At 35.8% G+C, this 576,716-nt stretch overlaps 42 protein-coding genes, 4 long non-coding RNA genes and 1 other non-coding gene across 85 annotated transcripts; 24 read left to right on the top strand and 23 right to left on the bottom strand.

Annotated features, from left to right (window-relative positions):
* The first annotated feature begins 11,269 nt into the window (after positions 1-11,269).
* On the top strand, positions 11,270-18,649 carry LOC136347515 (uncharacterized). Its single transcript, XR_010733501.1, has 3 exons — positions 11,270-11,552; positions 14,930-15,105; positions 18,151-18,649. It is a non-coding gene; the product is annotated as an uncharacterized lncRNA (long non-coding RNA).
* A 23,515-nt stretch (positions 18,650-42,164) lies between these two features.
* On the bottom strand, positions 42,165-42,238 carry TRNAN-GUU (transfer RNA asparagine (anticodon GUU)). Its single transcript has one exon. It is a non-coding gene; the product is annotated as a tRNA-Asn (tRNA).
* A 36,924-nt stretch (positions 42,239-79,162) lies between these two features.
* On the top strand, positions 79,163-79,918 carry LOC136347641 (uncharacterized). Its single transcript, XR_010733519.1, has 3 exons — positions 79,163-79,212; positions 79,269-79,460; positions 79,511-79,918. It is a non-coding gene; the product is annotated as an uncharacterized lncRNA (long non-coding RNA).
* Positions 79,919-230,794: 150,876 nt separating this feature from the next.
* On the top strand, positions 230,795-282,176 carry mbo (Nuclear pore complex protein Nup88). The gene is made up of 12 exons (XM_066297570.1): positions 230,795-231,116; positions 257,299-257,468; positions 279,275-279,400; positions 279,574-279,782; positions 279,836-279,998; positions 280,051-280,475; positions 280,562-280,821; positions 280,884-280,997; positions 281,114-281,337; positions 281,400-281,559; positions 281,881-281,969; positions 282,027-282,176. Exons 1-12 carry the CDS (start codon positions 230,910-230,912, stop codon positions 282,091-282,093), a joined length of 2,214 nt encoding a protein of 737 aa, XP_066153667.1. The 5' UTR covers positions 230,795-230,909; the 3' UTR covers positions 282,094-282,176.
* A 799-nt stretch (positions 282,177-282,975) lies between these two features.
* Positions 282,976-288,672, bottom strand: CBP (sarcoplasmic calcium-binding protein). The gene is made up of 5 exons (XM_066297571.1): positions 288,265-288,672; positions 284,770-284,934; positions 284,245-284,412; positions 284,040-284,180; positions 282,976-283,907 (listed from the first exon to the last, which is right to left on the bottom strand). Exons 1-5 carry the CDS (start codon positions 288,379-288,381, stop codon positions 283,677-283,679), a joined length of 822 nt encoding a protein of 273 aa, XP_066153668.1. The 5' UTR covers positions 288,382-288,672; the 3' UTR covers positions 282,976-283,676.
* Positions 288,673-289,599: 927 nt separating this feature from the next.
* Br140 (bromodomain-containing protein 140) lies at positions 289,600-298,861 on the top strand. 2 transcript variants are annotated; one of them, XM_066297717.1, is made up of 20 exons: positions 289,602-289,882; positions 289,941-290,122; positions 291,465-291,532; positions 291,597-291,828; positions 291,976-292,057; positions 292,131-292,312; positions 292,557-292,714; positions 292,768-292,934; positions 293,173-293,505; positions 293,639-293,739; positions 294,141-294,318; positions 294,375-294,551; positions 294,610-294,765; positions 294,823-294,982; positions 295,069-295,200; positions 295,465-295,594; positions 295,769-295,874; positions 296,235-296,463; positions 298,187-298,365; positions 298,592-298,861. In XM_066297717.1, exons 1-20 carry the CDS (start codon positions 289,751-289,753, stop codon positions 298,709-298,711), a joined length of 3,204 nt encoding a protein of 1,067 aa, XP_066153814.1. In that variant the 5' UTR covers positions 289,602-289,750; the 3' UTR covers positions 298,712-298,861. The 2 variants fall into 2 exon arrangements, 1 of the variants encoding a protein (XP_066153814.1); XR_010733512.1 differs by lacking the exon at positions 298,592-298,861 and having other exon boundaries at positions 289,600-289,882; positions 296,224-296,463; positions 298,187-298,325.
* LOC136347611 (uncharacterized) lies at positions 297,911-301,969 on the bottom strand. The gene is made up of 5 exons (XM_066297755.1): positions 301,760-301,969; positions 301,436-301,705; positions 300,773-301,015; positions 299,752-299,943; positions 297,911-299,018 (listed from the first exon to the last, which is right to left on the bottom strand). The coding sequence occupies exons 1-5, from the start codon at positions 301,836-301,838 to the stop codon at positions 298,933-298,935; spliced, it is 870 nt and encodes a 289-aa protein (XP_066153852.1). The 5' UTR covers positions 301,839-301,969; the 3' UTR covers positions 297,911-298,932.
* Positions 301,970-302,340: 371 nt separating this feature from the next.
* LOC136347606 (sodium channel protein Nach) lies at positions 302,341-305,854 on the top strand. The gene is made up of 10 exons (XM_066297750.1): positions 302,341-302,358; positions 302,576-302,770; positions 303,104-303,260; positions 303,321-303,451; positions 303,518-303,611; positions 303,665-303,790; positions 304,187-304,346; positions 305,060-305,225; positions 305,283-305,380; positions 305,637-305,854. The coding sequence occupies exons 2-10, from the start codon at positions 302,631-302,633 to the stop codon at positions 305,777-305,779; spliced, it is 1,215 nt and encodes a 404-aa protein (XP_066153847.1). The 5' UTR covers positions 302,341-302,358; positions 302,576-302,630; the 3' UTR covers positions 305,780-305,854.
* A 119-nt stretch (positions 305,855-305,973) lies between these two features.
* LOC136347610 (integumentary mucin A.1-like) lies at positions 305,974-308,950 on the top strand. Its single transcript, XM_066297754.1, has 7 exons — positions 305,974-306,131; positions 306,578-306,637; positions 306,748-306,799; positions 307,296-307,732; positions 307,825-307,887; positions 308,416-308,475; positions 308,531-308,950. Exons 1-7 carry the CDS (start codon positions 306,080-306,082, stop codon positions 308,689-308,691), a joined length of 885 nt encoding a protein of 294 aa, XP_066153851.1. The 5' UTR covers positions 305,974-306,079; the 3' UTR covers positions 308,692-308,950.
* An 835-nt stretch (positions 308,951-309,785) lies between these two features.
* On the top strand, positions 309,786-315,562 carry LOC136347601 (probable ATP-dependent RNA helicase DDX55 homolog). Of its 3 annotated transcripts, XM_066297740.1 has the most exons (13): positions 309,786-309,932; positions 309,994-310,128; positions 311,271-311,465; positions 312,072-312,241; positions 312,302-312,463; positions 312,530-312,658; positions 312,724-312,841; positions 312,905-313,164; positions 313,476-313,673; positions 314,065-314,199; positions 314,256-314,442; positions 314,820-314,981; positions 315,398-315,562. In XM_066297740.1, the coding sequence occupies exons 3-13, from the start codon at positions 311,312-311,314 to the stop codon at positions 315,508-315,510; spliced, it is 1,788 nt and encodes a 595-aa protein (XP_066153837.1). In that variant the 5' UTR covers positions 309,786-309,932; positions 309,994-310,128; positions 311,271-311,311; the 3' UTR covers positions 315,511-315,562. The 3 variants fall into 3 exon arrangements, with proteins under 3 accessions (XP_066153837.1, XP_066153836.1, XP_066153838.1); XM_066297739.1 differs by having other exon boundaries at positions 309,795-310,128; XM_066297741.1 differs by lacking the exons at positions 309,786-309,932; positions 309,994-310,128; positions 314,065-314,199 and having other exon boundaries at positions 311,174-311,465.
* Positions 315,563-316,403: 841 nt separating this feature from the next.
* Positions 316,404-334,760, bottom strand: LOC136347593 (rabankyrin-5). Its single transcript, XM_066297716.1, has 18 exons — positions 334,489-334,760; positions 333,402-333,632; positions 332,554-332,696; positions 332,219-332,408; positions 331,994-332,163; positions 324,343-324,569; positions 321,622-321,808; positions 320,451-320,756; positions 319,909-320,060; positions 319,583-319,849; positions 319,421-319,518; positions 319,014-319,278; positions 318,540-318,722; positions 318,073-318,322; positions 317,763-317,911; positions 317,176-317,415; positions 316,791-316,954; positions 316,404-316,612 (listed from the first exon to the last, which is right to left on the bottom strand). The coding sequence occupies exons 1-18, from the start codon at positions 334,490-334,492 to the stop codon at positions 316,452-316,454; spliced, it is 3,387 nt and encodes a 1,128-aa protein (XP_066153813.1). The 5' UTR covers positions 334,493-334,760; the 3' UTR covers positions 316,404-316,451.
* LOC136347621 (uncharacterized) lies at positions 325,697-331,409 on the top strand. Its single transcript, XM_066297765.1, has 4 exons — positions 325,697-325,959; positions 327,108-327,337; positions 330,397-330,570; positions 331,026-331,409. The coding sequence occupies exons 2-4, from the start codon at positions 327,289-327,291 to the stop codon at positions 331,310-331,312; spliced, it is 510 nt and encodes a 169-aa protein (XP_066153862.1). The 5' UTR covers positions 325,697-325,959; positions 327,108-327,288; the 3' UTR covers positions 331,313-331,409.
* Positions 334,761-335,858: 1,098 nt separating the features above from the next.
* Nipsnap (protein nipsnap) lies at positions 335,859-341,107 on the bottom strand. Its single transcript, XM_066297756.1, has 6 exons — positions 340,937-341,107; positions 339,491-339,664; positions 338,685-338,856; positions 336,821-336,965; positions 336,432-336,554; positions 335,859-336,292 (listed from the first exon to the last, which is right to left on the bottom strand). The coding sequence occupies exons 1-6, from the start codon at positions 340,981-340,983 to the stop codon at positions 336,144-336,146; spliced, it is 810 nt and encodes a 269-aa protein (XP_066153853.1). The 5' UTR covers positions 340,984-341,107; the 3' UTR covers positions 335,859-336,143.
* A 1,599-nt stretch (positions 341,108-342,706) lies between these two features.
* On the bottom strand, positions 342,707-350,350 carry egl (Egl_like_exo domain-containing protein). Of its 2 annotated transcripts, none has more exons than XM_066297720.1 (16): positions 349,317-350,350; positions 349,108-349,210; positions 348,907-349,042; positions 348,729-348,839; positions 348,451-348,645; positions 348,249-348,392; positions 347,999-348,191; positions 347,584-347,754; positions 347,198-347,355; positions 346,626-346,841; positions 346,332-346,549; positions 345,898-346,060; positions 345,695-345,837; positions 345,472-345,624; positions 345,298-345,413; positions 342,707-345,014 (listed from the first exon to the last, which is right to left on the bottom strand). In XM_066297720.1, exons 1-16 carry the CDS (start codon positions 349,582-349,584, stop codon positions 344,752-344,754), a joined length of 2,751 nt encoding a protein of 916 aa, XP_066153817.1. In that variant the 5' UTR covers positions 349,585-350,350; the 3' UTR covers positions 342,707-344,751. The 2 variants fall into 2 exon arrangements, with proteins under 2 accessions (XP_066153817.1, XP_066153818.1); XM_066297721.1 differs by having other exon boundaries at positions 347,198-347,343.
* Positions 350,351-350,693: 343 nt separating this feature from the next.
* Positions 350,694-365,178, top strand: LOC136347597 (band 4.1-like protein 5). 2 transcript variants are annotated; one of them, XM_066297723.1, is made up of 16 exons: positions 350,694-351,128; positions 354,405-354,552; positions 355,889-356,065; positions 356,935-357,143; positions 357,201-357,394; positions 357,931-358,146; positions 358,668-358,735; positions 359,036-359,188; positions 359,253-359,355; positions 360,047-360,234; positions 360,730-360,849; positions 360,902-361,005; positions 363,185-363,320; positions 363,380-363,603; positions 364,261-364,438; positions 364,549-365,178. In XM_066297723.1, the coding sequence occupies exons 1-15, from the start codon at positions 350,994-350,996 to the stop codon at positions 364,429-364,431; spliced, it is 2,346 nt and encodes a 781-aa protein (XP_066153820.1). In that variant the 5' UTR covers positions 350,694-350,993; the 3' UTR covers positions 364,432-364,438; positions 364,549-365,178. The 2 variants fall into 2 exon arrangements, with proteins under 2 accessions (XP_066153820.1, XP_066153819.1); XM_066297722.1 differs by having other exon boundaries at positions 364,261-365,178.
* A 1,198-nt stretch (positions 365,179-366,376) lies between these two features.
* Positions 366,377-370,312, bottom strand: Rpn9 (regulatory particle non-ATPase 9). The gene is made up of 7 exons (XM_066297752.1): positions 370,127-370,312; positions 368,875-368,988; positions 367,792-367,928; positions 367,431-367,706; positions 367,152-367,369; positions 366,954-367,094; positions 366,377-366,638 (listed from the first exon to the last, which is right to left on the bottom strand). The coding sequence occupies exons 1-7, from the start codon at positions 370,243-370,245 to the stop codon at positions 366,483-366,485; spliced, it is 1,161 nt and encodes a 386-aa protein (XP_066153849.1). The 5' UTR covers positions 370,246-370,312; the 3' UTR covers positions 366,377-366,482.
* Positions 370,313-372,397: 2,085 nt separating this feature from the next.
* On the bottom strand, positions 372,398-386,769 carry LOC136347595 (serine/threonine-protein phosphatase 6 regulatory ankyrin repeat subunit A-like). The gene is made up of 21 exons (XM_066297718.1): positions 386,523-386,769; positions 386,385-386,469; positions 383,987-384,188; positions 382,928-383,137; positions 381,890-382,014; positions 381,043-381,207; positions 380,001-380,139; positions 379,492-379,644; positions 379,296-379,436; positions 379,089-379,241; positions 378,117-378,229; positions 377,923-378,053; positions 377,789-377,864; positions 377,308-377,492; positions 376,899-377,045; positions 375,952-376,165; positions 375,810-375,897; positions 375,528-375,757; positions 374,974-375,136; positions 374,711-374,910; positions 372,398-372,798 (listed from the first exon to the last, which is right to left on the bottom strand). Exons 1-21 carry the CDS (start codon positions 386,547-386,549, stop codon positions 372,677-372,679), a joined length of 3,069 nt encoding a protein of 1,022 aa, XP_066153815.1. The 5' UTR covers positions 386,550-386,769; the 3' UTR covers positions 372,398-372,676.
* A 1,573-nt stretch (positions 386,770-388,342) lies between these two features.
* dsh (Segment polarity protein dishevelled) lies at positions 388,343-412,857 on the bottom strand. Of its 9 annotated transcripts, none has more exons than XR_010733513.1 (13): positions 412,545-412,856; positions 410,862-410,931; positions 410,461-410,654; positions 409,264-409,426; positions 408,971-409,140; positions 408,777-408,917; positions 408,627-408,721; positions 408,440-408,571; positions 408,035-408,300; positions 407,181-407,388; positions 396,642-396,830; positions 393,270-393,339; positions 388,343-393,165 (listed from the first exon to the last, which is right to left on the bottom strand). XR_010733513.1 is itself a non-coding variant. In XM_066297736.1 (12 exons), exons 1-12 carry the CDS (start codon positions 412,703-412,705, stop codon positions 393,125-393,127), a joined length of 1,830 nt encoding a protein of 609 aa, XP_066153833.1. In that variant the 5' UTR covers positions 412,706-412,856; the 3' UTR covers positions 388,343-393,124. The 9 variants fall into 9 exon arrangements, 7 of the variants coding, with proteins under 7 accessions (XP_066153833.1, XP_066153831.1, XP_066153832.1 ...); XR_010733514.1 differs by having other exon boundaries at positions 388,343-393,160; XM_066297736.1 differs by lacking the exon at positions 393,270-393,339.
* Positions 412,858-413,318: 461 nt separating this feature from the next.
* LOC136347602 (coagulation factor IX-like) lies at positions 413,319-419,092 on the top strand. Of its 3 annotated transcripts, none has more exons than XM_066297744.1 (10): positions 413,319-415,334; positions 415,971-416,193; positions 416,337-416,493; positions 416,545-416,725; positions 416,924-416,995; positions 417,717-417,910; positions 417,972-418,139; positions 418,385-418,594; positions 418,652-418,813; positions 418,875-419,092. In XM_066297744.1, exons 2-10 carry the CDS (start codon positions 415,984-415,986, stop codon positions 419,087-419,089), a joined length of 1,569 nt encoding a protein of 522 aa, XP_066153841.1. In that variant the 5' UTR covers positions 413,319-415,334; positions 415,971-415,983; the 3' UTR covers positions 419,090-419,092. The 3 variants fall into 3 exon arrangements, with proteins under 3 accessions (XP_066153841.1, XP_066153840.1, XP_066153842.1); XM_066297743.1 differs by having other exon boundaries at positions 413,325-415,334; positions 416,885-416,995; XM_066297745.1 differs by having other exon boundaries at positions 413,327-415,334; positions 416,885-416,995; positions 417,819-417,910.
* A 1,021-nt stretch (positions 419,093-420,113) lies between these two features.
* On the bottom strand, positions 420,114-420,808 carry mRpL34 (mitochondrial ribosomal protein L34). Its single transcript, XM_066297763.1, has 2 exons — positions 420,575-420,808; positions 420,114-420,467 (listed from the first exon to the last, which is right to left on the bottom strand). The coding sequence occupies exons 1-2, from the start codon at positions 420,619-420,621 to the stop codon at positions 420,200-420,202; spliced, it is 315 nt and encodes a 104-aa protein (XP_066153860.1). The 5' UTR covers positions 420,622-420,808; the 3' UTR covers positions 420,114-420,199.
* Positions 420,809-420,879: 71 nt separating this feature from the next.
* On the top strand, positions 420,880-426,028 carry Mybbp1A (MYB binding protein 1a). The gene is made up of 4 exons (XM_066297715.1): positions 420,880-421,131; positions 421,189-421,776; positions 422,690-423,404; positions 423,702-426,028. Exons 1-4 carry the CDS (start codon positions 420,946-420,948, stop codon positions 425,978-425,980), a joined length of 3,768 nt encoding a protein of 1,255 aa, XP_066153812.1. The 5' UTR covers positions 420,880-420,945; the 3' UTR covers positions 425,981-426,028.
* Positions 426,029-426,204: 176 nt separating this feature from the next.
* On the bottom strand, positions 426,205-428,416 carry LOC136347616 (transcription initiation factor TFIID subunit 7-like). Its single transcript, XM_066297760.1, has 4 exons — positions 428,260-428,416; positions 427,296-427,499; positions 426,376-426,579; positions 426,205-426,324 (listed from the first exon to the last, which is right to left on the bottom strand). The coding sequence occupies exons 1-4, from the start codon at positions 428,305-428,307 to the stop codon at positions 426,247-426,249; spliced, it is 534 nt and encodes a 177-aa protein (XP_066153857.1). The 5' UTR covers positions 428,308-428,416; the 3' UTR covers positions 426,205-426,246.
* On the top strand, positions 427,553-428,497 carry LOC136347622 (uncharacterized). Its single transcript, XR_010733515.1, has 2 exons — positions 427,553-427,956; positions 428,218-428,497. It is a non-coding gene; the product is annotated as an uncharacterized lncRNA (long non-coding RNA).
* Positions 428,498-429,161: 664 nt separating this feature from the next.
* LOC136347605 (chymotrypsin-C-like) lies at positions 429,162-442,371 on the top strand. Of its 2 annotated transcripts, none has more exons than XM_066297748.1 (9): positions 429,162-429,503; positions 432,550-432,766; positions 439,431-439,594; positions 439,652-439,801; positions 440,008-440,149; positions 440,716-440,929; positions 440,982-441,191; positions 441,426-441,587; positions 441,709-442,371. In XM_066297748.1, exons 2-9 carry the CDS (start codon positions 432,560-432,562, stop codon positions 441,915-441,917), a joined length of 1,458 nt encoding a protein of 485 aa, XP_066153845.1. In that variant the 5' UTR covers positions 429,162-429,503; positions 432,550-432,559; the 3' UTR covers positions 441,918-442,371. The 2 variants fall into 2 exon arrangements, with proteins under 2 accessions (XP_066153845.1, XP_066153846.1); XM_066297749.1 differs by having other exon boundaries at positions 429,162-429,507.
* Positions 432,815-438,818, bottom strand: ktub (Tub domain-containing protein ktub). The gene is made up of 4 exons (XM_066297751.1): positions 438,487-438,818; positions 436,876-437,126; positions 436,122-436,383; positions 432,815-435,857 (listed from the first exon to the last, which is right to left on the bottom strand). Exons 1-4 carry the CDS (start codon positions 438,728-438,730, stop codon positions 435,403-435,405), a joined length of 1,212 nt encoding a protein of 403 aa, XP_066153848.1. The 5' UTR covers positions 438,731-438,818; the 3' UTR covers positions 432,815-435,402.
* On the bottom strand, positions 440,980-447,036 carry Rab7 (RAS oncogene family member Rab7). The gene is made up of 5 exons (XM_066297758.1): positions 446,882-447,036; positions 446,388-446,554; positions 445,330-445,424; positions 445,057-445,269; positions 440,980-443,832 (listed from the first exon to the last, which is right to left on the bottom strand). Exons 2-5 carry the CDS (start codon positions 446,549-446,551, stop codon positions 443,678-443,680), a joined length of 627 nt encoding a protein of 208 aa, XP_066153855.1. The 5' UTR covers positions 446,552-446,554; positions 446,882-447,036; the 3' UTR covers positions 440,980-443,677.
* Positions 447,037-447,397: 361 nt separating this feature from the next.
* Atg8a (Autophagy-related 8a) lies at positions 447,398-451,128 on the top strand. The gene is made up of 3 exons (XM_066297762.1): positions 447,398-447,602; positions 448,983-449,180; positions 450,568-451,128. Exons 1-3 carry the CDS (start codon positions 447,513-447,515, stop codon positions 450,646-450,648), a joined length of 369 nt encoding a protein of 122 aa, XP_066153859.1. The 5' UTR covers positions 447,398-447,512; the 3' UTR covers positions 450,649-451,128.
* A 586-nt stretch (positions 451,129-451,714) lies between these two features.
* Positions 451,715-455,674, bottom strand: ATPsynbeta (ATP synthase, beta subunit). Its single transcript, XM_066297746.1, has 10 exons — positions 455,517-455,674; positions 454,778-454,932; positions 454,013-454,127; positions 453,711-453,865; positions 453,491-453,653; positions 453,232-453,433; positions 452,884-453,028; positions 452,401-452,631; positions 452,159-452,320; positions 451,715-452,050 (listed from the first exon to the last, which is right to left on the bottom strand). The coding sequence occupies exons 1-10, from the start codon at positions 455,617-455,619 to the stop codon at positions 451,934-451,936; spliced, it is 1,548 nt and encodes a 515-aa protein (XP_066153843.1). The 5' UTR covers positions 455,620-455,674; the 3' UTR covers positions 451,715-451,933.
* An 855-nt stretch (positions 455,675-456,529) lies between these two features.
* Snap29 (Synaptosomal-associated protein 29kDa) lies at positions 456,530-459,232 on the top strand. The gene is made up of 4 exons (XM_066297757.1): positions 456,530-456,866; positions 456,922-457,224; positions 457,282-457,478; positions 457,544-459,232. The coding sequence occupies exons 1-4, from the start codon at positions 456,735-456,737 to the stop codon at positions 457,683-457,685; spliced, it is 774 nt and encodes a 257-aa protein (XP_066153854.1). The 5' UTR covers positions 456,530-456,734; the 3' UTR covers positions 457,686-459,232.
* Positions 459,233-459,931: 699 nt separating this feature from the next.
* On the bottom strand, positions 459,932-461,235 carry SmD3 (small ribonucleoprotein particle protein SmD3). The gene is made up of 2 exons (XM_066297761.1): positions 460,776-461,235; positions 459,932-460,312 (listed from the first exon to the last, which is right to left on the bottom strand). Exons 1-2 carry the CDS (start codon positions 461,083-461,085, stop codon positions 460,218-460,220), a joined length of 405 nt encoding a protein of 134 aa, XP_066153858.1. The 5' UTR covers positions 461,086-461,235; the 3' UTR covers positions 459,932-460,217.
* A 1,178-nt stretch (positions 461,236-462,413) lies between these two features.
* On the top strand, positions 462,414-479,378 carry Csp (Cysteine string protein). 5 transcript variants are annotated; one of them, XM_066297543.1, is made up of 7 exons: positions 462,414-462,744; positions 465,123-465,278; positions 465,338-465,473; positions 466,964-467,095; positions 471,614-471,670; positions 474,060-474,210; positions 474,974-479,378. In XM_066297543.1, the coding sequence occupies exons 1-7, from the start codon at positions 462,722-462,724 to the stop codon at positions 474,982-474,984; spliced, it is 666 nt and encodes a 221-aa protein (XP_066153640.1). In that variant the 5' UTR covers positions 462,414-462,721; the 3' UTR covers positions 474,985-479,378. The 5 variants fall into 5 exon arrangements, with proteins under 5 accessions (XP_066153640.1, XP_066153639.1, XP_066153638.1 ...); XM_066297542.1 differs by having other exon boundaries at positions 462,415-462,744; positions 475,009-479,378; XM_066297541.1 differs by having other exon boundaries at positions 462,419-462,744; positions 474,060-474,234.
* A 249-nt stretch (positions 479,379-479,627) lies between these two features.
* On the bottom strand, positions 479,628-487,268 carry LOC136347485 (transcription factor Clamp-like). 2 transcript variants are annotated; one of them, XM_066297518.1, is made up of 11 exons: positions 487,121-487,267; positions 484,875-485,163; positions 484,479-484,805; positions 484,279-484,398; positions 484,080-484,215; positions 482,649-482,822; positions 482,368-482,518; positions 481,108-481,275; positions 480,921-481,037; positions 480,734-480,859; positions 479,628-480,242 (listed from the first exon to the last, which is right to left on the bottom strand). In XM_066297518.1, the coding sequence occupies exons 2-11, from the start codon at positions 485,130-485,132 to the stop codon at positions 480,134-480,136; spliced, it is 1,686 nt and encodes a 561-aa protein (XP_066153615.1). In that variant the 5' UTR covers positions 485,133-485,163; positions 487,121-487,267; the 3' UTR covers positions 479,628-480,133. The 2 variants fall into 2 exon arrangements, with proteins under 2 accessions (XP_066153615.1, XP_066153614.1); XM_066297517.1 differs by having other exon boundaries at positions 484,479-485,163; positions 487,121-487,268.
* Positions 487,269-489,651: 2,383 nt separating this feature from the next.
* Positions 489,652-502,632, top strand: Pur-alpha (Purine-rich binding protein-alpha). 2 transcript variants are annotated; one of them, XM_066297536.1, is made up of 7 exons: positions 489,652-489,768; positions 490,315-490,353; positions 491,726-491,841; positions 492,996-493,256; positions 493,314-493,464; positions 493,713-493,909; positions 493,965-495,438. In XM_066297536.1, exons 1-7 carry the CDS (start codon positions 489,726-489,728, stop codon positions 493,977-493,979), a joined length of 822 nt encoding a protein of 273 aa, XP_066153633.1. In that variant the 5' UTR covers positions 489,652-489,725; the 3' UTR covers positions 493,980-495,438. The 2 variants fall into 2 exon arrangements, with proteins under 2 accessions (XP_066153633.1, XP_066153632.1); XM_066297535.1 differs by lacking the exon at positions 493,965-495,438 and adding an exon at positions 495,862-502,632 and having other exon boundaries at positions 489,653-489,768.
* Positions 502,633-503,463: 831 nt separating this feature from the next.
* LOC136347498 (low molecular weight phosphotyrosine protein phosphatase 1-like) lies at positions 503,464-508,439 on the top strand. The gene is made up of 4 exons (XM_066297547.1): positions 503,464-503,710; positions 504,125-504,312; positions 507,962-508,123; positions 508,269-508,439. Exons 1-4 carry the CDS (start codon positions 503,680-503,682, stop codon positions 508,359-508,361), a joined length of 474 nt encoding a protein of 157 aa, XP_066153644.1. The 5' UTR covers positions 503,464-503,679; the 3' UTR covers positions 508,362-508,439.
* Positions 504,621-506,911, bottom strand: LOC136347486 (arylsulfatase B-like). Its single transcript, XM_066297519.1, has 9 exons — positions 506,783-506,911; positions 506,557-506,716; positions 506,256-506,506; positions 505,953-506,211; positions 505,731-505,888; positions 505,539-505,674; positions 505,321-505,482; positions 504,935-505,162; positions 504,621-504,879 (listed from the first exon to the last, which is right to left on the bottom strand). Exons 1-9 carry the CDS (start codon positions 506,885-506,887, stop codon positions 504,641-504,643), a joined length of 1,698 nt encoding a protein of 565 aa, XP_066153616.1. The 5' UTR covers positions 506,888-506,911; the 3' UTR covers positions 504,621-504,640.
* Positions 508,440-508,803: 364 nt separating the features above from the next.
* Positions 508,804-511,083, bottom strand: LOC136347490 (uncharacterized). Of its 3 annotated transcripts, none has more exons than XM_066297528.1 (4): positions 510,973-511,083; positions 509,934-510,104; positions 509,593-509,839; positions 508,804-509,523 (listed from the first exon to the last, which is right to left on the bottom strand). In XM_066297528.1, exons 1-4 carry the CDS (start codon positions 510,985-510,987, stop codon positions 508,868-508,870), a joined length of 1,089 nt encoding a protein of 362 aa, XP_066153625.1. In that variant the 5' UTR covers positions 510,988-511,083; the 3' UTR covers positions 508,804-508,867. The 3 variants fall into 3 exon arrangements, with proteins under 3 accessions (XP_066153625.1, XP_066153626.1, XP_066153627.1); XM_066297529.1 differs by lacking the exon at positions 510,973-511,083 and adding an exon at positions 510,461-510,602; XM_066297530.1 differs by lacking the exon at positions 510,973-511,083 and adding an exon at positions 510,461-510,598 and having other exon boundaries at positions 509,934-510,121.
* A 46-nt stretch (positions 511,084-511,129) lies between these two features.
* On the top strand, positions 511,130-513,967 carry LOC136347489 (zinc finger protein 277). The gene is made up of 6 exons (XM_066297527.1): positions 511,130-511,369; positions 511,999-512,188; positions 512,243-512,475; positions 512,525-512,819; positions 513,022-513,366; positions 513,697-513,967. Exons 1-6 carry the CDS (start codon positions 511,348-511,350, stop codon positions 513,758-513,760), a joined length of 1,149 nt encoding a protein of 382 aa, XP_066153624.1. The 5' UTR covers positions 511,130-511,347; the 3' UTR covers positions 513,761-513,967.
* A 675-nt stretch (positions 513,968-514,642) lies between these two features.
* Positions 514,643-518,279, bottom strand: Dlic (dynein light intermediate chain). The gene is made up of 9 exons (XM_066297520.1): positions 517,961-518,279; positions 517,104-517,280; positions 516,864-517,038; positions 516,626-516,812; positions 516,458-516,571; positions 516,215-516,401; positions 516,004-516,136; positions 515,289-515,429; positions 514,643-515,004 (listed from the first exon to the last, which is right to left on the bottom strand). The coding sequence occupies exons 1-9, from the start codon at positions 518,126-518,128 to the stop codon at positions 514,859-514,861; spliced, it is 1,428 nt and encodes a 475-aa protein (XP_066153617.1). The 5' UTR covers positions 518,129-518,279; the 3' UTR covers positions 514,643-514,858.
* A 109-nt stretch (positions 518,280-518,388) lies between these two features.
* On the top strand, positions 518,389-519,308 carry LOC136347501 (mitochondrial import inner membrane translocase subunit TIM16-like). The gene is made up of 2 exons (XM_066297551.1): positions 518,389-518,944; positions 519,018-519,308. The coding sequence occupies exons 1-2, from the start codon at positions 518,715-518,717 to the stop codon at positions 519,169-519,171; spliced, it is 384 nt and encodes a 127-aa protein (XP_066153648.1). The 5' UTR covers positions 518,389-518,714; the 3' UTR covers positions 519,172-519,308.
* A 99-nt stretch (positions 519,309-519,407) lies between these two features.
* On the bottom strand, positions 519,408-520,875 carry LOC136347500 (CDGSH iron-sulfur domain-containing protein 3, mitochondrial). Of its 3 annotated transcripts, none has more exons than XM_066297549.1 (4): positions 520,710-520,875; positions 520,305-520,437; positions 519,813-519,906; positions 519,408-519,693 (listed from the first exon to the last, which is right to left on the bottom strand). In XM_066297549.1, exons 1-4 carry the CDS (start codon positions 520,749-520,751, stop codon positions 519,558-519,560), a joined length of 405 nt encoding a protein of 134 aa, XP_066153646.1. In that variant the 5' UTR covers positions 520,752-520,875; the 3' UTR covers positions 519,408-519,557. The 3 variants fall into 3 exon arrangements, with proteins under 3 accessions (XP_066153646.1, XP_066153645.1, XP_066153647.1); XM_066297548.1 differs by having other exon boundaries at positions 520,549-520,824; XM_066297550.1 differs by having other exon boundaries at positions 519,649-519,693; positions 520,300-520,437; positions 520,549-520,831.
* Positions 520,876-520,949: 74 nt separating this feature from the next.
* Positions 520,950-522,596, top strand: LOC136347502 (uncharacterized). Its single transcript, XR_010733500.1, has 2 exons — positions 520,950-521,506; positions 521,603-522,596. It is a non-coding gene; the product is annotated as an uncharacterized lncRNA (long non-coding RNA).
* Positions 522,597-522,653: 57 nt separating this feature from the next.
* Positions 522,654-543,118, bottom strand: Sirt4 (Sirtuin 4). Of its 3 annotated transcripts, none has more exons than XM_066297533.1 (6): positions 542,787-543,118; positions 541,988-542,123; positions 541,726-541,878; positions 541,480-541,612; positions 541,253-541,427; positions 522,654-526,785 (listed from the first exon to the last, which is right to left on the bottom strand). In XM_066297533.1, exons 1-6 carry the CDS (start codon positions 543,046-543,048, stop codon positions 526,781-526,783), a joined length of 864 nt encoding a protein of 287 aa, XP_066153630.1. In that variant the 5' UTR covers positions 543,049-543,118; the 3' UTR covers positions 522,654-526,780. The 3 variants fall into 3 exon arrangements, with proteins under 3 accessions (XP_066153630.1, XP_066153629.1, XP_066153628.1); XM_066297532.1 differs by having other exon boundaries at positions 522,654-526,780; XM_066297531.1 differs by lacking the exon at positions 522,654-526,785 and adding an exon at positions 539,548-539,869 and having other exon boundaries at positions 542,787-543,116.
* On the top strand, positions 529,675-557,486 carry LOC136347495 (transmembrane protein 248-like). Of its 2 annotated transcripts, XM_066297538.1 has the most exons (8): positions 529,675-529,877; positions 529,967-530,108; positions 554,707-554,904; positions 556,316-556,511; positions 556,715-556,905; positions 556,971-557,096; positions 557,154-557,359; positions 557,419-557,486. In XM_066297538.1, exons 3-7 carry the CDS (start codon positions 554,746-554,748, stop codon positions 557,301-557,303), a joined length of 822 nt encoding a protein of 273 aa, XP_066153635.1. In that variant the 5' UTR covers positions 529,675-529,877; positions 529,967-530,108; positions 554,707-554,745; the 3' UTR covers positions 557,304-557,359; positions 557,419-557,486. The 2 variants fall into 2 exon arrangements, with proteins under 2 accessions (XP_066153635.1, XP_066153634.1); XM_066297537.1 differs by lacking the exons at positions 529,675-529,877; positions 529,967-530,108 and adding an exon at positions 554,309-554,682 and having other exon boundaries at positions 554,740-554,904.
* Positions 544,555-553,089, bottom strand: LOC136347488 (uncharacterized). Of its 5 annotated transcripts, XM_066297525.1 has the most exons (10): positions 552,580-553,088; positions 547,302-547,427; positions 547,130-547,224; positions 546,766-546,885; positions 546,508-546,703; positions 546,324-546,450; positions 546,122-546,268; positions 545,811-546,049; positions 544,976-545,209; positions 544,555-544,903 (listed from the first exon to the last, which is right to left on the bottom strand). In XM_066297525.1, the coding sequence occupies exons 4-10, from the start codon at positions 546,880-546,882 to the stop codon at positions 544,629-544,631; spliced, it is 1,335 nt and encodes a 444-aa protein (XP_066153622.1). In that variant the 5' UTR covers positions 546,883-546,885; positions 547,130-547,224; positions 547,302-547,427; positions 552,580-553,088; the 3' UTR covers positions 544,555-544,628. The 5 variants fall into 5 exon arrangements, with proteins under 5 accessions (XP_066153622.1, XP_066153620.1, XP_066153621.1 ...); XM_066297523.1 differs by lacking the exons at positions 547,302-547,427; positions 552,580-553,088 and adding an exon at positions 551,775-552,012 and having other exon boundaries at positions 547,130-547,262; XM_066297524.1 differs by lacking the exon at positions 552,580-553,088 and having other exon boundaries at positions 547,302-547,803.
* A 1,548-nt stretch (positions 557,487-559,034) lies between the features above and the next one.
* On the top strand, positions 559,035-567,989 carry LOC136347483 (uncharacterized). Of its 5 annotated transcripts, none has more exons than XM_066297513.1 (21): positions 559,035-559,168; positions 559,251-559,429; positions 559,510-559,683; positions 559,738-559,898; positions 559,957-561,285; positions 561,937-562,350; positions 562,408-562,632; positions 562,720-563,150; positions 563,507-563,685; positions 564,798-564,968; positions 565,101-565,216; positions 565,350-565,454; positions 565,511-565,650; positions 565,729-565,881; positions 566,268-566,454; positions 566,506-566,709; positions 566,768-566,902; positions 567,017-567,172; positions 567,227-567,448; positions 567,512-567,688; positions 567,786-567,989. In XM_066297513.1, exons 1-21 carry the CDS (start codon positions 559,115-559,117, stop codon positions 567,911-567,913), a joined length of 5,040 nt encoding a protein of 1,679 aa, XP_066153610.1. In that variant the 5' UTR covers positions 559,035-559,114; the 3' UTR covers positions 567,914-567,989. The 5 variants fall into 5 exon arrangements, with proteins under 5 accessions (XP_066153610.1, XP_066153611.1, XP_066153609.1 ...); XM_066297514.1 differs by having other exon boundaries at positions 559,948-561,285; positions 562,834-563,150; XM_066297512.1 differs by having other exon boundaries at positions 559,948-561,285; positions 562,723-563,150.
* Positions 567,990-568,765: 776 nt separating this feature from the next.
* Samtor (S-adenosylmethionine sensor upstream of TORC1) lies at positions 568,766-570,084 on the bottom strand. Its single transcript, XM_066297534.1, has one exon. It carries the CDS (start codon positions 569,899-569,901, stop codon positions 569,002-569,004), a length of 900 nt encoding a protein of 299 aa, XP_066153631.1. The 5' UTR covers positions 569,902-570,084; the 3' UTR covers positions 568,766-569,001.
* Positions 570,085-570,375: 291 nt separating this feature from the next.
* On the top strand, positions 570,376-574,785 carry LOC136347497 (dnaJ homolog subfamily C member 30, mitochondrial-like). 2 transcript variants are annotated; one of them, XM_066297546.1, is made up of 4 exons: positions 570,376-570,853; positions 571,572-572,809; positions 573,819-574,012; positions 574,091-574,785. In XM_066297546.1, the coding sequence occupies exons 1-2, from the start codon at positions 570,568-570,570 to the stop codon at positions 571,946-571,948; spliced, it is 663 nt and encodes a 220-aa protein (XP_066153643.1). In that variant the 5' UTR covers positions 570,376-570,567; the 3' UTR covers positions 571,949-572,809; positions 573,819-574,012; positions 574,091-574,785. The 2 variants fall into 2 exon arrangements, with proteins under 2 accessions (XP_066153643.1, XP_066153642.1); XM_066297545.1 differs by having other exon boundaries at positions 573,819-574,785.
* The last annotated feature ends 1,931 nt before the right edge of the window (positions 574,786-576,716 follow it).

Genomic DNA, 576,716 nt, shown 5'->3' with positions numbered 1-576,716 from the left:
ACAAAAGATAAAGATCAATCGTGGGAAAGCTGCACGTTTACCTCCTCGATCATATGTAGGTTTGGATCTAAAAAGAAGCCCACTGATTCGGGAAATGTCTAAAAATGTTAAAAACAGTTTTCATTATTTCCTGGTCATGTGAGATGAGTCAGTGCTTTACAAGAACGTAATACGAAGCAAATTTAGTAAAAAAATACGTGTTCGGTTTGAAGAAGTTGCGTGTTTGAGAGAGGTGTAAGGTCGAAACGTTGAATAACAAATCTCCTGCACCATTTCACAGGCGTTTGATAGTGCCAATGGGAAGGTATTATTTTTAAACATCTATTCAAATAAAGGCAGATTCGAATAAAACCGATTTTGTAATATTTATTCATTTCCGATGTCTCAGGAACTCCCGATAATCTCTTTGATGTCAAAACTGTATTAAACTGGGCGGGTAACTGCTTAACTGCCCCAATTTCAGCCAACTCTGTATCTCTTACAGTTTCCGCGATCGCAGTAGTCACCGGGAAGTTTGGGACATCCTGTACAGGATCAGCACCCCATAAAAGAAGAACGTAAACGAGGGCCTCGGAAAATTGTTCCAACGTGACGTGCAGCCACCATCTTTTAATTTCTAGTGCCTTCGCGTGCATTGTGCTTCTGTGTGAAATTCCAATCGAAACTCTCTATCGCAGGAAATAAATGTATTCAAATAATTCCCTTGTCACACAATTCGCCTAGGCACTGGAGAGAGGGTAGACGTACGAGTAGAGTCACACAGAAACACAGCGTAAGCGATTAACTAGGGCAATAAATAGTACTTTTTGACGCTTAAAAGAGTCAATAAATTTGAAGAGACAAAGAATGTTAAACCAACAAACCAAACATTCCTAAAATAATCCACTCGGAACGACCACAAAATCAAGCTTTTCGATGCTTGGTTTCCACCGTTTGACATCGCCTCGGGGTTATTTTTGGACACGTGACAAATACTTCTGGATCATTTAAATGGCCTTTTGTGATCTGTAAATTATTTTACGAGGCGCACTATTTATTAGCAAAAGATACCAAAAAGTCTTTCTAACTAACCTGAAAGCCGTACGCCACTGGCTGCGTAGAATTTGGGCCTCCTAGCTTGAAGAACTTTGAATGTTTGCTTTTTTCCAAAAAACGACGTCAGTGATTAATTCGGATGCAAAATTTACTGATTGTGACTCGAAATGCAAGTGTATCCAGCTTATAAATAAATCTATGTTCGAATTTGCTGCGGCACGCATTGGTGCACTTAGTACTCGAAGCTGCGTTCCGAAATGCGCACTGTCTGGAGGAGATATTTTTTTGATGAAAATTGGTGCGAAGCCTAAATTTCGTCGTTCAATCTCGTAAAAAATGTCCTTATTATTGCTGATCCCGAATAATAGAAGAGGGGTAAAGGATACTTCGAGGTGGTGAACACGGGACATGGTAGGGTGCCATCTACGAGTCCTGCTCTTAATAATTATAGATTGAAATAGACTCGTAATAAAACAGGAATAAATTTTCTATAATTGACCGTATTTCATTTATTAAAACATTTCGAGTGATTTTCCAAAATTTATGTCCGTATTTTCACTGTGCTTCACGTTGATTCATGGCTTGGAAATTGAGCGAGTTTAGTTTAATGACTTTTAAATACGTCCCATACCTCGTAAATTTTGATGAATTTCAGCATGCGTTACTCGACGTAATGCAATTAACAGTAAAATTGTTTATCAAGTTATTGTCTAATTTATCGGTGTAAAATTGGGAAAACGACAGCTACGTATGTCAAGTCTGTACGTGCACGGCTTTTCCCGAATTCGCTGATGTCAGAGCATTACGATCAGTATCAAAATGTCTTGTTTTGAACTTGGAGCTCATGAGCGCCTACGAGAAAACGACCTGAATGTTTTTAAAATTATACCGTAGCTGGGACACCAAACTTCCGATTTCCCAAAAATGTCAGGAGCTACGACGAAGCTATCAAAAAAAAAAAATTTTTGGGTATGCGGACAATGAAGTGACACTTTTATGGCCTCGACCGTAAAGTGCGACTTGCAGCTTCCCGCCTAGGCCGTGAAATGTTACTACTTCAACTGGAAAGTACTTTTTTCTCTATTTTTCCTGACGGAACCGTTCATTGAAGATTTCAGATAAGAATTTGAATTTATCAAAACGAGAATATGTGAACTGTAAATGACCTCGTCTTATTAATTGTTGAGGCAGTAAAGGATCGAAATACTCGCATTACTCGCAAATTGTTTTGGTCTTGGAGTTAGCCATGAATAACGCCGCAACAGTAAAAATCTGCTATGTGTTCGAGTTGTTAAACAAATAGTTTCTTATGTCACAAGGCGAAAAATGGGTAAGTTATCTAGTACCGCGGGAGCATTCATGGCCGAGTCGAAGATGAGGCTGTGAAGTAAACTAAAGCAGTAAAAATAATCAGTAAAGAGATCACTCATTAAGCTAAGGCAGTTAAAATAAACTGTCGCTGTAATTCAGAAATTTGTATATTTATGCACTTGATCAAGCGCATTTTACTTGTATTAATGTCGTTACCCTTGGAAATTAGATTTTTAGTATATTATTATCTTCTCCACATGTGCAATATGAAATGGATACGAGATAAATGCAGATATCAAGGTTAACGAGATACACATTGAATTTTTAGACGGAATGTAAAAGTGGTACAAAATTTGTTCGTTGAACTCGTTGGCAAGTTTATCTATCCAAAAATATGAAATAACTATCCCGTAAACATAGGTCCTGCCTGTACCGAAGCGAAGGGTGGTAAAGTGTCCAGTCTGTACCGAAATTCAGGGAGTTAAAGTTTAAAAATGGCTCTTAATCACTGGTTAACAGCTCCTACCGTTTCTAAATTACTTAAAACTTAGTTCAAATTAGCGGTAAAAAACGATATCGTCGATGTCACACCCCTGAGAATGCTGGCAACCTACAGGGTAATACTGGCTTCCGAGTTGGACCTCTCATAATTTTTTCGATCAGTTTAAGTCCCGAATGACCAAAGCGACCTATATGAACTTTCAGTTCCAATTGAAATGTACGAGGATAGTCCCAGGAGTACCTGATCTAAAACTGAAAGGAAAAAAAATTACAAAATATTTACATTATTTCTCAACATAGTCTTCTTTGAGGCTGACACATTTTTCCCAGCGATGTTCCTATACCCTGTTAACAGTAAAAAGTTTCGAATGTTCGAAAATAGGCATCAACCCATCCGTCACTTTATTATGGGCAAACTTCTCTTCGTCGAACTATATTTTCAACTTTGCAAATAGAAAATAATCCGACAGGGCTAAATCTGGCGAATAGGGTGGGCGTGGAAAAAGTTCCAATTCGTTGATTGATTTCAGCCAACGCTATGAGGGAAGTTTCGACTAGTGCGTTGCCTTGATTAAACAAGACTTTCTTTTTCGCCAAATACGGTCCTTTTTCCTTAATTTCTCCGCTCAAACGTTGCAATAAATTTATATAATATTCTCCGTTTATTGTTTTTTCTTTAGGGAAATAGTCAATAAACATTATCCCACGTGCGTTAAAAAAATTGACATAATCAGCCTTCCTGCAGGTGGAACGGTTTTGGCCTTCTTTGGAGCTGATTCTCCCCTTTGAGTCCGTTGTTCCGACTGCTCTTTCGTCTCAGGTGTGAAATGAGGGACCCATGTTTCATCCATGCTTATGAATCGACACAAAAACTCTGCTTTATTGTTGCGAAACTTTGCCAAACACTCCCTTGGAACGTCCTTACGGCACTGTTTTTGTTTATCTTGCGCACAACTTTCTCACATCCAATTGGTCGGTCAAAATGCGATGTAATACAGTACTTTTTGAAATGTCTATCATGTCTGCTAACTCGCGCATTTCAGTCGACGGTCTTCCAGTATAATTTTGTGGATTTTCACCACAATTTCTGGAGCGGTCAGATCTGGAATGTCGTTGGGCCGACCGCTGTGGAGTTCGTCTTGGCAGCTCGTACGATCGCGTTTAAACTCTGCCACCCAATAATAATTTACCAGAGTGGAAGCTAACTTTGCTTTGATGTTGGACGGACTAAGACTTCTTAACTGAGAGCGTTGAATCGCGCATTGATGACCAATTTTTTCATGGTCCCAAAATTTCTAAAATTGTTTACCAAAAGGGGCTCCAAAACAAAAGAAAATTAACTTTAGCCGTAAACTTTTTAAGGTCGAGTCTTCGTAGCATAGACAAATTTTTAACGAAAATCGCCGTCTACATGTCAGGCTGGGTATTCCCGTATTACATTATATATTTCTCGTATCTATCATGTTCTTAAAGGTACTAAGTGCTCACCACCAGTTAAAGTGACGTAATCTGAACTATAAACGCTTCCCTTGACAATGCACTGTAGACCCAATTTACTGCTTGTTTACATAGTGGAAGACCATGGCAAGTTAATTTTTTTTATTTATCTCCCTCTTGCATGTATCAGGTAGGATAGTGCCAACGTCAAATTTTTATGGGACACTAAGGGGACTAACCATATAGTATCCCATAGAACATGGATTAATTCGATACTAAGCGCTACGATTCGATTGAAAGAATTAATCGACGCAACTGAAAAGCTTCAATGATGGTGCTCCAAGAGCTCGTTTCGGCCCACGCAGCGCCGAAATTTTAGCCCGAAACGTGAGGGCCTCAACTGCATCTGGACTATCACCGAATCACTGGATAAACCGTTTTTCAAATACGTCCTCAATCGACCTTGGTGATTTTATTCCAATTTTATGGTGAATTCTAAATCTTCGGTCAAGCGAGAGCATATGTTAATAAAGATGTCGTATGGCTACAAATACAGAAACAAAGCTACAAAAACAAGAATAGGGACACGTGCATACGAGAGTAGCTCTCGAGCTGTTTGACACCTCCACAATGGAGGCTTCCAATTAAAAATGGCGCTCTTGAAACTCCAAGAGGCTATGGCTTATTGTGTCGTGTGTATATGGCTATTAGAGACGTGTTCTAGCGGATAACAAAACAACTCTTCTTCAAGTAGGTGTTATTTTTAGTTTTCTATTCGTAAAGGCAATTAAAAGTCAATAAGGACAAAAACCGAATCCATTGTCTGGGAGCGACAGGTGTCGGGCCCCCATATCTTAATTACTCGCTACGACTGAATGCCCCCTCCGTGTCAGTTGTTTAAAATAGTGTAATTAAAGCCTAATTTATTAATTTATTCTGATATTGTTTCTCTTGAAGCGTAAAAATTTGCTGATAACCGACGAGATAATGACATACTAATACTGGCCTATGAGTCGGTTAAAATGCATGTTGGGCCCAATAATGTATACACGATCATGTAATTATTACCGCACTCAACCCAGTTCGTACTTCAGTAGCGTTACTGAAAAGATGTATTTGTATTTAATCTGGTGTTTTTCGAAAAGTCTATAATGAGGCATACGAAAAATACATAAACTTATGCATCATCTATCCTCATTTAAAGTCAGGGCTTCAAGCAGCAGACATGTAACGAGTAATAATTGAATTTGTCAGACAAAACCACTTAATTATAAAATTTTTCAGTAATTAATAACGCGCTGTTTTATGCTAATAATAGCAACCAGTTTTTGTGCAATTAGTGCTGAACCATTAGTTCCTTCACCGTGAATTCTGTTCCGAATAATACACTTTGTATGCCAAATAATGAAAGGAGTCTAGAATTGGGTATATCGACTGTAGTGGATATACAGGATGTATTTGGGCGGTTGGAATTCAACGGGTCATTCTGTGAGTGATTCTAAAGTGAAACGTTCAAATGAACACAGGTCCGATAATGCACCGTTTTCAGAAGGCGACGCATCAAAGTATAGTTTATTAATCGTTTTTTCATAAAAATCTCAATCCTTTCATCGATTTTGATGAAGTTTGGTATTTACTTGTTGTCAAATGTTTGTTTTATCTAAAAATACATATCATTTGTTTAAGCGGAGTTTTAAAAAAGCGTTTTTTTGCGTAGTTTTTCTTAAATTTGCGGCGTTACCCCTGTACACGCCAATGGCAAAAGGCGGCAAACGACTTCTAGCTAAAAAGGTTCCTTTCTACTACTTCAAAAACTGTTACCACGTTTTAACGTTACATTAGTTTGCGTGTTCTTGTTAATTAGCAGTTATTTTTTAATGTGTAACGATCAAAAATAAAATTGACTCCCTGCATTTTGAAAACGAAATAATATCGTATCTATGTTAATACGAAGTTTTCCTCTTAGAACCACTTAAAGAATCACCCCTTGAAGTGTCGCCATGTACTTAAAAACACTCTCTTTAGTTTGAAAAAAAGTTTGCTATATCTCGTGAACCGTTTATGTAAATTTTATGTAATGACACTTGGCTACAAAATTGTGCGAGATCGAATATCTGTTATTATAAAAGATGATGTCTGTATAATTATTTTAAATTGTACATCTTATATATGCAGGGTGTTCGGACAAGTCACGTCATAAATTCTAGAGGTTATAGACAACGTTAAAATAATAGTAGTACCTCATTTTAGAACATGCATATGAAAACAAGCACGACTATGAGGTATTGTTATTTCCATTGTTGCCTTGATAATTGTTTGAAAGTTGCAGCTAAAATATATTTTTTCAACTTCTTACTTCGAGAGCGAATAACTTGGCAAAGAAGGCCGCTAGGATTTCTTTTAATATGAAGTATAAGCATTATTTTAGCTTTCTCCGTTATCCCCAGAGTTTGTGACAAAACCTTTCCGAAAACCCTGTATAATTTTTTTTGTTTCGCTTCGGATGGTATCAGTGTTTAAGGTCATGTGTTTCAGTTTTCGCAAAACGGTAGTGGGTTATTCCTCGTCTAAAAAAGTCATTTTCTATTTGCTGAAATTACGCAGATAACTACGTAGAATTTTTTTTAAATGTCCAATTTCTAGCCTTTTTTTACTTAGTGCCAAAATTTGCCTCATGGACATGGAGGTAATCAAGTTTACTTCTTTTGGTTGGCACCGACCACCACGTTCCGTGTAAGTAAAAAATTTTAATTTCTGAAAATGTTGATATTTCGTTTGTTGTTATTAATATTTATGACACAAATAGTTTTTTTAATAGCATGAAGTATGTCACTGACTAGAAAGCTTAATTTTATTCCACAGCAACGTTTCAGCATAAAAAAAAACAATATTTTCGGAAAAAAAATTTTTGGCTTACATAAGCTCTTCATGTTTCATCGCCGTAAAAACTAGAGAATTTTGGTCAAAAATCGTTGTAGATCTGACATTTTGAAAAATAGCTACGCGATTGCTACTCTTATTTTAAAGCTTAAAAGGGCTTTTTTATTGAAGTCGCGACTTATAACGCTTCCTATCGGAACAAGTGAGTTTACGTCATACCTCAAAAATGACAACTCTCAGAAAAAATCCGCCAGGCATGTATTATTTAGGGCAATATTCCCTATGCTTTTCTCCACCTTTCTACCCTGAGCTTTACCAATAAATTTCGTGGTGGGTTGGAATAGATTGCTCGACGGTGGAGGAATTGTTCCTATGCTATACCCGAAACTTAGAATTGAACTGAATGATACCTATTGTGAAACCATTCTTATTTATTTGTTATAGTAGGAATCTGTTGAAGCCTTTGGACCGTGTGGTTGGATAATTGCTGAGAATGGGAAGCCCGGCCCCATGTAGACAAGGGCAAGGTTTAATTTGAAAGTGCTAACGAGACAACGTCATAATAAAACAATAAATCTCGTCCTATTTTTGCACTTCAAAGATGCAGTATTCAATGAATCACTCGGTCTATTAACGACAAAATTCTTGAAATTATTAAAAGCAATATGAATAATACATACACCTAGAAAATGGTAATTGCCAATCCGAAAATATAGCGTGAAATATAAAGGGTAATTTGGCAAAAGTTCACGAAACGACTCATACAAATTACAATAAAGAGATTAAGATATTGTTAATATTGTTTGTGGTTTACTGTTAATAATGGTTAAAATCCTGCCTGCGGCTGTCTGGTTAACTATAATGTGTTAATTGTCGAGCAAGAGCGAGGTCAAATAATTTTATTGAATCAACGGTCAATATTTCAAAAAATACAGATCTGAATTTACATGTTGTTTTCGTATGATCTTGCGATTTAGTGAATAAAGACATCGGCGAATAAAGGCGATGTCTTTATTCACAAGTTCGTCTTTATCCGAGGATGCCTTTATTCACTAAATAAAAAGACCCTACTTTCTCAATATCTCGCAATCCAATACTTAGACTGAGCAGCTCGTATTCTCTAAAATCTGTTTACTACCCACGCCTATCCATAAAATAGAGCATATTCTTTTATTTCCCTGTCTCATCCGGCTTTCTATTCTGCCAATTCCTGCAGCGGAAAAACTGCAATTATAGCCTGAGCAGGATTTGTCGCTGCGCGCTCGATTATTTATGTGTTTAGATTGAGTTTAAGTAATGCATGATAATGGAAAATGGAAAATCGCCGCCGGCTCGAGAGACTTGGAAATATCTCATCGCGGAGCGCACTTTTTGATTAAATTGCTCTAAAATTTATTGCCCGGATTCTATGATTTTCGCGATTTGTATTTTTTCTCAATTATAAACTTGTCTAACTGGCAAATGTTACTAAACCCGGAGCCTGGATTGGTTCCCGGCAAGCCAGATTTCCAATAAACAAAATCAATCGAGCCAATAGGCGTGATTTTACCGCATGTATCGGAAAGTGATCGACCAATCGTCCCGACGCCCCCGATGCCGGTGCTTGCGCGATGTATCGGACGCCCTGCGTCGCCGTTATGTATAGAGAAAATCGAACGAACGGATCTGGATGAGAAAAAATGCCCACTGCAGAATCCCGAGTATATAGACGTGGAAATATATAGCTTCTGGAAAATCGAAGAACTTTACCGGGGGTTGTTGGAAAATTTCCAATGCGATAAATGTGAGACTCGTCTCTTCGGCAGCTGACAGATTATAATTTTTCTAGACATCTTCAGCTGTAATATTTGAACAATCTCGAGCTGATGAACGAGCAAATTAAAAAGAGTTCTTTCCACTTTGCATAATTGTCGTAATGTAGGGCCATATGCCCCTATATTATAAAGTACATATAATGCGTACCCTCAAATAATTGGAGATAATAAAGACACGTTTCTTATAGCGCCAAAAATTATTCACCTGGTGTTAACTTCCTCAGGATGCAAATTTCTATGGAGGCTAAGAAACTGATGGGCTAAAACGTAGTTTCTGAGGTAGGTAAATATTCATGAATGCTGCGATGACACGCGTTGACACTCTACAGTATTCTGTGAGTCTACGAGTCTAATTCTAGGTACTTCAGCAGTGGTGATGATGTTGTAACAATGTCTCAACGAGCAGTTTAAGTTCATGCTTCATACCACTTAATTTCCTCATATATTTATTGCTCCGCATTTAAATTTCTCCCCATAAGCATGTGTAACTTTACACTTAAGCATTATTTGTTATATTATCAAATTTGTACAAGCCTGGTGACTATAGTAGTATCTTCGCGATAGGTATCAGTAGACGATCAGCAAAAGTTGATTACTGGATTTGAGGCGTTCTGAAGCAAGTCGGGCACATATAGCAACAATTAATGCTTCAGTTACTATAATCGGACGGCTCTTAGTTAATCCAGAGAGTATAGTTAATGTTACATCGAGTTAATCTCCTCGATCTCAATCTATCCTCTACCGGTCAAGAGCCATTTTCTACTAAATAACACTTTTCTCAGCGTTTAAATAAAATATCGGTTTGATTGGCCTGCGATTGGAATTTGAACAACCGTAAAATCGAAAAGCCATCAACCAATCAACACCGATATCGAACCTATATACCGACGCTATGTATCGACGCTGATGCCGAGTGGGAGGCATCTTCCTGGCGTTCGATCTGCCCAGGGGGGAGGCGGATATCGTAAAAAAGTCCATCGACGACGACCCCCGCGGCCCCCCTGACCTTTGACCCCGCTGCTCTCGTTCGACTCCTCGCGCACTCAAATAGACGGCATCGTTCGATTTTTGCGGTGTGGACGCGGACGTCGAGGCGCGGGGGACGTCGACGCGACTCTCAGGCGACGCCCCGACTACGACGCCGATCGGCAGATGAGAGAAGCTGGGCCACACGGCACAGCTCCAAAGACGATGTCCATCAATTTGATTCAAGCTCTCATGTGCTGTAATACCTTCAGTGACCAAAGGTGATATTACTTCAGCCGGTATAATGGCGTCCGAGTTAGCCTTTGTGGGCAAGGTAGAAGGGGTCGAAAATCATCTTCTTATAAATCATTCCGTTTCTGATGTATCTATTTCATGCGAAAAAAACATTTTTTGACATGCGTTTCAGTCGCATCACGTAAACTGCAGATTTGGTGTCTGCATGACTACTCGGACGTTTAGGTCTATATACATTATAGTCTACTCTATTTTTCCATTTCAATGTGCGCGATACAGGTATTCGATGACGATAACTTAACATTTTTCGTATGCATTAAAAAACCATGAACATGAATAATATGTGAGGACTAGAAAATGAATTAACAGAAACGTGACAGTAACTACAAAAAATTACAGGGTGATTCAATATTGCGTTCAAGGAGAAGCTTGAAGCTCAAAGCGACAAAAAATAAAAGCGCTGGTAAGTATACAGAGTTGCTCACAAAAGCGTGACTCATGGGAAGAGCCCTGTTCGTTGCGAATTACTCTTAAACTGGGGTTTCTATAAAATATGTAATTTTGCCATTAGTAGTACTAATCTGAAGTATCCTAATACAGCCTAATCTGCCGAATGGCTCCAGTTGGAATAATCATATGAAGCACTCTCGGAAACTCCTGTTCTTTAACTTGGCAAGCAGTCTCAAAAAAAGAGGCATAAAAGTGGGATTTCCACTAAACTTTCATCACTGACCTCGTAAACGAGTAAACGGCTCCTGTTTAACGTTCACATCTTTCGATTCCCTTTTACCTACCCTTAAACACAAATCGGGCCCAGCTTATATATTCGAACTCTTCTGCCCAATATTTCCGATCACTGTTCGGTTCATTTCAGGTATATAACGGCTCTGTATATACTCCCGATTGGTTCGATAGGTAGTCATCTATAGCAATAGAACGGCATGTATCGATTCTGCGCCTCAGCCCCACCAATCGGCTGCTCGATCGGTGATCGGTTCGAGATCGAGGGGAACGTGGGGGGAGAGGGAGGGGCGGGACAACCGACCGTTTGCAGTTCGATTGATTTTTAAGCGCTCTCGAGCTGCCCGCTTGGGCGTCCGGGGGGGCTTGAAGGGGGGACGAGTCAAGGTCGGTTGCATATAGAACCTTCTTCATTAAGTGTGAAGGAATTCTCTCGTCTAAGGTGGTTCAGATTACTTCTCTTCTATATAGTTGTTTTATGTGGCCATGCAGAAGATGAGATGTCAAGAGGAAGTTGCCAAAGCTCGCTCAATTTAAATGAAGAGCTTCGGTTCTTTCTAATGGATTACAGGGAAATTGGAGAAGATTCCAATTCATTGCATCGAAATGAAGGTATGTGATGCGCACCCCTCGTTTAGATGCAACAAATACTGAAGCAATATTTTGGAAACTCGAAATACATATTAATGTACCTCAGATTCTTAAGCTCTAGGAGCTGTCGTATTTTCATACGAAATCTGTTAAACGGTAGAAGTAAGCTTTGAGAATTGATATATTAGTCACATATACTGGGTGTCTAGAAATTCGTTTGCAAAACTTCCAGGTGTAATTCTTAGGGTCATTTTATATACATATTAGTATAATTCATATGAGTACACGCATAGGACTGAAAACGCCTTGCTCGTTATAAAGTGATAGTTTCAGATTTTTTCCTCACAGCTCCCAGAGTTATTGAGGTATTTTAGAGCCGACATTATTACAAAAGAGTTCATTACTATGGATATTTTTACGCGAACAAAAATATCTCCTTGTTGAAAATGCGTAAGAAATACCGTTTACGAGAAAAAAAGTGATTTTTTATGATAAATTTTCCTTTATTTTCAACCGATTTTCGTATTTTTACGCTTAAACAGTCGAATATTTGCTGTTCGCTTATTAAGTAGATCTCGTTACCTTGAAAAATGAAATTTGGCTATTTGTTGGTTCAACATGTGCCAAAGGGAGAGGAATGGAGGAAAAAAATTAACATCGTTTCAGAAGTTAAAAATTTGGCTGAGATCCAGACTGTACACATCCGTTTTACGTGTACTTAAACGCATGCACTTTCTTGGTGGTGATAAATTACGTATTCATAACCATCGGAATAACTTAATCGTCGACTAATAGCAGACGGTGCCAATTACGGCTAATGCTAGCAAATTGTAAATTATTCCAATTTCAGAAAATTGAGTGACTCACCATTGGATCGCACGTTCCATCATTAAATAAGTAAATTTGTTGATGTCTTGTTGTCACTATAATACACTTCGCGGTTTCTGTTGTTGCTCTTGGAACACAGAGGCGGATCAGCTCTAGTTCAATGCCCTTTGAATTTTGTACGTATAATTCTAACGGGTGGGTTACGTAAAGTTTAGTTACATAACGATTAATCGTATTCAGGCGTAAGTAGTCTTGATAAGCAGTACTTACTTATCTTCATAATCCTTATTAAGCAATTCCGTAATGCTTTCTCCTTTGCTTATTTGTCAAGTTAACTCATAACTATTGATACTTCATCATTGCAACTTTTCATCTTCTACGACGATGTGATATCATATTTGAAACCCGACATTTCGATTTTCGGTAACCATCATCAACTTTATGTCTTTTATGGGCGGCGCTTTGTACTTTCGCCCGTTTGAATTCGGCTTTTGTTACGGCTCAGTCTTACTGTTTGGCGGAATTGTCAAAACACAGAGTTGATGATGCTTGGTGAAAATGGAAACGTCGGCCCTAAAATATTCATAGTATAGAAGAGGAAAAGTTCTACTGATGAAGTGTCAATAATTTTGAATGACCTCGCCAGCTAAATCGAGGAAAAATAAAAACGTTTTTCCAAAATTTTAGTTTTTTCGAATTCCTCCGAAAGTAATTTTTCAACTCTTAAAACATTTATAGTTACTGAGATCCTCATGTTTGGAATCATTCGTTAGTTTAATTAAATTACTATGTTGCCAGTCAATATAGCAATACCTACGCCTCTGTCAGAGACAACCAAATTCGATTCATGTACAGTTTGGAAAGGCGGATCGCCCAGGGCCAGGGCTACTCACTTCGCCCGCTTACCTAAATTAAGTTTAACTCTTTGCCACTCCGTATTGTACGATCCACAATACGTTATTCCTTCAGGGAAAAGTTGCTCAAAACGTTGCTTTTGACCGCGTTACCGGAAAATTAAGGATTCAAGAATATTCACCGTGCGGAAAGGACTCTTTTCCAAAATATTGTTTGCCTAAATGCCCATTAATAAATTACGTATACACTGGCCCGTTCCATTTGTGCTCCGGATTTTGCATTATTTAAGCGGGCAGGAACTTATGAGTTTACGTTCATGAAACCCATTGTCCGTTCTACTCTATCAAATGCACAAGAAGTAAAAGCATACATAAGCTGAATGTTTGACAAGTATTTCAAGTAATTTTACACTTTTTCCCATTATTTCTAAAGAATATATATAATTCTCAGGCCCGCCACTGGTGGCACTTGGGTGAAACAAGTGAATTATTAATGGCGACCGGTCAACCGGGTACCTATATGCCTGAATATAATAGAAAACAAACTTAATTACCGTCCGCTTAAGACCGGGCCTGCCCCGTCAGGGCCCACTCATGTTGAATTAACAATTAAATATAGCGAAACATTCAATTTATGAATTATTTTCGTTGTTCCCTCGGCTTACTTGACGTTGGTCTTATTTACCATCAGACAGAGAGTTTTCCTATCCGAAGTATTTTGCATAGCTTAAAGGTGTTTATTCAAAATCCAGACTTGCCACACTCACGATTGGTCAGCCAATTCATGCAGATGTCTATTCGAAAATCAAATGATCCAAATCAGGTTTGTTGAAAGGCACTATTTATAAATAGTAAGTAATCTAGGTTACTCATAAACATTATGGCTCGAAACTAGCTATCGCACGATGTAAGTGGACCTGTAAATAGCTTCTTACAGCCTTAGTTATATCAATTTATATTCATACCAGTTTAAGTTTTGTATGTTTACTTTCAACTTTCAAAGAATTCTTCACATTAAGCTTTCCAAAACGGTAATTTCAGCCCTCAACGTGCTTTTGGTCACGGTTACTTTTTGCCTATTCTGCGTTCCAAATGGTACGATATGTGGGGTTTATGTTCTGTGTGCCTTCTGTAGGTATAAAAACCAGTGTGGATATATACTGGTGTTTTCTAGAACTACCTGCTTGAAAAATAAGTCTTCATCCTGATTTGAGGGAAGAAACGAACACCTTTACTTTCTAGGGAAGACAGGAAAAAGAATACTTTTATTCCCCAAGGAAATTTTGCTCTGCACGGAGTGAAACTATTTTCCTCTTTACACGGCGTAAATAGAACTTCTTCGCTGCACTCGTCTCGCAATACGACACGAGTTACACAAAATAACATTTCCTAACGAATTTAATACATTATTTTATCTAATTTTAATGTAAGATGAAGAAAAGGAAGAAAACGTTTGAAGTTGTTTGTGCTGCACCTTGTATCTCCAAATCCATGACAAGTATTGTCTTTACTGGGTCCCGTTTATTGAACAAATTGAAAAGTGAAGAGACCTGTCTTCATTTCGTAACGAGTTGCGTAATGAAAGCTGATTCGACTATGAAGGCTTCGTCTGCATTTGTTAAAATTGGAAAAAACATATACTTCCTCAACCATGTAATAAACGAGACAATTTTAATCTTATTTTATTTTAACCGGAATAATTGCGTCCATTTCTAGAGTTGAATGCTTGACAATGCCGGCTGACAGTGACTGGCATGTTCGAACTAGAATGACAACTGACAAATATTGAATGTTTTATAATCTATCTCTGTCTGTTGGGTTAGCTTCGAATAGTACAATACTCCAGTGCTCTAATTATTTAGCAGTGAAGTTGAAAGGCACCCTGTTTTTCAGTCAGTAAAGTTAATAATTATTAAATTCTTTAATAATTTAATTGTCGTTTATATTATGCATGGTCGTCGAAAACAATTATTAGAAATTCCAGAGCATTAACATATGAGGCAGACCTCTTAGAGACAGAAAATGGTATTTTCGTTATTAGGTTAATATTACACATATGCAGTATTTTTTAAGATTTCCGATTTGTTCATCGCAGAGAAAAATGATGAGGAATCTATAAAAAAAAGTATGAATCTCGTTACAGGATACTATTTTATTTGCAACAATAATTGCAACAATATTTACGTTACTAACCTCATTACAGGTTGGTAAATGCTATATTACATACTTCTAATTCCCTCCCTCATTTCCCACTCTCATTTTCCGCCCCCATTTCCTGGGCTATTTTAATTAATTTCTAGCATCGTTCCGGGCAAACTATGCATTGCTCACGTTTATGATTTCTTCTGTTTGCTTTGTTCTTCAAAATACGCTATTAGAGCATTTTTAGAGCTCAAATTTTTCACCTTTTTGGGGGGATCTAAAGTTTGACCAAATTCATAGCGGGTATTTATTTATTATTAACAATTAATTTTATGTGACACGCATAAAATAAAATAACATAATTTTTCGAATAAAATGATGGCATCGCTAAAAATACCACAGTTTTTACTTTATATAACTTCTAAACCCATAGTCTCATTTTCGCGATTTTTTTATTTAAATAAAAGTTAAATTTTTATTACATTTTACACGTCTTTACATTTTTAGTAAAAGTACATGATGTGTACTAGAGGAAATAATCCGCATTGTAAATTAGAACACAATTTTTTCTAATATGCTTTTATTTAGTTCAATCTTGTATTTTTGATAATATAGGAATTGTGGATATGCATCTGGAGAAAATCAGCAGTGATTTTTTTCTTATTTAAATAAATTTATTTTTCCAAATTATTGCAGGTGGTTTTGGATATTGCTTGTCATATAGTGCTTTTAATTTAGGAAAAAAAGGGAAATAATGCACACCTGGAAAAGCTGAAGGTAATGGACACTTTCTTGTACCATATTTAAATCTCTTTTAAAGAAAATATTATTAATAAAATTTAGAATGGTGATTTTGCAATAATACATTTTTTGACAACATTCGCATTAAATTTCAAACGAGGCCCAAAGTTTAGACGAAATATAAACTTAAAATAAATTGATTAAAAAGAATGAAATAACGCGCCATTTTATTTTAATAAGAACATGGAGAAATTGAAAATAAAAAAAAAATTAAATTAAAAAAAATATATTTTTTTATACGTTTGTTTCACTCGGTAAGTAATGATAATAAGTTTTTGTTGGAAGCGGGCCTACAATTAAACATAAAAATCACTAAAATCAAAATACAATTAGAAGTTAGTTAATTAGGATCAAAGTTTTGTTATATTTTAGTAGTGCTTTAATATTGTTCAGGAGCTTATTAGAGAATTAATCTGAATTATAAATACATATTATGGTTGTAAATAAAATAGTATACAAACCACGGAGGAAAGTTTCCTTCCTAAGATTATAGTTAACCTCGATGTTGTGCGTCTCGGTAAACTATAATATCTTTTGACAGTAATAAAATGAAAAACTTTCTGTCTTGGTATGTAATACCTATATTATTATGCAATCGTGCCATACTGCTGGACATTGCTTGCCTCTTTCTGCAGACTCCTACTAGTTACAAAAAGCTAAGCATTTCCTGCCTGATTGCATTTTGGGCATTAACTGAAAATTCGTGATTGAAATTGGTGACTAAATCCAACTAAAGTCGATCTGCTTAAATAACAGTGACCTTTACAAAAGTCAATATTTTGTGTCGTAACTCTTATGTGGAAATAATATACTGGCAGTACTATTTAAAGTAGATAAGTTATATCAAAAATTAAGAAAATATTGCTTTTTATGCAATAACTTTTAAATAATTGAAATTTATATATAAAAAATGCCTTGGCAATAGTAGCAAACGATTTATTAAAAAAAAATTGACGACGGACGTTTTCGAAAAAACACTCTGTAACTATGAAACACCAGTAGATGCTGATATATGTTTTTATCATTAAGTTCCTATAAAATTGAGCTTCAGGCTTCGACAAAATTTTTTTCTAGGATTAGTTTTAATGGATAAATAGTGTCCATCTATTAAATGACCTTACCTGGTGATAATTACCTAAACTCGGGCAAATTCTTGTTCCTCTTCCGAGATCTATCAAAAAATAGTACGCTCTCAAGAAAATTAAATTAGTAACGGTTAAGTATACCAATATTGATAAGGTAGTAAAGGTTATTGCCAAATTCACCGTAATCCGGCTGTATAAATAATGAAAACATGGGTGGGAGACCTTTTTCAGTAATAGCAGGCTGTATGGGCTATAGCACAAATATTTTTGTAAGATCTACTTTTGCAGATACCTTACTAGTTTTTTATATTTAATATTTTTCGAGCTTTCACAAAATTATTTTGCAAACAAAGAGAAAGAAAGAGGGAGAGAAACAGAGAAAGACAGAGAAAGAAACAGAAAGAGAGAGCAGAGGGAGAAAGAGAGAGAGAGAGAAGGCAAGACCAGCCAAAGCAAATAAGAGGGATCGCAAAATGGTTTTGCCGATCCCTTAGGTCAACTTTGCGGTCTTCAGCGGCAAAACGCTACTTTCAGCAAAAATTTTTTTTATCGTAAAATACATATTTTCTGGTTAGCTGTAAAAAAATTATTTAAAGCCCCTTAAAATAATGTAGTTAATTCCAATGCATTTCGTTGCCCTTGACAGCAATGCAAAATTCACTGTAATCAGGGTGCGGCGGTACCGAGGCTGGCACCCATGTTATGATGGCTAAATTTCAAAAATTCAGCCCCTCCACTGTCAACTAACGTTCTGATGAATTACGGAATGTGTCTAAACCAAAACTTCAATTGAATTGCCAGATCCAACACCGTCTTGTTCCAAACCTTGGAACAGGGCTTTAAATTGATTCAATACACAATTTATCTTACGGTACCAGAGTGGGGGTGATATATATCTCGTTTTTTCAGCATTCGAGAGTAACCGAAACATATATAGCGGTTCCGAGAAGCAGGCTGCAGGACTTATGAGCAGTTTCGCAGGATTATCGATTGCGGGTGTTGTTTCTTAAGGAGCGCTAGAACAGATTGGGCCACGTGGGTGGAGAATCTATTATACTGCAGTGGGTAATATAACTCTAGGATTAAGAGCCTATTTATGAATATAATACACACCATAGAGAGGGGCTAATGTTATATCGTATATCCACACTGCCTGAAGTCATAAATACTAAACCATGCAAGGCTTCTGCGTATCTTTAGTTTATAAAATTCGGAGACTGTAAAAGTTTTAATATGTATATGCGCAATTTATCATGGAGTGCTCACAATAATCATGTTGTCACCATTAAGATGTTTTTATTAGTAGGCAATTTGTGAAATTACGGCACCCAGAAGCAAGGCCAGCAAATTCCTTTGAAAATTCGCATTATTGTGACAAATAAACAAATCTCTTAGCTGGCGTTTTGAACATCTGTTGACTTTATAAATTCAATACCAAATAGCTCCTGTACATATTTCATATCTCCAGGATTATAATATATTTTTTTAATGGTAGCTGGTCTAACAAGAAAGTAATCCTATATACTAAAATTCCCGCTTATTAACGAGGCACTAAACATGAAAACAAACGGCAATTCGGTAGCTGGTTTAATAGACCTGACGACAAAAATCACCGTCTTTTACGAGAAAAACTTTAATAACCTCGGCCAGATACCGCCGCCTCTCCTATCAACTATTAAGATCTTTATTAGCCACCATCTTCGAGTAAGTTCGAAGAAGTGGAATTTGATATCGGATCCAATTACATATTCGAGTGTAAGCTTTAAGACCCATCGAGCACGAAATACCAAAGTTTACATAAGAAAAACGAAAAGCAGAAATTTTCTGGAGGTAAACATCGGACCTGGACTTTTCGGTGTTTGTCCTGGACAAACAAAACACAAACCGCCGCATACGTTTACCTTAAAATCTATTTAACAGCCACCGGACCAAACATAACGGTCAGTTTTAAGCATTTCTGTGGAAATTTACTATTTTGATTTGCTTTACGTTGCCAACGTTGCAATGGGCTCGCATTTGCAAATTTCCTTTAATCCCGCCCCCTCCTCTTTCACCTTTCGCCCAAATGTGGATCACGCGTTAGAAAGCCTTACACTAGACATGCTTCTGTGCGGTTTTTTTTTTATAGAAGAATAAACAATTACCTACAAATCCAGAACTTCTTCCAGGACTAATGGACAATTCAGAAATTCCTTTTTTAAGTAGGTACAGAATGTATCACGCAGGACGAATAAAATGAAGTAGGAGGGATGTCAAAAACCGAACGCGTATTTTGACCATCAACAATGAGGTTTTTTAAACAATTTCCTACACACTCTCTGGCATTTTGGGAAAAAACGCGCCCAAAGAGATTAAAGGGAAGCCTAAGTTCATAGTACGGGGAACTCGTCATAACTGGAATGCACTGTATAATATCCGCTGTTCACGTGTTTTTTCTGACTGCGCATTCTAAAAGTTCACAAAGAAAACTTAAATTTCGCTTTTTCCGCAAGTTTTTCCATATCTTAAATATTAAACGCTTTATGGATTAGTCAAAATACGGGATGTCTTAAAAGTAATGAGATAAGTGGCGACGGCAGATTCCTGCCATCGAAATATTGGGATCCAGCGCAGTTGTTGCATTCCGAAAGTTAATCTTAATAAAGACACAGGGTGTTACAGTTTAAATTTCCTTTTTGATTTTATTTCGTATTTTCACAAAGTTTTGACTTGTGGTGCTGAAATTTCGTGTCCGGGGGTTGTCGGACGTGGCAAATGAGCTATCGCTGTCGATTTTGTTGCACCAAATAGGGAGCGCCACTTGAAACCGTCTTAGCCAGTTCAAAAGGCTCTAATTTTTTGCGCATCTCCATTGGCTCTATTAATAAAAAATTCTATTCCGTTTAAAGTTCTAGATAAGCAACAGTGTACCTGTCAGTAGCCTCAAAACTTGACCGTTTTTGAGATATTTGCCAGTTTAATGCCTCATGAACGTTCGTATGTATGATTCAAATCGCGTAACTTTTTATTCTCGTCACAAAATGCAACGATTGAGGGCCGCCTTACGTAAAATGACAACTCATATAAATTTAATATGCTAAAAAAGAATAAAGACATATTTGAATGTCTAAATATAACCCTTTTTTGCACGGTTGCCGGTTAATTTATTGACGTTTTGGTTTAATTTGGTGTTTTATATCGTTGTGTTCTTTGTTCACAGTTTTGCGTCAATACCTAACAATACATATTAATTTTGAAAAGACGTGGCATCGCTGCTGCTATGAAGCCTGTGACGTGCATAAAAAGCTACCCGATTTGAACAATACGTATTTTTGAATAGAGCCGAGGGCTGGCGAAGTTAAACGAAGTAAGTGGGCGTTTGTTTTGCTTCCAGTACAGCCATTTTTAAATTGAATATCAATTTGTCAGTACGAAGTAGTAAGTTGCCAAAGTTGCTATAGCTTTTTTTATTTAAAATTGGTTGAAATTGAAGTTTTCCTGAGTTCTATGTATTGTACGTTACATAAATATTTCGAAAACGGCCAAGTTTCGACGCTACTAACAGGTATGCCCTTTTATACTAAATAATAAGTAGAATAATATATTTAATTAATACGACTGCTGGAGATGCGCAGAAAAAGCACTTTTAACCAGCTAAGACGCATTCAAGTGGCGTCCTCTACTTGCTGCAATGAATCAAATAGTACTAGCTTGGGGCTCACATCCGGAAAGCCCTGCATACCGAATTTCCGCGAAATAAGTATGAAATAAAGTCAAAAATAAAATACGAACTTTAACACCCTGTATCTTTGTTAAAATGAAGCTTAGGATTATAACCATTGCGCTGGATCTTAATACTTTCATGACAGAAATCTGCCGTTGCTCCTTGTCCAATTACTTTTGGGATACCTTGTATACCAGAAAGACTCTGCATAATAATAAGGCAGAAAACAAATGAAATTTGAACTGAATCGAGTTGTGCCTCGTATCTGTAGAACTACAGCAGCTATCGTCGTTGCTGGTCCCATTTATTAACTGAGACACGAAATGAAGGTACCTCGTTTCATTTCGTAACTTGATACGAAATGGAACTCGTTTTGTCACCTGCGTCGAATATGAAGACATGGGTGGGAAGTATTATTCAGTGGCTGAAGGCTTAATAGGCGGCCAATATTTCCTTACCATCGGCTTTAGCCAATACTTCATTGTTTTTTTTTTATATTGTATCGTTTCATTACTTGGGTTCCGAAAAATATCGGTGATTGGAATTTTGAAATTTGAGGTCCCTTCGTTCTTGCTTGCCATCCTGCAGCAGGATTAAAACGTTGGTTATACACAAATAGTCTCCAACACGAAATCAAACCACCCACATCGAACATAGAAAAAATGAGTGCATTCACCCTCATAGCGGCCCAACGGCGGGGTTGTAATAGTCCCGTACATGCTGCAGTTATTAGGTCAACGGGGGGTGCAAAAGTGTGTTGTTGAGCGGCGCTCTTGACCTACAGAGCCTCGAAAAGTGGGTCACAGCGAGCCGTCGGGGTCGAAAAACTCTTCTTTGAGGGTTACTTTTCTGTTTACATCTTAGGCGCCTGTTGGAATTTTACCAACTGATAAACTAGTAAATTAAATTTCAGGTGTATTGTGGTGATGAGGCCACTAAAATTTTAACATGCCAGGCCATACATCACCACGTTTATTGCCTCCGAAGCCATAATTATCCGTCAACGTGTTAATGACTTTCAATTAACATAAACTACTGTTTGTGGAACCTGCGACCGGTGACGTCATCGTCACCGCGAGTTGCTTGTAAAATTAATTCCGACAATAACCTTTGTGGATTATGTATATGTGTTCCTATTCTGAGAAAATTAAGAAATAATAATGGCCTAGGAGAGTTTTAGGAAATCCTAATTTTGTACCTCTATTGTTGGGCTCCAAATTTGGGTTCATATAAAAAAATTAAGGATTTTAATGCACGCAATTTGTCTTTAAAAGTGGATTATTAAGAATGTTTTTAAAAGTAACGAGTGGAGATTTTGATTTTTTGACCTCTTTACCAGGCTAGAGAGTGGACAAGTATGACGAAATTCGCCATACATTTCTAGACCTTTTCGACGGTTTTTTATTTACAATCTTATTAGACAATTTTTTTTAACATAGAATTTCTACACGATTAAGTTATTTCGGGTTAGTTCGGGGCAACTTGTGAATTTTCCTCGTGGTGTGACGAACCAAATTTGGAGAAATGTCACCGTATTGCCAAATTTTCGGTTTAAAATTAAACAAAATATCTACCCCTAAGTTTATATCGCAGAGTCCCTTGTAAAGTGTGTCCTAGTTTAAGCTACTTTTAAGCCAAAAACAATACGCAGTGGTATAACTGGGCCTAAAGAAAAGGTGGTATCAATTTTGGTGGATGTGTGAGAATATCCTTAACCATAAGAGATGCACGAGTTACCTTATGGCAAATATACGCAATTCTTCTAACAGTAAAACGAAATCTGAATTATCATTAAATTCTGCATATTTGCCTCATTTGAATTGATTTCGTATTTATTGTGGTTGAGAAGCTGTCGATACAGTTCCGCAATCTTGCAACATATGGTATAAAATCTTCCATCACATAGCATTTCTAGAGAATTTTGATGGTTTTTAGGACGCCTCCAGTAGGAAAACTCTTTGTAAAATATAGTTTATTTCTTTATTGGTCAAATTCGCATGAAATTATTATTAACAGAGTTCGAAAAAAAAACTACCACAAACATCTAAAGGCGGATTGGTAAGCATTTGTCATTCCAAAACACACCAATAATTCCAGTTCGGACCTTCCTTCAACCAGGACATTTTGAGCAAGAGTTACACATCCAAGTTACTGCAAACCATTTAAGTTTAGGATGCCATTCAACAGTTACATCTAATAATTTTGGCAAACTTGTTGGATTATCTTGGGATGGCTCTGCTATGATTTCATTATATCTATAGAAATTGTCCTGCTGGTTAAGTTACCAGGAGTCGTATACAGGGTGTTATTTAAGTATGTGGCCAAGGCTCAAGAGGTGATCTTTTGAGCGATGCTAAGACGAAAAGTTTATATAGCCCTAGGTTCGGTAATGTTTCGTTTTACATTTTCAGCAATTATTGCAAGTTTAATGTTACATTTTGTTAAATGTTTTTTTTCAAAAAAAAAAAAAAAAATTGCGTAGCATTTTTTGAAGCGCAATTTTAATTAATAATAACGCTTTCTTCTTTTTTGACTTTTCCTAAATTTCTGGCGTCAACCCTGTACACGCCACTAACAAAAGGAAACAATTTACAGCTTAAAAATGTTTCTTTCATAATATTAAAAAATGTCATCAAGTTTCAACGTCACATTAGTTTGCTTTTTCTTGTCATTAAAGTTTTTTTTAAAGTTTTCCACCCTGTACCTTGAAAACGGCATCACCGGACCTATGTTCATATAAACTTTTTGCCTTAGAATCGCTTAAAGAATCTCCCCTTAAAGTTTGGGCATGTACTTAAATAACACCCTGTATTATATTGGCCCTAAGGGATTCAAAACTTTAAACGCACCAATTTATCGATTTAGTAAATGCTATTTCACGAATTTAAAGCAGTTTCTAGAAATGAATCAACATCCTTCTACAGGGTGACTACAAGGAACATTTTATATTCATTTCAACGCATATGTGGCATATGACGAGAATTTTTGGTTTTTATGGAGTATTGGTATTAATAAAAATTTGTGCACCAGATGTGAGAAAAATATGAAGATTCAGTCTACGTACCTATCGTCCTGTTCTAACTGTACCTACTAACCTGAACTAACCTATTATCAGAATCATTACCCGCTCTTTGCTCTCTAGGTATATGAACTTTAGATGATTAATATTGTTTAATAAACTGTGTCAGCCGTCATATCAAATATCAAAAAATCTATATTTCAAGTTTGGACTATTTTTCAGTTCTAATAGCGTAATCGAAACACCTTTCGAACTGTCCACCCTCAAAAATCGAGTTCAAAATACTTAAGCAGAGACTAACAATTTAATATTCTGTTCGAATATAATTTTCAAAATACCTTGCCTCAGTTGATTTTATGTGACTAATTATCGAAATTTGTTAATAATAATAAACTGAAATCTTCAATTAATCAATTAAAATGCGAAATTAATTTAAAATTTTGTCATAAAACAAATCTGTGATAGAAAATATCAAGTTGATGAACTTGTCCTTGTAGGGAGAGTTTTCGCTCGTGGCCTCTATGCAGAAACTCACCAATATGTTTCATAACTTTAAAACGTTATTGTAATGGTGATTTATCCATGTTAGAGCGGACAGTGCCGTGTCGTTATAAAAAATAACCATGGGAACGATATTCTTATATTGCAGGAAAACAAAGTGGAATGTTTAATTATTGTTGTTAACATCGCTCGTCTTCTTCCAAGTTAATACTTCCGAGTACTTGAAACTTTAACGTCTGTTTCGTCGACTTCTGGCGGCTAATTGGATGTAAAGGAGGAATCATGTATGGAAATTTGCTTGTAGAAATACAGGTCTCTTTATGCATACGGATTATCAAAACAAATAGAACTTTAAATCAATAGGAGAAGCACTTGCCATAACTAAAACTTTCTACTTTCATAGATAGATTGAAAAGTGCACCGAGATTAGAAATTTCAGCGTTGGCTCCGGTAATTGAATGTTTAAATATAAGTAGTTTTTTTCTATATTTCAAATGTGCTAATTGAAAATTTACCGCGAATCCCCTGTATATCAGAGTATCAAGAGTAATGGGTGAGACAAAAAAATACATTTCCAAAACTGTCTATCTTGTTATTTCTACAGAATGCGTTTATCCATTTGTAAGAAAACACCTGGAAATAATTCTATAAAAACTTCTACACAGTGATTTCTCATAATGAACGAGACTCCACAAAAGATTACAGTGAGTTGATAAAATCTAATACTGTGCGCATTTGCAAAAATGTTGAACTACCTTAAAAATTATTAATTCGTGGCTATACCATTTTTGTCCACCCTGTATGTTTGGAAAAAGCCCTAAAATGGGGCATATTTTGTATTTTTGTTTTTTCGTCTTAGTATGACGTGGTTCGAAGTGGTTGCTTTCTTTCGCTGAAAAATTTACCCTGTACGATTGACAAATCGCCCCGCCCACCAAAACGACAATATACAGAGTGGCACCACGTCGTATGTTAGATAATGTGCTATTTTCAGGAGAAAAATGCTCGTTTCATTTTGCGTTTTTTAACCACCTTTTAGAGGGCCACATAGAACGGGAACATATCTATCATGTGCATGATATCGGACGCGCTTGAAATGAATGATACCATCCCTAATTGAAAAGTTTTCACTTAGTTTGTGAAACATCTTCCCCGCGTCACACCGAACTCTAGAATATTTATAGAATATATCTAGAATACTGAAACTTTAATTTAAGCCCTACTAAATATTCTGGCGGCCGTTATGCATATGGGGATCTTAGTGCGTCTAATCCGGAGGCGGTCATATTTGCAGAGGCTCGGGGATATTTCCTGTTTATTACTGTGTTTATTACTCGTACAAACAGATGTAAAATAACGAGATTCTTATATAGCCGTGGATAAAACTCATTTCAATTGGTAAAAAAACACAAAAAACGATAATAGGTCTACCTCCCAGAGTCACCCGGCGATAATATCTTTAAAACTATAATTTAAATTGAATTCCCGTTCTCATGTGAACAACTTTGGAGCTGTTTATTAGGATATGATTAATAAAAGGCGTTAATTACTGTTAAAAGTTAGAATGCACCAAGTAATATTAATTCCTCTTTTATTTTTCCTGATCATTTACATTGATGTAATTGCTGTTAATGCGATACTCGTTAATTCCTACGGCTTTTAAATTGTTTTTAATTGGAATCATTGTTATGGATCGTTTTTAATGATTTTCAAGCAAACTATCTCTCAATACGCCTCAAAAACCCTCCTCAGAGTTGCATTCGCATCACCTGGCTATTACTGGGTTTAAAAGCTGGATGCAACTCAAAGGGGCATTGCCTCAATATTTGCCTTTGATGGCAATATCTTCTGTCTAAATACTTCCTCATAAAAAAAACAAAGAAAAAACAAACATACTCCGTGCCCGAAGGCAAAAAGAAAGAGAAAAACACAAGAGAAGCAATGCTATACCTGCATTCTGTATTCCTTTGAAAACTCGACTCGCAGCAGAACTTTTCAATGCAAAATTCATTCGCAATCTAACTATTATCGCTGCTGAAGTTATTCGCTTTCCCAGATATTTCTCGTAATGATTTCCTTTTAGTCTTTCTGGATGGATAGGTGGAAAATATTGCTTTATGATTTCCATCTGAAAAGCTTTTGTAGAAAATATTTAAACGCCGCGGATGTAATTTTCAATGAAAAGCGGTTATATTCATCCAGAGAGGAGATCAAAAGGGAGTCGGGATCGCGGCCCCCGCCACCCCGCCCCTTCTTCGGTTTGGTTAATATTTCGCTCTCTGCTAATAATTTATATCGATGTTTGCCTTTAAAGTAGACGGGAAAAATATGCTTTTAACGTCCGCTTTTGAATATTATTTTTTAGATACGATTTGCATACATATATTATATTTCCATGACGGACGAGATGGTTTTTGCTAGAAATAAGCCCACTGGAATATGAACTCTAATTGCTTAGGCTGAGTGTAAGTAATGAAGAAATGAACAGGAACGATAAGAACGTTCACGAACGTCACAGTCAAAACGTTTAAAAATAGGCCTCTTATTTTTGCCGCAACCCTGCAAGCCATCACGTTCGTTCAGTGATAATCAATGAAACATTTTCTGAGCGATACTCGTAACAATAGTGTCAACTAGCGTATTGTCGAGTAGCTTGGTTCGCTGAAATATTTTCGTGTGACGCATAACGTGCTTGATGTGCACACCCTGTAAGACGTATTCGTTTATGCACCCAAACAGAATCCATTCCGTTCTATTCGCGATGTATATTCGCTGGAAACCCCTTTCTTGTAATTTAGCGAAATAAACATTAACGCTACTAAAAGCAATAAAATAAATCAAGCCGCGATCCGAGCGAGAGCAGAAGATACTCTTTCCTAAATGGGAATCGGGAGGAGATAAAGGGGGAGGAAAGTGTTGCTTGTATCGAAGGGATAAGGAAATACTTTAACTCGGCAAATAGATAAGGGCCCATTTACACATCTCCGGAATAAATATGGGTCGTTCTAAAAAAAGAGACCAGTTGTTAAGGATAATAGTAATTAAGGATCGGAGCTAATTAAGGCCTCCGGTTAACGCGTGGAATATTATTGGTATTATAAACACACCGAGTGTACGAGTGTTAAATAGATGTCTCCAATATAATAATTGGACATTTCCGGACGATGGACATAATGCAGCAACACATGTGTGGGTTTAACGTTTGCCGGTAATTTGTTTAAAATTAATACATACGGAATGCCTTTAAAATCTAAATTTGTGTGCCTCGTTTCCTTCTGATGACTCAGTAATACTCTAACACTACATATACTACATATTTTTGTTTTATATCCTTCTGAAAGGAACGGAAAGCTAAAAACGCTTTCTTATCGAATGGCCAGAATTAGCCCGACCGCACTCCTCTAAATACAATCAAAATCCCTTTCACAATCGCCCCCCATTCGATGACTTGTCGTAGCTGTCCTTGTCCAGCTCTCCGCTGTCCAGATCCAGGGTGGAACAAGGACACAACGACAGAATTATTTTCTTTAGGTTTCGAGACACATGTGTCACGGAAGGCTAAAAAAGGGTTGGAATGATCTGGGGAATCGGAATAAGGGCCTGAGGGTCTACTATCGGCAAAAGCAGATAAAGGGTTAGGGGATGTTGGGTGTTGAAAAAGGGCCGGGGAATTTATAGACGCTTTTTGGGAGTAATTAGCAACGTAATGACATATTATAGGAAAGGGGTATTTTGGGGGAGCCCCATTTTGGTTTGTATTGGGATGAGGGTTTGACTTTTTATTACTGAGGTCCGGAAGCAGTCATGTATTAATAAGTATGAGGTTTATAAATTTGTGTAGCGTAAATTAAAAAAAAAAATGTGGACACTTCAAGCTCATTATTGCTTCGGATGGTTTTTGCCGTTAAAGCAATAAAAATCGTCCATATGGGCATCGTTATCGAACAATAGCATCTTTCCGCAGAGCGGATTCAAAAAATCATTTCTTTGACGCGGTCTTACGCTCCTATGCCCATGATGGTAATTTTCCCATCGCTGCTAGACGACATCTTGTTCGAGCAATTATCTATGTTCACGCATGCCTAATCGCACGATTTTTACTTATATTTCTTTCGCCCCAATTATCTCAGTCAATGTTTATGACGACGTAATTACCACAACGCTCGATACAATCATGGCTCTAGCTGAGCATCAAGAATTGCTATTTGTGGCTGAAGATCGACAGATAAGGAAAATTATTAACTAGTAATTGATGAAACCAAACCTCACTTCACTGTTGCTGCATCCACATGCTCATATTAGTCGGATGAACTGGTAGAAATGCGCATGATCATTAAACACAATGATTGCAAATTTCTTCGAACCGTGACGAATTACTATTCAACGGAAGTGAGTGACATAGGCAGTACCTATTGTATGTTTGAACTTGTCGAAAGTTTTGTAAAATACCCTAAAACCACTATCTTAAATGTTCTCCTGTTATTGAGGTTCCGTTTAGAACGGTTTCCTCGTAGGTCAGGACTAACGCGCGAAAACGGTCTCGGAATAGTCTAAGAACCGTTCTGGGCAAGCGCGTGACACGTTTCGAGCACTTTAACTAGAGTCTTCCAGAAGAATTCTCCAATCTTTCTGTAGTAGGTTTCCTGACGGTATGAGTCGAACCTTCTATTGGGTCTTGGTTTTTTTTAAAACCTGCCATCCATGAAAATTGCCATGCACAGTGCTTGGCTTAATGAGAAAAAACGGGGTTTTGGGTTACATATGGTGGTTAATAGTGTTTTAAAAGCAATAGTGTGAGTTTAACTGCTGTTTAATAAGACTTTCATTAAGGCGTGTAATAGACCTTTTTTCCATAATAGATAGTAAACTAAACAAATTTACTTTTCCAAAGTTGCTGGATGTCAAAGATGTGCCAGGAAACGTAAGAATAATGTGAAACTCCACAGACCATAGCAATAACTGTACTTTATTAATTGTTAATGGTAGTGATGAACTTCATCTCATATGTCAGGATTAACAAACCTGCATGGTCGATCATGCTGCTCGTGACAATATGCAGGAAGCTACTAGTAGGTTTAACCAAACAAACAATATATAATTTATATTCCATTTGGAAGTTAAAGAACAAATTTTAATTTAAAAAATAGGTGTAAATGCATAAGCATCAAGACCAGGGATGTTTTAGCTCATGGTTCATTCTGAACTAATCTTCAATTAACATCAATTCGATCATGAAAATTACTATGTGGGAATGAGAGAAAGGCGAAATGTCTATGAAGCATGCTGAAAGTCCTAGAAGGAAGTCTCAGGTATCGTTGGCTACTTTATGGAATATTTTCCGTATGAAAAAAATAAGAATTACGTATCCATTTACAATCTTTAATTCTTCGGAAATAGGTTATCGATTCAACTGGTCATTCTGCCCATGATACATATTTTTGACTGAGATTAAGCGTTATTACAATCCAAACTTATGATCTAGATCTAGAAGTGTTCCAGCAGGGTGGTCGACGAAAAGAAGAATCGAGATTGGCTTGTCTGTCTTGTTAAGTACAGCGGCATTAGTATAGTCGAGTTATGAGGATTGTCCCTCCATTTCTTCTGCAGTAGTTTTTTAGTTATTTTTGACATGTGTGTACAATTAATATTTTTTCCATATTTTATGGAAGCTTAATAAGTATGAAAAAAATCGACGTATTTGAATATATGTAGTCTTGCTAAATTAATTGTTGAAATATGTCAATAAAATAATTACGTCAGTAATACCAACTGCAACGAAATCGAGTTTGCTTCGTCATGGAAACCTACATTCAATAATCAATTTGCGCGTTCAAACCAACCATGATCAACAATAAATGCTAATACTGTCAGCGTTGATGGATCTAGGGAAAAGTGCATTTGGAAGGGGGGGGGGGGACGAGAGTTTGTAAATATACAGGTGTCCGTTCCTGGAGCTCAACGCAATTTACGTAATTTCGACTTCAAGAATATGCATTTTACTGCCATATCCGAAAAAATCGATATTTTAAAAAAACGTCTATATGTTTTCCTCAGCTTATTTGTCGTGGTAATTCCAAATAATCAATGCTTTATCATTGCAACTTCTGGTCTTTAACAACGTGGAGAAGCCATATTTGAAATCCGACGTTTCGATTTTCAATGAATATCACCAACTTTGTTCTTTCTTATGCGCGCTCCCTTCGATTTTCGCATTCTTGAATTCAGCTTTTCTTGTTGTCTGGCCAAGGAGGAAAAAATAAAAACGCGATTCCAAAATTTGAGATTTTTCAAATACGTTTGAAAGTCCTAAAAATATGTCAAATTGCTAAAAGCAGCGCATCGTCAGAAACGGACGCCCTATACTGTGCGGCTCTAACTTATGTCAATCCACCCCCTGTAAACTTATGACAATTTTTTTTATTTATGTAAAAGCTGCATTAAATAGTACAAAAAATACTCTCTTTTGAGTTTGTTTTTTTTTAATTTATCGATTAGTTTTTAAGAGTAATATGTATAAATCTGATAAAAAATGTAATATAAATTCAGTTTGTTTTCGACTTTGTGTTCACAAATAGTCTCTGGTTTGAAAATTATTTATATAATATATATATAACATAATGAATAAATAAATAAATAAAAAGATAGATAAAAATAACCAAAGAATGTTTACGCGCACAAAATCGAAATAAACCCAACGAGCTCATTTTTTATTGTTTACATACCATTTGACTGAGTTTGTATTGCACTTTTTACCAGCTTTATACCGATTTTTCTCAAAAACTAATCGATTAATTTTGAATCGCAATATACCATGGAATGTCCTTTTGAAAGACTTTTAATTTGAAATGTTACTTGACCAACGTTTCAATTTTTTTAAATCGGCCATTTTGTGCTACTTGTCACGTGAGCAATATTTAAAAAATCAGCAAACGTCAAAAGACAGTATTTTTTCTCCTATTTAATATTGTCTTTTATGTTTAAAAAGTAATAAATTTGTTAAGAAGTTAACAGGACGGGGGAAAATCGGAGCCGCACGGTATATTTCGATGGAGAGCACCATGCACGAGGCCATGTCTTTTTTCTGTAGCACATTAGAAATCTATGCAAATTCAGGTCTGGAATAAATGTTCTCCTTTCATTCTTATTAGAAACGTACAGACTGTTTAATTGAATATGCAGTGCCAAAACTCCCAATACTATAAAGTATTTATTAACAAGAGCATTTAACAAAGTATGTGTAATTCGAGCGAAGTGCTAATTAAGGAGCAGATATGCGGGCTCCAGTCATTTGTTTCTAATTGTGCCAACTTGATTAGCTCTCCTACTCGCCACGTCTGGGTCGCACCGTGACTAACGCCTGTTCCGACTTTCAACCAATTTAAGTGTTTTTCCCCATTGAAATCAATCAGTTCCGAAATAATTTCCATTATTATTTCCAGTCAAAACAGTCAAATGTCAGAGCAACACATCGAACGAAATGAAGCGCGATATGTGTGTAACAATGTAAACCATCACCCATATCATTCAAAACTGCGGCTAAAACAAAGAGAAAAACAATGGAAAAACGATTAAATCAATGACTGTTGGTTGTCGGACACGCGCTCAAACAAAAGCTATGCGGTAATAAATGAAAATCGTCGGATAAACGGGAGCTGCGTATCGAATTGAAACAATAATTGAAAATCAAACGATTGATTAAGCACTAAAAGGAGGTAAAAAAGGGTTGAATGTCGATCTTGGATGTTGGGAATGTTCCTTTTATGGGGAGGACATGTTTGGTAAGCAACCGGGCTTTGAGGCAAAATAGAGAGAACACAATAAGGGTTCGAATTCGGAAATTAACGACCATTAGAAAATTGCTTAACGACTTCAGTATATCTTATCAGTGCGAACATACTGTAGGACTATTTAAATTCCGCTTTGGCTTAATCGTGGAAATATAACCCTTAACCTCTCAGCAGCACGCCCCAAACCGTAAAATATCGGAGACTTAATTGCAAAATTTCTGGTGCTCTGCCTCTAAATTGTCGATGATTTAAAAGTTTATTAGGAAGATGCAACATCTGCTGTGTGGAGTTATAATTCCACCTTCATTCCTTATCCAAGTGTATCTAAATTATTTCTTCCTTTGCATCCTAAATTTAAATAAATGCAACAATATTAAGTCTAAACAATATGTGTCTAAGCGGATATGTCCCGGTGCTATTGAAATTCGTCGTCGAAGATTATTATTTTGCGGCCCTTTAAAACGAAATAGCCATTTATATAAATGACCGAAAGGGCCAACGTTGTGCCCAAAATAAGACAAAAACCTGAAATCCATCATTAGTCTGAACGCATTGTCCGGTTTTATATTCTACGACCAATCCACCCCTTTGGATGGGGACCTGGGGGATGGGAATTCGTATGCGAAAAGTATGGCGTTCGGACTTCGAGCAAATGACATTAGGAGAAAAGGATAAATAGGCGAGCAGTGGCGTGCAAGTGCTTCTGTTCTCAATTTAACGGATGCCTTCGAAACTTTGAGAGAGTGCCTTTGAAATAACAAAATAATAAACAAGTAAATTACGAATATTAGAAGAAGAGCTTGAAGAGTTCACCCCCCACCCTCCCACAAATGGCTTCGTGTGTCTTTTTAAATTCTGCCTTAATCTTAAAACGTCTCTCTCGAGAGGTTTATAGATAATATCTCTTGCAATTGTAAACCATAAATAATAATCGAAAGGGGATAGATCTGGTGAACGTGCCGGCCAACGGATATCTCTAACGGTGGGTATTTTAGACATATAATAATAAACAACTCTTCTCGCATCTGAGGCGCAGTGTCATGGAGTTGTGACCACAAGATACTCAAACGATTGACATCTAAGGATATCGCGTTAAGCATAACTATCCTAGGCAATTTTCATAGTGTCATTATGGCTCCTTCCCGCCATTTTAGGCCCTATGCAAGGTGTCCCATCATCGTTATCTCTGGTAGGCATCTTGGTTATTACTATGGCATGTTGGAGAATGCGATTTTCGCCAATGTTGCTTCCTTCTTTTTACGCATAGACGGATTTTCCATTGTTTTTTTTAATGCAGCGCATGTGAAACTTGACATTTTCCGAATAAGCGATCCTTTAAATTTCTAAAAAAGCATTCGACATTTTTGGAATTTCAGTTTTCAAAAAAGTAAACACCCTGTCCAGAAGATTTTGTAATACATAACTCAATTGTGCCACTCAAAATTCTTCCCTGCACAGCTCCTCAAGAAACAGCAAATTCAAATTGTCGGATACCAGAAATTCGGTGTGATACGTCACTGGTGAATCGAAATTTTAAAACAAACGATATTTGGAGGGTCATATCGAAGCAGAGAAACGGCCAAAAACAAAGACGGCCGAGGAGGGAATTAGCCGATGCGATATTGTTTGATATATGGCCCGCACCATACATCACCGTGACACTGTGTCGCTTGTTCGAACAATGGACGTTCAGTTTGACTAATCATCGCACCAAGGAGTTTCGGACATCGCTGTAGCAACCCACGATATTCCTGCTGGAATTGAAATAATTTTTTTTTAAAGAAATTTTGCACATACAGGGTGTCCGACATAAGGATCTTCTGCGTGAGGATTTCGTAAACCTTATTAGACGCAGGCAAAAGTATATAAGAAAAACTTTCAAAATTCAATTAGGAGGTCTCAGACAATACTGTTGCAATCCATGGTTTTTCCGCTAAAGATTAAATACAATTTTTGTTTTTAAGAAATTATATGTACAGGGTGTTCGGATTTGGAGTGTTTTGACAGAAAAACCCCATTTCCCGGCTAGATAGGGAAAAAATGGCATACTTGACAAAAGCTTGATTTTTGAGAACATATTAATGGCGAAATCCGTATTTCGATATTTTTAAAGTCTACAACGCTAGGAGGCTTTTTCAAGTTGCAGCCATTTTCAAAATTCCTCATTACTTTTTTGATTAGGACAACACTAAAGTACAACAAAAACATTCTCAAGGCACTTTATTAAGTAAGAATTAATATAAGTAATATTATGGGTTATTGGAAATCTCCACTGCTCTCCCTGATTTTACATCTGGGTTTGTTTTATGCAAACCAAGCTGCTCTCCCTTCAAACTCACAATTTTTCAGGGACTTCACCCGGTGATGACGAAAGGCAAATATCATTTCGCCAATGGTACACGCGTAAATATGCAGATGATCAACCTTTTTTACTTGATAGGAATTTGGAGCAGGCATTAGATAATCTCTCGTTGCATTTAACTCATCACTGTTCGTTCCCACAGGATGACGCGCCCACACATAATGCAAGAGTTGTGCAGGAATATCTATTACATAGATTTCCTGGAAGATGGATAGACCTCCACCCGGGTTTATGCATCTTGCAACCTCCTTGGCCAGCCCGTTCTCCGGAGATGGCCCCTTTGGATTTTTTACTACCTTGGGCATACTGTACAGCACGCTTTTCCGAAAATTCCAATTTCTCAAACATTTCTGTTCCCATTGTTTCATTAATGGGGTTCAATTCAACCCCTGAGTTTTACGAGATGCTTTTTTATGATGCAGGTTATGGCCATCAGACTCTATAGGGCAGCTCGAGTTATAGTATAAGGGCCGTAGTAAAAATTTAATTTCCGGCCTATTAGGGATCGTTAAGGTTTAATACAATATGTGGCGTGAGATAAACTATTAGTGCCCGCTTAATTGAAAGTCATTTGTTTCGCCTTTTACTCGAGGTGAAAAAATCTCCGAACTCTGCAAGAAATAAGTAATGCTATTGCCGATTCATAAATTATTCAATAAAAAGTAAGCATATCAGACAAGGACTTCCTGCGGAAACGCAGTGTGTCATTACCCAACCGTCTTTCGATATGTTAAGGATGTTAAGGTTAAGGGATCCGCCGTTATAGTCTAGTTGCTTTCAATAAATACTGGTTTAGTTGCAAGTGTGCATCGCTCAGGCCCTTTCTCAAATTCCTTCAAGGTTCTCACATTTCGCTTTTATTATAAAAATGTTTGTAGAATAAAAAAAAAAACCCTGACCTATACGCACCTCATTTGGGATGCCGTATTCATTGAAAAAACCTCAATCGGTTTCCCCTTGCTCGTGAAATGACATCGAGGCGTCGCGTTCCGACAACCCGGATATTTCAAATCAGCCTGTAAAACACCCCATTTTCCAATAAACTGATATCAATACCTCCTGTCTACCTGTTGCTCCCCCAAAAATTGTCACGGAAAAAAGAGTTTGATTTGCGAGGGAACCTCCTGAATTTTAAAACCGTTCCGTAAATTCGGTAACGGGTATTATTTATTTACAATCGATGTTAATAACAAAAACCTCCAAGTAGGTGTATGAATATCGCACCCGTGTCTTGGACAACTTCATCTGCTACCTAAAGCCAATGTGACGTGCATGGTAAATGACTCAATCAACTCCCTACGTTTCGGATTTACGGCCTACCGTTGATGATTACACATCGGATACCAAGAAGAATTTCTCTAATTCATAAATTAACATTTCTGTAGCAATTTTCCTACTAGAAAACGCCATAATAAAGTTGACAGTAATAGAAAAGTCATCAGCATCTCGGGTTCGTAGATAGAATGTCGGGAAGATCTCGTTACATGGAATTCAGTGGCGTTACTAATTTTCTTCCGCGAACGTAGTAGAGTTAGCTCCATTTAAGCAACTAATACAATAATAAAGAAGTCGTTAACGAGATCATTCGAAATATCTCATATTGCTCGTATAAAAAATTATGTATGTTGGCCGAAAAACGCAAAAGAGATTGTACGCTACTGGATTCTCTGCTGCAACATCCGTCAGACGCTGTCTTTGCTTTTTCGGTATACTATGGACATTGTTACTTAATTTTAACATGTCTCAAAATAGACCGCATTACCGATCTTTAACGTACGGCGGCCGTGAGGAATGTTTAACGGACTCCGATCGTTAAGACTGCCAAAGTTAAACAAATATTTACTGTAATGCCCTACATTTATTTTTCATGATAATATACAAGCAAATTCCACTTCATAACGACTTTTTTCTAATTTCTCTAGAAATTCCAAATTCTTCGCGGTACTTAGCGGATCTCAACTTGTTGCTCATTTAAGTTTTTTTTGGATCGGTTGAAACCCCGAAGAATCAAAGTGATCTGTATGGACTTTTAGATCCAAGTGAAATGTATGAGGATAGTCCCAGAAGTATCCGACTTAACACTTAAAGAAAAAAAAAATAGAAATTATTACATTATTTCTTAGCATAGTTTCCTTTGACATTGCCACACTTTCCTCATCAATATTCTATTAGTTTTGTACCCTGTTTATAGTATGAAGCTTCGAATGTTGCAAAATAAGCATCGACCTCGAACTGCACCTTTTCATCACTGGCAAATCTCTTTCCACCGAGCGATTTTTTCAATTTTGGAAATAAAAAATAATCTGATGGAGCTAAATCTGGCGAATAGAGTGAATCAGGAAAAAATTAGAAACCAACTTGATTGACTTCGGCCATTCCGCGATTACAGAAGTGCAGACTGGTGCGTCGTCTTGAAGAAAAAGACTTTCTTTTTTCACATGCATCCCAAAAAATGACGTCATCGACTTTCCAGTAGATGGAACGGTTTTTGGCCTTCTTGGAGCCGATTCTCTCCTTTGGATACGTTGTTGTGACAGCTCTTTCGTCTTAGGTGTCAAGTGATCTGTGTTCCAGTACAGATTTTTGGATTTTCACTACATTTCCTGGAGTAGTCAGATCTGTAGTGCCATCGAAACGACCACGTTCGCTTTGGCAGCTCGTACGGCCACATTTAAGACATGCGTTACCCAATATTTTACGGTTGTTAACGAAGAATAACATTCCCCCAGAGTAAAATATAATTACGCTTTCAAATAAATGTATTAAATCACGTATCGATGACCAATTTTTTCTATGTTCACAAAGTCTCTGAAAGAGTTCACTAAAAACCGCTTCAAAACAAACACAAACCGACGTAGCACCCTCAAGCTTCAGACATGCTTTTTGAGGTTAGGCCTTTGTAATATGTAATATAGATAAATACTTGACAAAAACCGCCATCTGTATGTCAGGTCGGATACTTCTGGCACTATTGTCGTATCTTCTGTTTGAACTGATAGCGCACCTCATGATGGTAATGAGCTGTGAACATTCTATATTTTAACTGAAAACGTGAAAAACTGTGGGAGCTCTCACATAAAATAGGAAAAAAGAAAACCAATATAAAAGGAAAGAACTTATGTTTAACAGAAAAAAACTGGATGAAAACCGAATTTTGTGCAACCTCATTATCGTTATTTCTTTAATATTCTTTGACAGGCTCGTAAGAAGGTTTACTTTTCCCTTACGATGTACCGAAAATATGCCCATTCTCTGTGCTCATGGAGAAAAAATATTTGTTCCATTTCTTAGCTCATTGGCGTCCCATACCCACTCACCTAACCTAGAAAAATAATTCATCCTTGGGTTTGGGTTTGTGTTTGTGTGAGTGTGGGGGTTACATATTACATATTTTTTTATTGATAAACGCTCATGTTAATGTCCCCACGAAATCTTAAACAGCCAAATATTGTTAGAAAGCGCCTTCAAACATCACGCACCTGACACAGAGGTGAAGATCTTTTGTCAAGATAGTTGATAACTTTAAAATTTTATTAAAATCGATTCAAAGACCCCATTTCAATCATTCGGAATTGCCACGGAATGACATAAAAACGTCAAAAAAACAATGAGGAGGCCATAAGGTGGGCCTATGGGTTTTTTACCGAATTTTCGATGTGCCCTGCAAGGGGTCTCGAACCCTTATACATCTTTTTTTGATGTCACGGTGTCTCAATGAGAATTTCTATTTCTAGAGAATTATTGAGCGTGATAATCGAGGGATTTATGCCGAATACACTGTAAAGAAATCGATTTTATTCATCTCCCAGCTTGCCACACGTGAAGTTAATTGGAAGGGTCTATAGTTATTATTCTTGCGAACATGAGTATTAAATAACAATCCAAAACAAAGGAGCCCATCCAGCCTTAGGCGAGTTTCCAGTGGAAGCCTGTTTCGATTTTCCCGATTTTCCGCTACAGTTGAAAATGCTTAAAAACCTATTAAAGCCAAATCGAGTTCCGGCATTCAAAGACAATTGTTATTAAAGTAATTAGTTTGCAAAACGTATAGCCATTGGCAGATTTGACTCCAAGATAATTGCCAACAAGCAAGTAACCGTGAATCCATCTTAAAATAACATACGTTCAATGAAAACCGACCTCCAGTTGATGAATATGCATGTTGGAATTAGCTCAAAACTTTATTTTTTGGCGAAATGAGGAAAATTCAAATGTGAAGTTATCTCAGACATGCAGTTGCCGAGGATAAATTAATTAACCGATGTAATTAATTTTTAATTGAATTCAAATTCTATAACTAGCATATAACTATTAAAACGTTAATAAAACGTATGATTGCTCATACGTTATTAAAACGTATCATTATTTATACGTTATTAAAACGTTTACACGTGTGACGTCGGTACATATCAGTGAGTTTATTATAATATTTCTGGACGGCGCAGTGTAACAAAAGACTATTAACAGCAGTTCCTTTTCTTTTTCAATTTTTAGGAAAATAATTGCAGTTTCATGTCCAAAACGTCAAGCGTCAGGTTTAATAAGGCAAACGGCTCATGCCCAATCTAATACGATTGTGATTTAGAGAGGAAGTCTATAACTACGTCGTTCCGTTGAATGACTAAGAATCATACTCATACGGCCATTATGACAGTTTTTTGTTGATCTAACCAGTACGAATCCGTGGGAAGACTTTGGTCTGATAATTGCTAAAATGGGTTCAATGATATAATGTGCCTCGTTTGTATTGCAGTAATATCAACCAAGGTATTGTTAACTAAAGTTTTATTTTATTCGCTCTCATCATGTCTGCATCGGTTTTGGGGTGATTATAAAGCTCCCCTTTTGCAAACCAATTTGCAATAAATTTAGGAGAGTCAAGTTGTGAATTGGCATGGGTCCCCGTAAGAATTCAGTCTATTACATATGGAATTTGGTCATTACATGAACAGTATTTGCCAACGAGCGTGCGGTAAACTGGACTGGCAAGTGGATGCATTCGCGTGCTGAAAGTAGCACTTCCTTGAACGTGTGCGTTAGCAGGACCCTAAAGTACAAAATCCATAAGAGAGCACGTTGCCGTGCGAAACCAATAATACATAATAGTATATGTGGTGCGGCAGACGAATATTACCGCACGGCCTGTGGCCGTCGAGTCGGTGTGGCGAATGTTACGCACCACACGGTTGTAGACAAAGGAACGTGTCGAAGACGCCGAAGTAAACATACATGTGCTCGTAGGAACAATATCGTGCGCAAGTAACTATTCTGGTCCGGATCGAGGGAAATGATTACGTCTTAAGCCAATGGGTCCTGATGGTACTTCACATCATTACGTGAAGTCAAAATATAAATGTATGAATGGAAACGTTGTCTACATACTAAATGAATTTCACTCTCCTTGAAATTTGATATCTTACCCCTGAATTTTTATCTTTTAAAGTTGTTTTAAAATTCCGTGACGAAGTTCATAAACTTTTGACGGCTGTCCAATAGCTCGTTGATGTTTGAAATAAAATTCATAAAAATGTCTTAGTTTTTAAGTGGTCTCGCCGTTTTTTAAAGCTGTTTGGACATGAGCTTGCCCAAAATTATCCAGGTAAAACTTAAATTTATAAAAGAAAGAATTTCCAACAATTCAGCTGCGACTAAAAACAAGAAAAGCTACTGTTGGAGTTGCTAAACTTTCCGAACTTATTGGGGGTAAGAAGATTATAATATTTTCCGTTTTGATAAAAGTTAGTTTCAGATAAAGAGTTTGTGACTGAGAAAAGTATCTAACATTTTGTCGGCATGTTATAACCGAAATTTTGATTTGATGCAATAATACAGGAGTATGGCTTGCGATACGTCTGCGCGTCACTTGTCGCCATCAACAATGTCATCTAGAGCAAATACGTGCAACAATTCCATTACCAAAACTCCAAGAGAACCCCATCTGATGCACAGCCCAAAACGGGTTGTACGGCATCATAAAAACCATCAGCGACCAATAATCAGTTGTCCAGTGAAGCTCAAATAGAAAAAAAAGTAATATTCGACCCCGAATATGTCAAAAGACTTAAGAGTAGGGAAGGGCGGTCACTAACTCTTCTGTAGTCTGCCCGAAGTAAAACCATTGACCTATTAAGTTTTGCAATTTGAATCATTTTCAGAATTTATGAACTTCCATGCTATCCATGTGAGAATCTTCCTGGTATAATTCCGATTCAAGCCTAAAACCATGACGATGTGATTGGAAGAGGTACGTGGTTGATTAGAAGAGTTAGTTTCTGCATAGATCCTCAGAAGAGTCTTTGCAAATTCGATTTCTCAACGTACCCTTGCAGCACAAAGGAAAGAGTGAGCACAGATTCCCAGCATCCAACATTTGTATTCAGTAATCAAGTCAGGCAAAAAGTGTGATAATATACTCGTTTGAGAATATACTATTAAGTTACATTTCTGTGTTTCTTGGCAATGTATGGATTGGAGTGGATTTAGAGGCTCAGATTTTCTAGTCTCTTCAACGAGTTCTACAGGCGCAGGTTCCGTGGATTCAACGTCAACTTCGCAGATGTTTCCTTTCTTACGAAAGCTTGTTCGGCTGTTTCGTTAAACTTAGCAACTTCATTTTCTCATTCCTTTTATTACTTACCAGCATCATAATTTATTATTCATGGATAATATTTATTTACTTTGTTATTAAGACATACTTATTATTGTTAACATTATTCTTATTATACCGTGCATCCTCGGATAGGTGAACCGGCTCTTGTGAAAGGTAAAAAAATTTCAATTTAGATTTTTATGTTCCGGGATTCTGCCCTGCTTGATTAAAAACTAATTTCTAACATAATTTCACTTTTAGAAAATTAAGTATGTCTTGGAAATTTTCAAAACACCTATTTTCCTGTAAAGTCCCTCTTCTGTGTCAAATATGATATAACGTTATTAAGAAAAGTTATTTAGAGGCAGGACCTAAACTCATACACCAAATTTGAAACTCCCCGGCCAACTGTAATTCTAAACAACTTTTCTTAATAACATATCTCATTTGACACCGAAAAAAACACTTTATCTGCAGGAAATTGTTTTTTTTTTTAAATTACAAGACATGCTTGACGTTCTAAAACTGAAATTATGTTGGAAATTAGCCTTTAACCATGCAGGGCGGAACCCCAAAATATCAAAATTTAAGCCGAAAATTTTTTAACTTTCACAAGAGTCGGTTCCCCTCTTCGGAGACACACACGGTATATTATTATTCCTTTTAGCCACTGCCCTCTGCATTAACCTCTTGGACACTTGCTAACAAATATAACTTTAAATCGTAAGTTAATACCTGTCACAGTATAGAGAGGCATTATGACAAACTTTCGTGGCTGACCATGCTGCAAATAAAAAGTAAATGGAGCATAACTATGATTTAAGCAGTAACTACATGTGAACAGTTTGTTACTACGTCTCATAATTCCTCAAATCCCCATGTCGAAAGCTGAATTTGGGACACTCTGTAATAGAGTCACGTAAATAAAAAAGGTAAAATATAAATTCGAAGGAAAAAAGTTCCGCCCCCGGGTGGGCTCGAACCACCAACCTTTCGGTTAACAGCCGAACGCGCTAGCCAATTGCGCCACGGAGGCCTTGAAAGCACCCAGGATAAAATTCTATAACGGTCGCACGAAACTATATCAAAAATTGAGACAACGCTAACGCAGATTTACTTCAATTTTTGATTTATCCGGTATTGAAGTTCATCACCTATTTTATCAACGGCGTACTCGTGGATGCTATACGAGCTAATCCGCTTATCTCTGCTATCTCCCAGATCTTCATGCTAGTCGGCTCCCCAAGTTGTTGCGGTATTTTCGAAAAAAATTGCCTCATAATTTGATATACGACTGTGCTCAACTAAATGCGAGCTCAATGCGTTTTCAGAACTGTTTTTTTTTAATCGAACACACACTGCTCGCAGCTTTCTATTGAACATTTTCTAACCTGAACTAACCCGAAAATTAAGCAGCTCTGTAGATCTGAGCGCAGCAGAACGTAAAGTAAGTACTTCCATTTGTTATAAATATCAAATGGCCTCTATTAAGAGTCATCGCTTCGCAACATAAAAACTACAGATAAAAAGACAAACATAGCTGATCCATTTCCCCTTATGTTTCATTAAGCAGTAACTTTTTGCCTTGGTTCTTAAGAGGCATCAGCCATAAAATTCGCTCATTTTTCTAACTCTTAAGACGTCACTATTAATGACTTTCGACGTCATTAAGGCACGCCTCGACGCCTGTTTCGTTTCAATTCGAATTGATGATAGATTCCCACTCATTTCCTCGTTTTCTGGTACTTTTCGCGTTTCTTTGTGTGTGAGCGAGCTCCAACTTCCTAGAGTTGTAGCTATGGTGGGCGCCTTATTGCATTAACGATAGGAATTAATCAGAAATTCCAAATTTCCGAAACTTCCGGTCAACTTGAGACAGTGACAAATCTAACCCAATCAACCCTTCGATCCCCCTCCACTGGCGTTTACCTCCAAAATTTACAAGACATCCGTTCGCAAGCTGTCTGAAGGCAGAATATGACAGGCACGGCTGTTGAATACAAATCATTCTAACTCTATCAATTATATCGGATCTGTTCGGTGTTTAGTCTATTTAGGCTATATTGCCTGAAATCCGATGTTGAAAGTCATTTGTCAAAGGGTGATTTCCAGGCAGGGAAAGGGTTATTGCCTCATAGGGCTGAATTGTTAAATACTTCCATGCAAATGTATTTGGCCGATTCCTCGAAGTTGTAAGTCAATCTTTATCGACCCTAATAAAGTAAAGGCGCTCAATAAAAGCCAAGAAGAAGTATTTAACAAAGGGTTTTTATGTGTTTTAAAAGGATTCGGCGCCAATTTTTATTACACATATGAATTTCCAGGCTGTAAAACGCAGCCAAGCTCCTTATCCGATCATTATTGATCTATAAAATCAGACTTTCGGGGTGTGTTATATTGCTTTTAATCTCTCAACAGTAGGTAGGGCCATAAACAACATTCTGTGTATGTAGATCGATGGCGCCAAATCGGTTCTTAGAGGAATCGTCATCCTTTATAGGCAACGTAGGTGATAACGCGAGGAGAGATAACTTACGGTTTGACCTTCGTGTAAGTTAGTGCAGAATTTAAAATTACATATTAAATCTGTTTACTCTGGTTTAGAACATTAATATAGGTTTATTGGGGCCTGTAAATCATAATAAATATACATTATGTCATGCAATGTGATTTGAGCAATAACATGGATTAAAGGGCAATAAATCAGGCGCCGATAATATTGACGCATATTTGTGATTTGTTCATAAACTGTGTTGTTACCAATTCTCTTGACCTCGTTAAGTTAACAATTCAATTGAAACCCTCTGGCTCTCCCAATCCAAAATATCATGTGTCCTTCTCTGGCAAACCACGCACATACATATATTTCAGAATTCCCCGGCGAACGGTCGGTTATTATTTTGTCCATCTAGACGTTTCCAATTAACAATATTAATTAAAATTTCCCGACCTCCTAGATAAATACACGGAGAGAGAAATGTTATATTTTATTCAGTATACTTTGAATGTTTAACAAAGCTAGGTTGCCAGGATGCTACAAACAGTGTATAATTTAATAAGGGCAGAAATTCGGTTTTTGCTGAAATTCAGGGACGTCGTAGAAGAGGATACATCACAAGTATGATTCATGTGTGGTTCGCAATGAAGGAAGTACTGAAGCTAACATAATAAAATAGAAGAAAATCTGTTTGAAACCGGCCACTACATCATGCCATCCGCTATCATCATGAAATTTTCGCGCAATCAATTTTGTGGAAAAGCTTCGCTCTGAGAAGTCTCATCTTAACATCCCCCAGGTTTCCGTAAATTTGATATTTTTTTTTGTGGTTGTCGTCGATTTATCCAAATTTGGATAATTTTTTGGAAATATAGTTTTTCTAAATTTTAAACTTCAACGCTTTAACGTCCGACGATCATGTGCGTTTTTCATGAAGATCATAAGATTTAAGACCTCCTTTTTGTCTTAGACATAAAATCGACTTGCGCCAAATTCGTCGACTTAATAGTTGGGTGTTTGGAAACCAGAAGTAATTGGGATTTAATTCGTAACGAATCTAGAGAGATTTTTACCCAAACTTCGTATTATACCCGCAATAAAAAAATTGTATATTCAGGGTATTTGTGTTCCCCTGATTGCTTCGATTTAGAAAAGATAACGAGTCATAAGCGACAGGACCATGAAATTATTATTTTTAAACGTTTTATAGCAGTACTATACCGTATACAAGAACTTTTATAAGCTTTCGGTACTTATCAAGTCTGAGATTGGACAATAAAAAAAGATTTAAGATAAAAATGGGCTCGGCCCGCAGGCGGACAAATACGGTAAAGATTTGTCTAGTTTGGTAATATATTTTCTAGGGCAACTCACTAACGTGAAAAGAACAAGCACGGAATCGAACTGGCGACCGCCAATCCCACCCGATTTGGTCTTCGGTGACTTCGGACAAATGACGTATCCGATTCGAACACGGCTTTAAACTTAAGAAAAGCGCTCGATTTGAACGAGACATATTAGCTTAGGTGTGTGATTTATGGAATCGCGCGCCTCGCGTTGATAAATCTCGTAACTTATAAAAGATACAAAGACGAATAATTGATTTTATCGGGGTCGATTAATCCTACGTCGCGGAGGTATGTCGGTTATGGAGTTTCATGGTGTGATATTGGGTCCAAAGGATTTGCCTTCCGAAGATTTTATTCTTAAATCACGCTCGAGCGAAAGCAGAACGCAATTATTTTACCATGGGCTACTAGGTTGACCTACGACCCCATCAAGATGGCAGTCATCGTGGGTATCTGGCGACTTTCCGAGAAACAGTTGAAGCGGGGACACTGACGTCTTGATTTCAACCGGTGATAGTTTATTGTTTCATGACAACTGACGAATAACAATAAATTTAGTAGGCCTGAGAACCAGGCGGCCATGTTGCATTCTTTCAACGTTATTACGATTTTATTAAAGTTTTAAGCATGAACGTGATTTATATCGGGCAATAGAAGAATGGATAAAGGAAATGGTGACACAGCGAAAGGTAAACGATAAATTGGCTCGAAAAGTCCATAAGTCAAAGCGAAAACATTTACAATACAAATAAGTACAGAGAATCGGCGGACTGGAACTATACATCACTAAGGACAACGTGAAACAGACATCGGCCCACACTGGAATCGCCTCTTTATCTCAATTTTACAATACGGCTATTGATTCATGAAGTGCAACTTTCAGAGTAAATAACTCTGGTAGAAGACAATGAATGCGGAATTGGTCTATTCAGAGGCGGCGAACGTGATATTAACTTAATAAAGGACGATTAGGAAAAAATGATAAAACAGAGTATCGAAGACATGTGCGAAAAGTGGCAATTTCCGGGACGAGGTTACCATTGGAGCGAAGCGGAGTTTGGGCTTACAGTTGGGAGTGCACTTTCCGCACGTTTCAGGAGCAACACTTTTCCATCCAGGATCAGCTTACATTGGTTTGTATAGTAATTATACAAATGATTACACATTAGTATATTGTTTTTATGGGGTATGAGTAATTCTGTTTGTAAACACACGATAATTCGCACGTTGCATCAACCTATCGAGCATGATAAAATGTTTATCCTTCTCCATTCACAATAAACACGGAAACCTCCAAGTTGCTTCATACATGTTTTCCTTCGGCTTAAGTCTAAAAAGATTCGCGCAGGCGTAACGGCCGTTGGAGTTGCCGGTAGACCTCAAATATCAATTTTCCATTGGCCAAAAGCAATCGTTCGCGATAGTTATCGAATTTGAGAACTTCACTGATTCGGTCGAGTACACAGAAATGTCGCTCAGGCTGGACTCATCATTTGTGTAACTTAGGCCCTAAGATGTATCGTTTAAACTCTACGTTGCAAATTATATGGATATCAGAACTGTCGAACGTCATCACCTGTCTATTCATTATAAAAGTTAAAAAAACATTTACTTATTTTTCTCATACTTTAAGGTCACTTACTTCTTATGGCTTACTTTAACGGAACTATAAATCCGTCAGCTTAACTTGGCATTTGCTGAATTTCTAATCTTACTCATTTGCTAAATTTGGCCACTGTTGTTGTCCATTATTTACGCAGCAAGTACTAGCTGCCTTCCATGGCGATCAAAGATTTTTACTAAGTGGGAACGACATATATGTATGTACGTAAGTATGCAATTTGTTATTATATAATTCCCCGGCTTTGCTGGCAATTTAAATATCAACGGTCAATGGCTTGAGTGGATTAAGCTTTTAATATGATTGCGCAACTAAGCTTCGAAAAAATAGACTTTGTCAAAGCTGTACTAAAGCAAATTGTTTAACGGGCGTGATTTCGAGGCCCGACGTATGAATTAGCATCGGTTAATAAAAATTAAAAATTCGCCGTCTGTATGAATTGTAGGAAAACGTTCTCTTTTCGAAAAAAATTAAATTTTCCCATTACCCGTTTTCGGTACTTGAATTCCCAGCAGCGAGAGAAAATATGCGACTGATTTTTCATCAGATCGCAAACATGAATTTTCATTAAGTCCGCTCTCAAAGAAAACCGAAACCGAACGCAAAATGGAGGAAAACGGAAAAAAGGAGACTCGCATTCTTAATTAAATAAACATTATTTAAAAGTGGAAAAACGTAAAAACGACGGCCAACAGTTGGCGTCGACGTTTTCGTATTGAAAATTTTTACTGACGGAAATGCAAACTATGGAAAACCAAATTGAAAGTGGCCTAAAATAATTCTTAAGCGCGTTCAAATTACATTCATTGATGTATATTTGTGCTTATGTACCTCTTCAGTTAAATCCTAGAGAACCGAAAAATGTAAAAGGGACAATAAGGTCTTGATTTGCGTTTACCCTCTATAACCTGTGTTATATGAAGCAGGTGGATAAATGTTGACAATAGAAAAAATAAATGTTGATAAATCTGATGCGTTCGAACTGCCTTAACCAGACACGAACTATCAAAACCTAATTAGTTATTTTCGGTATTTTTCCATAACAGGAGTTGCAATGCGCAACACAAATTAAACATTTTGTTTGGAGAAAATGGAAGGTGCGACTCTAATTATTACTCCCTGCATAAAAAAAATATGGAAATTTCACATTTGGAGCTTGATAGCTGCACATTTGCTCTATGTTAAAATTATTTAAGGGAGTATCGGTACACAATCAGTAAATACATCAAGCGATAGGGCACTCCATTAACATGGAATGTGACATGAAAAGTTGTTTACAGGAAATTCTTTAACGTACATCTGTAAATATTATACAGGGCGTCCGGAAATAACATCGAAATAATCGTGCATCGGTTTACGAAAACTCATTTCTCCGAAGAGCGGCCTGTCTTGACAAGATTGAAGAGAAAGAACTTAAAAATGTTCGAGATTCAGTAGTTTGATTTCGAAGCTTAACAAAAGACATAAAAAAGTTAGGACATCATTTGCGTGCGAGACCCCCTGTATGTGAGGCGCCAGACCGAAATCTACAATAACTGATACAAAAAGTGTTGTCCTGTTCCAACTTGTTCCAGTATACCGAATGTCATAATATTAGTGTATTGCGAAAGTATTGCGAAAAAACAATTTTGAAAGTTCCTCTTTGAAGGGCTCTAGCCCTTGTAAGAAGTAATTTATGGAGTATATCAGGACTTTTTTAATTGTGTCAATCTCTGGGACCACCTCCCAAAGTACTTTCACTACATTTCCAAACACCCTGTTTAAAATTCTACATGTATACATAGTTTGCCCGATGAATATACATATGGTAGTTTTATTTACGCATAATGTGCGCATTAACAAACATTTGGTAATAATGGTGAGTCCGAGAGCAAATAGCGATTTTATAGCATGCTCAATGTCTTCTCTTATGAAATTGTACGACGTTTGCTGGACATATGCACAAGATCACAAGCTGAGTGAGCAGAGTAGTTCGAGCTCTACCTGGTGTCGTGCCGAGAGTGAGCGGGTCCCGTTATGGCAAGAGGAAGCTCTTCGTGCTCTTGGCTGCTGGGTTCGTTTAGGCTGTGTGGTAACGCTGCAGTCGCTGGATTGTATTTATCATTTTTCGACTTGTTAAGAAAGGACGAATGGCGTCAGGTTAGCAATAACAATAGTTTCTAATGAAGTATTAATGTTATAATTGCGCTATTAAAATATTTCAGCGTTGTTCATTTCAGAGATATTTAAAAAACGTAACGGGTTATCGTTAAAGACACTGAAGTAGGGGTGGATTTGTTAGATTCTTTGAATCGAATATGCTCCATGCTCTATTTACTTCTAATCCTTTCTAGTGCTCCGCATTAGTTTATTATCGGCTCAATAAAACAGTTCCCAAGGTTCCAGAAAAGTCTGTTTCCCCAATTACCGTCTCCCCTTTCAGAGATAAAAATCGACTGGTCAAGCTGGAATCCCACCCTAATAAAAGGTTAACCTCCATATAAACGGGGTAAATTTGTCCAAGGATAAACGGTGGACACTGGGCGAGGGTAGATGGCATTTTTACACCCTTTCAATGACTTTGTTGCCGTTACCTGAGGGAGGATCCTGTCTCTATGAGATTTATATTATATTTATTATAAGAGTAGAATAATTTTTTTAATTACAAAATAGTGGTATGTAAGTGAAAAATGGTTGGTTTAAGTCATTCGGTAACACACTTTGCAGTCCATAAAAGTTAATGGATTTTTTATGCGGCCTGATTATGCATATTAATTCCCTTTGAGTAGTCCTTTGCAAGGATAATTTTCGCTGGAAAGCCCTTTTTTAACTGCCTGTTAATAATTGTTGGACGGCAACTTAATGGGTGGTACAATTATTTTTGCAGTTTTCTGCTACTTAGTGTTTCACCTCATTAGATAAATATTTTAATTTTTCAATTATTACGGCCCAACAAGGAAGAGCATCTTCTTATGAGCTTCATCGTTTATATGGTTACAGCAGAAGCTTTAAGGTAAAGGCTTTCAGTCGTAACTTATCCTCGAGATGCCTCCCACACCATAAGGCGACATTCTTAGCAGTGCAAAACTGATCAATAGCCAGTCTAGTTTGATTTACGTGTCTTGTCCGCGACACTAAAATACTCTTAACAGGAGATTTATTGGCCAACTTAGCGCGAACTCGTATCTCATGTCTTGTCGAGTATCCGATGTACAATATCGACTAGTACTCTCGAATTTTCGCAAATTGTCCTTTATATGATACTGAATGATACTTTTATGAGACAGTGGCGTAACTGTCCGCTCGGGTATTAAATTTTAAGTGGAAAAAATTGGAGCTCAGGACGGATTCGAAATTAGCAAATCAAAACGACATTGATAAGTATCTGAGATGTCATAAGAAAGAATTTTTGGGTACTTTCGTCTCACGAGTTTTTCAAAATCACAAAAGCAGGTACTAATGTGACCCCCTAACTCAGTGATGAAGAGAAATCTTGCAACTTCATGTCCACCAATGGTACGCATCCAAATTGTTACTTTGAGTTGTATTTTAAGTCAATTGCTCCACGCGTTTCCAAGATATCGAGCTCCAAACTTTGAAAACGCGGTGCCTTTCTGTTCGCGCGTTGACCACGTCTTCAACGGGTCTTTTTCGACAGCCCAGGAACCTTCCTACTGACCTTTCAAGTTTATGAACTTGTTCCTACCCCTATCGACTTCTGTAGCAGATTTTGAGGTCGAAGCCTCTCATCTGAGGATTATGTACCGGCATCTCCCTCTCATACCGTTCAGAAAGAGGGCCTTTCCGTGGTATCTTTCATACTCCTGCAGTCCCCGCGGGGTAGGGGGCCCTTTCCAAGAACTCCTCTGTACCGCGCAATCGCAGGGAGGATTCCCACTCGGGCACTCTTCCTTCCCCTCTCCATTCTAGCACAAATAGTTGAGATAACCAATTCTGCGACACAGCCAGATAAAGGTGAGCCCAGCAGACTCGTACGGGAAACTCGTAGTGGAAACGGGTCTACCGTAAGTCTTCTTAGGTAGGACGTTACGGGCTCTGTGGCCTATACTTGGTGGTCAAAGTACCTTTGCGCATCCGTCTGTTGTCATTCATTCATCAACTCCAAGCAGTGGATTATCCATAATCAGTCAGCTGAGTAGACTACTTGCTTAAAAATTCCTTTTTCATTTCATGAATTTCTAACAAAGGAAGTCTCGTCTGACGTCGTCTCTGGACTGGCAAAAAAGCAACACTGTCACGGATTTGGCAGCACTGGCCACGGACTGTTGCTTTGCATTACTTTCGATAGTAACGATATTCCATTTGGCCCAGTTTGATATTTTCCGGGAGATTGCCAGCAAATTGGATTCAACGTGCCTTGTTTGGTTGAAAAAAATCACAGAAAATTATGCCTGCCAAAGCTTTAAGCGTAGAATCTTTGGTTTAAGGGTGAAATCATAGTGAAGAATCGCTTCTCGCCGGACACCCCGACGTTCACCTCACCGTCCGGCAACGGTAAATCAAGCAATAGAATCATATGAATGTAAACCACTGAAGTTGTTCATTGAGCAACGCACCTCGCCCTTCGCAGGGACGAGGTGCATGAAGCGTGTTCGGTGATTGGTTCCTTCAACACCCCATTTCCTCCATGCGGCAACAGTGCCATTGCGTTTAATCAGCAGTACTTTATGTGTTCGATCCGATGGCAAGATCCAACGTACGTTAAGAGTAGAGAAGCGAAATGTGTGGTGCTGCTTGAGAAACCAGACCAAGTTCAACATCAACAAAACATAATCAATAATAGCTACCAATCAAGGTATTTGGCGTGTCACTATTACTCTCTAAATCAGATAACATTTTTACAACCTCACAGTTGGTAAGCAACAAGACAAATGAACTACGATGTTCAATTGTTGGCGAGGTGAATGGCGAGGGAACGTCGAGTTGTGACGCTTCACTATGTTTTCACTCTAATAATCTATAAATTTCCACAATTTCGATTCTATGTGATGTTGTGGATGAACGCGGAATAACGAGAAAGCTCAAGTTGCGAAAAAATTGTTTTACATGGTTTTGTACACGTTTTGGAACCACTGGAGTTCCCATTTTTGTTTGATGTTAGATTTCTCCTTAAAGAGTATCTTTCCCGTTGTTTGGAATTTTGAAAAAGGAAAACTTGCTTAATTCCTAATCTTTTGGATGCCGCGAGAATGAGCATGAATAAATTTCTGACATTAATCGAAATATGGCGTTATTAAATTATTTATGTAAATTAGGGCGAAAACGTCCGAGTCACGGTGAACGACAAGTGGACAACCAGTTCGAACATCTTCGCTAGCTTAGCGCACTAGACCTACTTCGCAGAAATGTTACTTCGATAGTTTCAGATTTTGGAAAATTTTATTGTGCAGCTCCATCAGTTTCTTAGATATGGAAATTCGGCACGCGACTACTTCCTAGGGTCTAGATGGCTATGAGTTAGAGTTTGTTGTCAAAATCTGCATGGTGGTCCGGTTTCCTCTTGCCCCCCCTGAATTTTTCGTGGCATTACAAATTATGACAAAAAACTGGAATCTATCTGGAATCCCAAATGGGAAGTCAAATCGTAGTTTTAACATTTTTTTTTAACTCCGTCGAAGACTCAAATCGCTCCTTCCATCGTTTCAATACCAACACTATTTCATTACCCATCGCCTATCGAACATCATCATTTGCCTCACCAGACACAACTTCACGCCTTTGAAGTCGCCGCAACAGTAGTGCCCACTGCTGTGCGATTCCTCATCGAGATGTCAATATTGATGATACGCGTCAGATTAATGATCGTTCTTTGCCGCAACAATCATAAGTGATCATCAGATATATATTCGAACGGCTTAGCAAAAAGGGAACCTTCGGAACACGGTGAAATCGAGGCAACAAATCAGCTGCTAATTGCGACCAACCAATCCGATCTTATTATATTGGCAGCGTCAATACACGACGAAGATCGCTGAAATTCGCGAAATATTTGATTTGTAAAAAGCTTTTGATCCGAGCCGACTCAAATATGCAGTTTGCTGTTTGCTTCATCGGGCGTTGTTTCCCACCCTCCGTTACAGTGGCGTAGAGATTAATTAAAAAAATTGCTTCGCGGATGTTCGTACATGTGTCTTCCGTCCCTTTTCGTGCACCGAAATCAAAATTCCAACGATGACGGAGCCCACTCAACGAATTGTTAACAAATACGCCCATTTCTGGTTATTATTTTTCACTCAAAACCTTTTGAGGATTGTTGAGGTTAAATGACGTATTTCCGGTTGGAGCTTCGGTTAAAGTCGAAATTAAAAAAAAAAAAAAAAAAAATGCAATTAGGTGGGTAAGTAGGTTCGTCATAAGATGCGCGATGGAATATCGTGGGAATGACAACTCCTGGATGCTACGCCTCTGGTAAAACATTTCTGCTTTTTGACCCACAAATCGCATAAACTTTTTAACGACCATGTGCAACCCTTTATTTGTTTTGATTGCAGTTTGCCGATATTTAATGCCATGACGAATTTATCGAATATGTGCTAATTGGGGGCATATGTTTGCCAAGGTCTCTTTTGTGTATTTTAGCCGGTATAATTATGACAGTTTATTGCTAAAACGACTACCGGGCCTTAAAGGCTGCGTTGGATACTTGGAACTAGATGCATATTTTGTTTGGACATCGCATTGCTCGAGATAGCCGGACCATTATCAACAGAAAAACAAAATATTTAGAAGATTATTAGATTAGGATTAAATGTGGCAGAGAGGCAGAACTAAATAGATCCACTTCGCAGAAGTAGATCAAAATGTTATTTGTGCACTGTGCGCATTCACGGTCATTGTGAACTTAATTCATATTATTCTTGAATATTATTTGCATAGTAAATGCCGTATTAGGTACTTTTCGAATGCCACCCTCCAGCATTGCCCGCTACTGTGGTGGTGTGGCAATCTTCTTGAGAGACCCAGAACGAGTACAAAAAGTTATACGAAATTTCATTGGTCCACCTGAGAACGTTTCGAAAATATGAATAAAAAACCATCCTCAAGAAGCAAGATTTCATACCCTGTACGTCGAAAACGAAGCACATTTCCATATACGTTTATACGAGGTTTTCGTCACATTTCGGCACCTGGAATGTGTGATTGAATTTATGTTCAGGGGCACCTTGCATTAGCAACTTCAACTGAAAGTCTCTCCCCCGCTACGTGCATTGGAGCTTTTTTCAGCTTAACTTACGTCTGCGCAAACTTCCCAAAACTTATCGGTACTTTTCGTTACTCTCGTTTCATTACCCCTAAATATTTTCAGAATTAATAAGGGAATTATGTTATTTGGTTAATTACTGGGTAATTTCGAAACTCTGCTGTTTACCGTGCTCCACGATTCCATCGATAATAAGCCCGGGAGTGGCGCCGCAATTATCGATATCGCAATAGACAATCATCGCTGTAATCGTTAAATGCAGTCCTCAGATGGACAGTTTTACACATGAGGGAAACATTGAAAAGTCCGTGAATTTTTACCCATTTAAATGAGCAATTTTTTGCTCTGGTCATTTTTTCACTCTAGCTGGACCTCTGTATAAACAGACTATGTGTGTTCCTGCGAATTACGTTTTTGTCGTTTATCATCAATAAAATATATGTTGTACTTGTACTAACGTTTTTCACATTTTCATTTCCTAGTTAGCCCAACTATTGATTGGCAAATATCAGCATTACGTGAAGCCAAATTGAAATCAAGCCAAAAGGGGTAGATCGTAATTCGACGATACCGCGCTCAGACGAAAAACTTTGACTAATAAAGATTCCAAATTGCGATAAGATAACCCAAAGAAATAATACTTTAAAAGGAAAAAGGCCATTAATCAAGATGTTTAATTATTGGCGAAAGGAAAATCGAGGGTGAAATATCGTATTTCCATTTTCGAAAGGGTGGAAAACGACCGGCCAAAGGGGTAGATTCGTCGTGGCGATATCCGATAGAGCGGAGGGATTTTATTAAATTTGGTTTGAAACTGCCAAAGTTAGAGATTTATTTTTATTCTGAGTGTTAATTGAATTGCACCAGTCTCCAACCGTGGAATCAGTTATGGCAAAGCAATAAAATTCATCAAAGGGCCTACAGGTGACGTCTAATTTCAGCGAAGCACTTTTGGCAGCAGCAAAAATTACGCCTCAACCTTGCAATTGTTACATGTTACACGCAACAATACCAGTTCGCCTATAATTGGAATGTCCAGGCACAAAATATATTTTAATTGAAAAACGTTATTGCCAAGGGAAATAGATTTGAAAAGCTGTAAAGACGTAAATAAATTGGATTACTAATTTTCCCCATATCGTGCGAGCTGAAATACTCCTCTTTCTCTCAAATCCAACCGATCGAGGATATGGAAAAAACCCATATAAATATTGAAAATCGAAAACACGAAAATAACGCTGTAGTATCGAATTCAAACCCGTTTCACAAATATGCGATTTAATTACCTCAAGAATATTAAAGTGTCTTTTATTTTGGTGGATATGGGATGACCATAGTCATTTGGTCTGAGGCCAAATCGACCCAGCGTGTCATACGTGGACCAACTTCTCGCGAAGCCTCGAGTCTAATTTACCAGTGGCTCGAAAAGGTATTATTGTATATCCATAGAGGCAATAGTAACCAATCATGTGTATCGCATAAAGAATCATAAAACGGAACATTACATTCGTAAAATCCAATAATTTTCAAATTAATGGGCGAGCCAACCCCATTATCATATCATTATATGAGGAGGCTTTTCGAAAAAAGGAGCATTATGAGTGCCACGGGTGCCGCTTATGGAAACATCTCTTACGGTTGTAAAAACAGGTAAAATTTTTTAGTTTATTGTTTTTTTTTTTTCTTAAAAAGAAAAGGTACAATACCGATAACCCGATGAGACCTTCCCATGAAATACACTTTAAAAATATTCTAGATTTATTTTTAAATTGTGTATGTGACATATTGCGTCAAGGCGTTCGTAATCACATGAAAAAAGCTCATGAAAATAATTAAATCCTATTAAACATTTTGCCCTTTTTGCCTTACACCGTATAATTAACGGATATTTAGTAAGTACAAATTTATATACCAGGCGATTTTCGCTCGCTTCGCGTTTGATAACAATAATCGCGACATGCAAACTTGGCTGTCACTTAACCTGTTTGCATATTATTTAAATTAAAAATAAAATTAAGTTGTATGAGCTTTAACCATGAGAGTTTGACTATCGTTATGCTCACATGTTTTCTACATACTTTGATTTATTGTGAACCTGCGTAAATACGGAGTAAAGTGGGCACTTTACACATAAAGTAGTAAAGCCGGTAATTGGGAGAACAATTTGCCTTTTCAATTTTGCCCAACTGCCCACAATCAAGCTCCGAAGAAACAGACAAACTGTCAAACTTTCCATTACTTTTGCAAATATTTAACACGCCCATACACATATATACATAATTTTAGCATGGGCATATCATTTTTGTAACAAAAAGGGGGGACGCACGAGTAAGTTGATAGAGGATCTCTGAGTTAGCCCCAAAAAATGGGACATATTTCACAAAAAAACATAGCTAAAAAATAATGTCCTCGTGAAATTCTACGTATGTTCAGTCAGATAGGCATTTTAATCTATTTTTCCCCAAGAAAATGTCAGCATCTGTATATATCACACTTTCAAGTAGATCACCCTGCATATTATTCGAAGTTGTGAGAGGAATGTTTCCCAGATTTCAAGTGCAAGAGTGCGTTTCGCTGTAGATGAGCGAAACCGTATTTATTAAGTTAGGACAAGGTTAGAAAAACTGACGTCAAACGTCAACGTCAAATTTTTGCTGGGAACGTCGTTTGACTTAAGACTTTGACTTATACGTGTCACTATTATCCGTTACGCCTATTATCATTTGCGGCAAAAATTTCACATAGAAAGAGGGGTCGAGTAGCACCTTGTTCGAAAGGTCATTTCTTTCGGAAGATTAAAAAGAAATAAGAAAATGCATGCCTGCAGAGAGGACGAAAAGGCCTTTGAAATGAAGTGTCACTCGACCACCTTTCCAATTAAAAACGTTTGACGCGAATTACATATGATAAAAATGGAAACGAAACGATTAAACAATTTAATTATTAGCGGCATTGCCAACCACGCATCTACCTGATGCGTTTCGACAGTGCCCGATCAGCAGTAAAATCAACAAAAAGAGGTGACATTCAATTCTATGCCGACAGAGATAGATTACGAAATATTTTGCTTATGTCATTTTTTATCCTGCTTGATCTTACGTTCTGTCAAATGGAACTACGCGCGTTCTTCCAACAATGCGCCTATTCACCTGTTGAGATGAAAGTTGGCGTGTTCTTCTTCTATCCTTAGAGATTACATAAGGATAGAGATAGAAATTATGCACCCGTTAAACACAAACAAATGTTAATCGAGCACCTTTTGCAAGTTACAAGCTCCTTAATAACGTATTTCCTATTTACTCTCCTCTCTTCTTCTTCGCGCGCCTAATTTTCCATTTTTGTCCTCCTGGGCAAACCGGGCAATATTTCTCAATAAAATGGGAAGCAGGAACACAGCTAGACTGCCATTACTTTAACGGCTTCTAATCTATCAATGACGAATAGCTTCATTGTCCTTCATTGTCTACCGTCAACCCTTAATGATCTTTTTATACTGCTTTCTCAAATCTGGAAGATCGACTCAATATGGCTTAGGCAATGTTCGATTGTTGATCCTTATCTGTGCGTCTTGAAATATCGACGTCTTGGAGAGACAGCTTTATAATAAAAGTCCCTCTACGGTTTAAAACGTATAAACGTAATCGAATAATAAACGGCATACATATTCCCTTAATATCCTGGAACAGGATTAACAATTTGTTAGGGGTGTTCAGACAGGTCCTTGATTCGAAACACGCTTTGCTAATAAGGAGCGACGATGCGGGATCCAGGATTCCTGGACACGAGACCAGGAAATTCAAACTTAAACAAACGGACGGCCTGACAGAAAACATTATTTTGCTGATGTGCGAACGTGTAGTATTATTATCGTATTTCCGACTTTTGAATTCAGCGAATTGTATTGAAATGGTAATTCTCTTCGGGCACCTACCTGAGTCGGAGTCCTCCTTCCAGGACTTCAGAAGGTAACACAAAAAACTAAAATTAATCCTTTAAAATGGTCCGATTCCTTTTGTGCCTTAGTGAATCGTATGCTCGAAACAAATCAACGATATTAAAATTTTAATCACAACACCTTTTATGCTCAAGGAATCTGAACGGAAAAGCGAATTGAGAAATTAAAAAACAAATTCCGAATATTAATGATTTTTCCCTTCTGGCTTAATTAAAATATTTCTTTTCCCAATCTTGCGTTCATTCAATCAAAAAACGGTAGCTATTGAATTTCAATGGGCAGCACATTATGCACAGTAGGCAGTACCTACCTCCGTGAAGAATACGATTCTTTCTAATGACAAGTGTCGGTCAGAGCACGTGACTCTCGCATTTACTCAGCGGTACTACCAAATTACAAGGCCGGCTAAAGACAAATGGAACCTTCTGGGTGTTCGGTGCTGGAGGCGATCCACTTATTGGAGATTATTGTATCATTTGCGATTATTCCGTTCGAAATTCAATTACAACACGATAAAACCAATCAACTGATGGGTTATTATCGTGCTTACTGAGGAGGAGGCCAATTTTTTCTGTCCTCAGTGCTCGGCATAATTGCAAATCTACAATGTTTTTGCAATCATACATCATCACAGTGACATCAGTGGCAGCAGTACTGGTACTTATTTGCTTCGAAATGCGAAAAAACAGCAAATTTACTACCTCGGCATTTTTTACAGCCGAGTTGAAGGCGAGGCTCAGGCAATAAATTTTTATTCTTAGCGAGTGAAACGCGTAATTTTTCCGCTGATTGTCGCCATTTAAATTCAGTTCTTCTTCAGGCGTTGAACGATGAATTTTGCCGAATCGACGAAGCCCTGAGGCAAGAAGTAAGGGGGATATACAGGGTGTTTGGTATTTCGATAGAAGAAAGCTCACAATGGAAGATAGATGCGGTCATTAATCTACATAACCATATTTATCTTTATAAAAATCTAATCGCCTTTAAAATATGGACTAAGGGTGGAGAGCGGGGAGGCTGAGTAGAGGGCACAAGTAAATGCATTAGAAATGGAGGGTTTCATTTCGAAAATTAAATTAATTAATAGCGGTATTATTTAAGTTAGAACTAGCGCTATAAGTTTTAAAATGATTAATACTTATTTCAATTTAATTTCGCTTATTTTCTGGTTGTGAGTAATATTTCCTTTTGTTTTTGGTTTTGCGAACTATAATTTTATCATATTTATCATTTAAAAACTGTACAACAGAGACATTTTTAAGATTATTTGAATTTCTTGGGCCAGCGCTGCGTTAGACAAAATCCTGTTTAAAATTCAAGAAAAATTTGGCACTAAAGCATTTTAATACGTTAATTTGCATACATGATTGTTTGTTAATAATAATCTTTAACAAATTTTCATTTTGCCTCGTCAATATGCGTATTAAGAACACACATACGTTTTTCAATTCCGAAGGCTGAAAATATTTAACATTAAAAAGATCGACTTAATTGCACTAATCAAATTATTTAATATAAAAATCGAAGAAGGTTGACGTTTCAAAAGCGATGAAACTTTGTATGAGAATAAATGTGATATTTAAGGATTCAAAATAATCTCGTTTAGTCCTCATTGAAAACCTTCTATCGCTCTCCCAACCGCCCTGTATAATAGCTACTACAATGCAATAATGACATGGTATTAGGTCAAAATCTACAAAGCTGTCCCAACACTAGAGATTCTGTTGGCATCCAAGTTGTTTTTGGTCGAAAGATCGTAATGATGGAAATATGGCGATATCTACCGATAGAAGAGATAAGAACTTTGATTATATTAAAGCATAAGTCTCTATTTCTTACTTTTTACTGAATTTTTAAAATTCCTTCGTCGCTTAGTCGAAAAACTTCGTGTCAATTTTGGCATTAGAGTTCTGTAGACGATAGGCCTGCAATAATTACGAGGCCCTAAAAATGTTACTTCACTTCCGCTATTATTAGACTTAAGTAGATTTCGCAAATCCAAAACGCAAAAAAACGCGTCTTCGATAGCAAAGTCAACGGTGACGTGTCCTTTGCCGTTTTTTTCCATAGAAACCATAAGTGAAACAATAATGGAGTGATGACGTCATAGAGAATTAGCTTGGTAGGTTAATAATAACCGTGTACATTGAGAACCTGTTATTCAACTCCGTGCAAAAAGAAGGCGAGAAAACCTACTTTGCTGTCGTTCGAGAAACTATCTGACTGTCTCTTAAAGCTAATAGTATGAAAAATACTATCGTGGATGAAACATTTCGGGTCCCCTCGCTGTCTCTCGCGCTCGACAGAAACATACTTGTTTCCTTAATCTTTTAAGCTACTATCTATTGGGAGCTAAAGGGAGGTCTAAGACATGTAATGTGTCACGTTATGGTGAATCTTCATTTCCTAAATATTTCTAACTATTCTGGTTCTGTCGATGGATTCCTCACGAGCGTTCGCCATGCTGCACGGCTCCGCCAAAAAAGTGCAATTTTCGCTCATTTCGAAACAATATATGGTCAGTTAACAATATTTTTGAATCGACCTCAGCCATATAAATCTCCTTATATAACACAGATGCAATTGTTCCTTTAATGTTACCTTTTGAAAATGTCCCTTCGAGGCTCTTGAAAGCGTCAAATTGGGATTGAGCGATCTGCCGGCTTTGGAATGTTTCAACTTGTTGATGTCTGGTCTTAGTCTGTTAATGACGTCTGAAATAAACTTCAGAAGAACCCGATTTTTAAATTTTGGCGTTGCCAGTTCTAATGCAGCATTGCCAGTTTTTTGAGCCCTTTCAAGGTTTTTTTAACCATCCAAAAGAGGAGTAGTGACTTGATGTTGGTTAATGTCTCAAAACCTAAATGGTTAACGAATAGATCTCAGTGTGAAGGTATCTTAATTATTCGCGTTTCGGGTGTAACGGTTACCGCCGTGAAAATTTCGAAACAATGGTAATTGACCAGAATTCAATACTTGACCAGTAGTTGCAAAAGGACGTCATGAGTCGCCTTTATATTCCTCGAAATTATACGGTGATTTTAAGGATGATAAGCCTTTTGTAGTCCACCTCAAGTAAGAATACAGTGCTTATAAGTGACTGCAATATTCATAGCTTCTATGCCAAGCCTTCCACGTTTTATCGGGTAAAATATACATAGGTGGTTTTTTGCAAGCTTTTGCTTGGAAAATGGTTGAGACTAAATAATTCGACTGGAAAATGCCGAGACCGCAGGTCCAGGGATTTTTTCCCAGGAATTATTTAGTTAAAACCATTTGTCTAAAATGCAGGTTCTATGTGATAAAACATGAAGGTCGAGGGGTTTATATCAAGATTGTTTCACGTAAAAATTACGCTTTCTAACCTTTCACTGCAATAAAATAAGATAGTAATGGCACAAAACCAATTTTCAAATCGCTGGCTTAATGACTCGTATGGCTCGCAAGACTTAGCCAGACTTTATTCAGCTCCCATGCCATAATATAATCATAACTTTATCGCGTTGTGTACAATATACAGGGTGCCCTTTTCAATATAACACCGAAACATCTCTTCGATGGGAGAGAAATTTTAAATGTGATAATAAAAGAGTTTATTTGGATGTTTCGGAGGAGTTTTACTTTGACATTGGAGATGATTGTATCAGTCACGCCCTCCCCCCTCAGCTACCCTCACTTTGATATTTCGAATGGCCCCATCCATCGAGTGGCCCATCGTTGCAAGCGGAATTTAATTTGCTATGCAACTGTGCCAAGAAAACTGAAATCGGTTAATGGAGTCGGGAGTTAGAAGGGAAAATGTGCACTAGTGGCAAATAGCTTATTGGGATCAAATAACTCATTTTATTAAGCGCTCGAAATGTACGCAGTTGTTAGCGACGCAATAACAAAGTCTGTTTTCAAATTCTTCGCGAGCACTAGCCGAAGTTTGTCCAGTAGCATTTCTTTATTCCAGAAAAATTCGATTCTCGAATGCTTTCAAGTGGAGTTCTGGACACTTTATTTTTTAAATGAAAATAGAGAAAAGTCTAGTGGACTCAGAATTGGAGATGTTCCCGCACCTCTTCCGCCAATCAATTTTTTTTTCCGGAAATCGCTCACTGAGCTGCTGTAAAAGACCGTATTATCGCCTCGCTAATAACGATTCGCATTTCCAGCACTTAATAAAATTAATTATTTACCTTTACATCTGTATGTTGATCAAATTGAAACCGCTCCATTATTACGATGAGTTTAATGAGTAATTATATTAATATTAAGTATGCTGTTCGTTCCTTCAAGAAATACTGTACTGCGCAACTGTTACGCAGAGCACCTGTTGCATTGTTATCAGGACAGACGAACTGTGAATTATTTGTTATTTATTGTTCAAATTCACAATGCCACGCGGTGAAGCGGCTGATTCCCTGGACAACCAGTGTGACAAAAATAGTGACCATTCTAACGAAAAAAATTCGAGTAAACCCCATACTAAATCAATTATTTATTGGTGGCTTAATCCATAATTAATGTCTACTGAAAGGGCAGTAAATTCAGAAATGACATCCGCCATATTTTACGATCTGTTACTCGAACGCCGGGTGTCCTACCTTGAAGATTTGTGGCGGTTTAATACATTGTATTTTATTTTTCGAAGGCACTTTTAATATATGGGTCCATTCCAAATTTTTCCCCGCTTTATCTGATATACTCCACTCGGATCATCTTCTATGGATGGAATGTAATAAATTTCCTTAAAGTGTCTATTTTAAAAGTAAGCAGTTACAGACCAAGCACATTTTATTATACGTTTCTTGTAAACATACCTTACATCCTTACAATTTGCTCAAATATCCGCTCCAACCATATTAACTTTTTGTGGTGTATCGTATATTGGTATTACACAATACCACAGCAACAAATAACCATTACAGCGGGTACTAATCAATTTCTTGCCGATCGGGAACCACCTACGTAGACGTGCACATGCCTCGGATGCTCGAGATTGCTCGGACCACCATTTAAGGATGTATTATCGATTAGTGAAGGACTTGGTAATTTCAGAGGTGTCTATTAATAAGTCTTGGTTGCTAGATTGGTTTTAGGCTCTCGAGGTACTGTTGCAGGCCTTTTTGCCTGACAATTACCCGGTAGTCCATTCCATGTGACCGGGGTAACGACGTTTCGACGTATATTTCCGTCCTCGCCGATGTAAATCCTAAAAATTTTCCTGGACGGAATATTCAAAAAATTGAAAAAATCAAGAGTAAATTAGACCCTTGAAAAAATAGTTGAGCTATTTTGTCTGACCTATCCCTATTCTCTCATTTCATAATTCTTTTAAGTAGCATATTTACAAGTTGTAATGCTTATGCTTATGGTTTTTTTAGTTGCTTTTTTTATTTACTTATACTTACCTCTCCTGGTCCTTTCTAGTTCTTTAGAGTCGTGCTCCTCAGGGCGTTTCTCAATTTGCCGCTCTTAAAAAATCCGGAATATAAATTGAAACAAACGTCGATAGTTCACCGAATCTAAGGCCGTTTTAACTTTTTCCTCGTAAATCCTAATTGGCCAGCAGATACTAATTTTTTGCAATATCTTTGCAACTACCATCATCGATCGTCTTCTCTTACATGCTTGTCGGCTATAAAATAAAATAAAGATAAATCATGAACACAATAAGAAATCGGCTATTAGCGTTTATTCCCATTGCTTTTTATGGGTTTTTATTCGGTTTACGCTTCTCTATACGAATCGCGAAAATACGGAAGTAATAATCGTATTTCTGCATTATAGAAGGTATCATCAAGTGCTCCTGTCAGAATTTTTTTTATACCAGGGCGAGTCGAAATATCTTGCCCGAGTGGGTTTTTTGGAATTTTTTGTAGTTTTGTACATAAAATAAATTTTTCAGTGAATATTTATGGATATTGTGAGTAGGTTTAAGCTGAAGAGCCATAAGAGTATAAACACGAGGCCCTCTGGCCTGGAGGCCTAGGCGATGCTTGACGAAAATATCAACAAGAACTTATCATCCTTATAGTGTCAACGACAACCGCTAATTCGTTTTTGTTACGTGAGAAATGCATCGTCGTTTTATTTCCCTTGGATGTCTGGTTTTGTCGGAATCCATATTATTTATGGAATATGTTTGCAACTCCCTGTATATGGATTCGAGTTCGACATTCTCAACCTTAGTCTATGAAGATGTTGCTTTTTTATCAGTATAAAACATCCGAATTCAAGCAAGATAACGAAAAAATTTCCTTAAGTCACCGTTGCGAAAAATCAATGATACTCACGCATTCTCATTCATAATGATTATCATTATGAAATCGAGTTTCAAAGGCCCTTTCGAGATACTTATCGGATATCTTTTCAACTTAAACAGATTAATAAAATTAAATGTCCAACTGGATATTGAACTTTCTGAATGGGCTCGGTAGAGATATGAAAGGCAGTAGGCGCGAAACCAAAGCGATATTAATAAATTTATTAGATTGAATGGTGAAATGGGTTTTCCGAATCGGAAGAAAATGGAAAGATGCGCCTTCTCTTTCGGATGGTATTAATGGACCGACATCCATTGAGATCCGGAGGGATATTACCATTTGCAGAAACGGTTATGGCGTAGCATCAATTCTTCGAGGATTAGAAAGTTTTTTCGGCTGTTAGAATGAGACGCATGATGTGTTCAAAAGGCACTGTCGACATTATGCAAAGACTGATACGCTTTAAAAGATACAAATAATAATAAATTGACGATAGTTATGACACTTATTCCATGATTTCGGGAAAATTTGATAGGTAGAGGCAGTGGCAGGATAGCTGGGAGGCAGCGAACGCAAAAATATAATGGATCTATTAATGAATAGTAATGGATTTAGAGCAAAATCATTAAAGCGCATCGGCTTATTAATATGTGTACGTTAATTTTCGTATAAAGCTAATTTCCATAGAATCTAAGAATCTGATCAATATCTCGCTTCGTTTTTTTTTATGTTTCTGTGTTACTTAGTTTGGTATTGAAAAACACAGAATATTAATGATTTGTCCCGTAATGGCCTTTATAGTGCATATATTCTAATAATGCGAAGAGTGTACCAATCCTATATCCTTATAAACTCATACATCCGATACTCCTACATACTATGCACGATGGTTAAAATGCAATACCTCGTAAATCTCACAGGTGCTTTTCACTGGCACAACAAGCAAAAACTTTGAAAGGAACTATACCTAAAGTAATATAATGTAATGGGAAAAAGAATTAATAGATTATGCTACCAGGAGTAAGAATAGGTCATTTTGTGCTAAGCTCAGAGATTTAAGGCCGAAGCTGACGCTAGAAACCAGGTAAAGCACAACAAAGACTTTTTATTCATAGTGGCATATATGATTTTTTCTCTAAACAAATTATTAATGAATCTAAGTGATTTCCATTACTAAAAGAGTTACTGCAAGATACGGACTAATCCAGTTACTGCAAATATTACAATTTTGTTCCCAGAAATAGAAACTAGATTAAGGCATGACCCCCTCGTCCTCACGTGGTCAGCACTAATTTTGTCTGCCAATTTTAGTTGATTAAGAATTTTAAATACTGAACGTCTCAAGTGCACCCCAAATATGTTTGGTTCCTAAATAAATACACCCTGTAGATTTTTGAATCGACTTCAGGCACCAGTTGACATGATCCCTACAAGAAATACGCGTGAACTAAATATCTCAAGAATTAAAAAGCCGCAAATCAAACACGAAAAAAAAAACAAAACTTAATAAAAATGTTTTTTTTTTGTTAATTTAATTTGCGACTTCCTATGGCCATCTTGAAGGGAGGCGGATTGAAAGTGAAACCCCCCGGACACTGAAGACTTAAGTAAAAAAAATACTTAATTAGTCCGTTGTTAAAATAACATAACCCTGTATACACCTTAACCACTGAACACATCTTTCTAAACGAAGTCTAGCATGACCGCTTGTCTGCATTTTTCATCGTTCGTACTATTACAATTATTAATTATGGTCATTAAGGATCATATTTGGTCACCTGTATGTCCGTTGACCCATGCACTGTGCGTTTTCAACTTGTGGGAAACTATCTTTCATTGTTTCTGTTTATTCAACCACATTTTTCTACGTTCTCAAAATAAATCCTCGCACGGTTGGTGTCATTGCAATCATCGTCAGCAGTGGTGTAGGGTAAAATTGCAATAAAAATGCAAGATAAATAAGACCTCTGCTCAATTAGTCCCAATCCAAGTGGGTTTGGGCCCTCTCAAAGTTGCAAATCAAATTATCAAGAATTCCGCGATATTTAAGAGCCCTAAAGAGTTAAGCGACGGCACCTTGTTGCCAGATCTGGGCGGTGGTGTAAACATGCGAAAAATACGTAAGTTTTGCGCCAAAGGGGTCACATGCCGAGCCCGCTTGCATTTGCAGATTTGTACAGTTTGTGACCTCCGAAGGACATTTGAAAGGTAACGGCGACCCTTTGAGGGGGAGGATTTGAAGTTTGGCAACAATGGTTCGGATCTCTCCAGTCCTAACGCGTCGAAGCGTCTAATTAAAAAAATAATATCGGTTACAAATTGAATTATAGCCAGTAATTTCAACTTTAAATAAAGGGTTAAAAAAGTTTCCTTTTGGGGGAGTAACACGGAGCACAAAAACCGACGTATAAATCACAAATTAAGTGGTTTTTCCGTCTTCTAAAGGTAAAGATAAGAGGGGAACCTAGTGTCGTAAATTGTTAGTCCACGAGGAAATTTTAAAAAATCTAGAAATATTTGCCCAAATATCGCTCTTAAGATCGTTAATGATAACATAATTATGTACTCAAGGATTTACCGATCCGGCTTTTGAAGCTATAAAATGGCTTAACAGGCGCGGTAAAGAAACATTTTGAGTGAAAAAATAAATAAGAAATCGGGATCGGTCCGTGGACTAAAGCCGATACAAGGAAAGAACTTCCTGAACTTATGAAACACCGAAACCCTGAAATTAAAAAAGGGGTAAAAAGTGCGACTGCCACAGGCCGAATAGTCATAAATTTTAGATTCTATTTGAAAGTTTAAATACACTTGTTACCCCAGGGTGGCGTCTATAAAAAGGGGAGCGATTCAGCCTTCCGGAATATTCTTATTTTTTTACTGAATTCTTTAGCGCATTTCCGCTTTTTTTACGCAATAATCATCAAATGGAGAAAAATGGTGCCAAGTACTGTAGAAACGGACACACATGACGAGAAAAGCTGAGAGAATGAAACCATTTCGGGCAAGACGGAAAGACAAGCGTCGTAACTGTACGTAGTACGTACGTTTTCGTCGCGAGAGCATAAAACGCAAATGGCCGGTAGGTACCAGCGAAATGCTTATAAGAGCGATTTTAAGTAGAAATTTATTTTAGTGTGTTTTTTCACTCTTCAAACAAGTTTAACGGGCAGCCTGTTACAAAGGTCCGCGTGCCACCTTAAAAGTAATTTTCGCCGCTACTGATAATCCTCCTTATTCTTTATTAAATCGCATAAAAATGCAAAAGTATAAAAATCCAATGCAAAAAGAATTATTTTATTTTTATCATATCCGGGATATGGCGAAATAAATTTCAAAGGATTTGCTTTTATATTTGTTCGGCGATGCACCGTGCGCGCGTACCGTATACCTTTTAAAAATATAACTCTCAAATGCTAATATTTTATTTTTATACGTTTTGTTTCGGCCAATAAAAGTAAAAAACGCATCCCCGTTATCTCTGGAAAGACATAAATAAATACTACTAAATTACCTTTTATTCCCCTTCGGTTTTTTCATGTGGAATCTCGGACCCTAACCCAGAGAATAAAATAATAGTGGCGCTCCTTGTTTATTTTCACTTAAATAATAAGGAGTTCCACAAATTATTAATGGTTGTCCCAACATGTCACGATCCAGAGACGACACATAACCCGTTCGAATCCGGGCTGGCATATCCAGAATAATCCCATGAGTCTTAAGCCCTCAATGTCATTCGTCTGTATTTCTGGAACGGGAACGTTTTCAAAATAAACTAGAGGATCAAACCGACTATCCGACATTGCCTTATCTATTTTACCAGAATTAAGCAGTTATCTATCTCATTAATTAAACATCTGAGCTTCGGAAATTGGATGAGTTGGGATTTCGTTTCAGAGTTTGGAAAAATTATTTTTCGTTTCATCAATGTTAGTGTGTGATTAAAACAAATAAATTCGACTATTATCAGTAAACATTGCGAAAGGTAACGGTTTCTATATGCGGCGCTTCACGGGGAAAATATCACGCCACACTGGGTAGAAATTAAAGATAATATAAGTTTCGAGATGTATATCCCATGAATATTCAAACCGGGCCCTGGGGCTTGACGAGGCGACTTTTAATTACCTTTCGAATATTGCAAAATTTCCTACGAAAATATATTTTAATCTAAAACGATGCATATAGACTGGATATTACGCCGCGAAAGGCGTGGATAGTCGTAGGAGTATCGAAAAAAGGGCATTAAACCTATTTTTCAACACCGGCTTCGCCATCAATTACCTCGAGAACAAAGCAATTGTGTGCTAAGGCCAAATAAAGCTTACATGGTGTTAATTCAAAATTCTATAAAGCCCCCATAACTAACGTTGTGGCCTTATCGCTAGGCTTATAAATTCATAAAACGAGACGAAAGCCTAATTATAAATATTTATTTCTGGATACGTAAGTTCTGAAACTCGTGTTTATTTTTGTTAATTTCGTGCGTGATTCTATTAGGGCATAAATTAAAACTACATGTTACACATATTACATTTTACATAGCGCACCAAACTATACGGTATGTTGACATTACCGGCAATTATTACCCGCTCGCCCTCAGGTGGAGATTTTCGAACTCTTTTAGAACGCATAAAGACTTTATAAAATCCGTGTTTCTACGATAAAAAAAAAAAAAAAAAAAATTTCGAAATCGAAAGAGCATTGACAGCGCATTTGGGTTCATTTTATGGTAGTCCATAACGCCCATAATAGAATTTAAAACGTTTGACTGATTCACGGTTAGACTCTGCTAAAAACCCCGCACCGCTCTGTCCTGCGTCGGCGCTAGAACGTCCAACGTTAATTTTTTACAATGACCTCCCAATGGATATGAATTCCCGGAATATCTCTTAGGGCCGAAAGAGATTCTCGGGGTCTATCAATAATCAATAATTTTTTCTTTGGTGATGACTTTTTTTTGTTAGAATCGACCATCGGTAGCACAACGTCACGCAAGTACCCAACATTTTTAAAAACCGTGATATGTTTTGGTACTCTCGCGAAACAGCGACAAGAGAATGAGTCCATTTCAGGGGCGTAGTCCAGTGGTTTACCTCCTACCGAGTGTTTCTCCGAGGGGCATCCAAATAAATCAAAACTACTGATAGTATTAATATAATTTCAAGAACGGTCGCAATTATTTACATGTCAAAGGGAAATTTATAAGGTTAGTTTGTTAAGGAAAAGACGGTGGGTACCAGCTGGGCACCGCATAGGGGATTAATTTTACCGACATGATTCGATCGCCTCTGAAGTCCAAAAAAGAAGACAAACCGTTCAGAAAGTGATGACTTCCATAAAGTGCGCACGAAGATATTTCCTTACAGACGTCACTTTTTGCCGGCACCGTACATATATTAGGGAGATTTACCGATGTTTGCTCAATCTGCGAGGATCAAAATTTTATGTGATTAATTACGAGAAGGGTTTACATCTTGGCTTGTAAAGGGATAACTAATGATTAGTAAAGACGCGGTGCGTGTCCCGATGAAGGACAAGGGACTTTTGCCTGCCCCCCTTCGCCCTCTACTCCCCTTCATCGCGTGATTATTTATTGTGTCATGTTTATTAATATTCGTCATCCCAGTTTAGCACTTTCGTTGACTGCCAACAATAGATATCCCTCATATATGGAGGGGCATTTGAACAATATTTAATTAGTCATATGTATTTGTTTTCCCTATAATTCCCCAGTAGTTAATCCATCATAAACGGCAAAATACACCCTGTATAGTCTGAACCAATCCAATACCGTGCACATTTGAATAGTGACCGTTGTTAAACTTGAATCTAGTTTATTCAATACATATATACCCTTCAGGTGAAGAAGGGTTGCAAAAGACTGTACAAAGGGCTGAAAGAAAAGGGCAATTTTTTTCTGATGACCCGTTCATGGTCGATGCGCTTTCTTTTATTATTTGAAAGATAATCGATTAGTTCCGTTCAACGGTCAACGGAAAGACGGTGAACTGCATTCAAAGAAGATCCGCTTTGATTTGACATAATTTGACATTTGAAACTGCATTATTAGGGTACCATTCCCAATCGTACCGCATCGAAGTTTGGATGCGAGTACTGTTGGGTACGTGCGGTAACGTTGAAAAAACCACTCGTAGCGACGGCGCGTCGGCACCATCACCGCAACTCCCTATGAATTAACTGCCACTTTCCTGGTTGTTTAAAAAACCATAATTTTTACTACAAGTTCATCAGCATTACAAGTAATTGACGTCGTTAAAGCCCAGAAGTGATATGAATTTGTCATTCTGTCAAAGTCTTTCGACATGCTGATACCATACATGCATCACAAAGACCGTTCTACTCACGCGGCAACGTGCATAAGACGCTGATGATGATGCATGTGCGATAAAAAAAGATTTATTGAACTTAGTGATTAATCTTAAACACTTAAAGATCCTCTGGACAATATGAATTATTCCTCTGCTAATCCCCCACATCGACACATGACATTGACTTTTCTCACACGACTCATGACACATGGCATTGACTTGTTGCTTTGTGGCTTGAATATCGTTCCATAGCGGGTTGTGACCTGACCGATACGATGTAATGATTTGTTATTTGTCTACTTTAGGAAAACTAATTTGTCATCGGGCAGGTTAAACCTGCTAGCTCAATGGAAATCGTTTTTTATCAATCCTTCATGTGAACGTTTGATTAGTTGTTGCCACCCACAAAGCCGCACCACTCACATTGGTACTCCACAACTAAGTAAATTGATAATGATGAAGAAACAGTTTTATGAGACTGTGAACTGCCGGGAATTTTCATGTCCATGGAGGGTAATAAATGTAACTGGCTATCGCTGAGCTTTCGATGTTCTGTCGTTTTAATACTAATGATAATCACATGGAGGCGCTTTAAAACAATCGGACATCGGCATCCACGGCTTATCTCGATTTGTATGGATACCTGACTAATGAGCTTTAACGACACATTCCTCGGATTACCAGCAGTTTTTGTGGATAGTCTTCACACTTCAAGCATCGGTAGTACCCAATACAACGTGTCTTTCAAGAAAAAAGGAAGACCAAACTAAATAAATTCCAGTATAGCAAATCAAAGCAGAGATCTTGCATGGCTGCACGTAACCGACTCTATAGGCCATAAGAAATAAAGAAATATCATAAAACACAAGAAATAACATTATAACCTCTTACTCAGGTATTTATTTTTGATATTTATGGGTGGAGATGCGATCTCGCACTTCTTGGTCGGGGCAGGCAATTATGGTCGTGATGTAGTACCCGCGGTACTGCCGCAGTAAGGACTCTTTGGTTTGTGTCGTTTTTGCTACCTGAATAGAATTGTTTATTAGTCAAAAAGCTGTGTTCCCTATTGACGGCTTCCCTTAAACCTCCCATCGTAACATTTCACATGTTGATTAATCGTGGCAGTTTTGAGGGTCTGGAACGATCGCCAGTTTTGGTTAGACTGTAGCGATTGCAGAGAAAATTCGATAAGCCGAAGCACTAAGTACGCGTTTGATGATGAGACATGATGCAGTTGGCATGGAGAGATCATTCGGGAACACATGGGCACCATCTCGACTTCAGGACGCTATCACAAAGTAGACCTGCAATAAACCTAACTGGTGACTTCGTGCTGATGAAGATGTTAAACCGCTGAAGATTTGTGTTGACGCTCTTATTGTCTTTAAAAATTATTCAACCTCTCAAGTGGCAACGAAATAAATGTATGTTTCCCGATCTTCGAATTCGATAAGCCATTGGAGCAAATTATGAGGCGAAGCGATTGATTTTATCGTCGCTTATCTGAGAATTTTTTCCTAACCTTTTTTAGACAGATTCAGAAATGTGGCTGTGCGAATAATAATGTGAATCTAATGAACACAATTAATCAACTGACATGTTTCAACTCGCATTCCTAAATATCTGGAACGCGTGCGGCGTTCAACTAGCACTTATTTGCATTCCTGCGTTGATAGATTTATCCGGTGCGCGTATCGAAAATCAAAGTTATTGCCGTCGTTTTCGAAATTAAATTGAACTAAACCAGTAAATTTCTACTAATGGTTAGTTTAGCTCGGAAATTTATATAGTCATATTGCTGGAATTTATTCCGAATGTCACTTTCAAACACACGGGGCAGGGAACGTCGACATTGCACCATTTTCTTGAAAAACGGTTATACTCCTTTTTCCCGAAGAGAGACACTTTGGTATCGGAAAACCAAAAAAGCTGCAAAATTTTGGTTTTTCCCCCAAAACCCATTTTTTTTTTCAAAAAAATACTGCGAGTGCCATAGTACTTCCTTTCATTTCTCACTCAATTGCTGCGTCGAACATTGCGGCACTAAGTTACCAGATTAGGTACTAAGGTCGTTTATCGTTAATTAAAAACAAGAACATTTTTCGCAATCTGCTCTGGAGATAAATAAAGATAAAAATGATCGTGTTTCTGTGGTCGATTCGTAAATTTCCTTAAACTGGAAGTTTGTTCAGGTCAAATTTGCATCGATGTTTGAATTGTACTTACTAAAAGATAATTCTGCAGAAATAAGGATCGCTTAGATTTCCAGTTATTTTAACAATGTGAACAAAACAAAACGAAATTCACAACATTCGTGTTTTTTTTTGCGGAATTCCAGAAGTACTCGGAATTGTTACAACCTTAAAGCAGATTCTCAATGGGCATTGAATTTCGCATAATTTAACCAGTCCTGTATCTTTTATGGTTTAAGAGATCCCCCCATATACTCCTGCGAAGTTATTGTACCCTATATGTGAGTAATCTCTTATTCAAACTTATTAAAAATTATGGCTCAGGAAACACAAACGTTCCTCCCAGTATACTTAATAAAGACAGTGACAATAGCTGAATGTGGCGCACGTGACACGTAAATTAAAGTTGGACATTTTGTCAAATTTCTAACGTCAATCATTTGTCAAATTCGGCCTTTGACGCTGTCACTTATGAAGAAAAAAAAGACAAAATCGAAACGTCATTAAATGGTGAGCGGGGATTTTTAATAAGTTGGAACAAAATATACTCAGTAAGTTCAGTGTCATACAATTTATTCCGATGGAATTTGCAATGCCATGGTCTGTTAGGTTTGTATCTCCTCATTTAACCCAACTACTACATTTAACCTGTCCCAACCAGTCTGAAGGATGGTGGAAAGATTAAATAATTGTATTCTAACGCTCGATATAGTGTTAAAAATGCCGAACAATGTAGGAAAACTTAGCGGCAAGCAAGTAGAAATGTAAAGACGACGTTTGGTGAGAAGACGACAATGCGTTTCTACTTGTTGGTTTCATCAGTCGTCCGTACGTAGAGGCTAGGTACAAACACCGTATGCCAGACACGTTTGAAAACGTGCGCAGAGGCGGGTGCGGTCTGCAAAGGCAACTACCACACGTAGTACCAAATTCAATTGAAAGCACCTCATTTGAGACAATAATTTTTTCTAATATTTTGGGCTCAGCTGTGTAAATGTGGCTCGGAGTCAGACCAACTGAAACCGAACTAGTATTTGCTCCATCCCGTAAAGATAGCATTGCTGTAAACTTTGTTTCGTTTATGATACTGCGGTTAAGATGTTAACTGAACTAACCCGAACTGACTCGAACAACTCCCTATATGTTTGAGGTCAGTATGATTTTTTTTTCTAATAAATAATAATAGAAAGAATTACAAAAATCTATAACTTTTTTATTAACAACTTTTTTCTAGCTATAGTAATAAACCCATAGCAACTTGCCAAATTATGGAAACTAACCCTGCACATGATGCCTTACTTCGCTTTAAAAGTTTTCTGTATAGCATGCTGGACGACAATTTCAGTTTACATCAGCCTCAACGTTATTCATCATCAGCACACATGATGTTATCAAACATCATGACCAAACATGAAGAGCATACGGAAAACAAACAGTGATCATTAAAAAAGACCGAGTAGGCGTTAAAGTAATAGAGGCATGTCTTGGATATATTCATGTGTTATCTATTGTCAATATCAGATGTTCAGATGTGTCAGATGGTTCAATCCACGCCCTCCTTTAACGGTTCGTCTCTTATTGCCGAGTTTCTTTAACAATCGCCAATTATTAGAATTTAGGAGTAGAGAAGCCTTAGAGAAAAATTTTACAAAAAAACTTTATTTATCGACATTTTAAGACCAAAGCAATGAAAATGTGTTCTTTGTGCTTATTAACTAGAAATCTACTAATTTAAGTAGTAAATCTCCCCCTAACATGATGGTGTAGATAACATCGAAAACACCTGTAAGGAATCCAGTAGAATTTGGTAGTCGTTTGTCCCCCTTTGATTTACGTAATACTCGATAAAAAATCTCATCTCAGCATCGGGTTCCGAGAAAACTCATGAATTTTTGTTTTCTGTTTCGAGAACCCATAAAGAGGATATTGATTAGATGAAAGAAGATATTTTAAATGACTCCGGAGGTATTCAGATTGTCATCTGGACAATTTATGCCCCGGGCTGTGTAAAATATGTATATTTTTATTTCGTCAGTAGTGTCCTTACTCGGTGAGCTTTGCAATAATGGATCTTTTTGCCTCGATTACGATTTACTAAAACTATAGAAAACCAAGGCTAAGTGGCTAATTGTCTTGATAATGGTCAGGCACCTTTGAAATATTGTAATAATGTTGTATAAACTCCAAACTAGAGAATCACAATATGAGGCTATCAAACCAGTTTAAGTCCAAGGAAATCATCGATATTAATCGCAATGCCTCAGAATTTATAGTTTTGATTCCTGTCTTATCTCAGTGTGTGAAGCACACAGGGTGCCGTTGGTTTTAAGATTTACTACCGGCATCGGCCACACACGTATACCAGGTAACACCCTTTTAAGTGTTTAATTTTTTTTTGCATCGAAGACGAGGCGAAATAGTATTTGCAACAAATGATCCTCGAAGAGAGAAAAGGAGGGGTCGAAAGTCTAGTAGAAAGGGGTTGAAAATCTAGTAGAAAGTTTTAAAGCAAAGTTGTGAATTCCATCGTGTACCCTTTCACAAAGCACGGTCGGATCAAAGCGGTCTTTGCTTCGAACTATGCGAAAAATTAATATTTAACCACGATTATTGCCGTTCGACGTCGGAATTACGTAGATTATGAGCACTTTCCGGCATGGCTTTGATGTCTTTGAGATGGCGAATTCAGGTACAAGTCTGGGGGAGGCCATTGAAAAATTGAGAGGCTTTGATTTGCTGGTAATTAAAAATGTTTTCTTTTATTGGGCATTGTTGAGAGCGCGGAATGAACATTAGCTTGATGGTGAAAAAAACAATTAGCGGAAAACCCTGCGGTCATTTCCTCGCATTGACTCCGCAACAAAATCTTCAAAAAAAAAAAGATCAAGTTCGCACATCAGTGCCTGTGAGCGACGCGTTTTTCCGATGACTACTTTTCTTCACGTTTTTCCGATGGCGGCACGTGCGAGGAAAAACTACTAAAACTTATTTCGCTCTTTATTTCTATGATAGCCCATACCAATCTAATATGACTGGTAAAAAATATATTCTAAGCAGCCCGTGTGCTGCAATAGTGCATTGTGCAAGTCGTACTGAAAATAGTATTTCTCATACAAGTAGAGCAGCATGTTGCATATGCGTAGAATGTTTTACTTTTAACAAATATTATTTATTTGCCTTTAAGCAAAGACGTGTTTATTTAAAAATATACCTAAATGCCTTTGCACTAATAGGTTTGTGCAAATTTAATTTTAACAAACCAGTTTGCTTCATTAAACATACTTTAGTCTATTGAAACGAATATTGTTCCGTTCAAATTAAAAAAAAAATAAAAATTTTTTAAATCCGTGCTTTCCTAGAATCCTGATTTTTTTTTATTATGGAGATCTTGAAGCTGGCAACGGTAGCAAATGGTTGTTAAGTGGAAAAAGTGAAAAGCCAACGATATAACATCAAGAAGCATATTTAAAAAAAATTTTAAAACACTGAATTTACTAATATTTTATTAAATTTTTTATAGCGCTAATATACCACTCATGGCAAAAACCAAAAGGTCCATTTTTGGCAGACAGTCGTTGATATTATTTTATTAATAAAGCCCCAAAGAGCGCATTTAAGAAGCTTTTTTTAATCTATATACAACCATGCGTCACAATTTAGCCTGAAACACGTTTTTAGTCCTTTATCGAAGAAATACCGACCTACATTCTTTACAATTTAGCACCTGCTCAAATGTAATAATTTTTTTTGTCATCGTGCCTGTTTTATTGCAATTACTGAATGTCCTTTGTTCATTTATTTTTATTACAAATGATCGTTTTTTATTAGGTATTGTCATCAAATAGATATATGGTTTATTGTTCAATTTAATTGTCTTTCAGAGTTTTTACAATAAATTTTAGCAGTTTAGAATTTAACGAATTACATGCATTTCGAAAACCGTTGATTTATGCATTACCTCATATTTTCGAGGTTAAATTATGAGGAGTGCAGGCTCCTATAAATTATTCTTACGAAAAACGTAACTCGGCCATAACCTGTGACGCCAGAACCTATAAACCTTGCACCTATAAACCAACAATACAGTATGTAATTAACTAGAGCTTTTTTAATATTTCCGAAGATTTTCTTTCACTTTAGACATTATTTTCAAAGATCCGATGTAACTTTTCCCTCAAAAAAAACAGTTTACTTTAAAATTCCCGCTCTAGTCTCACCTCCATTATTGACTTTGCGCCGCCTGGTGGCGCATTCTCATACTTAAATTTAATTTAAGCATCAACATAAATAATAAAATTTAAAAAAAAGAGAGGTGAAGGTAGGCATAATGATTAAATGACGGGTATGAGGAAAAACAAGGTATGTATTCCAGACAAGTTTTTGAGCTAGATGAAACACACGTTGGGAGAATCTCTATTCTTTTCCTATCTTGCAATTTGAATTTGCAGTAATAACTCGGCATATTTCTCGTTTTTTTTCGCCGATAACTTGCCTGCATATCAGTTAGATCGTTGTCCGTAAGACAACGTCAATAACTTGAAAACCAACAAGATGTGACAATCCTTGTTCTTCCGCATAATCTTCAAACAGTAATCACACCAACCTTATGGAACGATGATCCTTTCGAAATTGAAATCCATCCAGGTGTGCTGTTCTGCGATCGTGCCACTTCGGAGACCCGAACGTAAACGACGCGACATTCCCGTTATTGTCAAATAAAATTGGATTTTAAAAGTGCGATTTTTACCTGTTATTAACCGGACACAATCTCATACGAGCGCTCGTTAAGTTTCTGTAAAATTAACCTTATTAAACTCCACACGAACTTTTCGGAATTTTTTCTATATTTCCATCGAAAATTTGATATTTTTCACGCGCGATGCGGGAGGAATCTCGGAGACGTTGTTGACACTGACAACCGAAGCGTTATTGTTTTGTTTCCAAAGACTTCTTGACAAAAACCATCGCACCCGCGTGATGAATTCTGCTGGAGGCACGTGCCGATTTGTGTGTGCTAAATGAGAGCTGAGTCCAGTCGTGTTTGCCTTTTTAATATTCCAATGTAAGTGTAAGAATCGATTCAAATTTGCTATGAAAATTGCAAGCCGGCGATTAAAAATCCATAAAGCGGCGATTAAAAAAGTTTCTGCCATTTAACCAAATCTCCGTTGCCGTTTCTGAGATACCCATATATCGGGTAAAGTGGACGCTCAAACGGATTCATCACTCCCTAGGGCATCACGAAGTAAATTGCTCTATATACTGTATTTTCTATTAGACTCTCTTTTGGTTTCAATTGTAAATTATTTTTGCTGATATAGTATCGTAGTGAATCAAATTCCCAACTAGATTAGCCAGAATGAAATTTTAAAAACAACAAAACATTTCCTGTAATTAAACGGAAAAATAATCAATTCCCACATCCCACACACACCTGCCCTCATAGATACTAAACCTGAAATTTACACGTTGGCTGTTTACCAGTGGTCCTTTATCTACAGGTTCCCAACCAATAAATATTAATAAACCGAATAAACAGTGCCCTTCAATGGGACCGTTTCTTTCACAACCACCTGTATATTAATGTATCTGGTTTTGTTTAAACACAAGAGCAGTCGGCCTCCAATAAAGCTCCGAGTCAGACCGGGCAAATATCTCGTAAAATACACACCGAAAAATCTGTAAACCTCCCAAAAAGGCACACTTTGTTTGCTGTACAATTTTTATAGGGGATATTGTCGGATTTTGTAGGTGGTGCAACTTGTGAGAAATAGCGCTATTACTTGATTAAAATTCTATCTCAGACGTGTGTTTACTCAAACGGAGACAATCTCCTCTATATTTCGATTGTTTACATACGAATAGCAATTGCCTGATAGAGCTCCCACATACGAAACAAATGAATTATAGAGCGAATGGTTCGGAGAGATAGAGAAACAGCGTCTAACGTCTCAATCTGTTAATATAGAAAGTGTAATTTCCGATCGTAGCTCGGCTTTGAAAAGCTTTGAAAATAGAGTTATGGATTGGGATGAAAAAGCTGCATCTCATTAGTCAGCTTCGCATCGACTAATTCCGTTAATATTTCAGAATCCCGGTGATTATCTTAAATCAATAGTAATTTGGCACGAAACCTGCAAAATAAGACTGAGCAGACGCAAAAAACAAAAGCAAGAAACGAATGGGTATTTATTTTGAGGCTACGAGTTAACCAACAGTGGCGTATGGAGTTTTCGAATACAGACTAAGTTAACGTCAACTTTTTATAAATTGTACGGCATTACGTATGTTACTTCACCTGAAAATTGCGCCCATAAATTTAGGATAAATAAGTATGGGGCTCATATTATTTTTGTCCATGAAATGAAATAAACTAAAAAAATAGATCTGAATTATAGTGGAGTTTTCGGGGTGGATGCGAAGCGTTGTTAGAATACTTCGCTAATTTATTTAAAATGCCTCGAAACCAGGATGGCCTAGAGCTAAAACTGAAGGAATGCGTGGATTTCAGGAGCTGGACCAGTTCAACCAAATCGGTTGCTTCAGTCGATCACTAAGCGTCTTAATAGACGTCAGTGTGCTGTCTATACATGCCATTCATAAAATATTGTAAAATTCTACTTTTTGCAGGCATTTGATCGAAATTATGATTTTTTTGTCTTCAGGACAAAACCACGTCGAGGGCATAACTTGGTGCCCGCGAGGCCTAGGTGGCAGCACGAGCCACCGGCCTAGCCGAGCTTGGTGATCCCCTGGTATAGTTTCCATACCGTCTTTGAATTCTGCGTCGATTTACATGGCAGACTTATATACTTATAAGTTCTTCTGAAAAAAGAAGCAACGGATTTAGAACTATCGTGCCTCTTCAGGTATAACTTTCGCATTTTACTAAATATCACCTTTGCAGATATATTTGCTCAATTTTCTCGGGAAGTATTATCCAAAATTAGGCTCGTCCATTAATATAACAAGATATTCATTTGGACAACCAGTGCTATAAGACTCCCCCTGCTTCGCAGTCGAGCTCTTTTGCCGCAACACGTGATTAAACTCATGCAGTTGTTAGGTGACCATCTTAATGAAAAATTTTCGATGATTTTGGGCACTTGCGTAATTAGCCCTAATAACTTTCAGTGGTCTGGTGCAATTATCTCCGATCACAGACGAGCTCAAGTCATTCAGGTTCATTGTAATTGATAAAATATGTAATTTTTCACATTAGAGTGAACTGTTTTCAGTTAAGGTACACCGACGAGCCCTAATATCCTCCTCGTAGCTTTGTATACCTTTGACCCCATGTCAAATTTCCTGGCCTTTGCGAGCGGCCTTTGTATTCGGCTAATTATTAACTCTTGGCCCCTGTTTATAGGCTCTTAGATGTCTTTGGGTTAAACAATGCTTTATCATGTGTGTTAAAGGAAATAATATCTGTTGGCTTTGAAGATTACCATCGCTTTGTAACGTTCGGCCGGCCTGGAGGTGTTTTGTATCGTTCGCAACTAAAACGAGTCAGAAACATTTCGTTTTGCTCGTTCTTCGGTATGTTTAGATCGATAAATGGCGTGAATATTTCAAGCGGAATGTTAAACCGAATAAATAACCTATTAGGCCCCACGCTGTGTTACCAGTACCCATCATCGTTCACGCGTACCCATTCTAATTATTCGAAAATCAAGCGCGATATTGGAAATCGAATCGGAAATTCTCCTCGCATCTTGTACCAATAAATTACCAAGATACACGCACAGTGGCGGAGCAAAGAGCAATTTCTCCTAGACACGATGTGTATGATAAAATCCATGACCTAATCCCAAGTTGATTCATGACGAAGATGGCACCGCATCCGATAATTAGATTTCAAAGCAGCCTCAAAAGGAAAAGCTATTAGCACTTTCATACATCTTTTCTTTTTAGTGAAAGTCACGTCACATATATCTTTTCCACACCGACTGGAAATCATAAAGGTCTCTTTTAATATATGCATGAGTTATGGACATGAGCGCGGACCGAATCACGTTGGAGACATGAGATATATGGACGTCATCTAAGGGAGTGCAAATGGCATAAATAAGGGCCGCGAGGGGGACAGAGGGGGCAAGATCGGGCCCGAAGGGTTACGGTGATTAATATCCGAAAATAAACGTGAGGAGGATGGACAATATATGGCATTAAAGAAGATCAAACATTGACGATGAGTGGAGTTAGCGAAGTGATCCCATTATGTCCGGATATCTGCAAGAGCACTAAATTGAGAAATCATGTGAATATGAATTTCCTATATATCTTGCGATGATGAGGAGAGGGGTTTCCTTTTTTTCCAATTCAAGATGAAGTTTAGAATAATACACATGCATTAGACATATGGGAATCTTCATAAAAAATCCATACACGTTGCAATAGTGGACATTGTCCCTTTGGAGGTTATAGCTTTGTGTTCTGTTGGTGCCAAGGTGCAAAAATTATGTGAAGTTGTAGTGAATTTAAAAATTTTATAGAGGAGTGCCCTCCTCTATTTCAATTATTTAATTCCGTTAATATGAGGGAACATACACGCAGAAGAAGAATGAGAAGGGGACAAACAAAAACAACTGTTCGGAGAGCTAATAGCCCTACAGGCACTGAACTACACTGTTTTTCCCGATACCTTCTTGGGGAAAATTCTTGAAATTAAAGAATTTCCACTGTCATTGTGTTTGCAGCTACGTTGTTATTATTATTATTATGCAATGCTCGTTCGAGCCTTTAGTAAAGGATGAATGGTATTCTGACTGAGTTTTAACTAAGAATGGTCTGCAATTCCACCTCTCCTTTTATACGAGACATTATTCCCAAATAGAATGAAAGAAAAAAACAGCATTCGACATAACAATATCGGATAACACATACAAAATCTGTAAAATTTAATTTGTTATCTGCGCCTTTGATCTGAATTCGTGCCATTGCACTTTTCACACTTAAGTCAGAAGATGCAGCTCCATCATTATTTTTAGCTTCATTCGGTGACGTTTGACATGATTCACAAGTGTTTGGTGACGTCATGACGTATGTCATTGTGGCATTCCAGAGCCACCTTCCGTAGGAATGCTAAAGTAATTCAATGTTTAGAAATGATACACAAAACAGCATTTATTAGTGAAATATGACGGCGGGAATATGATTTATCGGTTTGAGAGAAATTGAATTTTCTTTTGTTTGAGTGAAACGGTCAGTTTAGGTAAGTTCGGGTTTGTATACAAAAGCACCGAATGAGAGTGTGTTCAGCCTCATTTGGACACTACTCTATCAATCTCCCCACGTGAGGACATTCCTCCACTAAACACTCCATTTTTTTATAATTAATTTTATGTGATAGAATAACGGGTTATCGTTAAAATACCCCAGAGTAGACGGAACCGCAAGCGTGCAACAATTTTATATATTTTTTTCCTGGATACTTTATATATTGTTTGGAATGTTGAATTATTTTATTCAGAGCTCTCAGCTATCATTTCATTGTGGCTTATTCATATCATGTAGGATGGTTCTAAGTTCGATTAATACTGCTGGGATCGTGATATCCTTAAGAGATACACGTTCGGTTAAATGTAGGCCAAGATATATAATTAACGGCTCAACAAAATGCTTCGTCGAGATTTATCCGAATTATGAAAGATATCCGAAAAAACAGAAAGAAATTTGCAATTACATATCCATCATCTGTCTATTTATTTTATGACACTCAAGGACATTTAATATTTAATAAGGACGCAACCACAACTGCTTCGAGACTACCTGAAGGTCTAGTTAATGTCGGAACTACCTTATAACATATGCATATCCTTGATCTGATTACACTATGATGTTCTCTTCCATAAAGGTTCCTCGGTTACCAAGGAGATCTTGATGAATGTCGAATTTTATATTTCAGCCTCATGTCAGTGCACCTCAGACTGTCACTGTCATTCAGACTGTCAGTGTCACTTTTTTTGTATGCTAAATTCGTTAATTGCACCCCGAGCGGTCCGGTCATCAATCTATTTCATTCGACTGCTCGTCGAAATTTAAAAATTACTGGTTTTGTTCTTCTAATTCGTATCTGTTCGAAAAGTTACTCTGACGGTGCAGCATAACCATATATTTTTTCAGGTTTTTCTGTTGTGAAGTCCTCAGTGATAAAACGTCTTTGACTACCTTGAAAAAAAAATTTAATTTGATTCCATTCGGCACACTGTGAATGTACGTAATACGTATTTTTTCAATTTTTATAAAAATTATTTTCTAATTTAATGGTTTTTAAAAATACTTGGTCGTTATGGAAAAATCGTATAAAAGATCAAAATTTTACGATTATATTTCGACAAAAATTATAAGATGCGCGTATTTTTAAAGCTGAATACGCAACGTATCTTGTCACTCTTGAAATCTTCATTTGCTCTACCTCCCTTTCGGACATATTGCGAACATGTGCCACAAATTTGAAAATCAAATTTCCTAGCTGACGTTTACGTAATTTTCCAAAATTTGCTGGCAAATTTCCATTTCTATTGTACCCACTTCAATGTGAACCCTAAAAATCCTAAGCTTCGACTATTTACCGCAGAAAATAAATCTTCAATTCAATTTATAAGTAGACAGCAAATAGACGTTAGCATCACGCTCAGTAACAAATGAACGCAGTTATTATCTAGACAACGCGACAAGAAAAATTGACAGCCGGACATGTCATTTATCGATTAAAATGGCCGCCCAAGAAGTCATTTAAATTAATAATGCGATTACCGTCCAGATAAGTCGCCATAGAAATTTTCGCGTGGGCGTTGTCGCCTTTTATTAGCGTGCAATGTCGGCGAACATTTTTCGTCTTTGTAAAATAATAGTACCTTGTTACCTGTCAAATGCACGCTTAACCCTCTTAATGGCTGAAAGGCTACAAGGCAACGAAAAACAATAAAATTCCAATCACCTCTGATATTCATAACCGCCGCCTTAACAGTACCTTGTGCTTTGCCGATCTTACTATACATCAATCTTAATTACTGGCTGTCAAAAAGTTCGGCGTATCCGGGGGTGGTAATGCAGTGGCGGCTCGTGGTCGTTTTGACCTCGCACCATAAAGTAATTCGCCTGTGATTCGCCACGGAATGGAGATATTTTTTTATCCGTTAAATAACGTCTGTGTGACAAATAAAAGGTGTAAAAGTGCAAAAACTGAGTGTACCCATTAGGTGTTCATTGGCGGGTAAAGAGGCCCGGCACTGGCAAAATCCCTTAATATAACAAAATTTCAAAGTATCAGGATTTATCAGCAGGCTCCCTTTATTAACCGCCATCTTGATTGATTGTAATTAGCTCCCAACGATGTTTGTTTTTGATGCGCGCCTCAAAATCCTGCATGTTTTGTTCCCCAAGACGTTCAGGGAAGGATTAAGAACTCCCTTTTCTTAGAGCGTTCCGTCCCTCTCTAGCCTCAATCGAAACCTGCTTTACCTGGGGCGATCGAAAAGTATATCGAATGATCGAATCCTTAGGGAAATTCGTTTCCCTGAAGTCTCACATTTAGCTGATGTGGAAGCAACGATGACCGATGAGTTTTTAAGGGAAATTTCACGATTTTGCCACTTTCAATGCGGTTTCAACCGATGAAAGTTCTGCCCTAATCCCCCGGTAAACTGGACCGTGTTTCGGAACTAAGATGATAGTCTTAAGGAAAATTTGTAACAGGTTTTGTTGCCTATATTAATACTTGCTAAAAGTTTAGTCATGCATAGACTGAAGTTTTAACGATTATATGGAAAATAATAATACTTCTTATGCCATAAGAGACGTTGAAGACGGGCCGTTTTAAAGATGGCGGACGGCTTTTAGTTAATTATTTAATTAAAGGCAAATGTGGAGGAAAAATTCGTAATTAATCACAGGGATTTTGCTCTTCTTAGGTGGAAGGTTCGGGATTTCGGGTTTTCCTCTTAATGTTTAAGCGGAATTAGTAATATCGTTAAAGGTAATCAAAACCTGTGCTCGTTACTGGGGGCAGTGCCAGCGATAATTCAATCCTGCAACAGTGTTTATGCGAAGTGAGCAATTCAATGGTTGTAATGTATTGCACTTCCCTTAAAAATGTCTGAAAGAGCGTATAAAATACCGACAAGGAAAAATAAATAATTAATTCCATATCTAGAGAGGAGATCGCAAGGAAGTACTACCACATAGCTAGAGATTGTTTAGTTGCCGGTACACTGCCACTGTAATGCGAAGGAGGCGCGTATGAATATAAAAAAATCTGATGAATTATTAATCAATGTTTATTTACAACCATGTAATGATTGTTTTATATAAATAGTGACTGATTTCTGACGTTGACTGGAACCATTTTTGATTTAATGAGCGAAGCTTTGTACGGCTATATTAAAATTTTTAATTTCCCGAAATTCCAACCTCACTAACCCGAACTAACTTTACTCATTTGCCAAATTCAGTCACAGCCACTGTTCGATAAACTCGACTTTATCTGTGGCTGCGTGATCGAGCAACGCGGTAACCATCGCTGACTATGCGGACGTTCATTGGCCAGCGGGAATAAAGATCTTATATCCCGCAGATACCTGATTATTCCCTCTGACACTAGATGACCCCCACTAAGTTCAGTCAACAACCTGAATATTGGCCAATTATTAACTGGTCGTGGGCAAATACTTGAACGCTGCAGCTGCCCCAAGAATGTTAAATGAGCAGATTGACTCTTATTTGAGAGAGAACACCACGATCTACCTCAGGTTAGGTCACCGTGAGCCACGGGCGACCATTTGTAGGTAGTTCAGGATTTTTTTTCCATTAAAATAGCCCTAGTGATTGTTTAGTAGTTTGTGGATACTTTAGGTTTAATTGATAAAAATACTTTTTTTAACCTATTTAAGCAGTATGCCGAATGCGCAATGTTGTATCACTAACAAATCCAATTTTGTCAGAAATTAAAACATTGGAAAAGTGGAAAGGGGTTTCGGTCTGATTATATAGAGGTGCACTTAGAGCACCACGAGGGCTTGCTGGTTCTATACAATTTTTCTAAGGGGGACAAGTAGGGGTGGAAGTGTTGTGTTACGCAGAATATTGCAGTTTCAAGAACCCTGAATATTTTCACCATTTAACTGCTGTAAAATCAGTGGTGCACCGTGAGCAATTTTGAAGTAATATCCAAAACCGAGAACGGCGGAAAAGTCTCCAGGAAACCTTGGAAATAACCGCAAGAATGTTTGAATTAATGATCTAAAGGAATTAGATACAACATAGTTTTCTTCAGTTTTTGGTTCATCAGCCACCAACTCATGGCGACGATATCCACGAGCTGACATCACCATAAGTTCTTGCCTCTTATACGCACCAATTGCGCTGCTGCATACCCACCTGACGACAGAATGACGTCGCAGGGGCACTAATACATGACGGCCGGACAAACGATTGCCTCACTCATCATGGATATTCAACAAAGGTCAGTCAGAGCTGGTCAGTCAATAACAACGCAGATTTGGCGTAATTATTTCGTTCTAGAAAGACGCGGTACTCCCTGGGTACTTCTCCCAGTTTATAAAACCAAGAAGTATTTAAAGCAAATAGATTAAAACGGAAATAAATACCGGAGTGCAAGCTTCAGTGACTAAATCTTTGTCTAAACAACGCGGTAAAGGATATACTGATTGTTTACGGCCTCGTATATTTTTATAGTTTCATTATGAATGCAAGATCGAAAGATCATTGGATTGAGTTATGATTTTGACGTAACCACACAACAATAGAATCTATAGAGGGAACATTTGATAATGAATAAAAGGCTGTTAAATACGTTCCATTCATATTCAAATTAACGTGTCATATGCGAGTTTACTTGTAAAATACATTCTCTGGCGAGATAGGAATGCGGCAGTCCAGAATTTCGTATAGGTAGCCTGCAATGAAAAATTGCAAAATAATAAATAAAGTTACTCCCAAGAGTAACACCAAGTAAGAGTTACTCGTCGCGGCTCTTTCCTACTCCTTTCACTCACGGATCTCACGGAACTAGGTCCACTCAGAAACGAGAACTCACGGAAGCAAGTCCATTCAGAAGGATTTAACGGGGCCGGGTTCAGAAGAACGTCACGGTCACAAAAGTTCAATTCACACAAGTATATGTTCAGGTTAGTGAAAGTCATATAACCATGCAGGAAAGCCCAGTTTTTATTGTCCGAGTGAAAAAGGGATACATTTGCAAATTACTAATTAAGGCTTCTAAATAAGGGCAATAAATACTGTCTCGTGATCACATGGGTTTTCTGATCTCTAACCGAAGACGTAATCCCCGTCTCCTTTACTCCCTACTTACAGCACGCTGTGGACCCTCACTCTTTTTTATCTCTTCCTACACGTTTGTCCCCGCATAGTCATGTATCATTTATTTCTACGAAAAATGGGCAGTAGCCTTAATTCATTTTATTCTTGCGCCTGAAACTCATGTGGGCATTCTAAACACATTTTGCACGAAACACTGTAGTGAGTTAATTAAATAGGTTACAAAACAGCGCATCACCTAATTAAATATACTTTGAAATTATAAGGCATAAAAAATTACCCCTATGAAGGTTTCCTTCTGAGGTTACTTCAGGTTAGTTCATGTTATTTAGTAGATCCCTGAAAGAATGCCTGCTGGTGGCCGGGGGGAGGGGGGGAGTAAATGAAGAGAGGAAAAAGAGTTTAGCGGTTATTCGGCAGTCATCAGTCACGGAGTTGCACATTACCAAACTCAACAAGATCGTATTACCAACGGTCCGGTGTGCTTAAACGCATTTCCCTAACCTTTATAAAAAAAAAAGTTAGATAGGAGAAATGAGCGGAGCAGATGAAACAATGAGAAAAATATATGCTTTTATTAGTGACCAACTGCCAGAAGATGACCTCAAGAGGAGGATAAATGAAAACAAGGACCCTATAAACGGAATTAAAGTAACTAAATCTATTAAGGGTCGTGGAACAATTAAGGAGGGGAAATATTACTGACCCTAGATAAGGAAGCGGAAAATGCAAGAAAATTCGAAAGGCCATAGTAGAGAATATAAAGGTCAAAGTAACGGAAGGACTGACAGCACAAGGATGGGCCTACATATACGAGAGAGGGACGCAACAATGCCAAGGGAAGAGGTGATGGAGGCGGTGATTCGGAGATTGGAGGATCTAAAGGAAAGAGCCGCCGCGCCAGGTCACCTCATACAAAAGACAAACGACACAGAAGCAGTAATAATTTCTATCATCCAAGAAAAAACAAAAATAATTTTGTAGGAATAGAAGTTGGTAGATACTTTAAAGATTGTCCATTATAAATCATATTGTGAAAGCCTGGTGGGGACCAGACTGATTTCAACTAAAACAAAGTAGCGTTGCGTCTGTGATTTGAAAGGACATGAATCGGGTATGGCGAGGTGCGAAGGACAACAAGAAGTACATCCGTTCGCCGGGACCGAAATTACATTAAGAGAGGGTTGAGACACGAAGTAAGGAAGACATTGTGGTATTACACTGAAGTCAATCGGAACTGGAAGAAGAGGACATGGCGGAAGATAACAAATAGTTTAAAAACTGATGAACACACCCTGGAAATGAGAAGAAACGATGAAAATCTCTCCCTCCTTCTCTTGAAATAATGTTAATCCGGCGATCCTCGGAGAAGATTCTAATAAAGGATCTGGAAGGGGATTCTGATAAAGGATCTGGAAGGAGATTCTGAATAAAGAAACGAAAGGGGTTTCACACGATAGTTGACAATACTTATTAGTGAATCCCACACTTCTAGACCGACCAAAATCCTACCACCAATGATCTGAGGCACGTGAATTGCATTTCCCCAACTTCACTAAAAAAAGTTTGTTCAAGTTAATTTAGGTTACTTTAAATTTACCAATTTACCCGAAGAAATGCTTAGCGACGAACTCCGCGGGGCAACTCCGGGTGCATTTTAATGGTTAAGCGTCCTGGTCGGGTCTCGTCACGACGCAGATTTCTTCTACAAGGCATGGAGCGGCATACAAACGAGAGGGGGGGGACTCTCTAGGACGAGTCCCACACTGCCCAGCTGCCAGAACACAAGGCTGGGTGTCTTTTGAAGAGTTTTCACCTCGACAAAAAAAAAGGTTAACCAATTTGAAAAGTACAAAATCTCACTTATTGATTGGGTCTATAATAGGAACCCGAGGATTTTTGTAAATTTTTCCGGTTAAAACCGGGAACCAAACCGAAACTTCTTGTTTACCGTCAGGTGTAATTGCAAAATTTTTAAGGGGAACACGCAGTATAATTACTTCTTTGACAAAATTGTAAAAAACACAGAACACCGATGCGTATATCGGCTTAATTGCCTCGGCATACATATAGGGGTTCAAGCGAATAAAAGATAAATTAACAGTCCATCTTCGGTTTCGATTAACGATGACTATTGATAATTGCCAACAGCAACAAATATTGATGAGTTTTATATTAAGCAATTTTGATGGCTCAAGATTGATTATACTGGTACTGGTAGGGACTGTTGATGGACTCATATTGAAGTAAGGAGTATGGTTTAGAGTGTGCCTTCCACATGGCATATCGTTGAACCCGATTTGAATACAGTGTGTTTGGTTTTTCAACCGTGAACAGTAGATTTTCTGATTTTATCATGTAGCCCGGACCCCACGGGGGGGCTTAAATACTAAAGAAATATTTAAGTTAATTCATTATTGCTTAACGTGGTCAAGGTGTGTAAACATTTCCGCGCCAGCAAAAGCCTGGGAATGGCCCTAAAAACTGAAAGGCTTGAAACGAGGCGCATCCCTTACAGTGGCGATAACGAAAAAACCTTAATTACTAAACGATTAGCCTTATAGGCGCCCAAATGATTTCACGCGCCTTTTTTACTCATTTTTCTCGCATCTTGGGCCGTTTGTTCTTATGGGCAGGGCTATAGGCAATCAATAATATTTCCTGCCTAATTCGATTATAATGATACACGCCGTCACTGGCCATATTGATAATTTCTATTCTTAAGACTGGCGTCATCAATCAAAATCCAGCCGGTTTCCTTTCACGAAGTTAGTCGATTATTCAACGGGGACCGGCTACTTATTTTCCGATTAACCGTTTGTGTGTTTTTACTTTTATCTCGGGTCCGGCAGAAAAATAATCGGAAGAAAAAATTCTGCAAAGTTGAAGTTCATTTCCCTTATTTCCGCCATGCCCTTCTTAATTTTCATGGCAAATTACATTCGAAAATATCTCTCAATTCCGCTAACAAGACAATCTGTCCATCTGGCATTATTTTCTTTCCGAACCGTTCGCTCGTTCAGAAAACATCAGGAATTAAATTTAAATTAAACATTACGGGGAAATATAAAATTTGCTGCCCAATTATTGCCACGTCAATGCAAAAGACAGACGGATGATTATTGCCGACAGACAGTGCCGGAGGTAAATTACGTCCCTCGAATATGAAATGTTAGAGTGAGCTTTAAATACGTAGTCAACTTAATTATTATAATTCGATTACAGTCATCGATTTTAGCCAACTCGCTAAACGCAAAAAACGTTAGCGGTATGGATATGAAACTCATTATACGTTTTACTAGTTTTTCCTCCCGATGACTGTTTTGTCACGTTGCCCGTGGCAGCGTGACAAAATGCCACGGGCAACGCTCCCGTTGCCCGTGGCAACGGAAACGGAGAGAAACTAAAAGTGCGCGCATCGTCTTTTTTGCATTATATTATTTTGTGGACATTAAAATTGAAGTTCTTTTGATTTTTTGAGTAGGACACAGTCACAGGAATGAAATGGTGAGTTTTTTGACTCGCCTACGCCTAGTTAAAAAAATTCTATCTGATCCACAAAAAATGGAAGAAAAAATCAGTATTTCACCCCTAAAAAAACTATCATTATATTTATAATGAGGCGTTTGTCGACTTCACCACAAGTATCTGGTGTTGTTTCGTAGACATATTGACTACAGAGACATCGAGTAAATAGCAAAAGCGCTTGCAAAAAGATTAGAAGAGTTTACTATAGTCCGTTCCGAATCCCCCTAAATCTAGCACCTACCTACTTATCTGTTTCAGTACTGCCTACGCAGACCGACAATCTCACAATGTTAATCAGTTAATTTTATTTAAATTGTGTGAGAGAACGGACAAATAAACAAATAAACAGCTGGTTTTCCTTGTTTAACGCTTCCAAATGCCGCCATAAAAAATAATTTTCATTTCCAACCGACTAGGCAGTACCCGACGTACAAAAAATTTCATTGTACCGTGCCACCATCTATCTTCTTGGTACTGTTACTTACTGAAAAAGGGTATTGTTTGTAAAACTAATCATTTGGTCTGATCTGGATTTGCAATTGAATTTTATATTCTACAGCAGCGCCTGCAATTTTTCTTCTGCGGGGTGGGCCACCATTACCAGGCTCGCGAGGTTCCGTTTCCTTCACTTAATATAATAAGCTGCTATCGTTAGAGAAATTAAACAATTTATAATCTCATATTAAACTTAAAGCTCCACTAAATCTCCTCCTAAGTTTGCACGTTTTTCAATACGGCGTCGGAATTATTTAAAAGCTGCCTCTACGCGTTTTCTAGAAACTAATCTGATTGCCTGTGTTATACTGTTTTTTAATATTTTTGTGTCGTATCTAATGTTTTCTTCATAACCCATTCGTTTCATTTTTGCCCAAACAAAAAAATCCATTATGGTAAAGTCTGCGGAGCAGGACGGCTAAGATGTCCGGCTCATTCACACAACCGACTTTCGTCAAATTGATCATTTAGCTAAAAAAAGTGTTTAATAATAATTGTCCAACATTTACATTAACACATTACTATTAACGAAAACTGGTAAAAATAACATTTTTCGATATATGCAATAGAACAAAATGTGAGAAATCAAGGTTTACCGAAGACTTTCACATTCAGTGTAAAGGTTCAGGTCCCGATTCTAAACAACTTTTCTTAATAACATCATGCCGTATTTGACACAGAACAGACACTTTGCTCTACAGAAAAACAGGTTTTTTGAAAATTTTGAAGATTTATTTGATTTTTTAACAGTCAAATTATGTTAGAAATTAATGTTTAACTAAGCAGGGCTTAACCCTAAAAAACGAACATTTAAATCGATAATTGTTTACCTTCGATAAGAGTCGGTTCGTCCCTCCGAAGACGCACTACAGATAGCATGCGAAGAATTTTTGCCATTCAAACGTCTCGCTCAAAAGAATTATGTTACTTATCAACGTCGACTATAAGGACTTATACTCTAACAGTTTTCAGTTAATGGCGTGAGAAATATATATCACCCTGTAGTTTTAAACTAATAAGGTCATCAAAGCTGTTTTTAGACGGTTTCGGATTTTCTCATCGCATTTCGTGCACGTCTCTTTAGCCACTTGTAATCACGTATCATCATAGAAAATAAACATGTCTTTAGTAGCAGTGTCTCCTGTTTTTACCGTACGTACTTAGTGATCAACAAGTACCAATTTATAAAGTAAAACTAGAATCAAATTGTAATTTGCCCTTGTTAATGCAATCTGCGCGGAAGTATGTCCAGTCGGATAATAAAAATGCGGATTTCTACCTTAAAGCTGTTTCAGAACAACTTACTTCTCGATCAAAGCCCCTCGAGAAAAGCATTTCAAGCATTTTAAGGGTGGTCAGGCAATTTCAAAAGAATCCGTCTTGTAGAAGCGAAAGAGGGTTGAAAATGAGGGCGTTGAAGTGGAAAAATATAGCCACCGGATAAGGTTTTACAGGTTTTTAAGGAGATCGAATGAAAAGGTTGGATTTTTATTAAGTTGCTTGTATTTTGCTGCGTTTCGTGGCTTAACAGCAACTTTTTCGTACTTTTTGCTACACAGCAGAACACTGAAGGTTGGCTCGATATGAAACTCGATTAGGCTTAAACGATAAAAATAATAACACATGCAAAGGGATGGGGGTGATAAAAAGGCAGGTTTCAAAGCGATTTCGACCTGTTTTGGAGATATTGACGGTTTAAATTTGGCATTTTTTTATTAAAACGAAAATAACATTACACAAAACGTTTTTCAAAAATTCTTCCTCAAATACAAGGTGTTAGCTTAGAATTTTTTTTTTTTTAATTCAAAAAGATGATTAAACATCCAGATGACTGCCTAGCAGTGCAATTTAGAATGGAGGGAAGGTGTATTATTTTTGTATACCGAGTGACCGAGGTGGAATATATAGATATAGCGTGTGACATGTAATTGCAGAGGTATTTCAACAAGCGCTTGCATTCTGTCAAATAATTGAAAATTGCTAGTAGAACCACGGTGCATGGCAAAGTTTCAAATTATTTGCTATATTTTGCGTTTTTCTCATTTATTAATGAAATTTTGAAATTTCATACATCGGTTTTCTTTAAGACCCTCTATAACAAAATGTCAAAATCGTCGGCAGCCATATACAGAGTGCAATGTTTTTTTCGGGTAATGTATTACTTCATGCTTTGCATCTTTTTTCGGAACATCTTATATGAGTTGTGACACCAAATTTAAGTTATTTCTTCAATTTTTTAACTTTTTGGTTTTTTGCAGTATTTCCATTTCATCCGCCTTTTTCATCGAACTTGCAAAAATATCCATCGATGCTAATTAAGGATATAAATAAATTATTGGCAAAATGATCATCCTGTTCAGGTATCAATTATCTGAAGCAACTTGTGACTCGTAATTGAATTTTTGAAAAGAAAAATAAATCTAAACGAAATCAAAATTATAAAAACCGTAAAAAATGCCCTCATGCGATAATCAAAAAAATGCGTAACTTTGCCACTCGGTGTAACAAAAACTGTGCATTTTTGACCATGAGGTTATCAGCATTTTTTATTATTTTGCACAGTACTGTTGCTCCCTGAAATATTTCGATGATGAAATGCTACACCCTGCATAGCCTGATTTTAGCATTTATCGAAGATCGATAGTTATCATCTAGAAAATAAAGATGACAGAAAGAGTCTAAGATCTGGTTAATGTCAAACGCCATGGGTTACTTTAGGATTGCCTGCGCTTACTAATTCAAATCGAAATGCAGTTTCGATCGATCTGTTACATTTTCGACAAATAAATGGTCCACAAATGTTCATTTTAGATTATTTAAACTTTTTGATCGTCCCTGGTGTACGAATGGAAATTCGACAAGTTTACCATAATTCCTTTGTTCTTGGTAAATTGGCAAGAAAGGGACGTCGGTTATATCCTGATATGTTTTGACAGACACAAATCAATTTAATCCATTCTTCAGTTCTGCCATTTTAATTGATATAAATGATTTTTTTTAATTAACCCTTTTTAGTTTTCATTTTATGAATAAATTCAACGAGTAATCTTGGGTAAATACATCAACAACCAGAAAACTTTAATATTGCGTTGAAAAGGACGTCAAATTGAAAAATAACTTAACCTAGTACTTAGCTGTCAAAACCTAACCTGTATAACCGAGCAACCGAAACTAGATCTGTCAGTTAAGGCATACCTAACCTAAAAAAATTACTCTAATCTGCGTAAAAACAAAAGTCTTTTAAGGGCGAACCTCTTTTAACCATACTCAATACGTACCACCTATCAGTAAATCAAAAGGCTCCTCCGCCAACCTTATAGCCTAATTTACTGGTAAGTCCGTTAATGATGATGGTCTTCTGATTGATACCCAGGAGGAGCCGAACTGATTTTTTCAAAATTGACTAATTCGAAACAGGCCTGATGGCCGCCAGCCTTCGGTGCAAGGAATCGTTCTTAATGACAGTCCATTGATGACCCGTGAGAAACGTTTCTTTATGCACCAACCACGAACGCAGTTTCCTCAGCTACGATCTGCGAGAGACTTTGGAAAAAATAGTAAATCCAATTTATGTCCCATAGAGCTAGAGGATGAAGGACACGTAAAGACCGTCAAAGGGGATAAGCAACTTATAAAAAAAAAAAGATCCGTGAGAAAAGACTCCCACTCGGCCAACACGGTCCCCAAACCCTCCTAAGAATTATGTCCTCTAGGGTTCTTTCAAAAAATCAAATTCCGATAAATATATCTGCAGCGAATCAAATAAAAGAAAAGCCATTTGCAGCGTTGCCAGATTTCTGGAAAGCTGTGTCGAAACAGATGGCATTAATTGCCAGTTCTGGAATGGTGAATTTAAGTGCTACCCAGCTCATATGATGTTTTCAAATTGCTTTTAATTAAAAATCCCTGTTAGGTACTGAAATTGCGCGTTTGTCAAGTTTGGAAGTTTGACAACTTTGGCAACACCACGCGGCTGTCAGTCAATTCAACTACAATAAATTTAGATTCGATAAGTTAACAGGTGGCCCACATGGAGGTAACATGTAGTGTCCCATCTTGAAGAGGGTCGCTTTTCGGACTGCTTTGTGCTTCTTTGAAACCCTGCTTGTGCCTTTGTTGCATAATAGTTCAGAACTCTTTGTTTCAGCAATTTGCCATTATGTCTCTTCAAGAATGAAATAATTAGGTACCACCTTTATGGTCCCAACAGCACAGTCCTAGGCTTTGAGTAGTTTAAAGTTTGCTATGCAAAAGAGCACAAATAATCGCAAAACTAGGTCTCCGTTTGTTGAAGAAAATAATTAAAAGCTTTTTATTGCTTAATTTTCCTGTTCAACTGCCATCAAACATTTTAAAGATGGCTTAACAGTGATTGTGCAAACTCAGTCTGGTAAAATCGTATCGAAACAAAAGGATATTATTTTTAACAATTAACTGTATTTCTGCAGGCTTAGCAGCAAGTAATTATTTACCATTTTATGGGTCTTAGTCAACTGGTCTGGTGCAGCGCATTATCGTAGATTTCTTAAAGTTATCGTGAACAGACCGTGCCAGCAAACACCTCAAAAAATATCTGTGCGAATTTAACCGAATATTCTTCAGTTATTGACCACAGAGAGTTTGCCGGGGCCAATATCGTTGTTGCCAAGTTTATTGGTTTTCTGACATTAACGTGAAATCATTCCTAATCGTGGTTTCTAACAGCAACGATTTTTCTTTTTATTTCTTTTTCTCAATGTTCCCACTTCGATAAGGATTACGGTAGAAGAATTAATGTATCGCATCACACAAAGTGGGGGAAAAATACAAATGTTTTGCCCTTTTCACATTCACATCGTCCAAGTCTGAGATATTTCCCGGATGAGCCATTTCGAACTATGAATATGTACGTTCGCCGATACGCTCACCAGACGCATCCCCGTTAGACTATTTTTGTGGAGAACTATGAAAGACCTCATTTATGAATCTATATCCACCGATGTTAATGAGGTGCGAGGGGAGATCATTACAACTGTAAGGACCAAAATTAGAAGGGACATTTTGAGACCAATGCGGAATTTAAAAAGGTGCGTGGAACTGTGCTTGGAAGTGGAGAGCGAACCCTTCAAGCACTCTTGTAATTTTCTTTATTTACGTGTTTTGTTACTTTCGAGGTACTCTTTGTCAGAGCAGGATTTTTTCATGTTTCCACCTAACTGCAAGAGAAAACCTTGACATGCGATACATCGTCGCATTCAGAAAAATAACTGATTTCATTGATATCGGAAGAGGTGCGCTGAGAAAGCTGATTGAACTCAAAATGTATCGAAAAGAGCGGAAGATCGAAATGGCTGATGTTAAATTAGATATTTCACTATTTGAATTTCAGTGCGCCGCGTGGAAACCCGCCGGGGTGACCGGGATTGCCGCCATCTTGAAATCTCTTTATTTCATTCTTCAGCTCTCCCCGCTCATATGTTGCTACATACGCTATGCGCCAACTTCCCCCTTTCAGTTACCTGCACCAGCAGTGATTTGGGGTAATTATTATTATTATTATTATTATTATTTATTATTACCGGAATGGAAATTAGGTTTTCACGACGTCACGTCCGTCGACCATTTTATTACCAAAGAAAATTCGTCGCTACGAAAGATTAATAATTAAAAATTCTTTGCGGGGAAACTGGACCGTTAGCAGATAAAACACTCGTGAGGGCGAGTGTATGAGAATTGCCTACGTTGTTTTGTTACATGCACCGCAAGATAATGTAATATTCGCTTAATTGGTTTTTAAGTTTTCCGCAATGCAAATATGTAAATTTTTTGCAGCGCACTGAGTGCACAAGAATGCTCACAAACAAACCTCGACTCAATATTGCCTCGTGTGTAAACTGAGAAGTAATGGGACATAACTAAAAGCAGGTAGCATTTGTTTAAATCAAGCGAGTTCTTATTACCATCAGGACATCCTGATCATTCCTGAAAATTAAAAACGCCGCAGGCAAAAGGATCATTTTCATTTCTAAGCTGTCCCTGCCTTTTGTTTATGCAAACGACAACGTAATTCAGGAGACGTGGCCCAATGGCGCGAATCTTAATGAAAGATTCGCCCTGTAGCTCCGAAATATTGCCCAACCTAAATTGATCCGATAGATCATAAAAGAAAAGGGGTAGAGCGAGATATCCTTATTAATATATATTGGAACAAGCCATTGTGTATCCCTTTTCTCCTGCTACAATATTGATGACAATCCCGTTGAAAGCCTAAGAGCTTTTTCACAGGACGTCCGTATCAGGACTTCGCAGGACCAGGCGATCATCGTTAGGGTTATTTCTTCCTGCGGAGGATAATAGCGACAGGATAATGGATCATTATTGTGTGTTTGCTTTTCAATGTTTTCGTTTTAAAGACGGTGGTTAATTTTAAATGTGATCGATATAACGTCGGCAGACGGTTCGCTGGTTCGATTGTGTCTTATCTAAACCTCGTTCTTCCGTTTTAATCATTGAAAATAGGGAATTACTTTCGATACTCCGAGGGCTTTGCTTTCATTTCCTCTGCGCCAAATTAAAGGCAATAACCTCGGGCAACCACACAGGAGAATCTATACCGACGTCTACCTCATCCTAAAACGAAAACAACTCTACAGTTAATTGGTTAAGTTTATGTATGTATATAATAACAATAGATAGATAACCAAGTAGCGAAAAGTAACCTTATTTACCTAATACCCCGAAGTACAATTTGTGCAGCGAACAGGGTTTTTAGGGAGCGGTGAGTGATGTGCGACCAACTGCGCTTTAAGTCCCCAATAAACAGTTTTGAAAGGCCCAAAGCCACCATCAAACAATCGGAAGGGGGACTAACGTGGCAGTGAGTACTTTTTGCATAGCGAAAGTATGACGACGTCAGAGGAAATCATGAGAAATCCACGGGATATAAAATCCTTATTCCCGCTGGCTATTTAAATTGCTCAAGTTGCCGCGGCAGCCCGCTCGCTCGTTACAGAGCGCAACGTTCGTCCGCTGCGTTGCTCGATTGTGCACCCGCCGCTGGGCGAACTCCAGTTTCGATCGTCGTTGAACTCTGTTGAACAACCGCGGACCAATGGGAAATTAACGGCGACTTTTTTTCTTGAAAAAATTGGCGTTTCGTTTGATTTTCTTCGCGGAAATACTCATCTCCATTTCGCCGACAAAAATGCGTGTCGTAAATTGTCTCCACACTCCCCATTTTATGGTGAATTATTACGAGGAGAGATGGAAGACGACTCAGTCGTTTCGCGATTTCGACGGGCTTTTTGGCGAAGGAACAATCAGCCATAAGCAAACGGAAAGATGTTTCAGCAAGTTCGAATCGGGCAACGCAAACCTCGCAGATGAAGGTGGAAGAAGACGACCGTCGGTTTTCGACGATCAGCCACTTTTCACAGCCGTGGAAGGGGACGAAAGCTCGGACCGAATGCTGGCCGAAGGCATCAATGTCGACCAATCCACGATCGTACGCCGTCTCAAGAAGCTCGAAAAAGTGTAGAAATTGGCTAGGTGGGTTCCTCTCGATCTTCCCGACAGCAACAATGCCGAACGTCTCCGTATTTCAAGCGATTTGCTGCAACGAAATGAGCAAACTCCATTTCTGAAGAGTCTCGACACGAGTGACAAATAATGGTGAAAAACGTTGAAAGTTTGCGTGTCACCAGGTGTTTCACCCAAAGGAATCCCGAAAGACGTCCACTGTAAAAAGGTCGTGTGGTGTAGCTGGTGAAACGGAAGCGGAATCATCCACTGGGGGATCATTTCAATCGGCATTACTTATTCGTGGAACGACGAGAAGAAGGGACAACAGTGGCGGATTTTGGACAAAAGCCGCAAGCGGAAATTCAACATCGACAGCGACGTCCACTTGACTGGACTTCGGCGTCGAGACGAAACGATCGTGGAAAAGAACTATATCATCATTCTTCGCGCCCTCATGTTGAACATTGTGTCGTCGAATCTGTCGCCACATAAGGAATGGGATCTGCTCCCACGTCCTCCTTATTTACGGACCGACGCCCTTTCGGACTACCACGTGAATAGGTCATCGAAAAACTGCCAAACAAACAAAATTTATGACGATTTGGGCGACTTGGAGGCCGGTATCAAAGAGTAGGTTGTCTCTAAGAACCGTGACCCCTTTGCCGGTGGAATCGACTGTCTACCAAGCAAATGGGAAGTGTCGGTTCAAGTCGATGTTGAATATGCTCCAGAATAATTATTTAAACATGTTTTTGTTAAATTTTATTAGTTTTTGTTAAAAAAACCGCCCTTAATTTTGCATTCGCCCCATGCTAATGGCCCTCGAGAAAGTTGCGCCCTCACCTGTGACTCACGACGTAAACATCTTCCTTAGTTATTAATTCCCTAGTCCATAGTTCCACGATGTTTGTACCCAAGGGTACAAACGTACGGTATAGTATGTCCTACGAATATAAAATACCCATGTAAACAAACTAAACGAGAGATCGCCAACTTGGTGGCCGCTGGTTGGTCGGTTGTGCCATCTGAACAATCAATATGCACCAAAGGCGACGGAGGTATACAGGGTTGAACTTCACTTATTTTGAATAGAGAGCGTTTCTTGCAATCTTTTAACTATTTAACATACAGGACGTCGTCATTTTTGAAACACTCTAGACATGATTAAATTCTGGTGCTCATTTCGCTAAGAGCTTGTTTAAGTTGTTAAAAAAAAACTTATTCAGTGCGATAGCGGCCTAACTACGGTTCTGTTCAATGGTCCTGTCTGGAACGGACCACGTGTGTTTGTTTACATGGATATTTTATATTCGTAATAGAAACTATAGTAAAACATTGTAATTCGACGTTCACCTCATTCTCTGCCGATTATAAATCAAAGCAATAGAATCGTGTGAGTGCAAACCACTGAAATTGTTCACTGAACGTTCACACTCGCAGCGGCGAGGTGCTCGAAACTTGCTCTGTGATCGGTTCTTTCAACTTTCCACTCTTTCCATGCCCCTACAGTTGCACGTCGCGCTTAATCAGCGGCACCTCACATGGTCGATCCCGTGGAGGGGCCCAAACTACGTTGAAGGTAGAGGAAAGGAATGTGTGGTGCTGCTTGAGAGACCAGACCAAGTTCAACATCAAGAAAACATAATCAATAATAGCTACCAATCAGGGCATTTGGCGTGTCACTGTTACTCTTTAAATCAGATAACATTTTTACAACCTTTCTCTTCGTAAGAAACTAGACAAACGAATCGTAATAAATGGGATTGCGAAATCCTTTACTACGTTAATCAGCGGTGATGTTCCCTTCTTGGCGAGGCGGGCGGCGAGATGACCGTGGAGGTGCCCGGCGCGGGACCGCGCTCAGCTACGCCTGCGCCCTTACCCCAAAAGCTACCATTAGAAGCTCGTTTAATGATATTCTCTGGGACAATTCCCGTTGGCTGAAGCAGTTTTAAACTCGACAAAAAAGTGCTCATGGCCGTGTTTGGGTGAAACATTTAATGCCGATTCTTGAAAGTGGCACTCTGTATGCCCACGGAATGCCACTTTCAAGATTTCGTTTAGCAATTTAATTCATGACCACCTCGCATTTCTGCACCCCAAGGAGAAGACGCGGTAAAAACAATTCAAAGTAAAGACCTAATTAATCAGCTTCAGCGGGGTAATTTTTAGATGTGGAGCAGGGCTTAATGGTATTAAATGGCGCGACCCAATACAATGAATAACAGATGAGTGACGGAACGAAGACAAAGTCGCGTTAACTAGCCGTTCGATCGGCGTTTTCTGCGCCATTTAACGGTCGATTTATTTCTCAGACGAACGTCCTGGTCTTAAGGGGCTTTATTTTCATGAAGTTCATTTTCTTCTCTTCCCACTGTTGGTTTCCCGGCAATTATCCATTCGCGAAGCCGATCGGAAATCGCACCAATTAAAATTCACGAAATTCCTTCACTAGTACAATAGCTAATCAAGTAGGCAATCAGCACTCGGTGGCGTCGCGACGCTAATTATTATCGGGACTCCCCGACTTCATTAACAATAACCCAATCAGTATCGACTTTGATAGGTGCCCCCGAGTCTACACTTCGTCGTTCCTCCTTATCGAGATAAGGTCCTACGTAAATAAAATAAGGAATGCAATAAGTCAAATAAATATCCGAAACATATTCAAATATCCAGAGCAATTTAGAATGGCCGGATGACCGCTGTCCTTAGGCATTCCTGCTGCTCCCGCAGGATTTATTGGAATACCGCATTGGCAGCAGGACCATATAAAAAACAACCAAATAGCCGCATTTATTTGCTCGGCGAATTTACATATATCCGGAGTGGCCCTTATCTGGAATAAGGAATGTTTGTCATTTTTGAGTCGTATTTTTTGTTATTTTTACTCAAAAAGGTTCGTAAAGAACTTGGGAGACCTCAATCCTTTTAGCGTGCGTCGGCACTTGGGCAGGTCCCGAATTTTTTGATAGTCAACGCAGCTCCATAAACTGACCGTTGCTGACCATACGAATCCAAGAGCTCTGCCTCAATATACAATTCTGCATAGCCTGAAAGACCCAGTGATGAACTCGGCTATTTAAATTCAGTTCGATGTTCTTTGCATGAGGCACTTTCTCTTCGAAATTTTATGATGTTCTGCCGGCTGTGGAAGTCCCGATATACTACCTGACCTACAGGAAGGAAGAGGACAAATAACGCACCGAGTACATCTCCAGTACCTGCTTCATACACCTTGCCTACACGTAATGGACCAGCATAGTGACATGTACGGATCATCATATTCATAGCTATCACGGAGGGGCAAGTCCCTCTGGAAAACTCCAGTTTTTGGATTTTATTTCGTTGGTCGCATATTTCTGAATCCAAGAACGTGTGTCGGCCTTTAAATTACACCAGTTATGTCTCTTATCATTTTCGAAACGCTACTTCCTTATGCCATTGCACACCAGATATATGTAGTTCAGCTTAATTTTGTTTCCTGAGGCGTTTCGACGCGTGGCCTCCAAGATGGCAGACCGTCACTCTATTGTGGTGTTTCGTTTGATTTATTCGCATTTTGCACTGGATAGTTCGATATTAAAATCTCATTTGTAAGTACACTAGCGAACCTAGTTGGTAAACATCTCCGGAGGACATAAATTCTCCACCATTGGTATATTTCATATTTGAACAAGTTATAGGTCTGAAGTGGGCCCACAAATCCGCCTCTATCCACAAGTTAAATAAGAGCTGTTTTCGCTGACATTTATTCGCTGATTTATTAGAGCAGGGCTGTCAATTGCAAAACTGCGCGGTCGGGATTTTGCGATTTCAATTGGTAATATTGTTTTCTGTTCGTGCTCGAGTGGCTTTCGACGCTCCATAATTATTTGATTTATTATTCGGTTTTCAAGTGGCTATATTGTATTTCACATTATGTTCTTGCTGGCATATCGAACAGCAGTTGGAGAGGGCGATAAAAACATCTCCCATTTCCCTGCCAATCTTCCGAACAATCAAATATCAGAAAAGAGCGATTTTATTCCGGTTTTCCGCCCGGAGTCACGAGTCCGGAGACATTTAAATCACTGCAACGACGAAAAAACTGATAAGCGGAATTGGTTGTGCCGGATTCGATTCCCTCGAGGTACAAATTGGCGTCTTCCAATTCTTCTGTTAAACTTCTTGTCAGGACGACTTTTACAGGACGAAACTTTCTCGATTTTTAGTATTGCACTGGGTGTCTGGAGTCTCTTTAATCCGCCGGCATTTGAGTGGCGCATTCGGCAGTTATCGCGCCGGTCGCGGTGGCCTCCCCGGTTGCCGGATCTGACGTCCCTCGACCGAGGCGCCTCGTGAGGGACGCGACGTGCGTCGATGAAAGACGTGATGTCGACTTCACCGTTCAACGACGGAGTGGCGAATTGGAGGCACCACTGTAGATCGGATTAAATTAATTAATTAAAAAACGGTTGTTGAAAGTTGTGGATCCCCGCAATTGTGCAACTGTTGTCGCAGCACGCCTTGGGCGTGATAGTCGAGCGTTCTACTGCTTATGGCCAATTGGAATTTTTGCCATTTGATTTGGTTCGCAGAGAAAGTGTGTGTTTCAAATTATATAGAATATAACTTAATGAGCATCATACACTCAACTATTGTGTTTCGTTAACGTTTAAGACCTAAATTGATGTTCATTTCACCCTATACAACGCCAAGAAATGCCAGAGAGTCTTTTTATTCACAAACTACCCCAATTTGATCCCCCGAACAAGTGTCGCGATTGTCGAATTCGAATTTGATTGTATCGCTATTCGCATTTGTTTTTTATTTGTGTTTCCCCTCGTGCCATTCAAAGGAGCCCATCTCTATATTATTTGGCTTACAGGCACTTTTACTGTATTGTGCCATGTGCCGTACCATTAAAAATTCAAATGCCAATTAAGTTAGATTTATCTATGCATGAGGTTAGATGAGTTTGGCAAACAATTGTGCAGACAATCAAACGAAAACTAATCAGAGATGATTATTGTTATATACATGCCTAACACGTATACGAGGAGCAGAGAAATTCGTATCTCGGTGAATCAATTAACCATAGATCGATTTTCCGGCGTCAGCAAACCGATTAGCTATTCTCTTTAATTTCCTCCCGTGCTTCTAATCCTGAGCCAAGTATCGCTTTTAGAAATTAATTTATTCCATTACGAGTCGAATCCTCTAAATATTTCATAAAATTCGAATGCGAAAATCGCTCCGCATCGACTTTGATCAGCATTGCAGATGTTAATTCTTTCATTCGGTCCGATTAGGCCTCCGGTGCTCAATCGTGTTGCTGCTCAAATTTCCAAGGTACCGAAGCTTAATTCTCTAATAAATTATTTAAGCATTTATTTATTTTTTTTTTCCATTTTGAGAGCGGCACCTCTTATTGAGAAAATTGTGATCAATGGTTGGGAATATTCCGGAATTACCCGCTGAGCAATACGCAAAGGTATCTCAATTTACTGTTGCGAGAAATAATACGTCGAAATTAATGTTGCTTTCAATATTGAAGGAGATCTGAATATAAATTTTCGAATATTCACTTTATTTCTCTTGTGTTTCGCTGTTCTGTGAGAAGAAAATTTAATATCGAACTAATTCGCATTCGTCGAGCAAATACTAATAAAGCATTAAATTTATTTCATATCGGCCCGGGCTTCCTTGTTTATCATTTCATGCAGACATAGATGTTAAGCAAAAGCAGTGATATTTTTTTTTGTTCTCCATAGAGTTGTCTTCCTCATATAAAAAGCATTAAAAATCGCAAACGAGACGTTAAAGTAGGCAAATCATGGAAACAATCTGAAATAATCCCGCGGTGATTAAATTGTGAAATGTTTTAGGCATTGACATTTCGTGAACACATCGCATTTTGAGATAAAGATCAACGTAATAAATGTTTACGTTCGTTTTGATTACAGAAATATTTTTCTGATACCGTCCTGTTACAATAACGCTGAACCCCGAGTCTCAGTAGAACGGAGCCATATTTCGGTAGAATAATAAATCAAACAACATGCAATACTATCGAATATGTCAAAAATCTTCGGCGTATGGCGGTTCTACTAAAATCGGCCACGCACGCCGATCGAATTGTTATTCACACTCGCGGTATCGTAGTTTGGCCGGCTCAGCCGCCAGACTTGAACCTCTTAGATTTTTCCCATGGGGTGGTGTTATGCACCGAGTGTAACCAAGCGATTCTGTTTCTGTCTCTCAAAGATCGAATAATAAGTGCTGCGATGAGGATCCCTCCCTGAACACCTGAAGCGATGGCTAGTCTAGAAGCTTGCCTGTTTAGAGTCTGTAAAGAGCGAACAATTTCGAAAGTGCTATTCGGTAGAGCGGATTAATATCCGCATCCCTAATATAAATTTTAAAAAAATCCATAGGGTTCAAGCCTGGCGACCTTGCTGGCCATCATATGGTACCACCTAATCGAAACTGGTTTGAAAAAAGTTTGTAATAAATCGGAATGTCATACACGTGCAAACTGAAGTGCACTCGCGAACAAACTTGTGGCACACTTAATTCGAAGGTCTTCTTATTATTTTATTTTTGACGCCCTTCGGATAGCTACGCCGCTGAATCTAATGAGAACTACTTTCTACTCTGCTCCCCACTATTTTCGTTTTACAAAAGTACGGTCCTGTCCCTCGATTGTAGGCTATAAACTCACAGATCGATCCTAAAATAAAGAATGAAAAATCGAAAATAAGAAAGGAGGCGTCTTGAATAAAAGAATAAGACGGCCGGTTTTTATACTAATAATTGTTATTTATAGCCTTATGGACCCGTCTTTAAGCCCGTAAATATGAAATTTATGGCACTATTGATAATGGAATTTAAGGCTTACGTTAATGCCATATGGTTCTGTCAAAACAAGGCAGTCAGATCCGCAGCTTCGAGGTCAGTTGATAGTGGAAAATTACGTTCCTGTGCCAATAGCCGAGCTAACCGAGAGGCTTTAAATGAGAAACAATATCCCTAAAATATGGCGCAATTTTTTAACGTTTATGTCGCTATTAGCCCTTTTCTACAGGTAAGTTATGTTTAATGTTTCTTTGGTCTAACGAGCAACAGTACCGCGAAATATAGCTGAATGCAAACTAGATCCACTTTCGTTATTACAGCCCTGATGCTCGTTTGAGTAAAAAATACATACAAAATGATGGGCGGATGGTTAGTTAGCACTATAAAGAAAAATGGTACATTCAGAAGCCCTTCAATTCGGGCCTTAAGTTTTGATAAGTAACTGAAATTTTGACGTATCGCCTCCGTAAAACCTTAAAGGTTTTCCCAAGCTGCTTATTATTTATCGGAAAAAAGTACACGTCGCTTCCCTTGGAAGCTGCGGTAAACATGAAGCCGGGGGCTGAAAATGAAGCAACTACCGGATTAGCGGGACACGCTCAGAATGATTTCTAATCGATTCGGATGGGCCTTCCCTGAATTTTCGAAAATTTAGCAACGTTAAACCGGGGCGCCTCCACAAGTAGGAGCTTGGACTGCCCGGCCCTAATTATCCTGAGCGCCTAAAAAGCACGGAGTTTCATGAATCCTGGTCGGTGGAGACTTCGCGTTAAAGTAGTCGTTTGAAACCTCCTTTAGGCGATGTTGCCAAATTTGTTTCGAATTCGGGGGATATATGGGCATTACTGGTTTTTCCTAGATTTACAAAAGTCCCAAAGTGCTATTCGTAAAACCATCTCCGAAATTTAATTCGCTTGCAGAATGCAAGAAGCTGAAACGGCCCAAATACCAACGACCGAACTGGTTTTTACACTCATCCGATATTTCAAACAGGAACTGCACATTGAAGTTAGATCTCTTCTGCGCCTGATCGATTGATTTTTGTACAAATCAAAACTCAGAGAGAGATTTCTGCAGTCAGTTATTTAATTAAATAAAATATATTGAATATATGCGAGTAGGAATTTTTGCCGATGTTCCTATTTAATTAATACAGGTAGGTTACTTACCTACCGCAGGTAAATATAACCTGGAAATGCATCCTAGTTGGATTTCTAGTCTAAAATGTAGATTTATTAAAGCGATCCGAGAGACCGTATTGTCGGCAAATACGAGTTAAAATTTTAATAATCCAGAAATCCGTCTTCCAAATATTAATTTTGAATTTGGAATTTCAAAGTATTCTACATCAAGTATAAGAGACAATTGCGCTTCGGGCGTTCCGGATAACAAATATCAAATACACAAGTTCGGTCGCGAGATATGGATTCCGTATTTCTGCGAAAGTAGTTATATTTCCTAAGTTTGTATCAGGCAAACTTTATATTGCTGTCGGGATAGGCAACTTCAAAAGATGGAAATGCGAAATTTGCTGCCGACGCTTATTCGTTTTAGAAGCTGACAAACAATGTTTGCCTCCTGATTATTACGAATATTTTATGATCCGGATCTGACACTGTCGTTTGTAATACCTTCCGTATTGAGAATCCCAAGGAGAAAATGGTATACATAATTTATTTTATTTACGATGTTCCTTCACCACTCTGGCCAGAATTACCTTTTCCCAACCCTTGACCAAGGGGCAGGTCTACCGCGTTGCGGGGGAATAAAAATTTCTAAAAGGTATTAACTCCGTTCATTTCAGGAGAATGGCCCGAATCCGCCAATTTTAATCGTTGATGTGATTTCGTTATCTACTTATGTTCCGTAGTAGATTATGCGGGATGTTCGAAATCTTGTTATTTTACTTTTAACGGGTCATCGGCCACGTCAAAAGAAGTCGGCTAAACCTAAAATATCTTTAAAAAAAATATATGATTTCTTAGTTGATACATAATCGTGAATAATTTTCCTAATGGTTTTTACAAAACGATGCGCCCCTCCCCTTTAATCGCCTACTTTGCCAGCACTTGACTGCTTTCGTTAGAAATCAATCGAGGTGGTCCTATTCCAAGGCCTGCTCGGTCACCCGATTTGACCCCCCTCGATTTTTATTTGTCACGTCTTACGGACAGTGGCGACGGTTCCAAGACGCGGCTTATTCTTCAGCAACAAGGCGACTGCTTCGAACAGCCACGGAAAACTCGAAAAATCGTTATTTACTTGAAAACAGATTATCGAAAATCCTTAATTCGACAAATTGTTTAAAAATCACATCTTTGTGATCATGCGCCTTCCGCCACAGTGGCCATCATTGAGTCAAGTCCTCTTGAGGTGGTTAATTATCCTTCAAAAATAAGATAACGAGGCCCCTAGCATACGTGTGTGACATGCATGCATCGTGCAACCCTTTACATCCGATGATACTGATACATAGTTGTAACTTTGACATGAAGCAATCAAAATTACAGCGATACTGACAACGAGATGTAAAAGGATTCGAGGACGATTAGGTTGTTCCTATATATTTTGTGGAAAATGTTCAAAATCAAAGAAATTCCAGAAACTCTAACGTTTAGGACATTACATTATCGTAGAGCGAAGCATTTCACATCGTAGAAGGCAAACAGATACAACTACTCGGAGGGCTAATAACCCTACCTGCACTGAACTAGAAATTCCAGGTTAATTAGGTAACTATACCTATTTCTTTTTACTGCACTCTGCACATTGCTCCTGAAAATATGACTCGAGAACAACGTAATAGCGCTAATATTTTACATTGGAAGTCTAGAAAACGGACTTCAGTTCAATATCACTAAAACTTGAAATAGAGGAAACACTCCTTCTGTGGCATTCATGATAGATACGCAGACACCGGATACCAGAGAGTTTTGTTTCATCATACTGTTATTTGCATTTAACGTACCTCAGAATATCCACGATAAACGGTGCTTAAAGGATGGCGGTCGTTAATTAACGGACTCCGGCCATTAAGGTTAAAATCGGACTGACGTGGTAGCTCAGTGGGTAGTCGCTCTAGTCTGTCACTTCGGAGTCCCGTGTTCGAGTGTCGGTGCGAACTTTGTAAAATTCTGAAGCGCAAACGAATTTTTTTGAAAATGAAAATGTCATAGCAGCTACGCGGCCATTGTAATGGAGGAAAAAAAATATGTTTTTTTTTGTTAGATGACATGTTGCCAAGCAATATGTATTTTCGCCCATAGCACGCAAAAAATTCGCTCCTTGCATGTATTTTTCTCCTTCCCACGTCCTCTTTTTTTTGCGAATGCATAGGCTCGTTAAAATCCAACAGCCAAAATCGTTTTACATGAAAACGGTTGAGCATAACAAAAAAATCCTATTAATTTTGGAAATCAAAATGCTTTTTTGTTTTATATAGATTTATTACTCGTTCTCTTCAAAAACGATTAGCAATTTCCTAAGGTATACAGGGTGAGTCGCGAGGATCATGCCAAACTTCAGGAGCGTGTTGTACATGGAAAATAAATGTAAAAAAAAATCAAATGTTGTTATCCGATTTTCGTTTGTTTACAAGTTATAGCGTAAATAAATTTTTTTAACTTGGATTCTATTTACCATAAACGTACCTTTGGTATTAGTGATATTGATACAGCTTGATGTTTACTTTCGAGTTCAACTAAAGTGTTACAAGATGCCAAACATTTATTCAAATTTAGAATATGCAAATATGGTGTTTGTTTATGGTTTTTGTAATGGGAATGCTAGAGCTGCTGCTGAAGAACATCATCAACGGTTTCCACATCAAAGACATCCTTCTAAAAACGCATTTATCCGAGTGTTCAACAATTTGTGCGAGACCGGAAAGCTTCCCAGTGCCAACATACCATCTGAACGATCTACTGAACAAAGCTTGGAAGAAGTAGAAACTATCCTGGATCTAGTAGAAGAAGATGCAACGACCAGCTCACGAAGAGTTGCTACTCAATTGAGCATTCCACAAAAAAGAGTAATAAACACAACGAATGCTCTTCATAGACGAAGCCGAAAATGTTTAGAAGTTAATGGCGATATTGTTGAACATTTACTATGATATCCAAACGTTAATTCATGGAATTTCTTATGAAATTTATCATTTTTTTCAATTTTATGTTTTAATTTTATTTACGCTATAACTTGTAAACAAACGAAAATCGGATAACAACATTTGAGTTTTTTTACATTCATTTTTCATGTACAACACGCTCCAGAAGTTTGACACGATCCTCCCGACTCACCCTGTATTTTCATCTTCTTCAAAAAAATAATCGCATGCATCCGACATTTCCTGGGACAGATACCTTCATTAAAGGATTCTTTTATTATATTTATTATATTATTTTCAACTACGGACCTGAATTTTTCAATACAGACGAAAAATTCGTAAAAATCAAAATGGAATGGACATTTTCTCAATTTTTGCCCCTATTTCCAAAAGACACTGGTTTTTAGTTAAAAATGCTAATTCTACTATCGTAAAGGTACCACTCCACTTCCACTTTACGTTTCTGGCGCCTTTCCAGATTCCTACGTTGAGAGACGAACGCCCTCAACCTGTCAAATCTTGCGGACAGGAAAGCACATAAAGACAGCAATTACCGAACAACTGAGAACACGCACGGTATTGGGGCCACTATTCCCAGTGGTTCTCTTATCGGGTGCATGCAAAGCGGGAATCGAAAAATTCCTGACCAATAGTGCCGTGAAAAGATTTGCAGCCATGACTTACGTGTCGTAACTTAATTCGATGTTTATAGGTGAAATGTGCAAAAGGTCATGTCGAATTTGAGGTCAGACTCAGCTGCGACATTCGTGCAGTCAACGAAATTGGTTTCACGGCGTTCTCGACCGAGAAACGTTACGTGAATGAAAGTTACTTTAATTTCTCGTTGATCGCTGATTCATTCGAATGGTCAGGCTGTTGTGTAATTAGGGCCCCAGCCCGGTCCTGTCGATATCGAAGAAATCCGCGTCTCGTCCCGACGATACACAAACCGAAGTTAATCTTAATAAATGATTGGACCCATCATAAATTCCGATTCAGGTAGCCCAAAGGCACAAGGCATCGGCATAATGAACATCCTGTGCATTGTACGAAGCAGAATAAATGTTTTTATTGAAAGTCACGGACTCGGCGAGGTGATGATAATTATCGAACTACTGTATTTTTAATCGAACGCCTTCAATGGCTCTCAGTGAATCCAGCTTAATTCCTTTGATTGATTCATTAAAGCTGTTTTCAATTAAATGTATTAGTCATCATCCCCAGCAACGCTCTTTAGGCTACTGGGAATGTTTAGTTTTTATTTGAATCAAGCTTTGCGTCATGCGGAAGGAATAATTTTTCTAGTAATATATGCATGTGTAATAAAAGAAGAGGAATATTAACATTCTGGTCTTGTCGCGACTTGCACAACGCGAATATCGCTACCCGGAACAACAACTTTGCATTTTAGACGCACGGGGTAGCTTATTTGATTTATAGAATATAATAAATTTTGGGGTTTTGGGTTTGTGCTAACCAAGGTTGTATTAGGTTTTCCAGCAAAAAGTGCATTTTTTGCATGTCCTTAGGATTCGCATGTAAAAAACAAATAAATAAATAAAAAGCGCTAACGGGAAATCATTGATGACTCACATCTTCGTAAATCACCTGGAGCGGTTCTTCTAGCACATTTATTTATCTCGCTTTTTTATTTTATTATTTTTACATGAAAAACAGCTGCTGTTGAGAAGCTGCTAATGAGAAACACCTTTTCCTCGAGAGTTACTCATGCACACTAATCTTTAAGTGAACCAAAAAAAGGGTAGAGAGTAATGAAAAAAAAAAAAAAATTTTACCACTGCGTTGATATCCATTTTTAAATCTTGAATTCTCATTGGAATGCCACTTAACGGCCCTAGTCGATGTCTTGTTGGAACATGTTGCATGTTTTTTTCGCCAAAAAAAAAAAAAAAATTCTAAGGTATACTCCAAAAATCTACAATTTTTCGCTTGTTATCACCTGCATAGCTGATGTAGAACCGCGTTTCATGAAGTTGTGCTTCAGCGTATTTTACCGAACCGGAAAACAAGTTACGACGCTACATTATCCGTCAATTAATCCTCAGCTTCTGTTCATCTTCAGTTACAGCACTAATTCCAGCAATACTAATTAAGTATCCGTTAACAACTTTGATCAGCGTTTCGGAACGATTTTGACAAGTTTTTGCTTTCCAGTCCGAAAAAATGACATGAGCAACCTTCAGAAGGGGGGCTCTGCAGAAGAATTTTGGCGTAGTGTTTGAATGAGGCAGATCATGCCTAGAATTGTTTGGAGTACTCAATCAAAGGGAACGATCTGATATTTCAGTAAATCGAGACACAGGTCCCGTATTTTGATTGCAAAACTCTTGCCGCCATGACGTTACTCGGGATCGACTATTTCGGTGTGTTCTTGGCTGATTTTTGCTTGTAAAGTTGAAGGGTGCCCTCGAAAAATTTTACTTCTTTTCAGTTGTCGTTTCGGAGATTGAACATATCGCATCTGGCTTTAATAAGACGACCCGAATTTAAAAGACGATTTAAATTTAAAAAAAAATGAACAATACGAGCCATAAAAACTGTACGATAAATAAAAGAATATGCGATGTTCGAATGCTACCCCTGCCTTTTATTCTAGACCGACAACTGAAAAATCAGTCAAAAACATGTCCAAATGACCAGTGTCCGCCAATTTCATATCGATAAACGTTTGGCAATCGCAGTAGTGGAGTTGAGCTTGAATTAACTCAACATTTAACGTATTGCTCTTCTTCATTTTGTTTCAAATGTTGACTGATGCAAAATCGGCCGTATCGTTGTTACCCGACTAAAAACAATTCGCCAACACCGTTCCTGAGATCTTGTTCAAAGCTGCCAAGGGGCACTGGATTCAAAATTGTGAATTTAGGGCAGCTAAGTGAAAATCAATTAACAAAATTATAGTGCTGCGTAGCTGAGTTTGTCTCAATGGGCTTTTAGTGTCAGTCTAGCTCCTTAAAGTCCGACATCAACCACTCGCCATAGAACAGGAAATGCAGATTAAAGTGTGTTTTTAAAAGGTGAAAATTATCTGAAATTGCCCCGTTTGCACTTTTTGAAAATACCCAGTAACGCCTCTGTCGAGCTAATTCGGGGAAAATGGAAAAATGTTCAAGATGTTCAGAGATATCGATCAGTAGCTGTGCTGAGCTAAAGCTCTGCGTCGCTGATTTTGAACTCGATCAGCGTTTATAGTTGGTTGAGCTCGTTAAATGCGGATGAAAAAAAAACAATCCTCATCAATCAACCGATAAAAAGGTGCAAATTTTTTAACTTACGCTGTAACTTCTTTCTCGGGTGAGTTCGGGTAAACGAAAAAAATATCGAGTTTCCAAGAAAATTCGTGATCTGCCGCAGGAAGCAAATGAAATAGTGTAAAGTTGCCTATTTTTGCAGTACTTCTTTGCTTTCAACTCGGCGCCCAATCGGGCACACTTGCGCCCGATTGGGCGGGAATTGGTACCTCTCACCATTTCCAAGATCCCAAAGATTTAAGCAAGAATCTGGTGCGCTCGGTACACCGTTGATTGCAAGCATTACGCATTAATCTGAGGACATCGTTCCCATGATGGAAGACTCCCAAATCTTCTTACCGCGCTGCATCCTGTAGAAATCGTGAACCTCTGATTAGCTTTAATTGCTACCGAATGCTTGAAGCAATAAAAAAACCTGTTGAAGAACAGAAGTCGATTTGATCACAATGACACGTCTGCATCAACAAACGAACATCGATCTGATGACGTCTTGATGGGTTCATGACAAGTTGATCCCAGGACGATCTCTCGAAAGCTGCTTTAAACGTCCAGTCATCGAATTAAATTTAGGTACTTAATACGTTTAGGTATTATTGTAGTTAAAGGTTGACTTAAAGGGAGTTAAAAGACGGTAGCTGTCAACAGTTTACTCTCATAACCGCACCGGCAATTCTTCTCGAACGCTCATAATAAAACAGACATTTGTTTTTCATTCATACAATAAGGCGCTGTTTACGGTAGCGATGAAAACCGAAAACGCTAACCTATTTCTAATACGTACCATAACAAAACCGACTTAATTTATAGCTGTTAAAAGAGCAGGGTAAAATGTCTTAAAAGTGGGTTAAAAGCCGTTAATAGCGATTTAAGACGGTTCCTCGGCGGTAAAATCAAAAGGTTTGTTTGTTTTTGCCGGAAATCATATGAATCGACATAAAAGTGGCAATGTTGCCAGATCAGGGAAATATTCCAGTGGAGGTGTGAGGAACCCCGGCACTATTGCCGGAAATGGCTGCGCAGCCCATGCGCAGAGCAACTTTTTCAATTCGATTTTTTATATAACGACGTGTGTTTGATCTCGTCTATTATACGAATTATTAATTAAAATTAAAAATAAAGGTATTGATGTTAAGGTGTATTTGTTAAATGTTCTTAAACTGTTAATAAAAAAACATTTCTAAGACATATGGGTCAAAAGTAGAGCAACTAAAGCATTTCTTATATTTTCCCTTACAATTAAATCTTTTATTTAATGCCTAGCAGCGTATACATTATATAAAATTAGTTCGAAGTATCTGTACTTCGCGGATTTTAATAACTTTTCAATGTAATCTCCGGATATTGCGTTCCCAGTATTTTGAACTTCCTCGCACCAATCCGCTATATTTGTTATTCCTTTCTCGTTAGTTCTCTTGTCAGTTCATTGCAAAGGTTCTCTATGGGGTTAAGATCGGGGGTTCGAGACGGCCACATCATCGTATCAACGTTAACTGCGCTGAACCTCGCTTTAATTAATTTGGAGGCATGCTTCAGGTCGTTGCCGTATATTATTATTATTATTATTATTATTATTATTATTATTATTATTATTATTATTATTATTATTATTATTATTATTATTATTATTATTATTATTATTATTATTATTATTATTATTATTATTATTATTATTATTATTATTATTATTATTATTATTATATTTTTCGATGGTTTCTTGTTTTATTTCACTCCAGCTAGTACCCCCAGTCGCTCTGCGGTAAAGCTTGCAGGTACCCAGGTGGAAAGTAACTTAAAAAACCCGCAATTGTTCGCGAAGGCTTTTGCGCTACAACATCGACAAATTAACTTTTTCAAAGAAGAAACCATTAATTTTTGATGGGTCAAAGTGACGCGGACGTGAAAAAAAAAATTTTCAAAAACACGTTTATTTTCAATGTTTAGTAACTTGCTCTACGCATGAACGACGGTGTATACATGCGCGGACATTCGGCAACGTTGGAATTATTCAAAATTCGCGCCCCCACACCACGTAACACATGTTGCCCAAGATCAGGATTATTAGTATAAAACAGAAACGGATTTGTAAATATGGCGGCCGGGGCAATCAAAGCCCATGTGACGATTGTTTGCCCCGTCCGTAAACATCGCTCAAATGGAACCAACCTGCGAACCATATCGCACGTCTTCTATTTGTGTTATTCGGTCGTTTATTAGTTTGTTTTATTGATGTTGAGACGGGATATACATATTACCACTAGCCCGCCACCCACGTCGAGACTTACGTAAATATCTCCCGTTTTTCACACGCCTTTGTCTGGCGAAAATGATTAATAAAAATCCGGTCTTTTTTTGTATTATCCCTTCTATGGTACAACAAAACAATCTGCCAACAATAGACGGCCACCCTCAAAAGCATCGTTCATTCGGGGACTCAATTGACTCAAAATGAAAACACAAAAATACAATGAAAACACCACTAATTCCGCAACTTGTCGATTCTCCTTTGACGAATTTTCCAATTTTCCGAGCGGGAAAGTTTGATTAATACCCCGAAGGCCGACTGCCGATTGTTTGCCGACACTGGATGGCCATTGAATCTCGATTTGCTGAGTTTTTTTTTATTCGGGGAATGTTCGCCTTTCAATTAGTGGCATCTGTAGCAGCACCTGTGGAATGCGGCCAGAAAACGTTTGATTCTTAATTCAGTCACCATAACGTGCGGCTTACTGATGAAGAAGCTGATAAGTCGCTCGGTTTACCCCCCATTTGTTTTTGTATTGGCAAAAAAAAGATCGATCTACCAATGGAATCGTCTTCGAGCCCGCTACCATCTGATGGGATCTCGACTTCAAAGTCCTCCAACTCAAGGATATGTTCACGATATCTAAAATTCTATGCAAAACGATGATCTTCTCTGGAAAACTGAAAATTTTCAAAATACAACTAATTATGAGAATTAAAAAAAAAATTTTGTCTATTATTTCTCCTTAGAACAGCCTTTTTTGAGCACAGTCCCGTATTGGGACGTTTTCAGGCGTCATGGATCGAACCGGATTTGCAATTTTCTAGTTTGCATTTGAACCAGGCAGAACAGTACTCGTTACACAGATTTCAACTGTTGACTTATCATTCTCAACATATTCATCATAAATGCGGACCTGAGATCATTATCTTGCGTCTTTACCACGTTTTGAAAGCGCTTTTAGTTCTTAAAAAATTCACGTTTACATTTGCACCTTGCTCTATATTAAGTTTTGAGCTACATCACATATTAATTATGTAACACGATATTAGGTAACACGTTTGACACTTACTTGTTGTGAAATAAAGTTGATGCTAAAGTACTTCCGAGTTTTATGAGCTATGTTCGAGCCGAATCACCCGCAAATTACTAAATTTAAATCTTGCGGTCACCTTATTTTCCCAATACGACAGCACGGAATTTCTCTATTTGAGGAAATAAAGGGGATAAAAAGGGTTAAAGGGGGGTTAAAAAATCATTTTAAGTAAAAAATCACTCCTTACTAAAGTTTCAATGCTACAAAAATGTCCAGAAAACTAATCCCGCAAGATAGGCACGCAAATTTTATTATAAAGCCCATACTACACTTAATGCTTCTCGTTTATTAACACGCCTTCCTCTGCTGGATAGTGACCTACTTGCCCAAGCAATTACACGTGGTATATCGTCCAGCAATTGCAGCAACTGAACTCTTTTTCCAGAATTTGACACGTTGCAATGCTCACTGTTTTATTCCCGCGATATTGGAGTTTGAGGCATTTCTCACGTTTTTCTGAATACTTCGATAACTGTAAAAAATGAGGCGTCATCGAAGGGCCCTTTAATGAATCCCACGAGGTCCTTCTCCGGTAAACCGGGGAATAATCAAAATTTTAATTTGCGGACCGGAAAACGAGCACTCTGTACAGTGAGTCCGTTTCGCGCTGTATTTATCGATCGATTCAAATGCACACACGTTTTATACCAAGTCATTCCATATGATGAGGGTTGTGAGCACAGGTTTTTCTACAAGACAAAGATCTGTCAGGCGAGATAAAAACAAACCCGAGATGATTGAACAATTTGGTACTTAAGATTTTTTGTCGTAGTACCTTGGTCAATTTACCGAACAGAAAATCCTTAACCCATGCCCGATGTGGCACCAAAACACCGATTAATTCCGTCTATGACCGAGTACGAGCACAAAATCGATGGTTACTTATTCCACGAAATATCAATTAATTTAAATTAGACTGGCTCTCGTATTAAACTGACCACTACCCTGAAGGACTTTCCAGGATTATTGTCTTAAATCGGATCCTGCTGGGTCACCGGACACGCGGGATCGGTAACAGGATCCCTTGTAATCCTGCATCCGATAAAGGATTCTTACACTTCATAACTCCTGATATGGCCGGCTAATATACTCTATCCGAAGTACTAATACTAATAGACTAAAGGGACGTAATAAGGGTCAAGTGTATGTAATTATTGGTCATTCCGCTGCTTACCGTGTTTTGTTTATGGTGATTGGTTTTCTAGGAGGTTAGGAAGAAACTGATTTTCACTTGAGGTCGTCGAGGAAGTGCCACGTTATAAATAGTTTCGGTTGAAAGATATTTTTCGTGACGTCATTAGTGGAAAAAGGTACATGATGATGTCGTTGACGTGCCGAAGAGTTATTTAAGAAAAGGTCGGCAGGCAGAAAAGGCAGAATCAGAAAGCTTCGAAACAGTGTTGAAGAGGATTAAAAAATGACGTAAAAGAGCAAATAGCCGTTTCGAATCCTAGAGCTTTCAGTTTTATGTCAATAAGTGGTACCTCAGGCTCTACAACGTACTTTAAGGTTTTAAGACCGTACGTCGATTCGTCTTGGCTTTAAGAGGGAAAGGACCTTAGACGCGCACTATATACATAGACGACCAAAAATCCTGCATAAATTCGTTAATGTTTGCTAAAATAATTACTATCAAGGTGTTTCGCAGACCTATGGCACGAATTTCAAAGGATGTTACCTTGAGGTAATATCATTAGATATAATACATAAGATTTCAGTTGATGTGTTTTAATTTACCAGATGAAATTAGACTGTAATTTGCTTTATATGTACTTATTTTGCTTATATGTATTTATTTTATACAAGTTGAATATATACGTTTTTCCAACACATTGCTCTCATGCACAATCAAATGATATATACCGAAACACGAAATAATACAAAGATCCAAAGCTCCACGGTATCAACACTTTTTAAATTTCATTTTGACCCTCGAAGGGATATGTTCAATGTCCGATATTTGTGGGTTGAGGAGAGCATCAGGTGCGGCCGCAAAAATTCAATTTGGCCAATCAAATCGTTCGCCCTTCTTTCGCCGGGCTCCTTTAAAAGATAAACTGCGAAAGTTCCAGGAAACCACCCGGAAAAATCGACTCAATTTTTCTTGGCGGCCGCCCTTTCAACCCGATTTTCCGGTCAATTGGGTCTATCCTGCCCACCCAAGAGCTCTTTGAATCCGTGATCATTTCATTTATCACTTAGGCCGCATCCTGCACCTAACTTTTCCGTAAGATAAAGCGGATAGTGAGATATATATATATATATATATACACATATATATACAGAGAGTTTATAGAGCTCTTCCCAATTATTATTATTGACATGTAGACTTCCCCAAAAGATATCGTTAGTTCGTTAAAGCCAAACGCCTGACTGACCGTTGAAGTATTCGATGAGACCTCAAGGAGTTCTGAAGGGTTTTATCGAGTGTGGCGAAATTGAAGGGCCTCGTTAGGATTTGACAGTGAAATAGCCCTATTGAGGGCCTTTTTATTCAGTCTTGTTGGTTTGAAAATTGATAGCCGACATACCGCTGTGCCCCGGCTTCTTAATCAGAGGAAAATCGATATGTGTAATACATCCCCCATCAGACTTCATGCACATGTTGTTAGCGAAGGTCGACGTTGCAAACTTTAATGAAATTATTTTTTCATTTATAAATCAATTCTAAAGCCATAAAGTGTAGACAAAGACCCACATTGCCCAAGGGCTTTCGATTATCGGCATTCGGCATCTTTCAGCGGAATAACTCAATTGAACATGGTCAATTCAGACCGAACTGAACGTCCGTTCATTTCACTTTATTCTGTGAAGTCCAATTAAGGATTTTTAAATGTTTTTGATTATTTTCTGTGTGTGTGCTTAATAAAGTACGCCGTATGGGGCGGCTACTTCAAAGGAACGTCTGCTGGGCTTTATTAAGCCCCATATAACTTGTATGTTCCAGAAGGATTGGACCAAATAAGTTCCAGGGGGACATTTTTAGAGGTCTTCCAAGAAATTAACAGTCTGGAAACAAACTGGGAGACAAAAGATAAGAAAATTCAGGGCAATATTTACGATATCACCAGATTCGCGGTCGCATTTGCATTTCCGGAGTTCTCGAAATGTATCGTCGTCGAAAATTATTGCTCCCAGCGCACATGTTATATTTCAGATTAGCAATTAGATTCGGTCGCCATTGTAAATTTAAATCCGCAAAAGTTCGAGCAACTTTATTGGAATATGGCTTTTCCCTCAAGATAGCGTCTCTGCACGAGAACAGAGGGATGATAAACCGACTTTCTTTGGTCGAACAAATCTAATAATGGACCATAACAGGCCGAATAAACACCGGGTAAATTTTCGGAAAGCCTGTAAATCAAAATGAGAACAACAAAGAAAATACGGACCACATTAATTTGTGGACACATTGGCAGAAGCACCGTAATGCGGTATTGGTAGTCGTATATCGTTGTCCGACTTTTAGGAGGAACCGCAGTCAATTGGTCCCAGTTTTAATTTTTTCTTGGAAGGCGGTTCCGCGTTAAATATAAAATTGCCTAAAATGCGGGGGTGCGCATGCTCCTCGTTTCCCTAAGCGGTACTGATGCGGCAATAAGCGCCCTCGTGTAACTTGTGCCCTAATCTTCGCAACGGCTAAGCAACACACTCTTTACTTGGCCAGTAGGGGTTTCCTTAGACACGCCCTGTCAACAGAGCGCACGTCGTCAAATTGGGCTATGCCTCTGTGTACAGGTAACAATGCTGCAGTTTAACCCAAACTAACCTCCTGTCAGTACTAGACCCTCTGGTATGTCTCATCACGCGCGTTCCTCAGGAGCAGTTTTTAATCGAAGCCCATCAGCCCACTGCTGGTCCGGACTGCATGCTTATAGGTCCAGTTGAGAGCACCCCTCTCTAATGGCGATAATAATAATGTATCGGACATATTTTCCTCTTACTATTATCTTTCGGTTTCCTTTTGCGAGTGCTATAATGCGACCAACCCGTATTAATGTTGCTTAACCATATTTACGGGGTAAAACATTAATTTTTCCACCCTTATAAGAGGCCCATTAAGGTTTTTCTCTTCGGCTAATTAAGGGATATTTATGGGAACTTATTTTTGATATATTTTCTTGTATATCCTGCCGTTTTGTTGTCATCGCCGACAAAAGCGTATTCTTATATCTCGGGCAAAGCAAGAGGAAATTAATTAGCCGCTCACATGAAAAATTTCACGGACGGCTTGCTAAGGTTATGAATCAAATAGTGCCACAAACGTCTTGTTCTTTCATTAAGGATTAAAAAAATGCTCGTTTTAGTTCCTATTAATCATCGAATAAGTGTGATACCATCAGACAACGGCTTCCGTTTCTCGTTTGCACATTCTAGCTATGTACATTGTGAAGCGGTTTTCTATAAATATTTTAATTTCACATATTCTTGCTGAAATATATAATTTGTTGTGGAAGCAAAGTTATTGTTACATTACACCAGCTGCTTGTGTTCCATGTTACCATTTATATTCATGCGAGGAAATAAACGTTGGGTTAGTAACGTTAGTGGCGTTAACGTCCACAATGGACAAACAATATTGTAAGATCACGAAGCTATTCACGTCTGCACACCATGACATAAGTGTCAAAAGCAAACCGAATTTTCCGATTCGGCTAGATCCGCATGCGCGCGCACCCTGGATAAGCCTAGGCGTAACTGATCATAACGTTCGGATATCCGAGAACTTCCAATCGGAAGCGTTAATGGCTTGTCGAATCGGAACAGTCGATTACTTATCGAATCAGAATCAGTTTTAGAACAATTGTTCTGCAAATATTACTTAAATTCCAGCTCCTCAAAAGGAAATCCACAAATAGCGTAGAATGCGTAAGAAAATATAAATAAGTCGTTTATAGGAAAATCTGCACGAAACAACAATGCCAAGATAGATGAAGTGTTAAATGTACGTTTCGTGATCCGTTAGCTGGATTTAACTTTATGTTGTTCAAGTTGAGGATCACAATAGGATCCTCCTGCGTGTATAGTACTCAGCTATGCTTGCGTTTGTAAGGCGCTTAAAGTATGAAATATTTGCAACTTGATAAATAAATTACAATTTTTTACCAAACCTGAGCGAATGTCAAGCGATATCTCAAAGATGCGTCAAATTCTCGTGGATTTCTTGCACCGCTTTGTGCGTATCTCAAAGAATGAACTCGGAAAAACGTTAACGAAAGCTTTTCTAAAGCAACGTCGGTGACGTATCGCAACGTAACGTAAACTAAATCTAATCTCCGAGAGGTTTTTCATATTTCAAATTTTTGAATGAAGAATTTATTGATGTCATGCGTTGTTCAAATAATTCAATCTTTTCTTCACATTTTCATGCGAAACAGCGGAAACTATTTTTGGTCTATCTGTTGCAATTGCTAACCAGAACACAAAGTTCATTTTCTTTTGGTCTTCATAAGGAACACTTGCCATTTAGGTTTACAATCTAATATCTTTTGCGTTTTTGAGATCCCCATATTAGATATTCATATTGGACCCACTGTACATAAAGGGTCAGCAAGAGTTCTCGCAATTAGCGAAAATGCATTTTATTAGAACTACCTTACTTTGACTTAAAAACTATCTCATCAACGTTGTCAAAGTCAATTAAGTTTGCAGTCCTTTGTCGAAATAATCGTTGATGCGAACTGGCGTTCTTCAGAATTTAAGTTCGGAGGAATCCTTTCGTGTACAATTGTAAGTGTTTTTAAATGCACTTAATAGTTTCCAAGGCACCCAAAAGCAGGATTTTCGGTATTGCTGCTAAACTGCAAGCCTGAACCTTAACATTTGATGTATAATCGTAGTCAGGAAAAAGGCTGACCGCAAAAATGTGAAAATCCAAGACAGCGCGCATAAAAAAAACAGTTGATGATGGTTGCCGAAAATCGAAACGTCGGATATCGAACGTGGCATCGCCTAGCTGCGGAAGAGAAAGAGCTGTAATGGTGGAGTATCAATAATTTGGAATTAATTGGTCAAATAAATAAAGAAAAAAATGTGAAAAAGTTTTGTTGGCTTTTTCGAATATCTTCGAAAGTCACCGCCATTTTTCAAATACGAAATCGGTACACTTGTTACTCGAAATTGCGCAACTTTTCCCTAATTTACCCGATCTCATATCTTTTGTGGTTACCGAGATCCCCCAACGAGTTTAAGACTTCTTTGGCTTACTAGACATAAAATCCAGAAAATATACAAATCTTTTTGATCACTACAAAAATTCAAAGCCTTTGAGGGTCGCGTTGCTCTTTTACCGCCGCCGACGCAGTGTATGCCCTTCAGCAATTAATTCCTTCCAAATCAGGTGTTTTCAATACCTTTTAGGAATTGATTTTTCGCCGTATTTTTAATTAAAGACCCGTTTGATGCCGAGTTAACTCCTCGCCTTAAACCAGGTTAGAACAGCTGCCTTTTAATTCGATGTTGCCGCCATAGCGCGCTCCAAGATTTATAGTGTCTTCAAATCGAATTAACAGCAAATAGCTGTCTCCATTGAAATCGTTCCCAAAAGCATTTTTAATAATTCGAGCCGCGTCAAAAACGACAAAGGCATCAAGAGAGCCCTGGCAGATAGCACCGATGTTCCATTATTCCCGTTGTCGAACAAGCGCAAAGAACAAACGAACATCGGGTGAAATGGATCAGAAATGACAATCGCGGATCGCCCTCTCGCCGCGTCTTGCGATATTGAACCATTATTGTTATTAAAAATGCCTTTTTGATGTGCGCTGAATGTCCTCGACGATAATTTGGTTTAAATGCGAATTTGTGCGGTCCAGAGCATAAAGAAAGTTTGCTCGTATATAGAGGTTCCGGGCCAATATCGCCCTAACCCCTCGGCCATCGTCGTCAATATCTTCCGGTTTGCCGCAACAATTTCCCGGTCGTAAAAGCGTTTTTATGACGTCAGTATTGGTTTTTCCGAGATGAGGCCACTGCCGAAAAACTGCCATAAATATCAGCTTGTGTTGGCAGTTCGGTCAGAATTTTATTAGATTATATTGACGCTTTCCTGGTCTTTAGCCACTTCTTCCTCCTATATTACTACACTTATTCGTTACATGTGGCCACATTTCAGTTTGCTAAATGTGAGCAAAGGTAGGGGGCAACAACGCCCCTAACAAACTACTCCTATTATGCGCGATAACAAGCTCCTTTCGAAATCCTTGCACGAAGGAAAATTAAATAATAAAATATTCAAACAGGACAACCGAAGCCTATATCCCTTTAATCTGAAATCCGATTTCTAATAACTAACTTTGGACAAGATTCCTTCACGTCGGCTAAAGAGAGAAAGGCAGTAGGCACTTTTGGGGGGTGCGCAAAGGACAGAGATATCAATAGCCGAGGATATTTAAGGGCAAAATAAAGCTGCACATAAGAGCTTGTGTCCCGATTTAATAACTCTTGAATATTCATTCGGACGACGTAACATCGGTGACGAATGAGGACGAGTATCGATAGTTCCCGTGTCGATAACGGGCTTCCGAGCAGGTGGGACTTCCTATTTAAACGTACGCGAACAAAGAAGGGCCCCTCAAGACTTCGGGTTCGGTTTCGAAATTGACATAATTATTTAACATATGATTCACATTATTTTGTCATTTTGCGGCAGCACTTGCAAGTAGTTTGCAATGTAGTTCAAGTTCAGCGGTCTCTAATCTGTTAACTTCCTAGACTTCGAATTAGCGGGCCGCAAAGACGGAGCTTTAATAAGCCCTTTCTTTGTGGCGATAATGCTTGTTTGTATACATCAATATCATTTTGAACCGTGAATTTCGACGGCCTTTTGCGTGGCGAAAGTTCAACAAAAAGGATATCGATGTTCGGTAGTGCATCGATTCTTGGGACACATCTTGTTGTTCTATGCCGCGTGCGGAAAAAGACGACGTCGGGCGATCGGAGCAAAAGATCGAGATGAAAGACGTTGCCATGACTACGCGGCAAAATTAAGTCATCAATGAATCATTGGCGATGCGGCGGCAACGGATATATACGAGCCAAGGGTGGAGGGGTGGGTGGCGGGGATCACCATGATGCATAAATTAAAAATATCGCCCCGGGGACGAGTCGAACTCGGAGACAATGGAGATGGGGAATCAGAAGTAGGATATATCGGGATGGGACGCTAATTCCATCATGTATGCAAATCGATAAGGTTTTGATGTTTGTCTCTATAATAGGGAGAAAAAACATCACAAGTGGTGGTAAACTGAAGACGTGGCAGATGCGTATGTTCTCAGGTCCTACCCAAGCAAACGAAATCATTTTACTGTGAACCAGTGTGATATTTAGAAACCGTGACAAACTTTCCGAAAGTTGACCGTGTCGTCGCAGTTCCCATTTAATATGCATGAAAGATTGAGACTAAATGCAGTAAGCAACTGTTTTGCCAGGCTTGACCGCCTTAGATTTTTTCCTTTGGGGTTGTAGTAAGAACCGGAGGTACCGAAATAAATCGCCCTTAAGGCAACGGAAAGCTCTCAGCACCATTCGGTTTAAAATATAAAATATAATTTAACGTCCGGCAGGCGTTTCTTGGTCGTCTAGAACACCGTAAAATTGTAAAAGGTAATCGTGTTAGGCTGAAGAATAATTGTTGACGTAAGGTTTAACTGAAACGGATTCGTTATGGTTCCTAACACGCTCCCCCCGAAAAAGGTTCAGGGCTTTCGAGGTTAGCGGCCTTGCCAGCCACTCTACAGTGAAATTAAATAAACACCTACAACTGCTACATATCGTTGTATCACTCGTTCATACGTTTAGTGATGTAGTCCAAGAAACTGTAATATAAATTCAAAACCCGATGGAAAAAGTGCTCTTTTATTTAGCTACTCGCGACAATAAGACATTCTAACAAGGAAAACGAATTTCACTCAGTCTTTCTGGAAGAAGGGTATTTTTCTTTAATTTGACCAAAGCAGAATACCCTCGGATTTTTAATTAACATTTTGATTTTGTTATCTCAGTAAAGGGCAATTAAAAAATCGCGATATCACGTCCAAAGGCAAAACAATAAGACGACGAATTAAATGAAGTCTTGAACGGTTCTTTCTCGGTAATGTAACTAGTAGAAGATTTTCTATTTGTAAAATGAAGGCTCATTGGAAGGTTTATTAAAATGCAGTGTTGCAGCTGAAAAGTTTTTCAAGGTACTTTTGTAATAAATTTCTTCAGATGAGGTAAGTTTATTAAATTTGTTTTTGAGGAAAAAAATCTTCTAAACGGTGGATCCTAGTGATAAAGAGCTAATATTCGGCTGGTCAGTTGAATTTACATCCAGCATTAGTAACTTTACGGTGATTTAGAACACGGCAGCGGTGAGTAATAGGCGCATTTTGACCTTATACCAAGAACGGATCCGTCGGTGTCCCCATGGTTAAACCACAATGGTTACGACTCTAACAACCCATAGCAACGCGTCAAAACGCTTTGCTTCATATAACCTTTTCGGCATAACCATCCTTGGATCTGCCAGCCTTACCATCAGAAGTAAACAGAAAACCAGTTTAACGCCAAGTATTTTTGGGTCACACGAATTTGAAAAGTTTCCACTTTAAGATTATTTTCTGTAAACATTAGTCATCTCTGCTTTCTGAGGTTAAAGCCCGTTAACGCTTTCTTTAACCCATCTCTCAGAGAGAGTTACGAGATTTCTAACTAACTTAAGAAATGCGATGTTGTTAGATATAGTAACCAGTTTCCCCAAGAACTCTGCAGATCGACGGGGTCTGCAGACTAAAGATTTTTTTTGTCGTCAGGCATTTAATCAACCTGATTTCGAATGTTGGAGATGTGGAGCATAGAGTGGAAGACAATGTCGCCAGACTTGGATACCTCAAATTTCTCATTTGGGGTTGTATTAAAGACGAAATGGCCCAATCGTCCAAGGTAGCTAAACGAAAACGCTTCGGTGAGTGCGACATGTCGAACAATAACTGCTGAAATAAGCTTAGACAATATTTATTTTGGTCCTTAACACAACCCCAAAGAAAATATTTATAGGATTCACGGCCTTGCCGGTCACTCTAAGGTCTCCCGAAATACAAACTTTAATTAGCATCAGATGGTCAAGTAACATGATGTATATAAATAATTTTTTACATAAATTCGTCAAAAATAATCAAATTCAGCCCTTTGGGTGGATTTATGGGCTCTAGATGAAGCCATAATAGATAAAGGAAATTTGACTGCATGTTCTACAGAAAATTCCATTAAAGAAACAATTAAGGTTGAAATGGAAAAATCGAAGGATTTTAACCAAATACAGAGTAATTTGAATGGAAGTTATGTGTGTTGTATATATATATAGGGTTGTTACACATAGGGTCGTGTAACGCACATACATGTGTGTGTGTCGTGTAACAAACGTAAAAAAAAATTGTATATGCTGTTAAGATGATTTTAAGCCAAAAGAGGCGGTTTTGACCCAACGTCAGTGTTGTAGAGATTTCTCCTTGGAGCAACCTACGACGTAACAATTACGGGCCTTAACTATCATTAAGATGAACCATAAAACTAAGCGTCACATCGTGGACCGACAATGTGCCACAGTTTATGACATTCAAATAAGAAACTGTTTCTTAGTGCCACCCCTAAGTAAGTAAATACTGGACACTTCCCTGCATTTAGTACTTCCGTCTTTTACAACTTTTCGCGTCGTGCAGAGATTTTACTGTTTTTTGATGGTAGAAACGTATTAGACAAATGTAGATATCAACAGAGTTCGGGCTCTTCCCGGCTTTATCACTATGATTTTTTCTTGTATCGACGGTTTTACTGTTGCAATAAAACCGCACTGAAACTTCGACATCGGGGATCTATTACGGGTTACGTGCCTGAAGGTTTTAATAATGCCTTTCCTTTTTTTCCTCTAACAGCCGAGACGAAGATACAGGAAACAACAACTGATACCCAGATGAAAAATCGCCCTAATCGATCCCCCAATTTATCCCCCCGGCTGATCTGTTGCAGATGTCGATTTTATGATACTCGTACGCGCGACGTTTCTTAACGGCCCTTCTTAATGCCCCTGTCAATAACATTCAAAGGGAGCCCTGAGGGGGATGTAAATCTACGTGTTTCGGTGGTAAATACTCCCGAGATGTGTTTCTGATTTCTTTTTTATCCCACTGTTTACGCTAAAATACAGTAAGTATCAGAAACAAATGTTGCTGTATTTAATGTCCTAGTTTCTTACGTTGAGGGAATTGACGTAGCAAAAAGAATGCAGGAAACAAAGGGAAGAATCAAACTCATCAGGGCTATTTTTAATTCGCATTAGGCTTTTAGTACAAGGGGGAAAGCAAAAAAGTAAATACGTAAATACGCCACCAGTCCACAGATAAAGTAATTAGCCGTTTTTCTTCGTGCCCTAATGTTTCGCATACGTGGGCAAAATATTAAAAAAATCCAAATATATATGTATATATCTGGTTATAATCTTTCTATGTTGTGCACTTCAATATACGAAGGAATTTGGAAATATAACAATTTCTGAACATGTGTCGGCGTAGAACTTCTGTTATTCAGTGTACTCAATCCACTCTATAAATTCCAGGGACATACGCCGCAGTTGCCCCTTCCCAATACAAACGATATAACATAATAATGGCATTATAGACCCAGGCCATAGTAATCCGAAGATTTCGTATCTGCATTTTCGCGTACGTGTCTGGTATTTTATACGGTAATCTGGCTACTAGTCAAATGCAGCACGGGATTAAATAAATAATTTTGAAAAAGGCCTTGGGCCGCCGTGGTAAATATCTAAATAATTTCCTTTTCGGCAACGTCTGGCGCTCCAAGAAATTCCCATTTGACCTACGAAGACAGCCCCAGAAATACCCGACCTAACACTCATAGAAAAAAAATTGGAAAATATTACGTCATTTCTCTACATAGTCTCCTTTGAGATTGACACACTTTTGTCAGCGGTGTTCTGTGGCGTCTATGTCGTGCTTACAGTTAGAAGCTCGGAATGCCCCCATTTTCAAAAGCGAAGTGTCATTTTGTGCGTTTCTTACGAATCGTCCTGTACAACGGAATCGAAATTAACGTTTCATTCGAATCTGTCTTTTTAAATTTATCGGGATAGTCGTGAAGACCAGTGAGATCATTTCATTGGGCCACCGATCCCCATGTATATATTTACTTACGCAGAATTTTCCATAAACGTGTGATACACCCCAAGTTTGTATGTACAGTCACTCAAAAAAGTATCCGTACAGCCGGAAAAAAATTCTGTAAACCGTAACTTTTGACTGATTTTGTTCAAATTTTGTATAATGAAAATTCAAACCGAAACTCAATTTGCGCAATTGAGCAACTTTTGAAAATTTAACTTTTAGAGTGCTTTCCAGCGTTTAAAAAAACTCCGTTTTGAGAATTTTTTGTGGAAATTTTTCAGTGTGGTTCTAACATTCTTGCAGAGAGGATTTTTCTTCATATATCCTGAAAATTTGATCAAAATCGAACCGCAAATAAGGGAGTTGCAGCTTTTTAAAGTCGTCCAAAATGTCAAAGTTTCGTCATTTTGCGCGAAAATCGTCACTCTTTGGCGTTTTTGAAAGGCTGCAACTCCCTCATTTGTTGTTCGATTTTGATCAATTTTTCAGGATATATGACGAAAAATCCTCTCTGCAAGAATGTTAAAACCACACTGAAAAATTTCCACAAAAAATTCTCAAAACGGAGTTTTTTTAAACGCTGGAAAGCACTCTAAAAGTTAAATTTTCAAAAGTTGCTCAATTGCGCAAATTGAGTTTCGGTTTGAATTTTCATTATACAAAATTTGAACAAAATCAGTCAAAAGTTACGGTTTGCAGAATTTTTTCCGGCTGTACGGTTACTTTTTTGAGTGACTGTACATGTGTATTTAAGCACGAGTAACTGTACATTAGCGACGGATATTTCTACAATATTGAGTTGTTAATTAATTAGAATGAAAACCTACTTACCGATATAAACGTGACTCCAAACTATTTGTCAATGGTCCAACGCGATATCAGTTTGACATCAAATTACCAGTACTTGCCTAATTAAAACATGAAAAACAATATGGGTATTAAAAAGACTTCAATTCTCTTCCATATCTGGAAACGTTAAAACGGGCTAGCGAGTTGTCCACCAAGCGTAATCAGCGCTAAGCTTCATCTCGGACAGCGTATGTACGTACCTGTTGAAATAACTGGGGTTCCTTTAGTAAACTTCGAAAAGCAGATGCCCGGTATAGACGTACCCTCATTAATATTCTATATCTGGTAACAGTGGCGTTGATCTATTTAAAGACGATAGAACCAGCAGCAACAATAATTCTTCTTTGACACGCGAAAACAATTAAAAGCAGACTTCCCAAAGTCCGTCCGTACCAAGCGAGCTTCCAACTGAACAGATACAACTGATATTGTTTGTCGAAATGAAATATGTTTTACTAATTATCTCGGAATTGTATCGTTTGGAATATTACTAAAGTTCATCCCCCAATTACAGTTAATTTACTGCCTTTCCTGCCACTATTTTATTCTTGAATATCATAGGGAGTTTTCTGACGTTACGACGTTAAGTTCGATAATAACATGCGAGTCATATTATCCTCGGTTATGAGCCCGTCTGGAAATCGAAATATTCACGATGTAGAAATGAACAAATATTAATCGTTTTCACATATTATGCAGCGCGGGGGGCGAAATTGGTGCTGGATCTGGAGTTAGTTCGAAATTACCTTGGAGCATAACGATTTAGATTCAAAAACATTATTTGATGTGCCGCATGCACCTGGAGCGCCATTGCCACCACAATATGCGAAGGTAAGATTTTATTGACATTTTTTTTTAATGATAATATCAATATTTTACGTGTTGGACTAAAGAGGGTGCTACTTTATGTCCTGACTGAGTTAGGCGTTTGTGCAGTTCAAGCCTAAATCTCAGAAAAAAGTTTGTGAAAATGTCCTTGATTGAAATCTGCACGTTTAAATGCAGTCGTTTGTCCATTAAAAACATTGACAAGAAATGGTCGAAATGGCGCTATTTTCATCTTTTTTTTTTTTTTTAATTTGAACATTGTGTTAATTTTTTTTTTTAATAATAATTATATCTGTTGTTGATCTGATTAATTGGCACATGTTTTGACGATAAACACGCTTTTTAATATGATACAAAAAATCGGTTTTGACAATATTTAATTAAAGAAAAAAAAACGAAAATGACGTCGTACCTTAAACCCCTGTGACGTTGCTAGTGAGGATGGCATATCCAAAGAGGCCCGTTTTAAATCGGAACAAAACGCCACACTAATTTCACATCATTAAATGTCCTATTTCGTGCCTTCGGCAACGTGTTGCACGGGCAAAAATTTTATTTCGGCATTTCGCAAGTCGTGTAAATTCAAATCTAAGAAACTTCAATAAAAATTCGTTGATGATTTAATAAATCAATTTCGGGTTTTTATGAGAAAAGCGCCTTCCAGCTTTCATAATATAAAAGATATAAAAGTAAAAGCAACATGTAATATCAGCTTCTGTCCTAAAGTTTTATGACCAATCCGAAATATCAAGGGAGGAGACAATGACACTAAAATAACCGGACATGCCGGCTATCGATAGCGGCCAAGAACGCTAATAAATGTTGACTCTTTTGTCTCCCAACGTCGTATTGTATCCGTAGACGACGCGCAGTGGCGTAGCTAACCTGAACTAACCTGAATCGAACAACGTTAAGATTTCACCAAATACCATTAGGCACTGTTTAACCTTAATCTGTCCCCTCAAACTATTCGCATCTTAACTTTAATCTGATCCGAACTAATCAGGACTAACCCGAACTAACCTCTCATTAAATGCAATCACTGCAACCTTTAACCTTCCAGTGCACCTTCAAATTATCCGCGTCTTTGCGGCATTTACACATGTTTCCTTGCAGAAAGGCACGAAATAGAGGTATTAAAAAATCCATTCCGAGAGGTGAGACGTTTATTAGCGTTTAGTACGTCTATGGTGGGTTTTTGCTAAATATCTCTTATTGTGACCAGAGGCCCTTAGAATAAGGGAAAGACGGGTGTAGTTAATTGATTTTGTGCTATTGCACCCGATGCCTCGTTAAGATTAGAGGCTAATTGATTTTTCGTATTCTGAAGGCATTTCAGCTTCAGTGGGATAGAAAATTTGAGCAATGAAACTTGATTAATGGTATTTGTATATATGTTTACACTAAACCATGGACAATGGGCAGCAGGCGGTCAATCACCTTATCGATCGTTTCATCGCCAAACTGTGCTAATGAATTTTATCGGCATTCGCCATTAGAACCAACCCCCAAATACGGAGATAATACTATCCAAATTATAAGTTATGACCTCTTATATTGGCTTACTTCCCCGATATGGCCATCTTTGAGCTTGGCCGCTGAAAGGACCCCCGGAATCCAAAATCGAATGATCTGTTGTAATGGCTTTCCTTAGACTACCCCATAAAGATAATGTTTGATTTCGGGCACCCCTATAACGATAACTAATTAGAAGTTATTTTCTTATTATAAGCGTCTCTATAAAATCTTTTTTGGTCTAATAGGATTGTGGCGAAAACCTCTAACATGTGAGCGTAAAAGAGAAATCAAAGGATATAAAAGAAATCGAGTTATTTCGTTGATATATCCGGCGTCTTTTCTAAGTCTTCTATAAGCTCTTATAAGTTGGGTCGGTCTCAGTGATCTCGCTGATTTGATTTATCGGATTAAGGAAGCCCTTCACACTCTCAAAGGAAAGAAATACAATTTTTCTTTCTTAAAGGGAATCAACACTTCGAATTTCGGTGACACGTTCGGGATGGGAATATGTCTCGTCCTGAATCAAGATTGATTTTACTTTCAGTTTCGGCGTGTCTATGGAAAACTTTATAAACCTATCTGCACCACACTCAAGCTAGATTGGATGTTTCGGGGATTCCCCAATATTCCATTTAAAAAATGGTAAATAAGTAAGTGTCTCGTCATTGATTGGATGCATCAAGCAAACCTCTATCGAATTTGCCAATTTGCACGTTAATGAAAGTCGTACATTAATGAAAAATCTTACTCTTCGAGGGGGACACTCGTCAATAATTTCGTATACGGTAAAGGGACGTGGCAATATTCAGTAGACAGGGAAGGATAATTCATTATAACAAGTGCGATTGCGATCTCCGCCGTTAGCTCAACAAATTTAGGGGAAAATCATATAACGGCCTTAGGAAGCTTACTAGAGGTGTAATAAAAAAAGTTAGTAGATTTCACTAGAGGAAGGTCTTTGCGGTCATACCATAATGAAACTAGTGCATTTATGCTTGCGTAACTATAGGAATTTGGGGCATATTATTGCATGTGACCCGTCATATCGTAAACGTCCTTGAGTTACAGGATGATGAGTCTATATCTGGCAATGTTCCCACTAAATTTAGTGGGAACTCAATACATGTTGAGAGACCGAATGTGACACTCAGAACTTCTCAAAACTTAAATAAAATAACTTCTGCTTAAAAGCTGCACTTTTTTAATGAAACATCGCACCCGCCTGCCGTCCAGATGGGAAAGAAGCTAAGGCATCCCGAAAATCTATGTCAGACTGGGGGATCCGGGCACCGGAACACCCTATTTTCGTATTTTACTCTAAATTCTATGAATGATTGATATAAAAAGGTACGTCCGTCCTCAAGCGTCTCGAATCGTTAAAATTTAGGGAAACAACTTACATATCTGTATCTCTGAGGCAGGCAGTAAGATCCGCAAATGAGTCACTTCGTTATCATAGAGAAGCGATCGCACTTAAAAAAAAAAATAAAAAAAACTTTGTAAATTGTGGAATGAAATGTCTGTCTCAATTTAACAAATTTGATTCAGAAAACAAAAAATTCAATTGCACAAGCGGCGAAGAACGATCGGTTTAGCATCTGATGACGAGCAAGACTGACACTTAGTTTCAGCGTTACTTAAAGAAGTTTAAACCTTTACTCCGAAGAAAATGTAATTTTTTATTGCATTAAAATTATTTTAAAAAAAGCGTTTTTCAGGAAACTTTTAAAGAAAGCATTTAATAGAATTTCGAGTAAGTTCCACAAACGTAATGTAGCCAACGCCCTCTTACGGCTTATAAAATTTTTGACCACAGCTCTTTGACTTAAAGACTCGAATTTCTGTGGGGACATTTCCGGAGTTGTCTTCTGGAGCTACTGCAATGGCTGCTTTAGCATTACCTTAGAGACAGTAAAGCTCAAAAAGTGGGTGTGTTCGGGCTCCGTGGGCTCAGGGACACATAGAGCGGGTAACTAACGTTAATTCTTAAAACAAAAAATAGGGGTCCCAACATATGTTCCACGCGCATGCGTATCATCTTATTACTGAATTACTTTTTTTTCTCAATCTCTCCTGAATCCCGACACTTCATGCCACTGCACTGAGCACAACGAAGCCACAACGTTTCGATAATATCACACGTCGAAGTGACTAAATAACTGGACTTTTAAAATTATTATCACAGAAAGATTCACTATAATGCATATCAAAATTAAGCGTGATCCCATAGACTCTGCCAGAATCAATTTTTTTCGCCCACTATTTCCATTCATCTTTATCGCTCTTGGCTATGGGTCAGCTCTGTTCCCTAACTGCGGATCCTCACTCTCCAAGATTTGATAGTGATGCGGCAAGGACGCGGTAGATGGCACGGGTAGGACTGCTTCCCCGCAGGCCCAACAAATTCGATGTTGATATTGCGCGCACTTCCGCCTATGTTTAAGCGACTCGAGATTAACCAATCTGATGAGATTTAATGGGATAAAAAACCAGTCGTTGGGGTGCGCAAGTCGCTTAAATGCAGAAGACGCCTACTGTCGTGAGAGACCTTTAATGCTGAGATAACGTTGACATTCGGAGGTAGTCATGTTCGTAAAGGACGAAATCGATACTAGCTCATACAACACACTCTTGGTTTGTGTATCTTTCTAAAATGTGAGAGTGAGATGATCTACGGTCCTGGCCCTCAGGATGCAATTGTTAAACCTAGCGTAAACGCATGAGGATTTCACGAACGCTCTCCATCCAATAAAATTTTATAGGGAAAATAAAGGTGAGCACGTACAATGATGTATCCAATCGTGTTATTGGATGAATCCCGTGGAAATTGAGAGGGGATAATTTTAAAAAAATGCTAATTATTGATCGTACCTGGTATTTGCTTTAAATCTTTCTAAGAGCACACATGCAGAATTAAATACTGGCTAATGGAGTCTATTTTAAAGACCCGAAAGTTTGCAAGTTTAAAATAAATACAACGCACAACAAATTTCCAACAGAAAATCTGGCAAAGGCGAACTAAACTGAAAGGGAATATCTCCAGAAGTTTTGTTTCGCTTATTTCGAACATCGCCTCTCTTTGCACGAGCTTTATCCCAACTTCAATATTTGAATATTTGAGTTTTCCATTAATTAGTATCTGTCGTCTTCGAATTCCATTTATTCCCAGTCCTAATTGATTCCATTATTGCTAGAATTGTTCTTTGGAAATATGTTCGCATTCGTTACGCGTTCCATTTCGATTTTATCCCGCTTTCAACTTTCCCCCTTTAACAGATAATTGGAATTTACAAAGCATAATTTGGTTAGCGGGAATAGCAGAAATAGGCATTCTGAATTTGAGAAAAAGCGACAAAAAGTGTTGCTGTTGGGGTAAACATTCGTCAGTTCTCCTCAGCAATTTCGTAGTCAGATCGCGATTGCAAGACAACAATGCCTTTCTAATTTTTAATTTTATCACTGGCCCGTCCCAATTAAACGGCAAACAAACGAGACATTTCCTTAAAATTAAAAACGACGACACTCGCCTTTAAAAATGGACGCAATTTTTCATCCGCCATGTTCTAATTAAATTGGGAAAAACACAAAAGATAATTAACCCGTTTGACTTGATTTTATTCAAAGCATAATTAATTCTTATTTATCTGTTGTATATCTAAAGAACCAGACCCTTTCATGGCCTGATAATAATAAACCAATCAGGGGCTTTACTTGCAATCCCTTATTTTGGCCTCATAACAAGGAAAAGAGGTAATTTGGATTACGTGATCTAGGGCTGGTCAAGTTGATGTATCCACCAATGTTGGACACGCCACACGCTTCCTCCCGATCAAGGAAACGCAAACATCTCATTGGGAATAATCAATAGGAAAGTCTGCATTAGTGCACCCTTTTCGACTATGAAAACTTCTAGATGTCTTCTTTGGCTTCATTCCGATTTTTTTTTTTTTTTTTTTTGAAGTTCCTTTCGGGTTAGAGAATTATAGACGCTTAAGATCGACGTCTCCTGGAGCGTCCAGTCTACCCCCCACCCCGCCGCAATCCCCGCTTAGAAAGCTTCTCCGCTGGCCGAACATTAACACGTTCCTTTAATGCGTAATAATTTAATCATTAATAGATAAAGCAAAATTTTTCATTAATCAATTGATTAGTCGAGTGAAATTGCGGTGAACACTTTTAGAATTGATTTAAAATATTTTCCAGGTCAAATTTCCGGAAAAGCAAATTGAAGAAATTAAATTTGAGGAAAGGATTTTTTCATATTCCATTTACACGGGGTGGACAAATTTCGATATTTATACTCGTGTAACAAAAAAACTATTATTAATTCATTTAGATCTGCAAAGAGACAATATCATTATGCGTGATTAGCGTGTAGAAAATATACTTTTCGCATTTATGTACGTTGCACGCACGCACGTATTTCGAACTCATGCACCAAAAACACGCGTATTCGTACATGATGTATTGCTACTGACAGTGTGCAATCTAGGATTTTTTGGTTACGATATTGGCGTGTCTGGTTATTTCAACGGCAGTGGCAGAAAAAAGGTTCATTTCAAATTTTATCATCGTAAAAAGGACCAATTTTGAAAATTTTAAAATAATTTCAGTGTCTTTCCCCCACGGTCCCAGCATTCTAGCCTGGACCGGCGTTCGTAAGCGATTATAACAGAGCTGCAGCGGGCAGTTCGAACTCAGAGTCGGAATTGCGAAAACCAAAATTTCAAAAATTGTTTTCGTGAGGAGCTGAGCTATGGCCACTTCATAGTGCCCTTTTGTCTTGCATCCCTTAAACGTTAAACCTGCAAGCGTTACGATGCGCACGGCAGGGGCACGTGTACCTGCACTACGTGCGCGCGCAGAGACATGTCAAATCTGGAATTTTCGAGGATTAATTTTATTTATGCAATCCGGCGGCGCCTGGACCAATGCGCACCTAGTGCGGTAATATAGCCGACGATTTTTTTCTAGCATGCTATCGAGCATAATAATAAAACGAAGACAGTCATGAAAACCGGCCATATTGTCGCACTGAGCGGACGCTGGTGCGAATACCCGAATTCACCGAAATACTCTTATCGGCAGGTTCCCCAACTTTTTCCCCGCACTTCTGTTCATCAACACATACGAATCTATTTAAATATGTGTTACGCCTCTGGGTTCAATTTTTTGGAAAATGCAGAACACATAAGGATATTTCAGAATTTCGATATAAAGAAAATACGCCTTTCAAGTATCATTTTCCCCGAGGAAACGACATAAAACAACCCGTCTGGATCTTTCTAATTTCAACCCGAGTGTCGACATTTATGACATCTAAGCACGGAGAAGAGACGGTGCAATTTTACCTTTTACACGTCATAAATATTGACTTCTCCGGAATTACTGTTACGAAAGTCTGGATAAAAATCCATGAGTAACTGTACCGGTTTTCGACATTTTATTTTACTTGCTTCTCGAATTAGAAATTATCCCCAAAAGTCCCAAGAGGCACGTTCGGACAACCTCCCCTTTAGGGCTTTTGTAGGTCAGAACGGGTTTATTAATACGATACGAACTTCATTGGTTTGCATTTCTGAATTATTTTCCCGTCAAATTTGATTAAATACTTTTATGGAAAATTCGTTAAAACGCCAAGGCAGAGAATTAGCTTTAAGCAGCGATACATTCTGCCCTGCTCTGGAAGTTAAGCTAAATCGCCGTAACCAAGCCAATTAATAAATCAATTTCCTGGCGCAATCCTGTGTATCCTGCAGCTTTTCCCAAACAGGAAAGGATAAATATCCATGGTCCTGATCCTGTAACCTGCAATGTCCTTACAATTTACGGCGGCGATAGCCAATTAATTACCCAATCTCGGTTAGATCACCCTTTAGGTAGCTTATTTCGACCCAATGTCGTTTATCAGCAATGCCAGAGTGAGACATTCTTCCTTGTATGCAGTTGCATATCTTGAGGAAAATGTACTTCGGGTTTGGAAAACTGTTAGAATTTTTGCGATTCGTATTTAATTGGGGTGAAAAAAGGAACCTCTGGAAAACAACAGAATCTTTTTTCGAACGGAGCTATTTCTTTCCCCCTAAAGTGGACAGTTAAAGGAGGAATATTTATAGTCCTGCAAAGTGGAGACGTCTGTTAGCGAACGAGACTGTCAATCGTTCAAACCCCTTTTAAGGGTCGGAACTGCTTTTTTCTTGAAAATGATTTGGATCTCTGCCTATAAGGCATTGTCCAAATGTGTACGCTTATTTGTACGAATTTCCGGTTAACTCATTGTTTTAACATAAGTCACGTTTAACCTCGACGCATTTGGCATCTTGAGTTAAACTTAGGAGTAGTCGGTTCGGATTGACTGATTACTCAATTTAACCTTCGTGTTAATTTTCCAACCAGGCCGCAGGGATCGATTTATTAATTTGCTGTAAACTTTAACTGGGCATCTTTCTAGAAACATTAACTCGACGTTAAAGTTAACCAAAGCACATTAATAATTTAACGTTAATAAAAAAGTATCGAGATTTTTTATTTTCTTCATGATTATAGAATAGATATAGATACAGATATAGATATTAATAGAATAAGCGATTTACGAAAGTCTTGAAATCTCCAAAAATGCTCTATTTGTTCCTTGTGTACATAAAAATCCGCTGAGTTGGGGCGAAGTTGCGCCGTTCGGAGTTCAAAAATATGCCGCATATTTCATTGGAGGGCACATTTCATGAAGAGCGCAAGTTTGGTTCAGCTTAATGTAACCACTGCTTAGTAGTAGTTTTCCCAAAAATCAGAAAAATTAAGTGCTTTCCGCCACTCAATTGCCCCTGGAACTCCGGCGAGCCCTCGCGAAACCCCGAATATGAATGAACATCTTAATTTATGTGTTTGAATAGACAACCCTGTCCATTACGACTGTACCGTTACTTTTGTCTACTGGACGAATTCATTTCTTTTAAGAAAACATGTTTTGCCACGTCGACATAAAACCTAATTTGCGGACCTGCCTCATTGAGCTGAATCCGATTCGCTATACTTCTGACGACCAATTCACAGACCACACCTCGATCGTGATTTTTATCTTCCCCAAGAAACCTTTCGTACGTCATATGGCTTTCGGGCCGTATGCGCAAACGCAAACATCAATTGCTGTCAACTATCATGGCGTTCCAGAGCCACCAACGGCAAGCTCTACAAAAAAATCTCAACGTTTCGGGCCGACACACAAAACAGCATTTATTAGTGAAATATGACGATTCAGTTAACCCAAGTCCGGTGCAAAGTTGCTGGAAATGGGAATGTGAGTGCACCACTCCAAACCACTGAGACAAATACTAAAGTAAAAACAAATTGGGAAGGGAAACAGACGAGGGTGCACAAAAAAGTGACAAATATCTCACCCTTGGAGCGCTTCATTAGAAAGTCCATTTCAGAATAATTCATGTAGGCACCAGGAGCGCAAGGTTAGTTCGGGTTAGTTGAAGATTAACGTAAGCACCGCCCGAGATCACGCAGTGGCATTTTTCTCGAAAGAATTTTTAGCTCGGCCCCCAGCTTCCTAATGCGATTCACTATTGTTTTCTGACGTCATGGCATGACGCATTACGGCGTTCCACTGTCATCTTCGCTACAAAGTAGCGTTTATTAGTGGAAATATGACGGTTTAGGTATAGGAACATGATACATCGATTTAAAAGAAATTTAATAGCCTTCCAGCGCTTTTAGCAATATGGGTAACTGAGAATAACGTGCAATTCTACCTTTAATTATTCGCGAACCCTCATTCCGTAATAAAGTAACAGAAAAATAAGCAGATTGCTGTATTACCGCGTTAGATATCACATTTTTTTTCACGACCTCGCGTATTAGTTCGAGTTCCAACCTGAACTAACCTAAAATCTATGAATTTCACGAAACCAGGTAAAAAGACACGGCATGAACCCACTTCGTGCTATTACGTACTATTAACCGCACACTCATAAAAAAACACATTCAGATTTTTCATCAACAGGACTTTTGCCACTCAGAGCTTTTGTCCATTATATTTGCGCATTAAAACGTTGAGGGGGCAAACTCCTTAACGAAATCCTTATCAAGAAACCCTTCACCTGACGCGCCTTTAGCCCTTTAAGTCAACGAATCGGGGTGTTAAAATTGTTTACTCCTCTGATGAGAAGAGATTGCAGAGTATCGATAACAGACAAAAATTCGCAGCCACGTTCCCTCTCTGTAGATTTCCATCTTTGGTTCCAGACATGCGAATTTCGCCATTCTCCTTATAAAACCAATGGTTGCGCCAATCCAATTTACCTGGATTACTTATCCCGTACCCTTCTCCTTCGATAGATACAGGTTTGTTTACCATTCTCGCAAACGTTTTGATACAATTGTAATTGAACGGGCGGCTAAAACAGCAATTCCGCAGTCTCGATTCCGTTTGAGAGCGCACCTGAACGTGTATGCAAATTTCCGAGCTGAATTATCAGAATTCTCTCGTTAAGTAAACACCACCAAGAATCGGTTGTTTGTCTTTGATTACTTGTAACTAACTTCGAAGATATTCGCCCTCCTTACGGAGACTCGTTAAGAGAACTTCAACTAAAGCTGCGTCCACACGAACGAAAACGGGAAAGGTCGTCGTAATTGAATTTAAAATTAAACGTGTCAAGGTTTTCATGAGGTGTACCTACAAAATGAAAATAAACCTTAAGGCACAATAAGTAGGTACTTTCATCCATCGAAACACGTCAAAAATTCCCTTTGACGAATAGCTTTTTTGCATGTATCCTGTACGGCGAACAATCAAAGAAAAGCAGTATAAAGGAACGATTTCCACCATTTATGGAAGAAATATTTCCAAGGCTTCGAGACACGCACGTTACTAATTAAGAAAAATCATTAATTGTGCTATAAATATGCGATAATTGCCCTTAAAGAGGGTTGGGGAGCGGGGGTAGAAATACCTATTCGACCCCCTGCTAGAACGAAGAGGGCAAAGTAACCGACGAGTTCAGATTCTTGTTGTCATCCACGGAGATGAGGCTAAATTAGGCATTTTTAACAACTCTACAAATTAATAAATTGACGATTGGACTAGGGAAAACTTGCTGTAATCTTAAGTATCAACCAATTTCAAGTGAAAAAGACAGGGATAAGCGATGTTGTCCCCATAGTGAACCAAGTTTCACCCACCTGCTCACATGGAAATTACAAAAATTTAACTAAAGTAAATTTGAGAAATGCCCACTTGCTTAACCTACACCTTTTACAAGTCTTAATCCTAAATTTCGTTCCATTTTAAACAGGGTTTGGTTACTGTTTCAGATCGCATTTACACCTTCTTGAACATTACTCCACAGCCCCCTGTATTGTTAGGTAATTGTTTGTATCTAGTGACTTGAAAAAAAGGCAAAAAAAATCTGATGAGGTTAAATCGGGGCTGCGTGGTGGCCATAGATGTCCACAATATGTGTAGGGTAACGAGCAGCGACGCCATCTTGACGAGCGTGTCCTAAGTTTAGTCCCTCATCCAACTGTCAGATCTCGTTTATGGAGCTAAATATTAATTCTTAAAGATTTTTAAACTAGTAGCGTTTCGATTCCGTGAAAAGATCTATTTAGACTTTATACCTAACAATTGTTAGTCATGCAAATCGAAGAAATACGAACGTTTTTCAGAGTGGCGATTAATCAAATTCAGTTCTAGGCCACCTTAATCGGGCAACAGATCGAAACCCAAAGCAATCAGCAACGTTAGACTTTCGGAATTAATTAGGCCAAAACCGCAGAAACCTTTAAACTAAGGGAATAATAAAAGATGTTTGCAGTTCGAAGATACAGGCCAAACTTAAATTCAAATGCCTGACTTCGGACCTTCTTATCAGTTTATTAATAAAATAAATAATTCCGATCACTTTTATTAATATCCCACTCCGATCTTGCATTCAGAATGACATAAAAATCGTATTAATCGCGCCACACGAACAAATGACTAATGGAGGCCATCTACGATCCGTATGCACCGCAGCGGGCGCAAAACAATGGAACGTGGGCGATCGAACGATCGTATCTTGTTTTTGATATCTTTGGATACACTTCTACAGCCAGTTCCCCAAGTCAAATCTAATACTTCAAATTTCGAGTTCAAAACATCATCTGCATTATTCATGTGTTAGATACCAACAGCCTTCATTGCAAGTTTCATAGGTACCAATGAATCTATGCATTCCTTAACTAATCGCTGCAAGGTGTCTCTGGAGGGGCACAAAATGCAATCTGATGGAATAGTGTATACAAAAATGTAGCTGATATTCGTGGACCACCCGCAATCTCGCGGCCCACTAAGACATCCGAGGGGCCATCAATTCAGAGGCGATGCTCGTTTGTCACTTGTCACACGTCACTTGTCGATCGTCGGTGGTTCGATAAAAGTGAGAAGCTCCGGAATTGATGACGCAACCCAACGAAGAAGTGTTGCTGAAATACGGCCCTGCATTATTTATGTAATGGGGCACGTATGCATCGTGACTTTGATGTAAAGGTCGACGATATCGCAGGAGCTATATGATTGGTCACTTATTTAATTGTTGCCATCTATCAAGAGTTGTCGACGCGTGAAGTGACTTTGAGCGATCGCTGTTGCAGACCGTGATTAAGGAAAATTTTCATGTTGCGGAAAGCAGATCGAAACGAAAATAATGATTTATCAGTCGTTACGGAAAAGCATTAAAAAATCGGGGGTTACGCTCGTCTTTTACTTGAAATTCCCCTTACGGGCGCATAATTTTTAAATTAATTAAAAGTCAATCAAAAGTCGAACCTCAGTTTCACCGTCTGTCGAATGAATTATACAGTGTGGGCCGCAGCATCGGGGCAAACGTTGGTTGTCGAGACGTTTGATTTTGATTCGTTTCGATTTTTTTCTCGAAAAATGACTGGCAGACAATTAAACGTTGTCCATTCTTCTGGAGGGCCCCTCGCGGCGGACAGATCTTCCTTCTCTTCACAAACTAATAAATATGTATTAAAGTATTAATAGCAGAACGGCTAATAATATGCTGCGCCTCGATACAGCGGCCCTGTCACTCAGATCACCAGGTTTCAACTTCGATATATGTACACTGCTTGTAATATTGCTGGTGAATAATTGTGATGTGAACTCGATTGACAATCGATTCGGTCACCAACCGACTATTAACTCGAATTGCTGGTTATTAAGAGCAGAAAATGTCACACGACCATGCGACCAAACAAAATGAAGCCATCAACAGCATGATGAAAATCAGTCGTTATGTTGTTCGAGCAATTACAACTAATCTGAGGGCTTCCGCTCATTAATTTCTACTCTCGGCAGAACCTAAAAATCTTTCACCTGGTCCTGTAGCTTACCTTTCAAACTAATCGAACTTTCTACTAAAATTTTGGCTAATTCGGTAAGTTGTGGCTTTGCTGCTTCAGGGGGCAAAGAGGAGTGCCTACAGGTGGTGCAACAGTCTATCTCTTATCGTTAATTTTTTTAATATTCGCTATATTTAAAGTTCAATTTCTGGATATTTTTCGGCCAAACTGAGAAATGTTCCTCCTCAGAACCTACGCAAAACAAAAAAATTCATAAATTCCGTAACTCAACCTCTGAGCCGTTTGCTAAATTTCCAAACTGAAGGTTCTGATTGGGCAAGGTTTCTTCTTCGTGGCCAGTAATGATCGATCGCTATGGGAAAATGCGTTGTTCAAATCCCCATTATGATCACGAATTCACGCGAAAATCTGGGCCGAACAGAACCTTCAAGCAGGTTGAAACTGAATCAGTGATGAACGACAAATTTTATTTTAAATTCGACCTAAAATTTCGCATTTCTCCGTTCCAATTGTAGAGTATTTAATTTTAGAGTAATAACAGAAATACTCATTGGCACAACACCATCATTCAGAATAATTTTAAAATAACAATTAAACGGAAACCTTTCGCAATAGCCGTATCTATACAAAGTGTTCCAGATTAGATTTGCAGCAATTACCTCAAAATCTCGTAGCGATAGATGAACAGTTAGTTAATTAAAAAAGTTAAGAGATGGAGGTTGAGGTAGGCCTGAACGAATATAATTTGAAACCTACAGGGTGGTTGTAAGAAGTTCATTAGGATTCAACTTCTTTATTTATTAGTGCCCCCCCCCCTTGACTTTTTGGATTATTCGGAGATTTTCGGATCGTTTCGTGCCCAAGTCCGATTTTTAACAGTTTCTGATATACGTCAAAATGTGGCATTCCTTCCATTTTCCATTTATCGCAACTCCCTGTAAAGCATTTTTATTTTCTGAACTATGTTTATATAAGAACTTTCTCGTTTTTGAAAGCGGAATCTGCCCCGCAATTTCGTGAAGACCTTATGCCGCTCTATAGCAAAACATCATAGAGCCTTTATTTTTATCTACTCATGTCCGATCGTTTCACAAAGATACAAAAAGTACACTTTTCATAGCGTACCGCAATACATGTAATAAAATTTTATTATACAGGGTTTGCCAAAAAACCGTAAACTACCTACCGAGTCAATTTTCTTCGGATTCTACATAGGTTCTTGTACACGTGCCTACCCCTATATGTAAATTTAAATTTTCCCCGTTGCGGTTTTTTTGACAGATTCTATATACAAAAAAGTGGTTATGCAGGAAAAACAGCAAAAGTTTGGGCGACTTTTTTACATGTTTAATTTATCTTTTAGTAAGGCAGTATACCTATACCAAAATCGAAACTGCCTCTCTTGAAACTCGTCATATTGCTTCAAGATAGAAGGTGCCCGAATGAAATGAAGCGCGAAATGCCAACTCTTTATTCCACGAGAATTGAGTGACAGGCAATGTGTGTGCCAGTAGATATACGACCTGCCTACGCCCCTAGTGATTGGGATTATCCTAAAACACTTCATCCTATATGATTTAAACTTCCTCAATGGGCAGTTATTGTTTTTCAAAAGCGCCATCTATGCATCATTTTGGATTTTCATATAATGAAGAGTCTAAGTAACTGCTACCTAAAAATGGCTCATTTACAAATAGAAACGTGCAGTAAGGGGAATGAATAAAATTTTAAGCTGATTTGAATGCAAAAATACTCTATTTGCACGCTTGGTCTCTAACCAGATCGAAGAGCCTCGCAATAACAAGACAACTCACCCTGTCGCTCCCAATGATTCCAATTAGTTCCTTAATTGAACACAAGAGCGTCTCTGTGCGTAGATTGACAGGTGACAGGCGGCCGACTTAAATTGGATCTCGATCTAATTTCTTGCACGTCTCGTCTCAAACAGTTGTGCCGAGGTGCGCTCTATCGTTTGAAACCATCGGGAAAATTCGAAGATATTCCTGTCCCTCTTCCGATTAAAAAATCTCAATCCCGTATCAATTACACGGGCCTTTAAGCCCTGTGGACGAGCGTCGAATAAAAATTCACCCCAACTTAAAAGAAAAGTTTAAAAGCGATTAGTGTTCCACTTATTGCGTCCGCTCGTTAATCGAAAAACCCTCGAAGATGAAAATTGATATTGGAATTTTTAACCAAGTTTTTCCACATCCACTTTTTCGTTGCCTTTGGCGCCAATTTTCCCAGAATTTGTTTAGGGTCCTCTTTTTTTTTTATGAAGTTATATTGCTTTTGGAAAATTAATGTTACATTATTTAAATAACTTGTGTTCGTACCGTAATTACCCATTAAAGTGAGCAAGTGAATGTAACAACACAGCATACCATGTAGACTGAATCTACTGTAAGAACAATGGACTCGTTCAAGTGATGCTCGGACGTGATTTGCTATGCCCAATTTCATTCCAATCGCTTATTGTTCATGTGACAGATTGCTCATGGGTGTTATTAAAACAAAATTATTAGATCAAACTGCCTGGAAAACCGCACTTCAGGATCTCGAGAAAAATCTCATGCCTAGCATTGGAGGAAGTTCCTCTAGTCTTAAAACTGTGGTTTTGAGTTGTGCGAGGTAACTCACACACGTAGGGGAGTTCCAGTCTACCAATTTTCCACATAGATGACTTGACCGCGGTAGTGGTCATCTGCAGCCCCCGTAACGTCCCGATTTGAACCCCGCAGTTTTTTTTTTCTTTTGTTTTTTAAGTAATTAGTGCACAAATGCATATGTATCTAACAGCATGGAAGTGATGTTCAAAAAGTACAAATGCAATCGGTGCAACAGCAACTTAAAACTGTGCTGTAAAATTAAGCGAGACGCTAATCTAAAGGTTTAAAATTATAATTATAGAGGCGGTTCATCTGCCTCTAAAGGATCGGACGAACCATCCGATTGTTTCTTCTAACAGTCCCAAATTGAACAGGTACTTGGTTCAGGTTCGGGTTCGGCATTTTTGGCACGGGTGCATTAAAAAAATCGAAACCTATAACGATATCGAATCTTGGCCTACGACCCTGAACCGAATTGAATGCTTAATAAATTTATTCAATAACGTCTACCGGCTCGTCATTGTCTAGTTAGTAATTGTAACGTATTCATTTATACACTTGAATACGTTGAATGGGACAAGAAAGGTGATACCTACTGCCACCACAAAAGGCGTAAACAAGCCCTTGATTGTATGCTGAAACGGTCTGACTCCGTGGGCAGTTTTATTGTCTTATTTGGGAAAAGAATAAGATGCTGTGATATGACTTGCGATGAAATTTTAAAGTAAACACGCTCAACGATGCAAATTGCCAAATTGACAATATTTAAAGGTGAGCAAGCCGTGCATAATCTTAATACACTTTCCAAGTTTGGCAATTAGTGTTCTTAAGCCGTCGGGGCTAGACAAACAACGAAAGCACGGTGGCGGCGGATTTATTTTGGCAAGCGGCGTTTGTTATACAACCACCCCCCTATTAGCGCCGCCTCTCGTGTTTGTGTATCAAAGTGCAGGTTTTCCCACCCCCGCGATAGGGCAAACATTCTTTTCCGAATCAAATATGCAACCCATAAGGTAAGTCGTAAGCTCGGCGATGTGTTTGGCATGAGATCGCGTTCAGTAATGTCTTTATTGCCCCGCAAATTGCGACACGTCACCTTCACTCCAGACGGAAAAATCGCGAATATGTGACTACCAGGAGTTCCGATTTATTTCCCCGCTTGTTAACCTCAAACCTAAACACTCCTCGATTTTAAACAACTGATTTATTAGGAGCCCCTGGGGGTTTAGTTCTTGAGGGTCAGTTTGGTTTACACACGGTGACGGGAACTTTCGAGCTTAACTCCTTCGGAAGTTGGAACTGGAACCGGACCGTAACGCTCCCGACAAAATACAATCGTAGTCGGCCAAGATTTACGAGGCGAGTCGATTATTGTTTTGCTGTTGTTCGGTTTTCAATTGTTTCGGGGGCAGACTTCAGTGATTTAAGGGTGCAGGGCACTTAATGTACCTCACGCTCTCTCCCTTGATACTGACAGCGAGTTTTGCACTTGAAGAAAGTTTTTTGGCCATGGGCGTGGCCAATAAAAACCCCTAGTGTTCGATGCCAATTAAGTTCTACATATTTCAAAAAATAATAACGACGAATAAGTAATATGAACAAATATTCCCACCAATTACCGAACCTTAAATCTGACATTGACAAAGATAACAAATGAATGTCGAATATACATAAGACGTGTCGCTGATATGTCAACTCAAGTTATTTTTAATGACCACTCGTTGTTTAGTCCGTATGTAAATGTTTCTCTGATTGCCACACTGCGGCGATCCAGCAAAATGAGTGGCGCAACTGGATTCTGGATCAGTTCTCTGCTTGCTGATCGCTGATTCATGATGGATCATTATAACTGGTGCCCAGACGGCCTTAGTGAAGCTCTAATAACTCATCAGGCATTCCGAATTTAATACCTGTTCTTCTCCTATTAAAGCCGTTCAGTCGTTACGCATTGTAAGCAATTAATGTGACCGCTCTTTACTCTTTGGCAACTCCCGTGGATAAATGTTTATTTCGGTTATCGCACCCACGTAATTACCGAACATTCTCAGCCATTACCGTATCATTACCGTTACTTCTACTAGAATTCATTTATCTTTTACCATATCATTGTAGTCATCGTTTTCTCTTCTGTAGTAAGCTGATGTGCCCATTTAGTCCGTTGCTTACGTACATGGTTCATTTATAACAATAAACGTGTTCAGTATCAATCGGAGAGTTCTGTCAGTGTTCAGTGGTTCTAAGTTTAATTTGAGACTGCGATAACTCCTTCTCTCTATCTTCCCCGATTCAAGTAAATTTGTTGAACAGAATATCTCTTTACCTTGTAGAAAACCAAAGTGAGGTCCCGAAGAACTCCCTGAAATAGAACGAAGCTAAACTAACGACCACCTTGAAACGTTGGCGCAAGTGATCCCTTGGTAATTTAGTATTTGATTTCATTTTAACAAGGCTTAACAGCGCAATAAATGAGTTAACAGCTAATAACGGCTCAAAAACCTCAAGTGTTTATGGTAAAGGTAGCTGATGAGTAAGTGCGTCAACAGTTCTAGGTCTGCTTGAAATTTCTGTGAAGATTCTTCATATTATAATTTCTAGTCTCTCACTCTTAGCTGAAGTTCTGTTCTTGTCTGCAGCCGAAGAAAATGAAATATTGTACAACTGTTTTCGAAAATAACACTTTCCACGGTAGCGGAAAGCTTTAGTAGTAAGTCGCACTTTTCGCAGGTGATTTATCTTCCCTAACATTATTTCCTTTTTTTCTTCTTTTTTTTTCTCTTTTTTTCTGTTTCATTAGCCTCGTCGTTATCTTATCGTCAACTTATGCAGTAATTTTATGGTTATAAAAGTTGTGTAGTTTTTATTCTTAATAGCTCGTGAGTAACAAATCACTACTGAAATACCGTCAGCAGAAGATATTTTAATCTCTGACAGGTCTGGAAATGGTTATACGTAAATAAGGGCGCTGGTAAAATACGATATTTAAAAAAATCTTCTAATTAATAAAGAAACATCTAAACACAATAATTTTAAAACTAAAATCAAACACACTCAGGCAATTAATATTGTTTACGACCAAATTACCAGATGGTCTAAAAATACGATGTATTAACGATCAAAGGAAACATGTCTCGAACTGTCATGAGCTAAGAACCATATGTAAAAAATATCCTTCAAAAGAGGGATACCTCATTAACTTAAACATCTGCTAACAATTTTCTCTCTTAAGAAGTGGTAATTACCGCATTTCCTTCAGGTGAGTATTTAAATTTCCTGATTTAATTTAAACACTAATAAAATCAAAACTGACCCCTCACGAATGTTCGAACGTCCCTTCCAATACCCCAAAACAAGACCATTTATGACAAGATACATGACCAAAGCTGTCAATATGAAAGTAAAAAATGGCCCTAGGGAACCACCCTTGACCGCCCCGGTCCTTTAGGGTAGTCGTTTACATCGAAACATAGATTTCCTTTCTAAAGCCATTAAATACACCCTTTGTGGAGTTGTTGCGTTGGAGCCCACGAATTCCTATGAAATTACGATCACTTCAGTGAATGTATGCATTCGTTTAGATTTTTTAATTGAGAAAATTATATTATATTGCTTTAAGGCGTACAATCCCCCAGTAATGAGAAGATAATAAAGTAAAACCGTGACCTTTGAACATAATAAATAATTCATTGACCGATAAAGTTGTAGTTTTTGTAATCCAAACAGGTGACCGAATGAGATTTATTTCGGAACTAGTTATGTAAAAAGCTGGTGATTTAATTTCATCACTCAGTTAAGAAATGGCATCAGCCCTAAAATAAATGCTGCGATTGTACAGATACAGGGTGCAGGTTTCTTCTTCGGGTTCCTACATTGCAGAGAGAAATTAGAAAAAGTCATGTATGATAGCCATTAGGAAATGAAATTTTATATCTTATCGCGACCGAACTGTCCGTTGCAGAAAACTGTGCATTTCCCAACAGACTAATATCAATAGTCATTTTAAACAATTTACTATAAGGTATTAATCTCCCGCAGCTTTTCCTGGTAAGACTAGCATTCTGATTACAATCCGGGACCGGTATTAATACACGAGTAACACAAAGTAGCATATCCTAATGAGTGTCATAGATGATTTTCTCTAAATTTTCTGAAAACGACTCTCTAAAATACGCAGATAACTGGGCTTCATAGGTAGCACTTAATTACACCACTCTGTCACAATTCAAGCAGTTGCTCTTGTAGTTTCCGAGATTTTAGTAGTTCAAATTGGGACCGCCCCATGCACTACCCGAACATTTCTTGTTTATTGCACTATTATTTTGAATGCTTGATGTAACCTTTCGGGTCCGAAATGCGTTCGAACGCCTTAGGCAATATGCAAGAAAAAATCAAGAATCGTCCATGAACAACAGAAAGAAGACTTTACAAGAAGTGCCTTAATTAAACCTGGTGGTAAGCCGATCGTTTGCGTGTTTGCATCCCGCCTTTATCTCCCCGAATTTTTCAATTAATTTCCCTGATGATAAAATTTATTGGGCTTTCGCCCATTTCTCGTCTTTGATCTTTCTTTGTTACGCCGCCCCTCACGGAGACGAGTCAATTTTTTACTTCAGTCGATATTAAGTCAATATTGGCACTTTGTCTGATATTAAATACTCAGGACTTTAATATGGAACTTACTTACCGGATTTTTGAATGCCGTTGTGAAGTGAATAAACCTCTAAAATATCAAGCCATCGATGGAAAACAGCGGAAATTTCCATACGCACGAAAGTCCAATCACCGCGAATAATTTATTCCAAAAATTAATTCAGTACGAAAAGTATTAGAAAGTTTTGGACGTGGAAAACGAGCGAAAGTGCCGCTTAAATCCAAGGGAGTAATTATTGAATTTTTATTATCATTAATGCCCGAAAATTTGTGGAAATTTGCTTGATTTTGCTATGCTTCTAACTCAACAACTTGCGATTTACAACTTGCAAACCCGCAGTCCGCTTGATATACAAAGATAAGTCCAAAGGTGATAGATAAAGCAATCTGACAAAACTCTGGGTGATGGATGGAGCTTATCTAACACCAAATGCAAGGGTTATCGAAGAAAATATGGGAATCCGATTATGCTAGCATGCTATCGCAGTGATGTAGAGCTCATACATCCTAAGGACTGCTTGTACTCACCTACGACCGTTCCAACACCAACAGCCCTTACTAAAAGATCATTTTAGAGAAATATTATTTTATCTGAGATATAGGTTGGGTACTCTATCGCCTCCATGTATACATCTTAAGAGTTAATTCGTCATTGTCACGAGGCACTTCGAATTGTCTTGACACGTCAGACAAAAATTATTGCCCTCTTTCGATAGAGCAGCTCGCGAAAATAGAAAAAAATCCACAGGGGAAAATATATATCAGCAGAAAGAGCGATCTGTCAGTAGGAACAACGTGTCTTGGAGGTATAAGATAGTAAATAAATATGCCCTTTGTTTCATTGAAAGGGAATTGAACTCGGCGTTGCTGGGGATCAAATATCTTGATACCTAAGAATCTATTGGTACGTTGCTAGATTAGTTACATTCGGGTGCATCGAAAAATAAACCAAATCAATATAGACGATCCCCTTGGAATCTCCCTGGATGATCTGTGCAAAGTTCGTTTGCCCCACTCCGAGAATTTGCTGCTTTTCAACGTACATGTAAAACGACGAAAAAAGTCGATTTCCAGTCGAAATTTGGACCGCTCTCCCCCTCTCCGCCCCTGAAGTTGTTTAAAAGCTCTCTTTCTATTTCAACAAAATTTTAAATGGAAATTGCGCGTGGGCAGGTGGAAACATCCATGTGGCCATATGGATTGTTGCATAACAATGCCGATTTAACAATATCGTCATAAAACTTAATTTGTTACCTGCGCCTCTGACCTGGTTTGGAGCCACAGTACTCTTCACGCTCAATTCGCGAATTTCAGCTTGGCCCAGCGACGTCCGACACGACCGGAATTGTTTGATGACGTCAGGATGTGAGTCGTCATGGCGTCCCGTGGCCATCCTCGGCAAAAATGCCAAAACAGTCGAACGTGTAGCGACGCCGAACGTCAATTTTGTCGAGAAATTCCTCGCACTTTCAATACAAAAATCTGCAATTTCACGTGAACCTACGAACCTGGCTCTAAGGACCAATTTATTAACTTCCTGTCCACTTTAACCGAGTTCCATAGAAACGTCGAAATAGAGTCCGGGCATGTTTCTATAGAAATTGACTCAACGTTAAGGCTGCCAGCATATTAACAATTTAGCACGAATTAAAAAGTATTCTGAGTTCTAATTTTTTCCATCATTAATAGAATGAATACTGAAGCGGTTTGCGAAAATCTTAACGCTTTCCATTGTTAATTACACAGGGTGTGCGCGTTCCTGGAGCACAACCATGGGGATCGCGGTAACCGTAAAAGATACAAGTTCGGTTAAATCGGTGCAAAGATATGCAAGTCGGAGCTCAAGAATATGCCGCATACTTTATTATAAAGTGCTTTCCAGAGGTGATTGGTGAAAGCATCGGCGCGTAAGGTTAGCTCAGGTTAGTCGAAAGTTAACGTAACCACCGCTGGTGATTACGTAACGTTAGTTTTCTGGAAAATCAGAAGAGTTAAGGGTTTTCTCCGGCAATCAAGTGCCCCCGGTATCACAGCAAACTGAGCTCAAACGACCCTGAATATGGATCAACATCTTAATTTACGTGTTTGAATAGCTAATGCAGTGCATTATGACTGTCGCTTTACCTTTGTACCTTTGTCTGTTGAAAGGCATTTAGCATTATTTTCTTTGCGTAAAGAGTTGAGTACGTTTTACAACATCGGACATGTCACGCTAATTTCGGAAATTGCGGCTCTATCATTGGGAGCGGAGCCGAAAGGTCTTCCATATGACGCGCAAATGGATATTCAATTGTTTGCAACGTCACAGCGTTTCACAGCTACCATCATCATTTTTAGTTTCTCCTACCGATGTTCCATACGATCACGATTGTTTCGTGATGCCCTGGATTTCCACAGCTACTTTCGACAACAATGACAAAATAATTCAATGTTTAATGGCAAACTCGAAACAGCATTTATTGGTGAAATATGACGATTTAGATATGGGATAATAATACACCGATTTGAAGGAACTTAAAAGGTCTTCTTCCATCGCATTTGCCAATGTGTTGGATATTTTACATAAACGAACGCACTTTAAGCAGGTTTCGTGACGAGCCGTAAAACCATTCATTTTAAGCCACCCTAAGCAACTTAGCTAACCTTGCCTTAACATATAAATTCGTCTCTTTTCATTCCCTAGGGTATCAAAGCAATTTTTTTTCCTTATAGAATTTGGGAGTAAATCTTACTGTTTCTGATTAAGAGACTTGAAACTGCTCCAAGGGGAGGATTGTTTCATTCGAATTCATTTGAAATATCTGTTTCAAGTTGACTCATAGGTACTGTCACAAGCGCATTGTTTCTTGGCCCCTCTGGTTTCTTGACTCTCTGACACCTATGCAACCTCTACAGGGTGTATAAGAAACATACTCCTAATGAAGTTCGAGAAGTAACAAATTTGGGTTTGTGGTGGCAAAAATGTAGACAGAAATCCCTGAATGCTCTGTTCTATGGATGATTAATGGCAAAGGCATGATATTCGAGTGTAAGTCGTTGTTCCTATCTAGAAAGATGTAAGTTCCGCTTCCTATTTCGCGTCTACATTTTCTCATAGAAACACTCAAATTGCTATTATAATTCTTTTCAGAAGCACTTCGAATTGAGATCTACAATTTCAAGATTCAACTTTTTTATGTATAGGGTGTTTCAAATTTGAGCCGCATCACTGAAATGCCGAAACCGGTAAGAGATTTGGTTAAGTGGAGGTAAAGTTGCCCAATAATTTCCTGCTTCGAAAGCTAGAAGATATCAGAATAATTCCGAAAATGTTCAATTGAAATTGTCGAAACTATTTTTATTTTTCTATAAGTCTGTGTGAGAAGGCATTAGAAAGTGGATTTCACTTTATTACAGCCACTTTCCTTCAATCCGACGTTTCAGGTTTTCGTAACCATCATCATTTTTTTTATTTTGTATACAAACCCGAAATTGTTCTCTAAGTTTCACTCAAAATACTTTTTGACAACCCGTATGATAAGAATGCTAAATTAAATTCGAGCAAATCTCCCCCAAATGACAGCAATATCCCTATTAACGACCTTTCCATGAATTATTATCTTTGAAATAACTAATAATTTCCGATAGGCCCGGGGTGTGTGTGTTTCTGACAAGAATCTCCGGCTGATTGCCTTACAATAAACCTAATTTTCCGTCTCCACTACTGCCGAAAATTCAAAGGTGACTTTCCATAGACATCTGCGATAATTTCCATTAAGACGACGTTTCGAATCATCCGGGCCTATTGTCTCCAGTCACCGGATCTAATCGGTCGAGCAGATCTTCCGAACAATTTGAGACAGATGTTGAATATAGGTCGAACAGAGAACAAACTATTGTTCTACGGTAAATGTACGATATTTCATTTGTTTCCAATTATACAAGGTGATTCAAAATTGAGTGTAAACATTTTTAGGGATTATTTTTTAGTTCAAAATAAGACTATCGAGCCACCTTATTTCGACCTCAAAAATACTCCCTTAAAATATTTGCACTCAATTGTAGCCGCCTTAGAATGAATTTAACTCAAAAATTGAAAGTAGTGCGTCATCGCCAGATGGCGCCATTCCTACCTTAAACCATCCGCCATAACCGTCTCAGGTACTTGTTTTGCATTACATTCGAAACGCGCCCTTTGCACTTTCAAATATCTAAAAGCTTCTGAGCTAAATTTGTTAATATTTGAAGGTCTCTCGTTTACCTTCCTTTAAGGTATCACTCCATAATTTTTGCACAGTTTTATACCAAAACCATTTATTAACCAAAGTCTCGTAGATTAAAGTGTGCCTATCTGAAACAGCGAGTAATTATCAAAAGGACGTGCAATTTGGGTTAGGCATGCTGTTGTCAGATCAATGGAATATCTGTTGAAAGTGGAAATTAGTGGAGAATCCGCCGCACATGTATAGAAAGTTTGACACCGGAAACTATTGTGGTTCAGACGCGATGTTAAACGGCTCAGGAGAGGGATAATTTCTTACCTATTAGTTCAGATTCACCCCAGTTAATTACCTTTAATTCACACGAGAAAGGATTGTCTCCACCGTTATTGACAAAGTTATCCTTGTCTATCTCTAAGGCATCCGTAACAATTAAACAATGACAGACATTAAATCAAATATTGTTCAATTGCTTATGTAATTACTGCATGACCGCCTTGCGGCCATCAATGGTCAGTTTAATTTGAATTGATATCATCAATGACAAGCCGGACATTGCCGGTTGATTGAATGAACGACCGCGTGCAAAGCAGTCGTATCGATGCCATTCTGATTTATGTCTTCATATTCGCATTAGTAATTAAGTTATTGTTTAGATTTTAGGTTGATTTATGTTCGAACATAATTGGACTGAGAGGGGTAATTTCCATTATCCCGACCCTCCGATTTAAGCAAGCAATATTTCATAAACTGCGATGGCGATCTGAAGTCCAGTTCGATATCCAGGGACACGAATAAAAGCCGGACAGAAGAAACAAATTTATTCAATGACTTGTAAAAGCGCCGCGTCATGTTAAAAGTCAAGTTGCCCCGATTTTTCGCCCGCAAATTGAATGAGAGCTCCCCCCTGTAAAAAATCCCGTTTTACTGCCCTCGGCCTTCGAATTTGTCTATAACCACTCAAGTGGTCCTCGGGGATCTCGGAAACGGCGTGCGGTCATCCCTTTTTTCCGCAAATATTGAATTTTAAAACAGATTTCGAAGACCATTGAACAAATTGGATTATTTATAGTGATACTGTTTGGGGTACTTATGTGTATGCGGAGAATTGAAAAGGGGATGGAAACCGCAAAATACACGTAACTTTCCTAGTGAACGCGATGCTTTTATACGATTTTTTTCAGGCGTCTAGAGGCACTTTGCCGTATCTACCAGGTGTTTCATAAATAAAAGCTAATTTTCGGAGGAGAGGCCTGCTCGTCCGAGGATAGTCTCAGAAATACCCAACCCGACACATAGATGGAAATTTTTCGTCAAAAATATCCCTAAATTCCAAAGACCTACTCTTAACAACTTATCTCGAAAGTTTGAGGGTGCTACGTCGATTTGCATTTCGTTTGAAGCCGTTTTTGGTGAACACTTTCAGAGATTTTGTGAATATGGGAAAAACTTGGATGTCGATAGGGGAATCAATACTTTCACCAGAAACGACTTAATCCATCCAACATCAAAGCAGAGCTAGAACCTACTCTGAGGGAATGTGGTCCATCCTTGACAACTGTAAAATACTGCGTGGTAAACTTGAGCCTTGAGCGCGGAGCTTCCAAGGCGAACTCCGCAGTAATCGACTCAATAGCATTCCAGATCTGGCCACTCCAGACGTCGTGGTAAAAATCCACAAAGCTTTATTGAAAAGTTAGATATTTCGAAAAGTACCGTACGTTGCATTTTGACCGAACAATTCGATGGGAGTAGGAGGTGCGTTAAATGAGTACCGCGATTACTCGCGAGTGAACAAAAACTGCGCCGTGAGGAGGCTTTAAGAGAGCGTTTGGCAAAGTTGCGCAGCAATAAAGCCAAGTTTTTGCCTCGATTCATAACTATGGATGAGACATGGGTCCATCGTTTCATACCTGGGACGAAAGAGCAGTCAAATAATAGACTTAAAGGGGAGTATCGCCTCGGAAAAAAACATCTGCGGGAAAGGCGATGGTGTCAGTTTTTTAGGATGCACGGGAGAACATTGTTATTGACAATATCCCCAAAGGGAAAACCATAAACCGAGAATGTCATGCACATTTAGTGCAACGTTTAAGCGGAGAGATTAGGGAAAGCGATCACACTTAACGAAAAAGAAAGTTTTGTTTCATCAAAACGACGAACCAGTTCATGTTTCTGTCATCGCAACAGCCAAAATCATTCGAGATAGTTTCGAACTTTTCTTTCACACACCCTGTTCACCAAATTTAGCCCCCTAAACTTGAAAAAATCGCTCAGTCGGAAGAAGTTTTCCGATAGTGAGGAGGCGGAGCCCGAAGTTGATACTTATTTTGTAACATTCGAAGCTTCTTACCGCAAATGGGGTACAGAAGCCCTAAAACATCGGTGGGAAAAATATGTTAATCTCAAGAGATATTATAGAGAGAGATAATATATATATATATATATACAGGGTGTTTCCTAACTATGTGTAAAAAATTTAAAGGCGTAATCCTCGACTGATTTTGAGTCAAAAATGTCTAATAAACATATGTCCGCAAATGCCTTGTTTCCAAGATAAAGGGTTTCTAAAGGTTTGGTGGTATTTACTAACTTGTTTATTGTTAGTTTTTTTGCTACTTCCACTACTATAAACAAGATAGTCAGTGTTATTTTGGTGTTTTACTCTCTAAAGTGAAAGAATTTAGTTCTGTGTCCCAAAAATCGGATTATACCTCAGTTTTGAAAATTTTTCAAATGCCCAATTACACTAATCAAGAAATGGCCCATATCGTTTTCGTTTACGGCCTTGCTGATGGTGAGTGTTTGGCAGCGAGGCGCATTTACATGGAAAGGTTTCCAAACCACCAAGCTCCCAACCACCAAACCTTTAAAAACCTCTTTCAATGTCTTTGTGATACAGGATCTCTTATGAAAACTCCAGGAGGAGGAAAGCCAATAACACGTCGAACACCAGAAGTGGGGGAAGAAATCTTAAGACGTATTGAAGAAAACCCCGGAACCCCCGGAATTGTCTTTTCTAAAATTCAAGCACCCAAATTGAGTCATTTTGGAAATAAAGTCTCTTTTTCTTGTCACATTTCAACACCCTGTATCTTGGAAACAAGGCATTTGCGGACATATGTTTATTAGACATTTTTGACTCAAAATCAGTCGAGGATTACGCCTTTAAATTTTTTACACGTAGTTAGGAAACACCCTGTATATATAACAAATCTTCATTTCCAGTGGAAAGGGGCCATTGACCCATATGGTCTTTCAGCCCATGGGTACAGTTTTGTTTTGTTACAATATTATGCTATTACCTAGCTACCTCTTTAACCTTTGACTACAATCGAAAAAAAAAAATAAAAAAAAAAGATAATATAATATTTTCCAAATTCTTTTTCTTTAACTCTTTGTAGTAGTAAATTTGATTAACAATGTTTTTTTTTAATTAATTAATCAGAAGTATTATTGCAGATTTTAATAAAACTTGCTGTACTTGTTGGCAATAACACAGGACTTATTTGGGCAAAATTTGATTTGAAACAACGATTCCAGCGTCGACCCAGCCGGCCGCGTCGTTGCTGTCTCTCTGTGAACATCGCTATGAGCACTAGTTTTTCTCTGTTTAATATTTTTATTTGATTTTTTCATGACCCGATTAGTTATCAAGAAAAAGGTAAAAGACCGACCTGAAGCGAAAGCTAAATGTTTGCTATAATAAATTATTAAGTTGTTAACAAATTAATACCCAAGCAGGGGAGAAAATTAGCGATAAGACTTCGGCTTAATTAACAACTAAAGAATCCTTTAACAAGACTTTGCCACACCGCGTTTCTAGAAACCCAAGTAACTTAGAACGTTATGTGTGTACATGGGAGCATTTTTTCCTATGGCGCGAAGAGGAATCGCCTCCTGAAATCAAACTAATCATTCACGAAACACCCCGTACATCGTGCGCAGACCAGCATAAAGCACTAAATCATGTCACTCATATCTATATCTACCTAATAATTTATAAACGATGTTATCCTATTTCGTTATCACTGCAATTTACGGTGCCAGTTTGCAACAACCACTTTTCATCAAAATTATTATCTATAGGAATAATGCCTTTGGTAATTTTCAACTGTTTTTGATGACTAGCTAACCGCCCTATCAGGAACGTTACGAGCTTATCATTCAGACCCTGTTATTCATTTACCTTTCAACTGGTAAAATTCTTCAAGAGAACCACTAACTACTGACGTCAACCGCACAATAAAAGTCCTTTAACAAAGCGGAAAAGGCTGCCGTTTCAAGTCATTCATCGGAACCTTTTTCAGAATTAATCCCTATCTTAAAATCTATACCTCGTCTTATTTTAATATAAAACTTATCTCGGCACATTCAAATGATTCGATTTCAATAGGAAAGTTTTCATTTGAATATGAATCCTATTGATTTAATGTGCAGGTGGGACAATAAATACAAAACAGAAGTGTATTGGCTGCCGCCGAACTCCCCGAGGTCTTTTGGTCTCATAATAACTGGAGTAAGCGGAGAATACCAGAAGAGTTTGCTTTTAAAATCAGAACGACAACCTCTCTATAAAGCTCTTAGAATAGTCTTTTGAAGACGTTTCAGAAGGGTCGAGGACATTATTTGTATTTCCGTTTTCTTTTTTGTTTGTGGCGTTGGTTGTATTGAACGAGCCGATTTGAATATAAAATTCCCATTGTATTAGGAATATTAGTGATGTATGCGTACACCACAGATTTTTTAATTTGAGTCGCTTTATATTTAAAATACTCAGAATAAAAAATTAAAAAAAAAAAAAAATTAAAAAAAAAATTAATAAAATTAAAGGAAACTGTAATAAAACTCTCAATTATCGGCACGCTTTCTGCAAACATTCACATTTAAATGATGCGTAAGTTTCAAATTTCCAAAGATCCAACGACACTCAACAATCGGCAAATTCTTCAGAAAAAGGCAGCGTCGAGATATTCGAAAACGTCAGCGAGTACTGTGACAGCACGTCAGAAACGTAAAGTGGCTGCCGCATGCACTTGCGAGCTTCCAATAACAAGTTTAGTCGAGACAAATGTCGCGCGCAAGTCAAAGTGGCATGTGTCACTGTCAACATTTTTCCTGGGTGTTTAACGCTGACATGCGTGCGGTAAAAGTTTTACTGCACATTAATGTTCCATTGAACTTCGGGAAACGCTATGTACAGGGCGATGCAAAAATTCGTAGATTTAGTGTTACAGAAGTCTTGACAAGAAAGTTTACGCATTTAAAAACGGACTTCGTAAAACTACATAAATTTAGATTCGTGTGAGCTTTTTGTTACAGAGTTTTTTCGGTTGAGTCTCAATAATAATAATGTCCAGTGTTTTTGTAAGAACCCTCAAAATTCTTGCACTAGTTTAAAAATAAAAATTTGACTTGTCCTGTAATATGTTTACAATTGGCTATTTTTGACACAGGTGACAGAGAAATGTCACAGTTTGTCCATTTTCCAAAAAAAGATGAGCAAATATCAATTCGTGATGCAGCCGTCACGACCAATCTTCATTCGTCATCGTTACCAAAAACCATTTTATGCTTTTTTCAATTCGATTATTCCGACTTTTCGACATCGGATATTCCTAATTTGTATGTTCTCTTTGTAAAATCTTTTAAATTATAATTTTAGAATTTTCTTTTCCAGAAGCATCAATAAAAATTCAATCGACACCCCTCAATTTTACTTTAGTAGTTTAGTAGTATACCCAGTGACGTAACACTCTTGACACATCTCTCTAGTTGTCAAACAATCTTTCTTGGCATGTTTCAACTTTTCAGTGCCTTAACAACATCGACAGACCCTATTATGATACACGTCCTTTCAGATAAATATGTTGTGACACGTATATCGGACCCTGTTATGAAATGTGTGTTTTAACCAAAATTGTTGGAATTGTATTTCGATAATCAGATCTCATGTCGCTGGTCTTTCGGCTCACCGGATTACCTCCCATCACTTAAACAATTACGGACCTAAAAGACCTGGGGGCCACCCCGACCTATTTGTTTTTGGGCCATTTACGTAAACCGAAACCCATCGGTGATCGGCCAAATTGGCAACACACCGCAGGCTTTATTGGGTCGGGGGAAATTTGGCAGCTAGGCAAACAATTGCCGGTCACTCGTTAGTAGAGAAACAGTTGGGGCGATCAGTGTAGAAGGCGGGAGGGAGACAAACTGGACTGTCAATTTGGCAGTGTCGGAGGCGCCAAATGGTAATCGGAGCATGCTTATTAATTAATATTTCAATTTTTCTCCAGTTGGTGTGCGCAATGAGCATATATTTATTAAGGGAATTAAATGATGAAAGGTCGTGCACCTTGCTACTTTTTAACAGGAGCATAAAACGGTTGTTAAGACACTTGGAGCTGAGCCTCATCCGGACTACTTTTATTAATTTTTTTAGGAAACAGTCATAAAAAAAACCATCTGCTGCGATCGCTATTTTTTCTTGTTAAAGGCACCTTCAACACTTCATCGCACTGTCCATATCTTGACCCTCTGTGACATAATGCTATAGATTTCGCCATAATATCCCGATGCGAATAAGAATGATGTCATGTGGAAGGCGATGTGTTCGAAATATAATTAGAAAAAAGCATTCACTTTTCTATTGTAGACCGTGTAAATGCACGCACTGGGTATGCATGTCTAATAAATAAGGGAGCCCTCCTAGGGAACAAATTAGTCTGGACAAGTATATGGGCCGAAACATCCGGACTTTTCCCGAAATAGGAAACATCTCAATTTGGAAAGGACCATCTCTCCCTTACTTTTGAAGGCTTTCGAGCGTAATGTCTGGCCGTTTAATTGCACTTATTGATTAAAGGTTCGGCCATCGCATTATGTTTTAGCCCAACTTTTAATGAGCACACACATACCCATTTCAAGGGGAGGTTGACATTGCGGAACGACAAAAGTTCTTATCAATCCCAACTTTCCCTCTTTAAACATGTTGATTAATATTCCCGTTCCATCTTCCCATTGAAACCGAAAATAATCACTCAAAAACAAACCGATTCGGGATCCTTCGAACAAAAACGCAAAGAGAGCCGTGGAGTATCATTTTATCCGAGAGGGCCTTTCGCTCTAAAACAACTGAAAGTGACAGATAAACAAATGAGGACTGATATCTGGCTGCATTCGAGCTGCCATTTGAGATATTGCCTCTCTGCTTCCAAGGCACACTTTTCAATAAGGTCTAATGGAAAATGGAAAATGACACCGCTCCGTTTTGCCGATCCGCTTTTGTTATTTCCATTAGGAGATTCCCCTTTAATGGAAATTATCCGAAAGGTGTCTATGAAAGTTGTTCACCTAGGGAGTTTTACACCGATTTTCGAAGTTGATCCCTGAACTAGGGTAGACCCGAATAGGAAATAGGGCCGAGCAATTACAGGGGTAGCGCGGCCATCCAATGCGGTCATTATCAGAGATATTAACTAAAGCGGACACAAAATAAGTGTTTTGTTTGGTACCCATACACTATGGCCGTTTCAGGAGCAGGGGATTTTGATTTTTAGGCGAATCGGCTATTAGACAGTGGCGCAGAATGGCCTGACCGACGTCGGTAAAATGCGCGTTAATATCAATATCTGATCGGAGCATAACGCGATCTACACGTATGAAGTGTGGTTTTGTTTTATGCAATAATAGATTACATATACAGAAATAGTGAACGTTCCCACCGTGGTGGGTGGTGGTAACGCCTCAATTTCCTTTCATTTTTCATCATAATCTGGACCGAAGGAAATGAGGTCCGGTCACTTCTTGGGATCATAAACCGCACGATATTGCGTATTAAATTAAAACATGACCTGAACGAATCTGATCATGTTGCTGTTAAAATTTGACATTTACATCACAAAAAACGAAAAAAAAGCTTTTTTTTTTAATTGAAAGCACTATACGTTCATTTTTTGACGTAATACATTCAAATTTGGACGTGTTGTGACGTATGTGAGAGTACTTTGCGACTTTCGGCTTACCTGGAGGAGACATCGAAACGCCATCGTTTTCCATCAAAGCCTCTACATATTTTTGCATAATCAAAAATAACATCAATCGCTACAGCGAGGTAGATAGACCATTCAAAATATAATTTCCACACTAGTAGGTTGCAGCGCATGCTGGTTTCAAAGTTTTGCGGCGCGCCAACAAATTATAGTAGCATGTGTCAGTGTCAAAAAAATTTCTAAGTGTTGACATTGACATGCGTGCGGTGAAAATTTTACTGTGCGTGCGCACGTAAAGATTGTGCAGCGCAGTAATGTTTTATTGAACTTAGAGAGGTGAAGAGAGTTTATACACTCGCAAGAAAACTATTGTATATTAATATGTGTGAAAGGGCCTTTATAGCACACGGTTAGTGACGGAACTCTGCTGTGCAACGTTCAGGCAATTGCACTTGCAGTGGACTATTAATTTCTCGAATTCTCAAGTAAATAAGTAATTTCCGTAAAAAAAGTAACTGAGAGCAACTTAAACGTTGAAAATACTGCTGTGGATCAAAATCTACCGCCATTGCAGGTTAATTACCACCTTATTAAAAAATGTGGCGCTGATCTAATACGTGGTGCCAATTTGATATATCTGGTCGTACTTCTGCTTCTTTTATAGACACAAATAGAAAAATTGCTGTTACTTCCGATTAAATCGGAGTTACCCATATCTCGTGATTCAGAAACCAGAAGAATCCAAGTTCCATCCAAGTTAGCCCTAGAGGGGGCCTCATTCTTTCTCCTTTGTGCATCTCTGGGGAATACTTTCATTAGGTATCCTTGTTCGTTTCAGTTTTTAGACCTCACAGCACTTCACAGCACACACCTATTGTCGAGGTGTAATAAATCGCTACAGGAAAAAGAAAATTGCTTATTATGATTATCATTACTATTATATTATTATTTTTTTAATTAATCAAGTCCAGCGTATTGTTTTCAATGGTACGAATTCAAATCCGACAATTGAGGTTCAGCGTTGATTACATTATGTGATAAAATACTACCTAGAGGTATAAGAAATGGCGAAGAAGTACCATCAATCAAACGAAGCAATCAGCCAGGCCAGATATGGATTTTCTATGTTTAGGCTTTCCTGAACGTTAGTTATATCACACATTTTAGTACCCAATGGTAAATACTGATACCAGCAATAAATGATTATTCCGGATTTGCCTCAATTAGTAACATCAGTTAATTCCGCTTTGCTCTTATATATACTGGGGAGCATAAAATTCGGGTCACTTCGAAATTTTCAAATATAAATGCATTGAAAGAGAAGTGATATTTTTCGCTGGCATACCGGCATTGCTTCATGAAATTTCGGATCATTGGGAAAATGTTTACGGTTCTGCATGGTTCTACCATGAAAAAAAAAGGTTGATAAAATACCTTCAATATCTATGCATCCTCTTTATCCGTTCCATTCAATTGTTGTTCACTTTAGGCGAATTGGTTAAAGGTGTTCTCTTTAACTTCAAGTTGCGCTAACAGTAGAAAGGCAAAAAAGAGGGGGAAATACGCGATATTAATGTCATTATGAGTTTTTTTTCGGTAGCACAAAATTGTGTTCAAAAATGTTACAGTGCTTGGGTAATGGACACCTGTACGATACATCGGTTATTTGGGTACAGGATCGTATTTTTTTTCCATTTACCCTTAACAAGGTTAAAGAACCTCAGAATCGATAAAGGCTATCCTTTTTTATTTTTTTGGAAGTTGGGAAGGCAAAAATTTCGAAAATACTAAAGTGACCCGAATTTTATGCTCGCCAGTGTATTTTAAATCTGGAGCAAATGAATAGTCCAGATTTGCCGTAATGATGAAGTTACAGAGGTCATCATTTGAGTGAGAACTCGGGGTGTGAAAATTCATTCAGTTATTGACCTCTCAGTCATGTAGTTTAAAAACTACTGAATTCATATAGTTAAAAAAAACTATGTTAACGATGTAGAAATTCGCCATTGTTCGTTTGCCGCGAAGAACTATACAATTTGCTGTTTTTTGGTAACGCGATTCCTCAAAAGCGATGAAGTCTTAATTTAGGGTGTAAACCTAGATTTGAGCCCGTTGCATGTAGTCGGTAAAATATTCATAATAACCTCACTTTGCGAAATTTCCACTCGCTTAATTGCACTAACTGGAACGCAAACTAAGCAAATTTATTGCTAAGTTCATTTTATTTCCCTAAAACGTATTTTTTTCGCAACTTTTCGTTCAAGTCCTGAAGGTGGTTTTTGTTATCGAAACGTTAGCAGGAGTTGAAAGGAGAGGAATCACTGTCCCTTTTTGAAATATTTGCAGAAGTACGGACGGAATATCCTCTGTATTCAGTATAATTCGATGAGATTCTTATGAGATGAACTTCGTCCAGAGTTGCAATAACAACTTTTTTATTGGCTAAAAATTCATAAATCACAGGACCCAACGGATTGAATACACTTTGGGTTCCTCCAATTTCATTAATAAGACCACCCATTATTAGACTGGATAATGGCGAAATCATTAAATTGACTTTTACTCATGTTTGAACGATTTTTATGCGTCATTTTCGCTGCATGCGACCTTTTACTAAGTATTTTAATGTGCTTTTTATATTACCGGTTTACGATCGGTTTTATTATTTGATTCCGCAATATTTACGTCGTTTAGTCAAAATGTTAAACATATAAAATGTTGAACGGCAGTCGTTAGGTTCCCACTTAGCTTACGCGGATCGCATGATTTTGGATTTTTAAGGTTCGATATTTAGATTATGGGGATCAAAGAATCTCGAAGATCCTCTGCGGAGATCCCTTTCACGGTTAAAAGAAGTTGATTGCAAATAATCCATGGAAGAATATTATGAGATTAAAGGGACAAGTAAGTGGCCCTTTGAGTCCTTTGCTTCAACCGGATTAGTCGATGTTATTTACTGCGCTTCGATCAGTGGCGTCTGATATTTCAATTTTCAATATGGCCTATTTACGACGTGAGGGAACTTTTCCGGAACAGCAGGGCATACACGATTTTTTTTTACTAATCGATTTAGATTAATGGAATTAATGGAATTTTAACTAAATTAACCACAGAATTAATCCAACACGTAAATAAAGAATGCGTCTCGGACCATCAGCGATGACGTTTCATTTGACGTCCATTTCCATGTCAACCATAAATAAAATAGTAGTGGGGATGATGTTGACATTGTGGACCATAGGGTTGCTATGCAAATGATCGGCCGTATGTGTGTCAATATTAAACTGTTTTTGGGAAAAAGGCAAGAAAACGCACTTTGCAGTAGTTCAACTGACCTGGTAATTGTGCCTTTTAAAGCTGTAAGTGGAACGAACAAGTGAGAGCTACCTTAATCAAAACTCGTGACTTTTTCATTACGTAACTAGTGCACAATGAAGGCAGGTATCTTCATATCATTATTCATTTAGTAAATGAGACCACTAACGCCGAATGACGCAACCTGAATGTTTAATAGCCTATCTATGTCTGCTAGATAAGCGTCAAGTAGGACGACAATACTGTGATTGTTGAATTTATACTGTATACTGATTTTGACTGTGTACTTGCCGGCCTATATCAAAAAGGCTGGACGTAACCAATCCATTCTTCGGGTGATAACAACAATTGGTACCTGCTATGTTTCCCAATCAGTTAATCAATTAACACCAAGAACAAGATTAGCTACGCAAAAACAAGGCCAACAAGATTTCAGGAACATAATATTTCTAAAAAAATACGAAAATGTGTTTTTTTTTCAATAAAATTCTTTGTACCTTTTATCGTTTTCACACTTCTAATGGGTTCCATAATCCTAAAAATGTCAGTACATTTGGGACACCCTGTAGCAGAGATCCTTCAAAAGACTGTGGTTATACACAGGGAAAACCTGATGATCGACACCATAATCAAGAAGCAGGGCGATGAAACTTAATTTAAAAAATAAAACATTTCAAATTTTTTCAAGAGGTATAGAGATATTTCAATGAAATTTTGAGGGTATGATAGGAAAACGCATATTTTTCATTAAAAAAACAGTTTTAATGATTCTCCTGGCGGCTTTACCGGCAAGTCATTGAGCGTTTTTATAAGGAAAAAAAATGCACGCCTCTGGTTTTGCGGAAAATAAAAATGATTTCCGAATTTACTGTTCATTCTCGTGTGACCCGCGTTTTCGGGTAAAAAAGTATTAACGGCATTTTCGTATGCACCTTTTCGAAAGTCTACGTGCACCTTATGCAGGTTAAGTATTTCCTTAACGAAGCGTTTTTGATGTATCATCTACCAGACAAAATAGCGTTATTTTTCGATGTAGAATGCGTGGCGAAAATTTTCCTCAATAATAAGAAATCACCCTGTATAATTATTCGGCCGAATTAGAGGAACCGGTTATTTACGCTTAACCCTCCTATGAGCAATGTCGGCCTTGGCATCACTTATTGGAAGCAAATTGGGTTTTAATAATAATAATGGAGGTATAATTATGGAGATTTCAATGAATGTGTGATTACTACTAATGGCTTGACTGCCTAACGCAGTTGGAAATATATTCTAGTAAATAATTAGAATTCATCTCATATCCGATAATTTTTAAATTCCGACCCGACGCCACTGTCTATGTCTAGTTTGTCCCCAATAAATGTATAGGCAATCAGCGATCGCATAATACGCTAATTTACAATTAAGTGTCTTTTGCCCCTTTTTTCTGTCTTTTCTCCGCCCAAAAGAGGCAATTATGGCCTGATTGAAAAAAGTCTCTTGAAGGTCTGATGATTAGACCGTATTTTGTTAGCACCCCTTTTTTAAAACTGTTTTTTTATAACGAAGGCGTCATAATTAGGTTATTCGTTCTTAACGGAAAATCATCCTCTTACAGACAGGACGATCTGGGAACGACACAAATAAATATCCTTTATAATCCCCTAAATCATAACCATATGGCCCCATGGCCACTTCCCATAAATTTCGACATCATAATGAGAATTTATGGGGACTTTTTTCGAGAAATCACCATTGTTGCTGGTAAGATAATAAGATAACCAGATCACAATGATCTGTTAGCGTCAACGGTAGGCCTCAACGGGTTCTACGGGGGCTGCCTCAAAGTTTATTGCCTCCCTCTCGTCCACGAGGCCCCAGACAAAACTTCAGGGAAATAACAATAATTGTCGAAGGTGTATGACGGCGATAGAGGCGTACAGGTCCGGACTCGAAGACAGACTAAAAAATGCCCCGGCCGCGGGGGGTGGTGCCTCCCAAGTCGAACGGTAGCCCCGTACAATGGTCCCCATTAGTCGACGTCAGCGTAAGTAATGTAATATTGTCTCGCGGAGGGGCCCCAACATTTGTCACTAATAGCCGGTATTTATCGCGATTTATTAATACATACAACATTAAATGATGTTTTCCTTTTATTTTTACATATTTTGATTTTGTTCAGATTCCCACAGTGGCGCACGACGAACCAACACGAACGAATACATTCTTTATACGGATATTTGAGTTTTGACTCTTGCAGGGTTTGTGAAGCTTTATCTATCCACAGCACCTAATAATAGCAATATGGTTTTGCTCTTTATTATTTATATACTTTCATGATACTTAGCTACAAAGCTTTGACATGATTCATCGACGCCACTGAGGTCACAATACAATTTTTTGGTTGTGGGGGTAGCGTATGGGTGGACATGAGCACGGGGAATTTATTTTATATTAATGACGATCCATTTATTGCAAACTACGGGTATTTTACTTGTGGATGAATGAACGCATGATATCATTGATTCATGAAAATCGTCAGGGGCGTAGTTGGCTTGTAGGTCACGTAATTTTGGTACTAAATTAAAAAAATATACCGCAGTAAGGTCAATTTTTTCTTAATTCTTGCAGAAAGTGTCTTTTCTGCATTCGACTCTACAGCAGAATTCCTCTACGAATTGCGGAGCTGCGGGCGAAAAATTATGGCTTTTCGTCCGTTTTAGGAAAATAACTATTATTTACAATCATAATATATATAAATTAACTATGTATGTTCCTCGGTTTCATATCTCCCGTGTAAGATTACTGATGTGAATAAATGAACTTTATGAATCTAATGAAATGTTACGTATTAAGAATTACAAAAATTACGATGCATTTTACAAGTCTCCACTAACCAAAATTTCGTCACACCTTGAAAAGTGTTCGGTTAGTTTTACACCTTAAAGAGTATTATTGCATAACTGGATTCCGTTAACTTAAAAAAATAAAAATAAAAATCTGATGGGTTTAAGTTCTGCCTGCGTTGTTGCCATATACGGGGTGGGTCAATGAAAATGAAACAAGGCCGATTTCTCATATATAAAACTCAAAAAAAAAAAAAAAAAATCGCTGAGACCCGTCGATTTTTATTTCGAGGGGAAAATCTTTTGCGACCATTGTCAACCTTGCTCAAACTTTCAACCCATGACGGGGGAAGGTGCAACCCTTAAACTTTAAGTGGTCAAGTGATGCCTCATTTTAAAGATAATCGAATTCTCTTTTCAACGCTATCAAGTTTTTTGAATTTGATGCAGTACTTTTCGAAAAATCACGTTGTAAATGTTGAAGAAGCCAACATTGAACAAATAACAGTGTTTTTTCAATTCGTAACTTACATTAAAAAAAATTGTGGGAAAAATCAAACTTTTCCTAGTAGATGGACGAGCCGAAGAGGACCAGTGTAGTGGCCCGCAAGATCACCAGATTTAAGTCCGCTAGATTTTTTTCTATGGAGCCACTTAAAGAGTAAAATTTATAAAATTCAGCTAAAGTCTCTGAATTGTTTACGCCAACAAATCATTAATGAATGTCGCAAGATTACACCTGAAACGCTCCGAAACGTCCGAGATCGTTTTAAACAAAACCTCTATTTCTGCATGGAAGCAGGAGGGCAACATTTTGACAACTTGTTAAATTAGAAAGTCAGTAAAATTGTAGATAAATGTATTAAATCACCCACCTATTTACCACTATCAGAAACTTAAATTTATGTTCAAAAAGAACGGTTTTTCCCACAATTTTTTTCAATCTAAGTCACGAATTGAAAAACACTATTATTTGTTCAGTGTTGGCTTCTTCAACATTTATAACGTGATTTCTCGAAAACTACTGCGTCAAATTCAAAAAAGTCGATTGCGTTGAACAGAGAATTCGATTATCTTCAAAATGAGGCATCACTTGACCCCTAATCCCATTTAAGGTTTAAGGGTTGCACCTTCCCCCGCCAAGAGGTTGAAAGTGGCAAGGTTGACAATGGTCGCAAAAGATTTCCCTCTCGGAATAAAAATCGACGGGTCTCAGCGATTTTTTTTTTTTTTTTTTTTGAGTGGTAAATCTGAGAAATCGGCCTTGGTTCGTTTCCATTGGCCCACCTTGTAGGTCTAATACTTCGACCAATTCATTGACGTGGAAAAACATTCATCATCATCATTTGAACGTTGCTTTAAGGTTAGAACAACATCCTCCGAAGCTAGAGAGATGGAGAAAGTGAACAACGACAGCAAAGTTAAACAAAATTATTTAAGCCAATCATTAGGAAATGTCATTTTGTGTAACTCATGTGGTATTGTCGAGCTTCGCTTTGCTCGTCCCGCAGAGTCCTGCTCGTTGCATAAAAATGTGCATTTCCTACCTTGTTATATAAACAGCTATCGCTGTAAGTTTCCAACTACGATTTTCGGACTATTAATGTTTGAGCAATTTTAACACTTTCCTACAGTGAAGGTTCAAAATGGTTTTAAGTTAGAGCGAAACTTTTTTTATACACACCCCGCCGAAAAGTTTTCTTTTGCCGTTTCGAGTAATAGCTAAACTTGGCTCGCTATTTTTTGTCCTCGACAGAAAAGGAGCATTTTCAAGTAATCAAATACCTGGATGAGGAATTTTCCGTTACACACGTGCGTATCCTCGAGGGGACCTTTGAGGGATTAGTGCCCCACTATACATAAAACAATTCTAAGATATACTGCGTGACAAAGAAAGGTAAACACCCACTAAAGATAATTTTATTTTGATCATTTTTTTTGTACGTGTTCAGTACCACATACTTATTCAACGATTACATTTTCAGCAAGATCGGAGGAAGAACCTCATTTTTCTCTTCAATAGTGTGTTGAGCATCCGCGGTTCCTTACACACTCATTGATACGCCTGGGCTCGGATCTAATGAGATTGTCAATGTCTTCTTGAGGTATCTCATTCCCGGCAATCTGAACTCCATGAGTAAGGGCTGCTAAAGTCCGTGGAGGGTGCTGTAAATTCAACAGTCTGCGGCCACGCACGTCCCAGACGTGTTCAATAGGAGACAGATCCGGCGATCGAGGTGGCCGGGGTGAACGGTTGGTTTGATATCGATCCATGAACGTTCCTGTTTGTCTAGCAACATGAGGTCTAGCATAATCTTGCTGGAAAATAGCGTTCGGAATCGAAAATATGGAATCACATGTCGTTCCAACACTTCTCGGATATAGCGTTGGGCAGTCATGTTGCCTCTAATGAAAACTAAAGGTGACCTGCGATAGCACCCCATACCATAACGTCTAGAGTACGGTGGACATGACGCTCTCCGTCAAATTGTGAATCTCGCCTTTCACCCCGTCGCCTTCTCGCCCTTGCCCGACCGTCGTTCATCCCCAGACAGAAGCGGGATTCATCACCAAAGATCACCTGAGTCCATTCTTGGTCCCACTGAATCCTCTCTCTACGCCATTGTAAGCGGTTAGATCGATGTTCGCGAGTGAGGGGCAGCACCCAACGCGGACGATAGGGCAAAAGGCCAAAACCTCGTCTTCGGCGATACACTGTACGCGTACCAACCCTATTCCCATGTTCTTCAAACCACTGATTTGCAATAGCTCGACTGCTGCTAAAACGGTCTCTAAGAGCCAAAAGTCGCAATCGACGATCTTGGCGCTCTGTGGCTCCTCTGAGTCGCTGAGTGCCTCTGGCTCTGTGTCCACGGCCTTCCTGAGTCCACGCCTGGTAAAACCGCACTATGGTTCTTGGCGCTCTGTGGCTCCTCTGAGTCGCTGAGTGCCTCTGGCTCTGTGTCCACGGCCTTCCTGAGTCCACGCCTGGCAAAACCGCACTATGGTTCCTGAGGATCTGTTAGTTCTTCTAGAGACTTCTCTGACCGACAGACCTGCTTCGCGCAGTCCGACAATCCGCCCCCTCTCGAAGTCACTAAGCTGACGGATCTGTTCAATTCTACGCACTCTAGGCGTAATGAGTTAAAGTTGTGACCGATTGCAACACACTTCACAAAAGTTGTGATACAAATGTGAACAAAAACAAAATTTTACTTTTTTAAGGAACTAAAAAAAAATTAACAGATAAACTTGAAACATTGAACATTTTTTTCTTTTTTTTTGATAAGTCAACGTGCAAAAAATTATCAAAATAAAATGGTTTTTAGCGGGTGTTTACCTTTCTTTGTCACGTAGCATATTTGCAGCGCCGGCTCGCCATCAGGCATAGAGCCTTGAAGTGTGGATAAGGAGATTTATCAACCTAATTACATTGAAGATGATGAATCTGACGAATTCCTTAGGACGCGAAGCGCAATTGAATTCTTCGAATCGAGAGCAGATAACCGCATTATCAATACAACAACGTCGTTCCGTATCATGTAAAATGCAAATTCCATGCATTTCGATACCGATCTAATAAAATCGATGTATTGTTCGAATAAAGTAATAAATAAATTAATATTTAATAGAAGACCAGGCCGATCGTGCATATCTGTTTTCGGTAGTACAATAGTTCATTTGAATATCTCGCTATCTTTCGCTGAATTATTTTACTCATAAAGGTTTAATATTGGCATGTTTACGAACGGTCATTGTTCTTTAAGAACAAGCGCCGCATTAAGATAATTTTTAGTTCAATTTATTTAACGTCATATTCTGTAGTGGAGATCAAAGGGAGGAGAGGAAGTTATAATTAAAACTAAATTTGTTTTAAATGGAAATAAGTGAACTAAAGCTTATATCTTAATTAAGCCTCCTACATTTTTCCGGTGTAAACTCTTAAAAATGGTTTAAACACAATAGATACTCCTCGGCAATTGTGTAGTTCTGTCGAACTGTTGCAAAAGCGATTAGGTTTCCCAAGGAAAACCAATACACTAGATATACCTCGTAAATAATGGGAAACAAAGCACGGGCTTCTCAATGTTTCGAAATAGGAATAAGTCGGTAAAATAATACCTTTTGTCTTTGAATTGCATTTGCTCAAATTAATGCACCGATAGCTTCAAGAACAATCGAAGTGTTCGGTTCTGTTATAAGAGACAAAATCATTGTTATTTAATATTCGTACTGTGCCGGAAACGCTGAGACAAATTTACCGATCGCTGTTTTTCCACAATTTCAAAAAGTTCTTCTCTCTACTTCCTTCTTTGAATTCCCCTCTCCTTTTGCACATTTTTGCCATTCGTTCACGCTTTTCTCCCGCTTTTTCCATAATCTCTCAAGAGCAACCATAACTTACCAGGCCTGCCGGTATGAAATGAGCGCTATTTCGCGAAAATAAAACGCCAGTTTTAACAAGAAAAGAAAAAAAATTTTATTCAAAATATTGACCGTTGCTTTCTACACATTTCGACCACCTTTCTGGCAATTCATGGACAGCACGCCAATGGAAATGTGCCCCTTTGGCAATTAGACACCCAATTTTCTACTTCTTCGTAGGAATCGAAGTGCTGCTCGGCCAATGCGACTCCCATCGATGAAAACAAATGGTAGTCCGCAGGAGCCAAGTCTGGGGAATACGGCGGATGGGGTAGCAACTCCCAGCCAAGTGCTTTGATGGTATCCTGAACCGGTGTTGCTTTGCGTGCAGGTGTCATGGAGCAAAATTTCCTCCCCTTGTCATTCTGATCGTTTTTCGATCAATGCATTGTTTAAATTAATCGATTGCTGTCGGTAGCGAACAGTATTAACGGTTTCACCAGGTTTTAAAAGCTCGTGGTGCACCGCACCTTTCTGATCCCACCAAACACGCAGCATTCTTGTCGAATCGATCAGGTTTTGCAGTCGATGTCGATGGTTGTCCCGAATCAACCCGTGATATTTTCCGTTTAGGATTTTGAAAATAAATCCATTTTTCATCTCCAATAACAATTCGATGCAAAACCGATTTTCTTTCGTGCCTTTGAAGCAAAATTTCACAGGTGTTTTTCCGGTTCTCCATCTGTCTTTCATTCAGCTCATGCGGCACCCATTTTCCACACTTCTGAATCTTTCCCATAGCTTTTCAACGATCAGAAATTGTTTGTTGTGCAACATTTAACATTTCTGCCATTTGCTTTTGACTCAAAGTGTCATCTTCATCCAACATCGATTGCAGTTCGGCGTCTTCGGACTCTTTTGGTGGTCTGCCACGTTCTTCATTTTGCACATCAAAATTGTTATTTCTGAATCGTTGAAACCATCTTTCGCATGTTGCTTCTGATTAAGCATAATCACCAGATGCCTCGACAAGCATTCGATACGACTCTGCAACACATTTCTTCAAAAACATTAATGCTTTCCGCAAATCATCATTTTGTGGTACAAAATTCCTCATTTTTGGCACAATGAAATAATATATTGTTATTTGTTGAAGGACTTGATTTGTACTAAATATGTTTGTCAGTTTGCACACCAACCAAACAAAAAAAAAGGTTTGTTAACAACAAATGCCCTATATCCAGACATTCATATTCTGACGCTGTCTTCATACCGGTATACCTGATACTCTAACAGTCAACACTCCAGACGTGGCGTTGGCCCCCACAAATCGGTATTTTTCAGGGCTACTAACATGTCAATAAACATATAGAAAATCGTTTCTTGAATCAGTACAAATTTCCGTTGCTGTAAAAGTCCAAATTGTGCGGTTTATTTACACGTTCTGTCCGAGACTTTCTAGTCTCGAGAAGAATGGCGATTCGTGCCAGTAGTCAAACGCCACAGGCATAGCATTGGCGCCACCAAATCGGTTCTCTTCAAAACCACCAATGAGTCGATTAATAGAAAATGGCTGTTTTTATCCGCATAAATTTTTGTTGCTCTGAAGGTCCCAGTCGTGAAGTTTTTAAAAGAAGATTGCCCATACGGTATTCCCAGTACGATCGCGTCGTTAACAGAGATAACCCGAAAACAAGGTTTCTCACATACCAAAATCGACCTTTTTTTACCTAAACCATTTACACTCATTTCACGGAAGCAGATTTCTAACCACTAAACAGAGATGTCAACAAGGCATATTGCCCTTATCATCCCATCTTAATTCATTACACGAAGATGTTTAGCTTCAGCAGGGAACCACTCGAGTTATTAGTTTTTTTTTCTGGTTAATATTATCATGGAGTTATACTAGGAAAAAACCACTAGCGCTATGCTCCGATGGAGTCATTACGTGGAATTTACGACTGTTATAACACGAAATTTCGGGCAATATTAAATATTCGAAATAGGTATAGTAGGAGCACCTCGAAGACGAAGAATATCTAAAGAGGCCTATAATAAGGGGGAAATAACGTAAAAATTGGCAATAAAATTATACAGAAAAGTTAATCGAGCCGCGAACGAAGAACTTGCCGAATATTTGAGCATGGAATAGACAATAAAGACAATAAATTCCACGGCTCTATATTAAATTGGAATATTTGACCGCCATAAACACTCTAATAGCCAAAGTGGAATTTTCAATTTGACATACGTTCTCATAGATATAGAGTAATAAAATCAAGAAGTTTTTCGTCTTGGAATTCCACTTAATTGTTCATGTTAATCATCAGTTCACTCAATTGCCTTAGAAAATATTAATTTGATTAATACCAATACATTTTCACTCCTTACTTCCCGTGAATATTACGCAAGTACTACTGATGCGCAGGTGCTGCTCGCAAAAAATTCTGGAACGCAACCGTTTATGATAAGAACTTATTCCTCTGGATTAATAATTCGAAGTAGCTTTTCTATAAGCGCTCTGAACTCCTGAAAATACCACTTCCCATGGAATTAATTCATCGTCCAGTGACCCGGACAGACCTAGTTTATTAGGTTTCTATGCCTATATACGAAATACGAGAATTGCGTTGTATTTTACTAATCGTGATTTAATAACTGAGCATCTTGCTAGCAGCTTCACTAATGTGCTATTCTCATGTTTATTAAATTATAGCCATATGAAGCTTCGAAATCAAGGCATTTTCGCAAATCAACTCTCAGAATACCTAAGGAAATAGCTATTTATCTAACTAAGTGAGAAATGCATAGTTTTCTGAAACAATGGGGCTTAGACAGGGTGATTCACAACGCAGCGAGCACAGAAGAAGTACGGGCCAAACTAACCTCGGAACCAGTCGATTTTTGTCAAACATGTTTTTCCTATGTTTTGTCTCTATATTAGATTTCTGAAATGAAATGTACAGGGTATTCAAGCTTGTATGCCATCCTCAATTATTTTGTGCGAATTTTTGGAAAATGAAACAATATGAATTATGATTATGAAAATATTAGAAAAATACGTCAAATATGAAAGTTATATAAAAGTTGTTTAGAAATTTTATAGTGTTAAATAGGAAAAATTTACTTTTTAAATGAGACATCCTGTATATTGTTCTTTCTCTAGGTCTTCATTGCACATCAAATATACGTAAATAATGTTTACCTTTATTTATAATAGTCTGTACGCGAATGCAGGATTTCGGATCCGTAAAAAGAACATGATTGACCGACAATACCTTTGAACCTCTACGAATATCATGGAACAAAAAGTCTTCGATTGCATGCTAATTAATAATAAAGGAAGCTAATTAAGAATGTAACGGTATTCTTTGTCTAACGGGAACCACAATCATAAAGATTCCCTATTGCGCCTGTCTTGACGTCACATGCCATTAGCGTTTCCATATTGTCATGCACTTATTATAAATAAATTAAAATACATCCATCGCTTGGCTTTAATTCGAAGCTCATTAGAATGTGAGCGAAAATTTTATCTTTTTTTCTAATCAAGAATTTGTGGATATTCGGCTCCTATTATAGGGCAACTGGCAACATTGTTAAAAACGTCACATCGCAATTCGGCAGCTGTGCCAGACGATTGTCAATTTTTTTTTAAAGTTACAATCGAGTTACAAAGGAGCTGCTACATCCGTTCTCTTTCAGTACATGCCTCATGGTAGGAAATAAGGATGGAAGATGCTTATCTCGATATCCAGGGAATTTTCCAAAAATTTGAAATATAAGGGTTTTAATAAAATTTACGTTCCCCCTCTTCCCCCAATCCACTTTTCGGAATCTAGTCAAAATTTAATGATTGTCATTAAAATTATTTTCCTAATTTCTCTTTGTTTTTTGAATCTGGAATTAATTCACCAAACTCGATTTTGAATTATCTTTAGTAGAATTATAAACCGTAAATTTTGAAACCGGAACGAAGAGCTTCATGTATAGAAATAATAATACACAGGGTGTCTTTTTCATTAAAAAAACAAAAAAAGCGATGTACAATGGTTTTTCGCCAACACAGAATACTGTATTTTTAAATGTTCTAGCCGAAAATTAATTTTCGGTGTACAGGAAACACGATTTAAAACAAAGCTGTTGGTGTTTGAATATCCGACGTCCGATGTGCGAAAAATCAGACAGCTTTTTTCCGAGCATTTGCGTGGAAAAGAGCTTTAATTTGAAGTTTTACAATTCTTTCCAATCACTGTCACTGTCCTCTATATTTACATTTAGGTTGTGTCCCTCTTTTAGGTATCTTATTTGCAGACAAGATGCAGATTAATTTCAAAATCAATTATCTTAACGATTGCGCATTCCCTGAACCTAAATTTGGTCGTAACGATTTCAAAAAATAAATTTTAAGACATCTATGTAATTTCTTTAAATTCCGTTTGAATATTTTCGGTTTAATTTCCCTTTGGGTCGAAATAAACAACTCCTCAAAAGCAGCCCCTAATTAAAAAATAATCATCTTATTCCTCGACATCTTGCTATACAAGACAGCGAACGAATCGAACAATAAGATGGCAATGGTAATTACAAATAAGAGGGAAAAATGGAACGGATAAATGGAAATGAGTTTTTAATTGTTGGTGGGACGTCCGCCGCAGAATGAATATTGATAAAAAGTCTCCCTCAGGAACTTTATCATAACGAAATCTCCATGACATCAAGGAGCAGCGATTCGTCCTCCCAGCAGCAACTGGGCCTAAAACCATACGATAGGGCATAATTATATTTTGTAATTTGGATCTTTGCGTGTATATCGAGTTAGGATAGCACGTAGATGCCTAGGGTTTGGGGAGAACGTAATATTCAAATAACAAAGACAGATATGATATGCATGTCTTCTACAAACTAGACTCGTGGGTCAAAATTGATAATGGGTGTGTGTACGGGTTGGATAAAGGTGGTATGAACGTATGTCTGAGATAGTTATTTATTACAATTTTCGTAGCGCGATCCAAGTCGTCGCAATGTATGTTAACGATTTCGCTGTGTTCCATATAACTATAAACAGTTTTCGTGGTTTAGATTTTATTTTTCTTGCATTTAGTTCATAAAATAATAGTTCTTCATCTCCTTATTCTTTACCTGGCTTTAATACACCAGCTTTTGCGGTGCAATACAATAACGTAACATTTTTGAGCCGCCACTGGTTCATATTTTATGTTGATCTTGAATTGATTTGATGCATACGATTCGTGTGTATGACGCACATACGAAGGTCCAAATTACGAACTATGCTTATGGTACAAGTACGTAAATTTTTAATGACGATACAGACTTCGTATTGAAACTGATGTCACATCTTTTCAAAATTAATATCTTGCAGGAAATTGGCGGATATTAGTGCACCTCCATCGGTATATTAATTACAAAATATCAAAATTCAATTTACCTCTCTAGCTGTATTCAATAGTTCTAAGGGTCCATTATTTTCCAATTCTCTTTGAAAATACTGGATAAGGGACGGTAGAAGCTCCTGGCACCGGCTGCTTAAGAACTTGGACGTTATATCGAAAATAATAGTAACGACAGCGATGATAAGTAATCAGTAGCACAATTTTAGGTGACGAAGGAACAGATTTTCACCGCAAAAGGTGATGAACAAACAAAACAGAGGTTTAAAACATCAAAAACGACAAAAGTTAATGAAAATTGACGCTTTCAGAATATTAGCTGTCAGACAAACCTGGAAACGTCAACAAATTAAGCGGCCATCATGCAACAAAACAGTGTTGCGTTTAGACATTCAAATATATCTTTATTCTTTTTTAACACATTAAATTTATATGAGTTGTCATTTTACGTAAGGCGACTCTCAATCGTTACATTTTGTGACGTGAATAAAAGGTTACGAGATTTGTACTATAGTTGTATGCGGCAATATGGCCGCTTTCCTTGAAATTCGGGTCGGTAAAGAAGTAGTAATTCCGGACGTAAAGAGCTCCTGCGATCATTTTGCCTTATACATCGATTGCTTCGGTGTAAATTACGCATAAAAGCAAATGGGAAATCCACCTTTATCCTTCTTTCCCTCCATGTTTTTATTGTGAAACGATTCATTAAGCGCCTTTCTTATTGACAGGGAAACTCGGATCGTAACGTCGTGTAACTACTAATTTTATTACGCGTTTTCTTCGGCACCAGTCATTAAGCCCGGTGGAAATGATGTTTTCATTAACCGTATCGACCCATATTGCCAAGGAAAAGAATAGACGTAAATTCTTAATAGATTCGTTTCCATCAGGTTATTGCCAAACGTGATCACATATCATTTCCATAAGTAGCACATACGAAGGCGGGCCTGTCAATTTTTCATCCCCACGTCATTTTAAATATTTACCCCCCGTTGTCTCATCCTCTAAATGTTTCTGCCTTTGTGTCACTTACGCTCGTATTTTTCCTTTCAATATTATATACATTTCGGCGTTTAGATTGCATTTCTTTTGCTATACCCATACGTGTCTTACATTTTAAACTCAGGGGCGTATCATCTAAAAAATGTCTTGTTTCATCTGTGGTGTAACTAGTTAAGAAATGCACACTTTTGCTGAATGCTTTCGATACCCGATTAATTTTAGTCATTAGTTTCGGTTAGAAGACACTGCCACTCTTTTCGTTGGAATAATAAAATAGCCATTTAAACAACTAATTAAGAAATGCATAGTTTTATGTAACTCTTATGTATCTATTTACACAGAATAGCACGAGTGTGCGCAAAGTAACTTTGCGAACTGAAAGTAGTACTTTACCGCAAGAAAATCGAAGTAGCCTCGGTCACTGTCAAACATTTTTCTAAGCACCTGGCTTCGACTGGCGTGCGCAAAAGCTTTTCGCCGCACATGCGCTGTACCGCAGCGTAATACCTGATAGACATCAATACATTTAACATACATGCGTTCGCAAATGAAATATTTAACACGTGCGAAAGCGTCTTGCCCGCATTCGAGTGCTGACCGCACAAAATGGAAATTGAAAACAGCGGGGAATATGCTGTAGTCAATTCGTTTAGGGGGGTCATTAAAGAGTCCAAAGATTTCGGAAAAAGATGCCATATAGAGTGTTTCCGATGAGTGGCAAATATCCATGAATCGCGACGTAATCTGCAGGAATGGTTTTCTAACCTTTTTCCCTGAAATTCTGGCAATTGAACTGTGAAGAAGGTTTCTAGAAAATTTCTATACTATTTGTGAGTTTCTTTAGTTTTTAATTTTTCAGATTTTAGTTTTTTTTTTCTTTCTCTATTAGTTCGTTTCTTACTTGATTTTTATTATTTTGGCTGTTTTTATACCCCTACCTGTGGAGCACGCCCTATTCTCAAACCAAATAACAGAAAAAATTAACAATCTGCCTCGATGGTATAGAACATACTCAATAAATAAAATAAGACTAATAAGAGCAAAATAATAATGTACAATGTAAGTTAAACTTCCCATCTCGTTCTCATTAGCCTAAGTTTTTGAACGAGTGGCATAGCAATAAGCCGTAATAGCAATTATTAAACGAGCAGTTGTGGATTAAACATCGCACATTAACACACTTATTTGTTTAGGAACTATTACTTGCGTGTTTTATCTAATCCGAAACGTCTACGAATTCATATTCGTACTGTAACCATTTCAAGTGTAAGCTTATTTGACCTCTCATAGGCCGTAGCAAAGCCTTTTTGATTCACGAAAATTCCTAAAAAGGTCACACTGTAGTAGAAATCCAGTGGCGTGGCATTCGATGTTGCATTAAATATTCTTGCCTACAATTTTTCTGTTAAAAAATTGTTAAATTTCCAAACTAGCATGAATCACGTTAGGTAATTGTAACAAGAAAAACGATATGTTTTTTAACTATGAATGATGAATATTGTTAAAAAAATATTAAATAAGGGAAAAAGAGACGAATTAGATTTTCGAAATAGGGTGTGGAAATTGTGGTAGAGACCTGCGGACGCCACTGAATAAAGTCTTCCATCACTCCTCGTATTGAATAATTTCTTCGAAAATCATTGTCTTTTATTCATCGGCTGATCCGCTGCTCGTTTCGCTACGTTCTTTTACGACCGCGATTTGAATACCGCAAACACTAGATGTACTTCGCTTACCACCATTAGGTTTATTATCCCTATTACTTTCTCCTACGAGGTGTGTTTGAGGAAAGCTATATCTACGCTACAGTCACATTTCTTCTTGGTTTCGATCACAAAAAAATGATAATCTATCCCACAAGCGATCGACTAGGTAATTACACCTAAAATAAAACGTGAAAAGCTCTCGAGATGGAAAATGAGCTGGTATTGGCAGACCTTGGAGCGTAAAGATTAAAAATTGAGAAAAATGGAGCAGTTAGGCAAATTCCGAAGCGTATTGTCTCCATTTAATCTCTCCCCGGGGACACATAAACTCTCCGATACATTTTTACGAACTTCTAAAATTTGCCGAAGTTTTGATGAAAAATTCTCCTTGTTTTTCTCTATTTTTCTTTTAGTGGAACTTTAGAAGACTTTCATTAGATTTTATAGCCTTGAAACAATCAAGTGTGGGATATTAATGTATTAATGTTTGATAAATTTAAATCACTGTTATCGGGCACTAACATCGCGGTCACACGTTCTCTCTTGACCGCTTCCTAAAAATAATACATTTAAAAAATACACCGGCAATAATAAATTTTTCAAAATCTGTGCTCGGCCGTAATTGGAACATATTCTCCCATCTCACGTAGAGGCCGCTATCATATTTTTGAAATATAAATTCTCGGTTCCGCGTATTCATTTGGGAGATATGTGATCTTTGATACCGAAAAGGCTTTAACATTTTTTATAGTTTTTTTCAGACAGCCTGAAAAACTCATGCTGCTATAATGAATTTAAAAAGTATTCGGGGATATACCTTGATCTACTACCTTATGCTCTGTGCATGAAGATCAATAATAAAGATTTGTAAATTGCTATCCTTACCAAAAAAATGTAGTAAGTAGATGGGCGTACCAAAAGTCCAGCAGGCTTTTAAAATAAAAGTGTATCTTATCGAACCATCTCCAACGATTCCGAATGTTCGTGCTACTGATGTTATCGGACACAAATGAGGGATTTTTATGGAACCCTGTCTGAAATACTATATTTGGCTTTATAGACAATTTAATAAGTGTAGGTACGTGCCAATGCCGAATCGGGTCTTATTACAAGGAACGAATTATAATTGCTTGGAATATAGTTAAGCGTGGACTACTTAAATACTTGATATTCGTCTGGAGATTATTCTTTTAAAAAAATTAAAAAAAAAAAATTCGTCCCTTGCTGCTTGCACAGAGACCGAGAATTATGACCGCCAGCGCCGCCTAGCGGAGCTACAATGTTTCTCTTCTGACAAGCGCACCTAAGTAATCCAGAGTCAATTTAAGCTTGGAAGAAAGTCTCCTTAAGAAAACTCTCCAAATTACACATTTTTTTAAGTGTTATATATCTTCACAGGCCCATCTATTCACTTACCTCTCGTTGAAATTGGCGGATGGCACAAAAGCAGCAAAAATAATGCTACAACCTCTTCGCCGACGCGACTCGACGTGACGTTTCGTCCGATAATTATATTCTGTTTTGGTTGCCGGCTTGGCACCTTTGCTTTAATGGCTCAGTAATGACATTAATGACGTAGTAATAACATTAATGATCGAATAATGCATGAATGCGCCATTTTTCGCACATTGTAAATGGTTTGATGCTGTCAATTACTGACGTGGCTGGCTTGCATCTGACGAATCGCAGCACATGCCTGACCAGTATCTGTCATGCGTCATCACAGCCGTGGTCGACATCTGTCACAAATGAAAACAAACCTAATCCACGTGATCAGCGGCTGTCGCTTATGATGGTTTAAGTGTTTGGCATGGGATTTTCTTTTTTTTCTTTTTTCAACTTCGGGTTCACATGCAAATGCACGTAGGGTAAGTAGGGTGACTGCAATTTGCATTGAAACTTCTTGTAGTTGTATTACTTTGTAATGCAGTCGACATAAAATGCCGAAGCTCACACATGTATTAACGAGCGATCAGTAAGTACTTTTGACTTCAATCATCGCCTACGCGAAGAAATTACTAATCGCTGTAATTAATATACTTGTTTGTTAAGCAATTTCAATACAGCCACTGCGTGAACCAACGATGAAGCAGTGAAAGCGTTTGTTTTACGACTATCAACTGGAAGAGTAGTTGCAATTTGGAAAAAAACGTACATAAAATAATGTAGTTCCATTACAGTTTAGTCCCACTCGATGCACAACAATACTGTTTGGCAGCTTTCGGGTAAAACTCCTTTACGCTCTCCTCCAATTTTGAACATCTGAGCATTGATCGGCGCGCGTAAAACTTGAGTTTTACGTGCTAGATACAAATCAGCGCTGAAGACTATGAATTCGTGCTTTCAAACTGTTGGCGATAGTCCCTGATAAGCCGTTATGCAACGTTCTATCCGTGGTTTTTATGTCAAGTGAGGTTTTTCTTTTACTCCCTAAACAGTGTGAGTGGTCTGCCAATTTGTTCCTTTCAAATGCAAAACTCAAACACCGAACTCGAATCGCCCTGCCACAATATCAATTGCAGTCATAACCGATGTAGACACATCTATCAGCTGAACCGTTTTAGGTGTTAAGCATATTACGCAGTTCGGTTTGTGGTAAAAGGGCGCCATGTGCGTCGAGCCGCCCGACCAAACCCGTAACTTCCACCATTTCCCAATGGAAATCCTGGAAAAGTTCAACTGGACCACTGTGTTCGGTTTGCGATCTAACGGTATCTGTTATTGAGCCTTTTGATTTGACTAATAAGCGAACGTGTGTGTGTGTTTGCGTTTCAATTAGAGGTGTTCGCTCGAAAGGACCAGATTTCGATGATGAGTTAACTAAGCGCGGGGTTTGGTTGCATGAGATCGTGTGTGTGATTTTGTGTTTGTGCAAACGTTTTAAGTAAAGATTTTTTTTTTCTAGCAGAGGAACTACAAATCCAAGCGTAAAGGCCCTTCCGGTCTTTCGGAAGCGTCCTAAATGCTACGCCAGTGGTGCTTCCCCTCAGTAAATACATCTACCTCTTACCTACAGTACAAATCCGGTGACTTTTTATTCACGTCACAAATGTCACAATTGAAAGTCGCCTTATGTAAAATGACAGGTCATATAAATTTGGTATGTTAAAAAAGGATAAAGGAATGTTTGAACGTCAAAACATAACTCTATTTTTGTTGACGTTTCTTGGTTGGCGTGACAGCTGACATTCTGAAAGCGTGAATTTTCGTTAACTTTTGTAGTTTTTGGTTTTTAAAGCACCTGTTTTCTTTTCTCATCAACCTTTGCGACAAAAATCTGTTTATTATCGGTGTTCTTACTGTTATTATTAACCAATAATGCCCAGGTTCTTAGAGCCGGTGTGAGGAGCTCCCAACGTCCTTCATCAACAATTTTAAAAGAGAACTGAAAAATAATGAACCCTTATTACCATTGAACTCAGTTAGAGAAGTAAGCTGAGTTTTAATATTTGGAACTAATATACTGATAGTGTTACGCTAATACTTAACGAATTTCTTCAAAAGATGTGACATCAGTGCTGACGTGAAGCCTGTGACGTGAATAAAAAGTTATGTCATTTTAGACTCTGGCTGCCCAGCAATATGACTTTTTTCCATTCATGACTAAAGATCGAAAATAACTGACTAAGATAATTATATTATTATTGCTATTAAACCTTGAGCTTTTATGCGTTAACTGACAGAGCGAGGGAGACTAATTCCGGCAAGCAGCAGACATAGAACATATAGCTTATTGTCCTGCGAATGATAAAGAAAACCATTCGAAAGCTTCGGCTTCAGATAAGTTGCACAGAATGGCCACTGGTCAGTTTCGGGATATATGTGAAATGAAGTTAGGAATAATGTTGTTTCAGCGGGACAATGGTCATTCAAAGACGGTGTTATTGAATGTCTGGATGCAACTGGTAAACTGGACTTTTCAAACTGCGTTACTTACTTCGGAAAATCGATAAAATAAGGGGGCTTTCGTTTGCTGGACTATTTAACTACGAGAGAGATGTTGCAAAATTGATTCGAGGCTGAGAGAGGCCGAGATAGGCGATAGGTGTGATGCCACAAAACTGAGTTATGAATATGGCAAACATAAGGGAAGAACAGGGAGAATTCTTTAAATTTAAACTATGTCAATAGTAAATTAACGACTGTGTGTGAATAATACGTTAACACTGACCAGAACGATTGCACTTGCGCTAATTCGCTTGTGCGCTAAGTCGCAACCCCCGACGCGAGACGCTTCTGATGTTGTGTTAGGTTCCAGTATACAGGGCTGTATACGAAAACGATGGATTATTTTCGTAACTAATTGAACTAAAAACGTATGAATCACACGTTGTCTGGCTCGTGCGAATCTATTTCCTTAAAAAAAATAGTATACAAGTTTAGTCAAAAAGTCACGGCGAAGGAAAATTATTTGTTTTAATAGATTGTCTTGTATTTTAGTCACTAACCGAAATCTTCTCATAATTCTAAATAAAAATTTTAGAACACACAACATGTTTGAATCTAAGTTTTCTCCAGATATTGAGCTGTCTTAATTGCTTTTCGCTGTAAGTCGCGAACATTTGAATATACAATAGAGAAAAAACCTAAAGAAAAAATTTTAATTTTGATTATTTTTGCATATTTGTGTGTAAAAAATGGGGCTATACGCACTCCAGCCAGAATGATAATATGGACTTTTTAGATTTTTTTTTTAAATTTTAATGTTGCATTGAAAACATTACAGTTTCGTTACGTTTGTTAACATTTGTCATAATATACAGGGACCATATGTCAAATTTCCATGGCGCCCTCTACTGCAAATAAAAAGTAAATGGATTATAGCTCCCTATTTTTCAATATAAAGTAACCTAATTATGTGCCGCCTATAGAAAAAAAAACTATTTTACAGTTAGCTGGAATATAAAAATAAATATCTTCATTTCTGATTAAAATCCTTTTCGATGAGTAAGCTGCATTGAGAAGAATTCCAAAAAGTACATGATTAAAGCGACAAGACGAACTGCATAGAATTTAAATTGTTCTTACAAGATCGGTGTCTTTCATGTAGTTGAGCAACGTTTTTTTTTTTTTGTCAATTGATCTGTATTCTAAAAGCAGCACGCAAAAACGTACTGGTGCCGAATTGAAACGTCTACATCTGCGTGAAAAATAATTATTTGTGGTTTCAATAGGACTTCGCATATCCTTGGCCAACAATTTTCCTTAAACGCGAATTACAATAAACCGAAACAGTGGCACAATCGATATACCAGGTGTTAAAAAAAATAATTTTAGGTACCCCTTGTACTTCATTTATCCAACGAGATTTTAAAAGAGTAAAACCCCATTAAAAAGTATTTTTTTTAAATTTAGTTATGCCAAAGGATTAGTTTTTCTTTAATTATTAGTGACTATATGGCTATTTATGCAACCAATTAAGAAATGCATAATTTTATGTAATGACTGGGATTTTGCGACACATAGCACATGTTATGTAAAATAGCATTTCCCAATGAGTTTTATTTTGCGGTATGATAGGGGAATCATAAGAAAATGGCATATCAAAGCTACTTTTAAACAAATTCAAGTTACGCTCTATATCTGAAGAACTGCACCATTGTTGTTGCTAGTCCGAGTCATAGAATGAAAGTATCTGCTTTGGTTGTGTAACTAGCTGCGATATTAAACTCGTTCGGGCACCGGTACGTAATAAGAAAATCGTCGTTTTAATTGTCAAAATTAGAAAAACGTTGTTAAAAATTGAATAATTTATTTCTGATACGTATGCAAAATAGAATAAAAGAAATTTATATCCGTTAGTCAAGTCATTATCAGTTTAATTAACAAACACTTGTGATATCTACTTTAACAGCCCTTTACAATCAAATCGGGTACAAAGTGGTTTTTCCAGAATATCTCCTTACATTAGTGATCTGAAGGAGTTAATTTTAGGAAATTTGAGAGCTCAATATTGTCGACAATTGCCAATCGAACCGCTTTCTCTGAAATTTTCCAGGCCTTCAAGGTTTCCAAGGACCAATTATATCCAATTTTGTTATTTGATGATTTAATGATTTAATGTATGACAAATATGCCCTTGGATCTACCGAAGTAGGAGAAATAAAGAAAAGCATCGATTTTTTTAATTTCGATTACTTTGCCTCTCTTACTGCTTCCACAATCTCCATGGAACCCACTTCATTAGGAAGACCCCGTATACGTCAGGAATAGAGGCCACGAAATACTTTTCGTATCAAATGGTGACGTCATATTTACGTCGTCGATGAGGTCATAAGATTTCTTCTCTCCTGGCGTTCCTTTTCTGCGTAATGTACAAGCTGTATTGAACGTGGTCCGGCCTTTAGGTCCTCAGCGTGCACTTCCTAGATGTGTCCGCCATGCGGGCGGACATTGCATTGTTCCTGTAATGATTCGCTGCTTTGCGTAACCCTTTCTCTGTCGCTTTTATCAAATCACCTTCATCATCACCTGCGATTTTAAGCGTCTCTTATCGATGTGTACTGTGGCGATTTGGGCATCTCTAAGCCTAGAAACTCGTCTTGAAGTCTCTCATTCCCTATTTGACAATCGGCCCCGCATATATCTGGATACACTTATTCGACACCACCGTGAAAGCCTCCGCGAAGAACTCGAATTTGATTTATGCAGGAAACGCAAAGAAATGCGAGATGTGTGGAAGAAATATAAAAAGCACAAGTGTATAAATCTACTATGCGCTTTGTGTGGCTGAAGAACTTTAAGTTTGAGTTATACCGATTTCACTGATATATAAAAATAGTTTCTTCCAGCTCTTATAGGATTGATCGAGCTCTTGCGGGACAAAAAGAGCATCATAACGACGTCGCTCTTTAGCATGTTTTATTATGCGTGAAATATCTCCTATAGACTCAAACATGCCTCATCCCCTTTCCTTTCTCAATCCTCGACCAATATATCTCTTCCAATACGACATTTGGAATGATTTAGTGCGCTCTACGGCTCATTCGACAAGGTCTTAAGGGTTTTAGGAGAATTGTCGCCCTTAGAAGCTGGAATCCGCATTTATTTATTGAGTACGTTCGAAAAAAAATTTCCCTGAGTTCGAAGTGCTCATACTTCAACTCAAACTTGGCAAGTTTACTGGCAGTGAACTAAAAGCCTTTGATAATCACATAATCGAATGTAGCTTGAATAATTTATAGGGAATTAAATTCTGCTTAATCCCTCACTTTTAATCCTGCTCCACTTCCGAAATTGCTAGGAAGTTTGTAAAGACTACTCCGATATATCGTGCGCTCCCTTTTATACACCCTTTACATAACTCGATTTTCTTGTAAGTACCTAATACATGTGGAGCTTAAGAAACACATTCATTTGGAAAATCAGCTTCGAAACTTCAAAGATGGAAGACAACTCCTAATTGAATATATTTCTCTATCTACGAGTACAGTGAGGCCCTTTGAAGAATAAGAATAACGGTGTTTTGAAAGTAGCTTTTCACTGACTTCCACTTTAGTTCCCGTTAATGAGGGATTTCGTCTTGTGGTTCAATGAGTGATGGCAGAATATCATTAATGAGTAGCGATACCATTAGGCGTGTCGAAATTCATATACCGAATGAAGCGCAATAAATGTGCCAATAAGACCGCTGGGAGATTCTATCAAACAGTAGTAAAAAACGGTAATTATTTTAAAACTCTCATAAGAAACCCCATAAAAACTGGTTTATTGGCTGGAGGGACTGACTTTATTAGTTTTAAACTTTTAATTAGGGAAAACGAGACCTAAAAATAGCCCGAACCCCACAAATAGAGAGCCAATGTTAAATGTCGCTGTCTCGAATTGATCTAATTGTTTATTAACCCCAGTAATAAAGCCAGTATCTATCCAGGGAAGAGGCCGAATCCCGTAACCAAAAGACACAAATCATCTGCCCCTAAATTATGAGCCCGCAGGGCTGCAGGAAGGCAATTAGATCGCATCCTACACATCGCAGGATATTCATGGCTTATTGTCCAGCTACCAGGTGATAGCAGGAATCATGTCCTGCTCGGAGATCATGTCCTGCATACGTCACTCGTATGACGATTTCACAATATATCATGACAGTGATGGGAATATTTACTGCTTAATTTGGCTTTGGAGGCACTGATTACTGGTACCTGGTAAGGTCCAATTAGTTTGTGATTTACTTAGTTACTTCAGAAGGGATAGCAGCCATTTTTTCCTGGCCGTGCTGAGACCTGGCTATGATTTACATATCAATATGGAATAGATATGTTCATGAGAAAGGGGACTGACGAAGCCAAGTTGGTGTATCCAGCGACACCAAAAGTCTACAAACGTGGAGGACCAAAAGTCCCACATCGATTCGTTAAAAATTGAAGAAAATATTTTTCCTGAAAATGTTGGAACACGTCCCATATATTTTTTTAGTTGCTCATTTTTTTTACGTAATTGACATGTATACAGGGTCGCCCATGTAGTAGGTAAATGTAGTTTTTCGTTTTTTTCTCGTAGAACCCTACATATGCTATGACTTTTTTAATTTCTCTTAGAAATCCTGAACATATTTCACGTTTTTTTTTCGATGGATTGGACGAAAGGAGCAATTAGAGTGGCCTGCTAGTTTGTGTGACCTCACTTTTATTGACTTTCCTTTATGGGGTTATCTGAAACTTAAGGTGTATTTAAACAAGCTCAACAATAGAGAAAAGTGAAAAAAAATTACTCAAAAAACTCAACAAACACCTCTTCAGATGATAAGAAAAGTTCTTGAGGAATTTGAATCGCTGTTTGCCCACTGTCAGGAAGTCAACAGGGTGCAGTTTGAACATTTAATACATTAGAATATAGTAGTTTGCATCGTTATATTTTTAAATATTGATAGTTACATAGTTATTTCTATTTTTTGTTTTTTTTCCCCGAAAACTGTTAAATTCAGACATGCATAGGTTACATAAAATATGTTCGAGTAAAATCTCAAAAACATCACAATCTTCACGGAGTTCCGTGGGAAAAGAATGAAAAAGCACATTTATCTATCACGTGAACACTCCTGTACACATGTTGCTTACATCACAAAATACACAAATAAAACAACATTTGACGCGTTCAAGCATTTTCATTAAATACATTTCCTTCAATTTTTAACGAATTTATGCGGAACTTTTCGTCCTCTATGTATACCCATCACTGCTCAGCCTGGTAGCAATGCAGCACCTCAAATGCCTTGAGAATTAGATAAATAATTTATATGCGAAACTCGTTAGTTGCCCAGAAATTTAAACTTATTCAAATTACGCCTCGTATCATCATAACTACAACAAACATTATGGTTACTGATCCCATTTATTAACCGAGTTGCGAAATTGAGGTGCCTGCTCATATTTCACAACTAGTTACGAAATGGAACCAGTTTCGATTAAGAAATCTCTCTGTATATTTCTGTCAAATGGCTACTTATGTAACTAGCCAGAAAATGCAGAATTTTCTGGACTGCGCGATGGTGTTGTTTTATCGTCCAAAAACCTATAGGGTTTGCCTTATGGGATTACTACCACGCTACGAGTTGGGCGAGCAGGTTGCCATATGTAACTTAAACGGCCAGCGGGGATAAAGACTACATCACGCTTATTATCTCCCCTGGGCCCTCATTACTCTTTCTCACTCTATATGACTCCCATTTAATTTCAGTAAAAAAGCTGAATATTGGTTTATTATCAACCCTGCGTCACTTGCGCGGTGTTTTATGCTCATATAAGAGTTGCTAAATGCTTTTTTGACGGTTTATTTAATGAATGCAAACAACACAAAGATACTTCTATTGAATGAAAGAGAAACCAAATAAAGGTATGGCTCCACGCATGTCGTACATACCGGGGATTCCCAGAAACAATTACTAAGTAAAACAGCCATATATTTGTAAGATCACGTGTGAGCCGTGCAGGTTTAAACAGTCGTGGACAAATTGAAATGAAATCGTCAGTAACTCCGTTTTTAGTTTTGATGGGATAGTTCGGATTGATACCTAACCAGTTTCAGGTCAACTGAAACTAGCATAAACCGCGGTTGTACTATTGGGGCCAAATGTGTGATATTAACATCTCCATCTGCGGATCTCGTTTCCTATATCCATATATGAAGTTCTGACAGAAGAACTACTACATAAATCAGAATAAAGCTATTCGCGTAATTTCGAAATTCACCGATAAATTATCGAGAGAGGCGTATCCGAATGTCTTATGTGTCTCTGGTTGGGTAACCCGCGCTCAAGTGGATCAATTTAAATAATTGTTTCTTCGTAATCAAATCGACTCCTTTCTATTTGTCGAGTTCTTTCGGCCTATAGCCAAAGAAACCCGAGATATTTGGAAAATTAACGAACGATTTCCTAACTATTTTAATTATTTGCATAAGAAATTGTCGGAAACGTTACATCGAAAACCGCTCCATACACAGCCGCAAGTCCCAAAACCCCGAACGAAATATTCGCCTTCTTTATGGTCCCTCATTTATATCTATATTACTCCATATTTCCCCCAACCGCCCCTCCCAGCCCCATTATTATCTTTGACTGGTACAAATGTCGTCCCATCAAAATTCAAAATTAATAAGTTGCGAAAACCGCGCTTACGCCGTTTCGAATCCCGAAATCTTAATAATAAAAAATTACCTATCATTATGGGACCCAGCTAATACGCGATAGGGAAATTCGGTGTATTCCTTAAGGGCCTTTATTCACTCAGTTGGATCTAACTTGTACCTAGACAAGCCAGTGATATTACTACAGAAAAATATCGTTATTGTTAGATTTGAATGAATGTTTGAGCATGCTATCGCGTATTTTCACATCACTCTCTTCTTGTTTTGCAGGGATGTCAGAAAAAAACAAGTCAGGAGCTTGGGCACCTTAATAAATAAAAAAGAAGGGCAACCAAAACAGGGGTTGGAGTAAGAATGCGAAAAGCGAAACTATACCTAATCTATTATGCGAAAAGCTTATTAAAATAAAATACAAATGACGACTCATTTATATCAACCGAATAAGACCATCCCCTCATAGGCTCATTTAATTCTGCTTTGACATAAGAGACCATGAAAAATTGGTAGTCTTAAATATGGACTAGGGATGTTTTATGCAACAATGCATTCAAAGAGATTAACGGATATTTCTCGACTGAATGGTGAAGGAAATTTGCCACCTTCTTGCTTGCTTAATCCTCGAGGGATCGGCAGTTTTTCAGATACAACAAAATTTGTTTATCTCACAATTATTTGAGTCTCTTGAGTACTTGCATATGTGGGGTGTAATATATATAAACAAACGGTAATCATAAGGTTGGTACAGACATATGGTACTAAGTCGGTACTAAGTTTGACTTGGCTCTTGACTGAATGGTGACACGGAATGGGCCACTATCTTGGATTAATTCAGCACCAATGTATTCGAATCTTAATTAAATTTAAAAAAGATTGAAAAGCCGTCTTTATTGTCATTAAAAACATACATAAATTCGTGGATCATTATTCATAGTTTTTCCACGTCTCGCGTCATTTGCTTAATGGAAAACGGCCTATGGAAAGATTCCGCGGGAATAAAGCCGAAGGAGGAACTATATTTAATGTTGCGTTAAATACCCCGCTGTGGAAAATATGGGCGATTATTATATCCCCTATAGCCTGGTTTCTTATGGATTATTGAGTCGTATGAAATAAGCATTTCTGTTATTGAATTGTGCTTCTAAAAACTTTAATATATTAAGATCTGACGGAGCTCTGAGTTTTCTGTGTTTTGAAAGGGAAGCTCAACGGAAATAATAAAACGATTTGTCATTATTTATTGTCGCACGGGAAGCTTAATTATACGTACGAATTATATATAATAACGGTAAAATACGCTTTTGGAGACACCCTGTATGTTATTCCATTTGTAGGTTCATTATTATTACAATTGTTTGATAAGTTCTAAATCTATCTTTAGTTGTTTTTATTCCAAATAATGCGGTAGACACTTTTGTGATAACGCGATTTTAATTAATAAGAAGCAGACATTTTGGCGAAGGTGTCGGAGAAGTCTACGAATTCGCTCCATGTAGAAAAAGTAGAAATGAATGCTTATAGCGTGATACACGATCTCTTGGTGAAGTGCGTTTTTTTTTTAAATAGAACACCCTATATAGGATGTCCGAAAATAACGTCGTATGACTTATTAGATATCGCTGTAATTTCCAATTTCGGCGGCAAAAGCACAGTGGCTGGAATCCAGGACAGTGCCGTAGGTAGAAAATTAAATTTTATGGCGATATTACTGGATGAAAATTGTTATTTAATAATCTGCTCTTTTTCTCTTATTTTATTTAAGAAAAAGGTCTTATACGCAAGTAGGGACGGAATTCCGCAGTATTCGTAATTGACCTTAACTAAGAACCCCATTTATCGTTTAGCAAGGGTTCTGACCAGCACTGAGTGATAATATTGTAACAACAACAACGTAACTGTGTAGAGAGTAATAAAGCTGCTCAACAAGAACCTTTCCGAGACTGAAACTCTTGTTCTTCACAAACACTCAAATTAGTTTGCCACTCCTGAAATGCGTCTTAGCTCGATTTCACTTCAGCTATAGAAGAAGTAGCACAAACCTAATCACAAAATGACCAAAAAAAGTTTTCAATTAGGTCAAAACTAATTTTAAATAAACATGTTAAAATTAAATAACATTTAACCCGCTTGGGCTGAAGGGCCTCAGTTCTTGGCCTAAAGATAATAATATTTAATTCCCTCCAGCAGAAAAAGGTAAAGCTTCAGTTATAAGGGACTATGTTACCTATAAGCAAAAAATCGAGCACCTTCAAATGATGGAAAATACATTAAAGTAAATAAAGACCCCGCAGAAACATTAAGGGAAAAAAATTTATAACACATGCCAAAAACATAAAATAAATTTTACGGATGCAGAAGGGTCCACATGAACATCTCACAACAACAAAACACTCAGTTGTACGGCGCTTTTGAAATCAATGCAAATTTAACTGAATATTCTCAATACTCATTTGCATCATTGCTTCTTGTACGCCCTGTTCGTGAGGAAGTTTAATAATGGTTTCAAGCACCCCTTACCTCTGCAGAAGTGTGGAGCCCAGGAGGCTCCTACACAAGGCAGGTACCTACGTATTTTTTGGCGAAATAAAATTATAAAATAGCAAAATTAATCGCAGGAAACAAAGAAGACATCCATGCATATTCCAAAAATAAAACGTCGGGTGCGATTTCTAAAAGCCGTGTGCATAGTAAATGTAGCGGAAGATCGGTGACAGAGCCAGCAGCAGCAGTGGCAGCGCTATCCAGCGATGCCGGAGCGCTCAGCAACTTTATTCGGCCCTGTTTGCGCCAGATCGGTCCGGTTTCCGCTTGCTATCATCTTGACGTGTGCGGATGTCACTGCTTACAGCGAATTAATTCCGTATATTTCGGTGTTTTGTACGTTTACAGATTCATTTTATAGTTCATGCATGGCTTGGTTAAAACGAAATCAACCTAATTCAACCCCATTATCGCGGCGAAGACAATGCTAGTGATTGGGTTGTGCCTCAAATACTCCCGCTGAATAAATCCAGATTCGCTTGTCTTTTGAACCTGCCTCACTTCCACCCATTTTGGTTGGATGATGTTAGCTGCAACGTCGTCATTGTTCTAGATATGACGTCACAATTTAATTTTTTTAATGGTAACCCCTGCGTTTGGAAATTTATCAAAAATTTGTTGAGTCGTGTCTTGTACGTAAAGAAGTACCCATTTTCATATAAAATTATAATCATTTTTAGAATATTTAAAAGAAAAAGTCAACTAAAATTTAAGTTTCAGTACCCTGTATAGGAGTATAACGGAAATCGTCAACTTTTGGATAAGGCGTATCTTCCCCAATCGTCACCATTTGACGCGTAGTATCTTCAGCTTTCGGTTATTCTATTGTTAATGAATCACCCTGTATGTGCTTGTAACTAAAATATTATCAATCCGAGACAGTACTCAGTTACCCCACATCCCACGTTGCTAGCATTGGCGAACTGTCGCCTAATCACCACAATCATAAATTAATATCGCCTAAATTTAAAAGCATCACATATACCTGCATAGCTACGGTAATACATGGTATTTCACCGGAAACAACAAATAACAACGCAACCCTGCGGGGATAGCTAAAACCCCAAAGTCTTCTGTATTCAGTGATGTCTAAAATAAAGTGTATCACCCTGTGGTTTTTATATCAGAATAATATTTATTCAAACATGTAACTTAATATAACATCAATCTTTCACGGTCGAGGAATCTATGCCCCAAGGTAATTTTGAACGCGTCTGTTTGATAGGGCAAGATGGTCGTCTTGGGATTCTTATGAATACCGTATTGGCTGCCATACATCAAATTTATAAAACACAGAATGTTCGAAATAGTTTTGTATAATTCTAACCGCTTTAAAGAGGCTTAATAATGGCTGTACCATGCGGCTTTAAATTTGCCCCAACCCTTGACCGGTGTTTCAATTTAAAAAACAAACGAAGGTCAATAGATAGCATTTGTTGTTCTGTTTAATGCTGCTTTAGAATTTAAAAAACGAATAATTTGTTAAAAAGTAAAAAGGGAGTTGCAATTTAGACCCGCACTGTATAGGCAATAAGTGCATAATCTACGGTTTTATGAGACACATCAAATTATAGCCGAGCGAGTCCACAAACGGAAGAGTTGAATAAGAACTCATTACGTAAACATTATATACAACGTTTTATACCCAATTTCATGTTTTTGTTAATAATTTGCATTTGACTTTAATTATGCCTTTAATCGGAATTAAAACACCTCCGAAATACCTTAATCTCCTGTTAAAAGAAATAGATGCCCGTCAGGCACGACTCAGTAATTGTCAGTTCCGCCGGCAAGAGAAGTATGTTACCTGATTTATTCTAATAAAATTACAAATTCACCTGCTTCATTGTAGCATGACCACAATGAATCACTTTATGGCCGTAAAACAGTATCTCCAAGAAGCTTTTATGATCAAGCCGAACATAAATAAATTTTCCTACCCACAAACGGACGATATATCAATTTCATTCTTTATATCCGAAGAATGTGACTCGAAAAGACATGAGCTGGTCGATATTAATATTGCCTTCGGATCACGTTGAGTGCATCTCGATTTGCATGAAAAATGACAAATGTAAAGAATAGACGTCAAAGCTTATTTGCCGTAGGGGAAAGGCACACATACCACTCACTTAGGATTATTTTCCGGAGGACTAATATTATTTCTGAATGGGTTTGTGTAAGGCATTCAGAATCGATCAATCTTCCGCTTTCCGGGGCAAAATGAGATTTTACCGGCATATAATGGGCATCATTCCCTTAACCGGAATAATAATTGCTTGGCGCGTATTAAAAACGAACAAACATATTTTGGAGGGCGCGCAACAACACGATTTTATTGTGATCGTCTCCTGAGGTGTTTACAAGTTTTTGGTAATCGCCGATACAGGGTGTCCCAAGAGCAACGGGACAAACAGCAACGGCAGACTCCTCTCATTAAAATATTAAGATGCAGCGCATCGTTGTATTCCGCGTAAGTTGATATTAGCAAAAATACGGAGTGTTTTCGTATGCGGGAAACAAGCTAGTGCTGTCGGTTTCGTTACAGCTAATAGGGGGCGCTGCTCGGAACTCTTTCGCCTCGTTAAAAAGGCTCTAATTTTTTTCCCGCGCGTCGCCGGTAGCCCTGGGATAAAAAATAAATTCGATTAAACATTCCAGATGAAAAAAGTATACCTGTTAGTAGCCTCAAAACTTGACTGTTTTCGAGATACTTGCTAGTTTAGTGCCTAGCGAATGTTCATATGTATGTATTCCCGAATAAAGCCGAGATTTAGCGAAGTCAAACGAAGGAATGAGGCGTTACGTTTTGTTGACAAGAGCGCCATTTTTAATCTGAATACCTATTTGCAGAAGCTCGTGAAAGTCGCTATTGATTTTTCCTTCAAAATTGGCTGAAATTAAAGTCGTGCTTGTGATTTAAAATGTTGTTCCGTTTAAGTGAACTTCAGTGGACCAAAAGCTCGTGCCAGGTACTTTGAAATTCATCCAAACGGAATCTAAGTCAATCACAAATTAATTCAAAGTATTTGTGACAAGTTGGGCGAAACCGGATCGCCGCAGCCCAAGTGAGATTCTACAGGTCAACCAAAAATTATTACTCGAGAACAAAGAGAAAAAGTTTTGGTCCTGATAGCGGAAAACCCTTAAAGTAAGTTCGACGTGATTAGAGGCAGAAACTGCAGTTAACAAATCATCAATAGGTCGAGTAATTCGCAACAATGATCTCCCTCCACATTACTCGACCCCCATACAGAATTTCCTACCAGCAGATCTTCCAGGCAGGCTTGAGTTAAAGCATTTGTTCCGGAACTCACAAAATAGGATGACTTGAGTAGATTCAGTTCTTACTGGAAATAACCCGGAATCAGAACAATCGTATCTACTGAATTTTGCCAGAGCAGACCGAAATCACCCATACCAAAATTAAAGCATATTTTTCTTACCCCTTGCGAATGACATTAATGCAAATCCAAATGAATATTAACAGGATTCGTCCCCACAGAAAAATACAGTTTGAAAAAAAATTGCAGGACACCGAACATCGTGTTCTTTTTCCCTTGGAAGTAATAAAGGTTATAACTCTCAATTAGGGAATGTGGTAACAGCGGTCAGGCTTGTTAATAAATAAATTTGACGTCATGACAAATAGGTCCGTATTGGTTTTTTCCTTTTTAACGAGCCGCATCTCTGCTTTTATATGAGCTAATTCCGGATTCATTATTTTTTAGTTGCAAAGGAGAATTTATAAGACCGTGCATATGGAAAATTGCGAAAAATCGTTGGATTCCGTTCTCACGTCGCTCCCAAACTGGACTAAACATGATTGCAATATTGTGGCTTTAACTTAATAAATCCTTATATTTATCACCGCCTATTCCCTTTTCATCTGAATATATTTCCCCGAAAATATTAAACAAAAAACATTTTACCAAAATTGAAAGATTATCTTTCCGTGGGCTTTATCTTTCTTTATTATGGATCTGCTGAATTGGATATGCAAATCCTCGGATCGAGCTGGGTTATATTTCCAGTAAAATATTGCCTAATCTTTGGAATGGAAAAATATACCCCCGTTTGGAAATGATAATTTTCCTTATGCAGAAGAAGGAAATCCTTTTTGTCTTCCGTTAGTGAACCTACACCGGGAAATGGGAATATAGAAACTATAATCTGTCCTTCGGTTTCGGCGAATCCAGACTATGGACTTGTCAAGGCAAAGCCTGCGTTCATTAGTTCGTTAAATAATATTTCCAGGTGCACAAAACATCCTCACGGAATAATAGGATTATGTGCTATTAACTGTCCAAGCCTTAGACAGAACTGAGGGTATTTCTATAATTTGGATGATAGAACTATAGTCCTTACTGGGCTTAATCCAGTTTCAAAACTATGGAGGCTTAAAAAGGAACAGGCTCATTATTGCTACTGTTTAGGTTTTGCGCACTTAAAACACCATTAACCGACGGTCTATTTAACACCCCATAAAAAATAAACCGCCATAAAAATGGGCCATCTTCTCATTCATTAACAAGCATTTTCTATCTTGAGCAAGAGGGGTGAAAAATTTAATTACACCGTGGTCCCTCTGGCATCTCAAGGAAAAGTCCCATTGTTATCAAGGGGCGATTTCATCGAGAGATTTCAATTATTTATAGTTGTTTCAAGTGAAAAATGAGACGTTTAATTGGGTTAGAGAGCCAGTTAAATTTTTTCAAAACGGCAAATTAACTTAATTAAAAGTCTAGCTCTAGAGCGACTGAGAATGTGCCGCGTAGATTAGTGATGAGTGGGGTAAATTAACGACAATAAAAATTCAAATAAGGTATTACCATTGTCCCTCGATGGATATTGCTGATTGCGACCCATTTCCTAACCGAAATGACATCATGCATAGATATTGACCATCAATATCAAATCGCTCGATCCCGTCTGGATCAGCGCGGTTCCAGATTCCACAAGGTGAATTTTTAATCCGCTGATACCAATGTAATGCACGTGTTATGTTACCTTTTTCGAATTTCAATTTCAAAACCAGTTTAGATAGAGGCACTTTAAATGCTGCTTTTAGCAGAAATGCTCAATTTGAACTTAAAAGTTTAGTTAACGGTATGGGTACTTAGATCTCGAGCTTTTCAATTTAGCGTGCATTAATTAACGATTAAACGTGTGGGCAAAATGACCTGAGCAAGGAGCAAAGCGATGAGATTTGGTTCAAAATTTGAATGAAAACCCACGCGCGCAATAAATGGATAAAGAACTTGCCCGTTTGTGAACAGTGACCGAAAAGTGATTTTCGGCGCATGCGTAAGAGCGGTTGCGCCGTCGGTGCCCTCCGCAGACCAATTTTGAGTAAACTCCATTTAAACCACTATTGACGTCGATCGATCTTTCGGAACAACCAAAGAAATCAATGAAAAAATTTTATTGAACGAAAACTACAATGTTTAATTCTGAAAAACGAATCGAAGGCAACATGAGCAATGAATGGATAAAAAGACTTACCCGCTTTTGTACAGAGTGAAATCAACATCATCTCCTAGAGATGTAGAGGCGCGCCTGCTTCATCGACGCCCTTGGTTGATCCAAATTTGAAAAAAAGCGGGACGTAAAACATATGGTATTACTTCCAATTTTGAAAATTGACGTCTTTCACCACCGCTGAAGCAACAGTCCATCAAACATTACAGAGATATTGATGTTAAAACTGTGACGCATTCGACTTAAGTAATTCAGTTCAATTTGAACGCTTCAGCGACCTAAGTAAACTGAGAAAATTACTCGTTTACTGCGTGCACTCGTGCTTTTTTTCAACTTAATTCGCCCTCGTATAAACTTTCTAAAAATTATCGATAATTTTCGTTGCACTTATCATACACTGACTTCCAAAAAAACCGCAACACCAAGAAGAACACATCGTACACGTTTGAAATTCTGGCATTACGTTGGGTCAGGTAAGAGATAAAAACGATCAAAATATCAAAAGAAAATTATTGTGAATAAGTGAAAAAATTTAATAATAATTTAATAATGGGTGGTATCTCCTTTTAAATTAATACATTCCTGTAAGCGACGCGGCATGCTTAAAATTAAATTGTCAATATCTTCCTGTGGTATTGTATCCCAGGCAATCTGCACCTGCTCGCGGAGTTCATCTATGGTCTCTGGAGGGCGAGCTACAAGTTGAAGTCTCCGACCCATTATATCCCATACATGCTCTATTGGGGACAAATCTGGAGACCGAGCTGGCCAAGGCAAAATATCCAAATTTTCACCCTCCAAATACCTCAAAGTATCGTTGGCTACATGTGGTCGCGCATTACTCTGTTGAAATGTGCTTCCGGGATGGTCGTGCATGTATGGTACAAGAACCGGTTCTAAGACACTATTAATGTACCTCTGAGCATTTAATCTATCATAAATGAAAACAAGAGGAGACCGACTGCCATACTGGATGGCACCCGAAACCATGACACCTGGTGTTACACCAGAATGACGCCTTTCCAAAAAGTCCAAATTTAGTCGCTCTCCTCTGTGCCTTCTAACACGTAACCGTCCATCAGATCGCCATAAACAAAATCGGCTCTCATCACTGAACGCGATTCTTCTCCACTCATCCACCCATTGCACTCTCAGACGACACCACTCCAGTCGGGCCACCCTGTGTTTTCGTGATAATGGAAGCCGACGCATAGGACGATATGAATTTAGTCAAAAACTTCGAAATCGTACTAAGGGAGACCCTTCGATTTAGGGTGGCTGCCCAGTTAGCACCAAGAGACGGAATTGGTTCAAACGGGGCGCCTGTCGCTGAACGACGAAGTCGCCGATCTTCGCGTCATTCCCGGACGGCCACTACCACGATGACGATTTACTGACCCTTCGTTAGACCAATCTCTCCAAGCTCTTAGCGCTGTTGATGCGTTTCGATCCAATCTACTACGTGCAATTTCGCGGCAAGGTAAACCTGCCTCATGCGTACCAACAATTCTTCCCCTTTCGAAAGGAGTTAACTGCTGATAAACTGCATTTTGCACTACCACACATTCAATATGGGGTAACAGTACCGTAAACGGTTTTCGCTCCGATCGTTCTGATTTTTTAATGTTATTCTAAAGGTCATTTTGAACCACTTTTCTAAAGGGACAAGGGCGCGCAAATGCCTCTTTCACACTTTTTTTTAGGTTGAACATTTTTCCAAACGGGATCGTGGAGTGAATAGGGATGCTGGGTGTGGTAAACTGCTTCACTATGGGTATGTAATATTTTGTTGTTGCTTTAAAGATCTGAAACGTTGTTGATAATTACCTCACTCAGCACTCCAATTCACTCCATGAATCCCGAAAGACACTTCACTTGATCGACTAAAATACTAGCGCGGCCCCTGCGCAAGAAAGATACACAAAAATTTTACAATTTTATTTTAATTGCAATCGCAATTGAAAAAATATATAAATTCTGATCAAAATAAGTAAATGAAAAGCATATTGCTTGATAAGAATTGAAACTAAATGAAATAAATTTCCTTACTGAGGTGGATGTACCTTTGCAATTTCAATAGAGAAATAATGATTGAAAAATGGGAATGTGTTACCTTACCTCACCTTACCTTACCTTACCTTACCTTACCTTACCTTACCTTACCTTACCCCCCCCCCCCCCCCCAGCATCCCTATTCGCTCCACGATCCCGTAAAACAATTGGATTTGGCAAAATGTTCAACCTAAAAAAAGGTGTGAAAGAGGCATTTGCGCGCCCTTGTCCCTTTAGAAAAGTTGTTCAAAATGACCTTTAGAATAACATTAAAAAATCAGAACGATCGGAGCAAAAACTGTTTACGGTATAATTATCCGATATGGTACTAACAATAATACCTTTATCGCTCTCCGCCTGTAAAAAAAAGGTGCAAAAAGAACGATCATCACAGATAAAAAAAAATAAAGAAAAACTTCATATCGCGTTAAAATACGAACTTGAAATTTTTATCATTTTTTTCTCTTTACGAGTCTAAAATCCCACCAAAATTCCAAATATATACAGTGCGTTCTTCTTGGTGTTGCGGTTTTTTTGAAAGTCAGTGCCTTATCAACTTAAATTGAAAGTCGCCCATCCACTGCGCGCACGCAGTGGCCCTGAACCTAATTTGATTTGCGTTCGCACAAATTCGCCGAAAATTATCGATAATTCCTGGAGGATTTATCGCATTGCCCCCCTGGCCATCCGCGGTCCAGCGACGCTCCAAGAATGAAAGCCTCAGCGCTGTACTGAGAGCTGAGACTGTTGTGCTACCCTTATTTAAATTCAATGCCAAACACCTCTATAAATTACTGTAAGAGTAAAAAAATGCCGGAAACCTCCCGGGGTGATTTTTCACAGAACGCGGCGGCGAAAATTATCAGAGGACCATTAAAATACATCAAAAATTAATTTCTTCGCGAGCCCTAGATTAAAAATTAAAACTTTCCGTTTTAAAAATTAATGGCTAAGAAAACAGAAGATAATTTCCAAATTCGATGTGATAAAAAGCGACCGCCATTAAAATTCTGTACGGGCAGGTTTTTTAATTATTATCTCAGCCTTTTGTTCGTTAGTCTGAAATGAGTTATATATAAATTGTCATTCCAGTAAAAAACGGTACACCATATTACAAAACCACTGTCCGGAGCACAATGAACTTTTGAGAAAGTTAAATATCGGATCATTAGGCTAGAGCAGCGATCGTTCCATTCCGAAACAATGTCGTTTCGGTCAGTATCTTAGACTGACCCGCATTCCCTTCTTGTAAAATACTATCCTGTTTAATTTCCCGTTCTGAGGGTTGATTTTCCTGTTACCCTAACTGCTCCAGGACCACTAAAATCAGTGAATCGAATTAATTTATTTTCGTTATTTGCCTTTTCCAATTAGACAGTGGACCTCTCGAAGCGGCTCTTCGTGCGGCTGACCCTTAATAAATCATTTCCGCTAAAAGTGACACACGAAAAAAATAACTAAATATCGTGTGGGCCCGGCCTATTTTTCATGCCTTTGGTTAATTCAAACATAACTTATCCGTTAATATGTCCTGTAATGATTTTCCAACGCTACTCCAATCCCTACGGATTGGGATGGTCAGATTTAATATAACGCGGAGTATGTAATTTTTTGTAATTATGCCTCCACCGGGACAATCCCTCCAAATTCTAAAGACACGCCTATAGAATGTAATAAGTTGTGTGTTAACGCACGGCACACATTTAAATTCTATTCCGCTCGCCAAAATGCCTAATAAACCCTCCAAACGACTACTTAAATTTCACCCCAACTTTGCCTGGCCACTTCTGGCGCATAGTTTCCAATCGAATAGTTTGAAACTATATTCGATTGTTATTAACACCCCATTGAGTTGGAGTGGTTTCTCCATCCTCTGCCTGGAGAAATTTCTCCACTTAAATGCGTCCTGTGATAGTGTGTGGAATGGATACGGAATCTTATCTCCAATTGAAAAGTTAGGTGTGTGTAGCGAAGGCCCTCTGCTGAGACGAGTTTCGGTCTGGTCGGGCATAAGAGCAGGTGCCATCTGATATATTGCAAATCTTGGAAAAATACTCCCAATTCGCATCAGTCTTATCGAAAATAATTCCAGTTTTTCTTTTCGAGATATGAATTGGGAGGTGCGGGGTTGGTCCTCACATTTAGCCCGCGTCCAGTACTTTTATTATAAAAAAAAAGGATTTAAATACAAAAAAATTGCAGGGTTTATCCCGAATCGTCGAAAAAGATGTTGCGTAAGAAAACAAATGAACATTAAAAAGTCAAAAAAGACCACAACGCCGGTGAGGCTGTAACGGAACACCTTGTATATTTGATAAAAATTGAATAGATTTTCTTTCCGATTTCAAAGATATGTGACAGTTGACATTTGCTTTAGCCGTTTTCGGAATATTTTCATAAAAATCGGGATTATGCTGCTTTTCCCAAACGTAGCTGCCATGAATAAACAAACGTAACCTCGTAGAAAACCGTTACTTTCCTATCATGTACCCATGAGATATTGCTTTCTTGAGACCATCCACGAGTATTAAAAAAGGAAAAAAACAGTATTTTAGAGGTTAACACCAATGGCACGTCGATGCAAAAACTAAAATTCAAAGATATCTCCACGTCCTAAAAACGGCATTGTGCCTTACAGGCACTTCGCGCACTGTTATTTTTACGTGCAGAAAAAATAACAACGCCAAGCGACTAAATCAAGGAAAATTAACAGGCGTCCACTCTAGTATGCAATCGTGCGTTTTAGGCGCTTGGGAATCTTCAGATTGAAAAACCATTACAAGACGACATTCAATATGATCGTATAATAAAGTGGTCATAACTATAAATAAAAGAAGTGTATTTCAGAGCACGTACACCAGTATAGTAGCAGACGACAGGAAATTCATTAATCATCAAGAACAATAATTTTCTCATCTAGAAATATCGAGACATATGCACCCTCTGACGTCAGGCAATATGTTTTGAGGCTCAAAATCCCAGAAGGAAAACCCATTATTATTTCAGGGCAGTTTTTTTGTTAGGAAATTGCTTAAATTGATTTCAGCTATTTCTAGCCTGACGGATATTTATCTCTTTCGGCATCAAAATCCATTTATTTGTAACTGCTATCACTTATAGCCCAACGCAAGGAGATTTTTCGATTATCAGCCGGACGTCTGTTCCATTTTCCATTTTTCCATTAGGAAACGAAACGGGCGTAAATTTTCAATTAAACCGCGACGCGAAGCAGGAGCCATTAACGGCGATCTAATTAAGAATTCTAATTTCCTTATTGCAAAAATTATTAAACAGATATCAAAAAAGTGTCCGCATTTTTACCGCGAACCGGCGACGTTTCTTATCTTCTCCTCGTAAATATTCCGAAAAAGTCCCTTAATTAGAGAAAATTCTTAATGTTTTTCCCATTTAGGATTTTATATAATTGTACTATTTATAAACGTTATATCCTAGAAAATGTCAGCGACCAAATGACCCTTTGGAGGACTCATAATTAAAGTCACGAGCATCATCTTCCGTAAGAGGGGGTGTCCAAGTCAATTTTCTCTTTTAACATAAGATCCTTATGTAGCTATAGAGTCCTGGCCCAAAAATTGGGATGATTTCTTATCGCAGTGTCTACTTGCTGCCTAATATTCTCCACCATATCTCGGTCGTGATGCTCCGCCTTATAACACCAGAACCCTGGCCGATCACTTGTATGAAAATTTTCCGGCAGGCATTTCAAACAGTGGAGACATACATTGGCCGGCCCACTCGCCAGACCTTACCCCATCGGATTATTATTTTGGTGACGAACTACAAAAGACCTCATTTACGAATCTGTACCCAGAGACATTAAGGAGCTGCGAAGCAAAAAATCATCACTACTTCGAGGATCGAAATTGGAAAAAGACGCGTTATGAGATCAATGCAGAATTTCAAAAATGGAGCTGCGCTTGGAGGTGGAGGATCAGCTATTGGAGCTGCTCTTAGAGTTTTCCTCATTTGCTTGTTTTTTGTTTAGTCATTTCCCAGGCACTCTCCGAGAAACAGCATTTTTGGTATTTTCACCAAATTCCAAAACTGAACTTTAGCAACTAAACGGAGATGTCACTGCCATCCCAGACTTTCGCTCACAACAATCGTTTCGATTTTGAAAGTCAGCCGGGCCCAGACGTAATATCTCAGAAAATCGCTTCTAAGTAGACGCAGCAATCAAAGACCCATCACAGGTTCAGGTCAGTTCGATCCAACTTTGACCGCCGAGCGACGCCGTGAGATACGCCACTGGCTAATGTCACAATAGTGAGGGGTGACGGCCTGTATAAACTCACCCCATTTTGCCGGGGGTGGAAAGGGGAAAAAGAAATATTTCTGGTCACAAATCATATATGTCAACTTATGTCGCAGTGGATGGAGACTTAGGGCTTATATCGAACTGCTTCCGTTCGGAATAAGAATGTTTTCCAATGCCTGCTAAATTTGCTCGGGCCCCGGGTAATGTCCCCTCCATGAAAACTAAAAGGTAAAAAACCGGAGCCAACTGAAGGCGGCGACATTTCCACCCATTTCAATTAAAACGCTAATAATTTTTAATTCCGGCGCAAACGGACTGGCGAACGGTGGAAGCGCCATCGTGCTGAATTAATTTTTATCAAAACTAACTTTTAAATTAGACGCCGCTGAATGTGACTCCCAGAATAAAAATTTATGGGAAAAAACATGCCAAGGTGCAAGGTGAACCAGGAAATGGGCCCTTTCTCGCCCTCTGTAGGGTCAATCTTCTGTTTGCGCAAAGCAGTAATTGATGTTGGAGCATATGTTTCCCACTTGCCGTTAAAATCAAATCGCCTTTGAGCAATCAAGCAATTCTAAACTCGTGTCGGACCAAACCCTCGTTCCATGTTTGCCACGTTACCGAAATCAAAGCGGCTACAATGTCGATGTTCAATTATTTGCCTTGCTAAGTGCGATGCTCAATTGTTTATATTCGACTGTTTCAAACCAGCTACGTTGTTTCCTGTGTAATTAACAAAGCAGCGACGTTTAACTGAAGATTGTTTTGAAAAACGTCGAGGGTGTTTAACTCGAACTTAATATTTAACTAAGGAACCATAATAAGCTTAAAACTTTTGATTTTAACAATGGCCCATTCATCTGGGGTCGTAACTTTTCATTCGCATTTTAACGACACCTCGAGAGACTCGAAACTTTCGCACCATCTACATTAATGAAGGCGCATCAAAATTAGGCTTCATCCCGTCTCGGTAAAATTCCTGATGATGGCCTCCATTTGTATTAATATATATTTATATGGGCGTATCAATGACTCCCTCTCGAGTCGTTTCGTCGAACTGAAGCAAAATGAGGTGCAAATGAAGCGCCGTCCTTGTTTATTTGTCCTTGGCTGGTTATTGCGTCCTTTATTATTCAGGGGACGGCAATGTCAAAAATTAAAGCTTCAATCGGACCGAGTTTTGAATCTAATTTACTTAATCGCGTCGTTAAATGCGTCAAGAGGATCCTTAGCTTATATTATAACCGAGTAAGTAGCAAGTTTTTCCCGCTCGAGTAAAGCAATTGTCATTTCCAATTGTCATTAATTTGTCACTTGTCATTTTTTCACCCCCAGTCAGATAAACTGGTCCAAACGAATTAAGGACCATTTCCGTAAATGCTTATAAAATTAATTCCGCTATTGTTTTAACGTTGGGTTACTTTGCGAATTATCAAGCCTAAACATGATGTTTAGTTTTTAAAAATTGAGCAGAAAATAATAAAGATGTCGAAGGATTACAAGTGTTTATTTTTTACCAAGTTGTATTATTGAAATAAACTTAACGAAGAGAGCACGTTTGGCTGATAGTCCTTGTCATGCCTAGTTCTACAGAAATATAGTTTCTACGAAGACAGGAACTTTCCTCAAAATTACGGGCGGATATCCAGCTAGGCGCATGCTGGATATGAATAAAATCCAAAGAAGAATAAGTCACAAAAAGGAAAACGAAAACTAAAAATGGCTCCTCCCTTTTAGAGTATATCAGGGCATATTACCACTCAAGAGGTGAAATGTTTCAAAATTGAGTATCAAAATATCGAAGATGGTGATATTGTCTCGGAACCTTTTCTCGCTCCCCTCAATATCTCCATTGGTTCAAGGACGATCTAGGATTTTAGAGTTACCAGACTTGTTCCCCCATCGCCCATAAGATCATAGTTCCTCTTGAATACGTGAATGGCAGAGCCCCCCTTTTCAGAACTACACGACTGGAAGTCATTGTATAATTCTTAAGGTAAGACCGTAACATAAACTATTTAACACTATAGAGGGTATTTACTTGCCCGAAGTATATCTGACATTGAACGATAAGTAAGTTGTTGTGGAACATATTTAAGCAAATGCCACTATATTGAGTGCTATGAATTTCCAGATGTTATAGTTTTTCTGAAATTTACCAAATCACCAATTTGGGCGTTATAAGTTCAACTAAAACTCAACTAAAATTTAATTCAGTGGGCGCATTCATAGGACTGGCAGCGCTGCGGCGCTTTCGTGCAGCAGCTGCAACGCATGCTTAAAGCGGTAAGGCGTATCAGGCTGGAGAGCTGAAATTTTAAATCTTCAAGTTTCACGAGATCAAAATAACAGCTACTTGTCAAGTCAGAGTATCGGACGGAGGGCGGTCAGCGAATTTCAACATTCATCTGCTGGAGCGCTCGGCCGCTGCAAATTCCCTGAATGCGCCCGTTGATATTAATAGTTGTTTCTCTCATTTTGCCAATTTAGTTTGATTTGCGCCCTCTCACTCCGTTAATTTGTTAAATATTTATTTAACTTGTTGGTTTTTTGAAAGCGTACTATGGACAATAAATGCGACTAAAGCCCACCCCACTCATGGTTTTTAGTTATACGTAAGTTGTAAAGTGTATTTAAGGAGAAAGCATTTGGGACTTATCTCCCGGAGACAGCCTAGAAATTTCCTCGAAATTCGGCAAACACAATATTTAATTAATCGAATGAATAGCGATTTAAGTTTGGGCATGTACTTACAAACAATTGGCGTAGAACCAAATCGGCACAATAGTTTCCCAAACTGTTTAGACGCGATTTCGGATCTATTAAATTCCATTAACGCCGAATTTATGTCTGCATGTGTATATGGAGTATGTGAGCCAGTGACTTCCTAACGTATAGACCCCAGACAACTTTGGTTATTAATAGTTATTTAAAATACAAGTGCAGTAAATGGTCGATTAATGCACGGGTTGAATTAGGATATTGTATAACGAGGGTAGATCGGCTGGCGATACCCTTCCTCCCAAAACGGTATGAGCATCTTAGCACTACACCAAAGACGGAATGCTCAGTTGCATCCAAGAGCGATACGGATAATCCATCCGAGTCTCTCAATGGATTTTTGGCGCAACCACTAAATAAAATAGCAAAAAACGTTATTTATTTCAGAAGATCCAAAAGTACCAAAATTTACTGTCGCAGTGCAGTAAACCTGATCTTGATAACCGAGCTGAAGCAATAAATTTACCCTTTTGATGAATTTGACCCTTTGACTTAAGTTTTTCATCTCATACGTGCCAATTAATCGCCTTTATCCCATTCGCCGAAAGGAACTTCCAGAACCTTTTTTATTCATAAAAATTAGCCAAGTCCGTTTAGAAATATGAGCCGTTCCGACCATTTTTGTGAATATTTTATTCGAGGTATATAGAATTTTCAGATTTTTTACATTTGTTATTTCTTCAAAATCCATCTGTTCAGTTCCTGGAGGTTCACCCTGTACACAGGGGGTACCAACAATGTTTTAGAATTAGAATTTTAAGTTAAACACCAAAGTTGTATAAGAAATACAGGGTGACCCATTTTAAATAAATTTATGGAGTCTAGTCAAAAAAAATTATATAGTGTGATGGTCTCAGGACGATCTCGCTGCATTTTCAATATGCAGTGCATGTTTAAAAGATCTGGCCTTTGGTGATGACGCTCCATCTCGGCTATTTTGGACGATAAAGTAAGAGTTTAAACAAACTAGAGATTTTGTGTTACGACTCAGCAACGTTCTCGGCATTTCTCTATTGAGAACGATTTTTGAATTTTAAAAAAGTTTTATTTTTCAAACGGAACTCCCTGTATATTATTGATGTGTTCGATAGGTCTCTTTTAGTCGATTCTACGAACAAAATTGTCTCTAATAGCCTCTAAAAAAATGTACGTTTTTTTCGTGTAAGGAGCAAAAATTTTTCAAAGAGTCCTGTATACCGGACGCAAGTTCGCCATAAAATTTCACTTGAATTGAATTCGTGAATCCGCAACAAGATTCCATCTATCAGCCGGCGTTTCGCCTAGGCTCCATAAATCCATGGAGAAGCCGAGACCCTCAACATATTTAAAATTTTAGGAGACTGTCCAGGCTGCCTCAAAAAAAGACTTCGTTCCAAAATGCTGTTTTTTTTTTATGAGACAGCCTCAATATTCATTATCTCGTGTATTCCGTATACACAGGAGACTTTTCGTGCTACATGCAGAGTGTGAGCTCCGTGTATACCTTAAGTGCTACGGTTTTGTAATTTTTCCCATTCGTCGTACTATAGGGGGCTCTAAATTGTAAATTAAATAAGACTAAAAACGCAGTTTCGCCCCGTCCCGTTTTAATTTTACAAGATCTAGTAAAGCCTGCCTGAGGCCCCTTTACTAATACCTATTAAGGTTCATCTATCTAAAATCTTCACCTATACTGTAGTTGGTTGTTAGTCAATAGGCGGTACGTACACACAGACCATGCTGCAAGCTGCAACACATTCTAAATTGTTTTGTCGCTTCCCTGCCTAAACTTCAAGTTTCCGAATTAACAAAGATAATTCAAAGACTTAGATATTCGCCTATACTCGGTTTGCTTCAATGAATTTAGTTTTGCAACCAACAAGCGGGGTGTTTCGAATTTGCCCCAGTTTGAGCATTCATCCGGAGAAGTCGCCCATACACGCTCTCTCGGAAAAGAGAATAATTCAGGACAAACTAACAATAAAACTATATATCTGCGTCTTCAGGTGAAGGTAAGGTAACACAGAAAGCATTAAACATTAGGTAGTAAAATCACAAACACGTCCTCACGACAAAGGAGTAAAGTCTTCGAATGGAGAAATCTCCATATTATTATCCATTAGTAAGGCACACGTAAGCTGTGAAGTTGCGAAAGGCCTAAGTTTAGCCATTCCCTTTAAGAATTCCTAAGTCACCATTAACGGAATGTTAAGTGTGTTAAAAGTGTCGCAGTGCGTTGTTCAAATTACTCTTAGAGCTAAGATAGGATGGGATAGGATAAATTTTCATATAGTACTTCAGGGGTGTAGACGCAAGAGCTGGTTTTTAACTGCTCGGCTTACGTGCGATTGATCACATTTCCACCACTTAAAAGCATTGCCAGATTGCCAGGAGCTCTTTATGTTCAAGATTTAAAAAATGCATCGCACACCCTAAGAGAGGATGAAGAGCAGAAAGCATCAGAGGATAACACGACGAGTCGTCTATGTCCCGCTAAGGTATGACACCCTCATTAGCGAATTGTGATAATTTTAGAAAAGGCAGGAAACACTAGTTCCTAAGGGAAACTTTAATTAAGAATAAGGATATTCTAAATGCTCGCAATTGTCACTCAGATGCTGTACTAATGGGCACGAATGTGAGATTCGTGCTAAGTGGGATCAAAGTTCTTTGGATTTATTTTAGGCTCCTTTCGGGGAATACAGAAGGGGCAAACATTCATCAAAAGTGCTTTCATATTATCGACAATGTTCGCACACGCTTCTGCGGATGTTCATTAGAGGAATGGCGCCCTTTATTGGGGTGGATTTTGCATAGATCCCTGATTTATCGGCACTCATCAATGAGCCCATTGTTGAGCTCGACGAGCCGTTTGCATTAACGGGGTTGATATCGTGGAATCAGTGGCGGAACGGCAACGAATTTCTTACGGAAGTGAAATTTATTTGATGCCTAAAGAAGAGGATTCATGGAAAAGCTCTGAAAGCTTCATCGGTTGAGAACAATTTGTCCCAGCCGCTCTCACTATATCTACGTTCATTATAACATTAACGATCAGTATACTTCGTATTTATGACACTTTCTGGGTAGACATTAAAAATTCCACACTCAGGAACACATATGATTATTGATACACATTTTGGTTTCAAATAAAAATAGACCGGTTCGAAGCTATCTCGCAATCTATATCTAGAATCCGGCTATAATAGTCATTTTCATCTACATGATCACCCTGGATCAAACCTAACTTTCCTCTTAATCTGAAAAAAACCTCCTGTGATATTCGACGGGCGTCCCTGGATTTCCAGATTTCCAAACTCGTTATCGGACCATTTATTGCACCTCGTAAGTAAATTGTGGTGATATTTCATCAATAACGACGGGCCCTTCGGGATTATGGGCCCTCTTAATACACTCCGATATGAACTTCTAATGTCTTTGGAGAAATCCTGTAGATATGTTGATAAAGGCTCCCTCTCGAAGCCTAAACCAATATAATTTATTCGGATCACTCATAAAATTTAATATGGAGCTACAAATAACCCATTTTACCTTCACATTGAAAATTCCGCTTTAATTTTTTAGTATTTACTAAAAATAAATAATTTATAAATGTAAAAATATTTAGAGCTCCTCTTTACATTTTTTATAATTTATTTTTTTTATATTACAATTGAATGAATAATCTCAAATGAACGTCGCAGGATTTGACTTGATTGTGACATGACCGTGACTAAGATCTGACTTGACCATGTCTTGATCCATAAAATTAATCCTTCTTTATTGGTTTTTTTTTTGTTGTCAGCAGCTTTGGACTCGAAATATTACAACAAATTAATTTGATATATCACGTGTTTATTTTAATTACCGCAAATAATAGTTAATTAATTGGCAAAGGGAAAACTAAGTAAGATTTCAGGTAGTGAATTCCCAGTTTCGCCCATTATTTTCAAGTTATTTAGTTTTTGACTTGATAATTAAAATATCTTAATTAGAATTCGCTTCATGTGTCAATACTTACACTATAATGTGCCACCAGCCATAATTTAATTGCCATTAACACGATCTTTTTTGCCTTTTTTATCGTTAAATCGTTTAATTTGAATTTTGAGCGTCCGACTACATCATGGGAAAAAACCAAAAGGTACAAGCAACGCGCTCAAGAAGCTAAGGAGTGATATGTGGGATTTACGAAAGAGTAGATGAAACTTTAAAAGGGATTTTATTGCAAACCAAGTTGATTTCGGCGACCATTTTCCTCATTTCCAAGGATCAATTGAAATTCTCGATGTTCAAACAATCGTTTTGGGCAACGTGGCTGTTTCCGGAAAAAAAACCACAAAACAAATCGAAGAAACCAAAATGAAAACGCAAGAACTGCGTTGCTGTTGCGGTCACTTCTTGAATGGAGAGCATCATGCTGGAGCAAATTAGCTCATTTGGTTAGCCGTTGCTATAGCGACCACATCGCTAACAGCAGGCACGTTGTTATAGCGACCACATTGCTATGGCAAAGACGTTACCATACAGTTTGTTTCCTGGCTACAAAAAACCATGGTGGACTAGCGGTCGGTTGGTTATTTTGCTTGGTCGCTGCTATATAAATATATATAAATAAGAAAACGCCATGGTGACATCATGGATCCGCTTACCAAGCCACTGAAAATTGAAAAAGGCAATTTTTCATTTAAAAAATCTCTTCGGCAAATTTTCTATAGCAATCATATAAAACGCCACTCGAGTTAAAGCTCTTGCAGTCTTTTCGATAATTATAGTAACAGTTAATATACTTTTTTAATATACGTTAAGCATGTTCCTTCGCCTCTTGTGTACGTTATAATTATTACCATATTACCATGTAGTTCGCGTGGAAATTCTCGTCAAAACGAATTGAAAAGAACAAACACGCCCACGAAATAACTATTTCGGCCAACTCATTTGCCTAAAGTAAAACATTTCTTACTAATACGGAATACTAAGATTTCATAACTGGTTTAAAGGCTCTAACATGCAGTGTAATTATTTTTTACCCCTTGTTAGATTGTCAGTTTTTCTATTTTTCCCTCAGCTTTTTCGGTAAGATAAGTCAAAATAATTGAATAACCGAAGCTTTTCCTCATCTGCAACGCGGCGATGTCTCATTTGAAATCCGACGTTTCGATATTCGGTAATCATCAACAACTATTTTTTTTTTTGGGCGCCATATTGAACTTTTTAATTTAGCCTTTTCTCTGATTACGATTATGCATCACATGCTACGGTTCCGTTTTGCCGCAGTTAAACACAAAAGTACAGTGGCTCGAATCTAGGTCAGTGCCGCAAGTAAAAAATTAAGTTTTATGACGATGTTATGAAACAAATGTGTTAACCAGGACTGTAATACTAATGGAATTAAAACTTCACCCACAGGTAAGGGTGGAATTGCACACTATTCTTAGTTACCCTGTATATTAGCAAATGTCTTGTGTACACAATAGATTATTTTGGCGTTTTTGCCGAGGTGGGCCATAAAACGCCATCTGGGCTACCATTAAACGTCCTTTAAATCGATGACCACCATGTTTCACTAATGAACGCTGTTTTCTGATAAAGACGGTCGTGGTACGTTGTAATGCGTCACGCCATGACGTCATAAAACAATTGTAAATCATATCAAACACTTCTGGGCCAAGTTGAATATTTTTTTCGTGGAATTGTGCCGTTACGTGCGGTAATGCGTTAACCTTCAGTTAACCTTAACTCACCTTGAGTTCCTGATGCCTAGATGAATCGTTCCGAAATGCACTTTCCAATGAAGTGCTCCAAAGGTGAGTTACCTGTCGCTTTTTGTGAATCCTCGTTCGTTGTCCTTTCCGATTTATTTTTACTTCAATATACAAGATGTTCGGAAATAACGTTGAAACATTTTAGAAGGCGATTCTAGAGGTTAAAATAATTTAAAAAAATCTTATAAATATACCTCAAAAAATGCTTCTTAAAGGGGCTAGAACCCTGTAAAGGAGGACCTCTGAAGATGTTTTTTTCGCAATATTTTCGAAACGTTTTGCGTTAAAATTTTGAAATTTGGCATACTTTAATAATTTAGAACGGGGAAACTTTCTTTGTTTTAATAATTGCAAATTTCAATCAGGGGCGTCACGTGCAGGGAATTTTCTACGTAAATCTTGCTTTAACTTCTTTGTTTGTGACAATTCTTTATTTTTGAAATCAAACTAAGTCGATGATGATTATCGAAGAACAAAATGTCGAATTTGAAATGTGATATCGCCACGCTGCAGAGAAATTAAAGCCTTAATGACGAAGTGTCGATAATTTTCAATTGTCGCGCCAAATAAACTGAGAAAATAATTTTAAAAAAATTTAGGAAATTTCAGTTTTGTTTTATTATCGTTGGGAGTCATAGGAATTTTTCATATCTAAAAACGGCATACTCCCTTATTGCAAATTGAGCAGCTTTGTTCCATAGTTGCCCTGTAGGAACAGACACCCTGTACATCTGTACGTACTTAAAAAAAAAAATTAATTATTATACGTATTCACAATATTTTTTTTTTTTTTAATTTATATTCTTGACAGTCTTAGCACAATGCTCAATCACGCTCAAAATATCTAACTATGATACGAAGCAACGTAACGAGACAGATGCTGTGATGAATAAGGGGATAGGTATAGGGTGTAGAACATTGGATAAATTTAATTAACAGACAATGGCATCAGCACCTCGCCTTACACATACTTTGCGATAACTTGAGTTGGCAGTTGGATTGGAAGTCAATGCTTCAAGTTAATTTGCGTCTAATAACTTTGAGACGGCTCCGCTCGCTCTAATCTTTAGAGTGTCGACTGACATGACATTCTTGTAAATTTAATCATGGAAAGAGAATTAAAGATAGTTCGGCTTAATTCGCTTTTCCCCATATTATTTACGGATTTTGCTTGGAAATCTTTAGCGATTTTAGAAGCGTTTTCTAGAATTAGAGCCATAAGAGAAGCTAACAGAGGCGCAGGAATTTACCTCTACAAACCATTTATATTCAAATTATAGAGATTTTTTTTTACATTTGCCCTAAACTCTTTGAAGTAAATTAGAAATGCTGTATTTTCACGTGACATGGAAATAAACAGAGGGCAGAGGTTTTCGGACCTTAGCCTCTTTCAAAATGTGTATAGGAAAAGGGTTGAGCGAATTTTAAGAATTTGTACAAAGGACATAGGGGCGCCTGCTATCGGTTAGTAGTAATAAACTGATGGCTGAAGGAAACGTGCTAAGTGAACTTTAACCCAAAACTTGGTCCCAGAACAGCAGAATTTTAAAAATCTCCTTAAGTGACGCAATATCCAATAACAAACAGGGAAAGTTAAAGTTTTAGAAATTTTGCAGAAATTTATATAAAATTTTGCTCAAATTTCCTCCTTGCAAGTCCTCATAAAATTAAAATACATTTTTTCCTAATATATCTCCACCTCTCGTTTTCTGGTTCCGGAGGATGTTCCTCCAACCTTAAGACAGTGTTTTTGGTTTATGCAAGATTACATTCATGTAATGGAATTCTTGAATACGAATTTTTCACATCAACAAATTGGTCCCCGTTTTGAGTATCTGTGGCTACAACGCACCTAAGATCGGCAGATTTTTTTTTTTTTTTTAGTTTTTTTTTAAACCATTGGTATACAACTCCGTATCTAACAGTAGAGTTACGAGGTGATATTCAAGAAGAAGCAAATATGGTCGGAAACAATAACCAAACTACGTTCACGGTGCCATAAAATTTTTTGTTTATGATGTGGAATGTTGGAAAACGAATTGGTGCAGACATTTTAGGTTTCGAAAATTTGCTTTGCTTGGCTTCACCTACTAGCCAACTAGGTAAGTACACAGCAGAGTCGCTGGCAAGCAAAAAATATCAAATTAACGAAAAATTAGCGAGCACATTATATAATAGTAAATACAGGGTGTCGGTGAATAAACGTTACCAACTTCAATTAATAGGTGCTAGATTCGCTTGGTGTGTTTCAATTTTCCAACAATTTATTTAGAACTTGGGTGGTGTTTACAACGTCAAGCGCTTTAAAGCACAATATTAACTGCTCTATTTCACATGCTAGTTTACTGTTTAATAATTTTAGTACTTTGCCTTTTTTGCGTTAGCTTAGACCACTAATTTTAGTAGTTCTACAAAATTAATTCGATTTGGGAATTTCGATGCCCTTCTGTTCGTCAGAAAGGCCTCCTAATTAACATTTCCTCGTAATTCGTTCCATCTAGGACTGCCTTTAGATAATTGCCCTGGAGAACTGCGAAGCTCGGAAAAGCAACGAATACTTCTATTTGTATATAAACGATACCTAATCATTGACGATACGGGTTCGTTCGGGCTGTCCTTTGTCTTTGTTAATTAAAGACATTAAACCGATTGTGTTCGGTCATCCCCAAACGTTTGAGAATCTCTTTACATAGACCTAATTTGTCCAACATCGAATTGTTCATCTCTTTACATCTGGGTTGTTGTGGCATGGTGAAATCAAAGTTCCCTTCGTCTGATGATATTGAAGATACGTACGTTTGAACTTCAGCTGATAGCGATGTTCATACAAAGGCCGCAGAATGAGACATACAGCGTGTTAGCAAGCGGCGGTGCCGAAACGGAACGGCAGAGAGATAATGGAAAAATGAGTCCTGGTTAATAACCTAACCTGAACTAAATCTGCATTTTTTCAGGTACAAAATGATACAAAAAGTTAAGAAGAAAAATTGTTTAAAATTGGCATCTAGGCCTTCACGCCAAATCGAAAAAGAAGGCAACTTTGATCGTCTGCAATGCTCTTGTATCGTTCAAGAACTTGATGAAGGCAGTTTTTTTTTTAATTTAAATTAAAGAAAACGCGAAAAATCATGGATTTCCCCGAAGATTTTGAAAATGATCTCTCCTAATATCTTTAGAAATTCTCTTCTCTCTCCCTCAGGAACGTAAGTAGTGAAAATATAATTTCCAAAATGCACACAACCAAAAGACAAGTTTCTATCACATAAATCCCATGTTTATATAAGGCAGTTCTTGAAAACACGTTTTATCTTTCCTATAAGCTGAAATTTAATTAAATAAGTAACCCCTCGCCCCTTCCCTATTAAGCTTAAAAATAATGCAAATTCGAGTGTGTCGAAATTTAAAAGGGTTGAACACCGCTGATCTGCTCGCAGATATTCCAAATTAATCCCGAATATTATTCCTGAACCGGGATGGAAGAGAGGGGAGAGATGGGAGACGAATTAAAGAAAATTTGCATCCTAATGATAGAGAGGAATTATTTAATTTTGTTATTTGCTTCAGCTTCCACTGAACCAAAAGTGATTTCTTATTCAAAATTATCAAGTGCCAAAACCTAAGCCATATTAGAATTCAGAAGAATATGAAACGCTTGAATTCGGAATGGAACTGAACATTCGCTGAATACATTAGAAGTAAAATTTTAGGGCCTCGATAAGGATTAGGGTTAAGATGATGCGCGAGGGACAAAGAAATGGCGGGGAGAAAATAATAACAGTAAAATTAGCATTCGGCTTGCTCACTGTATTACATTTTATTTACATCGAAATTCGGAATTTAAGTAAACGAATTCGACGATTTCGCCGACGCTATTTGACAGGTTTCCGAGGGGCGAAGGGTAACTTCCAAGGCACATATTAACTCATATAACGTCGCCCCTTTCCTTAGAAGTTTCATTTTTTCCATGCGTTATTATCGCCCATCAAAACTTTAGGAGAAACTTTGAATTTACGACCTTTAATATTCAAATGCAAGTTCAAATAACGATAGTCAGGGAGTTTTTGTAGGTTTCTGTTTTTTAAGTCGTATAAGTATCGCGCATGGCCATATAACGGCCGTATACGGGTGAATGTGGCCATTTCGGCCACTTGCCGATTATTGGATTTTTTACGAATATAATATGAGTTCATTATAGTTTTTTCTTGAAGCCGGCTGTCATAAAACTTTAAAATAAGCAGTATTTGATAATACGCCCGTCTGTCACTCCCTAACTCTGATATACGGAACAATAATCCCGCGCACGAGTGACGTAACGGTACATCAGCATACACAAACGAACTCCAGAATTTTAAATCGCCCGTCAAACTGGAAACTGATTCTTTATTGTGCGGATTTTAGTTTTGGACAAGTTCGGAATTTCGGTCCAGTAAGCATTTACAGAAAAGGCCTTTCTTATATTTCTTGTTAGTTCAAAGCAATATTTGAATGACGCGTTGAGCATCCGCTTGAAGGACTTATAGGAACTGAACTGAGTTAGCGCGATACGTAGCGAAGTCAAAAAGTAATTTATTCATATTAGAAAGCCACTACACACGTCTCATCGTCTCAATAGCCCGTTAAGCGCTTTCCGGCACTCAAATTTTGACATTTAATCATCTCACGACATTAAATCTCAAATTGTTAAACAATTGAAATTTGATCATGTCAATCGCACGTTTCAACTATATGTTATTCCTCAGTTCGTAACACTTGAGACATAGAAATTCGAGAGATCTATTACGGAAATTTAAACTCGACGGTCCTGGCAAAATCGTGATATTATGACATTGACAGACATATGACAATCATGACAGAATAACGGATGAGAAAGACTAACTATTCTATGACATGTCTGTGTGTTGAAGTGTCAAGTGGCCTGAAATGGTTGACTGCACATAATACATTCGTATGTTAAACTAGAACAATTGAGACCTACAGTAGCTAGCATTAATGCTTCATTTTGCATGCATTAAACAAGTCTGTTTAAGTTGACAAACAAATTTAAACTTAAATCAAGAGTTCATAACTTACAAAAGACTCTCAATTCAAACAAAACAGAATTTTGTTAATTTGTTAATGAGTTTTGGACGCATCAAAAGTGCCAATTAAAGCTCCACTGTGAAGTGACACATTCGTTTAATGCGTACGAAATAGATAATTTATGACGAGCTTTAACGCTCAATTTTTTAAAATAGTTGTAGTTTAATGTACGATTATTTCATAGGCAGACATGTACCACAAGCACAGACGTTTCCATGAGTGTCGGGGCTACCTGTAGTCAATAATAGTACAGACACGCAGTAGTTTCAGAGAACCAGTAGCTGCAGTAAACGGGACGATATTGTCACTACCTGGTGTATTAATGGACGATTAATAATCTACATGTAAGTACGTTAACGCGATCTCTTCGCCCGCCAGTTAAAAATTTCAATTATTAATCGCCTTTATTAATATACTCATTGATTAAACAACATTTTCGCCACACAATGCGGCGCTTCAACTGTTGGAAGGTTTAGATAACCTAATAGAACTTAGAGTCACAGAGGAACTAATAAATAAAACAACTTCGTCATCAAACTTTTATATCCCCAACAAAAGTTGGCAATAATCGATTGTCGCACTAGATCATAAATAAATATTATAAGCACATAATCGCGAAACTTTCCCAGAGAAAACTTTCGTTTTGTCGTGCTGCTTTAATGATGTTTGTTTTCCCATTTCTGCTTTATTATATGAAGTTGGAGCTAGAAAAGTTTTATCTTACTCCATTATCGGACCACCCGCCGTTGGGATGCGCCGTCCATGCAAACAGTCTCCGACCTTTATTACGTAGGTACACCGAAAATTGAATACCGGCAACAACATGCATTATAAAAGAGCAAATTTGGGCTGATATCGGTGCTCAATCGGTCTTTTAAATATTAAACGAATGAATTGAGCCTCTCGCGTGTCGCGTAGGTTCTGGGAAAAACTCTGTAATAAACAGGGCTGTCGAAAGATAAAGGAGGCTCAAGGGATGTTGCCTTAAATATTGGAAATTCGAAAATGGAAACTGTGAGATATTCTCCCACCTTCACATCCATCTGGTCGGAGTTGCTCGGTTTCTGAAATGGACAAACCTATCTCCCAAGTAAACACAAATCTTGAAAACCGCCACCATTACTCTATAAAACCGCCGCCGACTTACGACGTTCGTCTTATGGACGCTCTCAGATCACCTTTGCTTTAATTCACCTCGTATTTGAGATTAGGAATTGCGGAGTTTCGCAAAGCAGCAATTTCATATTGCTTTTGTATTCCCTGATCGAATAACGGAAAATTTTAAAATAGAATAAGTTGGATCAGTTTTGCTCCATATGGACAGTTCTTTTCCATGACATTTTAGCCATTTCACACGCTGGAAATAAATGACAAACTATCCTGGGAAAATATAGACAACATGTCCCCAAATTGGACGTGCAGAGAATTTTTAGGAGATGGCACTACATCATTAATAACGGTGACAATCGCATCTATCACTGGGAATTTTTCATTATTTGCACCGGATTAAAGTGATTTTTTTGTTGCTGATGCAATCAAAAACAGGACAGGTGCGATTTACCGACCCAGAAGGCATTATTTTCCGTTTGTTACTAAATAAGTACTCGAAATTACTACCCGAGTACAAGCATCGGGAAACGGTTTTTTAACCAACTCGGTTAATAATGCCCTAATACGATAAGACGTTAACCAAGGAAATTATAATCCTTAACGGCAATAACGATTCCTTGACTAAACTCAAAACTTCCATAAACTATAATATCCCTGTTTTTAGTTGGGCTACGTATTGTCTCACAAAAGACCGTCAAATTTACGGACCTCATTGTATGTGGGGCCTTACAAACTTGTGTGTGACTCGAGATTAACAGCTTTCTCCGATCTTACATGCATAAATATCCCTCAAACCCCGTTCAAACCCTTCCCCCGACCGTCTTTTGGACCTTCTTGGTTACAGAATTTAAGACTTTGTTGATTTGCGGGGTCAAGAAACATGCATACGAGGGCGAATCAATAAGTGTGATATATTTCACGAAACGCAAAATCGATGCTCAGATTACTTTCCGTATAGCAATAGAGGGAAAAATTGAATATAACGGGTTATCACGAAAAATAGCCGCAGTGGCATTTAATATCAGTAACATTTAATAATAATGACACGTGACAACAATAGCGCTGACAACATCGGCAATAGATAACAGATAAATCTATTGCAAAGAGCCTCGACGGGACACTTGACAGCATTGACATTGACAGGTACGGGCAGTAGATAACGGATAAATCTATTGCAAAAAACCTCGACGGGACACTTGACAGCATTGACATTGACAGGTACGGGCAGTAGATGACGGATAAATCTATTTTGGATATGCCTCCGTCACCAGCTCACTGTGCCACCCCAATGGTCACCTGTGGGAGGTAAAACGGTGAAGTAGGTGACTTGATTTGATTTTTTTATCTCATTGTGAAGGCTTAAAAGAGAATGAAAAAAGATTTAATATCGACTCAGTAGTTTTCATTCTCCCCTTATAAATTCAAGAAAAGGAACGAAGTTACTACTTGAGGAGGCTAAGAAAGGACGTTAAAGTCTACTTTATCACCGCGTCAAGGCGTCATAATGTTGTCTTTGGGATTTATTAAGTTAGGGGCGACCGTTGGGCAAAAACCTTGAATTTTGATATTGTCTGCTCGTCTAAGATACGGATAATAAAGGTACGTGAGGTTCGTTATTAATTTTCATGATTATTATAAGCTTCAGATGCCGAAGGAAATTCGCCAAGAAAATTTTTCTCGCACGGTATCTCGATCGTGCGGACCTGTTAAAATATTTGCTGCAAGACGCGGCCACCAAAAGGGACCACGAAAAAAACCGAAAAACATTCATTTTACTGATACAAATTGTCGATCTCAGCCCTCATGGAACTAATGGCAATACATCCAACATCCCCAGAAGAAATTCGTCATACTCATTGTCGACGTTGACGACAATTACAAGTACAAATTAGTGGCATTTACAAGCAAACACACGCAGAACGAAGCGCTAATTGGCCGCCTAAACATCTGTATATGGAGGATTAAAACTTGTCATTAATAATTGCTGAAGCAGTGGAATTGAAAAAATTGTTCACGATGTTTTAGCACGTTTTAAATTTTCCTATGAAGCTTTTGTAGAGTTTATGCGAATTTTATTATTTATAATTGGGCTGCACCCTGACCATAACAAAAGTAAATTTCACGTTCTGGTAATGTTTTGGTTGTTGAAGTATTCGATAAAAAATAAACCATAAGTAATTCGTTTGTTGTCAGTTGTCAGTTGTCAGTTGTCAGTTGTCAGCAAGAACTTTGATGGTACCAGCGAACGATTTCATCAACGCCCTACGTTTACGGATCGCAGCCGAGCCACGACTTTTTACATTACTTAAATACTTACCGGTCCTATTATACGTATACGTAAAATATTAATATACATAATTCAAAACAATTATTGTCGTCCTCATATCCGACTGTTTCCACTTAGTCGTGCTTTCCGTCCGCACCCTCGCAAAAAATCCTCACCCCTTGTCAATTTATAAATATGCGAAAATACCAATAAGGTGAGGCCGAACTTCGAAGGGAAAAAGCGCATTACGTCTCGGAATTCAATAAAATTTTAAATTATATCTTTAATATTGCACAATAACATTGAAGTGAGCCGAAATGAGAGCGGATACATCGACGGATAATGGCAAATTACGATCAAAAGAATTTTATTACACAATAAGGGGAGACCAAGGTATGCAGATCGTACTTTAGCGAATCGCTTTCGAGTGTCGTTGTGAAGAAATATTTCAATAGGGGCATGGAAAAGGTATAACTGCCGGGGTGGTTATAACATGAACGTGGTTCAAAACACATATCTGGGTTTCCATCATTTTCACCCACTAGTTGGCTCTTATGGCACACCGCAAAAATCTACCATTTATTTTTTGCGGAGAATCATTCAACTTGGGAATTCTTAGCGTTTACAAGTGAGTTCAATGAATGCGAATTAAAGGTGAAATGAGTAAGTCGACCGAAAACGTCTTTACTTTGAAAATATTTGGAGCGAAGAGACCCTATTGACTTTAGTACACGTATCACCAAATTTACATATTTTTAACACATGTAAATTTTCCGTAATCGTCGATGCGAGTCACATACGACTACCCTGTATATGCCGGATCGCTACGCCAGTAGCACACTCCCTGTATATTTAAAAGTGCGTCGAACATGTAAGTGAAATTTGGGAATAATCTAAGTAACCAATCCGAATTTATTTCTTGTCACGAAGTAAAATCTTCCATCTAGAATTCCGGCGATCGAATAGCATGGGATTACCTCAGGCACTCTTCTCTTCGTCGCATCCAGCCTCACGTTGGCTCAACTCGACGTAAGTGAACGGCTCTCCGACCACCAACCAGCCCGAACACCTGAGATGTCCGGGAACGCGCGCAAAGCATCATTAAGAAATGCCGGACCACCATCTATGGTGCCATCTACTCATTTCTCCTCTCCTCTTCCTATCTTTTCCTTATTATCTTACTTAGCATGTGTACTACAGCGCTGAAGTACTACTCGAACAATTCCTTCTTGTCGAGCCAATTTAGCTAGACAATGAACATATCACGACCCGTTCAAGTGGAGTCGCGAAATGCTCCATCTCCCCGAACTTTCGTTCGACTCACTTCCGCTCGTCGGGGATAAACGTTTCCATCCTTCCTACCAGTCCTCCATGAGTTCCTAGCTTGCCTAAGTTTTGCGTTATCTCTATAAGTTGAGATTCTTTCCCAAACTGCGAGTTGGGCGGCAGGAATGCGAGCCATCACCAGTAGAGCCTGACCTGAACTAAACTGGACGATAACGTGCTAGTCAACAATGTGATCACTGTAAGAAATTTCCATAGTGAACGCCATTTTAGTATAAATGGCAATTCTTGTCCTTTAAGTTTATTTTATGCAGCGGGTTCTAATTCTTTGCATTATTCTGAAGCTACCTTCAAATAAAAAGTCTCACGAACGTCAATGACTTGTTAATTTACATTTTTAACTATTTTATCAGAAATCCCAAGCGTTGTCCAACTGTTGAGTCGACCGAGCCCTCCCAATGGGTGACAGGTCAGGATTGTCCTTTGCTTACAACTAGCTGCGACTTTCGTTTTTTTCGCGAAACGAACGTACCACCATTTTTTGCATTCGACATCTTCAAGGTATGTGGCGCGTATGAGAGTACCATTCTTTCCGGATAGCTGCCAAAGTAGGGGACACATTTTTAGGAGTTGCGCAAACGTTGCAGGTAATCGGAACGCACTGTATACTACTTAAACAGGGTGTCCTAGAAGCAACGGTGCAAACGGGTATTGGGTGCTAGAGAGTAAAAGAATTCGGCGATTCGGCGAAACTTACCTCATACAATATTCGCTCGTTTCCATTTTACAGGGTGTCACAGTAATTTTTTTTATTCTATAAATTGGTAATGAAACCGTCGATTTGCAGATTTGAAATTGCTGCTAAGGGGTTTTTGAGCGCGATAAATTCAGTTCCGGCACTTATTTAAAGCTCGCTGATAGATGGCGCCACGCTGCAATACTCATTTGTGCCGATCCTCTAGGACGCGGTGCTTCCGGTTTAAGCTGCGGGGGCAAACCACACCCGACGGCCCGAACCAAAAGTCACAGAAATTTCATATTATTATCAAATTAAGAACTCCGTTTTAATATTTTGAGTAGTTTCAAAGTTATGCAGTCTACCCTGTTACCGTTGCCGCATTCTGGGTAAAAAAACTGTAAAATACACAGAAAAGAATGCTGCCGCTACTACTGGTTTAACCTAATTGCATTCCCTTCTAGTTATGCTTGTATACCGGTAATCGCATCTAGTGGCGATGACAACAATAAGCGGCTTTTTTAATTTTAATACAAAATTAGCTCACGTAATGACATTAAAGCAAGACCGCGACATATCTCTGAGGAGCCATCATTTTTATAATCACGCCGCCCCGGCAGTGATTTAGCCCCGTATGCAGCCATGTTTTTGCTTTTTCTGTCGCTGTCAAGGGTTTAATTTGGTGGGCGGCGATGGGAGGTTCTATTTATTTTATTAAAAGTAAAAATAAAAAGTGCCGCTTCTGCTGCTTGTACATGCTTTATGCATGCTTCGTCCTCGAGTTAAACCATCGTTGCAGAGTTTTTATTGAACGGCAAATATTTCCTTTCTCGCTATTGTCGAACCCCACCGAACGCCATGGGGTTTGCTTATAAAATATGATTTTCCACTCTAAAACACCCGATTTCCTGTCGTTCGGGAGCAGATTTAAATCCTCCGTCAAATATTTGCTCACAAATCTTTGCGGTTTGTTTAAAGAATTCCTCTGCGATAACTGAGAAGATCGAAGCAAATAAAATCGAGGGCGGCCTCACCTTAACCACTGTACTGCATAATACCTATAATTACCAATTTACGTCGGTCGGTCCCTATGGCAGCCCCACCTATACATTACAATTTACATCAAAAACAAATATGACCAGGGGCTTCTTGACAGGCAGATTAATGACGTCTTCGACATATGACATGAATTTATTTTCATTATTTGTTTGGAATGAAATGAAAGTCATTAAGGGCGGAAGCCCATCAGAACTCATCCGATAGGGTGTGGCTGACATACCTGGATATTAATTGCACAAATAAATAGAAAGTAATGGGTCATAAAACTGCTGGACCCGATGAGATGCGCTTTTAACGCGCAACTCAATAAGATACCCGAAACTTCTTACATTAGGCCTTAAATTTAATCAAAGATCCTTGTAACGGTCTCAACGCCACCCCTAGCCGCCTCCTTTTCTAATTTGTAGGGTGCGTTTCTTGAGAATCGTCATGGGACTCGTTCAAAAGTCTAAAGTTCACGGGGAGTCGAGCTACGATGGGTACTTTGATTGTCAGAAATCATTGTCGAAATTATCATAAGCAAATGTAGAAAGAAGAACGTGCGTGAATATTTCCAATTCAGTGGTGGAGACTTTGTTTTCTTGATGGGAAAGTGATTTTCTTCTTATCAACCAGACCTTCCATAACTTAGCCAAGTACATAAAAATGGTGACAATAAGCAACCTGTAAATACAATCTATCAAGGGGATTCCGGTCCGGCAAACTGATATATATTTCATGTCACGTGATGGGTCGATTCAAATCTAACCCGCGAGATATGAAACCGACCAATGACACCTCATGTATTCATTGATAATCTTATTAGTTTCAGGCAGTCATGCCACATTGACAACTTTTGGCTATTGAATCTTAATTTGATGTCAGATGAACTACCTGACCATCAGCAAAGGCAGATGGCGCTACTGATAGTACTAGCTAATAGTGCTGAAATCTGTATTGAGAACTACACTTCTTACTTGCAGACCTGCGAAACGGGTTGATTTTATAATCAATTAAGGTCAGTCTTACGAGTTGACAATTATTGGGTGATTCACTATATTGGATTAAGTGGTTATTTCCGTTATTGGTGGCCCCATGAAAATATTCAAATTAGTAAATTTTCATTTTTTTTCATACTATCAAAATCTTTTAACAAACCGAAAGGTAATCATGGAAAATCTAGCAAAATACCCCCAGTTTTGTTTTTTTTAATGGATCACCCTGTATCTTTTTATAAAGATGAAAATATTTACTTTCTCTGATTTAAAAAATGGTCCATTTATTTGTATGTTTCTAGTTTCTACAGATTTTTAGCGCATATTCTCAGTAAATTGAATGAAATATACGTGAATAATATTTATCTTAATCCTTAAGTTGTAGTACTCAAGTTAACGATACTGATAAGAAAGTTAGGTCCGTTTTTTATATTTTTGATATATTTGGTTTGACGTGGATATTTTAAGTCAATTTAACATATCTAAAAACATACCAACTTATATAATTAAAAAATTACTTTAATAACCTGTAAAATGAAATCAAGTAGCTTTTATGAGGCGAGTTTAGCTAAATCGCTCCATTTTTCTACTGTCTAGCATCCAATACGCATTTAAACCATTATATCTAGACCCTCCTATAAGTAGCAATCCTTATAGGGCGACCGACTAAAAAAAATAAAAATAATAACTTTTCTAAAAAATGGACAACCACTCACCTTTGAATCGCTCACCAAGAGAAGAAACCTACAGGAAAAAAAACATAAGATTGAAAAAAGCGATTATAACTTAGTTCTTTGCTTAATTTTGATTTTAAAGTTTAATAGAGCATAAGGTGAATAAAATTTACGTCATAGTCGTCGTTAGAGTCTGTCAATAGCATCCCGACAGAGGGCCGAACGCCCCCTGGATTCTCTGGATAAATTCGATCTATATATATATTTCGATCAAAGTTTTCTCTATAATTCGTTTAAAGGAAAAAAATTAACTATAATTTTAAATAATTCCCGCCGTTTCATGAAATTTATTAACTTAATTTTTCGAAACTGTCATAAAGGAAACGAGAAAATGTAACGTTTGGCGCATGCGTCAACAAATTAATTTTAAAGAATCGTTCATTTGTTACCGAGGATTCTTTCATTAATATTCTTACAGCTCATCTCTAATATATTTTTGGTTTCAATTCTGAATTGATATGACGGTCAACTTCTCTACGAAGGTTAATTTCGGTAGGACAATCAATTTCAGATTAATGGCTCTTGTTCTTGTGCCAAGTACGACACTGAAATTTATTTACTTAAATCTGCATAACCTTAATACCTATTCCTAGGATGTGGGGTATAGGCTGAAATATAATGAGCATAAAGTGTAAAACTAAGGATCCATTTTCCCACGAGTCTTCGCACACATCTTAACCGAACACCCTCCTAATTTAGGCAGCCCTTCTTTATTACTTAGTACTAATACCACCTTATAATTCATTGTAAAAGCTCGCAATTCTCATGATAACTCGCTCACTCAAATATCTACGAGGAAATTTACCATACTTTCGTTACGTTTCAGATAACTAGTCCTCTTTTTGAATTTTATTTATATTTTCGATTTAATTTGACATAATTTGAAAATATATTTTATATTTTTGAAAAACTGGGCAGAATGGTCAGTTACGTATAAAGGCGGAAAATAAATTAGTCAGCTCAGTAATTTTCTTTGGTACGGCGTGCAAGATATTCCATAGTCGAGCTTCACCATTGTGATCCTGGAAATCGTCACAAATGCGAACTACGAAAAGCGCAATCAATAGTTTTTTTCTGGATAGTTTCACTAGTACAGGAGATTCTGGAATTTTTTAAAACTGAAATTTGTTAACTACCTACAGCGCAACTTTGCCGACATTTAGACTGGATCGTTTTCCTCACTGTTTCCGAAATTACAATGATGAGCATCAATGTGGAGTTCTTCTCTCATTCTTCTTTGATATGGAACAAATTGATTATTATAATTGGGGAAATTCTAACGTTCTGAACACTCCTAACGCTATTTATTGCATAAGGAATAGTCTTCCGTGGACCCTTTACGGCCTAAACAATATGTAGGCGCACCTTTGATAGATAAAGCAATTATTATGATGATTGTAAAACTTTTTCTTCCTTTGGTTGTTAGTTTTGATTTGGGGTAATTCAAGGCAGCCGGTGTCACATTGCAGATACAGAAACTTTAGACATTAAAGATTATAAGGTGCCAGAATAATAATAACTTCTTAGCCCTTATCTTCTAGAAAGATATTACCGCAGGCGAATTTTATGGTGACAGTGGTAAATAAAGTAATATGTATTCATAAGGAAGGTTTAATTTCTTAGGTATGGTACGTACTTGTAACGACAATAATAATAACAATAATTCTACCCCTTGATGAAATCCAGAAAATTTTAAAACCGAGCGGGGAAATTCGCCTGTTTATTCCCATCAAGCAAAAGGGGCAACAAAACAAAACAATAAGGAATCACTAAGATTCGCCCGCCGCCAATAAATCGTGAGTGGTGTCGGTTCCATAATTAAAGACACATCCCCCAGAAACGGGGTCGATTCCACCCTTTCGACGCCATTACACACGTTCTAATGAAAGATGTACGGTTAATTTAAGGCCCTTTGGGGATTTGCAAGAAAAGGGATTCTAGATTCTTAGCGAGATTCTTGCCTTATGACTTTTCGTGGGTATATAGGCAGATATTGTTCAGAATATACCTGCCTAAGCATAAATCTCTACGAACTACCCGAATTAATTCAAAAGTTCATTTTCTTCGAAAGTAATTTCAAGGGTGCACCTAACGTATGTTTATATTGACATGTAGATACCTGCAAATTTATATTGTTTAAAATAAAACAGAATTACTAAACATAAATGTACCAACCCTACGCATGAAAAGTATTTGTAGTGGTATGTTGATCTTATGCAGCAAAAACTATTATATTAAATATATGGCAAAATATATGCATTTTAGCAGTTTTCCATGAAAATATTAACTTGATGCTGGGCATTCGAAACGATATAGTTTCGAAAGCGTAATTAATTACTACAATCTTCCAATGAGTATGACAGAATTATTGATGAATAGCGGATATCCGTTTCTGGAACTCCAACCATGAGATCTCGGAAACCATTAAAAATACGTGGTCGGTTAAATTGAAGTAAAGTTGCGCAATTTAAAGTTGGCGAATATGCATTATCACGATTTCAAAAATTCTTATTACTTCCTTAGGTATTCGAAAGAAACTTAAATTAAAAAAATATATATTTTTTCCTGATCTTATTTCACGAGATAATTTGAAATGGCCGACTCTTCATCATTGCAACTTCTGGTTTTGTACGACATGGCGATATCATATTTGAAATCAGATGTTTCGATTTTTCGGCAATCCTCATAAAATTTGGTTTATTTACGAGCGTCATTTTAAATTTTCATATTTTTAAATTAAAGTTTTTTTTCTGATTTAGATAATGTGTCACATGTTAAGTTTGAGTCTTCCAGAATATTTTCGAATGCCAAAATTGTTAAAGTTAAAAAAAAACCAATAAAAAATTTCAATTTTTTTATAAATTTCAAATGTTTGCCAAATGTTGAAACATGTTACCGGTATGTGATTTTTAGTAAATTTTTAATACCATGTGACAAAAATATTACATTATTATTACAAAAATTGGCACGTGACATTTATTTTATACATGTCAACTGACATATATGTTTTCGTTAACTTTCAAATGCCAGAACAATTTGTTTGAAAACTGTCATTGCGTCAGACGATGGCTTATTTACAAATAAGTGAGTGAAATGTGAATTTTTCAGAAACCTTCTTAGAAAAATTTTCGAAAACATCAATATTTTTCTCATGTTCCCCCTCTTCCACTCTCACAAATTCCAAACTGCAACTTTATTGTACAAAACGGCAAAAAAGTAATCAGAACCCAAAAGAACTCGAGCGATTCGAACCAAACAGAAGTATAAGATAATGCATTTAACTGGCAACTGTCAACAGTGCTCTTTCACTTCACTGTCATATGTCACTTCATCGTCCAATTGTTTTTGTTTGTTTGGTTTTAAATTTTATTAGAAATTTGTAATATTTTCATTTTATTCTGAAACTTAAAGTATAATTTGCCTTAAAGTACGGTGCCAAATGGCTTCGACGGATTATCTAGGCATTTGCGAGCATAAAATTTTCAAAGAAGCTTGCGCTGTCCTTCCTAAATTAACGAATATACCGCTAAATTTGGTGGCTGTCCGTGATTCAGTGTTGTTTACTTGGGATTTTTCTAATAATTGTGTTCTTTCCCTTAATGTAAAGGCTGCCAGAGGTAAAGGAGGTGACAATGTTATACATCAGGTAAGTCTAACTTATATATACAACATTTTGCCTGACCAATATAACCTCACTATTTAGAATTTCCGAAGGCATTTCTTTCTCTAGCTGTATATATCATTCATTGCCAAATACACATCTATGAGGGTTAAAGAAATAGGTGTAGACTCTCTAGTGTAGACCTCTAAGTAGGTATTTATAAAGTAAAAGTAGAATAAACACTTAAAGTTGAGAGTAAAGAATCTAGTCGAGAGTACAAAATGTATATGATTACAGCTTTATGGCGAGAAAAATTATTGCACAACATAATGTCAAAAATCTAAGTAGCAATTAGTCGCCAGTAATGGAAAGTAATTGCAGAAATTAATTGAAAAGGTTAATCCTCATCAACTGAGCAGGATGCATTGTCTGATTTTTTTTTTATATATAAATGAGAGAAACTCATTTCTGGACTTTTGCCAGACCATTTATCTGACACTCACTGGCACTGGTAACTTTCAGCATAGAAAAAAGAAAGATTTTAGTCCAGGACAATGCATTTAAAGTACCTCCAAAGCATGTTTTATCAACTGTTCCACACAAATGCCTTTAACTGTGATATTTGTCCATATTTAGTTCAGTGCAGAAGAGTTAATTAATTCAATATCAATCACATATTTTTAATAGCAAAAACATAGAATAGTTGTAAATTTATTTGGCTATATCAGCTACATGCCTATCAATCCAATATTTTCCAATCTCCACCATTTTCAGGAATACTTCAGAAAGTATAAAATTTAATTTAAAAGCTGTTGTTTGGATTGAAAAGGGGCCATTTTAATTTCCAAATAATCAGTTGGACTTTAAGTTATGCCTTTGGAACCCAAATACCCCCTTCTAAAGTCAAAGTGACAGTTTCTAAAATCTGAATGACGAGTTCTAAACTTAAATGATAGTTTCTGAACTATGTACATCTGAACATGGTGCAGAAATCACATCAGTATATTGGATGTTGAATTGTATTGAATTAGATGGAATATGACTGAGGCTTATTGTGGTTCACTCAATGCAAGGCAATGCAGCAACATTAAATTCTTGACTTTAGTTTATTCCAATGCACATTGGTTGTTAAATGTTCATTTTAATTGGAATTTCTACCCAAAGGACGTATCTATATATCTGTGCTACAATGCTGCAAATTTGAAGGTGAATAGGTACAAACATTTCAAAAACTATAAAACATACAAGGTCGGTTAAATTTGACCAATCAGCTTTTTTCAAAATTTAAAAATCTCAAATACTTTCTAAAATATCCGAGAAAAACCGAATACGTATTCTGATTTTTGTTATTCGTGAAATTCTAAAAAAGTGTGAAAATGAAGCAGAAAAACGCTGTGCATGTTTTACACTTTTTCAGTTCATAAATATAATAGAAGGTAAATAATATACTATTCACACTCCTTAAATCGTGTTCAAATATTTTTCCTGTAAACTGTACTTAACGGCGGTATTAAGCACGCAGCACGATATCGGCTGGCGGTCCGCAATGACCTCACGTCTTTAAAGGAACATAGCGAGTTTTCGCACGATGGCAAGTGCTTTCCAATTGCAGCTATTAAACGGAATCTCGGTTAAACAATATTGCAATATTTCAATATCAAAATGTCATAATGTGAATACTTAAAACAAATATTATGACATAATGTATAATAATCTTAACTCAATCAAAGTAGCGCGGACATTGGCATATGGCACATAGTAACATGGAAATGGACAAATTTATCTGATATTTTTCATCAGATCCTGACCAAACTATTGCTTAAAGCGAATTAAATTTGGCTCTTCATTCACCAGAATGTTTAAAGTGCTTCTCATCTGTCTCCTCTTGTCATGGGTTCGTCAATTAGGTAATGGATATCTTAAGAATTATTAATTACCTGTTGGTTATTGATGCGCTTCAGTGACATTAAGCAGTTGTCCATACAGAGTGTTCCATTAAAAAAGAAACAGGTATTTGAGCTGTCAGAATCTCTCATAGGAGAAATAATAAGAACACCGTAAAATGAGCAACGGTTATTTTTTTATGGGACGTTCTAGTGAATTCTGGAAAACTGTGGTAACTTCTTTGATTAAACTTTTTTATAAGGTCAATATTAATTAACGAAAAAAGCAATTGATGCGCTTATAACGGCTTACCCTATATCGTCTAGGAAATAAAGATTGACTATAACTTGACGCATTCCATCTCACTTGGCATCCATTTGATTGAACAGGTTGACAAAGATGAAAATCTGTGACGTTACGGTGAGCAAGTATTTCTTAGCATATCGATTATGAAGATTCGTTAATTTCACTATAATGGCTCCTTCGATAATAGGCCACTAAAGCGCTTCGTAAAACGTTAACTTTACCGTTTACTTCCGACATTGCGAAATTTTCTAATTTTTGCAGTCTATTTTCCATTTTATAAAGTTTTAATTGATTCCAGTAGAGAGATCCTCGAGATCGAGGCACGCGAGTAATTTTTCGAGGCAATTTTCCCGAAAAAATTGTAATATCAGAAGATAATAATAAGAAAAGTTGAGTAATTTCGTTATTGACATGGAGGTATGATCCCGTGGAGGTAAATTGTAGCCCAAGGCCCACTCCGGATAACTTCGTTACGGAGACGACGAAGTTTTTCCAACGGAGAAATTATTTGTTTTTCTTTTTTAACTGGCTGATGGAAATAATATTTGCCATCCAGTTTCCCTTTTGTTCTGCTTGATGAATTAAAAATCTCGTTTTTCAATTTTTGTTTCAAATTAAATTTCTTTCCTACCGCCTAGACTGAATAAGACATTCGTTCAATAAGGGCCAAATTTTCAATGTCCTGGGAAATTTACTAGGTAAATAAACGCCACAGAAATCGTGCAAATGAGGGTTCGAACTGATCAATTTCACAAACATCTATTTGTTTTAAGTACTTTATGCGCACATGGATCGAACCTGTTTGTTTACATCTTAAATACTGTCACGATGAATTTATGACCAGTGGGCGTTGTTATATTTATACGACTCGTACCTTGTTCCAAGGGGCCGTAGTTACAATAACATATATTGTTCTTGGCAGCCTAGAGAGGGAACATAAAGTAAAAATAACTGTTTTGTCAGTTTGTTAACAGCTGCCAGTTTCCAAAGTATTTTGAAAACATTATTGTGATATTTTTTTCGAGAAGCTGTGAGTCAATTTCGAGAAAATATTCGTTTCGAAGGTTTTATTTCGACTAACAATACCTTAAACGCAAGAAAGTCTATGGAATAGAAGTTCAACATGAAATATGATATAAATGAATTTTTTTTAATTTTTATTTTCTTTTTTTTAGTAATTTTTCGGAAAAAAATTCGTAAATTCACGTCGTTATATCACTTTTTTCAGTGCATGGTTGAAAATATTTTTCGAATTCTACAGTTCTGATCTGGATGTCCAATTTACTCTTCCTGAACAAATGTTTTGTTTTTATGACAACAGCGGGGGTATAATGTGTTAGTGGAAATATGGAGTGGCCAATCCCAAGGGGCTTAAGCCATCCAAGATATAGTCTCAGATACACCAAAGTAATTTATGTATTCAAATAAATGGTAACTAATTACTACATAGTTGTCAGGAGCCGCTTCACACCCCTTTTTTATCAATTTGATTTTATGCGTACGCTTCGCTGTTGGGCCGTAATTTACCGAATTCCCCCCGGGAATTGTTGCCGATGCATCAAAGCAACGTTATATTGTATTTTTCAGCGCCTGCACTACACTTACAATTAACAAACCTAATAAAAATAAACAATAGTCTATTCCAACAATAAAATCTGGACCGCACATTAGCAATACTCATAAATTCCCTCCCAAATGAGTTTACGATCAGCCCAAAGCCCCGAAACGAATAGTCTTAAACAACGTTTAAGTGGACACGGTAGCTGCCCTTCGTGTCTTGTTGGCTTATAACTTAAGTCTTGTAGGGCCGATTCCTACAAATATCAGTTCAGGTTAGCAATAAACAGCTGCTGCAGCCCTCTCCCAACTTCGGCATCAAGTGAAAAGTATAGCAAATCTAATTTAGTAATATTATCGCACTCTAAATTCAATCGTTAACTATTGTCATTAATCTCTCAGATAATCATCTGAATGAGTGTGTGTGATTCGTCATTCTTGCACTTAACATTGCTTTTAATTAGTTAAATGGTAAAACGCCACTAATGCCACGAATTTCCACGATTTTTTTTGGTAATGACTTGTCTAATTTGTAGCTGGATTTATTAGGATGTGTCAGGGTGCGGTATTTTTTATATACGTTGGTACAAAAATTGGCCACGCCTTTTGGAAGTGTATGAAGATCCATTGGGTGTTTTGGTGGGTTTAAAGTGGAAATCTGAAAATAGACCAGTTGATCTAAATGAATTACAATCATGGGAGAATATGAAATAGTTATCATATCGCCATTGGGAAAGAAAATTCCATCGAATCTACGTGCGATGGACATGTTTTTTTTCCTGGAAACTAAATTTTTTGACTCCGTTTTTAGTTATTGTGACCTATTGAGTTATGCTTTGCTAAGCCGGACCCTCGTGCGGTCCCCTGTTCCGCATAAAAAATCCATTCATATTGGCCAATGTGTTTCGTACGAATGTTAAACGTGTATGTGATCGAGCTTGGGAAACCTAACTTAATTCATAATGGAACAAATAGGCCACGTTAACGCAAACGTCACACCTCTGAATATCATGTAGCCCACGAGATATTTACGACAAACATTGAATCGTCAGAAATAGTTCAGTAGCGCTATGTGTGCTATTCGACTTGAACGTGCAACTTTCCCCCCATTTAATAAAAAATCTGCACCTATTGCCGTTCAGGAGATTCCCCCCATACTGGGCATCCTCACCTTGTTGCATTCGCCCTCGCTAGAAATCTCAATTTTTTTGTGCGATTTTTTTTTTCGTCCAGTGTAACATAACTAGAAAACACTAAAATTCAATTTGGCAACACCCTAACGAGCTTCAAAACGGCTTAAGTTACATCCGTTGATTGCTTTTGAAGCGACGGGACTTCAAAAATTAAATAAATAACGCTTTGACCCGGTTGGGATGACGAGCAGTTTATTTATACAAGTACCTGTATACTAAACTTCGTGTATGTTTTATATTTTACCTCTTCGTACATACACGCCAGATGAAACACGCTAGATACCTACTTTCCTCCTCCAACGTATTTTCACCACGCTCCACCCCCGGCAAAAACAGGCATCTTAAGTCAACCGATACCCTTTTGCTCAAATTTACAACCCCCTGATACATTAATTTGGGCCCAGGCGACAATAAATTACGCGATTTTTGGCCAAGGTGGGCCCCAAAACATAATATAGTATTTAATAAGGCCGTCGTAATTAACACCACACAGTGGAGTATTACAAAATACCAACACACGATAACATATAGTCTATATTGCTGGTGGATTCTATAAATTTGGGCCTCCCCCACGTCACCGAAGGATCCTATTCGCTCTCGTTTATGGTTGCACCAACAAGCCAGAGAAAGATGGGATGTAATGACGCTTTAATGTTAAACTATCTTTGCTGGATGCGGAGCGAAAGTGTCTTGTGACAAAATTTATGGCGATTGTTGGAAAGTGGAAAGGACAGGGCTAAATTAAGGATTTTTATCCAAATGAGTCTTATGTTGTTAGTAGCAATTTGCCGATCAAACCTGATTTCGCTTGCTTGCAAGAACTGGAGCGGAATACAAATACAAGAAAGAATGACGAAGAAATGTGGGAAGCGACGGAAGAAAAACCGTATATTCTCATGGAAATTGCTGGTTATTCCTGAGTACAGACCTGAAAATTAACAAGCACACACACAGTCCATGCAATGCAGGGAAAATAATGCCTAAAACGGGATAGTTTGAATACGCCGGGCATGTTGCGTTGTAAATTAACGACACAGTAAATTTCCAAACATACCCCATCGGTGATTAACGGGTTTAGGGCGACAAAAATTCCCAAATTCACTTAGTTTTGGAATGAGGGCCAAGAATTTAATTTTCATTTACATAACTTTGTAGTTCTTGTACGTTTTCCATTAAGAGATCCCAATCGTCTGCCGTAGGTTAACTAAAGAACTGTTTCTTTATTTTTCGAAAGAGGTTATGTGGATTTGATTTGCCTACTTTTCCGTCTTAGCTTTTCGCACACAGGGTGTTTTTTTCTGAAGCCCAACCACGGAGGTCTGGGTAACCACAAGAGATACGAAATTTATTAAATCGAAGCAAAGTTATGTAGATTGCAGTTCAGGCCGCCACATTTGAACAGTCCCGGTGGTTCTCGGACGAGTTCGAAAAAACTAAAAATTTTCGAAAAATGTAGTGAAATTTTGAAAATTTTCAAAAACTAACGCCCTCTATTTACCTATTCGTTGCTGAGTCTTTTTGATGTTATAATCAAGGTATAAGCTCTGGATCGCCCAATTTATAATTCCAATATTAAGTTTTTGACATCTTGAAGCTCCCTAAAACCTTTTTGATGTTCAATCATCGTTTTCTCGCAAAAACCTCTTCGACAAATTTCTTTTAATTTTCATTTTCTCCGAGTTAGGTATCAATTATTCAATTATGCAAATATCCGTTTGCTACCCCACTGAGACGGATCCCAAGAAATTCAAAATCCGCTCCGAATATGATTTCAGATTATGGATATTTTAAATAGTACGAGTGCCGCCCTAAAATGACACTTTTGGCATGAATATTCATGAAGGAATCGGGAAATGGGGAGACGACGCCTCATGTCTTTCAACCCCTTCTCAAAGCGAATTTTAGTTTCCTCTAAAAGCCCATCGAACTTGATTATATTTACGTTGCGAATACGAGCGATATTTTATTTTTATTGGGCCGAAATGAATTTTCCTCTTCGATACAAAAATATGGCAACCGCCTCCGCTTATTTTAAATAATATTAGGAAGTATCCCCCAATGGGAAAAATTCCCATGGGGAAACTGAATAATTATGGCCTAAAACAAGAAGAGTGGAGAGAAAAAATGTGGGCCATTTTCATCATCATTCACCTTTCGAGCATGCATTTTTGCCCTCTTTTAATTCCCAAAGTGGAAGTTGATTTGCAGGCAGGACATAGAGAGGCTCAATAAGAACCGAAGAGAAAGATAACAATTCAGAGAGGCACTTCTTGGGTAGGGCGCTCGTAAATTTGATACAAGTGTTCGTTTCCAAACCGATATCGTCTATTGACCATACCTATTGAAGCCAAATTTGCACTAGTGCAATAAAAGAGAGATTATGAAACTTCCGTATTAATGTGCTTTTCCGTAAATCTATTTAATGTGTTATTCGTATAATGTGCATTTCACGTCCTAAATCAGGCATACACTTTCAAAAATCAACGTATGTGCTGAATGCAATACAAAATCGTCTTGATGTTTACAAATTTATGAAAGTTTAGACCCTTCGCCTTATGTAAATGCACACAGAGCCGTCCGCCACATTGACTAACACAAGATACTCGAACAGGACAACCCTTAAATGTTTTTAATAAGCGAAGGGTGTGTTAAACAGAAAAGAATCAAGGACCAACGGCGAATCGCCAAATTGTGCTACGAAATTTACGTAAGACAATGGCGGGAATAGCCCACCGTTGTTAACTGTTACGTTAACTGTTATTGCAGGACAAAGGACTTGGGGAGTAAGCAGTAGTTAATAAGACCTGAAGGAATTCCGACATTCCTTCTAAGAATAAGTTCTCTAGCGATTAACCGACATGCCGAAATGCGACAGCAAATGTTACTGCTAATTTCCATTAGTCGAACTAACGCCCGGTATAATGACATCGAAAAAAGGTGCGCCAAAACGCATCACTCAAGCAATAATTAATCCTATAACTGATGCGTGGCCATAAACTAATTAAATATTTTTTATCGTTATCCTCCACCGCTGAGGCCCGTTCAATAACATACTTAATGGATATCCATATGGAAATAATGAATAAACATGCCGAGGGAAATTTGTCACAAAGGTATGTAAAATTAATCGAGGGAGTGTCCATTTGCCATTAATAGGAATTACTAATCTGTTGCCATATTTAATTTTTAGTGATGGCCATGCTGGCACGGCAGCACATGCATAAACATGTCTAATTACTTAGATGACATGAACCGAAAAGAAAATTCATTGAGTTTGATTTAGGGGTGGGGCGCTAATACTCTGATATGCGTGACGGGGGGAATGATACGAGCTTACTTTTTATTAACGTGTGTAAACCGTTCACATTACATTTTGGAATATTTAGCTTACCATAGATATTAATCTGTCCTAAAATGTAATAGAGAAGGACATTTTGGGGTTTAGAGGGTGGCCCGCAAGGGTCGCCGATTAATTTTCCGAACGTCTTGTAAGATGGTCGCGTTTCGGTATTGTTCTTGTAATGAGCACGTAAGAGAAATTATGAAACTGATATTTGAGGGGTTGTGTGGTAACGAGGGCCGTACTTGATACATTTGAACGCTCTGAACTCGAAGCTTTTGCCTATTACGTGCGTGTCCCTAACTTCAAAAACCATCAGGCTGACAAATACATGCCTTTGCCATCCGGTTTTTCCCATTAAATCGCCTAGGAAGATTGTTTCCAACGGAATGGAAGGAAAAAATTCAATACTCCGATGTCGTCGTTTGCATATAAATTATCGCGCTAGCAAAGCTCCTTCTCCTTATTGAGTGTTTCCATTAATTTCAATTTCAATTTTTTTTAATTCGAATATCGTCACGTCGCAGTCAGAGAATATACGCCATGAGGCCGAGATCGGAAGAGTGACTGTGGTATTGCATCGATCCACGTACGAAGTACGACGATTTCGTATTTGGGTGTTCACGGGGAGCGTGTTCAGTTCCACATTTTATTTGGCGGAAATAAATGAGAGAACCTCATTAGAAATTAAATCAATGAAGAAAAAACAGCGGAAAATATTTAAATCCCAAGAGGCGTGCTCGAGGGGGGTGGAACGGTGGATTAACATTAAAACACGTCGGCTCGCCTGTCGTCTTACAGAAAAATGTACGGCCATTCAATTAATATGCTCGCCGACGTTTTTACGGGGTGAAATTTAAGGGGGAAGATTAGTGAGATCTATGCCCCTTTTTGTTATTTTTTTTTAGTTAATTTGCTTCAAGGTGATTATCCAAATTGTTTATGATGGAATATCATTTTTATTATGCTCGGCTTATTTTTATTTTTTAATTGAGATTCCAAGGTAAAACATGTTTAAACGGTAGCGATAAACAGGGGAATATACATAGAATTGAATAAAATACGACGTTATGAATTATTTCTAAAAAACATAACGCAGTATTTTACTGTTCCCACGACGTTCCGAGACTTTTCGAAAGCGTAGAAAAATCGACATTATCCGACTATAAATAACGCGTAAGTGCACCCAGGGCGTCGAGAAGAGGGTGATATGTGACAAATTTAAGAAATTCCTCCCCATGGAAAAAAGGGGAAAACATCTGCATACGCGCGAAAAAAACGCAATAATGGGGCATCAATAAGGTTCTTTCACAACTTTCGCATTAGCGAACGCTCCTACACGTGCGGTAATAGCCAATGATAAAGCATCGATTGGGTTCAATCACAATTTTCACATTAACGTTTATGGAGGTGCGCACGAAAACACCCAATAATGGTGCATCAATAATGTTCTGTCACAACTTTAGCATCAGCAAAAGAACTAGCCACATAAAACTGATTATTTTCCGGGCAAACTATCACCGTATATTTGTGTTATCCCACGAGAGTCCTGGTCATTTTTCTGCATTCCTCGGGGATCTCCCGATATAGCTTATTGCCAGTGTTTCTAGTTTTCTTCTTGGCTGATTCGGGAATGGCTTCGGGGTATCCGAGAGGCGACTTATTGAGTCCATATGTTTGCTTAATTTAAGAACATACGTCACGTGAATGGAATCTTTTTACATTTGCTTGGTTTCCCTGCTATTCTGTGCCGGAGGAACGCAACCTTAAGGATCGGCATCTCAAAATGGACGTCGACTATAAACAACATTTCCTTCCCCGTTTTATGCCAATCGAATTTTATCGAGTCAATGCTGGTGCGACAAAGTGTGTCGTAGCTACTTTTCTGCACTGGAGCGGGCTTGCGTGCTCAAGTACCGCGGTACCATTCCTTGGATGGTTCGTCCTTTGGGTGTTCCAAGAGGGGGAAATCCAGCGGCGTCACACGTGGCGACGGCCGCAAGTGCTGATTACGTAAATCACCATTGAATATCGGTTTTAAAAAGCAATTAAAAATAAAAATAGAGCAACATTTTTACCCAACGAAGGACGTAAGCAAATATTTTAAAGCATTTATTGAAGGTAAGTGGCAAAATCTCTGGAATCTATCCAACACGAAACTGTCACGAATTGAACCATCTCTGCTCCCATTTAAACAACTTCAACTAAACAGAAAGTACACTGCGGCCATAAGAAGACTAAGGATAGGACATACAAGACCAACTCATGGTCATCTAATGGAAAGGACGTCTCCGCCAAAATGCGATAGGTGCAATGTCTTGCTGGCAGTCGATCATATCGTCACGAAGTGTCCAGTGTATGGTGCCAATAGGACCTCCTTCCAAATTAAAGATGAACTGCACAAGAACTTGCACTCCACAGTGGACCAGAGAACAACCATAGAATTCCTGAAGTCAATCGATCTTTTTAACTCCATCTAAATGTAATCTTTATGTCTACTTGAAATGTGCCTGTACTAAAAACGTTTTGTAAACCGTATGTTGAGTGTTAGTAGAGTAGAAGTAGAATTAACAGACAGTAGAAGTAGTTGAGGCACTATAATCTTAATTAAAAATAAATAAATAAATAAATAAATAAATAAAACGGAAATAATTGGTTAAAAACATTTCGCAGGTTGGAGGAAAGCTTAGAAAGTTCAAAGAGCTCTCAATGAGAATATGTAACAAATACATTGTTCTGTTGGTATTTGTTCGCTGTGACCGCTAACGCAAACCTTTTAGCGAGGTGGAGAAAAGTAATTCATTTTCATACAAATCGTGTGGAAGGCGAAAATTCACTGTACCGCCACGGCGAATGGTCCTTTCACGGCCATGGGTCTAAGAGAAAATCTTACGGTCTCACTGCTGACGATTCAACTATATTTTTTTCGGCCTCCTTCATGTATGATCAAAGCTAAAAAGTAACTCCCGGAAGTCGTTCGCATCAAGAGAACGAGGGAAATTTGAGCGTTCATCGAAGCATATGATTTCCAATCTGTTTAAAAACTTTATAATTGAATAATTTTTCAATAAAAACAAGCGAAGCGACGCGGCTTTTCCGGCGCTCTTTTTTCGAAGATTTTTATCGTATACGTCGGCAAAACCGATGAAAATTGCTTTTCGGAGGAAATCCTATTATCTTGTTAAGAGGCGCTCTTAATCCGATGTATATGTTTATTGGTGCAAATTAGGAGTTTACGCACAACCTCCGAAGGTGATACTAAAAACCCGTAATGTCTCGGATTAAGTGGCAGTACCTAAACGGCAGATAACCCAAAAAGCAAGAGAAAATAAGCCGGAGCCTCATCCACCCCCGTGGCCAACAACGGCGTAAACACCCGAATCACGGAAATGAAGATATAAAAATCTTTAATGAATTCCGATTCTCAATTGTCCGCATGCAAATCGCCATTGTTGCGATTCTTTCAATTGTTGTTCGCCTTCGTAGCGCTGCCGTCTTTTGTTTCGTTGGCGTTAATCTTTTGTTTTTGCCGCCCCGATCGAAAATCGGAAACGCGGGCGGCCGCGGAATTTATAGAGTTAATTAACATCCAAGTGGCCTCCGAGACAAAAGGGTGCTTTTTCGTTTTTTTAACGGGATCTTTTGTTTTTTTGAATGGGGATAAGTCGCGTATTCCGTATCGCCACTATCGTGGGGAGCATATTAAGCAATAAATTATGAAGAGGAGGACGAGAAATCATTACTGGACGGCTGCACTGTACGATCCCTAATGGAAAAAGAAGGCTTTTTCTGCATTTTAATGCAATCCGAACCTTTGAGAACGCTAAATTTACGCCTTTTTTCGCTTTTTGATTGCGAAGCGAAAGCCGTCACGCCGCCCTCCCTCGCTCGTCAGGTGCAGACTAATAAATTTCTAGGAAAATGTTGCTGAAGAAAATCCGGTAAAATTTGCCTTATTTAAAGGAAAATTCGCAGCAAATTTTCCATAGATTAAGTCAATTTGCTTACAAATCTGGGCTATAGAACGCAGGTGACGAAAGTGCACGGATTTCGTGAATGCAGCATTTTTTTCTTTATGAGGCTGTGTGCTTATTTAACTGCCTCGCTTTGACGAATATTAAACGAAAAGGTGTTTCACGATACATGGCAGGGTCTTAAGAAGTTTTAAATGTCCCCGCTAATTTTGATCTTTACACGCCTTTAGTGACGATTCATGTTTCCAATTTTCGTTCGGTTCTTAGAATCCTGGAACAATATGGATGTCAACCGAATTAATGACCATTCAAACTGTTTCCTTCCATATGGGAGTGAAGCCACAGTGTCATGGCACCGAGAGAAATATCACTTTGGCCTTTTTCCTTGATATTTTGAAAACATTCAGGATAGAGTGCGGTCTAAAACAAAGACCTTTTCCTACGCGTCTCTACATCATATAGTTTAAGGATTTTGCGAATGTTGAATTCTGCCAATTTTATCATGAAGATCATTGCTGATAAATAACAAATGAAACATTTTAAAGCTTCTGGGATTCTACATCAGCCAAGTTTAAGTGCTTGATGAAGGATTAAAATTCAAGTTTAACATGTGTACAAAAAAGACTTCACCTCCTTACAATAGCATTTTATGTAAGTTCCACGAGGACCGATGTCGCAGCAAGCTGCATACTGAAGAATGGAGCAACAGCGTGGTTCAGAATAAGTCTCGTGTAGGATAAAAGGGTAACAAGCATATTCACATTTAGTGTTTTTCCATCATTAGAATTGAAAACAAAAGCAGGTTACGGCACTAAATGCTTGTTATTTTTCGTACTTAATGCTGGATCCAAGTGTCCAAAAATATGGCGTGTCTCGTTTAAAAAATGAAAAGTTCGGGTCAAGAATTAGGTGCTGTCACCCCGGCAGTAGCATAAATTCAAAATTACCAAAAAAAGTGTATAAGTGATCCATATTCCATTTTTTTGTGTCAAGTAGGGAAGGTGCGCTTGCAAACCATTTCGTGTTGCAACTCGAAATATTTTTCTGATAGAATAAGCCGAAGAACTTAGTGGTGTTTATCATATGTCTTTATTGACGTCTCAACAGATATACAGTAGCGGTTAAAATTGAATAACTTCTGCACGTCTTCGCGGCATTGACTTCATTAAATTGTCGATGTAATTGTTGTCAACACCCTTCCAGGCTTCTTGAGGTGCCTGAAATAAATCCTGTAGATTGGAATATGCATTATTCCGAATTTTATTATCCACATAATCCCACAAATTTTCTATGGGGTCGAGATCGGGAGATCGCGACGGCCAAGCAAGAACTTCTATCCTTTCCTCTCTAAACCATTCTGAAACAAGTTTCGATTTACGCTTGGGGTCATTATCTCGTTGGAAAATGCTTCTTAGTGGCACGGCTTCTTCAAGATATGGTTGTAAATGATTCCTGAGGATATCTCGGTACGTGGACCGATCCGTGCGACCTTCTATTTCGTGAAGCGGACCCATACCAAAACCAGAGAAACAACCCCAAACCACAATCGAACCTCCTCCGTGTTTTACGGTTGGTAAAACGAACTTCTTTTGCAACCTCGCGCCTTTGGGTCGTCTGACGTATGATGGGCCATCGCGTTTGTATAAGTTAAATTTGGACTCGTCGCTGAAAACTACCAATTTCCACTGTTCAGATGTCCAGCGTTGGTGATTCTGCGCAAACTGAAGTTGTTCTTCTTAGACAGCAATGGTTTTTCCGCTGGTCGCCTACCAAATAATCCATTTTCCACTAATCTGCATCTTATGATCTTGGAACTGACACGAGCTAGGCCCGTTTCCTTTAAAGGCGATTTCATACGAGTGGACGATAGAAATGGATTTTTTTGACTCATTCGAATTATCCATTTATCAGTTCTTTTTGTAGTTTTCCCGGTGCGTCCTGAATTTTTTGCAGCTGCTTCACTTCCAGTTTGTCTGAATTTGTAAGTAATTCGAGATACAATTGACTTAGGCACGTCCAAACTCTTTACAATTTCGCTTTGCCGCTCGCCACTTTTACACCGCTCAATGATAATTTTCCTGATCTCTAATGAGATCGTTTTACCTCGACCCATAATGGAATTCGTCGATATAATAATAATTAGAATGTAAAGCGTCTTTAAACACACAAGTCTGCAGATCAAGTGAAATTTTAAAATACCGAGAGTTGTCATATTTTCGTCCGGTATTGAAAAAATGCGTTTTGACAGTTTCTTATGGGAATTGTTGACATTTCATTTGAATGCATTTTATTTAAAAGTTTCAAAAGTTGCCACAATTGTGACCACTACCGTAAGTAGAGTTTCTGCGCAGATTTCGGCCCCATTCGAAGTAGTGATGAATCGGATTTGTACTTCGTGATTCGCGAGGTATCATTTCAGAAATTAGCTCGGAGAAGGACTTGGCTTAGTACCAATCGTTGTGTTTCTCCACCGATCCCTGGACTGCTACAAATTGATTTTTTTTTTTGCAAATTTCAGCACCACTTCGAGTAGTGATAAATGGAACTTATACTTCGCGATCCGTGAAGTATAACTTCAGAAATTAGCTCGAAGCAGGACTTCCTCGAAGGCAGGATGCGGATCTGCGAACTCCGTTCTAGTCTGCTCTGGTTTTCAGTGGAAATGAAATATCGCCTTGCCGTCTTTTGTTGAAATCTTGAGGTGACATGCAGGAAGCAATTATTACCGCGGTTCTATTCGAATTTTCGCGTTAGGATGGTTATCTGCAAGTTATTCCATTCAAGAATATCTTCAAGATTATTGTGGGGCGTCCCGCTAAGCGGAGTTGTGGATAATTTTACTGTTTTCCATTGTGTTCTTCGGGGGTAGTCCCTGTTCCTCTTCATTATTCCGTGAATTACGATCGCGGAAAGACTTTGGTCCGAAAGCCTTTAACGGCTCGAAAGTAAATGTAACGATGATATGAACATTAATATCTGCGTTACAGCGCTGTCACTTGTCCTCATATGCCCTATCATCTTAATGCAAATAAATCATAAATCAGAAAAATGGCATCGCATTTGGGCGGGCATAAATTGACGATTTTTCAAGTTGAAAATAACTCCGTAACGCTGATCAAGACAAATTCGGATGTGTGTTATTTATGTTCCTGCATGGAAAAGGAAGATTGCCATTTCGAACGCTATGCAAATGTTAGTTGTTCTATTAGATTTAACTGTTGAGGCATACCAAAAATGTTTGGTCTTGTTGAAGAATCTCAATTATGCGTACGACTACTTCCCCTTTGTGAGAATAATCCCAATTTTCATTACGTCCCATATTTATCCGTCCAGTTCGCATCCTCTACGCTGCCACGTGAACACTGCCATTTACGTCGTTATACAAATGTATCACTTGTTGTTTTAGGTTCTAGCTGCCGAGAAATTCGAGAATACGTCGTTCTGTTCGAGAACTTTAATCGTGCGCATCGGTACTCGTGCGAAATAACTTCGATTTCCATTGGGTCCACTATCGACCCATCCGGCGGTCCCCCCACGTGACGACCGCCACTTCCATTGCTATGGGAGTGCGACACCATCTTCGTAAGGTTCTAACCGCCGATAAATTCAGAAATTTCTCGTTCTGTTGAAGAATTTGGATCGTGCGTATCGCCACTCATGAGAAATAACCGCGATTTCCATTACGTCCAATATCAATCCATCTAGGTTCCTGCACGCCATCACATCCATCTCGAGCATCCTCAAAGGAAAATCTAAAAAATGACCTCCGAGGCTTCCAACGCAATTCGTTCAATTTTTCTGTATTATTCGGTTAGGTCTCCACCTTTACTTCAATATGTCTTCATTCTCGCGTTGGTAGATATAAATAATTATGTGGTCGGATGCTTGGAGCCGATTAATTTCATCAGTCTCTCTCAATTTAATCCTAATGGAAAGGTCATAACTTTGCGACGTAGCATAGTTGATAATTGCAAAGAGACAATATCAAATTGCCCCTGCTTCATACCGATTCTTTAATTAAGACCCAAAAGACTGACGATATGTCTCCGACAACATGGATTAACAGCCAAAATAAATAAATACCGGGGTTATAGATGTGGCCAATTTATATTTGAGCTGGACTTTATTGGGAAGACAATAATACGAGTTTCCAGCTTTAGAGATTGGAGAGCAAAATGCCACGATTTTTGCTAATCGAAGTGAAGGACGTGAAGGGATTCAAAATTTTTATCCCATTAGGGTGCGGTTAAGTCGCAACTCCCATTGGTATGAAAATGTTTCGTATTTTTACGTGATGAGAGTCCAATTTCGCTATTCTCTGGCCCTCCTAACTCGTTGGTTTGATCTATTGTAAATGACTGGAATAGCGGAAGTCCTCTGTGGCTAGCTTAATCCAAGTAAAATATATTATGCTTAAGGTTTCTTTATTTGGCGATACACAATACAACTCTTCAAATATTACCAATTTTTCACGACTGGTCCCAAACAGGATACAGGGTGACCTAGTGTCAGCGCTGGAGTCGATAGCGTCCAAGCAATTAAAGATGTTTATAACTTGCGGTGCGAACGATCTGGCCCCCAAGTCACTTGGATTACATTTTAAAAATAGTGAATCTTACACAGGGTGCTGGAAGAATTTATAGTCGTTTCTTTAAAGGACCGCTTCGTGTGTTATCGTTTCGACAGTGGAGGCTTCACCTGCAGCTTTAAAAATGATAAGGTTCAATGTGCCGAAAATCATGTCTGAGGGTTTGCTGCCCGGAAACCATCTGAATGCATTTTTATTTTTTGAAAAAAAAAGCCCGATCCGAAGGAGGACAATATATTATCGAATAAATTGCGCACGCGCCATTACTCAACAATTTGCCCGTGTAATTCTTTGGTTTCAAAAATGTTTAAAGTGGTTTATGCCACGAAAAGGGTGCGGCATTTCTACGATCTGGGCTTCATGGTGCCAACATTATCGTATATTAGAAATTGTGCGACGCAGTGTTGCGCAAAAGCTTCTTTGAAATCCCGAAGTAAAAAACCGTTCACCACAATACCTCCGATGCAATCAACTCCTGCATTGTGAGTGGGCCACTCGGTATGGCATTCGAGGAACGCTACAACCGATTTCTAATTTTCTCAATCTCTCCGTATATCGTATTAATTAGAATAAGACTGTCCTCACCTCAGTGGGATTGCTAATAAGATCTATTGTCCCTCTAAAAACAACCCTTTCCTGCGAAGGAAGGCCATTAGGCGTTATCAAAGTAAAAAATGGCAAAAATGGCTGAACACCGATACCGAGTGAATTTAATCAGCAGCCCTTAATGCCCTCATCCATCGCCGACATTTTCATCTATTCATCTCCGCATTAAAACCTTCAAAACAGTGACGTCGGACACTAGCATTTTTTTCCAATAGTCCTCAAAGCTTAATATTTAGATAAAACTTCATTCGCATCGCAGACGTTGTTGTAAGATTTAAGAAAATACGAATTATTGTTTATTAGTCGAGTGGCCGGTTAGACAAACGAGGAACGACATGCATAAGAATTAATTCGTTAGACGAACGTCACTGTAATCCCAAAAAGGGTTACATCCTTCGCCTTTTTCTAATCGCCCCGTCCGTCGTTTGTTTTTCTTAATCGGCGATCGTCATTCATTTGTCTTTGGCTCGTGCTTTTTTCTCGCCACGCCGGTTTTTACCCCCCTGTCATATTTCTTTCAAACGGCCGAGATAAAGGGTTAAAGGATGTCGGGGTGTTTGTTTGCCCCCTCGTTACAAATTTAATAAGATTTGTCTTTTTTTGCATTATTTCCGTTTTTCGTCTGGTTTAAAGCCAAAGAAAAATATATCATTCGTTCTTATGTTTCACCGCAAATACAGCACACGGGTGGGAAATATGAATTTGAAATCAGTTCAGTCACAGTAAAAGACGTAATTTTCCCAAAGATCGCGCCGTCTTCATCGAGAACTTCGAATGGAAACCCGTCCCTATTATTAGTCCAGGGATTAAATCCATCAGATAATAAAGTAATCAGAGTTAATGTTCCATTAGGAAAATTGGATTCAAATATTGACAGAAATCTTAAATTCTAATTTTCAATCCTTGTCGTATACCCCTTTAGTGTTATTGTTAAGAAAGCTGCTGCGGGTTTTGACTCGCGGACACCAATCAATCCGCCAACAGTTGTAAACCGTCTCATGAAGCAGTTGAATGAAGTTGATGTAGAAAAGACTACCGATTTTTCATATAGCATAGTTCAGATATTTTAGGTTTTTGATGTTGGAAAACGGGGTAGATAATACTTCAAATCGTTAATAGAGGAAATTATGTATATGCGAGGTGGATCAACAATGAGGCAAGGGTCGATGTCTTTTTTATTATTAGGACTAGAGGCAGAAAAGTTAAATACACTAGTTGTAGAAATCAATGATCCGAATTTGTTAGAATTACAGGGGCGTCTTAAAAAAGCGCGTTCTTAAATATTTTTATGTGCAAAGCATGTTCTATATCTCCTTCAACATTATTTTAAATCATAGAGTCCATTGCAAATTGTATGAGATAGAGAATAGCAGTTTGCATATAACTATCTTAGCTTCGCACTATCTATTCAATAGTGTAATGCAAAAACATTTTTAGCAATTTCCTGTGTTCTAGAAGGTAATTCAGAGATTTGGAAGTAGCACTTACTCGAACGGCGAAGCCTCCCCTTGCACTGCAAACTGCCAGTTTTTGCGAAAAACACTTTCAGTTCAATCACCTCGGAGCAGTTGTTTCGATTTTTCTTCTTCTCAGCGACACCTTATACGAGGCTATTTGCGTACGACTGTCTGATGAATGCCGAAAGGTACGAAACTGGTAACGGCCTGACTTAGAATTCCGTGTTCGCCCATGATGCAATGTGTGGAACGTTCCTCCACATGGGAGTGTAATCTCTTGCGACAATCGTTAGGATTAGAGGAATTTCCTGGATCTCAAGTATTTCTCCCACGAATTAACGGGAAAAACAGTGTCAATCTCCTCGAAATAGCGGTGATTATACAGATTCCTAAGCAATGAAATGTATTAGGCAGGCACGTCAAATTGACCTTTGTAATCTTTTAATTGACGGAGAAATATTAGTATTCGATTGTTACATGAGTCACGCGATCGAGCTCGCTTGACGGCCCACTACTACATTATTCCCTAATGATTCCGGCCGTATGAGCATTAATCATTGGAAAACTAGGATTCGTAAGAGACCAATGATATTGCCCCCCGTCATGGATCAAACGCTATTTTCAAAGATCTAATCGATCTGCGTTATTCCAGATATCGACTGTTGTTTATCGTGCTACGAACAATTTGCTGGACTCTAAAGAGGAAATTTAATCGAGCCAGGTTGTTCAACACAACAAAAAAAACACACTTTCGGGTTCCAAATTTATTTTTTGAGGTATAGCATGAGGTATTATAAGTCAGTAGTAATGCAAATTTCTCCATCGGGGATGATGGCCATCATTATATGCTTGTCCAATAAAGTACTATTCAAATTTTGATTAATAACGGTGGCCGGCTGTAGCGACTTCTACCATAAAAAAGAGAAAGATCTGAGAGGGTTTGGAGGGATGCTGTGATTAGAGCGATAAAACTAAAAAATCTGAATTAGGCAAGGACCACCGCAGCTACATATTTTTAATGGGTTGATGGTGTGGTCGGCTACCTGACGGACAAAAAGTTGAGAAGTATGAGCGATAAAGATAAATTGACAGGCTACACTTCTCTCGTAACTTTTAAGTAGCCCCCAATCCTTCAAGTCTTTCTTCAATCTAAGCTTGCTCTGATGAATTTTGTTGGAATCTTCCAAATGAGGAGGACGTTAACTTCTGTTACCATCTGACTTACATGTTGAAGTCACTGCAAAGGTTTCTCGTGCTATTAATAAAACTCAAATAGCCCCGAAATCCCAAGACATATTTCGCGAATTCCACACATAACACCCCCTTAAATCATCGTGGCTATTGTGGTGTTCCCGCTACCAAAAATTACCACCTATTTGATGGCCATCCGTGCTGAACATACAATAAGGCCTCGTTCACAATAAAAAGGTTCGGACATAAATCGCGGACGCGACAATTGCCGATGTGACATCGGTCTAATGATGTCATACGTCATCTATTGTAGACGAGGCAAATTATCACGTGACGGCGATATAAGGAATTTCGTTTTGGTTTAATAAAATATTGGGGCTGTTTGTAAAGATGGGAGAATAAGGGACTTGAATGCCTGTATGGTCGAACAACGGGTCCTCGTATGGGTGAGAAATATATGTAATTAAGGTTGGAAATTAGCCGTCATCTCATAAATCATAAAGAGTGCTTAAAGATTAGTACCATAAGCCGCAGACCTCTATTTGTATGTGCAATTTTCTTATCAAATTTTCCTTATTGCCTTACAAATGGCTTGCACCAAAGTTATATACAGTTTTGTGGTGGCAAGTAGAAGCAAATTTTCCCGTTCATTGTCCCATGGAAAGCGTCCTATTCACATGTAAATTTCTTGCGCTTTAAAATTCTTTCCCCCTTTGGACTGTAAATCAACTACTTCAGATTGTCGGGGATCGGAATGTTGCTGCTATTTTTTTATATTCAGTAATCAGGAAATATTTTTAACAACCGTTAATGTTTTCTCCACCGAAAATTTTCAAAATTTCGGTCCTTCGTTTCCATTTTTTCCAACATTAGGAAGGAAGTAACTTTATGAAACCACCGAAATCAAGTATTCGATTAATATTTGAAAAAGGTCTCAAGTCAGACAAGCGTTGTGTTATGGAGTACCCGCATAATAGGGAAGTGTGTGTCATAGGGAGTAAGGTTATGATCAGATTTATTACTGATGGAATATAATAAACATGGAAGGGACTATTTACAAATGGGTAAAAATTCGCATTTCCAATAAATAACAACAATATCGTGTAAACTTTGATGTAAAAATTATGTAAAAATTGTTTCTCTATTTTATTGAAGTGTTTCCGAATTTAGGAGATCAGTTTGGCATAGTAAGTTGGGATATTTCCGAAATTTTGAATTCAACTAACGCCTATCTAAATATATCACAAAATCTATTGTTAACAATAATTTTAAAAATCTTATGAAAAAGCTTAGTAATTTTATCAAAGTGATAGTTTTCTTAAAATTTTCTCCGATTTCAGGACTAAATGTATTTTACTTTGTAACTGGTCATGACAAGTAAACGCATTTCATTTCGTAACACTTATAATGTGACACCAGTAACAACAATGGTTTGCTCTATCTCTATAGAAATTGTTACAAAACATTGCTCATAGAATTCTAAGGGACATTCTACATCATTTTTTTTTTATCTGCAATAAAAGTGAGATCAGGCATGCTTCGTTGCAGAAATACAGAATGCTCCTCATTCTTTTCTTTACAGCTCTTACAGATTTTAAAATGTATTTAGTGTTAAATTTGCGATCTTAACATCTCAGCTGAAGCTAAACGTCTACGGACTGGTAGTTGCTTTGTTGTTTAATATGATGGAGTAAATAAATGGAGGTCTAACTTAGAAACGCCCTGTAGAATGTTAGATCTAGCCGAGGTTTTGTGCCAAACAAATCGGTGAGATTAGTAGTTGGTACTTACTCCAAGCTTTGACCTCTAAATTAAGAAATGTCAACGAGTAGATAGAATACAAGTCCCTGAAGAATATTTTGCAATAACCTGTATATGGTTGCTGACCAAAATATTCTATAATTTGGAAATGTGCGCAATAGTTTTTTTTTAATTTATTATTATATAACGTACTTGCAGATTTAATTTCTTGCTCTAACTCTACAACTAAAAGACATGTCGACCGATTCCGAACCAAACAACTCAATCCGTAGATAAATATGTAGCAATATCACGTAGGGAGAGTTGTTAAATCGTGGCTTCAGCGTACACTTGACCCTCGCACATTTTAACATTCATAAGAAATATCATGTTGTCATAATGATAGCAGCTTGACAAACAATTTCGTTATGGTCGTTCACACGTCCATATAGGAGGGTCAAGTAGGAGAGCCGAACCTAAGCTACGAAACAATAACTAGATTTTCACAGTCCACGTTTATTTGTTTTTAAAAATGTTTAAACAAAGTCACGGATGTAATAATGATTTGACTAATATGATAAAAGCGCTATATCTTTTCGAACAGCGTTCGTTTTCCTATATCTAATTGAAAGAATAACGGGAATTGAGGAGGCATTATACAAACCACGGAAAAATCCCCCATTAATTCGGAATAAGGAAAACCGTTCCGCGTTTCGAAATCTGGATTTGAACAAGCCAATTTGGAAAATCATTCAATTTTCCGGTCGAACGACCGTTTCGCCTATAAAAACTACAAACTGAAACGTCTTATTTTACAGGGACGCATTCACGCGATTTAACGAAATCGCAATAACCGACCATTATTTTCTGGACGTATGCAATAAGGCATGCGCACTGATAACGAATTGTATAGTAGTATGAGAGTACGTAGGAGGGAACACACGAGTGCAACTTCAATAAGACCTGAGGTCCAAGGAATAGCTCATGTATCGGCCGTGCAATCTTGTTCGTCCAATCAAAGTTCCCAACTTCTCGCGTAGTGAAACGTAAAAACAAATGCAGAGCTAGAAACCGCACAAAATACGTCACTGGAATCTTTGCGGAGTGGAGCTAATTTTAATGTATTTAATGCAAAGTATCGGCAACATCGGCACTCGTAAATCACCGTTTTTATGAGCCATTTGGGTCGAATATTAATCGGCTGCCAGAGGAACTGCGGAAAAATTCTTAATATGTCTTGAATGGGGGGATAATGCCTCGAATTTCCCTTTCAAACTTTTTTTTATATCGCCACTAACTGTTATTAAATCATTTTATTAGATAGAATAATCAATTTATTAGTCAAAATGTTTCCCTAAAGACCCGAAACAAACCCGAGCATTCAAACTCCTCAGCCGTTCAAATCGGAACAATTGAAAGCAATCATTCACGACTATACGACGACCAAGCAAATCGAGTGTGCTTCTTGAATCGAAACACTTGAACTCAAAACCAAATCATTAACGAAACAATTGGAAATCGTCGAGGAACAACTGCGAATCGCTATAAAACAATCGCGCAACTACAAAACGAAACGTCGTCGCGCAATCAGACGTAAACAAATGAAAATCAACAATAATCCCGCGATGGCGTTTCTTTAATTAAAATGGCGCCGGAAAATTGAAACAGGTGAAAGAATAGATTGGAAGAGATGGTGACTATAAAGTGGAAACTCGGCTTAATCTAGATTCTAAAAGGTTTATTCACACTTTACCCCTTTTTTGTCGTAATGTTTAGCTATAGACATGCACTGTTATTTGCGGTATTACCGGCATATTTGATTTCTCTTTTGAATTTCACGTATTGTTCTAAACTTGTTTGAGGCCTCATTTGACTGTAATTATATTGGAGTTGATCCTCTCGCTCTCCCAACACAGGTTTATGAAGAACCGTGACTGCACTCGCACAAGAGAAAAATTGAGATCGCGACCTTTGTAACCGCTCAAGGGCTGGTGTTATTATCAAGAACTGTCAATTACGTCATTAGAAGGCTGCGAGTGGTATAAGAAAAGCATTCAAACGTGTGCAAGTATATGCGGGTCGGTTTTGCGAGTTTGAGCACTCTACGAGTGGCATGTGGTTGAATTTGAAAAGTGGCCTACTTTTATAGATTTATTAGCCTATTATTAAAAAAAAAAAAAAAAGGAGGCATTAAGCCGGAGTAATTATTTCCACCGATATTAATCACACAGACGGAGAACTTAAACGTTCGCATTGCGGGAGAGGAAAAAATCTAAGAAAAACCGAACATATTTATAGCAAAAATTGATAAATATCCCAATTAAGGGAAAAACGCCGCTCCTTTTAATATCGGTGCATAAAAAATAGCGATTTAATCCCCTTTATAGCGAAAAATTGCTAATTTAAATCGAAGGATCCGACTCACGACCGAGGAAACCGGGTATAAATTATCGAAATTATTATATTAAAAAATCCTTCCGAGAAAATTTAACTGATCGCGCCAGAGGCAATTTTTCGCATTTAAAAAACCGCCCACCAGATTAAAGTAAAACCCATTTCGGTAATTGCAGATCGGAGATACTGTTATTACCGGAACTTTTTTTCCACCACCCCAATTTCGTCATTTGTTGTAAGTATTCGCATGCAAATATCCGTGCCTACATCAAAATACCTCATCAATGTTGAATTCTTTAAATTGGAGCAAACTAGCGACACCGACGTGCGCAAACACTTGTTTCCCAACCTCGTGCCGTAAGGGCGCACCACTGTTCGCGGCATTTCCGCGATATTTCATAACCGCTCAAATACAGGGAGGAAAGAGGATACCGGGCAAACCATGATGGGCGTGCGGAAACACGCGCGCCTGGTGAAGCCAACGAGTAGAAACACGTGTCGCCGGGTTGGCCAACATCGTCTCTTTCCTTCCAACTTGAACGCCCATGAAATGCGGCAAACATTCATCCGATCATACGCGACGCAAACACGTTCCTGTGCTTTCACGTTCCCAAACATAGAATTCTGACCATTAATCCGACCTGCAATAAAGGTGATAAAGTGAAAAATTTTTTCAATCTCACCCAAAACTCGACCCTCTCGTGCTTAAAAAAAATGTCACGGGATGGGCATTTTACTAGAGTTTTGTAAGGGGGCGATTTAAAAGCTACGCTCCCTTAAAGGGCCCTCGTTTAAGAAAAAACTTATTCGGAAATGGACCTTTGACATCCAATGTGTGCAATCGTGTTTCGACCTCAAAAAAAGTAGTAGAGCTTTGCCCCGACCGTTCAAGGACGCCCTGTATCACGGTGATTTCTTAATTTATAACGTGATTTTCTGAAAATCCCTAAGAACATCAGCGAAATGAACAATTTGTTCGTCAAGCGAATCGCCCTTTCAATGTTTTAGGGCAGGAACTAGTAAATAATTGTTTCTTTTTATTATAAATAAAAAAAAAAAATACTGCAAAACACACGATTGGCGAGCGTTATTGCCGCACGGATCTCCATTCCATAACTATAAGTAATGATTGGCTGATCTGAATTAGCTGGACTAGCGCAACGGCGGATTGCATCATGAAATACATGAATATGCTATTTCACATCGTATTTAATCTCTAAAAAGTGTATGAAATTTGAATGAATATTTACGTCTTAAAGACGCAGGTGCTCATAGCATCGCACACCCCCGACTTCTTCCACGGCGACTGCATGAACGTAATAAAAAAAAATCCATTTGCACCCGTGCAAATAACAATGGAATGTAAAAAATTTACGTTATTGCTTACGGAACAGGGCCTTTTCGAGAATCATTCACCTCTGATAAATATTAGTATTGCGGTCTGAGTTGGAAATACCAGCGTATTCAGCGATGCAAAAATACCAAAATAACGAGGGTTTTCTGACGTGTCGTTTTATTATCTGCTTCATATATCGGCGTGTTATAAATATCACTGAACTTAATTTAACCTAATTATTTAACTGTTTTATTTATATACACACACACGCACACACACACACATACATATATATATATACATATATATATTCCCCAATTTTTGCCCTTAAGTGTGATCCACTTTTGTTATTATCATACAAAAAAAGGAGTTTTGATTTCAACCTAAATGTTGCACTCCAATCTTGGCCAACACTCAAGAGGGTCAAATCCGGCACGCGCCTTAATATTACCTGTTGCCACTCACCCCCTCCGAGCCGTTGGTCATTCACGCCCCGGGGAGCACGTGACCTCAACCCTTCCGAAACTAACCCCGATTTATGGAGGGGTCGCTCTCCTGAAGGGCGACAAACTAAGGCCAGTCAAGGGGTTATTTTAAAATAAAAATGTCTTTATTTTCTCCACTTTCCAATAGATTTTCTTCAACAGACCTCTATTTTCAGAGACTGCTGCCGCTCCATCCTCCGCTCTTCTCTCCGGAATTTCTGGTAGCGAACGATTCCGGAAGCCTTTTGGCCGTAGCCGGCGTCAATGGTGTGCTGGTTCTACAGCTGCCGCCCAGGTGTCCTCCGTATGGGGCGTTCGATGGAAACAAGGACCTCGTATATTGCAGGTAATTAAGCTCGGGTAAGGGAGTTCGAAAGTGTTGAAACTTGCGTTAAGGGCTCTATTTGGCAGGGAATGTTCTGTATTTTCTGAGGTCAGCCATAACTCGTAAAATCGAGGACGATCTAAGGGCGTTTTTTATGTAAATTGCCGGTTGAGCATTTCATTGGGAAAGCTTGTTTTGTCAATTCGCACTCAATACTGGGAAAGTATTTGGCACAGTCTGGGGTAATAAGAAAATACAACATTTCTCGAGTTTTTAATATACAGTAGTGGTCATAATTACGGCAAATTTTAAATAAAATGCATTCAAATGAAATGTCAACAATTCCCATAAGAAACTGTCAAAACGCATTTTTTCAATACCGGACGAAAATATGACAACACTTGGTATTTTAAAATTTCACTTGATCTGCAGACTTGTGTGTTTAAAGACGCTTTACATTCTAATTATTATTATATCGACGAATTCCATTATGGGTCGAGGTAAAACGATCTCATTAGAGATCAGGAAAATTATCATTGAGCGGTGTAAAAGTGGCGAGCGGCAAAGCGAAATTGTAAAGAGTTTGGACGTGCCTAAGTCAATTGTATCTCGAATTACTTACAAATTCAGACAAACTGGAAGTGAAGCAGCTGCAAAAAATTCAGGACGCACCGGGAAAACTACAAAAAGAACTGATAAATGGGTAATTCGAATGAGTCAAAAAAATCCATTTCTATCGTCCACTCGTATGAAATCGCCTTTAAAGGAAACGGGCCTAGCTCGTGTCAGTTCCAAGACCATAAGATGCAGATTAGTGGAAAATGGATTATTTGGTAGGTGACCAGCGGAAAAACCATTGCTGTCTAAGAAGAACAACTTCAGTTTGCGCAGAATCACCAACGCTGGACATCTGAACAGTGGAAATTGGTAGTTTTCAGCGACGAGTCCAAATTTAACTTATACAAACGCGATGGCCCATCATACGTCAGACGACCCAAAGGCGCGAGGTTGCAAAAGAAGTTCGTTTTACCAACCGTAAAACACGGAGGAGGTTCGATTGTGGTTTGGGGTTGTTTCTCTGGTTTTGGTATGGGTCCGCTTCACGAAATAGAAGGTCGCACGGATCGGTCCACGTACCGAGATATCCTCAGGAATCATTTACAACCATATCTTGAAGAAGCCGTGCCACTAAGAAGCATTTTCCAACGAGATAATGACCCCAAGCGTAAATCGAAACTTGTTTCAGAATGGTTTAGAGAGGAAAGGATAGAAGTTCTTGCTTGGCCGTCGCGATCTCCCGATCTCGACCCCATAGAAAATTTGTGGGATTATGTGGATAATAAAATTCGGAATAATGCATATTCCAATCTACAGGATTTATTTCAGGCACCTCAAGAAGCCTGGAAGGGTGTTGACAACAATTACATCGACAATTTAATAAAGTCAATGCCGCGAAGACGTGCAGAAGTTATTCAGCAGGGGGGGCATTATGCAAAATATTAATTATTGAACAATTCTTTTGGAATTTGTTGAAGTTTTGTCACTCTTTATAATTATTTTGGAAAAGTTGCTCTATTTTTGTCCAAGTCGAAATGAATGTATTTTTTTATTTTTGTATGCGAATTATCGCTGTTTTATTGTTATATACTTCTATCGTGAACAGTCATTGTAGAATCATATTTTCAAAAGCTATTTTCAATTTAGGCCGTTAAGTCTAAATTATTTGAAATTTAAAAAGTTGCCATAACTTTGACCGCTGCTGTATGCATATGGACAGCCGTGGATTGGAAAAAAATACAAGAAAAATTAGTAGAATAAAACGCATGTCCTCTAAATTATTATACAACTTCGAGCCAAAAAATCACACGAGGTTGGTAATTTATTGAAGTAATTTTTTAACAAACCTCCAGAGCCTGCACGTAACTTTTAAATAGAACAGAAATTTTGCGCAAATCGCACTAGTTTTAACAATAAAAAATTCTACGAAATAAATTTCGACGTTCCAAACGTTAAAATCGAGTTTCTCGTAAATTATAGTTCGTAACGTTGCATCTCCTCCCCGTGGGGTCTTCACTGTATTATATGTCAAATTGCGAACATCAAAAATCAGCCGTATTTACATAAATAGTACATAACATATATTCCATCAGTCGGGTCCGTTTGGTCACTGCCGATAAAAATTCAGCAACCCTTTTAAATTAAAAATTAGCCACCTCCGTGTTTGTATAGCGAGTCGAAAATCGGAATTTTATCGCGTTTTTTCTGATATTTATTGTATTTGTTCTTCGTCTAATGGTTATGGAAAATGCGTCGGGTTCGCTCTGATATTACGGAAAGCCGCCATTAATTTTAAATTTGTATGCCTGCATGCTTTTGTGTCCGCTTGCCTTTTGGGTGGATCTCGTTTTTTGTTGTCTCATCATTTCGTAAAATCCCACTGTGTGAAGTTCATATTTGTACTTTTCAAATCCCGAAAATCGGCCTATTAATTGAATAAAAGTAATTAAGAAATGATTCCCTTTGAAAACCACTCCGGCATCTTTTAAGGAATATTAAGAGTGATTTAATTAAAAAGGGATTAAATAAAGGTGTTACTCCGTTGCCTGTCTCTCTCTTGCCACTGAACTCCGAACTAAGTTTTTGCAGCAAAACTTTACCATTAAATTTTTTAAACAAATTTACAGGTTTTTCTCCTTCTTGTGCGTCTAAATGTGGCTCTTAGGTTCATATTGATATCGCTTGAGTAACGATTTTCAAGAAAAAGGAAATAGGATTTGAGCAATGCACAAGATTGCCCCAGCCTAATGGACCGAACGTCATCCGCATATTCTCGCAATTTATCTTATACGAAAGTTACCAGTTTCCGATACAGGAAGTGTTTCGATCGCTTTGTCCAATTTTGCCAGTAGTTTTGGCCGTTTTTCAGATTTTCAATTCGAAATTAACATCGGAACTCCCATTCAAGTTTACCGCACTGGACTCCAGAGTAAAAAACTTTTTTCTACGTTTCCCTTTCTTCTCAGTACGACATTCATCTTATCGATGTTGAGTCTCACGCCCGTTTCCAACAACTTCACACCGACCTTGTGCTAACCACGATTGCTCTTCTTCTGATAGCTAAATCTCCATTTCGGCATAGAAAATAATTTTGGTCGGTGACTTTTTAGCCCTTTTTTTGGATTCTCTTGACTTGAAAAGGGCATTTTATTAACGAAACGGTACCGATTTTGTAGCTGTGCGACACACGAAGTTCGCTCAAAAATTTCCTCATTAAACAAAAGTATGAAAGTTATTTCGAGAGCGCTTTTCGCAAAAACAGGGATTTTCATATTAATGGGCAAAGTCATGGTTTGTCTTGGGGCCGTTGGCACTGGCCGCCATAACAACTCCGAACTGGCTTGAGTTCGTTCGGGGCTCAGTAACATGTATTTTCTGCCTGCCGTGCTTCTTAAAGGCGGCAGTTGAAGAAAAATTCGTTTTGCCATCGAAGCGATGTCGAAATAAAGCTTTGATATTGGCAGTATGTGACAATACGACTGGCCAAGTACATGCTGCCCGTAGCGACAGAATCGAGCAGTACTAAAGTCCTTTCTACAAGGTATCTACTAAATGGTGGCATCAATTTCAAAGGGTGAGTCCTTGTTCGATTTTATGAAAAAAAGTCCAAATAAACGTATGTCGTATCTTGCGTCTTTTTCGCGATACAATATCTTGATGAAATTCAGTATCCAGAAGCCTTCCGATGCAGGAAATTCAAATGTGAGATCGGTTGTATCGCAACACGCTGGGGACTATTATTACACGTTTATTAATAAATTAATGTTTTGTCGAAATGACGCGCAAAGAAATTTTTAATCGTCGAAATCCATTTCTCTGAGAGTTCTCGATCAAGCATATCTCTTCGTTTAGAATTAACGGGGGAACGAGATGTAATCTAGTTGAAATCAAAATACGGGGTCCTAAGAGCGTTAGGGCAAATTTAACACAAGAACATTACTGCTTCATACACGTTGCAGTAAAACCGACATCGTATTTGAATTTTTCGACTCGGAGAACCCCTGAACGTTGAATTTCATCGAGATACTGCGCCGTCACGTTCGAAAATATTCATGAAAAACCAAAAAAAAAACGAATTTTGACACCCTGCATCACGAAAACGAAGCAAGAGAGAACATACGTTTATCAGGGCTTTTGTTCATGAAATGTCGCAAGGAATCACCCCTTGGAATCGATACCATCGTTTAGTAGATACCCTGTGTACGTGTATACATAAGCAAGGGTTTGCAGCTGAAGTACCATGTGTAAGGCATTATCGCACGAGTCCAAGTTTGCGAAATAAGGCGCAACTCGTTGCACTTTAGCCGCGATTTAGTGACGATAATACCTTATATACTGTTTGCAATTCATTGCAAAACAGAGAGCGAAGCGGCGAGCTTTGCAAACTTGGACTGAAATTTGCAAAACTCGTTGCTTCGCTCCTTGTTTTACGCGAAACTCTGCAGCAACGAGTTTAGCAAACTCGGACCAGGACGAGAGTGCGTTGCCGCGCGAAACTTGTATCTTAACAATATAACGTAACTTAACCAGTTATATGTTATATTGCCACGAAACGTGCAATGACTGGTACCAGTTACGTTAACGTTAACGTTAACGTACCAGTTACGTTAACGTTAATGTACCAGTTACGTTAACGTTAACGTAACTGGTACTAGACCGGCGTCCGCAAGACGCAATGGAGACGAAGGAGAGTTTTTCGATAAGCCCCTGGAAGTACTGAACTCGTTCAGTATTTTACGATGGATTGAAAATATTTCCTATGGAAAAAATGTTTATTCCGTCCCTGCTTCGTATACCTAATGCATTGCGCCTAGAAAACACTTGCATGTCGCGGGCCCGTTCGCGATATCCATTTGTTTTACGATCTCCAACTCGATGGCACCCGGTTAAATATTTCAGGGACGACAAAAGCCACGATACCAACATTTTCGAAGAAAGGATGTGTCGTTTGAACAAACACCTGTCATACATTATAGAACTACCAGCCCGATTCTCGAAATCTGAAATCGATTTCGACTGTCAACCCATTGAGTTTGATCGGACAATTTTCAAGTGGGAATTCGGCAGAGGAACTTCGAGATCTTTGTCATTTCAAAAGTATCCCGAAACGTCTTTCCGAACCTCGTGGAGGATTAATTAGTCATTGTGACAGTTCAACTTAGCGAAATGGCATTCGAAATCGAATCGAGATTTCGGGACTCCCAAATTTTAAAGCTCAGTAAAAGAAACGTGGAGTAGCGTGCAACTAGTGCCGAAAGTTGAACTTTAAGCTGTCTTCGCACGCGCATAAGAAAATCCAATCGACTCGTTTGACCAACTCTGAGGTCCGCCATCGTAAAAATGGAGCACGTGAGATCGCACCCGAGAAGTAGTTGCGTCCTTTTGTCCGCGTTTTTCTTTGACACCTTGTATACTTAAAACGTGCACACCGAGGCAGGTGCGCACTGACATGCAGGGTATTTCGTGTTATTATTGGGTCGTTCGATAATTAATGTCGTTTTATTCTCATAGATGGCTCAATTTATACATATCGAGTAATAGCGATCTCGTCGCTTGTATTATTATATGCCAATTTAAAGGTTATGTTTCAGACTTTTTCCGATCGAAAATCGAACTCGATTAGTAAACAAGAGGTTGTTTAAAATTTAAGTTGGAGATGGACAATCGAAGTGAGCATTACCGACACATTTTATTATTTTACTTTCGAAAGGGCAAAAATGCAGTTTAAGCTCGGAAGAAATTGTGTGAAGTTTATGGCGAGAACTGCCTCACTGACCGCCAGGCCAGCGTTGGTTTTCTCGCTTTCGTTCCGGAGATTTTAATGTCCAAGATGCACCACACGCTGGACGCTCAATCGCCATCGATAACGATAAAATAAAGGCCTTGATCGAAGCTAATCGGCGCATGACAACTCGAGAGACGGCAGAGAAGTTGAACATACCGAATTCAGCCGTTTCTCTGCATTTAAAAAAGCTCGGGTACGTTGGCAAATTGGATGTTCGGGTTCCTCACGAATTGAAGGAAATTCACCTCACCCAACGCATTAACTTATGCGATTTTTTGCTGAATCGTAACGAAAACGACCCAATTCTAAAAAGAGCCATAACGGGTGATGAAAAATGGATTGTCTAGGATGACGCAGTCCGAAAACGATCATGGACCAAACAAGATGGACCTGCGCAATCGACGTCCCAAGCCAACATTCATCAAAAGAAGATTTTGCTATCTGCGTGGTGGGACTACAAGGGTATTCTGTATTTCGAGCTGCTTCCGAGAAACCAAACTATTGATTCGGATGTTTACTGTTTGTCAGCTGTCGAAATTGAACGAAGAAATCAACAGAAAACGTCCTGAACTCGCCAATCGCCAAGGGGCACTGTTCCATCATGATGACGCTAGACCCCGTACGTCTTTGATAACGCATCAAAAATTATTGGAACTAAATTGGGAACTGATGCTTCATCCACCATGTAGCCCTGACTTGGCGCCATCAGATTATTGTTTGTTTCGCTCCCTTCAAAATCGTTTGAATGGTAAAAATTTCGATTCTGACCAAGCAAGTAAAAACGAGTTATTAAATCGATTTTTTACTTCAAAAAATCGAGGCTTTTTCGAACGCGGAACTTTCCAACTTGCCGAAAGATGGCAGTAGGTCACCCGCCAAGATGGCCACCGCATCGTTGACTAATATTTATTATTAATAAAGTATATCCACTTTGAAAAAAAAAACATAATAAATGCGGCATTAATTGTCGGACAACCCGATGGTTCGGCCGTTCCCTCGGCCAAATCCGAAGATTCCAAAGATATCTGCAATGCATCGAGCGAAATCCCGTGTTGGCGTTGGGTCACCTGGTATACGATACAGTTAGAAGTTAGTAGCACCGTTCGAAAATATCCCTTTGATGTCTCCTAAGTTATTCCAATTCTGAGAGCTGGAGCTTACACAACACGGAAGGCAGATACGTTTATTAAAACAAAGGCCTGTCGTGTTCAACGGAATTATGAGCAAATGTTAAATGGTCGATTAAAAAAAAATAAATATAAGTTAGTGCCAACACCACAGCGACAACAAACTTATCCCTTTGAATATGCATAGCGGGATCCTGGGAGTCGAAACTGTTCAAGTTCGGTACGGGGCTTAACTAAAGAGCCATTATTAGGATTATTATATTGTTTTAATGGGCGAAAAGAATCGCGACCACGGGTATTTGCCGTCGGATTTAGATGGGGGCTTTACATCCACGGAACCAAGTTATGTCTTGTCTTAATGGCCCTACTCGGTCTCGCTTGTTTGTAAACAGATTTTCATAAATAATAGGAACGTTTCTTAGATGAGGAGATTTCCCCTCATATAATTCATATCGTAGATCCATACGAAGAACTTTAAAGTTGCTTATGCCTCTGTTAATCAAGTTCGCGATAAAGTCCTAAAGCAACCTGTCAATTCTCGGGGCTTATTTATAATAAACCCAACCCGAAACGAGGGAAAACACGGAAAACCTCCCCGACTGTGTATCTTATAATCAACACCTGATTATTTATTCATTAATTAATCTATCTATACAAGCCCCGTATTACCTCGGTTCACCCTCCATTTCGCACCTCTAACGTTCGATCCGTTTTACCAATTTACGTGTTGCGGTTGGTTCGGTGCGAGGAAAATTAAGATTTTCTTTATCCAATAATGGGAAAATGATGTGGTTCATTGCACACATTTTTTATCATTATTACAGAATTTAAAGTTCAAAAATGAGCTTTCGCCACCCCTACGTTCACCCACTCTTTTAATGTAGGAAGTTATCCGGTGCATATCGCAAAATTATCGCGGAATAATACAGAGTTGCCGCAAAACACGTATCAAATTGCACAAAACCTTCGCTCGACATATTAACTGAAGGAAACCGGACTGTATACGACTTTTCGGTAAGTACAGGGTTGTTTCTCTCATTGCGGCCGGTCCGCACCTGCAGAGATTTTGTCATTGAAGCTAAAGAAAAAAATATATATCAAAGTCAAAAGAAAGGAATAACGATAGAGGCGAAGGGAAGAAATGAAAATCAAAAATTATAAAAATCGCCGCAGCTTAATTTTTTTCAAAAATACGCTTCGCATTGGATGTTTCAGTTTTGACCTGCGCCCTCTCGAGGCTCGATAGAAAAATGAAAAATAACGCGCCTTTGTAAATAAACTAATTCAAGCCAACACGTAATGACACACACAGGGTGTTAAAGTTTCGTGTACTTGTTTTTTCATTTCTCCGTTGCAGTTTTTATAATTTTCGAAATAATTAGTTCAAATTTGGGACGCGCGTTTCTCATAAGAGCCCAAATCGACTAACACCTGACCCCAATGCGAAAACCTTCTGCTCAGGCTCTTTAGTCACACGTCGTTAATATACACTCAAAGATTTATTTCTACGTTAAATTTCATGTTTGTTACCTGTTTTCCGGCAATTTCTAGAATTGTCCTTTAAAACACCCCATTTTTACCAGAACTTTCGCGTTGGCATTTCAAAATTCATAGGACCCTCTTTATCTCAATTAACATCCCTAACTCTGCCCCTGGTGGCATGAAAAACTTAATAATTTAATATCTAGTTATAACCTGTCGAGAGACCCAAATTCCGATATTCTCGGAGTCCGTCCTAGGGTGGTAGGTTTCGAATACCTACTGAAGAATTTATTATGGTAACAATTGGTCGTTTCTATGGTGGCGTTGCAAATTGTTAGAAAACCAGACGAAAAAATACAAGTGACAAATAAGTTTCTAAGTTGAACGAGAAATTAAAAGCTTTGGCTGTGGAATATCAGCGACGTACCACAAAAAGGTTCAGGGAGGTCCGAAGAATATTACCATGTAGATTTTAATCGACGTTAGACAACGAATATTGAAATCTCAGCAAAAGTGCACGCTAAATTGGAACTAAATGTCTCAAAAATCGGAAAAAACTGCACAAAAACTGAAATTAACTGAAATTTTAATGCCCTGTGTCACGGTGATTGCGCTTTTTTCAAATGATGTCGACTTCCAAAGTCGTCTTTTGCTATTTTCCAGCACTCTCTGAAGAATCGCAGATTTAAACTGAAACACCCCGTACTATTATCTACACGTCGTGTGTAAGCGAAATCGTTTACGGTCACCGTTCGTTAATTTTAAGTTGCTTTTCTTGAAATTTAGCACTTGTCTTGCGCACAAAATGCCATTTGGTAACATTTACAAACGCGAGTTTTCGCGCAACAAGACTAACACAACTCCTATTCTCGCGTTGAAAAATATCGAAAAAAATTAAGAACATTTTAATATACACCGCAGAGTTGCCCTGCAAAGCATTATATAAATTAAAAATATGTACGTGTAAAAAGCTGAGCTTCCTAAACGAATGAAGATATCGGTACGACTTGAAAACCAGCAACAAGCCGAGAAGTGTTAGAAACTTCCCACTGCACGCTTACGTCACGAGGTGTTCTAAAGTCGAACGGAAGGCCGAAACGTTGTTCCACCCTGTATATTCGAAACTGATTTCTATTTAGGAGATTTCAAGGCTAAAACGGGTCGCATCTAGCTGTAAATTTTTTTACGCTTCGATGCGCTACCACAATTGCCAGTTTACCCAATTGCGCTTCGACGTGTTCATGATTCATGTTGCGCAATCGGATTCGAGGCGCGTCGAGGGCCTGAATACTCCCATTATGTGATTCCAAATACAATTGTGGCAGCTATTTTTAAATGTACATTTAGGAAAACCTTTAGGTCTCATTGACATCGAGAAAATCATATTGACAGAACCTGATTTAAGACGACTCATGAGTCTGACGCTTTTGCGGATTGTGAGAGTGTCTGGACGAACGCACTAACTCAGTTTTTGAGCTCGAGTCTACTCGATTGGTAGGTAGAAAAAGTAGATTCTGTCTCAATGAGCTGTGTTCCTAATTCGACTGAAATGCGTCTACGGGTTTTGGATCGATATTACGCGTGCACGGGAAAGATATTCCTTTGGTAGGTACCCTTTTGGGGGAAGCGATCAGATGATCCTCCATCCGTGTTGGACGGCTGAATTGGAGAGGGGGGAACGTAGGCAGTGTAAAGAGGTGTATTATATACGAACTCGAACTTACAAGCCAATCTTGACAAGGATTAAGTGGCATACCAAAAGACAATGCCTTGCTAGAGCCTTCACCTAGTAATTTCTTGCCAAGCTCACGTTTTGCTTAGCTCACGCTCAACGTTTTTTCCCCTATAACCGTGGTGTGGCGGTATCCGTTAATATCCGCTAATGTTATCCATCCTTTTTACGAAGATCGACAGACCTAAAAAATCGTATAGTCCTGCCCTGGGCCAAAACAGCATATATCATCCACTCGCCTGACATTTCAGGCATCAACTATCGTAAGATATTGAAGAAGAAAGTTAAGACTTACGCTATAGGACAGGTATATCGTTCAGGTACGTATATGACGTTTCCCGGGGGATGAAATGCGACTTTGAACCTATTACTGCGGAATAGTTTTAGTGAATAATCATGTTTTCAGATGGGCATATGTACGTGGCATTGTTACGAACGAGTTCATCTCCCCCGGGGAACAAAATATATGTTTTAGAGCCGCATCTTATCGAGCGAGAATCGAATAAAATATTCATCCCTTTAAACAACTACCGCCCGAAAAGTAAGATTTATCGACGGAGGTAGCGGTCAGCTACATCGGAAAACAAAAGGGTTGTTTTTAGAATTAGGGGGCGGTTTTTTACGACTCCGGAAACGGCCGGGGGATGAGGGTTACTGCCGCAAAGGCTTTCTTTTGTTTTTGCCGGTAGCGTATCGATGATTTAATGGGGAGGAGGATGGAGAAATGATGGCTAATTCGAAAGGGTGAGTTTTTTGTTCGCGTTTTCAAGAGGGTTCAATTCGGATGTTGCCTGCGGTAAAGCTTATTTACTTTCGGCAAAAATTTCCTTCACGATTATAATTTTAGAAAGATATTAGATGGAACATTACCTGTAAACAGGTTGCCGAAAGATATGGCGGACGACACCTTGCCTGATATCAGAAAGTTTCAAAGTGCAATTAGGTACAACGGGTTTCGCTGCGATAAATTACGGCATATTTCTATACCCAAGCAAAGTTTAAATAACGTCAACGTAATGTATTCTAAACTTATGCAATATAACACTCCGTATAATGTAAACAGGTTAGAAAATTCCCGTACTAATTTTGTTCAGGAGTTTCTCCAAGGCGCCCTCGCCCCCTTAATTTTTTCTGGATATTTTAGATTCGAGATACCAACTGTCCTGCTCAAAGATCTGGACGATCAAAAACAGATCATTTTCTCAAGTTTATCAAGTAGTAACGTGTATTATTTTCTATTCAAACGGTTTCAGTAATGTGGAGAATTACTGGTGATGTGGACGTTAAAAAAAGACACCTCATAAAAAACAATGCCTGCTGGGTCCGTTTCTAGAACTCGTCTATCGGGACTTTTTTCGACACTACATCGACACCATCATCATTTTGCAAACTTAATCTTCGATACTCCCGTAGTTCCCGAAATGAAAAAGTCCGTGGGAATCGCATCGGGCGAGCTCGGGGGCCAATTAAAAAAAATCGGTAAAGTAGTCCTCGCGAAAGGAATTTTTCTAAGGCGTCATTCCTTACGGTGATTTCGACTTGTTTCCGCAATTGAAACCCGCATGTTGATGGCCATCTGACCTCGAGTAAAATTCTGGTACGTGTAAAGACGGTCAACGAAACACGATCTTATGTCAAAACTCGTATTAAAGTACACATCCGGGGATTTGCTAAAATTTTAGCCAGAAGGCATCACATTTAAGAGCAAACTCCCATCAAAGCTAAACCAGCAAATAGGAAAACGGAGTAGGAAGCAGGAACCAAGACGACCAAGGATAATACGACGAGATAATTGAAATATGCACCCAGCGCGCTCCAAAATAAATAATTACGCTCCAGTCACACTAAAGAGTTATGTTAGAGTTTGGAGGAGAATTTCGCAAGTATATCATTTTAAAAGGCGCTGTTATGACTGAGGTAATGGCTCTTGTTGTGTAGTTTGGGAGGCAGGTGGAAGCCATGCATTAGTCAGGATGTGGCGTTTTCCGGAAATGGAATAATTACGATTATTAAATGGAAAATTAGCGCGGATATCTACTTCCTAAGAGGTCTTGAAGAATGCAACAGGAGGGCCACAAATCATCCGACTGGTCCAAATTAAGGTCACTCAAAACGGCTGAGGCAGCGACGGCCATTTCAAATTTAAAAAATGGCCCCAAATTCCGAAGCATGCATTAGGTATTTTAACCTCGAGCTCGAAAACACAGCCAAATTTGTCATTTTTCAATTCGGCCACTGGTCAGCCAAACAATCGTTGGATTGCTTCCTGCGGTTGAATTTCCCTCCTGTCCCAAACGGTGACCGTTTTCGTTACTCTACAGTGAGCGACTCACAAAGAGCTAAAAACTATTTTAAATTCTTCCTCCGGTCCAAGAGAGCTGCTGGCATCGAACATGGGCCCGAAGTCCGTTTTTTGCACCGAGTTGATCCGTGTAATTTTAACTTTTGGCCCCCTGTACATTTTTAGCGGCGATATACAGGGTTGCTCATCAGTGCGTCAAAGTGCGATATCTCAGTAAGTGTAAGTTTTGGAAGGAAATTTGTCGTAGTAAAGTTTTTGGGGAATAAAGGGCACGTATTTTTAAATTATTTTCGAATGTACAGGGTCAAAATTTTTTTATATAAGACCTATCTCATAAACTAGCCTTCAAATTTGACGATAAATCCGAAAATGGCAAATGGGGGGTTCCATTTAAAAAAAACGTTATTTGGTACTACCGCACTTTTATGACAGACCCTGTACATTCGAAAATAATTTAAAAATGCGTGCCCTTTATTCCCCAAAAACTTTACTAAGACAAATTTCCTTCCAAACTTATATTATATTTACTGAGATATCGCACTTTGACGCACTAATGAGCAACCCTGTATATATATATATATATATATAATTAGCATTTAAAAAAAAGACAAATTTGATAAGTTGAATGAAGTTGTAACATGGAAGGTCACTTCCTTCCGGCCGTTCAAATACGGCTAGGGAGTCCTCAGCCATCCACGTATAACCGGGACATACTCAGCCATCCAGATCCGACCGGCAAACCCTGGAATGGTATTCTTTATTATATAACTCAGACTTTTAAGTACAAAATTTATGCTTGTGCAAAATTTTAAATTTGTTTTTGTTAATTGTCGAATTGAAATTCTACTAATTTGACAAACACCATAATAAAACTCCTCAGTACCTTGTCCATGCGGTGGGACGCAGATGGGTTTACTCAGACGCACCACTCTTGCAAAAAGTGATCATTTTTAGGTGAATCAACGCGACATCATTTCACTTTCTACTTTCAAGTATGTTAAAAAAAATATTTATTTTTAAATTAATCACCCTGTATCTGCCTAACGAAAAGGTTTATGCGCAACCTCCCCTCTAAAACTCGACTGGGAATGCTACGTTTAATTTCTTGTCACTGTTTCGTTGTGTTCACCCCGTACATCGAGTAATTTCGGGGGAAATATAGAAAATTGACAATATTACTGCGAATATGTTGCCACTAAAAGCCGAATTGACAGACCGCATTCATGAAAGTAAGGAAGTTTTACGAAATAAATGACCTCTAAAGCGTAAACCACGGCTAAAATGAAGGTGCCCTAAAGAAATTCATTTGTGGTGCCAATGAGATGTTATAAAACCAACAGCTTAATCAAGGGATCTTCTTTTAGTGGTTAGTTGCGTAATTTTGACTCAATGCGTATTGTAAGTAATATTATAGCACAAGGGAGGTTCTGTCTAACTCTCTAATTAATAGTTTAGATGCTGTTTTTTGGCGGAGATGCGGGGATCCATGTGTATTTCATTAATTATTTTCATAGTCACAATGTGAGATTTGTCTAATCCGCCTATGCACAGTATTCATGGAAACGGCCGCCCATGCAATCGAGATTTCATGCCGGAAAATTGTTGTCTATACAAAGTGTTACGAATTTAACGCATTAGCATTGCTATCTTCGCAACTATCTGAGGTAGATTGTTGGTTAAATTGATGCGAGGTTGCGCAAGTTAGCTATTTTAACGCTGAGTAATTTGTTAAAATGGAAGTTGAAAAATTCCCAGTACTTTTGGGAAAAAAATTAAAAAAAAAAAATATATATATATATACAGGGTGGTCATTTAGTGCGGTCTCGGAAGATTACGGCTAAACAATTTAATATTTTGAATTTCTTTTTTTTGCGTTACATAGAACTCGATCATGGGTACATTCTAAAATTGTTTTCGTTTTATACAGGGTGTTCTAAATAAGTGAAAAATATCAAAATTCTGTTTTTTTTAATAGGACACCCCATATATTAATATCGTTTTAGATTTCTTGAGAAAAATGAATGTAAGTTTCATTAAGGTTTACTTGTCCTAAATCTTAAGGATTTCGAAATAATTAAGTTTTTTTTTTTAAATCATGCAATTTTAAAAACTTTGTTTTGAAGGAAGTTTAAACTGGAGTAAACCGAAATTCATGCCAAACCTTAGATATGAGACGTATTTTATGCCAGAATTATTAAAATCGAAATATCTCATACAGTGCGTCCAAAAAATAACGTGAAAATTGCGTTCTTTTTGAAAGGAAATAACTTGCTTAATTTAAATAGAACACCCCATATTTTATTACTCGAAATAAGAGATAAAAATATGACTAATCAAAAATCGTTACAGCTTCCTATACCTAAATGTACAGGTTGTCTTCGAAAAATAAGATTTAAGAAAAGGTAGCAAAATTAATAATTTTTATATTAACAAAGTTCTTAGCTTGAAGGTGTTGACAAGTGATTGGTGCCTGATGATTTCAAGGGCAAGATTTGATATTTTTTCGACTTTTTAATCTCTCATGAAGTCTGGTGTGACCTGAACTAGAAAGTGGGTGGAAGCCTCGACAGTCAGTTCCCACTACCCTTCCCTGGACCCACGGAAACGACCCTTGGACTACTGGAATTGGACGTCCTCCGCGGTACCGGGGATTGGTCCTTTGTTTGCCGCTAGTCGGTTTTTTTTTCAAATCACCAGGGTTCACAACCTTTTCTAAGACTATGGCCAACCAACGTCATAGATGTACTGCAGTGGGATTCTTAGAAAATCCTTACAGTGCGAATCCCTCTTCTATCGGCAATGAACCACTTCAAGGGACACAATTATGTGAAAGTTTCCAGGGTTATGATACCCCTTCGTTATAGTTTATTGCCGAGATTTGGTGTTCCCGAGAAAGTCTGATTGTCTTCTGAAATCCTCCTTTTCGGAACACTGCGTATATGAAATTTAGCACTTTTACTGCCTGCGCAGTAAAAGCCTATCGTTTTGCTATCAAACTGGCAGTGGTTATAAACATCGTTAATACCTGGCCACGGAAATTGTTACTTTACACCTTGTTCGAAATCTCGAAAAGGTCACTCTCTTGCCAACGGGGAAAAAATTAAGCTAAAAAGTGCCATGGGCGGTATTGTCGTATGGAGCCTATTACTTTTATACACCAGAGAAAATGAGAACTAGTGGGATAAATTAGATTTTTACCACCGATGGAAATTTCGGATACATACGGGGGTTGATAAAAAAAAAAAAAAAAAAGGAAGGGTCTCATGAAAGCCGCGATCATTGTATGCCTTGGACGTAGTAGGAATTTAAAAGTGGTTAAATCTACAAATATAAAATTCTCTTTAAGCTCAGCTTTGCGCCTACAGCACGGCCGTGAGATGACGAAGGGGTTAAAGGGGGGAGAATGTGTGGGTCGGATTCTTGAACATTAAAAATGACAGCGGTCTCGCATTCTAATTTTTACTGACCGCCGGTGTTTTATGATATTTTTCCTCCGTGCAGAATCGTAAAAGGGTTGGAAACCCCATCCCTTTGTCCTCTGTGCCTTTGAATGCAAATTGGTTTTTATTTTTGCGGTTGCCGCCGGGAGAAATATGTGCAAGAATTTTAAATATACCTCCATACATGCATAATATTATATTTGCCGGTTTATCAAGAATTATTATTTTAAACGAAAAATCCAATCCGAACCGAGAAACGGCGATATTTCCGATATCGTTACACCGCCACGTTAAAAATGGTGACCGTTTGTTAGATTTCAACCAATTAAAACGCCCGAAAAAAAGAATAATCAATCTTACGGTGGAGTTTCCTAAAATTGAAATTCAAGTCCATTTCTGCGTTTCGAGCATACATGCAAAAAAAGGTTTCCAAGGGATAATTAAGAAAATAGGGAAAGCTGAGCCGCTGCCCGGACCAGCCCTTTGAAAAATGCCTGAATTTATCACGTTTAATTTGTATACTAATGTGTGTGCACGTGAGCGCTTTTTTAATTGCCGATATGTGTGGGGGATGGGTCGTCCGAAATGGGGATGGGGCCCGGATACACGGTTTTGCTTTATATACCGTATTTGTAATATTGTTAGAGGGCGAACCGGGAAGAATTAATATTAAATGGGCTTACTTCGTTAAGAATTCCGTATGGGGCAACATTATTATCGAGAGACTTAATCAGCAAAAAAATATGTAAAGGTTAGCAGGGAGTTATACACGCTGCGAAGATAAAGCCAAAGTCCATTTGGATTACTATAACACACTTGTGCAACTACTTAACGTGTTACAGCAATGGGGGTCACAAGTGGCTTACCAAGCGCGATGTTGTCTGTTTCCACTAGTGCGTAAGCACGTTTGAGATCACGGTTAGAACCGACGCGTTTTCTGACAACCATCATTTTGACGAGTACGTCCGAACACGCACGGACGATCAAACGACACACCGACAACACTCGCGGTTATATTACGTACGGATGGTTCTTCGGAATACGCACGAGCGGATAGTTGTTCGAGTTTGTTTGATTTATTCGTCAGAACTATCGGAGCAAAATGGATGCCGAAACACTTGTGACGCTTATCTACGAAAACGGACGCTTGGGGAGTAGGAAAAGTAAACAGCGTCATAACAGCTATGTGACCGAAGACATGGGAGAAAATTAGGAAAAAAGTCAGTTTTTCGATATCCACCCTCTAATAGCTTAAAAATATCTTTTCGAATTCTTTCTGTGGTGTAAAATGGCGTTTTTGGCAGCACTCGAAAATGCCCACCAAATTCTATGGAACCCTTCAGTTTTGAAATAACCCATGAAAATATCTACTTATTTGTACCGCACTGCTGGCATGCTGACTTACGCTTCCTAGTTAGTAAAATTTTACGTGAATTGCTGTCCAGTAAAAAATACAATCATTAACTAGGTCCATTTTCTGATAGCAAAACTACTTCGAATAGTAAATGAGTAGTCAGGCAGCAAATGTACACAATTAATTTATTGCAATTGCTTGAGGAACGAGATTAATCTGTGGTACTCGTCAGAACCCGTCAGAACATATCCGCTATAACCGTAGCCTAAACAAGATGCCAGATGAAGAAGTCCTAACCGTCTTACTCTGTCTCGGATTATCACTGAGCTGCGGGCCCTTTAAAAATAAAAAATAATAAAATTATACAGGGTGTTTCCTAAGTACGGTACATAACTTCGGGGGCGCATTCTGCAGCTAAAATAGGGGTAATTTTGTTGTATAAACTATAACCCGAAAATGCTTCGTTGCGGAAATACAGGGTGTGAAAATTTTGTTGTCTGAAATTCAATGCCTCACGCACAGATAAGTAAACGGCGCTGGTGACTAGTAAAATGTCGACAATTTCGCTACCAAACGGGCAAGTACGCAACAAAAAAATTCATATCTTCGTACAACTACGTCTCTGAAGAATAATAAAAGAGAATGAAAAAATTTAGCTATAATGTTTTTTATTTATCTACTCGAACGCGTAATTAAAAAAGGAACAACATATTGGAAAAGAACAGTGGCGTACCACATTTTTCCCTTAAAATGTCCAGCAATTATCCTGCCCGCACGCCACTGGCTACACAACAGCCACTAGTTTTAAGCGTAAAATACGTCGCCAACTCTCAAACCCTGCAAAATTTCGTTAAAATGTCCAAACGTGGTTTCGAAAACATTTAAAAAATTGTAATGTTTTAAAGAAATTTTCACACCCTGTATTTTAGCTGTAGAACACGCTCCCGAAACTATGTACCGCACTTAGGAAACACCCTATATACTATATTATGTCGAAAAAGGTTGGAGGTAAGTATTAAAAAAATACACAGCGTAGATAATTTTGTTGCAGATTATTTATTGAATTTCTTTGTTATACTGAATCGCACTTAATCAAAAGAGCCCTAGTCGCGGCACTTATAATTGAGGGTATAGCTCTTGCCTCGCCGTCCTTATTATTCGCATTTCTAAACATTAATTTACGCAAAATATGCGACATTGCCAAATTCATTCCGTGCTTAACTAAGTTTTTTCGTTCGCGTGCGGTATGAGACTTTTCCGCACTGTCGGGTTAAAGTTAAGCGAAAGTGCGAAATCGTTTGGCCTCTTTTTCTCCGATTTAGAATGTGTGTTTGCGTGACGATGATATGAAATACTAAATCGTGAAGCGTTAATCGCTACGCAGTGAACTTATTCTTTTACTTAAAAATGAGGCTTTATAGCCCGCTTTGCGTCATCTAAGACTTATTTTTGGCCAATCAGAGGAAACACGACCATTTCTCACGGCTGCATCGAAATATCGTCGGTTTAGTGGAAACCCAGCGTAATTTAGCAAAGATGAGGCAGTGCAGGAGACGATCTCCAGATATTGAATTCTGAGCACTCGTTTGTGATTAATAATTGCAGTTGTCCTGAGTAAACGACGGAAAAAGCATTTTGAGTCTTCTTAGCTGTTGCGCAAACCCGTTTATATCTACTCTTTTAATAATCGTCCAGGCTTTATTCTGTAATATGAGCCAAGAGACCAAAAAATGATGAAAAGTACGCTAAATTAAGTCTGAAGTCGGAATAATAAACCCCTTTTAACAGTGGACAACGTTTTTGTTTTAAGTGTGAAGTTTTATATGGGTGTTTTGCATGGAAGGACACTTGCTCGTTAAAAACTTTGAGAATTATTTAATTTTCGAAAATTATAGTTCTCCTGTTACAGTTTTCAGGTGAAAATTTAAATTAATGCTGCTTGAGCCATGCTGTGGCACAGTATTGTATATTGTGTGTATATACAGAATGCCCCGAACCGAGGGGTCAACGTTTCACAACATACCCCTCGGTGAAAAATATATTTCTTCATCGCCAATTACCCTAAAAGGTCGAATGTTACACACTCCAGAACTTTTATTCCCTCACGAAGACGATTGGTTTATTTTTTGAACAAAATTCCCTGTTTGTTACTCGACTTTTTTTTTATCTCTTGTCGAATTTCGATCTCGAGGCTCGAGTAGACGAAAAAAATTTTAAATTTTTTTTCAGTTTCTGAAAAACGAGGTATAGGGCGGCCGATGGAACGCGCCACGGTCCGATGATGTCGGGAAGGAAGAGATTTACTCTTGTCAAACTGAGCTGGTGACGGCGTTCCCGTAAACTGCACGACAACGGCATTACATTCGTTGCAGCTCGTTTCCCAAAAATCGAATTAAAAAATTACATTTTTTCCGTCTAATGAAGGCTTTAAACCGAAACTCGATGAAATATCTTTTGAAAATAGCTTAACAAACGGGAAATTTCATTAAAAAAAAACAACAACAACAACAATGATCTTCAAAAGCGAATAAAAAAGTTCTGGTGTATCCAACATTCGACCTTCGGACAAGCGACTACTGCCCCTGATGGTTTCGGAATAATAACCCCGTCGAATATGCTCTGAGAAGCAGAAATATCACGCAGAAAATCTCGTTGCAGTCCGTACGGCCGTTTTTGACTTATCTGAAAAACATTTTTAAAAAGTTAGTCCAAGAGATTATATCTCCAGAAGGAGGCAATTTCGCATATCACCATGAATCGATAAATCTTTGACCGAGGAAGGTGGTGGGTCACCGTTGAGCCCTCCTCATTTGGGGACACCCTACGACTCTCGCCAAACTTACATCCTGACGAGGTAAACCCACGAGCTCCAGCTAATGCAAGACGGCCCGGCGTAAACTTGCAGAGAACATTCCCAGGCATTCACGGACGACTAACGTCCTCAGAATAGTTCGACATCGTACTGGAATTATCGCGCTAATGTCACAGTTCCAACCGACGGATATACATATAAGTACATGATGCGCTATAGTTAATTACTTAAGCCCTTTAGTAAAAAGATTTAATAGGTGCAAGTAAGTGTTGTTCTAAGTAGTTCAAAGCGTTGTTTAAGTAATTCGCGTGTTACTAATTGTTGTATTTATGTTTAAATAAAGTTTGTTGAGCCCCACAAAGTTTCAGAAGTAGTCTCACTTATCGTCGACACCACAAGAAGTGTAACAAGACTTGACAAACGCGAGCGGCGTGCCTTTCGATTTTTCTCAGATTTAAATGAATTTAAAATCGTTTCCTTTCTCCTTCAAATTTTTAATGAAATTATAAAAAAAATCACGAGTTACTGGCCGCCGAAGAGTATTTACTGTCCTTACTGCTATGGAAAATGCATGGCGAATGCGTAACTATATACGCAGTATAGGTGAGAGCCATTACCGACTTCATAGTGAAACCCAAATTATTTTGCTAAGATGCGTCTAGGGCTTCGCCTTAAATTAGCAAATTATTAAATTTTATCTCAAAATTTGCTTTCGACATACAACCTGAAGCTTTACCAAAGATGGCCCCTATTAGAGGAGCCTTTAAATACCTTAACCCGGGACTTTCTGCTACTTTAAGCCTCGTTCACGCATTTCGCTAATCCGGCGCTAATTTTATTGTTTTTTTATGCAAATTGACTCGCGGCCGCCAAATCTTAGCGAGTATGAGATTACTGCTTAACCTATGCTTTCTTAATTATAGTTAAGAAGGCCTTTACCGGGGATGCCAAGATTTCCACATAATTGGAGACCCGCAAATCGATATCGCAGCCCCGATCTGTAAACTAACCCGGAAAATTCCTTTTTATAGAGATTTAAGAACGTTTCTAGTTTTTAAGTATTTCAATAAGCGCCGTGTCTGATTGGTTTATGTCCGTGCGCGCCATTGACTGGGGCGACTGGGTACTGCGTTGGGTTGATCCACGTTCGCGCGCGCCTCGGATCGTGGGAACATTACCGTTCGTGAGCACTTTAACGACCAGGTCCATAAATTTTATTATTACATTCGTTAATGAAAATGAGTCGAAACGAGCCCGAAATCCTATTTTATCATTGTTCCCTACTTACTGTATGTGGATGTTGACTAATTAAAATAAACTTTTTTTTCCTTTAATGATAATAATAATTTCTTTCGACGCATTTGGGGTTACACCGCATCGTAGATCTCAATCAACCCATTTAAGTCATATTCAGCCTAATTACAGCAAAGAGCGCTAAAAAGCAAGACGTCACCGAAATTGTTATTTAGGGCGAGGATGTGTCGCACGACCGAAAATCGCATTGCGGAGACGGTAATGGGGTAAAAGGGTAAAAGAGGACTCAAAATTAAGAAATATTGTTGCAAAAAGAGGCCGTGTGCAATACATAAATATACAGTTTTCGCCGAGGTTTTTGAATTATTAACTGTTATTTATTCTTGTCCGTTTCTGCACCGAAATTGTTATAAATGGGAGCTTAAATGAACGTTTGTTTTAATACCAATTAAAGTTTTGCTGAATAGAGATTTTTATTGCAGGAGCTACAGTCTGGATGAAAGATTTTTGTCCTGCAGCGAGAACATTCAAGTCAGGAAGGCGAAGTTTCACCCAGGAAGTGTCAGCGATTCACACATTTTAGTTCTTACCTCAGACAACGTTTTGAGGTACGTAACAAAGATCTTCGTAAAATGATGATCCTCCGATGGAAGTGACGGTGGGGAAATGGATTTAAGTATCCAGGGCACCTTCCCCACGGTCGCACGGGATGTTACAGAAAAGCACGACCAAAAAATTCCGCGAAATCCGCGTTCTGGTCATTCGCACAACAATGTTCTAGGCTTTACCAAATCCACAATAACGAGGCTTTAAACGTGGGCACCTATCAAATCGGCGATAAACCGGGGGGCATGTTCCCGGGCACCAAAACGACTTTCCTGGACATATACGGGGAAGCCGCGGTGGACTTTGATTTCGGGCTTCCAGAAATTCTAGAAACCAAAACCGAGTCCATTGAGAAACGTCCTAAGCTCGTGGAGGCAAGACGAGGTTGGTAGGCGCTAATAGCCTTCTAAACAAAGTACGTTTTTGACCTTTTGTAGAGAAGCAATTAGTTAATCCTAAATCCGTTAATATTGTCCCGAAACGTCTGGAGAAATTTCAAAATTTGAAGAACCAGCACCAGATCGACGAGCTAGTGTGGCCCATTTACATATTGAGAGGCGACTTCGCAGTTTTCACTATTTGTATAGATCTGAACAGGCGGTAATTCGCTTCACTGAAAACTCGCTTTTTACTTAAATTTACGTTTGTTTAGTACCAAAGCGGTTCTTAAAGGCCCCTGTCGTTTTTCCGAACAGTCCGAAACCGCAGAAAGTGATGCATGTTCTATAATTTGCCTAAAAACCACACCACAAATCCTATGCATTGCCAGTTCCACGGGGATTATCATCCACAGCATTTTGGTGAACACTGAAGAACCTAAAGATGATGTTTTGAACGTATCTTCAGAAAATAAATGCAAAAGAGAATTGCTAGTTTTCGAGATTGTAGAGTTGGAATTGGGACTGGTGCTTCCGGACGACTTGAGCGATGTTGAAGAGATCAAATACAAATGTCCGGTGTTTCTACACAAGGACGATTCCAAGGTATCCAGATACTTTGCCACTCACAGCGCTGGGATTCACACTATTAATATAAATTGCACTGAGGAATTACATAACTATGTATTTGGGCCAGACGGTAAGTAGCTTAAAAGAATCGTTTTCTTAGGAATTTAATGATGTAAAGGTTGAAAAGTTCATTGAAGAAAACTTTTTTTTTATCAGATGAAGACCCCACATTTGACATTTTCCACGCTCCTAGTTCAGCAGAGTACTTAATTTGTACCAAAACGTCATCAAGCAAGAAATCGAACCCCGTTATTGGGTTTTCATTATATTACGAACCCACCTCCGTCATTACGCTTTTGAGCGATGCTCGTGTAGTCACCTTAGGAATACTAACAGCGGCCCTTCCACCTAAGAAAGAAGATATTTTAACGGGGGAGGATAAGGTACTTGGAGACAACCAGTCACCTCTAAAGAAGGTTAAGTTTTGCACATTTAGAATCTACGAAAACCGTTGATTAACTTGTTGGGTTGGTTTTAGATGTTGAATGAGCCCTTCGATCAATATATCCAGAAAATTTTAAAGAAAGGCATAAGCCGTCCTCTGCTCAAGCTGTCCTCTACCGCCAGTAAAACTCCCGAGGAATGCTACGAGGTACCTATAAAATTTTAAAATGTGTCTCTATTTGTCTTTCTTCTTATCCGTGATTCATTGATTCTCGATTTCCCTTTTCTATGACTTATCGATTTCCCTCTCCTTTTATGTTTCAGCTAATTCGTTTAACTGCAGAAACATTTAGAGAAGAAGATTTCAAGAATTACACCAAAGCTAGGGAAGAATTGGAAAAGAGAGCGCACACACTGAATCTGCTCAAACAAACCCAAAAGAAATATATCGATCAACTGAGCGATTCCAAAGAACTTAGGCTGAAAGCCGAATGTCTGGCAGAAAAATACGAAGATATGAAGGATAAGCAGGACGAACTGTTAAAGAGGTTGTTTAGATTTTAATGTAGCATCGAACAACTTAAATGGACGTTTTCGACACCGATTCTAGATGCGAGACGTTGTTAATGTTGGTGGCTAGGAAAAAGCCAGAACCTTCAGATGCCGAGAAAAACTTCATGAAGGATTTGCAGGGGTTTAGTGAACAGTGTGCGACTTTCCAAAATTCTATCGAGAAAGTGAAGAACAAAATTAAGTACCAGCAGGTTCAGGTAAGATTTTTTTCAGTTCCTGAGAAAATGAAGCTTGTAAAGTTGCTAGACTGAAAACTTTCACCTTCACAATAATGCCACCTTTCTCATTTCTTCCTATTTCAAGCCGACGCCGTATTTAAGTAATTTATTATTTTTATCTATACAGGGCTATCCAAAATTTACACTACTTTTAAAGGGATAGTTCCATTGAAATAAAAAAAATATATGAAGATACCTGAGACGCAATTTTTATCACAAATTTGGTGGTAAAAACCGCAATTTTTATGTCTGCCGTCGAGGCCGTTTCAAAGTTGCATGGTGTTTCTGACTTATTTTCAGATTCAAAACTGGAAAGCTCACGAAATCAAAAAGTTGCCAGTAATAGGAGAAATGCAATCTAAGACGATAAAGGACAGTCTTAGGGAATCGTAAGTATTTTCATATTCCGAGTTGTTATGTTATCTGCCTAATCAATAAATTTGTAGAACCCAAAAAATCAACGAGATGGTAAAGCAGGTGAATGAATATAAAGTTCTGCTGAATTTAGATTAACAGGAAACTAACACTTGCCATTTTTTTTCCTTTAAACACGCTGTATTTGTAATAATTTGAGAATATTAAACCTTGAAAATGAACCATGATATTTCCTTGTTGTTACGAATATCATCCTTTACTGAAATAAAATCATTATTTGACATGTTCGATCATTTTTCCACAAAACACTGAATAGAGTATCTTTAATGGATCGTCTGCCCGCATTTGGAGCAAATAAGGTCAATCGTCCATTTTTGCCGGAAACGGAAATATCCAGAGGACTCTTATAAGACTAGATAGACCCCCTCGACAAAAAAAAAAAACAAAAGACCAACTTCCAACTGTGATGAAATTTTAACTTTCACTTTTAATAACTCAACTTCGAGAGTTTTTTTATGACGCTTGCGTGAATATATTACCATAATTAAACTAAATCTCTGAAAGCGCACTTTTCCTCAAAAATCACCGCGAAATTAATCTACAGACAAAGTTATGGTATTAAATTGATAGGAAAATTAAAACGAATTAACAATAGTCCGCTCTAATATGTAATCATCACAAAAACGTCAAAACCAAAATGGTATTTAAGTAACACGCCTTCTTGAAACGTCAATGGGTTGATCGTGGCAGCCCTATTCTATGGCCTCCTAAGTCACCGGACTTGACACCTCTCGATTTTTATATATAAAGCCTTATGAAGAGCATGGTATATGTATACTTGAGTAGATTAATGCAAGATATATGCAAATATTAAATTTTATTAAAAGATAATATCGATGTAGAATACTATGTCCTATTGCCTTAAGTATCATCACAAAAATCGTTTAGACATAAACAATTATCCAGTGTTCAGCTTTTAGGCTTAAAAGGCTAAGCATTTTGCGTATCTAAAAATTAGTAGCAAAATTAATGTAATACAACCTGTCTTAACATAAAACAGGACTTAAAAATACATTTCATATCAGGCTTAAACTCTTAAACTTAGTGCTATTTCTATTGACGAAACTAGTATAGAACCAGTTTTGCACGATTTACCCAAAAATGATAGGAATTAGTGCAGTCTAGTTTACAATATATTTCTCGAAGTAATCTCCTGTATTTGACCGAATGTATTTTATTTTAGCAGTTGAATTTCGCTATTGTTAAAGTGTATCTACTGTAAATCAAACAGTAATCTCTGTAGAGAACGGCACGTAGTAAGTTAAATAATGAACCGAATCAATCGAAATTACCAACCCCTCGTCCGACGAGGTGACTACCACATGTTGTATGATTCAATCATTATAACTTAAATAACACATTTCTTTTTAATTATTGTAGGTTTACCGCAAAGATACTACCTAGTATAATTTGAGCACTGGTATTTCAAGGGCGTGGCAATTGTATAATTACGTTTGAACATCACTTACTGGTCAGTTTGATGGTCGATCAATTATTCCAATACAACTTATTATTAGATATTTCTAACAACTTATTTGAAAATTTAGAAATTAAAATAGTTATTGGAATACGTAGTTTCACGGTAGATGCGTTAAATGCCTAAGTACTACTCTAATCGCTAGAAAATGATGTTAAGTAATATTTCGGCTTTTTCAGCCTATTTAGTGATCCACGAGGGGTCCCCAAAAGTACTTGGAAATCTTATCTTGGTCTTCCGTCAAGAAAAAATCCCGACCGTGTTTGACAAACTCCTTGCTGCTAATCTTGCCATCTCCATTGGAATCTATAGCCCTGAAAGCCAATATGGCATCTTCTTCTTTCAGTCCCAAAATGTTGAAAAATATCTTGAATTCCTCTACGGTTATTTCTCCAGATTTGTCTTTGTCTACCGCCTAAAAAATACATCTTTACTACCTCTCTGGAGTTAAAAAAAAATGTATTAAGTAATCGTACTGTTTTAGGTTCCCTGTATGCCGCAACAGTTTTACCCATCATTTCGGGACCCTGTATAAACAGGTACTCACCTTAAATAAATAAGGCAGAAAAGAGTGAGCTCGTCTCACTAACATTTTATCGTTAAGCACGTGATGCATATTATCTAAGAACTTTTCTACCGGCACCAGATTGTAAGCTGAAACTTCTCCAAACTGCTTTTCCCATAAATCCTAGAAAAGAATAATTTTCGTGCAAAAGTATCACTCGAAAATGGAAAAATCAATAATATGTTACCTGAATTACTTGGTAGAATTCATTAGTATGCTTGTCACTGAGGTGCCCCAAATCGACAAATCCATCAGCCAACAATTTAAAGTCTTCAAAAGAGATCACTCCATCCTTATTCAAATCTAAGATAGCATGGAAAGTTCGCATTTTTCTTCGCCAAAAATCGGAATTTCCCTGCAATCAAACATACGGGGTGTTACATAAATCCGTGTACTTCGAAAGCGTATTCTACACGTTAATCTCAGATAAAGGTTCAAATGTACTTTTCCTAGCTCGAACACTCGAATGGTAAGTCACAAACACATCAATTTTGAGAAACGACAGCAAAATTACATCAGGCATAACTGTACGAAAAGGAAATTTTTAAATAATCACTGGCGGAAAAAACAGCTCGTGCTGCTTACCTTTCAGCAAAAAAAGAAACTGCTATACCTATAAAAACTGTCAGTTTGTCTTAATTTAACGTGTAGAATTCGGGAGAAATAGCAGCAAGGAATTTTCTAACGCCCTGTATGTTATGTATAAGCTTACCCTTCTTCCTAGCCATTCTTCCAAATCACTGTCAGACTCTGAGCAGGATTGGTACTTTCGCTCTAGGTTCCTCTTAGGGTGTCTGCTACTAAATCCTCTTGAGGCGATGTAATTATTTGGAAGTTCGGGGGCTAGCAGGCAGGAATACTGAGTGCATGTCAAAGCCTGTAAAAGACGCATTTCTTGGAATCAAGTAGACGCTTAAGGTAAGTCGTGTTGAATTGAGTCGAAATCGTGTCGAATAGGGCCGAGGGTCGCCCTTTCGGGTCGAGACTACCGGACCTGGAGGTCTGGGGCTCATCTCCAGATGGTCTGTTTGCTCAACGTAAAATATAGAATTTTATTTGTTGAAATCTTGATCCCGTGTCAACACCTGTTCTACTAGAGTTGAATCTATAAGACTCAGCAAAAATTTGTCTGCAGGACTAAACATCAATAAAGTTAAAAAAGGGCTTTAAGTCTTAAAAAAATAATTTATTTTTTCGAAGTTGACTTCTTCTTGCGCTCTTTGAAGGTCCAAAATTGATGCATCAGCTTTAAGTGATACATAAAATTTATTAACATTTAAATATAAATTTATTAATATTTAAATATGAGGCGTTTAAAGATTTACAAACTTGATGAAAACAAAAGGAGTTTTTACGATTTTAAGGGAGGTAGTTTGCTGAATTGATTTATTAGCGTGGATTTACTAATTGTAGATTAGCGCGTGCCAACTTTCGTCTTGAACTCTAGTAGAACAGACGCTATCATGAAGTCCTATGTTCAACCATTTTGACTCGAACTAGCTCAAGCCTACCATAAGGCAAAAATTGACCACATAAAATTCTGTGCTGGACTAACCGGAACTAATCTGGACAAACTCGAATCTATGATGAGATTCAAATTTTAACCTCTGAGATCAGTTGCGCGTTAAATACGCACCGTACACAAAATTGTTTATCACAATATTGAACCTTGAAGCGGAATTAATAATAAATAGGGTTTGTTGACCCTGAAGTGGAAACTTACAAAAATGCATGACATACTTTCAAATCGCATTAAATTAATTCGCAAATCACTTCGTTCCGGCAATGATTTGTTTTTTCGATGAAAACTGGTATCGACTTTATTAAAAATAATAATAAATAACGAGAAAAAATATCAAAAATAAATTTCATTATCATCTCGCACGATAATTTGGTATCCAGACAACAAAGCAATTGGGTCAATTGACCAACTAAGTACTTCTCTCGATATCTATTAACTGCTGCACCTACTGGGTCTACGTGAATGGAGAGGCGTAATGTCTTCGCGTGCACAAGGGGTCCATCACGTAGATATATAAATAATATGAATAATTTAGAGGTTTGTTTATTTATTTGTTTACGCAATAACCTACATAATTTGTTATTTGCGCTTATTCGAACTTTCAGATGCCTCGATGTTCTGTTCGGTGTTATTCATATGCGGGCCTTAAGGTTGCAAAACATTTTTGTTTACGTGACCCAAAGCACAGCACTGAGAATAGTGACTTTTAATGCCTACCTGTTGCGGGTTAATATGAAGCAATAAGAATCCGATTTATTCCGTTAGATACGGACCAATCTCTTATCTTTCTAGTTTAGATCAACCGCTTAGCGAGCTATTTAGATTGTTGTATGTTCTCATAAATTTTTCTTTGACGTCTAAGAATACAAATCAATATTTATTTGATCCTTTATCATGGTTTTTTTTTTATCTATTAGGCACCTAAGTGCCCATCTGCTTATGTTATTATTTCATTTAGAACTATAGTTACCGATATTTATTGATATTTGTCTATTTTATCACGAAAGGGACTTTCGTCACGAACTGGAGAGTCTGATATGTATGTAAGATTCGCGGTTCAAGGGCGGAGAGAAAAAACACAATTCTCAGAGCACTTCTTTATTCTCCGTGAACCAAAAATGGAATTCTGATACAACCCAGTATCCATACACAGAACACGTCCTCTCTTTGTGAGAGAACCGATAAGATGGAAGGGCTGTCCACCCTTTTTCCCATGGGTACCAAACCCCTAAAGGTCATTCTCACCTACGCTAAAGGAATTTATAAACAACCCTCTCTTCTCACGCTAATCTGGGGAAGAGTTTGGTACCAACCACTGGTACCTGTACCACTTTCAGATAATGCCAATTAATGGTCTTCACATAAACAAGAAATGCGAAGAGATTCATGACAGCCCTTTTACCATTTTTTCGCACTTATCTTGGAAGGAATTTAGAGGCAAAACCCCATGATATTTTCAGATAATTGATTAATTGCTTCAACATGGACAAAGAATGCTCACATGTACATGTACATATGTATTTCATTACGTGGTAGTCGCAAATTCTTAATCTAAGATATCTTCATTTTTATCTACCCTATTTTCTCAAACCCTTTTTCTTTACCCACTTTTTTCTGCCCTTTTTTCTTCCATCTAATATATGTAATGTTATACCGGGTGTTTGGGCAATCCGTTGTAATATTGTTTTGGCTCAAAGCGCCTCCAAATTAAAAAAAATTTAATGTCCCGTGTAACCGTTCGAAACGACGATTGGTCAGAATGGACGGTAGTCTCTTTGAATAATCGGTGTAAATATTTTGCAAAAACTGTTCAAGTTTTTTGTTTTTGTTCACTTGCACTTGCACGTTTTGAGTCAAAACGGCTCTAATTGGAAAATTGAAAAAAATATGAAATAATGGCCTGTCTTGAGTGCTATGACTTCCATGTATATATCCTATGTCCAGGGTTCGCCTGGACATGTGGTGTTCCATTTGCAGGGTAACCGCAAATCATTAAGCCGCAATTATTTTTTTCTTTGTCCGATTTTCTCTATCTCTTTGGTCTCTAACCTTTTTTCCTCTGTTCTTTTTCTCTCTACCCTCATCCTCTATTACTTCCACCCTACCTTTTACAAATATCCATCAGGTCGATAGGAAAAAATGACTTAACGATCAAAATTGCTTTGTCATGGTGGTCGCATTGATCCATGTTTTTACATTTATACCACTGAGACTACAGGGTCATTGTTCTACTGCATGGAAATTTGTACTTTTAAAAATTTCATTATCGAATTGGTAGTTCAGATTAGTTTAAAAGTACGTCAAATTATGGCCAATTTATTAAATCCGGGTGAAAGAGATTGAGGGTAAAAATGAAAAATCATCGAAAAAGGATCCTTAATTACCTAATTCATCTTAAAATATCGTTATTTTTGGTTTAGGTCTGATTGTTAAAACTTTCCGCTAGTCTAAATCCTCTATCTAACGTCGGTAAGTAAGTAATAACTCGGAAACTGACAGCAAAATGACAGAAAGAATAAAAAACAAAACTTTGACACTCAATATCTCAGAAATTGAACCCTCAATAACCTTGAACGTCGGACTTTAACATTTTTAATCCGTCTTCTCAACATGTGCTGAAGAGAAATTGACAAAAAAATTATGTAAGTATTTAGGTCCGTATAAAGGTAAGTAAAATGCACTTACCAAAGCAGTGTTCTTCCAAGTGCTGCCTCTTAAATTTTCAACAGTGCATCTCAAAACACCCAGTTTTTGGAGATTCTTTCCTAATTTCAAACCATTTCGAGAGATCGAAAACGCCATACTTGCACCTGGCTTTAAACAATATGCAACGGTTTTAGAGAGCAATGGCCTAAACGACTTAAGTTATGTTTAATCGGTTACTCAAAAGTCACTTTTCTCTTCGAATAAGCAAATTCGACCGCTTACACGAAAACGATTCAGAGAATGTCTTCTTATTCGGAAGTTGCGCACCAGTAATCAGGCGATAAAACCCGAAAACGCGATAAAGTTCTTTTACTTAACTGGAAAGTTAATAAGTGTCTCGACTAAGCACTGCGCTTTAAACAACAGCTGCGGTCATACTGAGTGTATATCATATATGAAAGCGTGGGGTACTTCTTTGCTTTCGTTTTTTTGATGATGTTTGTTTAGTACTTGTAACTCTGTTACTTCATAAGTTAATGAGTGCCGTTGAGAGATAGTACGTGATCAGATGCATAAAAGCGGATGAAGGGGTGGTCTTACGTTAAATTCTCTTTTAAGTTTTGTCCGTGAATAACCCTTGTAAATGACTTTATTTTTTAACAAAATTTTAACTTTCTGTCAGAACTAGTTTTCTATTAGAACAATTTATATACTATGAACATAATTATTTGTGAAGTTTATGCGTTGGAACAGCAACATAAACGTCAAGAAATAATCACAGCAGTACGGTAATATATTCCATAATCGAACTGCTAGCAGTGGAGCAAAGTAGCCATTTTTTTTTGCTTGCTCGAGAAACAAAAAATATTAAATAAAAATGTTGTGGGTAGAGCGTTAATTTTTTACATAAGATTAACGAAAAAGCAATTAAGCAGTGTAGTTTTGACTAGTAGTGAAATGAATTCCACGTGATTTCATATGCAAAATTATACATTTTCAACCCTCTGCAATCACCGCCCCATCCCATTTTGGTGGTTGAGGGTGACGTTTGTCGAATCGAACTTAAAAAACCACAATGACCTAGAACGGAATGATCTCTCCAAGTTTTTTTTACCAAGATCCAATCGAATGGAACCTGATATTAGTTAGTCCTTCACATTCATTGAATGTAAGGTAGTAGAGATTGATCTTATCCAAAATATCGTTCCCGGAAAGGTCTTGTTTCTTGATTCTGATTACTGCTGATAGATGGCAGTTTCTTACGTCCGCACTAGAACAGCAATGTGGTCGACGAACGCTATCTGCGTCTAACATGTTATCAGACCTCGTGGTAAAACAAGGATAGTAAAATGTCAGCCATATTGCCTACATTTCCCTAACTATCAGTCATAACCATGCCTGAGGAAAATGTCATAAGTTTTGTTTTGTTTGGTTTTGAAGTTAAATTCCAATGCCTCCAGACGAAAAATACAATAACAGAATAATAATAATAATACAAATACATTCGTAACCGATAACCGACGACATGGGTGTTGGTTTCGACATTCTAGAACATTGTAAGAAAGCAAGGACGGACCATGGACCCCCATACAAATGCCCCCTTGATAAATGTGATAGAAGCTATAAAACCGTTTGTGGTCTTCAGTATCATTTGAAGGTGATGTTTAGAATAATCTGCAGAGCTTTCACAACACAAAACTATTATGTATAAACAGAGCTACAACCATGACAATCCCACACCACAAACCCCATCCACTCCTGTGACTCCAAAGACTAAAAAGGGGCGCAAGAATCCAAAGTCTCTAGCTACACCTGCCATAGCACAAGACCTTGAACCATTGACATTTGAAGAAGCCCAGAAAATGGTTCAGTTTGAGGTCAATGGTGTTGTTTGTAGGTGAGTTTTTGACTGTATGTGCCTAGTTTGGTATTTGCATTCAAATCATTATGAAAATTAGCATATCCATTTACCAAAAATTAAGGTAACAAGGAAGACAAAAGTTAGTTCTCAATTCTCGGGGCTTAATACCAAATCTGACTTCAAACCACATTTTAAAAATATGATTCTGAAGGTTTTTAATAAAATTGTTTAGTTTTTTTTCCCTATTTTGTAATTGTCCAGTCGCATCCCCACATTTCCTCAGTTTTACTAGGGGTCCAAGAATGCATCCTGGGGGACAATTTTTAAAGGTTGCAAAGTTAGAGCAAATAATAACATAGTTATCAGTGAAACCAACACTTTGTTCTACTAGAGTTGAAACTGTGAATTTTGGCAAATATTAACTTGACACTGCTAAATTCACACAAATAAATGGAATGAATTGAACTAACCAGCTAAATATTAAAAACGATAAATTTAGCTTTTCATATGTTTCAATTATTGCCTTGTTAAAATACAAATTATGGAGATATCTACCACTACCTACTGCAGTTTATAAAAAACAGCTATACACTAATATATTACCCTGACTGTGCTAAGCTGTTGGTGTAAGATATTTTGTATGAAACTCTGTATCAATAGCAAGTTACACCCCTCACCCTATCTGACTTAAAGATTTTATTGTCTGTTGTGTGATTTCTCATCGACCAATATAGATTAAATATTCTCTCTGTTCTTGAATCAGCTTCCAAACCAGGAATTTCAGCAATTATTTCTAGGATGGACATCCATGGATCTCTTTGGGACAACCTTTTAATTATCTTATTCATTCAAACTGATGATTTCTAAGTCCTTCTCGATTTTATTACAATTTTTGAATGCCCCAGCTCATTGTAACACAGTTATTTTAGATAGATTGTATGTTTTTTGTATCCCTATATATACATATACACAAACATTCATAATCATATTTCTCAGTTATATAGACTTACCTTTTGGCACATTTATTTATATAAAACAAATGGAAAAATTATTTTTTGGAAAAGCATAAAAAAGTACCTTTGATCGATGTTGTTACTTTTTGAAAACAATAAATAACAAAGCAGTAAAACACTAAAAACGATTTTTTTAAGACACTTCTGAAATAACGTGAATTGTTCCAATTGTTTTTTAATAAATTAGTCACAATGAAAATTCGCAACTTTAGACCAATTTAACTGTCTATCTCATATAATTTCAAGGATATCAATGCTAATGTTATTTTTAGACAATTTCATAGATCTCTTTTTTTGATTCTTAAAATATGCATATAATATATCGTCCTTCACGATACTATACCTCTGTTTATGTATTGACTTAGGTGGAGCATTAACGACCTTTTAGAAGTAACCTCTAAAGAAAAGACTCCTGAAGGTTCAAGAACTGAAGGTTTGCAGCACCAAATCTGTTCTTGCTCGCAAAAAATATATATATATATTTTTTTTTTGTGAAGATGAAACTAAGATTAAAGTAGACGAATCAACACTTCAACCTCTTGAATCAACAGTTGAGTTACCAAAAGCAAACTACAAAGAACTTGAAGATTACAACATATGTGATGCACCACCAAGGCCTAATGCCTACATACGATTCATTGAGAAGAGTACTGAGGAGTTAGATGGAGAGGTTGAGTATGACGTTGATGAAGAAGATACTGCTTGGTTGGCTATAATGAATGAAAGGAGGTATGGTTTGGTACAAGTTAAATTTGATTAACAAAATTTCGTATTACTGGGAGTCACTATGTAACCCAGAAACCAATTTTGCTTTGGTTATCCAAAATTTCAAACGTTTATTGAATTTACTCAGTAAAAATAATCTTTTCGTTATAGGGAGACCCAGGGTTTAGCACCTGTAAGCGTAGATTCCTTAGAACTGCTTATGGATAGATTGGAGAAAGAATCATATTTTCAAGTAAGCTTATAATTATTATTATTATTATTAAATACAACAGATATTTTTTAATTCTTTGTTCCCTATTTTACAGGCAGCTGTAAATGGTCATTCCAGCGGAGCAGTTGTTGATGAAGATGCAGTCTGTTGTATTTGCATGGACGGTGAATGCCAAAACACTAACGTAATTTTATTCTGTGATATGTGTAATTTGGCTGTTCACCAAGATTGTTATGGAGTACCGTACATACCCGAAGGGCAATGGCTATGTAGAAGGTACGATGCTTTTAATGTTTCAAGTAAAATACCCATTTGTAGTCAGAAGCAAATGTACGAAATAATTTTTTTTTTGTCGCGATGTCTATTTTCTACTCTTGTCTGCCATCATTAGCCAACTATAATTAAAATCCTATTTAAGTCGTAAATAATTACCGAGATCTAATGCTCTTCATTAAAGAAGCTACAGCTAAAGGATTTTTGTATTAATTTCTTCTTGTTTTTCTTTCTCTTGGATTTCTAGATGCTTGCAATCTCCCAGTAGATCAGTAGATTGCGTTTTATGTCCCAACCAAGGCGGAGCATTTAAACAAACTGACAGAGGAACGTGGGCTCACGTAGTGTGCGCCCTCTGGATACCTGAAGTACGTTTTGCCAATACTGTATTTTTAGAGCCCATAGGTAAACCGTTCTGGTATCAAAATTATCACAATTTCACATTCATGATTCGTTAGATTCTATTGAAACAATTCCTGCGGCTCGTTGGCGCCTCACATGCTACGTCTGCAAACAAAAGGCCGTTGGTGCATGCATCCAGTGTCATAGGAATTCATGTTATGCAGCATTTCACGTTACATGTGCGCAGCAAGCTGGATTATATATGAGAATGGATGCTGTTAAGGTGAATTTCATTTACTATACAATAGGGAAGGAAAGACCGCAGTCAGCCAAGCCTCGTAATATTTGAATGAAAATAGACTTTAATTTGGAAACGATTTGTAACTTTAGAACTTGTCAGAACGAAAATCATTCATCAGTTTATACAGAAAATAACAAATGAATTAATGTTTATAAATATTTATTTATTTATTTACTATTAACTGTTGTTCCATTTTTATCGGTTTATGAACTTTGTGTAGGGAGGCGAAGTTGCGGGGCAACCAGTGTTAATCCAGAAAATCGCGTTTTGCGATGTTCATGCCCCGAATGAGTCACATACTGAAAAAGGCGACCAGAAAAAAGAAGACGCTAGGAAAAAAATGATTCAAGCTCGAAAAGTATTAGCCAAAAAGCGAACGTCGGCGCCAATTATACTGATTCCTACAATCCCCCCCGAAAGGATACAGGAAATTGCCTCGTTGGTAACCATTACCAAAAAGTCACAATTTATTCAACGACTTATAGCATACTGGACATTGAAGCGACAGTTTCGAAATGGGGTACCTTTGCTTCGACGACTGCAGAGTGCGCAGGTATTTTCAAATTACTATACGAATTACGATCATACGTTTATGGACGATATATTTCATGCCTTATAAATCTGTGTATGTAGAATTCAACTGTAGACATCATTTACACATCATCATTAATAAGTTTTTTGTTCAGGGTGGTACTCGAGACTCAAACACCAGTAACGTCGACACAATTGAGCTGTGCAGGCAACTGAAATATTGGCAATGTTTACGACAGGACTTGGAAAGAGCTAGGTGAATAACAGAATTTAAGTAGTAACAGCATGCTGCATGCGAAGGTTGTGAAACGCATTCTTGTGAACCAAACGTCTAGGTTCAATTATAAACCGTGTAGCGCCGAGAGATATAAGACATGAGGGTCATAAGCATTTCATACTAAAGTGTATGATAGATTCTATTTTTTCACTATTAAATTTGCTAAGATTACAATAAATTTGACAAAATTAAGAGTAAATTGCGTAAGAAAGCCCATGGTACACGACCACTTGAAGTATAACATCAACATGATGTTTCATTTTATATTGCTATCTCTGTCAACTATCTTCATTAGCTCATTAAGTAAATAATAAGTCATAAACGTTTCGTTATTAACCTTTACGCAAAACAGCGTAATTCTCAACATGATTATCTTATAGGTTATTATGTGAGTTGGTGAGAAAACGTGAAAAAATGAAGCTCGAGTATACCAGAATATGTGAAAAGATACTTCTCGTTAAACTAAAACCATTAGAAGCTAGCCTAAGGAAAATTCTTGATTTAATAGGCGCCAAAGATACCAACGAAATTTTTACAGAACCTGTTGATTTAGAAGAGGTAATGACCCGTCAACAATTAAGGCGAAAATCAAATTTGATAACCATTAAATTAAGGTTCCAGATTATACCACAGTAGTCACCGAGCCTATGGACTTGAGCACAATGAAACAAAAGCTAACCGACGGATTATATCCAGACTTGGCATCCATGGAGAAAGATTTCAATCTCATGATCTCCAATTGTTTAGCATATAACAACAAAGATACAGTATTCTACAAAGCCGGCATTAAAGTAAAATTGATTTAATAATGAAATGAAATTTTGAAAATTATAATTTGTCAATAATTAGATGCGCGACCAGTGCGGAACCATTTTTCGGCAAGCTAAAAAAGAGCTGGAGTCAGCTGGATTATTGAAAGTTGAAAAAGAGGCGAAGAAACCTCAACTTCTGGGATCAGAAGAAGCTCTAGTTTCAGATATTGACAAGGAACTGGATAATTTACAAGTATGAAAAGTTAGATATATAAAAATAATTAGCGAAACCATAAATTTAATATTTTAGGGGAAATCGGGATCGGAAGTAATAGCTAAACTGGAGGACTTGTTAGTGAGGAGTCAATCATTGAAACATGGTCTTGCCCGTGCCAAGCGTGTCAAAGCTGTGCGCAGCGAACTTAATAAAGCCAAAAGAAATGCCAAATCCTCCAATGACGGCGGTCAAGGTATGGTAATGACCCTTTTCACATAATAATAATATTTTTTTTCTGCGAGTCACTTGTCATGTTTTACGATTTATTGGTGCTTCAAGATAAGACCGAAACGGAATCCCAACCAACTGAAAGCCAAGAATCAGAAGTGGAGCACACTACTGATGCATTATCACAGACGAACAGTGAAGCAGAAGATCCTGATGGAAATACAACCCTTTCTAATTTAAACCGTAAGTTACGAATTCACCAAAAAAATTAATTTTGGTGAAAGCTGCATGTTTTTTTCTGACTTTATTTAAATGGAATAGATATGTCTAGTTTTTTCCGAATTAACCTACTTTTCAAAGATCCCAGTTGTGAGCATTGTAAAAGTGATTGCCCTTTATGTGATTAGTATTTTATTTTAACGTCTCTTCAGAAACAAAATTTAAAGTTAATAATAAAATACTCAGTTATTGATAAATTGTGATTATATCCTTATGTTCCTTGACTAGCTGAAGCGCCGACCGGGGTAAGTAGAAGATCGACATTCCTCTTTGCCAAGAAAAATCAGGTTTCAGCTGCGAAGGAAGAAGGCAAAGAAAAAATCGATTCTGAAATTTCTGCAGGAACGTCGCCCTATAGGTAAGTAATTCGAAACGATACTTTCAAAGCTAGTTGCCTACGAATGCAAATCAACGAGCTAAAACTGGCGTCACCGAATTTGATATTAACGATGCGGCTTTCCTGTTTAAACAAAACTGTCTAAACAGAAAAAATGAAATGAAAAGAGAAGAAAAAACGAATTATTGATTATAGAAAGAAGAGCAAGGCAGGAAAACGCTCTCGTACTGCTGGAACAGTTCACACAACAATGGATCTTACTAACTTGACCAAAGATTCAGGAGTCCCTGATAGTTTTAAGGTAAACTGCTTACTCAATAATTGTACTATTTGAGACATCGGGAAAATAAAATAAAATAATTCTTAAACGGTATCTCGTGTAGGCGAGCAATTGCATTTCTTTTGCAAAAGGGTGAGACTTTCATAAAAAAATACAGTATATAAACGTCCATTTAAAGAAGCAAAGATAATAATCTCAGGCAAGGTAGTACAGATAGAAGTAGCACAGTGGTTGCAGTTTATTTCTCCTGGTGTGTGAAGAAGCGTTATTCCCATCGAAATAAAAATAAATAAAAGTCATAATGTTTGTTGAATTACTGTCAAATTAATGTTGACAAAAGCATCAATGTTTAAGTAGCTTTTCTCTAAAGTCCATATCCAGATTTACAGGGCAGGAAAGCAAACTACTGACGACGAAAGAAGTGACAGCGATAACTCCTTATCCACTTGCTACTCGCATGATCCGAGCGAGATCTCGAGTGACGAGGACAGCGATACAGCAGTAGAGAGTGGAATAGAAAAAGTCCTGCAACCTCTACAGCTCGTTTGGGCTAAATGTCGTGGATACCCGTGGTATCCCGCGCTTATTATCGATCCAGAAATGCCCAAAGGTGAGTCTTTGCTATGTCTAAGTAATCTAAATACAAAAATGATATTTGCCAGTAAAAATTGTATTAAAAACTTATGTTGTATAGTACGAACTTACAATATAATAAACTTAATAACCGTTACTATACTATCGGGGATTTTAAACATTGGTGTCGGCTAAATTGCCTTAAAGGTTCTGAGCTATAAGAGCTTTAATCATCGGTACCCAAACGTAGAAAATTGCGAACCAAAAGGCTCCGATTACAGTTCCGAAATAAATTATGTACCAAACGTACAGCTCACATTTGTTATCAACATTCAAGCACGAGGAACGAAGAGCGTTTTTCTCAGGTTTGTGAAGAGGAATATCTTGCGTGGAAGAGATCCTAGTTACCGAAGAACCGATATCTCCGAACTCATACTGTCCGTCATTTTCCTCGAGGAGAACTATGGTCTCTTCAATGTTATGAATGTGCAACCCATCGAGGTCATTGATTAACAATCGGTTTTCTAGGAAAATAAAATCGTGTTTATTCATTTGGGTGGGTGAGCATGATACATAAAAACAGTGAGGATAAGGAGTAACGGATTTTTCTGTTTTATTTTTTATGATTTATAGCATTTTTTCTGAAGAGGATATCGTTAGCTGTTATGTTAACTTACGAGACTTCATTTTACAATCATCCAAGGGGTAGTTCGAGGTCTTCTTAAAAACCCTGCAGGTTTGTTTCTCCATGTATTTTATCAATTCTATGTGTGTTATATTTGGGATATTTTCCACGAGTTCATCAACCATTTTGTGAACTTGTCTGCATGCACTGCTCGACTTAAATATCGAAGATTAGTAGTGATTAATGTTACATCGAAAACTCGAGATTTCACGTCGCTGAACCTTTCCGTAAGTGGAACTACATTAAGCCATACTACCACTAATTAAACTCGGTGCAATAAATATTGCAATATTTCGTTCTTTGTTACTGCGAAGTTGATGGGATTGTCTTATCAATAATTATCGTTTAAGTGAGACTAAATTTTCCCGACTAATTCCATTAGTAATCACAAGTATTATCGTTTTTATGTTTTATGATCCCTTAGAAAATTTGAGGGTTTCGGCTAATTCGAAGGTTAATCATCGTTGAAGGTAAAATTATCACGTTGTTTTGTAATCTGTAATGGCTGTAGCTTACATTGTTATTTATAGGAATATGAGCTAAGTGTTAATTGAAACTCCTGTTCTCCTCAGTTTTTGCGACACGTGTCTCGTTGACGTTTTCAAAAGAGCATATCAAAAACTGTCAATGATTTTTGACATATGTGTTAGTTCCAAGAGTTAATATGACAACTAAATGTCATTCTGATGCATCCTTTTCTTTTTTTTTATTCTATTATTTGCTAATTTTTCATTTAGTAATTAACGCAGCAATTTCGGTTCGGTATTGGGTCCTGGGTATTAGAAAGAAAACTCGTAGGTAACCAAGCTTTCGATAATTTTTATTACTTAAATGAGAGTCCCAGTGTTTAATTTTAAAAAGAGAAGTATTAATGCTTATGTTACACTTAAAAAGTTAAAAAAAGCTTTCAATTTTAAAGCATAATAATGAAGCACAAACGTATAGTAGTATAGGTCAGTTAATACCGAAATCTTAAAGATATTTTGATATACGTGAATACTAAGAACAAGATTTTACTGGCGCAGGAAGCCTAAGAAACATGAAAGAAACAAAAATAATATTTTTTTTTTCTCAGATTTCGTTTACAAAGGCGTTCCGCTCCCAACTCCTCCCCGAGAAGTACTAGATTTATCTGCCAAAGCAACCGAACACGTTTACCTGGTCCTATTTTTTGATGCCAAAAGGACTTGGCAGTGGCTTCCCGCCGAAAAATTGGAATTAATGGGTACTAACACAGAAAAAGACGAAGCAAAAGTGAGTTTTGTATAGAATCACATCAATGAGCACCTGCAGTCGAAAGGGATCTTAATGTGCGTGTCAAAATTTAAGTAACAAGCTGGTTAGTATAGAAATTGGTCATAAAAACGAAATTGAACCGAAATTGTAAGTTTAATGTGGAAGCGACAACCGGCCAGTTAAGACTGCTTTTGACTGTAATTGAAATTTTTCTCCTCAAAAATTGAGTGTTTTTTTTTTGCAGGCAAATGAACCTCGTAAACAATCCGACAGAAAGGCCGTTAAAAAGGCATATGAAAATGCCTTAAATTATATTCAACAAATAAGCGACGCCAACGATGAAGAATGCAAAGAGGTGTCATAATCGGCATGAAATTTTTACGTCTATTTGATGTCCAGAAACTGGAAAACCTCGTCTAGTATTAAGAGTAAAGTTTTTTACATGAATATTGTACTTGGTTTCATAAGATATAATATACTATGTACCTACTTCAACAATAATACCTAAGAACTACTAATGGCTTTTATTACCATTCCCACCAATAAATTACATAACTTTTGCAGTTATCTTCCCCTGAACTATGGCTAAGCATGATGGTTTAAGGGAAGGTCTCCTTGTTTTGATTTTGCGGCCATGTGTTGTTTCCTCTTCTTTATTCTCTTACTCTTGTCTAAAGAAAAAAAGGGTTTATTGGACCTAAGTTCCAATAAGTCTCTGTTGTGATGAAACAGCTTCAAGGAGTAGTATAGTTATAGAATGAAATGGACGTCAAGCATGAGGCAACACAATAGAATCTCTCAACTTGGCCTTTGTTGTGGGTAGGTCCCAGTTCCTCGATGGTATTTGGGATGATGTCCTTCACTCCGAAACTAACACAATAACTGACCGATCCTCATACACGTTAATTTGAAGTTAATCCTAAACTGCCGAAAAATAGTATTTGTATCTCGTACAGAAAGATCATATTCGCGATCTCTGATTCACGTTAGCCCCAGATATCAATTTACATTATCGGGCAAGAACATCTTACTTTTCCTATTAAGTCAACAATATACTTTTTTGAAAGTATCTGAATTTCTGAGTCCTTCAAAGTTGTAAACACGCAGGGCTGGCCCCTAAATATGTATATGGAAATAGACAAATTTTAATCGTTATAAAAACAATGTTAGAAAACGCGCTATACCTATAGATTCCAATTTATTTCAAATTTAAAGCTTTTTTCTCGTTATATTCGAAACTATGGCGTATAAATCTGTCTACCAAGAAGATTTTTAATGAACATTCGAATATACACGTTTTTCTTAATTAAGTCGACTTAAGTATTGCCAACCTTTCGGAGATAATGGTCTTCATTATAAAACTAATCACTTTGTAGAAGATAAGAAAACCGATAAAATCCTTACCTTCCCATAGTTCTGGCCCAGATTCTCCTTCAAACTGACTTGCTAAAGGAAATTGTGGTAATTCTTGAAAATTCTGTTGGTAAATATCATAGGGTCTTCTGCCCTCCTCACGCTGCGATGGCACGTAAATGATTTCCAGCGGCTCGTCTTCTCCTTCAGCGTAATTGTCGCCATCTGAGTCCTCGTCTGAACCTACACATAAATGCTGTATGGTTCTTCCGGAATTGCAGTCATCATTTATGAAAAACTTATATGCAATTAAGAAAAATTAAAAAAATTATTAACTTTCCTACTTACAAAGTATCCAGATTTCCTTGTCTCTACCGAGTATCTTGCTTATTGATGAAGATAAAAGAATGCCATTTTTACGGAGTTTAGTTACTATTTTGGTGAAGTAACCGAAAGTATAAACGAGCTTTTTACATCAATTTTCGCATTAGCTATACGGGATAATTTACGCTTTCCATTCAGTTTTCAGAAAAGTAAAAAGGTTTTATGATGCTGAATACAATCGCATATTTACTCATTTTCTTTTTATGGTTTTGACTGGCTACTAGAAAGTAATTAAAAATAAATAAAAATTGGTAGATATATAAATTTTTAATTTTCAAAGCTGCAAACCAGATTAGTCAAAATATTTAATGACATATAGAGATGGTATTAAAATATATATATATACATATATATATATATATATATATATATATATATAAATTCCGACCTATCGCAGGAAAACCACATGTAGCAGAAAATATGAACTATATCGCCGCATTCTACATGAGAAAATCCATTAAATATGGTTCAGACCATTTTGTGGTCTGAAAAGACAATGGATTCATGAGGGAGGTCCTAAAATTACGAGACTTTAAAATCGCTCTCCGGTAAAGAAACCTGAAAAATTCTCATAAAAATTTTGTCAATACCTCCGTTCGTGACACGCAAAAAGTAACTACAACTTCGCAGAAGAAACATAACTTCAGATAATTTGTTATTCAAAATTATTGAAAAATATAATCCATACCTTCCAATTCTGATCCACCCTCTACTTCCACTTCTGGACCAGTTGCGGATGGTTCCTCACAAATGACGTAACACCCGTCCAGCCTCGTTCTTTCCTTCAAACCAATGTGATGACTAAAGAGACGAGATTTGATCCCTTTTTTCAGCATCAATGTTTGCTTCCTTAATGCGTGTCTCTTGTGTTCGTGTGTTTTTTCTTTCATTTGAATTTTCAGTCCGATATTCTTTTTTTGGATATGTCTATCTAAGGCACAGTTGTATGTTTTAATTTATAAATCCACCTGGAGTTAAAATCTAGATTTTGACGTACAAAGAATGGAATATATGTCCAATTGAGAACTTGAACTACAATTCATGTTTAAAATCAGAGTATACAACAGAGCCCGAGGCTAGTTTCTCTACGTTCGATTTTTCTATTTGAATGTTATATTATTGGGCTTTAATTGCGACTGTAGGAGTGGAAAAGCTTATTGATTGATCACAGGAAATTCAGTCTTCCTAACGAAAAAAAATGGATGCAACTTTGTCTAATGATTTGATTGTTCCTCGAGCCCGGTTGTAATTCTTAATTTTAAAATCTTGCCATATTAAATCTAGATTTTGATGTTTTTTTTGAACATAAGCTGCAATTCACGTTGGCCTACGAACGAGCCTGAACACTTACTATGTATTTGCTTTCCTGCCTTTGCAGTTTCATTCTGAATAGTAGTACTATTGTTTTCAATGCTCTCTTCATTATCTTCAGTTGTTGTGGAAGGCTTTAACGTTGTGACCACCACGGGAGGCTTGGAAAGGGTGCTATTGTTAGAGGTGCAATTTTGGATAAAATTTAAGGGTAAAGGGTAAACAGGGTGGCCTGGACATATTAGATCGCATTTTTGTTCCGTTGTTTGTCGCGATTGGTATTTTTTTGCGTGCTCATTTCTGGGCGAACCTAGAATTCATTGCGAGTCACATAAAATTTATTCAGCTTTGAAAGAATACCTACCTGATGCAACAATAGCAACAGCGGCAACTAAGAAGCAGCAACCCAACGTGATTCTCTTTAAATATTCGATATCATTCATTTTTACAGTATTACTCAGACACGAAACACTTTATAATTTAAAATGGAACTTGCAAAGTCGTGACAATGGCTAAATGGTTTATCCGGAAATATTTGAGGCATGCAAACGTTTTCACTTGAACAAAAACTTGGTAAAGGACAAACAAAAATTTTGAAACGCCTGCTAATAGAATATTCATAATATTATCCCTGCTACGATAATATTCAAATTGTACTTGGGTACAAATTACTTTTTCCATTTTTTATTGAAATTTATTACCAATTAACGGACAATAATAATTCCCCTACAAATCAATGAAATATTAATCCGATTTTCAATCAACAAAGCCGCAGGTTCTGAATTTTTTATATCCATGGCTAACGTAAATTTGATGAGCTCTAAGCTAAAACTTCTTGAACTGTGAGTTTGCTGTACTAAGCATGTTCCTGAATAGAGAATCCCTCCTCGTAAAATATATTTTAAATTCATCTCTTCATGGCTCAATATATTTGGTTGAGGCTGGGAGACACTGGACTGAGAGGTATGCAGTAATAATTCGTTGTACAACTAGTGCAAAAAATAGCACTTGCGAGACTTTCATCAAGCGGTCTCCTTATGTAAAAACTGGCATGTCACAGGCTATTCTTAAATAAAAGGACAATATTACACACATACACACAATAAACTCGCCAAAGAGCAACCTAAATATAAAAAAGAATACTCTGTACACCCATTTCATAGTGCAATTTTGAATTTAGACTGTTTTGGGTCATATGCTGTACTGTAAGCTGGTGGATCGCAAGTCTGGTAATAATGTCAACTTGGGCAGCTTATCAGAATCATGCAGTCAGTTTTGTAGTGGACACTAATTACAGAGAATGGAATACCGATTTTCCAGCCGTTTATGTTTGCGAAATTGAGAATGAAGATAAAGTTGCCGTCTTGTCCGACAGGTAACTTTTAAAATGACCTAAAAGAACGTTATTAATGATCTTAGTAATAAAGCTACACGGTTCCTGTATAGGCTGAGAGGGATAAGAACTTCACGAGATTAACCCACTTTGATAAAATCTCCATCGAAAAATTATATTGTATTATGTATTTTTGCAGTTCTTGCTTTTAAATTATCCACCGGCTATTAGCCCCCCCTTAAAAAAAACAACAGGTGACACTCGATATATCTAGTGATGTTATTTTCCGCTATTAATACATAATCGCATTCACATCCACCTTGATTAAAAACTACTAATTAACGTGCTTATCTAAATAGCAATTTTACATTTAAGACTTTTTGGAGTTCCTCACGATTACAATCTTGACGAAATGGTGAAGGAGATGACTTTTTATACTTCTCATAATTTTTTCACATTAAGAGCTTGTGGCCCTAATAGAAGTGAACACAGTGATTTTTGCGCTAGAGACTATTCATCTCATATATCTCAGGTGATATAGTGACCCGTGTGCACTGAAAGTATTTATATTAACAAAAAAGAAATTCTTTAGGCCAGAAGTACTTGTACTGAACTCTTTAGGCAATGCAAATGGAATAACCAGAAATTTGAATGCTGCAACTTATTCATGGCAATACAATCCGATCTAGGAGTTTGTTTTGCCATAAACACCATGCAAACCAAGTGAGGTTTTAAGCTACGCTAAGTTTAGAGGATAACATAAATGTTATTTTATTGTATATTTTTAAGGCTACAAACAGGTCATCGTACTAAATTATCCATGATATCAAACAGTAGTTCAGGACTTGGGTCTTTGCATTTAGAATTAAATGGCCAGACTCATGTAAGAAATTTAGGTCAAATAATACAAGTCCTTCAAAAAAACTATTTCTATAGGTGTATATCTTAGGAAGACTAGAAATTCCTGCTTCGGTGACCTCCAAGAAGGATTATATGCTTGTAGAAACTGGTATGCACATTAAGAGAAGCTTTAATGTGAAAGAAATTGAAAATCAACCGGAGGTTGGTATACGTCTGCCTTAATTTAAATAATAAAAAAAATATATATACATATATACCTTGATCGGTAGGTATTAGATGGCCTACATAAGAATAGTCATTGGAAAATTTTTAATCTTAAAGAAGTTGGTAGTTATTCTCTATTTTTGTGTATGCAGGATGTTCGATTTTTGTGATTAAATGATAGATTTCATTACATAGCGTCACTACATCTTTTATTAGTCAACTAAGCAGAACACGCTTCTCACATACACAGATATGCTCTTAGAACTAAACTCTCACAAGTTAGTCTAAATAAAACATAAAAACGTATTCTGCCCCTGTCCCTGCCTTATTATACTTAAAATTTCAGTTTGATTGTTGTTATAAACGATTTACGTAATGAATTGTTAATATCAGGTAAGAGACTTAAGTATACAACAAAGAAAATGTCGTTACCCAGAAGAAAATTACTTGGAAGTTTACCCCTACTACAGCTACAGCGCATGTCTGTTACAGTGCCGCAAGAGCGCACAGTTAAGCAAGTGCGCTTGTGCGCACCATCTAATGCCAAATACAGGTACAGTAAGGCGAATTTAACAAAATCACTCTATTTTTCATACATTGGCCCTCATTCGTTCATACCAATATTTCCGGGACACTGTATATCTCGAATCAGGAAAATGTGCTGAAAATATTTATGGCGTTCTATGTAAAAAAAAATGGTATTTATACAAAAATACTAGATATTCAACACTTTTTTTCTTAAATTTGCCATTTCCTTACATACATTTGGTTAAAAGCACAAATATTTTTTATTTAGTTCTCGATATCTTTTCAAATAAGCCTTCTCACCCGTGAGACAATGTACCGAGTAACACAGGAATTGCCAGCCTAACGTTTTCCCCTATTTGAAAAAAAAAGTTTAAATTTATAAATTTTAGAAGTGAAATCAAAAATTGAGTTTCACAAATGGCACAGATGAACGCCTAATTTAATTTATTTTAAAACACTATTTGCTGCACTCTCAGCAGATTCTGGCCCGAATGTAAAACTGTAGAGGGACCTTGGAGGTCGTAAAAGTAGATTAGTAGCTCAAAGATCTCTGGATAATTCTGAGAATTTAATTCATCTGTCAAATTTCACACCTCAACAATTCGCTAGCATCTCATTGTTAAGATGAACTGGCCAATTACGGTAGCAGTTTGCACTAGTGCAGATTGAAAATTTATGTTGTAATAAACCAAAGTATTTCAAGTTAACAGGCTCCAGATATCTCGTTTCTTTTCGAAGCCGAAGAAGATCGCTGTAACATTACTGGACTGGCCTGTATTCAAACTAACTTCAAGCAAATCACCGTGCAAAAACACCCAGGATCCAGCAATGTGGGTCTTGAGTGCAACTGTCTGGTTAGTTGCAATGAAATTCAATTGGATGTTGTAAATGAGGATTTAAATCCGTGAGTTGTTACACACAGGTACCTAAATGTTATATTAAATTAGACGAATTTTTACAGTCTTTCCAACGCGTCCAGTATTGTAGATATATCATTAGAGAGACTACCTACAGAGAGGTTTAAAAGAATTGTAGTTAAGGATAAGATGGATGTTGTGGGTAAGACTCGGGGTTGGTCAAGTTTGGAGATATGTATTAATCATAATGTCGAAGGCCTCTTGGTTGGGCAATTATAATGCAGTGTTGGTACGTTTATATTTTCCTCAGGTCCCAAACTTCTCACTTCTAGTTAGATTTAGGTAACGTGATTCGTGCATATGAGTTGGTACTCTCCAAATTTGATAAACAATTATCTCAAAAAAAGAAGTAAAATTAGTCTTCAAAAATACTAATCTTCTTTTTATTTTACTTTCAGTTTCAATTGGAAGCGCCATAGCACTTTTCTTAGGCGCCAGTTTTCTCACACTCGCCGAAATTTTCGTCTACTTTCTAATGCACCCTTTAAGCGAATATTTAACCTCTCCTCTCCTCTCCTCTCGATTCGGCCAATGCACATAAATCAAAAAGTCTTCTTTTACATGAGCTTTTAGCTTCGCCGACGATAGCTTGAGTATCGGCTATTTGCATTCATTACAAAAATTTAAGAATTTTAATAGCACTCTCTTATCTGCAATTTTTCATAGAGAATTCCAGATTTATCGCAAAAAACGACGTGTTTCTAGAGATGCCAATGGTAAACTTAAAATATTTGTGGCATTCTTCACTTACAACTTCGGTTATAAAAGAGAAATGGAGCATCGTGGAACAGTCGTATCACCAATAGCTAACAATATCGGTGTTAGCTAAAAATCATTTAAAATGGGGTTCAAGTTTGCCATTTTTAGTGCTTTGGTGCTTGTTGCTATTTCTGGTAAGTATGCTAAATATTTAGGTTTTTGATTTTAATTAATTAATTAAGTTTTTATTTGCAAAGCGGTGGTTCATGAAATTTTCGTCTTGCCCCTATTATCTGCCTTTCGCACATCTTCAAAATAGACAGCGCCAGTTGAAGTCAAAGTTTCTTCCCATCGCTTCTCAACAATAATTTAAAAAAAGGATATAGATAAGGTCTTATGCGTGGAAGATTGGTGCAATATATTATTTTTTATACTGTGTACAATGCGATGAGCATAATACACGGCATAGTATGTAACAATAAACAACAGAATTGTAAACAGCACGGGTGTGCGTTTACAACTCATATCTCCCCACCTCCCTATCTCATGGATTAAATTAACATGAATTTTCAAAATTTTATTGCGAAAAAACGATTTTTGACGAATATCTAATAACTTCACTAATTGTAATTTCTTTTAGATGCAAAAATCCACAATACCATAAGCTCGAGGTCATCGAAACCAGTTTGTACTATTCAATGTAAGTATACTTTTATTATCAATGTGGTTGTAATAATGTAATAAATTTATATGCGAAAAAATACATTCATAAGTATATCATTATAACTACATGTCTGATTATATCATTAGGTTCTTCACTACCAGCAACAGGAGCGACTACAAGCACGTCTACTTTAACCGAGTAAGTGTTGATTATTTCCCTCTTGGTACTGACAACAGTACAAACCTGATAAAAAAGTTTTTGCAACTTTGAGTTTAATATTAATCGAATTAGAATGTACTAGGGTAATTTGACCATTACGAGATGTTTGAAGGACTATACGGCCTTTGAAATATTAGTTTTAACAAGTATTAAAAACCAATGCATATGCAAGTCAAATTCCATTACTTACACCTCGAATTGTTCGCGGCACCAACGCTGCTTCCATTTGGTAACTTTGATAGAGAATTACCAATCTAGTTCCTTCTGACAGCCCTACTTTTCACCCGTTTACAACCAATTGATCTTAATGAAGAGTTCATTAAAAAAAACTTGCGATAGATAGTGAACCGTTAACGTAGAGCGTTGATTAAATCATTTGCTATTTAATTGGGGTTTTGAAAATAGGCGTCCCTGGGAGCAAAACTAATTAATGTAACGAAGAGTCTGAAAACTAAAAATATATTTTCATTTCTAGCACGCCATCGATCAGTCCAGTTACTGAGTCCGTTACTCCGGAACCCACTACCCCTTCAGTTACTCCCCCTGGTACCATTGTTACTGAACCCACTACCCCTTCAGTTACTCCCCCTGGTACCATTGTTACTGAACCCGATACCCCTTCAGTTACTCCCCCTGGTACCATTGTTACTGAACCCGATACCCCTTCAGTTACTCCCCCTGGTACCATTGTTACTGAACCCGATACCCCTTCAGTTACTCCCCCTGGTACCATTGTTACTGAACCCGATACCCCTTCAGTTACTCCCCCTGGTACCATTGTTACTGAACCCGATACCCCTTCAGTTACTCCCCCTGGTACCATTGTTACTGAACCCGATACCCCTTCAGTTACTCCTGAACCGCCTACTGAAATTACAACTGTGACTCCAATTACAGAGCCGGAGACGCCAGGTAAGTGTTTATTATTTTGATAGATCGATGTCAGTGTAAAATATGAATCGAGCTATAAAATAAAGTTGTTAAGTGTCATATTTATTGAACAGGACCTGCATGCCCTTGTGAATGTTGGTCCGGAGGTAAAAAGTATACTGGAGGACCATCAAACAGTAAGTATTTTCCTTTAAAAATAAAAATATACACACGGGACTCTCGGAAAAACTTTTGTTTTTTTATCACCAAAGATTTCTCGAACGATAATAAAATCCGTATTCATTACCGAAATCCTTAGGTAGATAACTACCCGATGTTTTCTTTCTTTAATTTATTTAAAATCTATTTATACTGAAGTTTACGACTACCTGCGTACATAACACTTTTTATGTGTCATAAATGTCTTTTCCTATTCAAATAATTTTATGAAGTCAAATAAAAAACCCCGATAAAATCGTCGATGTTAAGAGGGTAAATAAGATTGAATACAGTTGCACTGAGGCTCTATTAACTTAATTTGGTCTGAACTACTCATTTTACCTAAACATTACTAAAATACGTGGCCCATCTTCAAACCTGCACGGTTATTTTAAATACGTTCACCCATCAATACATACCCCTTCCCCCTCCAATAAGGGCTGAAGTATAAATCCCCTTCGCATATTTACGCAGATTTACAATAATCATGATCTTACAATTTCCAGGTGACCGTTCTGCTCATAGTCATTTAATCCACGGAAAACACCTTAGTCATCAGTTCAGCGGTACGTACGTTTGATTTTCTTTAAGTAAATGGAAATGTAACTTAAACACTTTTAGAACATGTTAAGCATGCCTCGAATGTGCACGCAGCTCATGAAACCAGGGGACATGGACACGAGAATCACCAGAATAGAGATCACCACCAAACCGGCCACCACGAACACGACCGACACCATCATGCTGCCCATGAAAACAGGCAGCATAAGGAAAATCACTAAACACCTGTGATATAAGTTTTTTTGTATTGGTACATTGAAAACATGTCAACTTTTTGAAAAGTTTTCAATGAATCGGTATTCATAACATTGATTTATTTAAAATCGAACCAACTGCTGCTTTAAAATGGACTATGAGAAACACCCTTTCAATCGCTATTGTATTTATAGCTGGTTGATCACATCACAAATTAGTAAGATAAGTGCATACCATTTTATTTTTTGTACATATTGATGGGAATAAATTAGTGAAGAAGAAAAAGGGAAGTGCACTTTTTTGTTGATGCGAGGGGATTTTTTTCGTACGGTAAGTGATTTCTCAGAAAGTCGCAAAGTTACGGGTTCTATTCTATTTTACAATTGCAATTTAAAAATACTTTTGTTATTTTGATAAGTTTCTTCGAAAAGTACCTTGGGAATACCATAATCAGAAACAATTTAAGACCTTTTAAATGGTGCGAGTAACACTAAATTAAATATAAACACCCACCAGAAATATCAGAGAAACAGATTTATAACAGTGATCGTTTAACAGCGGAGAAACACCTAATACATATGTATACTGTTTCTAAGATCCATAAAAGTAATATACCCTTAAAACCTGTTGTTAGCGGCATAAACTCACCCACATATCTATTGTCTAGACTCCTGCTAAATATTCTAAATCCATTAACAGGAACCGCGTATTCTTATATTAAGAAACCAAATTATTTCTTAGAAAAATTGAAGTTTTTGTCCATTATCTCTACACATTGGATCATTCTGGAATTTTTGCTGAAGATGGTGGTAGAACGCCATGATGACACGCACAATGACGTCATAAAACAATGGAAAATTAAAACTGTTCTAAGTTATTTCCATGGTTTTCAATACACGGTTGAGTTGAAGCACAAGAAATTTATCAGGTGAAAAGTATGGACCTTGTTTGCAAGGCCCCTTTGTTTAGAAAACACAATGCTTTGTGTATTATCCCTACACATTGCATTATATTTTAGTATTTTTAACGAAGGTGGCTGTGAACCGCCATGATGGTTAAAAACAATCGAACGTTTGCTTGCGTCTTAACGTCATATCGGAGATTTTTATTTCACTCAACGCGTTCCATTCATTGCGTAAGGAAAATAATATCAAAATCTTTCAAGCAAATTCTTTCTACTCACAGCATTAGAGTCTTAACGAACTGTGTAACCTATTGAAACGCGTAAATTAAGACGATGATCCATATCCGGGGTGATCTAACATAGGTCTGCTGTGATATCGGGGGCCCTCAATTGGTGAAAAATATGGAAAACACTGAATTTTTAGGCTTTCCCTAAAAATTCCCATTACACGATCACGAGCGGTGGTAACGTTGACATTCAACTAATCTAAACTAATCTTGCGTTCGAAAACCTACAGAAATTACTTCTGGACCGAACTTTTTAATAGACTTCGTCAAAGGTAAGTTGTTTATGACTTTTTAGGCGTCCCTCTTTGCTTTCGCTTTAATATTCGTGCGAATGATCCACTCACATGGCCGTTTTCCCCATTAGATATTGTAATATGATAACTTAATGTAAAAGTCGTTTAAAATTGAAAAGAAAATCGTTCGCTCAACTGAGATGCTTGGCAGTAATCATTTTCGAATCAAGTTTCCGCTCACGATTACGCTCTTCATCAGGACTTTCAATTATACATAGATACGACGAGAAATTTTTACAGACCGAAGTACTCGTGATATCATTTGCATGCTTCCTTTAATATATTTTATTTACGAGGGTAAATAATGACGTTACATTAAATGAGGATTTAACGTAATTTCTCCAGGAGTCTTTGCGGATTATTGATCTAACCATGCAATTTCTCGTACCTGACCTGCCGACAATCATCATAAAGTAAATAAATTTGCATTTATTTTTTAACCCCTTTTCTTTCAATATTCGTAGAAGCTTCTGGTTGCGAAACATTTTACGTGTCAACCCACGTCTCCTACATACGTATATATTATTTTTCAGGTCCTCTAATTGCAAGGAAAATTATTTATATATTTTAATTGTTTGTTAAACCAGACTATATCACCGTACCTACCTCGAAAACAAATCTTAAATTTGCATTTTGTTAGATTTCGCAGGGGAAAAACCTGAAAAGAAAATTAACCGACATTACTCATTTCTCGATAATTAAATTTTAATTTAAAGATCTTAGAATCAAGGGACAACTCATTCTAGCGTTATGGAGACGAGATAAAAAATAAAACTTACCGTAAGAAAAAAATTGCTATCTTTTTACTCATCTCGTATTGGTCTTGGATTATGGTAAAAACAAGTGTGGTGGGGTCCTAAAAATTAAACGTCCTTGTTATTATCATAATATTCGACCTATTTTTTAAACGGAAGGCCATCATGTATTAGTAATCTTGTGACGTCATTATTTTTACGTCTTTATGTTAGGATATAGCATGCGCCAACGCATAATATTAAATGTGAGTCTCGCTAGACGAATGATATTCAACAATCCTAACTAATGTAAACTTAACCTCCATTGGTTATTGTTTATATTCAATTGAAATGATTAATTTTCATTTTTATATTATATACAACTAGCACGTTGTAATCAAAAAGTTGCAATCCTTTTATAATTCAACATGCCAAAATCATGGGAAGCTCTAGGAGAGGTCCTGAATAAGGAAGTTCAGGACGCCATAAAAAGCTTAAATTTTCCATTTATGACTCCTGTTCAAGCCGCAGCTATACCTCAGCTTTTGAATAAAAAAGATGTTGCTGCCGAGGCAGTTACTGGTAAATATAATATACGATTTTTGAAAAGTGGCATGTCATGAAATGTACAATTTCAAAAGTGTCCTCTACCCATCCCCTTTTGGTTCTGCATGAAACCCTTAAGATTTCGCATAAGATAGGTTGATTTAAGTTGCTAAAACAAATAAAAAATTGCAAAATAGGCTTAGTTCCAACAGGGTAGAAAAGCAATTTCAGTTTATTATAAAAAATCTGAAATATTTGCAAAAAACCCAATCAGTATCCTGCTTTTTTCCAATATGGAATCAATTTGCCTCTATGTGATAGCAAACTTATAATTAACATGGATTATCTATTTAGATTCACTAGTATGCTGAAACGTTAGGCACTGGAAGGTAGGATTTTGATGAAATTTTTCTATGCTGCAAATACCTTTAAAATCCTTTAGAAGTACCTCTAAATACTTCAGAAACACCTCCAAAAATCTTGGAAATACCTCAAAATACCTTAAAATACCTTGAACATGTACACCAAAAAGTCTCAGTGATATCTCTGCAGTTATCCAATTGCAATTACACTCACTTTAAATCAGTCATCTAATGTAGATAATTACTTTAAACATACTTTATAATGTGATAATTTCATCAGGGTCTGGAAAAACACTAGCCTTCTTGATACCAGTTCTTGACATTCTAAAAAAGAAGGAATTAGAGGAAAAATGGCACAAGCATCAAATAGGTGCTATTGTAATATCCCCTACTAGAGAACTTGCCTTGCAAACAAAATTAGTACTGGATCAACTTTTAGAGAGTGTTACTGTGAGTTATGAGTTTATTTACATAAAAGATTAATTATCAATACGAATTTATTCTCCACAGAACTTGAAAGAAATTTTATTTGTTGGTGGTAATAGTGTGGAAGAAGATGTGAAAAACTTTAAGGATATTGGTGGCAACATTGTGATTTGTACACCAGGGCGTCTAGAAGATCTTCTAACCAGACGGCAAGATATCAATCTACCAACTGCAGTCAAAAATCTAGTAAGTTACTATTTAAAAATATCCTTTATCGGCGAAATTTTGGATTCAAAAATTCTGCTATTTTAGGAAGTTTTAATATTGGACGAAGCCGATCGGCTGCTGGATTTAGGTTTTCAAAAATCGTTAGACACAATCTTAAGTTATCTACCCAGACAACGACGAACAGGATTGTTTTCTGCAACGCAGACTAAAGAGGTTGTACATCCAAATGCCTTTTGATCTTGAAACAAAGCTTTAACTACAAAACGTGGAAATTTCAGATTCAAGATTTAATCAGAGCTGGTCTTCGAAACCCAGTTCTTGTAAGTGTATCGGCAAAGGCGCAACAAAGCACACCAGATTTATTACAAAATTATTATATATTAGCAAAAAACGATGGTAATTATTTTTACGCCACATGACCTTATAATTAGTAGTTAGTAATTTAGTATTTCATTACAGGCAAATTGGCGGCTCTTCTATCATTTCTTCAACAAAAACAAGTAAAAAAAGCTATTTGTTTCTTTCCAACGTGTGCTTGCGTTGATTATTGGTCAAGGGTGTTCCCACATATTATGTCTAAAGACGTTAATCTTCCAGTATTAGCAATCCATGGAAAAATGAAGAACAAAAGGAAAAACATATTAGAAAGCTTTAAAAGTAAAGAAAAAGCATTGTTATTGTGCACAGATGTTATGGCCAGAGGAATCGATATCCCAGAGGTATTGAAATAATGAGCTATGTTATATTTTTTTACGATTTACAACTCTATCAGCTGTTAGCCGAGGAGAAGCTGTAAATAATTGACATTATGTTTGATATATATAAAGTATTTCAAACATGATAACCCAGGAGGATGCTTTTTACGTTTAACTTGATAAGATATTTTAGAGTTAGTCATATGCAATGAATGTCTAGGCAATTTTAAAAATTTGCATTTGATATTTTAGCCTTAGATATCTAGCTTGTTACTAACTGTGGAGTCGGATTTTTATGTTAACGCTTTCTCCGATATTATCATTTTTCCATTCAGGTGGACTGGGTTCTGCAGTGGGATCCACCGGCAAGTGCCTCTTCGTTTGTGCACCGTGTAGGAAGAACAGCACGGCAAGGCCAAACTGGTAGTTCCATAATAATTTTACTAGACAATGAAGAATGTTACGTTAACTTCATTGAAACGAACCAACGGGTGAAATTAAATCGAATAGATGACGTTTCCTCAAGAGATCAAGTAAGTAGTACCACTTCTGCTCCCAGTGTCAGTAACCTGTTTATAAAAATAGTTGAAACTGCATAATTTTTCTTTATTTTTGAGAACTCATATTTGAGGGTATTTCATTTGAAAAGGTAAGGTTTACATAGGATCACTGAAATACTTTGTATTTTCCCATTTATTAAGAAATAAATTTCAATTTATAATTTTATTTAGAAACGTGGTCATCAAATGCATTTTTTCTATATATGTTACTTTTGTTAAAATATTTGCAAAAATATGATTCAGTGCATGCGAAATTTATTGACTAATTTTGCCATATTTTTTTGTTGGTTTCTGTTTTTTTTCTGCTAGCAGTAACATCTTTAAAGCAGTGTAAGTTGCTTGAGAAATAAATATTTTTATTTAGATAGATGACTTACGGGAGAATATACGCAGGTTGCAAATGAAAGATCGAGTATTGATGGAATTGGCCACAAAAGCTTTCGTATCACATGTTAAAGCATATTCTAAGCATGAATGTTCCCTTCTTCTAAGATTGAAAGTAATATTTCTATTGCTGTTCATAATCTTTTAATTTTAAAAGTTTTTTAATACTAGGAGTTGCCACTTGGTGCCCTAGCTGCATCGTATGGACTGCTGCAGTTGCCAAAAATGCCGGAATTAAAAAACAGAGATTTATCCGATTTTCCAATAGTAAATAATTTTGACACAAACAATGTGCCTTACAGAGACAAAACTCGAGAAGCTATTAGACTGAAGAAGCTCAATGAATATAAACAAACAGGTTGGTTTAAGTTACACACAATCTTTCCTTCTATAAAGTAAATATTACCGATCTAGATCGATAGGAAAATTCAAATTGATTTGTCAACGTCCACCAACATGCTCTAAGGTTGAATCAGATGTCAAATGATATAGATTTTATTGTTTCTATCCTTTAACATGAACATCTAAGAATTCTTTTAAGAAATACAAATGTATGCTTTTGAGAAAACAAAAATCGATGCATATTATTCGTATGTTCACAATTGTTACTGTTGAATTGAGACATCCAGCACAAAAGATGTGACAACGATTATTATTTTTATAATTCGGATGCTTCGAATTTCATACATTTTTTTATCGGTGCTCACCATCTTCTAAAGTGTAATTTACATTTAGGAATTTGGCCAAGTAAGAAAACGAAGTTCATTAAAAAGCCTACCGAAGCCTGGTCAACGGCCAAAAAATGCAAGGAAGCTCGGAAAGAGAAGCGCTTGAAGAGAAAACAGGCAAAAGAGGCTTCTAAAGTCGAAGGCAAAGGAAAAGGAAAGAAACGTAAAGGTAAAAGAACCAGTGAAGTTTAACCTTTTTCTCAGCTAACGGTTTAAGCACAATACAATAACATGTATTTGTATATTATTGTATTGCGTGTCAAGACTACTTCGAAACGGCTATTGATGATGGTTTTTTTGAACCAAAGAATTGTAGGTCTGCAACAAAAATATTTTATTGTACAGCAATCGACAAATGAAATGGAAACCGCAAAATTTTGGGTCGAATTTAAACTCAAATCTCTCGTGAACCACTGATTTGATTTCTATGTCCCTTAAAGATTCTAATTGGTTAGATTTTTCTTTTCATTGTTAGTAGTGATTCGCCATAGTTATGCCTCCCACTTTACTACCCCTCACAATTCTTTTATCATCATCGTCAATGCCGCAGCCTCTCCTCGTAATGTCATTAAAATTTTATTTCAGGCATAAGCGAAGAAGACATGGAAGAACTGAAGAAAGATATAGCGTTATTTAAAAAATTTAAAAAGAAAAAAATTTCCAATGAAGAATATGAAAAAGCGATGGGTTTGTTGTAAGTTGGATATTCAATGGAGGGTAATAAAATTATATGAGTTAATACTAAAATAATTTTAGTGTCTATATTACATACCTCGTTAACAAATCGTAGATGTAGCCAAAAGTAATTGCACATAATTGTTATGCATATTCGGTACATTATCCAAAAATAAGAATTTTTTATATTGTCAAAATGCGATTCATAAACCACTGATGTAGTGTATATCGTTTAATGCAGGTAAGAAAATATTCTCAATGCAACAAGAATCGACGTGTATCGCTAAACATTTTGAAATCAAGGAGTATAGAAAATATTCAAGAAACTAATTTTTGTTGAACTCTCTCTATATTGATTATTGCTCACACATGTGCATACGTGTATTTAGGTGTGAATGTTTTAATTTTTGACGACATAGCGAATACTCAATAAAGCTATACAAAAGTCCACCACCTCGGGAGAAACGTGAGCGTCGACACCGGAAGAAACACAGTAAGTAATGAAACGTTTATGAAATAAATGCCAATAGGTTATTATATATATATTAATATTAGAATTGCCTAAAATTTCAATATTTTCTTGTGATTTCTTTTTTGTGTAGGTCGCCTCAAATTAGAGGCTTATTATTGTGACTTCGGGAAGCGTAAATAATACGATCTCGTTTAAATAGTTGAAAAGTTGCTTATTTAGGTAATTGTTATATTTTAGTTTTAAACAGGGAACCACCGAGAATTTTAATAATCTCAAACCTACATGTGGTTGAGAAGGCGCAACTTCGCCACAAAGATCTAAAAAAACTACAGCAAATTTTTGACACCTAGATTCTGATAATGACTAGTTTGCATATCTTGCGCACTTCCACGTAGAATTAATATAAATTTTGAGACGCAATTCTTATTTAATAATTAAATACACTAATAATATATAATTTTATTATACAATATACGGATTAAATATTCATCATCAGCAAGAACCTGTTTTGAGAACATTAAAACATACTTTGCATACCCGAACAGGTTTATTTTCTCCAAATTTAATAATGGGCACTTCTTGAGAGCTGCATTTGGAACATAGAGCTCTTCCACAATGTCGACAGTGATGAGGCCTTTGAGTAAATGAAAATCCTGCAAAGTATCAATTATGTTAAAAACACATTACATAAACAATTAAATGCATTATATCCATTTTTTTAGTACCGCATCGCCTGTATATTTGAAAACGGTCATAACTGAGAAGTTCAAATTTATCTCATTAATTGTTTCACATTTTTTCATCTTATCTCTAAAAAATATTAAAAAATACCTTTTCCGCATTCCTGGCAACTATCAGGATGTGCCCATGGAGCTGGTTGAACTAATTGATCTAGCAAACGGGTGAGTAACTGTTTGCTAGGAACCTGATAGTTGAAAATGGTCACTCGGTCACCATTTTCTGTACCGAGGCAAGCATTTGCTTTGACCAAAACCCTGAAACAAAAAAATGTTTTTAATGTAAATGTAATAGGAGAAGAAACGGTTTCTCGATCACAATTTAATTTGATCAAATAGGGTGAAATTCTCCTATATATAAGATAATTAAATGATGATAACAAATGAAAATATTTTATGATGGGCGAAAATTTTTCATAATTGAAATAATATAGACTTTCTGAATATCCTCTATACATTCAAAGGAGATTATTAGTAACCTGCATAGATTTCCATTTCCTTTCATGTAGGCTAGGAGCAAAGGCGAATTCCCATAAACGTCAGGTGTGTTAATTGGATACGAAGTCATACACTCCAGAAATAATTCGCAAATTGTGGCAGCGTTTTCTTTTCCATATCGACATAGTTCGTGGAGTGGATTGCGCCCTTTTATATTCACACATTCAGCATCTATCGACGATTCTGTGAGGAGCACGCGAACCACATTTAAATGTCCTTCCCTATAAAACAGACGAATATATTTAATTAAATAAAGATGATTTTTTATGACTTGTCTTCTTAGAGCCACTAGATCAGTGACCTAACAACTTTAACCGAATGATAATTTCCATGTATGTTATCCCTTTGATAAAGTGGTGGGAACTTTGATTTATTGGCTCGAAGGGAAAAAAATTCCTTTGCCATTTGTTCATAAAACTGCTTCACGACATATAGTAAATTAAGACACAACTTTCGTTCGAAACGCCAGTTTTTTTTGGCTAGAAACGTAACGTTAGAAGGCGAGTGATTTGTCCAAAATTTCGCGTGTAGTTATGTTTCCTTACATCAAATATATTCAAATTCATACCTGACTGCTATATGAAGTGCATTATCTCCTTCCTTATCAACTGCATCGTAGTCCGCGTTATTTTGCAATAAAGCAAGAACAACTGTGGCATTTCCCGTCTCTGACGCTATGTGCAGTGCTGTTCTTTTCTCTGAATCTTTATCGTCAATCTAATCAACCAAAAACATATACTAACAATAATTGGAATTCTATGTGGGGTATAATTATATATGGGTCAAAAATTGGAGATGGCCCAATTTTTGAATTAATCCATTTCAATACAATCCTGTACAACATGCCGCGAAACATAAAATAAATAACATTTTCTTACCCGAGCACCAGCTAACAGCAAACTTCTAACTAACGTTTCATTGCCATATTTGGCTGCCAAATGTATAGGAGGTGTCAACTGATTATCCTGGACCCTTGAGTTGACATCAACATTGACAGTTAGGAGAAAAAGTGCACTGTCCATATCACCTTTCTTAATGGCAACGTGTAGGAAGTTTTGACCTTTACTGTCACACTGTTCTGCGGCTGAGGGAAGTTTGTCTAATATTGCTTGTGCAGCTTTGTGGTTCCTGTAAAGATTATGAAAGAATGTGTTAAGTATAATCAGTTTCGGTGTTAGCTAACGGACGCTGTTGTTAGGCAACATTCACACAGCTCTTGAATTCACAGAGACAGTGACTTCGTCAAGAAATTCATGAAGTAGTCCGCGAAATATCGACTTAAAATTGCTTCCAAAAAACAACTTTGAAGTCTGAAAACTGAAATAAATATAAGAGAATTCTCTACCTTAATGTTAATGCTGCAGCAAAGGGCGACAAACCATTTTTTTCCAAACGAGCAAGGTCAATTTCAGGCACAGTGAGCAAAAGCGAAATTATATCATCTTGCTGATTCTCAATAGCAAGGTGCACTGGTGTTCTCGAATCAGCATCTTGGGCATTGATATTAGCTCTATGCTCTATTAACGTTCTGAAAGAAGCACAGAAACATTAAATAGTAATCAGGAGGATACACGGGAAGCCAAAAAACCTTTTAAGTTTTCATTTGATTTTTGATTTATTTATCATGTTTGAATTTTTACTTTTGTTTCCTTATCGGTAAACAACTTTCACTGCCGCTGGCTTATCAAATTTGTAGTGATTAAGAAATGCTCTGACTTTAAAAAAAGTTCTTTATAACTTGTTTTATATCCTTAAAATGTCACTTTTTAACACAATAGGTGTCAATATATCACTCTCGTGTACCTAAGTTTCTGTTTACCTTGCTATGCTTTCAAGACCCCACATGCAACATAAATGGAGTGGGGTATGACCTTCTATGATCTCGTCAGTTCTCTCTTCTTTCGGACCTGGAATACGGCATGCTTCCAAATCGCAACCTGCTCGAATCAGAAAAATTGCAACGGTTTCTTTATTTTCATCTATGGCTCGATGCAAAAGAGTCTGCTTGCACCCGTCGGGTCCTGGTCCCCAACAGTCGGTATCAGCCCCATGACGAACAAGAATACTTGCTACGTCTTCTTGACCTTATTATAAGAAAAATACTTATGATCCAGTAAAAATAGTTTTCGCACGCAGATAACAAGGAAAAAAAAGACGACGATGCACAGTTGCAAATAAGCTTTACGATTTCAGTGGTATTAAAGCGATGGTAGAAATTCAGCTTACCAGAATCTAGAGCAGTCCATAAAGGACAATCTCCGAGTTGATCGGGAGCGGACATATCAACCCCTTTAGAGCAAAGAGCATCCACGATTTCGGGCAACCTTTAATATTATAAATAAATTACGTAGCAGTTGTTAATTCCTACCTTATTCGCATAGAGCATACCGACAGTGTATGGCTAGCTGCAGGGGAGTCTCATTTTCAGAAGTTAAAGCGTTTATGTCAACCCCTTGCTCCAGCAAATACGCAGCTGTAGTGGCATCTTCCTTCAATATCGCCTGATGCAGTAACGTGTAATCTTTTCCATTTCTAACGTTGATGTCCGCCTTGCCTTGTATCAACAACGGCACCAATTCTCTAAACCTCAGCTGCAGCGCCAAACTTATAGCGGTATCTCCATTAATATCTCGTAGGTTAAAGTTAACTGGTAATCTGAAAACAATTCTGTTATTTCATTTCATTATACTCGAATTTAATATCTACCAGTTTACCTTGTGTCTTCGTTATTAGATATTTGCTCTAAAGATTCGTTGTGAGCTATCAAGGTTCGAATGCAAGTAACCGAATTGCTTTTTACTGCATAGTGTAGAGGAGATTGTCGTAATTCGTTTGACAAAAGGTTGGGATTGGCTCCCAAGTGTACCTGTAATTTGGATTAATTCAATAAGTAGATGATTGGTTAGGTATACAGGAAGGGTGAAAAGAATGGAACAACGATGTGAATCAAATCTATACGGAGCCAAAAAAATATTCGGACAGGAATTTTAAATGTTCAAAATATGGAAATAAAACATATTTTATGAGGTCAGTATTTTCACACATATGACGCCACATCCTCTTATATTGTATAGTGACACTAATAAGTTTAAGCGTAGAACATGTATTAGGTAATCGTATACAATAAATACTTAAGTTGATGGTAAAATAAAGCGAAATCAATAAATTCCCGCAACAAAATGCAATTTTATTTTGTAACAATATACAAGCGTAAGCTCCTGTAAATAGGTATATCTACATTAGAACAGATTCTCACCAGTGTGGCTACAATTTCTTCGTAACCTCTCTCACACGCTAAATGTAGCGCGGTCTCTCCTTCGACATTAACATGGTTCAAATTGTGTACATAAGAAGCCAAATGTACAACACCTTTTCTACCACCGCTCATAATTAAAGTTTGTAACAAATCGACGCAGCTATGAGACGAATACACAGGATCTGTCGAAGCGGCGTTTTTTAGTAGACCTTCCACATAGTGAGTTACATCAAGTTCAAACTTGTTATATGCGTAATATAGCGGCGGATGTTCCTCGTTTGTTTTTATGTTGAGATTGACTTGTTCCTGCAAGATTCAAAATTCAGTTCAGATTCAAAGTTCAATGGGTTGGTTGAGCACAAAAGGTGGACCAATTCCCTACACACAGATTAGTCAAACAAAAATGAAAAAATGCTTTTTCAACGTGAAACGTGAAGTCGTTTTTATAGCCCTTTTAGGCTTGGATACGTACTATTTAGAGTACGCGCTATTTTAAAAATACGATTTCAAGTTGGAGCGTAGAAAATAATTGTTGACCGGGACGTCACAGACTAGTTCAAGTTAACCGTTGCGTCGCAAGTTTTTATCTCTGTTAACCCAGTCAGCAAAGGGTTAATGCTGTTAATACTTAGTTGGTAAATGTTACAAATCATTTCTGATGAAACCTATCCTGGTCGCTTTTTTCGAAACGGTGCCACAGCTCAAACAACTTTGAGACGGTGAGTCGCAAAGTTCTATGTTGAAAGTTTCAAATTAAATTCCATCGATATTCCGAATTTAAATTTACATTGTTAAAATCGCGAGGATTATCACAGGGGACGTTGCTTGGCTGCAGACATATTTCAAATGCTACAGGATCGATGATTTCCACAAAAGATAATGCGAAATGACTTTATACCATTGCGCATCTATTTGACGTCACGTTGTGACCTGCAACATTGTCAAGTCTACGACTAAGAAATATTTGGCGGTTTCGCCAACTTAATGCTATAAGATCTATGATACAGTTAGTTCAGGTTATCGCTTGCGCGCGAAGTCTACAAAAATCACTATATTTAAATGAGTTAGAGGCATTACAAGCATTTTCCCTAAAGTGACGATCTGTGCGTAGCGAATTATCTAATATCGGAGCATATTTTTATGAGCATGTGAAAATAATAGAGATACTCACGTGTTGGAGTAATATGTCAAAAACAGGTGCGTTATCCGCCTGAATCGCTATATGTAACGCAGTAAAGCCAAGCTTATTTTGACAATTAATGTTGGCGTTTTTATTTAGCAACTTTTCAGTAACTTTTTCACAATCTTCCAAATTAGTAGCGCCAGCAACCAAATGCAAAGCGGAATCATTTTCATTTCTACGGAAGAATATAGCTGATTGCCTTTTTGGCTAGTTTAGATGTGACAATATTTCGTTTTAAGTTTTAAAGAAATTATGTTTTGTAATCGTATTTTGGCTGTCGCAACAAGAAAGGCTGGTATATCCGTCCCACTCTTTTTCGTTACGCAGAGGTCGCAACGAACGGGTTCTGACGTGCCGCATGCGCACGAAACAGCTTTCATGATTACTGAACTGTTCTAGGACGGTTCAAAATAAATGGTAAGAACGAACCTGTTGTTTCGTTTACCTTTTTGACTACATTTCAATAATAACTATTGCTCTCAATTGAAAATTCAAGAACAATTTATGGCCAATTTCAGTTGTAAGTTTGCAATATAATTTGAGTAGTAATCAGCAAATGCAGCAATTGATAAAATGAAGCTGAAGAGCATAGCTGAGAATTGATACCTCCAATCTGACAAATAAAATTATTTTTAACATGAGAATGCAAAGGGTCTCAAGTGAGTGGGGTTAGTTTTTGAAAATAATTAGCGATAAAAGCATCAGTTTCTTTATTTCTGTTCAGCAAATTATTCAGCATCATCGCATTGTAATTTTACCTCAATTTAACAACAATTTTCTTCGAATATTTGAAACATTCTGTATCGGAAAGATGTTCAAATAATTCTATTACATTTACGTAATGTATATCCCTATATGTCTCTAGTCCACATTTTCCACAATATTTGAAAAAGTTCTGTCTGAGCACATCTTTAGTTTTATAATGAAACAAAATACGCTAAATGAAAACCAACGTGGGTATACACTGGATAAATCTACGCACATGGCATTTTTGAATCCACTACAAATATTTTGGAAATAATGAAGAGGGCAATATGCCCATGATACTTTTTCTAGGCTTAAGCAAAGCTTATGGATATTGAGATACCATTAAATAAACCCTAAGTATTGTGGAATAAGGGGAATAGCATAGTTGTTCGAAACAGATTGGTTCTATCTATCGGAATAAAAAAATCTTAAAATGGGTGTCCCACAGGGTAGTGTCGTAGGTCCAGTGTTGTTTATTTTTTATATTAATAATTTAGTTGAAATTAAAGTAATCAGGAAATACACCAAAAGGCGAGTATCGCCGATGCTACTAATGTTGTAATATTAAAAAAGCAAGACGTTGAAAAAAAATCAGGAGAGATGTTAGCACTAAAGTGATATTACATGAAACAAAGACTAACATCCTACTAATAAAAACCATAAAAATTTTACATATACATATACAATATAATTTTATGTTGTGTATCATTGATACAACCTATAAGCTGTACCTTTACAAAAAGTCGTTTATAAAGTTTTTTGCGTGTTTTGAAGGGGTATCACTTCTTAGATGATTCAGTCGAGTGTAAGTGCGGACGTGAATAAGATGTTTGTCGTACGGAATAAACTCATAATTGGATGTTTTTTTGTTTCAAAAACTAGTGTGATACCTCACTAATATAATTGATATTTAGTGAGTGATTGTTTGAGTCGTGTAAGCATTATTTAGTGCGGTCAAAGACTTTTTACTCCTTTTGCTGTGAAAGTAGAAGTTGTGGTGCTCGTGCATTAGTACTGAGAAGTGAGTTCCGCCCTCAAGACCAATTAGAATGAGGTCTCCCCCTGTTCTATCTCACGTTAAATCCCTACGTTAAAAAAGGTTATTTGAGACGAAGATGTACGATAATATGTAAGAGTTAGGCCTTTGTACACGAGGGCTTCCCAGGTTAAGGAGAGCCGCCGTCAGAGGATTCCACGCACAGAATGCGACAACAGGAGTAACAGTTGGGGGTAAATGTATGAATTCATTTAGAAAAGGAGATTCTGATCTTTTTTCTTTGCTGTTTACAGGTAAATTTTGGCGGGTGAATGAGAATGATTTACACGGAAAAACACCGTAGGATGGTCTCACGCTTAGGATGGGGCGATGGGAGTAGAAGATCGGGGTAAGTGGATAGTTTAATTTAAAAAGGAAGGTTCTAATTGTTTTTTTATTGTTTCCAGGTAAGTTTCAATATATGGATAGGACTATATTCAAGATGGGGCCATAAAAATAAAAGATCGGGGTGAAATTAATACAAATTTCGCTAAAACAAAGCTTTTTAACAGTGACATAAAAGTTACGGTCCGATAATAAGGTCCGACCTAGTTCCAACAGCCCTTTTTAGACAGCACAACAAAATGTTGTCAGATTCAGATATATCGCCCCTAAAATGTCTAAATACAAGATTTTGCTCAATTACTGTTATTAAAAAAGAAATAACTTTGTTTTTTAATTTAGCTTTAAAACAATGCATTTTTAAAACCCTTAATTTTTACATTAGAAAGCAAGTCGGGTTAAATCCTCATATATCGACGTACAGAATCAATACTAATGTTTTCTACAGATTATTTCAGAGACACCCTATATATTCACATCAATCTAGGTACATTTCAAACGCGCTTACCAGAACATTACTTGTTTTTAAGAAACAGACTTGAAATCCACACAGTTTTGAAAGAATGTAAAATAAAAATACCTACCTTGTAAACAGAGTAGCATCACAATTATTTTCAAGAAGAAAGAATGCAGCAGAGCTGTCACCTCTTTTAATTGCTCTGTGCAACAGGGACTCTCCATTTGGATCCCTTATGTTAATGTCTGCATTATGTTGCACTAGAGTTGCAGCAATACTTTCATTTTTGCCTCTTAGAGCAAGATCTAGCGGTAACTCATCCTGCTGCGACCATACATTAACTACATCAGAAAGCTGAAACAAACAATTTCTTGACATGAAACGCAAAAAGTACAGTGCGGTCGTAAAAAAAGCCATCCCCGTCTTCTTTATTTCTTGATCCCATAACACAGGAATGAACCCAACGTCAATTTTTAGTGCAGGAGTTTGAATCTACCAGATTTCTTAATTTCATGCTTTTTTCTATTTCATTGATTAAATTAAAAGGTTAAGTTAAGTTAAAATTATTAACATGGATGGTATAAATTAAGCATGATACTCTAGTGCTTTGATAAATGTTTAATTGCTTTCGACTGTGCCAAAAGAAGGGAAATATTGGGTTCGCCATATTTTCAAGAAACATTGTTAATTTTGAATTAAATCTTAAATTCTTCGAAAATTGAACAAGAGTATAAAATAAAATAATACATCTCCATTGAATACATCAGTACTCGTTAACATTTACCAGGCTTAGAGCCCCTGACATGTCCTCCTTAATAAAAAAAACTCTTACTGCAGCAAGTCATTTACTGGACTTGTGACGTAAATAACCATTACTTATCTACATGCAGAGCCTTTTGTGTTGAAAAATTTTCACTTTTGGCCTCTGTGACAAGTCATAATAGTCATCCAACGATTGACGCAACATGCATGAACCTTTATTGGTACTGCGAAACCACTTTTATCATAAGAAAAGATTGCAAGGCGTCAAAAAGTTTCACCAATGGTAGGTACGCTAGAACACCACTAATGATTTATTATTTCATGGAATTTTATGGGAAAAAGCAAACCAGGATGCAGGGAAATTGGCTGGCTATTTTTGTATGAAGTAGTTGTACGTTGAAGGTTAAGAAATCAATTTAGATTCATAGAAATAAAATAACACTGGTGAAAATAACGAAGTCTAAAGAATTGGTGGCCGCAAAAATATAGTACGAGTCGACCTTCAGACTCACGTTGCCACATTGCATTTTAAGTAAAATTTTGGATGAGTATGTCATAGGGAACAAGGAGAAAGTATTAGAAAAATGCCAAAAATATCCAATACCGAAAAAACATTACACCCGCGCATACACAACTATGACAAAAAAACTCCTCAGCAATTTCAATGACCGAGCATTGTATCGAACTTTAAAATCGACATGTTAAGACAAGTTGCAAAACACGATATGGCAACCGCGGTCTTAAGATAGCAATATGGTTTTCGGCTCGCAACTAATGTAGTGGACTGGTGACTGTTGATAATCGAAATTAAAGGAATTAATATTCGAATTAAGTATTCCGTTGCGTTAAGAGTAGCTTAAATTACGAAGATTATCAATTACCGGTGTCCTACAAAGTTTAAGAAATACGCGATACTTTAAAGAAGTGTTTGAATTCAGTGGCGCCAAAATTTAATGTGTAATTCTTTGGATAACATATTCAGGTAAGTGAACAATCATAGAATTTAAGTCCTTACAGATTATCAGCACCGTAAATTTGATCATACATATTATGAAAGTGAGTTTATTTCATTTACTGTATTAGTTTTAACATCAAGGGCGTTCAGTCTTGCAATTGCGTTAATTAACATAAACAATACCAACTTTAGATTAGAAATGTCACGTTAGAGAAGAAAAACATTATCGCATCGCTCGTTTTGTTCGTATTTTGTTGTCTTGTTGAATACAAACAAAAACATTGTTTCTATAGGAACGCTTTTGTTAACGTCTCGTTAATGCTAAATCGTATATATAAAGTTTTGCTTTTCGCATATTTAATCAAATTCTGGCGTAGATGGAAGAAAATCGAACCGTGTGTCAAAAAGGAAAAGTAGCTTCTTCCACTTTTGCTTTCAAATGCATGCGGTAAAGTACACTTTTTCGCCTGGGAATAAAAATCCACAGATCTAGAAGCTTTACTTCGCTGTCATGTAGGTTCATGAACTTTTCGACGAACTTGGTATCAAATTTCCAATTCGTTTTTATTTAAATTCATAGCACAGAAAATCAACAAATAAACTTTCTCGTAGTGTACCTCTGACCGTTTCTTTCCGAAAATTGCAATTTCGTATTTAATTTTGAAACTTTAGAGTCTTTAGTAACTTTTATTCTGGAGGATTTTACCTATGGGGTCCAGAAAGTGAAATTTATTTCTATTCATTTATGGTTCGTTTCATGAATATACTCAAGAATTTCATGTGTCGGTGTAACCGCTGACAACCTAATGATATGCTATGCTAGGAATATCTATATATGATAAACGCTTCGTTATTTTTGATTCGGGACACGATTAATCACTGTAACAATACAGGACTTCCATATAAAGCAGGCGTCCCGTTAAATTACAAATTTGACCCGTAACGGATTCACTTTCTGGTCACATTTAAGACCCAAAACGTAGCACGATAGGTTATTGTGAAGTATCCAGAAAGGATTTTTCATTAATCGAAAACAAAGTTGGGATCTGAGTGCAGCAAGACCTCCAATCGATATAAATTAGTTATATTACCTATATCCAAATTAAAAAAAAAAAACAATTATCCATCAACCCTCTCCTACTATAAATAATAATTAATAATTTTATATATTACAGAAAAAAATAGGAGCAAGCACCGCAGACGCCAGAAAAAAAGGAGAAGGTCTCAGCGACGTACTTAATATTCGATATATTGAAAAACTTATTTCCAAATATGTATTGATGGACACAAATTATAATGACATGTTTAAATTCGTACGTAAATTAGACGACTTCCGGTGTTACACAGTTCTAAGCGATGGCAATCCACTTCACTTGTACCGTGATCCTTATTTTATTAATTCAAAGTAAGTAATATTGCATTGACATCGCACACAGGGTGTTGCACGTTTTATAACCAGAACCTCCGGGAAGTTAGAAAAGGGCAATTTAAGTTGTGTCGCACAGAAAGTCTCATTTCTTCCCATTTCCGAGTTGCAGACTGGGAATATTTAAAAAACATATATAACAATTAAATTTTTTTTAGTTCCGCACCTTAAAAGTGTCTCAAATCAATTTTTTATGATATCTCTGATATATGTGTGATCGATGTTTTCGGCCCAAATGCAACTGATTATCGGCAACAAATAACAAAAATCAAGTTTACAGCTGAACAGAAGCTATTGTGAAAAAAATATCTAGAAATCCCTTATATCATGATCATGCTCATTCTTCTCTTTTTGAATAAATAATTGGGTTTTTCTGAGATTATTAGTACTCAATATCTACATCCCCATTTATGAACCTAGTCACTCAACATTATTTAGTTTTGTAATGTTATATAACAATACTCCATATATCGAATTTAGTTTAACATTCTTTGAGAATTCAAAAATGTTTCGAATTAAGATTTATGTTAATGTGTAACATCAGAAAATGCTCTTTTGTAACTACTCCTGAATATAAAACCTGGGGCACCCTGTGCAAAATATTTTTCCCAATAGGCAATGTCCTGTCAAGCCAAGTAATTCCACCTCACTTTCTGTGAAAATTAGTTCCGGATTACCATAGACCCAAAATGCTTTCCCAATACTACTCCAAGAGGGATTTTATGCTTATCGTAAAAGTGTAACTGTTGGCGACCAATTCGGATTCAATACGCGTCGTCACGTTAAAATTACCTTTCGCCTTACTTTATTTGTTCTAATACGAACTTAGAATACTTATTTTCATTTTTAAATGCCAGTTTTCTCCCTATTCAATTATATTTCTATGGTGTAGGCTTCAGGCGTTTCAACTGGAAATTAATTCCTCACTGTCAGTAAATCCCTGACTTTTAACTTTAATGCCACGTGTTACTAATGTATACTTAAGTGTTTAAAAATAACGGCCTCACAACGCAATAAGAATTGCTACTGAGATTTTACTAAATAATGGTAAATAGGGTAAAACAATTAACTTTTTCTTGTCTTCGATTAGAAAATAATCGGCATTTTATCATTACTTTTTTTTGGCTCGTACAACATAGCACCGTCACATTTAAACTCCAACGTTTTGATTTCCTGCAATTGTGGTCAACTAATTTATTACAAAGTATTAAAATATGCCAAAATATTAAATGAAAGCAAAGTCAACCTTGACAAAAATAAAAAATGTTTATAAGTTGTCATAGTAAAAACATTTTGTTATTGCAAGTTAGAAAGTAATGTTGTTTCAAGAGCTCTTAAGAATTTGAAATGAACATCGTTACAACATTAACCGCGCCATTTAAATGCCTGAAACAAAATTATATAATTAGTTTATATAAACTAAATAAAATTACCCATAATATAAACCAATTTCAAACCGACAGTGGTTTTGTCGCTGATGATTGAACTGGAACATGTAATCGTAGACTAGCAGTTAAATGTAGTAAGTAGACGTTACGTAAAAGCATTTAATACTTTGCGGGAACAATAAACGTTAAATAATTCAAGAGATATTGCATTGGACAAATGGCCCTTTTTCGCACATTTAAAGACACTAGGTCTCAAGCTCTTTAAGAACATTTTTACAACGTAGTTAGATCCCCTATTAAAAAGCGTTTTAACAGTGTCAGTGTTTCATGTTTCTAGAATGAATAATCGAGTTCTTATAACATTGAAAAAACAAATTCGAAACATTCCCTTTTTTTGCGGACATTTACGGAAGTATTAATAATTTTCTCGATCTTAAAATAGGTTCAAAACAAGCAGAAAATCGCGCAACTTTGACTTCATTTAACCGACCTCCTATCTCTTATAGCAGTCGAGATGTACATATTTGAGATCCAAAAACGACCACCACGTGTATGTTTAATAAATTACTGGAAAAGTTAACAGATATACACGGTATATCCTTTTAAGTGGTACCATCATTGCTATGTTTGTAACTGTAGTCGATTTTGTATGCTCATTTTATTTTCTATCCAGTAATGCCACTACAATCTTTGGAACAACTTTCTACTTGAACCGACAAGGCATTCGACTATTTTTTCATTTCCATTGCCCTTTTCTGGAGAATAACCCTCATAATAAAAAAAAAACAAAATCAGAATTTCAGCCTCTTCCGTCAATTAGCAAAACTACTTCGCCAGTTTCTTACTCCATGTACTTAAAGTATGTATCTAATCAAATGTCCTTTTATCTGAGCAGTTTAGTTCTATGACGGATTTCCTGACATGCAAGGTCATGATATTTCCTTTCGTAAAGATAATAGCGTAGCGTAAATTAAACAGATATTCGAAAAGTTCATTAACCTTGTGGATCTAGATCCAATCAACATCAACTGTTAGGTTTATGAATTTTTATTGTTATGCACATCACTCCCACTTCCCGCTATACGATTGATTGGTACAAGATGTTAAACACACATTTTAAACGTGATTAATATGCCGTATGTACGATTTTACCTGTTAAAATTTTATGGAACTCAATCCAATCTGCACAGTGTAAATTCGAAAATAGTTTGGAAGAATTGCAGTAGTTTAGGCTGGCAATTATGACAAATTACGTTTTGTAAAAAATAATCTGAACTAACATCCATGTCACGACAGTCAGAAAGGAAAATCAAATGTAAGACATTAACGCGGTCATTCTACTTGCATAATTGTTCATTTAAGTCACACTCAGATAGAGACAATATAGAAACATCACTTATCGATCTACGGAGAATATGATGATGAAAATGGAATAAACTAGCAGTGACCGCATTCGGCTGAAATAAAAGTTGTGCAACTATAGGGCAACGATTTGAAATTCGCCACAAAAATAACGTACCATTCGGCAAAAATTTCACTAGTTGTAGAATCATTAACCTTACTGAACGTAACCCCTCTTTCATAATATAATTTTATTGTCTGGATAGAGGTACTATATCTAATTGTTTTATCACACATATTCATTCACAGATATTCTTCCTTCTGAGAGTGTGTTGTGCTACAAATGTGTCTTCGCCCCATACGTCTACTTAATAAACAATACATATTTATGTGAAGATTTTGACTTCTCTGAGAAATTCATAGTGGACTGTCGCTATTCAACACTCTGTCTTAAAAGGAACATACACGCAAATATAAAAGGAGGTAGAGTATATAGTGGTAAAATTTGATCATTTGATACTTGATAATATAATATTATCAAGTATCAAATAATATCTCAGCAAGATATTTCCCATAGCTATCTTTTTCAGGCTCCTATTTTATGTGCTCCCAAAGCTAATAATTAAGTGGGACTTTTTAACAAAAATTATATACCTTACTCAATTACAGATATTACTGATCCTCATTTTAATTTTATAGGGATTTATAGGTTGCTGAATTCAATTTTTTCTTAATTTAGTATAAAAGTTCATGGCTTCTATCAAAATTACCCGTATTGAAGCCAGCGGGAACACTTCCCCATAGAAGAGCGAAGAATGTTAATAAAAATCGTATATCGAAGTAAACGAATAAATGAAGTATTTATTGTATTTAAAACATTAAAGCCGCCCGTTAATATTTAGCCGACGGGAGACTTCTTAAACAAACTGTTCTTTTAGTTCAAATAAACGGAACTGAGAGAGATTGCGCTTCTCAAAAGTTGACCACTCAGGTTCTGAGTAATGGCAAATGGCGTGCAGAAACTAGGGTTGAAGAGCCTTATAAGGAGGGATGTACAAAGCACCAAGACAAAGGCCTTAGAACAGCGGCCATCGAACACTGTTATTGTCGGGGAAATCTATGCAATTCTGGCCATTCTCTAGTAAATCAAAGCCAACCATTTTTATATCATAAGATATTACTCTATTATATATTATTTAGCACAATATTTAGATACATAACGTAAAAGTGATCTTTAAATGTGATAAGTAATAAAATGATTATTATGTTAACTTAATAAACAGATAAGCTTACATATAATTAATATAAAATAAATAAATCCACCTCGCTAATTATTCTCTTGTGATAAAAAAAATACTGTATTATAATTATAATGCAGGGTATCACAGGGTATCACAGGTTCTATTATTAGGACTTGAGGAATGGTGTCAACGCATCTCGAATCATATTTAATAAACGATATTGCATGACTAAGGTTGCCAACGAGAGAAATATAGGTATTGAATACTAATAATCCCATAAAAAAATTATTAAAACACTTATAGACCAAAGAGGCATGTCGATAGTCTTTCGTACTTGTTGCCGTTTTGACGCGAACTTAATGTTTGTTTTTTTACGCCTTAGCTGGTTATACTCAAGCTGTGAATGTAAATAATAGGTATACAGACAGCTGTATGAAAAACAGCACAAGCTATTAAATCATAATTTATAAACCGACTTTTAAAAGTAAAGAAGTAGACAAAACAATTAAGAGAACTTTGCAATCAAAGTTCATTAAAGATATACTGAGTTGTTAATTAAGCATCTATCAATTTGGAATAAAAACCAAGATTTCTTTAATTTATAGTAAACTAGTTGGTTAAAACTGTCTTCCTCCTATAATGTAATAAAGGTTTATACAGCTTACCCTATTTGAATTTTCCACAAGGCACAAGAAAACGACATCTTCCCTCTGTAATCTAACAGCACTATGCAAAGGCAGTTGCGTTTTACTTTTCAGCATTTGATACAGTAGAGCACCACTCATGTGCTCAAAATCTGAAGAGTTTAAATCATCCCAATGGGTAGATATTAATCCTAAAATAAGAAAACTGCAAGAAGAAAGTTCAAGGCTTCCTTACAAGCTAAAAACCTGAGCAGTATTCCCTCAAACTGGTTGCATGAATTTCCTCGGCCACGCTGTAAAATTTGACACAGTTTCTAATGTTGACCACAGATATTAGGTACTGTTCACAAGTTTCTACCAAGCTATCAAGTTTAAAATCGTATGCTTTCTTGATTAGCTTAACTGCCATTTCATCGGAAATCAGGCTCACTTCGCTCTGAAATTTACCTTCCATTTTAATAAATACCCCATTTCATTTATACAGCAACTAGTACACTACTAATATATCGTACCTAATGTATATCTATATAAATACATTTTTTTGGATTTAGTCACCAGTTTATTGGGCTTAACAAACTCACTTTATATAACCACAAAATAATCACTACACCAACTTCTACATCAATATCTGTCCAATCAAGTTCGGATCTGCTTTCAAGAAACTCCTCATTCCAAATCTTTGATCTTGCCGTAAGGACTATTTTATGAGCTGGAATTATTCTGTCTGAAATTGGGAAAATATTCAAAGTATCAAATTAAGCAGAAGTAATGTTTGAGCTATACTAATGCAATATACTGGGTGAACCAAACTGTGCAGAGGATCACAAATTCGAGGCAGACCATTGCTATCGCGGAAACCGTGAGGGGACAAAGGTCCCACCAGTAAAGTTGCATATTTAATTCGTTTGCAAATTCCAGTTTCTGAAATTCCCAATATTTCCAGATATACGAAAAAAATTGTAAATTGCGATTTGCTCAATTATTTTTTCTGCCTTTGTGGCTTGGAGATAGGAAAAAACGGATATTACTTCCCGGAAAATAGAATTAGCACGCTTATTTTAGCAAGTTATTTTTACTAAATTCTCATTAATAACGCCACGAAAAAATTAGTATGAAAGCCAGTTTCTGATTTTTCTAGATATTTCCAGAAGTATTGAGATAATCATAACTATCTAAATAAACAATTTTGCACTCATTTAAACCAGATCGTATCTCTTACTTGCGGTTTCAAAGATCACAACAGTGAACCACAAATTTATCATTTCCTCTACATACAACACGTTCATTTTACTTAATTCAATTTGAAATCTTTATAATTTTCATGTTGTTTCTTGTAAAAGTGAGAAGTCATATTTATGAGGTATATCTTTAATTTCTCTGATAGGGAACACCCTGTAGCTGCAATAAAGGCTTAATACTTGCAACTTACCAACTAATTTAATTTCAATGTCACTATATTTCTCAGAGTTGTATAAATTTGAAATAGTGGTAACCAGTCTTGAGGCAAAACTGTTGAGAAGGTCATTATCAATAGAATCTCCACTGGTAGCAGTTATATATGTATAACGTGATTCCAGATCTCTATATTTAGTTTGTAGTTTAGAATACTCCTGTTTCAGCAAGGAAAGGTGTTGTTGCAATTTTACTACTTCTGAGTTTGCTGAAAACATGTACAGTTATCATCAATTCAAGGGAAAATATGGGGATTGGAGCATGTGGAAGATGGACCTCACAAAGTATGATATCCCTCAGGCAGCAAAGTTGAACTAATTGAAACATTAAAGTTAAGAATTTCAAATATGCCTTGGCTGATTTTCAAAAAAATGTTTCTCAACGCAATATATAGCTGCATTATTGAAACTGTGTGATAATCCTGAACAACTCAACAAAAATTCATGAAAACAAATTCTTATTGAGTTATTTTTGTTCACTAGAACATTTTTTAATGATTTTGGAAGTTATGAAAAAAGATTGAGAAGTGATATCAAAAGCACAAGATATTCTTAGCCGATACAGAAATTAATTTGTCAAGACTATCTACCAATATAGCTGATTATGCCAAGAAGCTTCACATGTCCACTGGCTAATTAAATTTGTAATCTTCTTTCAATTACATAAATGAAATGACAAAGCATGAGGAGGATAAGTGACAATTTGCCAAGACCAAATCTTGATTGCACGATTGGTCATTTGAGTAAATATGAGGTCCCAGTGGTAATAACGACTTAAAAAATAGAGTTGAGTTGTCTGGAAGTATCAAATGACACTTGTAAAAAACTTAATCTGGACAATAAAAAGATTCAATAGTTGCAATAATTTCCCCTAAGCTGAAACATACAAAATAGGCCATTTTGTATAATATCAATCCAGTCCAGTTTCGAGTAAGAACCTGAATTGAAATGTTTTGTGGGCATATCATATGAACATATTTGATTGATCTGGTTTGACTTTAGATGATGAAAAAATCTTTGAGACGACTTAACTAATTTGTCGGCTTCCTCTTTCAGTTGACTTACCCATTGTTTAACTATCTGGTAAATTATTTAACAAATTACACAGAATCAACACTGACTCATTAATCGAATTCTTACGCCCAGACCCAGTACCCCAATTTCCTAACCCGAGTTTTAAGAAATATTGGTAGTATGAAATAATCCTAGAGCAAATATTATTAAAAAATGTAATCTAAAGATAAAACAATATTAAAATTATTTAGATTTTTAATATTTCTTGAATTTGGTATTTTCGATTTTGGTTATGTTATTCATTATTATGATCTCTATTTCTGTTCTGTATGAATCTGTCATCCGTAAGACGGAATCAATAGGCGTTTTCGAAAATGACAATATAGATCAGATTGATCCCTATTAACTGATCAGTTATTCGCCACTCGTGCATCAACAGACCTAGTACGCCCTTCTGTATTTAATGTCGTTAAATTTCAATTTTTTTTTCACTTTAAGCATTGTATATGTCTGCCACGCTTATCACAGGCAGATAAATATTTACTATTTCCAAAACGACTACTGATATTTAAAAATAAAACTGGCCAAAAACAAAGTAAAGTAATCTTCCATATATGTATCTCAATTATTGTTACATACAAACACATATCACTTAACACTATCTATGTAATCTATGTAAATCTCAAGATTCTTAACACCGAATCGGAAAGTTAAAAAAATATATCAGTAACATTTTTTACAAAACATACACTCGACACTCATTTTTTAGTTAACGAACATTCCAAACATACGCTGCGTCCGCGAATTATCCGTCTCATTTGTCATGACGCACGAAGTATGTATTGTTAAGAAGTTGGTATTTAACAAGTTAAAGTAACAGACAAAGTAATTACCAACAAAATAACAAGTGGTAAAACTAATACGTAATTTAAATTGATCTAATTTTTCATGGAGTAATCAATTTTATCAGTTAACGAAATCATTTTACCTTTGACTATTTTTATTACTATAATTTTCTAACAGACTAAGTAAAAAAAATTCTTAACGAAAGTTAATCAGAAAAACAACCTCTTTCCAAGTACTAAGAAAAAAGTGTGTTTAGGGAAAAAAATCTATTCAACACGTAAAATTTTGAGAAGTAGAAAAAATTTTAACTGTAAAAATTTGAGTTTCTGCTTCTTCACTCAAGAAATGAGGCGCGAACTTGAAACACCCGGTACAGTGCGACCAAAAAAAGTTATTAATATTTTTTATGTAAAAGCTTGTCCCATAAAAAACACTGACTTTTCATAGATTTTTAAAAAATTTAACGGTTGTACACATCAAACAACGAATTATTGAAGTACAAACGTGGATTCACCATTATAAGCGTAACGCAATTATTTGTTGACTTGTATACTGGCAAAAAATGAAAAACCTAATTCAAGTTTTAATGCATTTTATTATCACTCCATTATTTAAATACATTAATGCTAAAATATTACAACAAATAAATAGCTATAACATGAACAGGCAGCGAGATATGAGTGGCAACTACCATCCCCAAATAGTTGTAAATTAATGAGAAACAATGTAAAATGTTTAATACTTCAAATAAGTTTGCAAAATATAATTTGTTGAAATAAATTAGCGTTAACGAACTAGATCCAAATAAAAATATTTCATTTAACTTGGTGCCTTATTGACTGACTTTCAATATTCATCTTTCACTTTGTGGGAGAAAATTCCGTAGGTACCATAACTCTGCAGTGCATTTCTCTAATTAAGGGTACTGTGTAAGCAACACATTCGTCCCAACCAGGAGATCTCCAGGCACTTTCTCTCGTCTCTTTCCTTTTGTTTAAGTTTTCGTAGCCTGAAAAGTTAAATAAGTTTTAAATACTCACATTTGCAAGAACGTTTAAATATAAATCTTTCAAAGAGCAACCATAAAAGTCATTCAAATTTTATTTTTCTTATTTACTAAAAAGATTTTCACTTAAACTGCCACTTACACCAAATGTGATGCACGTTGTATAATCGTCCTATTTGTGAAAAGAAGCCAGCAAATGCCTCGTCGTTGTTTTTCCTGAAGTTGATAGCTCGTGCCCAATTATTACCCCATTCGATCATGGTTCCTGAAAAAAAGAATATGATACTCATATGCATGTAAATAGGCCTTCGTGGAAACCGTGATCTGGATCGAATTAATCCTCACCGAAGATCAATCCAATCTGTTGAAAATCAACTAATGGAGATTATCCGATTCAGATCATCGTTTTTAAAAAGGCCTAGCATTTACTGTTCACTTAATAAATTAAACTATTCATTCATACAATTCCGACTTTGGCATTTTTAACATAACATACTTAACTGAGATACGAATAACTCAATCAAAACTTACCGGGTTTTAGTGCATAACTTCTGATTTCATATATATTTTTCGATTCTCTGAGCAAAATTTGTGGCCAATAACTGAAAGCCAAAAGATATTGCAAATGCCTTGCACGTACTAGTTTTCCCTGTTCTATCCTTAACTTGTCATAATCCTAAAACAAAACGAATACTTAAAACTCTCACTGAAAACACATATTAGGGGCATTTCGTAACAGCGCATTTTGAATCTTCTATATATTCTGTCAGAACCCACAATATTTGCACTAAACAATGATTGGTTTATGCGTTATTCAATGCTAAACAATCTTTAATCCAAATTCTCCACAAGTAATTGCTGCTCATAACGTATATAATTGTTTTCTTTTTTTGAAAGCTACTGACGAGACGATCAAAATATCTAATAATATATAGAATGTTCCAATAAAAAAATAAAAATTAAAGCTAATTGTTATTAAACCATTTGGTGAAAAAAAAAAACGATTTTCGTATTGGATTTTATGGCAAAGCTCTTATCTGAATTCGTTTTTAACTTTCTCGATATCTTAGTGGATAAATAAATTACAGAGCGGGTCCCAGCCCGACCTTTGCTTATCATGGCCCATAAGGATAAATGTCACATTATAAAATACATAATACTTTAATTGACAATGCTGTTTAATTTTATTTCAATTAAAATTGGAAATAAATGTCGAACATGTAGTACCAAATTGAAGTTACAGGAACGACCTACGAACTTGAACTGGTGCGAGAATGAACTGCCTTATGAAACTTGTTTCTTATGATATTATTAAATAAAGATTTTTAACCCCGATACCTGCCACTTTGATTTGTGTGCGGTAAAATACTACTTTCAACTAGCAAAATGTATATAGTGCTCCACTTATTAATGTATATTATTTTTATTATAGTCACTACGTGCAGCTTCATATGCTTGTAGGAAAAAAACATTTCCTCACATGTTTAATATAATAGTTTTTAATCGAGCGGATGTGTGTTACTTTACCGCACGTGCGGATTACATTTCGCAACTAGTTCTGAAATTAAAGCAGGTACCTTTATTTCGTAGTTCAGTAAACAAATGGAACCAGAAACAACGATGGATACAGTTTTCGTAATCGAAACAGGTTACAAAATGGATTTCATTTCGCATTCGCGATTTCGAAGGCTACAACTTCGATGACTTCATTTCGTAACTCCATTAATAAATGGGTCCATAATAGCAACGGTTGCTGTAGTTCTATAAGGACAGGGCAGGGCGCCGCTTTAATATGTTCAAATCTCAAACGCACCACTGTCTTTTTCTTGTAATTTCTTCCCGTACCTGAAAATTAGAAAAAAATATGAATGAAACTCGTTCGTGTCATATTCCGGAACCAAGCTTAGCTCGTCCTACAGAATCTTACTAGTGTCACAAAACTATTAATTTCCTGATTGATTACAAATGGTATCGGTTGTCCCATTTTTGGTGTTTTACCGGGTATCTAGCTTTATAATAAAAATTGTAAAATTGCGGGTGTCGCGAACTGTTGTCATTTTTTGTGAACCAAACAATGGTGGAAGTAAGTTTGCCATGGCTATAGCGCGCAGGACATTATATGATTTCAAAGAATCCCTGAATAAAAGAGTTATTTTAATCTATCAGTGGTTAGGCAAACGCATCTTGGCGGTTCTGAATAGTTAGGGTGTTAGTTAAGTGTCTAGCTTAACTTTAAGAGATGAATTTTTAAGAAATTTAAATTATTAACAGCGTTACGAGAAGATTCACTTCTCAAACTTCATCTACATACTTAATTAACACCTTACAATTATTAAACCTTTTGATCCATTTGGGCTATAACATATCAATGAATACAAGGAGAAATAACTCTTACCTCATTAGTATTTGTGAGGTGATTAAATACATCAATCTGATGAAATCCACCAGTAAATTTCCATAAATGAAGAGCTTGATCCTGATCTCCTACATTTACAGTCCAGCTTCCAACTAATGCAACTGAATCTTTCAATTTATCTTGTCCCTTTACCCATTGTACAATATTATTTCTGAAAATATGAAATGTGTCAAATCTGGATCTTTCCCGTCAGGAGTAAAACACCCATTCAGATTAAATACAAGGTCATATTGTATGAAGCATGTCTACTTTAAACGTTATCACTGTTGTGATTAGCGTAACTGTAAGAAAGTTGAGAATATTCCTTCTTTGCTTAAACCATAAAAAATTAACAACAAAATCTATAATATCTTGAATTTTAACAATTTCTGCCGTATGATCATGTAAAAATTATAAATTCCAGGCCTATCGGAGCCAGAAATTTAAGGCCGATTAAATATTTTTGTGGCCAAAATATGTATGGAAATTTTATTATGCCTATTCCCAACACTTATCTGACGATTGGACATACATATAACCGAAAACGACGGATTGGAAGGAAGCTATTCTGAGAAACAAATGCTAATCCACTGTGAATAATCCGTTGGACTCTTCATTCATGCTTGATGGCATTTGTTGTGTTACAGAAATTAGGTTGTCGTGTGCGATATTAGGAGTTTTCAATGTCGGACAAAAGGATAACTACAGACTAATTATAGTGATTTCTATTTCAGACAAATTTAAATAAAAAACTACGAAAGTTTCATTAAGCAGGGAAGAAGTTTTTATTTTAGATGAATACTTACACATTATTTAAATAGGGTTTCTTAGAGTCTGGTCTATAATTATGGGTTTGTAGAGAATAGATCACCTCTTTATCACTGAGCATTCGACTATGGCTTTCCTTTGTAGGTTCAATTTTTCTTACAAAAATTTTTGACAGCCAGGCATCACTTTTGGGAGTTGACGATGAGATATGTCTTAAATCATTAAAAAAAATTTTTTTAATTCACCTTTAAAATGATTTTTTTCCAGGCATATTTTTAAGTTATGCCTGTTGAAAAAAATTTTAATTCTTTAGTCAAGTTCCCACTGAGGAACCCCTGACCAGGGAACTCATCTGTTGGAACTTAACTTGTCTAACAACAAAAGAAAGTTAATATATATAAAATATATACATATATAGAATGGTTTATTTATTATGCTATAATTACAGCTTCAAGCATTATTTAAATATCTCATTCACACCTGTTTTCACTATTAAAATGAGCTTTCTATGTAAATAATTATAATATTGGACTCATTAAAACCCTAGTAAAAAATAAATACAACAAAACACAAAATTATATATTTATTAATTGAAAAACAATGCTACAAAAAATATCCAAAAAGATAAAATCAAAGGTAAAATTATTTGCTAAATCAAAAAAATGTGAAAAAATATAGGGTGTGCTATTTAAAAATCAAAAAGTAAGGTAATTTTTGGTAAAACCTGAAGTAACATATCATTCAAAACTACCTATTTTTGCTATAAAGTAGCAAAGTTGTAAGATGAAACAAGTTTTTGTAAGTGTAATGCCTCTCCACATATTGTAAATAATTATCAAATTCTTTTCTATCTACAACTATGTAGTGAGTTGTAAATTACCATATGCTTATGGAAATGAATGTCCACAAAAAGCAGTAACGCTAAGTATATAGCTCAACCCATTATATTTTTTAAAATGACACTGCTACCACATAAATTTCAATGGTTCAATGGTACTAACAAATTCATCCCATTCTGTGAAATGCATTTGTTTAAATGGACAATATAGAGTTGGTAAGGTTCATAATGAGTCTTTCCAGACTAGAAATGACTAGAATATGTCGAGTCTTTCTGGCTGTTTAACTCTCCTTCGGCAACAGAGAATGTTGGTTCTATATGAATGAGCCTCTAAAGTGTGTGTCATTTTCATGTGATTCTTTCATAATACAGAAAAATTTAAAAGTACTGTTTAGGTGTGAACCTCATTAAAAAATACTGTTTACATTAGTAGTGTCACATTGCAGTGCCTCACTGTGTTGATTGGTCAAAATCCAAAATCTGTCTTTACTTTGCGCTTCCTAATTGGTTTCATTGAGCGTTTCATGAGTAGCTATTTTTGTCAGTCATTTAATCCACAATAATTATTGTAAACAGTTTTCTAAACTCTACTTAGACATTAGGAATTGTACTGCTTTTAAAGTATTGTTTTCCTTTAAGAACTTACCGAAAGTTTTGAACGGTGGATTTAATCAATTTCAGAGGAATAACCATGATCACGTTCAATTAAGTATGTGACTACGTATGGATATTTTTCAATCCTAAAGTATTTTATTTTTAATTTAAATTTTTGCCTCTAATGTCAACCAAAGGTTATCAGCAGTAATGACGCGACGAGACGACGAACAACAAGTTCGAATTCATTAATCGAAAAGAATCGAAACATTAATGACGTTGGTTGACAACTACACCTGGAGTAAACAATGGGCACATTCCTAAAGTCACCGTAACCGTTTGTACGAGTCATTAGTAAATTATGAATATTGTTCTCAGTTAGTTTTAACTGAAGAATTTCACTTCTCTTGTTTATGAGGCCGTAATCTCACAAAATAAAAGACATCATTAACAATTCGCCTCGTTTTACACCGGTAACGGTGAACGCACCAGTAACCGGTGGCGATAAGAACTAGAAATACTAAAACATTCCCCAAATTTATTTGAATTATCTTTAACTCTAAAAATAAGGAAAAAGTATATGCAAACATAAAGAGATTACACAAACAATTCGTTTCCGAGATACAGGGTGTCTCAACGTTATTTTTTTTCCTAGGAAATTCTAATTTATTAACAAAAAAGTAACAGCTACCTAGTGCAACAAGAATGTAGCCAGTCTTGGGATATATGATGACCCTCATGATGCATATCCTGATAGATTTTGAACTATGCGAAAGTCTTTCAGAAGAAATATGGCCGTTTCATAGTATTTTCATTAGATTTAATTTAATTTGGGCCTCTTTAGATAACCGGTCAATCAGTTTTTGCAAAATATAGCAATAAGTAATTGTCCTTCAGAAGGGACATGAAATTTTTATGAATATTTATACTAGGTTTTATTAAATTTAGGTCTCTAAATAGCTAGTCAATCAGTTTTATGGAAATATTGCAAAAAGGAAGTGTCCGTTAGAAAGAACTTAGGCTGTTCCAGCATAAAAAATTATTTGCACTATATCAAATGCATTATTTCTTTGAAATTTGGCTGAATTCGGATCATTCTAGATACACGAACAATCAGATGTAGTGCTATTTTGCTAGAGCGAAATATCCGTAAGAATGAACATGACAAACTTGAGACTTACCAGTGTATCAGTCGCACTATTTTTGGCTGAACTTGGGTCACTCTAGGCATTCAGTTAATCTGATTTTATGACATTTTGTTAAAGTGAAGTGTCCTTTAGAGAGGACATGGAAAGTTTATAAACTGTAAGTATACGCATGATGTTTGATTTAGGTGCCTTAATATCTAAATAAAATTTAATTGAATTCTAATAACTCCACGTTCCTGGTCAATCAGTTCTTATTTTAACCAATAAATTAGGCACTCTCTGTTGTATTTACCATTTAATTTTTGTGTCTGTTATGAACAAAATGATATGCATTATTGAAAATCGAGAAAAATAATACCGTTTTTCGCCAGTCAAAGTTTCACAACATTTGAGCTCATGGCCTCTATAAGCATCAATTTCTCTCTACCTGATCAGGAATTAGGAGTGTCCTCTCAAGACAGGGGAAATATGACGATGTAAAGTAATCAAAGTACTTTGATGTACTACGCTTTAAACGATTACCAAAGAGCTACGCTGAACTCTATTAAACTATCTCCAATTTTCCCATTAAAAAATGTTATGCAATTTCGGTATGGCCAACGTTCAGCAATCTGGAACAAAATAATGAGGAAGGCCCTCCCAAATTGATGAAATTTGGTTAATAATACAAACAGTTTTAATGAAGTAATTTTCTTTTATTTTTCCAATAATATTTGTAAAATGCAAACAAAAAGTGAATTATCAATACCTTGTCCCAGCAAACATAATATATGTATTAAAAATACACAAATATTGCTTATTATATTGTTAATAAATAACATTGTTAGGGCCTTTATTGTCTTAACAATTTATTAAGACATAAAGACCGACAATACATATCATAATGTATAAATATAAATTAGATATAAATATTCCTTTTTAGAGAAGTGGTTTTCAATGACACAAAGTGCCCATTAATTAATAAGTGTGCCATATTAGAAATATTTTTTTAAAAGAAAACCTAGTCGGTATTAACATAATATTTATGTCAGTAATATAAAATTAATTACCTTACTGTAAAACCACATAACAAAAAACATACAACAAAAGTTAAAATGACAATATGGCGCCGAACTTATCAAGGTTTTTTTTACAACTCAAAAAGAACTGCGGTATAGAATAAAGGTCGTAAAAATTTATTTTGTAGGCTTCGTATGAATCTACAAAAGTTGGCTATACCGGCTCACGTCTAACATTAAAGAATAATATATGCAATTACTGGGCATCAAATTGGTTTCGTCGCACAGTTGTTGGTATTTAACGATATTTTACTGAATTTTTTATTTGAACAACTGCTAGGTTACATTAAAAATAGCACCCCTTAAAAAGGCAAAATCCTTAAAATTTAATATAATTACAATCATCTCCTTGGCAGTTATCCAAAACCTGATTTTAAGATCATCACTAGTATTAAGGCCAGGTCTATGAAACTTAAGTAAAAATTCGAACAGAAGTATACACATGCTCCCTAAAATTCTGTCATATTTATCACAATGAGGAGCAAAATAAGATTATCTCAATAAACCAAGTTACATATATTCCTCGAACATATTGGCACCACGCAAGTGATGTTTTGAATTCTTAAGACTTTCATCGATTATATTCGAGAAAGAATTTCATGACCCAAATGCTAAGTATTTGTGACTCCTTTGTACAATGTTTCATTAATGAAATTCTCTGCATAAAGCAACAGCTAGTAAATTGATTTATTAAGACGTTGAATATTTTCATGCATTATTGCAAATAGTCCATAATTCATTGCAAATGTCTACCACGGGTCTTGGCTATATTCCACTAGACTTTAGAAATTATACGAACAGCGGATAAGTTCGTTACAGTACTTGCCATTGTTAAGGTACTTAATGTCGCTTTAAGGCCACCAATTCACTACTATTTGATAAATAATTAATATTACTAATGGACTGTTATTGAGCATTAATTTATAGTATTTTGATTATAATAGTAAGTACTTATTACATATGTATATATGTATAGCTTGTTATCTTATTAAATAGTAGTTACCTATATTATTTGGATACGAGTAAAAACTAATTTTAAGATTCTTGCGTAAAATAAATCTTCTATTCAAGTAAAACCTACCTTCTCTACCATTATTAGTAAAATATCAATATTGCTTTTGGTTAATTCTCTTAAATACAGCGTTTCCGTTTGACGTTTTGCAGGCAAATCTCGGAAGCGATAACAGTTACAGGCATTTCACAACTATAAACAATCAGAATATTCACTCTACCCTACTTAATTCTAACCGATATATTGTTTTTAATGGCGAAGTTTGCTAGCTTATTTAATAAGCCTGTAGCTTTATCGTTTCTAGAAATTTTCATACCAGATATCTTGTTCCTAGATATATTGGATATCTACGACCAAGTCTAAACAAAAATTTAATATTTATAATTTAGTAATTTTAAAGGCACTTATTTTGAAGAAAATATTTTCATTTGCTTCTGAAATTCAAGTTATAAATATGATACTGTGCCATTGGCATCTAGCTGACCAGACTTCGAAATATTCACGATAATTAGTTACTTATCGACTATAAAATTAAAGAAATTATATATGTATCATAGGCCGTAGTTTCCATAATTTCATAAAATAACTTCCATTTAAATTTGAATCAAACTACGATTCAAATTCAAGAATTAGTTCTATCGTTTATACTTTAAAATGAATCGGTCGCCTCGTTAAAATAAATTTTTGTAATAACAACCTCGCCAGTGCTGAGAGTCTGAGTGCTGACATTGCAGCAATTTTCTTTAACTTGAGCGACATCATTTTCGCTTAAAACACTGCTAACGTACTGATTGGTCGGTGACAACATTCGTTCTGATTTTACTCCGTTGATTTTACTGCAGTGACAGTTACAGGTACATTTAACAGTGTTACCATCCATGGGCAGAAGAGTAGCAGAAGTGAGAATTGATTCTAAAAAAATAAACGGAATTAAAGTTAACAAATAAATGAACTTCACGATTAAAGATAAAGGGGGTTCTAGAGTCGACTTCTAACTCGGGAACTAAAAGAGCTAAAGGGTTTTACTAAGAATAATTTGAGAACAAATCTCTAATCATAAAAATTTCTAAATAACATCTTGCAATTTTAGTGGCAGGCAAGACCGTGTCTGACGTTAGCAAGTATTATTATTCCATATTACGGCACCAGTTTCCCAGAAAATCTGAGCAAGATCAATGTTATCAAACCAACTTACCTAACTTGTCGATTTTATCAAGTCTATCTATTTTATTGTCGTTTAAAATAGAATCGACTAGCTGCATAGATTCGGTTAAACTCGTGGGTTCTGAATTCCGGGGAGAAGTCATATCACTAAAAAAGCAGGTTTCAAGAGAGATTTTTATGTAAAAAATCTCCACACAAAACGTACCTATCAAAACTTGGGTAACCGTCGTCATTTTCCCCGTCTTCGTCAGAACTGTCATCCTTTTCCTGTCCGAGGCTCTCCAGCTTTTCTAATTTTTTAGCTACTTTCGCTGAGGACTTTAATTTTTCCTTTTCTTCATCAGTCAGTTCAATATACCTAATTTAATTATAGAAAAATGGTAACAATATCCAGCCCCTTTTGAAAGGTATGCATATGATCCCCTTACCTTAAAAGCCTCACTTCCCTATTACTAAGTACTATACTTTTGGCTGCTTGTCCCATTTTGGCCCTAAGTTCTTTCACTTCCGTTTCAGTTTTTCTTTGTCGTTTCTTTAATTTGACATCATCTGGATTTATATGAAGATTTACCTTGAAAATTTTACTTTAGACCCCTCTTATGGCATATCAAACGTCTTAACCTGAACCAACCTGTTCGTCACACAAATCCACCATAAGACTTCTATTTTCTTCATTTATGGCCCCCAACATGGGATAAAACACTTTCTCATTCACTAAACTTAGGACATCAGCTGAGGCATATAAAATCATTTCACGAGTTAAAGGTCGTCTTGACCAATATTTTTGATCACGCCTATAAATATTAGAAACTAATGATAGGTTATTATTCAAAAACCAATTTTCGAAACTTGCAGTTTGTAATCATAATATTTATATAAATCCCAATCCAAAATTTTAACCTTGGTTTTGTTTTACAAAACCCATTTAAAAGTTGTGTAATATTTCTAATAAATGATCCTGTACAGATCATTCATGTGTATCCTATATATTAATTCTTCAGCGATGCTACGTACCTTAGTGTTTCGCAATCACTAATCGTTTATTACGTACCATCTACTACTCACCTATAAATATTTTTAAGCTGATCCTTCATAGGATTTACCGGCGCTCCGTAGATTTCACAGAGAGCATTTAAAGCGACACTTTTAGCTTTGTATACGGGACGCCCAGTTTCTTGAAAAGTTAAAACGGCATGTGCCGCTTGAGTGTCAAATACGCATTTTAACGATATGTTGAATTGACGAAAAAGATTGACAGAATCATTGCGGCAATCATGAACAATCTGCAGGAAAAATACTAATTTATTTATCATTATTGTAGATTTTCCTGAGGTTATTTGTAAACTGTTAAATACTTACCTTAATTACGTCTGGACTTTCAAGAATCTTTCTTAAACCAGCATCAATCATTTGTGGACAAGATATTAAATCAAAAACATATACAAATCCCGCAGTTGTGGCTATTTGCAGTAAAGTAAGCTGGCCTTTAACGCCCAAATTTATTCCTTCGCAGTCGAATCCCACTATCACTTTTCCATTGGTGAATGGCCACTCAGGAGTTAGGTTAGTTTGAACCTTAAAATAATGAACAGCACATATTATCTTGGAAAAAAAGATGGTCACTTAAGAAAATAAAGAAAAATACGCGCAAATTTTTATTCATTTGTCAATGTTTTGTTTTGTGATAATTTATATATATATATATATATATGCATATTTACTTCACTTTTTCATCGTAAAGAAATATAATCTTAATTTTTTTTTTATCCATCTCTTTATTGCATATATTAGGAAGATAGACGGCAACTGTTAAACTTCGTTCTTAAATTACTGCTTTGCAAATAATTAGAAATGTCTTATAAGTAGGTAATATCCAGATTAAAATTTAATATTGTAAGAAATTTTCTTATGGCTTTTTATCATCATCTCACCTTATTATTAACTTTTCTTTGTAAAATATCTTCAATCACCATCTGACACTCTTTTACACTACAAATCACTCTAGTATTTTGAAAGAGCTTAATTTTCCAGGTATCATTATAAGGCTGCTGATTTAACATTGTTTGTCTATCTCGTCCTGGAATAAACACTTTAAAAAGTTGTTAAAAGTCACAGTAATTGTGGTAAGTCACGGTCTCCACAAAAAAATTAACTTTACAATAATTGACCAGACTAAAATCGAACCGTGACCTGTCCGATAATATCATCATCCTTTAATGTACTAAACTTTGTTGGGAGAAAAAAAATCATCCTGTATATCGCATAATTAAGTTCTAAAATGTATAAAACTGTATTAAACATCTCGGATAAAACATACCTGTATTTTCTTGTAACGTTTTTAGCACCAAATTATTGATCCGTTGTTTGAGACTTTGATTGTAATTCACTTGCTTGCCCATTGAATTATTTGTTTTACTTTCTTCATTTGCCAAGTTATTTGTAGTTGACTCAATAAGTTGTTGGTTCTTAATAAATGATTTTTGCTTTCCTGAAAAAAGGGTTATAAAAATGCAATTTAGGACAAAAATGTGACTTTTATAACCTTATATATTCTGCATATATAAGGTGTCCCATGTTTTATGAACAGAACTTTTGGAATCTCAGAAAAGGGCATTTTAAGGTGGGTTGCTCATATAGACGAAGTATTTTTAAAAAAGGTAATTGTGCTTATGATAAACAAGGAATCTTTTTCTGGCTTGCTATCATGCTTGTGGTAGGTAATTAATTCTTACCTATTTTAAAATTAGCGTCGTTTATATCCTCCTCTGTCAAAATCGGCGGCTCGGGACTTAATGATTTTTGTTGCTGAGCTTCAATTTGTTTTTGTTGTAGCTTTGGTTGTTTCAGTCTGTAGCTAATAGATCTTGGACTCAATGGTAAAGAAGGAACAGGCGACTCGGACTTCGGCGACTGACCTTTTTCAGACTAAAATTGATGTTAAATTATACTTTTCAGAGAAATTATAATGAGTTATTAAACAACCTTTTCAAAAGGTATTGGTACTGGAGATTTCAGTTCGTTCGGTTGTTTTTGAGAACTATTATTACTCAAAATATTTGTAAAATTTTTCACTTCATTATTACTTGTTTGCTCCTCATTTGCTTTGTTTTCTTTTATTAAACTAACCTAAAAAAACAGTGAGTTATAAAAAAGCTAGAACATATATTTAAATTTTAAAACTCACCTGGGCACTAATATGCTTTTGACTTATCTTAGGCGTTTGCAATAAAGTTACCAAATTAGATTGGATATGGAAACTATCAGAAAAGAGCCTTAAGAAGCTAGAAAGTTGTGTAGGGGTATTAAAAAGATTGGACCAAAGGCTCTCAGGAAGATTACAACTAACTATCTGGAACAGTTGTTCAACTAAAATAGGGCCCTAAAATAAAGTAAACACAAGATAAGTTTGTTTTATATAGACATAGTGAATATGAGATATCTAAGTATGTAAAAACTACCTACCTTAACTTCTATACATTGAGCCAAAAAATCCAAAAGAGTTTGTGTCTCCTGAGGATCTATCTGAACATCTGGATGAAAATGAAGTTCGGTATTTGGACAATTTAAACGAACCTTAACCATTAAAATTTTTACAATTACTTTTATGTTGCCCTAAAATGGGATAATGATATATACATACCTGATCATAATTAGTTAAAACAACAGTTTCTTTTTCATCATCAATTAAAAATGTTTCACTCTGCTTTAACAGGAACTCCCTAAATTCATGAAAATGTTGTCCTGAAACATGACGAACTTCTGGGGATGCTTGGGATCTAAAGCAGTAAAGCAGATAATTCAGATGTTGTGCATTGGACCAATTTGAATAACATGTTTATACCTATGACCCAATAAGCTTCTAATAGGTACTTCTGTACCCTCACCATACTGAAGCAGTTTTTCAGAAAAATATTCTACTGCTTGTGTATTGTAATCTTTGCCATCTAAAAAAAGTTTATTTGTAACTACAAAGTTTTGAAACAAAAATATATATTGTTTATTGGAAATGTGAGAGGTGACAGAGTGAGAACTTTGCACCTAAGGACCTACTTGTAGAGCTCTTGCTTCCAGAATGTTGAAATGTATTAATGGTAACATATTCGCCTTCTAGAGAAAATAAGGAAGGATACTGAGCCAGGAATTTCTTAAGCCCACTTTGGGAGCCTCCAGCAATCTGCCTCATTTCCTTGGTAAATCCCTTGGAGCCAAATTGGCAACTTAGATCATGCAAAGTACGTGGTTCACCTTTATCTAACAGCCTCTCAAAGAAAAACAATAAAGTCATGTTACGAGCCAGTTCATATTGCATTGCTTCCATTCTTGTTCAATAGCAAAACTTCTTGGTGGGCTGTGTTGTTCTGTGAAACCGTTTGTGGTGCTTTGTTGGGAATAGGTGTCTTTCTTTCCAGCTTCTTTCAACTTTGGCTGAGGAGAGTTTAATAAGATGTAGAAAAGGTTTTAAGGATGTCTTCAAAGTTGTTTTTGTTGATTTTTTTTTGTTCTCACTCTTTAGATTTTTTTGTTTGTAGAAATGTTTCCTTAAGCGAAAAAAACACGTAGTAAACAGCCAAATAATAGTGTCTTGCCCTAAATAGTATTAGAAAAAAATTATGGAATCTTTTACTGATGAGTTGTAACTTCTTATTCGTTGCCGTTTCGTTGTGTTCCAAAAGTAATTCCCAACTGGATTAAAGCACACAATACGCACATGGTATTTAATATTCAAAAAAACATCATAATTTGAAAGGGAAGTTAACAAAATAATAAAAATAGTTGGAAAAATTTCAGCCTCTCAGAACATCAAAATGGCTTGCGCCATCTTGAATATTATTTCTTCTTCTTTTTCTCTTGAATGTGGCCTCACCAACAGGAGTGTTCAGCCAGTTCAAAATTATTAAATGTCTGACAGGGTCCAGTAATGTCGTTCGCGTTTCATTTGAATTTATACTTACTATTTTGCACACATTCAATATTATTTTATTACTATTTGTGATATTTACAACGTGTAATTGTGAAATGTAGATTTAATGTCACGAATATTGCAATTGTAAAATACGCATATTTAAGGGACGTTAGATGCATCTTTACCCTTTCCCTACATAATTTACTTTACATTTTTACGTTTTCTTTTGCGTTTCCATTTTGCCAGAACGCATTTAGAAATTTTAAAACGAAAGGGACAGATTCAAGATCAAAGTTTTTTGAAAAACATTTTATTCTTGATAAATTCAAAACATACTTAGAAAATATAGCATGAATGTAAACAAACGCAAACTTTAAGTTGGCCCAGCCCGGGGAAAACCGCATGAGAAAGGAAACTACTTAGAGAACGCGTTCTTCCGACTTATGATCTCCGACCAAAAGATGTTATGAATTACAAAACACGTGATCTTTATGTCATACTACATTTTGAAGAGAAATCGGCAAAACGTCAGTTTGGATTAGTGGTCGCCTGTGACGTGACACGTGACTGACGCTACAGTTCACCTTAAGAAAACATAAACAAAAAACGAACAAATCAACTAAAACTGGCCGCTGGCGTCAATGAACACACTTTTAAATTAAATAGAGTACACCCAGTGTTTTCATACCTTTAATTATCATATTTATATTTGGTCAGTCGTTAGAGATTTCCACATCACGACCTCGTGCCCAACAAATTTCTAGTTTCAACTAACCTACAAAACGGGCGAGTGTAAATCATAATCAAATGACAGGGGCCCCAAGATGTTTCGATTTTTAAGTGGTAGGAAAGGTAGGAACACGCGAGTGGATAGAACAGATGGCAGAAGTAGCAATAAAAATCTAGTTCAGTGTAAAGTGATTCTTCTGGATGGGACTGACTTAAGTGTGGAACTTTCAGTAAGTACTTAGCTGAGATCATTTGAGAAGTTAATCTTGTGACCTTTGTCAGAAAGGTCTGTTAGAAATAGTGATTTTATATAGGGTGTGCCAATACCAAAGGCCAATCCACTAACCACGTATTCTTTGAACATATAAAAATTTTAAGATGCAAATTGTATTCATATTTGTGAAAACTTAAAAATATACAGGGCGTTAAAAAAAATAAATTTTAATTGCCACACTCATAACAAATTTTTAAAATTGAATCTAAATGTTGAATTTAACAGATTTGACAAACTATGAAAATTGGGTTCATCATTAGAAAAGCTTTGAAAAGTTTAGATAGAAATATGACATCTTTTTTTGTAATCTTAACCTTTAGGAATTTACATTCATTAAAGTATGTTAAATTTGAAATGCCAGTATTTTGCAAACCTTTGATTTTTAGAATGTTGCATTATATGAAATATTCCTAAAATTTTAAAGTGATTCTAAATATCCAATAATAAATAAGCTATTTAATTTAATTAATATATTGTTCAACAAGTGACAGATATAGCATTTTTTGTCAAGTGGACAGATAGGACAGTACCAAATGAGCTCAAGCCTAGATTGGTAATGTTCTTGAATTACAGGAACTGATTGTCAATGAGTAGTGTTTTTCAGTATAGGGCTGGCCAAGAGAAGCAGGTCTAGGCATTTCAGGTCAACCTGGGAGACTTCAGTAGATCTGGTCTCTACATATACATATATGAAGAAGCAGAGGGAATAATGATGAAAGTTCCATAAAAGTTTTCAGAGAAAATATTATCAAACTTTAAAACCTAATTAACCAAATTTTAATTAAATTAAAAACTATCCAATTTGAAATATAACAATGTGAAACGTTTTAAACTGCAAATGATGATTATTTTGTATGCTATAAGCACTAACATAGTGATAAACTGCTGCTCCTTTCTAGTTCCCTATCTAGGAACTCTCCTTTATTTAAAAACAGACATTAAAATACAGTGATATATTAATTAATTATATAGCAAATTGTTGTACACATGCAGTGATAATTATTTACGTTTCTTTGTAAACGCATTTTTTTTAAGTATCTGTAATTGTCCCTTTTTTCCTACACTTTTTATCCTGATTTCACTGTTTGTGTTCATAACGACACAAGTAAAAGTGTAACCAAAAGCAAATTATGAAAATTAAACAAATACTATTACACAAATGATGTTCTTTACAAAGTTTGACGGATATACCCGCATATAGAATATTGTATATTCCGCATTCTTCCTCCTAATGGCCGGATTTTCAACGATTTTTCGTCTTATTTTCTCTTCTGCATTTTGTATAATTGTAGACAGTACGTGTTATTTATCCTTAACAAGATATACTATGGATACTACGTCAAAAGACGAATGTTTTGGTATAAGTAACTTTTTTTTTGGAAAAATGGAGTTTTGTCGTTATTTCTCGTAGCTCTTCATATGCGTTGGAATTATGAAAATTCTGCCCTTCTCTGCTGATTAATTCGAAAAGAGATCAATCTGGTTGCTTAGGTAGCTATAAGCAAGTGTATGGTATACAGTTATGGCTAAAGAAATAAGAGTGTTACTTAAAAATTCATTTGTAAGTAATAATGGTTAATTTTATTTATTCCAAAAATATACATCTGGTCTCAAAATGTTGTCATCGAATTTGTTGATTTTGATATCAGGATATAATTTACCACAAGATACAAAAAAAATCGAATGATCAAAAAAATAAACAAGCTACATAAAAAAAATATCAGATAACAAAATATTTAATATTTCTTCATGTAGTGGGGATGGAAGAAGTGGAGAACAGTTCAATTGTAATATTACAAAAAGTACTATCAACAGTAACATACAACATAAATCTGAATTCTATTTGTCTTTTTAGGCTAGATATGATACGAAAATGTAATTTAAATTCCTCTCATTTGATCCAACATAAAATTGAGTAGGACATTAAAATAAATATAATATTTAAAGAACAGGGGCTTATAAACGATGCTGTTCCGATTCCCTTCTTCGTTGCATCACGTCTTACGTGTACTATTACGAACCTAGGAATCGGTCTTTAAGGTGTTACAAATTAGAAAAAAATACTTATTATATTTAGAACGTATTTATGTTAGATATCTTTGAAATCCCATGACCTCTTTCACAGAAGACAATCGACTCGGTAACTGAACATTTTAGAATAGAAAGTAATATTGGTGCTACCACGATATTTATCATTCTCAGAAGTGAGTACTTATAGCAAGCTATTCTGTAATTGTTAGAGTCATTAGTGACCTTTAAAATATTTAACTGGAAATTTGTAAGCGTTAGTTGACGAGTTTTTATTTAAAATACTTACACTGCCTATTGGAGGAATCCCAATTGTAAGACAGTAAAAGTACGATAGCATCAAGCTAATTGTATATTAGATACATACATAATGAAGGTTGTTGTAAGAATCCTATCCAAGAAATACTATCACAACATGATTCCGGTAATATTACCTTCGGCCAACACCTACGCTAAGACATAATTTTATTTTTTTTTAATCTCTTAGTTCATATACAAGGTGTGCCCAAATTTCAGGCAAAAAATACTATACAATATTTAACAGCAAGAATTAAGTTTGTGTGTGTGAAACATCCAGATGCATAAAAACTCTGGCCTTAAAACGTTACCAAAATATATAATCTCAAATAACGTGTTTTTTATTATTTTGCTAGTTTTAATTTTTTTTATTTTATTATTTCGTTTTTCTATGGTAAATATGTATTTTGCTATCATTCTTTATCAACTCCGTAACTTTTTTGTGGTCACTTCAAAGCAGGTGTTGTAATTCGTATGTTTTTGAAGTCGCCTCGAGGGAATGTCGGTGTTCGAATTATTGATCAATCATTTTATCCTAACCATCCATTTGACACTGTGTGACCGTGATCTAATCTAAACTTAGGCTATTAACAAATTTTCAAACGTAGATCATTACAACACTATTTGAAAAAACGTTATATATTGCAGGTCTAGTACTTGAGCTTCCTTACGAGTCGATTAGAAAATATAACAAGTTATATGCGTTGGAAACAAATTTTAGCGCTCTCTTGGGAATCTGTTCTGCTCTACTGAACCACATATAAAAATTAGAAGAAATACGCAGCAGTTTTATGCTTAGTTATGCAGCATAATTTGTTTTTTTTTTTTTTACATTTCGGCAGCGTATTAAGTTTCATCGCTCTATTGGTGCCCACTTCGCACTAACGCATCTCGTCTTATTTTACAGAAAAAAGCCAAAGCGCGAGATTTGTACGAACAAGTCTTTTATTCGTTGGATTTAATTGAAAAGGATTATTTCGGGTTGCAGTTTACGGACGCCAATCACGTTAAGCATTGGCTGGATCCCACCAAAACGATTAAAAAGCAGATCAAAAGTAAGTAATCTACTCTAATTGGTACACCCATGATTTTTATTGTTAACACCCATAAGCTATACCAGGTGTTTATGCAAAACAAAGGAAATTCTTCTCTATTTTCGCATTTTTTTTTAACTAAAAACTTGAATTTAAAATCGTGGAATATGTTCAAAGTTTGCCATTTTTTTTGTCATATGGGACACTTGTTTCCAACATAGAATTTAATCGGAAACACCCTCAACTTCACTGTTTTACGCACGTTCCAGATATTGTTAAATATTTGAAAATTTGAAATATTTGATAAAATACTGGCATTTTTCTTCGCAGATATTCTTCATAAGTTAATATTTTGTGCCGAAATGGCAACAAGCGACGCTTTTTTTAAACCATCAAAATGTCGCCATATTTTTCTATTATATTGTTCTTAATAAGGTGCTACCAATAGTATCGCTTTTTCTATACTTTTTTGTGGGCATAACAAGGTGTATAGCACATTAATATAAATATCAACAATAAACATTTTAGCGCTATTATAAAATTTCCAATGTCGTGTGTGCAGAGCTGTACGGCTGAAAATATATGCTCGATGGGTTGACAAAATAATAACTATGAATCCTATTCAATGTCCGAGTGCAAGGCCAATAACTTTCCCCTTGAAATGAAGTTAATTCCAAAGCCGTTTTCATTTAGTCTAAAAACTTCCTAAATCTAGAAACGTTTTGTGGATGACTACAATTCCGGGTGATCCACTCGGGGCTGTTTGTAGTGCTGTATTCGCACTCCCGCACTGGTTTTTTCCGAAGGTTAAGGTATATTTATTAGGGAATTGTTAAGTATGTTTCTTATCTTTTAAAGACAAATTCTTTAAAATAGCTTCAAAACGACAATATCTGCAATAATCCTTGGTTAGAAGTCGTACAGAGCGCGTTCCGCTAGATGGAGCCAGCTCTCATAGTGCCACTTTTATAGAATAGTTCAATTAAAACTCGATAGGTGGCCCGATAATGAAGAATTCAATTGGTTAATTTCCCATTCGCCATTGTCAAGAAATTAGTTAATCTTTAATTCTCTCGATAAATAACACTCGCAAGGGATGTACCTAGGCTAATCTGAACTAATTCAAATTAATTCCAGTAATCCGAGGGAGAATTTTAAGGATTCTTGATTATTCCAAAGTGACCTAGCAAAAGCGAAATTTTATATTAACTCGACGTGACGTGTCGTAACACGAAATTGATTTCTTTTGAACCACTAAAAGTGTCTTAACTGTAAAAATTTTTAAATGAAAATAAAAAGTGGACAACATCTAACGTTGGCTATTTATACGTATAACAATATTTTATAATTTTTTTAGTTGGACCTCCTTATACTCTCCGATTGAAAGTCAAGTTCTATTCATCCGAACCCAATAATTTAAGAGAAGAATTGACCAGGTATCAATTCTTTTTGCAGCTCAAGTTAGACCTCGTGGAAGGTAAACTTGAATGTTCATATGAAACGGCTGTCAAGCTATCAGCATACGCCTTACAGTGTAAGTTGCTTGAATTTTAACATGAAATTTTAATGAATTATTGTTTCTGACATTCACAATAAAAATTATACGTATTCTGCATGTTATAATGAAATTTTTTCTACGTTTTGTCTATGATATACGGTAGTACTTTTTACACTTGAAGTAGATGCAACTTGTAAACAGCATTAAATACTGAAAGGGTAAATTTGCTCAATAATATGAGAAAGCGCATTCACACGGCTCTAAAATTGCTTAATTTCCCGTTTACGGGATATTCTACATTTTTAAATATATTTCCTCCATGTCTTCTACAGCTTTGAGATAGATAGCACAAAATTTGAATAATTAGTTATTGAAAATAACCCAGGCTTAATTTAGATTTAAAAGTTCAGTTAAATGTCTCGAAAAATCTAAGATCTAACGAGGAAAATGCTCTTTGAAGTGTGAAATTTTATTACTTTTTAACACAAAAAACTAAATACTGTATCTGAGCAATGGTAATAATATGTAAAGTTTAGAATTTTTAACGTTTACACAGAAGTAGATGCAATGCATATTACGTAATTAACAAAATAACAAAATTGATATTTGTAAGCTCTGCGGTTGTTCTAGTGGTCGCACTTGATTATTACTGGTAGATAGAGAATAAAATTAACCATAAATAGTCACAAAATATAGCAAATAATTGGTGAAATTGAGCAAAAAAATTAGATTTAGTTTTAGTGCATGTTTACTTTTCTATCGGTTTTCGAATGTGAATCAAAATCAATAGCCAAATTTGTCACTAACTTTTTGTTGTTTTCTTTGCTTTACCCAACGTGCAGAATACGATAAAATCTCTCTGTTGGCTTTTCCTAAAAACGTAATTGTTTTTTGGAATATTGTAGCCGAGCTTGGAGATTACGATGAATCACAGCATACTCCTGCCACGGTGTCCGAATTTCGATTCGTTCCCAACCAGACGGAAGAAATGGAAATAGATATAGTCGAAGAATTTAAAAAAACTAAGGGTTTATCACCCGCTTCCGCAGAACAAGCATATTTGAATGAGGTCAAGTGGCTCGAGATGTATGGAGTTGACATGCATACAGTTTTGGTAAAATTGTTTTGACTTATGCTATTATCATCATTAAACAGTATGGTTGTTCTTTAGGGTAAAGATGGAATGGAATACAGGCTTGGTCTCACTCCGACTGGAATTTTAGTATTTGAAGAACCCGATATTAAAATTGGACTATTTTTTTGGCCTAAAATTAGTAAACTAAATTTTAAGAAAAAGAAGTTAACGTTGGTGGTTGTAGAAGATGACGATGAGGGAAGAGAGCAGGAGCATACATTTGTTTTTAGGTTAGTAATGTTATTTCCTCATTTAAATCTTTTTATGGTGTATTCTGTAGTCATCAAGGCATAAGCAAGAATTATGCAATATGTACCATTCACTACCAGACTTTTCGTTGGTATAAGAAGTTGAAGTTTTGAAAAATCAGAATTTTACAGTTCTGGTTGTGGGATATAAAAAACTTACAGCTTTTATAGCAGTTTATAGTAGTTAGTAGGCTACAAACTGCTCCCCATGAACTGGAACACTCCTTAAGTTCCCTTAATTACAACGTTTAGTGTTTATGAGCTTATCTGCAGATTAAATATTATACGGTTTTGATCTGGATAAACTGGATATTTCAAAAATTGAGGGACAAAATCTAAAACTTTTTTACATTCTATATATTTCAACAAGTACAAGACCGGTAATGGCCTGGTTTGGAATTTTGTATTCACTGTAATGGAGAACGTTTCTCAGCAAAGGAGTGTAATCTCCTGTAATAATCGTTGGAGTTACAGGAATTTCTTTGATATAATCAACAGCATTGTTTTATTATTTATAGATTGCATAACGAGAAGGCTTGCAAGCATTTGTGGAAATGCGCAGTTGAGCATCATGGCTTCTTCAGATTGAGAGCACCGGTGAAAGGTCCGTCAGCTCGCCAAAATTTCTTTCGCATGGGATCACGATTCCGATATTCTGGGAGAACAGAATATCAGAGCACTTATCAAAACAGAGCTCGAAGAACCGTACAATTAGAAAGAAAGCCCAGTCAGAGGTACGCACGACATTCACGATAAATTCTAACAGTTTTATAACTTCGCACAAAACAAATCTGAAGATTGACAAAAGAATCAGTTAATCAGCAAAAATTATTTCTAAATTTCAGTTTAAGCTTGATTTATGAATTGGGCCGTTAGTAGGCGCATCAGTTTAACACATGTTTGTGGGAAAATATTGTTCTTTACATGTGCGATAGCGTCTTTAAGGTACTCAATTGCTGATCGAATTCCACTTCGCGCTGTTCGGGAAACGGTAATAAGCGTGTGATGATATATCACTTTGTTAGGCAAATAACCAATATCGCGGTGTTGCGCCCCAATAATATTGTATTTTGAGATGGAGCAAGAAAAAGACGATTTTGAATTCTGAAATCATCTGAAACCCAATCTCCTAGCCGTGTTTACTAATTCCACAGAGTGCTTCTTAAAAAAATATATATATTTCAATGTATACTCTGTTCCAGTATTGTTTTGGTGAAAATATACCTACAGATTTTCACATTTTCTTCTGTCGTAGATATGGACGACGTCAAAGCCATGTTCTTAGGGAAAGACAAAAACAACACGTAGCACAGCATAGTGAAGGTATGTTTCTAGCACAATTAGTAAGGACATATTTTGTTTCATATTCCTAGTTAAATTTCAAGCAACATATGATAAATCCCTTATAGCAGAATAAATATTTCTCATCTGCATTGTCACATATATTTTAAGGATTTTCTAAAGTTTTAATTTATTATATAAAATTAGCACTTACTCCAAAGTACACACTGGTGTGTGCCTCGGAGTAAGAAAGCTATCTCGTTTCCACGCGGACCCTGCACTTGTAAAAACCGACACTTTGGGATTTGTTTTCCTATTACCTACAGTAAACCGTTGAATTAGGTGGAGAAACTTCATCTACGAAAACATTTGAAACGGTTCAGCCAGCTTCAAGTAGATGTAGCCAGCGATCGAGTAAATCTATAGCTACCGATGAACCAATTTATGCTCAAGTCAAGGATGATTTAACCAAAAGTCTGACGCCGACGCCAACTAGTAAGAACACTGGGGTTACTAAAATAGGTTTCAGTCTTTACAAGGTGTTTATTTTTTATTTTAGGGCCCAGTTCGTTGGGTCTATGTAGTCAGAACAGCTTTGGCAAGGGATCATTAGGACGAAATTCCGTGGGCAAGTCCTCGATTGCTTGTGGTTCCGCGTATAGGTAAGAACTTACCATTCTATAAAAAGTTGTTAAGTCATTTAAATGTGAACATAAGCGTAGCCTAGTCACTACTATGAAGCTGGATTAAAGTTAACAAGATGGTACTAGTGGTACTATTTAAAAAGGAGATACTCTGTGCGAGATGTTTAGGATTTCATCGGGAAAAAAATTAATAAGTCACTTAATGTCGAATCACAAATGAGATTAAGATGGAGAAAGGAGGCCTAACCCCCCAACAAAAGAACCACCCTATAGATTTTAACAATTTCCATAATCTAGTAGTTCAAATTCTGTGCAATAATGTGTGTAGAAAATTTCAACTGTATATCTTAAAAATTGAAGCACTTCTGAAGAGAAAGCTTAGCGCCCCATAAGCAAGCACCTGAGATTAGACAAAAGAATTAAAGAACTGCAAAACGTAAATATAGAGCGCCGGCCTTAGTTTTATTCTAAATAATAAATGCTAAGGCAATTATTTTTTTTAGTGCAATCGACAATAGATAATAAATGAATTTATCTAAGACATGCTTCCGACATTTGAAAGGTCAACTTGAGTTTTTTTGTAATGATCCACTGTTAAATAGATGTACAAAAATACATAATATAGTACTTGATTAGCTATGGAATATGTATTTTAGACGAGGCGTAATGTCCGATTGTAGGTCATTATCATTTTCCATTTATATTTTAGCCCAGTATTGTCAAATAGTAAAAACAACACGCTTAAACGTAATAAGTCGACAACGCCGACAAGTAATGGTCCAGCTATAAGTCCTATATCTTCAAATGCAGACAGTCAACTAGACTTTCTGTTAAAAAGCTTAGCGAAAGAATCTATGACTGGCGTAGCTAGAGATGAGTCTAGGAACAAGCTTGAAGGTAAGTTGTACGTTAAGCTACTGCAGATGTTCGAAAGTAAGATTGATAAGTGATTAACCCTGATGATTGGGGACAGGCCTTCACGTAAAGAATATTCCATTTACAAAAAATTTTCCAATATTGGAGGTAATCCATAACAGTCTAGCTCCTAAAATAATCTAGAACTTCTAGCTGAAAACATTATTCTGCCGCTCTGTATATTAAGCCATTAAGTACTATGCCAGATAATAAGGTTTGACCCATTTGGTTACACTGCATAGTAAACTACACCGAGAAGGGGTTTTATTAGAATTTAACTCTCAGACATTTCTTTTACCACATCTTCCACAATACTAATTATTGTAGAACAGTTTTTGTCCTCTTTTGGTTGTACGCCACTCCTTCATCTAGACAAATGTAAGACCAAATTTGACATCTACTTCACATTTGATTATATATGGTTTTGCTCCAATATTATCAAGTCCAACGCGATAAAGATCAGCGCTTTATTTTCAGAAACAGAAAACACTACTGGATCGAAGTCGCTTCCTGCAGAGATTCCGAACAACATTACCAAAATCACTGGTAGCGCAAAGCCATTGCAGCCATGTCAAATCAAATGCAATATTTTAAAAGGTATCATTATTGTTTTAGATTTTGCTTATGATTGATCATCCGTTTCCTCTAGCAAAAGTTGAGGAAGAGCTGCAGAACCCAAAACTGACCAACCAAATGTTTGTTCAGGCTCCGAAGGAAGACACCGCCCTTAATGCCGCAACATTTATCTCTGTTGTAAGTATTTACTGATCTATTATTTCCTATTTACTGTGCAGTAGAATTAATAAACGTGACTAGTAACAAGTTCTGATGTGTATAAGGTTTTCCAGCCTATTTTGAAGCACTCCTAATTTTTATACTTAAGGGGTGTACAAAAACCATATTTACAAAATAGAAGTAGTTTTCCGGTAATGATTAATAATTGTCATACTAACACATATTTAGTACATATGTATTTATATATTATACATAATATTTTCGACGGCCTTAAACCTTGTACGATCAAAGCTTGGTACCGCTTTCGATTGAATTGCTCTGTTTGAGAGGAAAATATGCCCCTTCCCCCTTTCTACACATACGGCTATCCACTTCCCTATAATAATAATAATATGATGCATGAACTTGTATGACTCTTTAGAATATGTATAAGAGGCGCTAACGATATTAATTATTTGAAGCGATCAGCCTTTTAAATTTTGAAATTGCAGTAAAAATGCGAAAGTTTCTTAGAACCATATTTTGACCAACTGACTTTGGACAAACATTAAATTGGTGGACGCAAATTGCTTCAGAATCAAAACGGTTTATTTTGGACTAGAGGTTAACATGCAAACCTTTTCTACCGCTATGTCATCTATAACCTCCACAACTTTGACACCACCGTTTTAAAACATCCTATATGAGGGAACGAGATGTAAAATTCCAATTAAACTCCCGTGCTTGATTCCACATATCTTTAAAGTTGTGATCTTGCGAGTTGTGACACGCCCCTCTATTAAGCAGAGCAATCATCCAATCGAAAAGGTCATTAATTTGATTAGGACTTTTATTGCTTAGACTCAGTTGTACTATAAAATTTATATCTTAAGTTAAACACGAACTGGCCCCATTTAAATTCATTGTACAGCAATCGCAATTCAATTATTTGAAACTCAAGTGGATCTCGGATGTACAACCGGGCCTAGTGTGATTAATGTGTTTCGTTTAAGTTGAGTAACATGTACAGGGTGTCGTACTGGGAAGACCATTGATCTAATGTGGAAAAGCTGTTGCTGCGTAAATTTTGAAAATTTACGGTAATACTGAAATGCGAGTAGATGGGGCCGTTTTCTCTAAATTATTTTAAACATAAAAGCTCAACCCCCTAAGCTGATACCAACTTTTTTATTTTATACGGGTGATCCCTTTTTCCAATTTTCATTTGACTTTGAGAACCGTTTCGCTCTGTATTAAGCGCTATTTCAAGTGACTATATTTTGAAATTTTGAAACAAGATAGTTGCTATTATCATACATAATGGCCTGAAGTGCCTTTATTTTGCAATTCTCTCGGGAAAAGTGCCCCATCGGCTTTAGCATAATTATAAATTTTGGCTACCTATGGACTTCCCATATTATAAGATCGTACTGATCGTGGACGTTCCCAGTGAGGCCTCTGTATAGTACTTCAAAACAGAAATTTATATTTATCCTTCTTTTCAGTGTAAACATTCAGTAAAATGTAAGTAATCTCTCGTTAAACAGGTTTGATTGTGTCTTCTGTCTCGCTCTGTAGATGTGTTATATTTCTGCGTTATAAAATAATCAAATATGTGCTTTTTTGTGCGCAACAATTAGTGAGTGAATTTTATAATTTTAAATATTATTTGCCCTTTTATAAGGAAATTTTCTAGCGTTAGCTTTCTTTCTCGCAACCTCCATGAATCTGCTTATGAAGTAGTTTACAATTTTCTATCTTACTTCAGGTCCTTGGAAATACGAAAAATTATTATTTTTCAAATTCTAATTAGGTGTAGAAGACTCTTAATTAAAAATGCTTAGAATAGTTAAAAAAGTTGGAATTTCTTTTCTGAACTCGCTGGTATACATCTCACTAATTTGAGATTTAGCGCTTCTGTACCTATATCATACTTCTATGATTTTGTTGTTAAAATACGTCAATCGGCTTTTCAAAACGCATGCGCTGTCTGTGATATGTTGTCTGTTGCTGTTATTTTTTAGTCAGGAACCCTTTTTTGCCATCCCAATGTTACTCGATCGATCGATTCGATGGTTTATGGCTAGCAGTCTCAGTGAGTCACTTGGTTTCAAGCCTTATTTAGTTTTTGCAATCGATCGATTCGATATTATGTCATGCACAGATCCAGGGTGTCACTTTGTTTTAAATAATGCTTATCATATTTCGGTTTTTTAAGGGGGGCGATAAACTAACGCTGACCGTTAGCGGTCCGCCCAGCATCGAGCCCATAAAAGAAAAAGAACCGGTAAAACGGTGCACAACTCCAATAACAGTTACATTCTTCGGACAAGCTATGAATGATGGAAAACTAGGCAAGTCCGGAAATCTTATCTTCAATGTGATATTTTCACGTGTCCTTTTTTACGCTTAGAAATTTGTCAAGTGGCAAATAACACATCAGTCAAACCGGACAACGAGGAGCCTAACAACAATCCGTTCGCGGACTGTATGCAGGATGAACATGTCAACCCATTTAGTGGGGCCAACAGCATTCTTTACGGGAAGAACAATCCATTCGTCGATGTTGTAGGCAGTGGAGAGGAAACAGAAACCAAAAGCGACAAGAGCGACGGAAATGGAAACAATAGCTTAGAGGTAGGTCGCATTTTATTTCTATTTTTACGTACTCTCAGTTTCTTAACTTATGGGTTTCACAACCACTGGTACTAAGAACCTCGTTGTTTTACTTGAATAGGGGTTATCAATGTCTATGAGAACTCGAGCACTCTTTTTATGAGGAAATTAAAAGGGGGCAAGATGAAGAAATCATTTACAAGCACTCTCAGAAGAGATTCTTTTATGTATCTGCGGAAATCAATCGCTTGTGTTGCTATTTCACGACCTCTTTTGTTACCCGATCTAACATTTTTCGATTTTTATTTCTATCGCCTTATAAAATTATACACCAATAACATACATGATGTCGAAGGTGTTTGTAATCTGTGAGTCATCTATCGTAAAAATATTGAATTAAGCTGCTACCTGAATCTCCTTATTATGGGTTTGGGTGAATATGCCAGATTCTGATAAAGCGGTTAATCGTTTCAAATTTATTATTTCAATTCGAGACTCGAAGGTGTTATCTGATATTTTGCACCAAGCTATAGTATAGCAATCTAGGTTGTTTCATTCTTATAAGATAAGCTCTATTTAAGACCTCCATATCTCTATTTCCCTATGTTTCGCATATTTAGCTATAGCTTTTTTTAAACTAAAAATTAAACTATTTTTTTTCTCCTTTTTGGATTTCAGTCTACAGAACATACAGATTCCCTAGAAAAACTGCCAACGCCGTTGAGCCCCAACTTGAATAAAGTATCACCTTGGCTGGTCTCCCATGAAGTTGTTTCTTCGCCTGTGGCAAAAGTTGATACAACTGAAACTACCATTATACGGAAGTCCGTTATCACGACTCAACTTTAGTTTTGATGTAAATAAGTACCATAAGGCCTCTCACATATGTAAATTGTCGCACGATAATCTACTACAATATGAACGAACATCTTAATGTAAAAGGTATTACTGAATTCTTCTTTTCAGGCGGTAAACCATCGCTCGTGGGGTGCCAATGTGTTCTGAAACTGAGGGTAATAATAATAAGTCGATCTTAAGTTGAAAAATTTGTTCAATTTTTTTACAGGTAACGTTTAAAGATAAGTAATTAATAATATTGTGATACATATTTCAAGGGTTTGCTTTACTTAATCGTAATTATTCTAATTTTTCATATAAACTGACCCTTGATCACTTCATTTTATGAGTAGTTTTTAATGGAGGTACGAATTTGGTAAAATTTTAATAACATAGGATCAACATCAACGAAAATGTCCATTGGGACTAGTTATTGTAGATTTTCCCCTTTGGAAATTTTCATTCATGAATTATTCAAATAGATCCTCGAATTTTATCCCAAAAGTAGTAATATGAGTGCTATCTTGAGATCAAAATGTAATTACAAATTCAACTGACCTTTAGTCTCAAGGACGCAAGTATTACGTTTATTCACAGAGCCTTTTAATAATTATTTCCAATAGTATTAAGTGCCATTAAATATCTACGATTTCGCGCTTTTATTATTAGTATAGATTTAGGCAATTACGTCCGTCCTGTAATGACAACACATACTCAATATTTCTTTTTAATAAAATATTTAATGTACGTTTTATATAATGGTGTTTTATTTACGGGGAACAGCCTACCCACAAGTATGCCGTCGTTTCTGATGTTTGATATCAGGAATACAGAAATGCAAGGAGGTATATTTAACCCCTGATAATCCTTTAACCATTTTTTTTTGCTCATACACCACGTAAAGATAATTTTACTTAAAATTTGATGTTTCATATCAGGAACACAGAAATGCAAGGAGGTATATTTAACCCCTGATAATCCTTTAACCATTTTTTTTTGCTCATACACCCCATAAAGATAATTTTACTTAAAATTTGATGTTTCATATCAGGAACACAGAAATGCAAGGAGGTATATTTAACCCCTGATAATCCTTTAACAATTTTTTTTGCTCATACACCACGTAAAGATAATTTTACTTAAAATTTGATGTTTCATATCAGGAACACAGAAATGCAAGGAGGTATATTTAACCCCTGATAATCCTTTAACCATTTTTTTTTGCTCATACACCCCATAAAGATAATTTTACTTAAAATTTGATGTTTCATATCAGGAACACAGAAATGCAAGGAGGTATATTTAACCCCTGATAATCCTTTAACCATTTTTTTTTGCTCATACACCCCATAAAGATAATTTTACTTAAAATTTGATGTTTCATATCAGGAACACAGAAATGCAAGGAGGTATATTTAACCCCTGATAATCCTTTAACCATTTTTTTTGCTCATACACCACGTAAAGATAATTTTACTTAAAATTTGATGTTTCATATCAGGAACACAGAAATGCAAGGAGGTATATTTAACCCCTGATAATCCTTTAACCATTTTTTTTGCTCATACACCACATAAAGATAATTTTACTTAAAATTTGATATTTCATATCAGGAACACAGAAATTCGAAGAGGTATATTTAGTTCCGGATATTTCGAAATTATTTTTCGTACTTTGCAACTCAATATTTTAAACCACAGATTGTGAAAATTGAAGAATAGTCAAAATGATCTTTTTTGCACTAGAAATACTTATCTGTGAACCTTTATCACAGAACGATATCAGGGTAAGTTATACGGAGTTAAATTTCTGAAGACGGCCCTTATGTTAATATTACTGTTTTTATTCACGTGAATGTTAATCGTTGTTTCCGGTGAACCACTCAGCGTCTATCATACTCAGAACATCTCCGCTAAAGTCAATTTTTCGAAAAATCCACGCAAAAAAAACTCCCCACAACATATCAGAAATATTATTCGTAGAGACTTGAACTACAAAGACGGCATTCATATCCATACAAAACTATAATGGTAAGAAATTATGCTTGTGTATGTAAATATATATTATAGAGTAAGGATTTCATTGGCTTTCCCTTCAAGTAATTTTTCCATAGTGCTCACGTGTCCGCACCAATCGTTCAATCTGGAAACCATTGTCGCTATCTGGGTTCGATCTAACACTCTGGGTTGCACCCAAGTCATGTTTACGGTACTATCAACCTGGAAACATGAATATTAAATTACTTTTGGGCAGAACTGATGCGAAAATTTTGATTTTTCAAATTCGACTAGTAGGCAGCAGAGGCGCATTTAGAATCTCAGCTAAGGGCGCAGGACAACTCATGGGAAATATTGATTGAATTCAAACAAAAATGAATCAATTAATTAAATTGAAAACATTAAAAACTATAAATAAAAACGAATTCTGATCAGTATCTGTGTGCCCCTTGTTTATATGAAGATATTATCTTGAAATCATACAATGATTTGACCTGTAATGTATCAATAATTATTTATATTTACATATATTAGTACCTGATCTATAGCCCCCTTAACTAACCCTTGAGACAAAGCTTTCATAACCAGAAGCTCAATTTCATTAATAGGCAATTTCGTTTCTCTGGCAATTTCAGCAAATGATAACTGTCGATCATGTGATGGTCTCTTAAATGTCATCTAGAACAAAAAAAGTATTAAGAGAGAATCCAGAATGGCTGTTTTATATAAAACTACCTCCATAAGACATAGTAAAGAAATTTTTTGTCTCAAAAATAATTCCTGCGCTGCCAGATCTGCAATAGAACCCCATCTAGACTTCATTTCTTCAAACTTATTTATGTCCCCCGAGTTGAAAGCATACAGTAAATCGACTAACCAACCATTCTCAGTGTTTTTTAAAGACTGCAGAACTGGATGAGCTAAAAGCTCTCCCAAATTATATACCCCCTCACCTAAAAACAAGAATATGGAATGAAAAAAAATGATTATGAAACAAAATACTCAGAAACCTACCAAGCAAAGCAGCTAAACCCAAAAAGAAAGCGTGTTGCATTTTGGCTTCTTCAGTTAAGGCATCCAAATCAATGCATCCAAGGTATCTTAACGCTGTACGATAATATTGTGCGTGATCACCCTGAATCCTGTAATACTGAGAGGCCAACAAGTAAAATCGTCCATGAACTGCTGTCACTCCATCTGCATTATCCAAAGTGGCCTCCACTTCTTCAATAATTTTTTTGGTAGCATCTAAGTCATGTAGTTTTTCCAAATATATTTGACCAGCTAAAACTACCCCAAAAACACATGGTTAAAAAATTAAACAATTTAAGAAAATCTTAAAAGTTAAAATGTGAAAAGAATATTTTTAATTTACCTTTGCATAGATTCTGAGCATCTGAATTAGATTTAACTTTGGGTTCAGTTTTCTCTAAGAATGTTGTGGCTTCCTTTGGATCCTTAAATTGTTCTATTACAAAGACTATAATTTCTACCAGCGACAAGGGATTTATCCTACGAAATTATTGTAAAACTATAAAGAATAATAATACCTACTAGGTGATTACTTCAATAAAAAAAATCTTTGGGGAAAAATTTTAGGGACGAAACGAACTCACAAATACATACGCTAACACAACGTAAACGTCACCGTAAAGGAATAGTTATTTGTGTCCCAATTTCTGTATGTAATTTGTTATAGATATGTCATGATGTCAGATACTAGATCTGGAAATTGTTAACGAGAGCGGTAGCAATACTTAGTGATCTTGTATCATAAATTATTTAATTTAATTCTATCGCATATATTAATGTTTTGTTTTAAAGCAAAGTCAATGACGTTTCTTGCAAATATAGCGAATTTAAATTTTGTCTCTTTTTATCATTCTTGTGCACTAGAACGCAATTAGTTATGTATCAACATGTGGCGATGTTAATTCATATGCAAAAAGGCGAACATTGCAATTCTACCAAATTATTTTTAGCTTGAAATTAGAGTCCCTCACGGTCACAGTAAAAAAAAATAGGTAATTTAGATAAGGGAATAGTTTGGAGCTATATCTTCGTCAATAACTATTGTAGCGATGAAGACCACAGCAGCTATAAAACATATTCTGAACATTTTTTATTAGCCAATTTTTTTAGAACTTGAAGCCAGGAAAGTGACGTCACCACAAGACCCAAACAAATGACATTACAAGATCCAGTTTCATTCAACTTAGGAATCAATAAAATCCTCTATGATTCTCAGAACCAAGAGGTTCTAAAAATGGACTCTAACTTCATGAGAACAAAAAAAATTTTGGACACAGACATACTATACAACCTTTCTCTGTCCCAAATATGAGTAGACAGTATCAAATGGCTAATGAGAGGTAATTCAAGATTCAAGGGGATAGAAATGGTCATGGGGCCTAAACCAGCATTATTGTGTTATCAGATAAACATAACTAACACTTACTTATTTTCAAATGTTTGAATGAAGTTATTATACAGCTGAATCAGGTTGTCTCCTCTTTGTAATTCTGGCCTCTTTATCAACACCATAAGTTTTAGAGTTAGCTGATGCCATAACCTAAAAATAAAATCATTCTTAATACCCACTTCATAATTCAATTAACAGAAAAAAAATGCTGATAGTTCTACAGACATAAGGACCAGCATGAATATATTTACATCTATGACATTTTCTTATGATTTCTTCCATCTTGACAGTTTGAGCACTACACACCTTAAAGAAAAAGCTATATTGTACCATTTATGGACAAAGCTCTTTTATAACATGAATCATGAAGAAGGCTATCTTATTTAATAGGGTCTATTTTCAAAATACAGAATAGAACTTAATTCAGTCATTTTAGCAAGTTATTAATACCTTTTGGATTTGCTATGAGTAATGTTAGCATAATAGTACAAATGCAGTAGGTAGATACAATGAGAAACAGAGTGCTTGAAAGATTTCAACAGATGATTTAGACTATAGAATTGGTTGAACTTTTACTATCAATTCTAAAAAGTTGTGTTACAATTGACACATCTGAGATACCCAACTTTTTACTGAACTCACTATGCCTAAATCCAGTTTTGACATTAGATTATTATTTTTGGGTATTTGTAATTTTGAATTATTAATATCTAAAGTAACGGCACTTCTGCAACAGTATATATATATATATATATTGATACTGCTTTTATTGATACAATTCCACATGAAAAATTCTGCTTTTGTGCAACATTATCCTTAAATAGAATATATATCAAATTTGACACTTAATTCTCGGCTCAAATTTAACATGAAGGCATACCACTGTTAAAAGACCACATAGTTAATATACTGCATAATAGCCACCTTTCTAGCATAGTAGGTTTCAATGAGATCATATTGCATAGTTGTTATTGTGAGCATATCCTTAAATACTAATTAATGTTCTGACATTTATTTTAGAGCTTTGTAACATCTATAAGAAAGCTCTTTCGGAACTGTTACTGTTATGCTTATGTTTACTTCATAACAGAATGCATTGCTTTCGTATTTGGGTACATCGTTTTGAACTTAAGTGTAACATCAAGATATAATAAATTACTCTGTAGGTTGCTAGTGAATGAATTAGCTATTCCTAAAGAATCTTTATGGGAATATTAACAATTTCATGTGTATTTACGAGAATGTTTGAGAAAGATTTAAAGAAATTTATGACAGAAGAGTGGCTTACTTTTTATTGTGTAATTCCTCAAGAGCCGCCCATTCTGTAACGATGTCTTTAGGGCCTTCTTTCTGTTTTCTTGCTAAATATTCAGAAATATTTTGTTGTTGGACACTAATCCCGGCCATTTTCACTAATAATGTTAATGACTTGCAACAAACTGTGAAATGTGACGTTCAGTTCGTTCTTTTCCCACATGTGACTTCTGCTCCTGAACGGGTAATCGGCCAGCAAGTTCAGGATGCCAAATTAAGAAACGATATACGTCCACGTTCTTGTTGCTCTCTAGTTCTGATATACGGTGTTGCCATTGTATGTAACATTGACAATATTTTACGTTGCTTTGGAAGCTATATCTCGTTCTTGATGTTATGGCGAAGGCAATATTACCGTGATAATAAACCATAAAAGGATAGGGAAATTTGGCAGAAAATATGCGTGATGTAGCCGGGTATTATTTAAATTTATATACAAAGGGAAAGGTCCAGACTGTAAAAAATAAAAGAATGCTTAACAAGCGTGTAAAATAATGCAGCTGCATGCGAAAAGAATAATGCAAGGACGATCTTTTGAAGATGAAAATCGCAAAACGTATGAGAACGAGAAATACAGTGCGTTTTTTTTAAAGCGCAATATAAGGTTCCAAGTATTAAAATAGTCTTCTGGTACTATTAAATTAGTATTAATAAATCAGTTGAGTTAAAAATCTTCCGTGTAGTCCTGAAAAGCAAACGTAACTTAAAAAAGACACAACAAATTCAAAAATCCACTAACATAAAGGGAATTTCATTAAAAAATATATAATGTTGGTGCTACATTCCCATACAAATGCGAGCACTGCATCTTTCAAAATAAACTTAAAATACAGGGAAGTTCCATTTTTTTGTACGGCCAAATTTTCACAGCGACTCTCTGAAAAGGGTTTCCAGAAATGTTCAATGTTCCATCCGGGATGGGACTATATATAACAAGGGAAAGAAACAAGAGCTAAAAAAAATCTAAATTTCTAAATAAGTAAACTGATAAGTTATTTCTAATATGAAAAAGTGCAAGCGTCGTCCAAAGGTGTGGGATGTACTTTCTATTCGTGCTCCTAAGATGAAGAAATGGTTTTTAATGCGAAAGAGCCCGTTTTTTAATATTTGCATGATGTAAAAAAATGATAAGTAACTTGTGATTCTGAATTACCTCTTACATAATCTAAGATACACGTCTACCAAGGCCAAGCCCCATACTTACGAACACCGGTGACTGGATACAGATAGCGAACGCATTAGTAATAGTTTGAGTTATATTGTAACCAAACCGTCCTTATCTTTAGAAATATGAATTAGAGGATAAAGTTAGCCTTTTTTAAATGAGCAATCTATGGTCGTCTCGCTTACTATTTCTTCTATCAAAATCTGCAGTCCCTGTGTACTTAGCTGAACAAGGATCAATATAAACGCCTTCTAACGTAGTATAATTCATTAAGAATGTATTAAATGAAAAGTAGCTGAAAATAAAATACCTTGGCAAGTTTTCAAAGTTCTGGTTCATCTACAGTAATGTACCATGTACCATTAAGGCAATAAGACATCCGATAAGGTTAAACAGGATATTATATTATTCGGTCAGAAATGAAGACAAAAGTTTCATAAATGTGGAAGTATGATCCACAAAATTATCGATGGATATAATGCGTGTTTATTACACTACTATGATACAATTATATTAAGAAAGAACGATTAAGCTATTTCAGCTTGCTTCACCTCACTTACATTGAATTCACGTTCAAAAACAAAGAACACATTTTTTTACCAAAGTTTATAATGAGCAGTCAATAACTAAAACAAGTCACTCTACTTTACCTGGTTGAGATAATTTTTGAACCTCCTTTGATAAGCTAAAGTGAACCCCATATCAACTCCAACGAGACTCCTTGGGTCTTCTGCAGCTTATTTTATAGAATGTTTCTTACCATTTGCTCATTGTCACACAGTTCTATTTTTTGCTAAAAACTTCTCTTTACGAAGTTCTCAAACCTAAGGCTCTTCCAATTCCTATCAGTTATTTTTCTAATTTTCCTATACAATAAAAATGTCAAAAGAAAATAGCTTAAATTTGAATATATGCAAAGTGCTTTCCGTACCAGTAGAACCACAACAACCATTATTGCTACTGGTCCCATTTGTTAATTGAGGTATGAAATGAACTTACTTACCTGCTTACTTACCCTAATAATATTTACTTTTGTTGAAATCTTGTTTTTAGACGAGGTTTTTTAATTACGACTAGATATTTCACGCATCCACTGCACGGTGTGTGGTTCATTGATTTATTTTAATACATTCAAAAGGTAATACGAAACACATGAAGCACATTTCATATAAGAATCGTTCTTTCTTTAATCCTCGGTGGCCATTAAAACACCATTAAAAACTTCTCATAAATAAGTACACTTTCAAATAAAATTTCGTATTGATCTCCCTGTTATTAGGGGGATATGTTTCTCTTTGATTTTCTGTGTCTACAGAAAAAACTAATTTCAACTGAGCAAACAAAAAAAATCACTGGATGCTAGTAAAACTCATTTTCGCTGGAATGGTTGGAACCCTCGTTCCTAACGCCAGATATGTTTGACATGGAGAGTTCTAAAGCCAACCCCATTGCATTTGACCGAGTTTCTGGGCCTATGAAAGCTAAAAAAAATCCTATTATTAGGTAGGCATTATATACTGAATACTACATATAATATAGTTTTATCAATTAAAATCTTTTTCTTATTTATATAAGATTTTCTCAACATGGGAATTTCGAAAACTATTGGAACCAACACTGAACCTTTATGAAAGAAAAACTGCTCTTTTTTTATTTACAAAAAGTTCGATTTATATCCGGAAATTTTCCGAAACAACCGAAGGTAACGAAAATATCTTGGATGATAAAGAGGTGAAATGCTAGTGTCACGACTTTTCCTACATTTAATTGACTTTGTTTGTCTGTTTTTCGAAATTTTCATTGTTATGAGTCGAATTTGGAACACCCTGTATATATGCAGCCCTCGACACGCCGTACATAAATTTATATCAGAAAATTTCTGCAATGGCTTATATTAGTACTTACTGTAGATACATATATTATAAATACATAATAAGTTTTAGAACAAAACGAAGTGTGTCATTATCCCCAAATCACAAGAGATCTCCGTCTCATAAGTAGAGTTGCAAGATTCAAAATTTTCACAGAAAATTAAAAGCCCCGTGAAAGATTTATGTCCAAACCATTTTTATTAATAAATAAGATTTTTTACAGGATATTTCCTTATATTGTGTGGAGAAGAATAGGGCGTTTTCTTTGTACAAGGCGAGTTGTTGATGTTTGGGGAATGGGGAAAGAACTGCTGTTTTAGGGATTAATTTAAAACCACCAGTTTTTTCTTTATTTCGTGGCTTATTAAATATTTTACTAAAACAAAATTTTAACGTAAAGTGCCATGGAATCACTCAGATTCACTTATTTTGAATGACAATGACAATTAAAATCCTTTACGTAAGCTAAAAATAATCTTTTTTGGTGAAAATATTAATTTTTACGAAATCTTGCCGAATTATCTCTTCAATACGAATTAAATTTTCATGATAATACAAATATTAATTTTTAATGTGTAGAACTGTTAAAATTCATATACATTGTATCCAAGATAAGCATGTCCAGCATGGCATTGAAATGAAATCATCATTTGCGGAATTAACTTTCCATATCCCCAATAGGGAGAAATATTTAAATTCAAAGATACGTATTATTTCGTATCGTGCATCGTTACCGTGATTCAGCCGGTGAGCTGAACGCTTGCAAAAAAGGCTGGTAGGTTTTTTGTTGTATCATCGTTATTGTTCGACCTATGACTGATACCTTTGCAAAAAAAACGTTGTAAAGGTTTTTGTATGTTTCGTATCAATATCGTTTCTTCGAGTTAGTTGTATGTCAGCGCTTCGTCAAATAAGATGTTCGTTATACGGAATAAATTAATAATCTGGATAATCAGACATTTTTTTGTTTTAAAGGCGCGTGTGGTACGTCACCCCAATGTGCGTCTCATGTAACTGTCATTTAGTGTCATATGTCGTAGTGCGTGTCATCAAAACATTTTTTTCTTTTTCCGGTGAAAGTAAAACTTGTGGTGCTCAATTGTGTTAAATCGTTACCTTAGGTCGTTTTTTCACATGGGAAGGTGCGATAAGATATAAGGAACAAGGCTTTACAAGTGGAAGGGGCTCTTCTAAGTCACGCAGGACGTCGTTAAATGGTCGTACGTACAGAGTGGGTCGATGGGGGTGACAGATTTGGGTAAGATGTGATCAAAAATTGTTTTAATAATCTTCTAGTGCAGTTTTGTTAACGGTATTACGCGGCATATTTCTGAGAAATTATTTCTAAAAATGTAATGAAAACCCCTACTCTCTGTCTATATCCGATACATTGTACATTTATTAGATATATATTCTTGCATTAATACCAATTTTCCTGAATTTTTGAATATGCGTGCATTACCGCTCTGAACAGCGGGGTGTCTCTTTGATACAATGGTGAAAACTACCAAACGAAACTTACTAGTTGGTGTAGATCCTCTATCCAAAAAGTCGGGTAACGTTTGTAAAACGAGCGCTAGACACTGAGCAACACTGTAACTTGGAGCACAAGACAGAGCAGGAGTTAACCCTTCATGGTCAACAGCTAAGACATTAGCCCCTTTCTTTAATAGTTGTCGAGTTACATCTACTAGTCCGTTGCGAGCCGCTAAGTGAAGTGGCCTATAGTCATTAACATGCAAAAAAATTCGATACCTATTAATGTACTTAAAAAAAAGTACTTACGTTTTTTTCTCATTATTAACTAGATCGACTATTTTATCATCTTGACAACGCTCTAATATTAATAAGGCAGTCTCATGGTGCTTCTTAAGGCACGCCCAATGTAAGGCAGTATTACCGTCTTTATCACAGGCTGATAAGTCTACGTTGCAGTCCATTAGTAATTCTGTAACGTGGTATGCTCTAATAGGATCAAGTCCACGTTAAGATAGCAGAGTACGGTGATATTTGTCAACTAAATCGTTGACTTGTCACACTATTTGTTAAGTTACGTTAAACAATTTGGGAATTTTTAGCGACATACTAAATTTATTTTTCACCCTCTATTTGTCTAAATATTTACTGAAATTAAGCTGTTGCTATTATTATTCAATCAAACCCATAGTTTTTAATATAGGCTTAACAAGTCCTTATTTTAGAGCAAACTGTATGACCAACCGCTAATGAGATTCTTTCTAGAACGAAGTTTATATTTTTTGCAAATCGAAAAGCGTAGTTTAAAATAACTTGTAGTTTGACTAACTTGGACTTACTGTCCTCTTTCCTACACCACTTACCGGCTATACAAGATTGACCATACTGGGCAGATGCAATCAAAGGAGTCCGTCCTTCTTCGTCAACCACCTGGGGATTCGCCCCATGCTTCAAAAGGAGATTTGCACACTCAGTGTGACCGTGCAAAGCCGCTATGTGAAGTGGATTTCTCTGTTTTTCATCCTTCAAGTGAACGATTTTGTCACCGAAATAGGTAAGAAGATGTTCGAGACAAGTATGGGAACCCGAGAAACTACAATCGTTGAGGTTAAGCCTAGATTATAGTACGACGTGGCAAGAATTACCAGGCGCAATGCGCTGCCGAGTATAAATTTCCCTGCAACTCACTAAAAAGTTGTTTCGAAAGAAGATATTCCAGGCAGTGAGCGTGACCTGTGAAAATTGAAAACCAAGGAATTTTATTATTTTGAAATTGTAAGACTTTACCATGATAGCAGGCCCAATGCAAGACTGTACATTCCTGATTGTCTTTACTTAAAATATCTTCTACCGACATATATTCCATGATCAGTTGTAGACAATTCAAATGACCGCAAGCCGCTGCCAAATGGAGAACTGTTTTACCATTCACATCACGAGTTGTCACATCCGTGTTGCTGGACAATAACAATTGTACGGCATTGTGGTGACCATTTACAACCTAAAGCAACGTAGCAATTTATCACAATTCTACTCGTCTCTTAAGATACTGAATACTAAGTACAATTAAGCTCAGTTATATATCTTCATCTTAAATTCCACCTCTTGTTAAAATAGAGATTTCTACAGATAAACAATTTAATACGGTAATTTAAAAATTAGACACATAATTGGCCCTAAGAGTAGCAAGAAAATCACACTGTCTATTTTTCGCCATTACGAAATTTGAAGCGTTTTACTTCCCACTTTTTCGTCAGAACACAGGCTAAGCTTAATTCTAAGCGAGGCTTAAGTTGATAGTTTAGCATGTAAGATTGTCAATTTAAGCTACACTTAGATACAAACTCAACTTGTGGGCGTACGAAGAATATGGAAGTTAATGATGAAAGGGTTGTGAAAAGTGCTCTGAAAAAATGGTAGATACTAAATAAGAAATCAATAATGATCATAGTCTACGTAATTTTACGTTTAAAGGAATTTCTGTAGACATCGTGAAATTGAGCGGGTGGCATGATTTGTTTCCATAGAAATGATTTTTCAGATAAGGTTAACGGCAACTATAGACATTTGAAATAAGAAAGTTGATCGGAAACTTGGCTAATTTAAGGTGTTTGTTAAGGGTATGGTAATACTAACTGATATACCCACGGGTTAAAAGTTATGAATCACCCGTGGTGGTCCGCTTTGAATGTCACACTATTCATCAAAATTTGATTAGAATTTTTTTAACTCACCGCTCTAAAAAGACAAGAGTGCTCATCCATGTCAACAATATTTGGATCGGCTCCACACCTCAAAAGCACTTCCACACAGTCAAGATGATTGCCTGATACGGATAGCATAAGTGCTGTTCTCTGTTGCCTATCTACCTTGTTAACCACCTGTAATGCAAATCTGCGTATTGACCTGAATTTGTTAATATCTACGTGAATTCTAAATTAATTTGGAAAAACCAATTTTTGTATTTTTGATTAAATCAAGATACGCATTTGGTATTCATCTAGATGCGTCACATTACTCCAAGTAATGTACGACTTGTTTGTAAAATAATTTTTAAGAGTGAGAAGAAACGTAGAAACTACTCGTATGGTCAAAGCGATTCACTGCCTCCTCGACAAAATCTGAAAAAATAATTTTCAATACCTCTTGGTCCTCGCTATTGTGCAATAACAATGTCAGACACTGCGAATGTCCGTTTTTGGCACTGTAGTGGACGGCAGTCATTACATTTATATTATCACAATGGGATACTTTAGCCCCAGCTCTTAAGAGGAAGTGAAGACATTGAACATGACCTTCTCGAGCAACTAGGATCAAGGGTGTTATGCCTACAAAGAAAATGAAAAAAAAATGGCGAAGAGCCAGCAGTACATTCACTTAAACCAATGCCCTTTTTACAGTGAGATTTTTTTGAGCACGTAATATGTATATTAAAAACATATCTTATTGCATTGATATCTACCGTGTGGCTACGGCGGATTTACAGCATTTTTTTTAATGAACAGAAAATTCAATATTATATCCAGGAATAAGAATACATTACTCTTGCTTGGGTGTTCCCAATAGAAAACGTTATAAATAAAAGCTTACGGAACAACGTAAACTTTATTAAATAATTGCTCACCTTGGTCATTGCATATATTTACATCATTGCACTTATTTAGAACAGCTTTTAAAACATCGACGTTGCCCAATTTTGCCTAAAAAGGATGCAAAACGCCTAAATCGTGTAGTACGAACAAATCCTGAATAGTTTACCGACAAGTGTAGAGGGGTTACGTCGGGCGATCCTCTTTCTTTTCCAAATACCGACTCTTCGGTCACGTTTAGCAACAAATTAACACCCTCCACATTTCCACAAGCGATAGCATAATGTAGCGCAGAAAACCCTAAATCATATTTAATACCCGTAAATAAGATATTATTTATAAATTTCGAGGTCCTCTCCTAACCTCTGATATCCCAAATTTTGGGATCGGCTTTATGATTTAACAAATACTCCACACATTTGGCCTCATGATCATAGGCAGCTGCAAGATGCAGTGGGGTGCATCCTTCTATATCTCTAAATGAATGAGACAAAATAAAACAAACGGCAAAGTCTATACGAAGTCACTAGGAACGATGTTTAAATTGTATAATCAAGATTTGCACCACGCATTGCAACACAATAACAAAATATACAGGGTGATTTTTAAGTTGTGGATTTCCTTTCACCAAAAAATATAGCTAAAAAAGTGCGTATATTTTCCTTTAGCATTTTTTGAAACTTAAAAAATGTTTATTCATGAATTTCTTCAGAACTGCTTAAAGAATTTGTATGAAATTTGAAGCTGTTGATAAGTACCGGGGATACATTTTAATCGATATTTTTTTATTAGCGACCGCATTGTATATTGCAAATTACTTATTGAATAACATTCTTTCTTAATAAATGATGAAAGCTTGTGTTCGATAAAAAAATGCTAACTACTGGATAAAATTTAGTTCTCGTGTTCCTGCGAGCGACTTCGTATACACGGTTGGCCATATTTCACAATGACTCAATTACCAGTAAACGAAATAAGTTAGTAAATGCTGGATTTAGTTTGACCTTTTACATAACGTAAAATATAATATTTCTGAACGAATTTCATTTGCCTGTATCCATTATGCAGCAGTGATAATATAAATATGTTAATGATCCTAAGAAAATAATATAAAAGGCACTGCATTTAAGGCCCTGTAAAATAACATCATCACTACTTGAAAGTGAACGACAACATGGATAAATTATAGTAGGCCCACAGAAAGTATTAATTTTGGTGTTTTACAGAATTCCAAAAACAAAAGTGTTCTAACTTTTTTAGTTCTCCTGTAATTGGGTTGTTTCAGTCATAATGTCATAGTAAAATAAGCAAGCTATTACGAGATATTGTACTAACCTGTCATTGATGGGACTGCCAATACCAACCAAGGTAAACACGCACTGAAAGTGACCTTGTGCTGCAGCATAGTGCAGCGGCAAGCGTTCAAAGTTATCCTTTAATTTGAAATCGGCAGTGTTGCTTGTGAGGAGATCTAAACATTCGATGGAACTATAACGGAATTATTTAAAATTCGCGAAATACTTTAATCTGTACTGTACTAACCCTTTGTAGGCAGCACAATGAGTTGGAGTTCTTCCGCTATCATCTCTCTCATTTAGATTAACACCGGTTTGTAAAAACTTCCTACAGCACTCGACGTAGCCAGAAAGACAGCACATGTGCAAAGGTGTTCTGCCTTCATACCTAAAATAAAACTCTACTGTGTTACTATGAATTGCTTTCGAGACTTTACCATTACCCTCTTTTGGCAGGACTAGCCCCATAACTCAACAAAGTATTGGCTAAAATGTCATGTCCATATTGTGCAGCTATGTGCAAGGAAGTTGATCCACTTTTATCTGCGCAATCTATTAAGGCTCCTTTGTCGATTAATGTTTTGCTCCTGGTAAACCTAAAAATTCATTTCTTATACACGTTACGAATTGACCATTTGAAAATGAAAGATTGACAACGACATTGAGAACAATAATATTTTTCTATTCGCGTACGTGAAATGATACGTTCTCAAATCGATTTTCAGGTCAGACGCCTTTATCCCAAATATCTATTTATTAAATAGAATATCTACCATTTTGTGGATCACACTATATTCGTAATACTTTTCAACATTCCATTTGGCCTTTTGCGGGAAACTTCTTCATTAGCTCGCTACTGTGACTGCGAGATGAGATTGCATTCAGAACCTCTTATATACCTCTTTAAGGTTACCGTATATTATTTACTCTATTTACTAAATACTAGGCTTACCTCCCATAAATAGCTGTCATATGGAGTGGGGTCCTGCCATCAGAGCTGCATTTATTTAAATCAACTCCTTTCTCCAGCAAAAAAGCCAAACAGTCAACGCCATGTGTGGATGCAGCTGCCACATGCAACGGTGTTTGACCTAAACAGTTAAATTGTTTGATGGTTAATACAAGGTTAATAAAACCCGGGTATATAGCGTTATATTTCTTCACGCGACGGTAGAAATATTGATTTTCATCAAAAATATAGATTAAAACTTTTCCTTGTTATTCACATAATTTGGAAATCCGTTATATTTATACATCTAATATACTAGTTTTAAAAGCGGCGATAAAATGAGCAATTATAAAGCCATAAAGTAATCAGTGAGATGAAATTGCTTCAAAATATGCTCAGTAAATTATAAACCTAACTTGAATTATCCGGATATATATGGTAAATTAGCCTTCTGTTGTCGTATTAAAAAAACTGACCAGGAACAATATTAATTCCTTCAATTTAATTAAAATCTAATGATGCAAATGTTTGTATTTGGATATACCTTATAAGGCAATGTGGCAATTTCTTATAGAATTGCAGGTTGAAACATTGTAAAAGCACTTTTAGTATTTTAACACGTTGTACACGATAATGCAACCTCTGAAGTAGCATTTAAATAACTTTAATGTAACATTAAAATTTTTGGCAATAGGCGATTCCGGCTCACCGCTGTAGTAACATCACGATATGTCTAGTAGTATGTGCTTTCTTCTATATCTTCTCTTAGTTTATTATACAGTATGAACAGGTTTCCACAGCGTTTAAGGGCCTCCGCAGACTAACGACTGTGTATCGGCCGACAGCTTCGTCGGTTGCTTATATGGGATAAAGAAATATGTACATGAGTGCGTCCATTCACCAATTCTAGATTGGTAGATAAATGCATGTATAAGAATGATGCACCCTGATCCGACTAAACTATCCGCTGATCATTTAGTCTGCAGTCTGCGAGAAGCCTAAGATATATTAAATTAGTAAATAATGTAATCAAAAGTCTACTTACCTCTAAAATTAACCGTTTCTAGATCAGCGTTTGCGGCAGCTAACTCTTGGCAACAAGTTAGATGTCCGTTAAGACAGGCTACATGTAACGGGGTATTACCATATGCATTTTGGATATTTACGTCGGCCCCAGCGTTTATTAAAATGTTCGCAACCGATTCTAGCCCTAAAAAAATTTTCAGCAATTATTCGGTTTAAATCTATATATATACTTCTCCAATTTATTACAAATTTTAGTTCCTAATGGAAAGAAGATGTTTTCCCTACGTAAATAATTGACCAAAACAACGGACAGATTATAATTATAACGATAATATTTACCTCCTGAAATCGCGCATGCAATTGTATATGTCCCTACGTGTACGGGCCCTAGTTTATCCATTAGGATAGGACTTTAGTTATTCCGTGTTAGATCAGCGTAGATGTCGTCTCGTCGGAAAATCGCGGTATAATAAATAAGGTTTAATAATTTGGACCTGGACCACTCCATAACATCAGCCAATAGGGTGGCTTCTGTTTGACTACGTTAACGTTTTAATTTACGGAATTTGTGTTTTATCGTCCAGGTATAGTTAGATGTAGTTAATGCCGCCTTATCACCCTACCAATTTAACTGAATATTTTTCACTGATAGAGGTAGACTGAACGCATGTACTATGTATTGGTTACATGTCTTATCCTGCATTGTGAATTTCATTTGAAGCATCGGCGACTTGTCTATACCTAATAATATGCGAAGTGGAAAGGCTGCCCTTGCGCAAGAGATCTCCTTGCCTCATTAAAATTTAGAGTCATTAAAATTGTTGGTGCTAACTACATATAGTGACCGATTGATGAACGTGACTTACCGTTTGCTGCCGCTACATGTAACGGAGTATATTGATTCCTGTCCTTGGCATCTATTTCGGCCCCACATGTCAGTAAAAGTTCTATAGTGCCAATATGACCCATCTGAACTGCACAATGCAAAGGTCTAGAAAGACATGATAATATGCGACTCTTACTATACTATTATCAATACTATACAGTGCAGTGTTTTAAATGTACAACATAGGATTTCATTTGTATAATTTTTAACCTCATGTTGGGTTTTGGTTTTTTAGAATTCTATCTATGAAACATGACAGACCTAAATTTTGAAATCCGTAATTTACAATTATTTGTCAATTACGCCAAAAAAGCATATAAATATACCGAAAAATTAATATATTTAGGAAGTTGCTTGGCTACAAATAAAGGCGATTCCGAGCAATTAATGAAAAACAACAATTTGCAGCCCTTAGTTTTGTCCATTGTTATTAGAACAAATCTCTTTTTTGGATTTTAATCCCAACTACTCAACGTCTATTGTTTTAAACTTAAGGTATTTGTAGAATTTTAGTAACGTAATCCTTAAGAGGACATTATTTTCCAGTTCAAGAACATTTCTATTATTGTTTTTTAGCCACTACGACAAATCGTTTTTTGAGTTTGGCCTGGCATTTGTAATTTATATTTCGAAAGCTCGTTTTGTTATTAAAATAACAATGGATAAACTCCGTGGGTACAGTTGACCTGAAAAGGATGTAGGTCGAATCTGAAACACCTATACGTTGCTTCAAGAAAATTCTGTAAAATCCAAGTAATATAAACGAACGTTAGACAAACAAGGACACCGTGATATAATTAAAACGAATTAATTTCTTTAAATCAACAAGCACTGCATTCAATCCCATATTGGCCGAAATTGCTATGAGGTAAATGGATTATTATCACTATTAATAAAATATGTAATACGTTAATGTTAATGGGTAAAAATTAACGGGTATTAGCTTTATTTATTGATACCGACTTTAAAAAGTTTTAGCCAAGTCCCTATTTATAACTCCCTCATTAGTTTTGCTTACCTACAATCCTTCTTATCACACGCATTAACAATACATCCTTTATTAATTAACATCTCAGCTACAAAGGTATTTCCATTATACGCAGCATGGTGTAAAGCTGTTCTTCCAGATCGGTCTGTAACATTTGGATTAGGAATACAATTTAAAAGTTTTTCCACACAGTTGTATGCATCATGGGCTGCTGCAATATGCAATGGAGTTTGCCACAACCTAAAAAAACATTGAAGGCAACATTTCACCATTAATTAATATTCCAAAAATTAGGTTTCAAGACAGTGTTTCCTATAGTTCTGCAGAAATGTTTAACGGAACCTCGTCGGAATTATACTAATACTATTGTAACACATATAAACGACATAAATAATAATTTTAGTATTTCTAGAAGATCATACAGTTAGACTAAATCGTCATATATTTACAAGATAATAAAGTCAGTAATTGGTGGAAGATACAACATCCTCTAGTGAGTTTTGAGAAAATATATTTCGTTGCCGTTGAACGTGAAAAATTTTATGAAATATAAAAAAATTATAAATAATTAAAACCTTCGAGCAAAAATATATGTTCTGAGGTTTAATTACCGGTTAAATCGGTAAATTTCAATCAGAATAGCAATTTTTTTTAGTTTAATTTCGAGATTTAAACGATTAAACATTTTTAAACTCTAGCGGAAGGACTAAATTCGGTCGTTCTAATTCAGCATATAGTAACCCACCATATTTAAATGAGTTTCTAATAATGGCTTGCTGTATTAGGGCCAATAAGCCTCCACATGCTAATGAATATGTTGAAAGATCTTGAAGGAGGTGCTATTCAACTGTTGTAAAGTTCCAATTTATTCTACTCAGTATGTCGATCTATTTTATAAACCAGACGCTGCTATCAAAGTAAAGTTGGGAGCCTTCAAATATTTGAGGTTTTTGATTGGGAGCTCAATGTTCTAAACAAAATTCTGAAGAGAGACTTCACAAGAATTTGCTCCCATTGTATAGAACAAGGACGATACAAAAATTTGTCATACTATTACTCCATAAATTCCACAAATGTGATAAAACATACCTGTCGCGGGCAGACACATCTGCTTGATACTTCAGCAGGATATCTACAGTATCCTCTGAATTAATTGCACATGCCCTATGCAGAGGGGTCACCCATTTGTTATCTTTAGCATTTACACGAGCCCCATGTTCAAGTAAAACATACGCCATTTGCGATTCACCCTTAAAAGCAGCGGCGTGTAACGGAGTCCGTTTCTCACAATCTAAAAAAAAATATTTTTTTATTTTAAGGAGATATCTATATTAAAATAAATTTGTAAAATATAATTAGCGTCAACACTTAAGTGTGGCAACAAATAACAATAAATTCACAGATAGGAGCAAGGTCGCCCCTATCAAATCCTCCTGTGAGGGCCATCCAAATATGTATCTGATGCACTCATAAAAATCTCCTTTATTTGGAAAGAATAGAAAAACCTTAAATACAAAAATCGATAAATATACGAGGAAAACAAAAAATCCACAGTTTTCATTAGTTTTCAAAATATCTTACTTAAAATGTAGTCGAACTCTGCCGAAATATAATTAAAAACTTCTTCCTCGAATATTTTCTGTTAATCATGGCGACAATACAGGTACATTAATTTCAAGACTCATTGTAGTGGTATTTAATAGCTATGGCCGACATCCCGGAACATATTAGGCTGTTACTTGGTTTTTGGTATAGGACTGGGCGTTTTCTGAAAGTTCGCAAGTTTTGCAACTTATTTACATTCCATATAAAAAAGTGCCTTAACAATGTCCTTCATTGTCTTCTCTCTTTATGATAAGTAGTTATTATAGGTACCATTTAAGAAAAACTAAATGCAAATCTGTCATACTATTTATGATTCACTTCCTACTGGGACATCTTTCTTAAGTCTCCCCATATTTGTTAAGTAATATTTGTATTTATGTCTTCTAAACTGTCTTAGGGTCAATGTACCTACCTAAATATAAAGTATTCAGCTTTCACAAATATATATTTCCGTTGAAATCATACATTTGTGTGCAACTTGTACATGATTTTAATAATTTAGATGGGTTTAGCATGGAGTTCAGTTTCATTGCCTATATAGCGAATATTTCTTTGAACAATAGTCTTGTGCTCAGTATCTTTGAGTTCAACTGTGTTTCTATTTGGGATAGTAATATTTTAATGGACATTTTAAACCTCCCAAGTTTACTGTATATAGAAGCAGCGTTTCCTGCACTAGATTCTGTCATTAATGAAATACTGGTGTTTCACCAACCTTGAGGGTCAGGAACGCGATAGAAACAATCTATCTGTATTCTTTTTGTACTGGCTGATTTCCTTCCAAAATGATCTCTCCAAATAACTCTCATTATTTTGCTGAATCAACTATTGGCGAATTACCGTAGTATTTTCTACTAGTGCAATTAGAGCAATTATTTTCTTAGTTGCGATTTATGGAAATTTTCTTGAGGAAAAATGTTTTTCATGGTTTCAAATAAATGTTCTGACACTAATTCAAGCACATAAGGTAATTTGACACCTCACCATGGTTTTATAAACGTGATGTGAGCATTCCACAGATTATGCAGTTACTAAAATGTTAATTTTTCTACTGAAATAAAATACCAATTTCTCTAATACTATCTCAGGAATGTACAATTATGAGCCTAAAACTAATAGTAGTTTTAGTCTAAATAGAATAACTGAATATTTAAAATTACAATTACTACACTCATGTATTTTTTTAATTAAAATTTTAAAACAACTTGATAGGAAATCTCTCAAAAAAAAATTATACATTCAGAAAGTGTTGAACACTATAGAAAGCTCAAATAACAACTTTTTGGCGTTTTTTTCCTCTTTATAATATGGTAGATCTTTAACCAAAGTGGGCAACTTGTTAAAGAAGTGTATGACAAGACACAAATAAGGCTCCAAATCTGACACTGTCATTTCTTCTTTTAATTACTCATATCAGTTCTTCACATTTGACACTTTTACCTTGAACAGCCACATCTTTCTTTACCTTTCCATTAAAGGTTGACATGATATAAAGCTCCTTAATTATTAATTTTTATAAAATAGTGTTAGAGAATGTATGATCTAAAACCTGTACCTATGAAATAGTATTCATACATTCACGAAATTGTAGACCTCACCTTCAGTTTGGCCTACACACTTTTCATTCATGTATGTTCCAATCCATACTTGTTTTCAATACTTGACAGATCAGGAAAATTTCCATTTATTAATTTTACTGACACTATGACAACAGAAAATTTTGTGTTGCCATGGAAACATAACAGAAGTCCAGCTTCTCATTGGTTAAAGAATGCAGGTATGAAATTTTCTATGAAAATATTATAGACAATTACTTGAATATTTTGAGGTGGCTCTTGAGTAAGTAAATAGTGCTTAAGGAGTCAAGTAAATAAACACTTACCTGTATAGTTGACATATTCTGGATGGACCATTAGATCCTCAACTTCAGCTACAGAACCAGAAAATATTGCTTGAATAATGAGAGGCTAAAATATGTGGTTGATAGATCGTAACTTGGAAAAAAACATTTTTTCTTTACCTGATCTTCTAGCTGCAAAATCACCATTTTTACCGTTCCTGTACCTATATACCAAATACAATATGTGTCAATGTGTGTCGTTAGGACGTCCTATTTAATCAAACTTTTAATACATTCTGCTGAACTATTATTTTGCAGAAACTCTGAAAAAAGGGCACAAACCAAACATGATAAAAATTATCAAAAACTACACTGACAGTAAACTAAACAACTCAAACTGACTGGTGCGAAGTTGAAGCTGTCATATGTATTCAATGATTGACGCGCTACGGGGCTTTGTTGCCAACGATACGGCGTTTGCAACGAACGTGACCCCAAAGGCCGTAATAGCAAGCCCGTAGAAAAAAAAAATAATAAAATTGTCTAGAATTATGCACTCAGACCAAATTAGTTTTTTTAACGTTAGCAGTAGTTTTTGTACATTGAAACGAGAATTATATATCCTGAATATAGTTATTGCATCTTGAGCGCTTCAAACTTGTGCATTTATCTCATTTCAACTCGTTAAAAGTGATGGTGTAGAGTGACAGAAAAATTCATTGGGTGCATTCCGAGGTTAATCACAATTGCTCTTATAATTAGCTTTGCTTAGTCTTTCATAAACAACTGAGCCCACACAGCGACGTTCGCAACGTTGCAATCGTAATACAAATTTGCAAAGGTATTTTCAGATTACGCCTTGTCCAAAATAAAAGTTCGCACAAAGTGAAAAATGTTCATTCTAACTTGAAAATTGACAAATTTATAGGAAAATGAGATACGAGTTAAAGTAAAATTTTCTTGTTGCGAAACTCAATAAAATAAAGCAAATTTGAATGACTTCTTGACGAAAACCTATCGTGATAATTAACTCAAAAATTAACTGTAAACCAGGGTTAATGCGTGCAATAAAACTTACACAAGATTAGGGAGTATGAAAGATGTTAGTGGCGTAGTCGGGTACGTTAAATGTCCTGAAATTCAGACACCACATAAATATGCTGCATCTGTAAATAATGCGTAATTAAAGTAGATGAGAGCAGGTCGAGACCAAATCCTCAAGAGTCAAAAAAATTTAATGCAAAAAAGCAATAAGGCTGCGAAGTATCTCTGTTATCCGCTAAAAATTCTAGAAAGGCGCTAATCGTGAGCAATTACAAAGCAGCCAGAATTAGCGACAAATAAACAAAAAAGATCCTTACACTGGAGATGAGCTGCAAACGATGTCGCTAAACTTATCAGAGAGATATATGGATTTTTATTATATTAAATACGACTTAACTAATTCCTTTTTTTGCTTGCTTCTATATCTGATTCGCTTACGAATTGATTCCCGTTTAACGGGTTGCCATAGGTCTATTACATGCTATCATCATGAAAGTGAGAAGAAAAGTGACGGTCAGAGTGATACTTTTCTCAAACCCGACGGTATATCAAAAATTTGCCAAACATGCCCTGAGCTATCATAATCCTCTGTATGCTACTATACCAAAATATGAATTCACAATTTTTTTTCTTCGAAAGGTTATACCGAGGAAATTTTATGAAATAGAGCCGTTTTATCCAACCTAGAGGAGTTTTCTTGCGCAACATACGGAACTATAAATGGTCATTTATTGTAGACCAAGGATACACCTATCAGGTTTTTCCCTTATTAAAATGTCCTTATTTTCGGATATATATATGTAAATTGAAATCGTCAGTGTTTAGGGGTTGTTGCACCAATTATACTCGACGTAAGTTTACTCTATAAACTCGGTTTATTGTCAAAAATTATATGACAAATCTGGTCAATAAACTGAGTTTGAACGTACATTTTTGTCAAGTCTAATAAAACGATATTCTCAGTTAAGTCGACATTTAACTTATATTTTGAGTACTTTCTGTATAATAACATAAACGAATTACTTTCAGTCACACATTTTTTGGTTACATTGAATCCCTGTATTTTCCTCGAAACAGCACACTACTGAAGAAATTGCACCACCTGAGATGGTTGAGAACATTACATTCGTTATTAATATTCCGTGGGTGATCCACATCTTCTGTACGTACATAGTCACATGTCAGTTATTATTGCAGATCGAGATTTGACATGTAGGACATTAATACGACAAAATGGAGCCAAGGTCCTGTTAACGTCAAATGTCGTTTTACGATTAGTCGCAATAGAGAAGTACGCAAAAAATTAAATTCTAACTTAAGTTTTAACAAGCATGATTAGATCTGTCACAGTAAAAATTTGTCTGAAATTACCTTTTGAAAAACTTATTTGGTCTTGGACTTTTTAAGTATGGCAATAAAAGTTTTTCTTTTACCCCTGTATACGAATCGAATATCGAAAAGTTGACTACGACTCCCCAATTCGTGGATGCGCAACAAACCCACATTTATTGTACCATGACAGGCCTGCTTTTGGCAAATTTAAATCATTTAGTATGTTGGCGATGATGGCCAACATTGAAAACGAAACAAAATGTAACAGAGTAATATTCTAGAGAGCAAAAGATTGCTTTAACAGTGTCAATTATTTATAATTATCTCATTAAATAAATTCAAGGAAAAAAGGAGAATCCTACTTACGTAAAAATCGATTTTCCAAATATTTTGAGAACTATTTTGAATTTCTCAAATTTCAAAACGACATTTTGTTAAGCTCTTAAATATCCAACTTTGGCCTAAATTAACCGATCCTGAAACATTTCAAATACCGCATATCCAAATGCCGAAACTCGAAAAATTGTCATTTTGTACACACTTGACATCTGATATCAACATGTTACATACACGAGTATGTTTTATTGACGTTGTAACTTTCAAATTTGTATCTTAAATAACGACTGAGATCGAGCTATGCACAGGTTGACGCAACTAAGACGAATTTCATCGTGACTAGGAAAAAGCAACTAACAGATGAAATCCGACCGCGCATTCTCGGGTCCGATTTCCCCTAAGAGGCGACGCATGAGAAATAACATATTATTCGTTAAATTGGGAAGAGACCGCCTTGAGGGCAGTTTGTCTTTAACTCACTGCTACAGATGAGAAAAATATATTTTCAACTCATTTCTCAAAAAACTTATACTATTCGAATCAGCTAAAAGAGATCTATCGATTGAATTGGTAATACGTAGGATGTGCCATTAAAAAATACAACTTTATATCAGAACTGGAAAAGCGCTCTCGATAGAAAAAGTTCAAGCGCGCTACTGGATTGTAGCTTAAAATCTCTAAAATGCTGCAATTTTTGAACTTTTATCTCTTATAATTTCCGGGATATGGCGCAATATCCAAATGAAAGATTTTTCAGAAACTCACTGTATATCGAAAACTAATTAACCGTAAAACAAGCACACTTTAAAATTTCACATGGAAATCGGATTACTGAATGTGCAGTCGTATTTTATCTGCCTACTACCATTTTGTCTATACCTCATAAAAACCATCGTAAAAGCGCCACCCTGTACATTCAATTTTTGACATTTATCAACGCTCATTTGCATTTATTTTTGTAATGTGCTGAGTAACGTGTTCAAAAAGTTTATGTTTTAAGGGAGAATTTAAAATATTGAAGTGCTCTCACGAAGATACTAAGACTATTACCACATCATCGTCTCCGATATTCTGGTTTGACCATTTTGCGTTTGGATAGGTACTATTCATGCATTAATAAATCTGTAAGTACTTGTACATTCACAGTTTAGAACATGTGTGTCGCAGTCGCAAAACAAAATTACCCTGTTCTTATAGCGTTTTATGTATCTCTACTAATTCTAATAAATGCTTTAAATAATACATACATTATGTTTTAACAGAGTAATTCATTCGAAAAAATTTCATGGTAATGCTTGACACAAGAGTAGTGATCCTTCGAGAGAATAGAGACATCGAACGTATTACCCTGTATTTCCATTACATTTAATAATATAGAGGGTGGTCCTTACCCAATGGACCAATCTTCGTCCACATATTTTTACTAAATGTTACGATTCGGCTAACTTTGTGGTAGACAAAAGGTAGCAGTTGTCGACATTTAAGATATCAAAGTTTCAGTAATTTCTGCCAATTCGGCCTATAGCCCTAACACTTTTTGGGCGGCGTCTGACCCCATGGAAACTATTGCCACGTCGATTCTAATAATTACTTTATCCATCCAGGCAGTCAGAGCTATAAGCAAAATAAAAAAAAAACAATTACAAATTTGATGCCCGGTTTATCGAAAACCGTAGACGATAACAAAAATGTAGTCAAATCGTAATACTTGTTGGAAAGAATATGTCGATATATTTTGACCCATTAGGTAGGCACCACTCTGTATAACTCTAACTAATTAATTTTAAAAATTGCAACTAAGAATCGATATCACAAAATAATAATATTAATGGCGAAATAACATGAGACATAATTTGTATTAGGTCCAGCTCTCCAATAAATGATAGTTGTAAATATATTGAGTCCAAGATAAAGATGCCCTGACAGATATTGACAACAATACTATAATGTGGAGAGTAGATCAGTATTACACAATCAAATTACACCATCTCATAGAGCGGCAAAAGTGCCCAACTATGTCGTGTAAAGTGCATGTTTAAGTTGGACACATTGTATATTCACGACAATTTTACCATTTTCTCATTTTGAAAAATTTCTCATTAACGTCACAGATGCCAAGTCCTAGCTTTAGTTAATTCTGTTGACATGTTTAACATAATTGACCTATACGCTAAGCAATATGAATAACGAAATGAGAAATCTGACATTCTATAGTTCGTTTCCTTTATAGGTAACCTGTGTATAATAATAAAAACTAAGAAATACCAAATTTCTTTCGGTGAAGTCCAGGGTGTTTCATCCAAATGATGACCCATTTTTTATTTCTCATTTTAGAGCAAAATGTTAAATACAAAAATTTTAGCTATTTATATGAAGATTTACAGAAATATAATTTTATTTATATAGTATGCCCGATAAATTCGAGGTAGATCACAATTTTTTTTAATGAAGCACCCTATAGTTCAGTTTAGGTTAAACGTCGCAAATAAATAACGCATACACCGCCATATTATTAAGAACCAAAATTTTTGCCCTCTCTAACCAAATGAGTGGATGAAAATGTGGAGTGTATAGTTAAATTACCAATTTATATAACGGCTGCAGCTTTTATGATTAACATTTTGCTTTAAATTATGCAATAAAAAAAAACAAATGGGTTATAACCATGCTTTGATGAAACACCGTGTGCTCTAAAAAAAACTAGCTGCCTCATATTTTTGAACATAAATCAAAAAAGGCCGAATGTTAAGATTTTAAACTCAAAAAAGCGCCTAATATATTGGCAGTGATATTAAAATATCTTAAATTTACGTTATACTTAGCAACTTTACACGGCCGATCATGGGTAAATAACGTACAGGGTTGAAATTTGTAAACCCATACCCAGTCGAGGGTTATATTCAACCAAAGTTAATTATTTGCGTATTGGCCGTGTAAAGTTTAAAATTTTTCGTTACACCACTGCTTATTTAAAAAAAGATTTGCTAAATCATACCAATACACCATCGGCCTTAGGGTTTAGGTGGGAGCCGTGTTCATGAAGAAATTCAATAGTAGTGTTAAAATATAAACACGTCACAGTGTGAAATTCGCTACATATAATGTAGAATCCGGCAATTTCTCTCTATACTATAACGGAAAATATATATACAGGGTGTTTCATGATGGTATGTCAAAAAGCCAGTGATAAAACTTTTTTTTTAGTTTTTTTTTATAAACCCGTTCTGGCATTAAATATGTTTATGAAAATTGAAGAATGTAAAGTAAGTGTGGAGACGCATTTTTTAACGAAATAACAGTATTTTTAATTTCACCAGTGGCGTCTCCATTGATGCAACCCTGACAACTTTTAAACTGGAAGCATGAATCGCCAGTGGTTTGAAAAAAAAAAAACATTTTTTGAAGGCTCGATATTTCTATGGAAAAAGGGGCCAAGACTATTCATAACGTTAACCGTTTTCGTTAAGAAAATTAAAACGATCGCATAATTATCATTCGTTTAATACAATAAAAAAAAACACCAGGTATTTTTCGAAGAGCACGCGATAATATATATTTTTTAAATTATCACTCTATCTTTCGGAAAGAATGGGAAAACGGACCCATGTTTATATAAACTTCTTTTCTTAAAATCATCCACAGATTCGCCCCCTCAATATTTGACATACTATTATGAAACATTCTGCAGTACGAAACAGCTCTTAATTTCACCGTTCGTCATCATATTTATTTTGAGATATATAAAATGTAAACAACAATATGGTGTAACGAAATAAAAATAAAAAATAATTTTAAAAAAACCATAGAGAATATCCTATGGCACGTAATGAAAAAAAAACGTTGTTACAAAAGCCTATTAAACTAGACAGCAATAAATTACGTTATAAAATACTAATCTAATTCTTGTTTCACTTAATTCTAGTTCAGTTTCGTTCCTAAACTACCGTGAAATACCTGTACATTTAACGATTAAAATATATACTTAAGCCTTAAATTATCTTCAAAATTGATTTTATTTTCGGTATACTTGCAGTCAATCGTTAGTTATAGTTTCTTCCGTTAAGATTTCTTTACGTTTGAGTAAACTGGTAACTCACGAGCCCCATCTGATCTAAAAAAAATGCTTTGTTAAAGAACGTTACTATCAATGTACAACGATTCGCGCATGCGTCAATTAATATCTAAAATATCAAAAACTAAATACGCTAAACTTACCTTAAGGGTAAAAATTTCGCATTTGCAAAATATAGTGTGAGGAGAAAATGCGCTTAGAGGTAACTTAAAACTGCAATAAAATAACAAATTAGTGAACAAATCAAACAGAAACGATGATTAATTTAAACAACTCAAAAGTGCAGGTTTGTAAACAAAAAAGTAATTGTGCACACAAAAAAATATCAGCGACTTTCAGAAAAAACACAAATTTTCTACATTTGTTTAAAACAAAAAAACTGAAGCTGAAGATAACTTGCAGGCATTTCACATGCCAAAAAGCAACAACAAAAAAAAAGGAAAAATGTCCCCGACAAATGAAACTAAAGAGCATAAAGATAAACAATTTATTATTTATAAAAATAAAACATGCATCATGCTGAAGTTTCTACTTTAATACCGTATCTTTTTATATAAAGGGTGGTCGGTCAGTACGTTTAAGTTGAATTTTTCAATTATTACACGAGTTAGAAATTAATACAAAAGCTGCAGAGACTGGCTACAAGCACACAATAAATTTATTGGTAAGTATACGAGGCCGGTCAGAAAGTAGCCATCCTGTTTACTTACTAATAATTTTATTTCGTGTCTTTAGCCACTACAACTTTTTTATTATAATATATATCGTTACGAGTCCGAAAAATAATATTTTTCCATTTGTGAACGACATTAGGTTAAGCCAAACATACACATAAATACAGAACCATATAATTTTTCATTATAAAACTCTAAAAATGATAAGCGACATTTCGAATTGAGTTATTTGAAAAGACCCAAATTATTCTGCTGTTCCGATTTATCCTGCGGTTTACATTTATAGCAGAAATCGACTCTACTTATGTGGGACACACTATATAAAGCACAAAGTTTCATTATCTATTTTCTCAACTGAATAAACGGCAATATTGTTCAAGCAATGGTGTACCAGCTTTTCTTTTTCGCATACAAATCGCTGGTACTCGAAGACTGACTTAAAAATGATGAGAAAACTGTAATGTGACATACTGGTGTGACACCGAGGAAAATAGCGATGAAGGTTGCTGTAGTCTATAAAGTGGATATTTTCCGACCGCTCCGGGAAATGTATATTTTCAATACAGTTAACTAATTACGAAATGCTTATTTTGAGTCTCGTATAATTAAAAACGTTTCTTTCTAGTTCCTATAATAATCAAAAAATTTTACTGAAACGTACTGTTAAACCACCCTGTATGTATATATTTGCCTATGACATAGAAATAGGATAATATAAATGTCTTATTAGTTTTTAAAATAATAATAGATAATAATATACAAATTTTTTTCGATGTATTTATTAAAATGTATGTGAAAATCGACATTATTACTTTTAATGTCACGCTATTATACAAGGTGTTCTCTAAACATGCAACATACATTTAAGGAGATATTCCTTAGGTCAATTTCTTAAATGCAGGGTGTTGGAAAAAAAACTCTGATGTCTTCGAACGATTTCGTCAGTCACCTGGAAGAAGATTGTATACGAGTAGTCTAGTTGGTGGTAATTATTTAGAACAATTTTTATAATTTGGAGACATTAGGTCTATTATTTTTTCAATTGTTTGAATTACATTTTTATTATCAAGAGATCTGCAAGAGATTTTAATTTCAATGTCGAAAACGAAGGGCAATATGGAAAAATTCAAGGGAAAAACTACATTTTCCATGAGATTAATTGATATAGATATGTAAGTTTCAAGAAATACTGCGTGTGAGCAGCGACTGTCTTTTAAAATAAAACTAACTTGTCCTGTAGGCACGCTCTCAATTTTCTGGATGATCTCTGATATGTTCAAAAGACACCCTATAAAAATATAAATAATCAGACACAATTAACTAATCAAATCAGTATAAGTTTTTTCACGTCACATAAAAACGTTTTCTTTTTGAAATTCCACATCGTGAATTTCAGAAATGAAACGGGCCAGAACATAAGTTTAGAAGAACTTTTTTTTTATTTTGACACAAAGAATATCCAATAAATTATACCGCCTGCTTAGGAAATACCCTGTACACTAAAGTTCCGATGGTGATGAATTTAAAATAAATTATACAAAAATTATTCACATAATTATAATCACATTATTTATAGCAATTTTAAAAACTCTTTTACTTATATGTTACTGCACATTTGACAAAATAGGTTCTGAATGTCAAACCTAGCCTAAAAAAATTTTTTCAAAATAACGCAAAGATATATTTCACACTTTACTAACAAATTTAATGAAATTAAGTTAAAAAATGCAAAGAGATAAATTAAAAATTGTGGGTATTATTCAGTATCGAACAAGTTCGCAATTTTGAATTTCTTTGAACCTCCCGTCATTCTACAAATAGAAAATAGTGATACCGCTCAAATCCTCAGATGCAAGTAAACCCTTTACAAGTAGTTTGGCCCTTGCTCCTAAATATTTAGGGTATTAGAAATTTAAATAACTATTACAGGTTTGGAGAAATTAGTCTGTTTATAACCTAATAATTATTCAGTACTAAAATCTACATAGGTACCACGAAGGGCTCCAATATTAGATTAAAAGTATTACGAAAACTTTCTCTAATCGTGGGTCTGCAAAACTACATACTCAGTTTAAAGGTGTCATGGTTTTGAAAAATCCATCTTTTCTTCCGTAACTATTACAGGCTTTCAGCCTTTCATTTTCCAAATTGTCACCAGGAGGTTTCTTTTTGGAGCTTACATAATTACATTAGTCAAATCAACATATACATATGCGAAAATTTTGCCAAAGTATTTTGAGGAATCGAATGCCCTAAAATCTTTTAAAATCTGAAAATTTAACACCCTCGATCTCAGTAACGAATCTTTCTCGAACTTACGTTCGCACAGGGTGCTCGGATTGTACGTCCAAAAATAATGCCACTTTGCTATACAAATTGTATTCGAAAAATGCTTTATTGTTGAACTACAGGAAATCAAAGATTCAGATTTTTTCAAAATTTTATTCCACCGCTGCCTCAATTTTTGAGATGTCGCACCGAAATTTTCACGTACACTACATGTTTCGGGGTCAAGGTCAGGTTTTCACCCCAAATTTCTTTGGACAATTTGTGGTTTTCTATTAACACAGGTTTCTTTCTTACTCGTAAACTTTGGATTGGTACGTTAGATTTCGATGACGAAGATGTTTAATACGTACTCCTATTATGATCAAAGTGCAGTCAAAAAATTGTAAAACCAGCGAACCTAAAACTCAAAATTATATGCATGGCCTCACAATCAACCTTACATAAAGCAGGGCTAAAACACCCAAAAAATAGCGTCAAACGACTACGTCTACATCACATCGACAAACATCTCACACGGGTTTCCCATAGCTATTTTAAAAGACTGTCTACTACCGGCTATATCTTTTCCGCCCGCCGCAACTTGGGTTCCGCTACTCCGCTCCGAACCGTTGCTGCTGCCGTTCCCGTTCCCTCCCCCTTGAACTTGGACCGATCTTGGTCCCAGTGAAGTAAGATCGGAGTCGCTAGCGCTGCTATGACCGCCCACATTGTCTTTTAAGGGGTCCGAGTTCGAACTGCCACCTGGAACAATGGTAAACTTAAATAGATATGGTAGCTATTGAATTTAATGTTAAATTGGAACATCGGACATTTATAAGAAATTTAGACATTACAACATTGTCTCATCCTGATTACCTCGAAATTAAATGAGGTGCGCATATGTGAACTGAAATAGTTAGCTAACTCAAATCGGCCAGTGATAGTGCCTGATCAACTTGCTTGAACATACGTACGGCGTAGTAACTATCTAACATGCTATAAGGGCAATTTTTTTGGCAGATTTTCAGCTGGAAATTTTTCGAGTATGCTTTTTCAAAAAATAATTGTTATATGGTCGATTAGATCACAGCACTAATTTATTCAAATATGACGTTAGTCATGGTATGTAAAAGGCTCAATATATGATATCCTTATTGTCATTGTTGTAGTTACGAATTAATAACTGAAGCGCATGTCTTAAATCTGGAACAAGTATGTTTCAGTTCCATACATATAGTCAGCACTACTATAGAATAGGAAATAAACATTAAAAGGATGTGCATATTAGGCTCCCTCATTGTGTGATCGTACACAAAGATCCATTGATCCAACTATATCCTATGGGAGAAATTGCAGATATTTTAAAACACCGCGTGTTTGCGAAACCAGGCAGCAATGACTGTTTTTTCACAGCTTTCGTTTCATAAAAAATCGAGCTCAGAATGGTAAAAACTTTATATCTTTAAATGCAATAAGGGTTCGGTGAACAGCAGATTTCCTGTTGAGACATGTAATATAAAGTTTCAGAGAGCTCGTCCACGCGGAATTATGGTTACGAGATGAGTCATTTCTTAGAGAACCAAGGGATGTTCCTCATGTAAAAAAAGGAAAACAAAATAATGTGCTAACTGATTTCTAGTAATTCTTATCGATGAAATAATTTCCAACTTTCACAATTAGATATTCGAGATTCTTGGTATAATATTGAAAAATGTACGAAATTCAGATGTAAAATGTTTTATGCTTCTAAACCAAAGTTATTTATGACACAAGTCCAATAGGTACCTTGTTATACGAGTTTTTTACGAGCGATGCGGCATGAAGAAAACGTCAACGAGCACTTTAACAACATCTGATGGACGTGTATTACATATTATTTTATTTCATACTATTACTTAATTTAAAAACGATTTACGTTTTGAATTAAAAAAAAAAGTTTCTTAAAAATATGGATAACGGAAGATTTACCTACATGCATTGGTCGCTTTGCTTCTGCTAATGTATAATATATTTAATTCGCTTTACATCGGCACATTCACAAGAAATGTTGCAATGTTTGAAGTCATATTTAGGTTCAAGCGACTGCCCATTATGGTCACAGCACGAGAAGAATGTTCAAGTAAGAGAACAGTTGTGAAAACAACTGAAATTTTTCAAACTATACATCCGCAATTACTCCGGGCAGGTAACCTAGTGACATTCTAACATTACTACATTACGCACTATAACGTTAGACCTCACAAATCGCTTGAAATAAACTTAGATAACGCACCACCCGAGCAAAAGCTTACTGGAATGTACGAGTCGGTTCAAGCTAATGCTTAAGACCCGACTCACTACCTGTCCGCCAACGCTATATAAAATAATGACATCAATTATTACAAACAAAATCGAACAACATTTAGAGGAAAACAGCGTTCAGACCGAAGAAATATTTTACAATCGCGGTGCATATAAGATTTTTTCTAATAGCAAATTTATTCAAGTTGCACCAAACTTAACGAAATTGACTACAAATTAAATCTTAAAAACAAAGAAAACCTGTCTAGAATCGCAACATCGGGGGTGACGTTTTCTTTAACATTAACTTCGATGGCAGCAATAAATAGAAGAACAATATAACTATAGATCATATTAACTTACTAGGTAGATATTGAGCCATATACGTGCCATAGTTAACCTGTTACCCGACTGTTAAAAAAAAAAAATAAGAAAACGTACTTTACAGTCATTCAACGCATCCAATAATGGTGTCTTTCAAAGGTGCTAGTGCGAAAACTTTTGATTTAACCAAAGTTAATATTATAGATTCTTTGGTCCTGCGCTGTACCTTTGTTGATAGCAATCTAACGTTCATATCATTTAACGTGGTGGGACATGGCTGGTAATGGAAATTTACCTCTTCGAAGGTTATAATTTTGAGCCCGGTGGTACCAAACCTCTGTCAAATTAGCAAACTCGTAAATTTTTACTTTTACAAACGAGTGCTTATTCTGTTTTTTTTTTTTAATATTTTTCGCTCTGCTTTTTCTGCTACTATAAGGGAAAATCCTTCTCGATCTTGCGCACTTATTTCACACGCAGGTGGTGCATGTAACGTTTGAGTGAACGATCTCCAGTGTATTTATGAAACTGATTATTGCATATGTTTATACCCACCGTAACACTGGTAAATTTTCCTCTTAGATTAGAGCCTATTCGACCAGAGCTTTTCGACTTATATAGTGTGAACACCACTTACCGTAATGGATCATATTAAATCAGCTTTCCCTCCCTCGCCTTAAATTAAATAAAATAAATGAACAAGGCATCCATGAGAAGGCAAGTTTAAGCAAGCTAAATTTAGTAATTCATGCATCTGTATGTTTAAACCGCTTCTCCTGCGTCATTATTCAATAATCTGCTGATAAGGGCGAGTTCTTTTTCTAGAAAAATCATGATTTATCGAAAATGATTACCATCTACAATACCTGAATTATACTACAAAAAGTTGATCATGCGTTTCACTAGTTTAGAGATTGTCTGGCAATGAAATTGCTTGTATTTCTTCCTTTCGAAGTTATTTAGTCACATTTTATACAAAAGATGTTGAAATTGTCAATGAAAACCAGACCATATCTAATTTGTAAAAATTATTTATTGGTGTTAAAATTGGTATTGTTGAGGTCAATTCATAACGAGCAGCTGCTTTTAATGATTACACATTGACATCATCCAATGATATCGGACGATTTTACAAAATTTTAACAAATTCATTACACCATAATAAAACCAGCTTGATAAATACATGTATACGTTGGAAAATATGAATTTATAATTCAGGTACTAATCTGGGAAAAAATATTTTAGCCAGCTACGCAACCAATTTTCAATGGTACAAATTATGGTCGATCTTCACGCAGTTTTCCCTATTTTTAAAATGATTTTCTGAAAACTTTAAATACACTTAACCAAAATCGGAAATACAAATTTTTCGTAATCCCACTTGTGGAATCGACTGTTATTGTCTTAAAGAGTATAAGTATATTTGATAGTAAAGAGAAAGTGTTTAATGCAAGTTCGTCCAAGCTCCCACTAAAGGGTGAATGTTATTCTCAGTTAGGTTTAACCCAGAATGGTGTGTAATTTTATCGTAACGACGCCTACTGGTATCTAAGGTATTATTTCGAAAAATTAAAGCAAAATATACCTAAAACTGCACTTACTTGTCACTTAACGCAAATGAAACGTATTAAAAGAATAAAATGCATACAAAAAACACAATAAAAAAAGGAATTTTATTTACAACATGAACAAAACCATTGGTATTAAAATAAAATAACGCATGCAAAATAGATATCTTACCTTAAAGGAAGGTCACTAAAACTTAGAATTAAAATAAAATAAAATGTTAGAGACAATGGCACACGGGAATGTTAAATATGAACACTTTGTTTAAAACAGGAACTACAAATTACTAAAATATTCTGTAATGCGTATACAGGGTGGTCCACCTTCTTGTAGCAGAATTTCGATTACACCTCCTATGATGAACAATAATACCAGTTCGCTATAAAAACTACAAGTAGACTCCGAAAAAACTTCATTACCAGCACACATGATATCAAACTTTACACACATTACCCTTCTAATATATACGATTACAATTTACAAACTGTAATTAAAATGTATAAGGTGGTTCACTTTCAGTGATCAAAGCCCTTTCTGCTCATTTAGACTTTTCCGTAGTACACCCCTGATAATCCATATCATTAAATTTTATTTATTGTTATATTTAAAAATGTTTTCCTCTCCTGCATATTTCGTATCTAGCATTGTTATAGAATTATTTGTATAACTGATTCAATGCATGCCATTTCTGGACTAATATGACTCAGATTCCGTCTTTTGTTTATTTGAGTCAAGTACGAATACTGAAGAAATATTTTGTTTTGCAGCATTTGCTTACGACAAACTAAATAAACATTCGTTTTCTTACGGTTACTTCCAGAAATATATATAAAAATTAAGTTGCACATATTTGCCTTAATTTAATCGATTCTGGACATTCGATAATGCTCATACATTTGAACGAATTATTAATGAATCTAAATAGCACATCCCCATTACTAATGCAATTCTCATCTACAGTTTTAATAACATTACTTTAGTTACAAATCAACCAAATAAACTGAACCAAAAAGTTAGTAGCAGTTTTAAATTCTGCTACTAAGCCACTCATCGGATAAAGCCTCGTGAGAGGAGTCTCGAATTTAGCGCTGTGTCGCGTTGCAAGCGCCCATTCATTTTAGCAATTTTAATTTGTACCGTAAGCTGATAAATATTCTATTCAATGAATGTGCTCATGTTAAAATTTCACGAGGGTCTCTGGTTGATATTATTACGGAAAAAGATACAGTGGCAGCAAAAAGTATTTGTACACCACTGTTTTCTTTATTTTAAAATTAAAGCGACAGAAATTTGGTATTAACAAGTGATATAAGTATACAAAATATACTAATAAACCATATTATCTTTATCAAAGAGACTTTTATATACATTGTAGTTTCTCAAAAAAATAAAATTCATTAGAAACGCTTAGAAAAAAGTATTTGTACATTTATTGGTCTGAACTGTTGTTATTAATTAGTTTATTTAGACGATTTCTTCCCTTCATCAATATCGTAAACATATTTTTTGCCATTTCAGCAAGTTTAGACTGCTTCTGTTTGCAACATGTTGACAACAAAGATAAGTGTCAATACAAGGTCGAATGCGGTTTTGCTACAAAACGTTAAAAAAATCTTGTCGCGAAATTGCCATCTACCTCGGAAAGCCTTACATTATTTTACTATCAGATACATCATCAAAAGGGATGAGGAACGAAGTAGAGCAGAAAATAAAATTCACAAAGAACATCCATGTAAACTCAATACGCGAATGTAGCGAATAATAAAAAAAGCTCTTGAAGATCCTACAATAAGCGCATCAACCCTAGTTGTTATGACTCGTTCATACATTCGCATCACAATCAAGAATATTTTATCTTGTATAAGTTATTTCACCTATCCGGGGATACACTGTAGATGAAATAAGCAATGGAAATGGAATGGTATATATCATATATACATATCATAATATATCATCATCAATGATACATCACAAAAATATTTGGGATGAGAATATGGAGCCTAATCGCCAGAATAGCACTATTCCGTGTATTTTCATATCAATTTATAGATAATACTGGTGCAGGTTACCAAGTAATGTGCGTACAAAATTTCAACTTAATATATCAAAAACTGAAGGACAGATAAGATAAAACTTTTAAAAAATGGGCAGATTTATAGCAGTAGCGGGTAATTCAATTATGTTGGTAACGAATGTTTTATGGAATATAGTTTAAGCGGCCAATTAATATTAATATTGAGCATAGAATACATGATTAAAATTCTGCTGCAAAAATATGGATTACCTTGAATGCTTAGTTTAGAGTACTGTGCAAACTACGTACTGTATTAGAAGAAAATTAATTTAACCAGCAAAGATGTTTAACATAAAAGTTAAAATATGATATGGAACAAAAGTAATGCTGATAAAAGGCAGTGTTCTAGAAAGATTTTCTTAAAACTAGTGCTATCCAATTTTTATCAGCATTAGTTAACAAAACTATTAGTGAGTATTAAAATAATATAATGGTTATGCAAAAATAAACTGGTGCAAAGGCCTATATAACAAAAAATATATATAATGCAAACGAAGCAAAAATGGCTTAAGGGGGCTGTATATTAATATATTCGTAGGAGGCAATTGTAGAAATTCTTAATAGGAACTAGCACCAGTTTACTAACAGATAGCTGTTAGTTTAATATAATGGTTAATATTATAGGGTTACATGGCCACAATAAACTTCAGGTCGCAATGGAGGATACAATAGTGTCCCATACAGGGTGTTTATAATGCGTTGCTTTTTTGTTTTTTTTTTTTCAAATGAGATTAGCCAAAATGACATATACAGTGTGTTTTTTTTAACCACAACATAGAATTTGACATGTTACAAATTTTAATTTGATATTAGCCTTTATTCTACCAAAATATACCCGTCGGGACAAACCTCCTGAACTGAATTAAAAACAACAAAATGACCGAGATTAGATACCTGCCTCAGGAAAGTATCTGGGATTAGTCGCCTACGCTATTAGAGTAGAAAATTGAGTCATATCACTCCGAGGGTCACTTTCATGGTACGCACAGTTTTTACCTCTTACCAAAGTTGTTAATAAAAATTTAAAAAAATAATGCTTTTGGTGGCTCAATCGTACTTTGTATGAGTGTGTGATTGCCCTAGCGAAAACGGATAAAATGGTATCACACAGGCGGAAACGAAATACTAAGCGTTCGAAGTGGCGATATAACGATACAACAAAAGGTTGGTCTTAAATTCAGTTAGTAGTACTGTGCAAAAATAAGTAAATTCATATGTTCTTAATCAAAATAAAAAAAAAATGAATAACTTCGCTATGCTTAGGAATGTATGCAAGTTTTTTGACTCAGTTGATTTATTGGCTTAAATTTAATAGTGCAAAATCAACAAGTGCATAGCTGTAACTCTAGCAGAATACACGGAATTAAAATTTTAACATGTCAAATCCTATTTCACACGTTAAAAGGTAACACATACTGTATAAAGAACATTGCATGATCTGCGTTACGACGTGCTGTACAATGCTTTAATGCTGAAGATGCTAATTTTGAACGTTGAAGTAGCTTTGTTGATTCGGCGCTTTAGTTAATAGCAATTTTATAAAATATTGCAAATTATTAAACGTTTTACTTAAATTTTTTAACGCGAAGTCGGTAACTGATAAACTCGCTAAAATAAACGAAATAGGCGAACCTAACGGTATAACAACTAACCTGAATTAACCTGAAACACGTTAATAAATGATCTATTAGGTCATTTGGCTATGGATCATTACAGCAAAAAAAAAACAGGAAACTATGTATATTATTTTGAAATCCCAATCGTTCTTGTTCACCAGACACCCTGTATGTCGAGATACTATCGAAATTCATTATCATTATTTATTCCACATTGTTCAATTCTTCAGATTGGGAGTTTATGCCTTCGTCAATATTAAGAGGATTGAATAAGAAGCACATCTGAAACAAATAGAGTTACCTATTCTGATTTTATTTCTGTACTTCGTTTCTACATACCTAATATTCTACTAGTTTAAAGTGTCGCTTAACGGGCACGTTATAAGCACAGAACACTGGATACCATAGTTCAATATAATATGAAAGAAACATATTTTCGTGCAAGGGAAAAGAACTTTTCTCTCACTATTTCTCAATCAGTAGAGGCTCATATAATGGGTGTAATAACGCAACGAGGTCCCAAAATATGGAAAAAGTTGATTGTCATAAAGATTTTGCATGAAATTAAGATGTGAACGTTAACAGTAGGTACACATCCAGGATCCAATGCTAAACAATTATTTTAACAATAAACATAAAAAAAGCAAAAATGAGTCACGGGAACGCTTAGCGCCGAAAGTTGATGCGGATAGAAAAGAAACACTTTCTATCACGGTGTGTGTTTACAATTGTTTACAACCACATATTCATGAAAATAAGAAAGAAAACATGGAACAATTTTTACAAATTCCGTATATAGATTTATCAATAACCACCCTGTATACAAGCAAAATGGTACGGGTAATAAGGAATTTCCTTAAAAGCTAGAAATTTGGAAAAATGTGTCGAAAACTATGTCGTATTTATATAAAGGGAACTTCACCGCACTGATCTGCAAAGTTACTATTTCTAATTCAAAACGGCCGTCTATTATAGATATGACAGCAATCCGATATACAAGGTACTTAACATTCATATAATCTCCGATTTTAACCTTTTTCGGAATATTCAGTAATCTTTAAAAAACTTCTCTTTCGCATAAAAACGGCAATGATTTCTACTTAAAATTTTTATCGCATTTTGCTCATTTACTCGAATTGATATTTTTTATTAATATAGAAAGTGCTCAAAGAGTACCATCAATAATAACCACTATAAATACAAGGAAAACCGAACTTACAATGTACTTCTTTTAAAATTAGCGATTTCCAACACCTCGATGACGTTATTTCGTAGTAAACTGGAATCATGTCGAATCTCGAATTTATATAGGTTGTTGTAAGTGGTTGACAACTTAATATCTGACGATTTCGACGATCATTATATTCGTCAAGTGTCAAGCGTTGAGCATCAGCTGCCAGTCAGGTGCATCCAGATTTCAGTATACTAGTGTAGCACATTGCTACACCTAGCTCACCGACGTCATTTAATATATATACAATAGCTCTCTCGAATAGTAAATAAGGTACAATATTTATTACGCCTTAAATTTAGCGTTAAAAGAGCTGCTGTTTGAAGTACCTCCTTTTCCCATATAAATAAACGGGTTAAGTTTATTTAAAAAATGGTCAAGTTCCCTATTGCACATAGTAAAAACAATATTTAAAACAAAATATGTGAAAGCTGCGCTTCGAATAGCTGACTGCGTATACATAAAATAGATCTGACACAAGACAATAATAATAACGTGCAAAATGTTTAGTGGTATAACGGACAATGTTTAAAGTTATTAAAAAAAAGTCCACCACCTTGGGCTGGGTTTACAACAGCCTTGTAGACTTTCGCTCCACTAATTGCGCTACAAAGATATTGTTTTATTTATAAAAGAAATTTTCAGGGCTGCCTTATTAGTGTAAAAGTTCACAACACATTTCATCTTGCCCCCTACTTTCAAACTAATATGATGAGCCTGGTAAAAATAGCCTGATTTGATGTATATCTATTTGACACGTAGTATGGAGTGTTCCAAAATACAGCGTTTGGCACGTTAAAAAACGGCACACCAACATAAATCCACCAATACTTCTATACTGAGATATAGAATGTAAAAATTTTAATTTTTGTTTAATTTGAATCCAGATAACTTTTACTATCTTTAAAGTAGTTTAATCTACACCAGATTTACCACCCTACATAGACTTGCAAAAAGATTTCAGGATATCTGGTCGAAATATTTTACCCTAACTTTAAGACATCCTCTACATATAAATATATATATATATATATGGGGCAAAGCATTAAAAAAAAATAATATGCGCCCAGGATTGGCTTTAAACAGTATCTTAAGGAATACATTGAAATTCCTATTTTACGACAAATAGCACAATCAGCCACAATTTTAAGACAACTACTGATCACGTGATAAGCATATGGTAGTAACTGTCAATTTGTCGAAGTCAATCCAGAGTTTTACCAAATGGTGCACAAATAAAAAAAATCCTGCATGTCATAAATTAATTATTTTGTATATATAGATAACGTAAAAAAAACATGTTACGTAGTCTTTAACACATTTCTAATATAATTCGACTTACGTTGATTATCTCAACTTACTGATTTGTCAAATCCGACCGTTGATGCTATCCATTATTTATATAGAAAAAATATATATACATTCGATGGCGAGCTGAGATTTTAAATAACTTGAAATAACATATACGAGGTGTTATTTTTGGTCTACCCACTATTGTTATATATGGTGTTATGAAATTAGTTAAGAGATTTGTAAAATGCGAAAAAAGATGCCATTTTATATATAAACCTATGTATATAAAAATGCATAGGTTTCTACATAGATAATTTGAAAAAACACTTATGACACAAAATATGTAAAAACGGCATTTAATAACACTGGTTAGAGAATAAAGATATTTCAAAAAACAAAAAAAATTATGTCCATATTTGAAAAGAGTTAATATTCGTAAGTTATAGAATCAATGCTGATTTCGCAACAGTCTAAGTGTATCTTCAGTGATCACTAAAAATGACTACTTTTATCTCATTTAACCGTCCTCGATATTAAATCTTATGTTACCAAATAACAATATGGTAAACGCGGCAACTTTTTTCTATTTAGCAGCAAGAACAACAATGGGCATGCCTAAAAAAACTTCGTATAAACATATAAATATTATAAATATTTAGCGACACCCTAAACGAAGATAAAAAAAGTTTTGATCTCTTCTACCACCGAAAAATATAGAACAAACTTACCGCTGCCACTAAGAACGCTCTCCTCTTTATTGTAACCATAGACGGTGTTTTCACTATAGAATGGCATGGGCATATACTCCAGAGGGTTGTAGGTGCCACTGTACGGCATATAATTTGGGACGTTAGGCAATGGGCCGACACTGTCTGTGTCCCCTTGAAGTTTTAGATTACTCATGGCCGAACAAAGATCGCCGAAAATGTAATAACACTGAAATTCCCAAAAATATGAATAATTATTCAGACTGCGGTACAAATAAACATCTGACCAAATGAAACAGATCAGTGATGTCAAAATAGAATAGCTTGACAACACACCAAAAAAGTTTCAATTTAGATATCAATAAGTGCATTCTGTTACGAGAAATTATTGAGCTCATGGTCACTAAATATCTTTATAGCTTAATTAACTTAAAATACTTATCACCTACCTATACTCGGGAAATTAATTTAACTTTTGCCAAGAAAGTTTCGAAATATGTCCCTTTTTATCTTGACACCCGGACAAATACGACATCAGATATTAACAAAAAACCTTTATACAGGGCGTTATACAAACCACTTCACAGCAACTGATGATTTTCATATGTCAAATTTTCAGATATTTTCTAGTTGTAGTTTTTGCTATAACTAAAAGATGCAAGAGCATTGCAACATGCGGTATATTCGCTAAAATTATTAAATACCGCGTGTCTTATAGAATGTATTTCCAAAGGATTCCATTAAACACCAAAAAAACTTTTTGTTGCCTTGTTGTCAAAACATTCTATTTTGAAATTAAAATAAAAACAAGCTCGAACGGTCTGTTTCATTTGCCCTCAGTTTAGAAAATGTATGAATAACATTTTGACTAATACCTGTTCAGAAAAAGTTATCTTATTCACAGTGTGTCGGATAAAACCGGCTTTCAGCAAATTCGAAGCATATTTTCGAGCGTCTCTCCTCTCTTGGAAACCTTCCACATGTGTCAGCAACCAATCGATCATGTCTGTTCCAATAAAGGCATTGGGGATGGTAATTTTCAGCCACATTCGATCCCTAATCTCCAACCCGCTATCTGGGCGTTGCATAGCTTGTACTATTTCCGACATTGGCGAGTTTATGGTCAGCGGCTCGGCTAAATCTGCAAGAAACTATATAGTTACTTTCTAACTCAATTATATATTTTTTTTTAAGCCGGCAACAAAACAAATAGAAATGATAAGATGAAAAACATAAATACATATGTGCTGAACCAACGCCACGCAGTGCCAAATACCTACCAGAACCTAGGAGACACTCACGTTCATTGGCTGGGATTGTGCTTGCAATTGAAGCGCTTGAAACTGTGGAACTGCTTGGCGGCCTGGCCACAGGATCACCCCTTACAGCTGCCGTATGAGCCACCCAAGCCCCTGTAAAACCACAAATAAATCACACCGTTATAACACTTGTGTTTTCAAAACATACCGGGATCTATGGGTCTCACCGGCTCAGTTCTGGGTATGGTGAAGTATCCTTTGGGGTTTGGATCCCAACACTTTGCCACCACGAGCTTTATGGGTCTAAATATAATATAATATAACCACTTAGCTTTGATTCAAAATGGTTTACATTTACATTGGGACATACCCTGGTTTTTGAACCACTTCCCTCAACACTTTAACAGCCTCGTCATTAGACATGTTTTCAAAATTAACATCATTTACCTGGAGAATCATATCCCCAGGCTCTATTCTGCCATCTAATGCTACTGCTCCCCTAAAATAAAAATAATTTTTTTTCATAATACTGGATGATCTGCAGAAACTTACCCCTTCATTATAGACCCTACATAAATACCTCCGTCACCACCTTTATTACTTTGTCCTACTATAGATATGCCAAGAAAGTTCACAGTGTCCATATTAAGTGTTACGGTGATTATGTTGAGCGACATTGTAGAGTCTGTTATGCTTGAGTAAGAACTTGTTCGAGACATAGCCTGAAAGTAAATATGTACAATAATCTTTATCAATCAATCACACAAGTATTAAAAATGCTGAGAAAAGATAGATTAAATATCCATCCCTCAAATTATCGTTTCATAATTTTCAGTCGATTGTACCTGTAGTCGTTGCTTTCGTCGTCTTTGAGGCCTTTTACGACCAGCAACTTGAAGGCGGCTGACACTCGAACATTCCGAAAGAGCAGTATGCCTTCCGGTTGTTTCAGATTGGAAGCTTGTAGTTTCAATATCTGAACTCACTATGGAAGCAGTCTCATATACCCTAGTTGTAAACATTAGTATCACGTTTCAGAAAAATCATATCAAAATCAATCATAAGAAAACAGGGTATGGACAAAATGGGCTGCAAGCTCTACAGCATACCGTTACCATTTATTTAATGTTTTTTTTTTATCATAAAATCAAAATTACATTTTTATAATAATTTTTATTTCAATATGCTGAAATCGCAAATGTACCAATTTGACATTGTCAAATATTCCTTGAGACATATGTTTGAGCATCTTCAAGCTGCGCCCCGGATTTGTGGAATTACCGAAACCATTGTTGTTACTGGCCTCATATGTTAACTGAGTTATGAATACAAGTACCTGTTTTCAAGAAGTAGAAGTAGAATGCAAATTATTGCAATGTGAATTTAAGACATGCAGTTGCATTTCCAATGGTAACTAAAGGTCGGTTTGAATTGACCGCGTGTTATTATTTACACGACATTTTGTCGGTATTTATAATTACATATTCTTGCCAAGTATTTTCTTTTACTTTATAGATAAAGACTTCGCAACTTGTATAAAGTGATTTCTAAATCAATATAACAGTGTTATGCGCATTAGTATTTCGAAATGATCATGGAACTTTGTATCCTTATAGTAATTACTGGTGTTTCAAATACGCTGAAATAAAGTAATTGTAAGCCTGTTAAAGCGTCTCAAATCAAATTTCATACACTAAATGCCCTCAGCAAATGTTACAAAAATAAATAATATTGAGTCATCTAAGTTCATGAATGGAGGAGATATGGGTATTAATTAATAATTCAAGAAAACACATATACCCATTATTAAAAAAATTAGTAACATGTGATGGAGGATTCAATTATTAACCCCAAGTGGCGTATCTCTCATGCACTTGCCATAAACGTAATTTTTGCGATTTATTGCCTTTGAGTTATTTGCATTTGGACTGTGAAATTCAATCAGATATATGACACATATAAAATAAATCCATAAATATCACAGAAATTTGGATTGAAATGGTTTGAAAGACGCTGGTTAACAAAAATAAGTGTATATTTACCTTGGAAGATGGCCATTAATTCTAGATGAGTACTTATGATGTCTTCTACCCTGCCTGGAGCTTATAATAGATTCTGTATCAGTGCAAACTGACTCTGGAGCTTGAGGAGGTAACCGTGGTTCCCCTGCATGGGAAACACTATCTGTGCACTGAGAACCACCATCAGATTGATTTGAACCATCTGCTGATACCAACTGTAAATATTCAAGTTTATTGCTGATTAATTATTTCACTAACCTATAATAAATTCCAGTAACTTAAACAACAGTTGCAATATCATAGTCATTTGAACCAATAATTCAGAAATTCTCCTCCAAAATAGATATAAAATACCCTTAATTTGAATTTGTCTTAAATTATAAATAATAATATAAAGTAACTAATTTCATATAGGTATTTACCCAACTAACAACTCTGCCATTGAAACAAGGAAGATGGGCAGTATCTTCTATGATTTCTTCTTTGACAACACTGAAACAAATATTAGAATGTTTAATCATCCCATAAATAGCCAAAATACAAATAGACAGTTTTAAACATAATTGAGAAGCCTTTATAGTTGCTTGGTAATACATTAATTATTACTTATTAGGTAGTGATTTTTAGTAACAGAATTATAAGTTAAATGCCTATATAGGGTAATCCCAAATGATCCACATAAAACTATACCATAGGATGATTCGATATTATTTCTTTTGTGGTGATTGTATTTAAGCAAAATGTTGTATTGTGATGTTTTTAGGGGCAATAAATCGAATTCCATTTGAATGTTTGATGTACATTATGATTCAAATTTGGAAAATTTTAGGGTTTTTTCAGAATTGGGAAGAGATATTAAAAAACAAATATGTGTCCTCGACTCAACTTTAAAGCAACAAATTATTGGTGTAACCTGCATTCCCCCCTCACTTTTCATTCTCCTGCTGCAAAGAATTTTTCAAAATTTGACATTCATGTCAGCTTCTATAGACTGGCAATGTAATGTTGAATTCAAAAGTAGTTGATATTTTCTTAATGCCCCATTTTAATGCTTAATATTGAAATATAAAAAAAGTACAAAAGTCTTATACATATAAGTGTGCCTTGTGATTGTGTCTATCATTGCCAACTCTAGAATGGTGAGTTATAAAATCACTTACATAAAGATATGTTACCATTTTATACTATATTTAATGCAATATAAATAGTGTCACCCAAATTTTTTTGATATCTGAGATTTTAGGATAAATATAAAATTGCTACCGAAATTATAATTCAAAAATATTTTTAAAACTATTAGTATACCAGCTGATTTTTCCATGACAGTTTATTGCAATATGCAATATCAAATATGCATGATTTATATGGCAAATTTAGTAATTTATTGAGTCAATTTTTTGCTATCTAGGCCTAAGAACTGAATAGATAAATTCTGACAAATATTTTTTCCACCTATCATAATTGATACATATGTTACATTTGTCTTGCTCATACTATTCCCACAAAATTGCCAGACTATTTTATAAATAGCAGTTGGGATACTATTACACTTAAGTGAAAGACCCAAAATATAAATATTTACTGCAAAAAATTTGAGATGATTAGGGATGATCACAAATTCTCTTCAAAAAGTATAATAAACCAAAGGAGTAATTTATAAGATATTTAAGCAAAATGGATTCAGACCACAACTACATCTGTCAAATATTACTGGCAGTGAACACATCAGTCCAGATATGATTTTGCAATGTAAATAAATCCAGCTTAAGCTGCACAAAGACCTGCATATGTTTTATTGTTGTTATTGTTGTCATTATTACTATTATTATTAATATTGATATTAAACCAACCTGGAATGTGGCAACACTTGGCTAAAATGTCTTACTTTGCATTGACTTTAATAGATCTTTGGTCTATTATGAATAGGAATACTTAATGCAGGTATATCAGTGAAAAGTAATGATTGTTTACATCTAAATACTCAATGGAATCTGGAGTAGAAGTAGAAACAGCAGAATATTTAAATTATCTCATATCTTTCAATACACGTTCAGCGTTTACGGAACACAGAAAAACATTTTTTAAAGTTTACATGAGATATTTACCCAAAATCATCGTCCATTGACTTGAAGAAAAACTTATAATTAGGCCTATTGAGCACATTTTTAAAGTCTGCCAAAGTCACTTTATCCGGCGATATGGGAATTTTCACTAAATAAGGAGTTTCCTCATCATCAATGTGATAAATAACTTTCGTTTCTTCCATTTTCCAAGCTTAAAACATAGAAATATTCATCACTTTGACAAGAACAATACACTTTCCCATAACATGGCGGCCATTTTACTAAAAATTTCCTCTCCTTTTCTTTTCTCTTCTCTTCACTTCACCACCGCCTCCGCCATTCACAAAATAAAACTTTATCACAGTGTTGCCAACTGATCATTTAACGTGTAACTTGAAACTGAATTGGAAATCTCGAATCGATGTCGATTGTCATTTTATTAGGTTTTTAAAATTTTTACTATTAAAATACAAATTCGGTAGAGATTTTTGCAAAGATCTTTATTAACTGTTTTATGTAAAAATCTAGAAATATCTTCGTTGAATCTTGGAGGACGTTAATTAATCAGTGTGGAGTCGTCGTTGTCGAGTCCTGTGTCCGCAATATTTCCCATGTCGAAAATGGGTTTCATTTTCGTTCTTACAACTCTTCTAAAATCAATTTTTTGACCAATCGCCGTACCTATTTGATCTGTTCAACTAATTAACGGTACTAATAATTTCAATCACCGAAATTTTCAATTTCTGTTGGAGGAAAGACTCTTTTCACAAACACCCAGTATATATTCTAAAAAAAAAATCAGAGGATGTTCTTAACCAAATATAAGTAAATCTGTTGAATTCTATGATATACTATTTGAAATTTTGGCATCAAATCAAGATAAATGTTGCAGCGCTGCCATTAGTAGCGTATAAAGGACATTTGCAGAAAAAAATTAGACCAACTCCAAAGATTATGTCCCCAATCAACCATACATTGGCTTACTAGAGGCAACTGCTGTATGAGATGATACAATTGATGCTCCTTTACGCCACCTCAATATGGAAATAGAGAAAAAAAGATCAGAAAGTACGCATATATGATGCTGAACGTGCAAACTAAATCCCTGCTGAGGATCATAGGTGCGTATCGCATCGTGTCCTATGAAGCAGCGTAAGTACTAAGGCGGTTCGAGACCAATCGTACCGCGCTCTTAAATCTATCCTGCACGGCACAGCACATTAGATTTAAATCGCAATCTGCACTGTAACGCGTCAAAATGCACAATTCTGCAACAAGAGCGAATGCGATCCGGCAAGCCTCAGTACATCAAAGAAAAATGTTTGTGTTCGTTTGTTTTTGACGAAGTTGTAAATAGGTACGCTGTCTGTACGATTTTGAGTTGAACGGCTGTTGATTTTAATTAAAATATTATGCACGCGGACCAACTGGATGAAAACACAGAATAATTTTTTTTTTGCTGCACCAAGCGGCATAATTCAGCGTGGAATTTTAAAACGCGGCGCAGCTCAGCTCAACACAACACGACGTTCGGACTGGAGCCTTTTTGGGTATTAACAGACACTTCCTCCATCGACCTGCTCGTGGAAAAAAGAGTACATCTCAGCTTTCTTCCACTAGTAACAGACGCGATGAAGAAGGCAGCCAAAACGACGACCATTTAGGAGTGACAGGGACGATGGACGAGTTTAAAAGACTAGGATCAGTGAATCACTGGATCAATTCCGGATCTGGAAATCTGTTTACGTGCAAGCACAGACGTCAGAATTATTACTTAACTCAGGCGTTTAGCGGTCACGAAAACTTCAGAGAGTTCACGCACTGAATAAGGAGAACTGAACTGGAATACAATATCTGCGGACTCGTCGATTCCGCAGAACACTGCATTTTCCAGTTCTCAGACTTTGATAACAAAAGGGAAGAACTAAACACGTGCGAGAGCGACTTAACACTAGAGTCTGTGCTCAAAGCGAAATCAAATGGGATTGATGCAGCAAGCCCATTTCTGCAATGGTCAAAGAAAGGAAATGATGAAGTTCAAAATGCCTTCTCTTACGGTGTAACATTAATTCAACAAACCCAATAGAACAATTGCAACGAATCATTATAGGACAACAGTAATGCAAACCCACTGAATTCACGCGTCTCCGAAATTTTAAGCCCTCAGAACAGTTTCGATTTATCGCAAGGTAGAACAGAAATTCCGAGGTTGCTAGTAAATAGGAGCTGTAGGCGAATTCCACATCATTTCGTTGATAGAATAAGAGACCGGGTATCGTTTGGTGATTTTTCCTGAGCAAAAAAAGAGGTTGCCATTAAAAAACAAACTTTAGGGCAAAATTGCCTTCAACTTGTGTCTTTACACTGTCTAAAACTCATAATGACTCAGCTAAATCGACTTTAAAAAAAATCAATGAAATCTGATGGTCGTTAAATATGCATGAACCTTTTTTAAGCAAACAAGAGCGGTTTTCGTTCCCCATTTAATCAACTTTGTATCTCTGCCAGTTTCTGAAATCCCTTCACTAAATATTAAAAAATTTAGTCTATAACAAGAACCTGAAATGGTAAAATCATTATTTACTACAAATATGTCTGCAAAAAATATAGCAGAAGGCAGGAGTTTAAAAAGCAATTAACAAAGATAAGCACGAGTACAAATACGGTATTTCCTTAGTTTAGTTTCGATTCGTAAACTGGTTTCACAGTCTGGTCCTTCACTTGTTTGGTTATTCTTAACATAAAGGTCTTCGGAATTCTCGTGTAGACACATCCAGCAACAATATGAAATTTAGTGGTCTTCTCTGACTATCAATTGATATATTGACCAAGGTAAGTGCTGCCTGTCTACTTAAACCATATTTTAAACTAATTCCGAATGTGTTTAATGGCCAGTTCAAAGAACTTGCCAAACATCATACATTAACAAACAAATAATTTATATTTACAAATCATGGATCTAACCACTCAAACACAATAATTTTTATCAATTTTTGCTATGTAGCTATTGATTTTCTGTCGTGTTTTCAAAACGTATAGTAGGTAGTACCTAGGTATTCAGCGGCCCTATTTTATCTTACTTGTCATTTTCAAAAGTTAGATGTCTGCTGTCTTTATGTAACTAGTTGCTAAATAAAATACGTTTAATCATCTGCACAATATTAAAAAGTGCCAATGAAGAAGTGGCATTTGAGCAAAATCCAGTTCTGTCGAATATTTTCGAAGCCCACCAGAATTTCTTAAACTCTAAAACGTGGTTTTGTTCGATATAAAAATCAGCAAATTTTCCACATTTTAAACAATTTCTATTTCTTAGAGTGTCCATACTAAGGGTGAAAAATGACTCTGACCAACATTTACTATAGTAATATATGCACAAATGCTCCAATTTAAGCATGCCGACCCCCGTTCAAGCCTTCACATACATCAACCAACCATAATTCTTTTTTAACTATTTTTTTTGTCTAGATTGATTTAAAAAATGTTAATCTTCACCCTATCAGTGTGTTCATTGATGAATGCAGTATTTGGTCACTTGTTGGAATCTCCTTGCCCCTCAGTTCTTCGATACGAAGAAGGAAATTCCCAAGAACCAGACAGAATTTATGGTACTCTAACACTGAGCACCAACGAAAACTTAGAAGGTGTGTGGGTGAAGGTGTTTTTCGATAGAAAAGTTTATGCATTTGGGGTAAGATTACATCATATTTTAATATGCACGACGTATTTACTAATTCTTCCTACGAATTTGTTCCATTTCATGTTCAATCGAAGGATTCGTTTACTTTCATATTATACCCAACACATTCGAAATTGACATTTTTATCATTTAAGAATTCATTTTCTGACGCCATATCCAGAGACAATACGGAATTCCATATCAGAAATCCCACGTATCAATTCTCTGCAGGCGCTCCCATTTTGATACGGTTTTTCGTGCAATACGATGTCACAGATGCGGCTCCCAATATAGTCAAAATCAATCTAAATGGTACGGGTTAAAGTCCATTGGAAAATCTAACCACTTTAAGATGACTTATAGGTAAAGTTGTATGTCCCAACAACAAACCAATGGATACAAGTTCGTGGCACATCACCGATGACCGACCTTACCACTCTCCGGGACATCGCGGCCGGCCCAAATGGCCTTCTCATGAGAATGGTTTTAGACCAGACATTTCGTTCAACCCTAATAGGGAGCTATGGAGGGGTGATAATAATTTGTAAGTGGTATTATTTGCTCAAACACCAATAGGTACCTATTTGAGTTTGAAGCAGCATATTGCCGATCAAAAGTTCACCTATTTCTGTACTAAATGTATCATAATTCCCAAGGCAAAGCGCTACAAGCATTCTCGTCATTTTTACCATTTTAATTTCAGCAACAACAGATTTAATAATGGGGGAAATTTTGACAATAGGAGGCCCCAATCAACGCAGACATTCAGCAATAATGAACGACCCCTACTAAACGAAGGATTTGACAGAAGAGGGTAATTATCCGAAATTATTTTTATATCTTTTTCCTACCTATCCTGAACTTATTTGATTTTGGGGAAAAGATTAAGGTGTGTTGCGACGTTCATGATAGGTTGTCGTAAAACCGTAATAGGCTTCTGATCTTCTCACACGAAGAAAACTTTTATTAGTTTATATGACATGTCCGGAAATTGCATTCTGATACTTTGATAGGAGATTAATTAAGTAAAATTAATACTTTTTTCGATTTACTGCTCTCGGACAAGCTAAGGTTAAGGCACGGGGGATTCACATATTCGATTAAAAAAAAACCGCTGGTAATTCGAATTGCTTTTTTACTTGCCAAAAACTGAAGTACTTTGAATTAAAATCTTAAATAATTAAGAAATATTCGCAGACTATACCGGACAATTCAAAGCGATAGTGTGCATGCAAAGGCAGACTGAACGCCCGTTTCTTCTCAATCAGCCCAGGTTGGTTTACAAAATGAAATATAGCCATTTGTTGCATTTCTACTAGTATAAAGTAAAAATATTGTTAAAAAGAGATTACATAATACGGGTTATGTTCTCTTCGATGCGCGAAATCCCTTCACTAATCATCAAAGAAAATTCACTCTATATCTTTTCATTAACTATTCAAACATCAACTACTTACCTCTAGAATGGCATTTTTCTTTCGTCATCAATCAAGTAAATATATCGGACAAATGTATGGGAACTACAAATGTTTCAGAAGCATAAAAGATATTGTAACTCTGTCCGCATCACCTGAGGATGATGACGAATTCTTCCAAGGTGATTTTACGAATGTTCAAAATAAAGGAACTACTTCTAGGGCGGTGACAACGCCCCGGCACACCATTCACTGTGGAACTGCTGCCCAGAGAGCAACCCCATTGATTACTAACGCACAGGAGACAAGCCCAGGTTCGTTTCAGAGGTATTTTTACGGAAGAATTTTGACTTACTATTATTAATTTTTCATTAGGACAGTGGCCTTGGCATGCCGCCCTGTATATAAACAACGAAGCTGAACTCAAATATAGCTGTGGAAGCACCTTAATATCAGAACAACACGTCGTTACTGCAGCGCATTGCGTCACCAAACCTAGAACTAACAGAATCGTTTCGAAAGACAAATTGGTCCTTTATTTCGGTAATTATACCGGGTAATCGTTGAAAAAAAAACTAACAGTAGGCGGCAAACTGTAAACGTATGGCTTGGATTAAATTATTTTCTGTTTGCCATCAAATATCTAACTTAAACAACTTAGATTAATTTATCTACGACATGCCTCTGATGTTTGAATGCCTACTTAAGGTTTCTTTTATTGATCACCCTTTACTTATTTTCGGCATCAAATGAACATTTATAGTTTCTCTAAATATAACATTTTTAAGGCAAATACAACTTAATACGATTCGGAAGCGAAGTGCAAGATCGACAAATCGACTCTATAACTGTTCATCCAGATTACAATGCTACGATTTTATTTAATGACTTAGCAGTATTGAAAGTCGACTCCCCGGTGGAAATTAATAATTTTGTCAGGCCCTGCTGTTTATGGCAAGACCAAGACACTAATCTCGAAAATCTTGTCGGAAAAAAAGGTAATTTCTTTCTATTCAGTGTGAATCAAAAATAATCGAATGAGTCAATTAATTCAGGTACTGTAGTGGGTTGGGGCTATAATGAACACGGTCAATTATCACAGAATCTCATGAAAGCCGAAATGCCTATAGTCTCCACTTCTAACTGTCTCTTTTCCAATAGAGACTTCTTTTCTATTTTCCTGTCAGACAAGAACTTTTGTGCTGGCTTCAAAAATGGTAAAACTTATTGAAAATCTATTAGTTGAAATAACTTCCCCGATTTTACGTTTATGGTCAGGTACATCTGTATGTAATGGAGATTCAGGAGGAGGTATGGTAGTACCAGTATGGGGTACCAGAGGGGAAAACTCCGTCTGGCAATTGCGTGGCGTGGTTTCGATCGGAGTTGCCAAGCAAAATCAAGCTATCTGTGATACAAAACAATACTCAATATTTACTGATGTGGCGAAATATGTGCCATGGATCAAGCAAATTATAGAAATAAGTGATTAATAATTATATTTATCTTACATATGAATCTCCTGGACAAAATTATAACACCTGTAAAATATCTCAAAATTTACGCTAAATCTGTTGTCTGATATGAGTGATCCTTACACTAATTTTGATCCATTACTCCTTCATTATAATGAAGTGAACCACAACACAAAATAATAGTAAAAGACATAAAACCATTTAGTCCACATCCACAGCGGGTTTCAAAATTTAGAAAAAAAAAACATTATATTTGTTTGTATGCAACAAGAATGGACTTCCAATTAAATACAAAAACCACTAAAATTGAAGAACTCTTTTAGACATTATCTTATGAACCAAAATTATGGTATATTTTTATGGTATGATAATTTTATTCAAGAGTTACTAAATTAGTTTTTTTATAATACCTACTAACATTAAAATGCATTTTTTTCTTGACAACAGTGATGTACAATGAGTAAACTTTAATAAAATGTATGAAAATTTGCTGGTCATGATATGCAATAGTAATTTGACAAATAAAATGTGGTTAAAATTGCAACAAAATTGTAATGGAAAATATATTACTAACAATATAAACAAAACATCACTTGCAATTTTTATGTAACATGATTGGACATATTAAAGCTAGAATCCTGGGATCTTTCCAGTTTTTGCCTAGAACTTTCAACCTTTTATATTTATCAAAACCACATTTTCTGTGGTGTAAATATGATAGAAACAATCCACATTGCAGATAAGTTGGTAAAGTTCAAATCTCCCAAACTTGAATCAAGAATTTCTCATATATAAATAACACACATAGTGAGCATAGAAGAGAGTCAATCAATAAAAAAGAAGAACTGTGATACTGTTCTAACACAAATGAAGGATATTTGGACTGCTTTTATTTCCCCATTCTCCTCATATATCATAGTGTTACTTACATGTGCAGAATTTTAGATATGTTTTAAGAGTTGTTCCTACCCATCTGGGTACTGATAATAGGTACCTAACTGGGATGTATGTATTATTTAGGGTTTTATTAATAAAAAATCAATAACATCCTAAATTTGTTTTCTTCCCAAAAGCGAGAATTACATATACCTACACTCCAATTTACAAGTACATACTACTTAGTTAATCTTAATGTGAATATACCCATCTACCTTTGAGTATCCTATTCATAAGCACCCTTCGACCAGCAGGTGTGCTTAAACGAGCCTTGTAACCATGTTTTTTAATCCTTTTTCGCTCTGAAGGTCTTGGAAAATGGTATCGAACAATAGACCTCGAAGTGATATTAAAAAGGCATGTAATTCGTGGGGAACTAGATAACTGAGTAGAATGTTGCACTGTCGATGCAACTGAATGGAAATTCGATGAAATTTGTCCCAGCTCTGTTGAAAGTTTCCTAAAATAGGTATCATATGAGATAAACATCAATGCAACTTTTTTAAGTTTTACTAATCCAGCACGAGAAAAAGACTAAACAGTATTGTTTGTGGAATAAGTAATTACCTTGATGGATTGAGAAAGGCAGAAACGATTCGTCCAATCATAGACATTTTTTAATATTAAATTTAAAAAAATAGCGATATATCCAAATTTCGCTTAACCGAACCTCAAATTACATAAGCGTTTTCTTACTAGTTGTTTTGATTATATAAGAAAGGAGAACCAGGAATTCGAATTTATCGCTCAAACGAGTAAAACGAGTAAAATGGACGTGCCTTAAACACAACTTAGCGTAACTTTGATTCTAACTCGTACATTTGGAACGGAAATTGTGTCAACAACGTCAAAAAAATGACACCCATAGACGAATGTATCAAACAGTCGAATGTTTTACATGTGTATACTTCTGCCCTGGTTTTTACCGCTAATACCGCATGGCAAGTGAAGTTGTAATGGAAGGTACAAATCATCCCAATTTAAACCTAGAAAACCCTAACAGAAAACTAGGAAAAACAATTCTAGACAACTTTTCTAAATTAGTGAATCCCCACGATCATGTTAGAGCCACAAGTGCAGGAAATCTTCTTAAGTACCTCTGGGAAAATAGCGAAACAGATGAAGTAAGGTTAAGATATTGTTAAAAGCCTGAAAATATTTGAATGTTCTATTAATTGTAGGGCATAAACGAGCTAAAATATGCACTAAAACGATTAGTGCGAGGCTTAGGGAGCCAATCATTTTCAGCCAGAACTGGTTATTATATTACTTTAGTGGCTGTACTAAAGTTTCTGCCAAAAATTGCACTTACAGAAATTTTGGAGCTCATAAAAGCAGAACTCCAGAAATCTAGGAAGAATAATGATGCGGAAAACGCAGATATTTGTGTAGGGCAGATTTTAGCATGTGGTGCAATTATTAATGCAAATAAATGGCCTCAAGCTTGTTTAGAAAGCCAAAGAGAGCTGTTAGAGCTCCTTTTAAAAGCGAGTAAAGAAAGGACATATATCAGACTGTTTGGGTACAGCTTTCTCATTCAGCTTCTAAAGTTGTCTCCACAAGTTAATGAGGATCAAAAGTTAGCCTTACTTATTAGTGAAGAAGTTTCAAAATCATGGATGGAACAGACAACAGATACCTTATATTTGCTTTTGAATTTGAGGCTAATTTATCCTAAAGCCTACACAAGAAAGTTTATCAAGGCATTTTTGGGTACACCTGACATTGTGTGTAAAGAAAGTTTGGTCAAACTGTGTGATATTCTTATGGTAGGTAATGATTTGGTGCCACAATATTTAGTAAGTTTTTTAAAAATTAAATAACTGAAACTCTTCAATTTCAAGTTTCAAAACAATAGAAAGTTGAGCTACAAAGAGGGATGGTAATAATTGATTTTGTATACAGCAAAAAAACATTTGTGTTAATGGTCAGTTGAATTAATCAAAAACATGTAAACATTTAGACATGACAAGCAAATAAATGCATTTTTAAGTCTTTGCATGTTTTTTTTTCTAAACTGATTCATTAGCATAATTTTAAATGTTCTAAATTAATCTTCAGGTCTCTTAAAGATTAATCTTTCAATTTTCATAGTTTTAATTATAGTAGAACAGAGACCAACATAGGATTAAAATTTTAACTTATAAAATCTTCAGTTGCATAATAAAAAAAACACTACATGTTCAACATTTTGGAAACACAAAAAAAAAGATATTTGCTCCTTTTTCAAACAAGTCTGAGCAAACAGATTTATATGTGCATGCATCAGAATTTAGTTACTTAACTTCATATTAAAAATAATTATGTTGCTTTCTACCAAAATTTGAATTAATCTGAAGTTTAATAGCCTGCTTTAGTTACTTGTGATAGTAGTTAAACACTTGAACATATCCATCATATACATATAATATAAAGTGTTCGGATTTCATTGTTATAATAAAATATCACAGTTAATATACCAAAGTTGAATGAAAACCTCACAACAAGAGACAATGGATGCTGAATCAGCAACAGTCGTATCTGTAAATATTCACTTCTGTAATAACCGTAATTGAAACACCATAAGGGTGATCCTTCAAACTCTCATAATCATACTTTACAAGTGAACCTTTAACACATACATATATCTAAAGAATATATACATTATGTACTAGATAATCCATGATTGAAATTTTATTTCAGGCTATTCCAAAGGCAACAGCTCTTAAACACCCAATCTATGATTTACTTGTAACACTTATACCTTCAAGTCTCCTGGTTGATTTTTTCAATGAACTGGACAACCATCTAAAAACTCCAAATCGAAACCGCCTATTAGCATTCATCAATATTTTAACAAATACATTTGCACATTTTTCCAAAATTGACCAGCACCATGCACAGATACCTTCACTGATTACCAGAAACTTTGTAATACAATTGCTGAGTTATTTCCGAACATTTAAAGGGAAACAAAAAGATAAAGAATATCAACAAATGGTGCAGAAGTTATTTATAACCCTCTTGGAGCTTTTTAAAAATGGTTCAGCTGATTATATGGCAAAAATTGGAGTTATAAAAAAGTTTATATTTGATCCTGGAACATTTGTTTTTGAAAAAGTTACAAAAAGTAAAATCGTCCAACAAATAACCTTAACCTTGGATGCTGAAGGTGTGAAACATTTGGGATCAATCTATCAGGGTGTCACAGAAGGAACGGAGGCAATAAATTCAGAAAACAATACTGAAGCATGGTTGAACAATGACAGACTTTATAGCGCACATCTGCTAATAAAGCTACTAAGTTTGCCTACAATGAAGGAAGAAAATGAGTGGAAAATTGAAACATTGAAATTTTTACTAAATGTTTCGTTAATCAGAGATGAGAGAAAAAACAATGTAGGCAGAGAATTAGCTGGTAAGTTATTATTGCCCAACGTTTAATTCCAAGAAGTCTAAAAATACATGCACGTCCAGTTAAGAAACAAGTGGTGCACCAGCTTTGCTTGATTAGTTCAGGTTAGTTTGGAGAAACTACTAACTTTTAAAACAAATAACCTATTATTTTATTTTTATGTGGGCACCACTTTATTTAGAACTGAGTCTATCATAGATGTTATGCAAGTTTTATATCATGAACTTGATTGAATTATACATTTGTTTTTTGTCATAAATTTTGTTCAGTTACGTACCTACGTCACAGATTTTTTTTCAGAATCATTGCGCACTGCCTTCTTTGGAGCCCTGGACCTGAAATTGTCAAAGCTGGAAGAACTCCAATCCATTCTCCTCCATTTAGTGCAATTTGTGGACTCCCTCTTAAGTCCTGAAAACATAAACGTAATTTTAAGAACTCCAATAACCAACGAAACATATGAGCTGTGGCAGAAAACCTTACAAAGTGTTAAAAAGATTGAAAAGAAGCATTCAAAAAGTAGCATATCATCAGTGTTTTTAACTCTTTTCTTGCATATGAGCCTACAGTTATTCAACGACGTGAAGCTAGCTACGGAGTCTCTAAATGAACTCCTCAGCTGCTATGAACGTGTGATAAAAGGCAAAAAAAGAAAACGCATTCTCAATGATAAATCAGAAGAAAATTCTTTGACTGAATCGGGAAATGATCTTTATTGGCTAGAAGTGGTAGTAGACCTTTTTCTAAATTTATTGTCCTATAATTCTCACCTTCTGCGAAGCATTATGAACAGTGTTTTCCCCCATTTATGCCCGTACATGAACTCAACGACACTTCATCAGATCGTTAGTGTGCTTGATCCACAAAATGATGAGAACCCTCTTTCAAGAGATGCAGAAAGTGAATCGGAATCAGAAGATGAAGACGCGGAATCACAGAATCAAGAGGACGTGTCGGAAGATGAAAGTTCTGCTAACGATGAAGATATGGAAAGTGATGATGCAAATGAGCAAACGATTAACGATAAATTACGAATGGCCTTGCACGAAGCTCTGTCAAACGGTGGTGCACAATCTGATGGTGAAAGCATAGACTTAGACCAGATGAGTGAAACTGAAGGAGAAAGGTTGGACCAAGCACTCGCTGACGTATTCAAACAATTCAAACCTAATCATGGAAAAAGAAGGAAACAGACTAAAGATCAAGAAACTCTAACGCACTTTAGAGTGCGAGTACTTGATTTAGTAGAAATCTACATTGATTCGACTCCTTCCATGAAGCTGTCTCTCGAAATTATGCTACCAATTTTACAGGCTGTAGAGTTTAGTATTCGGGACGAACATCAGAAACCTCTTCATGACCGATTGAAGCACGTTTTAAAAAAGCTGTTAGGACTTAAAAAGTTCTCAGACATTGATGGAGTTGACGGTGATGTTTTGTTAGACATATTAAAAAGCATTTTAGATAAAAGCGGCAGGAATGCTTTAGTAGTGCAGGAAATGGGGGAACAAATATCAGATTGCTGTATTTTTATTGTCAAATGTTCAGATATATTGCTAGGTTCTGAGAACTTTAACTCAAAAAATAAGAAGCAAGTCAAATCAAGCATTTTGGAGGTACTTAGTGGGGAGTTGTACCAATTTTGCGCTAAACGAGAAAGTTTAACACCATACGTTTTATTCAAAAGATTGTTTCAGTTGTCCTGGACAGGTAATATTACATTGGCAGTGATTATGCTAGAACTTATTTTCAGCCCAGAGGTGAGACAATTTAAAAAGAATCAGATAACGGAACTGTTGAAAATAATCTATTCGAATCAGAGATTTTTCAATCAGATTAAAAACAAAGACGAGTCTAATCTGCTGAAAGCCCACAAAGAGTTCTCAGTAAAATGCATTCAGTTCTTTAAAGATTTGTGTGATGAACCTGATCGAAAAGATATAAAAGAGCGATTTATATGCAACTTTTTTGATTTATTGACAGCTATAAAGCATTGTCCAATAGACCACGCCAGCATCTCGTGGGCGGAAATTGCGGATGTGGTCCGAGAATATCGAAGTTACAAAACCTTCTCTAAAGATGGTAAAGTCGCATTCAACAAGCTGTGCAGAACACTAGGGGTATCTAACATAGTTATAATGAAGCAGAAAGATGATCAACTAACTAATTTAAATGGAAATACTAATAATATTGAAGATGGCGATAACGTGGATGAGTCAACATCTAAAGAGAAAAAGAAAAAACGAAAAAGGAAAAATATGAAGTCTTTAAAGGACAAGAAGGAAGCAAAGAAATTAAGACTGGAAAGTCTTAGTGAAGGCTTAGGAACAGTTGGTTTCATTAGAAACATTGAGAAAGTGAATAATGATGATGATGATGATGATGATACTTCAGGAGGAAATGTTAAAGAAGCAAATCGATCGAGTAGAAACAAAAATAAACGCCAGTTGAGGGTGGCAAATGGCCATAACGAAGTAGGGGGGGAACAAGACGAGACAGAATTAAGAGATTCAGTTGAAGTAAAAACAAGCCAGGAAGAAACTTGTGAACTTACTAGTAAGAAGAAGAAAAAAAACTGAGCTAATGAATGTATAAAAAAGCTTAATAAAGTTAAATGTTTTTATGAATTATTGTTTTCTTAACCAGAACAAATTTGTCAGTGCTTTCCCGTGAAGGTGCTAAGCACCAACATATAATTTTTAATGCAACAATGTACTGTCCTCTCTCGAATTATACTTGACACATATCTGGTACTGTAGTTTCAAAATCTGAGTCGGTTGGATAAACATATCCAAAAAGCATCTTTTCTGAACAACACATAAAGCATGCTATTTATTAAGTATAGTTATTTAATTTGACAATTTTCGAAACGAGACACTTCACATTGATTTTGATCATTAATGAGTTCAAACTTCGTGGACACCTGTAATAAATACATATTTTGCAAGTAATTATTGCAATTTAATGTACCTACGGCTTCCAAATCTGTGTTTAATAAGTAGTACAATTCTTTGGTAGTAAGCTCATTTATCTCAGCCATTTTTGGATTGACTAAATTTTTCCTGAATCGTCTTTTCTTAACGTTTTTTACTGGAGGAGCGTAACCATGCATTAAATCTGTTCTAAAATTTCTTGTTGGCTCATTTAAACAGTCTAATATATACGATACATCAGCAGTCTAGAAATTAATTTTTGATTAAACGTATTAAGGATGAGTTTTGAATTTATCCATTCAGGTGCGTAAAAATCGGCATCATAAAATTTTCCAAAAATATGGTTTTATACAAGGCAATTTTTAATGATTGCGCAGTTTCAACCAATCATTTTACATTCAAAAGAACTCTAATTTGTTATATTAAAAAGTATCTGGAAATGGAATACACATTTTTAGGTGAAGTGGTTCATTTATTAATCTCAAAGTTTTTTGTCATGTTAGTATTCAAAGAACAAAATTTCGTTGAAATATCTCGAGCAGCCTTGCAAATACTAAAAAATTGATATATCTGAAAAGTGCAACAAACAGTAAAAAGATATTAATTTTTTAAAACCCATTAGCGGTTAGAAAGAAATTCCAACACGTGTTTTAAAGAAATATTAAGTTGATCGTTTTTTGCCCACCTGAAGAACGTCAAATGTAATATACTGCATGTCCCAAATTTTAAACGACAGCTATTATTTCAAAACCTCATAGGCATAGAAAGGATTACAAATCCAAAAATGTGAAAATACACAGGTAATTACATAAAAAAAGTTAAATTTTGGTACATGTTTTTGGGACACTCCGTATGTGTCTTACCCTCCAAGTTGTAACGTTTGTATTTAAGCAGATATTCTATCTCTATGAAATTTTAAGATCATTATTGTCACCTAAAATCTAGAACACCCAAGAGGTACCTTATACATATTGGTTACATCTCCAGCTATGTTAGTTTTGTAAGATTCTATGATTGTGGGGAACTTTTTGAGGTACGCATGTAGTTTTGACTGCCCAACAAACACCGTGCCAACAGCTTTGCTTACATCGAGGTCTATTTTTAATGTTTTCTTGATTTTTTCTGGTTTGGTTTTAAGAATTTCTCGAATTGTGGCAGCTTCATTCTGTTGATTTGTTCACAGTTTAAGATGTAGAACATTCTGGGTTCGCATGTTATGGTCTAGCAGACGACAGTTGTGATTTTTGAATGAAAACTTGCACATTAATATAAAAGTTTACATGACCATAACTAATATAATAGCGAATACAAATAGTTTACCAATTGCATTCTGAGGAACATCCTACCTTTAATTTCAATTTAGATTACATGGTAACCTAAATAAAACCATACAGTTTATACGTGCAATTGAAGTAACCTTTTTTTATATATAAAAAACTCGCTTTGATATTCTCTAAAAAGCACTTTCGCTATTACTCACGATTCAGCTCGTTGAACAATGTACTGAGTAAAATCACGACCAAAAATCTGCTGTTGTCTGCCGGTCTATTTGCATTTTGTTGCACACTAATCCATTGAAAAGTGGGAACTTAGTTATTCCAAGTCACACACTTTCTACACAGGTTGGTCTGATCAAGATTAATATGAGGGTGAATTGCATCAAAGAAATGTGAAAGCAAAACTGTTAAAGCCGATATTTATTTGTGTAAAATTGCAAGCGTTGCAATTGGGAATTCAGAAACCTACGTAAAAGATTTATCTCGCCGTCTCCAATTATAGAACGGTTATTTCACTCGAACAGAAACCTTCCTTTGATGCAGGCCACCCCTAAATGTGGCTAAGTGCGTCAATCCGCCCTTACTACTTCCTCTTTTGTGATATAGGTAGCTTTTCGTCACTTAGCGCGTTAATCGACTTCAACTCACCAAAGGAAGGCGTAGAATGAATTGTTCTTCTAATTCTGAATGTTCCATTTCGGATATGATAAGTGGTTCTATTAGCCGTTTTGCTTAAGGGATTTAGCCGCAAAATTTAACTTTTGGCGTTGAAAAAATCAGTTTTGAATATTTTTTTGATGTCAAAAACTTTCAAAAAAATACCTTGCGCTGGCACATATTATTTATAGTGTGATGTTGGAAGTACGATTAAAACAATTAATATCGATATCGACTTTTTTTGCATTACTATGTAATTTATGGTTGAGCAAAACTAAAACATTTATTAGATATTAATTTTCATTTAGGGTGTGGTTTAACAACAACCTCATTTTCCGGCATATATTATTTTTTTGGGATAAACACCAGATATGGAAATGTAATTGTGACTTGTTAGTCGGTAAGTTGTAAAAGAGAAAAGGTTGCCATGATGAAATAACAATTATTTTGAGTTACCTCACCAAATGAGCTGCGGAAAAAATGTTTTTTTTCAAAATTTAACTTTTTTCTAATACCTTCGAGCGCCATCAGAACTTCCAGATTTTGAAATGACAAATTATGGAACTTTAAATTCCGCAACTTTGCGTCCATTTAATCAACTTCGTATCTTTTATGATTACCGAGATCCTCATTGTTGGATTCCAGAAACGAACATCCTATATGTATAATAGTCATTAGCACGCTTTTATATCTATATTTTCTTATTTAATATGAAAGGACATACCTACCTACATCAAAAAAATCGAATTTAAGCGCGAAATCCAAATAACCTCAACACTGACCTCTACTGGCCGTGTTGTGGAGCATTGACGGGGATTCGTTTTTTCTGCTCATAAATAACGCCTGTTTACCTTTAAATCGCCTTGAAATGAATGCTACCCGACCTGTTTTGCCAAGAAGGTACTTCTTCTTGACGGCAAACAATTTGGCGTCAAAATTCCACCCAACCTCTTGGTAGAAGAACCGGACCAAATAGTTCCGATTGCAGTTTAACTCAAGCGTTGAGCTGTATACCTACAAAATACGAAAATATTGAAAACTAATTTGTTAATAAGTCTTGGAATATAACAGCGGCGGCTTTGGGCAAACTGGTTTTTCATTGAGAAAGGACTATGATGCATTTGACTACACTTTGTCTATAATTTGTTGATTTTTTTAATTTCAATCGCGACTTTGTATTGTTTACGTGCTCTACCGTTCATGCTTGGACCCGCGTAGATTCGCATTCTCGATTGGTAGGTAAGTAGTCATCATAAAAATTTATTACATCGTGCAAGGAAAGTACGTGTGTGTTGTTTACTGAAAAAATCAAAAAGACCAAGATCCCAATGATAGGCTTCGAATTGGAGACACACTATATGATATTACAACAGCAATCAGCCGTTATGTGTCAATCGACGAGTTTGGTACCATAAATGGGGGGGTTAACTTATCTATATAGGCTGATGTTCGTGGTTATATTATTACAGATGGGAGGAAATCGCAAGCGTGGAAGTTCGAGTACTGCTTCTAAATAGCCGTAAAACCGCATTAAATGATATAGAAACATTACAAAGTTAGAAGAAAATACAAATTTGTAATGGAAAATCCTGTATATTTTTCGAAGATTTTGACGAATTTTTTTCTAATTTCAAAAATATTTCAGTTTAGCCAATTTCGAGCATATTTTTAGAATCAAAGCTCATTAAAAAATATGTAGAATGCTTCGTTACAAATTTACCAACTTGAAATTTTTTCGAACTCTGCGATATTCTTTTATTTCAACCAAAACCATTTTCTGGCGATTCAGAAATACTCCTTCAATTTTCATAATTAAAGTTTTTTCCAATCTCTAATAATAATCTCATGACAAGCAGTCTAAACCTATTACCGAACACCCAGTACCTTTGCTCCATTTTTCAGCTAGCGAAGATCGCTCTCATTGTTCGTCTTTGAGTACTAAAATTTTTCTGGAAATTTGTTCAAATTAATTTGTCGTTTCTTAGTGAACCTTGATACCGATATCGCAACATTCAAATGTTCTAACATTTTCTGTTGTGTATTCACCTAATTCGTGAAAATTATCCCTGAGTAATATTCTGTAAAATGAGTGTACAACATTTTTATTGTTAATTTTATTTCATTCATTAAATGCACAAATTGTGATCTTTTGCCATAAGAAATGCTAAAGCGATAAGTACGTAAAAGAGGCAGTTTCATATTGCTTCCTGCATTTTCCAGACTTGTAATGAAATATATGTCTATTTTCTATCAAAAAAATGCAGAAATTAGAGCAAATCTTGTAGGCATTTAACATTAAAAAAGACCGTATTTCTAACTGGTTTGGTTAATTGATATGGGTGTTTAAGAACTTCCTTTCTTAACTGGTTAAATAAATAGGTATTAATGTTATAGGGAAAAATGTTTCGTTTACGAATAGAAGAGAATGACTAATAAAGCTTGATCTACAGAAACAGGTACAGTAAACGTAATAATGACGTAAACAGAATACATTATAGGGCTATTGACAGTCTGGTTTGGAAATCTACCTTCTTTAGTTTATTTTAGTTTAATGCACCTGCGAAGGTCTTCGTCATGACGGCACCCAAAAAAACGACTATGAAAAAGTTAAGGCAGTAAATGTGCATTGTTTGTTCGTGTAAAACACATAATTTTTTTCTTCAATTCGGTAGCGACTAATCTATGTTTTTCGGATCTATGAAAAAAAGTAATAGAGCGAAAAAGTCACTAAAATTCTAATTTGCCTGTAAAAGTGTCTCTAAAAGGTCACTTTTTGTCAATCAGGAAATAATAGTATGCTACCACATATTAATGTTGTGTATTACTACGTTCATTAGTGATTATTAGTAGCTAAACAGTCTACATTTCAAGCTTGAAACTGCTTTGATTACGCGATTAATACTAAAAATAATGTTAGTAGCAGCTATGGGCAAGAGATTGAAAAAATTTTGAACGGCAAATAATTATGAAAATCATAATTTTCTCATAACATTAAATAAATTTCTGTCTCTAAATCTATACGCAGTAGAAATTATTTATTATTTACCATATACCTAATAGATTAAATTATTAACATTAATTGATTCTTCGGAATAATCGTAGCCCGAAACCAGGCTTGTTCTTCGCGTGACCATAAAGGTCAAAGTTGTCTTGCGTAAATCATGAATTATTTCTTATATTGTTGAAAAATCAGTTTTCGTTTGAAAAATCGTCTATTTTCTTAACGACTCAAAGCGATAAATCATGATCGCTTTGACCATGACCATGGCACTGACATTTTTTACTTGAGCAAAAGGAGTAGATAAAGAAGAAATGAGGAGTCGGTGGTCTATTACTTTGCAAATGAAAATAAATGGGTAAAGTGCTTGTCATCCTGACTGGATCAAAATATTGTTTGGATCCTTTTAGAGGTCTTGTAATTTCGAAACGAATAAACCTATTTCGACAATACTGGTCAAAACAGAAATGGAAATTAGACACCTCTATGTACAATATATGAACATTGATTTAATGTTTCGCCCTTAAAATCTCAAGTCCTGACTTTTTTTTAAATCAGAGTTATAGTTTAGACTTATATCTTTTTGTTACCAAGTATATTTGAAACAAAAAAATGTCAAAAATATACAACACGATTCGTATAAAATATAAAAATTATCGTCTCAGTTATTCGATTATTGTTAATAGATTCAAACGATTCAGACCACATCTTAAAACTTTCACATTTACCATTTTTATCTCCTTATAGGAGTAGAATGTAATATATACTGAAACCTTGCATCTACATATGTTGTTAGGTATTACATTAAACATGTGCTTTACTTACTTTACACCTTAGACAATCTACAAGTCCCATTTTTCTGATCAGTTAAACCGACAATCAAAACAATTATCTTCGGAAAGGAAATAAGTGCTATTAACCATGAATTACAGCCGATATGAACTACATTATGACTCATTTACGAAAACTAGAACAAAATAAGAAATGTATTTGTTTGCATAAAATACCGCGATTTTAATTTGTATCAACAGATTCTTGACCATATTTGACTTCAAAAGAACGCCAGCTGAAAAATATTTATATGAAACAAAAAAATATATTCTAGCAGGCGAAGAAAATTTACCAGAAACTTGATGCTCTGAAAACATCGTAAGAATACCGCTATTAACGCTTCGAAGAAACCCGTTCATTAACACCATAATTACAGACAATTTTTCAAATATATCGACGACACAGGCAACCACACTCTATCATAAAATTTTACTTCTTTGAATTCTTTATAGCTAAGCAGCAATGGTGATTTTGCTTTGGGCCTCCTGGTTCCTCCTTGTGGTTTCATGTTCCGGCCAATTGATATCTCCATGTCCTAAAATTTTCCAATATGAACAGAGACCTAATGAGCCGGATCGGTGGTACGGCACAGCGACATTGATGACAGATCAGGAATTAAGTGGCGTGTGGTTCAGGATTTTGTTGGATGCACCGAGTATACAATTAGGGGTAAGTGAAAGCTGAGGCGTATATTTGCAAATTATTGAAACATTGATGGTATTTGGTAAGATTCTGTTTTATTTCACATTAATTCCACTTAACACTTTTTACAAATATTTAGATTAATTATTACATAATTTAACAATACTGTTCCAAAACGTAATCTCTACGCAGTGCGGATGTAACTTTCAGCCCCATGTCGCCATAAATATGAACGTCCTAACATATTAAAATAAAAACCTCTTATTGTTAGATAGATGTGTGTAACGGTTCCCAACTTAGTCATAAGGGATGTCCTATACTTTCTGATCAGGACATCAAGTGTGGTGAGAAAAGCGCATTTTAAGCCGAGTTGCTCCTATAAACACACGTCCTATTTCCTTTCGATTTTGACTTACAGAGTTATACAATTTTTAAAAAATTAACAATTCTATAATCTTTTCCGTTATAGAGTTCCTATAATCTGTAAATCATATTCACAGCCCAACTGCAGCAAGTTTAAGGGCAAGACATCACAACAATAAAGCTTATGACAAAACGGTGACAGGCACTAAACATTATCCAGAGTTCCCATTTGAACGCTATATCCTGTGATGCTCAATACTTTATTACTTCTTAGATTTATTTATTCAAAATTATTAAAACTCAATAGGTACTTCTATCTCCGCCACTGACTCAATATGGTTTATCCTTCCGACCTTATGAATCGGAAGTACAGTCAAGTTCTTTATATCAAATACAATTTTCTATAACGGGTGTCTCTGAGAAATGACTCACCCTAGTATTTTTTTTCAACTTCCATATACAGGGTTACTTTTACGATGGTTAGTGAAGCGAGTGACGAAGTCTGTTAAATTGGCAAAGAAATCGTGTTATTGTAAACAAACTTAAAAATTTCCTGTAGGGGTTACATTTCCAGACTTTTTCTAAGTATAATTCTTATATAATTATACACGGTGTCTCTGAAAATAATGCTACCAATTTAACTACGAATTCTGAGCCCCAACATAGTAAAAACGTTTTATTTTTCATATAAACGGTGTTAAATTCCTGGAAATTATTATAATTAAAATTTCAGAAATGTATAAAGATAAATAAATTAAATTTTGTACGTTGTCAGAACTTTTTGTCTTCTTTGTGAAACTCTAAAAAATTTAGATATTTTAGGAAGGGCGAATAACTCTAGAGGGTTAATGCATAAAAGTACCCCAATTTTTTTGTATGTTCCTTTATTGACCATTGATAGTAAAAAGGCCAATAAATATTTCTACATAAAAAGATATCCTTGTTAAAAATTGACAGCTGCAGTGGTTTAAGTGAAAAATATATATTTTTTTAAATATAGGGTAAATGCGATGCTTCATTATCAACATATGGTACTTAAAATTCAGTTAGCATTAACAGATGTTAAAGTTAGAAAATGGTTCCTAGTCTTTGCTTTCTAACTCCTAGAGTTTCTCAGTTAATTAATTTAAATTTGGTTTGTAGCCAGGGTGGTTCAAATTCCACGTTTGTCATTGAGATCTCGAAATTCATAAGAGAAATCGATTAAATTTTGATGAAATCTTGACATGAGCCACAGCATGAAATGCTCTGAGAGTTTACAAAATTCCGAATAGTTCTGAAGTTTCAGTAGCCCAAAACCGAGTAGAACGGGGCGACTAATGAAATTTGGAAGTTTTATATAGATTTGATATATGCAGAGATATATTTTTATTTATTAAACACGCTCCACAAATTCATGGCAAACCCAAATTGATTTTTTGTTAATTGAACACCTTATATCTGATTTCTGGGTTATATACGGCTGTTTTGCCGATTACAATAAAATGTTTATAAAAAATTTGGGCCACTAATACATGATAACATTACGCGTCTTTCTGAAATTTTTTTAATATCATGATACTTTTAGTCGGGATTCTCCGAACCTGACACTAAATTTTGATTTTTAAATGTATTTTTTAAATATCATAGTATGCCCAGTGATTAGCCCATCAATATCAGTGTCATCTTGAATACATTCTGGTTTCTAGAAACTTTAGCAATAAAAAGGCACAAAATGCTATTGATATAGTAATCGTACAGGAGCAATAATCCTAATTAATAATGGTCAGATAATGTATCAATGAATATCATATCTGCCATTTTTCGTCGCTTCAGATAAGATTAGTATATAATATCAGATATATAAATATTATCAGGTATAATATCAGATCATATCTTCGTGAATTTTGGTGGGTTTCCAAACATTTCCCAATCAACTAAAAAGGCACAATAATCTCATGATTATAGATAAACACCTCAGTCCCCGGAAATCGCTACTCTACACAGGAACTTAATTTTCTTTCGTGCTCCCTGTATTTTTCTTATACTTACAACAGCGATTTAGAATACAAATTACTCTAAAAAATAAAACCGGGCGACTGGCTGAAATACGTTCAATTGCATTATCAAAAATGCAGAAATATTTAATAGAAAATAACAACTCTGAATATACATATTTCGAAAATTCAAATTCGTTACGTAAAACTTTATCGACGCAATAGTCAACTAAGGTTAGATTATCAAAACTACATGTTTGGTAACCACTCATTTGCTACGAAAAAGCCGTAAACCCTGCACAAAAATGACTATAACCCTAAAACCTACTCGCAGGCCAATTTTCCATCAAAGCTGCTCAAAGCTATCGCAAAAGCCTGCAGCGCACACAAAGGATACCTATAGTCCATAGTAAAAGCATCGTCGGCCACCCTTCCGAACTGCATCACCACATAATCTGGGTCACTATCGTGCACGATCTGGAAATTCTTCACGGACGCTTGCGTCACTCTGCCATGGAAATTCAGCACGTATGACTGAGTATCATCGTTCCATACGGGTGTTTTGTTACGTAATAAAACAAGCCTGTCCGTACGTCCGGATTTCCAAGCCTCCACCAAAAATTCGTCTGGCCCCGCGCGGTGACCTTCCGCTAACGCTGGAATAAGCACTGTCATTCGTCTTGGACCTTTGAAACCTAGGACGTTGGCGTCATAAAGGACTGCTGCTAATTCCTCTTTTGGAGGACCTTCGGAACCTTCTTCGTCTAGTTTGTTACTTCCTATTAGACGAAATCATTTTATGGTGAACTATACAGCGAAGGCAAAATCTTTTTAGGGAATTTTTATTAAGTTTAAGTTAAAATTACTCATAACTCCTTTTTCCTAAAAACCCAAACCCAATTTTTCTAGATGACTCAAAAAATATGAAACATATTTTGAGCTTAAAGTGTCTATAATATTTACTTAACTGGACACCTGTACAGACAGACATATACGAAATCTCTCCGCTCCTGTTAACCTCTCACGTACCAACTCAAACTTACCCGCGCTTTTTCCAGCCCAGGCTTGAAACCTGGTTCCTAAAGCGTTGCTGCGCAGCTTCCCTACTGCGCCGGACCCTCTACGCGATAAGTCGGTAGGGTCTGCACTAATGACATAATGGCTCGTCGCGCTTTTTTTCCTCTTGCGAGCTGCTAATAATAACGTGCGTCTTCCTCTTGATCGTTCGAGTTGTAGAAAGTAAGTGGGAAACAGCCCGCGGTCAACGCCGCGTCGATCACGCGCTATGCGGCATCGATATAAGACCTAGGAGAGTGAAAATATGTTTGCTTTATCAAAATAGTTATAATCGTAATGAGGAGTTATTCGGGTTAATAAAATAAGAGAGAGCGACAGTCATTTCTCAGAAACAACTAAAAAGTAGAAAAGCTGTAGAAATCTTATTTAACTTGAGGAATTCATTAAAAATTATTTAACCGATACGTGTATTAAACAAGGCGATTAATAACTGAAATGGTTGCGTCCACGCATTAATAAAGTTGAGATTTTTAATCTCCCATTACTGCAAGAATCATTTTAAACACTTATAGTATCTTGAGCCTACAAAAAACTATCATACCAGCACCTTATGCCGTGTATTTTTTGTTGCACCTCAACAAATTCTTTAAATGTAAACGATAAAACTTGGAGTACAAGGCCGTTTTTTTTCTATAAGTTGGCCCTGTGCACACACACAAAGGAATTTTATTTAAATATATTTAGATATTTTGTAACAAGAATAATGTTAATATTACTCACTCTTGGTAATGCTGGTTCCATGACAAAAGCAGCTACATCGTCATTAGGTATGTCTCCTTCAATCTCAAGACTGCCAGGACTTAAGGACCCGCTGGCTTGATTATCATTAACAATATCTGAGTAGTCCCCAAGGGGATTTATTAAGTTGCCATTTTGATTTGGTGATACAGGTGAAGATTCATCATCTTCTACATCAAGTAGATCAGTACTCGCGATATTATTTGTGGTCAGATCTTGTACTATATTATCATCTAGAACAAAAAAACAGCTGTTAAGAGACTAACTAGTGTATTATACAGAAATGCTACTCAGTGAAAGAAATGGTCATTTTCACCACATTCGCTTGATACATTTTCTAATTTTACAAAGTAAAAAATAAAAGGAATTTACTAATTAAAACTACAAAATTCGATGCAGCTGTTACAAAAATGTTTGTTTGTTTTGCTTCGTTGTTTTGGATATTTCATTAGAGTTGCGAGCTCAACTCATAGAAAATAAACAGTGCACTATAATGATAATCATAGAAAAAAAATATATTTCTTGACAATTTGGGGAAAATACAATTTTCTATGACATTTCTCGTATAATAGTATCACATATAAACAATAGAAAGTACTTGTAAAAAAGCTTTTTAATTTACATTATTTCCTGATGAAACTATTCTTTTAGTTAACATGTCCTAAATAAATCTCTTCACATTTATTGAGTATCCACAAAGCATGAAAAAGGAAATGAGTAAAATGACCTAAATTAATTTTTTACTTATAATAACTCTTTACAAAATTTGTAGATTAATATAATAAATAACAATATTTTTAGCAAGTATATCTCTATGGTTGTTGCTTAATTTTCCCTTTGTGACAAAGTTAAAAATAGCAAGATATGTTTTCAAAAGTACAAAATGCTCTGTCTAGTGGTGCTTGTTTGGAGATTGCTCTGTCAGTTTATATGAAGTTTTTCTGTTATGTTTTGCAATATTACCTTTCTTCCATATTTATTTGTTTTTGTATTACAATGTTTTGAAAGAATCCTATTTTTATAAACTATTTTTTAATTTGTGGCAAAAAAGCTTCACCCAAATATTTTTTTTAATGAGTTGTACATACCACAATCTTTCACTTAAAATGACAATCCACTAAATTCCAAGCCCCTTATTGTTTCCCTAATCTTGCAATTTTTCCCCATAAAGAAATAATGATTTACCTTTAAATTTTTTTCGATAACCTGTATTTTTGTTAGCTGCTATCAATTTTTATTTGAGGACATATTATTCAAGTATTTTATTGTAGTACACGTTCATAACATTATAAGGCATATTGAGATATTTTCGAGACATTTTTAAGTATTTCTAAAGTATTTGCATAAATGGAACTATGATGAAAAGTGAAATGTATCACCTGGTTTATGTCAGATTCATCTATTTACTAAAGTATTGAGCAGTGTGCCAATAATTTAATAAATTTGGACAATCCAAGATTCAACGTCACAAAGCCACTTACTTGAGTATTAATTTTTAAGTAATTTCAAATGTACAGTGAATATCACACTGAGCCATAATTAGTGAAGCCCAGATTTAACTAATAGAGTACCATAATTAGTCAAGTAACTTACCAAGGCTATCGACGCTCGACATGACTACAATTTGGTCTGGATTGTTGTCCTGACCCATTGCATACTGCAGTGGTCCATCATACCCATGCAGCTCTCTCCTGCTATTCCCGCTACTATCTCTGCTTTTCCCAGAATTGCTTCTCGCATCTGACGCCTGCACCATTCCTGAGGCGAGCCTCTTTTGCTTCATTTTCTGCTCCAAAATCTGTCTTTGATGCTCCAACTTTTGCGTTCTGGCGTCCATCTAGACGGATGTTCATGCTCTTGTTCTACTTGTTTTTATTTGTAGTTGAATGTTTGTTGTTGCTCTGGGAGATTCGACAAATCGATTTTTCCTGGGAAATAAAGTGATATCATTTTCGTTTGTATTTCCGCCGTTTATCAATATTATGAATATTTTTTATGTTAACCTCACTAAACGAAATCGTCTAATCGAACCGGCTTCTAAAGACAAGAGTTCGATATTTCAGTCACATGATCGAATAAGGGTTTTCACCTATCTATTTCCTTTAAACTCTTCATTGTTTCACTACATAGGCATTTTTTTCGAGTTAGGACTTCAGATCAAAGTACGTTATAATACAAAAATCACGTGATGTACTTTGGTTAATGCCCCTTATACATCATTTTTTGTTGCAAAATTTTTTCGATGCTCTCAACTTGTGAAATTTATATGCCGTCTAAACGGATGATCCTGTTTCTTTGTCTCATAGGTAGTTCAATGTATTTCTCCATACTCAATCGATTTTTCGATTTCCAAAGATCACTTTGTATATTTTGTATAGGTGATTAGTTTGAGACGAAATGTGTCACGAAGCTGCATCCGAAAAAAGAATGGGAAATATATCTTTAGCCTTACTTTGTCATATTTTAAATCCGACGTTTCGATTTTCGGCAACCATCATCAGCTTTTTTTGTAAATCTGTAATAAAAGTTTTTTTCAGAATTGGTTTGGGGAAGTGAAATCGAGAGATGACTCATACGGATATTTAATAAAGAATCCCAACTATCAACTGAAACCTAATACGCCCCTCAAAATTAAATTCTTTATACGCTACGACCAAAATAAGCCACTTCCCAAATTGGTGAACTTAAAGCTGAATGGAGTGTAGGTCCTTTACAATCATTCGCTCCTTTGGGCTTCACGTAATTTGCCTACCTCTAGGCTTAAGTGTCCGGAGTCTACTTTGAGCACAGAGCTACCTACAGGAGGAACTCTATTTACCAGTCCGTTACAGCCAGAGGGGCCATTACCTCAAAATTTTCAAGGAGAAGGAGGACTTACTCCCAGCATTGTCGTCGAACAAAGTATATCGTAAGTTTACATCGTTAGCTGCAGAACTCTAAGGCTGAAAATGAGTAAAGGGTAGGTTAAGATTTAACCATTCTCGTTATCTAAAGACTACATAGGATTTATAACAAGCTACTAGGTCCAAACTCTTTATTGCTTTTCCATTTTTACTCTTTTTCGTAGTGATAATGTGTAGAGTAAAAAACAACTTTAATCCATACTTTGTACAGAAGACCGGGAGCAACTTCCGAATCGCAAGATATTTATAAAGGTGACTTCATAGAGCTCCTGAAGCCGCACAGTCAATCTATTCAGAAACCAACGAACTCTAAACCAACCATTTTTGATGCCGCCATTTGTGGAACAGTTGTGGTAAGTAATGCTTTATTAATTTTCTGGCCTTATACAAAAAGTGCAGGTTTTATAACCTGAAGATTATCCCCAATATCTGTAATTTTGTAGAGAATTTACACAGAATAGTTACACGCAGTAACAAATAATTCTCATAATACTTATGCGTAAGTGGTCGATAATCCTCATTTTGTTTGTTATAATCATGCCGAAATGTCGAACAAACCACAACTTACTGATTCTTTTGCGTTCCAAAATCAATTATTCGGTTATGATTAGTTATTTGTTTGCAAAATAATTTGTAAAAACACTTAAAAGAGAATCTTTTAGTTGTACGTTCACAAATATGGTTTTTCCACCCATTCACTTTAATCAATTGATTTGCTAGCATTTGATTGGCATTTTTGGAAATCAATGGATTGATCGTGGTGGCCCTATTCCATGACCTCCTAGGTCACTCGATCTGACACCGCTTGATTTATGCGACTTTATAAAGAATATTGTATACACCAACGAAATACGTTTGTGGTTTAAACGGCTTGTCTTGAGATGGTTAACCACCCCTAGAAAATAAAATTTCATTTCAGACTTCACCTAAACCTTTAGTAACACACGGTCAGGCTACCCAAGAAGGCGAATTTCCATGGCATGCAGCTCTATACTATTCTCAAGGCATCGACCTAACTTACGTTTGTGGAGCTTCTTTAATTAGTCTGACTCATCTTCTCTCTGTAGCTCACTGCGTTACCTTAAAAAAGAGTCAAACTGTTATTAACTCCGATAACTTAGCAGTATTTTTAGGTAAGTAGTGGTTTTCGATTATTGACCGATTTTTCTGACGTAATGCATACAGGAAAATTTTATCTTCGGACGTGGAAAAGTCCGGGGTTACAGAATCGGCACGTGGACAAAATATTTGTACACTCAAAATACAATCCGCAGAGTTTTGGGAATGACATTGCTGTGTTAAAATTAACAGAACCGGCACATTTGAGCGATTATGTTAGACCAGTATGCTTATGGGAGGGGCCTTCCTCGTTGGAACTTGTGGTTAATCAAGTGGGTAAGACATATATATATATATATTTATAGTTAAAATTATAAATATATCACATAGCTATGTTTTAGCGAAATATTTTGACATATACAGAGTGATCTAAAAAGCCGTGAACGTCATACATATACAGGGTGTAATAACTTTCAATACGATTTTTTAGAACATTTTGACAAGATCATTTTAGGATTCTCCATTATTATCTTTCCCTTTTATTAGGTAAATATTATTTTTATTATTTAGGAACAGTTGCCGGATGGGGCTTTGATGAAACTGGCAAAGTGACCGAACAACTTACAAAAGCCCACATGCCAATCGTGTCACAAGAAACATGTTTATTTTCATATCCTGACTTTTATTCGAGATTTACCAGCAGCACCACAATGTGCGCAGGATATCAGAACGGTGGGTACATAGCAACAAATAAATATGTGCTGTAGTACACTTTTCTATTTATAGAAATGCCCATGAACACCGTTAAAATACTGAATATAGCCCTCAATGAATATTTCTTTTACTTCTTCAGGCACATCAGTCTGCAATGGTGATTCAGGCGGTGGTCTAGTACTCACAAAACCTGGATCGGACAAAAACAATCCAGTCTACCAAATCCGGGGCTTAGTGTCGATCAGCGTCGCAGTCCAAAATAAATTCAGTTGCGATTCGAGGCACTTCGTGGTGTTCACTGATGTTGCCAAATTTCTCGACTTCGTAAAGGCTGCTATGAAGCAGTGACGTAAGACCGCACTCAACTTTTAATTTAACTGCCGTCGTAATATGTTAAATGTGCCAATACATTTACGTTTAAGGAATTTTGCTACTTGTATCTGAGTTAAAAAACTGAAAAACTGCTTTTGTGTTGTTTAATCATTACGTTTACACTGTAATCTTTAAAATACAAATTATTTTAGTATTACGAGCCTACGATAGGGAACGTTTTCATGATATTGTTGGTTAATGGCAAACTATTTATATTCTGTTGCTTTATTAGACTGTAAATGTTTTCCTTATGGGTTTAAAAAATTGTTGGGTAAGAAACGTATTGGCAACACCCATGATGAGCATCGGCCTAGCACTAAATTGTGTATTTACCAATAGGGAAATTTAGAAGCACAATACCACACCTTGAGAAGATCCCACTAAATATATTCAAGGCTAATATGTTAAATTATTGGTGCCTCAGAAAATGTTTTGTGTATTAGGGGTTTTTTTGACGCTTACTTCCACAAAACGACATAAAACTAGCCTTTATACATCTTATCATACATATTATTAGGCAAAAAGTAAAAAATAGTCCTCACTACAGTGGCTATCTTTAGCACAGTTGTGACAGCTTAGTCCGATATTTTATTGGTTGTGACGTTTTTGACATAACATGACTAAGAATTGACAATGTGGATTCAAAATAATTTATTAAAGGCAAGATGTAAATAGGTTGTGTTGAATACAAAATTTTGGTGAATAGGACTATTAAAATATAAAAAAAACTATTCATTTTTTGAAATAAAGAACTTTGTGTTTTGTAGGGCATCGAATCTCTAACCTTCGTATATGTCAATGCCCATATTGATATTTACTGAGAAATATTAGAATTTTGATATAATATGACGGATCCTGTCGTCACTACCTAATTAAGTCTCGGTAGCCCTCACCACGTGCACGGCGAAATCAACACTTAATAGAGTCACTTATTAGATGAAGCTTCACTTTAATATCTAAGAGATGTTCACAAACTTATCTGTTGACTATGTCACTATTGCTATCCAAATGGATCTGAGGCAACCACTTGAAGGATAAAGAAATTTGGGCCAGTTGTTTATACAAAGCAGTTAGTACGCAACACCTAGAACAAAGAACGAACCTATGGGAAAAAACTTAAATATTTATCACATTTTAGATTATACTTCTATAAAAACAAGAATACAGTTAAATATAATAAAATAAACCTTTTTTTACTTGAGTAATTAGAGTATAAATAAAACTAAGCATTACATATATTTTTTTAGTGTTAAAAACGTTGATAGTGTCCATATTTTAAGCATCAATACAGCAAATTTCCGCGACTATTATTACTAATAAATCAGCTCTTAATCAAATAACTTCAGCTGAATTTTTTGAAAATCCTGACTTGCACTACCGATAATGTCGGTTCCACACACGCGTAATTCGGCCAGTCCCGAATGATAATTGTTCGGCATATCTCAACTAATGTGGATGTATCGATTTAAGCAAATATTCGCTGTTCGTGATAATATTCGCCATTCTCACCTGTAGTTGGTCAAATATGCCGAATCCGATATATGTGGATCTGGCTTAATATTATTAATTTACATATAGTTCCACCTTTATCATGCATGTCTGAAAAATAGTGAGAGGCTAACAGACCATAATCAAAGATGAGAAAACCTGCTGGAATTGCGCGGATTAAATATTATTATATATTAACAATATCCCTTTTTCACTTGAACCTACAAATCGGCATATAATTATTTGACCTAGCAACCACAAGAATCTGCGCCGTTATTGGGCCTCTGTGTATTGGTGAGTTTGATCTGGTCCGGAAATTCGTTGTAGAGATCGACGGATTGGTTTTGTTGGGCGAGGGCGTTTTTTGCGATGGCCAAGAAGGCTTGTTCTACGTTGAGACCCTCTGTAATACATTTAAATTACTAGTGAAATAAAAAAATCAAATTCTCTGCATTTAATGGGTTATTTGACGCAATTTGCTTGGAACGACGATATTCATGTATACTATTTATGTGAAGCATAGTGTCTTTACATTTTAATGAAGAGCATATTTTCGAAACTGTTTCCACTTTTTAGAAAAGTATAGTCTATTATTATACCAGTATATGATGAAGGTTATCATCGTAGGAGGATTCTTCTAAAGGGATACTAATCATTATACACGAGTTTAATATGCATACTTTCCTTTGGTTAAACAACCCTATTTTGTACAAATTAAATAAAAATATTTAAATAATTCTGTTATAAAAAACCATATTGTTTACCATTTGACGCCAAATCCCATAAATCTATTGTGCTTTTACCTGTTTACACCACAATTTAATTAACTGCTCTTAATTTTTTAAGGGCTCTCTTGTCTCTTTGTTTACGTTTAGAGTTTCATTAATTTACACATAATTCATTTTGGACAGAATTTCTAAACAATTAGACATTAAAGCGCTAAATAATTAACAGTTTAATAGTTACTGTTGCGTCATCTCGCCTTTATGTAGAACTTCAAATTCAAGACCTACTAAAATTTGAAAATTCACTTCCCTTATATATTCTAGGGGCCGCTGTGCATATGTGAATTTTACTAAGTTCATAGAGATAAATATCTGCACAAGCTCGCAGAATTTCGAACTTATTATTATCGGAGCATGTACTTATAAATAAATAATATTGAGCGTGAATGAACTGAATGCATGAATAAAGGAATCATTTACGCTGATTGTGCTCTATAGCGATTAATAGGTCTTATCATATATTTGTAAATACATATAAAATTATCATCTTTTTATAGAACGGTGGGCAAAGTATATTCCAAATCAGCATTAAAACACCAACGTTTACTTAAAAAAAATTAAAATAGACCCTTTGAAAATATTTAAAAATTCGATAGGAATTGTAAAAAACTGAACAAAAAAGATAAATTGGAAATTCGATGCTAAAATATTAATGCTTTAACACCAATGGCAATTTTATATAGACCATTTAGAGACTCATATATCAATTCAATATCAAAATATCTTTATAAGATGCATGTTGTAGCAAGTTATTTATAATTTTAAGCAACATTGATATCCTCTAAATAATAAAATCAAAAACAAGTACAGCGACAGACCAACAATAAAGCGTAGATTCCTACCTTTCGCAGACGTCTCGAAATATGGAATATTATTTTTGCTCTGACACCACTGTTGAGCTCTCTTCGCACTGATAGCCCTCGGTTCCAAATCTACTTTATTCCCCAGTAAGACGAATGGAAAGTTATCTGGCTCTCGAGGTGCTGCTTGAATTAAAAATTCATCCCTCCAACTATCCAATGATTTGAACGTGTTCGGAGCAGTAACGTCGAATACTAAAAGACTCCAGTATAACAAAACTGTTGTAAGAGAAAGATAAAGAATAGGGACATTACCTAAAACACAACAGTCAGCTCCTCTGTAGAATGCTACACCTAAAGATTGGAACCTTTCTTGTCCTGCTGTGTCCCAAATTTGCATTGTGACGGTTCTGAAATGGAACAAGATTGTAATTCAAATATTATTAAATAAAATAAAAAGAACTGAACAATTTTTCAATTAAAAAAAAATGATTACTTTTAGTTCAAAACATTAGCATCTGTGATAAATTTAAATGTCACAGGCACTTTAATTTGTAATTTTATTAAGTTCTTAAAGTCAATTTAATGTTAATTAGTTAATTAAGAATTTGAGGTAATTGAATTGTTATATAATACAAATTCAAAATTCTATTCGTTTAACTGCAAAGTTCTTGGAATTTCTTTGCCATGTTCATATATAACAATGCAAGATGGTTATAATAATTTTTTTCTACTAGCCTTAAAATGTAACAATTGGAGGTGTTATATAACTGTAAAATATATATTTTGGTCTTGTTCCTAAAATAGGTTAATAAGAACACCTATAGCAGTCATTATTTACCTAATAGAAATGTCAAGTGAAATGTCATCATTGATGTTGGGATGTTGGGACCCAATGTCTCTTTTTGTTTTGGATTTAATTTATATATATACTTCATTACGATAAATTTACTGTATTTTTATAAAATCTGAATCATTTAATAATAGGTAAAACTGTACACACCCCACAGTTATGAAATAGTCATGATCCTTAAAACTTAGATCTTTGAGTAGGAAGTTTTACAAAATTTAAACTTAATGTAGTTTATAATTGTATTTTAAATTGTTCATTTTTGCAATCAGTATATCCAATTTTTGTAATCTTACTAACACTGAACTTGAATTTGATAAACTTCAACATCAATAAAAAACAACAAGAAAGATTTTATTTTGCTCTAGTGTCAATTTTTAGGTCAGTAAAAATGCAGAAAATATACAATACAATCAGATGAGAAAAAATGGAGCAGGAGAAATAGGTAGATTAGTGGCAAGGAGCCTTTTAGATTATACATCAATACTTAAGAGTTAAGATATAAATTAAAAGTTATGCTTACCTATCATCAATAGTAATTTCTTTTGTTAAGAAATCTGCTCCAATAGTGGCTTTGTACTGATTTGAAAATTTCCGATTTACATACTGGTTCATCAGAGATGTTTTCCCAACACTAGAGTCCCCCAGGATAATCACTTTTAACAGAACTTTCTTGTTTGAAGCCATTACCTACAATGGGCTTAATAAAACTAATATCTTGCACAAAACTGGAACAATTAATATTGCGTTTTTTTTAATCAGGAAATTAGACAGATATTCGAAGTTATAAGCATTAAGACATGTGAATTGCTGGTCAAAGTTATTTCTTCTGGGTGAGGTAAATGAAGATTAAATATATCAGGAAGACTGACTCATCACTGGATTACTAGACAATAAAAAGTACCAAGCAAAATGCGAACTCAACTCAGCTGATTTTTGTTTTGAAACGTGGGTGTGGAGATGCATAAGAATCAGGTCTTTTAAACTGGTAATTTTTAAGCTTATTCCCCTACTTACTTTTAGATAAGACCTAAACACAAAACTTCAGAAGAAACTGGAAAATAGAGCAAAAAAAATACTGAAAATTTCTAACTGCGTAACGATACTCAACAAAAGCAAAATGGCGCTGATTGCTTATTATTTTTATTTAAGCAAGCAAGCGGGGATATTTTGTTTTTACCCCTCCACTTTCGCAGGTTAGCCAACTACAGGTAAGATTTTTAAATCTCGACTCGATTTCAATTGTCATTTTATCAATTTTAATCGCCATTCAAGATGAATGCACTCTCTGTGTTGTGAAAATTCGGCTTTAATTGTAGCAACATTCTTTTTTAATGTTAGAAAAAAGGAAATTCTTCCGTTACACTAAGTTTACCCATTCCCACTTGATTTGCTTTCAGGGTTTCGCCTGGACAAATTATAATTTCTTGAAATTTCCTTGTGAACGCGACCCAACCGAATTGGCAGCTGTCATCTTTCCATTCCATTTCCCCACGATACCGCCCTCCGCCCCCCCTACGACCAATCGATTACTTGCTTTGCTTTTTTTCACAACAAGCAGGACACCAGTGCAAACATCGTTCAATCATTCGTCAATCGTTTTCTATTTTGATAGAAAACTGCTAAATACCGTAAAATTTCGGTGAAAATGAGATTTGTGTACAAAGAAGAGTTTCCCTTCGAGAAGAGGAAAATTGAAGGAGAGAAAATCCGTAGGAAGTATCCAGACAGAGTCCCTGTAAGTTGGAATGTATTTTCTCCTGTCAAACAAAGAGAGAATAGCGCATAAGCTCTCTTGCCTAGATAAATGTCGCAACGAATTTGTACAAATAGTGTTTCCATGTTTAATAATTCGTGCTATTCTCTTATTAATGTTTCGTAATTTTCCTTTGCATAGAAAATTCAAATTAGTTTTCCAATTGGATGTTCTGTTTGTGACGTATGGAACTGATTTGGCAAATGTATTGTTTTTACGTTGTGGGGGGATCTGGTAATGGCGTCAAGGTCATTCTCATATTGGATATTATTGTTTTTGGTGTCGGTCTATGTTATAAAATAGTATATTATTGATCAAGGGTGGATAGGATGCCCATATCACCCTTTAAAACAATGGTTCCAGCAGGACACCTAAGATGGAGTACTTAAAAGATCATCTAAGTCACAGTACAGTCTATGTTTTTCACAAGAAACAAGATAAAAAGTTCTTGCAACAAGAAAAATAATACTTCATACCAAGAACTTATCTTAAATGTTAAGCTGAATTTATAAACTTTGTTACTCTTATTGGCATTATGCTCCCTGATTTAGTTGCTTATATTTCATTGTTTTATGAATTTACAATGATGTCACCAGGATCCCTCAAAGTGTTTTTTTTGGGAGATCTGGTAATAGTGTTAAGATCATTCTTACATTGGACATTTTTGTTTTTAATATCAATGTATGTTGAAAAATAAAATATTATAGAAGAATGGATAAGATGACCACATCACACTTTAACATAAAGTTCCTTGCAACTCTCCAGTAGTACTCAATGGACAATCCACCCAATATTTACAGTGTATTTTTTCCATTAAAAAAAAAACCAAAAATTCAACAGTCAGAACTATTTGAATATCTGAAATGTTAAATGGTCTTTAAAAACTTTACTACAGCCATCTTTCATATGTATCTGTATTTCTAAGTTGGAAGCTACAGCGTGCATAACGCAAAATGTACTTTATTATTCATGTAGGGTTCACAGGGCAATATGTAGTCTTTTCAATTCTGGCATTTAAATATTTTGACAAATTCATAATACATTCTGATTTCTAAGAACGTTCATTAGCTATAATATTGTTACACTTGTAATATAAAAAGTATTACGTAATAATTCGTAATATGTTTCGCGTGGTTTAACGGCCTCCTTAAACAAGAATATTTTAAAATACTATTATGTTAGATTTTCTCCTTTTGTGCATTGTTTATACACATTTTTGCATTATACCTATATAATTTGATTTATTAATATTTTGTCAACAAGATTGCAAACATAATACAGATATAAACCAACACTCATTGACGATATTGTTGTATTTGATATGATCCAACCAAGAAATGTTACTTTTGTTTTCATTCTCAGGTTATAGTTGAAAGAGCACCTCAAGCTAAGATTGGGGATGTTGACAAAAAGAAATATCTAGTCCCCTCTGACTTAACTGTGGGTCAGTTCTACTTCTTGATTAGGAAGAGGATCCATCTTAGACCTGAAGATGCTCTTTTCTTCTTTGTTAACAATGTAATCCCACCTACATCTGCCACTATGGGATCCTTATATCAGGTAGGTTGTTTAAATTTTAATGTTGTGATTATAGAAGTTTGAATATACAGTAAGACTTAAAAAAATATATGATGTAAGTAATGGATGTAATATAAAATCCTATTTCAAAAGTTTTTAAATTTAATTGAAGTTTTAATGATTTTTATCATTTTAGGTGTCTGCATAGATAAAAAAAAAATTGTATTAAATTTTAAGAATAGTCACGTTTTTATCGATGTATTCTAACCAGGGTATGACTCATTTCATTACGCATAAGTAAATAATGTCCTGCATCAAATAATTTTAAAGCATTTATTCAAAACCGATATGGAAACATTGTTTTTGTTTCGTTTTACGTTATTCCAATATAGTTTTATTTTTTTTATTATTTTAAAAAAATTTGTAAAATGTGTTTTTGAGCTAGTTAAAAGTTTTGTAGGAAAGCAGTGCCCCAATACAAAGGGCACAGTGAAACATTAACCGTAAATTTTAAATTGATGTACTGTATCAAATGTGTGAATAAGAGAAAATCCTTTAATTAGATTTTTTCAGAAGTTATCTATTGGAGTTAATCAAGCAATATTAGTAGTTAAATTTTTTTGTGTGTGTCCGTTCTTGGGTGTTTACTCGCTTCATCTTCTTATTTTAATCTTTTATGGTCTTCCTTATCCTACTTATCGCAAGGGACTGCTTTCTGATGTTTTCTGGTGTTATGAAAAATATGTTATATATAACGAAATACGTTATGTTGAAGGGTTTTTTAATGTAATATGGAACGTTTGGTTTTGCAAGCTAAGTGTTGGCTTCTCGAGCTTGGTTTCTTTTTAGCGTAGTACCTAAGTATACCAGAACTTTTGACTTCGTAAAATACGAACACTCCACACGTAATATTTTTTAAGTAATTCCAAACGACATATCAAACCTGATCTGTTATCAGAGAAAATTCGCGGTGGATTCTATACTATATTAAATCTCCCGTGGGTGATTCACACAATTAAAGCAAAAGGTGACATTTGAGTCCGCAAACCATGAATGTGGAAGGCGATAATGTCGGAAAATCTGAACCTTTAGGCTTAAAAAATCATAATGATGCCTGCCAATGTCAAGGCTTGTTACTACAATGCAAGGTTTTGTGAATGAGGTGGCGTTAAGAACTGAGTGTAGAAAGTATAAACGAGTACTGTAATCAAACCTTGTGGACGTGTTGAACGGATTTACAACTAATAATTATTATTTTCTGTTAATATGTATTGAATGGATGTGAAGTATGTTATTTTGTTTTTCTTTAAAACGATTTATTAGTAGAGGGATTGTAACGTTCAATATACCAAGCATTATTAGGACACTGCTTTCTTACGAAATCATAGGTTGAATAATAATTGAGTAACATCTATGCAAATATTTTTAGGAACACCATGAAGAAGATTTCTTCCTGTACATTGCTTATTCCGACGAAAACGTATATGGAAACAACAAAGAGGAACAATGAATTCTCGACAGTACTAGAATTGGCTATTCAAAATTTCGTGCATTCTTTGGACATCAAATTTTTACGTATTTAGTATAGATTCGATTTTGATTTCTGTAACTATACTTATAATAAAAATAAACCATATTATAATACACGAATTCAGTTTAAAGTTTGGCGTTATGTCGTGAACACGTATATTATATATTTATAAGTTTTATTTTTATTTACTTCTTAGGTCTAGTAGATACTCTAAGTATGTATAGATGTGTACTGAGCTATGGAAACAATGATGTTTTTTGGGTAGGTACCTATACCTGACGATAAGATTTAGATTATCTGATTGCTTTTTCAGGCATGCCTGATACCAATACCTAACAGGTTTAAAACGTTCATAAAGAATATCTAAAATATTCTTTTCTCTTCATGAGTTTAAAATTATCAAATTAAGGTGTAGTATGTTACTGGAAAAATATCTAATTAAAAATGTTAAAATCCAAACATTGTATTTTCAATAATAATAAAATTTTCGTTCCCTTTCAAGTAAATTACTCTTTAACTTAAGGTATAAAAGAGGCATATTTCACAATTGAAAGTACTGTTAAATGGAATCAAAGAACAGAAAAATATATGCTTTACTGATATCTCAGGCTAAAGAAAGTAGTCAGTAGAACTGCAGACTGACAAATGCAAAGTGGCAATCAAAATAATACCACTTTCATGATTGAATTGACCTAGGTCTTGCAAAGTAAAACACCCCTTTATGCAGTAAGCTCAAAATGAATTCAACTGCAAAGCGTACAAATCCGTAGATTGTTATATAATGTGTTCCAACAAGTTATGATAAATCATAAATAACAGCGTCGTTAATTTATTTACATTGTAACATTAAGAAATTCTACATTGTAGCACACAGATTCCTGTGCCTAGGGCGTTAGTGGTTTCGTGTTATATTTGGTTACCCACAGAACGTCTCCCATTTATGATTAAGACTTCAATGAATAAATTGAGAAGCACATTTTAAGATATAATGAAAAGTGTTAAAAACGTCCATATTTCCAACATAATCAAAATTAAAACCACTGTAAAGGAACGTAAAAGTGTATTTTTGCAGTAATTAATATTTACGTAAATACAACAAATCTAACACCACGCGGTGTTGAGACAACATTTTAAAACATATAAAAAAGACATTTTTTAAATAATGTTCTATTTGGGCTTACGAATTTCAGTTGATCTGAGAGAAAAGAAAACGACTTCTATAAATTACAATTTAAACCAAATAATTCACTTAATATTATGTGACTTAAGAGGATTCAGCTAGTTTCTCAGCTTTCTGTACCACTTCCTCAATGGGACCCACCATATAGAATGCTACTTCGGGGAGGTGGTCGTATTCACCGCCCAAGATTTGTTGGAATCCCTGAAAGACAAAATCAAAAGTTACCGCTTTAACATACACACATATCGAATTAGGTTTTTAAAATCAAAATGTACGTAACGTCAACAAACGCAATGATCGCTTTTATACCTTAATGGTTTGCTCGAGGGGCACAAGTTTGCCAGCATGACCAGTGAAAACTTCAGCGACTTGGAAAGGCTGCGACAGGAAACGTTGAATTTTACGGGCGCGAGCTACAGTCAACTTGTCATCTTCAGACAATTCATCCATTCCCAATATAGCAATGATATCCTTGAATTACACAACCTTGTTAGAACTATGTTGCAAAATTTCCTATAAAGTTGTATTGCAGTTAAATAAGATTCGTATACCTGCAGAGATTTATAATCTTGCAAAATCTTCTGGACACCACGAGCAACATTGTAATGCTCCTGTCCAATAATGTTGGGGTCCATAATACGAGAGGTGGAATCCAAAGGATCTACAGCGGGGTAAATACCCAATTCGGCGATGGCACGAGACAATACGGTAGTGGCGTCCAAGTGAGCGAATGTCGTCGCAGGGGCAGGGTCAGTCAAGTCATCAGCAGGCACATAGATGGCCTGAAAATGATTCATCCCTTTTTACAGTTATTATTTATAGCGATCTATGGTCTTAACGCGGAATGTTTTTTTTCTTTTGGTTTTGATTTAGATTAAAAACGGAAAAATAACTTTTACAGAGCTGCCAACGTTTCGTAGATATATTACATTATGTCTTCAGGTTGATTGATATTTTGTAATATATAATTTTTTTTAATTTGCATTTAATCTCCTATTTTACACACGTACCCGCTAGAAAAAGCTTTGACCTACCTGCACTGAGGTAATAGATCCTTTTTTGGTAGTGGTAATTCTTTCCTGCATGCTACCCATGTCAGTAGCCAAAGTGGGTTGGTAACCTACAGCAGAAGGGATACGACCCAACAAAGCGGACACCTCAGAACCAGCTTGGGTGAATCTAATATAAATAATTATAAATTATGCATAGTTCATGTAAATATAAAGTGTTTACTGATATTTCTATTTTGAGTTATAGATAAAAGACAAATAAAGGCTAATTAGATTTGTGAGCGGGGTATACAGGACGTTTTCCTTTGTAATCGCACTATTACCAAGACAGGGGGAACACACTTTAAATAAAATACCTGAATAGATACAAACCTGAAGATATTGTCAATGAAAAGCAGCACATCTTGTCCTTCCTGGTCACGGAAATATTCAGCGACGGTTAATCCGGTCAAAGCAACACGGGCACGAGCGCCTGGGGGTTCGTTCATTTGTCCGTAAACGAGTGCCACCTTAGAAGTCTTATCTTTTAGTGAAATGACTCCAGATTCAATCATTTCATGATACAAGTCGTTACCTAATACATACATTAACAAAAAAAAAATAGAAACATTATTAAAAATATTAACAATACCTTCACGGGTACGTTCTCCCACACCGGCAAAGACAGAATAACCACCGTGAGCTTTAGCAACGTTGTTGATCAGTTCCATAATCAATACGGTTTTGCCTACACCAGCTCCTCCAAAAAGACCGATTTTGCCTCCCTTGGCATAAGGTGCCAAAAGATCTACGACCTGTTTTATATAATAGTCTTTAATACTTTCACCATGGAAGAGGTTTTTTTAACGAACCTTAATGCCAGTAACCAAAATCTCTTGCTCGACGCTCATTTCTACAAATTCAGGGGCTTCAGCGTGAATGGGAGCTAGTTTATCAGTTGGAATGGGACCCCTTTCGTCAATGGGTTCGCCAATAACGTTCATGATGCGACCCAGGGTTTCAGCACCTATTTATTCAAAATAATAAGCAACAATCATCAGATGTAACGTTCAGAAACGTTGGGGGCGAGGTCATTAAAATTTTTTTCTTTTAGCAGTCTAATTAAATACTAATTTTGATAATAGTTATTCATCAAGTTTATTATAATACTCACCAACAGGAATACGGATTGGATATCCAGTGTCCAGAACTCCTTGACCTCTGATAAGACCCTCAGTACCATCCATGGCAATAGTACGCACAGTGTTTTCTCCCAAATGTTGGGCCACCTATCCATGTGAATAAATATTCAAATCTTTTCCCACCTCGACCATTTGCATTGTGCCAACTATGCCATGGGCAGAAATTACCAACAAAATTAAATGAAAACAGGTAAAATATTAGAAAGAGGCACATTAAATTTCTCATTGGTCACCAGAAGTAAAATTAAAAAAAAATCAAATATGACCATAATATGTTTGGCAAGTTCCCATCTTCATGATAAGTTATATAACACAGCCTGTGCTGTTTAGGTCATTTTATTATGGATCAGAAAATTATTGAACCATCATACATATCAAAATATTTGTGTTTGAACATAAACTAGCATATATATACATATATAATGCTCTTAGGAAATTTTCCACCAAAACAGAACACACACAATGTGGTGAGAGTTGAGCTTGGTAGTGAATGTATTAATTTGTGAAATATTAAATGAAATTTATTTGTTTTTTAAATATTTAATTAAATAAAAATATTTGTAACAACATAGTTGGACCCAATTTTCCATGAAATAAAAATCAGACAAAACTATGTGGTTGACATTGATATAGCAGGACTTTTTAATTGAAAAACTATTCAGCAGTCTTTCAACCCTGAGCCTTGCAAAACACAGTGAAATAGAGAATATTTACAACAAATATATGTTCATAATTACCTCAAGAACCAACCTGGGACTGCGATTGGAAACTTCCAAGGCATTAAGAATTGGTGGCAAGTTGTCTTCAAATTGTACATCTACAACAGCACCAATAACAGCAACAACTTTGCCTTTAGCCTGGCCTGCAGCAGCCTTGGCAGCAAAGTTCCTGTCTGAAGAATAATAGAGTATTAATAGACTAAGATTTGAATTGGGTGTGAGATTAATAATAAAAAATTTTAAGTGGAAAATATTTAGGTTCCTTTGCCTATACTAGTGCAACAAGTCTTGGAAAGGCAATAACAACAATGATCGACTTAATGAGAAGATAAAGTATCTTTAGTATTTTGAGCCTGTTAAATGCAAAGTTTCAAGCAAAGGTCAAATATAAGGATAGAATAGTAGAATTCTTAAATAGCTGCTCAAAATGAATGTAGGACTATTGTGCCAGTAGCAATATATATTTTTTGCTCAAATGGGTTCAAAACTCCACTTTATATAACTTTCAAAATGGCGAGGAAAACGGTTATGTAATACCTTTCCTAGATAGATATTAATGCTAAAAACATATTAAATGTGTTTATACTTTATATAAAACAGCATAAACATGTGGTATAGTTTTTATATAGAGCCTTAAATTAGAAATTAAAGGGCAAAATGTCTTGCTTTACGTAATAACTTCCACTTGCCGGATAATGACTTTTCACGAGGAAATGGAGGAAAATTCTGGGAACTTTCAGGAAATTTGTTTACTCACTTTGTTGGCTGTAACATACTGCAACTTTTACGGATTCCTGTCCTACTTTTTCGGCGGTTTTGCCAGCCAAAAGGCTGGCGGCTCTTCCTACTGCACCCAACATGGCAAACCACAGACAGTACTGTGGAAAAAAATTGAAGTTGGCAAACTAAAACTTAGAAATTCAACCGACAGAGGTGCTGGTTACATCCTGTGGCGCAGGATCTCGAAAGGAGTAAATTTCATGGCGGAAAATCTAAATATGCGTAATTCGATTCCGATTTTATCATTAAATTTTTGTGTATTACTTAAATAAATTTATAGTTTTTTGTACTGGTTGTAGCACTAACGCAAAAAAATTCATCAGACTGCTTTAAATTAAGATACACTACAAATAGAAGACATAATCGGTTCTATTAAAGATGTGATAAAGAACGCTCCAGTGTAGGTGCAAAAATTCAGCCATTAAGAACCAAATTTTTGTGACTTTATTGCTTAGACTCAGTGGCGAATGTAAAAAACAAAACCATTAGTATGTCTTAGTATTGAAGAGAAGAACTAGAGATTTGAACCTTTTGCATGAGCTGATTCTGTAAAAAATGAAAACTGTGACCGTTTAGTCAACTCAGCTTAATAGTTTTCAATGGAAATCGGTCGGTTCTGGTTAAAGGTGAAAATACAATTTTTAACAATATTGAGTGGTCACAAAATGTAATTCGACAATTTCAACGGACAGAATTTTGATTTTCACTCTTTCTTATAAAATCGGGCTCCTGGCCCCTGATTATATAGTACCATTATAAACATATCAGGTACTTGGAGTTTGATTCAATAGAACCCCTTGAATTCCATTAAGGATTTGAAACCAAATTCAATAGGAACAGGTGGTAGTGAGAATGAATTTTTTTGACCAATCAGCGTTGCAAAAAATTTTACCCTCATTTTCTCATGTTTCTATTAAATCAGGGCCTTGATTTTGCAAAGCAAGTTGACCATAAGGTGTGATTTGGCTACATTTGATTATTTTGAATACTTGTCAGTGTCAATGCCAAAATGAGCCATATGTCATTGCTATGCATAATATTCATTTTTGTATTGCAATAAATAAATTTTTCTACCGCAATTACTAATTAACGTTATCCACAATCTGAATTTACTAAATTTGTTTTGTTTCTCTTATTCATTTATTACTGTGTCTAATTCAACAACAAAGAATTCACAATTACCACTAAGTAAAACATGTCAGATCACAGGTACATCACATCAACAAACCCCTTTGATGATGTATATGATGAAGAAATTGACGATGAAACCTTCTTAAAAAACTCTAGAAGACCTCCACCCAATACACAGAACAATTTCGATGCACAGGTAATACCTCAAAAGTCATATATTTTGTGTGGTAATGATGTTAACTAATCTGCAGGTACAAAGTTTTCAAGAATGCAGACGTCAAATAGAAGAAAGCACTATAAGAAGTACTGAACAAAGTTTGGGGATATTAAGAGATTCTGAACAAATTGGCATTGCTACTGCTGAGGAGTTAATGAGACAACGAGAAAAACTGGAGAAAACTGATAAACAACTAGATGATATTAATAACACCTTGAGATTTTCTCAAAAGCATATTAATGGAATTAAATCAGTGTTCAGTAGCCTGAAGAATTATATGTCTGGAAGGAATGATAAGAGTCCTACAACGTCAAGTTCCACTCCTAGTACTGTCAAGGTAGATACTAATAAGATGTGTTAAATTAAATGATCAATCAATTAATTAAACATTTAGGAATCTACCTCAAATCCAAATCTTCAGGAAAAATTACAAACTTATGATCGCTATGATGAACATCCAGTAACCAGATTAAGGGGTAATGACTACAACATTCCACCTATCCAAGAATTCAATTCAGCAGGCTCAGGCAGTAAGGATTTTAGTGCAAGATTAGATGCAAATTTAGCAGAAATGTCCTCTAACATAACCAGGTATATGCCTAATTTCTTTTCCAATTTTAGATGTAGGAAATTGAAATTTACATTTTTATTTGTAGGCTAAAAGGACTTGCAGCAGGACTTGGTGAAGAAATAGACTCTCAAAATGATTTATTAGATACCATAACATACAAAGCAGAGAATGCTGATATTATGGTGCAGAAACAAAATAAAGAAATGTTAAAAATTTTGAAAAAATAATGTCTATTATAGAAAAATACTAATTATGTAAGGTAAATGGAACATTGGAAGAGTGTTGTGTGAAATGGGTTGAAATTGATGATAATCATTTTACTTTCTTTATGTCCAACACTAATTAAATCACTGCTTTACCAATACTACCAATTGCTCTAATTGAAACAAAAGTTTCTTGATCTTATCTTTATTTATCAAAAATAATCTGTATTTTTTTGTGTTATAATACTGAGGATCCATCTTGTACATCATCAATCTAATCATCTGAATGTGGTACTGTTACATTTTGTCTTGATTATTTAATTTACTTATCATTTGAATCACGTTTCTAACAAGAATATTTCTTTCCACCAGGCTCTCCAGAAAATGTTTTGCCATTTGCCCAAATTGGTGATTTTTTTAATACAAAATTCAAGAGTTCATCTGTATTTGCAAATTCAATCAGCGTTGGCTTGTCCACTGCTGGATACAATATAGCTTCCACAGTACTGGTTATTATAAGGAATCTAAAAAATACTCGGAGGCTTTTTAAAGACTTCAATTTTCATTAATAATTTGTTTCAAAGCTACCTCTGTAATATCATATAATAAAAATAACTTATAATAACAATTCTAAAGACAACTCATAACAAAACAGATTAAAACGCAGTAGTTTTATCGTTGTTGTCTAATGTACCATTGTTATTTTGATCCATTTGACTTTGATATTGTGATCAATTTCACTCCATGCCAGAATAGAATTTGTAACGTTACCGGCTGCCCTAACGAGTTAACAGCTTTTATAAGATTTTGTTAAAATTCTAGATTAAAATGCTGATGTTGGTCCATTAAAATAACATTAAAATTATTAAAAAAAATTAAGATACTTAGTTCATGTAAACGTACTTACCACTTAAATTATAATTCCACTGGAAAAAAACTTACAGGTGCATCCAGCATACAGAGATCATTACCTATGAGATTAATGCCTAAGATTTAGAGGAGTCACTTTAAAGAATTTGTTATACTAGGCGCTACATTCAAATAAGTTCGAATTGAATATTGCCATCAAACTCACTTCATAAGATCAATTTCACCCCCACTCACGATATCTATAATGTAGGTGAATAATTAATTAACTATGAAAAATGAATACAGGGTGATTTTTAATTAAGAATTTCCCTCTAGCAGGAAAAAAACCTAAAATAAATTAAATAAGAATATTTGCTTGGCATGTTTTCCAAATATAATCCGTTTATTACTGATAAAATGATTCAACAAAACCACAAAATGACGTTGAAACTGTATACTCTACGCATGGTACCGTTGAACATATTGTTGAAGTTTACAAACTGTTTTCTAGGAAATTCTTTTCATTCTTGGCAGAAGATGATTTCAAAGTTAAAAATTACCCTATATAGTTATATATTAATTAAAATTAAATGTGAAAATTGTAAAAAAAATCATGTTTTTATTGGTTAAATGTTATTTAATAGAACTATTTAAGGCTAAAACTAAGAAATACGAAATCTCTTTTTGAATTTTGTTGTTCAATAAAAGAAACTGAAACAATTCTTCCTTCTTTTTTTTTTAATGTACAGAGTAACACTTTTAATAGATTTATGACAACTAGAAAAAACTTTACAAGAAACAATTTTTGCCTAGACCTTACAAATCCATTAAAAGTGCACTACCCCACACAAGGTGTCGAAAAATGTTCTGGTGGAAACTGAGCTCAAGAATGTGTAATCAGTTTTCATCCATCTTTTACCATTTTACTTCTTAAATCGCTCGAAAAACCACTACACTGTAAAAGATAGCTCTCAAGTACACCTGACTGTATATCGAAAACTGATGAAATTATCTCAATTTGAAAATGTGCCCCACAACTTTTATATTTAACATAATTTTTTACAATCTTCAAACAAAAAAGTTAAACGTGTTATGAACTAACGCGTAAACTATACAGTGATATGTGACATCTAAACAGAATTAGGACACCGTATATAATAATGTATCTAAAATGCACAGGAAAAAATGTGTTATATAACTTTTGACAGTTCTGCATTTAACGTTTTTCAGATCGTCCAAAAGTAACAGAGATATTTGCAAATGCTTCAAAAATTTTATTCAGTAGTTTAACATTTTATTTTTGGATTCTACCAGGAGAACCACAACAGACGTAGTTCTGGTTTTTCACGTCAATAAACCCATTGCGAAGGAAACTGCCCGATCTAATTATCTTTGATACATGGAAGAATAAGATTAATAAATAGCCAGAGAAATAAACATTTATTTACCATAGTATGAAAAGAAGAAATCAAGATATCATTGAGAAAAATCAATGATGAACAAAACACACAACACATCAGGGAATTTATCATTACCATTCTTTTAATTCAAATGATAATTTAAATGGAAATTAAATCTAAATTCTATAAATAACATAACTTTCAAAATAGTACTAGATCCAGAAGTACTGATTGATAAAATGTATGTACTTATGTTTAGAACTGACACATATTTACATGTAATAAATTGATGAACAACTAAATAAAATTATCTTCCTCTACCACCAACTTGCTGATTTTGCCAAGGAGCATTTCCTCGGCCTCTAACAGGGGGACCACCACCTCTTCCTCTGCCTCTTGCAACTAAAGAAAAGGATATTTATTTTTAATTTTTGTTTGCATTCACCTATCAAAGTTAGCATTAAGTTGCTTGGTTGCTCTGTCTCAAATCTCAAAATGAAAAAAAAAAAAAAAATTCCCTCTATATACTGATCTCACACTTCCCACAATGTCTATAGTCTGATTTGTTTATTTTGTTTTTGAAAAGTAAGTTGTTAAAGCAATTTTATAACTCAAATTATTTTTTTTTGATAAGGAACTAATTTCAATGGATTTCTGAGGTTTATTTATTCACCTTTACAATTTTTTTCCCAAAAATTCCTCAAAAATTATAAATAATTGTTATGGTTGTAAACAAAATAATACACAATCCAGTATTGGTAAACTAAAAATTCTTAACAGTAGTGAAATATTTTACCTCTTAATTTGTAATATACTACATAAGTCATATAATAAGTAAATTCTGCAAAGACACTTTTAATTTTACCTTGAGCCCGTAGTATACCAGACTTCCCTCTACCTGCTACCCCAGCTTTGGTTTGCTTCTTAAACATTGGGGCATTTTTCAACATATCAGGCAATATAAGGAACCGAACTTTTGATCCTCTAATGTATACATTCTCCAGTTGAGCCGCTCTGCCATCTCTATAGGTAATAGTAACCTGACTCATTTGGCAATTCATGTTATCTTCAGCTTCAACAAGCTTTCCTCTGTAAACTTCGCCGCTAACTGTTTCACAGGTAATTATATGGCCTTCAGCTTCATGAAGAACTTTAATTGGAACGCCGATAGACATTATAGAATATTCTTTTCACACACTTGTATTATTTTACAGTAATTGAAGGATGATAACCGATTTGAATTTTTCTCGAAAATTTCACCGGTCTTCCCTTTATTTACTTTGATTTTGTTGTTGCTTAAGGACGCTATAGCGTTGATATTGTCATTGTCAGTCACTGGCATTGGCGGTGACTAGGAATGTTTAATTATTAAGCGTCGAATTCTTGACATTGTCGACACACCTTCGTTCAGAAACTACGAAACATTAGGCGAATTCAGTTACTTAAAACACCATGCGCCCGCTTAGATAGAACGCTTATTTGAATTATTATTAAAGCGATTTCTATGCGCTTATTATTAGTATATTTCATTGGTATTGGTATATTTAGTACACAACTCGCAAAGGAATGGTTGACGCACTGAAGCAGAAGAAATTCGTTCATTAGCAGTGCAATAAATATAAATTGTACGGATCACTTTGTGACTTTTGAATTTGGTCAGTTTTGAAGGTTTTACTGCTTGACATTTTTTATTTTCGGTAAGGTTGTTCCCAGAAAAAGTAAGTTTTTATTCTTCACTGCCCTTGCTAGAAAAAAAAATCAACAATACGGCGGCAAATCAGTTGTCGTTTATATTGCAAATGTTGCTTACTCATTTTCTTAACAAATCCTTGAAAACTTTGAAGGTGTCAAGATTATGAAGGAAATATTTAAATTTAAATTATTAAGTAGTTCCAAGAAATATAAAAAAATTTGATGGCAAAAGCCATAAATAGTACGTATATTACTATATTACTATAACGTCAAGGGCTCTTTTAACTTAGAGTTTTATAAAACTTTGCCTTACATTTTTGTTTTAAATTTACAGATTTTCAATTCCAATTCGATCGAATTTTCGTTGTTTTGCTAATTAAATGTTTATTTTCTAAAATAAAATTTAATAAAATGAATATTTGTAACAGTTCTTGATATTATGGTGAAAGAAATTTAACGCAATAATTAGCCGAAAGATAGATTTTTGCAATTTATCCAAGGTTAATGTTATAGCAAAACTTGTATAAAAAATGAGGAGGAACTGACAGGGAATGTGGGGGTGAATCCGATCACGTTAAATATCTCGGGATTCAGAGGTATTTCAATACGCTGTAGAGAATGCATTATTAAAATACATGTAGGATCGATCCGAATTAGATCCGCTTAAACCAGCAGACGGAAAAAAATACAAAAGAGTAATAAATAAAGAAACTAAATAAATGTTTTTTCCTACTCTGTGGCTAATAAAATGCGTGCAGCGTTGCCATATTAACGTAGTCACGTGTCTTAAGACTTATAATCGTGCAGCTGTACACATAATTACACCCCGAAAAAATTGGTTGACAGTTGGCCTTTGGCAATGTAATTGACAATACTTCATTGTGACAGTTGCTCTCATTTATCACATTTATTACTTTTCAATTTTTCAATTCAATCGTCACTACCCTATACACGATAGTCGTAAGAAGCTATTATAAATAATATAAAATGCAGTCATTTATTTGATAAAGTCGAGGCAAAAAACTTTCGCCATTTTCACTACATTTGAAGATCAACTTATCGGCCCTCTTGTAGGGTGCAGAAGATTTTATAGTTAGAACTTCTATTCAAAGGGCTGTTATGGACGCCAAACGAAAACTTTCGTAAGTAGATATTGCACTAGATATTTTTGAGCTTTTTATGTTTATCAGCGCTCATTTTTTGTTAATAATCTTTTAATCTTTTAAGTTTTTACATTCCAAATTATCATTATCCTAACAAACATTTCCGTATACTTAGCAAATAATGCTAACAAAATTTCTAATTTGTATTATTATTAGTAAGCCAGTAATTCTGCAGAATTGGACATCCCTTTCTTTTTAGTCATCTTGTATAACTTCACGCCTTTACTCATAGAAACTAAAATGGTTTGTTTGACTTATCGTCTGTGTTTCTTAAATAAAAATAATTCCTTTCTGGAAGCTTACTTGAGAAAAGTCATTCATGTATAATTCCATTTCCAAAAATCTATTCAGGACATTTTGGGTAGTGTTTCGAGATTCATGGAAGTTACAAACACTCTCAATATATTTATGTTTTTCTAATATGGTCGTAACTGGTATTAACTTCTCAATGATGAATTCATCTTGATCTTCATCTTCCTTCAGGTCATCAATATGTACCCAAGAAGAGACAGAACCAAGAGTGACTTCATCATCACCTAGGTACTCAGCAGTCACAATCTTGTCATTAGCATAAATGAATTCATTGAAGTCATTTTGGGAACAAGGAAAATAGTTTGAAATGTTGTTGTCATCATCTTTCTTTTAAATTTTCTTCCACTATTCCACTAAAGACAGGCGATTGTATGGATGAAAATGAATCTTAATATCAGAAAGTCTTTGTTCATATCCTTCTCCAGACTATGTGAATGAAATGTATTGAATATACAAGGAAGATATTGAAATTTTCTCTGTTATTATCAAGAAAATTTACCATTTTTGAAAGAAGTTGGTGATAATTGCTTTTTAAACTATGGATATGGACTCTTATCCATAAGCTGTAGCTTGGATTTTGTATTTGGTGGCATGCAGACTTATCTAATGCATACCAAATTTGTTATATCTGGGTGAATTAGGCAGTTATCTGGCAACAATATGATTTTCTAATTCTTTCAGCTCAACACAGCATCTCCAATCATTAATTTTTTGAAGTTTTAGTTATTCACATAAAATTTTTAAGGGGTAGTTTTTATTTATGTTGCATACCTAAGAAATTGGTGGGCTCACAAATGAACTTTTTTAAATGGATCACCTTATATTGTGATTCGGAGTTGTACAGCGCCGTGTTTGCTGATTATGATCGTACTAGGTGTCCCAAACAAATGGTTGACACCTACAACTTTTATACTGATTATTTGTATGAAAAGAAATTTTTCACCAACTAAAACTCCATTATGTGTTATTATGACCAATTTGATGCAATGTCTAGTTTAGCCAGAAACCATCTTTATTTGCGAATTTTAAATTGGACGTCCTGTGTATTTTTCAATATTTAGATTCTAGATGTCATTCAGCATCTTGACTATCTGCTATTTTTCAATTTAGAGTTCTTTGATTCTGGAAAATATATTTATTTGAATCTTTAATGCTCTAGAAAAATAATTACATTTTTATAAATTTAAGTCACTTTGATGAACCTTTAAATTGGCAGTATGAATTTTACCTATCTTAATAACTTTTTTTTATTGGCAGTATGGTGACTGGTCAATGTCGATATGTGTTTTCCTCGTCTTGTATTCCGGACTATAAATATAGTTTATAATGGATTTTTTGAAATAAAAAAAAAATAAATAAACAACGCTGCTCATTAAAATGTCTTCTTTGTCTTTTATAATATGAAACTTATTTTGGTAATTATTAATGACAACGTAACAAGGTAAGTAGGGAACCTGGTAGATAATGATTTAACTGGCAGCTGCGCGGTGGCTGCTTTTTCCATAGGTTTTCATGACACGTGAAAATCCATAGCTCGGTTCTCGGACTTTGCCATTTATAATTCGTTTTAAGAACGAAAACCTCTCAATTCTTAAAAAATGCTAAGAAAAGAATCAAAGAGTCATGGAAGGAGGAAACCTCCAAAAAAATCTCAAACCCTGGAGGTCGTAGTCAGATTGAATTTAAAAATTCTTTAAAGTTAATGTTTACTTAAAATTGGAATTTCTTTGACTAATTTCTTGATTATCATTTTTGTTATACATACATTGTTGTTATAAATTGTTACATATTTTGATAATAAATTGTATACGTCGCCTCTAAAACTATAAATTTATGTAATAACTTACCGTACGGATACTTTTTTGTATCACTCTAGATATATGCACTATCTGTCTATATTGTACAAGTAAATGTCCGTAGATAGGAGCGACGCAAACTTCTCCTGAATAGAGTACACTTACTATGCTATTGTTCATTTATATCTACACCCATTTATTCAAGCTTTTTTGTATAAGGGCCAATAAGTTAGAGAAAACTTATTTCAGAACCCAAGGCGATTCACTATATGAAATCTTAGCCCTTCCAAAAACTGCTTCAGCGGATGAGATTAAAAAAACTTACCGTCGTTTAGCTCTGAAATACCACCCAGACAAGAATCCTAATAATCCTGAAGCTGCGGAAAAATTTAAGGAAGTTAATAGGTAAGATGTAGGTGTACGGTAACTTCAGATTTTTGGTATGATAACTAGAGATATTACAGAGCTCACACAATCTTAAGCGATCCAACGAGAAGAAATATCTATGATAATTATGGTTCTCTTGGGCTGTATATTGCAGAACAGTTTGGGGAAGAGAACGTAAATGCCTATTTTGTTGTGACTTCAACTTGGTGCAAGGTAAGAGGTTGTTTTCTTACAATGTTGGCAGTAGCCATTGAAATTACAATATTATTATAATTGCAGTCACACCACCCAACATTTTATCTGAATGGTGTCATATAAAGGAAATGTTTACTTAAAATTTCAAATGAATTTTATTTATAATCTTCAGCTTGTGTTACGATATCACCACGGTTTCCTAACTAAAGATAAAACAGATTTAAAGACTTAAATCTAAAGTAAGGTCACATAAGTAAACAAGCCAAAGCTTGTATACAAGCAGTTTATGAGATTTGCATGCGACTTTACGTTTCACTAGTAAAAAATTTGGTTGCAATGTAAATTAGATCTTTGCGTGATTTTGTGTAAAGGTATAATGCCAGATAGCGTTAATTTAACGACGTTGGTTTCATATGTAGAGAGTTTCCCTGTGCTCGGGTGCAAATTAGAGGTAGGCCATAAATCGCAAGTCGTCCTATTAATTATAATTCTTATTTATATCGTCGATTATATGCCATTTTTCCATTATCTACAATACGGCATGCTACGTAAATACGATCGTCGTATTTTTTTCGTATCCTTCGGACGTGTCCCAAAGGGAAGATGAGTGGCGAAATGACCAACTGTTCTGCAAACGTGTGATAAAAAGCCAGATATACGTGTAGATATCATAAATACTTTTACTCTATAAAAACATATTTTCAAACTACATTATATAAGTATGGCATGCTGTTTTCGAATATAAGTTGGTCGAATTTATTTTAAAATATATCCAGTTCAGTAATTTTATTTAAAAAATTAAGAAATGTCACAAACAAAAAAGTTAGGGCACTATTTACGCGGGAACCCTTGTATGTTACGCCCCTGACTAAAATCTGCAATTATTAACTCAAAAAATTTTTCGATTCCAACTTATTAAAATGTACGGAATTTCATGATTTTAACGCCAATCCTTTCGAAAATATTGCAAAGAAAAACATCTTCAGAATTCTCTCTTTAAAAAGTTATTTTTGGGGTATATTTATAAGAACTTTTTTTAAATTTTAATCTCTAAAATCACCTCCTAAAATGTTTCGAGGTTATTTCCGGTCACTCTATACACCGGATGCCCCGTTAGTAATGGTAGTCGATTGTGGATCGAAAACTACTAGCAGCAGTTCGATGAGATAAAGATTCTAAATAGAAAAACTTCCATTAGAAATAGCCAGAAGTAATAATGTTAATAGCTTTTATCTGTTCCTTTCCTGCGTACACAGCCCTGGAAGTTACTAGAAAAGTCTGCAAAAGTGCACTTCACAAATAATAAGTCTGAAACTGTAAACAACAAGAAAAAACGCTACAATAAATTTATCATCCAGTGCATGTCTCCGATAAAAATTGTTGCAATTTTATGGAAGTGCAAAACTGGAGTGGCTTTGAAAATTCAACTGCATATAATCGACCGGCCTTAAATGCACCGAGTAAAATGCACGCTCTCTATTAATTTATAAATGTTTTTTCAATTTTAGGCCCTGTTTATAATATGTGGCATCGCGACGGGATGCTACTGCTGTTGCTGCCTGTGTTGCTGTTGCAACTTTTGTTGCGGCAAATGTAAACCCAGGCCACCAGAAGATACTGGGGATTATCACACATTGAATGTAAGTTGAGCATTTAATTCCTCTGGCTGAATTAGATTGGTTTTTGCTTTCTGCTGCCTGCAGAATGTGGATTAGAATCTTACCGTTGAACAAGTTATTTTCGTGTCCATTCATTTTTATCGGCAAATTTTTGGAGATTCTAATCCACGTTTCTCTTTTTGACCTTGCTTAGTTTTTGCTTTGCTTGCTATTGCTGTTGAACTGAGTCTCTCAGGTGAATCGCATTGAGAGGTGAGTAAAAATACCCGGGGTGAGGCTGATTACTGACATAGCGTTGCTCTGAAAAGAAGTAATATACTGTTCGAGTTTGGAAGAAGTTACACAAGTAAAACACCGTTAATTTGTTTTTAACCAAGAACGCTCTGATTGTTTGAAAATAAAAATATATTCAAGGCCCGATGTGTGAAATACGACCGCATTAATTATTCTATAAAACGCCAGAAGAGGATCAAAATCGGATACTTATTATAATCAATAAAATTTTGTTTATTTTTTGCTTTCACGCTAATTCAAAAATTCTTTCTTGAGGTTGCTGGCTATCAGAAAATTTATTTTATTAGACAAAGCGTCCGCACTAAGTTTTCAGGAAAATGTTATGTGGCCTAAATTATTTTTTTCGAAAACTTGTTGGAAATGTGTTAGAGTAGAAAGTGAGCTGTTTTTATGCGATTTTTGATGCATCTCCCAGTTTTTAAAAATGTCCAAATAAGAATTACGGTAAGTAGATTGCAACTTAGATTAAGGCTGAAGTCCTAGTGGTTCCTGGGATTAATCGGGAAGCGTCGAAGGGATTGGTAAAAGTTTCTTTAGTTAAACAATTTCACTGGACATGTCATCGTACTGTGTTATATAATTTCGTCATTTGTAAGTGTGTTGTTTTCATTTCAACGTATTTTCTTTAGTAGTACTCTTCAGAATGGTAGACACTCTCACCTAAACTTTTAAATGTTCTATTTTCTACATAGTAAATATTTCCTTTTTTATGTAACTTAAACTAACCTGAATCCACGTCAATGCTGCTAAGGCAATTGTGACCTTGCATTACCTCACGTTTCCGATAACGTTAATGGTTGACTCTCAGTGAGCTAAATAGTCATTTTCACTGTTTAAACATTTGTGCTGAAGTGTGGAACATTAGGATTTATATGAAATTAGCTTAAAAATGTAGCTTCAATCGGTACATGAGTAATAGCTTCTATTTAAGACATAATCGGAAATTGTGTTCAGATAGGCCAACAAAATACGTTTAAAGGCACACATTTGACGTTTCTTTTTTTTAATACATTTATAAAGTTCCAAGTATAAAACATTTCATATCTTGCATGCCAAGAAACCACCTGGTACACAAGGCGTACTGATATAAGGCGATCAACTGTACATCCTTGTTGTGTTCGACCGAGAATGTTCATTTTAACTGTACAGTAAAACACATTAGCACTCTCAAAAGCAGAGTGTAAAGTATTGCTTTTAATATCTAGGCTGTAAAGTAATATATGTATTTCCTCTCTCTTGTTAATACGTACCATTCAAAATCTAGATATACTTAATATTAGCATTAATTCTATTAAAATTTATTGCAAATCAGTATACAATAGTTCAAGTTAAATAATAATGAACTAGACTATCGAAGTCAGTCTTTTTCATCGATTTTTGGCAAACAGGTGCTTAAAAAAAGTAATTAAAATATAACGTATCCGTTGTTAGGCAGTTCCTTATAACGGCTAGCACAAGAGTTCACGATCAGGGATTAAATTCTGATATCATCATTCGTGTATCAGCAAGAAACAGATTGACACTAATTAAATCAGGTAAAAAATGGTCGGTATGTGAATGATAGTATTTGGGCGGCATTCAATGAAAAAAGTGGGTATAACTAAAACATTATTGAATTAACAAATTATAGTATGTGTATAGAATTATCGAACAATTCAATATATATATGCAGAGTGTCCCACCTTTTTGGAATCAAATTTTCTTTACGACGTACATTCAAAAATAATCGTAGTTTGTTATATAACCATATATTTTATTGCAATTTTGTAGACGTTACTCATAACAAATAACTAATTTTTAAAAATAAAATATAATTACTTGATTTCAACAGTAGCACATAGCCACGCCTATGAAAATAAATTAAAAAAAAGGCAAGGCATTGGTTTTTCTCGAAATAAAAATCACATTTTTAGTCTGTATTCATTTTTGATTAAAAACGATATCTAATCTTTTTTTTTGAAAAACATACCGTTTTATAGTAAAAAATTAAAAATCATCTTAATGCATTAACAATATTTTTTTTTGTAAAGTGAATTAAAACATTTTTGGGACATAACTTATACAGCAAAGTATGATTGTGTTTCTATGTAGAAATCGTGGTTAAAGTGTTTGACCCCTAAAAGTTCGGACTCCCTGTGTAACTTAAAGAATTCGAATAGGTTTTGTTGATTCAGTTCATCGCAACACGTTTAATTTCATGCATAACGAAACACGCCGAGGACAATTGACTGAATGGTGGGTCCACGAGCGCGGAAGTAACAACTATACAAAGTGTTTCAAAATTAAATGTAGGCTTTGTACGACAAAAAACTTTATACAAGTACAAGTCTGAAAATTGACTTTAAGGAAGCTAAGCCCTTTTAAAAGTTCGAATCTGAAGATTTTTTTCAGAATATAATCGATCCAATGTGAGCCATGAAGTTTTCCAAAAATGCTCTGCTGAGACAATACTTAAGTTTTATAAGCAGGATCTTTGATTTAGTTGGGCATAAAGCGCAGTATTTAATGCGTACGTTTTATTCGGTAAATCCGATTACGGTTTCGTTTGCAAACTCATTCGGCCATAGAACCATAAACTAGAAACAATGGCTGGCCACAGAAATTCGTCTCATACAACTCTAGATTAGTTACATAACACAAAGTAACTGTTACTTATGACTGTGTAGTCGGCATATATAAATAATAAATAAATATAGTTCCAGCATAGAATTTACGTCAATAAAAAAAAATGGCGCTCGATAAAGTAACATTATCACACGGCTGTAGAAAAATTAATAAAATCATAGGTAGGTAGGTTTCATTTACTAGTTCGGAGAATTCTTGCATGCGTAGGTACTTAACTATCAGTTTATGTATTTTTACACTTGCCAGTCACTTTTCGTTAATAATTCGAAAAAGACATTCTAATTTGATTTGCGTTTTTCTATTTCAGAAAATTTTACTGCCGTTTAGGTTAGTTCAGTTTAGGGATGTACATATCTAGATTTGGTACCAACATATAGTCCATTAAATTACGTTGATTTCAATAAAAGTGTCTCTGATTTTTTGAATATTAACTAATACCACAAAACATACTACATATTGGTATTGGTTCCAGATTTATGTTTCAAATTTCCGAGTACAAGGTGTGACTCAAAATCGAAAATCATATTTCAAACACATATTTTTGCTTTTAAAAAGGTGTTGGTGGGAAAGTCATCTTAGATTTGTATCTTCAGAAATGGCCTGGAAAATACTATGTATTAACTACTACTACTGAGAAATCAAACTTTACCTTATTTAACACACACTCTTACTGTTTCCCAGATCCCTGTTATCTCCCTTATAGAGACAATTTCATTTTACATAAAACATTTTTTTTCTAGGGTCACTTTCATACCTGAATGTACCGGGTGTCCCAAGCAAGTGACTCACACCAGTGACTATTGATAATTATTTTTTTGTAATGTACTTTTTGGGGTACGTTTACAATCAAAAGCTGCGATATTTGCTCTCAGACCAAACTTAATGCAATTTCTAGTTTAGTCGAAAATCATTCTAACTTTCGAATTTAAAATATGACATCCTAATTTAGACTTAATTTTTAATATACTATAGATTACAGGTGTCATTCTAGATGTCATATATCACTTGTCAATTTTTGACGCGAAAGGTCAAATGTTTTTGTAATATTAACACAAGTTTATATGTGCAAAAACTGATTTTGAACAAATATAATATTTAATATGTGTTCATGACCAAGTGGTTACATGGTAGGATGCGGATTAAGACCCAAAATTTAAGCAACAAATAATGCCATCAGGCGTGATAATATTTGTTACTCCGTGGCGATTAATAGACTATCATCTGTTTCTAAACTCATGGATAATAGTATCGCGGGTGATAATAATTTTTTCAGATCACAGTACTTTATACTGAAAAATCAATCACAAACTATTAGTGGCTTTTTACGCAAAAAACAAACAGATTGGGTAGGGAATGAAGTCTAGAATCTCATTGCAAAATAATATACAAAATATCCACTTTAAAATTCGAAAGTTGGAACAATTTTCAGCTAAACCAAAAATGGCATGGGGAATAGCTAGTTTTAAATTGTAAACATACTCAGAAAATTTCGTTTAAAAAAATAATTAGTTAAAAAGTTACAGTACGTACTACTTGCTTGTGACGCCCGGTATATGTATATTTTTTTGTTATACATACATACGGGTCATTAGTGAGTTCTCACTGTAGTGATGTTTTCAGCGGGAGGGAGGGCCGAGTTCAGGCCAACCAGTCACCACCCAACCGGGTAAAAGACCGGTAAGTTAATGTAGTAAAGTGGTTTGTTTGATGTTAATTATCTATTTTTTGAACATAAGGTTTTTGCGGACATATAAACCTTTAGTAGATGATTTCTGAACAGAGGTTCTGATTTAATATAAATTATATTAGTTGACCGTGAAGGTATTTCATGACGGTTTAATGTGTATTCTTAATACCTCGACTTTTAAGCCGTGGTCTAGAATTGCTTGCACAGACCTTATTCACGTCTTTTTTGAATATTGTTAATGACAATGAAGTGATCTTCCGTGACTCTTGATGAAGAATTAGATAATGAGTATCTTTGTATAAGATTCATCGCAGGAGTAGGCAAAACGTCGGAGAGCAGTTACGTGAGGTCACGGCTTGAAAGCGCGAATAATACTTGAAAATTGTCTCAGATGGTTTGTGGCAAATATTTAATTTAAAGCATCGAATGCAAATGTGCCTGTGGGCTACCTACCACACTGTGAGTTTGGCTTTGCTACTCTTAACTCTTGTAAACTTTTAAATATTTACGAAAAAGATCGATTAGAATATATATTTTTTCAGCAAGCTAAGCCAAATATACGAAAAAGATGCAAGCAACTCATTAATACTAATGAGTTCTCTCGTGATTAAATAACATTTTTCCGACAAAACTTAATTATATAAACTGCTTTTCATGAACGCACAGGGCATAAGGTCCGGAAGGGCTTAATAACAGACAAAGGAAAGAAGCTTAGAACCGTCTTTAAATGATATGTGACATTTTCCTTATTAAAAAAAAACGAAGGGGCTCCATCTCTGCGATATTATCGGTTAAGGGTGACAATTTTTTCATTTTTCGCCTTCCTCCTCAATTTTAAAGTCAACGTCTCAACATTTTCAATATTCATATAATATCTAGAAATTTGAAGGGTATAAAGTTTTTTTTTAATTCACCCGGTGTATTTTTATATATTTTTCTATTCCACTGCTACAATGTGTTTACTCCAGTTAAGTAAACGAATACTTATAGATTATCAATTGATTTTAACGTATGATTGACTATTTTATTTGCTATTTTAATTATTATTGTTAAAAAACAAGACGGTATATATTAAACTTTCTTAAATCCATGGCATTGTCGCGACATGGCCGTCCTATCCACCCTTATGCAATATTTCATAAACTTGTTGGGGATAAAAAAATCAGTTTTCCATGTGAGAAAATGGCATGGGACGTTACTGCTTCATAGTGGATGGTGATACAGGCAAGGTCATTCACCCACAGAGTATTTTTACGTTATAAAGAATGCCAAAAAACAAAATGTTTTAAGTACCTTCGTTCACCTATTATTTATGCCCGTAACATGTGGATGACCGTATATAGGTCCCCTGGGAATTATTTGGAGTAATCAAATACATAAATCAAGCTAATAGCATTTTATGCCTGAATACCTGAGTCGATTCGTGTGCCCCAAATATATTTTTTTAAGCTTTATGCTCGCCATTGATACACACCCATATATACAGCTATTCTTGTTAAGAGTCCGCATGGTAAGGAAAAATGCAAGGTAGCGTGTATAATAAGTACGAATCAAGTACGGAGCGTTCAAGCTTCTCTTTATTCTTACGTAACAATTTGTAAATTTTACTTAAGGAACGATCTAACTAACCGTCCAATATATATGTATATAAGAAGGACCAGTATGGAGATATCGGAAATGACAGTAGATTTCGACATTACTAAATTTGTAAACTTAAATATTTACGAAATGACACGATTATTATTTTCTTTTCTAAGAGAAATATTAAAATTAAAGGAAATCTGATGGAATTTTATCAGACGATTCGACTACGAGTAGCCATCATCAATTTCGTTGTTTTAATATCAATCAGATTTTTTTAAAACAAGTTTGAGAAGCTGATTGTATTGAATTATGTATTTACTTGTTTAGTAGTGTTTGAACATCGTCAGAAAAAAATAAAACATGAAAAATTGCCCGCTTTTGTTTCTAATAGCTTGAAAACAATAGTTTTCATGTGTTTTGTTGACCTTTGTATTATATAAATTTTTTCTCATTTAACCCAATCTTTCCGAAGTCGCCGTGCTAACCCTTCTAACGGTGGACCAGGTGAAAATCAATTGAGCTCGAGTTTACTACCTGTATCAAAAATCTTATTAGTTATACCGTTTTATCTTGTATCAGCTATTTTTATACGATATTACACTAATCAACAGCTGTAATTTGATCAAAGCTTACAAGATCCATTATTTTATTTTCATTTTACAACAAATTTCAATTAAGCTACAATGTAGTTTTCCTATTAATTTTGTGTTTTACCCGTGAAGAATCGATACAGATCGCAAAAAGTTGATCGACGATAACCCACCGTGCCAGAGAACTAATAGAAATTTGTTTCAGGATGATGGTAGTGACGAAGACAGAGCTGGATCCAGAGGGGGATCTCCTGTAACGAGTCAGCCATCACCGAAAAAAGGGCCTAGCAACCCCATTTACGCCATGCCAGCGCCACCTACGGCTGCTGCTGGCGAAAGTGCCGCTTTAAATCAAGGTGATGTACCAGTTTATACTCCTGGTGAGTAAACTTAATTAGAGATATTGGGATTGGAACATTGTTTAGTAAGTTTTGAGGCCTGCAACCTGATTTTTTCTTTCATGGGGATTAACATCATTGTTTTGTTGTATACAAGGAAGTGTTCATGATTATTTAACGTACGTGCAGGTTTCAGATCATCTGTGTTCTTGTTATACTGGGCAGTATCATTTGAATGAGATACCGGCATTTCCTCTTTTTCTGACGTAAAAAACGCATTCCATATATCCTCCACGAAAATCTTTCACATCAGCTGTGAGCTTAGTTTGTTTATGGAAGACGTGACCAAAATAAACCCAATTCTGTCGATGCTCAAAAACTTAATGCCTAATACGCTGCATGAGTTATTTGATCGTCTGGGACACTGCAGAATTCTCGACAGTAGCTATTTCTAAAGATTAAACGGAACTTTAATTGTGCAGAAACTCTGCCTTTAATATAAATCCGAGGAAAAAATCTGATGGGTTCAAGTTTGGCAGTCCTGCTAGCCATTCAATGGTGGCACGTCTCTCCTAATCAAAACCAAGTGTAATTAAATATTTAAATATACTGATTGTTTCAACGTATTTCTTAAACAAATGCCATATCACATATGCATGATTAATACACATTTTAGTTTCGATTTTATTTATTTCTAACCAAGTTTTGTAGTTACAGAGTAGCCTCTACTAACGTGTATTCATCATAACGTAATGTTCACGACCTTCTCTCTATTTTCTAGATTTAAAGTAACTTCGACGACGTTTTAAATTGCAGATATGCGCGGATAAGCCAATTGGTGAAAGATTGTTACGCAGTTTCCGACTAAATACCCATAATAATTATTATCACCTTTTTGCCTAGTCAGCTGTACGTTAGGTGTCCAAACTTCTTCGTGTAATACTACCTGATGTTATTTTAATTTTATACATTTCCTCGGTTGTTAATTTCAACAAAAAACATACATGTTTTCGAAGAAGTGGGTCTACCTGATTTAATTAGAGCTTAAGTTTTTGTCCTTGTAAAGATAAATTTTAGATATGTGGAAAAATATTTCTTAACGCCAGCTCTTAGGAATGAACCGCCCCGCTTTACCACTTACATATATTGAATTAATGCATGACGGTTTAACTCGATCAGTTTTTATTGGTGTTTCTTTGAAAGGCATATGACACATAAGCGACTTTTTATGGACGTGTGTTTTTACCTGCAAATCTATTTAAGTAGCTTGCGTAGGTGCACTTACATATTGCTGCAGACAAGAGTAATTCTTTGGTGTATGTAAGTACTTTCGGTATTACACGCTTTCTGTCTAATTCTGGTTATTCTCGCTAAATAATTCAACTGTAACGAATTTAATCATTGAGCTGAGTAGTGCACCATCATAACCATTACTATACATCAATTGCTATTCATCGTTTAGATAGTTTTCTTTATAAGCCTTGAGTTCGTTTTAGGTGTCATTGACAACAGTTGGTGCCATTGTGAAAAACAAGTTTATTTAGGGCCAAATTATTCATACGCGGGTAACTTTAACATCCATAGAAAACAACAATCTGACCAATACGAAGGCTAGAGCCGCTGAAATAAATTTCAACGTTTCTATAGAAATTAGCTTACATTTAAAATTAAAAGCAGATTCGCAAGTTGGTCCTTAAGTGTATTGCGGGGACAAACGAGTGTTGTTTCAACATGTAGCGCAAAATTAAGGGGAAACTTTTTAAGTCAACATAAGAAAAAAGTTCCTATAAATGTGTTTCGAAAAACTCAGAATGTATAAAAAATAAAAATAAAAAAATTTACATATAAATATATCATTACGTAAAAAATGCTTATGCCAATTTCTTTAACATTTTCACCGTGTATTTGCAATTTTATGCGGTTAAAAATGTTAGAAATTACTGTCACCATTAAAGATATTATACATTTTTCTAAGTGATTACTGTACAGTTTCGAAAACACCAGGGTTGTTTGTTATCGGTGTCAAAAAACTCTAGAACTTCTCGAAATGAATTTTTTTTTCTTATTTTTATTCAACGAATATCCCCTTAAATTTGCGCTGTCTATTTACGACACAACCTGCATAAAGGGATTTCAAAGCTACAAAAGGGTGGTCTTCAGAAAGGACTGTTTATTTGGTTATATGTAATAATTTGTAAACTTTGTATCTAGTGAGTCGTAACAGGTATTAATTGTATAATTTAAATTTTCTTCCCCGTTTTCCAATCATTGATCGTTCACATTTTACAAGGCATTGTATACGATCAGCGATAATTTATGGTGATTTTTCTTGGGTCAAAATGAGAAAATCTGCTCCTATAAACTTTTATATCTGAAAACGCTTCAATTCCAAATTAGAGAGTGTTGAAATTTAACAAATCACTGGGTTTTAATTATTACTTAAAAAATACTTATGCTGATTTATTGGTAATAAACATTAGAAATTTCATTTCTACTGTTTTTTACCAGGTTTAGGGGGTGTCTTGATATCATAGTTCATCCAGAAATTCCACGGGTAAGCTTACGGGGCAAGTTTGAAGTGAGTAAAATACGATCTGTCTGTAAACAAAATTAAAATAAACTCCCCAAAAAATATATAATGGAATTAAAGCTTTTTCAATTAAAACATTACTTTAAAAATTGCTCAAAATGACTATCACCAACTAGGATTCATACGTAAGTCCAATTTTCTAGTAACGATAACTTTCTTTCTTATTTTGACACAAAAAATGTTCTCTTAAATTTGTGCCATATGTTAAACACACACCCTGTATACATGTTATTTTAATTTTTTCCTCAATAAAAGTACAAACCATCTCTCAAAAAAAAATAAATACAAAACTTGCGTTTTCTGCTATCCTTAATTTCGATTTGCTGCAGGACATATCACCGTTGCATAAAAAGAATACATAATCCAGGACCTTGAAACGAAATTATTGTAATTATGTAGTATTACAGTGTACATGGTTAAATGTTTATGAAAAAAAGTATTATTTTCATAAAGCTGCTATATAAGACGAAGGAAACTTGTATAACGGGTGACCATGTCAATGATGGTGCAAATTATATCATTCATTATAGATACGCAAATTTAAGGATCGTTACTAAAATAAATACACAGGGGGGTTTTCCGATATTCAGTGAAGGTATCGCTGAAACGTGCCGAGTTGCAAAGGCGATTAAATGGGGAAAACTTCTAATTTTGGAGAACGAGCTTTAAAATTATTCTTGTTTTTTTTTTTTTAATGTTCATGCCCTACTAGACATTATCTTTAAGAAATGCCGTATTTCGTCGATTTCTTTAAGTAGATTTAGACAAGTTGGTCCTATAGAAATAGTGCAAATACAGATGTTTCGAGATGAGACCTGGAAAAACATGTCATTTTCTTATGGCAGCTGTCATTTTTGAAATATGACGTAAACGTCCTTTTTTTAATGCGAAGCACAGTAGGTTGTGGCTTCATCTAAAAATTTCCTATGTTTACGTCATATTTTAAAAAAGGACAACTGTCAGAAAAAATCTGTGAACCTGCCCTAAGCAAGGTAAAATTCCCCACAACTCTCGTATTTATGTTGTTTTCCTAAAACCAATAATAACTCAATCAGGTCGACTTGAAGAAACCGACTAAATTTGGTTTTTGTAAAAACTAATAAGTTGTAAACTTAAAAAAAAACAACAGTGAGTTTAAATCCCTAGTCTCCTCAATCTGCAATTCTATCCAAGCTCAATCGATTCCGTAAGTCTTTCAGCTCCAATTAGGTAACATAAAAAACTCACCCTATGTTTAAAAAACAATACAACAGATGCGCTTGTGCTATAACATTAGATGCGCTCTACTTCACTTGGTCACCTATAGTGTCAAGGCGGATCAAGTCATAATCAATTATTAATAACATAAGCATTAGCAAAAACTCCAATTTGTAGCCCAATTCAAGCGTTTCGCATCCAGTACCTAATATTTACAAAGGTTTTGGTGCGTTTATTTCTTAAATTTAGTGCGCCTGTGAAGTAAAAAAATATACAGGGTGTCCAGAAATTACGTTGAGTAGTTGTTTTACAGCATCAGTACCTAACTCTGCGACAAGAATTAAGCCAAAGGGAGCCTATAAATGTATATCTATAAGCGTTTCCTTTCTGTAGATACTCGCTATAAAAATTTCAATTTGCATTTCAAAACTAAAGTTATGACCTACAGTCTCGAACATGTCAAACGATTGTTAGAATATTTACGGTGATATTTTGGGTAGCCCATTTACCTTATGTAATTATCATTTTTTTTTAGTTTACCCACAGCCACAGGCCCTTTGATCTGCAATTTTCCAATCGAACCAGGAATTTAAATTTTGGGAAATGAATTACACGATACACTGAAACATGTGAGAACGTCAAAGGGTTTCTGGTCTAAAAAAAAAACAAGGACTTTTTCAGGGTGTTTCAGTTTAAATTTTTGTCTTTTTAAGAACTCATAGAAAATCGTGAAGTAAGACTACATTGTAAAAAAGCATTTTTTGAACAACGCATATTAATAAACATACATGGTGATGGCGAATTTTCGCATTTTTCTCTTCCAATTTTTGAGATATTTAGTTCAAATTTTCTTAAAATGACGTTTAAATTCAATCCAAATTCTACAAAGAGATATTTTTTGAGGACATCATTCACTAACCAAAAGTTTCAAGTCATCGTTCAACTTAAAAACTGTTTTGGTTTTTGCATATTTTCGTGTTTATTGGCTATTGTTCAGCAATTTGAAAAAGTATCAGAATTGCTTCCCTTTTACCCCACCCCTACCATCATACTACTTTTATCCCCATAACCAACACTTTTTTTTGTCAATATGGACTTTTTACTTTATGTTTTAGGATGTGCTGTTAAAATTATTTCGAGACACCCTGTATAGATGCAAATATTGAACTATTACCTTATATTGTTATATACATTTGTTGTCTTAATATTTTCAACGAAATATTTATTGTGAAAATTCCACTCATTCCACTCATATTATTGTATTTATTGGATGTTCTCCTTGTTAAATATTCGTAACTATTTAAATTAGATGATAATTTACATTTTATCTTGTAGTTAGTTAATAAATTAATAACTAGTACACGTGTATTCAAATGAAAATAAACGAAATTATTAAAAAGTAACGCATTTTACTATACTTTACTAACAGTGGTAATGAAGGGAATAGCTTTTACTCAATAGAATAGGCCAGTACTTATTTAAAACTTGCTGTTTACAGTATGTTGACAAAAACGTTACAGATTTTCATCTCTCTTAACCTGTTTAAATAAGAGGATGTGTGAGATGAAATAAGTCGATGCTTATTTCCATATTTCGCCATTTCTATACTTTCCGATTTCATTATGTTAATAGGAAAAAAAAACACTAATTTATATACAAAAGAAATTTTAATCTGAATTATTAATTTCCTTTGAAAGTGTAGCAACAACAGAAAAAAACAATTTCTAAAAAAATACATATTCCAAAATGAATATTCAAATAAGATTTTTTTTAACATGAGCCATTTATAACGTTCACGGACTTGTAGTCAATCGTTTCTCTCACAACACCATGGGTAACGTGTGTTGTGTGTGCAACCGCAGCTGTTAGGTAAATTTATCTATGGATGATTTGAAAAGAAACAGCGAAACGTTTGGCTCGTGTTAAAAAAATACGCTGTACAACAGCAAAGTATCTTTTGTCGTTACAGCATATTCAAACTAAACCAAGAAACATTCTAAAATAGTGCTTCAACTTGACAATACTCCCTAAGAAATATTAACATTTATTTACTTAGACTTACTAAATTCATGCAGTTAGGTAAGATCTAACTTGTAATGTCAAGGTTACTAAAAGAGAAGCGTCTTTCATTAACTATTCTAAATGGCAAAGCAGTTACTGCAATTGCACTTGCAGTTCTGATATATCTTCCATCTCTTCAATTTCTTCAGCCTCCTCGTATTTGCCTTCAAACTTGGCTTCTACTAGTTCTTCATGTTCAGACCTAAATATAAATAAAAATAGTGAATCATTTGTCCGAGAAAAACCGATAGGTCCTACAATAATAGAAATCGGGAGATTTGAAATGATTTATAGCTTCTGTCTATTCCTGAATCGAGAATTGCACTGATGCAGTTAGCGTGTTTCCATGCAATAAATGGTTGCCCTGCTGCAATTCTTTGATGCAGTGGCAATGTCACTGAATAACACCAGTTAGCTTGTATAACTACAAACAATTAACGGAAACCGTTTTTATAGGCCTCATGATCTCATATTAAAATTAAAATTAATTATTTATTGTTGCAGAGATATGATGCAAAAAAATTCATACATTTCGTATTTTTTCGAAATTTCACCAAGTCTACTCATTTCCAGTATTGACTGCAAAAAACGGCTATTAGAGTAACTTTCAAAAGAGACATTTTGCACTAAAGTTAACTCGGGGCTGGTATCTTCGGTACTATTTAATCTTATGATAAGTGCACTTAGACTCACCCTTCCTGGACTTGTAAGACTTCCGCATCAATACATTTCTCATTCTCGTTCTCGCTGCCGCTTTGTATCATCGGTTTTGTTCGTCCGTATTTCTCATGAATATTTCTGTGCCTCTTTAGGGCGAACCTTGATGCAAATGCTTTATTTACACACCACCCTTCGAAATGCACTCAAACTAATACTGTACCTATCAGAAAATCCTACAGTACAAATATCACATTTAAATGGCTTCTCGCCGGAATGGACCTTTTGGTGGTTTTTAAGATGAGTTGCCTGATTGAAGCACGAACTACATATGTCGCACCTAAAAGCGTTAGAAACACCATGTGATTTAAATTGTCCCTAAAGTTCATTTTAAATTGATTTTGCCTGACCTGTAGGGTTTTTCTCCTGTGTGGATTCGTCTGTGATTCCACAAAGTCGAATGTCTGGCAAACGATTTATCGCAGACTTCGCATACATACGGTCGTTCCCCTGAATGTATTCGCTCGTGATTCTTGAGATGGGGTGACTGGGAAAATTGCATTCCGCAAACGTTGCACCTGGAGAATTACGCCCTTTATGCTAAATTCAAGTGCTGTAAACTACAGGGGTAAATCGTAAAAAAATACTGCTTTATAGCGTAGTTGACATGGTTTTATATTAAATTTTCATACTGGATATTAAATGAGAATTTGTATTATCCGGTTTCAATATCTCTTGAAAATTGAAACCACTGTAGGACTCGAGCGATCACCTCTTTATAAATTTAAATGTGGTATCAGAACTAAAAGAAAGACTTTAGTTCTATTTCATGTGGTGAGTTGTAAGTCATGATAATATATTGCTACCCTTTCACCAGTAAATCGTACATAACGTAATGACAACTAAACAATGAAAACTCAGCACTTACATATAGGTAAGTGTGTGTAATGCAGATTTAAACTGTGTGTAACAATATTACGTAACCGTTAGTCAACTAGGACATACTAGTCGATTAACATAATGACAACGACGTCACGATGCGTGTGGTACTATATAGATTACTTCAAGATTTCGGAGAATAATCAAAACAACTGTCATGTCTGGAGATTATCGAACCTGGTAAGTCATAGAAAAATATGGTAAGTCGTACTCGAAAGCGAGATCTTTTTTCAACGAAGTTACTAGTGTCGCCAGCGGCTCCGTCAGAAACTTTCCTTTCCCACGTAACAAGCTGATAACTATTCTTATCAAGTATTGTACCATGATATTGCCTCTAACTAATTTATTTCATAAGACATGTAAAAAACCTTGCGTACTGAAGGTTTCTGGAATTATCTAAATTCTAGCAAATTAATATAGAATCAAATTGATTATTAAATAACGGCTCGTTTGAGTTTTCTACGAGGTCTTTTTAGTCTTATTTTCATTTGAATATTTATTATTCACAAACATTTTGATCGTTCATCAAAAAATGATCAGCCTCATACCAATGTTTATCTCGCACAGAGCTTAGAACAAAATTCTTTATTTGGACTTCCAATAGGATGAAAAATTGTGGATAGTTAGTGATAATAATAAATGTGGCCGGAATTTCCCCTTTGGCTGGACGGTCTGCCAAGTAGTGAGGACCAGAGTGGAAGAAATAAATTTATAACGAGGAACAGACTTACCTATAAGGTTTTTCTCCTGTATGTATTCTGGAATGATTCTTTAAGTAGGCTGCTTTAGCAAATGCTAAGCCGCAGATGTTGCATTTAAAGTTTTTCTCTCCTGTATGTAATCGTTTGTGGGACCACAAAGACGAATATCGGCTGAAGGAACCTGAAGTGTTGAGATTTCCATAACGATTTATTTATTTATGTAATAGATTAACAATATATGTTATTCTTATGAAAGCAACAAAATCCTCAACAAACTATGTTATACTAATAAAAAAGAAACAATCACTTACCATTACAAATATTGCAATGAAAAGGTTTCTCTGCATTATTCTGCTGATTTTTTGTTCCCCCTATAAAAATGATTCCACTTCCATTGCATTTCGTGCACTTGGTTACACTGGCAACGCCTCGTTTCTTTACCGGGTGATTATTTTTTATACCAATAGGAATTGAATTTTGAGTACCTACAGCAAAACACAAAAAACATTAAGAACCAATTTCCTGAAAGGTGGTTCAGTTTCGTTTACAAAATGAAATGCTCAATCGTTCTAAAATACAGCTTCCTTGCCTTGTCAACTTGAGCAATTCTTGAACAGACTTAAAAAAATTGCACTGAAGTGAAGAGTGTTTAGACCTTGTTATCACCACAGGTTATTTCTCGCAAAAAATGGAAACACTAAATTTGATACTTTGCTCAAAAGTTCTTAAACCATGTCGAAACTGATGTTAAAAATACAGAATTATAACGATACATTTTTGCATAGAACGTGATGACTTATTGAGAAATAATCAATCGCCACTTGCTTCCGAAGTATGTATGGTAAATTCGTAACTTCTTGTGAAAGTCATTTAGTTTTTTGGAGTTATCTAGAAAAGTAGAAGTAGTATGGTTTTTTAAGATTTCCACATTTTTTGACAAATTCGGCTTTCATAGCAGAGAAATCAGAAATACTGATGTTCTAATCTCATCTTAGGTCTTATACAGAGTGTTGCCAAAGTACGGGCCGTTGCTTCCGGAACCTATTAATAGGTTAATTTTTAATATAAATCACCGTGTCAAGAAATTGTATAGTGTATGTCGAAAAAAAAGCCAATCTACTAATCATAAATTCAAGCATATAAAAATCTCAAGGTAGAAAAATGATTTTTTTTTCTCAAAGCTTTAAGAAAATTCACCATTAATTTTCTTTTTTCCCTCATAGCACCTACAGTTTTTGAGATATCAAGATGAAATTTTGGAATATGTAACTCATTGGAGTCTACATGAATAGAATTCTCAATTGTTTCCCTAAATCTACAGGGTGATGTTTTTCCTGAAATCAGGCCTTCTTGCCTAACAAATTTTTTTGACGGCATGTTAATAGTAATTGGTTTAGAAACTTTCAAATCCCACGTATAATTTAGAATGTTTTACATGTCTTGGGTTTTTACAGTTATGTGTAAAAATATATAGAAAATCCTACAGAATAATGCCAGATCTGATTCTGTCGAATTTAAGAAAAAAAGAGATTTCAACTTTTATTATACATTAACATGTAGTAAGCGCTCCTGAAGTGGTAGCCTTGACTTTTGTAATACTGTCGTATATGTGCAACAAGACGACATAAAAAAAGTGCATAAGGGTAAAATAGGACCAACTTCAGTGGAATGTCAGCAATTGTTTGCTACATCCAATTCAAATAGATCATTGTTAACAATGAACCAAAATGAAATGTGCATACCTAGAGCAGTTGGGCTTTGCGTCTGAGTTCCGGTGCTTTCTTCAAATTTAATCGTTGGTGCTGGTTCGGGTGCTGCTGCCACCACGAATATTTGTGGTTGAATTGATTCGGCACTAAGGCAGTTTTCACATTTTACCTAGATTTAATTATAAAAAAAAAAATTAAAAATAACTGAAATAAAAAAGTATTTAATAGTCACCTTCATGACTGCCCTTTTCTTGTTGGTATCTTGCTGCAAAGGAGCCCCACAAGTTTCACAGTTCTTTATTTTCAAAGTATTCACCTGTTGTCCAGTTTGCTGCGGGTTTTGAGCTTGCACCTATCAAAGATTGGGAAAATTTTTATTTCCTTTAAAGGCCATTTATTGGTTGCTATCACTTCTTCACTGGGGGATCATACCTGCTGTTGGGGCTGTTGATGATTTTGTATCTTATGAGTTTTCAATTCTGCCTGCGTGACGAAAGTCATTCCGCACTCTTCGCAGGAATATCGTATACGATCTGCGGACACTATTTGTATCTGCGTTGGTTGTTGAGCTTGCTGAACTTGTGTCGGCATAAGCTGAACAGTGATCTGCTGCTGCTGAGCCTGTTGCTGATCTGTTTGACCGTGATTTACTTTTTTATGATGATTAAGAAGGCTTAAGTGCGCAAACATCAATCCGCACACGTCGCATTTGAAGGTAATGTTAGATATGGCGTTCTGTGTCAAGAGGTTTTGATTTACCTGCACAAGGCACAGAAAAAAACTTTCATCGTCGCTCTCAATTTCAGAAGTTAGTGTTTTCATCCTTACCAAAGTGTAATTATAACTGAATGCAGGTTGAGTGATGTAACATTTATCGTCAGTCAACTGAGACATGTTGACAGTGGAATGTTGCGTCTGGGGGGTAATTTTCTGAATCATGTTCACATTGGCATAGCAAAATGGAGCAAACTCCTGTTTTTGCTCCACTTGCCCATTTTTGTCTTTATCAGACTGTTGCTGAGGTTGTTGTTGATACTGAATTTGGGTTTGCTGGGTGGTGGTTGTTATAACGTTAGGATCAAACATTTCGATGGTCTGTAAACACCCTGTCCTGAAACTGTAACAGAATTAGAATATCTATTTGTGTGCTAACTCCGCACACGTTTTGATAGGGTTCTGTAGCACCATAGCTAGTTTCAGCGATGTTTACAGGATGTCCCAGAAACATTGATACAAATGAGTGTAGTGTACTCTCAAATAATAGAGAATAAATGCAAGAAGTCGGCTGAATGTGTTTTATAAAAAAGCTGCTTCACTTCATGCTACAAGATTCTTTTTAATTTTATAAATTGGAAATAAATCTCGGTTTTTTATTCGTTAATTTAAAATTGCTCCTGGGAAGATTTTTGGGTACGATAAATTTATTTGGAAAACTGTTGAAAGAAAGAACAAAGAATTTTAAAGGGTAAAAAGAATGGAAAATACAAATATCTGGACACAATGGTGGACGTAATTTTCATTTAATAAAATCCAACAAAACCGCAAAAATCTGCTGTGCCCGTTATTATTTGGGTTAATAGTCTAATGACACTAGGTAAACCTCCCTGTTTTTACCATAATTTATTTTGTATCTCGAAATCCAATTAGGAATATATGAAGCATAATAATATGCACTTCTTATCGGAAAGTGTTATCCGTTCCCAGATACTTTTTCAGGTAAGTAGCTGGACAACAGTGTCTCATAGGGAAACAACACAAGAGGGCGAAAAACTTTTTAAATTGAACAGGGAACAGCGACTTCAGACGGTCAGTATAGCGTGCTACCAAAAGTTCGAGGTGGAAAAAGAATTCTGATTGATGCCTATTTGAATTATTTGAGTATTCAATTAAACTACTCCTTAAATTCAAATGGACTGATGTTCATTAATTTGAATAATTCTTATGGTTCAACAATTTAGGATCATCGAATATTTAGTGTATTTTCCACAATTATATATATGTATGTATGTAATTTGTCTTTCCATCTATTTTTTAGTAAATTTTAAATATTATAATCTTATAGACTTTATATCTAAGTAGGAAAATAATTTACAGTGAAGTTAACCTCACCGTTTGAAAATTGGAAATTTTACTGTAGTAAATGCTATAAACTGTATGTATTTTCTTATATCATAAAAATTAGTGTATAGGGCCTCTTTTTATTTTATCAAATCATTATCATTCGACTAAATTTCAACTATTCAAAGGTAAAAATTTGAATGAAATTTTTTTTACAAATATTCAAATATATTTTCAAAAAACTAGGTATTTAAATAATATAGTTGGAAATTGTTCCAAGTTTCATCCTGAACCATAAAGAGTACTACACTGTAGAGTTCCACAACAAACTATACATCATAGTGATGTAGACTAAAGTATCAACTTGATAATAAATTATAAACTGAAGGTGCTATGAATTTTTTAAAAATTTTAAACTATAACATCCTGTATTTTGGCCAAGAAGGCTTTTTCGTATAAACCCACTACAATTTACATAGTAAACAATTTCGCTTTTAGATGCCCACTTAATTTTAGAACACTCTTTTTGGTATAAAAATTTAGAATAATTTTCCTAAGTAGAATGCGTGGTAGTGTACCAGTTACTTTCGAGACAACCTGTATAATGTAAGAAAGAGTAAAGCAAATCTGAAAATATTCATATAACAAAAATCCATATTGCTCGTATGCATAAGTTAAATTTAACCTAAAGGGCGTGGTATCGGTGTCTGGATATTGAAATTGTCTATAGATATTTGTATTGTTAATAAAGAAAATTCAGGGGAAAATCCCTCTTATTGTAGAAAAACATGTTGAGAGACTCTTCATCCTTCTTCCAAATTTATCTCTTTTTACACAACAAAGACGTAAGTGATAAAATGAAATAAGAGTATAGAAACAACAAAGAAAACGATTCGCCTTCCTTCACTGTCGTTACGTCTGAGAGGACGCCTATCGTTATTAGTTGATTTTCTATCGAATTTTCACTTAAATCAAGCGGAAAGGTCGTTTTTATATAACTTCGTAACCGATCTTACCTTATTCCACGAAAAAATCGTTGAATTATCCCCGAATTTCCTTTAAAATCACAAAAAACACTTTGTTCTATCTCACTTTAGAAAATGGCCGATAGATCCATAGCCATCTTTGTTCCCCTTGCAGCCTTGCATCGTTCGAGTGTTGACGATTGACGACATGGGGAGGTGTGAAATGGACGAATCATGCGCACTACCAAGAGCCCGAATCACACGTTCGCAGACGCGGAATAGCGTGGCGCATGACTGGTGCTTTGGTGAAACTTCCCAGTTCCTGTAATGGGATTTTTGCCGCTTGCTATTGCTATCACGTAGGATTTAGGAGCAGTGACATAATTTTTAATGACGTTTTTTGCTATTATTAGATCATCGCTTACTTTGAAAATGATAATGGGTTCAAGACCCAGCTATTTATGATTCCAATGATCCGACTGATCATGCTCAAGTGTGGCTGCAAATTTACGTATGGTGTTAACGTAAATATATTTATCAGACAAACCAATTTACAACTGAATCAACGAAAGATGTTATATATACATATATAGGGTGTCCCAAAAAAAGACGGACATTCACTTAACTATAGATTCCTTAAACAGAAAGAAATCTATCGGTGGTAAATTCGATTCGTGTTTTTCAAAAGTACAAGATTATTTAAATACGTACATATGTTAAAAGTAATTTTTAATTATCTTTTTTTAGCCAAAGCACTGACACTTCTTGAGATATTGAGTCGACATTTAGACAATTTGCAAATTGTTGGAACTTACATAGTCAACTCTTTGTGCTAATCTACAATGTGGTATTTGTCTAGCGTCAATCCCCAATTTTCTACATGAAACTTTCTTCGTGATACTCCAATGGATAATTATTTGCCTATATTTGTATCCTTGTTCAATTAAGAAATTTTTTTATTTCTTATACTTTTTATATATCTATTATCGTTTTACAGTTATTTACAAAATTACCTAGATAAGGTCATGGTTTTCCAGTATGAAACCCGAATACTCTATGCATTCCCACTTACATTTCTAGATACGGAAAGATGTAAGAGATAAAAAAGTTTATAGATTGAACATAGAATTCTCATATTGTCAAATATACGATCATTCAAAAACTGAGAAAAAAAATTGATTTGGCCAAAGGGACAATTGAATCATTTAAAATATTTAACCAAGTACTCAAAATTGTAGGAAATATGAGGACAAAATTAAAATTGAATCCAAACACTTGACAAACTGTATATCTTAGAGTTTTCAAAAATAGGAATTCAATTTCTGACTTTTAAATTTCTTTATGCTTATAAAATCTGTGATCAGCATATTGGTTTGTTTTTTAGCGACACTATGCATTTTAATTTCAACTAAAATATTATCCACACATTTCACCTACTAATGTGAGAACCGTCAAGATTTTGCAATTTATAATATAGAGCTTCTTAGAAAAACATCGATAAAAATGCTCTACCAATTCTTGCGGTGAAAATATGTAGATCGATTTAGCTCGATTTACCTACATACTATATGCAGTATTGCTGTATTTTCGCGGTAAATGGCTTCAAAGATGATCTAAGTGAGAATGGTAATTTAATTTATAAAAATGTCAAAATGCTCTAAAATAGTACGAAACTTGACGGTAAAGAAACCGATAATTAAAATACTGTTTTTTTTTGCTAAAAACCGAAACTGAAACCAATTACTATTTGTTAAAAAATTTTGACACCTGCTATACACGGGGAACTTTCGCAGTACTTTTCTTATAATAAACGTGTTCTATTCATTTGATACGAATTGTTAAATTTTTACAATTTATTTCTGACATCTGACGAATTATTCGTAAAGAGAAAAAAAATCATATTAGTGTAATATCTACCATTACAAATACTGAATAAGGTATCGAAACTGATGAAAATTCTATAAACCGATTCAAAACTATATACAAGGCGTTAAAAAATGCGCGAGGGATGAAAAATGTTCTATACAATAAGGAGTTTATTGGTATGGATCTTCAGTCCGTCATCTCAAAACGCCACACCTTGTACGTTGTAGCAACTTATAAATTATAATCGTATATATTATGAAAAGTAATACGTGTACTAAAATTTAACGTAAAACTGCAACTTTAAAGGAAGTGGAACTTTAAAATATTATGAAATTTTAACACCCTGTATGGTGAAGTGGTAGCGTCTATGGAATTATATACATAAAATTATCAGTCTCGGCATTTCAATTTTATAATTTGTTTCTTGTTACTACAAAGGTTAGTCCGGATCTGTGATTAGGTAGAAACATTATACAAGAAACATTCTTTCCACTCGTTATTTCGGACCAAAATACGTTATGCTTTAAAAGTCACGAGATTTTTAAATCATATTAATATTCAAAGTCACGTGACATTTTAGATTATAACGCATTTTGAACAGAAATCTTATAGAGAAAGACAGCGGCTAAGATGTTCATCTTTTTTTATCTCCTAGTCAGAGAGAGATAGATATGGTTCCATTTAGTCTTATGATGGTATTGCTAGTTTTTGGCATTTGACAATTGACCTAGGGAATTTTCATTTTCCCCGAAAACTGGAAGGTCTTGCGCGAGTGTGAGTAGGGTTTGCGATGTCGGATATAGGCAGTGGAGATGAAGGTTCAAGTTCGCAAAGTGAGTAACATATTCGGTCAATTTAGTAGCTTCTATGAAAAATTCACCTTTTACTGCATCAGTGTACGAAATTTCACTTTCGTACGGCTTCGTTTGGACCCTATAACTGGTTTTTAAACCTGACAAGTATACCAAGATGGCGTAAAATTCGATTGTATGATTCCAGATTATCATTTAATTTTCCGGCCTTTTAAACTAATTTGTTCGAATAATTTTTTAATTCGGTCAGAAACGTTCAGCTAACTTCATCGTTCCAAAGTATTCATGCAGAAAATTCTTCAATTTTGAGAAATCCCACAGAAAATCGGCAATTTCCCAAATATTGCAATAGTAAATTGTGACCTTGGCTAACGTCAATTGGGTTGCCGTTCTACTCAAATAGAATGCCAAAATACGGGAATTTCGACCTTACTGTGCGGTTTCGATGTTTTTGATCAATTTTACAAAAATTCTCTATTCTCAACTACTTTTACTAGTGGAAGTGGTGCCGTGATCGTATTTTTCAATTCCTAGTTAAAGAATTCTAGTTTCATTTATTCCTTTTAGAATACCAAGGCATGGAACAAGGAAGCGAGTACGACTCAGGTAAGCCCTTTTTTATTGTTCTTTATCCCTTACGTATGTTAAATATTCCTTTGTTCCAATGCTTCTAACATCTTGATTTGGCCCTATCGTCATGATTGACCGATATTATTACCGAGTTCCGCAAATTTTGAATGAAATTCCAAAGAGTGACTCATACCATTCCAAGAAAATTGTGACTTTTGTAGTAATACATTTTTACTACAGTCTTTCATGATATGAATCATGGCTAGTCTCATCACGCGTTTTGCCGGTCGCGGAGCATCTTTTTAAAAAATCTAAAGTTGTATATCCAGATTTTAATTTAATAAATTAATATTAAAATGGAGTGGGCCCTTGGTTCTGTTCATATTGATTATTGGACTGATCCCAGTAAGTAAAAAAAAAATAGTACCAGTTTTAGGATAAATTGTGCTGCTAAATTATTCAAACTTTTACTTAGTCTTTCGCTTAATAAACTTTTGTGTTACTTTCTTTGTATACAAAACTCCAGTGTTTTGTGAGTTTGTCAAATGAAATTTAGTTCAGGCTCTATATACAAGCATCATGCTATTTGACCAATTGGGCATGATCATTTAAGATTGACAATGAAACAATACATATCAATTTTTTACAAATTTACCAAATCAAATATAGTTTATGTAAAACATCAAAAACTTTTCATGTATGTGCCATGTTGTGAGACAAATCTGACAAGATCATGTAAGCCTGATTACAAAGAGTGAGGTTTCCATATTCTATTAACAAATCCAAAGGACAACTATTAAATTTGTAATTCTTACCCACTCCCCTATTACATGAATATTCAGTCTAAGAAAAGCAAGGTTTTGCCTTCAATAATGCAAGTTATATTCATATAAATGTAAAAATAACTAAAATTTATATGGTCTGAATATCTTGATTTATTGAATTTATGTATATTATAGAGATAATGTTGATAGTTGATATATACATGTAAAAAAAATTAAATAATGTTTAAAAGTAACATAATCAACTGAAAAAAGAGAACAATGAACAGTCTTTTTATCAGAAAAGGGCATGTTAAGAATTATGATAAAATATCTCAAAACAGCAAGAAGCATTCTCACAGAAATATTTATTTTTTTTTTTAATCTTTTCTTTCCTGTAACAAGAGTTAACTATAGTCTTAATAATTTTTTAGCTCTTTTCAGTCATTCAATTTATTAGAAACATTACATAATAAAAATATTAAACAGTGCATATGTCTTATTCTGAGAAATTCTTTAAGATATGCCACTGTGATAAGGTGTCTCTTTAAGATATCATTGTTAGTAAATACATTTATTTTTAATATTTATCTACTAGGCAATAATGTTATTAATGTAATTATTAATTATTATGTAACTTTTTACAGGTCAACAAGGCCAAATGGAGCAAGAATTGGCTACTAAGATGCTCCAGATCCAGAGTAAGAGATTCTATCTAGATGTTAAACAAAATCGGAGAGGCAGATTTATTAAAGTTGCTGAAGTAAGTACTTGAGGACAATCTTAAGTGGGCTTTGTAGATGAAGTGTTTTGAAATATGATTATAAGAATTTGGTACATCTTAAGATTGGGTTACAAATATAAACTGATTTTATTTTATATAAAACATTTCTTGAAATTTAAATTATGACGTTATTAATCTTATATATATATAAGATCAACAATTTCGCCAACTATGCAGTATGGTTGTAACTAAAAGCCCTGACTTTCGTCATGTTTTGCACTTTGTAATATAGGAAGTGGTGAGACGTAGGATAACTTTTTTTTAAGTATTACATTTTGATATAAATGTCAATGTCAAACAATGAGAGCTGTGCTCAACAGATGAGATGACACATTAGCTTAAAAGATCTGGTATCCTTTATTTATTGGCCAAATAAAAAAAAACTTATTTGATATTTCAGGCTAAAAGAGGATTTGAATGAAATATTAATATCAACATTTAATATTTATTGGTAAAAAAACTATTAATCTAACTTATCTCTACTTAAGGTCAAGTATGGTTCCTAAATATTGCCAACAACATTTATGGTTTCTTTTGTTTACCAAAATATCCCATTTAAGCATTTTTGCAGTTTAAACTCTTACTTTCTGACATGAAACTAATGTTTGATTAAATTCATGACATTTATTTATTTAAAAAATAAATGTAAATAACAAATAGCAAATTGAAAGCCTCATTTTAAACAGAATCTAAATTATAAATACATGTTATGGTTATCAATAAAATAGTATACCAACCAACCTATACTAGCTTTTCAGGCCCGACCGGGGTACCACAGCTGTCCAGCTCTGACCATCAGGTTGAGTCCAAGTTTTGTTAAACTCTGCTCATGAACTTGTAAGCTGTTATTAGCAGTTTATTAGTGTTTCATTGTTCTCAATTAAATATTTAGTCAGATACTTCAGTTATTTGAAACCTCTTACATAAGAATACTTCCTCGATATTTGACGGTGATATGTTTAAATCTAACCATCTACAATTTTCCACCATATTGGAAGTCCAAATAGAGAATTTGGCTTTAAGAGCAACATATGGGGGGGGGGGGGTCTTTTTTTACAACCGTATTGTATATACGTTTTTATAAAATATGCGTAGCATTTATTTACATAATTATATATAAACCAATTTATTAGATTGGAGCTGATGGAAGACGGTCGCAGATCTTTTTGGCCTTGTCCACTGCAGCAGAATTTCGTGATCATCTTTCCACCTTTAGCGACTATTACTCTTCTCTCGGCCCGCCTAATCCCGACAACGTCCCCGAAGATGGTAAGCTGAAATCAGAAATGATGATCAAAGACAATCGGCGCTACTATTTGGATCTGAAGGAGAACTCGCGAGGCCGCTTCTTGCGCGTTTCGCAGACGATCACACGGGGAGGGCCCCGTTCACAGGTAAGTTTCGTTCCATTGTGCTATTTGGTTCATTTAAGCAAATTTGATATTACGTAGGTGGCGATACCCGCGCAAGGAATGATAGAGTTCCGCGACGCTTTAACCGATCTTTTGGACGAATTCAGCACCGACGAACACGCATACAAACCAGACTTACCTGAGGGACGACATATGCATGTGGATAATAAACATTTCTATTTTGACATTGGTAAGTAAATAAGTTTATCCTATGGACGCTTCTACAAAAATACCTGAATTTAAAGCGGAAATGAAACCTTAATACTATTTCCGCATATGCCCAGATGTAATATTTAACACATTATTAATTTCATAGTTGAATAGGGAAATCCTTCCATCACCAAATAAGAACTTGAAAAATTGGCATTTTTTTCGGTCAGATTGTAGCATGTTTCACTCTTAAATTAAATGATGCTTGAATGTTATGGTTTGTTATAGGTCAGAACAACCGAGGAGTGTATATGCGTATATCCGAGGTGAAGACCAATTTCCGAACCGCTATAACTTTACCTGAGAAAAGTTGGGCACGGTTTCGAGATATCCTCAGCGACTACTGCGAGAAAATCAAGCAACCGGCTGGTGGTAACGGCCCTCCAGGTACTACTCTTGGGGGGCAGGACCAACCCCACCCACTGGTAAGTACTTGTAATGTACAAGTAATGTCTTGGTGATGATTTTGGTAATTTCAAGTTTAGCAGTGTCTAATATGTTCATAAAAAAAAGGATCTCACTGAGTTCAACACAGTTACAAATAGTTATATTTTTCCATTACATTTTTTTATTCACGTGCGAGAAAGGGTACTTCCCGGCACGCTTTTACTTGCAGTGCGAGAATGAGTATCAGATGCTATTTTGCAAGTATCACGTTATAAATTTCCTAAAACTAGCTGTGACATCTGTTCACCAGACGGAGAATCTGAGGTCATAATATGCTCGTGAAAAAATATTGTTATATTTACCATATAAATCTTAAATTTGATTTTCGTTCATATTTTGGGTAATTTTATTATTTGTGATTCTGATTTCCCAAGAGTATTATTGGTGATAGAACGACGTTTAACGTTTTCATTGTCACAAGTTTTGTCATTATTGATTTTGATAAGTCATGAGAAATAATTGCCTTGGAAAAAGTCTTCACTTTTACTTAACTCCAGTATTAAAATTCATTTTGAACTCCCCGTGATTTCCCCCTTCGCTAAGTTGGTTGCATTCAGTACTCCATACATCGACGTTTAAGCGTTGTATTATACAATTTACAGACAATAAAGTACTTTTGTGAGAGTATTACATACTCTTCAAGTACCCCTAGAATGTTTGAATAAAGTGTAATAAATTTTAGTAAATTCATCTACATCAGGATTTTTTAATCACCCACGATTTTGTGGCGTAATAGGAAGCATGTTAGGGAAGCAATTGTTTTAAGTACAATATTTGCTAGATTTATCTACTATCTTGTAGTGTAATTTTAGATTTAAAATGTTTAGGAAATATTTATTTGAAATTACAATTACACCAGTCAATTACATTGAATTATGCGATTAATTTTACCATTATTTATTTGTGTTATGGTCAAGGTTTCTAATTAGGTGATGGTGATAAAAAGGTCATTATAACTTGTAACGTCTTTTTAAATAAAGTAGGCGTGATTTAAAATTTTGGAACATTTGTTGCTGGTAGGTTATAGAATGGCGTAATGTTAACAATTAGGTATTAAACTTCTTTGACGGCCATTGATTTCAGCTGGGAAAACACCAGATCATGGCTTGTTAATGCAAATGTAACTTTATCAGTTTTTGACCAAAGGAGTGGTGAAAATACGACATATGGCCTAAATTACTTGCAAAATGGATATGTTGATAGAAATTTAGCAGATATCAAATAATGATCCATAGACCTTAAGAATGCTGTCACTGCCAACCTAAAAAGTGGATTTTGTTTAAACTCGAAGCCCTACAGCTATCAAGAATACTCCGTTTAAATGTTCCTACTTCTAAATCTGAAAATACTGGCCAAAGATACGCAAAATCGGTGGATTTACCTTTAAAATACTATCACTAATATCAGTGTAACAGCCTAAACACGAACCTTGTAGCTTTTAAAATAATAATATCTTATTCTTGTCAACCGAATGTTAATTAAAATTGGTCTCCAATATATTTCCAATATCATTTCACATGTTTTCCCCGTAACAAGTACATTTAATTTACATAATGTCAAATTTTTTATTGTTTTGCCGAATATATCGTTTTTTAGCGAAAATATGAACGAACGCTATTATAACTAACTATTGTTGAATTTTCTATGAAAGCTAGACATTGATTTTTTATAATTCTATTGGTTTTCAAGTTTAGTGTTTTCGAAATTTTATTTTCGTTTTAGTTTTAGAAAATAGGACACCTTGTGCCATTATAAGATTAGGGCGATGACACCGTTCGACGACAATACAGAATAGTTTGTTATTTTGTCTCGAAATATTAACTATAAACTGATAAGCATGTTTGGCATCCTTGTCACACAAATAGTAAACATAATATTCATACCCTTAAGTAGTCAACAGGTGTTTTTTGATGGATGGCTTTTCTTTTAGGTTGGCAATAATACCCAACAAGATGGAGGGACGAGTTTAAAGTAGGCTAGCGTGCCCATTTTAGACTAAAAATACTAGATTTATTAAAAATAACAAATTAAAAAAATTGGAGAGACGACTGTCGTCTTTTTATCGCCCACTGGTCTCAAAAATTAGGTGTATAAACAAATTTTTTGTATTGCGTAGGAGTCACGGTTTAGATTTCAAAGGAGTTCCAACTAACGTTTACGGAGACCTCGAATCGCCTAAGAGGTACTGAATTTTTGTTCACCTAATTTTTCCATTCATCAAACTTCATATGATTGATCGGTTAGTGATACTAATTAATAAATTATCTGGTTCACAATAATTTTCCGGTCACTTAGTTGAAAGTGCGGTCGTATGTCTGAAATAAGTTGAAATTTATATGCTTCTCATTTTGATAAATAACAGCTAACGCACACCAACTAATTCCAGAGATTCAGTTGCCTTTCAAAAGGTAAATAGGAATCAAAGGTGATGACTGCAATATATTTACGTAAAGAGCATGGATATTTTCTATTCTTTTTACTTAATTTAACATTTAATGCAATCGATATTCTATGATTGGGAAATCAAGGTTCAAAAAAATTCAGCGCTTGCTGGGCTAGAACAGAGTTAGTGACTTTTTGCCCTCGCTCTTGAGCTGTCGGAAAGTGGCTAGGTCCTGTGATAAAGTGGAAACGGAAGATGTGATATAACTGGCATGTGATAAATATTTAAGAAGAGATTTATTTAAAATGCAGTCGCGGACTGGGTCCGAATAGGGTCTTTATATAATAAAGTCCCTGTTTATTATTAGGTACATACGTTAATGCTAAGGTTTGATCTGAGATGTATCCGTAAGGTTAGCGTGTAACTCCAGAAATAAAAATTACTAGTCAGGGGCAGTAAATAGGCGATAGAACCAGATTTGACGATAGTATAACCAGATTGGTTTTTGTGAAGTGTTAAAAACGGAACACTATAATATATGTTAGATTCTCTATTATATGTTATTGAAGAAATACTTTTACAAAAGGGTTATTTATTTTTTGTCGTTTTTAAGTTGTTACTAGTATGTTTCATGTTTTTAATTCCTGATCAGTGTTAGATATTCGGGTTAAATTAATGCGCAAGCGCGGGTTTTGTCCTTTTTGTGTAGATGTTTCTCCTTCCAGTCCAAGCAGTTTTTATAGTCCCTATAATTTATTAGTATTTGATTGATTTAACCCGAATACGCTTTCCTATAGTCGTTTAGAAGGCACCACAATCTGTTTTCTTTTTGTGATTTATGAATATATAAAAGGCGTTGAACGTTACCGGGAAACTGGTGGTTTTTGGCGCCGCAGCTCTGTGATTTTTCTATTATCTTTGTAAAAAAGTGAAAGCTCTAAGCTTTATATTTTTATTATATTTATTATGATTATGTTTGTGACTTACGTATTTAATTAATTGGTAGTGGAATTTCCTTTGTTTTACATAAAGGCGCCTAAAATAAATGAAATTCCCTACTAAGCCATGTTTACTATACGCGCCGAGGGGATCGCATGACCGGCACAATTTCCTTGCGGAGCGGTGCTCTGTCCGACGATCCTAAAAGAGGTAAATGAAAAAAATAGAATCTATACCTTAATGAAATAGTGTAAAAAGTTATTATGGGGTGTGGGAGGGTGTCAGGTCTTTCTCACTGCCAAAGTTTTAGTGCTTTTAGTGACAGAATTAAGTTGGTTCTTTATAAAATTATTTTCATTTCTTAACCCATTAGCGTTATTTTATAAGTTTTCAGTCCCCTTAGGATTTGGCAGTTGATTATTCCACAGCCTAATCATTAAGCGCTTTTGCCAAGTTTTTATGGGATCCTATATTTTAATTTATTATTTATAGGGCACCTTGTCGTTTCCAATTAGAGGAAAAAGTTGAAATTAAAGATCGATTTTTAAAAAATGAATTTTGTTTTTTGTTTCTTTCACTCGCTAAGAAAGTTAAGGTGGCTGATGAATTTGTAAAGGTTTAGTGTAATTAGAATCAGAAATGAGCGCTCTCAACACATGTCTTTGCGAGTTATTTCTATTACATTTACATTCGATTATACTATTCTGTAGTGATAGATTAATAACAATATTCAGGAAATGTGGGATTCAAAAATAGTAGGCGTCACACAGATTCCCGAGAAAAAACGAGATAAAAGTCTCATAAACACACTGCTGCAGATGTGTCTTACTTCGAGGGTGTCTGTTTTACAGATTTTTTCGTAATTTAATTTGAGACGTCTTACTTGCAAATAGGGTCAAAGGGTTGGAAGTAACTAACAAGGAAAATGAAAATAAATTTAAAAAAAAATAATTGGCCAACTATGTGTGTACATTAAATTTTGGAAAGCTGAAAGGGTCTCGATGTTATAAAGCCGTTCCAATTTTCGCAGGAAACAAATTTGTGAACTCATAGAAAAATTTCAGATGATTATTTCAAATTATCAAAAAGAAATTAGAATCCTTGACTAACTGTATGGTTTAGTTCTACGGCTTTCCTGTATTTCTTGTAGATGAAACTTGTCATTTTACTTTCCAGGTTCCATGAACTTTATTGTAACTCACTTTATTTGGGACCCTGTAGACTATCATGATAGGCATTTGAATTGTCTTTATTGCTATTGTGCGATAAAGGCCAGGATCCCAAAGAAAGTGAATAGTAATTTTTGTGTGTTGTGTTTGTAAGGATCGGAGTGGTGCGTTTTAAAAGGACGTCAAAATCGAAATATCTGAAATAGAAAATGATCGAGAGCTCTAGAAGCAACACACTCATCACATAAATCTATTATGCTAAAATAACTTTTATCTTAGTTTTTGTGCAAGGAATCTGTGGATATCGGCCTTCTCTTCGAATACTATATATTGAGATTATGCAGATATTTCCTAAGAATTTGTCCCAGTTTGTTTTATTTACAGTGAGGAAAAGACCCATTTAGTCTGTTCGGACGTCCGTAGAAAAACCTTTTCTCTTCCAATTAACGGTTTTCAGCATAGAAAATATTCGATTCTGCTTGATTGCCTACAAATCTACGAAATTGATGTGCACGCGGAGCGTGGATTAATAATTTGCACTATTTGAAAAGATTGACTCATTAGGATCATTAAGTTAGAGATTACTCTCATAACTGAAAGATTTAACGAAACGTGTTTGTATTTAATTTTTTGTGTTTAAACATGACTCCCTTTATTAAAAATCGTGTGTAGTGTAGGAATGGTTCGCACCTTTACTCCATAGGCTATAACCACAAAAATACGTTGAAATCCCTGATAAAGTATGATATGTAGAGGAACGGCAGAAATGATTTTAGAAAAAGTTTTATTCCAAAATAAAGTCTCATTCACGCTCCACCATAAATGGCTCATTTCCTTAACATTATTAGGTCCAACGATCCTAAGGACACAGTCTTTGTTTTTTCGTTCGCGCTGCTATACGTTTGTCACAGTATCATAAATAATCTAACAAGATTTTCTTTAATTTTTAAAGAGAAGAAACACCCTTAAAATGTGATTAAATAAAATAATGTTGATTTCACTATTTACGAAGAACAATATGACAAATTATAATTTTGGGCGATTTATAAATGTACATAAAATTTTACTATTGTTTTGTATCCTCAGAATTTATTTTTGTAGAGTAGTCATATTTATTATTTAAATTCCTCGTTAAAGTTGTTTTAAGTAACCCAAACTTTAATGTTTGCATTTTCATGTTAGAGATGTAGTTAGGATATGGATGTTTTTTAAATGGAAAGCTGGAATCCACTTTGATCAGTGGCGATAGAAGTGGATTGCACGCATTTCGGTATTAGCAAGGCTTTTTGTTAGAATAACTTATCTGTACCTCGTTCGGTAAACTCAAGGATTTTTGAAGAGACCCAAGTGATGTCACACACTTCAATTTACAAAAATGCATGGTACAAAAGAGAAAGCCCGAAGTACAACAAAAATGTGGTCCCACTTGTGTCACTCAAAATATTCTTAAGAGATCTTTCAGCCACTGCAAACATTTCAGTTTAGTCTCCCTAACGAGATAACTACACAAAAGTAAAAGAAATTATTAAAAAGTGAAAGCATAGCTTTTTAGAAATTAATAATATATAAATTATATACAGAAAGAAGGATTAATGTTGCAAAATGGCAGATATTTATAGCATTTTTATCTCTTTAAGTAACTTTGAAAGAGGGATTCGAGCTTTTAAATTTTACCCTTAAAGTCAGTCTGGCTGTTGTTGATTGTTACGTCATAATTTGTGAATTCAGATTGATTTTAGGTGATGTCCTAGATTGGTACCGACTCGCAACCAGGGAATTTTAACACGGTCTAAAGGCACTTCCCAATTATAACCAAAATGTGTATCGCGTTTTGTGTAACAACGAATTCATCAAATTAGAAATCTTTGATGTGGTAGCGTGTATTAAAAAAAATAGCCAGCAATTCCTTAAGGAATTTAACCGCAAGATCGTGGATTTCTTAACATTTAAAAATATTGCGTGCTAATTTTATCTGCCTGTTTAATAATAGCCATATTTCTATTGCCCAAGGTTGTAAAAGCAGGCGCCGAAACGAAAAAAACCGTGCTTATATCTAAGCGAATGTGTCCTTAAAACTAATTTCAAGGGACCCATTTTAAATTATGGTTCAAAGCAACGGCCAAAAAGTACAGAGTGTTCCAAATTCGACGCTCACCACTGTGATTTCATAATGATGCGACCGAATTTAAATAAATACGAAGTTGCGTATTTGGGTAGTTATCAAATTTTAATTTTGAAAACTTCTGATTTCCGAACGTTTCATGATATTTACATTCAAAAAAACCTAGAAACTGCGATGTGCATAACTATTTTTTCCTTTTCGTAATTACACTTGAGGAGATGAGTAATTTGGGTCGAATTATCGTAATTTAAACAGGTATTGCACATGACATGTTTCAGAATGTCAAAACCAAATAATCACTGGCAAGAACAATAGCCACTGGGAGATTCTCCGATTTTTCAACAAACAAACTTTCATCATCTCATTCTATTATGTAGTCTTATCGACAAATTTGGTGGCTCGTCTCGTTCAGCTTTAATTTGTAGGATTAGTGAATTGTGAATCTATCAGCTAAGGTCCAATTCGGCTTTAATTATAATCGTCAATTCAGGTCTATTACAAAAAAAATACGTTGACGGAGACTTGGAAAAACGAAACGTCGGATTTGAAAAATTGTATTAACAAATTAGGGTTCGTCCATAAGTAGCCCAACAAAGGAAACTCCTTCAAATATAAAGTCAGAAGAGTGTAACGAAAATAAATAAATTTTAGGAACTGAAATTTGACAACTACCACGAGAAAAACTTATATAATTTTTTGGAAAAAATATACTTTATTTGTTATCTTGCATAGCTAATGTTTAGTATCCGATTTTAACAAGAAACTGACTCTAAAAGCTTATTGAATACAACATTGGTGTCGTAGAGCTGTAGCGCAAAAACTTTGTTTCGATATGTTTCATCAAAGACAAAGAGAAAGTTTTACAAATGTTATTAAATCATCTGTTAATTGCTTGTCAGCTGAGTTGCCTTAATTTCAGAATTTTTAACGCATTTGAATGATTTTTACTGAATTTGCATTGTTTCTGACACTTAGCGGAAGACAATAGAAACTTTCCCACGTCTTCCTCACAATGTAAATTCTAAATTAATTAGCTCTTGTTATCTTTCGGAGTGCCTCCGGTCAGATATTTTTCAAACTGTGTTTGGAATAATCCCAAAAACGTAGAATTTATCCTTTTGGTATCAAGGGCGACACGAATCTGGTGACCACATTTTAAAATATGTACGTGGATGACTGAATTTATTTGTCTTATCTAATTAGCGTCAATTAAGAATAGATGCAAGAGTAATGACGCAACAGTTAACAATCAGACAGGATTTTAGGTAGGTTTATTTCAATCTCAGGTGTGTAAACTTTAAAGGCAGCTGCCATGGCAATTTCCGGTGTTCCTAGCGCTTGCTGGGCATTCCAAAGAAAGGAAATCGGAAATTCTTTTGAATTTAGTTAATGCTACATACTTGAACTTTTAAAAGTACGAAGGTAATGCCATCCACAAAATAAAAGAGAAATAATATTTTAGTTAATTGTTCATCAGGCGGGTTTTGAGCTTCAAACTTAAGTTTCAGCTTCAAACGGTGTGGACAAACTAAATTCAAACATCTAATCTGAATTACTTACGAAATTTTTTACAAATTGTATTGTTTCCTACCTCTATGTCTTTATAAAGTTTTTTTTATGTCTGTGATTTGTACTTTTGAAAAGTTTATTGTCAAGATAATAATTCCAATAGAATGGTGTAGACCTTTGTTTTCTTATAGTAACTAGATCAACGCTGTTTCAATTTGTTGGTGTGTTACCTAACACGTTATTAATCATTTTCACTTTCAAGTTTAGGACTTAATATTTTTAGAAATGTTCACTGCCAATGCGTTTGGAGAATGATCTTTATTTATTAAAATGGAAACGCAAATGTAGAGTGGACGAGTTAATTGGTGTAATGCGACTTGCGAGGGAAACATTGAATTTCCATTTTAATGAAAATCGTTCATTTCTGTTTCGATTTATTGAATCGTTCTAGGATATGTAAAATTTCTACAGAAATCATTGATGTGATTAACGTACGATAAGTGTAAGGTGCAAGGTAAGAAAGGCCAATATGCAATTTGATGCCTTTTGGCATACAGACATTAAACATTTCACAAATGATACTTTGAGTTTTATTGCCCATATTATATTAATATTTAATTTTATTTGTTTTATTGTGAATGTTCCGTCTTTGTGGGTAGAAATAGTTCAATACCAACGTCAAACAACAGAAAATTGTCTGATTACCTACGGTAAACACGTCGTTATTTTATCTTCCTATTAAGGAGAATTACGAATTATTTCAAACTAATAAATATTTCCAGTAGTGTTATTGTAATGGTTTTCTTTATTTCATTTTTTAACTAGTTACTGGCACTTTGCCAGTTTCACAATTTTTACGTTATGTCTAATTTCATCTTTCGCCCACAAAATATTATGACAATATTACCAAAAAAAATCAATATATGTGTTTAATTTTCGGTAGGAGATAATGCAAAACTCCAATACTAATTCATGCACATCTCTTTAATAGGTTCGACGTTATTAACAATAAATAGACGCCCATAATAGATAAGAAACTTTTCTATTGCTGAATATGGAAAAAGTAAAATTTAGAAATTATAGATAGTATTGAAAATTTTACTTCAGTAGTTTGACGAGAAAATGTAACCAGCACGTTTTCAATACATGATACAAACAGTTTTTTAAGTGAGATATCATGTGTGTTATAAAAAAAATTGCGTTTTGTGGATTTGGCGTTGTGATCCGATTGATTAGAGTGAAAATAATTTTGAAGACAAGCCGATAAAATCAATTTTTGTAGAATCCGCTCTGAAATCGATTGATTTTAGGCCAATGTTGCCACATTAATTTTTCTAGAACAGATTAGATTAGTGAAGTAACATCAGCGATGTTTACTAAATTATGATCTCTGGATCTCATTTTTATATGTGTCTCTGTCTTGAAGTTGGCATTGTATATAATCTATTTCTTTTCCATTGTCAATCCACTCTTCCATCCAACGTAACTATTACGGAGTTTATCTAAACTATCTAACCTTATTTTCCCGTTCCCCGTCTGTATTTGTAATCTGTGGTTTAAGTTTTTGTTTTTATTTATATTTCCGTTTATTATTATTAGTTTTTCTAAGGGTTCTTTGAGTAAGCAATGACTAAAGGAGTTCTATTTGTCTGTTTAGGTAGGTATATACCTTCAAAGTGTCCCGCCCCATTATGGTCGGCGAGGTATATGGTACATAGGAAAATATAGGTAGTAAAGTTTCTGCAAGAAATACTATATCGTTTCTATAGAAGTCAGAGTTATATTTTTTATTGAGACGTGATTGATCATTGAGAGGCGCCATTACAGTTGAGCCAAAAGGCAGCAAATTCATCATATCTCGATCTTACATGTCAAATAAATGGTGATAAAGTTTTATACACATTTCACAATCTTTCGATGAAATCTTGTTTTTATAAATTGCCTATTATTATGTTTTGCCTACCTTAGTGATACAACCCTGTATCATATACATGTGTTTTTTACTTCTTTTCACATATTGGTCCAAAATTTACTCATTTATTTTTATTACAATATTAAACCTAATTTGCAGGGAATATTTGTCGATCCCCTATAGCAGATGCAGTGTTTTGTAAACTGGGCAAAGAAAAGGGAGTTGAGGAGCAGTGGAAAATAGATAGTGCAGCAATTGGAGCATGGCATGTTGGAAATCCTCCTGACTCAAGGGCGATTCAAACTTTAAAAAATCATAATGTGCCCTATAATGGACATGCAAGACAGGTAGATATGTAAATGTATTGAGATATCACAGGGTATATGCATTTTTCCCATTAGTAGCATTAAATTGAGGGATCTAAGATGTGAGGGTAAAACTGAATTACCTACAAGGTTCCTAAAAAGCTCTTTTATTTTCTTTCTAACTTAAGTAAATTGAAGGCAATGGGGTAACCACACAAAACTGCTTTACTTGCAATTTTTCAATTTGCAACTACTTATTTTATTTTTATATATATTTAAAATATCACTTATTTTTTATGCATTATATTTCAGAACCATTGTTTTTAATTGAAATTCTAAACAAACTTCTTTGTAGAAAATAACTATTTTATTAATTTAATAAATCATGGTTTAAGGTTTCATTACATGCACCTTGATCAAGCCAAGGAATCCAAGTAGTGTTACAGTTGATAGGATTAGAATTTAAATCAACTTTGACCTTTTTTGAAGGTATAAGTTGTTTAATAAACGTATTCAAACGAAGCCTCATTTTTGTCAGTATCAGTGGTTTCTGGTTAATTAAATTCTCTGTTTCACATGGGTCGTTCCAAAGATCAAATAAACACTCCCCTATAGAATAAATAAATGTTATATAGAGATAAGAAAATGAACGTGTATGTAGTACCTAAGCATGGAAGGTCTTCAGTTCTATTCTTCCCGTTGCATAAGTTAATATCGAGAGCATTTCGTAATGTATTAATTTTCTCTCTAGTTAGAGGAGAAGTTGACGGTAATGATTGTATAGCTTTGTTGACGTCACTTTCTAAAACGAGATTGGGCTCATAGGGAGGCGTTGATGGAGATCTCCCACTATCACCGTATGATCCGTCATAGATGCCGTTTAAATAAGAACCTAAATGATAATAATACTAATAAATTACTTGTGTGCCTCAGTGGCAGTCCCTCCACATTCATCATTCCAATGGCCCTTTCTCATGCTGTCAGTATATTTCCACATGCATATTATTACAATCACCTTATAATTTGATATTTATAAATTGCGTTATTTACCATTTAAGTACTTATATCTTCCAAATTCGGAAATCAACCCAGAAAATCCTTCTTCCTCATCAATATTTAGCAATATCTCTGTCCTCAAACTTGGCAGATTTCGAGAAATACTGCCCCATTGATTTATCCCGTCACTGGATTGGAACCATTTAGGTCTTCCACCTTAAATAAATGCGTAATTTTGTTTTGGGCTTTTAATTAATAAAGAACCTTTTCACCTGCAAGTTTTAATAACGTGGTATGTAAATCTGTAATGTGCATTAATTTATTGTTAATGTATCCTTTTTTAGTCAATAAGGGACTGTAAATTACTGCAGAACCTCTCACACCACCTTCCAGTAATGTGAACTTTAGCTGAAATTTGTTTTCATTCGTAAATATGTGGATTAGCTCTATAAACTAAATGTTACCCCTTTTAATGGATAGTTCGATCCATAGTTTTGATACATGCCAATAGTTTGGGCTCCATTATCGGACAGGAAAATAACGATAGAGTTTTCCAGCATATTTTTCTGTTGTAGTCTTTGTACAACTTGCCCCACAGATTTATCCAATTGATTTAGAACGTCTGAAAGATATTTGTAATTTTCGGTTTTAATATTACCTCCTTTGGTAGATATGTGGGGAAAAACCTGCATATCTCCTTCGCATGGCGTCTTCTATATAAGAATATTTCAAGTCTGTTTCAGTTAGATTCTTTACTCCAAGCTCCGTTCCATTGACGCCTGTATGAGCAGCCAAATGCCCTACATACAAGAAAAGTGGTTTGTCTGAATCGTGATTGTCAATTACTTCCAAAGATTTTTCAGTGAACAGGTCAGTGGCATATTTTCCCTGATATTGCCATTGTGATTTTATACCATCGTGTAAATCCAGACCTGTCCAAGGAGTCTATGCAAAAAAAATATAGTAAACATTTTATTCAACACACTCACTGATATGTTATAATCCTTTTCCATGCTTTGATAAGCGAAATAATTAAAATATCCTATAAACCCATTCCAATATCCAAAATGGGTGTCAAATCCTCTAGCAGTTGGGGTGTCGGCTTTTCTAGCTGCATTTAAGTGCCATTTGCCAACCAAATGGGTCTTGTAGCCCAATTGTTGGAGGCGTTCCGGAAGTAATTTTACATTACGAGGAAGTGGTCTGTCCTCTCCACAGCTTAAAGGAATTCCTTGATATCCTGTTATTATTGGCTTAGGTTAATGTAGAGATTCGACGTTAAGGTTTTACCATATCTCATAGGATATTTTGCTGTTAAGAGAGCTGCTCTAGACGGGCTACAAATAGCTTGGGTATAGAATCGATTTAATACAACCCCGTTGTATCCCAAGGCGTCGATATTAGGAGTTGGAATTTGACTAGATCCGTGGAAACTAAAATCATTCCAACCCTGCAAAAGCATAAGAAATTAGGTGATATCATAATTAAAAAGTTCTTATAGTAAGTTTTAACTTACGATATCATCTCCAAGAATTATGATAATATGAGGAGGCTTGCTGGCTTTTAGTCTTGCCGCACAAGACAGTAATATAATCAGAAACAGGAGGAAGATAGGTTTCATAGCGAATAGTAAGGTAATTCGTGCGTAAACTTTATGAACCCGAAGTTATTTTTGCCAGAATAATTTAGCAATTTCAGTTTTATTGAAGTATGAAATTTGAATTACAAATGTCCTTTATACAGGTCTAAATAGAAATGCAAATTATGACCTAAAGATTTCAATCTTAGTAAATTAAAGGAATAAAAAAATTATTATATAATTAATATTCCTTTCATCTGTGTATATATGTGTATACAAAATATTCATATGGAATTTGCAAATGTCCCCCCTTCAACTATTTAGTCCGGCGTAAACGTTTCTTTCCAAAAATTTGAATTCACAATTAAATTTGAAATATTTTTTGGCTTTGGCATATCCTATTTCCCGCTAAATTTCAGTTATTAGCAAAAATAGCTTTATACACTAATTATTTTCATCTGGGATGAGGTTAGTTGAAGATGGCTTGTCCTGCGATTAAACTTCTGCCACAAAAAAAACTGGGCTACTCTGTATAAGAAGATCAAATATCTGGAACACCCAAATGGCAAATATTTATTAAGTTGTTCTAAGGATTTTAAGTTAAGAAAAAAATTAATTTGAATATGCAAACAATCATAATCTAAGCAAATTTAAACTGTTGTTTTCGAATTAGCAAGGTGGTTACCCTATACAATTGCCTTTGATTATAACTTTGAAAATATTTGTGCTTTTACTAATCATGTAATTTCAGGAATTACTGAGATAAAGGTCTAGCAACTTTATGTAGAAGTTCCATTTTATAATTTGGTCACATTTATATCGAATGGTCCGCGTGTTTATAGCAGAATTTTAATCATTTATGTTACGTAGAAAAATTACAGTATTTTGCCATATAAACTACATTTCGAAAATTCCGCATACGAGGTGTTTAATTTTCAGATTATTTTTAATTCTTTCCGTAAATTAGGGATAAGTAGAAATTTTGTTCATACCTTACTCTTAAAAATCTGCACGATCGTAGTGTTTCAACTGTTGTGATCATGGTTAAGGTGGCAGTCCTCCGAAAGTTAAGCTATGATTAAATGTCTATTTGTTTAGTGCTTTGTTTGATTGTAGATTAAAGACTCCGATTTCCATGAATTTGATTATATATTCGGAATGGACACCAATAACATCTCTAACATAAAAAGTCAACAACCGGTTGGTTCTAAAGCAAAAATTTTACTTTTGGGTGATTTTGATCCGGAAGGAGACAGAATAATAAGGGATCCATACTATGTAAGCGCAATCAATTTATAATTTGACGTTAGTTCAGGTTATTTATGATAGTAGTATATGAGATTACCATAAAATTGTATAGATACTAAAAACTTACTTTGTTTAAACTGTGTCTTTTGCGTTCCAAATACCGCTCTAATTTTAGGATTCTGGCTCCGAAGGCTTCGAGAAATGCTACCAACAATGTGTTCGTGCGTGCAACGGATTTTTGAATCAACACCAACAAGGCAAGGTGTAGAATTAATGTGGGTCATAAATAATGTGTTATAAGTTTATAAATTTTTTTATTGATGCTTCATAAAGTTTTTTTTTTCAATCACGTCTCATTATTTATATTACTCCTTTTAAATTCATTTTGCTAGGAATGCATTTTTGATTAGACAAGACAGTAGAGGTTAATAAGACACGAGTTTAATAAGAATATATTTTTTATCTTTTTTGTTTGATGTAATGGTTGAAAATATGACATACATTTTGTACATGACTGAAAACCGCAAAAAGTTTGTATCTACTAAAATTAAATGAAATTTAAGGCGTTTCCTAAAGATTTGAAGCATATTATATAACTAAAAATATATCTCTTCAAATCTTCAAGTAAATAGCCACAATTTATAGTTGCAGCTTGAGGCAAAAAATGAAGAAAAATATCTAATTTTTTCAAGGGGAAAATATAATACTAATTAAGTGACAAAATATAGGTATATTTAACAAAAAAAATATATATATATATCCTGTAAAAACAACCTAAAATGATTCATCAGCGTCAAACAATGAACTTAAATCCAATCCATTCAAAGCTTCTCTCCACACTTCTTTATGTTCATCCTTATCCACCCTGATTGAAATATCAGTATTGGGTACGGTAAAATTACTGCTGTATTTATTCATATTGTTACAGTTACCTTTGCTTTCTTTTTTACTTTTACTAGAATTATTTTGGCAATAATTTTTAAATTTTTTTAATGCAAAAAATTTCTTATATGTAGTTTTTTTGTTGGGAATATTACTCACACCCCCAGTACATCTTGAAGTATTATTGTTTCTATTTATTTTGTAACTTGGTATTTCTAATTTATTGTGCCTAACAGAATGACTCATAATGGGAATATTATTGGTTATATCATCCTTTTCTAATTTGGTGTCATGTAAATTTTCTTCTTGTTTCTGCCTGTTGTAATTCATCAAAACTTCTTGGGGATCTATTTTTTTGAGCTCTAGCTTATTATCTTTATTATAAATTGCTCCCAAACTCTTTGGTGTAATAGTAAGATGATGGTTATCACATCTGTCACAAGTACATGATAACACTGCCACTTGAACCAAAGTTAAAACTGAACCCAACACGAAGTAAGATTCATATTGTTTATAAAGTTTGTAAAGGACATTCCCTGTTATTGTGCCTAAAATTAATTTAATTCATTTTATTATGTGTATATTGATGATGGATTCAATGAAATAACAACATTTACCACTTGGGTCTTTGAGCGTCACATAAACAGATTTTTGTGTCTGTCCTGATATTTCTAAAGACAATAGTACACCAGCCAAGAAAGGGACTTTTTGAATATATTGATTTGTTGAAACCTGCTTTTTAATCCAAGCAATATTGAAATGATCATCTAGGTAAGTGTTATTGGTTTTTAAATCATTCTGCATCTCTTTCCAAGGGCCATCTTGCAATATGGATGCAGTATTTTGTGAACAGACATTAGTTAGCTAAAATTAAAATTATACCACAAATTATATCTAAGTTACATTTTTGCCTTCTAAATAAAATATTTATTTACAATTTTATCTTTAATATACATACATTTACTTTATTATTGGATAATAGACCTGCAGGGCCAGGGAATAAACGTGCGACACTATACACTTCGTTGTTCATTATACTGCTATGTTGTGAACCCACTTCCATTGATAATTCATCAGCTTGTTGCTTTGAATTATCTTCAATGTTGAATGATGAATTATCCAAATCAACCTGAAATTGTGCTTCAGCTAAAGATAGAGATTGGAAACAATAAATACAGTGAAAGTGAAAAGAAATTTCTTGAGGAGTTTTCATGAATGTAAGATTCTTTTAAAGATTTTTGTCTGTATTGCTCTTATTACATAATATGTCATTCATTATGTTAACTTAGCAGTAGATAAATAATGTTTCGACTTCTTGTAATACTTGAGTATATGTTAAATCTTAAATTGTATATTAGAACATTTTTATAAACTCATCATAACAATTATACAAGTGATTCGAGTAGCTTTGAACAAAAATGCACAAGTGGACTTCTCAGAATTTTTCAGGAAGTACTTGTACTTGTAGACAGTTTTCTAGCTTACCATGTTATTGTTTTATGACCTTTTTACGCAAACTGTGATTTCCATGCGTTTTTCAATTGATTTTGATTATGATTTCTTTCGATTTAATTAAAAATATTTACTTTGTAATCTTAAATTGTCAAAATCTTAGAGAAATCAAATATCTAACCTAACTTATTTACCGGCACTGGCTGTACTGTCTGTGCCAGAGTTAAAATTCCACTTTTGTTAGGACCAATTTAAATTTCTTAATGTTTACGCCTATGAAGTATTCACAGTCGATACAAAAATTATTCATATTTAAGAAACCAAAAGCCCTGCAGTTATTGGCCATATTATGGGTAGCTACATTCAAAAATTAACCTATGTAAATTATGAGAGTTGACCCGCAAAAATTACAGTCAGACTTAAAACTATAAACTGATGAGACCACCAGTTTTTGAGTTAAATTTATATCTGATTATTAATTTTTCATAATAAGTACGGTCTTGTTAATAGGTAATTCTTCAAGGTTCGATTTTTGTTATACGTACATAATACATAATCATACATATATAATACAGAAATAAAATACTGATAACTGAAGTCTAAAATACTAGATAAAGAAGAAAATTAACATTTTTTTTCTTTTCTTACTGATCGTGCATCGTTCTGAGACGATTCAGTACGCATGTCCACTTGGATATCGATGTCGATCATCATGGGCATTATCATCAGCTGTTCATTTGATTACATCTTATTGCAGAGTTCATTTTTATATTTCTATTTCTTATTAGCTCTATGCTTTTCAGGATAGCGTGTTTATGATTTTACAAAAAAAATAAGCAGTTATGCACTTAAAGTTTATGTTTGCGTCTTAAAGAGTCATTAAGAAACACATCGTTTGAGGCAATTCTGTAAATACAAAGATGAATATTGCAAAAATTACAGGTAGGTACTGCATTTTAAATAATGTGTTTGATTTTACTGATTTCAAATGTAAACCTGGCAGTCATTACATATTTATTAAATTGGTATCTCACGGTGATATACCACAGCTATTCTTCATACACACTGTCTTCAGTTGCACACTCAACATAAAAATCACAGAAAACATTCCTTTATTAAAAGGGTTATTTATGAACCAGCACAGGATCTCACTTAAAGCAGGAAAAGTCACCCTGTAAACGCGGCTGTTAATTCTAAACTTTCTTTTATAGTCATGGGGTCCAACTAGCATCTCTTATAATTATTCTGGTCACCAGTTGCCAAGTCATTTTTATGATTTACCAAGTTTGTTGTAATAAATATTTGAAATTATAGTAGTTGTGAACAGATAATGGAAAAACTTTTCAAATGAAATATCACGAACTCATAATTTCATAAAAAAAAATGGGGTTGCAACTCTCATTTAAAAGGGGTTAAATTTAAGAATAAATTTTTATCTTGCAGGATGTAATACCAAAATCTAAAATTGATATGTATTGGTATTTTTTTTACATGCATTGAAGTATGTAAATATTAAATTTATTTAAATTGGCTGTTTCACTATATATGACATTATAGTAATTACTTTTCAGACCGAATGTTTGGCCCTCTAACTTTTGATGCTAACCATCATGGAACGCTATTATTAGACACTGAAACTGCATGTTTTTTGTGTGAAGATACTTTCAATTTAAAACTTCGTATAGATATTTTCTTAGGTCACATTTTTGATGTTCATAAATGTGTAATAGAGGATGTCCAAAATATCAAGAACCTTCCAGGGTATGCTTTGTTATATGTATTATTGACATTTCCTTCAAGTTTTGGAATTAATAGGTATATAACTTACTGGAGAGACAGATTTAAAGCAGTTCCTATAGAGCAAATAGTGCCCTCTGTCAAAATTCAAGGCACTAATGATCAATATTTCTTGCTTAGTTCATTGTTAAAAGAGGATCAACAGCTTAGACATAAGCTAACTTTAGATTTTGTTATGAAAGAACATGAATTTGAACGAACAGATGAATGTTTTACCAGACAATGTTTGTTTTGTAAATTACAATTTGAAGGTGAATATTTTAAATTTGTGTGATTGATTAATATTAATGATAGATTTAGGTTCCAGGCAAGGTTATTTGGAACATTTATCTGAGCAACACAACCTGCAGTTAGGCAATCCACAGAATTTGGTATTCATAGAAGAATTAATTAATGTTATTGATCAACAGCTGCAATCATTAAATTGCATATACTGCAAAGGAGCATTTCCTGATAGAGCCATTCTAAAAGAACATATGAGAAAGAAGTTGCACAAGAGAATCAATCCTGGTGATTCTCAATATGATAAATTTTATATAGTGAACTATTTGGAAGTTGGAAAAAGTTGGAGAGCTATTGAAAAAGAAGATGACAGGTTTGTTTATGTTATTGATTTTTGATAGTAGATACAACCCTGACTTATTGTGGATTTCAAGATAATTAATTTTGATTGATTTAACTTGATTTGAAACTATACTTAAGACTTGACATGTTTTATGCATGTCAAAATTTCAAGCTTACTTTCAAATAAAGATTGAATTTAAATTTACAACTGATCCTAAAGATAATGTATTTAGGTACGCACTACCAGCTGGGGGTGAAGAAAATGGCGATCAGGAATATTCAGACTGGAATGAAAATGCAGACCAAATAATTTGTTTGTTTTGTGACCATACAGAAACCGACATAAATGTAATCTGTTCACATATGAACTTTGAGCATGGTTTTGATATTACGATATCTACACACGCTTTAAATTTTTACCAAAAAATTAAGCTGGTCAATTTTATTAGAAAAATGGTTCACAGTTTTAAATGTCCCTATTGTGTAATTGCATTAGAAAGCAAAAGTGAACTGTATCTGCATCTAAGAGAGGCAAAACATTATAAAGTTCCAGAAGTGAAAGTTTTTGATCAGCCAGAGTAAGTATTTAATTTATTTATTTAGTTTTTTTTTTATGGATGAAATGAAAGAAATACCGCTATTTCGTAATTCTTACCTAAAACGGTATCAGAAACAATGTTTGCTGTTATTCTCCTCATTCTGGATATAAACTTATTGAGAAGTAGTCTCTATTTTTCAACTATACCCTATGTCTATCGACATTAAATCACTTTTAAGGTAAATTGATACCTACAATAGCCTGAAAATCATGTGTTGAGAGTGGGCCACCCCACCTTAATATTTGCTCATTTTAATAACCATATTGTTTTTGCATATAGCAACCTCATATGTAACATTTTATTTTGCAGATTTTATTTTCCAACTTACGAAAACGATTCTTTTTTATACTTAATCGATGATGTGGAAGATTAGGACTAGGTGCGGATAGAGGCACGCGACACGTCATAACATAAAAAGGTCATACCTACTACTTGTTTCAAATGGAAAAAAGACACCGCTAATAAAACAGAGTTCATAAACTCTAGCTTGTTGGAAAGTCTGGCAACGAATGTTGTTTGTGTTCATGTATAAAAAAGGATAAAATATGTAAATGGAATAAATAATAATTATTTTCAATGATAGCTGAACTTTATTGTTTTAGCTATAATGAAATCCTAATAAATATATCAGGTGCAAATAATTATTACATTAAATATAATTTTAATTTATTAGTAATTTGACCGTAAGTAATATTAAGTTAACATAATGAATAAATAAATTATCATAGAACTGAAAACAAAATTATTACCGCACCTATCACAGAGATATATAAAGAATATAAAAAAACAGCAGTTCTCAACGTTAATCAAAGCTTTAAATTAATCGAAATTTATAACACCAAAAAATTGATAGTAAGTATACCAATACAATACTATTTTTCATTTAAGCAATACAGAGTGGGGCAGACCAGAAGCATCTTCTGCTAGTTGAAAAATCGTTTGGCACATGTCAATGAAATTGGGATTGGAAATACTTTAAGAGTGTTCAGAAAGTCAATATAAACCATTATGTCGTAGCCCGATCTTCCATCATTAATATAAATCCTATATACTTTCAGCTACACGAAGTATGCCAACATATTTCGCGACGCATTTAAAATATTTCTTCTCTTTTTCCCCATAATCCGAAACATCTTGTATGTTTATTTATAGTAAAAATTTCTTTTTTTCCGTGAAACCATTTTCCAGCCAGCAATGTATATGCCTGGGGTGTGTATCGACTATGAATGGTATTAAGATATTTATACAAGTATACTTCATATTTGACTTTTTTTTAATTTGCCTATTACGAGAAACGGATTTTTGAATACATTTTTTAGTAAAAGAATCTTTCTGAGACATGTACTGAGAATTGCTGTAGAACAGCCCACATGATAAACTTCTGTGCCAGATTAAGAACAAAGCGAATTCGAATTATTTTCCAGGGAACAGAACAATTTAGATAATAACGCACTAATCGCTATTCGGAAGTTCAACAGTCGCTTGCGTCAAAATCAACCCCACTACTATTTGGTGTCGTTCCGGTGGATGGTGGTGCCAATTTCTTTCTGGCCAACTTATCAAGTTCTGCCTGAGCGTCGGATCGCATCATTGCCTTGTCGTTCAGAGATTCCGAACCTGAAATCCACAATTGCATACTTGAATTTTAGTGTGAATGAACGAGAGCTTATAGCAATTTAAGCGTTTTGAATACAATCGATGTATAAAAATGATTCGTTCTGCATCCGACTTCGATTTAGTTAATTTTGAACAAGTTAATGAGTAATAGTAGAAAGTTCAGGTCTCTTGTACATATATTAAACAAGTTAAAAGACAACCAACAATAAGAAAAAATTATAATTCGATTGTGGAATAATTAACCCACTGGAAAAATTGACATCTGGTTTAATTGAACAACTTACCAGATTTGTTAACCATAGAAGTATTGGGAGAACCCGTCTTTTTGTGAAGTAGTGAATTAAAAAAGCTTGCCAGTACCGTCTCTCCACCGGGTGAGTTTACCACCTTATTTCCATCAAGCTTTCTAGGTGTTTGTTGCATCCCTAAAAATGGCATTTTTGTACTTCAATGCGTCAAACGATGAATAATTTTTCTTTCATTTGGACACCTTGTACAGGCTGTCTTAAATTTGAGGATTTTACAGGGTATTTTAGTTACTACTAAAGTTGAAGACATATAGTTTCCGCACTTCTTTGCTAGATTCTTATAAAACAAAAGTTGATAGTCACAGAAAAACGATCACCATCTAAACGTCTTAGTCATCCAACAAAATATTGGGAAAGAAAATAAAAGCATATTATAATAGAGTTTTTGTTAGATAATCCAGTATCGTAATTCGTTTATTCTGCACCATATTGTTTAGTCTCAATTAACTTTAATGATAATTTTTAACTGAGAAGCCCTACATATTATTCAAACTAATGTATATTTGTATTTTATATTTCGAAAGCGGTTGATTTTCTCAATATTTTCTAGTGTAAAGTTGTACACTTGATCTAATAATTCCCCAAATAAAAAAATCTTTTGACAGACAGATTGGAAACACTAGATAGCCAAAAATCAAAAGCCCAAATTGGATATTTTTAAACTGACACTATGCACATAATAGTTTTTTACCTGTCATAGGATTTGGTCTAATTGGGGACTCGCCCAACCTAGTCCCAGGCGCTGGAGGACCACTTGACTGTTGCAATCTTGATAGGAAAGCTTGTTCATCTTCGGCCACTAATTCGGTTTCTCGACTCACTGTCTATAAAATTTAACAATTCTAAAGTAATATTTCCAATAAACAATGGAACCTCAACATAGAAAATGGCTTTGTAGGTACCTTTCGAGTTGCAGGCTGAACAATTACATCCCTGTAATAATCATCAGGCTTACAGGAATGCATATTCTCATACAAAATGCTGATTTTTTTCATATTATCCCAACCTGGAGGTATAAATACTGCATCTTTCTCCACCACCAAAGCAGGAGTATGAAAGGGAAATCCATAAATCCGGTGAGTAAGGTATCTATCGATAAGCCTTGTAACTAAATTTTTTAAACATAAAACAATAAAGAAACACACTTATATAATAAATCGCAGTTTTTGTCCTCTTTAGCGCTGGTGTAAAACAACGCTGCTCCATGTTGCAAACAGAACTTCCTGATCCACTGCTGCATAAAATCTAAATGTTCATCCCTAAAACCGTTGGGTAAACAAAATACGTTGGTAAGTTAAAGGTAATTAACACACCGATAATCGTGTTCCTTTTCTAAGGTTTGTATATAGTCGGTTTTAGTGACGACAACTACAATATCCAACCCCAAATTTGTTGTCAAAGTCCCATCAGGCAAAGCACTACTGTCTATATCTTCACCATCATCGTCTCCAAGATTTCGCGAGCTCCGCTTCATTGGTGAAGCTGGCTCCAATTCATCACCTGAATAAGTCTAATTTAGATAATAAACTAAAAACCATTTTCAATGCAAACCAGGCTCAATATATTCCAGCCACTTTTTAATCAAGGCATGACGTTTATTCTGCCTCAAATCAATGTCCAGCTTAAGCTTGTCCAAATGGTCAGCAAGGACTGATGACCAATGCTGTAGTTGTTCCAAAACGCCCCAGGGGGTGGTCATAGATACTGTTAGAATCACTAAGGTATCCTAGAGTTTGACATTTTATCATCAATAATAGTTGCATGTTTTCTAGTTTCATGGTAAGTAATAACCTGAAAGTTCTCCTCATTGAGGGCAAACTTTAATAAGTCCACATGAGCTGGGTCGCCATCTAAAACCCAAACGCTAAGGCGGGTGTGGTCATCGCGGTAATCATCTCGGACATTTATGTACGCATATTCAAGGCCTGACCCTTTGCTAGAGTTTTCTATTCCTTGGAGCTTCGCCACCTATTGGAAAATATTTTATTGTCAACCAAGCACAAACTCCACAATATATCAAGAGCCAATGGTTTAAATGTTAGTTTAAGCAAATTGTTGTATAGTTTTATTTTTTATCAAGGTCAAACAAGAATAAAAAAATCAACTTTCCAATAGAAAGACATGTTTTTATTACCCTACTTAATTGGCACTTTGGAGCACCGAGTGCAGAAAAAAATTCTTCCAGCATTCTTAGTGCCTTTTTTGTAAATATAAATTTTGCTCATGTTCCAATAAAATAATAAAGAAGCCATTTATATATATATTTCATATTAGCAAGAAAATATTGTTTCTAATGTATGAGGAAAGTGTCTTTCCTGCACTCAACTACTTGCCAAGTAATTAATGAATAAATAGTCAGTAATAGGCCTAAACCTTATTAGTTTTTTCCAATAATTAATTGTATTAATGGCCTGGCAGCAACTCAAAGATTTTCAATGGTTACATACTACTAGTTTTAACAAAACGCAGGATAGTTTTGACCAATTTAGTTAAGCACAATAAATTAGTAAGTGAAGGATTGTATAGACTGAGGATTAAATTGGAAATACCAGTGAAAATAAAGCATAATTTGGTATTTTCCATAGTTTGTCACAAGAGGTACAACCATTCAAGGGTTACAGAAGGGGCAAATTCAACAAATAATTTACCATGGTGGTCTTTCCACTTTCGTTATCACCCAATACCACGATTTGTTTGTTGGGATTCAATTTAGGGTTTCCATTTTGCTGGACATCATTTAAAATGCTTTGCCATAAATTCGTATTTTCTTCAGGAGCAGAGTTGCTGGTATCTGTATCCTTTGCAGCCAAGGCCATGTTCACTTTAAATTGAGATGAATAACAATTTATAAAAATTGTTTAAAGGAAAGTTTAAACTCGATAAACTCGGAAATCGGAAGAAAATATGACACAAGATTATAGATGAACAACGAAGTGATTAGTGACTAGTGGTGACATATTAATCAATGTGACGCATTGATTGATGATTAGTGACATATACCGCTGACCAGAAGGGAATCAGGGTTTAGTGACGATTTCTCAAACTGAAACTGTCACTTTGTTAGTGCTATTGGTCCCTACCACTCACAGCAATTTTCAGGCTGGGCAAAGTAACAATTCCATTTATATAATCTTTTCAATAAAAAATAATTGAATTATTCGTTTAAAAAGTTTTTTTTACATTGTACATAGTTATTTTTACAATATAAATACATTTTCATAAAGATTAAGGAAACTGGCAACACCGCACATTTGCTGATTGCATTCCAAAAGACAAGACGATGGCAGCGCGCCCCAGTGTGTGGTCATAAAATTACATCAAATTCTTGGGTTATAGTCGTTATTTTATCCCAAAAACTTTTTCGAATTTGGATATAAATTTCCATGCAGAAGTTACTGAAAAATGGCAAGATACATAGCTCAATTGATAATAGCAGGATCTCAGGTCATAGGTAGAGCCTTTGCCAGGGCTCTCAAGCAAGAAATAGAGGCTTCCCAGCAAGCCGCACAGAGGCTAGGCCAGGCCAAAACTCGAAGCGAACGGGTGGCAAATCAAAAACTGGGCCTTTCTCTGGTTGAAGCAAAGCAGATTTTAAATATTTCAAAGTTATCAAAAGAGGAAATTGAAGAAAAGTAGGTGGTGGGCCAACTATGAATATAATAAGTTTGACTGATACATTTGAATACTTAATTGCTTTTTTCCTAGGTACAGCAGCCTTTTTAAAGCAAATGAAAATACGTCCCTCTATCTGCAGTCAAAAATTGTAAGAGCAAAAGAAAGACTAGACCATGAGCTTAAAAATTCAGACAGTAGTAAAGAAAATATAAAAGAGAACATAGGAGCAAGTAGAGATTCATAGCATATAAATTAACCATTGCTTTAGGTAGTGATTATTGTGATTTTTATATGCTGTTGTCATATAATTATTATTTATACTGGTTAAGTAGACGAGGAATTCTGTTGTTGTTAATATACAAATAAAATATGTGCAATTCAGATTTATTTATCTGGTCACAGCTGCTATGAGATTGGTTGTTAGCTTTATGGTCTAAATCAAATTGAAACAGGAGTTTAAAGAAATAATGCAACATTCAATAATTAAAATTTTGTATATTTTTAAAACTACGTTAAGCAAATAATAGCTTTGTTATAATAAGTAACAGAAGTTTTGGAACTAAGTAATCACTAAATCTTTACTTTCCATCTTCTTTTTCTTCCTTTGCTGCTACTTAATACTTTATTTTTTTATTGTCTAATTATTGAAATAGCTTCTTCCACTATGGAACTTTTATGAGTTCCATCACAAAATGGACGATTAGCAGTGTGTTTACAGTTGCAAAGCCAATAGTCTTTACTTTCTTCAACTGCAAATCTTATAGGCCTATAAAGAAAATTTTCTTTACAGTCACATTGAGTTATTGTATCTGTATATGACTTAAATAAGGATTATTTTTTTGTCTTGCTAGAACTTAAACAGATGCATATTAAGAGAAAACTCACTTTTGAACAATTTTAAGTTGATCATTTTTATGGGTTCCATCACAAAATGGTTGTGTATGGCTTCTTCCACATAAGCACCATGAATATTTCTTTCCTATAAGAAATCTAAATATATAATAGATTCATACATTTTTATGAGCAGTTTTAAAAAATGCAGATGCAAAATTAAAGTCTTGGCTGCTTACAGCCTTAACAATTTGATAATTTAATATTCACTGGTTGTAAACAAACAAGAATACATGGTTAGTTCTTAGCAACTATATATGTATGCTCATTAAGAGTTATGCACTATTGCTTTTCTTGCATAGTTTACATTGAATTGAAGTAGTTAACTGAATTTTACTAAAGTGTAAAGGGATATACATGCATAGTATATCAGGTTTAATGTTTTCTTGGAAGTAACATTGTTATTTTGTAATTGTGTACCCTTCAAGAGATTAAAGTGTAAGCTGTGAAATACTCTAGAAAAGAACACTAATAAATATACCTTACCAGCTTCCAAAAATATCCGTATAGGTTTTTTGTCATACACAACACCATTCAATTCTTGATTCTGGGCAGAAATTACATTTTCAAGTTTGTTTTTTGGTAATTTAGGAATATTAGTTGCGTCTGTTGCGAGTGCCTAAAAATATAAAATTAAATTAACGTAATTGTCCGCGATTTGGCGAAGTGAAAAGAGAACAGGAAATTTTTAGGGTTTGAGAAACTTTCTTAATTTCAACAGAGAACATACTTTGTTTAAACAGAAATGTAATTTCGAGCATCTGCTAAGATTAATTCTTAATGACACACTCTGTACGTTTACGGCCATTCTTACTAAAGATCTTCTTTGACCTAATTATGGTATAAACACGAAGTATATAATGTTTGTAAAAAAATTATTAAGGGGTTTGCCTTGTATTGCTGCACTTTTTGTACCGTTTTGCACTTCTTCATTGTTAATCAAAATGTTCTTTAAAGAAAATTTGACTGAATAAAAACTCTTCTTTATTGTAATGTGTACAAATTTAATGCAGTAATGTGATGAATTAAATGCATCACATTCTGAAAACTGGAAGGTCGTTGAAGCCATATCAGATTTGTCAAGAACGTAGACAAAATATGAGTTTTTGTTTTTTTCAAGTTTTAGCGTTTAGTTCGATTTAATTTTTAACTGATGAAGTGCTTAAAATTAATGAGGGGTTTTATAAGGCAACATAAGGTTTAGAATCCGTGAATCACCGTAACAAATGCTGGACTCAAAAAAATCTTAAAAATTGATTGTGTTCTTTATCCCAGCACTATTCTAATTGTCAGAAGAGAAACGTCGTTTATAGGTTTTTCGCTGACGTATCAAAGAAACAACACGCTCTGGTGTTGCACTGGTTTTTTGCATGTTTGGACAGATTGAGGAGACATAATGTGTAGTGATTTGAAAAATAAATCCTCCAAAGTTACTCTTGATACGTCACTATTTTGCCATCATTTAATCAACGGTGTATCCCCCAATGGAGAATGTTGAATTTCGGATACTCTGTATTACAGGGTATTCAATTTTCATTATAAACGTCCTTCCGTAATCGTTGAAGTGTTTGTCCAATTCTCCTAATGCGGCGTCCGGTTTTTGTGAAAATAGATATTAATAATAATAGAAAATGTTAATCGCTTCTTTATCTCTTTTTATTACCGCTGTCTAAGAAAATATCGAAAAGGTAAAAATTTATGTTTTTCAATATTATTTTATTGTTAGTTAAAGGCACAACATAGAAGAAAATGACTACTTAATTTTACGTCAGAAAATTTTTCAGATATACAATTTTTTACTTGTGTGAAAACTGAAAAGGAATGCTGCGATTAACTGTAACAATCACTCGCCATCAATTGAATGACCACTAAGCAGATTCACTGACAAATTTTCATTTTGCAATTTTATGGCTACCTTCGAATTCGTTGTACCTACTTCAGGATAAACTCTAAGAATTCATAAATAAGAATGTTCAGAAATAATGACTGCAAATGCAATTGCGAAATACTTTGCATTAAATTGCCTATAACTCACGTTAAAAAGACAACCTGTATATATCTATAGAACGCTTCAAAAACTAGTTTTTGCCTTGAGCGCCTCAATATCATAATATCCAGGCCAGGAATATTATGTCTTGATAGTCGTCTAATTTGGAACGCCTCGTAAATACAGGTTATCAATTTTTCATTGTAAGGTTATTTTACTAAGCAGTTTTCTCTCAATATAAGTTTCGATTTATGTGGAAATGAATGTGAATAGTGAGGGAAAAAATTAATTTTGTAGACACAGGGCGCGTCTGAAAAGTCCACAATCTGATATATCCCTTCTACTTTGGTCGGTCTGTAATGTGTCGTTATGATCCACGTATCTATTTCAACATGTTTTGGTAATATACATGCTATGACTAGATTTAAGTACTAATTATTTTTAAAAAAGGGTTAAACTGCATAATAGAACTTTCGCCCTTTTTCATTATTTGGATAGCTCAATTTTTCTTTAAGTACATATAGCTGTAACACCCCAATAAATGATCAATATTGTTATTTATCAGTGTTACAATTTAAAGATACGGATAATAAATTAGCCATTAACAGCCTCTTAGCTGTAATACGCCCGTGTTAGCCCTTGGTTTTAGTACTTAAAAACTTTGAAAGCTTTGTAAACTCTCACTTTTGGGCGAGATGTAACGGTGTATTTCGTTAACTGAGCTCTTCATTTTAGTAACCTTGATTGCGGTGTATTATTTAACACTAAAATAAATTACTTCGTGAATTGTTTTTGATTTTGCTTTTCCAAGAGTCATTATAGTCCAAGAAGGTGTCGAAGAAAACAAATTGTTAGAAAAACGGTATATGTATATTTATTACAAAATGCTGATTATACACAAGCCAAGTTATTATACACAATTTCGGATTCAACTTCGAAGGATGAACTGTAATAATATTCAAAATATTTATGATGCATATGCACAATCACTCTAAGATTGACAAATGATTTTTCCATTCCAATTTGAGGCGCCACTTGAGAGGTGTGTCTACAGACCCTGATTATAAACAAATATTTTAACTTCTAAATCTATAATAACAAATCTTTAAATTCATATACCAGTGAAGCAGCTAAGTACTTGTCTGTCCGCGAAAATCTCCATACTTATTTCCAGATTGAATACGAAATAATGTGTGTAAGACATACTTTAGCTGGATATGGCATTAATAATATATATAGATTTCTTTCTATTTTTGTACTTTGAGCCGTTCTTTGTCGTTCAAAAAAAACAAAATTTAAATAGAAAAAAATTGCATTTATTTGTAAAATGCTTTCATTAAACGTAACAATATATAGCTCAAAATATAAAAATTAATTAAATGTAATTATTGCTGCGCCTACTGCGTTATGAGGGTATCAAAATCTATAATCTAATCTCACATTTCATAACATATTCTAGGAATTCAACAATTATTGAAAAAAAGTACTCTTACGTTAAAGCTCTGAATATACAGGGTGTTAATGTGATGTCATAAACTTTTAAGATGGAGTTCTCCCATGAAACAATTATGAAAAAAATTTATAACCAATAGAATATTCCCAGATGTCATATTTTCATAATACAGAGTGTCAGTTTAAAATTCTTTTTAATTTATTCTTAAATTAGCTTGCTAAAAATCGATATTTTTATCAAACATTTGCTGCTCCAGAGTTCTTTGAAGTAGAGAAATCATTAGAATTTTCAATTCGATGGTCTGCATTATTAGTTTTTTTGCGTCTTTTGAGTAAAAAAAGGCACTTTGTATTATAGAAATTAGGTACTTGTATACTTCTTAATTACTTTTAAGAGAAATGTATCCCTCTACTAACTCCCTGTACATACATAGGTAGGTACCATGGTGTCTTCTTACGTTTAACCTGGTTCTGATGAGTTTATAATTAAAAATGAGAAAAAACTTTAAATAATGGATGTCTCATAATAGTATGTCAAAAATTCAGGTGGTTAATATGTGAACGAACAAAATATTAAGAATTTATTTATTATTTAGTTTTACCCTTAAGAGTCCGTTTTGGCATTAAATATTTTATAAAAATTAGTTAACGTAAAATAGATATAAAGACACATTTTTTAAGGGGAAAATAATATTTTTAATTTCATCATTAGTTTCCCCATTGATGTGACCGTGAACATTTTAAACAAAACATGATTCGCCACTAGTTAAAAAGAAATTGTGAATGCTTCATATTTCTGTGAGGTTTCTTAAATATTTTTCATAAATTTAAATTTTTTGAAAAAAAGATATTACTTTCGAACCCATATTAAAAGTGCTAGAATTAGGTGCTACCAAGTTTAAGTATCACTAGAAAACTAAATTAGGTACATTACGTTGCTTATAAAAGAACAATTGAATACATTGTTGAAAATGCCATCCACCTACAAGAATCAATGTTTTAGCAGTTTTCCCCATATTATCACGCACTGTTTGAAAAATCCCTGATGTATTTTTTTATTGTTTTAAACGAATAAATTATGCGATTTCTCAGTAGCAGATTGCGTTTAATTTTTTCCATGAAAACTATTAACTTTATGGGAAATATTTAAGAAACATTTTCTTTACACAAATATTGAGTATTAAGAAAATTATTTTTATTTAAAAAAGAAACTATCGGCGTATCACATTTTTCGTTTAAGATGTTTAGGGTCATATCAAAGGGGATGTCACTAGCAAAGTTATAAACATTGTGTTTACCTTAGAAGGTGTGTTTCTACACTTATTTAGTTATCCCAAATATCTACAAAAATATTTAATGCTGAAACGGATTTCTGAGAAAAAAAAACATAAAACGTTTTTTTTTATTACACTGTATTTCAAACAGTGAGTGAAGAAGGCCTAGTTCATTTGAACATTTTCCATAAAACTATCTACAGATTCACCCTCGAATTTTTTATATATTATTATGAAACCTGCTGTATATAAGTGGTAGTACTATTTCCGTATAAGCAGAAAATGTTTTAATTAAACGAAACAAAAAAATATCCTAAAATTTGTTGATAAATTTACAGCGATATTTTTCGACATACTGATAAATTTTTCGGTTCAGCTATTTTCGAATTATTTGCTTTTATTAATCGTAATTATAGCATTTAATAAATTATAATAATGGATTTCTCTATATATTAAACGATAAAATTAAATATCAACATATTTTTATTTTGAGAATCAGAAAAAAACTATAAAATAGTCGAGAACTATATAGGGCCTTACATTATGAATTTAACTACTTTGGTTTTTTCCAGCCTTTACGATGTTCTGTTGCGTCATCCATTAATATTTTCTTCCATAATAGTCATACAACTTTTGCAATTCAAGTTTTTCCTAATTTCTAATAATAAACACACCAAAAACACTCTGAACACAGGGAAACACCGCGTACATGAATACAGAAGTTAAAATATACTTAACTTTAAGGCCGATATCTTAATGTTTTCTTAATGGCCATATTCGAAACTATTTTTCACATTGTGAAGTTCACACAGAAAAGTTAAGTCTCAGAGATTTTGAATTGGTCAAGGACAAAATTAAAATATATCAATTTGGTGTGATAATCGCTCGGTTAATAGTTACTTAACGAACATGTGTATTAAGACTGCAATTAATAATCGATACATTTTAACTACTCACAGTTTCGTAATAGCTCAGATTATTAACGGCTTATTAATATACGTGTTAATTACATTTTTCCGTCGACTACACTCAGAAAAAACCCAAAAAGCAATAAAGTTAGAAAAAAAACATTTGAGCTTTCGGATTAAAAATTCACTTTAATTAGTTTGCATCAACTATTCGGTCGGAGGTAGAACACCTCTAATCATGCATTAATGAATAATTTTGCATATATTAAAGGAACGTGTTCACACGTTGACTACCTGTGGTCCAATAATTGAATCAAGGACACCCCTACGAAAAGCTGATGGTTCACCTGGTGAGTCGAGCGTTTCATTATATTGCAGAAATCGACATTTCTGTTTCGCTTAAGATGAGAATATTTTGTTGCCCTTTTAAGCAGGCATAAATTCGAGTTCTGCCATGTTCAATTTTAAATTTGACCACCATCTCCTAGCACAATAGCGAAAGTCAGTGCAGGAGATATTTGAGGACCAAAAAATACTATGCAGGTGACCCACTTATAGCAAATGGAGTTAAAAACTTTGAGGCAACTACTGCAATTTTGTCTAACTGCCAAACGAAAATTGTAATATGGAACAATGCTTCAACTTTAAAAAGATTTAAAATTAAATTTCTTTACAGTTTTTCGGATTTTATTAGTCCTATTTTTAGTTTTCATTGATTTATATTATTTTTTGTTCGTGTTTTTGTTTTTATTTCGCGTTGCTTCATGACTCGTATCGTGTCGTGCAGAAGGCAATAACTCAATTTTGAGTCAAGACGATTTTGAGCACATAGAGCCTATAAAATAAGCTGTCCGTGAGCATCATTGGGTATACTTTCGAAAAATATGTATTGGGTTTTTTTTTTAGTTTTTATATTTTTTCGGCTGACGGCATGTTAATAATTCTCAGTCGACGGAAAAGGAGTTTAAAGAAACCTACTACTACTATTCTATTTTTATTTGCTAATAAGAATCAGCTTTTTAGTCACAATGAGACGTCCCTATAGGATTTGGCACAACACAACAATAACGAGCCAAAGGGTTGGTTACCTACAATTTTGCCGACTTTTATATATGAAAATAAACGATATAATAGCTTATTATAATCTAGTAATGCGCCTTCATATTTCCATCTAAAATTAATTTAAAGCTACTAGTTATGTAAATATACAGTATATGTAATATATTATAAATGTCATATAAAAAGTGCGACAAAAGCACAGATCGTAAGGCAGGTGAGTGAGCGTTTTTTACATGTGGATATTGGTTGCCACTACTCCTTGGAAATGTTCTTCTATACAGCCTATTCTGGAACAAAAAAAGTTAAAAGAATCAGGAAAAATGATAATTTTTCAAAGAAATAATATCCTAAAGAGGATATTGCCCGTAACGGTGTAAAGGGTTATCCAGAAATAGATTACTCCAGATTTTTCACATATGTATATTCGTATGTAGATTAATCTCGAAATAAGTAAAGTAATTGGAGTTTTGAGGATATGAAATTATTTCCTGCAAGAATATCGAATTATGATGACATCGTGCACAGAGAAGCGTACATTACACTAATGGAATTTCCATAAGAGATTGGAAAACTCGATAACACTGTTTCTATGCATCTGAGCATAAGCTAAAATAACTGGCAGTCAAGGTTGGAGTTTGACATGGTATCAATATTACATTGGCATTGACAACTGCAGGAAAATTGCAAATACTTTGATAATTTTCGTAGCTACAAAGTTAATTGGTTTGTGCAACAGTTTGCTATGCATCCGTGTGTATTGCACAATGACCTAAATTGTTATGAATATTGATTTAAAAGTTGGCTTCCAACCAGATTAATATATTTTGGCTTTTCCCCCATCATTTAAATCTTCCGACAGGTTTATAGTAAAATATGACTTCACTTTTGTTAACGAAGCCGAGAGACCATTATAGATCATAAGTCACAAAAAGCTGAGGGGTAATTTCATTGCGGTGTGTCTATCATTCATTTGTTTTTCCTAACACACGCGTATGTTAGAAGTTGCTTTCGCGAATACTATCTTCGTTTGTTATGTTTATTTTCATAGGAGATCGTGGGGAAGTTACATTTTCCTTAGTTGCATTCGTATGCACCAAACCGTTTTTGCCATAGGACTTGCCCATCACCACCCAGCTCGGAGATTCGCTCTTCTTTTTACAAACTTAGAGGGACTACAGGTTTTTAATATATAAAGAATGTAAAATTTCCGGCTTACTAAATAATACCGAAAAATTGTTACGCAAAGAATTTCCTAATTCAAACACTTAATCACAATGTTAATGCGACATTTAAACAAAATATTAGTTGTGTTACTGTTTATTGTATTTCCCCATACCAAAATATCACTTTGGCTCGACGAGTCACGAATGTTAGCGAGGTATCTACATGCAATAAACTAAAATCAATCATTTTTTATGGAAAAAAATTGTAAAATTCACGAAGAGAATTAATTGTAACGAGTGTCTAAACAAAAAATTGCTCGCCAAGAGTATTGTTACAAACACGGTTTATGTTGTAATTTACGTATGTTGGAACTGAATTCGGACACTTAATATGTTAACGTTTCAAACACAAACTCGGATTTATTGATGAACTTGGCTACAACATGCATGCAGGAAACAAAATTTGTTTCATAGTAACATTGACCAGACATTTTTTGAGAAAGCCTTTGGATCTGGTTCATCAACTGACTGAAACCTGACCGTCTTCTTAGAGATTGCGGAAAGATTCCTAAGCCGGATATATATTGTACCTCACATATGTCGAAACCTAATTTCTATAGTGAATGTGTTAAGGTTTTAAAGTTCGATTTATTTTCGAGTTGTTTGATAATTGTTCGAAAGTACTTTTTATAAGGATTTTTTTTCATAAATCTTTGCATCTGATTGTCAATCATCTTCAGTTGGATCTTGATTGTTTTCTCAAAAATCAGAAAATATAAAAAATTCCTTGTGGGAATCTCCCTGTACAAATTTCCCCCAAAGGGATGGTTTCACGTATGTAATTAATTTTATTTGAATATTCGGTTCTACTTGGGACTACACCAGATTTTAGTTGTACTAGCAATTTTATTGGTGCTAAATTTATCCTTTATGCGTGTTAGATTTTTAGCAAAATAAAGTTATGTATATTTTTCAAAACGAGCAATGAAATCAGCATTCCGACAGGAGCTTCAATAATTAGTGAAGCTTGTTGAGAGATCTTACTAAGTTCATGTATACATGTGTATGTGAAAGCAGTATGTACTTTGATTTTAAAAATAGCTGCCCACATTATTTCATTTTGTCAAGAAAATTGCGTCTAAACGGAAAGCACGTCAATTAGGATATAGAAACATTACAATGAACAGCGATTTGAAACGTGCCCCTCGATATCTAAATTGAAGTCTTTTATTTAAAAGCAGTTTAAAAAATTACAAAAATAAGTAGTAATGTGACTCAGTACCTCAGAAACCAAAGAAGATTTTATAAATCCGTTTGTGTAGCATTATAGAGCACATTTAAACTGTGCATATCAAGAATCAAATATCCGGTGAAAGTTTTACATACTTATCTCTCCTGGTTTTTGGAAAAATTAGTTAAAAACTGTTTTAAAACTCTCTTTAATATTTAAATACTCGCGTTCCGTCAATTAAAAAAAAATCCATTATGAAAGTTAGTTAAAGGGGAGTGAAGACCAAAATCGAAAGACGGGGAACTTTTTATATCGGTCTTCCAGACATGCATCAGGTGAATAAACCAGGAACAGGCCAGGAACCGGTTATATCCAGTTTTTACAGACATTCCACTGCGAGCGCCAAGTAAAGGTGGGTCAAGAATGATGGAATTTAGAAGAACCGATTAGATTTGCATTCAAAACATCGCATTGTGAAGCATTTTAGCGCGAGTTAAAGGGGATGTTTAGCTTAATAAAAAGTTAGTCTGAATCTGAATGGACCAGTCGGTCACCGTACGTAAGACAAAGCACGGAAACGCCGGGATACAAGAAAGATAAGGGCATCAATATATGTAAAACATGATTTGTTCCCGGAGCCTAACAAATCAAATTATATGGCTATCCTTATCTTGAGTTTCCAGGTTATACGACTCAGAGAAAGATGGAATGATAACATTGACGACTTTCTTTGAGATGTTTCATTCGCGCGTTTCAACATAACCTCAAAAATATTCGATTTACTTTTGGCTGTAAGATTAGCGCTCTTACGTTATTTATAACGACAATATAATTAAAACAATTAGAAATTATGTGTCTAGGCAATAACTGTCAATAAAGTTAATAATCTTGAGATTTTGTAGACCCTTACAGAGTGCCCAAAGTACTAAGTATTCCTCATGTTCAGCAATCTCCCTAAGACCATAATTATAATAGTGTACGTCAGGTTCGTGCGAAATTCCATTTCATGTTTTGCCAAGTAGAGCTAGGTTGATCACCTCTTGGAATTATTTCTAATATAATTCTCATAAATAGGAAGACGCGTTATATACCAAAGGCTTTCATAGGGGGACCTACTATGAGGCGGATTGACATTGTGCATCTGAAACTGGGCAAATCCTTTGAAGCGTATCTGGATCACAAGTTAAAAGGGCATCTCATGTGAATTACGTGGCAGGTAAGTAAAGCAAGAAGAAATGTCCAATTTGGAAGCTTTTTGTAGAACCTCTTTATTTATTATATATACATATACATGTATTGATTTTTTGCATATATGTATATGTATAGATATTATAAATACTGTATGGATAACAAAATGAGTTCTTGTAAAAACGAAAATTCACCCTTGTTTTAAATATTAGCAATAAGGTGTCAAAAACTTGTATAATTTAGTGTAGTAGTGGGATTGCATATCATTCATACTACTCAAACACTTAGAAACGTTTGAGTTTTATATTTTACGTTATTCTCAGTTAGATTTAAATGAGAATTGTATGCAATTCCATTGGTACGCCAAACTCTAGTTGCGTGTGAAGCGTTATTCCTAAAGATTAAAAAAGGAAAGAACAATCCGTCTCAGATATATAGAACATATTTACTACCAAAATTGAGCAAAATATTGGCCCTGTTCGACAAAAGTAACAGTTGACAAACTGTTATGTGGGAAAAGGCTTCTTTTTCTGTCAACGTAGAATAGTGACAGTATAATAGTAATTTGATATGGTTTTAACTTTTCATGTCTAATCTGGTTGGGCAGATAAATCATCCTAGAAATTATCCAGCAGAATGTAAATAAATCGAAAACGTTCATACTCGAATAACGGAATTGACTGCGATAACGGATATCAAAATTAAAAGGCGAAGGCAAACGATTCAAAACGAGTGCCTAAAAGTAACTTATTCCTGAAAACTCGTATTCCCGTGTGCACTAGTGATGCATAATGCATCCTATCATTAAGTCAATATCATTAACCGCTAATGCTATTTGCTAGTCGGAAAAGAAAAGGCTCCGCATTTGTCCTGTTGTATTGTATCGAGAAGCCATGGAAAAGCCATCGGAAACTATTAGCATATACATAATAATACACTTCAAAATTTATTGAATTGTCAAATTTGAGTTTGCCTAGACATAATTGCGCAATTGCCATGGCAACGTGTATAATTTAAATAATTAGCGGAAAATAAAATTTTATATATAGCTTAGTTGTCATTATATTCGCTTACGCTACATGGCCCAATTGAACTTAACTTGCTATGTTATGAACAAACTGAATATTGATTGACTGTCAAGTGGTCGTGAACAAACGATATTATAAACCAGCTTGGGAAACATTTTTGAGACATCACTTTCTCTGCTTTTTAATATGTTAAACATTTAATTTGGTGGTTTACATTAAAATACTTCTAGAGATCATATGATTCGTGAAAACGATTGCATTGCCATACAAGAATTACTAAAAAGCATATAAATGGAAAACAACGTTTTAAACATATATGAGTCTACTAGAAGATAGAATCGGTAAGCTATTTCTTTTATATGTCGATTATCAGCTTTACTTAGTACTCGGATATAAAAACAACATAAAAAGGTCGCCAATGTTAAGTATTCAAATTGGAAGCGTATGTCGACGAGAATTGTATTTGTTGACTAATATATTTAGCAAGATATTGATAGCAAATTTCGCAAATATTTGTTTTGAGTGGAGCTTTAAGCAAACACCCAGTTTCTTTAATAATAATTAAACGGCATATATGTGAACGTGTTCGCGTTGATTGTTTACATAGGTATAAAGAGAGAGATACTTTTAAAAAATGGGAAAATAATAATGGTGCTCAAACGCCTTTTTAAAATTTAGATTAACCCCCGTTAGGATCCAGAAGGAGAGGTGTCTATAGTCCATACTGCTTTATTATGTTTATACAGGATATTTGAAGTTTTGTGATTTCATTTAAAGGGATAATCAATAATTTTGAAAGAAACTGATTAAACCTCAAACATTCCATTAAAAGTGGCATAAGAGCGATATGTTATTGCACACAATTTATCAATAAACAATTTTTTGAGTTTTTTCTTAATTCTACCCACAATTGATTTTTCGAGTAGGCTGCTGCCATTATTAATTATCATTTCATGGTCAATTTCTTAAAATTGAATTATTAAAAATATTTATAGACAAATTACTTGAAAAGTTATACATATATTGCTACTATCATGATTGTTTTAGGCTTGATCAGTATCTTCCCAGATGATTAGTCACTCCTTAAAAATAAAATCATCAGACTTCAAATACCCTGTATACTCATGCGCACTCTTTGCACAGAGTGCGAACGGTACGTGCGACTTAGCGCAGATAATACGCTATGCGCACGCAAGAATTCTTTAAAATTAAATTGGCACTTTTATTGTAAGGGCTCATTTCAAATTTACGGCAATCAAGCACCACTCAGTTGGCATTGGGGGTGGCACATCAAGAATCTCTATAATCTAATTATGAATATCCGAAGGTATCCCTTCAATCCACCAGGAAGTTGTTCAAGAACCTTTCTGGGCAAGTACGTTGATCAGTCCAAGATCAAGTGTGCAATGGGAGTTATCCAGGATTTCTTAATGGTTATGGGATAGTTTCCTGACCCATTGAAACAAAGCAATGGTGACTAGCTCCCAAAAATATGGGGTTATGTAGAGCGCCAAAGCTCAACGCTTCAGAAAATTCGACATACCATGTGTCCCAGATTTTTGCCCTTATTTCGGGGAAAATTTCGTTTAAATTAAAACAAAGGAGAAATTTTTGCTGTAAACAAAAATATACTTATTTACTGGTGTTATTTTGACCTATTTAGACAATGAAAAATGATAAATTGGTCACTCGTTATTGTCGTTATGTGTTAATCACCGTATAGTATCCAAAATTTCATGAAATTAAAAAAATTAGTATAGTATATTTTCTATGTAATAACGATATTAAGGGGAAGCCTCTCTTTTGTCTAGGTAATGTGTGTAGAACTAAATATAAGCTTAACGACAATAACGTATTCATATGCGTTGATAATACCTCATTTCTAGGGAACTAGGTCACATTTCGTTATTGAAAACATTTATTCATCAATACTCACCATAATATAAGAAGTAAATGCTAGTCTGTCTCCGATTCTCCTTCTCCGTCCTGTTTTATCACGTTGTAGTTAGACTTTTTAGTTTTCAGCATCCTTAAGAACGACCCTAGAGCGAATATCGATCTTCTGTGCCTTTGGAATATCTCCGAATAGAGTGTTTCCCTTAAAACCTTCCGGTCCAATTCTCTGGTTTTAATTTGTGGGGGTATCGATGGAGGTGGAGGCACTCGGCACTCCATTCTTGGCGCACTTGGAGCCGTGTTGGTAGAAATTTTGGAGAAAGTTTCCGAAAACGGAACGCACCAAATACGACACGATCTGTTTTCAAATGTTCATCAAATTAGGTGCAACTCGTGTGGTCAGCGAATGTTTTTTCGTGTATGTGACCACTGTCCGAGAAAATCGCGGTATCACTGTCAATGAAGCACAAGGCTGACTGGTTAGTTACAATAATCAGGAACCACTCATTATATAAAAACCTTGACAATGTAAAATGTAAACGATATAAAAGCGGTAACGAGGGAGCAGACTTTAGTGGAACGAAACACCCTGTAAATATCACAGAATTTTGGTTTTTCAACGTGCAAAAGCGAAGGCGGTTTCATTCATCCCAAAAGGCATTTTGCAGACACGTATTTCAGTCACAAATATTTAAATATCAGAGTCTTCATTGTATGGTGTTTGTTTAGCTCTAGCGGCGATAGTGGTTAAATTATCGAAATGTTTACCAAAAAATTCTTCGTATAATTCCTCTCTTTCTAGACGGTCCAGGACCTTGTCTCGTTTGACGTATTTATTTAGAATACAACCTTGGCGACTTTGAAAAACGTTTCCTTGGCATAAGTTCTGAAGAATCCTTTTAAAATCTGCAGCTTTTGAGGCTTCCCTGATTTGCCTCAACAATTTATTAGATACCTCGTTATTAGTGTATTCATTTACTGCAGTCTTCAGCACATTCTTATTTTTGTTACAAGACGAACATTTGGTAGGTTGTGGTTGGATCTTGGCTGCTTCTTTAAGCTCCTGGATGAAGAAATGCGACTTCTCAAAGCACGGTTTTGTGGTCTTGGTTTTGGGATTACGGGATTTTTCGGTCACTAAAATGGGCTTAATTTTACCAGACACCTCCAAGTTGGCTGTACTGTACACTTTGTCGTTATTGAATTTGCCACTACCGATGTGAGAAACAGCACTTTTTCTCATACTCCCTTCTCAGTTAAAATTAGTTGAAAACACCTGTTTTGTTTACAACGTATTTGCCAAAATATCAAACGTGCTCACCCTCACACTAAAGATAAACACTTCAGTTCAGGAAAATACAAATTTTTCAGTCAAAAAATAGGCAGACGCCGAATGTAAACAAGTCTCTGTCATTTCACTCCGTTATTGAGTTTTCTACGTGGAGTTGCGAAAGCGGAAAAGTTCACTCGGTTACTGATGGAAATGAAGCGCTCCAGGTTTGGGCGATCGATATCACATAACGTGGAGTGCAGAAGCGGATCCAGGATTTCGGTAGGGAAATTGGAACGAGGTTTCAAATCCTGTGAATCGTGACTAATAAGAATATTTTAATTCTCAGGGGTGGAAAATTAGTAGGCCTAGCGGCATTGTCGGTGATTATCTATACAGTTTTTAATGAAAAAGTATTCTTTCACATTTTCTATGGCAAGAGCATGGAAAATTATTAGTAAATTCTGAGGCAATATGCACGAATTCAATGTGGGAGGCAAAAATAGTGCGCGTAGGGCACCGGCTTTTTTGCAATTCAGATTAGATCAATTACAAATGGATAGGTTGGTGCATTCAATGGAGCATTTCATGCCACGTATTTGCAACACCTTTGTAGAATTTTTTTCTCGTAAACATTTTCAGAAAATTTCAACTCTTTCGAGTTGACGTTTGAGTTGAACGTCGATCTACATCTTGGGAATGAAAAGAGACAAAGCGGCCTCCTCACCACGGGCTTATAGAGCTCAATGTGGTAATTAATACGATCTCTATTTTGATATAATTGGAAAAATATGAAAAAAACTGTTTTAATCAACTCGTAAAAATCTTATCTGTATCCAGAATTGACGCTCTGAAACCTTAGAAATGCAATGTGAAAAACCTTCATTTCAAGGAACTTTTAAAATCGCGAAAATCAATATGAAAGTTGGTTTATATCTCGGGAACTAGAAGCGACACGACAACCCATCTAGCTTAGGCTGATAGAGCTCATCGAAGCGATTAATCTGATTTGTATTTTTAATGCAATCGTCCATTCTGATCCCAAAATATCCGTAATTAAAATTTGAAGAGTTGCTAACATTGGGCATCTCCCATCCCTCTTTAACTTTTCAGGCAAACGAATTTTTTGAAGTGAAGTTTAATGGTCTAACTGACAGATATGGCTCCTATGTTGACCTTGGTTTCTTCCATTGACACCCTGTAGCCTTAGAAATGCAATTTAGAGAACCTTTATTTTGACGGTCTTGCAAAATCGTGAAAATGAATACAAAAGTTCCGAATCGACATCTCAAAAACTAATGGAGCATGTCTGCTCACAGAGCTGGAATCACGAATAGCCAGAAATTTGCTGTCAGACTACTTCATAGAGCGTCCCAGAAAAATCCTAAATTTAAAGAAGATTCTAATTAAATAAAGCAAGTCCTCAAAAGTCCACGGTCCCCTAGGAATATATCAAGAATACAATGAAACCTATATACCTAAAAATTGTATCTTAAAAGTAGCTCAATTATCTTGGAAGGTTCTTAAATTTGGATGAATTCCTGAACCATTCAATGGACGTCGGTTGTAAGTAAAATATACTTTTTTAAAGTTGTTAAAGCTTTCTAGAACTGCGGGGAGGTTTTAAATATCTCTAAAACTCTCTCAAAACCTCCAGTAATTTTTTACCGTTCCAAAAGAGTTAAGTGTTTTTACATAATCCGTTAAATAGAACAAAAATTTAAGGTGAAGTTAACTTTGTTTCAAGGTTCTAAGTTGGCCCTAATATTAAAAAAGGTCGTGTATTACCACAATTTACCAGAAAATATAATATCACTCTGAAAAGACCAACTAAAATACCACCAATAATCGGTATCTTCTGAAAACTGTTTACGTCAAAAAATTTCCAAAACGTAGGATAATTGCTTAAGCGCTTATCCATGTATCTATTTAGAAAGTCTTGGAGAGTACCCTGACGTCACATAAGTACTGGGTCAATTAAAAAACTGTTTGGTCAATATATGTTGATACCAATATCAGTGCCATTATTCGCAATTGAAAACACAACGTTGCCGTCATTGCCTCGTTTTACCTTAAATGCGATGCACTCATACCCAAAAATTACTGGTTTGAATAAAATCGCACATAACGCATATACTTTCCCTTCGTATTTCTGCGTCTCTGGATTAAGTCCAATAATTATTCTAAACAAACGCACAGGCATTCGTATCAAAATAATAAGAAAAACATATTATCGACTACCATTTTCTAAAAATACCTACATATCTTGCACTGCATAAAAATGTTGATGGTCCAAATTTAGATTTTAGGTTGTTGTGGGTCAATATCATAACAATTTTAAGTATTGTACGCAGGGGAGTAGACTTAAAATAAAATTTCATTGCCAGGCGTAAATAAAGCTTCATTGCAAACCAGTGTATGTATGTAAATCTACTAACGAGAATTACGAGCCACGCTAGTATCAAATGAACGTTGTTTTGGTGAGAGATTCACGATATGAATGCGTCCAGGTAGAGAATGTTAAATAATTAATTATAATTATAGGAAATGATATTTTGCGCAGAAAGTCCTTAGTGCACGAACAAAAATTAGCAAACTGTTTATTATCGTGAGATTTTCGTTGTTTTTGTTTTTATTTCGAAATTCCACAGTTTCTCAAGTATTAATTTGAAATTTTTCTCTTTGAAATGCACGTGGATAGATTTTACTCAATACATTTTTATGAAAATCTACAAGGTCAAATCAATTTTTCCACCTTAAATTTTTGCTCGTGAGACACCGAGTATTAATATGTATGTAGAGAATTGAATTTCTGTTCTAATTTAAAAACGTTCTGCTTCCGGTGCTAAGTAAAGTTTTTGAACAAGCAATAAAAAACAAACTTCAAGGAATGATGGGAAAGCATATATCAATTTAGGTTTAAAACGAAACACTCGAGTATTTGTCCATTTTTTGTTTCGACAAACAACATATCAACAAAGCATCCGAACAGTAGCTCAGCAAGTTTATAGTATTGTATATATCGATGGATTAGTCGTGATGGTGAACATCTGTGGCCACCGCGATGTCCCGATTTGAACCCATGGGTTCGTATTTTTTTTTATGATTAAACGTGGTTAAAGTTTCGCCATTACAATTCGGGGCTACCTGCGTCGATAGCTATTGCGACGAAATATTTTGGAGGAGCCGCATTATAGCAGAAATTAAAAAAAAAGTTTATTCATAAACGATTCCAGATTTATATCGCTTAATTGAAAAATAAACCACGCATAGGGTTAAACAAATTGACGCATATTGCCATCAGCTTAGGTTAATATTAGCGAATTCATTTTCAGTGAAGAGTCGTAGAAGCGTTTTATTTATTTATAGAAATTTCATTCATCTTTGTGTCGACATTAATCAGCTATAAGCTCATGAAGTATGTACGTATACTTCGTTCTTGATGGCTGGTTATAGGCGTCGCGAGCGTTGAAAATAGCCCAAGAATGTGAAATTAAAATGAAGTATAATAAGTGGGAGTTTGCGTTCAACGAAATGATAATAAATCAATATTTAAATAATAAGAACCTTCCTTTGGAGATCAATATCGTTTCAATCCACTGCTATTAATTTGGCACACACCGGTTACATATGACATTTTGTAATAAACATCAATGCACTCGAAGTGGTTTAAAAGTAACAAAGAACGTTGACTTTCTGGAAATTTAATCGAAAAACACTGGATTAATGGTCGATTTGATGTGTATCATCCCATAATAATCGCTAGAAAAACATTTCGAGACCATTCCTGTTCAGCTACAATAACAATCATTTATCTTTGAATAGGTTTTTAGGAATTGCCTTATTCTAACTTTGTTACCTATTCTTCGAAAACACGTTAAGTAGTTTGGAAAAATGTATATTTTTGTGTGCAATTTTTTACAAATATGAGATATAAATTTTAAAAAAAAATCGGATCATAGACAAGGATATTTGTTTACGTAAAGGAGATATTTTCAAAAATTTATGTATCCTGTTCTGAACAGTTAGATACCATCTATTAGTATTAATTGTATAATTTAGGTATTTTTAAATTGGTTAATCCATTGAATTTAAATTGCACTGCTAATGCGTATAGCAAACAATTGAGTCAAATTTTACACATACGACGCCATAATGAATTAAAAATTACATTAAGTCTTGTTCCTGTGTGTATCCCAAAAAATACACTTATTATTAAGGACCTGGAAAGCTCGAGCGTCATATTCTCGAAAACAGTTAAAGATAGGTATAGCTTTTGTAACATATGAATCTATTGACAGAAAATGAGGTCATAAGTTTTACATATTTACTGATATAGGGCCGATAAAGGAATTAAGGAATTGTGTAAAACGTTCAATATAGTATTTAGTTGCGAGGGAAAAAAAGGCAGGTGAATTTTCTGTAGATGACTAGGTATGCACGGCCACGTCACATTTACGGGGACGTGTTCGAGGTTTACTCGATATCTTGCCTGGTTTACTAGAAAGCGTATTATTCAATAAAATGCCTTTTGCTAACAATTTTTTTTTTTTTTTTAAACTATTTACAATCTGTCACTAACAGAACATTTAGTAAGTTAGGTGTGTGGAAAAGGGCTTTAAGATAGGCTCGAGTCTGGAACAACATTATGAACCCGACGTTAAATTTTGCTAACAATGAATTTAAATTGTTAATAATATAAGTTACATTCAACTCTTAATAAAAACTTTCATGAATATTTCATATGACGTATAGAGTGGACACAGGAATCCAAAGATGCACTAAATTTCGTCATTTGCCGCCAACGGCCATTAAGGGCTTCAAAAAATGAAAAAATCTGAAATTTTAACACCTAGTCTATATATAGTGTGTCCCAAATTAATTTTATATAGATGGGGTTTTCGGTTACCATAAAACAGACAATGTCGGTTACTTTGAGAAAAGTCTTAGAGCATTTTTTTAAATACTTATACCTGTTTTGAAAATTGCTTAGTCTGTATGGAAAATTGAAATGCAATTTCGAAGGTCCAATCTTATCAGTGCACATTTTTACATAGAATACGATAAACTATTAAAAAATATCTATAGTCTTTGTGTGTGAATCCCGTGTGGTAATTTATAAATTCTTTTGTAAATGTTATTGTATGAAAATTCTATGTAATTTTTATGTATACTGCACTTATCCTGAATTTTTGCATTTTTTAAAAAAACTTTCAACGATTAACTTGTTGACACTATTATTGCGTTTCTGGAGGACACAATGAGTTTTAGAATGTTCATAAAATAGTTTATTTGTTTTATTAAAGCTCTTTTAACCCCATAACTCCATAAGGAGTAGTTGCTTATTTATATTATTCGTCTAAAATATTTACAAGTATTCACATAAGGTCGTATTAAAATGTAAAATGAATGTACATAATTACACATATACAAAATTCCATTTTCAATAAATAATTTATATTTTTAATTTCAGAAAAATGTCACCGCATTTAGCTTCAATTTTAAACTGTATTAATTTATCAGCTCTAGTTGGTCCTATATTTACTAAACAAACATCTTTCTTTTCTTCTAGGGCCTGTAAAATGATTCTGAAACCTGAAAAGGTATAATTATTTAACACATCGAGTTTTCACAATTTATTAAAGTGATTCAGAACACTTTTACGTCAAATTTTCAATGCTTATATTAATAAAAATGTTAAAACCACATTTTTTGCAAAAACAGTCAATGGTCAAAAGTATTGGCACTGTCGGTGTCCGCTTGTAGGAACCGCCACTATATTTGTATTATATTTAAAGTGATATTACAGCGTTTGAATATTATCAACTTACATCGTATTTTTTTAGGAAGAATTTGGAGGTTGATTTACTTAAAAAATAACATTAATTAAAAGAAAAAGAAATATGAATATGCCTCCTACAGAGAGAAGTTCTTGTTCTCCCCGTTCATTTTGCTGAAAAGGAACTATGTCTTCTAGAAAGAAGAGAGGCCGTTTCAAGTTTCGGGTTAGGATCCTAGGAAAACATAGCTTTCTCCTGTATTCAAGGACGTTCTTTCAAAGCGCTCTTCCTAGAAACCTAACCCGAAACCTGAAAGGTTTTCTTCATCCATAAAAGGTTCCCCCCTCATTTTCAATGTCACCTAAGAAGTGTCTGATTTCCCTCTTTCATTTTAAATGCCCTCTTTTGGGGTGTTCAAAAAACAAAAAAGTTATGAAAATATAAAAATTATTTGTTTTTTCGAGCTACTACCACGAATTACATCCTTAGCTTTAAAAATAAACCTAATGAGTCAAGCTAATGGCAGTAATCATAATCTCTTTATGTTTCAATGGAGGAAGATGAGTTTCTCAACAGATTGGTGAATGAACAATTTTCTTCCTACTCTAAGCTATTGAAGGGTATAAGGAAATACTAATTCATTTTATTGCCTTTGAAAGGGGATAATTTATTAATAACTTATTTATTTAAATCTGATTTTCTTATACATAGGAATTTCATTTTTGGGTTAGGTATCATAGCAGTTTTAGCTAGCAGAATCGCCTCAAATGGTAAAAATGTTTGAAAACTAATCAGAAATAGATCATACCGCCACTCAATGTGATAAAATCGCTTCTGTTTATTTTACACTTGGGAACTCAATTTTTTTTTTATCATCGTATAAAAATCCAAAGCTGTTTACATTAATAAAGGGCAACTAAGTACTGTTAGTTAAGTCGACTTATGCGTTTTCAAGAGGTTATATTTCAGAGGCACTTAGTTTCATTAACAGCCATATTCGCCATTAGCGTATATAGCAAATGGGGATTATTTTTTATGTGAATAGATTAAGCCTTGAAAATTTGGTGTATAATTCTGATTTACCTTGTATAAATAGTGGCATACTACACACACACATACACGTACACACGCTTACACGCACACAAAATGATTGAAATTAATGCGACGTTTAATATTTTAAAAATGATCATTATTTTACCTGAGAATACAGAAAGGCTAGACCCTAATACCAATATACAGTCACTTGAAGAGACGATTGTTCTTATAAGTTCCACCCGATGTTTAGGGATATTATCACCAAAAAACGTTATATCTGGTTTTAAAATTCCGCCACAACATTCACACGTAGGGACCGAAAAATTCATAATAAATTCCTATAAAAAAATAAGCAGTTTAAGCAATTGAAACAATCAAACATAAACCCACCTGCGGGATGTCTACATCACCATCTGGCCGGATCATTCTCGAGGTTTGCTCAAAATCAATTATATTGTTATCCATAAGTGTGTCTTGAATATAGTCGCGGTCATAACTTGCATTACAATCCAAACAAAGCACTCTAGTAAAAAATAAGGAATTCCAAAGAATATTTTTGTTACGCCAATGTAATTTATTTTGACCAATTAGTCGCTTTTTATTGATTATAAATTAATTTATTAAATTTTAAATTACCTATAACCGGTACCGTGCAATTCAATAACGTTTCTACTACCAGCCTTAAGGTGAAGCCCATCCACGTTCTGAGTAACTAGAGAATGAACCTTTCCTCTTGATTCTAGATCGCTCAAATAAAAATGTACTAAATTTGGCTGCATCTTGGAAAATCTATAAAGATGAAATGCCACTAAAGGCTGTATACAATAGTCAGTACCATAATTAGGCACATATACGACCTTTCCACAGCATTAATAAGTAACAATACCACTTACATTACCTGAACCAACCAACAAAATTGCGAGCCCAATATCTTTGCCTTACAGTGGCATATTTATGAAAATCGCTGTTTTGAATGGGCTTGTGGTTGGTGCGCGCATACATCCCGACTTCTGCTGAACGGTAGTCAGGAATACCTGAAATTTGGTAATTTAAAAAATTTAGTTGGAATTAATGGAATAAAGTAAGCGTGAGAATTTATAAATGGACGAGGTCGTTAGATACTCTTATATCAAAACTGGAAAAGGTGTCGATGGTCTTTGCTCGAACTATAAAAATAATTCATGTAGCATTTCCTATACTTAATTTGATCAGTTCAAAACATTTGAATAAATCGAGAAACAAGCTTTATATAGAATGTTTTATGAAAGTGTGTTGTCGGTAGAGAGTGTGGTGAGAGTTTGTGGATACATATTTTTTTGGGACTCTCTATATATTTAAGGCCGTGTCAGATAAAATGGAACCATAAATTTCGTATTTGCTGTGCCTCACTTTTGCCGCATTCAGATAATTTCCAGCCGTTGAGCATTTAGAAATCATCATTTTAGTCAATTAATTAATTTTAAAAAATTAAATAAATAGATGAATAAACGTTGATCATCGAAAAACACTTTAAGTAGGCACCGAAATGTGAGAGGCATCTCTTAGATGCATTCATTTGTGTGGTACTGTCATTAGATTTTTTGATCTCCATCAGATGATTTTTCACCAATTAGATTGGCTGGCTGTCGCTGGAGATTAACCAAATTGATTGAAAATCAGCTGATATGTTGAGATTAGATGATAAAAGATAAACCTACCCGATTCTGTAGAAACTCCGGCACCTGTTAAAACCATTAACTTCTTAGAATTTAAAATAAATTCCTCCAATGCGTTAACATCTTTCTGACTTGGAGGTTTATGTTTGGGTACAAATTGGTTAATGAATAATTTAGAAGGAATACAAGACGATTTATGGAAAAAATTCATTAATAACTGAGGTAACGCGTATGTCATCTTTCTAGCGACTGTATTTAAACCTAATAACATTAAAAAATGGCAATTTTTTGCACAACTGATCATGCAGCTGTTTGCCAACACCAATCAGCTGATCTTGATCATGTGTCCGGGGACGCATTCACAGTAATTGTGGGACGTATGCCGAGCGCAGTCGATGATCGGTGACTGCGAGTCTGCTAATTAAGAAAGTATATGGAATATAAATAAAAAATTAATACAAAACAATAATTGTAACAAAATAATAATTGGACGTCCATTTGTTTCAAAGGCTGGAGCGTACGTTACTAGCGTAGTTGACGCTAAATGAGTGAAAGAGGGTGTCATATAATTGTGATTTAGTGAGGCTTTTAAAAACTCTTGAGATGCATCACTAGCATAGCTGACGCTTAACGAGTGAGAGTGGGTGTCATATAATTGTGATTTAGTGAGGCTTTCAAATGCTCGTGAGTTACCTTACTAGTATAGCTGACACTTAATGAAAAAGAGTGGAAATCGTGTAATTGTCATTTAATCAACATTTTAAAGATTCATAAAATACGTTGTTAGTGTAGCTGATATTTAGTAATTTACAGGATGTTGTGCAGCTGTTATGTATGCAGCTTATGTATTTAGTGAGTGGAAGTATATATGATCAAAAAGTTTCCTGTATTTTGCTGCGAAAGTGGGAATTGCGGTGTTCGTACTATTGGTGATCGGAGGTACGTTCCTCCTTCAAGACTCAGGATAAGAGGCTCTCCATGTTAAACTACCACTTAACATGGGGAAAGCTGATGGAATGTAAAGCTAGGGGTTTGCAGAAAGGGTAAGATATTTTGAGTGAGGAGAGACGTCGGTGGATGGTTTCACGAAGGGAATGGGGCAAGAAGAATAACAGATGGAAGCAAGATGAGTTTGTGCTATAAATTAAAAGGGGAGGTTCTATTTATTAGTTTTGTGATTAACACATCATTTTGGCCTGGTCAACAAATTAGACCCCTTTAAGTTAAATTGTAGCTGTTGGTGCTCGCAAGTGCGTTACTTCTTCAAGGCTAAATAAAATAAAGTATTCATCCGCGTTCTCTCACATTGAACTGCGATTTAATACAAGGAAATGCCGTAAAACGTCAGACCTAGGGCTTTGTAGTAGAGGGGCCTACTTTGAATGAAGAGCCGTTGGACAGTTCCGTCCACAGAATGGAGCAATGTGCATAAAAGATCGAGATAAGTTGAAATTACTGTTGGAATGTAATTGATATGGAGAGAGTAACTGCGTTGGAAGTATCATCAAAGAGTAACTGATTTTCTCGATTGGTTGTTGACCCTTTTATGTTGTAAAGCTTTTTCAATCCTTCATTTGAGATTTTGCGCAAATCTTATGTCTTATAGCTGCAAATGTAAACAAACCCTGGACTTATCGAGAACAGTGAGTTATGAAGAAAAAATAATTTTATTATTCTTCGTTGGCAAATGACACATTACCACATCGGGATTCACTCTAATGAAATATAATTTTTACCATTCTGATATTTGAAAGAACATTCCTCATTTCTTGGATTACCCAATTCAGGATATGAAAGAAAAACTCATTACTTTCTGTTCTACTATAATATATTTTAACGCAAAATACAGGACATCAATGCCTGAATATTAATAAAATTATAAACCTAACACAACAAAGTTCTAACACTTCTTATCAATACTAAACACTCCAACAACCACCCAACCACATGCACATTTTTTCTGGAACCTCTGTTTTTTGGTTTTTGCCACCCCAGCTGGTTGGGTTCATCTACTTCATTTGTGAGTTGATTGCCTGCTGCTGGGTACCAAGTTTCAGTGGTTGGAAGACTAGAGGGGTTCCATAAGAACGGTACAGAAGATTCGGTGTATTGAGGCGTGGTGCTGGATAGCTGGTTTGTAGGACGATAAGACGGGCTAGCTATAAACAAAGAACGTTAACAGAATCACTATTAGGGGAATAATTCAAAACCGAGGACACGACAAATTTTACCTGACACTTCTTTTTCCTCCGGTCGGTTATTGTAACCAGAACCAACCTTCCATGTAGCTTTGCTTCCGAACTTCTCTCTTTGACTGCTAGGAGTGCTTATAATTCCCGGAAACATAGGGGAAGTGTAAGGGGGGAGGGTTGTGCTGGAACCAGAGTCAGCCGGCCAACTGTTAGATCTCCCATATGAAGCTGGTCGGGTACGACTTCCTAAATGTTGGGTTGGAAGGATTGCTCCTGAAAATTACGTAGAAACACTCTTTGTGGATTTGATCTCATAGTCTATACAGGATATTGAAGATTTCGATACCTACCAATGAAATAATTGAAAAACAATTTAAATGGGCCAATGGAAAAAGGTGCGCATTTTAATGCACACTATGAGTATACCTTGAAACTGAGTTTATCTGGCACGTTTTCTGAAATATCTCGAAAAATGTAAGAACATGTCAATTTGAAATATTATTAGGTATTCCATGAAAATTGACAATTCGATTTTGGTCGAACGTGGGTTACTGACATTTCCTGCCATGACGTTTCGCATAACGTTTGGCTGATATTTTCTAACTCATCTAGATTTTACACACTTATGACCAAGTGTTTTTTTCTTGTGGATACCATAGTAGACCTCTACACCAGTTTTTTAGTCAATAATCTAAAGTTCTAATACGGCGTCCGCGAGAAAACAAGTTTATGATCAGCGTGAAAATCATCAAAATCACAAAAAATTGACATTATTCAAGATGGTGGTTTTATTTATGTAATTTACTGTTATAAGCCACGCCGGTCGAGAAATTTCGGAATAAAACTTTGGAGTTGTGGCCTAAAGCGTATTTACCTTGTCTACCAGGGCTCTCTTCCTTATCTCTTGAAGGCCCGCTAAACACCACCCAACCGGACGTTGACACCTTGGGCATCCTAGATGAAGACACTTCTCTTGCCCCAAAATCCTGACGTTGAGTTGTACTCCATGGATAAGGCTCACTGGAAGACGAACTTAACACCGAAGACGGGTCCGATCTGTCCGAATACGATATTAGGGAATCTTGGGATGATGAACAATCTCCAGAGTTTGGGCTAAAAAATTCAGATTATAATAATACTCAATTAATGCCTAACAGATATTTAGAACTGCCAGCAGGCACTTACATATAATTAATACACTGATCCTGCAAGAACTTCAGAGCCTTATCGATGATTTGAGAAGCGAACCTTGAGGCCGGTCCATCGGAGATACCTCTGTCGCACAACCTCCGGGTCTCCCTCAAAACACACTGCTTGAATCTGTCATGAGAGCTATGAAGGAACTTAAGTTGAAGTTTTAATGGCTATGGGAACTTCATACTCCTACCAGCACAATGTAGATTTCGATATTATTTCACCTTGCTCCACTTGATCTACCAGAAGGTTATAGTGCGTGCCGCAGTGCATTCGTTCCACTATGGTACTTTTAATGCATGGGGCGTACTGGAGGTATTCTATACAAGATAAGAAACTATTTATGCGTTTCGCCATTGATAAGTGGGAAGTGCAACCTTTCTGGTAGCTGGGTTGCATGCACATTTGATGAACGCTTTCGATGGGACTCTCGACTGCTCTATTGAAAACTCTCCTTTGCTGATCAGTGAAGCAGCTGTCCGTGTAGTCTTTCAGGCAGTCTACGAACTTATTCCACGTTCTGCACACCAAATCTATGTCATTGAGGTTATCCGGGAACACCAAGTGGGCTTCCTGTAGAAGAGTGAGCGATTTGTAATCAACACACTTTTGGAAATCTTCAATTGAGGATTTACCTTTATTAAGGGGTCTGCGATTCTGACACATCTGTCATATTCATTTCGTGAGCAGTCTTTTTGCGGGGCAGCCAGGTTGGGAAGAAGTAGAAGCGGTATCAAGATATTCCACCACATTTTCTAAAATGGATAAGTTGCGATTGAGCGGTCGATGTTCAGGCCAAAATCATTGAAATTATGCTTTGTGATGAGCATGCAGGTAGAAAATTTGCACGGATGTGATGAGAGTCAAAGCAAATTATTCGGAACTAATTCCTTCAGAATAGATGTGTTGTATGTCGATTTGTCTATGGCGATTTTAATGACTTAAAAAGTTAAGGTAATTAATAAATAGAGTGAACAAATTCCGGAAATTGGCACCTACATAGATCGCAATGGCGAGTCCGTGTTTCCGCTCCGCCAGTGGTGCGAGGCCAAAACTTGGAGTGGTGACCCACACTATTTTTTTGTGATTGTCCGCTAAAATACACGATGAGAAACTCGTCCTACCCGAGGTACTAAAAGTGTTTAGAAACGATGAAGACCGAAATACCTACCGATTTCGTAATTTTAAATCGACCCCATTGTTAAACACAACAATAAGCCTAAAAAGACTGTTGCGGCTGGATTAATCCACGCTTAACTAACCTCCTGTTTCTTTTTAACTTCGGTGTGGCACCGACCTCAAAATAGACCCACTATCAGCTAAACCAAGAATTCCGAAGGATTTCGATTTAAGTATTCAACGAGTCATTGCGTTTGAGATTTGGGTTAAGATAAGCAGCGCTTTGGTAGTGATTCCAAACGAGATTGACCTTAATTTAAGGGCTGAAATCACGCTCGAATTAGATTAGACACAGCACAATGAATCCTAAACTTAATTCTGTTCAAACACGAAGTTTTGTGCCAGGTCTATGTTTTGCAAACAGCTAATTAATTAGCTATTCAATCGTTACCTACTTGAAGATATTTTAAGTTATTTTCGCACTAGTGCTAGTTGGAACTTCGTGTTAGATGGAAATATATTTAGTAATGAGTATTTTCTTCTTTGGGGATAGTTATAACGTACCTTCGGACTTATTATTATTTTTTTTTTGAGAATTACGTCGCATTCGCCGAGAGGAGTTATCAAAACGGTAGAATTGCATACTATTATCAGTTAAAACTAATCGACGATAGCATTCACCCCTTACTAAGGACTCGCGGGTAAAATGCTGTAAAAGACTTCAAGCATGGCTTTACAGCTAGGAAGAACACAAATCGGGCATGGAGACTCGCGAAGTCGTTCAGGGAGGCTCTTTCAATTACACGAAGGGCCATGACATAAAGATACAGTCTGATGCAGAAATAGGGAAGACTCCGTCGAAATAAGTAGTCTAAAGTCAATTGCTAAGACCTGGTAAAATAGAAATACAAATACTCACAGCGGAACGATAAGATGTAAAACTCAAGCGCAATTGAAAATGAAAAGAAACAATGGAAATTTCCAACCCCTGCAGTAACGCTAATTCAGGTATCCTAAGGGAGGACACCGGTTGAAGACAGAAACGGCGTTTTAGTGGGTAGCCCCTGACCAAATAAAATGTTATCGCCAATGGTTTGGGGCGCATAGAAGAACGTTTCTCTAAGTTCGATAAAGAAAAAGGGCCGTAATTCACGTCATAACTCATGTCCAAAAAACTGTTAGTTTATATATTAATTATTTATTTATTTTTTAGATTAGATTAGATTTTCTTACTTAGACATTTTAGTTTTTTGCTTATGTCTCCCTTTCTCTTCTATTTTTTTTTCTAAGTTTTGAAGACGATTCTGATTGCCAGTTAAGGGCCCTTAGTTAAGGAAGAAAGTTATTTTCGGTCCAACAGTCCCTACGGTTGTGTGAGGCGTTATTCTCAAAAAATTTAAGAATAAATGGATAATCGGCCTCCAACGTATAGAACATATTTTCAATATATTTAGAGTTTTTCAATTTATCTGAAACCCCTCTTTTTCCTTTATTTAGTATTTGTTGTAATTTGTATATTTTATTGGAAAAAACGTAAAGACTTCGTAACCGCGAAATTCAATACATATCACTTTGATAGCTAACGTGTATGCAATTTCTCCCATGTATTAAAATCAACCAATACTTAACGCGGCCAGTAGATAGCTTAGCGCTGACATACCTTTAGTGCTCAGGAATCAACCTTAAACATTTTAGGCGGTTATATTTAAATGGTTGTACCTCGTATGAGGAATTTTTTTAACCCAAAATTTGTAGACTGTTATAAATATTAAAGTCTTGCGTTGAGGAATCGATCGCCAAAAACTTTTAACTTCATTATAGCTCATCCTGTATACCTCCCCGATATTCCTTGCAATACATACATTCTAAGTAAATAATGCTGTTGGAATTGAATGTAGTAGGAGCATTTGAATATGTAATAATTTATAGGGCAAATAAGCCATTAGGAAATTCTATTTGAAATTTGTAAATAAATGTTGAAACGACAATTTGATCCGTAGTGTCTTCATCATCTTGTTGTATCGTGGCCTTAAAAACAATGTGCTCATGTGTTTAAGTAATGCCATAAGATACAAAACTTGCACTTTAGTTTTAATTTACATATTTGAGGCTAATCAGAACAATTAGGCATATTTTCACACTATTTCGAATTATGCAGGATAGACAAATAGAGCTATGACCACAAAGGCAGTTTTTTCATATGTATTCAGAATAGCACTCTTTCATCGACTGGCACAAATTTCCAAGGAATTTCCCACACACAACGGGTGTTTTTTTTTTCAAGGAAAATAAAGGAACTTCTTGTAAAACGGCTTTGGCTCATTTCCGGTCATTTCGCAGGACCTTGTCACGCAAAGTTTAAGGGTTGAGTGTTTGGGCTGACCCCCATACATATCTAGGTCGGAATATTACCAATTAGCAAGAGCTAAAATAGTGACTCATTCGGAAATTTACTTTCTGATTTTTCCTGTAACACCTAAGAAAATGGATCACTGTTGTAGTTATAAGACCGTGACACATATTTTTAGCACATGAAAGTCGTGAATTATTATAGGTGTAGCTGGCATTTTGTTGACGAATTTTTGAGAGGGTCGCATTGATTAAGTTAGTTAGTGATCTGCTCAGTAACAATGACTTACATTCGATTAAAACTATTAAACCGTGTCGAAGCTAAGAAAATTATAAGTTTTTTATTCGAAATCTCGAACAATGTGTTAATAGAACCAGATTGATTGATAAAATTGGAAAATTAAACGATCATATCCGAATTAGAGCAAATTACAATGTTTGTTAATTTTTTGAATGACTAGTGACTAAATATCAGAAAGCTTATCGAGGTGTATAAATTAAAAACATTTTGTTAAAATTTTATCAATTTTAATTGACGTAAATTTTCATTTATTTCTAAAATTACTAAAATGTTGATTTATTCAATGTTCGTAGGTGCATTAATACATATACTAAGTGACATAAAAAAGAGAACACTCCGTAAAAATAATATGATTGAAATAATGTTACCAACGTTGTTAAAAAATTAAAGAAATTCGGTGATTGAAACTCGAGAACAACTTTATAATATATCGGTTTTCTGCGTTGTCTTATGCATTCTTGAACTCATCTAAGCATTTATTCAATATGATGATCGATATCCTCTTCAGAAATCTCATTTCACTCTATCTGTTCGGCATTATAGAGCGCCATTAGAGTTTGTGGGGGATGGGGTAAATTTTGTAATCTCTCAGCCACAATATCCCGGGCATGTTCGATTGGTGATAGGTCTGAAGATTGGGGTGGCCAAGATAACAAAATGATTTTATTTTGTTGAAAGAATTCCATAGGAATCTGAGCCACATGTGATCGTGCATCTTCTTGTTGAAAAACTCGATTCTGTAATTTTCTAAAATAGAGCAGATGTTGCTCCAAGACTCTCAATATACTGCTGAGCGTTCACATTGTTTGCTGATGAAAATCAAAGGTGCCAGGATGAGCTTCAACAGCCCTCATTATTATCCCCAACGTTTGCGACACATGCCGCTGAACTTAAAATTGAATATGGCTTTTTTCACCTCGTCGCGTCCTTCCCCTTTCCCAACCATCATGGACATATGGCCAGACGAAATCTGTGTTCCTAACTGATGATTACAATGTTCGTTTCTAGGTTTCGTTGCACCCGTTCCCTGCAGCACTTCAATCGATTTTGACGATGATGAACATTAAGAGATACGAGACACCATTAATATTTCCCATGCCGAGAGACCGTTCGTGTTAAGTCCTGGATAAGACGAATCTGTCTTTTAATATCAAAAGTCTAAGGCAGCGATCTCGGGGTTCTTCAGTTTTACGCCGTCCGCAATGTAGATTTGTAGTTGCCTTTTTTACAGTTAAAAAGTACTTAAAATTCATGATAACGTAAAAACGAAGGCGATAATATGATTGAAAAATTGCTGGTTTTTACTATTCATGCGAACAAATATGCATATCAAAAATTATTTAAATCAAACTTTTTTTGCGGGGCGTTCTCTTTTCTACGTCACGCAGTATAATAATTAATATTGTTTAATTAATAAATTTTAATAAATCATTAATAAGTCTCGAAGAAAAATGACGGAAACTAAAAACGAGAATTCCATTTTCTATGATGACATTTTCTTTATTGAAAAGGAGTATTTGGTTATCTTTTGAGGAGCTATAGACTGTAAGCGCATATTATGTGAATCCAAAGATGATGATGATTTGCGGGAAACGGAACGTTGATAAAGATTTCTTGACTAAAGTCGAAAACTGTCTATGAAAATTTGTGAACCGCTTCTCTACAATTTTAAGAATCAAGTGGGAAACAGTGAAAACGGAAAAAAGAATATTTGCTTTATGTTAACCTTCTTCAATATTGTGTAACTTTTTCTCTGTTTAACCGACATATCTCTCGTCATTTATGGTTTTCAATCACCTCTTACTTGCCAATTCTCGACTTTTTATATGATATATATAACAGTTATTTCCTACAAATTCGATGATTACAACTTACCTACTTTTTAGGCCGATAATGGATATTTCCGAATTGAGAAACTATCCCCATTGAAGAGTTTAAAAATCATTAAAATTTTTTGTTCCACCTCAAAAAAAAGTAAAACCGCACTTGATCTCTTACTCATTACGATACATACGGTTATCGTACATTCCGCAAAAAACGAAACATCAAAACGGATAACCACATAACGAGTAACTAACTTTTACTTTCAGCTATTAGCTTTGCTACCATCCAATATGAATACCACGCATCTCGGTGATCAACAAACCAAAACCAAATGAAAACATAGGACACGTAAATATCCGCTTCCGCTCTTGTATTCATGTGCTTTATAATTATCTCATGTGCCACAGGGTTATTTCCATTTAGGTTTGTCGCCCATCAAGATTAGAGTTTTTTACGCCCTTGAAAAAAATAATCATCTTAATTCTCACCTCTTTCCCTTTTTCCCAAAACAGATTCAAAATCATAACAAAGGGATAAAACACTTCGAGATGGGGTCCTTTTAGGGGGGTACAACGACCCAAGTTCTACCTCCTGGGTAGAACTTGGAAAGCCCTAAAGACTTTTACCTCCTAAGATAGAACATTTTAGGTGTCGTATTCCCTTAGAAAATTCAAGAGTCTTACCCCCTTGGTAATTTTTTGTATTCACCTCTAAATGTGATAAAATTTTAAAATTATGTAGGAGTGATAAGCGAGTAGGTAAATAAACTTCGATAATAATAGGAATTCCTGTTCTATGATCACATATAATAGATACCTAATTATCATTATAAAAACGTAATTTACAAGTCACTTACCTCTGCGACAGAATTCGAAATTAACGCATAATCAAACATGCATCACAATGCAGGGGTTGCAATTTGGAACCAACAAACTGGAACGTTAAACTGGACTTGTCCGCGCGACAGTATTGAACATAACAGCGAATGTAAATGACCCTTTGCGAGCGAAATTGGGGGGAATAAGAAACAACGGACAGGTAAAAGGGGGGTGAAACGCCACTATGATATGCCCCTTTCACATTGACTTTTTGAACGCTTGCGGGGGAGGCCTGCTATTTTAGAATGTTTATTGGTAACGAAGCGGTGAAATGATGGAATTGACCAATCGCATATGCAAGTTGCTAAATAATGAAAATAATTGTGATACTAAAATGATAAATACTATTCTGACAATTATTTAAAAAATTTAGGTATTTTAAAAGAAATGCAATTACGTTTCTTTATAGCGAACCTTAAGGAACCATCGAAAACAGTTTACTATAAGTAAAGTTCACTGGAAGTATTAGTGATGAATATCAAATCATTTACATACAAGTTTTTGTCAATATTCACAGTTTAATTTTTGATTAACATTCTCATTTTTGCTGAATTGATGCAATTAATGTGTATTTCCACTGTCCCATTCCAAGACTGAAGAAAATTATGAAGAAACTCAATATATTTACGGGCCTGTGATGTGATTGAAATTGCTATTAAGTCCTCAATCATGGTTCATCTTGATCTTTATCTTCTTCTGGGTCATGGATATGAATCGAACAAGAAACAAAACCAACCAGAACATCATCGTCTATGTAATTGGTCAACAACGTGCAGAAACTCATTAAACTAATTTTGGGAACACGTAAAATTGTTTGCAATATTACTGACATCTACTTATTGAATTTTTTCCAACTATTCCACTAAGGACTGGTTACTGTCTGGGTCAAAATTATACCCAACATCTAGGAATCCTTGGTATTTAAACCATTTGAAAATTGTTTCCTTTGACAACCTTTGTCAGGCGAAGGGAATAATATCTATTGCATCCACAAGGCTGGTACTAACTTTTTCTCAGCCATTGTCAAGAAAATTTTCAGTTTTCAAAAGAATTTGTCGATAAATGATTTTTACATTATAGATAGCACTGTGATCCATAGGCTGTAGGAATAGGATTCTGACCCATTATTAAATTGTGTATATCCTTACACAGCGGGCTAGATTCTTATTGTAGTTGCATGTGCTCTTTTCACATATATAAAGTCAAAACCACATTCCTCGCTACTAGTAATTTTTATATTTTATTATAAAATGGTATCAGGGAGCGGCGCCCCAAACATTATCCTCAGTTATAAAGCTACAGTAGTACAGAATTAAATTTGTGAAGATGGCCTCAATTTATATCCATCATTTTATTAAAAATATTTTGATGTAGCGCCATCTACACAACACTACAACAAGTAACCTTTTCTTGCGAAAAAATATGTGTAATTATTTTTTGGATCGCCATAATACGACAAAAAGAATTTGTTTTTGTTTAGCAATTAGTTTCTCTTATGGTTTATATATGGCGTTACTAGAAAAAATTAATAATTTTAAGAATGAAACAAATACCATTTTTCGTAAATTATTTACGAATAGAAAACAATATTGTTTTATTTATTTTTTGTTAAATTATTACGAGGGGTTTAAGAACATGCAAAAAATACAGCAAAAAAAAGATAGGGGTCAAGCAGATTTAAATTTTTATTGCCAAAAATCCTTAATAGGCGTTTTCGGAAATAGTCAGCTGATTTCTAAGTCATCGCATTTGTTACATTGGTGTGAATTAATTCGATTCATTCCATCGTTTCCGAAAACACCTAATATGAATTAAAAAAATCAGCTGTTTTGTTGACCTACTGCCATAACATTAAATAAATTATATTTTATCAATAAACGCGCCTATAAGAAAAAATGCAAATATTTACTAAAACATAAAGTTATAAGATAAACAGAACTAAATTAACATATACAAAAGCTTTGATTTGAACAACCGTTTAAAATAAGTTAGGCACACAATTCTCATGTCCTCTCTATTCAGTAACTCTTTACTTATATAGCTTTATATTATCTATAGATTACTTGGAATTAGTAGTACCGGTAACTACCTTGTTTTTTTTTCAGGAAAAGAAGTATATATAGTATTTAAATTTGTAGAGAAACATGGCATCCACTCCAGTAAAAAACTTGACAGAATTTTTCGAAACCAGACCTCCACTGGGGGTCATTTTGGTTTGTATAGGATTTTTAGTGATCTGCACAATTTACTATGTCGCCCTTATAAAACAGGACGAACCTCTAGTGTCTAGTGACAAGAAACATGTAAGAACAATTTTTAATTAAATCTCTCCAGTAAAGAAGAGAGTTTTATAATTATTACAGTAAATATCAAGAGCAGTAAGGGAATTTCATTATTTAAAAATAAACTTGCTGCACACAACCTTTAATTTGCCTGAGATCACTAAAATCCTTGCTGGTCATGATGTTTATTAATATTATTATATACAGTATCAGACAAAATTAGAGCAAATGCAGGATAATTTCTTACAAAACACAAATAAGATTATCAAAGCTAATATTTTGTCCAATATCCTTTATTACAGATTATGTCTTAGTATTTGTGTGATCTGGAAGAAATGAGATTATTAAATATATCATTATTTACTGCACTTCAAGGTATCTCCACTTCTTCAAACCACTATTGGCTACTTTTTACTTCTTGGCGACAAATCCTTTTATCTACTACCTCCCATAGATTTTCTATGGAATTGACATCTGGAGAACAAGCTGGCTGTTTTAAAAAGTGAATATTTTTTTGAACAAACCATTACTTCATAATTTTAGCAGTATGCTTAAAGTCATCGTCATGTTGGTATATGAATCTGAATGGTATTTCCCACTCTGCAAAAGAATGAGTAATATGTCCCAAAGTATCTAGATATTTACATGTATTCATAGCTCTAAGACTTTTATAAAAAAAAACTAATTCTATAAGCAGGAGAACAACCCCAAGCTATTATGTTGCATCTACTACTCTTCACAGTAGTATTGAGAACTGTGTAGTAAAGTCTTTTTCCTGTACAACGTTTTATTGATTGTGAACCATCACTTCCAAAAACATAAAATTTTAATTGTCGCAAAAAACAATTTTTTTCCTGACCGACGTTTGATGCGTCCATCAGTTTTTTTTTTAGATTTTTAACAAGTTTCCATTCTACTTTAAAGTCACTATACATCCTTGAATTTTATCATTTTAAAACAATGTTTTTTCCCATTTGAAAAATATCTGCTATCCACTTGTACGATAGGCCGTATTTATAGGCTTCAATAATTTTGTCTTTAAAGTCTACTGAACAATGAAAACCAAGAGGCATATTTAAATCAAACATTCACTTTGAAATGGAATGAAATGCAAATAATAAACTAAATATACTGCCGAGTTGCTTTCATTTTGTCGGATGCATTTAAAACAAAATTTTAAGTATATAAGCGATAAAAACTAAAAGTCCATCAAAAATACACAAATACTACCCTCATGAACAAACTGTATTGTAAATAAAATATGATCATTCTAGTATTATATTATACTTTTTTTGCAATTTTACTAAGTAGCCTTAATTTTCCTTAATACTGTATAACCATATCCCCACAATTATAATATTTAAGAAAAAAACTTGCAGTCATAGTGACTTCTTTAGGCTTAGCAGTAAAAGCTATTTTGCACTTTTATTAGGATTGGATACAAATGGTTAAACACTTTAACCACCTTGATATATGCCTCAATACCTCTACGTGGAGTGATGAAATAAATTTTCTTGAAATTGAAGAGAACTTCAGAGATATAATGACCGTCTACACTAAGGTAACAATAATCAATCCAGAGGTATTGCAGGGATTATCACAAGTGTCAGGAAGTTTGTCACTTGATGGTAAGTGTGTTGAAAGTTTCCATAAAGAATATATTTAAAGTTCTAACTCTAAACCAAAAGTTTAAATATACACAGTGTGTCGCAGGTTATGTGATCAGAACTTCTCGAATAATTGTGATGTACCTTAAGTCACATCTCGCTTTGTGTTTGCCAAAAGTGCGGTATGAAAGATATTTTTTACAATTTTTAATTTGATATTTTAGAGTGGTATCCTACGTCATGCCCTGACGTAATGAAACCTAAAACCATGGGCATCATATTTGATGTACCACTGTTAAAGTCAAATGTTACGGGACCCCTGGAAATCTGCGTCAGTCTTAAGGGATCTGCGAGGTTCTTGCCGTCTTTCAAGAAACCTTTGTGCTTTCCCGCAGCCAATAACGGAAATACTAATGTATGTTGATTAATATTAAGACGTATGAAATACCGAGTATATGTTAAATTATTAAATTTTTCCAGGTAAATAAAGGATATCTGTCTTCGAAACTTCCGAAATATTTTGATGAGCAGTTCTGCTCAAATGGTTATAAAGCCAAAATGGAATTCAACTTAACTGTTCCGAATATTAAAAATTATCTAAGTGATGTAACTGTTTTTCATCAATAACTTTATGATAATCTTTAATGATATTATCATTTCTAGGATGTGAGGACGCAAATTTACATACATCTAATAATGTTCGAGTACTTCTTAGTGTTCCTCGTTATTCTGATCCTTATATATGCGATGTTCAAACATTCCGCGCGAGCAGAGTATTTGGAGAAAAAGAATCAAACTGCACGGCTTCTTTAATATGTTATTTATTATTTGTTTTTATTGTTTCATATTTTCTCGTGGTGTGTTGTAATGTAAGTAATAATATATCGTGCATTAATCTGTATTTATTAATAAAAAGGCGTATTTTTAGGTTTAACTAGGACGACTCCTAAGATGGTAAATTAAACGTATCTACGTCCAATAAAATATTAACAGATATTGGATTTTTTTGTTCTAATCCCAGTACATATCTTAACATGTTATTATCACAAAATGCTACTATTCTTAGATAAGTATGTGCAAAATCATTGAGTGAGTAATCCAAGTTCGGCGAAGAAAACTGAAATACTTACTTTTTTGATGCATGTAGAAACCATATTACCAATATGAACTAAGCGAGGAGACAAAGGAAAGTTGGTAGATATGGAAAGAAGTCATCAATCACAAATATAATAATAAATTGAGAAAGACACAAAGGAAAGTAGTACAACCGCAACGGCAAATGCGACACGTGTTGTGGCAGCGATTATGTCGATAAACACTTTGAAGCATAGAGGGCCAAAATTTCATAAAAGGAGAAGAAGCAGAAGAAAAAACATAAGCCATAACTGAATGGCAGAAAACATAGATGATGAAGATGAGCGTGGCAGATGAATCAATCTTTAATTACACAAGTGAAAATGGTTCGACAGAAGGCAGCGCGACATCAATTATTTTCTGACGCAATGTTGACTGACCATGGATGTTCTGGACAGTAAATACGCAGAATATGTGAAGAACAATTGTCGGAATGCTGGTACTGTAGTGCACACTATGTTCCAGTGTCGAAGATGGCAAACAGGAAAGAAACGCGAGGAAGAAATAAAAGTGATTATAAACATGGAAAATCTAGGAACTGCGATATTAAAGAATGAGAGCTCAGGGTCGAAGGTCTGCAATTACGCAAGAGAAAAACACGAAAGAAATTGAACAGTAGAAACACCTACCATTCTTCGAAGTAACGAAACCACCTCAAAATCTTTGAATTACGCAATGCGCTACTCGGTTTTTAGATTGAACCTTCACTGGTATATCAGCTTTATCGTGATTTTCTTTAGAATAAAGCAATTTTCGTGCTTCTTGTTACTCACCGAGAAAAAAGTGTTTAAAATAAATAAATTTATATAAATTGCGAAGTAAATATTAAATTAACTTTTAACGGATCCAAGTTCATCGAATTTGGACTAAATGTTAGAAGCATCTAAGGAATTGAAAAAAAAAATCCGCGCTGACAGTCGTTATTAAACAAGTGCGCCCTCTACCGATCATATCAAAGTTTGAATACATTTTACATCAATTTCTCTTTTCTAACCTAGTGGATAATCGTTTTTCTAAGTGCTAAGGCTTACATGTTGTTACATTAGGCTCCGCTAATCTTATTGGAGCTTCCTGTATATGGGTAATTGGTAATAAACTTTTCCAAAAATACGAGTACGTGCACAGAGAAAGTTGTTTGACTTATCCATGCAATAAAAACCTCATTAAGGCCATATTTCGCTCGATGGTGAACGCTTGCCTCAGTCAATTTTTCTTAAATATCCTTTATTTTTCTGCATATAAATCAAACACCCTGTATATATTTATTTACCGCGATAACCCCCGTATTCAACCATATTGTTTTCGTAATATCGTTTAGTCCAATTATTACTGTTTACTCATTGACCCTTTCTAAAGCTGATAACGATTTTAAGAAATACGATTATCGTAGATGAGACCACCATTTAAATACGTCGCTGTTGTGCTATTTTATGTAGTCGCCTTTCTGTTCGACGGAGCTTTAGCTGTTTGGGTATGTGAAGTAGTGGAAAATGTTCTGGATTAAGATTTTCTTTATATGGGTGTGCATCGCAGAAACATTTGCTGTAAGTTTGTTACTGCATTCATTGAGTAATAGGTGTAAAGGTTACTTAATTTAAACAAATTAAATGCTTATGGGGGTTTCAGATTTATAACCCAAACGACATTGACCAGACTTCAAAACCCTACACATCCGGTATAAAAATAAAGTCGTCACACTACAAAACGCTCGCAGAACCTTATTATCATACGAACTATAGTAAAGTGCATATACAGCATAAAAATTATATTTCAAGTTTCCTGAATGAGACAAAGACTTCTGACAGGTTGGTAATGATAATTGATACTATATACATAGAGAACCATACATGAATAATACACAATAACTCGACTTCTTGCACCCTAGATCCTACCAGGACATTCAAAGCCATCCTGTATACATTTCAGAAGACGATGCAAATAAAATTGAAAATCTGCTTTCTGAACACAACTTAAATATTGTAGATAAGGACACGTTGAACAGCAGAGTCGTGTATAAGAGGAAAATTGACAAATCAAAGAACAGTCGAGCTTTTAACAGGTTTATGTCGGCTTTTTTGAGAAAAAATGTTTTTTTGACTGAACACTGTATTAGGTGTCCAAAAGGGGCCTCAGGTCAATTTGCCTATGATGCGGCCTGCAATCAATACCTGGACTGCTGGAAGGGCAAAGGTGGTCCAAGAAATTGCGCCCCTGGAACTCTTTTCAATCCCACGACTCTAGAGTGTGATTATCCCCAAAAAGTCGAATGCTTGAGTAAGCGAACACTTCGTCAACCCTCATTATGCCCACTACCTTAATTTAGGCATGTCAGCTGTGAATTCCGCCGATTCGCAAAAGTCGGCAAAAATCCAGACTTATCGGCAAGCACAATGCCTTAAGGACTTCACAGGACTAATTCCACACTACAGCGATTGTTCGAAGTTTTTCCAGTGCAATAATGGGCAGCAAACCCCTCGCGATTGTCCTCCTGGAACCCTGTTTGACACCAACCTGAATATTTGTAATCATGCTAAAGAAACCACCTGCTTTTCAGGTCAAGGTACTTCCAGTCATATCAGAGAAGAATATGGAGGAAGTACCGACTTTTTCGGATCTCAGTACCATACCCAATACACTATTCCTCAAGACAGAAGCCATCATGGAACTCGAGATTCTCACCGCTACGTGAGTTCGCAATATCAGCAGGCTAATAGTGCCTTGAAACAAGGTACAGTTTACATACAGTACGTTATGTGTAATCCCAGCCAAGAAGACTGTACGAACTTCAAACAAGGCATTTTCGTGCTGGGGCCCAGTGGGGCTCTTTGCAATCCCAAAAATCAGCAGTGTGGGCAAGGAAGTTACATTCCCAGTGATAGAGTACAATCCTCAAGTCGAGGGCGTGCGAGCCAACAAGCCGGAACTTATTATATTAAATACGTAATGTGTAATACATTGGAAGAAGATTGCTCACCTTACCAAATGGGCGTCGTGGAGGCTTCTTATGGAGCGTCAGGAGAGTTGCAAAATATCCCACCTAGTCAGCTCTGCAATCCTCAAACACAAAACTGTGGTGACATGCTTCAAGTAAGCAGCCCCAGTAGTCAAAGTTATACATCTGAAAGCGGGGTTCGGGCCTTTAGAGAATATTCCGATGGATCCTATTCTGGAGGAGCGGGCTGCAATCCGCTGGTACAAAATTGCGGTCAGCCACAAAGTAGTAATGCTGGATCTAGAGGTTATCGACAGGATTATTCTTCAAATGGAGAAAATCGACAATCAGGAAGTGATTTTTACGGATCTGCAGGATCTGCAATTACTGGAGGTTATTCCGCTTCTACTTCCTTTTATAACTCCAGGATCACACCGAGACCTAATTATAATAAAATATGTTCCCACGGAGTGGGCAGTTGTTATAGCGGGATCACGTCAGCACCTTCAAAACCTAAATGTCCCGAAGGCTTCCAGGGGGTAACAAAGCATCCGCATGACTGCAAAAAGTTTCTAAATTGCGCTAATGGAATAACATACATTCAGGATTGTGGTCCTGGCACCTTATTCAATCCCATATTGAGCGTGTGTGATTTTCCTTATAACGTAGATTGCAAAAATGGGGAAACTAAGACCACTACTGTGGATTATGGGACTTATCTTTATCCAGGTAACGTTTCCTGATAACTTAACAAAAATAATGAAACATAAGATCGACCAATAATAGGGGGTAGTTCAGGTTATGGGGATCAGTTCACATCATTAGATTATCCGTAGTTATTTCATAAAAGGTACTACAAATACATTCATATCGACTCAGATTGTTCAGGCTCGTTTATGAGTTCCTTTCAGTTCAAGTTCCGGTTACTTGCTCATTTTGTCAACTCACGCTTACAGAGTACCAGTCATTTCAGATGTATGAAGATTTGGGGAAAATTAATAAGATAGTGGAAGTAGGTATATGGGCGTTAATGTAAGGACATCGGCGCATGAGCAGTGCGTGCACAGGGTGCTAAATATACACCTAAGTATGTTAGTATTTGGTTTCATGTTAAGTAACAGTTGTTGCCGGTGGATCGTACGCTCACCGAAGTCTCAGCTCACTAAATGAAATCAAGCGAATAAGGAACTCGAAAGCCCCAGTGACAAAGTTCATTATCTATCTTTTTATATGTGGTCAATTGAAGCACTTTAAAGACCGATTTTCAGTCTTCAAATTCTCATCGGTCGACTTTTGGCAGATCTAAAAGACTCTTGAGTTTCCTGCTGATTTGATAGTTTCAATTTACAAGAAAATAACTCCTTGCAATTTCTCTTTAAGATTTCGAGTATGCTCGTACCAATAACCGAGATTTCAAGTTACCTCCCGAGTACATTGGAAATGATTCAGGCAAATCTCAGAATAATTACAACCAAAACGGTTGTCAAGGTAGACAGTGCAATAACCAACCAGGCCAGTTTCCAACTGATTACCCCACAAATTCTAACCAATATGGCCAATCTCCCGGGGCTATATATGGATGTCAAGGGTTACAATGCATAACTACAAATGGGAATCCTGCAAATTTCAATAAAAATACTTATGATCAGCAAGGCTACAACTCAAACGGTCATTCTACAAATTCTATCCAGCATGAATGTCGAGGAACGCATTGTAACAATCAAGGTCAAAATTCACAAGAAGGTCAGGAAGATCGAAATGTAAGGCATTACCCTTCTTTCCTGGATCATCAAGGTAAAACGTGTTAGTAGCACCAAACTGACAACAACTAAATTAAGTAAGTTAATGCAGGATGTCGAGGTAAAAGCTGCAATCACAGGACTGGCGAACAAGGGCAACAAGAAGATCTTGGGGATGAATCTCGAGTTTTATTAATTACCAGTCCAAAACCATATGATCATTCAGTTCAATTTTCGTACGGGAAGTGGGCAACTGTTAAGCCGTCAACAACAGGGCAACATCAAGATACTGAAGACGAGAGCAACTTTTATGGTGCCTCCACTGTAAGGACTGCAGGTTAAGATATAGCCTACTCCCTAATTCAGTCTCAATCATTCATTGAATTTCTTTCCTCCTGACTTCCTTACTGATTTTCCTCCACAGCAGCTTTTGTGTCATCACCTGACGACAGGTACCACCACATAATGAAAATCCCCTCTCAATCTGAGCAACACTTACGAGTAGAACCACTGAGTGAACCAATCCAACCAATTTCAGGTGGATTGAACAACCAAAAATCGTCGGATTACACAGACATATTTGATCCGAACGAATCGCGAAGTATAAGTTACGGTACTACAACTTCGAAATATCAGAAGCAGCAGGCTAAAGTGTGGCCTCCTTCGTTTCCGGATACGCCTCCTACGGACATCGAGGCTGACTACGTGTTTGAGTACGAAAATGGCGAACCAGTTACATTGGCACCTGAAAATGTTCAAGTTGAAAAGAAAAGGAAGACTCGGTGCTACAATACTGATTTCCAGTGTGACAAGAAGACTTGTGTGGATAAGAATTTTGTGTGCGATAATGTGCGGGTAAGTAATTTGGTAGGTGCATTGGAAAACTTTTTTAAATCTGAACGAAGAGTACTTGAATACTTCATGATATTTTGAGGTAAAATGTGCCTTGAATTTTAATTTTTGGATTTGACTGAGTTTTATTCATTTGTTCACCTGCCAAACTCTTCAGTTTGCTTGCAGACGAAGTTTGAACTGTTCAAACGTTTCCAAGTTGCACCTGCATGAGCCTCTGTCTTCAGGCATGCGCAGTATGATGTATGTACCTATTTTTTACGCACATTCGTCTGATGAAGCCAATAAGCCGAAAAGCCGCATTTGAAGTTTTTTTTTCATATTACCATTAAGATTCACGTTTGCACGTTTTATTGCAGGACTGTGATGATGGTAAAGACGAAAAGTTCTGCCAGACATATTTGGATGAATTCAAGCCTTATAAGGACTCGAGGCTAGACGTCCTAGAAAAGCAGAGATGGGACAACGTGACTTATTCAACATGCGCATTGTTGTGCATGGATAGCAGGAAGTTTGAATGTAAATCATTCAACTATAGGTCAGTGACGATGAAATTAATTCAGTAATTCGTTTCACTTTTATCAGGTAGAAAAATTGAACTTAAATCTCTGTTTCGAGCTAGCTAATAGGTGATGCCACCTTAATTTTTATACTTTCTTACGTGGTTAACCAAAATCGACATACCTCTTTATCAAAACTCGTAAGTGAACGTCTGTAAAAATTTACAAAAAAAAATATACGCCCCAATAAATAAAATCATATTGTATAATGCGTGTGTAGCTGAATCATTTGCCGAACATTTACTTTCCAAGGCGAATCGAAAAGATGGAACACCATCAAATAAATCTCATCAAATTTGCTATGCCCCTTTCTAAAAGTAACCAATCTACATCATTTCTCTATTTTACTGCTCTTGTGAATGACTCCGGGAACAAAGTTTTAAACCGAAATTAAACCTCACTGCCTCGTCAAATAACTGTTCTTTCTAAGACAATTTTACCCCAACCTTTTTGTTGTGATTTAACATTTCTGTAGTAACACAGGATCAACTAAACTGTTTTCTAATCAAAACTCATAAAATTTACACTAAATATGGTATCTTGGACACTGTAGAAAACAAGAGATACGTAAATTATGTATCGAATTATTTTGTAAATCACATGCTAAAAAACATATTATAGTCTTAGTGTGTAAAACGGCCTTCGACGCAGCCGCGACATATTTTATGTGTCCAAAATAAAAAACTGTGCTTTGCCTAGTTGCTGGCTCTCGGTTTTGCTTGACCAGAGAGAGATAATAGAAATAATATTATTAAACTCTATATTTTTGAAAACAAAACGAGGAGCCTATAATATATCTAATAATAATATGCAGGATTTAAAACAAAGGAAGTTTCAGTCATATCTCGGAAAGACGATGTGAAATGGTTTTTTCTTTAACATCTCAAAATGTCGAAAGAAATTCTAGACAACTTTTGTATTTGATACATTTTTCTAAGTCTTCAAACAAAAAAGTCAAGGAGGATGAACATTCTGGCGTAAAGACCTTGTACAGACCCATACACATGCTACGAAATATCTTGTTGCATTTTCACGATTAACTAAAAGTAAATTTTTCGAGTTTCATTCACATACGTTTTCGACATTGCAGGAAAGTTGATAAAGCGTGCTTCCTAACGAGTGAGAATATTGGATTAACTGGCGCTCTGAAAAATTACTATCCATGCGATTATTATGAAAGAAAAGCAACTTCGTTAGATTGTTCTAACAAGCATAAGTGCCCTAATGGGAAATGTCTTGATTCAAATCGAATTTGCGATGGGTAAGGCCAGCTGAAATTGCTAAAACATTTTTTTTTAACTCAATTTAAAGTAAAATGTTCAATCGGAATAATCATAAATACGTAACACACACTTACACACCTCAACTCAGTTATCATTTCTGCTTTTCCAAGTTACGATGATTGTGGCGACCGGGCTGATGAAAAAGATTGCAGAGCTGAAGATTTCGGATACAGAGTCAAATTGGCAGGTGGAGACCAACCTAATGAAGGCCGAATTGAAGTTACGGGTAAGAATTTTAATACAGGTTTAGATTCGACAATTGTTGGGATAAGACTAGATTCGAAGACGATCTTCCATTTCGCAATTGAACTTTCCCGTAAAATATCTGCCACATGTAAGACACAACAATACTTTTTCAGTCTTCAAAAAAACTGGATACATCTGCGACGATCAGTTTGAAATCACTGACGCCAATGTCTTGTGTAAAGAATTAGGCTTCCCCCTCGGGGCTCTGGAAGTAAAAGGTACCTCCGTGTCAATTTTCTCCGATACCAATAAATATAAAATTATCCCGTTTAAGGCAACTCACATTACGCAAAAAGCTTAGAAGAGAAGAACACCCTTTACATGATGGACGACATTGAATGCTTCGGTAACGAGACCAGCATCATGCAATGCAACTTCGCCGGGTGGGGCATTCATAACTGTGCAGACAATGAGGCAAATATTCTCTTTTTTTCAAAAATTTCTTGTATACTGCAGATAATTTTTCCATATATATATTTTTTTGGTCTGTAGATAGCAGGAGTGATATGTAGAACGCCGGAGGAATCGTGCAGACCGGATTATTGGAAATGCGACACTGGCAACGAATGTGTACGGATGCCTTTTGTTTGTGATGGATTGGACGATTGCTCAGATAATTCGGATGAAGCGGGTCATCATTGCAATGTATGTTTAATGTGTCTTATTTTACTCTTATTAACTCGTTTCTCATTTTGCAAACTTTGATTCGTGTGCAAGGTGCTGTTAAAGAAAATGGTGATATGTCAATATATATATGATATGTCAATTTCAACACAGTGCCCTCGATTTACACAATAGCATGTTATGGAATACAGGATGTAAGAAGCTTATTATCCACGAGTAAAAAATCTACGCACGAAGTCGTTCAGCGACGAGTGCATATTGGCATGTAAAAGCTTTGCAGCCCGTATTTACTACTATATTTTACCTAGAAATTTACTTCATATCCCTTCAAACCATTTCAAAATAAACTCACAAACGATTGTAAAAAATATCAATCCACAGTACATTTTAACGAATATCGTGTTTAGGCTCCTACTGCCTTAAGACTCGTAAACGGAAGCAATGCGCGAGAAGGCAGACTAGAAATTAGACACTTCGGTATATGGGGTTCCATTTGTGATGATGACTTCAACGAAGATGCTGCTAAAATCGTGTGTAGTTCACTGGGATATTCTGGGCCAGCTTTCGTGAAGAAAGATGCATACTTCGGACAAAGTAGCCGTTCGGTCTCATAACAATAGAATGGTGATTTGTATGCCTTTATAGGTAACGGTCCTATATGGTTAGATCAGGTATCATGCAAAGGAAATGAAACGGCTTTGGAAAAGTGCACTCATTGGGATTGGGGCGAGAGTAACTGTGATCATTCCGAGGATGTGGGGGTAATATGTGGGGGAACTGGTATTTATATTGAAGCAAAGAGAATGAATAGTGGTGGTACACCCGGGTCTGCAAGTATACATAATTTAGGTCAATTGATCAGCGTCTGGCACGCCAATTAATTAATATCACAATTTACTTCTTACAGATAATAGAAACTCTTCTATAGCGCCTATTGGGTGTGGATATAGAAAAGACAATATTTTCCTTCAAAGTGAAGATCTACACTTTCGAGTAGTGCAGGGTTCTGTAGCTAGCCCTGGAGACTATCCTTGGCAGGCAAGTAAAAATAAAGACTTTTAAATAAATTCTTTCACCCAAAAATTCTAATGGTTAAAATGTGCTTTTTGTCCATTTTTACATCCATCGATTTTCGACTTGCAACTTATCTAGGCAGCCCTAAGAATAAATGGTCAAGGTAAATCATCCCACTGGTGTGGAGCAGTAGTCATTGCTTCCAGATGGGTTCTAACTGCTGCACATTGCCTTGAAGGCTATCCAAAAGGAGCATATATTGTAGTGGCCGGCGAATACAATGTGGACGAAGACGAAGGTAGTCATTTTACTCGAAATAATTAATTCTATCAAAACATACAGGTATTATAAGGTACTGAACAACAAGCGTTCATCGAAGAGTACTATCTACACGAAGACTTCAGAAAGGGCCATAAGATGGGAAACGACATAGCGATGATTCTCTTGAAAGGCGAGGGATTTAAACTAAATCAGGACATTCAGCCCATTTGTTTGCCGGACGAATCTGCAGATTATGAACGAAATTTAAACTGCACTATATCCGGATTTGGAACTGTCGAAACCGGAAAGTCAGGTTTGTAATTTTGTTATTAAATTTTAGAATACATTATCAATATTGAGTTCACTACATTTACAGCATATTCTCACAAACTTCGTGCAGCTTGGATACCCATACAAAAGATGGATGTTTGTAAAATGGCTCATATATACGGGGAAAACATTGGAGCCGGGATGATCTGTGCTGGCTACCTTACCGAAGGTGTGGATGCATGTGATGGGGACAGTGGAGGTCCATTGGCATGCTTGAACGATGGTACTATAATTTAAACTTTAACTAATCTGAGACACGCTATATTCGATAATCCTCTCTCAAATGTACAAAATAAGAAACATATTGTCCTTTTTTACAGGGGTATTTACCCTCTACGGACTCACTTCATGGGGTCAACGCTGTGGATACGCAAACAAACCTGGAGTGTATGTGAAAGTCTCTGCATATAAAAATTGGATTGAAAATGTTATGAAATTGCACTCATAGGATGCAAATAGGTATCTATAGTTTTGTTTATAATACGTAATGGTTTCTGCTAATTAAAATGTGTTTCTTTATCTTATATTTGTCTTATACTCCACATTATTTCCTATTGAGGCAGGAATCCAATCACTTTAGAACATTAATTAACTAATTTACAACGACCCGTATATTGATCAAGAAATCTGCCCCTGAATTTTTAAAGCCAACAAAACTACTAATAGCAGGTTCTTTCAGTGATCGCTATAGAAAAGTACTGGTTATCCTAGGTACATTATTCAAACCATAATTTGAATACGCAGAAGAGAGAGCCAAAATGTGCTCTAATCTCTCATCTGCTACACAGCTTCTGCATCAAAAGGCAGGCAATAATTCGTCACCATATTCTCGTTTTAGATAGTCAGGATTAACTACAGACTATGTAAGCGAGTCATTGAAAAGAATCGCTCAGCCTTGGAGCCTAAAGAGCACTTCTTCTTAGTTAGTTACATCAGAGTTACTCAACATTATTACGGTTTTCTTTGAAATGATGACCATGTACTTCTTTAATATTTAGAAATATCCCGTACATAAACAATTTTCTTATACATCATAAGAGACTAATCATGTATCAGATGGCTTAGTCCTCAGGCTGAAGATATTTCCAAAGCTTGAAATATAGAGTGACTAGACTGTTTATTGTCGTGGGCGATTTCACTTACATGTAGTATTAATTCAAAAGGTAATCGACATTTTTTTCTCGAAAAATAATCTTCCTATCCATTCTAGTCGTACACCATGCAAAATGTTTGAATAATCTTAATGATTGAGTTCCATCAATGTGGACGATTTTTTATCATTTTATTGGAAATTACTGGATTCGCCGCAATGAAAAAAATTTTAATAGAAATTTCTTAACGTACATGTATATAAAATCACTGTAAAAAAATGTTATTTCAAGTTCCCATTTAAGTACTTAAGATTATATTATTAAAGCACACACATTGCTTATTTATGAGGCATTTACTTATTTGAAACACTGCAAAGTAGGAAAGTGGCATAAAAAAATTATCACTACACTCTTCTTTCTTGAAATCAATGTCTGGCTATGTCGTTTATTTTATATCAATTTCTTTGAAGTCTTGAGGGATAAACATGTCTTTATAAAATTTTTTACTCTTATGTACTGTAGCCCATCTTTTAGCAACTAAAGGAAATAGTGCTTTACGAAATAACATACAATGAAGATGTGGCAGTTTTTCATATTTAACTCGAATAAAGCCATTTTCAGCTAAAATGCACTGCCAAGATTTATAAATTTTGGTATTTGAACCTACATGATTTGAGTCTGGAGTAACTATGGCTAAAATACCATCACTTCTTAACAAGCGATATGCCTTTAGACAACATTTCAGCCTCTGTTCAGTATTTGGAAAATACTCTAATAGGAGACTAAATACTACAATATCATAGTAATCTTCTTGAAGCTGTAGAAGATGTCGGTGCTTGACAATTGTGTTATCGCCAGTGGGAACATTTAAAAAGTCGCAGATCAACACTTCTGTGGTTGCAGCAGCAATGTCAATGGGAGTAACATCAAATATCTCAAACTGAGAAAAAGGATTGTAACAACTGCCGACGTCCAATAGAGTATATTTAGTACCTCTACTTATTGGCTTTATCGGTAAAGTTTCTAGGTTTTCAGTTTTGCCAATGCAAGTTTGAAACACATAACATTCCCTTTGACGAAACTCTTCGATATTATTAAAGTATGTTTTACATGCCTCATACAGCCATATAATTCTGGAAACTACTTTCTGATTATTATTTTTCTTCCTATCCCAATGATTTATGGCCAAGTCCTGCATAGCAGCTGCATATTCCGATAGTTTTTCCTTATTTCTACAGTGGCTGGACCAAGCTAATTCAGCACCACAACGTTTGCTGTCCTCTCGTAACTGCTGGTGGACTGATTTTATTAAGTCGGATAATGCCAAATGTTTTTTATCTACCATCGTGGCATAAGCTGAATAATCAATTTTATATTACTAGAGTAGGTACTATAGAAAGATCACGACATGCCGAAAATCGAAAACGCTTCTAAAATCACATAGTTATATCTTACACAAAAGCACATTGATTTTGAACTCGGTTTCACTGGTTCACTCAGGTACCTGCACACACCACGGATCAATCAATGTTGCCAATTCTTTTAAGAGTTACCTTGAATCAAATCTAGGACGTATAAAAATATTCCCTATATGTGACTAATTACTTAATGTGTTTGACATTTGGCAAATTTTTCTTCCCAGTTTTTGTTATATAATTTAAAAATTATTGTCAAATTAATTTGAGACATTGAAAATTTACTATATTTTAATAACTGTTCCAAAAATAAAAATTTGAACAAATTATGAAACAATAAGGCCCATTAACGAGTTTTTCCTCTTTTTATTAATACGTGGCAACATGGTAATTATTCATGACAGCTCACAGCTGATCAAGGAATTTTTAATTTTTGTTTTTTTCTCTCGTTTTTACTGTTGCATAATGTAGTTACAAATGAATATTCCAAGCTTGCAATGAACTCACACTTTTACAAAATCCAAAATCCAGTTTATAAATCGATCTTTCCAAACTGAGCATTATTAGAGCCTGTCACAAATTATCTCAATCAAAAAATGAACAGCAAATTATCCATATTTGTTCTATCACAAATCAGAAAGATTTCCACTACCAGTAGGAAAAATCAACAGAAAAGTTATTATGACTCGTTGGGAATAACAAAATCAGCTACTCAAACTGAAATAAAAGGTGCTTACTATAAATTATCCAAAGTGTACCACCCGGATAGGAATCATGGGGAAACTGTCCAGCAGAGAGAGGAGCATTCACAGAAGTTTAGGGACATCACAGATGCATATGAGATATTAGGAAATGTAAAATCTAGGAAGCTATATGATAAAGGTAAATAGTCAAGGACCTAACCAAGATTCTTGGAAAATATTCAATTTAATTCTTAAATATCAATACGTGGTCTTGCACATGGCCAGAAGACATGCATGATATCTCACCACCTCTATGTTTTGAGAGGTCCGCCTTTTAGGTAATTTCAACATTCATATATACTCAGTAGGTAGTTGGCAAAGCAACTTTTGAAATTGTTTGTTTGTGAAAAATTTCAATTTAAAGAATTGACGTCATATATCTTACATGGTGTGAGCCTAATTTAAGATTTTTTCACTAATATATAATTGGGTATATAATGACCCACATATTTCCAAGGAGTGTCATATGGTAACATCCTAGATAACTTATATTATCAAGATATTCTTTTAAGTTATCTTAGGAAGGATGACTGAGATGTAGTACTATGGAACTAAAATGTGACAAGACTTGCAGTATAAGGAGCGATCATGGCAAAATCAGGATTAAAATCAATAAACATAAAATTCCTATTAACACTAAACTAAATCAATTAATTTTTCCTTATCTATTGAAGGGCACATGTCTGGTTCAATTTAAAAATTTAGCATTGCAGTTAAATCAAATACGAATCTAACCAATCTCCTATCTTTTAAGATTACCAAGATTTTGCTGATTAAGCCTGAAAAATCTTAATTTTTTTTTATAGGGAATTTTTATAATTATTATTAATGATTGTTTGAATTTACTTAATTTTAAGGATTTCTTAGTGGATCATCTAAGGCTACCCAAGAACAACCTTCACCCGAAGACCCTCTGCAAAAATTCTACCAATCGCGCGAAGTTCGCACCAGGCCTCCGCCTTCGGACGGCCGTCAGCATATTTACGATTTTGACGAATGGGCTCGCGTGCATTACGGAGAAACAGTAAGAAAGATGCGCGAGATGAAGGCACGAAAAATATTTCATGCTAATCAACATAAACTTAGGAAATCGGTCATGCACCAGGAAATGTTTGCTTACGGAGGATTAGTGTTATTGTTTTTGTGTTGTTATATTAAACATGTTCTTAGTGACGGAGATATACCAAAAGTTCATCATAGACAAGAAAACATTGATAAGGCGATAAAAAATTAGAAACGATAGTGGTTCTTTGTTGGATTATGGAAGTAATTACCTTACAGTGTACTCCAGAAACATTGATATGTATAGATTAAGCCTTACAGAGTAACGTAGGGGCAAAAAAGAGAACGATAGAGTTAAACATATTTTTTGAATCGACATTTTGGTTTGCAATTTTTGTTCTAAGCCAGTTGATAGATACCATCAGTTGTATCTGACTCAAGTTCTGCAAAAACATCGACCTCACCTACATTTTTCTCAATTCGATAGCTTGCTAACTGAATTGCTGGAAGATCTTTTCAAATTTTAATATTTTGCTCTTTTGTGTATCAAAAAAGAATAATACCTAAGATCTCTAACAGTTTTTAATATTTTTCCAAAAAAAGTTTTCAGTGGTTTACAAATTCTATGATAATATCATTGTAAGACCACCAAACAGCTAACTAAGAACTGGAAGATGAAATTCCGCCTTATTCAAAAATCCCCTAAGGAGCAATTTTAAACCTGTCATTTTTTATTTAAGCTCGATTTTATAAAAATATGTTTTCATTGCCATGCTAATCTAGGAATTATTTATGAGAATGAAATTTTTTTTTATGTTCGTTTCTTACCGTGGGACTTGATGAGTTGAAATTTCTGTTGCAAAATTACTTGTGATATATGTATGTGAAATTGACGCCGAAATATGTTATCAAGGAGATTACCCGAAGAATTTTATAAAAGACTCTCAAACTATAGTATGTGACGCAAATAATACGAATAATGCGTCGGGAGGCTCAGAACGACTGGAGGTATTGATAATATATGTCGGATGGGGAGAGCACATATCCTGTTCGGCATTCACGTCCAAGAAATGAAACGCACTCAGATGATATAGTAAGTGTTATTAAAAAAAACAATAGTACTTTAAATGCTAATTAACACAAAGCAATTTATATAATCTTGAACACAAGAAAAGAACAAAGGGGACCAAGAACTGGTGATCCGGTACCAGTCTTCCTTAATCCCTTTTTCTCTGAAGACTGATCTATTTCTTCTTCATCTCTGGCCCCGTTCCTCCCGACTTGGCGTAATTTCCCACACCAGGTCTGTTCTTTGTCCAAACAAAATACACAAATCAGTCGGCCGTCCATAATTTAAGGACCGACAGACTCCCTAAAAAACCTCATTACCCGAAATTTAACTATTCCAGGGATCCCTTTTTCTTATCACCAATCGTGAATAATTTCGAAGGCGCTGATATATATTAATATATTATTCATTCATATTTGACTATTTAATAATAATTATTACGTTTACAAAAGGGTTGGTTAATAACGGTCGCGTAGTGTAACGAGCAATACACCGTTCCATTTAGTTCGTCCATCAAAGGACGATTGTAAGATATCGTCAGTGGTCTCGTATCCCAATCGCAGTTTCGAGTCTTTTACTTTGGGTAGATTTAGGTGTGGAAGTTGGTTGGATGTTCGAACATTTCGAATGACAATTATAACATTCGCGCATCAGTATCGACCCGCTAAAGTTCTTCGTTTGTTTTCAATAAATCAAAAGTGGGAATTAACTTAAAGTTTTAGATTTGAAATAAAAATATAATCTCGTTTAAAACTGAAAAGCAAAAAATAAGAAAAGGTTTCATCCCTGTCGATTAAAAGAATATCTATAGAACCAAGAAAGAGGTAAGAATAAAAAAGGAAACCCATTCCTAGAGGATCTTCCCAGGACTCCTGTTTTGCAAAATATAGGCTCCCCTATTCCCGAAATTTGTGAACTAATAATAAAATTTCCCCTCGTTAAAACGCAATCAAAACTTATTGACATTGTCCCAAAGTAGCAGACCTCTCATAGAGGACCACATTATTTTCATCGACTATTCCCCTCTTTTTAGTACAAAAACCATAGACAAAACATGTGAAACTGCGGCGTTCCACCCCGACGAAGCGAAATGGATTCTACTACTCAATAGAGCAAGCAACAATCATTATCATTCAGAGTATTCTAGATATAGCATCGGTTGAGTCCTCAATTTCTGGAATGATTGAGAAAGTAGGGCTTTTCCACGGCTTCACGGCCTTTACCAAGGTACGTACAGTCAACTTCGGTCCATCATTTTTAATTGTAATTTAGGATAAGTAAAATTGGACTTTCTTGCGTTTCAAGCGTCAACCGTGAGCACCTCCGATTTGAGGAGCCAAAACCATTTGTAAATATTGGCTCTTACGTAGGCAACTCCAGCGGTTTCTAGCATTTGTTTTTTTGTGTAAGTATAGAGTACATTAAGCACAAGCGCGTTATTAATAACAATCACGAAATCTTGACAATTGGCGGAGTAGGTTTTGTTCGGGAAAGATGGTGAGACGACGGTAAGGTGGACAGTGGCTTTGTCGTCGTCATAATCATTACAAATATCAACGACGATCAGAACGTAATAAATTGTACACGATCGTTTTTTTTGTCAAAACTCCGATTTCTTTTCCGATAGATTTGTCTTTATTTTTAAAATAACAAACGTATTTGTCGAGTCCTTACCGATGGTATAAAGTGGTTCGGCCTGGAAGCAACGAAAGGTTATTTGGGCGAGGACAATATTATAATTTACCAAATATCACTTTCTAAACCGAAACGCGGAAATTTATTTAAAATGTACATTTCAAACGAAATTTCATTCAAAACGAAAACGTTTTGTCGTTAATTACAATTGAAAAGCGTTCATCTCGTGCCAGTCGTCGACAGAGAGAATATAATACTCTTAACTAGGAGAAGGTGAAAAAGAAAACAAAAACCCATTGCCATTTGAATTTCTAGTGATTTCTCGTCATCGGTTATTTTGAGAGTTTATTAAATTTTTATGTTGGGTAGTTTGTTTCATTTCCAAAACGAACAACGGATATTTTTCCTTTATCTAAAAGTTATCGATTTTTTTTCGTGTGTGGCGCCATCTATTAACTTCGATTTCTACTCCAACCAAATTACAGTTTCCTTCCTTATTTCACGCCCGCCATCTACCGTCTAGAGGTAGATTCTTTTACAGATTTCTTCCCATCAAAATTACAGTTTCCTTCCTTGTTTTACATGCGCCATCTACCGTCCAGGGGAAGAACCTTTTACAGATTTCTTCCCAATCAAATTACAGGATTCCCCCTTGTTCTACATGCGCCATCTACCGTCCAGGGGCAGAACCTTTTACAGATCTCTTCCCCGCCCAAATACAAATTTTCCACTTGATTTTTCACCCCTTTATTTTTCACCTGTATACCTATAGGCGTAGGAGGCGCATTTAAGACGGCCTGCGCCCCTTCAAAACCATCCCCCATCACCCCAAAAACAGGCATACGGAAGGATTGACTTGGAAAAAAACCTATGAACTACACCACTAAACATATTAGAACATATCGAATGACAATTAAGACATTCCTTGTCAACAATCGAACCGCGAAAGTTCGTTTTGTGTTTTCATTAACAGAAAAGTGAGAATTAACTTAAAATTTTAAATTTGAAGTAGAAATATAATCTCATTTAAAATTGAGAAGCAATAAATAAGAAAAGGTAACATCCCTGTGGATTGAAAGACCATCTACGGAACCAAGAAAGAAGAGGTAAGAAAAAAAAAGGAAACCCGTTCCTAGAGGATCTTCCAAAAAGTCCTGTTTTGCAAAATATAGGCTCCTCTATTCCCGAAATATGAAAACTAATAATAAAATTTCCCCTCCTTCAAACGCAATCAAAAGTTATCGTTGACATTGTCCCAAAGTAGCATTCCTTTCGTAGAGGACCACATTATATTCATCGATTTGTGCTCCTGCAATTAGAAATACCCAAAACTATTCCTCTGTTTTTAGTACAGAAACCGAAGCGTTCCACCCCGACGAAGCGAAAAGAATTCTACTACCCACCACAGCAAGCAACTATCATTATCCTTCAGTCTTCGAGATATAGCATCGGTTGGATCCTCAATTTCTGGGATGGTTGAGAAAGTAGGGCTTTTCCACGGCTCCACAGCCTTCACCAAGGTAGGTACAGTCAGCTTTGGTCTATCATTTTCAATTGCAATTTAGGATAAGTAAAATTGTACTTTCTTGCGTTTCAAGTGTGAATGGGGCGCGCCTGCCATTTCGGTGGTTTAAGCCCTAATCATTTGTCAATTTTGGCTCTTTCGAAAGCAACCACTTCTATACTTTCAAGGGTTTTCTTATATTTGGGATTTATTTGGTCTTAGAATATTGTTTTATTAACAGTGCAAAAAATGTTTATCGGAAGGGAATATTTATTTTAGCAAAATTACAATAATTTTTGTTTAAATTTCCCTTATAGTAAATTAGTTGATACATCTTTATCACGGTTCTCATTTATGTGGCTACCACAATGTATCAACAACGTGTCTTTGAAATAATCCACCAACCATTTTTTGGTAGATTAATAATTGAAAATTGTAACATAACAACACATTTTAAATAGTGGCATAAAAAATAACAGTCATAGATAAAGAAACAGTGTTAATTAATATACATATAATTATTTTCAGAATTTCATCCAATGGTTTTCTTTAAAAATTGCCATTTAAAGAAATCCATCATAGGTGAATAATAAACACTTAAACATTCCATTCGGGGAATTCTTCCTATGAATCGTCGTTACCTCGCTTTGTATCTGTATCCGCGGTGGCGGCGACGTTGCCATTTTTGTCTCTCTCCGAAAATTGCAATAATTTTATAATTTTCACCTTCTTTCGTTATAACAAACGTTTATTTTTATTTATACGAGATGGTTTTGGTATTAGAAAGCTATA

Source organism: Euwallacea fornicatus, chromosome 29 (genome assembly GCF_040115645.1).
Source record: "Euwallacea fornicatus isolate EFF26 chromosome 29, ASM4011564v1, whole genome shotgun sequence".
Classification (NCBI taxonomy): domain Eukaryota; kingdom Metazoa; phylum Arthropoda; class Insecta; order Coleoptera; family Curculionidae; genus Euwallacea; species Euwallacea fornicatus.
The sequence above is the reverse complement of the archived record's forward strand: the minus strand, read 5'-3'. Positions and strand labels throughout refer to the sequence as shown.

Coding starts and splice junctions, on each gene's coding strand:
- Nipsnap (XM_066297756.1), bottom strand. CDS start 340,983: ATGGTTATTCCTCTGAAATTGATTAAATCCACCGTTCAAAACTTTCG. Junction 339,665..340,936: donor TCCACCGTTCAAAACTTTCG/GTAAGTTCTTAA, acceptor TAATGATTTAAG/ACATATCTCATCGTCAACTC. Junction 336,555..336,820: donor AAGTTATGCACTAAAACCCG/GTAAGTTTTGAT, acceptor TCTTTTTTTCAG/GAACCATGATCGAATGGGGT.
- Samtor (XM_066297534.1), bottom strand. CDS start 569,901: ATGGTAGATAAAAAACATTTGGCATTATCCGACTTAATAAAATCAGTC.
- Rab7 (XM_066297758.1), bottom strand. CDS start 446,551: ATGGCTTCAAACAAGAAAGTTCTGTTAAAAGTGATTATCCTGGGGGAC. Junction 445,270..445,329: donor AGCTGACTGTTGTGTTTTAG/GTAATGTCCCTA, acceptor GGAGTCTTTTAG/TATTCGACGTTACTGCTCCG. Junction 443,833..445,056: donor TTTCGAGACGTCTGCGAAAG/GTAGGAATCTAC, acceptor AATGTATTACAG/AGGGTCTCAACGTAGAACAA.
- LOC136347611 (XM_066297755.1), bottom strand. CDS start 301,838: ATGAATGATATCGAATATTTAAAGAGAATCACGTTGGGTTGCTGCTTC. Junction 301,016..301,435: donor GGCAGGAAAGCAAATACATA/GTAAGTGTTCAG, acceptor ACTGTGCCTTAG/ATAGACATATCCAAAAAAAG. Junction 299,019..299,751: donor TGGGCCAGAACTATGGGAAG/GTAAGGATTTTA, acceptor TTTTTTCTTTAG/ACAAGAGTAAGAGAATAAAG.
- LOC136347500 (XM_066297548.1), bottom strand. CDS start 520,626: ATGGCCGTAAACGTACAGAGTGTGTCATTAAGAATTAATCTTAGCAGA. Junction 520,438..520,548: donor TACATTTCTGTTTAAACAAA/GTATGTTCTCTG, acceptor TTATATTTTTAG/GCACTCGCAACAGACGCAAC. Junction 519,907..520,304: donor ACGGATATTTTTGGAAGCTG/GTAAGGTATATT, acceptor GATTTCTTATAG/GAAAGAAATATTCATGGTGC.
- LOC136347610 (XM_066297754.1), top strand. CDS start 306,080: ATGGGGTTCAAGTTTGCCATTTTTAGTGCTTTGGTGCTTGTTGCTATT. Junction 306,638..306,747: donor ACCAGTTTGTACTATTCAAT/GTAAGTATACTT, acceptor TTATATCATTAG/GTTCTTCACTACCAGCAACA. Junction 306,800..307,295: donor AGCACGTCTACTTTAACCGA/GTAAGTGTTGAT, acceptor TTTCATTTCTAG/CACGCCATCGATCAGTCCAG.
- Rpn9 (XM_066297752.1), bottom strand. CDS start 370,245: ATGGCCGGGATTAGTGTCCAACAACAAAATATTTCTGAATATTTAGCA. Junction 368,989..370,126: donor GAGGAATTACACAATAAAAA/GTAAGCCACTCT, acceptor TTTTATTTTTAG/GTTATGGCATCAGCTAACTC. Junction 367,370..367,430: donor GGGTTTAGCTGCTTTGCTTG/GTAGGTTTCTGA, acceptor TCTTGTTTTTAG/GTGAGGGGGTATATAATTTG.
- Br140 (XM_066297717.1), top strand. CDS start 289,751: ATGGGTGTTGGTTTCGACATTCTAGAACATTGTAAGAAAGCAAGGACG. Junction 294,319..294,374: donor AACCTGTTGATTTAGAAGAG/GTAATGACCCGT, acceptor CATTAAATTAAG/GTTCCAGATTATACCACAGT. Junction 295,201..295,464: donor AACCCTTTCTAATTTAAACC/GTAAGTTACGAA, acceptor TTCCTTGACTAG/CTGAAGCGCCGACCGGGGTA.
- LOC136347497 (XM_066297546.1), top strand. CDS start 570,568: ATGAACAGCAAATTATCCATATTTGTTCTATCACAAATCAGAAAGATT. Junction 570,854..571,571: donor TAGGAAGCTATATGATAAAG/GTAAATAGTCAA, acceptor CTTAATTTTAAG/GATTTCTTAGTGGATCATCT.
- LOC136347483 (XM_066297511.1), top strand. CDS start 559,115: ATGTTCTGGATTAAGATTTTCTTTATATGGGTGTGCATCGCAGAAACA. Junction 559,684..559,737: donor AACAGTCGAGCTTTTAACAG/GTTTATGTCGGC, acceptor ACACTGTATTAG/GTGTCCAAAAGGGGCCTCAG. Junction 566,710..566,767: donor TGCAAGTATACATAATTTAG/GTCAATTGATCA, acceptor TACTTCTTACAG/ATAATAGAAACTCTTCTATA.
- LOC136347616 (XM_066297760.1), bottom strand. CDS start 428,307: ATGGAACATTCAGAATTAGAAGAACAATTCATTCTACGCCTTCCTTTG. Junction 427,500..428,259: donor TCATTCTACGCCTTCCTTTG/GTGAGTTGAAGT, acceptor ACAAATCAACAG/AATGAAGCTGCCACAATTCG. Junction 426,580..427,295: donor ATGTAACCAATATGTATAAG/GTACCTCTTGGG, acceptor ATTAATTTCTAG/ACTGCTGATGTATCGTATAT.
- Csp (XM_066297540.1), top strand. CDS start 462,722: ATGGACGCCAAACGAAAACTTTC. Junction 462,745..465,122: donor GACGCCAAACGAAAACTTTC/GTAAGTAGATAT, acceptor AACTTATTTCAG/AACCCAAGGCGATTCACTAT. Junction 471,671..474,059: donor CCCAACCGGGTAAAAGACCG/GTAAGTTAATGT, acceptor AATTTGTTTCAG/GATGATGGTAGTGACGAAGA.
- LOC136347593 (XM_066297716.1), bottom strand. Junction 321,809..324,342: donor GATGCTACTCTGTTTACAAG/GTAGGTATTTTT, acceptor ATTCTTCCGTAG/AAATGAAAATGATTCCGCTT. Junction 316,613..316,790: donor TTGCCAGGAATGCGGAAAAG/GTATTTTTTAAT, acceptor GATACTTTGCAG/GATTTTCATTTACTCAAAGG.
- Snap29 (XM_066297757.1), top strand. CDS start 456,735: ATGTCAGATCACAGGTACATCACATCAACAAACCCCTTTGATGATGTA. Junction 457,225..457,281: donor CCACTCCTAGTACTGTCAAG/GTAGATACTAAT, acceptor TTAAACATTTAG/GAATCTACCTCAAATCCAAA. Junction 457,479..457,543: donor ATGTCCTCTAACATAACCAG/GTATATGCCTAA, acceptor TTTTATTTGTAG/GCTAAAAGGACTTGCAGCAG.
- LOC136347601 (XM_066297740.1), top strand. CDS start 311,312: ATGCCAAAATCATGGGAAGCTCTAGGAGAGGTCCTGAATAAGGAAGTT. Junction 313,674..314,064: donor ACGTTTCCTCAAGAGATCAA/GTAAGTAGTACC, acceptor ATTTTTATTTAG/ATAGATGACTTACGGGAGAA. Junction 314,200..314,255: donor CCCTTCTTCTAAGATTGAAA/GTAATATTTCTA, acceptor TTTTAATACTAG/GAGTTGCCACTTGGTGCCCT.
- Pur-alpha (XM_066297535.1), top strand. CDS start 489,726: ATGTCGGATATAGGCAGTGGAGATGAAGGTTCAAGTTCGCAAA. Junction 490,354..491,725: donor AGGAAGCGAGTACGACTCAG/GTAAGCCCTTTT, acceptor AACTTTTTACAG/GTCAACAAGGCCAAATGGAG. Junction 493,465..493,712: donor ACATTTCTATTTTGACATTG/GTAAGTAAATAA, acceptor GGTTTGTTATAG/GTCAGAACAACCGAGGAGTG.
- mbo (XM_066297570.1), top strand. CDS start 230,910: ATGGCTTCGACGGATTATCTAGGCATTTGCGAGCATAAAATTTTCAAA. Junction 281,338..281,399: donor CAGGACGAACTGTTAAAGAG/GTTGTTTAGATT, acceptor CACCGATTCTAG/ATGCGAGACGTTGTTAATGT. Junction 281,560..281,880: donor TTAAGTACCAGCAGGTTCAG/GTAAGATTTTTT, acceptor ACTTATTTTCAG/ATTCAAAACTGGAAAGCTCA.
- LOC136347486 (XM_066297519.1), bottom strand. CDS start 506,887: ATGAAACCTATCTTCCTCCTGTTTCTGATTATATTACTGTCTTGTGCG. Junction 506,717..506,782: donor TAATTCTTGGAGATGATATC/GTAAGTTAAAAC, acceptor ATGCTTTTGCAG/GGTTGGAATGATTTTAGTTT. Junction 505,483..505,538: donor CACGTTATTAAAACTTGCAG/GTGAAAAGGTTC, acceptor CATTTATTTAAG/GTGGAAGACCTAAATGGTTC.
- Sirt4 (XM_066297531.1), bottom strand. CDS start 543,048: ATGATCAGTTGTGCAAAAAATTGCCATTTTTTAATGTTATTAGGTTTA. Junction 541,879..541,987: donor AATTTTGTTGGTTGGTTCAG/GTAATGTAAGTG, acceptor TCATCTTTATAG/ATTTTCCAAGATGCAGCCAA. Junction 539,870..541,252: donor TAGCCTTTCTGTATTCTCAG/GTAAAATAATGA, acceptor ATACCTTTTCAG/GTTTCAGAATCATTTTACAG.
- SmD3 (XM_066297761.1), bottom strand. CDS start 461,085: ATGTCTATCGGCGTTCCAATTAAAGTTCTTCATGAAGCTGAAGGCCAT. Junction 460,313..460,775: donor TGGTATACTACGGGCTCAAG/GTAAAATTAAAA, acceptor CCTTTTCTTTAG/TTGCAAGAGGCAGAGGAAGA.
- ATPsynbeta (XM_066297746.1), bottom strand. CDS start 455,619: ATGTTGGGTGCAGTAGGAAGAGCCGCCAGCCTTTTGGCTGGCAAAACC. Junction 453,654..453,710: donor TTTTGGTTACTGGCATTAAG/GTTCGTTAAAAA, acceptor TATATAAAACAG/GTCGTAGATCTTTTGGCACC. Junction 452,321..452,400: donor AAGATTATAAATCTCTGCAG/GTATACGAATCT, acceptor GTGTAATTCAAG/GATATCATTGCTATATTGGG.
- ktub (XM_066297751.1), bottom strand. CDS start 438,730: ATGGACGCCAGAACGCAAAAGTTGGAGCATCAAAGACAGATTTTGGAG. Junction 437,127..438,486: donor GTCGAGCGTCGATAGCCTTG/GTAAGTTACTTG, acceptor TTTTTGTTCTAG/ATGATAATATAGTACAAGAT. Junction 436,384..436,875: donor TGGAACCAGCATTACCAAGA/GTGAGTAATATT, acceptor TCACTCTCCTAG/GTCTTATATCGATGCCGCAT.
- LOC136347621 (XM_066297765.1), top strand. CDS start 327,289: ATGGCAATCCACTTCACTTGTACCGTGATCCTTATTTTATTAATTCAA. Junction 327,338..330,396: donor CCTTATTTTATTAATTCAAA/GTAAGTAATATT, acceptor ATTCATTCACAG/ATATTCTTCCTTCTGAGAGT. Junction 330,571..331,025: donor ACACGCAAATATAAAAGGAG/GTAGAGTATATA, acceptor CTGTTCTTTTAG/TTCAAATAAACGGAACTGAG.
- LOC136347597 (XM_066297723.1), top strand. CDS start 350,994: ATGTTTCGATTTTTAAGTGGTAGGAAAGGTAGGAACACGCGAGTGGAT. Junction 358,147..358,667: donor GAAAGAAAGCCCAGTCAGAG/GTACGCACGACA, acceptor CTTCTGTCGTAG/ATATGGACGACGTCAAAGCC. Junction 363,604..364,260: donor ATGGAAACAATAGCTTAGAG/GTAGGTCGCATT, acceptor TTTGGATTTCAG/TCTACAGAACATACAGATTC.
- Dlic (XM_066297520.1), bottom strand. CDS start 518,128: ATGGCCTTGGCTGCAAAGGATACAGATACCAGCAACTCTGCTCCTGAA. Junction 516,572..516,625: donor GAAAAGGAACACGATTATCG/GTGTGTTAATTA, acceptor CAACGGTTTTAG/GGATGAACATTTAGATTTTA. Junction 516,402..516,457: donor AACTGCGATTTATTATATAA/GTGTGTTTCTTT, acceptor GCTTATCGATAG/ATACCTTACTCACCGGATTT.
- Atg8a (XM_066297762.1), top strand. CDS start 447,513: ATGAGATTTGTGTACAAAGAAGAGTTTCCCTTCGAGAAGAGGAAAATT. Junction 447,603..448,982: donor AGTATCCAGACAGAGTCCCT/GTAAGTTGGAAT, acceptor TTTCATTCTCAG/GTTATAGTTGAAAGAGCACC. Junction 449,181..450,567: donor CTATGGGATCCTTATATCAG/GTAGGTTGTTTA, acceptor AAATATTTTTAG/GAACACCATGAAGAAGATTT.
- LOC136347595 (XM_066297718.1), bottom strand. CDS start 386,549: ATGGTGATTTTGCAGCTAGAAGATCAG. Junction 383,138..383,986: donor GATGTGTCTGCCCGCGACAG/GTATGTTTTATC, acceptor ATGTTTTTTTAG/GTTGTGGCAAACTCCATTGC. Junction 378,054..378,116: donor CAAAATTTGGGATATCAGAG/GTTAGGAGAGGA, acceptor AATATGATTTAG/GGTTTTCTGCGCTACATTAT.
- LOC136347488 (XM_066297521.1), bottom strand. CDS start 552,618: ATGTTTGATTATGCGTTAATTTCGAATTCTGTCGCAGAG. Junction 546,704..546,765: donor TCGCAGACCCCTTAATAAAG/GTAAATCCTCAA, acceptor ACTCTTCTACAG/GAAGCCCACTTGGTGTTCCC. Junction 544,904..544,975: donor GGAGGAAAAAGAAGTGTCAG/GTAAAATTTGTC, acceptor CTTTGTTTATAG/CTAGCCCGTCTTATCGTCCT.
- LOC136347485 (XM_066297517.1), bottom strand. CDS start 485,132: ATGTTTGATCCTAACGTTATAACAACCACCACCCAGCAAACCCAAATT. Junction 482,823..484,079: donor GCAAAGCCCAACTGCTCTAG/GTATGCACATTT, acceptor GTTTTGCTGTAG/GTACTCAAAATTCAATTCCT. Junction 481,038..481,107: donor ACAGGAGAAAAACCCTACAG/GTCAGGCAAAAT, acceptor TAACGCTTTTAG/GTGCGACATATGTAGTTCGT.
- dsh (XM_066297731.1), bottom strand. CDS start 412,705: ATGGAAGAAACGAAAGTTATTTATCACATTGATGATGAGGAAACTCCT. Junction 408,918..408,970: donor GTAGGGTCTATAATGAAGGG/GTAAGTTTCTGC, acceptor TTTTTATTTTAG/GGGAGCAGTAGCATTAGATG. Junction 407,389..408,034: donor AGATAACTTTTTCTGAACAG/GTATTAGTCAAA, acceptor TGGGAATTTCAG/TGTTATTACATTTTCGGCGA.
- LOC136347602 (XM_066297743.1), top strand. CDS start 415,984: ATGTTAATCTTCACCCTATCAGTGTGTTCATTGATGAATGCAGTATTT. Junction 416,494..416,544: donor AGTCAAAATCAATCTAAATG/GTACGGGTTAAA, acceptor GATGACTTATAG/GTAAAGTTGTATGTCCCAAC. Junction 416,996..417,716: donor GAAGGATTTGACAGAAGAGG/GTAATTATCCGA, acceptor CAAATGTTTCAG/AAGCATAAAAGATATTGTAA.
- egl (XM_066297720.1), bottom strand. CDS start 349,584: ATGGAAGCAATGCAATATGAACTGGCTCGTAACATGACTTTATTGTTT. Junction 348,646..348,728: donor CTCAATGTATAGAAGTTAAG/GTAGGTAGTTTT, acceptor ACTTTATTTTAG/GGCCCTATTTTAGTTGAACA. Junction 345,838..345,897: donor TGGATTTGTGTGACGAACAG/GTTGGTTCAGGT, acceptor AAAATTTTCAAG/GTAAATCTTCATATAAATCC.
- LOC136347606 (XM_066297750.1), top strand. CDS start 302,631: ATGTCAACTTGGGCAGCTTATCAGAATCATGCAGTCAGTTTTGTAGTG. Junction 303,452..303,517: donor ATAAACACCATGCAAACCAA/GTGAGGTTTTAA, acceptor TATATTTTTAAG/GCTACAAACAGGTCATCGTA. Junction 304,347..305,059: donor CCATCTAATGCCAAATACAG/GTACAGTAAGGC, acceptor TTCTTTTCGAAG/CCGAAGAAGATCGCTGTAAC.
- CBP (XM_066297571.1), bottom strand. CDS start 288,381: ATGGCGTTTTCGATCTCTCGAAATGGTTTGAAATTAGGAAAGAATCTC. Junction 284,935..288,264: donor CTTGGAAGAACACTGCTTTG/GTAAGTGCATTT, acceptor CGTCTTTTACAG/GCTTTGACATGCACTCAGTA. Junction 283,908..284,039: donor TTCTGCCTTATTTATTTAAG/GTGAGTACCTGT, acceptor TGTATTTTTTAG/GCGGTAGACAAAGACAAATC.
- mRpL34 (XM_066297763.1), bottom strand. CDS start 420,621: ATGTCTATGATTGGACGAATCGTTTCTGCCTTTCTCAATCCATCAAG. Junction 420,468..420,574: donor GCCTTTCTCAATCCATCAAG/GTAATTACTTAT, acceptor TACCTATTTTAG/GAAACTTTCAACAGAGCTGG.
- LOC136347498 (XM_066297547.1), top strand. CDS start 503,680: ATGACTAAAGGAGTTCTATTTGTCTGTTTAG. Junction 503,711..504,124: donor AGTTCTATTTGTCTGTTTAG/GTAGGTATATAC, acceptor CCTAATTTGCAG/GGAATATTTGTCGATCCCCT. Junction 504,313..507,961: donor ATAATGGACATGCAAGACAG/GTAGATATGTAA, acceptor GTTTGATTGTAG/ATTAAAGACTCCGATTTCCA.
- LOC136347501 (XM_066297551.1), top strand. CDS start 518,715: ATGGCAAGATACATAGCTCAATTGATAATAGCAGGATCTCAGGTCATA. Junction 518,945..519,017: donor AAAGAGGAAATTGAAGAAAA/GTAGGTGGTGGG, acceptor CTTTTTTCCTAG/GTACAGCAGCCTTTTTAAAG.
- LOC136347605 (XM_066297748.1), top strand. CDS start 432,560: ATGGTGATTTTGCTTTGGGCCTCCTGGTTCCTCCTTGTGGTTTCATGT. Junction 439,595..439,651: donor AACTTAAAGCTGAATGGAGT/GTAGGTCCTTTA, acceptor GCCTACCTCTAG/GCTTAAGTGTCCGGAGTCTA. Junction 440,150..440,715: donor CCATTTGTGGAACAGTTGTG/GTAAGTAATGCT, acceptor ATTTCATTTCAG/ACTTCACCTAAACCTTTAGT.
- LOC136347490 (XM_066297528.1), bottom strand. Junction 509,840..509,933: donor TATCCAATAATAAAGTAAAT/GTATGTATATTA, acceptor TTTTAATTTTAG/CTAACTAATGTCTGTTCACA. Junction 509,524..509,592: donor GACGCTCAAAGACCCAAGTG/GTAAATGTTGTT, acceptor AATTAATTTTAG/GCACAATAACAGGGAATGTC.
- LOC136347495 (XM_066297538.1), top strand. CDS start 554,746: ATGGCATCCACTCCAGTAAAAAACTTGACAGAATTTTTCGAAACCAGA. Junction 554,905..556,315: donor TGTCTAGTGACAAGAAACAT/GTAAGAACAATT, acceptor CACTTTTATTAG/GATTGGATACAAATGGTTAA. Junction 556,906..556,970: donor CCAATAACGGAAATACTAAT/GTATGTTGATTA, acceptor AAATTTTTCCAG/GTAAATAAAGGATATCTGTC.
- Mybbp1A (XM_066297715.1), top strand. CDS start 420,946: ATGGCAAGTGAAGTTGTAATGGAAGGTACAAATCATCCCAATTTAAAC. Junction 421,132..421,188: donor AAAATAGCGAAACAGATGAA/GTAAGGTTAAGA, acceptor TATTAATTGTAG/GGCATAAACGAGCTAAAATA. Junction 421,777..422,689: donor AACTGTGTGATATTCTTATG/GTAGGTAATGAT, acceptor ATTTTATTTCAG/GCTATTCCAAAGGCAACAGC.
- LOC136347489 (XM_066297527.1), top strand. CDS start 511,348: ATGAATATTGCAAAAATTACAG. Junction 512,189..512,242: donor AATATCAAGAACCTTCCAGG/GTATGCTTTGTT, acceptor TGGAATTAATAG/GTATATAACTTACTGGAGAG. Junction 512,820..513,021: donor ATTGAAAAAGAAGATGACAG/GTTTGTTTATGT, acceptor TAATGTATTTAG/GTACGCACTACCAGCTGGGG.